This window comes from Cetorhinus maximus, chromosome X, assembly GCF_964194155.1.
Source record: "Cetorhinus maximus chromosome X, sCetMax3.hap1.1, whole genome shotgun sequence".
In the NCBI taxonomy this organism is placed as follows: Eukaryota; Metazoa; Chordata; class Chondrichthyes; order Lamniformes; family Cetorhinidae; genus Cetorhinus; species Cetorhinus maximus.
The window spans coordinates 7,452,368-7,947,804 of NC_135917.1; the positions used below are offsets into that span (position 1 = coordinate 7,452,368).

The following is a 495,437-nucleotide window of genomic DNA, read 5'->3' on the forward strand; positions in this document are numbered from 1 at the left end:
TCCAGTTTCTGTTGGAATTCTGCAAGAAATGATTCATTCGATAAAATACAAGGGCAAAAGGGTATTTTCACAGGCCCGATGTTCCTTGTCTACACTTTCTTTGCAGTGAATTTAGGCATGAACACATTTATTTTCCAGTTTTTTGACTTTAATGGCTCACCTGTTTTTGAGGCCTACCTGATCTGGAAAGCCTGGACATGTTAAATTGTGTTACTGTTTCCATCTAACATCCAGTGCAGGTTAAAATTTAGGAAAGAAGGAATTTGCACGCTGAATGCTGGCTAGAAACTCCTATCGAAGAAGCCAAAAGATCTGATTTAATTTTATGGCTGAACAAGCCTTTGCTGTGATCGATCAGACGTGAATTCTCATTTATTTGGGCAGCTGGAGAAATCCTGGTAATAAGGAATTTGCAAAGCAGGTTTTCACCGTGCCAGTGACTTAATCCCAAACCTGATTTCAGTCCTATTGTCCGACAAGGCTTGTTTAATTTTTTTTTAAAAAGAGAAGAGAGCTGGGAGGAGGGGATTATGTGTGGAGGAGCAGAGGGAAAGCTGCAGAGTTCTAACTTCAGTTGCCAATCCTTCAGGATTGTCCTCGAGTTTCTAGGAATTAAAAGCTCAACCTCCAGGAATGGAAGGTTTCTGGGAGAAAGAAACCACTTTCATTTATTAATAATAAAATTATTGGAGGAGGGGAAATGTTTGACCTTTAAAATCCAGATTAATCTGCTTGGGTATCAAAAAGTCTGGTTTACTTTCCAATTGGCCATTGGAAGACGGGGCCCTGGAGGGTAGACCATTGGCGAGAGTGTCGGGGTGGGGGCAGTTGGCAAGGGTCGATGACAAACCTCCCAACCAAAGATGGCAACCCTTATCTAAATCGCAAGCCTTGTGGGAGGCTGAACCATATCAACTGGATAATTGAACGAGTTTGATTGTTGCGACTGCAATTGTTTATTTAGGGTGACTTGAAAGTGAAGGCCCCATTTTTATTCCTTCATCTTCACTGCCCCACCCCTTCCCCCACTTTGCACTGATGTGCGGAACTGTGGCCAACGTCAGGATGGTGAAATCACGGTGTTCCAGCTGCTTTCTTGGTCACACGTGAGTGAAATGCATCGACATCCAGGCTTACAGGATTGCAGGGCCCTAAATTCCACTGTAAAACAAGACCGTTGGGCCTGTGAAAATATAATGGCCTTACATTTTTGGCCTTTTTAAAACCTTGTTGAATAAAATAATTCTTCAAAAGGAAAAATGATTCTGCAGTCACCAATCATGTAACTGCGCACAACCAGGGCTATTTGTTGTGTAGGATTGTTACCATGGCGTCAATTCTCCTTGAAACCTCTTCTGTGGACATGACAACCCTGTCTCCATAAGTGATCTTTGACTCTTTTGATGCCACATCTCTAGTTGAGCGCTTCATAAATATTGCAGTCCTTCAACCGCTATCTGGTATTAAACTTACTTCACTGAGAGTTCGTGGAAAATACGGCTGATCAATAGATATTTGTCTTATTGTCTCCAGAAGGGCCTTGACATCAAAATATCCCATGCTAGAGCATACCGTTGATCTTATTTCTGACTTTTAAATGCCGCCCAGGTTGAGTGAAGGAACAACATCTTTATCGCGAGCTGCCATTGATATAGATGTTGACATTTAAAAAGTAATTGGCATGGATACAGTGAAGCTTATTGTTAATCTGAAGGCACCTTTTTTTGAACAGACACAATCTCTCCCTCAGACAGAGATCTCATTACCTGGAGAATCAACTGACCTATTGAGTTGAGTTTTACCGTGGACTTCAGGGCCTCGACATTGGGGCAAAAAGCGGGTCCCGAGCCTATACTTGCCGACAGCGGAACCAGCTTGGCAATTTTGCCACAGGGAGCCTCCTAATTGGCCATCAGCAGGCTTGTCACCCAGTTAAGGATGGAGGGTGGGCTCCTGATGCTGTGGGCCCAAATAGAGGACATTGTTAGGGCACGGGGGCTGCCTTTCATGCTCGTGGCCTCCTCTGTGGGGCTCAGGCTCTGATGGGCATCTCACATTGCCACAGGGAGGCTGCAACCATGAAACTGATGCTGGTGGGGTGGGGGGCTGCCCCGCTGTCATCAAAATGCCGGGGAATCCATAATGTGTCCCCTAATTGGAACCTTAAGTATGCAGATCGGCTGCCCATTCCAAGGGTCTGCCTCACAGCCTGCTGCTGCTGGGAAATTTTCCCTGCATTTGGGAACCGTCCTGACACAGCTACCCACTATTTTACTGCCCCCTCTCCCCTACTACTGCCTCCATTGCTGCCACCGGGTGCCAGTAAAAATTCTACCCATTGACACTGTCTGCTGCCTGTGCTGGAAAGCGTAGGCTGCCACTCACTGGCCAGGAGGAGAACAGTGCTATCCACAGTCCCATGTGCGTTGGCGCTGCATTTATGTGAGAGGGACCCACACGTTTTGCACAGAGTCCTTTATATTCTTGGACTCTACCTCTTTTTCTCTGGCCAATAGAGCAAACAACAGGCTCCCTGACCTCTCCTGACATTGGCCTGAATTTTCATCACTGAGGTGGTTAGCGGGAGTTGGGAAAATTCCCAGTGTTGCCCATGCGCCTCAGGAGAAAGTGCCCGCGAGGGCAGAATCCTCATTGTTGTGGGGGGCGGGAGCAGGCTGGAGTCGGGCCATTCGACCCGGAGACAGCCACAAGGGCTGCTGCCGGGCGCGGAGACGGGCTGTTTAAAAGGCCCACTTCAGTGCTATGGGACTTCATCTGGTTAAAATAAAAACAGAATGTGAGCCCTTGAAACCTCTTAACCTTGTGCAAATAAACATTGCGAAATTGACCGTAGAGACCAGAGAGTCAGAGCTGTCAATCAAGCAAAGTTTTCCCTGGGGCGCAGCTCTTACAACAAGAGTAATGGATGTCTGGGTTCTCAGAAATCCCAGAATTGGAATCCGCCCGCCATTTTTAAGGGGCTCCCGAGTCATCCTGGCTCAGTGAAAATTCAGCCCAATGTTTCTGCTGAGCTGGCTTCTATCAAGAGTGCACAAGCAGCTGGGTGCTGATAGCAACTTGAGCAGGGAGGGATTGGAGTCCTCAACAGCTCTCTGACTCCAACTTATACTTTTGGAAAGAAAATCTCACAGCTGGATATTAGATGAATCTGCTTCTGAGGGAGGAATGTTGGCCAGGACGCCCAAGAGAACTCGCCACTCGAATTTGAACGGTGTCATGGAATCTGTGACATCCACCTGAAATACTGGAACAAGGCCTCAGTTTAATCACATCATCCGAAGGATGGCGCCTCTGACACTGCAACACTCCCTCAATAATGAACAGGAGTGTCAGCCTAAATTAAACAGATAAATGTGAGGTTGGACATTTTGGTAGGAAGAATAGGGAGGTTACTTATTACCTGGAAGGTGCAAGTCTAGGTGGTGTAGAGGAACAAGTACATCAATCACTAAAAGTTGCGCCACAAGTTAACAAGGCCATTTAAAAAAAAGGAAACCAAGCACTAGGTTTTATTTCTAGGTGGATAGAATTGAAAAGTAGGGAAGTTATGTTAAACCTGTATTGAACCTTGGTTAGACCACACTTAGAGTACTGCATGCAGTTCTGGTCGCCATGTTATAAAAAGGATATAGAAGCACTGGAGAGGATGCAGAGAAGTTTTACAAGGATGATACCAGAAATGTGTGGGTTTACATATCAGAAAAGGATTGACAGGCTGGATCTCTTTTCTCTTGGAAACAGAAGGCTCAGGGGTGATCTAACAGAGGTCTTTATAATTCTGAAAGATTTTGATTAAGTGGATACAGAGAGAATGTTTCCTCTTGTGGGGAAGAGCATAACTGGAGGTCATCAATATAAGATAGTCACCAAGAAATCCAATAGGGAGTTCAGAAGAAAATTCTTTACCCAAAGAGTGGTGAGAATGTGGAACTCGCTACCACAGGGAGTGGTTGAATGTAGAAAACTAGATAAGTATATGAGGGAGAAGGGAATAGAGGGTTACGATGATAGAGTTAGATGAGGAAAGATCGGAGGAGGCTCAAGTGGAGCATAAACATTGGCATGGACTGGTTGTGCCGAATGGCCTGTTTCTGTGCCGTGTATCCTATGTAATATGTAGGGATGTCCTGAAGTCTCCTGGAATTATAGATTAAACTCCCAGACAGATTGCGAGCAATCTGGGAGAAAGATCACACCATCTGATTTAAAACACGCCCTTGTGCATCGAACCAATAAAACCATCCAATAGATAAAGCAGTTTCTAGAACACAAAGAGATGTAGGTATCGCATGTGCCATTATTGGTAATTGCTATGAGGGTTGATGCCTCAGGCAACCAATGAAGTTAGAGGTGGGAGGTCATGTGGCAAAACCTCCCAGAATAGAGTCCAACCAGAGTCGGCAATCCTAACTATGTGCCACAGACTTTTGGAATGAGAGGTGAGAGAACTGTCAAATAAGCCAAGCAGACACATGCTTATGATGAGTCTGATGCCTCTGACATTGTTCAGCGGTTATGTTGAGTAGCTGCTTTCTGTTGGGTGGGGCCACCACACACAGGGAGTTGGCTGTTTTGTCTGATATCACTCAGTCAAAGCACATTGGGACATTTTACTACATTAAGGGTTCTATATAAATGCAAGAAGTTGTTGTGCATTTGGATCATTGAACTGTGATGAGAAGCTGAGGAAACCAAAACTGTAGACATTCAGGGGAAGGGAGACATCGAGAAGAACGTGAGACTTTTAAAATAATGTGGAGTACCTATGGCCAAGTGGCTAATGTCCCAAGTTATAAATGACCGAAGGAGAATTTGAGCAATTACAGTGGCTTATTCTAGGCTTTCTCTTGGTCCATTGAGTGGGAATTTAATTAAGGTGTCTAACAGGGAACTACACTGATTCCTGATTGGGAAGGCGTATGTTTACGGTCAGATTCAGAACCAGAAAACGTCACTTTGGGCCTTTGAGAAACACATGGCAAATGAGGTGAGCCAGATATGTCATATGGCCAGTTTTCCTTGTTGTATTCTTTTGCGCTCATTTTAAAAGCAGAAGAGTCCAGGACTGTAAAACCCCAGTCAATGATGTGTGAGGTTCCCCTTACTTCATGGCATGTTTTGCAAATTAAGGACAACCTGGAAATGAAGCCTCTTCTGCTTAGAGTTCATTCGAAAACTGTGCAGGACTGGGTGTGGCTAACAGTGTGGCTGAGTCAGTTAGTATGAAGGTGGGTTCTGGCCCCCACAGGAGCAGCCTGTAGCATTGATTCTGTCTGCCACTCAGCTGGGGAGGAATCAGGCACTATCGCAGATGGAAGCATCTGCATTCTCAAAAGGAAATAATGAAAAGAAAGACTTGCATTTATATAGCGCTTTTCATGACCACTGACGTCTCAAAGTGATTTACAGTCAATGGAGTAGTGTTTTGAAGTGTAGTCACTGCTGTAATGTAGGAAACATAGCAGCCAATTTGTGCACAGCAAGCTCCCATGAACAGCAATGTGATAATCTGTTTTTGTGATGTTGGTTGTGGGGTAAATATTGGCCAGGACACTGAGGAGAAGCCCCTGCTCTTCTTTAAAATAGTGCCATGGGATCTTTTACATCCACCTGAGCAGGAAGTTGGGGCCTCAGTTTAACATCTCACCCGAAAGACAGTGCTGCACTGGGAGTGTCAGCCTAGATTTTTGTGCTCAAGTCCTAAAATGGCATTTAATCCAAATTTTTGTGGTTTCGAGTATGAGTGTTACTAACTCAGCCACATTAAGGACATGTATGTGCAAGCTTATTGTGTACCTGGGCTTCAGTAGGACTTCACCCAAGCCTAAACCATGTAGCCACCCTTCTGCGTGGGGGTTAGTTCCTACCATTATATTCCTGAGTCAAATCAGAGGTCTGCATCTGAAGCTAAACTACTGCTTTGCAGCAACATAGAACTGCCAGTCGGGTTGCTCCCTAATCGCAGCCCAGTGCACTGAAGAGCTATAGTACCAGGAATTCAGTGTCAGCAGAGGCTAGGCTGAGTCTGAATCTGCCTTTGAGCTATACTAAAGCATGGTTGGCAGCACCTGATTAGCTGCACACACTGAGGTTTTACATTGCTCAGCCTGACCCTTTCTCAGCACTGAGCCGTGAAAGCCCTGACCTGCTGCTAATGGGAGAAAAAAAGATTGTCACTGTGCGGCAAAAGCACTGCCTCACAGTAAATCAGGATTTCTTTGTGTTCGTTTCATCAACCCAACATGAAGTGTTCGCTGTACATCAGCATGCTGTGCACAATGCTGGCCTCTATATTGTTAAAAAGGGTATTGAAACACTGGTTTAGAACATAAACAGGAGCAGGAATAGGCCATTCGGCCCCTTGTGCCTGTTCCGCCATTCAAATAAGATCATGGCTGATCATAGATCTCAACTTCACTTTCCTGCCCTATCTCCATATCAGCTGATTCCCTTACTGCAAACCGGATTTACAAGGATGAAGCCAGAACTGAGAAGTTATAACCATCAGGAAAGAATGAGCAAGCTGAGCTTCTTTACTCAGGAAAGACGACCTGTTAGAGCTCTTTAAAGTTACAAAGTGATCCAATAAGGTAGACATAGAGAAGGTGTTTCCACTTGTGGGAGGTTCCGAAACTAGGATACCATAAATATAAGATAGACACGAATAAACCCAATGAAGAATTAAGGAAATGCTTCTATCATTAAAGATAGCATTGCATTTATATAGCGTCTTTCCTGCCCATCGAACTTCCTGAAGCACTTTGCAGCCAATGAAGTACTTTTGAAGTGTAGTCACTGTTGTAATGTAGGAAATGCAGCAGCCAATTTGCGCACAGCAAGCTCCCACAATGTGCCAGCCTGGATTCTGTACTCAAGCCCAGGATGGGGCGGTGGTGGGGCGTGGGGGAGGGAGTGAACTTAGAGCCACAACCTTTTGACCCTGAAGCAAGAGTGCTACCACTGAGCCAAACATTAGGGGTGCACCCCAATTGGCCTTGGCAGAGTTGGGCAAGTAAGGGCTTGCAGTTGAATACTTTGCCAACACTCGCTGCTAAGCTGGAAGAATGATGATCCAGAGGAAATATAAATAGGACAATCAAGTAAATAAGAAACATAAACACAAACAGAATTCAGTTGCTTGGGCTTCAAGGGCCAAGTATCAAGGGCTGCAGGCTGGACATTCCTGTTTTAGAATAAAGAGGGCCAAAAGATGAAATCAGAGGTTAGGGTGGAGATCGTGGGTAAAAATGCAGTTGCAGTTCAGGAGGTCTCTGCAAATGGGTGGCACTGTGGAGGGAACTGGGTATGGAATTCCAGAGGACAGGAGCAGAGTGGTTGAACAAGTGCCTACCAGTGGTGGGGCAGAAGGGAATGGAGTGGGTAAGGTGGGAGGAGATCACTGAGGTAGGATCATGGAAAGACTTGAGTGTAAGGATGAGAATTTGGAGAAAAACATTTGGAGTGGAGTTAAACAATGTCAAGGAGGCATGTTAACATCATTAAAGAATACATGCTCACATGGATGACAAAGCGTTACAGCAATTGTGGCATTTGCAATGTGTGTATTCCTCCATCTCCCTGTATGGTCTCGTTCAGTAACTGCTCCACAGTACAGGCTTAGCACAGTTTTGACAAGCAGGGTAAACACAGCTTTAGAAGCCAGACATCTCAAAGTGAGCTCAGAAGTGGGGGTGGGTGGGGGGGGCAAGTTTTATCTTCAGATCTCAGGGAAAAGGAAGATGGTGTAACAGTTCAGACTGGAGCCTGAATCTTCAGAGTGTTTATCAGCAGTAGCTGTGCAGCCTGATCGATCTTTAGTGAATAAAGCAGCTCCCATGACTTTACCCTGCCAGGATTTGGTGGTGATAGGACAAAGGAATAAGCACTTGTGGTTCTATGACCCTTTCCCTATAACGTTTTCGATGGGAGATAATTCTTCCAGGCAGCTCCGAGACACTCTACAGATGTTTCATTTCGAAGCAGAGCCAATGTGATGATGTTGGTGATGAATGCTTTCATGTGTTTGAATGATATCTCTTATATATTCATTCATGGGATGTGGGCATCGCTGGCTGGGCCAGCATTTATTGCCCATCCCTCTTTGCCCTTGTTCAGAGGGCAGTTAAGAGTCAACCACATCGTTATGGGTCTGGAGTCACATGTAGGCCAGACCGGGTAAGGACAGCAGATTTCTCTCCCTGAAGGACATTAGTGAACCAGATGGGTTTTTACGACAATTGTTTCATTTGACTTTTAATTCCAGATTTTTATTGAATTCAAATTTCACAATTTGCCGTGGTGGGATTCGAACCTGGAGCATTACCCTGGGTCTCTGGATTAGGCCCTAACCCATTTATTTTAAACAGGTTGACCCTTTTCTTTCTTTTAAACAGTCAACAGAGGAACTTTGTGCAAATGCATGAATGTGCTTGTTACCAAACCACACGGTACAAGGTTGACAGTAGTATGTTCACCCTGTCTAGTCACAGGGGAACAACCTGGTACCTGTTCATCGTCAGCCTGTGTGCCAGTGTATGATATCCAGGTGCCAGCTTATGGTACCCATGTGCTAGTATGGTACCTGGGTGCCGGCGTATGGTATCCAGGTGACAGCATATATTACCTGTGCTACCCTTGAGCACCATGGTGTGGCACAGTTCAAGTGTCAAAAAGATGTCTGGAGCTCCATTGCTCCACAACCACATATGTATTGCACTGGTCTATTTCAGCTTCTCCATGGCTTTTTTGTGAGGGTAGAGTGACCTGGAATTAAATTGGTTGGGAGGAGAATGCCTTGATATATCATAGGTCAATTAGCAATGCAGAACATCGACACTCATTGGGTTCTCTGAATAATAAGCAGTTTTACTTTGAAAATCCCATTATTGACGATACTCTCTGACTAGCATTCAAAATACTCATCTTGTATTCTGGTCTTCCTTGGTGTATAAGCTCATTTTCAAGTTCATGGCATGCACAAAATGCAATTGAATTTCTCTCCCTGTTTAGCCAAGCTATCAAGGAATAACACTGGTGGTAATCATTTTTCCCCAAATCGAATGCAACAGCAACTTGCATTCAGATAGCACTATGAACACAGAGAAATGCCCCTAGGCATTTCAGAGAGGCTAGTTATGGATGCCGACTCAAAGAAGAAGATATTGGGAGGGGTGACCAGAAGCTTGGTCAAAGAGATGGGTTTTAATGAGGGTCTTGCAAGAGGAAAGGAAAGTTGGGAGATGGAAGGCTTTCAGGAGGAACTCGCGGAGAGTGAGGCCTAGGGTTGAAGAGGCAGAAAGCTAGTGATGGGTCCAATAATTCCTGATAAAGTTCCACTCTGAGACATTACACTTGTTTCATTTACAATAGTGACTGGAGATGTTGCAATCGAAGTTATCCCAAGTTCCAGGCAAATTTATGTTTAACTATGGTTGTTGAAATGTTGAAGGGGACCACTGGCATTCCCTTGTCTCACTGTTGCATCCAAAACCTCAGAGATGGGTTTGAAGTGGAATTGGTTGGTAGCTTGGGGTGGGAGGGACTTGAAATATCTCTCTATACATTATTTGTAGCGCACTGGTTAATCTATTTACAGCAAATTCCTTTGAGTGTTGTTTTTAGCTAAATTATTAACCCTTTTGAAGTCTCACGTAAGAAAGAACTAGATGCACATCTGTGTGTCAAAAATAGCAAGCGAGAATTTTAAATTACTGTAATTCATCCTGAGTGATCTATCCACGAGATGTTAATCTAGTATTTGACACTGTGGCAACACTGGCTTTTTGATAAGACCTGTCAGGTAATATTCTTTAAAATATTATTCCAAATTCCTGAATCTGAGCTATACTGCACTCCTGTTAACTGTTTCACGAGCACAAATCTATCTTTAGTTGCAGTATTACTAGGCTAGAACCAGGAATAGTCAAATAGTGATCCTGTTCTGCGCACTTTCACATGCCTTTCACATCCACAGGGTACTCAAGGTGTTGGTTGTGGCTCGTTGGGTAGCACTCTTGCCTCTAAGTTAGAAAGTTGTATGTTCAAGTCCAACTCCTACAGTTGAGCATAAAATCTAGTCTAACACTTTAGTGCAGTACTGATGGAGTGCTATGCTGTCAGAGGTGCCATCTTTCCAGTGAGATGTTAAACCAAGGCTCCATCTGCCCTCAGTTGAACAGAAAAGATCCCATGATACTGTTTTGAAGGTCAGCAGGGGAGTTTGACCAGTGTCCTTCCATTTGACCCTGTGTGAAAGCTATTAGTAGCCAAGTCTATAGTGTTCAATGGTTTGATTGATCTCGTTTGATTATGTTAGTCGCTTCTCTGATCTATGTTAACTGTACTTGACTGCTTAAGCCTGTGGGTGGAGCTAGAAAGTTAAGCAACTGACATCACACAGAAAGTTCTGGAAAGATCGAGGCTGAGACCATGGGCGAAATTCTCCAATGCCCCCCGCAACGGGTTTAATGGCAGGCGAGGTATAGAATGCAGTGGAAGGTCCAAAAATCGGTTTCACACCGGCGTAAAATAACGGAGAGATCTTTCGCTCCTTGCTGCTATGGTGGGTTGTAATTCCTGCCGGAGGCCAGCGTGAAACCAATTTGCATCCGCTAATGGAATGCAGATGAAGGCCCGACCGGAATTGCGCCCGCTCCCCCCTCCGATTGTCCGTGCCACTGGTGGGAAATCACGCTGGTTCAGGACACATCTTGACCAATGTGGTGTGTACATATTGGCACTTAACTGAAGAAGGCTTGGGGCTGCCTCCAGAGTTCAGGATGGAGGCCTACAGCGACCGTGGACCCTGGAACACATATCAGTGGGTGGAGGGAGCATCTATGAGGTGAATCTTTGCTTCAATGTCTTCGAGGAGGTCCATTTTCTTTCTTCAATGGTGGGTCAGTGATGTCTGGACGCCTTTTAAAAATGGCACCTGGATATGGTGGTGGAGCGAGAGCCATCCAGCCTGCCCTGCTGCGTGATACATCAGGAAACCCCCCCCCGACTGCATAATTAATGAGGCCGGTGTCGTGTAAATTCAGGACAGCCTCCACAGCGAGAAACACTCCCCTTCTCTGCCCCCGCAACGGGACTTAGTCCTGGATGGGAGAATTCCACCTGATGTGTATGTAGAAAATCCTGTAAGTTCTGAGATATTTATAAGTACTATAAATAAACCTGTTGTAGATTTAGAACTAGTCTCATCTCTGCATTGCTCTGAGATATATCAGACATCTAAGATATACAGCAAACCAGTGAATACATAACAGAGTCCACAGCAGAAATTCTAGGCTGGTCTGTTCTTAGGTACTGTGAGGACCTTTGAGATAAAGAGGGCGATATACACAGTGCAGAAAAAGCACCCTAGAACCAAAGTGGTTTGCTGAGTAAAAGTTTTAGCCTTTGAACCCCTGGATTACACCAGCCCTTTGTGCTATAAATAATTAAGTTCATGGTGGCCACTTTCACAGAAATGTTTTGAAATGAGAGATTGTTCTTCCAAATCCAGAGCTCAGTCAAGCTTAAAGTGCTGGAAAAATCAATGGATGTAAATATTCACAGGCACAAAGCCCTCTCCAGGTGTATGCATGGGTCAATAGAGAAAAGAGCCATTTGTCTCCCTGAGAGTTTATGTGTTGCGGTTTCAGTTTCCTGAAAATTGATGTAGATTTGTTGTTAAATCATTCAGACAGATCAGCAAAGGAGCTCAGGCTGGCCAGTCCTTTGCTCTTTACTTCAGTCAGTAAATAATGGAGGAAAAGGCTTTCGTAGGGGAAGGGCAAGGGAAGAATAAACTCACATAGAATTACATCGCATCTAAAACTCAGAAACAGACCTTTCACCCAACAGGTCTATGCTGGTGTTTATGCTCCACAAGAGCCTGCTCCCAGCCTATTTGATCTAACCCTATCAGCAAACCCTTTTTTCTCTTTTGCCCTCATGTACTTAGCTTCCCTTTAAATGCACCTCTGCTAATAGCCTCAACCATTCCCTGTTGGGGCGAGCTCCACATTCTAACCACTTTCCGGGTAAAGAAGTTTCTCCTGAATTCCCTATTGGATTTATTAGCAGTCATCTTATATTTGTGACCCCTAGTTTGGACTTCCTGACAAATGGAAACATTTTCTCTACATCAACCCTATAAGACAACCTCATAATTTTAAAGACCCCTGTTAGATCACCACTTCAACCTTCTCTTTGAGAGAAAAGAGCCTATTCTGTTCAGTAGTTCCTGATAGTTATAACCTCTCAGCTCTGGTACCATCCTAGTGAATCTTTTTTTGCATCTTCACCAGTGTTCCTATATCCTTTTTGCAATATGAAAACGTATGCACAGTATTCCATGTGTGATCCAACAAAAGTTATATATAAGCTTAACATAACTTCTTTTCATTGAATCGTAGAATGATATTTCACAGAAGGAGGCCTTTTGGCCGATCTCTCCTATGGCAGCTCTTTGGTGCAGCTATTTAATTAATCCACAACCCTGCTCTTTCCTCATAGCCTTGTAAATATTTCCCTTCAAGCAGTTATCCAATTCCCCTTTGAAAGTTATGATTAAACCTGTTTCCTTTCAGGCAGTGCATTCCAGATCACAATAACTCGCTGTGCAAAAGAATGTTGCCCCTGGTCCTTTTGCCAGTCAACTTAAATCTGTGTCCTTTAGTTACTGACCCTTCTGCTAATGGGAACAGTTTTTCCCTATTTACTCTCAAAGAACCCTTCAAGATTTTGAACAACTGTAACAGATCTCCTCTTAACCTTCTCTGCTTTAAAGGAGAACAATTCAGCTTTTCTTGTCTCCCCATTTAATGGAAGCTCCTCATCCCTGATACCATTCTGGACAATTCAAACCTTCTAGAAATAAACCCCATTTCTTCATTGATAAATAAATAAATATTGTCTGTATAGAAAACATGCACTGCAAATTCACAGTTAGAGGTAGGGTGAAAAGAATTAGGCCATAAATAACTGAGACTAAGAGTTTTTGGTAGTGAAGAACAAACCAGAGATTTTGCATTTGGGGAGAGGTGGTGGCATAGTGGTATTGTCACTAAACTAGTAGTCCAAGAAACCCAGGATAATGCTTTGGAGGACTCAAGTTCAAATCCTACCATGGTAAAATTTGAATTCAATAAAAATCTGGAATTAAAAAGTCTAATGATGATTATGAACCAATTGTCATGAAAATCCATCTGGTTCACTGATGTCCCATAGGAAAGGAAATCTGTTTACCTGATCTGCCTACATGTGACCACAGCAATGTGGTTGACTCTTAAATGCTCTCTGATCAAGGGCAATTAGGGATGGGTAATATATGTTGGCCTAGCCAGCAACACCCACATCCCATGAAAAAAATAAAAAAATGTTAAACTTTCAGAAGTGACGTTTTAATATTTTTACCTCATGTCAGTCAGATTACTTCAAGAAATTTGTTGATTAACTACACTATTGGCAGAAGTGCTGTTGTGCTTGGGTGACATTGGGACCACAGTGAACACCAGGCTCCAGGCTGTCTGTGAACAGTACTACAGAAAGATGCACTTAGTGAAATAGAATAACAATCTTATGTTTTGGTTATAAACTACCAGTGTCCATGTTTATAATGGAACTTGTCTCTATAAACGTGTTATGTTGTAATTTCACACTCCCACCAATGGTGACGCTGTAGCTGACATCTTCACAGCTTCAGAATGTGCTCTGCTTGGAAAGTTCAGTCTCCATCCCCTCCTCACCTGTGGACTACACTTTTGACTCCCCCTGTGTGAGCCTCATGGGAGATCCACTAACGCGTTGATAAAAATATTCTTGACTTTCTTTTGAAAAAGGAGAATCAAATTTCTGAGCACCATGGAGGGCCTCTATTTTGGACGTCCTTACCTCTGTGTCACTTTGTTCACATTATTGATAGGGAGGAGCCCCTCTTTTCTTTCGGATTTGCTTCATTCATCAGAACGGTTACTATGGGCAGGATTTTCTGCTCAGTGTGCGGGCATGCACATGACACGCCCAAACGTGAAATAGCGCGCCATGACGTCGGGCAAGCGTCCTGACATCATTGTGAACTTGCGCGATATTTCGGTCAGCGGGCATGTGCGAGAGTCAGCAGTGCGCCTGCTGACAATTAAGAGGCCTATTAAGGCTATTAATCAGTTAATTAACCTGTATTTTTCGCTGCCCGTCCAACGTTATGGTTGGCGGGCGGGCGAGTCGGCCAGGCGACCATTGGATTTTTGAGGAAAACTCATCCACGAGCGGGATAAGGTTTCCGTAATTAAATAAAAAACAAAAATTCGGGAGGCAGAATTTTTCAAATCTACTTGTTAAGGTGAGTGAGTCCGCTGGGCGGACATTTTTCCAGAATTTTAAAAACTCTATTCATTGGTTTAAAATACTTCAGCTCCCCGAGACAGCTCTCTGCCTTCAAGGAGCTTTCATTGCACGCTCCCCCACGCCTGCACTGACTTCAGTGCTTGCCCTCCTCCTGCCCCCACCCCAGCAGCACTGAGCTTCTCAGTGCATCTTTCACGCTGGCTGGCTGTTAAATTGGCCAGCCAGTGTGAAATCACGGCCAGGGACTGATCGCGGATGGCGGGCCGTTTCCCGGCTGCTACTAGGCCCGCCTGCCACTCCCACACGATGACCTGAAAATCCTTCCCGATGACGTGATCTTAGATCCAGAGCTGCCGTCTTCAGGAAAGTGTACCATCTGGCTGGTGCTTGTACCAATCAGCACCTTCAACAGAAAAGATATTTGGAAGGAAACATTTTACGCAGTGAATTCTTGGATACTGTTGGTCGTACTCAGCTACTTTTAACAATCAGAATCTGCTTTCCGAAACCACAGCCCATCTGACACTATGTTAACTGTGCTTGTTCAGGGTTATTAGTGCAGTTGTGCTCGCTTCACTGGCTATTTCAAAATGTTGAAAGACAATTGCCTCAGTTATAACATTGTAAATCTATCAGATCCAGCATGTGAGTGGGTGGCGTGGCATTACAACTGGGCTTCTAATGGTCCATAACTTTCCTTAAGGAGTTAAACATAAAGCATTCTGAGGATGCCTCAAGAGCAGCTTTTATATCATGAACAAAGACTTGCATTTATATAGTGCCTTTCGTGACCTCAGGACATCCCAAAGGACTTTTGCAGCCAATGAGGTACTTCTGAATTGTGGTCACTGTAATGTAGGAAAATGCAGCAGCTAATTTGTGCACAGCAAGCTCCAACAAACAACAGTGTGATAATTGACCTGATAATCTGTTCTGGTGATGTTGGCTGAGGGATAAATATTGGAACGTAGGAAAATAAGAACATAGGACTTAGGAGCAGGGTAGGCCATTCAACCCTTCGAACCTGCTCTGCTATTCAATAAGATCACGACTGATCTGGTTGTGGTTTCAACTCTACTTTCCTGTCTGCCCCCCCCCCAATAACTCTTGACTCCCTTGCCTAACCAAAATGTGTCTAGTTCTACTTTGAATAACCTCAATGTCCCAGTCTCCACTGCTTTCTGGGGAAGAGAATTCCATAGACTAACAATCCTCTGAGAGAAAAAATTTCTCCACATCTCCATCATAAAAGGGAGACCTCTTATTCTTAAACTGTGTCCCCTAGTTTTCTACCCCAAAAGGGGAAACATCCTCCCAGTATCCACCCTGTCAAGTCCCCACAGGATTTTATATGTTTCAATAAGATCACCTCTCATTCTTCTAAACTCCAATGAATATAGGCTCAACTGTTCAACCTTTCTCATAAGATCCCCATTCCAGGAATGAGCCAAGTGAACCTTCTCTGAACTGCTTCTAACATAATTATATTTTCTTTCAAATAAAGCGACCCAAATTGTACCAGTCTTTGGTAATTGGCCATGAAACCAGGGATAGTTCCCCTGCTCATCTCCAAAATAGTGCCATGGGATCTTTTACATCCATCTGAGCAGGCAGATGGGGCCTCAGTTTAACATCTCATCTGAAAGATGACCCTTTGACAGAGCAGCACAGATCTCCTAATTGGGATTGCTCTGGCCAGCAACCACACTATGAATTCAAACGTTATCTTTTCAAACTTTGACAGGGTTTAACCTAAACAACTGTAGCCCGACTCCACTGAGTCACTGTGCAGTCAATTGATTGGAGCAGTCGAGTCCTGGAGAAATGCTTTAGCAAGGGCTGCCTAATCACAGTCTAAGTCATTTTCCCTACTATGAATCTCTCATCATTATGATGAGGGTGAAAACAAAACACTCACTTGGGTTAACGTTGTAAAGTGGAAATGGAAATTTTTTTAAATAAAGGTTCCCTGCTTGAAGTAGAGCATCAATTGAGTGTGCTGCCTTCCCTCAGGTAATTACATTCTCAGTAATATTACAGAGCTTCAATAATGCTGATGCAAACAAACTGGAAAGATACCCTTTTTTTAATCCATGTCTAGCGACAAATTCTGAACTTGCACACGCATTGGAAGACCAGAAAGAAAGACTAGAGAAACTTGAGTTTTGAAAGGAGGGACTGCATAGAGGTATATACAACAACAACTTGCATTTATATCATATCTTAACACAGTGAAATTTCCTATGGGTGCTTTACAATGCCAATGTTTTGTTTGTTCATCAAACAAAATTTGACACTGAGCCACATAAGTCGATATTAGGGCAGGTGACAGCTTGGCCAAAGAAGTCGTTTTTAAGGAGCATCTTAAAGTAGGAGCGGTGAAGAGTTTTAGGAGGGAATTTCAGAGTTTAGGGCCGAGACAGCTGAGGGCATAGCTGCCATTGGTGGGACGATGCAATTCAGGGATGTATGGTACTAAATGGTAGAAATGATAAATCCATCCGCTATTTTACACTGCTCCATAATAGTAAGAACGGGAAACTTTGGTTTAAAATTGAGAGAGACAAATTTAGATCCAATGTCACTAAGTTGTCCACCCTAATGGTGAATAACATGGAATAGACTTGCCCATAAGATAACAGAGGCAAAAACCCTGGAAGTGTGTACAAGACAGATACTGTTAACGAAAGGGGCTGTAGATATTTTCTGAATGAGCTAGGATAGGCTGAATGGCCTTTCTCATCCCAATCTATTTTGTGATCAGCCTCCATAAACATAGAGTAATCTATCCTACGCCAATGCCAGAAGCCAAGACAAACTGGTAAAGTTTGCAGAGTAAACTAAGTTAGGGAAGGATTGGGCTGATGAAATGGTTGAAGCTGCCAGGATGGTACACAAAGAGTCAGGCAAAAGTTGTGGCAGTAGAAATTTTGCTACACATTGGTGGGTAAGGAATCTGGAACTGATGGTAGATTCAGCCCTGTGGAGCAGCACAGCACCAAATGAATAGAGTTGCTGAGTTATGTTGTTAGATCAATTCAGTGTAGGTCATGAGATGTTGAGCTAAAGCTGTACAGTGCCCTGGTCAGACCACACCTCAAGTACCATGTTCAGTTTTGATGACCAACACATGAGGCAAACATTCAAGCTATAGGATGCTGCAGAGAAGAGCCCCAAAGCCTGTGGCTTTATGAAAAAAGACAGAAGAAAGTGGGGCTTTTCAGGATTGAGAATAGATCTAATTGAAGCAACTCAAATATAGATAAGGCAAACCTGGAGCAGTATTTCAAACTATACAGGAAGCTAGAACAAGGAGAAATAGGGTAAAGGCAAAATAAAACCTAGGGCACATTTCAAGAAGGATTTCATATAAAACATGTGATAGTCGTTTGGTAGTACAGAATTTGAGTATTGCTGAAAAGAGAGTCGTGTCGAAGCTTTTCATCTTGCACTCATCAGGACACTTTGCAAGAATACCAATATAAGGGGAAACAACAATTTATACTGTATATGAAGAGAGTGCTGATTGGTTGACAAGCGGACTTTGATTGGTAGAGGTGTTGCCATGGAGAATGCATCAGTGATGGTGACTTGACAGTTAACTGTCAAGCATTGTTTGAAATTTAAACCAGGCAGCTTGACCCTGATTGGTCAAGGCATTGCCCTGAGGAATGAGTCAGCAAATGGCTGTCACTTATTTTGTTTAGCTGAAACAGGTGCAATGTGTGTACATGTTCTGTCTGCAAAGAACAAGGCCCTGTGTGTTAATATATCGCAATTGGACAACATTCGCTAAATAAGCCTCAGTGTGCTCAGAATTACGCTGCCAACCAATTTGAGGTTGTCAGTTGGGCTTGCAGTGTGGTGCATGTATGTGTACTGGAAGCTACTTATATTAATACACAAGGGGAGGCAATGCTGTAGTGGTACTGTTGCTGGACTAGTAATCCAGAGACCCAGGGTAATGCTCTGGGGGCCTGGGTTCAAATCCTGCCATGGCAGATTGTGGAATCTGAATTCAATAAAAAACTGGAATTAATGATGATCATGAAATGATTGTTGTAAAAACCCATCTGGTTCACTAATGTCCTTTAGGGAAGGAAATCTGCCGTCCTTACCTGGCCTACATGTAATTTCAAACCCACAACAATGTGGTTGACTCTTAAATGACAATTAGGGATGGGTAATAAATGCAGGCCTAGCTGGTGATGCCCAAATCCCATGAATGAATTAAAAAAAAAACAGGGCCCTATTCTTTGCAAACAGAAAGTACATGTACATACATTGCGCCTGTTTCAGCTAAACAAAATAAGTGACAGCCATTTGCTGACTCATTCCTCAGGGCAATGCCTTGACCAATCAGGGTCAAGCTACCTGGTTTAAATTAGCTGTCAGTCACCATCACTGGTGCATTCTCCATGACAATGCCTCTACCAATCAGGGTCCACTTGCCAACCAATCATCACTCTCTTCATATAAAGTATAAATTGCTGTTTTCCCCATTATATTGGTATTCTTGCAAAGTGTCCTGATCAGTGCAAGACGAAAAACTTCACCATGTCTCTTTTTTTGAGCAAAACGTATGATCTTCGACTGAATCTATATTTTTTTGCTGTATATTCAGTGGTCACTGTGAGCTAGGTGTCCTTGGGCCCTGTTCGCCTAGAAGACCAGTGTCTTCATTTCAGAGCCATGTTAAGATGCATATGGTACTGGAAAGGTTGTGACTGCCTCCTCTAAGGGCTGCCAGGGACACTGGGCTAATAGAAGAAGGGTCTGAAGAAGGGTCATATGGACTCAAAACATCAACTCTGTTTTTCTCTCCACAGATGTTGTCAGACCTGCTGAGGTTTTCCAGCATTTTTTGATCTGCAGTATTTTGCTTTTATATGACACTGGGCTAATATATTGGTGTCTTCTCTCTCCCAGAAACAAGCAACAAAAATTTCTAATGGAGTGCAAAAACCTCAGGTAAGACCCTAGGCCCAGCTAACCAGACTCTGCACTGAGAATGAGTGTCGGTGCCATTCAGTTCCTGTGACCCATTGTCATCCACTTGTCCCTGTGCCTGGAGAAAAGGTTGTGTTGAATAATAAAAACTACTTATATTCATATCGTACCTTTCACACTATAACATGTCCCAAGGCACTTCACAGAAGCATTATCAAACAAAATATGACAAGGGGGTCACATAAGGAAATGTTGGCCTGGATTTTCAGCCTCGAGGCGGGTAGTGGATGCCGGGAAAATTCCTGGCTCAGTCTGCTCGCCTCAGAAGAAAGTGCCCACAAGGATGGGACTTTCATTGTGGGGTTGGGGAGTGGAGGGGCTGTTGGTGTTGGCTGCAGTCGGGCCAGATGACCCAGGAAAAAGTTTTGAGGCTGGTGCACTGTTGGGCTGTTTAAACGGCCCGTCTTGGTGCTGTGGGACTTCGTCACAGTTAAAATAAAAACAGGCCTTCCACCCCTCACACCCCTCACCCCTGCATACTCCCCATGCCCGATCCATTTCACCTCCTGCACCCCCCCCCCATCCACCTCCTATGGCACCTCATGCCCCTATGCCAATCTATGCCCCCCAAACAACCCCATAGGCCCCTCATGCCCACCATGCCAAGGTATGCCCCACCAAACAACCACTATGGCCTCTCATGTTTCCCCAATGCAAGCTGTGGCACTTCCATGCCCATTCACCACTTTAGACTGTATTGAAACAATTAACCCTATAGTGACAGTAGGATGTCTTTTTAAAAAGCTTTAAAAACAGTCATTAATTCATAAAAATAGCTTTTACTACAGCTCAATAAAAGTGTCAATCATCCAGACCCTTTAAAATTTCAATAGCAGAAACTGAAAGCACTCAAAACCTCTTTATCCTATGTAAATAAACATTGGGAAATTTCCAGCAGAGATCAAAGAGCCAGAGCTGTAAATCAATCATTGTTTTCCATGGGGCTCAGGTGTTTCTACAGGCTAATGAATTTCTAGGCTCTCAGCCAAGTCTCATTATGAATTCTTGGCTGAGAGCCCAGACATCCATTAGAGTACTAAAACAGAGAAAACATTGCTTGATTGACAGCTCTGTGATTGACTAGGGCATGTCTATCCCCACAATGGAGCTGGCCAGGTCAGGAGTGCAAGGTACAGGCTTTTGACCCAAATAAGCCTGCACCCTTAAAAGGCACTCTTGAAAATTGAAAAGCCTTGGGAATGAGGTCAGGAATCCTGGAAGCAGGACCTGCCACCATTTTTAAAGGGCTACTGAGTCATCCCACATTGGCAAAAGTCCAGGCCATTTGGTCAGATGATCAAAAGCTTGGTCAAAGAGGTTGGTCTGAAGGAGTGTCTTAAAGGACGAGAGAGCAGTAGAAAGGCGGAGAGGTCTAGAGAGGGTATTCTAGAGCTTAGGGCTTGGGCAACTGAAGGCACAGCCACCATTGGCGGAAAGATTAAAGCTGGGGATGCTCAAGAGGCCAGAATTGGAGGAGCAGTTGTGAGGCTGGAGGAGATTACAGAGATGGGGAGAGGTAAGACCATGGAGATATTTGAAAAGAAGGATGAGAATTCTAAAATCAAGCGGTTGCTTGACTGAGAGCTAATGTAAGTCAGCAAGCACAGGGGTGATAGGGGAATGGGACTTGGTGCGAGGTAAGACACGGGCAGCAGAGATTTGGATGACCTCAAGTTCACAGAGGGTAGAATGTGGGAGACCAGCCAGGAATGCATTAGAATAGTCTAGAGGTAACAAAGGCATGAATGAGAACACAGGAGTTTAATGTAAATCCTTTTTCTTTGGCAATGCTGTTTCTGTGTTAATAAAATGATGGTGAGGGCTTTGAGTTTCATTCCCTTGCTTAAATATGTAGGTTACTGAGCAATCAAGAGAAAGGTCTGAATTGCATTAGGTTTGGTATCATGCTTGAGCTGAGACTAGTACTGGCAGCTGTGTATATATTGTCCATTCAGTCACAGACAGCCATCTACTTCCAGCTTGACAAATGCAATACTATCCCCACAAAGTTATAGATAAACCCAAAGATCTCAATGACTCCAGTGCCCACTGGTTATCTGAATGGTGTGACCTTGAAAATGCTTGTTTGTGAAAGCACCAACAACCAAATCCATATAGCCTGTAAATAAAGATAAAGACGATTTCTTATTGATATGCTAATGTTTAAAATTGATTTACATTTTAAATAGTGAATTCCCTTAATAGGTTTTTGTTCGCGAACAAGTTTTCCATCACACAGTATCTAGCTGAGTGGCATTGTTTCAAATTGCAGTGCTCCACAGGGCACCATGAAGACAGCTTATTGTCTCCCGAGATGAAAGATCAAAGAACAAGGCCTTTTCATACAAAAGATAATCTGCAGATTTACAAAGCTCTGGGGTGCATACTTATTTCATATACTGCACAGTCTACCCATTATCACAGCCAGTGTAATGCATTTAATGGTTTAGAATTTGCTCGGAAAATGAAGACAAGTTTAATGTGCAGGCCATTATAAGTGTTTGGGTAACCCAGCAACTTGTGGCAAGGAAGAGATAGCCCACAGAGATAAAAACAAAAAACTGCGGATGCTGAAAATCCAAAACAAAAAAAGAAATACCTGGAAAAACTCAGCAGGTCTGGCAGCATCGGCGGAGAAGAGCAAAGTTGACATTTCGAGTCCTCATGACCCTTCAACAGAACTAAGTAAAAATAGGAAAGGGGTGAAATGTAAGCTGGTTTAAGGGGGTGGGGGTGGGTTATTGGGACGAGCAAGCAGTGATAGGAGGAGATAACCAAAAGATGTCACAGACAAAAGAACAAAGAGGTGTTGAAGGTGGTGATACTCAGATTGCCGATGGCCACAAAGTGCCGGACTATCTGTACCGCTCTGCCATTCTCCTCGCAAAAACAGGAGATCGCCCTCAACCTCCCCTTAAGTCTTTAGAAACAGCTGCATCTGCACTATTAAAGCAAATTGAACTCGCTGCAGCAAGCTAGGGCTGGCACTTAATGACCTAAGGATGTTTTTAATGACAAAATTTATGTTCCTGAAATGTCACTCAATCTCTCTGGCGCAGAGAAACCGTGGAGTCTCATTCTTGCAGGTAGTAAACTGTGCCAGAGTTCAGAAAACTAAAAAATGTTACATTTTTTTTACTCTTCCTTTCTGTCTTCTTTTCTCTCTTTCTTAATCCACTCTTTCTTTCCCTCTGTTTATTTTTCTTTCCGTACTTAATTTGACTCTAATTTACCTTGTTTCTTTCTCTGTCCTTAACTCTCATTGTTTAAGGAGGTACACTGATGTTCCCATTGTACATTAAGGTCCCACATGCCCCTTTACCTTCATCACGCTGTTATCAGCTCACACTTGCAGTAATTTGCGGGATACAAATTTTAGAGCGGAAGGGTGAGGGAAATATTTAGCAAATGGGGCACACTGCAAGATGCCCTCTCCAGCAAATGCCAGGCGAATATTACAATTTCCAATCTAATATTACAATATCAAATCTAGTGTTATGATACCAGATATACCCAATCTGAATACCATAATACCAAATCCAATATTACAACACCAAATCTAGTACCATAGTACTAAATCTAATATTACAATACCAAATCTACAACAACAAACAGCATTTATAAGAGCATAAGAACATAAAAAATAGGAGCAGGAGTAGACAACATGGCCCATTGAGTGCTCCGCCACTCAATACGATCATGGCTGATCTTGGGCTTCAACTCCATTTTCCCACCTGCTCCCCATGTCTTTTAATTCCCTGAGAGACCAAAAATCTGTCTATTCCAGCCTTAAATATATTCAACGATGCAACATCCACAACCCCGTGGGGTAGAGAATTCCAAAGATTCACAACCCTTTGAGTGAAGCAATTTCTCCGTATCTCAGTCCTAAATGATCAACCCCTTATCCTGAGACTGTGCCCTCGTGTTTTTGATTCCCAGACCAGGGGAAATAATCTCTCAGAGTCCACCTTGTCAAGGCCCTTCAGAATTTTGTAGGTTTCAATGAGATCACCTCTCATTCTTCTAAATCCCAGAGAATATAAACCCAATTTACTCAGTCGCTCATCATAGGACAATCCCCTTATCCCAGGTATCAATTTAGTGAACCTTCGCTGTACATCCTCTAATGCAAGTATTTCCTTTCTTAAATGTGGAGACCAAAACTGCACATAGTATTCCAGATGTGGTCACACCAAAACCTTGTACAACTGTAGCAAGACTTGATTACTCTTGCTCAACTTTAGGTTCATCTGGCGAGCTCTCTCTAGCAGTCGTATTGCAGTAGATCAATCACTTCAGCTTCCACTCCGGGAAGATCACTGACTATCTCATGCTGTCTGTGTTGATACTCTTCTGGAGCCATGGAAATGTCAAGAGGCATGTGCAACCATTTGTATCTCCCGAACAACATCCAGAATGTAGTTAGAAATATGCTGCTGCTTTCGTCCAGCTTCACTTGCCAGTAACCATCCCTCACATCTAGGGTAGTAAAGACCTTTGCCTTGGCAAGTTGTGGCAAAATTCCTTAGATGGTTGGCATGGGGAAGTGAGATCCCTTCAGCGCTTTACTTAAATCCTTTGGGTCTAAGCACACTCAGCTTTCCAGATTATTTCACTGCTACCATGCTGCTAATCCATTCTGTAGGAATTGTCACTTTCTTGATTATTCCCTTCTTTTCCAGCTCTTCTATCTTGTCTTTTAGGCTTGACTTGAGGGCAGCTGGAACTCTTCTCAGCAGATGCTGAATTGGTCTTACACTCTCATCTACTTCGTGATGATATTCTCCAGGTAGACATCCCAACTCTGTAAACACATCTTTGTACTCCTCTAGGATCTGTTTGGCAGTCAATGGTTTTGTGTACTGCGACACATTGTAAATCTCTGTTGGCATGTTCAGGGTTACTCGTCCAAACTTTGGACTTGTTTTTGTTAAGATGAGCGGCTGTTGCTTCCCATCTATGACCTGGAACTCTAGATCTTCCTTCTTGCCATTGCATTGTGCTCTCAGAATAATTTGTCCTCTTGGTATGAGTATCATGCCATCATATAGCCTCAACCTTACTGTCGAGGGCTTCATTTTTGGATCGCCATGTTGAGCCACTTCGCACAGGTCTGTGAAGGTCATGATGTTGCATAACGCACCAGTGTCTACCTGACACTTCTTGTTCATTTGATACTCTCCTGCGCTCATTGTTGTAACAGTCACAAACCATTTGTCACCTATAGGCTTGACGGAACCAACCTGTTGTATTGTGTATAGCTCTTGATCAGACTCTTCTGCTGATATCTCTCCAGTGGCCATCTGTATAGGTTTGTTTTGCTTCTTTCTAGCCAAATGCAAAATGATTCAGCTTCTTGCAGTTAAAACACTGCTTTCCCCATGCTGGGCAATCCTTTTCTTTTGTATGATGTCCTCTGCAGTATTTGCAGCCTGCCCTTCGTCCCTGATTGTTCTGCTCTTTCGGCCTGGAATGACTCTCAGCATAATGTATCTGTTGGTCTGTTCTACCATACATGTGCTCTAGCTGACATTTTACAACCTCCACAGTTCTACACATGTCTATTGCTTTCTTGAGCATAGGTTTCTCCTCTTGCAGTAGACTTACTCTCACTGAGGGGTCTCGTATGCCTAAGAGAATGCTATCTTTAATCAGATTGTCTTTTAGTTGCCTGAATTCACGTGATTCTGCAAACTGTTACTGCAGTCACATAATGATCTATGTGTTCCTTTTCACCTTGAGCTCTAGTGTTGAATACATAGTGTTCATAAGTAACATTCACTCAGGGTTCAAATGGTGCGTTCAAGACTTTCAAATCTCTGTCGTCTGTTTCCTTTGTTCATTGGTTAGATTTAGGGTGGAATACAATTTGTAGTAGTCTCTCCCCAGCAATGTTAGAAGTGTGGCTACTCGTATCAGTTCCAACTTGTTAATTAAATCTGTTGCAAGCTCGTAGTTTTGCCGTTGCAGGTGGAAAAATTGCCAGTTCTACCACACATCACCTTTCATTTCCACTGGAGCAGGGATGGGAAAGTGTACAGCCATGTTAACTCACCCAGTATTTTACTTGCAGCCTTCAGTTTGAGTTTGCTTTTCCTTGTCCTTTTTTTGCAGCTTTTAGGAAATTTGAACATTTCTGTGTGCCTTTCTGAACTGTGGCTTCTCTGCAGCACTTTCAGAGTTTCAAAACTCTATTTTATCTCCACTTCCAACACCTTGCTTCGTGTTCAATGATTGCAGTGCTTTCTCAGTGAGAGTCTTTATTGAACTGATCTAAAATGGCAGCCTACAGAGAGCTTGCCTCATGGCAGAGGTCACACGACTATGGCAAGCCAGCTAGGACATGTAGTACTGTTGCATTTCAAAACCCAAACATCCCCAGTCAGTCCCACTATGTACTGCTCCAAGAAACTACCATGAAAACATTCTACCTTCTAGAATCACCTTCTAGACCATTCTTTCCAATTTGTTTGTTCCATTCTATATGAAGATTAAAGTCCAGCATTTATATCACACCCTTAATGTAGTACCCAAAGCATTTCACGGGAGCATAATCGAGCCAAAGAAGGAGATATTATGACAGGTGACCAAAAGCTTGGTCAAAGAGATAGATTAAGGGGGGATAGAAAGGGGAAGAAATTTAGGGAGGGAATTCCAGAGCATGGGGCCTAGACAGCTAAAAGGACAGCCAATGCAATGGTAGAGCAATAAGAATTCAGACTGCATAAGAGACCAAAATTGAAGGACCACTGAGATCTTGGAGGGTTGTAGGGAGGGAGGAGTTTACAGAGATATGGAGGGGCAAGGCTATGGAGGAATTTGATCACAAGGATGAGAATTTTAAGTATAATATTGCAATATGAAATCTAATACTATAACATCAAGTTTAATGTTATGACATTGAAACTAATATTATAATAGTTTTCACCAATATAACTTTCCTTGTTCTTAGTAGATCCTGCAGGCCTTATGTAACCCAACCTGCAAACAAAACCTCTTGAGAATCTGATAGTTGTAAGAGAATTATATTTTTCAGTTGTACAGTCAAAAGTGTCACATAATTGAGTATAAGTGTTTCAGCAGAAAATCTGTGTGACTGTCAGAAGCCACACATAGGTTGATAGACTCTTTGGGGGATCACGCCATGGTTGTTTTTAGATGTTTTGAGTGGGAGAGACATAATGCTGTTACAGTCAACTCCTGAGGTGAATGACTTGCCTACCATTATATTCTTTCCCTGGAGGAAGCTCTAGATAGCTTCTAGACTAGTTCACTGAACTTCTGCCCAGTGTTTGCAACCAAGGTCATCCAGGGTCATCCAGAAGGAGCAGTTCCCTAAGCACAGGGAGTCTAAAACTGGGGCTATAAATATAAGATGGTCATGAATAAATCCAGTATAGAATTCAGGAGAACTTCTTTATCCAGAGAGTAGTTAGAATATGGAACTTGCTACCACACGAAATAGCGGAGATGAATAGACTTGATGCCTTTAAGGGGAAGCTAGATAAGTGCATGAGGGAGAAAGAAATAGAAGGATAGGTTGGAGTTATAGGGAAGTAGAGTGGGAGGAGGCTTGTGTGGAGCAGAAACACCGGCATGGATCAGTTGGGCTGAATAGCCTGTTTCTGTGCTGTAAATTCTGTTCAATTCTATGTAACATTGGCATTCTCCCTCCATTGATCTCATTCAAGCACATCCATTGGCTTCTGGGTCAAGGAATGAGTGGCTTTCATAACAGGTAGTGTCTGTGGATCAGGCTATAACTACCCTCCAGATAGCATGGGTGAGGGCAGGAAAAAGAAAACAACATAAACATAAATGTATTAAAATTTCTGAGTATATATAAATATTCCTGGGTATGTTCAATACCATATCTACTCACTTTCAGGGTATCCAGTGATATGTAATATTTATTGTTGTTCAATCCTAGCTTAGAAACTTGGGCCATTTCTAATTGATTTTTTTGTACTAAATACTGTGGACAGCCCCTTGCCCACAGTCTGTGGTATGCCACTGTCGATTTTCTTTACCTTTCTACAAGTTGTTGCTTGCCAATGGCCATCATTTAAGAGGCTTTAGTGAAGCACCACTGTGGGTTAAGGAAGGTTTAGATCATAGAGAGATTGCATAAACTTGACTTATATTCCCAAGAATATAGAAGGTTATGGGGTAAGTCGATTGAAAGGAATTATAACGGTTAGTTAAAGAGAAACCTTTTTCCACTGGTATGGGGAGTCTTGGACAAGGAGACCTCAGGTTAAAATCAGAGCCAGGCCATTCAGGAGGGAATTTAGGAAACCCTTTGTAAACACAGTGTGCATCACTTTCTCATAAGGGGTGTGCATTACAGATTGCCTGATGTAGCCATGGTCTAAAGTGGGTGTTCGCACACAATACCTCTATCGTTCTAATGTTAATTAGAACCCTAATAAGGTGTCATGCGTATAAATCTCACCCAGTCCAACTTGACACAAGGACAAGTACTTTTGTCTAATGTATTCATAGTTTGATATTCTTTTTTAACATGTCATTAAATGCCCTGCAACATCCACCAATTGAAAACTGTACTCCAGAAACTTCCATTGTCATTATTAGCTCTTTAATTCTTGCTGAGATTGTATAAATATGGATTTGAAAAGGGGATTTGTACATGACTAATCACATTACAAACTCAGATTTCTAAATATAAAAGATTAGATTCCCCTCCTCAATGTTATGTAGCTTTGAGTGCTGCACCTCATCTGATGATCTTTTAAAATATATTAACAACACCTATCTATTTCATAGCTGTTATCTCCCTTCCTATGCTCATTTTTCAGTCATAGTCAAGCAGTTGAAGAAGAGTAGACAATATTGAGAGTGACGTTGATTTTATGTTTCAGAAACAAGATGTAACTCCATGAGCACAAGTAAGTCAAGATAACCTACTCCACCTGTGAAAGGAAAACATTTTTAAAAATCTGTATATATTTACATTGGATTTATAGAACAGAAGCAGACCATTCTGTCCATCTGGTCTCTGCCAGAGTCCACGCGCACCTCTTCCTGCCCTACTTCATCTCACCCCATCAGGCTTGCAACCATCCAGGACAAAGCACCCCATCCACCACCTTAAACATTCACTCCCATTCACACACAGTGGCAGCAGTGTGTACCATCTGCAAGATGCACTGCAGCAATTCACCAAAGCTCCTTCAACAAACCAGCTTTTTAAAAATTCCTTCATGGGAAGTAGGCATCACTGGCTAGGCCAGCATTTATTCCATCCCTAATTTGGAGGGTTTTTTTTTAAAGAGTCAACCACATTGCTGTGGTTTGGAGTCACATGTAGGCCAGACCAGGTAAGGACAGCAGATTTCCTTCCCTAAAGGACATTATTGAACCAGACAGGTTTTTAATGATAATTGACAATGGTTTAATGGTCATCATCAGATTTTTCTTAAAATCAAATTTCACCATCTGCCATGGTGGGATTTGAACTCAGGTCCCCAGAGCATTACAATACCAGTTGAGTGACAATACCACTATGCCACCACCTCTCCCAGCTGCCAAACCTGTGACTTTTACCAGCCAATGTTTATGCATGGGGCCCAAGGAGTGGTTGGAGATGGATCATTCGATTTTGAAGGGTGCCACTGGCAACCCTGCCCTTTTTCTCACCAAGTGACCACACATGCACTTCTCAGCAAGATTCAAGAGGGCCCATCTAACTTCAGGTGGATAACGGGCAGGAGGGCTGGCAGAACTCATCTGCCTGCCTGTTGTTGATAGCCTACAGCCCAGGCCATTTCAAGGCCCAAGCTCCATTTACCTGCACCAGCCCTGCTGCACTACACCAGTCATGGGAATGTGGGAAAATCGGCCAGCTCCCATGCTGAACCAGCCAACGATGGGATCCTGGTTGGAGGCGCAGAGTCAGGCCATGGTGCATGTTGGGTTAGGGGCTGGAGTATTTTGGAGGCCAAGGAGGAGCGTTCCCTCTCTTCCTGACTTCACCAAAAAAAATGGAATATTTTTAAAAGTCAATAGCCAGATTTAGGGTAGGGTAGTGGGATTGCATTACAAAAGAACTGGCACAGACTCAGTGGGCTGAATGACCTCCTTCTGTGCTGCACTGTTCTATGATTCCATTTCTATGATTCTATTGACTGGACCATTTTCTGATCAGCTTCCAACAACCCCTTTAAGGAGTACTGCACAGCCACTCAAGACCTGGTACAAATGGGCTTTGTCCATGCTACCGAAGGTGGTGGCAGTCTGTGGGCTGGGTGAGTTAAAATTGGACCTAATGGATTATTTTTGCCCCCTTTCCCTCATTAAAGCAGTGACATGAATCACTGCCTCTAACAATACAGAAACTAGGGATCAAACCTATAACCATTTTGTCTGGATATCTGGGATCCACAGTGAGCAGTATCTTTACCAACTGAGGGCATTCAGGGATATTTGTGGCTCAGTTGGTAGCATTCTTGCCTCTGAATCTCCAGGTTCAAGTCCCAATCCAAGGCTTGAGCCTAAAAATCAAGGCTGATGCTCCAGTGCAGTACTGAGGGAGTGCTGCACTGTTGAAGTCGCCATCTTTCAGATGGAATGTGGGAGCTTGCTGTGCACAGATTGTCTGTCACATTTCCTACATTACTACAGTGACTACACTTCAAAAAGTGCTTCATTGGCTGCAAAGTGCTTTGAGATGTCTGGTGGTTGTGAAAAGTGCAAGTCTTTCTTTTTTATTTTCTTATGGTTAATACCAAAAAAAGGACATTTCCTCCTGAATTTCCAGTGTGTGATTGAAAAAACTTCTTCTCCAATAAGATCCTTAGCAATTTGCTGATTTTTGTGGGTGGAGTCATCTGTGATTACTTTTTCAGGTTGCCTCTTTTTATCTGTGATCAGATTGTAGTCAGATAACAACAGACAGACACATTTGAAGTTTGGCCCTTAGAACATCATTGGAAAAGTTGGAAAGAAAAAAGGACTTAAGTGCAATTATTGATCATTTGCTGAACACATTCACTCACTGTGAAACTATGATCAGCAAAGCTGATCAAATGCCAGGGGGTCATCTGAAGGACATTTGACTGACAGTCAACATAAATTATTCAAACTACCTGCCGCTCACTGCTGACACCAAATTTGGAGTATTTGCCAATACTGTTGGCAATACAAAAGCAAAGTGCTGCAGATGCTGGAAATCTGAAATAAAGATAGAAAATGCTGGAAATGCTCAGCAGTTCTGGCAGCACCAGTGGAGAGAGAAACAGAGTTAATGTTTCAGTTCGATGATACACTTGGATATGTATTCTACAGCTTTGCTTGATTCCCTTTGGTTAGTAATCAGTATTTTTTTTTTAATTTATTCTTTCATGAGACGTAGGCATCACTGGTAAGGCCAGCATTTGTTGCCCATCCCTAATTGCCCTTGAACTGAGTGGCTTGCTAGGCCATTTCAGAGGGCAGGTAAAAGTCAACCACATTGCTGTGGGTCTGGAGTCACATGTAGGCCAGACCAGGAAAGGATGACAGATTTCCTTCCCTAAAGGGCATTAGTGACCCAGGTAGGTTTTACAACAATCGATGATGGTTTCATGGTTCATTACTGAGATGAGTGACATTACCACTATGCCACCACCTCCCCTGTATTTACCCAAAAGTCTCCTTCAGGAGACGAAAGGATGGGGTAGATTGTGCACGACTTATGCACGGATTTGGCTTGATGGTCTGAATGGGCCAGCTGGCACTCTGTATTTTCTTACATGTCCCTTGTAATTTATCATTTATACAATTAAACTGGTATTGCTTTACTTAAGAACTTTGAATTCTTGGTGGCATCATAATATCAAGAAATAATGCCACGGCAACTTAATGGTTTGACTAAAGTGAGCTCATAATACCCTCACCAGAGGAAGAAAAAAGCTTTCCAGTAACTGAAAAGCCCAGAATATTTAATTATGAGAGTAATTTCCCCGTGGAATTGATTTATCCTAACTTCAGTATCACTGCTAATTTTAATTAGCTCTCAGTCCTCTATTCCAGGATAGAACCTACTGATTCCAGCACCGTAATCCTGACTGTGCTACTTAATATTCTGGCAAACTGTCAAAAGTTGACCTTTATAAAACGGGCCTTGCCTTTATTCGATGTTGCCAACACAGCTTGGACTGCCCTCAGTGCCCACCTGCTCTGGTGCAGTTGGCGAGCAGGGTTATGCCACACTCGCTCGTAACGAACCATAAGATACGCTGCCCAAATAGTGAGAGGACTGGCAATTATGCCTGGAATGCAACTGTTCGCACTCATATATATATTATATGAGGAGAGATGAGTGCAAAGGTTGGCAAATGGTCTTTTAACACTAATTATACCTCCCACTAATGGTAATTATTAACTCACACTGCTCGATTGTAAAACTTAGGATTACGGATAAAAATATAAAAAACGATTTTTAGGGCTTCAGACTGCAGTGGTTCGAAATATGGGGCTTTATTGTATGTGAGTGAATGTTATTTATTTTCCACAAGTAAGTCACAATTAATTTGAGAGAAAAGAAAATAAATACTCAAAATGAATGATCTGCTCTTGCTGGCTGCCTGCAGTGTTCGGGAATGGGTTTAAATAACATCACGACATTTCTTACTAATAATAATAAATGACGTGGAGGAGGGTGAGTTTTTCAACATTTCACATCCAAAATAACTTTGTATCCGTGAAGTCTCACATCACAGCCCAGCATCCTGCAAGGCCCCTTTGCCACTGCAGTGGAGTCGCATGCCATCCATTCTGTTGGCTTTAAGCATTTTCTCGTCCAACGTTTTTGTTAAACGCAGGCATGTAGATGAATGAGGGCAAACACAATACAAGAAAGAATTTAAGGTAGGAATGTGGGGCTGAGGAAGATAAACAGCATGCTCAATACATTTGACCTAAGTACAAGAGAAAGGGTATCTAAGTTATTTTAAAAAGTTCATTCATGGGATGTGAGCATCACTGGCTAGGCCAGCATTTGTTGCCCATCCCTAATTGCCCTTGAGAAAGTGGTGGTGAGCCACCTTCTTGAACCGCTGCAGTCCGTGTGGTGTAGGTACACCCACAGTGCTGTTAGGGAGGGAGTTCCAGGATTTTGACCTAGTGACAGTGAAGGAATGGCCGATATGTGTCCTACTTTACAACAACAGCAACTGACATTTATATTAATTCTTTCTGAAGTAAAATGTCCCTAGCCACCTCACAGAAGCATTATCAGGCAAAAGAGCATGACAGTGGATAATGCAATGACTAATATTTAAGGAATGAATGTATGCATTGCAACAGTTATATATTCCTTTCTGGCACAAAAACACAACAGGAAAAGTGGCCCAACCATGGCTAACAAAATAAATTAAGGATAGTATTAGATCCAAAGAGGAGTCATATAAAGTTGCTAGAAAAAGTAGCAAGCCTGAGGGTTAGGAGCAGTTTAGAATTCAGCAAAGGAGGACCAAGAGATTGATTAAGAGGGGGAAAATAGAGTATGAGAGTAAACTTGCAAGGAACATTAAAGCGGACTTGAAAAGCTTCTATAAGTATGTAAAAAGAAAAAGATTAGTGAAGACAAATGTAGGTCCCTTACAGTCTGAAACGGGAGAATTTATAATAGAGTACAAGGAAATGGCAGAGCAATTAAACAACTACTTTAGTTCAGTCTTCACGGAGGAAGACACAAATAACTTTCCAGAAATACTAGGGAACCAAGGGTCTAGTGAGGAGGAGGAATTGAAGGAAGTTAGTGTTACTTAAAAATACAGTGCTGGAGAAATTAATGGGACTGAACGCTGATAAATCCCAAGGGCCCGATAATCTACATCCCAGGTTACTAAAGGAGGTGGCCATGGGAATAGTGGATGCGTTGGTTGTCATCTTTAAAAATTCTGTAGATTCTGGAACAGTCCCGGCAGATTGGAGGGTGGCAAATATAACCTCACTATTTAAAAATAGGAGGGAGGGAGAAAACAGGGAATTACAGACCGGTTAGCCTAACATCAGTAGTAGGGAAAGTTCTAGAGTCTATTATAAAGGATGCGATAACAGGACACTTAGAAAATATCAACAGGATTAGACAAAGTCAACATGGATTTATGAAAGGAAAATAATGTTTGCCAAATCTACTGGAGTTCTTTGATGACATAACTAACAGAATAGATAAGGGAGAACCAGTGGATGTGGTGTATTTGGATTTTCAGAAAGCTTTTGATAAAGTCCCACATGAGAGGTTAGTGTGCAAAATTAAAGCACATGGGATTGGGGATAATATATTGGCATGGATTGAGAATTGGTCAGCAGACAGGAAACAGAGAGTAGGAATAAACTGGTCTTTTTCGGAGGGGCAAGCGGTACCACAGGGATCAGTGCTTGGGCCCCAGCTATTCGCAATATATATCAATGATTTTGATGAGGGAACCAAATGTAATATTTCCAAGTTTGCTGGTGACACAAAACTTGGTGGGAATGTGAGCGATGAGGAGGGTGTTAAGAGGCTTCAAGGCGATTTAGACAGGTTGAGTGAGTGGGCAAATACATGGCAGATGCAGTATAACGTGGATAAGTGTGACATTACCAAACAGAATGGCAGAGTATTATTTAAATGGTGATAGATTGGGAAATGTTGATGTACAAAGGGACCTGGGTGTCCTTGTACACTCCAATCACTGAAAACAAGCAGTTAAGAAGGCAAATGGTATTTTGGCCTTCATTGCGAGAGGGTTTGAGTACAGGAGCAAGGATGTCTTACTGCAGCTGTACGGGGCCTTGGTGAGACCACACCTGGAGCATTGTGTGCAGTTTTGGTCGCCTTGCCTAAGAAAGGATATACTTGCCATAGAGACAGTGCAGCAAAGGTTCACCAGACTGATTCCTGGGATGGCAGGATTGTCGTATGAGGAGAGATTAGGCCGACTAGGCCTCTATTCACTGGAGTTTAGAAGAATGAGAGGGGATCTCATTGAAATGTATAAAATTCTGACAGGGATGGACAGACTGGATGCAGGGATGATATTTCCTCTAGCTGGTGTCTAGAACATGGGGTCACAGATTCAGGACCGAGATGAGGAGAAACTTCTTCACTCAGAGGGTGGTGAACCTGTGGAATTCTCTACCACAGATGGCCGTGGAGGCCAAGTCACTAAACATATTTAAGAAGGAAATAGACGGATTTCTTGACTCTAAAGGTGTCAAGAGGTATGGGGAGTGCACAGGAGTATGTCATTGAAATAGAGGATCAGCCATGATCATATTGAATGGCGGAGCGGGCTCGAAGGGCCGAATGGCCTACTCCTCCTATTTTCTATGTTTCTATGACACTGTTTCTATGTTAATTGACACTGAGATGCATAAAGAGATATTAGGACAGGAGACCAAAAGGTTGGTTCAGGAGGTGTGATTTAAGGAGTGACTTAGAAAGAGAGAGAGAGAGGGAAGGGAGGGGTTTAAAGGAATCCCAGAGCATAGGGTTTAAGCAGCTGAAGCATGGCCACCAATGGTCGAGTGATTAAATTTGTGAACACTCAGGAGACCAGAATTGATCTTTGAGGGTTGTAGGACTGGAGGAGGTCACAGAGATCGGGAGGGCAGTGACCCTGGAGAACTTTGAACACAAAGATAAAAATTTGAAAAATCAAGGTGTTGTTAGACCGGACTGGAACTTGCCCAAGATGGTGTGTGACTTGGTGGTGAACTTGGAGGTGGTTGTGTTCCATGGACCCATTCCCCTTGCCCTTCTAGGTGGTGGAGGTCATGGATTTGGTCATACAGGATAAAATATGGGAAACTCACCAAGGCGGTGCCGGGGGAAATGCTCCTTCTGCATGCAAAGACAAATTGTGATCTGAGAGACCTAGAATTAGTCCAGGAACTAAGCCAATCTCAACTTGGATGCAGCAAAATAATCTTTTGACCTTCAACCTTGTTTTTTTTATTTATTCATGGGATGTGGGCTTCACTGCCTGGGCCAGCATTTATTGCCTATCCCTAGTTGCCCTTGAGAAGGTGGTGGTGAGCTGCCTTCTTGAACCGCTGCAGTCCCTGTGGTGTAGGTACACCCACAGTGCTGTTAGGAAGGGAGTTCCAGGATTTTGTTGACCATCTAAGCATAATATATTTTGTGTGATCGTCATTGAAAGTATGAAAGCAAAAAAAAACTGCAACTGTTCAAAATCTGGAATAAAACCGGAAGATGCTAGGAAACTCACAGCAAGTCAGTCAGCATCTGATAGGAGAAAAGACAGGATACAATCTCTTGTTAGATCAGGAAGCTCAAAAAGCAAGCCTCTTAACAGGACTGAAGCAAACAAATTAGGAAGGGAGCAGGGGGGGAGTGGGGATGGGGTGGGTAGAGAGAACAACAGGTAAAGGTCCAAAGGCCTGGGATGCTGACTTCTGTCAGCAAGGAGACAGTTACAGCAAACAGGTCTCCAGCTTAGGCCGGCAATTACCCTTTCACATTCACCCCTTTCCCGACCTGCCCAAAACGTGTTCGGGGTTAAAATTGAGTTAGTGATTCTTGCAGGGTTTCAGTCATTGTCTTTTGTGAAGATTTGGGAGGTACTGAGGTCCTGCTATCAGTTCTAACTGATGTGTTCCATTACTGGAGTGATCTGAGTTATCTGGTGAGGGGTAGAGGGAGACAACATCACGAGGGACTTCAGATTGCCTGGTAAAATCTAAGCTCCAGATGAAGCTGATACATTAGCTGTTCTGCCTCACATAGTCATAGGCCCTTTACCTTCAATGTTGCGGGGAGATTGCAGCATGCCACAGTGGAACAATGCACCTTTTCACAATTAACGGGGAGAATTGTGCTCCAGACGTTGAATTACATAAATCCCACAGCATAGAGCCAGGCCATTCAGCCCAACTGGTTTATGGCATTTTTTATACTCCACAAGAACCACCTCCCACTCCATTTGCTGCTTCCCACCCTGCATGTGCGTAACTGCACACATCCGCCTTGTATGCATCAATCCTTCCCTTGAATACAGCAGTGTTATTTATATCGAGCATTCAATGTGACAGCGAGTTCCACATACTCATACTCTCTGCATAAAGAAGTTTCTCCTAAACTCTTTATTTGATCTGTTGGTGACTACCTTACATTTATGCTCTCTTATTCTGGGTTTACCCACCATCGCTCCCTCCCTCCCAGACCCTATCGATCCCCTTCATACTTTTATTAACCTCTGTTGTCTGTGCTCTTACAAGCACCTGAATGTTGGGTGCTAAGTCCACCATTTTCCTTTACAGAAAATGCTGTACCTCCTTGCTGCTATGAGCCAGTTGTTTCCTCTTGTTTGAATATGTATTTAAAAAGTTGCACATTCAGATACTTTGAAACTATTTATTGCATAATGCAACTCTTGAAGACAACAGCTCGTTGGCAGAGAAAGACCTCAGTGATTGTCTGCCTTTCAGTTCTGCTGCGAGAATTGCTGACAAAGACCTCAGCTTAGGTCACCTTCAAATAGATGAGGGAATCAAATTCACTTCAAAGTCCAGAAATGGAGCTGACTACGATAACCTAAGCAGGGAATCTTGGCAGTTCAGTGGTGGATTGGGACAAAGACCATTAACCTCCTGGCAATCACTGTTAAATGAACACAGGACATCTTGAAGTCAAGTCATTTCTGGCCCTCCAATGTAATTTTGTCTTTTCAGAATGACAGCTTTGAATGTTGGGTATCCTCAATTATGCATGAGAGAGAGAGAGAGTTTGTAAAGAGGCATTAAAATATTATTATAAGCTCCTTCAATTATTTAAGATTGTATTTAAATTATTTTTAGGATATCGTAAGAAATAATTTTTAAGAAGTTGAACACAGAGAATTAATAGTCACCCTGCCCTTGAGGCAAGTGAGTAAGCCCTCCTTCAGAAGAAACTGAAAGTTGGGTTATTTTTATTAATAATACAAAAAAATGAAAGCTGGTTGAAAATGATTGGTGTGATGATTTTCCAATTAACGTTTTGACAATGAAAGGAATTGTGCATGCTTCTTTAAAATAAAGCAGGAAAGTAGGACCTGAGGTCACAGATACCAACCAGTGATCAGTCAACCTCGGTCAAATACCAAAAGAGCTTTCGTCATGCAAAGAGTGACAAACGTCTGGACTATCCCACCAGGTGAGGTAAATGAAAATATAAGCTTTATGATTGTTCAAAGTGGGATTAAATACCAGCAACTTCTGTTAAAAGGCACAAGCTTCAATGGGCTGAATAGCCTTTGACTCTTCTCAAAAACGTAAGAAATAGGAGCAGGAGTAGGCCACACAACCCTTTGAGTCCGCTCCACCATATAATAAGATCATGGCCAATCTTCTACCTCAAACCACTATCCCACCCTATCCTAATGTGCCTTAATTCCCTTAGTGTCCAAAAATCTATTGATCTCAGTCTTAAATATACTCAATCACTGAACATCCACAGTCCCCAGGGTAGAGAACTCCAAAAACGGAATTCCTCTGATATCATTATAAAGCTGGATTCTTCTATTACATTTAAGTGGAATGATAATTGTGAGAAATTGCTGTTGATTCTTCAGACCAAGAGAGGAACACGTCTCAATTAATGGAACTCTCCGAGGGAAAGAAGGAAAATGAGACAAGAATTTTAATCCTGCATTCTTTACAGTATAGGGCTGAAGAACTATGTGGACTAAATAATACGCTGTAAAATGAATTAGCAAGAGAACAAGGGATGAGTTAGTGAACTGGTGAGACGTGCTAATGTGCTGGCAGTAAATGAACTGTTCTTTTATTCCCCTCAAACCTCTCACCATCTGAGGCAGTAAATGGTAGGATGATGCTTCCCCTCAGGGGACCAAATTAGCCTTGTCAACCTTTCCACACTTTCCAATAGCTGCTCCTAGAACAGCGGAATGACCTGGAGATAAGTCAATTGTGTAGTATGGGGAACAATAAGCATTTGGAAGTATAAGGAACTGAAAATGGTTCAACCATTTTATGGTTGTGTGGTACTTGCCCTGAGCAAACTGCACACATGGGCCGAATTCTCCATCCCTGTTGGCATTGGGTGACATGGCAGGCGTGAGCGGACAGTATGGCGGGAAGGCCAAAAATCGGTTTTGTGCCATTGTGAAACCAGTTTGCTGATTGTCCGCTCCGCCCATCAATGACGGGCCGCCTTTCCCACTGCCACACGTCGGGAACATCATTTTAATACAACTGCATCTAATTATAAACTCTGCTCGCTGGAATCATCCCCCCACATCAAACTTACCGCCCACGTCAGTGGGAAAACACACCCGGCCCAGAAAATGTCTTGACAAGTGTGACATCCAGAAGTCGGGACTTACCACTAGGGTCTTGCTCACATCGCACACATCCGAGAAGCAGAAGATGCAACAGTTACTGGACCCTGAAGGAATATGGTGCATTACATGCTGGGTGGATTCTCATGGACATGGCTCCATTGTGAAACAGCTCACGGAAGGTGGAAGGTGACTGTTGATGTCAGGGGTCTGCTTGGAGATATCAGTGTCTTGGCCATGGTCTGCTACAGATGATCATCGAGGGGGTGGAAAGGAAGGTCCAGCTGTGAGTGGGAGAGGAATGTTTAGGTTTGACTGAGAGAGGGAGTACCGTGGGTGGGGGTGTGAGGTTGGGAGGGAGGGAACAATTGTGACGTGGGGGGTTGGCGAAGGAGTATGGGGGAAAGAGGGTGTAGCGGGTGAGAATGCAGCAACTGAGGAGGTAGATGTAAGGGGGAAGGAAGGTGTAAGGGAAGGAGTTTGGAGGGGAGGAGTCCGGGGGAGAAAGGAGTTGGGGGAGAGGAAGCAGTAAGGGTGGAGGAAGGAGTTGGGGGAGAGGAAGCAGTAAGGGTGGAGGAAGGAGTTGGGGGAGAGGAAGCAGTAAGGGTGGAGGAAGGACTAAGGGGGGATGTCCAGGTGAACATGCAAGGGAGGGGTCTGTGGAGTCGATGACTGCCTCCCAGAGAAAGAAATGAGGGTGGGCATGGTAGGAGGGAATGGTGAAAATGAGAGAGGGCAGATTGAGCCAGTAGGGTGGGAGGCTGAGGGTGTGGTGGTAGAAGGGACAGCGAGGGTGGTTGGTGGGGACTCGGAGACAGACACAGACCCAGGGGGTGGGAAGGAAGAGATCAGTGAGATCAATATGGGGGTGGGATTCTGGGGAAGATAGGGAATGTGCACGTTCACCTGGACATCCCGGAAAGAAAAGGGTTCTGGCTGGTAGGTGACGGTGGGAGGTAAAAGTTGATGCCAGGGGGGTCCACAATGATGGGGGAAAGGATTGGGTGACTGGGGGAGGGGAAAGGACGGGGGAGCTGAAGACATTTTGAACAACCACCATGCTTTTAAAATCGAAAGTGAAGGGAGCCTCATGGTGGGTGAGAACAGTTCGATCAGGGGTGGGCAGAGATGCAGGTCAGGTCAGATGGACAACTGAAAGAGAACCCCAGCAGGCAGCATTGAAAATGCTCAGGATATTGAGATGAGCATGATGGAGGAGGGCTCCGTGTGCATGGGAAAGTGCTCGCATGAGGCTCCGAAAGGCCCTGCCACACACACACTTCTCCCTCCAGAATCACTCATGGGCCAGGTGCGTGCAGCTGAACTGTTAGTGAGGGTGGGGGAAGGCAGAGGGTGCAGGGGGAGGACTCGCAGAGCCTGTCAATGAAGCTGAAAGACACCATTACACATTATTCAGTGAAAATGAATATATTTTCAGATTATAAAGTGACAAAATGTGTTCACCCGAGTAACCACTTGTATCAGAAATTCTTAACTTTTCTAGGCCTACCACTTCTTCTAGGTGCTGCCCTGACATCCGCAGCAGGGGTGGAGACAGCCTGTGCAATGGTTGGCCCTGTTGCCTCTGATGACTTCGGCACGTGTCCTTTGGAGCGCCAAGGCCATGAGGACCCTGGCTTTCTTTGGCTGTCCTCCTGTGGGCCAGCTGCTCCCTCTGTGGTGACAGAGGACAAGGTTGAGGGGGGTAACAGGCAAAAGGGGACTGGGAGGGAGAGGACAACCTCTGAGATTCCTGAGTGAATGACCCAGGGTGTTCAGCTGCCGCTCCTCCTCCCTTCGGGTGCCTGAGGGCCCCAACCTGACACCTTGAGGGGAAGGAGCACCTGGAGGGACACTGAGGTGTGCTGTTTCCCTCTAGCGTTGCCACTGTAGGAACTCACCCATGGCTACTGCGATGGAGTGTAGGTCTGCGCACATCTCTGTGTTCTGCTGGACCAGGGTCTCCATGGCATCCACCATCATTCCTATGGAGTCCTCCATATGCGCACATGCAGACCCACTCCTCCAACTCGCATGCCACTCTATTGAGGGCTTCCAATAGCTCTGTGTGACATTCCCCGCTTTCTGCTGACTCTCCACGATGAGTTGGAAGGCTGAATCCAGAGGCTCGTCATCTGACTCAGACCTCACAGACGCCTCTTCCCGAGCAGTCCTCTGAGTGTTGGGAGCTCGGTTGAACCTGCCTCCTCCTGCTGTGGACATGTGTCTTTGTGGTGACCATCAGACTGTAAACCCGAGCCTGCTCTAGATCTAGGTCCCACCAAGGTGTGTGTCTCTGCGCTGGTGGAGGGTGTGGGTAAGCGCTTTGACGGGTCTTCTAAGCTGCTTATTTCCAGCTCTCCAATGGAGGAGGAGTCCTCTTGGCTGGAGCTGATGGAATGGCTGGCTGAGGGCGTCTTCTGAGTTGGTCAACAATTGTTGTGCTTCTCCTTCTTATTTCAGCTTCTCCCATTTTACTTGGGCTCACCACAATGCTGGTTGATCACCCTTGTCCATTTCCTCCTGTCAGTCACCTATTCCTGTTCCAGTCCCGTTGCATTTAAGCCTCTTGTTACCGCATCTTTCCATCTGGTCTTAAGACTTCCCCTTCTTCTTCTTCTTCCTTTCAGTCCCATCTCCATCACTAGCCTCACCACATTTCCCCTCTCTTTCTTTCTCTCTCTCTCTCTCTCTGCAAAAAGATAACCATCCCATTTCAATCTCTTCTTGTCTACTTTCTTCGATGCACCCACAATCTTCACTGACCCCCGAGGTGCTGATTCCTGATTTTGTCCTTCCTCATCACTCCACATATCCACCTCAGCATCTGCATCTCATTAGTATCCAGCCGTTGTTCTTCTCTTGATGGTGCCCAAGTTTTCTCTTTTCATCTTTTTATCTCTTCTTTGGACTTTCTTCTTTAGCCATCCTCGTCCACAGGATGGTATCCCATACCCACTTCTCAGGGAGTTCAGGCGGGGACCTTGCGTATCGCTTGTAGAGTATGCCCTGGCATGAGCACCATTTTCATTCATATCAACCTGGATTTGGCAGGTGCATTTACAGCTGGATGCCCATCCTACCACTAATTGCCCCCATTTATCTGGGCTTGAGACTGGCACACTAGCTTGCCTGCACCAGTGACCGCGTTGGTCAATATTACTTGTGCATAAGGGTGAAAATGGCACTGTGACCAATTCTGCCACTCACCACGGACTGCAAAACCATTGGCTCAGAGTGTCTAATGACCCAGATACAATAGTGAAACAAAGGTAGTCAAAGAATTAGTGACAAACTTCAAACATCACTGCAGTCCTGCTGGTGAGAGCCTTTCATTAAACACTTGATATACAGCACAGCCCACAAGGACCAGTAAGTGTTTGTGTCTCTCTGGTATTTATCATGGCTGAGAACATATTTAACAGGAATGTGATATTATTTCAAAGATGCTCTGAAGAATCGCGCATGTAGTTGCATCCTGTGGATAAAAGGTAGATGAGATAGCATCAGCACCTGTAGTTAAATCAAAATGGCTAAAAATAGCAGCCAGATCTATAAAGTGTGGTGTAAATGTCACTTATCCAATTAAGTTTTGATTTGATCTTGATAAATTCTTATTATGAATTCATAAAATAACAGCAGCCATATTTCAAAGGAGTACTCACCCCAGGCAGCCTTGCTTAATAGAGAAACGTCAAAAACAATTTTAATGAATTAAATCCCATAACACGGTTAGCTACAATTTTTGTAACTGTTCTGATCTTGTTCAAAAATGAAGCTTTACTACAGAGGGAATCAAGTGATGTTGGCCCAGTTTGACTTTATTTGAGTAACTTCAATTTCTTATTGTTTATGCGCATATAAAAGTATCGGCGCAGAGCATTCCCAGGTCAGGTACAGGTTAGATACACAGTCACATCCTCCAACACAGAGCATCCCCAGGTCAGGTACAGGTTAGATACACAGTCACATCCTCCAACACAGAGCATCCCCAGGTCAGGTACAGGATAGATTTAGAGTCATATGCTTATCAATGGTGGTGACACTGCAGTCAATGGCTTTGGAAGAATGATGAGGCACCTCAGGATTTGATTTTTCCATGCTCCAATGGAGTCAGTAGATTGACAGCAAATGGGAACAGCTGCCTCCCACTTCTCCGACTGTCTTTTTCAATGGGTGCCAATAGGCTGATTGGCAGTCTTTGCCAATGGCATCCTGTGAGGCCCAGCATTCTCCTTCTCCCTTTTCTGACCTGCACAGACCTTCCCTGGAGTCAGCAGCGAGGTCAGAGGCCAGAATTTAAAGTCCCAATTCAAACCTCTCAAATAACTGTACATGTGCCAAGGCCTTGACAATAAAATGGCTTGTCCCTGGGAGAGCTAATATTGAAAAACATCCGGCACACATTAGCCCGCCATCACAGGAGAGCTGCAAGCTGTTATTTAGGAAGTGCATGCCATATCTGTGGCTGCTGTAACTTACTGAGAACATATAACTTCAGAAATAGGAGCAGGAGCAGACCATATGGCCCGTTGAGCCTGCTCCCCCAATCAAAATGATCATGGCTGATCTTGGTCTTCAACTCCGCTTTCCTGCCCGCTCCCCACATCCATTGATTCTCTGAAAGACCAAATATCTATCTATCCTAGCCTTAAATATATTCAATGATGCAGCATCCACAACCATCTGAGTTCGAGAATTCCAAAGATTCACAACCCTTTGAGTGAAGAAATTTCTCCTTATCTCAGTCCTAAATGATAGTCCCCTTATCCTGAGACTGTGCCCCCGTGTTCTAGATTCCCCAGCCAGGGGAAACAATCTCTCAGTATCTACCCTGTCAAACCTCTTCAGAATCATGTATGTTTCAATGAGATCACCTCTCATTCTTCTAAACTCCAGAGAATATAGACCCAATTTACTCAGTCTGTCATCATAGAACAACCCTCTCATCCCAGGAGCCAATCTAGTGAACCTTTGCAATGTAAATGAGGTGCAGGAGTAGTGGCACATAACTGTTCTGTAGAATCAATGTAATCTAATAAAGGAGATTTAGAATTCAGATAGCAGCTATATTATAATATCCAGCAGGGATGTTGTTTCTTTTAGATGGATTGCTGTTATGATTCCTATATCCTCAGCCCAGCAGGGCCATCCTGCAACGATCTGTGTGCCAGTGGCTTTTGATTCAGCAAACTCGCCATTGGTTGTAATGGAGGGGTAGGGTTACGACAATCAGCTGTTCAACAGTTTCAGCATGAGAAACAACGCCAAAGCCTCAGGCAGTCTTGGCGCAGTGTTAAGTCATGGCTGAAGTTACTTGCATTGTGATTTCCTGGGCCTTTTGTGTCATAAGGTGCAACATTGACGCACTGTTCAAATAGTGCAGATCTTTGAGCTGATATCACAAAATCATAGAATAGTACAGCCATTTGGCCCATCGAGTCGCTGCCAGCTCTTTTGAAGTGCAATCCAGTTAATCCCACTCTCCTCTTTCCCCATATTCCTGCATTTTTTTTTCTCTTGCAAGTATTTATCCAATTCCCTTTTGAAGGTAACCATTGAATCTGCCTCCACCACACTGTCAGGCAGTGCACTGCAAATCCAAACCACACATTGCATGAAAATGTTTTTCCTTATGCCACCTATAGTTCTCAGATTCATTAATTATATCATATGCTCATTATCCTTAGCAGGAAGGCCAACTGATTACAGCCCTTGTGACTGCAGTAAGTAAACACAGAGTACCGCTTCTAGATGATTAAGGAATCGCTCCAAATGTTCAGTCCTGAAATGGATAAGTAAATTGGCAGGTTTGGTCTTTGGCACATACAGACTGTTGGGAGCTTTATCTAAAGTATATAGGTTGTAAAAGAAGCTTCAGTGCAAGGAAAATACGTTAAAAGACACAGGGTACAATTGTAACATCCTAAATAAAATGCTGAGACACAGCCTGCAAAGCTTCACATTACATAGGACTCTCACGACCCAAAAGCTCGACACAGCTTTGCCCTTTACCAGGTATAACAACCTAAACACATACTTGGTGCAAAAGTCCACCTCAGTGCCATCCACTGGTGTGCCAATATAAATATGAAACCGTTGAAAGGTATTTGAGAAAGTTGTGTGATTATCACTAGCTCATTGAATTACTCACTGTTCTTATTGCTGAAAATTAGTCCGTTCCCATTAATGACCTAACAGAAGGAAGATTAGAGGCAGTAATGACCAATGGGGGTTTACAGTGGAATCTATTTTTGCTAGGATTGAAGTATCTAACACTGTGCCACTTTTCCATTGAAGCAGTACTGTTGGTGTCACTTGGTAATGGAAAAAGTCTGAAGCTCAGAGACCCGGTTTAACAGTCTTATGGATCTCATAAGCTGCAGTCGGGTCTCTACAAAACCTACAGAGGCAGAATCTATCCTTTTTATTTCAAAGAACAAATTTGCATTTATATAGCGACTATCACAACCTCAGGTATTCCAAATAGCTTTACAGCCAATTAAGTACTTTCGAAGTGTAGCCACTGTTGTAATGTAGGAAACACAGCAGGCGGAATTTTCTGCTCCTACCAGTGGTGGGAATCGCGGTGGGCAGGGGGACTAAATTTGGCATCATGGAAAAAGTTCGTTTCCCGCCGGTGGGAAACTAGATTGGAACTTTGACGACGGGTTAAAGGCGGATCGAGTTTCCCATTGATCTATGTAGGGAACCACGTTTGCATTCATTTGCATCTCATGAATGCTCATTAAAAGGCCAAATCACCGGAATTACGCTCCCCCTCCAAATTAAGTGCCCGGCCAGTGGATAATTAGAACTGTCTGCTTCCCAACTGTATAGAAGTGGCGTGCACCTGGTAAGCTTCAGTTCATCAATGACTTTAAGGTCAGTAGACACTGCTTTTGCCTACTATTAAGGGCATTGCTGTAAGATTTCGGCTGCCTGTATCACAAGCTGCGTCAAGTCTGGGCACGGGAGGCAATATCAGCGGGGAGGGGGAGACGGAGGCAGGACTTGGCGGGGTGTGGGAGGTGGTGCAGTGGGGAAGACCGAGTCAGAACTAGGGGGTGGTCAAGGAACACAGCGGAGTGGTGAAAGACTGTCCTGGGGCAACAGTTATAAGCCTGTCTAAAGAAGAGTCCGAGACTGTCCTGGGGCTGAGACTACGCTGTTGGGGGTGTATTGAAGAGACTGTCCTGGGGCTGAGACTACGCTGTTGGGGGTGTATTGAAGAGACTGTCCTGGGGCTGTGTGGGCCATGTTAGAGAGCTTTGCATGGCACACGTATCTTTGCCCTAGTCTTGGGCAGGGGAAGCGCCCTCCAGGCAGTGATTGCCGTGCACAGTATGGTGTGCAAGGTGTGGTCAGTCACTGAAGGAATTTGGTCCTGGGGATTAGAGGCATGGTACTGTGAGACAGAGGGCACAGTCACGGTCAGGGTAAGCATCTGGATCCTGGAAATTGGTGACTGTTAAATCGTGAGGGTGTATTGGATGGTCTCATGTGGTGGGGAGGCCCTGGAAAGTCAGGGCGCATGTGGCCTCGAGAAGAGGAGGGGTCAGGTCGACAAAGGGCATGGGGACATCAATAGTAAAGGATTTGGGGGGGAGAACAGGAATATCCACATGGATAATGATGGGTTCAAGGGTAACTGGGGGAGGCTAGATTGTGACAGGAGGAACTGGAATTAGGAGGCGGTGAGGATGGGAGGAACTTCGTGGGTGATAGGGGGAGGTTGGAAGCTGGTCAGCAGCACCATTTTCAATCTTACCTGACAATGATGCAGTTCAAAAAACAAGGTGAAAAATAAACAATTGGGAAGAGGTCACAGGGTGTGTGGGGGGAGTTCAGAACAGCAATGCTTGGCTGATTGAAGGGATGCCCTATAACTGTCCTGTTCATGGAGAGCATGCCTCAGCTGAGTGCTAGACTCAACAGTCTCATGCACAATGAGTGAGCTTGGCTCCTTTTCTAATGGTGCCCATTCAGGCAAGAATCCAATAAGTTTAGGTGCTGCGGTGCATATGGTCTTAATTGGCATCTGATCCTTGCAGAGGCATGTCAGAATGGATGTAGTGTCAAAAGATCAATGGCCACGTCTGCTGTGCAGAGGCAGCATGAGCTCTACAAGCCTCCTTGTTCCCATGCTTGTAGTCAGGACAAAAGTGCAAGGATTGGGTATTGATGGTTATAATGGGTATCAAGGATAACCAACACAGGGCTGACTGTGGCTGCTGGTACTTGGCTCCATTGACCCTAATTAAGACCCTTGCTGTGAATGCAGTCACATGTCGCCCTCCAGCCTGCAAGGAGTGGCCTTGGTATGCGATGTACGGACTGAGGGAAAGGCAAGGGCTGGACTTTGCATTCCTGCCTTGTATATAGAGAGAGACCATTCCATGGGAACTACCATTGATTGTTCAATTGTATCAGTTCACAAATACAAGGAGGAGTGGAGAATGCAGGCTGCAGCAACACTGCCTTATTGTTGGTTTGATTAGAATGAGGAGACGAAGGGCCTGTTGCCGATTGGCACAGCTCAGGGAAGACCGTTGCCCTGAGGAACAAGAGCCAATGGGGCCCCAGGAAGACCCAGATGCCGACGAGGAGGGGCCAAATTCACAAGAGACATTTGGTGTGACCAAGGGTCTACAGAAGATGCAATTCATACATGGAGATGATCGAAAGACAGTGCCTCAGGCACCACCACTTGTCTAGAGATGTGGTAGCTCATATTTGCCACATTCTCCGTGAGGAACCCACGCCGCACGGACTTGGAGGGCATCTAATGCCGGTTGCTCTGAATGTTACTGTCACACTGAACTTCATTGCCTGCGGATCTTTTCAGGGCTCCACTGGGGACCTTTGTGGAATCTCACAACCAGCAACACACAAATGCATAAAGGAGGTGACAGATGCCCTTTTCAGCACAGCTCACCATTACATGTAGTTCCGCATTGATGAAGCAAGCAAGGCTGCCAGAGTTCTAGGATTTGCTGTGATCTCACACTTACCACAAGTGCAAAGTGCCATTGACTGCACACATGTGGCCTTGAGAGCTCGCTGGCAGCAGCCTGTGGGATTCATTAATAAAAAAGGATTTCACTGTCTGAAAGTCCAGTTAATTTGTGATCGCAGAAAGCAGATCCAGCATGTTTGCGCTAAGTACCCAGGGAGCTCACATGACTTGTACATTTTGAGTCACTCTGTCACTCCGAGGTGCCAGAGATATTTGAGGGAGCTTGGCGCTTAGAGGGTTGGCTCATTGGAGATAAGGGGTACCCCCTAAAGACATGGCTAATGACACCCGTTCATCATCCACAAAGTGTAACTGAGGAGGGATACAATGCTGCACATTCAGCCACATGGTCAGACTATTGACCTCTTAAAGATGCGTTTCAGATGTTTGGACTGCTCAGGTGGGGCTCTCCAATACTCACTACAGAGAGTGTCCCACATCATTGTTGTTTGCTGTTCTCTGCACAACCTAGGGCAGCAAAGCGGGGACGTGTTGCCACAGGGAGACCTGGAGGAGCTCAATGCCTCCATTGAAGGGGATGAACCTGAAGAGGGCGAGGATTCAGACAAGCCACATGAGGATGACATTGCACGGGCAGACATGGCAGACATGCCTGTGACAATCTCATAGCTACAAGATTCCAGGAGGAATAAGATGAAGACAAGTTGTTCCGAGCACAGTTCTCTTCATGCTTTGATGCAGGGGAGACAACAATACCTTCATTGTCATCTTCAACATGTCACAAAAAGTGATCAATCTCACAATGATCAGGAAGGAAGCATAAGTTACCCTAACGATGGGGTCATCCTTGGAAGGTGCAGTAGCCTCGGGACCATGTGGCCACTGTGGAATGTGATTAGCACTCCACTAGCGCACATCCTTAAGCAACTACACATAGTGCAGTCCTTTCAACCATGGCAGCAACAATTGGTGACCATGGCATCCTTCAAGAGGATAAAACGCTATTGCACACATCGATGCACTTATACCAGTATGACAGCAGCTCAGCAAGTTGGTGCTAACAGGAAAAACATTAATCAATGGTTAGTGCTTGACTATCTCGAGAGAGCTACATCTGGACAGCACCATCTCTCCAAAGGCCAGCTCTCAGGTATGATTAATGGAGAGGCCGCATCTTGATACTGAACCCCAAGATGCCATAGGATATCAGGACACAGTGATAAGTAACACGACAGCACACACCCAAAGCTGCGAGTTATGTTTGCATTGTCCCCACAGAGAATGGTTCAGCAGGACCATTGTGTGATTATTGACAAACACTCACTACCCTGCATTCGTCAGAAGCCTGCCAAGTTTACATCCTGCATTGCCTTGGCATTAGGGAGAGATGTGGCCCAGTCAGTTTTGACACAGCAGTCAATGAAAACTTATTCTCTTCATCGTTACTGATGAGTGCTCAGGAGAAATGCCAGAGCGTCACTTTCATAGCATTACAGTCCTCGACATTGTCCATCACTCAAAGGCCAATCCTTTCTATCTACCCTAACTCAATAATTGCACAGTCATGCAATGAATTCCATATCGATTTGCATTCTGTGACTTCACAGAGGGATTCCGTGAAGCACCGCTGGGCCACCGTTCAGAAGCAAAGTAAGATCCTCACAGGTAAGTAGACAGGGTCATCAGGATGAGCACACATCTCTGACAGAACACACTTATTCCCTCTCACAGACATTTCAAATGTCACCAAGTGGAACCAACTTCCACTGCATGGGGAGAGTCGGAACGAATAAAGGAATAATATTCAGCCTTAAAGGCAGAGACAAAATAATGCTGCAGTGGGGTATGAAAGGCTATGGTGCTCCATGATGAATACTACTTTAACCCAAACCTCACAGTCATAAACTAAACACCATTGCAAAGTGCGCTTGGGTGAAAAGACCCCAACATTGGTTGCAACAAATACTTATAACATCCACAAACTACAGACTTCAGTGCCACAGCATCAGGACAATAACTAACCTTGATGAGCAATTCTCATGAGGTCACATAATGTGTGTTCAGATGCAAGGGATACATGTGTATTGTCCAGCCATCATTTTCATGTAGGAAGTGCCTTTGTTCATGTCGCAGATGTGGAACGAAAAGCGATTCACTGTGATGAGATTGAGTTAATGGAACTGAGGGGCAAGATGGGAGATAAATGGGGAGGGGCTGAGGGGGGGTGTTCATTTTGTACCCTTGAATGAATGTGGAACACTGAATCACATTGATTAACCATTCAATACCTGAGACTTGAAGAGGGTTAAGTACGAACTATATTTACAACAGTGCAGATTATATATAGTGAATGAACACCTGTGCTACCATTGTGCATTCAAGACTTCTTAATTTTTCTAACTTTGACTGCTCTGCCCTGTTGGCTGAGGTGACTTTGGCAGGCGTCCTCTGGAGGCCCGAGGCCTGAATGGCCCCAGTCTGCTAAAGGTCTCCTGCCCTGGGGCAGGTGCACCCTCCTGGGCCTGACCTGCTGGAGGTGATGGGCTCACAGGCAGGAGGGATTTGGAGTGGCAGGACACCCTTCGAGAGTCTTGGGTGAATGGCCCTGTCGTGTCTGGCTGATGCTGCTCCACCCTTCGGGTACCTCCCTGACTCCTTGAGGAGAAGGTGCACCTGGAGGGAGGTTGAGGTGCCCCGTGCCCCTCTTGCATAGCCATTGATGAAACGCACCCATGGCGAGAGCGATGGAGAGCAGGTCCGAGTGCAAATCCGGCAGAAACTGCTGGACCTGGGTCTCCAAGACGGCTGCCACCCTTCCCATGGAGACTTCAATGCTCTCGCAACCCGGAACCATGGCATCAGGCAGAATGTGGACGGACTCCTCCATCCTTCGTTCCAGTCTGGTGATGGCCTCTGACAACTCTGCCTGATGTTCCCCTGCTTTTGCATCTTCAACATTTCTTTCAGGGCCTATTCCAGAGACCCATCATCGGACTCGGACTCAGAAGGGGCCTGGACTCCAGTAGTCCTCCGACTGTCAGAGACCTCAGCTGTCACTGCCTCCGTCTGCTGTGGACACATGTTCGTGAGGCGATCACCAGATTGTGACCCCGAGCCTACTCTAGAACTAGGACCCACCAAGGTGCGTAGATCTGTGCTGGTGGAAGGTGTAGGTGAACCCAGTGACGGGTCTTCATCTGATGGTTGCTCAGCATCCTCATCTGAGGTGTTCTGGGGGCTGGGGCTGAGGCATTTGCTGGAGCTCTTCCTCTGCCTTTTCTTGCTGGTGGCTGGAATAGAGAGAAGAGATAATTAGTGATTGACCAGGCAGTTTCCTATATTATAGGTCACTCACAGTCATTGTCCCCATACCCTTGATGTACACTATTGTGGCACAATTGATGGTAAATGTAAGTTGTTCAAATCCCAAAGGGAAACTTGAAACAACTGCTACAACCTGTTTTGTAATTTGTATAAATTTCAAGATGCATGCCTTGAATTCAGTAGTAATAAGACCACCAAGTCTTATAGGTTTTTACAGAACTAGATTAAACATTTATTAGGAAGAGAAATGATTTTAAATACATACATAGATCTACAAATTACTACTATAATAACTTTTAAATCCCCTAATTAATTTAACTCCCAGTTACACTTTCGTTAAGACAACAGTAAGACACATGGGGGAGAATTTTCTCCCCGTCAGGTGGGCTGAGCGAGCGCGGGCGGGCACACAGGCGATCAGCACCCGCAATCGGCTGCGCGCCACCATTTTACGTGGGCAGGCCAATTAAGGCCCACCCAGCATGATGCATACCCAGAAGTGCTGAGCGCTCCCTGTGCGGGCGGGGAGAGGAGGCTGAGTTGGGGCCTGCACAGAGCTGCCTCAGGGAGATTAGTTTGATTATGAAAAATTTAAATAAAGAAAAAAAAATTCAGACATGTCATGAGCTGGGACATGTCAATGAATTTTAATAAAAAATGTTATTGAATTTTTAAACACTTCAGATGAGGTTTCATGAAGGCCGCCTTGGCTCTTCGCCTGCCCGTCAACCTTAAGGTTGGACGGGCAGCACAGACAACCAGCTTAATTAGATTATTAGCGACCTTAACAGGCCTTTGACAGTTTGGCGGGCGTGCAGCTGACTCGGGTGTGTGCCCGCTGAACTGAAGATCGGAATGACGCATGATGACGTCGGGACTCACGCCCGACATCACCGCGTGTCATTTTACGCATTGGCGAGTGGGACTTGCTCCCACATGCTGACCAGAAGATTCAGGCCATGGATTTTAAAAGACCCAGGCAAAATGACACACAATACCCTGAACCAATCAAATTCAAAGTGAGTTTTCTTAACTTCAGCTCTTCGAAAACAGAAACTTGAGGCATAGATGCTGAAGGCTTTTCACACTTGTTAGATCTGAAAAATGCCTACCCTTACACACAGCCTTCACTCCTTTATATATATTTTCCCCTTTGAATGAAAATTGTTTCATTATGTCTTTGGACTTTATCTTTCTGATAATAAAAACCTCTCATAGCATGAAGTTTTGCCTGTAATCATTGGGAAAAATAAACACACTGTTTCTAAACTTTACCTGGCGAGGTGACATATTTCACCCCTCCTTTGAAAACAATCTAGTCTGGTTTACTTAAAATGCAAATGTTCTTTTACACCTTACATTCTAAACATACCCCATGTTTACCATGTTTACATCAAAGCCTTCAGACCAGCTGCTTTTAATCCAATTAAGACACACACAGACACAGACACACACACACACACCACTTTTTTACAATAAATTCCAATAACATTATGAGAATTATTATGTCTTCCTGACATATACTGGATGGACCCTTACTGGCTTGTTGGGGGAGGCCGATCTTACCTTCCACCCAGGTGCGATCTCTATCCTCTCCAGCGAGCTTTGCCACTTGCTCCTCATGGGAGGAGAGTGTTCTCACCTCTGGGGTGCTCCTCCAGTCTTCGGTCTCTCCCACCTGTTGTGGGAGATCTTGTCCTGCATAAAGACAGCTGGATTAACTGAGCACAATGGATGAAAGAGCAGTCCAGAAGCATGCTTGCCTGTTGTGTCTGCTGAGCCCTTCCCAGTAAGGGATTAAGATGCCATTTGTGCAGGACCTTATATGAGATGGTGATCTTAAAGTGGCTGGCAGACAATCAGTGCTGATGTCCCATCTGCTGGTAATGTGTGACATCCATTTGGACTCTAACCCTTAGACTGCCTGATGCCCTTATGAGAGTATGAGTTTGGAGGGAGGAGAAGTTTCACTTACCCTGTGGAGTGCATCAGATCATTTATTCGTTTCCTACACTGCAGGGTAGTCCTTTTCTGCTGACCTTCCTGGTGACCTCCCCTCAGGCTGGTGTGGTCAGGTGAAAGGATCTCCTGCTCCCGCCCCCTCGGACAGAGGACCTCCCGCCTTTCCCGGACGGCCTGGAGGTGAATCCCCAGGGAGGCCTCGCTGAACTGTGGAGCTGAGGGTTTATTTTGTTTGGCTGCCACGGTAATACAGAAGTTCACTATATACCTGGCCTGCAGTGAGTGAACACCTGTGCTGGTGCTGTTTAAATATGGCGCCAGGAACTTCGACCACATGAAGTAACAGTGGGGCAGATGAATCACTGCCCATCCTGCCACCAGATTCAACGAGCTGAAAAGCAGAAAGTCGGGCACGAAAATCCACCCTGCCACCCAGTGGGAATCATGCCAATTTTTCCGTCCACCACCGCACTTAGTCTCCAAAGTAGAAAACTCCACTTAGAATCTAGTTTATGCACAGCAAGCTCCCACAAACAGCAATGTGATAGTGAGCATGTTAGAGATGTTGGTTGAGGGATAAATATTGGCCAACATACTAGGGAGAACTCCCCTGGTCTTCAATGAAACAGTGCCCACTATTGTCCACCTGAAGGAGCAGATGCCATTATTTGCCATCTTATCTAAAAGACAGCACCACCAACAGTGCAGCACTCCCTCAGCACAGCAGCGAAGTGTCAACCCAGATTATATGCTCGAGTCTCTGTGTTGGGTCTTAAATCCGTCACTTTCTGACCCAGAGGCGGGAGCGCTGAGTTAAGGCTGACCCACCTAGTTTCCTTCTAAAGTTCCCAATAAATGAGGAGTACTTCACTGGGCCATATCAGTGCTTTCCTGATGAAGTACTGCATTTCTGAAGAGATCTGGGCCAGGATTTTCTGGTCCCATCGTGGCAGGGCCTGCCGTGGGAGATTCGATGGCCCAGCCAAAAGTCCATTGACTTTCAGTGGGATCGGACAATCCTGAAGGCGGGCGGGGCTGGAAAATCCCACCCCTGGTTACCAATGCTTTCCATTGCATCATTGGCCATTCTCTGTACAGCAACTTGAGGTACCTCAGCCCCTCTTAGGTTTGAATCCCCAAATCACAATTTTTCTTCGATTAGGTAACTTTAGAAAATACAATTGTGAGAGTTGCCTAACAGAAACAGCACATCCTGTTCCAAAGTATTTATGGAAATTCCGCTAGTGGCAAACTAAGCATTGGAACTGGGAAGGCCTCGGGTGTTGGCTTTAAGTTAGATCCAGGTAGCACTCTTGACACAATTTGTTCCCCCCCCAACTCACACTATGGAACTGAGTTGCAAGATAATCCTTTCTTTGCTTGTGTCGGGACCATCGGCCCTGCATTGGGAGTGCTGAGACATGTATTCTGCTGAACGTCATGCTCGGAGCAGTATCAGAGAGCTTTGAAAAGGTAGACTTGTAACACTGCACTGCGTTTGAAAGAAGTTTGTGAGGAGGAAGTTAGGGCAAGATCTCGAGAGGAAACTAGTGGAGTAGAGGCTGAGGAGCAGAATACAGACTGAGAGGGTTCAGTGCCAGACACTGGGAAAACATAGAAGCATTGAGAGAGGGCTAGGTACCAGAGGGGCAATTAGGTTGTGTGGAGGTTTAAATAATTGACTGTGAAACACTTGATTGCATATATTATTAAGCAATCACTCCCTTCTATCAGTTATTACACACTACAACTAAGGGACGAATTCACGCTCTCGCTCCACAATAAATAATGGACGCCCAGTAGTGATTACAAGGCAGCAATCCTGACAAGGAGCCCAGATGAGAGCAGAGATCCCCAAGAGTGAGAGTGAAACAAATTTAAAGTACTTGTCTGAATGCCCAGATAAGCTCACCGCCTCAAGTCCTCCATGAGGATTTGCTCACCCTGCTCCAAGTCCTGCTTGGCCTTCCCACCCTGTACACTGAGAGAGGGGCAACGGACCCATTCTTGTGGCAAGCTGGTTAAGCAATCACTTGCTGTTACTTCCAGTGACAGATGTGAGGAGTCATGCAATAGGAAGCATTGGGGAGGATGGGCCAGGATAGAGCCACTGCAGAGTTTGCCCATGCAAGTGGCACAGTTCAAGCCCGCATGTGGATTTGGTGGGAGGGCAAGGCATTGGAGAGAGCCAACCAAAATATTAACCCTGAAATGATATAGGGACATCCTTCCTCCTCTATCTGAAACATGCTAGGTACCTGCACCACATGGACTGCAGTCGCTCAAGAAGGCCGTCTCAAGGGTAATTAGGAATGGGCAATAAATGCTGGCCTGGCCAGTGACGCCCACATCCCTTCAACAAATAAAAGCAAAAACTCTCTCTGGCAGTGCTTTGTCCTCCATGAAATAATTTCTTAATCATCTGCTTGTCTCCCTTTTCCTTTATTCTTTCACAGGATGTGGGCGTCACTGGCAAGGCCAGCATTTGTTGCCCATCCCTAATTGCCCTTGAACTAAGTGGCTTGCTAGGCCATTTCAGAGGGCAGTTAAGAGTCAGCCACATTACTGTGGGTCTGGAGTCACATGTAGGCCAGACCAGGTAAGGATGGCCGATTTCCTTCCCTAAAGGATATTAATGAACCAGATGGGTTTTTATGACAATCAATGATAGTTTTGTGGTCATCATTAATGATTCCAGCTTTATATTCTAGAGTTTATTAATTTAATTTAAATTCCACCAGCTGCCACTGCATTGGCCTGAATCTCTAGATTACTAGTCCAGTGACACTACACCACGTCTCTTCTCAACTGTACTGCATTGTAATACTCCATGGAAAAAGTCCTGGTTCCCAGAAGATGATGGTTGATGTTTAACTTACTCTAAGATCGAGCCGGTAAGGAAAGTTGGAAGGAAATCTTGCATTTATGTAGTGCCTTTCATGCCCTCAGCACATCTCAAAGTGCCTTACAGCCAATGAAGTACTGCTGGCATGTTAACACAGCAGCCAACTTGCACAAAACCAGGTCTCACAAACAGAAATCTGTTTTGACTTGTTGGTTGAAGGATTAAATATTAGCCAGGACACCAGGGAGAACTCTCCAGCTCTTCTGTAAAATGCTTCGATGGGATCTTATAGATCTGCCTGAGAGGGCAGACAGGGCATCAGTTTGATATCCAAATGACAGCACCTCCAAGTATCAGGCTCGATTTTATGTTGAAGTCTCTGGCATGGGACTTGAACCCACAACCTTCAGACTCAAAGACAAGAGTAGAATCAGCTGAGCCACAACACATGGCCTTTTAAAAAATTATTTCACAGGATGTGGGCATTGCTGGCTAGGCCAGCATTTATTACCCATCCCTAATTGCCCTTGAGAAGGCGATGGTGAGCCGCCTTCTTGAACCGCTGCAGTATCATCATCCTACAGAGTTAAAGGTTTGTGGAATTGCAGTGTGTAGTTCTTGTGTGTAGCTGTTATTTCAGTGGCACCTCTTAAAGAAAGCACTATGCTTTCTTGACAAAGGCACTATATAAACACAAGTTGTTGTTTCTTTTTATTCGATCAACCCCCTCCTCTTCACACGGAAGAATTCCTCAGGTCATGTGTGTGTGTGTGTAAGAAAATCAGAAACACATTCTTTTGCAACACAGCTATGATGTGACTGCACCTAAATCCTAGAGAAACCTTACCTCCAATATCCCTTACTCCCTTTTTCTCTCCAGAAACGTAACCAATTGTCCTTCAAAACCCATTTATACTGCCCATTTTTAACACCATTCCTGGCACCATTCTACAACACAATTGCCATTTCACACCTGATTTCCCTCCAAACTGCGAACATCCTTTTTTTAAACTCATTTCAGAGGAAGATGTGCAAATTTGTAGCCATTCCATCGGCAATGATTACAAATTAAAACATGGTGCTCCTATGTAAGCAGGAAATAGGACCCAGACAGCAGTGCAATCATAGGGCTATTTAAAAATATATTGGGTGATATTGACAGTGGCCATGCTTCAGTTGACTGATGAATACTGACAGCTCCATTCGGCCCATCAAGCTCATGCTGGCTCTCTGAAGAGCAATCCAGCTAGTCCCAGTCCCCCATTCAATCCCCATAACCCTGCAAGTTTATTTCCTTCAAGTGCCCATCCGACTTCCTTTTGAAATCATTCATCGTCTCTGCTTCCACCATCTTTGTAGGCAGTGAGCTCCAGGCCACTACCACTCGCTGTATAAAAATGTTCCTCCTCACATCCCTCCCTGCATCTCTTGCCCAAGACCTTAAATCTGTGTCCTCTAGTCCTTGTACCATCAGCTAATGGGAACAGCTTTTCTTTGTCTACCTTATTTAAACCTGTCATAATCTTGTACACCGCTATCAGATCTCTCCTCAATCTCCTTTGCTCCGAGGAGAACAACCCCAGTTTCTCCAACCTAACCTTGTAGCTAAAATCCCTCATCCCTGGAACCATTCTGGTAAACCTCCTCTGCACCCTCTCAAGGACCCTCACACCCTTCCTAAAGTAGACTGTTTGACTTTGGGGCCTCATAGTGAAGCCCGATCTGATCCTTACTTGATTTCCAAATTTGTCCACTTACCAGCAAGGATTGTTAGACAACAGCAGGAGCAGGAACCCTTTCCTAACCCAGGGAAGCTGTAGTCAATAAGGACCTTCATAGCCTGGTAGCTCAGTACCAAAGATATATTTAAATAAGCCATCAGGGGAGCTATTCGTTAAGTTGCAGTCTGATTCTACAAATATATGAATAAGAAGCAGGAGTAGACCATTCAGTCCCTCGATCCCGCTCTGCCATTTGATAAGATTATGGCCTCAACTCTGCTTTCCTGGCTGCCATTTGACTCCCTTGTAGATTAAAATTCTACCTAACTCAGCCTTGAATATATTCAATGACCTGGCTTCCACTGCTCTCTGGTGAAGAGAATTCCAAACATGAACGACCTTCTGAGAGAAAATATTCTCCTCATCTCCATCTTCTGTCCACATCTGCCTCTCCCAAGTGCTCCCCTTGATGGATTTCTCCATGTTGGCTCTTATTGAGCCAGTTGAGGCAATTATTTTTTGAACATTCAGAGGGCTTCTACCCACAACACTGTTGCTTCCTTTCCCTTCTGGTGCTATCATGGATGACCTGCCATAGTACCAGATTTCTCTTGCTGGAGTAGCAGGCAAACTCCAGAGAGCAGAGTTACTGCTAGATGAAGCCCTAACAGCATTTCAGTAGTGGCAGCAAACATTGGGGTCTACATACCACGAACAGGCTATTCAGAATTTATATTAAAATGAATTTCAGCAGCACCAAACAAGCAGTGTTCAAATTACGTAAAAGAGGTATAGCTCACAAGCTGTCACTGTGGCCGAGAAAGAACATTACAAACTCGTGGCCAAGGAAGCATGTTACAAACTCATGGATAAGAAAGAGCATCGTAAGCTTGAAGAGAAGAAAAAGCATCGTAAGCACAAGGAGGAGAAGGAAAATGGCAAACTCGAGGAGAAAGGAAATCGCAATCCTGAGGAGAACAAAGGACATCGCAAACTCGAGGAAGAGAAAGGACATCGCAATCCTGAGGAGAACAAAGGACATCGCAAACTCGAGGAAGAGAAAGGACATCGCAAACTCGAGGAAGAGAAAGGGCATCACAAGCTCGAGGAAGAGAAAGGACATCACAAACTCGAGGAAGAGAAAGGACATCGCAAACTCGAGGAAGAGAAAGGGCATCACAAACTCGAGGAAGAGAAAGGACATCACAAACTTGAGGAAGAGAAAGGACATCGCAAACTCGAGGGGGAGAAAAGACATTGCAAACCCGAGGAGGAGAAAGAACACCACAAACTCGAGGAGGAGAAAGGACATTGCAAACTCAAGGAGGAGCAGGGACATCGCAAACTCGAGGGGGAGAAAAGACATTGCAAACCCGAGGAGGAGAAAGAACACCACAAACTCGAGGAGGAGAAAGGACATCGCAAACTCAAGGAGGAGAAGGGACATCGCAAACTCGAGGAGGAGAAAGGACATTGCAAACTCAAGGAGGAGCAGGGACATCGCAAACTCGAGGGGGAGAAAAGACATTGCAAACCCGAGGAGGAGAAAGAACACCACAAACTCGAGGAGGAGAAAGGACATCGCAAACTCAAGGAGGAGAAGGGACATCGCAAACTCGAGGAGGAGAAAGGACATTGCAAACTCAAGGAGGAGCAGGGACATCGCAAACTTGAGGGGGAGAAAAGACATTGCAAACCCGAGGAGGAGAAAGAACACCACAAACTCGAGGAGGAGAAAGGACATTGCAAACTCAAGGAGGAGCAGGGACATCGCAAACTCGAGGAGGAGAAAGGACATTGCAAACTCCAGGAGAAGAAAGGGCATTGCAAACTCGAGGAGGGAAAAGGACATCGCAAACTCGAGGAGGAAAAAGGACATCGCAAACCCGAGGAGGAGAAAGGACATTGCAAACTTGAGGAGGAGAAAGGACATCCCAAACTCGAGGAGGGGAAAGGACATCGCAAACTCAGGGAGGAGAAAAAACACCACAAACACGAGGAGGAGAAGGGACATCGCAAACCCGAGGAGGGGAAAGGACATTGCAAACTCGAGGAGGGAAAAGGACATCGCAAACTAGAGGAGAAAAAAGGACATCGCAAACCCGAGGAAAAAGGACATTGCAAACTTGAGGAGGAGAAAGGACATCGCAAACTCAAGGAGGAGAAAGGACATCGCAAACTCGAGGAGGAGAAAGGACATCGCAAACTCGTGGTGAGGAAAGGATATTGCAAACTCGAGGAGGAGAAAGGACATCGCAAACTCGAGGAGGAGAAAGGACATCGCAAACTCGAGGAGGAGAGAGGACATCGCAAACTCGTGGTGAGGAAAGGATATTGCAAACTCGAGGAGGGAAAGGACATCACAAACCCAAGGAGGGGAAAGGACATCGCAAACTCAAGGAGGAGAAAGGGATCACAAATTCGAGGAGAGGAAAGGGCATTGCAAACTCGAGGAGGGGAAAGGACATTGCAAACTAGAGGTGGAAAAAGGACATTGCAAACCCGAGGAGGGGAAAGGACATTGCAAACTCAAGGAGGGGAAAGGACATTGCAAACTAGAGGTGGAAAAAGGACATTGCAAACCCGAGGAGGGGAAAGGATATTGCAAACTCGAGGAGGAGAAAGGGCAGCATAAACCCGAGGAGGAGAAAGGACATTACAAACTCGAGGAGGAGAAAGGGCATCATAAACCCGAGGAGGAGAAAGTACATCGCAAACTCGAGGAGGAGAAAGGGCATCATAAACTTGAGGAGGGAAAAGGACATCGCAAACTCGAGGAGGAGAAAGGACATTACAAACTCGAGGAGGAGAAAGGGCATCATAAACCCGAGGAGGAGAAAGGACATTGTAAAATCGAGGAGGGGAAAGGACATCGCAAAGCCGAGGAGGGGAAAGGACATTACAAACACGAAGAGGGGAAAGGACATTACAAACACGAGGAGGGGAAAGGACATTGCAAACCCGAGGAGGGGAAAGGACATTGCAAACTCGAGGAGGGGAAAGGACATTGCAAACTCGAGGAGGGGAAAGGACATTGCAAACCCGAGGAGGGGAAAGGACATTGCAAACATGAGGAGGGGAAAGGACATTACAAACACGAGGAGGGGGAAGGACATTGCAAACTCGAGGAGGGGAAAGGACATTGCAAACATGAGGAGGGGAAAGGACATTACAAACATGAGGAGGGGGAAGGACATTGCAAAATCGAGGAGGGGAAAGGACATCGCAAAGCCGAGGAGGGGAAAGGACATTGCAAACTCGAGGAGGGGAAAGGACATTGCAAACTCGAGGAGGGGAAAGGACATTACAAACTCGAGGAGGGGGAAGGACATTGAAAACTCGAGGAGGGGAAAGGACATTGCAAACACGAGGAGGGGGAAGGACATTGCAAAATCGAGGAGGGGAAAGGACATCGCAAAGCCGAGGAGGGGAAAGGACATTACAAACACGAGGAGGGGGAAGGACATTACAAACACGAGGAGCGGGAAGGACATTGCAAACTCAAGGAGGGGAAAGGACATTACAAACACGAGGAGGGGAAAGGACATTGCAAAGCCGAGGAGGGGAAAGGACATTGCAAACTCGAGGAGGGGAAAGGACATCGCAAAGCCGAGGAGGGGAAAGGACACCACAAACACAAGGAGGGGAAAGGACATTGCAAGTTAATGAAAGAGAAAGAACATATCAAACTTGTGAACCAGGCAGAAAATTGCAAGCTCAAGGAGGAGAACGAACAAGCTCATTATTTGGTGGCATCACAAAAGCAGGAAGCCAGTGAGTGCATGTGAAGGCAGATGCCTCTTGCTGTGTGTTCAGTGAGCAGCAGGTTAATGTTTCAGGTTGAGCCCTTTATCAGGGCAGAAGATGAAGGGTCACTGCCAAAGCATTAAGCATCCTTTCGCATGATGACTGACCTGCTGAGCACTTGCAGCACTTTATATTTTTATAAAGGGAACTAAGGAATATTTTATGATATTTTTCATTTCACTCAATCATTACATTCAGCTTAAAAATACGGTTAATCAATTTGACAGATTGATATGACAGAAAAATCAATTGTGTACTTTTTTGCCAATTTTCTCATGCAAGAAAGCTGGGAGATGAGCTCCAAACAAGCATACTGAACTGAACAGCATGTCTGGTTTCTTGCTGACAGAGGCTTGTTAACAAAATTGTGTTCTCAGAAACAGTACATTCAAAGCTGCACAATCTCACCACTTTGTTAATATCCCTTGTGTCAGAAGAGAAAGTTCACTTTCCATGTGAGTCCTGAGAGAACTGTGGTTGGTCGTATGAGTTGGTTCATCCAGCCGATTTTGCCGCTCCCCGTTTGAGAGGCATCACCTCCTGGCAGTGCCTCCATCTGACACCCTGACACCAGGAATTCACCCAGTGAGAACTACTTTGTGTTGGGAACTGGACAGGGCTGGCACAATGCAATGACAGGGAGGGTGTGAATTTTTAATAAATTGCCTTCAGGACCGATTGATTTAACAGCACAAACTCAGGGAGCTCATCTAACCCATCCTGTAATGGTTTATGGTCTCCAATCTGATCAAGTACTGTCGGCATTCTGTTGCTTGCACCATTCAAGCCAAACTAGTGCAAAATGACAACAGTTGTTCTGGTACAGTGTTCCTTGGAGATACATGGAATTGAATATATGGACACCAAGAGATGTGAGGACGATGAATATTCTGGACTTTTGCTTGATTACCGCTGATGTTTCGGGCACACTTATTTGGCACTTGCCTTCAATGAGTATAAATGGACGGGATAGAGTCAATCATAGATTCATACAATAGTTTGATAGAGCAGACTGTGCATGATCTGTGGATAGGCCTGCTAACTTTGGCTGGATGTTTTCCTGGAGGATTCATGTCATGGTCTCTCACCTTTAACCTTCCGGCCTCATGCTTCTGCCATTGGTCACTCAATCCTTGCAGAGGCCCACAAATGGGCTGTTCATTACCTGATTGGATGGCAGGTGACAGTTAGTCAAACAGTTAATTAGTTCCATATCCAAAATTTTTATACTTCATAATTGTTCAAGGGAAATGAAAAAAAAACCTCTCAATTTTTTTCGATATTCCTATGAATTTTTTCTTGGGTTTGCTCACAGCAGTGTCCTGGAGATTCATTTTAAATTCCCAGCGTTGTAATATGCCTTTAAGGGATATCAGCATGACATCGTGAGAAGGGAAATGTGTCCTGTGATCCAGTCTTAGTTTCACTTTTGCTTTGAGCAGAGCACACACACACACAGCTCCTAATGTCTTCAAGCTTTAAATCTATGTATAACTGTTCTCATGTGTCTCGTCTTAATAAATGAACCAACGTGTTTACCCAATCCCTCATGAGTGAGCGATTGGTACTTACATCATTATACCATCATGGCAGGATGTGCAGCGATTGTTCCTTCTAAACAACATAGTGATCAGCGGTGGTAGGACAAGTGGCAGCAAGATTAAGTACAGGTACGACGTGGTGAATAGCCTTAGATTATGCTACATTGGACGATACAGTTTTCAATTACTTTCTTTCGGGCTATCTGTTAGCTAGGATCTCTTTCAAGCTCCACAGACCGCATTACATGCACTGTACCAGGATTCATCTGTATTACTGATGACGTAGCTGTTGTGGGAAGAACAAAGCAAAAACATGAACATAATCTGCGCTTATTGATGCCAGCGGGACAAAATGAAGGATTGGTGTTCAACAGTCTGAAACGCAACACCAACATGCAGCAGATCAGTTTCTTTGGTTCTATTTATTCCAGTGCTGGCGTTTGTCCTGATCCAAGTAAAATACAGGATATTAAGGCCATACCAACTCCTCAAGATAAGGACGATCTTCAAAGACCTCTAGGCCTCTTTAGTTTCTTGTCTCCATACATTCCCAATTTCGCTCAAAAATCTTCATTGCTCAGGGAATTGTTGAGAAAGGATGTGCCTTTCCTGTGGCATGAAGACCACCAATACCTCTTCGAAGCGCTGAAACAGTCATTATCAGAAACATTGACATTGCAATTTTACGATCCTAGGGAGACAACTACCCTGGAGATGGATGCCTCACTGGGAGCATGCATACTGCAAAAATTCAAGCCAATTGCATTTGCTTCAAAATCTCTGTCCATAACGCAATCCAACTACTCCAGCATTGAGCGGGAAACATTAGTTTTAGTGTTTGGAATCATGTGTTTTCATACCTATCTATTTGGCGAAAGATTTGTGGTAGAGACTAACCACAAGCCACTGGAGATGATTTGGCGAAAACCATTGACCAGTGCACCACCAAGATTACAGTGCCTTTTGATAAAGATTCAAGGTTACGACTGTGAGATTAGGTAAAAGCCCGGTAACTTGACGATCACATCGGATATACTTGGCAGGTTGCCTAACCCGGCAAAAACAGAAGACATATCCTTGGATCTACAAGTTAACTTCATTGACATCAAACTTGAAGATGTTCTGCAAATTAATCTGCTACATTTTGCATAATGCAAATGCTGGCAGCTACAAGAAGAAACGGCGGAAGACTCCACACTACAGAAACTGTGGAAAACAGTCACCATAGGATGGTCTGATTCAATTCAGCATATCCACGAACACATGAGACCATTTTGGTCTTGCCAGGATGAGCTAGGCGTCTCCCGGGGAGTCATTTTTAAAGGCAGGCAGGTCATCATACTGGAATCCTTGCAACCTGATATTCTTCAACAACATCATCACTCAGACATGGGCATAGATCAGACGACATGACTCGCAGGAGAGATTGTCTATTGGCCGGGTATGAACAATGACATTGAAGTTATCGTCAAGAAGGCATGCCAAGAGCATGTACCAAGTCAGCACAAAGCATCACTGGTTCCACATGAAGTTCCTACCCATCCTTGGTCCAAAATTGCATCCGACCTCTTTCAAGTCCATGGACTGACATCATGGTGATTGTCAACTACTTTACCACGTACCCCAGTATTCAACATTTACACAATACATCAAGCACAAGTGTCACGCGCACTCTGTAAGTACTATTTTCAGTTTATTTAGTGTGCCTGGTGAGATTATTACAGATAGCGGTCCGTAGTTTATTGGTAAGCCATTCCGGGATATGTGTGAGAAGTGGAATATCGATCTCGCTACTTCTCCTCATTTATCCTAGATCTAATGGCCTAGATGAACGAATGGTTCTTTTTTTGTATTCATTCATGGGATGTGGGCGTCGCTGGCTAAGCCAGCACTTATTGCCCACCCCTAATTGCCCTTGAGAAGGTGCTGGTGAGCTGCCTTCTTGAACCGCTGCAGTCCATGTGGTGTAGGTACACCCACAGTGCTGTTAGGAAGGGAGTTCCAGGATTTTGACCCAGCGACAGTGAAAGCGATATATTTCCAAGTCAGAATGGTGTGTGGCTTGGAGGCGAATTTCCAGGTGGTGGTGTTCCCATGTGTCTGCTGCCCTCATCCATCTAGATGGTAGCGGTCATGGGTTTGGAAGATGCTGGATAAGAAGCCTTGGTAAGTTCCTGCAATGCATCTTGTAGATGGTACACACTGCTGCCACTGTGCATTGGTGGTGGAGGGAGTGAATGTTTGTGGATGGGGTGCCAATCAAGCAGGCTGCTTTGTCCTGGATGGTGTCGAGCTTCTTGAGTGTTGTTGGAGCTGCACTCATCCAGTTAAGTGGAGATATTCCATTACACTTCTGACCTGTGCTTTGTAGATGGTGGACAGGCTTTGGGGAGTCAGGAGGTGAGTTACTCGCTGCAGGATTCCCAGCCTCTGACCTGCTCTTGTAGCCACAGTATTTATATGGCTAGTCCAGCTCAGTTTCTGGTCAATGGTAACCCCCAGGATGTTGATAGTAGGGGATTCAGCGATGGTAATGCCATTGAATATCAAGGGGCGATGATTAGATTCTATCTTATTGGAGATGGTCATTGCCTGACACTTGTGTGGTGCGAATGTTACTTGCCACTTGTCAGCCCAAGCCTGGATATTGTCCAGGTTTTGCTGCATTTAGACATGGACTGCTTCAGTATTTGAGGAACGCTTCACGAATTTGCGTGTCATCCTTGCGCAGGGGCCATGCTAATCTTCTCTGTATTTGAGGAGTCGCATGGTGAAATACCTAATTCTCAAATGTAGACAGACCGAGCAAGATCTACACATTGCAATGTTACATCTGAGAGCGACACCTTTAAGTGCAACTATCCCAATACCAGCAGAGCTCATGGTTGGCAGTCTAGTGCATATCAACTTACCTACTCTTACCCATTCTACTCTCTCAGAAACTAGAGAGCAACCTTTAAAACTACAAGAGAAGATGAATGTTGTGCACAGTAAAAATGCAGGTACAGAATTGCCAAGTTTACAGTTGGGACAACAAGCTCACATCCAGGATCCCATAGAAGGGGCCAAGTAATATTCCCTGATCATCTTGCATGGGCAAGGGATTGGAATTAGGCCAGCGGGAAGTAATAGAAAAGGAGAAACTGAGAAGGCAAAGCCAATCCTTTTTGTTGTGGTGATGAATGACAATAGGTGTTGCTCAAGATGTCATCGACTACAGTCGAACATCAGTTTAGGATTTTCCTGATTTGTCTTCCCCCTCCTGACTCCTTGCTCCAAGAATCTGGCATGTTTGCCAAGTGTTTCCAAGCTGTTTTATCTCCTCTGCCTGCACACCAATGAATTACCACTGAACTGCACTTATTCAATGGACACAAACTGTCCAAGAGAACACCACCAGGTTCGTAGTAGCTTTCTGTGTGAGCACTGGCCTATGTAAATCATGGGATGGTTCTGGTTGTCTGAATCTGAACATCCTAATCTTATTTGCACATGATATTTGGTTCATTTTAAACAACAGTTAGTTTGGTGCTGACAAATGAGAAAGCATGGACCCAGAGGAGACCATTTAGTTCATCAGGCCTGTCCTTTCCACAGAACATGTCCATACTCCTCCATCATTGCCTCTGCCCCATCCATTCGACAAAAGTACACCTGAATCTCCACAGGGAATCAAGCAAATCTCCAGAATATCTATCCATTTTCAGTTTCCCCTACTCAACCCTGGCCTATTGCCTGCTACAGATAACATCCTCTCCTGCCTCCTGCCCTTGAAGCACAGAAACCATTGACAAATTCTGGCCTAAATCAATATTATTCCCCGATCACATGTTGGTGAAACACCAGCCATCTCCCAAACTTTAACAACACGTGAAGCCTATCGTAACATCCAGGGCTGGATGCTCCTCTTCTGGGTGGACTTACAGCCACAATGGAACCATAGAACCACAGAAACGTTATGGCACAGAAAGAGGCCATTCAGCCCATCATGTCTGTGCCAGCCAAAAAAAGAGAATTTTTAATTCCACTCTCCAGCACCTGGTCTGTAGCCTTGCCGGTGCTGATCTTCAGGTGCTGATCAGGTACTTTTTAAATGAGTTGAATGTTTCAGCCTCAACCACTGATTTAGGCAGTGAATTCCAGACCCCCGCCACCCTCTGGGTGGAAAGGTTTTTCCTCATGTCCCCTCTAATCCTTCTACCAATCACCTTACATCTATGCCCTCTAGTAATTGACCCCTCAGTTAGGGGAAACAGGTCTTTCCTGTCCACCCTTTCGAGACCCCTTATAATTTTGTATACCTCAATTAGGTCACCCCTTAGCCTAAGGAAAACAACCCTAGCCTATCCAATCTCTCCTCATAGCTGCAATTTTCAAGTCCTGGCAACATTCTTGTAAATCAAGAAGAACTTCTGCTCATCTCTCTTATTCCACCCCAATATCAACCCATTTCCCTGGGTCAAAGACCATCTCATTTGCACTGTGGGCTTCCAGTAGGATTCCCGTTGTCATGGTCACAAAGTCTGGCATCCAGGCAACAGAGGAGGCATCTGTTTTTTTAGTTGCCACGGGATGTGGGCATCGCTTGCAAGGCCGGAATTTGTCACCCATCCCTAATTGCCTTTGAGAAGGTGGTGGTGAGCTGCCATTTAAAGGGCATTTAAAAGGCAAAAATGCCCCAAAAGATTAAGAAATTACCATCTTTTTAATCCTCAGCAGAGAGTGAAGTTTATACTAGACAGGTCTATGTGGCCAGATTACAGGGAGAGGAGGCCAAAACAAGGCCCTCTCTCTATACTGGGGGACCCTCAGGGTCATTACCTCTTACTCCCAAGGCAGCAGATGAAGCAAGGCGGCAGATGAAGCAAGAAGGGACAAAGCTCTTCCAGAAATTAGCCTTCAAAGTTTTCAGGTTATTCCTTTCAACGACCGGAAAATTGGGAGGGCTACGAATCAGGCGTGCGGGACCCCAAAACAACCAGAACTGTGCAATAAACGCTGCACAAAAATCATCACAGGATACTGATGCAATGATGCGCTGCCTCATCATAATTCGAGAGATCCCTTGCGGTCTTGCTGACTGGTCGTGAGGGGCAATGGAATGGGGATTTCTGGATGGGCCACATTTTATGAGTTGGGGGCTGTCTGATCTGTGCTTGGAGCCCCCAACTCATAAAATGTGGCCCATCCAGAAATCCCCATTCCATTGCCCCTCACGACCAGTCAGCAAGACCGCAAGGGATCTCTCGAATTATGATGAGGCAGCACATCATTGCATCAATATCCTGTGATGATTTTTGTGCAGCGTTTATTGCACAGTTCTGGTTGTTTTTTGATTTTCATGATTCAACATTATTGTCTGCTGACAATATCTGTATCAGGTTACCCTAAAACACCCAATCGAATGAGAAATCAGATACCCTGACATCCTGCCAGGGTTACCAATCCAGATCTGCTTGCCCTGTAAATCTGAAAGAATCAGGGGATATTCTTGACACAGAAGAACTTCACCCTGGACAGAGGCAGCAATTTACCTCCTTTTCCCTTCCCAACTCTAAAATTCCAAAAGTGACGATCATTTGCCTTTTTCTGGTGATCTTCATCTCATTGTGGTGCTTTATACTCTAAGTGCTCAGAACTCTAACATCAGTCTGTAACTGAATTTTACCCTGATCATTTGTCTTTGTGGGGTTATACTTAACATGGGACAATTTACCTACAGTCTTTGTAAATGAAACAAGGAAACTCTGAGATATTGGCACTCCTCTAATTCTAGCCTCTTGAACATCTCTAATTTTAATCACTCCACCATTGGTGGCCATACCTTCAGTTGCCCAGGCCTCAAGCTCTGGAATTCCTTCTCTCCGCCTCTCTACCTCTCGTCCTTTAAGAAAGTCCTTAAAACCTACCTCCTTGACCAAGCTTTTGGTCATCTGACCTAATATCTCCTTATTTGGCTTGGTGTCATACTTTGTTTTATAATGCTCCTGTGAAATGCCTTGGAGCGTTTTATTACATTAAAGGTATATTAATAGGTTGTTGTTGTTTTAGGTAAATGAGTGATACTTGTAATTGTCCCCAAGGTTTTTTTGCATACTTTCTTCACTTCACCTTTGACCCTTGCTTCTCCCAGGCCACTAGTCCACTTGCTGTGAATGTGCAGAGTTACAGATGATTGAGCTTTGATTCAACAATGCATCCTCTCTTTTTATTTTCCCTTTCATTATTCTTTTCCAATTTGCTATCCCACTCCTGTTATGAAAGTGTAGATTATTGCTGGGTACAATTACACAGCCATTGACCATCTCCCCAGTTGCCAGTCTTCAAGTGTGAGCCTGGGTGCTGAGTGGCAGTGGGCTGTTTGACTGCAGGAGGACTAACCTGACCTGACATCCATCACAAATCCAGCAGGAGGTGCTGGTTGGTACATTTTGATGGGTTCGAATCCGGGTTCAAGCCCCACCCCAGGGCTTGAGCACAAAATTCAAGGCTGACCCTCCAGTGCCATACTGAGGAAGCATTGCACTGTTGGCGGTGCTGCCTTTCAGATAAAACATTAAACCAAGGCCCCATCTGCTTGCTTGGGTGGATGTAAAATGGCACTATTTCAAAGAAGAGCAGGAGAATTATCCCTGATGTCCTGACCAATATTTATCCCAATCAACATCACAACAAACAGATTACCTGGTGTTTCATCAGAGTTCTGACTAAAGGTCACTGACCTGAAACGTTAACCCTGTTTCTCTCTTTCCACAAATGCTGCCAGATCTGCTGAGTATTTGCAGCATTTTCTGTCTTTATTTCAGATTTCCAGCATCCATGATATTTTGTCCTTGTCGAAGGTTATGTTGATTGGGTTAGATGAAGTAGGATGGGAGGAGGCTTATGTGGAAAGTAAGCACTGGTATGGACCAGTTGGGCAAAATGGCTAATTTCTGTGCTGTAAATACTGTGTGAACCTATGCATTAATCAGAAGTTGACTCCCAATGTGTTTAATGGTACTATGGTGCATTGTTGGACCTAAATGTAGCCCCTCATTATAGTCCAATTGGCTTCTGTGGTGAAGAAGAAACACCTTTTATTTTAATATCATGTCTCTTTATTTCCATACTTTTGCCCCTTTCTGCATTCCTCTCTTGAAAGTGCTGACTCTTGCTGCAGTTCGGTGCTATAGGTACCAGCAACCATACAGGCGCTGGGCATTTTAATGGCCATTTCCCGGCTGTTGAGTATTTACAAAAGGAGGGAGACCGTCACACAAATTCTATGACAGCATGGATCTGGCAAATCAGCCTGACAGAACAGTGAATGGATCAAAATGAGCCTGTCAATTGGTGGAAAATAGGGTTGCCAACTCTCCAGGATTTCCCTGGAATTAATGATTAATCTCCTGGAAGAAATTGGGAGAAAAATTAATGGGGCATTTGAGAGAAAAATGTTTTTTCCTTTGAACACTCTTGTTTATTAATTATGAAAAATATTGGGGATGAGGGGAAAAGGTCTGTTTGACCAGGCGGGGCAGTTGAAGGCAGGAGGCCATGTGAGTGAATCTCCAGGAATGCATCTGATCAGAGTTGGTAACCCTATTGGAAAGGGAATGGCCTGTGGGGAACTAAAATTCTGAAGAATAATGTATGTATGGAGAGTGCTGGAAAGCACACTCACAGAGAAAAATTCTATGCTCAGAGGGTTAACCCCTTGAGGACCAGAATGGCAATATCTTAATTCTTTTGAAAAGTCCACAAAATGATTATCTTCTTCTGAGGCAGTCCCTCAGGGTTGAGGATGACTTGCTTCCATGCTGGCTCAACGGGTTCTGTCAGGTTGATAAGTCCAATGCGTGATCTGCAGATGCGGTACATGCAGGGCAATTTTGATTTCTCCAATTTCTGTTTGATAACAGAACATTCGGAGTGTTGTCCTGTTAAGGGTGAAGAGATGATGGGGCTGTGCGATCAATGGGGAGGATAAATGCATTCGCACTAAAAACTGCCAGTGTATGTTAGCAACTTCCATGTACTGCTTTTTTAATGCTGTTGAAACACTGAGCTGCTTAACTCTCATACGCAGACCATGCTGAACTTTTTGAGCAGTTTTGGATCGTAATCCTGTGCAAGCTGGGCTCCCCTGGTGAGTGCTAGTTTGTAATTGATGCTGACAGCAAGATATAAATCAAATGCAGGCTTCAATTGTTGCTAACACTCTGCAAGATGCTGCTTTCAATAAAGTTTCTTTAATATCCTTGATCTTGGCACTTGGGTGCTCATTACTCAGGCCCCCAGCCCCCCACCCACCAGTGAGAAGGCCGTCAAATTAGTCAACAGCCAGCAATTACAGGACAATAAATCTCAATTGCAGTGAGAGGCTGATATATCACCTTTCAAATTTTGACTCATTAAGAAGATTGAACTCTTTTGCTGAGGCTATTTTGAGCGAGGGAGAGAAAAGTGGAAACGAGGATGAGAGACTCGGGGTTTTTTTCTCTCTTGTTCTCCTTCTCTTAACACTTCCTGCTCTGCTGCTTTTCACTGGTAATAGCTGGAAGGTAAGAGATGCCTCGCAGAGCTTGTTTAGGAAAAGAGCGTGCGTCAGAGGTTCAGGTTGCCATGAGAGTTCTCTAGGAGCCTGGCTGCAAATTGAATGGTGGATCAGGACTCAGCGATGAGGCAGCAGTGCCAAGTCCACTGACAAAACCCCTCCCCACAGTCAGTTGGGACGGGCTCCTTATAAATTATTAAGCAGGCCAGGGCTGCTCATCATCCTGGCTCCAGCACTCTGTGGCAGCGTGAACATACAGCACAGTACTTCTTCAGTGAAGCTGACTGGGACCTATTGTGCAACTGAGACAGCTTGAGGTAATATCCAATGCCTTCTTAACTTCCTGCAGTATGTAATTTTTTTAAATCTTTGACTTATCGACATGTGTCTTATTAGTTTAACTATGTGACGCCAAGATATTTCTACATCAAAACTGTACTTTTTTAAAAAAAGATTTTGTAAAGGCAATTCAATACTCCTAATCTTTGGAATTTAAAAAAAACAGCTTGCCTTCCGTGTATTTATTCAGAATGCCAGTCCAGATATTTTGCACTATTTCTTTTGCGGCTGATGATGAGAAGGGAGAGGAGAAGAGAAGGGAGGAGAGTTTTGATCAGTTTTCTGAAGAGGGCGACCATGAGGAGGAAGGCCAGTCGAATGTGGTCAGCCTCGCTGCGTTTGCCGGGAGCTCCAACTTGCATGGAATGAGCCATATCTTTGTCGAAGGCGGCTGTGGCGTTCGACAAGTCTTGTGGGGCTGTGCTTTCCTCTCCTCCCTTGCCATCTTTTTGTACCAGGTTATGGACCGAGTCATGTATTATCTGGAGTACCACCACATCACGGCCCTCGATGAGATGGACAGCTCCTTCCTGTATTTCCCGGCGGTGACCTTCTGCAACTTCAACAGATTCAGGCGCTCCAAGATCACTTACGCAGACTTGGCCTTTGCCGGCACACTAATGGGATACACGGAGGGCATGGATCCAGGATTCCAGGTGGCCCCGTCAGTCAAGAATGATGGCTCGTCCATCAGCATGTACGAATTGTTCAACAGGACCAGCCATCAGTTGGAGGACATGCTGAAGGATTGTCGATACCGTATGGAGGAATGTGGCCCTGAAAACTTCACTGTGGTAAGTCAAGTTTACTCGACACAGGATTCAGGGAGTCCTGCCACCAGGAGATTCTTAAACTTTGGTGATAGCCATTCCCTTACTTTATTATGCCAAATGCGCTTGTTGTTGCGCCCCCATGGGTGGGATATTGTGCACTCATCTCTTAAACCCACTGGGTTATGCTGTTGTCTTTATCCTTGGTGAGGTTTATTGGTATCCAATAGCTCCTGGCTAAAAGTCACCCCCCATCCCCACCTTCCAGCAAGGCTTCGGTTTAATTGCTTGAATGGCAAGGACACCATGGGATGAAGTTTATGCAAAGGAATCAGAGTCTGCAGTGGCATCAGTCATTCCCTGGTGGCTAGGTTAGGTTAGTGTTATAGAAATGGCAGACAAAAGTTCTTAGTGAAGAGGTAAAGAGGAGAATGTATAGCATAGATTAGATCGACTTTTAAGGCAAAGTGTGTACCAAGGCACTGTGGCATGAGTAGATAAAGAAGGCAGCAGAGTAGGATACCTGCTAGGCTTCCAACCTATGGCTCAGTCCATAGCACTTTTGCCTCTGAGTCAGAAGGTTGTGGGTTCAAGTCCTACTCCAGCAGCCAACTTGTGCACAGCAAGATCCCACAAACAAGATAAATGACCAGATCATGTTCCAGTGTGGCTGTTTGAGGGATCTATGTTGGGCAGAACACCAGGGAGAAGTCCCCTGCTCTGCGTTAAATAGTGGCTGTGGGATCTTTTATGTTCACCTGAGAGGGCAGGCAGGGCTTCGCTTTAACACCTCATCCAAAGGTTGGCACCTCTGTCAGTGCAGCATTGAAGTTTCGGCCTAGATTATGTACTCAAGTCTCTGGGGTGAGACATGACCCTTAGGTGGGATATTCCCTGCAGAATTCCCATTTGCTTTGTTTGGTGAAATTCTTCCAATTTCTTTAGTTTGCCTCCAAGCAAAGGCCAGGTAGTTACTGCTCCAATTTGCACCATTCCATGTCTTCTTTAGTGACAATTTGTTAGTTTGGTCTGTCCATTGTGAGGCTGGGGCTTCTGCTTTGTGGGGCTGTGTGCTTAATAGGGAGGCAGAATAACTTAAGCTCAGCGAGTTGATGGAGTGCATTAGTGATCTTTTTCCATCTTGTGATGGCCCCTTCTGGGAACTTCAAATGCTGGACATCCATTTGTGAGCTCCTTCGATCTTATTTCAGCTTTTAAATTTCTAGTTATTTGTCACTTGTTATTTTGGCTGTACGGTAGGTCCATTTGATGATCTTAGAAGCAGCATTAGAAATTTGGAGACAGCTATCTTTCTCTTAGCAGCACTCTCATCTCTGAGTCAGAAGGTTATGGGTTCAAGTCCCAGTCCAGAGACGGAGCACGAATCTAGGCTGAGACTCCAGCACTGTACTTAGTGCTGCACTGTGGATGTGCTGATATTTGGATGAGATGTTGAATCAATAGCCCTGTCTGCCCTTGCAGGTGAACGTAAAAGATCCCATGGGCCTATTTTGAAGAAGACTAGGGGAGCCCATGGGGTGCACTGGCCAAATTAATATCCCTCAACTAATGTCACAAAATCAGATTATCTAGCCATTATCACATTGCTGTTTGTGGGAGCTTGCTCTGCATACATTGGCTGTCATGTTTCCTACATTACAACAGTGACTACACTTCAAAAAGTACTTCATTGGATGTAAAGTGCTTTGGAGCATCCTGAGTTTGTGAAAGATGCTTTTTTTTAATTCATGGGATATGGGCTTCACTGGCTAGGCCAGCATTTATTGCCCATCCCTAATTGTCCCTTGAGAAGGTGGTGGTGAGCTGCCTTCTTGAACCGCTGCAGTCCAAGTGGTGTAGGTACACCCACAGTGCTGTTAGGGAGGGAGTTCCAGGATTTTGACCCAGCAACAGTGAAGGAACGGCCGATATATTTCCAAGTCAGGATGGTGTGTGACTTGGTGGGGAACTTGGAACTTGCAGGTGATGGTGTTCCCATGTGTCTGCTGCCCTTGTCCTTCTATGTGGTAGAGGTCGGGGGTTTGGAAAGTGCTGTCTAAGGAGCCTTGGTGAATTCCTGTAGTGCATCTTGTAGATGGTACACACTGCTGCCATTGTGCACATTGGTGGTGGAGGGAGTGAATGTTTGTGGATGGGGTGCCAATCAAGCAGGCTGCTTTGTCCTGGACGGTGTCAAACTTCTTGAGTGTTCTTTCTCGTTTGTTCTTTCTTGTCCTCCTTGTTTGACCCCATGCTTCTATTCCTGTCAACTTACTTTACCCATTAAATGCTATTGTGATTGGTACCTTCGACTACAGTAACCTTTTTTCATTGAGATTTAATTATATAACCAGAAAATCTTTGTGGTTCAGCGGGTAGCAGCCTTGTCTTTGATTCAAATCTGACTTCACGACTTGTGCTGAAAAATTGAGGCTAATACTCCAGTGCAGTATTGAGGCAGTCCTGCACTTTCAATGGTGCTGTCTTTCTGTAAGATATTGAGGCCCCATCCACCTCTCAGGTGGACGTAAAAGATCCCATGACACTATTTTGAAAAAGGCAGGGCATTTTCCCCAGTGTCCTGGAGCCAACATTTATCCCTCAGCATCACAAAAAATTGATTATCTAATCATTATCACATTGCTGTTTGTGGGAGCTTGCTGTGCACAAATTGGCTGTCATGATTCCTACATTACAGCAAAAAAAAATTTCATTGGCTGAAAAGATTTTGAGACATCTGGTGGTCGTGAGAGGTGATATACAAATGTAAATCTTCCTTTTGCTTTTACAACTACTTGTGCATGTGTAGATTTTTCGGTTGAGCTGTAGACTGTCTTTGGCAGCTGAGAGACACTACAATTATGTTCATTACTTCGCAGCGGCAGACGTATATTTCAAAGCCTTGCCATTTTGAAACTTTGTATCTTCCACTTGGAAATATCCTGGGCGTTGAGGATATCTGTTATTACTTGGAGGGGCCTATCTTGATATTTGTGGGGGAATGGTGAGGGCAGTTTTGGCGTGTAACTGTTAGGTGTTGCCACATTGAGCAATGTTACGTCCACAGTGCCAACCACAGCCTTCACACCTTTGCAATCTTACTGTTGTTTATTGTGCTGTAAACTTGTATTATCCGGAATTCTGCAATTTCTGATGTTCCCCTAATATGAATTGCAACTTTACCAACCGGAAGCAATTACGAAGTTATCCGGATCCTGTACTTGTATGCAATTATTTTTTTACTTATATGAACCGGTATTTTAGATTAACCGGCATCACCCACTCCCCACGCATGCTGGATAACAATGATCTTACTGTGTAATAAATAAGAGTTTCGGACTGAAAGTGTAAGCTCCACCTGCAAAAAAAAAAGACAAGTTTTACTAAAACAGTCTTCAAAAAAATACGAGGCAATCAGTTTAATGTTAACACGTAGTTTCCCCAGAGAGTTGGACCTTGTGATGTAATTAAAGGCACAATCCCTCGATCTAGTTTTTCTTCCTTTTTTAACAACGTTCTTTCTTCCACTCCTTCAATGTACTTTTGGAGGTGTCAGCTGTGGCTCAGTTCATAGCACCCGTGCCTTTGAATCAGACGGTTGTGGGTTCATGTCCCACTCCCGGAAAACCAAGAACTGTGATTGTACTCGAAAGAGTTGCAATCTGTGACTGTTGATAACTCGAAAGAGTTTCAATGTACTTTTCCCCCATCTCCCTGCTTCCTGCTTTCCCACCCCCTCCCCCAGCAGCTTCACTTGTGTAATAAAGTTTTCACGTTGCTGCAATGAACAGCTGTGATCTTGGCTGTGCTCGGTTACTATAAAAAGCCTCGGGTCCTGTCTCATTTAAGAACATGTTGCCAGCCTGCAGAATGTCTTGCTGACAAGTAGTGTTGCCTTGCCGTCACACCCGAGTGCTTGTGGCAGCGCTGGTCTCAATTTCTTTTTAAATCGGATGTTTCGAGGGCGAGTGCAAGGGTGTTTTAGGAGAGGAGGGGGGGCACTGTGATATCTCCTCAGAGTTTCACCGCGAATGCATTAGTGTTGAAAGGCGGTCGCCCATGCACGCAAAGATTCCCGCAAAGGCCTGGCAGGAGTTTAACGCAAGACGATTTCAGCAAACAAAAAATGTCACAATTGGGGCACCATGTGGGCAATCCCGGATGCCAGCCCTCCTGCCACCACTCCCTGGCACACTCATAGAATCAGAGAAATTAGACCACCCAGAAGGCTATTTGGCCCATCATAGGAACATTTAAACAGACAGAGATCGTGGTACAACATAGGTAGAAAGAGGGATGAGGTCCCACAAGCAGAATTTAGGGAGCGAGGAAACATTAAAAAACAGGACCTCAAAGGTAGTAATCTTTGGATTACTTCTGGTGCCACGTGCTAGTGAGTATAGAAATAGGAGGTTAGTCCAGGTGAATGTGTGGCTGCAGGATGGTGCAGGAGGGAGGGCTTTAGATTTCTGGGACATTGGGACCGTTCCTGGGGGCGGTGGGACCTGTACAAGGCGGACGGGTTGCACCTGAAATGGAATGGGACCAACATCCTTGCGGGGAGGTTTGCTGGTGCTGTTGGGGAGGGTTTTAACTAACTTGGCAGGGGGATGGGATCCTGAGAGGAGGTTCAGCAGGGGGAGATGCACAGCCAACATTAGTACAGAGAGCAACTGAGCCTGGAAGGCAGAGAAATTATAGGCTAGTTAAGGCACAAAAGGCACAAGGGAGTTTGGCAAGGTTGGATGGTAATTATTTTAATGCAATGAGTCTGACAAATAAGGCAGGTGAGTTGAGGGCACAAATTAACACATGGAAGTATGATGTCATTGCTGTCACAGAGACATGGTTGAGAGAGTGGCAGGATTGGCAGCTCATTATTCCAGGATATAGGGTCTTCAGGCAAGACAGGGGAGGAGGTAAAAGAGGAGGGGGTATCACAACATTGATCAAGGAATCAATTACAGCAGTAAGGAGGGATGACATCTTAGAAGGCTCCTCAAATGAAGCTATATGGGTAGAACTGGAAAACAAAAAAGGAGCAATCACATTGCTGGGAGTGTGCTATAGGCCCCCAAATAGTCAGAGAGAAATAGAAGAGCAGATATGTAGGCAAATTTCAGAGAGGTGTAAAAATAATAGGGTAGTAATAGTGGGGGATTTCAACTTCCCCAACATTAACTGGGTTAGTCATAGTGTGATAGGTTCAGAGGGAGCGGGATTCTTAAAATGCATCCAGGGGAGCTTTTTAAGCCAGTATGTAGAAGATCCTAGAAGAGAGGAGGCAGTCCTGGACTTAATTTTAGGGAATGAAGCCGGGCAAGTGGTAGAGGTATCAGTGGGGGAGCATTTTGCGGATAGTGATCATAACTCCGTTAGATTCAAGGTTATTATGGAAAAGGACAAGGAAGGGCCAGAAATCAGAGTTCTAAATTGGGGGAAGGCTGTTTTAATAAGATCAGATATGATTTGGCCAGTGTGGACTGGGAGCAGCTACTTTTAGGTAAATCTGCGTCAGAGCAGTGGGACTCATTCAAGAAGGAAATAGGGAGAGTACAGGGCCAACATATTCCAGTAAAGACAAAGGATGGGACCAACAAATTCAGGGAACCCTGGATGTCAAGGGATAGACAGGATTGGACAAAGAGAAAAAGGGAGGCTTATGGCAAATACCAAGGGCTCAAAACAGCGGAAGCCCTAGAGGAGTATAGAATGTGTAGGGGGAACTTAAAAAGGAAATTAGGAGAGCAAAAAGGGGGCATGAAAAAACATTAGCAGGTGAAATAAAGGAAAATCCAAAGTTATTTTACAAGTGCATTAAGAGTAAGAGGATAACTAGAGAAAGAGTAGGGCCCATTAAGGACCATAGTGGTAATTTGTGTGTGGAGCTGGAAGATGAAGGTAATGAATACTTTGTGTTGGTGTTCACAAGTGAGAGGGATGATGTGGGTATGGAAATCAGGCAGAAGGACTGTCATGTAATTAAAGAAATTAGCATAGAAAGGGAAGAGGTTCTAAGGGGTTTGGCAGGCTTAAAAGTAGATAAATCTCCAGGCCCGGATGAAATGTATCCCAGACTGTTGAGTGAGGCAAGGAAGGAGATAGCAGGGGTGCTGGCAATAATTTTCAATACCTCTCTGGCCACAGGAGAGGTGCCAGAGGACTGGAGGACAGCCAATGTGGTACCGTTATTCAAGAAGGGAGGAAGGGATAAACCAGGGAACTACAGGCCAGTCAGTCTAACCTCAGTGGTGGGGAATCTATTGGAAGCAATTCTGAGGGACAGAATTAATCTACACTTGGAGAGGCGGGGATTAATCAAGGACAGTCAGCATGGTTTTGTTAAGGGGAGGTCATGTCTGACCAATTTGATTGAATTTTTTGAAGAGATGACCAGGTGTGTAGATGAGGGCAATGCATTTGACGTAGTCTACTTGGACTTCAGCAAGGCTTTTGATAAGGTCCCGCATGGGAGACTGATAACAAAGGTAAGAACCCATGGGATCCAAGGCAATTTGGCAAATTGGATCCAGAATTGGCTGAGTGGCAGGAAGCAGAGGGTGATGGTCGAGGGGTGTTTTTGTGACTGGATGCCTGTGTCCAGTGGGGTTCCACAGGGATCGGTGTTGGGTCCCTTGCTGTTTGTGGTATATATAAAAGATTTAGACTTGAATGTAGGAGGGTTGATCAATAAGTTCACAGATGACACGAAAATTGGTGGGGTGGTAAATAGTGAGGAGGATAGCCTTAGATTACAGGAGGATATAGACGGGCTGATCAGATGGGCTGATCAGTGGCAAATGGAATTTAATCAGGATAAGTGTGAGGTGCTGCACTTGGGCAGGACAAACAAGGCACGGGAATACACGCTGAATGGTAGGACCCTGGGAAGTACCGAAGATCAGAGGGACCTTGGTGTGCATGTCCACCGGTCCCTTAAGGGACAGGTAGATAAGGTGTTTAAGAAGGCATATAGGATACTTGCCTTTATTAGCTGAGGCACAGAATATAAGAGTAAGGAGGTTATGCTGGAACTGTATAAAATGCTGGTTAGGCCACAGCTAGAGTATTGTGTGCAGTTCTGGAATCCGCATTATAGGAAGGATGTGATTGCACTAGAGAGAGTGCAGAGGAGATTTACCAGGATGTTGCCTGGGCTGGAGAGTTTTAGTTATGAAGAGAGATTGGATAGACTGGGGTTATTTTCCCTGGAGCAGAGGAGATTGAGGGGGGACATGATTGAGGTGCATAAAATTATGAGGGGTATAGATAGGGTAGATAGGAAGGAATTTTTCCCCTTGGTGGAGGGATCAATAACCAGGGGGCATAGATTTAAGGTAAGGGGCAGGAGGTTTAGAGGGGATGTGAGGAAGAGTTTTTCACCCAGAAGGTGGTGGGAATCTGGAACTCACTGCCTGAAAGGGTGGTAGAGGCAGAAACCCTCATAACATTTAAGAAGTATTTGGATGTGCACTTGCTATGCCATGGCATACAAGGCTATGGGCCTAGTGCTGGAAAATGGGATTAGAATAGTTAGGTACTTGTTTGATCGGCGCAGACTCGATGGGCCGAAGGGCCTTTTTCTGTGCTGTAGACCTCTATGACTCTATGACTCTATTTGACTTAAGAGCAGGAGTAGGCTGTTCAGCCCTTCGAGCCTGCTCTGCAATTCATTAAGATCTTGGCTGATCTTGTTGTGGTCTCAACTTCACTTTCCTGTCTGCCCCCCCATAAACCCTTGACTCCCTTGTCAATTAAAAATCTAACTCCCCTCAGCCTTCTTTACTCCAAGGAGAACAGCCCCAGCTTCTCCAACCTAACCTTGTCGCTAAAATCCCTCCTCCCTGGAACCATTCTGGTAAATCTCCAGCCCTACAAGCTACAGCCCTCACAATGCTTCACAGCTCTTCAAAAAACCTTCAGCAGGACACATGCCTGTGCCCACTCTTCCTGCAGGATAGAGTGGCACAGAACAGGAGGAGGCCCTTCCTCTACACACCCTGTTGCCAATGAAATAACAGCCATCCATATCACTGGCAGAGAGTTGGCACACAACATTGAGATGACCAGGCTGGAGGCCAGACATAGCAAGGTGTTTGGGCATTTTCCCTTCCTTTTATTTATATTTCACACTCTCATTTGCACGCTCAGCATGACAACCTGGTGGCGCGTTGAGCTACCCCAAATCTGCTACTGCTTACCCTTACCACATTGTGTAGGACACTCCTTCCGGGCTGGGTTGTAGGAAATCACCAGACCTGTCCAGGCAGCGAGATTGTTGGTTGAGGACTCCAACAAGCTGCATTATATATCGAGAGCCTTTAACACAGTAAAATGTCCCAAGATGCTTCACAGGAGTAATTATCAAACAAAATTTGACACCGAGTCACATAAGGAGGTATTGGGACAGGTGACCAAAAGCTTGGTCAAAGAGGGAGGTTTTAAGGAGCGTCTTAAAGGGGGAGAGAGAATTGGAAAGGCAGAACGGTTAGGGAGGGAATTCTAGAACTTAGGGCCTCAGCAGCTGAAGGCATGAGCGACAAAGGTGGAGAGACTAAAATCAAAGATGTTCATGAAGCCAGAATTAGAGGAGGGCAGGTATCTCGGAGGGTTGTGGGGCTGGAGGAGATACAGAGATAGGATGGAGCAAGACCATGGAAAGATTTGAAAACAAGGATGAGAATTTAAAAATAAGAGGTGTTGCTCAACTTGGAGCCAATGTAGGTAAGTGAGCGGTGATGGATGAACAGGGTTTGGTGCAAGTGAGGATAGGGGCAGCAGAGTTTTGGATTCACTTTCTTCCTCCACATCCTCGGGAATGGAGGTACCAGAAGGACCCCTTATGAAGAGAAAAGTTCAAAAAGGAAGTCCTTTAAGAATTCAGAAGGCTCTACAGCCAATGCAAGCACTCTGAAATATAAGTAATGGAAAAACACACAAGGAAGTGTCTCTCAAAGTTTTCCTGTGCAACCGAGAGTAAGCTAAGGAGCCCTTAAAATAGTTGCCTCATGATTTGTACCATTCAGGGCTTGTGGACAGGATGAGGAACAGCGTGGACTGAGCTGAAAATGATGCTGGAGTTCTTGCCTAAGTGATTTGACATCGATTCACATTTATTATATTTGCATTTTTCCTGACAGAAGCTCCCTCCCCACTAAATCCTGGTCCACCTGAAAATCCAAGTGGGAGGACAATTAGCTCTAGGTTGGCAGCTCTGTTCTCCACACAATTTTTTGTCTTGCTGCCACCTTGTCTTTGGGCATAAAGAGGATGGGAAGTGAGATGAAAATCACTCCCGGAACCTCATGCCAGAACATCAGCTACGTGTTAAAAGGCAAAAGTGAGGTTGGCTGATTTAATGCAGCCAAGAAAGAAACCAATAGTATTGACCTCCCATAAATAGGCCTGAGTGAGTTGCCAGCATCACTGTGTGAATCAAATACTTTCCCATATGGAGATGGAGTGTGATTCCAGTCCCATCACTTCCATGCAGCTCTTAGTCCCTGACCTTATGGGTTATAGCTGGAAGATGCTGGGAATAGGGTTGCCAACTCTGGTTGGACAAATTCCTGGAGGTGTCATCACATGACCCTCCTGCCTCAAACTGCAACCCCCCCCCCAACACACACACACACACACTGCTGTCATTGGTCAATCAACACCTCCATCCACGTGGTGCCCTGCCTTCCCACAGCCAATCAGAAAGCTAACAGGTCCTTCATTACTTGATTGGATGATTCTCAACTGTCAGTCAAACAGTCCTTTTCTCCATCTCCAATATTTTTATAACTAATAAAAGAAAATGTTTGAAGAAATGTTCCTTTTAAAACAATTTTTCCAATGCCACTATGATTTTGTCCTGTCTTGCTTGCAGCAGAGTCATGGAGATTAATCTTTAATTCCTGGAGACACCTGGGCAATCCTGGAGGGTTGGCAACCCTCACCTGGGATCATAAAGTGTGAAATGAGAAAAGCTTATTCAACCCATTGAAATTGTTCCTTAAGAGACATGTACGATACACATAAGCACCCAGAGATGCAGGAAGTCACATGTAACGTGCACAGTTGTGCCCAAGTTGCTTTCAGTGTTTTGCCTGCAATACAAAGAAGGATCTGGAATGTCGTGACTACTTTAGGAAATGACCTTTCTTACGATACCTGGAAGATTGGTGTCTGCAATTGAATCCATGGGAAGTACAGCCAATGAGATGGATCCCAAATGTTTAAGTTACTCGCGACACCTCTATTCTCTCCCTCAATTCTGCATTGGAGTGTTATCAACTAAGCTAGAATAGCATACATTAAGTAGTCCTGACTGGTTGCAGTTCCCAAATGTGATTCCCGTGGTGCTACCAGCAATGGATCTATAGCATTTTAATATGAATTTCTATATTTATGACTTCAATCCCATTTTTATTCCCATTCAAAAGGAAACTAGATGAGTACATGAGAGACAAGGGTATAGAAAGATAACCTGAAAGGTTGAGATGATGTCGATGGAATGGGAGGAGACTTGTGTAGTGTATAAATACCAGTACAGACTAGTTGAGCTGAATGGCCTGTTTCTATGCTGTATATTCTATGTAATAAATCACCCACATCATTTTAAAGGAGTTCTTAATTGACATGGGATGAATTCCCGTCAATAGGCATCTATTCCATATATTTATTATTTTGTAGGGAAGGGGAAGTTTCTAATACCTTGAGTTTCCAACTTCGTATCCTTATGCCATTCTTATTCTCGTGTCACAAAATGCCCAAGAGAATTTGGCAAGAGCAGCAATAGACAGCGAGCTGGGCATTAAAGAGAAGTTAGGGAGATGACTGAAGGCCTAGTCAAATGGGTAGAAGGAGGAGGCCTTTGGAAAGAGGCAGCAAGTGGGAAGGGTTTAGGATCCGAGTTCAAGATAGCGGAAACATAATGGCTGAAGGCTCGGCAAAGAACAGACACAAAAACAAACATGATGAGGGAGGAGGGAAAGTTGTTTCCAGTGCAAACTGGTTCTAAGATGAGTAAATATTGAAGATGATATGAAGAATTTAATGCCTAGCATTAGCAAATACTTTGAAGCTGACTTGAATGACACTTAATCTCTTTATGTAATTAATTCTGAAAGTAATTTGTTTAAGGAAAAGCAATTTGGCTGTAATTTGTATAGGTTATAGATACTGAACCATTTCAGGCTTTGATCTTGTATTTATAAACTTGACTTTCAGAAATCCTTTACATGAAATAATTAAATAGCGGGGAACATCGTTGGATGAATGGTGTCAAAAAGGTAGTGAGAACAGTCAGTATGTATTGGGTTTGAAAGTCCACTTGCCTTGATTCAGTGGCTCTCTTACTGAAAGGTTGCCCATGATGCTTCGCTCCTATAGACAAGGAGACTCTTTCAGTTGGGTCAAAAATTTGACTTTCCCATAGTTGTGTGAATGATATTTAAATGGAAATTCTGATGTAACTTCAGGTACTGGAGAGAGTTGAGAGTTTTGGCACTATACCAGTGGCAGGCATAGGATAGCCAGTGTACCTGCTGCATGTCTGTTTAGCATTCAGGAGGTCAATTGCTCCTTGAGCAGGACTCCACACCTTTCCCTTCAGTATAAAAGACCAAAAGGCCAACATCATTTAGCTGCCAGGTCTTGGCACTAAACTCAAAGCAGAGGAATCAATGTTGTTCATCTTAAATGAGGAAGCAAGTGAAGTCCGAGTACAAGAAGAATCAATGTCAGTTCCCCCTCTCCATATATCACCTCCCATCCTCCCCATTTGATTGTTTCCAAGAGACCACAAACTTATAAGGATTTGCTCCATGGTGGATTTCACTGGCGCAGGCCCCTACAAGAATGCAGCCCAAACAAACCTTTAGTTCTGGTTGCATGGCCATTAAACAAACGGGCATGAACAATGTTGCCCGCTACTCCTTTTCCTTTCCAATTACCATGACCATTTCTCATCCCTCTGTTGAGATTGTTCTGTGGGGAAGGAGAAAGGACTTGTGCTTGCTGTGCAACATTCACTTCCCAGAACCTTAATAAGATTATTTTTCCAAGGCCAATGCCAATTCTCAGTAGATTTAAGACAAATTTAAAACTGCCATATCGATCCAGGTGGCTTAAAAGAGTGAGCGCATATTGCTCTGGCCAGAGAATAAGAATTGGAAACAGTTCAGAGAAGGTTCACTAGGCAGATTTCTGGGATGAAAGGGTTTGCGTTATGAGGAAAAATTGAGCAGGTTAGTCCTACTTCATTGGAGTTTAGAAGAATGAGAGGTGATCTTATTGAAACATACAAGATTCTGAAGGGGCTTGACTGCTCAGAGGATATTTCCCATTTTGGGGGAATTTAGAACTAGGGAGCATAATTTAAAAATAAGAGGTCTCCCATTTAAGACTGAGATGAGGAGAATTTTTTTTCTCTCAGAGGGTCGTTAGTCTGTGGAATTCTCTTTCACAGAGAGCAGTGGAAGCTGGATCATTGAATATATTCAAGGCTGAGTTAGAGAGATTTTTAATCGACAAGAGAGTTGAGGGTTATGGGGGACAGGCAGGAAACTGGAGTTAAGGCCACAACCAGATCAACCATGAATTTACTGAATGGTGGTGCAGGCTTGATGGACCGAATGGCCTCCTCCTGTTCTTCTTTCTTATGATCTTATGACTCAAAACAGCCAAACAACATTCACATTCATGAAATGCAGGGAAAGGAGTAACTTAGTCACTGGGGATTTAGTTCCTTTCTGAAAGGACCTAAACCAAAGAGTTCGAAGGAAAACTCATGTTTTTAACTGGTTCATCCAGTAAACTGAATTTAGAGTTTTGCTCTCAGTCCACCTGTAGCAATATCTAACTTTCCATCTCATTTTTTTAAATCTGCATCATTTCCATGGAAAGCCTGGCGTTCCGACGAGGTAGTGGATTTGGAAATGCTGTAACAATTATCATACGGATGTAAACTTGTGTGTCTTTATTGATTTTATAAGCAGTTCAACAGGTCATTAAATACTGTACAAAAGTACTGTTATCCTAGTTTCCCTATAGAATTTCTGGCATCAGAATGAAGTGATATATTTAGCTGTGCATGTATAACTTCACCTGATTATGACAATTGTGAGGTGAGAGAGCTGACTGCCAAGCTGCTTGACAAGTGTTAAAGACCACAACCGTGAAGAAATTTTTGCCTCTCCATTGAGTTTTTTTTACTCTCCTCCTCTATGGGCTATCTCTTACCCTTGTATGGTTTCCAATCATGAGCAGATATCTTCCAATAGCTTACCCAGGTTGCTATTCTTGTGCACGCCTGGGCAGTGAATGGCAGCAGTCTATTTCACCATCCAGGGCATCACAGCTTTGCCCGATACAGTCATCATTCAACATGCCAACACACAAAGTTCCATGTAGAGGTCACTCAGAGCAACCCTGGCTATCTCAACTGTTGACCTAGGTTAGATGAGCTAACTTGATGTCCACCATCTGACTGAGCTTCAGGCCTTATTGTCAATATGGGATCAAATCAAGTGGTGCATTTACCCACTGAGCCACATGTTGAGCTCCCAACAAATGTCACTGAGATCAACCACAACCTGTGCAGGAAGCAAGTATAAGGGCTACTACAATTCATTGTGATTGCTCTTGGGAAAGGAAGCAAAGAGAAAGAACTTGAATTAACGCAGTGCCTCTTATGTCCTTGGAACATCCCGAAGTGCTTTGCAACCAGTGACTTACAATTAAAGTATAATCACTGTTAATGCTTAGGTAAGTGTGGCAGCCAATTTGCACACAGCAAGATCCCACCAACGACACTGAGGTGAATGACAAGTTAATCTGCTTTGACCGTGTTGGAGGAAGGGTAAATATTGACCAGGCCACCAAAGAACTTCTTGGCTCTTTTTTTGAATACTACTCAACCTTTTATGTACGTCCAAACAGGCACACTATGTCTCAGTTAACATTTCATCCTAAAGGTGACACAGCTGGCAATGCAGCACTTCCTTGGTACTACAAGCGTCGGCCTAGATTTTTGTGCTCAGGTTTTGAAGTCAGCCTCATTGTGATGCAGCAGCTTCACCCGACCTCTGGCCAAAATGTGTCTTTGTGTGCGTGTGCCAATTAAGGACAAGAACCCCAAGCCAAACAGCCTGCCCACACTTACACTCTCAGCTCACAGGTGAAGAATGCCCACTGAGGTGTCAGAGGAACTAACACCTGGGAAATAACATTCAGCCAGTGTTCAGGCTTCAAGAGAATGAGAGAGAGAGAAAAAAAATCAACAACTGATTCATCTCTGTAACCTTCTCCAACCCTCAGAGATTTCTGTGTTCCTCCAATTTTGGCCCCTTGCTCCATGATTGGTGGCAGAGCTGCCTGGGCTCTAAGCTCTGAGAATTCCCTCCCTGAGCCTCCCCACCTCTCTCTCTTCCTTTAGGACACTTCTTAAAATCTACCCCATTGACCAAGCTTTTGGTCACCTGTTGTAATGTCTCCTTATGCAGCCCTATGCGGAGTGCCACATGGGATATTTTATTACGTTAAGGACCCTTGGAACATAAGAACAAGAGTACGTCATTTAGCCCCTCAAGCCTGTTCCACTATTCAATGAGATTGAAGCTATTCTGTGACCTAATTCCATATACCCATATTTGCTCCATATCCCTTAATACCTTTGGCTAACAAAAAAAAATTGTCAACCTCAGTTTTAAAATGAATAATTGATCTGGCATCAATTGCCATTTATGGAAGAGAGTTCTGAATCTCTACCATCCTTTCCTTGAATAAGTGTTTCCTAATTTCATTCCTGATAGGCTTGGCTCTAAGTTTTAGACTATGCTCCCAATCCTAGATTCCCCAACCAACAGAAATAATTTTGTCCAATCTATGCTGTCCGCTCCCCTATATAAATGCAAGTCGTTGTTGTAATAGCAAATAAAATAATGAGAAAGAGAGAATGGGGAATGAGCGAGAGGTACAAATGAATTTGCAGAGGTAGTTTTTGTGGGGCCAAATTGCATACAAAATTCTCAAGTCTTATGCCTTGTTATATGATCAGTTAACGGCTAATAATGACCAGTATGTCTGGTCGGATAAATTTCAAACCTGGCTCCATCGATGTAGGAGTGGGATTATTTAATCACTAATTGGATACTGCTGCACAAAGCAGAATGGAGTCACTGGTGGATAGTATACAGCACACGTAGCAAACAGCAGTTGCTTACTTTGGTAACCTCCCTATGAAGATTAATAGCCACTGTGAGCCAGTTTGCAGCAGACAAATGCAAATCTAAAGGGATAGTGTCATCACAACAGCAGGTGCAATGTCATTCCTGTTGGAAATAAGACAAAGAATTGCTCTCAAGTTACAACGGCTTGCATTGCGCTGTGCAATTTCATGTGTTGTCCACTTTGCAATCCCATATACAACCTCGCCTGGGATAAAAGCGTGCCAACAGTTAAAAACGTTTTCTTTCATTCCATCCTGTGATACTCGGCAGTTACCTCCCTTCTTTAAAACAATTCTAAGCACATCTCTATTTTCAAAGTCTTACAAGTTGACTCCTGGTGGGGAGTAAAGACCGTGTGTTGTCTTTAGGTGGAGTAGGGTTAGAGGAAAGGATAATTGGATCAAGGAGGGCAGACATAATTCAACCCCCATTTTAAAGTCATCCCTTCTGTCAATATACAACATTTTGGGTATTTGGGATGCAGAGAAGCAGAGTCAGTTGGAGCATAGGCGATACTTTGTATCAGGAGCTCGGAGAAGCCAAACTGTGGCACTACAGTGCCACCAATGGTGGGGAAGTGTAATCACATCGTGACATGTTTACATAAGCACTGATGACACTTCGCATGTGGATGTTCCCGTGATGCCATACTATCTTCAATGAACAAACAGAATTCAGGTTCCTTCTTCTGACACGGAGCCAGTCATAGAGTAATGGATACAACAACATTCAGCTGATATCAGGTGCGGTAGACAAATGGTACTTATCCACCGTGTAAATGGCCCATGGCTCTTGTACGGTGCCAGACTGTTCCCATGTGATTAACATGTGATCCCTGGGTGTATTTGCATAATATGTGCTGAGGTTGAATCAACTATTGGCAAGTAATAGGTTGGTCCAAATCCAGGTTCACTGTCCCAGCTTCACATGCAGAGATTTCTAGATTTCACCCATTGTAGAGGAGGGAGGAGCTTCTCCACATTGGAAGGAGTGAAACCAAAGGGGGAGTCACCCTAGGCAGCTCTTATTTGCTTACAATTGAGCCTCCATCACTGATTATCTAACATCAATTGACCTGATTTCCTTGTTTTTTCCATTTGTTCTTGGGATGAGGGCAACTCTGGCAGGGCCCTATTTATCATCCATCCTTAGACTGCCCTGAAACTGTGGCCTTCTTGAACTGTTGTAGTTCTTTTGGTGATGGTATGCCCACAATGGTGCTCGCTAAGAAATTCTAAGATATGGATCCAGCAACAATGATGAAACAGCACTCTATGTCTGAGTCAGAATGCTGTGTGACATCAAGGGGAATGTTGGAGAAGAGGGTATTCCCACTTGCCAGAGTTTGCATGGGACAAAGTCTTGTGTGAGACAATGCCTCAGTGCACAACTTCTTGTGCATTTGATCTTCTTTTCATGGCAAATAGAAGTACATTGTATTTCTTTTGTTATCTGTACTGCACCTATCTTCATTGCCAAACCCAAATAAATCTGTGGTGGTGATGGGGATTGGGGGTGGGGTGGGGGGAGGTTACAGTTCACTCAGAGAATTTGAGTTGCTCTGGTAACTTACATTTATACATGCATGTTGTAGTCTGGAGCTACAGATAGTGATGGCAGAGGCTCCAACTTTCTTTCCATCACATGGCTGACCAGGAATCTCTCCCACTCTTACTGCCTGCCATTGGCGTGTGTTGGAAAGATTTGCAGGTTGATACTCAACATGTTTGGACATGTTATGAATGCGCCTTCTGTGGCCAAAGTCCTGGGTTGGGACATGAACCTAGAGCTTCTGGCTCAAGACAGGAATGCTACCCAATGCGCCAGTAGACCTCCTCAAATATATCTGTACCATAAAGGTAAGACCAAAATCTGGGGACTCTTGATTATACGCCTATTCCCATTATTGCCCATCAGGGAGGTTCACTGTCAGTTACTTGAGCAGCCAGTTCAAAGGTAGATATTGTTTGTGAAGGTGGGGGTTGGGGAGGGGCGTGGAGTGGTGGAATCTTAGTTGGTTGTCCATGTTCTTGACCTGGTTGTGCAAGGCAAAACAACTTAAAGAGCAGGCCAAAAAAAAGTCACTGTTATTCCCCTGTTCTCAGGAATCCCATAAAGTTAAAAGTAATTTTGTGAAACTCATTTAGTATTTAGGGCTCTATAAAAATAGTCTGCAGCATTAAAACTCGATCACTGAAGAAATTACAGGCATTGCTCCATATGTTAAGTAGGTTTGCTTTTTTAGATGGTTTCCATGATATGATAATTTAGCAAAAAACCATTATCTCCTTAAGTGAGCTGAAGGAATTGTTATGGGTCGTGTTGGCAGTGAACACATGAATTTTTCAAACTGCTAAAAAGAAATCAATACATTTTAACATTTTGTACAGTTAACTAAAACAAGAACAGCATTCATGCTATCCTGGCAGATGGCCATTTTACAGAGGGGTACATTGAGTAGACCAAGCTGTAATTTCCTGTCCATTAACACCTCATTGCTATATCAGGTGTGTGCACTTTCCTGATCCTACATCTGAACTCTGATCTTGCTCTTCCTGTGATTAAAGTACACCATGTCAAATGGTTTTATTCATCTGCATAGTATTGATTCATGTCACTATCTCTTGCTCAAACACGTTCTTTCCCAAAAGTAAGGATCTCTACCTCCCTCAGTCTGCCCTTCCTCTTGCAACCTCCAGGCTTTTAAACTGTAAACTCAGAATCATCGGATCACTAATAGTTGGTTCATCCTATCTTGTCTCCTCAAACTCTTCAATCTTGCCAGATCTCTAAATGATCAACCTTCGTCCTTCACTGCAGTTTCTCAACTTAATTAAAAAAACAGGTTTTCTCTGGCAGCAGTTTTAGCTCCTCTTCTTTTAAAGCAAAACTACCACCTTCAGTTAAATATTCATTTCGCAATTAGCTTTCTGTAATTGCACAGTGGCCTTCAATTAGAAGAGTCCTCACTGGAACTATATAGGTCTGTTATCTTTTTGTCTAATTGCATTTTTGCATTAACAGTGAGGTAAATTCAGGGTAGAGAGGTGAAGGGAGCAACATTACAGATGGTAAACGAAACCCACTACCTCGGTAGGGCTACTGCTGGAGAGTGTGCCAAAGTGCTAGTGTCAACAAAGTCAAACATCAAAATAGCCCTGCACCACGATCTATACCTTCCGCGTCTCACCTCTGCATTGACAGACCTGAGGCGCAGCAGAGGACAGATGCAATGTGTCATCATTTGCATGAATGAGCTTGTCCGATTTGTTTGGCTTGCTGCAGACAGAAATGACTTGGTACGGCAGGGTGTTGGGCAGACAAGGTTATACTGGAGAGGGAGGTGGGTATGTGGCTGTGTGACTGGTGGGAAAATGGAGCCCTCAGAGGGAAGGCTATCAGCAGGGTGAGCAGCAAGTCATGGAATCTTGAGTCAAGGTCTGTGCATGTCCACAGGATTACAGAGATGCCAGGGATTGGGGGAGGGGAGGGAGCTGTATTTGCCCTGGTTATTAAAGAATTATTAAGAAAGCTGTAAGGTTTATTTCTTCTGCTATTTTTTAGTGCTGCTGCTACTGTGTACATTACTGGGTTTAATGGGTTAAAAATGTCCAGACAAGAATTTAGGCAAATGCTATTGCGCTGAGAGGAACACATGGGAATGAAGTGAGGTGAGGGAGGGGGTGCGGTGGTGTTAATGAAACCGACTGGTGCTTCATTGCAGGTCTTTATTAAACTTCAGCATGAAGGTTTTTACCTTATGTTGTCCTTGCTTGGAGGCTGGTGTGGGCCATTCTGCAGGTCTGAATGAACTGGCAATGCCCTCTCAACATTGTTGTCTATGCGAGCTGGGTTATCTTTTAACCAGTGTGTTAACTATCTCTGTGACACACAATTATCACTTTTCAAAAAAAAACTTACTCATTCTACCATCTGTTTTATTTAATGGCTTGGTGGAGGTTACAAATGTGTGAATTTTGCCTGTTTCATTTGAAGAGTTTAGATGGTGGCTGATATCCCAGAGATCAAGGAGGATCCTTTGACTCAGATTTGAATTTTCTAATGGGAACATGGGTGTAGATCACAGACATTTACTGTGAGTAGAACTGATTTCACTGCTAACAGGATCACATAGTAATTATTTAGAATCAGCCATCTTTGTAAGTTGCCTTCAAAGTTCCTTCCTATCACTCAATCATCCTTTTACCATAGTGATTGGGGTAACGCATTTAATGCTTGTACCATCTATAAGATGCACTGTATCAACTCACCAGAGCTCCTTTGATAGCACATTCCAAACCTACGACCACCACCACCCAGAAGGACAAGGACAGCAGATAGATGGGAACACCACCACCTGGAAGTTCCCCTCCAAGTCGCATACCATCCTGACTTGGAAATATTATCACTGTTCCTTCACTGTCGTTGGGTCAACATCCTGGAACTCCTTCCCTAACAGCACTGTGGGTGTACCTACACCACACGCGGTTCAAGAAGGCAGCTCACCACCACCTTCTCAAGGGCAATTAGGGATGAGCAACAAATGCTGGCCTAGAGAGTGAAGCCCACATCCCATGAACAAATAAAAAAGTGAATGTTTTTACCTTACACATAATGAGGTGTTTGTTCAATTGCTCACAATGCTCCTGAAACATGAACAAGGAGATTGCAGCAGTAGCAGAGTGATTTGATTCGAATTGGTAAACAGCAGAGACCATGTCTTGCTAACCTGGAGCTAAATTAAGCAATGCTTTGACTTCCAGAGCCAATTAAATTTCATTTAGAGCTAAGACTAGCTCAATGACTCTAAGTTAACTACCTCAGTGTAACATCTGAGCAAGGGCAATTAGGGATGGGCATTAAATGCTGGCCTAGCCAGCAACACCCACATCCCATGAATTAATTTTAAAAAATCTTCTTGGAAGGATTTACAAGTTGATACTCAACCTGTTTAGGCACATTATAAACACACCTTCCAGGAATAAGACTTGAACTTAGAACTTCTAGCTCAGAAGTAGGGACACGACCCACTGTGCCACAAGACCTGCAGTATAATAACTCCCCTGCACAAATAGGTGGCCTTTCTACAGCCAGTAATGTAGAGGTTGTTACACTCCAGATAGCCAGTTGGTGAAGGATAGTATGGGAGTCAATCTTTACTCAGCCTTACATTTATTTACAGAGTGAAACGTTACGAACACCTCCTAACTCAACCCAACCGCAGTTTCAGTAAGTGTTTCTTTGTGCTCAATTAAACAAATTAACCACTCAAAGGACATTAGTGAACAAGATGGATTTTTACAACAATTGATGATCGTTGTCATGGTAATCATCATTGAAAGTATATTCCAGATTTTATTAATTAAATATAAATTCCATCAGGTGCCATGATAGGTTTTGAACCCATTGCCCCAGTATTAGCCTAGACTCTGGATTACTAGGTTCAATGACATTACCAATATACCATTGTCTTCCCCACCCTTAATACTCTGAATATATTCATGAAACAAACCAATTCATAAATTGAAAGTCCTTTAAAGGGGCAAGTGTTTCTTTATACTCTTTTGAGTATACCAATAAATTAAACTAATTAACTAAACAAATTGACAGCCCCTTAAAGAGGCAATGTAACAAAAGACAAAACTTTAAAGGAAACTTATATAATTAAATTAAAATGTCATTTCCAGGGCTAATGAAGCACTCCAGCCCCTGCAGTGCCCACCAGTCACAAAGGAAGTGTTTCTTTATATATGCTTAAGTGAAACCTCAGTCAATGTCCACCACCTGCATACAATTAAACACAATTAATATACAATTAACAGAGATGAGTCCAGTGGTGTCCTCTTAAGTTAAAGTGAGGTCAATGTAGATTTGTACCATGGGCGAAATATTTACTCATTCAAAACACATTAAGTCACACAGAATTAAAAATCGGGATGGTAATTTAGCGGAATTCCAGTACTTTTGGTAAATTCTTTGATATGTTGAGCTCTTACAGCAGAGTGTGTAAAGGCAAGATGTGTGTTGTTTTTGTACTTTCACACTCTTGTCCTTGGAGAACAGTGTGTTGTGGTGGAAGGATTCGCAGGCTGATTAACAGTCACCAGACAACCATATCCCATGGATGAAAATTTTCAATTTTTGTCTTAAGTGTTCCATCATTCTAGTTATTTCAACCACTGAAAACAGTCTGTTTCTATCTCACCTCAAGTCTTTCTCTATATTTGGATTATCTCATTCCCAGGACTTACACTCCCTCCATCAGACGCACAGTAGCAGCAGGGTGTACCATCTACAAGATGTACTGCAGGAATTCACCAAGGCTCCTTAGACAGCACCTTCTAAACCCATGACCACTACCATCTAGAAGGACAAGGGCAGCAGACACATGGGAACACCACCACCTGCAAGTTCCCCTCCAAGTCACTCACCATCCTGACTTGGAAATATATCGCCGTTCCTTCACTATCGCTGGGTCAAAATCCTGGAACTCCCTCCCTAACAGCACTGTGGGTGTACCTACACCACAGGGACTGCAGCGGTTCAAGAAGGCAGCTCACCACCACCTTCTCAAGGGCAATTAGGGATGTGCAATAAATGCTGGCACAGCCAGCGAAGACCACATCCCATGAATGAATAAAAAAGGGGGAGGAGCCGAGTGAATCTGCCCCCTCTCTTACTGGCTCAATAACTTTCCTACAGTGCGGAATCTAAAACTGTGCACTTACGAAGATTTTTATATCAATTCACCAGGACATCTGAATTTTTACAGGCTGATTGGCCTCCTTCTGTTCTGTTAGATTCTATGATGATTTGAGAGAGACAAGCAGAAAATGAATTCTGATGAAGCGGCCCACCCAATACATTAACCTATTGTTCGCTTTCCAATGTTGATTGAGCCGCTGTGTAACCTGCATCTTTCTGTTTTCATTTCTGTTTGAGGTTTTGCTTACCACTGTGATTGTGCCCCTGTAAGATCTGCGGCTGGCCAATGAGCAATATCCAATGCCTTATCCTGTTTATAGTAATTTATAGGGCAGTGAATAATGTATTAGAACCACCTCCTTATTTAAGGCCCACTGGTTTAGTGAGTGCGTCGTATATCAGCAACAGCAATAAACAAACTGCACAAAACACAAGAGCAAGCAAAGCAATAACTGGAACTCGGTTAGCAGTTGCCTTTGGGGGAGCTTTTCTTGAAAGCTGTGTATCTGAAAGGGTAATTGTATTCTGCTGAATTGCCAACATTTCCCCAAAATATTGTCAAAGCTGCCTGTAGGTCACCCGATGTGCCTCAGTCCTCCTTTGTACCTGTGTTTTATCCTCTAAATCAGAGATATTTTGGGAGCAGCCATTTTGTATGAAACCCTCTCGTCAGTGATGCTGTCCCTTTGTAACATTTGAGAATGGCAGGACAATATGGGAGAGTGACCTTTCCCTTTAAGTAGGGTTGCTAATTCTCCGTCCTGAAATATTGAGGAGTTAAAGATTAATCTCCAAGACACTACTGTGAAAAAGCAACCCAGGAGAAAAATTAATGGTGGCATGAAAAAAAGATGTTTCTTTTAACAATTACTTTGAACACTTTTATTCATTGGTTATAAGAAAGATTAGTGATTTGGAAGAAAATGGCTGTTTGACTGACAGTCAGGAATCATCCAATTAGGGAGAGAAGAGTCTGTTTGTTTCCAATTGACTGTGGGAAGGCAGGGCTGTGTGAGGCTGGCCGTGTCGGATAAGCAATAGTGGAGTGGTTGGAGGTCAGAGTTCATGTGATGAAAGCTCCAGGACCAACGTCAACCTGAGTTGGCAACCCTACATTTGAAGGGATTCGGGATCAACCATAATGCAAGAGAGGGGTACCTCTAAGGCTCATCTGGTTTTTACTTGAGCCTTTGCTACAAAGAGTCCAGGAGATGTGCCTGTCTGCAGCAAGTTAAGCTAACAGAGGTCGAAGCAGAGAATGCTGAAAGAACAAGGCGGACCCACCCTGACAAGGGAAAAGACTGTACAAACACAAAGGACGGAATTTAATACCCTCCCCTGTGGCGAGTCTGATACTTGAAAGGGAAAAATTACAGGATCGTGGGGAAAGGGCAGGGGAGTGGGATTAATTGGATAACCCTTTCAAAGAGCCAACACAGGCATGATATAAATAGCCTCCTTTAAGATTCTATGTGTGTAATTTTAACCACAAAACATGAGGGGGTTGAAGTCGGGAGGGACGTTAACATTTTAAAAATCACAAACCCAACCCCCAACCCGCCTCTAATCTGCCCATTTCCAGTTTTAATGGATGGAGGATTTGGGACAGGCGGCCAACTTGCTCCCAAGCAACGAGTTGGCCGTTGAAGTATTATAATGAGGCTGCGGGCTTCATATTTAACCTGCCTTCTTGGCCGAACAGGTTAACCAAGCCTCTGGAAAGCCAGCAGCTAAAAGGAGGCAAGGCTTGCTGCACAGGAAAGGTAAGTGCCTCTATAGCACTGCGTGTAGGCCAGGGGCAGTAGGAGTGCCTCCTACCAGCCCATCAAGCTTACCAACTTCCCTGCCTGCCATTGTGGCATGGCAACAGTGGCATAGTGATAACGCCACTGTCCTGAGGCTAATATTCTGGGGACGTAGGTTCAAATGTCTCCACGGCAGCTGGAGGAATTTAAGTTCAATTCATAAGTCTGATTGATAGCTAGTCTCAGTAATCAATTTACTAATGCCCTTTAGGGAAGGAAATCTGCTGTCCTTACCAGTCTGGCCTACATGTGACTCCAGACCCACAGCAATGTGGTCGACTCTTAACTACCCTCTGAAATGGCCGAGCAAGTCACTCAGTTCAAGGAAAATTAGGGATGGGCAACAAATGCTGGCCTTGCCAGCAATGCCCACATCCCATGAAAGGAAAAAAGAATCCTCCCTGCCCTTCCTCCCCCACTCCCACAATCAGTGACCCACCCTGTGATCAGAATTCCTGGGATCGGGAATCGAGCCCTCCCCTCACACTTGCACTAACTAAACTATCTTTTCCAGGCCTGCTGCCTATCCCAGAACATTCTCCTATCCAAAAGTGAGGCAAGTCTGTCAATCACGCTGACTTCTAGCTGGGGAATCTGCTCAGGGGAAAAAAGAATGCTCAATATGGAGTCAAAACTCCTCAGACTGCGGAGAAACCCGGGTCTCCAAAACAAGGTTCCTACCCCAATCAAGATCGGGGCATCAATTCTATGAAATATTTACTGCCCCTCTGACAGTCCTTTAAAGGGGGAAACCTTATCATCAGTATATAACTCTTTAGGACATAGCTGGTTTTGTGGTGCACCATCTGGACTGCCTGTGCCATAGGATGGCATATTGGCGTGTACATGCCAGTCTGGAACACTCATAAAAGCCTTATCCCGAATTATTTGTGCCCTACACTTAATCTGAATAAAAAGTATGGGGGAGAATTTCCTAATCTCCAGAGAATAGCTTTGGTGGAAACCATGGAGGCGTGGCCATTTATGGCACTTCTGCCAATCCTCTAACAAAGCTATGGAGGACAGCCAGGAGAAACCAAGGAGGAAATGAAAGGTGGACACCTTGCAGTTTAAAAATTCGAGTCTTTTCACGCAGTGGCTGCTTTCTAGTCAGAAGTGCCAACTTTGCAGGGTTGTTGACGAAAACCTGATACTTTGGTGCCAAGCTGTGGATCCCAGCAGTCTTTGTTTGACCCACTTGCTGAAAGAGAAAGTTCCAATCTCATTGGAACTGCACAGCTGAATCGGGGCATCATTACATTCTTTTTTTTTTTGTTTCTGTTACATATGAGGGTTACCTTTCTGGGGAAATGCTCATGTCTAGGCTGTCGCAAAACTTGTGCTGGAACATCCTTTTAATGACTGTCAGCTGATGCTAATTCAGCTCTCCCAGATTGCCAAGCTCAGCAACTCTTTAATGCCAGCTCTCCAAAGGGGAACATCAGCAATTTCTGGTATTACGGGAGGGGGAGGTAGGGGTAGCATTTAAAACAAAAAAATAGAAGGGAAGGAATGTTAATCTTGTCTGTTTGCACTCTTCACTCTGCAGAATGCGCTGTTCTTAATCAGTTAGGCAGGCAAGCAAGCCCTGGGCTCTGCCAGTCTTGGGATGGAGCCAGCTATATGCCAATCTGTGCTGCCTTGGCCTGGCTCATTTGTTCCCTCTGACACTGGTCTAATTCGGAATAAGGTTGGGCAACAACCTCACTGTGCAGGCTGTCCTCTGATCCATTACTGACTTAGGCCTCGGTCCATTTTTGTGTTGTAATCTCTGGGCAATTCTACATATTTTGGGGCAATTATGTTAGAAAGCAAAGTAAGAAAGGGAAGGGCTAAGAAGGGGCTAGGAGAGGCCAAAAGCAGGCTAAATTTCAAGGAAGCTTTTCAAGGTTGATTATCTGATCAACACTGCTGTTGGTGAGATCTTGCTGTGCGCAAATTGGCTGCTGCATTCCTACATTACAACATTTCAAAAGAATACTTCACTAGTTATAAAGCACTCTGAAATGTCCTGAGATTGTGGACAGAGTGATGTAATAATGCAAGACCTTTGAAGAGATAAGTGTGACGTAGGAAAGCACAGGCCTGGAAAAGAGCCTGTAGTCCATCTGGCCAGTTTAAAAGAGAGATATTAAAAAAAAGAACTCCAGAGAACCGTGGCTGGTTCCTGTGCCATGATTTTAGAATAAATTTGCATGTTTAGATAAAGAAAGGGGAGCCTTGGTTTCAGGCCAGAAACTGAGGAGCTTGATTGGGGCTCAAAAAAATAGTTAGGGCGACCTTATGTTGCTGTTTTCTAGGGACAGTCTCTGGGTGAGACACTGTGTGCTCAGGCAAACTATGTCCCTCTGTTCACCAGACTCATCCCTGAATGACTACCCGAACTATCAAAGGCCACATAGGTCCAAATCATGTGACCCCAAGCTGCCCTGCGGTTGGGTCAATAAAGTGTGAGGGGAGCTTGTGCCGCCCAACTAACTGCGTACTCTCCCAACAAATCCCTGGATAGTTCTTGGATGGTATGTATGAGGGTCGGATTGTGTGTCCTGGAACTCTTTTCAGAAAATATGTTCATCCGTAAGAACACTGAAGATTAGAAACAGGAGCAGGAGTAGACCATTTGGCCCAAGCTTGATGAGTTCATAAAACATCTCCAACTGTACACACCCCAGTGTGCTTCCTTTGCTAACTCCTTTTCTTCCAAGAACAATTAAGGACAGGGAACAATCTTAATCTCCATGCCCTCTAAGGATTCATGTAGGGAACATCTTTTCAACTGTTTAAATTAATGTAACTATTGACTACATTCATTGTGCACCTCCTGTGAAAATTCCCTGGTGGAAGACAGCGGAGGGAAACTACCAAGTACCATCGAGCTTGCTCCGTCATTCATGGCTGATCTTCGACTTCAACTCCACTTTACCCACACCTGAAAAAATGTTCTGCTTCCAGCCCCTACAAAGCCCCTTTACTCCTGCACTCAAACCGAAAAGCACTTTTCAGATGCCTGGACCATGGGAGATGCAGAAACTTTGTGAGAAGAGCTGCAATTTAGAAAGTTCCAGAAACCAAGTTAAGGCCTTCTGCACAGAAAGGCATAAAAAATGCAACATTGTGTAAAATGAAGAGGCACAGGAGCTTTTAAGAGAGACCACTTCTGCTGTGTGGGCAGAACATCAGCTTGCATCATACAAAAGGGCTATCTTAAATATCATATGAAATTAATTAAGTGGATGAATGAAAGACCACCGTTTGAGCATTGTGGAGTGATAAGGATGATTTAATGTGCACTGTGGGAGCCGGACTGCAGTGGGCGGACATCACCAAACCATAAACAACACTAAGTAATCCCGGCCATCAGCTGGTAAAGAGTATTTGCAATTCATCCTGCAACTTTGCCTTGTGTTAATGAGCAAGGCCCGTGACTGGAGAGGCTGCCACTTCCTCCACACGTGACGCCATGAACAAGAGTGAACGCGCTTGCATGTTTAATGTGCTAAAGTCAGCATCTGCACGATCGGATTTTTAAACAAAAAAAAAATTGCTCATGAGGATCCATGGCATGAGGATAGTGCGAGGTGAGTGACACAGGCAAAATGCTGCTCAGCCAATTCAGTTCCCCTCTTCCTGGAATAATTAGCACATGAATTAATTAACAACTAATTAACTACAGGTGTTGCAAATTAAATTATTATAATCACTGACTAAAATGTACAGCTGTCCCCTTGTTCATTAACAAGCTGTGCTCTGATGTTATTTTCAGGCCTCTGTTTACCTTCTTTGAAAAGATTTGTGCCTGAGAGAAGCATCATGTTTACATGCTTCACGCCCCTTGATTTTGTTTGTCCTTCGAATCTGTTGCTTCTCCAGGCAAGCGGGAAGAAAATTCACAACTAGGTAGTGCCCCTTTCACCACAAATCCACAGATTGTGACAAACAATTTACAATTCTCACGTTCGCTCTGAGAATCTGTAATTACTGTTGATTGCTCCCAGAACAGGAGGTGATGGAAACCTTTCTGAGGCTGACTCTCTGATAGGTAGACTCAGGTGACGTGCCAAGCAACCGGGCAACTTTACTCCAGATGTAAGTACCACATTTTATGACAACTGTAGAAAGCTTTCATGACCTCAAGACACTTTACAGCCACTGAAGTCGTTTTTTTTTTTGAAGTGTAGTCACTGTTGCAGTGTAAGGTGATACAGTAGCCAATTTGCACACAGCAAGATCCCACAAACAGAAATGTGATAATGACCCAAATAACCTGTTTTAGTGGTGTTGATTGAGGGATAAATATTGTTCAGGACACGGTGGCAAACTCCCATACTCCACTAGTTTTTTTTCTTCATACTTTCATGGGATGTGGGTGTCGCTGGTAAGGCCAGCATTTGTGGCCCCATCCCTAATTGCCCTTGAACTGAGTGACTTGCTAGACCATTTCAGAGGGCAGTGAGGAGTCAACCACATTGCTGTGGGTCTGGAGTCACATGTAGGCCAGACCAGGTCAGGATGGCAGATTCCCTTCTCTAAAAGACATAAATGAACCATTAGTGAACGTCTAAGTAGTGCCATGGAATATTTTCCATTCACATGGGACAGTTGACAAGGCCTTAAATTTTAGGTTTCACCTGCAATAGTGCAGCAGTCCCTCAGTGAGATTGTCGACCTAGCTTAAGAGCTCAAGTCTCTGGAGCAGAGCTTGAACCCACAATTTTCTGACTCAGAGATAAGAGTACTACCTGCTGAGCCACAGTTGAGGTATCCAGGTTTGAATCAGCTCCATACTGGATTAGCTCATCTTAGCTATGATGACAATGGGAGTGTGTTATGGCCAGGTGAGAAGGCCTGAACTGGCACCCCACTATTCAACCTCCTTGGTTGATCACAACAAAGGTTTAAGTTTCTATTTCACAGGAATATGCCTTCTCCAAATCAGAATTATTGTAACTGTGAACAATAAAGAGCCAATCAAATAAGGTTTTCGAGTCAAAGAAAGAGCAAATTTATGAATCACTAAACCCGAGAAAAATAACAAAAACGCGACATCAAGTATTTGATCTTCATGCAGTCATTAGGACACACACACACACCCACACACATATAAGAAATAAAGGGAGTTAGAATCCAATAAAAAAAGATATACGGTTAAGTGTCCTTTGCCCTTGAGGCGTAGATTTTAAATGCTGCACCCGATTTGGGTTAGCTGGTTTCTTGGATGCGGTCAGATGTAGAAGATATTGCAATTATTACGAGAATCTCAGTTCGCTGGTAAATTTATGGCAGAGTTGGATTCTTAAACCAGGTGACACTTATTTCAAAAGAGAAAGGGGGAGAGATCGCAGCATTCAACTTGTTTCCTCTGCTGAAGACTTTCTTGACACCGCCTCTGTCACCTGCAATCTCTCTCTCGTGGCTGGCAGTCTTTCCTTGTAATACTTCACCTATTCTGTATTTCCAAGAGGTTTTGGGTGGGTGTGTCTGTGCCAGCCATTGTTTCAGTATCCAGTACTTTGCATTTTTAATATCTCTTCCTTAGACAGTCACGAGTTTTGATTGGTGTCTGGAATATAGGAAATGCCTCTCTCTTCACACTCCCCTGAGGGTCATTTGTTTGTTTCTCACCTTCACCTTGGAATGTAGCCTTGCATTTTTAATAAGTTTTCTCTGTCTCGTTCCAAATTGCAAAATTTCCAGTCAGTTGAAAGTTGACAAATCATGTTTTCAAAAATAAAGGAGCATAGCCTCATAACAGTATTACAATTGGCTCCCATATGCTTGAGCCAGAGAGTGCAAAACAACAATCAGCCAAGGTGCTTGCCAATGTTGGCAATCTTGTGGCCCTTGCTTAAAAAAATGAGTGCAGATAGTGGGTGAGGATAGGAATGGGCTAAGTGGTGATACCTCCCATGGTCAAATAGGCTGTTGACACTCTTTCCTTAGGTTGCACATGAGATTTGGATGAGATATCAGAACACTGACAATGCCCACCAGACTGTGCCCTAGCAAGAGTCGGCACCTTGAGAGAACAGGGGATGAAATAAGGTGAATATCTTCCACAGAGGACAAGTAGAAATGTGAATCTGGAGAAAGTGCCACTAAGAACAGTGGGACCACTCTCACTGGTCTCCCAGGCCTGTAGAGATGTAAATCCCTGCCTCTTGATTGCTTTATTCCAGATGGTGGATTTGCATTTCTGTCTGAGTTGGCCTCAGAGGCATGCAGTGCTTATCATTATCCTCCTTTTGATGTTCAATGAATATTTAATCTCCTCTTATAGAGAGGAATGGGGACCATCTTTGTCAGAATCTTTCAGACCTAACAGACAATTGAAACATCACATGAGGTCACAGAACTTTAAACATTGCCATCCGTAAATCTACCCTGTTGTGAAGTTTCTGTACAGTATGTGTGTTTGTGGGCCTGCCAATGCTTGTATTGCTGTTAATGTTAAAACAGGACAATTTGTCTCTTTCACCGACTCCACTCCTGAAAGCTCTTACTTATGCTGGTAACTTGTCCTGTGGGCTCCACTGCCTCCCTCCAAGGGCCAGTCTCCATGTGTGAACCTCAACAGTGTTGGGTGACTATTTGACTGTGGGGTGCTTCATCTCCAAGCCTGATCCCACCGTCAGCCAATGACCAGATGTGCACTTTCCAACTAGGATCTAATCCATGAGCCTGAGAATCACACCACTATAAACTGACCCAACACCCCTTCACTTTTAACTTCCTTCATTGTTTGATTCCTTCAGTCCCAGGCATACCTGTCCCAGAAAACTAGGTCATGTTTTATTTTGTTATGGGACACTGACAGCCCAATTCCTTTACTGCCTCATCCTCCCAAACCACTACCTTTACCACCCAGCTGTGGGGATGAAACGACCTCACTAATTCACTCTCTAACTCCTGACTCACTCCTGCCTGGGTCTCCTTTCACGATGATATTCCTGTGCACCCTCACCTCTACCCTTGTCCCTTTCAAATCACCTATCCTCCTCCTCTCCTGATATAGACACCAGCTTCATTCCATCAGGTCAGAGGGCCTGAAACTTGTGTGTATATGAGACAAATCAGTCTGGTCAGCCATTTGTGGATTTACTTCAGCTGCATAGGGCAGAATTTTGCCCTTGGCGGGCGGGCGGGCTCAACAGGGGCAGGTGGGGGCGGTCGGGAAGCCGACCGCCGCCTGCGATTGGCACCGGACAGCGATTTCACGCTGGCTGGCCAATTAAAGCCCGCCCAGCGTGAAATGCGAGCAGTAGCGCTGAGCGCTGCCTTTGCGGGGAGGGGGAGAGAGGGGAAGAGGGTGAGCGTGAACTTCACGCATGTGCATGAGTGAGCGCTTCATAATCTCCCTGAAGCACAGAGCTGCCTTAGGGAGATGAAGAGATATGAAAAAATAAATTTAAAAAAATGTAATGAAATATGTCCCCTCATGTGACTCTGTCACATGAGCAGGGACATGTTATTAATGAAAAATGAAAGTTTTTATTTTATTTGTATTTGCTTTTGGAAACCTCATCCTGCCTGTGGCCTTTTCACCTTCCTACCGTTAGGTTGAACAGGCAATGAAAAATTAAAGTTAATCGATTACTTAGTTGCCTTAACAGGCCTTTTAATTGTCGACGGGCGTGCTGCTGACTCTGGCATGTGCCCGCTGACTGAGCTATCGCGTGACTGCGCGTTGATGTCGGCATGGTCGGCCAACGTCAACGCATGTCATTTCACGCTCGAACAGGTCGGGCGCGTGCCTACCCGCCAAGTGAAAATTTCTGCCCATAAAATTTCACCCTGGTGTCATCAGCAAAATTGCCTACTACTCCAAGATCAAGCTAAAGAGCAAGGACAATCCTTTTTTCCACAGCTAACTGCTTCCTTAAACCCTTTTCTCTGACCTCCAACACTAAGTGAAAAGGGCACATGAATTTTCTTGTCACTAAGATGGAGATCATCCATATTGCCTGTGCTGTAACCTCACCTTCCTCTACCCTCACTCAGCATCTCCAGTCAGCTGCCCACCCACTCTAGCCTTGCTTCTCTGCCATCGATGCTTCATCTTCCCCCCCCCCCCACCTCCTCAAAAGACCCATCCTTGATTCATCCATTTTCTCCAACATCCATTTCTAATCTCTCGTTCATCTCGAAGGCTCATGAATAAGCTGTTGCCTCACAGCTCTATGCTCCATCGTTCTGAAAACCCCCTGTTTGAATTCCTCCAGGAGACTTGCTGCTCATAGGACTGAGATTGCCTTGGTCAAAGTTGCAAATGACATTCTGGCCAAAGTGAGTCATCCCTTCTTGTCCTCCTCACCCTCTCTATGTGTACAATAGACCATTGCCTCTTCCATTGCCTCTCCTCCATTGTCCAGTTCCACCATAGTGCCTTTGCGGGGTTCCACTGCTAAATGTTCAGACACAGCCAGTACATGCCAAGCAGTGGCTTCTCTTCCGACCCCAAGCTGGCACCTCTGGAGTCCCCTAAAATTCCAGCCTTGCCCATTGTCTTCCTTGTTCACATGCTTCCCCTCGGCAACATCATTCACTGGCTTCTAGATGTTGTTATGGCACAGAAGGAGGCCATTTGGCCCATTGAGTCCATGCTGGCTCTCTGTCGAGCAATCCAGTCAGCTCCATTCTCCCACTCTATCCCCATAGCCCTGCGAGTTTATTTCCCTCAAGCTCCCATCCAATTTCCCCATGGATCATCTATGCTTCCGCCACCCTCGTAGGCAGCTAGTCTCAGATTGCTACCACTCTCTGCACAAAAAAAGTACTTCTCCTCTACATCTCTTGCCCAAAACCTTAAATCTGTGTCCCCCTAGTCCTTGCACTATCAGCTAATGGGAACAGCTTTTCTTTGTTGAACTTATCTAGACCTATCTCAATCCAGCCTGATCAAATTTTCCCTCAATCTTCTTTGCTCCAAGAGAACAAAAGAGCATGCCAGCTTCCACTACTTCACCATCGCTCTTGACCTCATGACCACATTCGTGCCATCAAACTCATCATCTAACAAGTCATGCATGCATCCAAACTTCTCCCAATTGAATAGCATAATTTTCATCATTATCTGCACCCACCATGAGCTCTGCTCCACTGCCACTGATAATGCAAGGGGCTCTGTGGAGTCAATTGTCCACATAACATTTAGTTAGAGACTTGCTGCAGAAGTTATTCGAATGGATGCCAAAGATTCAGTGTTCTTTGTTGTTTAAGAACAGATTGCATAGTAAATTAAGTATTATACTCTAACTTCTGTCCCTGTGTAATTAATTACCTGCTTGGGAATGAATGTGTTGATTAGTTTTATCCTGCATGTTGATAATTTGGTATCTTGTGCCTTTCAAAGTGGGCAGGGGAATTTGGTGTCCAGCCCACAGAATTCCAGCTGTAACATATAGTAGTTAAAAGAAAACATAATTGTGAATCCTGTATTTGGCACACTATCCATTCACACCACCCATAAGAGATCAAGGTTCAATTCATACGTCTGCTTAGGAGAACTGCCTTTTAGCTGGAAATTTTGAGTAAAGAGTGTTGGGAGAAAGTCTGCAGAGCGAGGATGAATTTGATTCCTGGGGCCAGATGTTGCAATGGGTCAGCACATTGTCATTTACTCTCCTCTGTTTCCCTCCGAGGGCTCTACTTTGCTTTCAAAATTCAGCTTGCATTTGTTCTTAAAAAGAAGTCAAATTAGAATGAGGAAGGAGTCCGCCTGCCTACTGTTCTCTCTCATTGCATGCATTCCTCTCCTTCCTTCTCTTCAACTCTCAGCCTCTCCTGCTTACAAGAGCATTACACAATACCAATTAAAGGAAGCTACAGAAGAGTTCTGATTTAGCATTTCCCAGCCTTAAATTGGTAACCGTACAAAGGCACATCTCAGGGACGGCTCTTTTGAGATTGAACATCATACAGATGCAATAAAAGCCATTTCTCATGGGGCACATGTTGATTAGAATAGAGAGCCCTTTAAACTGCAGTTAGCTGTGTTGGGGGTATTTGATGATAAAGGGTACCAAATATAGACAGTGCCCTGTTCTCTAACACCGACATCTTTGTTACATAAAATTACATAGAATTTACAGCACAGAAAGAGGCCATTCAGCCCAACTGGTCTTTGCTGGTGTTTAAGCCCCACAAGCACCTTCTCTCTCTTACGTCATCTCACCCTATCAGGATAACCTTTATTCCTTCCTCCCACATACAGCAAGCAATTTGGGAGGAAAATTACATGATGGCCTTTATTGCAAGGGGATTGGAGTACAGAAATAAAGAGATCTTGCTACAGTTATACTGAGCTTAGGTGAGACCACACCTGGAATATTGTGTGCAGTATTAGTCTCCATATTTAAGGAAGAATATACTTGCGTTGGAGGTGGTACAGCAAAAGTTCGTTCCATTGATCCCTGGGATGAGAGGTTTGACCTATGATGAGAGGCTGAGTAAATTGGGTCTATATTCTCTGGAGTTTAGAAGAATGAGAGGTGATCTCATTGAAACATACAAGATTCTGGAGGGGTTTGACAGGGTAGATACTGAGAGATTTTTTCCCCTGGCTGGGGAATCTAGAACACGGGGGCACAGTCTCAGGATAAGGGGCCGATCATTTAGGACTGAGATGAGGAGAAATTTCTTCACTCAAAGGGTTGTGAATCTTTGGAATTCTCTACCCCAGAGGGTTGTGGGTGCTCCATTGTTGAATACATTTAAGGCTGGGATAGACAGCCTTTTGGCCTCTCAGGGAATTAAGGGATATGGGAGTGGGCAGGAAAGTGGAGTTGAAGCCCAAGATCATGCATGCTCCGTATTGAATGGTGGAGCAGGCTCGACAGGCTGTTTGGTCTACTCCTGCTCCTATCTCCTGTGTTCTTGTGTGTTATCTAGCTACACTCCTTAACCACTCCCTGTGGTAACAAGTTCCACATTCTCCCCATTCTGTGTAAAGGAGCTCCTCCTGAATTCCCTGTTGGATTTATTAGTGACTCTCAAATATTGATGGCTGGTCTGCTCCCACAAGTGGAAACATCTCTCTGTCTACCCTATCAAACCCTTTCCTAATCTTAAAGACCTCTATCATGACTTTTCTAGAGAAAAGAGCCCCAGCCTTTTTAGTTTTTCCTGAAAAGTATAACCTCTCAGTTCTGGTATCATTCTTGTGAATCATTTTTCCACCTTCTCCAGTGTCTCTATCATTTTTGTAATATGGAGACCAAAAATTGGTATAAAATTGTTTTTAAAATGAAGATAATTAATTTTCTGTAAGGTGGGGCTTTGTTCAGTCAGTTGGAGCTAAAATGTTTCATCATTCTTTGTAACTGTTACACAGTGGGCCTATGTAAGTAACCTACAAGGAAATAATGTAAAAAAAAAGACTCAGTACAAGTCCTTTAGCATCAATCTCCAGTCCAAATGTTTGATATAAATAAAATATTTACTCAAATGTGCAGTTTTAACTGCTTCCCGGATAGCTAATTGGATTAATGCAGTGCCTCCTGTGATACCTAGCTACATAGTCCAGGCAGGCCCCAAGGCTTAACCCCTGCTCTGTGCTGCATTTTAAAAATTCTCATTCTTGTTTCAAATCCGTCCATGGCTTCGCCCCTCCCTATCTCTATAATCTCCTCCACAACACTCTGCGATCTCTGTGCTCCTCTAATTCTGGCCTCTTGTGCATCTCACAATTCCCATGCTCCACCTTCAGCTGTCTGAGTCCTGAGCTCTGGAATTCCCTCCCGAAACCTCGCGACCTCTCTTTCCTCTAAGACACTCATCGACATCAGCCTCTTTGACCGAACATTTGGTCACCTGTCCTATTATCTCCTTACGTGATTCGGCACCAAATTTTGTTTGCTAACGCTCCTGTGAAAGGCCTTGGGTGGTTTCACTTTGGTAAAGGTGCTATCTAAATGCCAGGATGCTGCAGTCGACCATAGTACATCTGGACTGAGGCAAGGAGAGGGTTCAATCAGGCACTCCAAGTGCCACAGCAAGGGCTTGCACGGGTGCCAGACTTGACTGCGATGCCCTACGCTGTCACATAGCCGGATGATGCTGTCAAAAGTCTTGCATACTGACTGGGCAAGTGGGTGAGGTACCATGGACCGGGGGCAAGGGGCTGGGAGGGAAGGGGGAGTGTTGGTGCTGCATCTTCAGGAGGGATGGAGAGTGAACTGAAAAGGAAGCAACCAGTAAAATCAAGCCTTGGGCAGTTGGTTGATGCTGAGAACCAAGGGTAATGAACGGCATTCCGTTGAGGGATCTGTAGCAACTTCAGCTGAACAGATGGACATAGGGGCTTACAATTTTTGACACATGGAAGTGTTAAGTGTGCAGTACCGTCAGTGGATTTGTGGAGCATTTAACAATGCAAGTACTTGTAATGCGATCCTTTTAACCTATGTTCTTGTTGACTTGTGGATAGTTTGTAGATCTGTTACCATAGGTGGATAAAAGTAGTCACAGCCTCTTCATTATTTAGACGGACTCTGGTGTATTGATCAAGCATGTTATATAATAAATGGGGTTTTGTGTTACACCTTTTTGTTGCTTCAAACATCCTGCTCCGTGTCACCAGAGAAATCATTGTTTGGTTTCTGGTGGGAAGGAATTAGGTATTAGAGGGAGTCTCGCATTTTTCAGTCATTTTACAGAGGGAGGGTTATTGTAATTACTGCCTTTACAGAGGGGGCAAAATTTGTCCCATAACATTTAACACTGGGTGGCCACGACATAGATCTTCTCCTGTTTATTCCAGACACTCTGCCATTCTGCAAACTCCCCCAGTAAGAGAAAGGGAGGTGCTTTGAAGCATTCACTTTCATGGACATTTGATACTGTGGCATCTGTGGCCAGAACGCCCTATAATATAAGGACTGTGTCCTGTTCTGTAATTGTTAAAATTGCAACCAATTTTTTTTTTTGTTTTAACAACCTTTCATCCTGATGAGTTGTGTCCTTTAGAGAAATGTGCCAAGACCATTTATTTATCCACTTGCTTTCCCTGTTTTCTGGTTGCCAGACTGTGTAGATAAAATCAGACCAACATAAATTGAGAGCACAGGCGTGTGCGGCAGTTCAAGAAAGCCTCAGGAAAGCTAACAGATAAATTGGAACTGAGGGAGGGAAGCTTGAAATAAAAGCAGAAAATGATGAAAATACTCAGCATGTCTGGCAACATCTGTGGAGAAAGAAACAGAGTTAATGTTTCAGGCCGGTGACCTTTCACCAGAGCTCCGGGAGTTTGGTGGAGGGACGAATGGTGTTTTGCTCTCTGATTTTCCCACGACAGGAGATGGGAGAATGTTGAACCCTCAAAGCATTTGATGTATTCGGCAGATGAAGCCACAAACCGACGACCAATGCTTCTTGTCCTTGAGGAGCAGGGAGAGACAGGAGCACCAGTGCCACCATATGGAACAGCCAGGTCCCAAGCTGTTAATTAAAAGTCATAAGTTAAAAGCGTTTCACCGGAGTATTCGGAGACAAGCCGACGCCTGGAGTTTAATTAAAAATGTATTACCATTTAATGAGCTGCTCCTCATATAACCAAGTAAGACTGCAAAGTATTTCCTCTGAAGGAACACCTAATTACACACTGCTGTCTAATGATAGTCACAGAAATATTTCAATTGTTTTCTCAGTAATAATGATGTACTTCTGATATCATTTCACAATACACAACATTAACCCTTACATGTCTGGGCCCCCCTATTGACTTAATTAGTAAATTAGCCGCCCAGTATGGAACCGTGGGCTGTACAGACCAGGTTCAGAAGGCCTCAGGGTCACCCTTTTCTGAGTTAGCATGATCCCAGTCCAGGGTGACAATCAAGATGGTACAACTGGCCTCAGCACTCCTGGGAGAGGGAAAGAGAAGACCTCGCCCAAGGCTGCAGATCCTAATGGGCATCCAATGATACTTACTGCCAAATGCACATGTGGGTGATGGCAGGATTGAGCATGTCGATTGAATACTCCATTAACTCTCACTGCTGTTGGCGTCGGTGAAACTGAGTCCATCATTTTAATGCCAATTATAACTCACTTGTTCCTATTTTAATGCCAACATTAACCCACTTGATTTTAAACACATTCAAATGGCAAACAAAGAAATTTGATTTGAGCACGCCAGGTACAATGATATCGCACAGTGTTACTTCCAGGCTACCATAATAGAATACTACATTTAAAGCGTGTTTGCTTGTGTAATTGTGAAGAACAATTTTTCAAGATAACACTTTGGTGGTCAAGGTGTAGGTATGCCAGACACTTTGCCTCCCTGAAACTCGACCTTTTGAATATTTGTCGATGTCTTTCCTTCATACAGTTTGACCGTTTTGATCATTATTGTTTGGAATTTTTTTTTTTTGGGATGGGGGTTGTGAAATATGTGTCAGAATCTCACTCAATTTTGTTTTATTAATGCACAGGATCTGGGTGTCGCTGGCTAGGCCAACATTTATTGTCCATCCCTAATTGTCCTTGAGAAGGTTGTGGTGAGCCGCCGCCTTGAATACAACTGAGTGCCTTGTTAGGGCATTTCAGAGGGCAATTAGGAGTCAACCACATTGTTGTGGGTCTGGAGTCACATATAGGTCAGACCGGATAAGGATGGCAGATTTCCCTCACATACAAAAGATGGCACCTCTGACATCCAATGCAGTACTGAGGGAGTGCTGCACTGTCAGCCTAGATCATGTGCTCATGTCTCTGGAGTGGGACCTGAACCAGTAACTTGACTCAGAGGCTACTTCTGTGCCATAGCTGACATCTGACAGGGTGCACATGGACAGGACCAGAAGAGAAACTATTGCAGTTCATCTGGATGGTTCCAGTGAAGGCCTAAAGCTAGCTATGGTTGAAAGTTTGAAATTCTTTCAGCCAGAAACTTCAATGTTTTATAGGCCCATATTATGAGCTTTGCCACCCTAAAGACCAGGGCATGGCACCAGACCACCAACTGCATTAATGTATACACATACTCATCCCTCCATTGGCAGCAGAGAGGAACACTTCACTCCCAGTGCTGCCAGAGCAAAGTTGCATAACTCCCATCACTCACTCTGCGTCTCCAGGGATTGAGGTCTTTTGTACACACACTAGTTAATTGAGCAAAGAAAGGTTTCAGAAATTACTGCTTCCCCAAGATCCTGGAAACCTGTTCATTCTAAGACCAGGGCGAGTCAGCATCACATCAAACTCCATTACACCTAGTCTGACTGTACTCTCCATAGCCTTCAGTCCAGACCTGCTTCAAATCCTCTCTACAACTTCCATTCATTTTTTAGCTCACCTAAAAACTGTCGCCAAACCTTACCATAAACCATGAGCTAATATACCATTCTTATTACTAAGTAAATCTCACTTGAAGGGGCGTGGCCATTAGCGACCAGCCAAAATGAACAATTCTATCACATGGATCCTTTCCAAGATGTCATTTAGCTGGACAGTCACATGTCAGTGGTGCTATAAGTGCTTGATTTGAATTAAATTGACAAGGAATAGGGTTCCAGTTAAGTACTGTATTCCTTTCTGCTGTTCTCTACTTAAATCAAGATAAGAACAACACCTCTTATTATAAATAGGGCTCCTCAAGATTCTTCCTCAGTTGTTAGTCTACCTGTTTGGAGGCTCTGGCCCATTAATTGGTCCATTGGTGTGCAGTTTTGTTTTTAGCCTAGCTGAAGCTGATACTAGCCTGAATTGGAAACACTTGATACACCGTTTGCATCCTTGATCTAAGGTTTGACTTTCCCAGAATGCAATAGTTTCCCAGAATGCCTCTCGTGTGTGTGGAATGCCTAGTTTTCCAAGAGCTTTTGTCACATTTTCAATGCCTGCTCAAAGGGAGAAATGTGTTTGGCGTCATGGAATTGTCTTTGGTGACACTGTATCCAAGATTTTGGTATGTATAGCTTCTTATGGAATCATACTATGCCAGTGGACCTTGGCCTGGGCAGTAGAATGCTACCAAACAAATGAATGAGTTCATTATATTTGCTGTAATCTATTTTCTCTACAAGAAATATCGATTGGTCTCAAAGTTGAAGACTTAATACATTGTAGTATTAATGGAAAGCGGATTGATTAATGCATTCTAATTGTGCAGAGTCAGCTAGGAAGTTAATGAACACTCCAATTTCTCCCCATTCACTAATGCTTAATCAGTTTGTGTAACGGGCAGTCCATTTGACTTAGAACGTAAGGAAAGTCAGAGATGGCAAATGGCCATTCGGCCCATCAACACCAAATCTACTAGTTGTCAAACAAGAGGGTAGCTTGAGAAAACTATATTGAGGACTGACTCTTTGCAAAAGCAACTCAGAGTTCCAGGAAAACAGAAGAATTTCATTCAGGCCAGCCTAGAAAACATTCAAAACTTGACCCACAGTTCAAAAAAAAACAGAGGGTTACGCAGCTCCCAAAGAGCTGACACCTCAAATACAGCTTGATCGTAAGCCTGAATGTGTGGAAGCAAGTGGATCCATGAGCTATTAACCTTAAGCTGCAGGTAACAACCCTTTATTTGGAGTGGAGACAAAACATATAAGGGCTTGAAAGACTGAAGTGGAGATTCAGGCTCGTGGGGCATTTCTGGAGGGTGGGGTGGATGAATCCCCTAGGAAATGTTAAATCTGTACACTATAATGAGGTACTCTAGTTCATTTTAAGCACTTTTATATTTCACAATGAATTGATTTTTTAGTGTTAAAAATTCAATGGCATTTGGATTTTCATCACTTCTACAAAAGTTATCTCAGCACTCACATTCCCATCATCCCAAAGCCCCACCACCCCAAATAACAGAGACACTCCATCCCCTCCAGACTGAGATACAGTATCCAACCAACTCTCCACCCTTTCACACAGGGTCTGTCCTCTAAATGTCTCAGTTCAAACTGGGACTCTTTTCCTTCAGTTCAAACTGGCACCCTTCTTCCTGTTCAGTGCAGTTTATGCTGGCTGTATCTTCCATTCCCCATACAAGTTCGCACCTTATCCCTATTGCCACTCATTTCCCCCACCGAGTTAATGGTGGCACTCTCTCTGCCGGCTCATCACCAATTAATGTTGGCATTCTCCTTCCTTTCTAACTGGAAAGATATACTGACAAGTTCTGTCCTCTCCTTTCTTGTTTCTTCTCTTCCCTGTTCCTTTTTTCTTCCCTTCATTGCTATTTCATTCCCTCTCTCCATTTCCCCCATCCCTATCCGCTTTGTTTTCATCCCTTTTCTTCTTCCATACATTTTCCTCTCCCTTTCCTTTCCCCTGCAATGTCCTCCATCCCCACTTCCCTGAGTCTCATTCCTCCCTGGGCCCAGCTGCTACTGGGCTGGGCCCATGCTGCTCTCTTCCTCAATGCCATTCCCAGTACTAATTCTGACAACTGTATAGTGTAACACAAAATTCCTGTTCTCACATCTACAGTATACAGTAGTCAGAATCCCTTTCATTAATGCTAGGAATGGCATTGAGAGAGGGACATGGGTCCAGTCTATTACCAGCTTGGCTTGTGTATGGGGCAGGCCTGAGCAAAGTTGCTATCCATGCCCCCTAAAATGCCAGCAATTGGCATTTTGTGATTTGGAAGAGATTGCCATTGCCTATCAGTAGGCAGTAAATAACCTGCAGCCCAATGCACAGTCCAGAAGCATTGTTGAGGGAATGAGAAGTCACTCAGAGTTTAACCATCGCTTTGTAAGAGAGGCACACAATGATGCTAGGAGTTAGCTTGACAACAATAACTTGCATTTAAACAGCGCCATTAACTTAGCAAAACATCCCAAGGTGCTTCACAGGAGTAAAATTTGACACTGAGCCACATCAGGAGATGTTAGGACACGTGGCCAAAAGCTTGGGCAATGAGGTAGGTTTTTAAGGAGCGCCTTAAAGGAGGAGAGAGAAAGAGAGCTTTAGGGAGGGAATTTCAGAGCTCAGGGGCAACAGTGGGAAACAGCTCTCCGCTGCTCCTTATTTGGAGACAAATTGTTTTTGCAAGAAGAGTCAATCTTTTGCTTTAGTGCTGAATAGCGGATGCTTAGGGCGGAATTTTATGGCTCCTTCTGCCAGCGAGATTTTCCGGTCCCACCGAAGTCAATGGACTTTTGAATGGCTCACCGCATTTTACAGCCCTGCCCCCACCATGACAGGGCCACAAAATTCCACCCTTAGGAGATTTGTAGCTCAAGTGCTGCTCATAAACCAGTTATGGTTTCACACTAGTGCATTTACATCCCACTTGATTTCTTTGTGTTCCAGGCTTGTATCTTTTTGAATGCTGTTGTGTGTAGACCTTTTGGATTCATACTAAATGCCGAGCAGTTCCTGTGTTCCTAGCATAACACAGAGGCCTGGCTTCCGTGGAGATTCTTTTGGTGCTGTTGGACCTTCTAAGAAGTGCGAGGCCTGCCATAGCTCTACAGTAGATGGACTCATGCATACAATAGGCCATCTACTTCAGGTTCACTGCTTTACGTGGCTTTAGACTACTGAATTCAGGAGCAAGAGCTCCTTGCCAAACAGAGCTTTCAACGTCCTGGGGATTACCATTGACCAGAAACTGAACTGGACCAGCCATATAAATACTGTGGCTACAAGACCAGGTCAGAGGCTAGGAATCCTGCGGTAACTCACTTCCTGACTCCCCAAAGCCTGTCCACCATCTACAAGGCACAAGCCAGGAATGTGATGGAATACTCCCCACTTGCCTGGATGAGTGCAGTTCCCACAACGCTCAAGAAGCTTGACACGATCCAGGACAAAGCAGCCGGCTTGATTGGCACCCCATCCACAATCATTCACTCCCTCTACCACCAACACACAGTGGCAGCAGTATGTACCATCTACAAGATGCACTGCAGGAATTCACCAAGGCTCCTTAGACAGCACCTTCCAAATCCACGACCACTACCATCTAGAAGGACAAGGGCAGCAGATAGATGGGAACACCACCACCTGGAAGTTCCCCTCCAAGTCACTCACCATCCCGACTTGGAAATATATTGCTGTTCCTTCACTGTCGCTGGGTCAAAATCCTGGAACTCCCTCCCTAACTGCACTGTGGGTGTATCTACACCCCATGGACTGCAGCGGTTCAAGAAGGCAGCTCACCACCACCTTCTCATGGGCAATTGGGGATGGGCAACAAATGTTGGCCTAACCAGCAACACTCACATCCCGTGACTGAATGAAATCTTGTAGCCACAGGATTTATACGGCTGGTCCAATTCAGTTTCTGGTCAATGGTGACTCCCAGGATGTTGATAGGATATTGTAGGGACCTCGTAAGTTTGAATTCCACTGCTCATCTTTTGAATTGAATCGTTCTGATTGGTGGATAATTGTCCTAAGTTGCTCTCAAAACGCCTGAATGAGGATTTTTACTTTTGACAGTCAAAGACTCCATGCACGCGATTTGCACCCAGGGGTAGGTACTTCACTGGGAGAAAAAATTGCTTCTTAATGAATTCATAAGAAGAGATGCTGCAAAAATAGAAGATAATTAGATAAAAGTGTTAAAAACACAGAAAGATTTACAACACAGAGGTAGGCTATTCGGCCCCTTATGCTCATACTGGCTGTCCTTGATTAATCCATGCGTTTCTAAATGACAGTTTGTTGGAACCTGTGAATCCTCACTGCACACTTGTGAGTGAGGGCCGAGTTTGTACTATTGATAGAGTTGTTTAGCAGACACTTCTTAGGTGGAAATTCTTAGTTTATTTACAAAGGTACTTAGCAGCAACTAAACATGTGCTTATACTTCAAACTCTATCTCTATATTACTAACTAACTACTGAGGCAGCCCAAGCTACTCTCCTATTGGACACTAAGGTCATGTGATCTTCCTTTATAACATTCTCCTTAAAGTTATATTACACATTAGGTAAAACCATAATTACCACATCCCTCCCCCTTTACTCAGAAATACATTTTACATTTACAATTACAATTTTCTCAAAATAGCAAAATATTTACACTGGTAAGTAATTTACAAATTCAGTCTTTCTGGGGGTTTCCTTATGCATGTAGAACCTCTCAGCTCCACAACTCCAGATGCTTTGTCAGGAACCTCCCCTCCGGAGTTGCCTGAACATCAGGTGCTTCAGTGGGCACTCGCAGTTCTGTATCCTCAACTCTTACAGGAACATCAGACATGTCTGTACTGGGTTGAGTTTTCTCATCAGGAAATGCTAAACTGGTCGTGAACACTGGTGGAACCATTTCTTGGTGCGTTTTTTCTCTCTTCCTTAGATGACCCACATGTCTCCGTATGTGTCAGTCTTCCACCTCCACGTGGTAAGATAGAGGTCCAGTCATGGCACTTATTTCACCTGGTAACCACTTTGGTCCTTCTCCAAAGTTTTTCACGTATACCATTTCTCCCACGGTAAATTTCCTCTCACAACTATGCCAGTCATGTCTAGTTTTCCGACTTCACTGACTCCTTTCCACCTTCCCCCCCTAACTTCGGCGTTATTAAGCTCAATCTCATCCTGAGGCGGCGTTTCATCAATAACTCCGCAGGTGTGACACCTGTTGTTGTGTGAGGGGTAGTCCTGTAATGGAAAAGAAAGTGTGCTAGCTTGGTTACTAGGGAATCTTGTGGTAAAGTGGAATGCTTTGTACCTTTAAGAGAATGTAGTTAACTGACCACATGAGTGTATCGACCAATCACTATAGAGCACGGGCTACTTGGGTAACTGTGTCTAGAGCTGGAGGTGATTGAAGAAGCACACATGTGTTAGTGCTCTGTTCTTAGTTCCAATAAACCACCAGTGTTTGTTCAGTTAATCGGCCTCTCTGCCTATGTTGTTTCAAGCACCGACCAGTGTGTTACTATCAAGGGCACCGCTCGCATTCGCCAGACAAAGCGAACTGGATAACCTAAAACATAAAACTGGCGATGAGGATAAACCGGATCAATTGACGGCAATCAAGAAAGCCGCGGTAAGCCAGCTATGTTACTTCGCCACTACCTTGAAGTTGTTTGAAAGCACAGTCTCCTTAGTCATCAAGTTTGCCACGGTTTGGACATCTTGAACCATTCGACTGCGTTTCCGATGGCTGGTCTCATTACGTCGAATGCCTAGCATTCTTCTTTACCGGTAACAACATCGCGGGGGAGGACAAGAAGAGGGCGATTCTTTTGTTCACTTGCGGGAGCAAAACGTATGGGCTGATTCGCCGCCTCATGTCACCTAACACCCTCGATACGAAGACTCTTGACGAGTTAGTAAACATTGTAAAAAAACCACCTGAAGCCAAAGCCCTCAGTCACTATGCAGCGTTTTTAATTCAATTCGAGGAATGGGCTTCCAGGAGAGACAATCACTGGCTGTGTAGCTGCTCTTTAACAGAATATTGAGAGTTTGGAACTTCAATTAATAACATGTCAAGAGACTGACTGATATGCGGAATCGGGGATGATGTTATTCAAAAGCGATTGCTATCTGAAATTAATCTAGACTTCAGTAAAGCATTAGAATTGGCAACATGAGAGTGCTGTTAGAGACTCGGAGGGAATAAAGGATAAAATGGAAGATGGTGCAAGCTGAGGCGATGCCAAAAAGCAATCGAGTATATTGCTCCAACCCTTTGTGGGTATTAATTGTGACAAATTCCTGGGAGGCCCTCTCTAACTAATTGGCAATAAGCATGACTCATATCAAGCTTCATGTAGGTGGTCCCACCTGCCATCTTGGCATACAGCTCTTCGATTTTTGGTATGGGGTGTCTGTCTAGCTTAGCCACTTTATTAACCATCAATTTGTAGTCTCCACAAATTCGGATGCTTTGGTTGGGTTTAAGGACAGGGACTATGGGTGCTGTCCATTCTGAGAACTGAACAGGTTGTATAACGCCCAGTTTCTCTAGTCTGTCCAGTTTGGTGTCGACCTTTTCTCGCAGTGCATAAGGTACTGGTCTCGCCTCCATGAATCAGGGGGTTACCTCTTGATCCACATGAATTTTTGCTGCAGCCTCTGGATCTTCCCAAGTTCGTCCTTGAAGACTCTGGTGTGCTTTCATAGTAGCTCTGGTAACCCACTTGCTCTCAGCTAGAAAATTTCAGCCCACTCTAACTTAATCTCCTTTAGCCAGTATCACCCCCAGGGAGCTGGCCCCTCACCTGCGACCACCATCAAGGGTAGTTTTACCGATTGGCTTCCATAATGGAGAGTTACTCTGCTCATGCCTTTGACGTGGATGTCTTCACCCGTGTATGTTTTTAATTGGGCAGTTGTTTCTTCTAAATTTAATCGATGTTCCCCATTATTCAGATATCTGAAGGCATGTTCCCCAATTCCAGTAGTGGAAGCTCCATTTCCATTCTAACAGGTCTGCCATTTACTTTCACTGTTACAAATATTGGTTCTGTCTTCCCAACTTTCAAGATATACAACGAATAAATACCTGAATTTGTTGCTTCAGGCTCTTCTACACTGTAGATCTCACTGGGTTTTTTCTTTTGTTTAAAAGTCTGCCTGACTCTTTCCTTGCGCTGTCTCATTAGGTGTTTGTTTCTATGACATTAAAAATATTCTATTTTTTTAAACTGCCAATTGTTTAAAGACTGCTTGTTTCCAACTCTGTTGAAATGATTCCTTGTTTTCGCTGCTAAGTCATTTCTTTTTATTTTTTTCCCCAGCGGAGCTGTTTCCCGCTTCTCAGTAGAGTCTTGCATTTTCGCACCCTTTTTGGCTGGGGTTTCCCGCCCGATCTGGGGGACGGCGCCATTTTGCGCGCCCTGTATGGCTTTTGAATCTCTAACTGCGCTTTCCTTTGCCAGTGCTATCTCTGGCGTCTTCTTGAAACCCAAATTTGCTTTGGACAACAATCTCTTCTGAATCGTGTCCTCATTCACTGCACACGAAACAATCTCTGAGCATGTCGTTTAAAAATGTACCAAACTCACAATGTTCCATTAACTGTTTCAAACTTGCCACATAACAAGCAACTGTCTCCCCCAGGACTCTAATTCTTGAATTAAACTTGAACATTTGCATCATTACTGAGGGCTTTGGTTGATAATGGCCCTTCACCAGGTCCACCAATTCATCAAAATGTTTTGAATCTGGTGCATTGGGTGCCATCAAACTTCAAATCAAGCCATAGGCTTTATTCCCACATGTAGTTAAGAGGATTGTTCACCTCTTCTCTTCCCCCATAATTTCGTTCACTTGGAAAAAAAATGAGAGAAGCTCAATGTAGTGAGACCAGTTGTCCATTGCTGGATTGAAAGGATCAATTTTTCCGAATTGTGGCATGCTGTGGGAGAATTACTTCACCGATTTGAAAGGAACTTCTATTTACAATTACTGTACGAGGTACAGTACCGATTTCGTTTCTCTTCATTTCTTCTGTTAATCTTGCTTTATCCTCATCACCAGTTTGTTGGAACATATAAATCCTCGGCGCACACTTGTTGTGAGTGGTGGCCGAGTCGGTGCTATTGATAGAGTTGATCAGCAGACACTTCTTAGGTGGAAACTCTTAGTTCATTTACAAAGGTACTCAGCAGGAACTAAACATGTCTTATACTTCAAACTCTATCTCTACATTACTAACTAACTACTGAGGCAGCCCATGCTACTCTCCTATTGGATTCCAAGATCATGTGATCTTCATTAATAACATTCTTCTTAAAGGTATATCACACATTAGGTAAAAACATAATTACCACACGGTTAATTCTCCAAATTCATCTGACTGAAACCTGGAGGACATTAAGTGGGTATTTTTTTTCAAAACCAGTTTCTGAGTTGCCCCTCGTCCCTTTTCTGAAGTTTACATTCACTTGAAGAAGGGGGCATAAAAAGAGGGGCATTTGGAGAGAGGGATTGGCGGGGGAGACTGGAGAGAGGATTAGGAGGCTGGGATAACAACTATCTGACATCAATCTAGGAATTGAAAGCGCAAATCCGAGAGGTTTCTACAAAGGATGATTAAAGCCAAGCAGATTAATAGAGAAGGCAAGGGTACTTAACAGGAGCCTGGAGGGAGATGAAAAGTGGCTGTTTTTTTGAACAAACATAGATTTGCTTGAAAAGTGAACAAAATAGACTGGGCTCGGAAGCTGATTCAGGGTGAGAATGTTCAGCGTTTCTGCAGCTGTCGGAGTCATGGAGATCTTGGAGGGGCCCTTACGTGGAGCATGGTGAGAAACAGCACGCACAATTCTCGTTCCTTTCCTTCCTAGGAAGTCGTTAAGGCTTCCGCTCAGGTTTTATTGCACAACACCAGGCCCACACTTAAGAAAGCTTTCAAATCAGCAACTGTAAATGAGGACAAATGACCGTCTTCTAAACTGATCAGCAAGAAAGGTTTTGATATTCCCCGTCTGCCTCTATCTAGCCTTGTGCTTTGTTCATGAGCTGATTTCCCATGGAGACTACTCCTTGCATTAATTGGAATCATCTTTTATTTGCACAGTGTGCAGTTAAGTGGCCTGCATTGACTGAATAAGATGATAGCATTTATCAAAAGACAACTCAAAGGGATTTGGAGTGTACATTGATGAGGAGATGCTGCCCAGTTTGCTTTAACTGATTCATGGCATTATAAAGCCGACAGGAGGCTTTCACACAGGGTTGAGGGTGCCCCAGTGGCTCAATGGCCAAAGGCCCTCTCCCATAGGGTACTGAGCCACGTAAACCAGGCAGGATCCCAGGTTTCATCCATCGGTCTGTTCAAAGTCAGTCCAATTGCAGTCAGGGCAGCAAATGGGCATTTTATCTCAGTTCCTCAGCCAGGGTTCCTGATCATAGTCCCTTCTGTGCAGTGTGACTGTGGAGAGAGAACAGGATTGGGAGTGTGGGTGTGGAGGGGGCCTGACTTTGGCATTGTGGCTGGCTGGATAGCCTGACAGTGTTGGGTATGGCAACATAGTGGTAATGTTACTAGACTGGTAATCCAGTGACCCAGACTAATGCTTCAGTGACTTGAGTTCAAATCTCATAATAGCACCTGGAGGAATTTAAATTCAGTTTTTAAAAAAATTCATTCATGGGATGTAGGTGTCATTGGCTAGGCCAGCATTTATTGCCCATCCCTAAATTGCCCTTGAGAAGGTGGTGGTGAGCTGCCTTCTTGAACCGCTGCAGTCCATGTGGTGTAGGTACACCCACCGTGCTGTTAGGGAGGGAGTTCCAGGATTTTGACCCAGTGACAGTGAAGGAACGGTGTTATATTTCCAAATCAGGATGGTGAGTGACTTGGAGAGGAACTTCTAGGTGGTGGTGTTCCCATATGTCTGCTGCCCTTATCCTTCTAGATGGTAGAGGTCATGGGTTTGGAAGGTGCTGTCGAAGGAGCCTTGGTGAGTTACTGCAGTGCATCTTGTAGATGGTACACACTGCTGCTACTGTGCGGTCGGTTAATTAAATAAATCTGGAATGAAAAGCTAGTCTCAGTAATAATAACCATGAAACCATTGTCGATTGTTGTAAAAACCCATCTGGTTCACTAATGCCCTTTAGGGAAGGAAATCTGCCATCCTTACCTGGTCTGGCCTACATGTAACTCCAGACCCACGACAATGTGGTTGACTCTTAACTGCCCTCTGAAATGGCCTAGCAAGCCACTCAGTTCAAGGGAAATTAGGGATGGGCAATAAATGCTGCTCTTGCCAATGATGCCCACATCCCAATAACAAATATAAAAAAAACTCCCTGTTTGACCTTATGCATGACTAATAGACACGTGCATGAGGTACCAGATGATTGTCCACTCATGTCGACCTGTAAACCAACGTGTCAATACCCTCTGGAAAGGATAGAGCAGATTTTTCAAAAACACAGCTGTAGTACTGTTTAACTTGCATGTCAATGAGGGCTTAATTATAACCTTGTTTCAATGGATCCTTTTCTGGTTAGCTTGCCACTGAATTTCCTCTCCTGTTCCTCTCAAGTGCAGCAGCCTTTCCTCCCTGTTTCCTCAGTGTAAATCTCTCCATCTCTTTTTCCTCCTTAAATCTATGTTAAAGGCACTATGTAAATGCAGCTTGTTCAGCTAACTCCAGCAGTCTCCTATATGGAACACTGTTAGCCCATCACTGGCTAACATGTGTTCAGTCCTATGCCCTCGGCAGGGTATGCTTGTAGATATAATCAGCTTGCAATGCTGCCACATTCATCAATGCACCGGATTCTGAGGCAGCACAGAACCCGGCTGCATTGAGGGTGTCTCAGCAGAACTGATGTTCACAGTTTGATGAAAAACTGGTGAGGGATGACGAGAATTGAGCCCATTTTTTTGTAGCATACTATAAATTTGTTTCAGACAAGAGATAAAGCAAAACCTTGTAACTTTTCTGTCTATTTTAGCATTGTTTCGGGTGTTGAAATCTTCTATCAACACATTGAAGGCTCAATGAAGGTTGTAGCTGCCCCTCCTAGCAGCAGGTGGCAATGTTGTCAAGCATTCCTGCTTCCAGAGCACTGGGGAAGAACAGTTCTTAGTCACTTAGTGGGCTGTGCTGTGTATTGTCGGCCCAGTGACTGAACTGTGAGTGGTTCCTTTCGTTTTCTATTGGCAATGACAATTTTTTGGAATGTTTGCTGAACAGACATGTCCTGCAGCTATATTAGAAAAGCGAACTACTGCAAATGCTGGGAATCTGAAATAAAGACAGAATGCTGGAAATCCTCAGCAGGTCTGTGTAGAGAGAAACAGAGTTAACTCTTCAGGTCAAAGTGAACTTTCATTAGTTATATTGCTTCAATCTCATCCGATTGAAGCCTTTTTTAGGGGGAAAGGCATCAACTAAAGTGTAGAGCAGAACTGCAGAGTCCAGTCTCAGTCCAACTGGGACTAGAGCCATTGCTGACCACTTGGCCTTGGTGTCTATGGAGTATAACTCCACTCCAGTGTGAAACTGGGGCCACCTGTGGCTCAGTGGGTAGCACTCTCACCTCTGCGGCAGAAGATCATGTGTACAATTCCCCTCCAGAGATTGAAGCACCAATCCAGGCTGATCCTCCCAGTGCAGTACTGAGGGTCTGCTGCACTGCTGCAGGTGCTGTCTTTCAGATGGGGCGTTAAACTGAGGCCCCGCCTGCCCCCTCAGGTGAATGTAAAAGACACCGAGCCACTATTTTGAAGAAGAACAGGGGAATTCTCCTCAGTGTCCTGACCAATATTTATCCCTCAATCAACATCACAAAAACAGATTATCTGGTCATTATCACATTGTGGTTTATGGGAGCTTGCTGGGTGCAAAATTAGCTGCCGTGTTTCCTACATTACAACAGTGACTACACTTCAAAAAGTACTTAATTGGTTGTAAAATGCTTTGGAACGTCCTGAAAGGTGCTATATAAATGCAAGTCTTTCTTCTCAGCCAGCAGCACGTCCTTAGTGAAATGTGTTGTAGGGCATTGGATACCGTTCGGCGGGACTTAATGAAGTCTTCGTAGTCTTAAGTAGGTTAACTCTATGTATTTATTAACTACAAGAACTATGGCCTGAATTTTTCCTGCGTCGGGTGGGCTCAGCGGGAGTGGTCATGGAGCCGACCGCTGCCCGCGATCAGCTCCACGCCGCCATTTTACGCGGGTGGGCCAGTTAAGGCCCGCCCAGCGTAATATGTGAGCGGTAGCGCTGAGGGCTACCTGTACGGGCGGGGGGGAGGAGGGAGAGTCGGGTCCAGCGCTCTTTCGAGCATGCGGGTGAAAGAGTGCTTCATTCTCCCTGAGGCACAGAGCTGCATCAGGGAGATTGAAGCACGTCTCAAAAAAATAAATGAAAACATTAAAAATTTAATGAAACATCTCCCCTCATGTGACTGTGTCACATGAGATGGGACATGTTTTTATTTTTCAAAGAAACTTTTGATTTAGTTTGTAAAAGCTTTAGGAAGCCTCATCCGGCTCGCGGGTGAGATTTCCTAAAAAACGTAAAGGTCGCTTGGCCTTTTCGTCTGCTCACCAACCGTTAACTTTAGACTGCCTGTCCAACCTAAGGTTAACTACCTAGTTAATGGCCTTAATAGGCCTCTCAATTATCGGCGGTGGTGCAGCTGACTCCGGCGTGCGCCCGCCAAATGAAATATCATGAGACAGCGCGATGATGTCGGGAGGCACACCCGACGTCATCGCGCGTCATTTTACGCCTTGGCCTGTCGGGCCCGCCCCCACACGCTGACTGTAAAATCCTGACCTATGTACAAATATACAGTAAAGGGTTCAAGCTAGGAGTTGTCTCCATGCTTGTTTGTGTAGGTGGCTCAATGCCAGACTGACCCCTATGGTACAGGTCATGTGTTCTCTTACATCACTGTGTGGGTGGTACTGCACTCAAATCCCATGTTAATCCTGTATGTGCTAGACCCTTATTCTACACCTCCCCTCAAGTCATTATCCAATGTATTTCAAGTTATTCTAGTTTGCCCAATGTATTTATATCGTTATTACTACTCCATCTCCCCCCTTCAAATCTCTGAGCTCATAGTTCAGGTGGTCTGGAGGCCTTATAACCCTTCCATATTTCGTTCGCATGACTGTCAGAGGAGTGGTTGGCTCTATTGTTGCAGGTAAGCTCTGTTGATTTGGAGATTGTTCTGGTATCAGGGTATCTTTTCATCCTCTTTTTCCATTCCTTGGTATTCAACCGCTCTTATCGATTCGGCAGTTGTCGGGATAGGTAGTTTTTGATTTATTCCATTTTCTTCCGGGGTGGACGAATGTTGTGCTCATCCCCAAGGCATTTTTTTCCTCTTCTCTCATTGTGAGGCTTGCCACTGTGCATGTGGAAGTCCACGGCCTGAATCCTGCCTCAGGTGGGCTCAGCGGGAGTGGGCGGGGGTGGTCGCAGAGTCGACTGCCGCCCACAATCGGCTCCACACCTCCATTTTACACAGGCAGGCCAATTAAGGCCCACCCAATGTAATACGCGAGTGGTAGCGCGCGGACAGGAGGAGGAGGGAGAGTTGGGTCCAGCACTGTTTTACACATGCACGCGCAAGAGCGCTTCATTCACCCTGAGGCTCAGAGCTACTTCAGGGAGATTGAAGCACTTTTCAAAAAAATAAATGAATGTAATAAAAATTTAATGAAACATGTCCCTTCGTGTGACTGTGTCACATGAGATGGGACATGTTTTTATTTTACAGAAAAACGTTTTATTTAGTTTGTAAAAGCTTTAGGAAACCTCATCCCGCTCGTGGATGAGATTTCCTGTAAAATGTAAAGGCCGCTTGGCCTTTTCGCCTGCCCGTCAACCGTAAGGTGGGACGGGCAGTGTAAACATGAAATTAATTACTTCGTTAATGGCCTTAATAGGCCTTTCAATTATCGGGTGCGCAGCCGACTCCAGCGCGCACCTGCCTAACAAAACATCACGAGATAGCGCGGTGATGCTGGGATGCACGCCCGAGGTCATCGCGCGTCACTTTACCTCCGCACACCAACTGTAAAATCCTGGTCCACGTTTCAACAATGAAACCTTCATTCCCACCTGTTTCACAATTTTAGCCAATGTTTGATCATTTTCTTCTTTTCCAGTTGTTTTTTGAGTTTATGAATCTTTTCATTCAGCTCAGCAACTACTCTGGTAAGTTGAGTTTTTTTTGTCTTAGAGCAATCTACAAAACTGATAAAAGTTTAACAACTTCACCTCGGCATTCAGTTCTTTTTTGGAATCTTCCTTCCATGGTCACTGACTGCTCCTTAGACTCTTTCAATTCATTCATTAGATCTTCAAACAGTTCTGTAGAATTCACTTTTTCTGCTTTTAAAGTCTGGACTTGCTCTTCCTTACTGCACATCTCATCCTTCATGTTGTTCAGATTGCACAGAAGTTCAAGAAATTTATCAGTTTTTGTTGTTAATTCTGCTTTCAAGCAACTGTTCTCATTCACCAAGTTCCCATTGAAGATTCCTTTTTGTTGAATGTGTTTCTGCAAGTTCGTCATTTAAGTGTTTCAAGTCCTCTTTCAAGTGTTCCACTTCTGTGAGCGACATTCCAGTGTTCTCATTAGTTCTCGTTTTCCCTTATCAAATGCATCTTTCGTACATGAAAGTTGATTCTCTACACTGATCAGTTTTTTCCTTGGCAGAGTATAATTCCCTGGTGCTATCGTTCAAACTCACATTCTGCATTTGTGCTTCTGCTAATTGTTTTTGAGACTCCTCATGTTCTTTTGTGAGACCTTTTACTTTATCTTGCCATTCTAAGCTCTTGATTGTCATCTCTTTATTTCTCTCCTTGGAAATGTAATGTTATTCCAAGTTTTATTCCAAATATCCAAACTGAGGGTTTTGGGAAACATGCTACAGCCTATTTTAAATCAATTAAAAGCACCTCTGCTTATGGACAGAGGGCGAGAGGATGAAGGAATTCAGCCTCTGTCTCCTGTCTGTAACAGATGAGTCCAAACTGATCTGGTAAGTTGGATTTTTGATCCATGGTTAGAAATTTTAAACTGTATGTTCAGCTTTAAGAAGTTACTGGAATTCGAGATGCCGCCGCTGTCCATTTGAAGACAAAGGGGTTTACCCCCGCCTGCTGGTTTTGGTGGGCTCCTGCTGTAATGGCGCTCATGCTCAGCATTGAAATAAGTTCTTAAAATGACTGCTTGGATCGACTAGCTGCAGACATTCCCCATTTCAACGTTTTGCTTTAGGGTCACAAAAGCTGTCAAATCCTGGCCTTTACTTGTCTTTAAAGCTGATTCTTTAGTCGCTCTTTTTCTGAATGAATGAATGTATCCCTTTTTGGAACGAGCACAGATGACTTTCAGGTCTTCAGGCACCGGCTCGGGAATCTGGTTTCTTCTACAGAGTTTTTAAACAGCAATTTCTGACAACTGAACTGTTTAAAAGTTTCGCAGGATTTCCTGTATCCTGGAATTTAAAAGTTTTAGCTCACCCTTGCTAGGCCTGCTGATTCTGCACTTGGAATTGAAGCTGGACTTCCAAGAAATCCTCCGGAGTTTCCAACTGCAGCGAGGAATTTTAAATGACTACCTTCAGCTTTCAAGCCTTTCTTTGGAGCTTTTCCCTGAATCTTTCCTCTGCACGTTTGCTTCTCGAGCTTTTCTTCAGGTCAGAATGCTTCTTTGAAATTTTCTTTAGTCATGCAGGATTTTAGTTTTTCTCTGCATTTTTTGTGAGGTTTTGGTTTTTTCCATTCGCTGCCACCATGTTGTAGGGTGTTGGATACCGTTCAGTAACTCTTTCGAGTTATCAACAGTCACAGATTGTAACTCTTTCAAGTACATTCACAGTTCTTGGTTTCCGAGAGTGGAACATGAACCCACAACCTTCTTATTCAAAGGCGAGTGTGCTATGAACTGAGCCACAGTTGTAGTCTTAAGTAGTCTTATTAACAGCCAGTTAGGAGCTGTCTCTATGCTTGTGCACACAGCTCTGTCCAACACTAGACTGACCCCTCTGCGGGTCAAGTGTTATCTTACATAACTGTGTGGGCTATACTGTACTCAGTCCCATGTTAACCATATATGTGCCAGACCCTTATACTATGAAATGCTCTGACCAGTCTTAAGCTGATAAAAATGTAAATCGCTGCCGGGCTGAAGCATGTGGTGTGACCTTGGAAACTAAGAACGACACTGGGAGGTTAAACACTGAACAGGGCCAGCTTTAAATGATAGCTTTGAAAGCGACTCAAGTGTTTCTTTAAAACATATATCTACTATGAGGAGTTTTGATGCAGGGTTAGTAAGCAGGAGACACAGATTTAAGATCATTGGCAAAGGAATTGGAAGCATAAGATGAGGAGAATTTTTTTTTTATATGGCAAGTTGTTATGATCCGGAGGGTGGACTGCTATTTACCAAAGGCTAAAAGCCAACTGCATCTTCAGCTTCTCGAGCACAATATTGCGGCTGATGGAAACCAGAAATAAAAACAGAAAATATTGGAAATGCTCAGCAGGTCTGGTAGCATCTGTGGAGAGAGAAACAGAATTAAAGTTTCAGCTCGAAGACCTTTCTTAGTGCCTGACGTAAGTTTAACTGTTTTTCTCTCTCCACAGAAGCTGCCTGACCAGCCAAGTGTTTCTAGCATTTTCTTATTTTTATCTTTCTACTGGAGCACTGCTTTATTCAGCCAAGAGATGGCAGTGCAGCCATTCTGCAGGATCAGTCCCGGACACAAGACTCAATGGAACTCAGTTCAGTCAAATCGTCATTAGGATGTCTTCCCTGTTCCCCCCTCCTGACTGACTTTGTGCTGAACTGTCGAATTTTACAGTGGGTTGTATAAAAATTTCTAAAATAAATACACCAAACTCCAGAACTTGGTATTTTACAATACATTATTCCCACTCCTGTGTCTCATGACTCGACAATGTGACTTGCTCGGGTTTTGAATTTATTTTCATCAGCCACAAGGCAACTATCAGGGCCCAGACTCTGCATTACACCCATTGTCCCAGTCAGATCCTGTCTCCACGTGGAGTCCGGGTAAAAAAAAATAATGAAATGTCGATGACAACAACTGGCATTTATATGGCAGCCTTTAGTGTAGTAAAACATCCTACGGGACCGCACAGGAGCGTTATCGGACAAAAATTGTCACTGAGCCAAAGAAGGAGACATTAAGATGGGGTGACAACAAGGTTGGTCAAAGGGGCAGGTTTTCAAGGAGCGCCTTAAAGCAAGAGACAGAGGCGGAGAGGTTTAGGGAGGGAATTCCAGAGCTTGGGGCCCAGGCAGCTGAAGGCACGGCCGCCAATGGTGGAGTGATTAAAATCAGGGATGCTCGGGAGACCAGAATTGAAGGGATGAAGAGTTTTGGGTGGGTGGGGGAGGGGGCATGTTAGTTAACCCTTTCAGTGCCACGGATGACTGTACACTTTGGGCAGCCTCTTCTGTGTTGTGAAACCTAGTTAATTTTGTCCATGATGCCAGCACTGCAAAGCCTTTGACCACTTTGTGCACTGGACAGACAGAGAGATAGACAGACTAGCAAGATTAGAGATTTGGGGCAGGATTTTTCATATGGTGGGCAGGCCGGTCGGGAGCGGGCGGGGACGCGAAAGAGCGCTGGCCCTGACTCTCCCTCCTCCCCCTGCCCACACAGGTAGCACTGACTGGTCACATATTGCGCTGGGCGGGCCTTAATTGGCCTGCCTGTGTAAAATGGCAGCGCGATCGCCGCCCACGAGCTGGGGGGGAGGAGGGAGAGTCAGGGCCAGTGCTCCTTCGCGCATGTGTGCAAAAGAGTGCTTCAATCTCCCTGGGGCACGGAGCTGCCTCAGGGAGATTGAATCGATATTAAAAATATTAAATAAAAGGTTTAAAAATTTATTTCAACATGTCCCCTCATGTGACATGTTTTTATTTATGTGAACATTTTTTTGTTTATTTAATAAAAGCTTTAGGAAACCTCATCCCGCTCGTGGATGAGGTTTCCTAAAAAACGCGAAGGCTGCTTGGGCTTTTCGCCTGCCTGTCAACCTTAAGGTTCACAATCACTAATTACTCAGTAATTACTTAATTACTTTCTTAATGGCCTTAATAGGCCCTTTACATTTCAGTGAGCACACAGCCAACTCCGGTGCGCGCCCGCTGAACGAAATATCGCGGGACTGCGGGATGACATCGGGAAGCTTGCCCGACATCATCGCGCATCATTTATTTTACGTGTCAGCGTGTTGGGCCCACCCCCGCACGCCGACTGTAAAATCCTGCCCTTGGAAATTAAACATCCGTTTTCATTGGCTGGCCCCTGAGACCCCTGTTGCATTTCCTCTCCCTCAAGTTTTTAACCCTGGATTTTATATACTCTTCAACATCTAGAGCATGCTTAAAAATCAAAGAATGAAATCTTAGATGAACATACAAATTAGGAGCAGGAGTAGGCCATTCGGCCCCTTGAGCCTGCTCTGCCATTCAGATCATGGCTGATCTGATTGTAACCTCAACTCCACATTCCTGCCTCCTCCCCGATAACCTTTCACCCCCCCTCATTAATCAAGAATCTATCCAGCGCTGCCTTAAAAATATTCAAAGCCTCTGCTCCCACTACCTTTTGATGAAGAGAGTTCCAAAGACACTCAACCCCCAGTGAAAACATTTCTCCTCATCTCTGTCCTAAATGGGCGACGCCCTTATTTTTAAATAGTGACCCAGATGGGTTAAGTGAGTGGCCAAAGACCTGGCAAATGGAGTATAATGTGGGCAAATATGAAATTGTCCATTTTGGCAGGAAGAATAAAAAAGCTTATTATCTAAATGGTGGGAGATTGCAGAGCTCTGAGATTCAGAGGGATCTGGGTGTCCTAGTGCATGAATCACAAAAGGTTAGTATGCAACAATGACTCCTAGTTCTAGATTCTCCCACAAGAGGAAACATCCTCTCCACATCCACCCTGTCAAGTCCCCTCAGGATCTTAAAGGTTTCAATCAAGTCACCTCTTACTCTTCTAAACTCCAGCAGATACAAGCCAAGCCTGTCCAACCTTTCCTCATAAGACAACCCACCCATTCCCGGTATTCGTCAAAGAACCTTCTCTAAACTGCTTCTAACACATTGACATCTTTCTTTAAATAAGGAGACCAGTACTGTACATAATACTCCAGATGTGGTCTCACCAATGCCCTGTACAACTGAAGCATAACCTCCCTACTTTTGTATTCAATTCCTCTCACAATAAACAATAACATTCTATTACCTTTCCTAACTACTCGCTGTACCTGCATATTAACCTTTTGTGATTCATACACTAGGACACCCAGATCCCTCTGAATCTCAGAGCTCTGCAATCTCTCACCATTTAGATAATAAGTTTCATTTTTATTCTTCCTGCCAAAATGGACAATTTCATATTCACCCACATTATACTCCATTTGCCAGATCTTTGCCCACTCATTTAACCTATCTGTATCCCTTTGTAGCCTCCTTACATCCTCTTCACAATTTACTTTCCTACCTATCTTTGTGTCATTAGCAAATTTATCTACCATTCCTTCGTTCCCTTTATCCAAGTAATTTACATAAATTATAAAAAGTTGAGGCCTCAGCACTGATCCCTGTGACACATCACTCGTTACATCCTGCCAACCAGAAAAAGACCCATTAATGCCAAATCTCTGCTTCCTGTTAGCTAACCAATCTCCTTTCCATGCCAATATGTTACCCCCTACACCATGAGCTTTTATTTCCTGCAATAACCTTTGATGTGGCAACTCATCAAATGCCTTCTGGAAATCTAAGTATAGCACATCCACCAGTTCCCCTTTATCCACAGCACATGTGACCCCTTCAAAGAACTCCAATAAATTGGTTAAACATGATTTCCCTTTTACAAAACCAGGTTGACTCTGCCTGATTGCCTTGAATTTATCTAAGTGCCCTGCTATAACATCTTTAATAATAGCTTCTAACATTTTCCCTATGACAGATGTTAAGCTAACCGGCCTGTAGTTTCCTGCTTTCTGTCTCCCTCCCTTTTTGAATAAAGGAGTTACATTTGCTATTTTTCAATCTAATGGAACCTTCCCCGAATCTAGGGAATTTTGGAAAATTAAAACCAATGTATCAACTACCTCACTAGCCACTTCTTTCAAGACCTTAGGGTGAAGACCATCCAGACCTGGGGATTTGTCAGCCTGCAGCTCCGACAATTTGTTCAATACCACTTCCCTGGTGATTGTAATTTTCCCGAGTTCCTCCCTCCCTTCCTTTTCCTGATTTACAGCTATTTCTGAGATGTTACTTGTGTCCTCTATAGTGAAGCCTGAAGCAAAATACCTGTTTAATTCATCTGCCATCTCCTTACTTTCCATTATCAATTCCTCAGATGCACTCTCTATGGGACCAACGTTCACTTTGTTAACTCTTCTTTTTTTAAATATCTAAAGAAACTCTTACTATCCGTCTTCATATTACTAGCTAGCTTTCTCTCACACTCTAATTTTTCTCTCCTCATTAATCTTTTTGTCATTCTTTGCTGTTCTTTGTATTCTTTCCAATCTTCTGACCTGCCACCCGTCTTTGCGCAATTATATGCTTTTTCTTTAAGTTTGATACTATCTTTAACTTTTTTAGTTAACCATGGATGGTGGGCCCTCCCTTGGAATTTTTCTTTCTCATTGGAATGTGTCTATTCTGTCTATTCTGAAATATCCCATTTAAATGTCTACCACTGAACCTATATTGACCTATCCCTTAACCTCATTTGCCATTTCACTTTAGCTAGCTGTGCTTTCATGCCCTCATAATTACCCTTATTTAAGTTTAAAATACTAGTCTTGGACGCATTCATTTCTCCCTCAAAATGAATGTAAAATTCAATCATATTATGATCACTGCTACCTAGTGCCTTCACTAGGAGGTTATCAATTAATCCTCTCTCGTTGCTCAATACCAGACCTAGTATAGCCTGCTCTCTGGCTGGCTCCAGAACATGCTGTTCTCAGAAACTATCCTGAAAATATTCTATGAATTCCTCATTGATGCTACCTTTGCCCATCTGATTTTTCCAGTCTGTATGTAGATTAAAATCCCCCTTGATTATTGCTGTACCTTTCTGACAAGCTCCCATTACCTCTTCTTTTATACCTTGTCCTACCATGTAGTTACAATTAGGGGGCCTGTACACCACTCCCACAAGTGACTCCTTGCCTTTATCATTTCTCAGCTCAATCCAAACTGCTTCCACATCCTGGTTTCCTGAGCTTGGGTCATCCCTCTCTAATGTGCTAATGCCATCATTAATTAACGCATCCACCCTTCCATGTTTTCCTAACTTCCTGTCCTTCCTAAATGTCACATACCCTTCAATATCCAGGTCCCAATCTATGTCATCCTGTAGCCATGTCTCTGTAATGGCTATCAGATTGTACTTATTTATTTCTGTTCTCGTTATCAATTCATCCGCTTTGTTTCAAATGTAATGTGTGTTTAGATACAAAGCCTTTAGTTTTGTCCTTTTATTATTTTTGTAGCATCTAGCCTCATCTGCAGATTTACTCTTAGATTTGTACTCTCTGTCCCTTCCTGTCACAGTCTGTTTATCATTTCCCATATTAATACCTTTCTCTCTTGCCTTGTCTCTACTCTTTGGTTTACCACATCTTCCCAGATTTGATGCCTTGTCCCCACTATTCAGTTTAAAACTGTCTCTACTTCCCTAATTATGCAGCTCACGAGGATACCAGCCCCAGCACAGTTCAGGTGTAGACCATTCCAGCGGTACAGATCCCACTTTCCCCAGTACTGGTGCCAGTGCCACTAACCGGAACCCACTTCTCCCACACCAGCCTTTGAGCCACACATTCATTTCCCTAATCTTATTTGTCCTATGCCAATTTGCACGTGGCTCAGGTAATAATCTAGAAATTATTACCTTTGAGGTTCTGTTTCTTAACTTGGTGCCTAGCTCCTCATACTATGCAGAGCCTCCTCCCTCATCCTGCCTATGTTTGGTACCTACATGGACCCCTCCCACTGCAAGTTCCTCTCCAGCCCTGAGCAGATGTTCTGAACCCTGGCACCTGGCAGGCAACACAGCCGTCTGGACTCTTGCTCTTTGCTGCAGAGAACAGTGTCAATCCCCCTCACTATACTGTCCCCCACTACCCCTTTTTGCTACCCCACCTTGGGATGGTTTCCTGTACCACGGTGCCATGGTCAGTTTGTTCATCCACCCTGCAGCCCCCACTCTCATCCAAACAAGCTGAAAGAACCTCAGACCTGTTGGACAATTGCAGAGGTTCACACACCTGCCCTCTGGGTTCCCTTACCTGCCTCACTCGCAGTCAGATCCTCCTGTCCCTGGCCACTGACCAAATCAGAAGACCCTATCCTAAGGGGTGTGGCCACCTCCTGGTCCAAAGCATCCAGGTTACTTCCCCCCTCCCTGATGTGCTGCAGTGTCTGCAGCTCAGCCTCCAGCTCAATGGCTCTGAGCCAAAGCTCCTCAAGCCGTAAACACTTACTGCAGAGGTGTTTGCCCTGGATCACAATGTTATCCAGGAGCTCGGACATGCTACAGCCTTGACACCTCATTTGTCCTGCCGTCCTTAATGTGTTTTAAATAATTACTTAATTATATTAATCACTTATTTAATGTTGCTTTCTGATATATTTGATTAACTTTACCAGCAAATTGTGTACTATTTTAAACCTTAGGGATAGAATAGAATATAACTTACCCACTTACCAGATACTTGCGAAACAGCTAGCTCCTTTCCCTGTAGTAGAGCAAGAATCAATTTCTATGGGGTGAGAAAGATAGAAAGAGGAAACAAACAACTCCTTCCCCCACTCTCACTGAACTCCCAAGTCTGACAAACTCAGTTTGTCAGCTGCACTCAGTTTGCCCTTAATCTTTCTTAACTGATGTCAGACAAATCCATGTCCATATTCATCTGAAATATATACATTTAGGCTGTGGGCCCTGACAACACCCTGGCAGTCATACTGAAGACCAGAACTAGATGCACCCCTAGCCAAGCTGTTCCAATACAGCTCCAACACTGGCAATGACCCGACAATGTGGAAAATTGTCCAGATATGTCCTGTACACAATCCAGCAAATTCCTTCACCATCGCTGGGTCAAAATCCTGGAACTCCCTCCCTAACAGCACTGTGGGTGTACCTACACCACAGGGACTGCAGTGGTTCAAGAAGGCAGCTCACCACCACCTTCTCAAGGGCAATTAGGGATGGGCAATAAACGCTGGCCTAGCCAGTGACACCAACATCCTGAGAATGAAGTTGTAAAAATGGCTTATCAAAGGCTCAGTGAATTTAACCCAGCGACATTCAAATCCTGTGAATGAATAATAAAATTAGCTTTAATAGAGAGTGTTCACTCCTGCTGTGCATGCTGGGATAGTTCTCCCTCCATCACTGCCTCTTGCTTTCCCTCACTCTGTGCAATGGTCTTAAGCGCACAGACAATGGGATTGAGATCGTGTGCAAAATCAATTTTGGGTACTTGCTATCCTCAAAATGATTGTTGGTGATGCTAACAAATGAATGCTTTGTGTATTTTTATAACATCCATTTCAACAGAGACGTGAACTCACTTACTTTAATTATGTTCATGCCTTTGCTCAAAGATATGTAAAGGGACATGATGCAAATGTCCTAAAACTGGCCTACTGATGCTACCCATTGCCACTTCAGTTCTGATGGCATTTTGACAGAGCTATAATTTTGTAATTGTGAAATTCGCCTTTAAGCAGCGAACTAAGCCTTATACTGCAAAGAGCAAGGATTTGTAGCATCCAACTGTTGTGTTATCACACCAGTCTTGACTTGCTGTGATGGGCATAAGAACAGACAGCTTGATTTTATGGTCGGTTAAGCTGCCACACAACATAGCAAGAATGATCCACTCTGAAGGAATCCTGACTTCTCCCCTTTATTAAAACCCAAGCAGCAGGACTTTTGGGTCATTGGGCGGGCGCAGTGGTTGGGCCCGGGTCCGGTGGGGAAATGGTCCACCATCTGCGATTGGCTCCCGACCGTGATTTCACTCTGGCTGGCCAATTAACAGCCAGTCAGCGTGAAAGGCGCTCTGAGAAGCTCAGTGGTACCGGGGTGGGTGGCGGGAGGAGTGCGAGCGCTAAAGTCTGTGCGTGCGCTGGGGAGCGCACACTGAAAGCTCCCTGAAGGCAGAGAGCTGCTCCTCAGGGAGCTGAACAATTTTAAAATCAAATGTAAAACCTTCTAAAACCTGAAAAAAATTGTTCCGACATGGGACTAACTCACAATAACAGGATCAGAATAAATATTCTGCCCAGAAATTTATATTTAATTTTTTATTTAATTGTGGAAACTCATCCCGTCCGTGAATGAGGTTTCCTAAAAAAATCAAATGGCTGTCTGGCCAATAAGTTTGGACGGGCAGCGAAAAATAGCTTTTAATTAGTGGATTAATGGCTTTATTAGGCCTCTTAGTTGTTGGCAGGCGTGCTGCCAACTCTTGCGCATGTCTGCTGACCGAAATATTGCGCACTATTTTACCCCCAAACAGGTCAGGCGCGCCTGCCCACAGGACATAAAATCTTGCCCAAGAAGTCAGCTGTCTTGAATGAGCAGATTGCCTGGATAATACTTTTCCATATTCAGCCATCAGGCTGGTAGATCGATTTTGTAGAGGGTTTATGCAGGTTTACCTGCATTGGGAAGGAATGGGTTGGGGCTGGAGGGGAAATGAGATTTAATGATCACTGTGGCAGTCAGGATCAGAAGTAACAATTCTGTGGGTGGAATCTTTCTGGTCCACCAGCACCATGGAGCTTGGCGGGCAGGGGAACTTAATTCGGCATGAGGCCAAAATTCAACAGCAGGATGAACTTTAACGATTATAATCTCAGGACTTTAAAGGTGGGTTAAAGGTGAGTCGAGCTTCCCGGTGAACAATGCTGGGAAGCCCTTTTGCATACATTAGCATGTCATGCATGCTCATTAAAAGGCTACCTCGCCAGAATGAAGTTCCCCCTCCAAACTAAGTTCCCTGTCAGTGATAAATTAGAATATTCACATTCATGACTGCACATAATTGGTGTGCACCTAGTGTGGTAGCCTTCTTCCATGTATAACGGTGAGTTGCTGCTGCATTGACCTGTTTGGGGAGTGTCTGTAAATGCCAGTGGATGTTTGATACCGGATGGCGGCAGTGCAAGTTGCGTGGAGAATGACAAAGAAAGGGAAGAAGGGTTAGTGGGGTAGGGTGGAGCAGTGGCCAGGTAAAGGTAGAAGGGATCGTAGGCTGTTTGTGTGCCCTTTAAATATGGCACCCGGACCTTCGACTCCAAGAGGTAACGGTGGAGATGGCGACTTCCTGCCACAAAAATCGGCAAGCTCCTCATGGATGCATATGTAATGAGCTAAACAGCGCAAGATCGCACGTGGTCAACCATCTCACCCGCCCAGAGGAAATCACTCCCACTCCCGCCACCAAACGGAAGATCCCAGCCTGTGATTCTGTAAGTGTGCAGCACAACGTTTAAACTCCCCCCAGGCGATTAGAGTCTAAATGATACAGGGCCACTTCATCCACTCTCTGTAAAAATTCAACAAGAAAGTAGGTCTGTGTGCATGGAATGAATGAGGCAATCACAGATGCAAGTGTCAATAAACTCATCTTTTGATTGTATTGTTCTTCCTCACTCCTGAAAATGTCTTTGTTGAAATTAACCCCAAAAACATGTTTGATAAGGGCTTGCTGGAGCCAAATTTAGTCTTACCGATTAGTGAGTTGTTTGAAAGGAAAGCAAGATCTCAGTTTTTCCACAATGTGACAGATCTGAAGAGTGTAGTGAAGTCCCCTTCACAAGTACAGCAACCATTGTACATTATTAGATAGTGCAGCAGGAAACCCAACTTGCATTTCTCTAGCGCCTTTAATGTGATAAAACGTCCCAAGGTGTTTCACAGAAGCTTTATCACTCACAGTTTGACCCCAAGCCGCATGAGGAGATACTCAAACAGGTGAACAAAACTTGTTCAAGGAGGTTCGAAGGAGCATCTTCAAGGAGGAGAAAGAGGCAGTAAAGTTTATGGAGAAAATTCCAGAGCTTAGGGCCTAGTCAACTGAAAACATGGCCACCGAAGGCACAGCAATAGCAAGAGGCCAGAATTGGAGGAGCACAGATATCTTGGAGGGTTGTAGGGCTGGAGGAGAATGTAGAGATAGGGAGGGGTGAGGCTGTGGAGGGATTTCAACATGAGGATGAGAGTTTTAAAATCAAAGTGTTGGTGGAGCAGGTGCCAATGTAGGTCAGCGAGACCTGGGGGAGAGGGTGGGAAGCGGGCACAGGGGCACAACAGCCCCACAACAACCCAGCCCAGCCCAGCGAATCACGCCAACCACTCTGTTGATCAGCGGGTACTGCCACCCACTTGTGTTCTGCCTTTCTCCCACCTATAGTGAATGGCAGCAAAGTGCTTTGTGACAACGGTGCCCTAAACACATGAGGTGATGAAGCAGCCATGTGACTTTGCAAGGATGAGGACTTGGCTGGTTTTAAGATGAACAAGCCCATCGTCCGTACATTGACAACGAAAACTGAGCAAGATCTGTGTGTTCTTCTCTTTGGGTGTGTGACAGTAAGGAGGAGCAATGCAGCCACAGGCAGTAGGCCAAAGCTTCAGCCTCCCCTCCCTTTATAAAATCAAAGGACAGCAGTGCTGAAGTTGTTCTCAGACTGTGACGCAGGTTTAGGCCTACACTGCTTTCACAACGAGAGCAGCTCATACAATTCTGATTGGCCCTCTCTAAAAGGACAGTGCAAGCTGAGGTTGCCAATTCTTCCAGGATTGACCTGGAGTCTCCAGGAATTGAAGATTTTTTTAATTCATTCATGGGATGTGGGCTTCGCTGGCTGGGCCAGCATTTATTGCCCATCCCTAGTTGTCCTTGAGAAGGTGGTGGTGAGCTGCCTTCTTGAACCACTGCAGTCCATGTGGTGTAGGTACACCCACAGTGCTGTTAGGGAGGGAGTTCCAGGATTTTGACCCAGCGACAGTGAAGGAACAGTGATATATTTCCAAGTCAAGATGGTGAGTGGCTTGGAGGGGAACTTCCAGGTGGTGGTGTTCCCATCTATCTGCTGCCCTTGTCCTTCTAGATGGTAGAGGCCGTGCATTTGGAAGGTGCTGTCTAAGGAGCCTTGGTGAATTCCTGCAGTGCATCTTGTAGATGGTACATACTGCTGCTACTGTGCATCGGTAGTGGAAGGAATGAATGTTTGTGGATGGGGTGCCAATCAAGCGGGCTGCTTTGTCCTGGATGGTGTCAAGCTTCTTGAGTATTGTGGGAGCTGCACTCATCCAGGCAAGTGGAGAGTATTCCATCACACTCCTGACTTGTGCCTTGTAGATGGTGGACAGGCTTTGGGGAGTCAGGAGGTGAGTTACTCACCGCAGGATTCCTAGCCTCTGACCTGCTCTTGTAGCCACAGTATTTATATGGCTAGTCTCGTTCAGTTTTTGGTCAATGGTAACCTCCAGGAGGTTGATAGTGGGGGATTCAGTGATGGTAATGCTATTGAACGTCAAGGGGGTGATGGTTGGATTCTCTCTCATTGGAGATGGTCATTGCCTGACACTTGTGTGGCTCGAATGTTACTTGCCACTTGTCAGCCCAAGCCTGGATATTGTCCAGGTCTTGCTGCATTTGGACATGGACTGCTTCAGTATCTGAGGAGTCGTGAATGGTGCTGAACATTGTGCATTCATCAGCCAAGATTGACACTACCACGAGCAAAACCCAGAGAGAAAAATCATAGGGGGCATTAAAATAAATCATCTCTTTAAACACATTATGTAGAAAAAGGTTGGACATGGGGGTGGGGGAGGAAAAGACCATTTGACTGACAGTTAATAATCATCCAATGAGGTAACGAAGAGTCTGCTCGCTTTCAGATAAGCTGCGGCAGACACATCGCAGGGATGGGCATGTCAGCTGACCAGTGGCGGGATTGTTGGGGAGGGTGGGGCAATTGGAGACAGGAAGGTTACGTGATGACACCTCCAGGAATATGTCGAACCAGATTTGGCAACTAACGAAGGGACTGTTGATTTTCCTGAACCAGTAGGCAGATAAAGGGTTGAGTCACATACTTGGTTTTTGTTTCTGGGTGGCAGCGTTTTTGACCATATCATTTTTAATGTTATTTTAATTCAGTTATTCTGAGTGTGAGACTCTTGGCCTAGTAATTATGACGTTGTCCCTCACTATTACGACCACATGAGGAGGGGGAAAATTGACTTCCCTAATTTACCACTCTAGGTCTGGCTGTAACAGGGTTTTGTGAAGAATTTATGAAGGAATTTTCTCAATGCCTGTGTTTAACCATTTATGTACTGATTGCAAAGAAAAGAGTCTGGCAGGCTTTCTTGGACTTTTGAAACAATAAGGGGCTAGCTTTTATTGAGTTAAAAACCCACCCAAGTCAAGACAGAAAATATCTAAAAAAGACAAATCTGCGCTTCTCGAATTTTCATAACCCATATTCACACATACACAAGCATGCAAAGTTTTAGAAGTTATACAGGAGGTAGTTATATTCCTAGCCAAGTTAAAAGTTCAATACTGAAAGGTAAAAAGAGAGTTCACAGTTTATGGATTCTTTGCTGGACACTGCAACTGCGATTCTTCCAGGTTTCTTTAGATTCTAGGGGTTGAGTTGAAGTCCATGTAACTGCAGTTACTGGAGGCAATTTCCTTTTTAAATCCACCTTTTCCAGAAGTCAATGAGTTTTGCTCTTGAGGTTCCTTTTGATGGCTGGATTTTTAAACTGTAAGAGATAGGGCCTTAATTTGAGAGAAGAGCAGAGAGTTCCTTACTGCTCCATCGGCAGCTTCTCCAGACTACTCCTTTGCTTCTGTGTTTAGTAGTTGTATAGTCACATGATCTTCTTTCCCCATAATGATTTCAGAAAGAGTTTGCTTATCTGATGACTGAATTTGGCTTTTGCTTATAATGTCCCAGTCATTAGCTTCTGAAGGAGTCAGTAACCATCTTGATGACTCCACCTAGACAGCTATTGTCCAAGTAGACTTTCGATCTCTGCTTGAAATAGTCTTATAAAGATGCAAATGCCAAATCCCATTCCTTTCAATAGTTCCTTTTTGAAGTGGACCTTGACATCCTCAGGTGTGAAATTCCATGAGCAACATGTCATGGCATGTCTGCAGTGCAATTTACATAGGAACTTTCCAGAAAACTGGTCAACTTACAATACCCAACATCAGGTGACTTATGGCAGCCATCTTCCGTCAGTGCGTTTTTTTGCCTTTAAAAAGTCCTTGTTAAACAATTCAGTATAGGATTGGTCAGCTGATGAAATTACAGGTTGATATCACATAAGCACAAATCCCGTCATCGTGACACCCACATCAGATGAAAGCGGGAAAACTACAGCAAAACTATTCAGTGCTTGTCCTCGGAGAAAAGAAATTCCATATTCATCATCACTTTAGTTTGGAAAGAAGCACAAGTAACATCTTTGCACCTTTTTAGCGGTATGTTCAAGCTTTATTTAAACATTCATTTAAGGGGTTCACCAGCCAAAAGCCACCTCAGCTGTTGCTAGTAGCAATTGTAAAATTTTGACAGTGATTCCATACCTATCAGTTCAAAATCGAAAGCGTGATTCCTCTCTGAGGTGCAATCTGCAGCTGGGAGCTTCTGTCTGTTAGTTGATGTAACAGCTGGCTCTGGCATGTTATAGGGCAATTTTACCTAATACTACATACTGGTGGAATTTGTGAGGCTACCCCAAGGCAAAACCCTGGACAACATCACCAGAAAGAATGACTTGCATTGTTGTAGTGCCTTTCAGGACTAAAGTGCTTTACAGCGAATGAAGCACTTTTTGAAGAGTAGTCAGTGTTGTAGTGTTGGAAAAATGGCAGCCAATTTGAGCAATAACAGACTGAATGGCGCTTGGCCCTGCTGAGCGATTTAAGAGGCGCGTAAGTCATCTTAATTTACATATAGTTGCTGTGATACAGCTCTGGGCTGGGTTACTGCCCCTTGATAGGCCCTGGGAAGTCGTGCTTAAAAAGTATCGCGAGGTCAAGGGTTATGTTTGCCAAGACAGTCAACAATCCCGTCCTCAGACTGCTAAATGCACAGTAAACATGTCAGTGTTGCACTAAATCCATTACCTGATGGCTGCTGCAAAACAGGACTGATTACTGAATCTCATTAACCTTGCACAGCCTACTGTTCAAGAAATGCAAGTGGAACATCAGCACCGGAGGAGGCCATTCAGCCCCTCGAGTCTGTTCCTCCATTCCATCAGTTCATGGCTGATCTGCATCTCGACTCTGTCTACCCACTTTGCTTCTGTGACGCTTAAAACCCTTCACTGATAAAAATCAATAAATCACAATTTTGAAATTTCCAGCTGACCCCCAGCATCAACAGCTTTTTGGGTGAGTGGGGGCGGTTCCAGATTTCCACTCCCCTTTGTGTGAAGAAGCACCTCCTGACATCACCCCTGAATGGCCTGGCTCGAATTTTAAGGTTACAGTCCCACCCGCCTTGTTCTGGACCCTCCCATGAATTGTTACTTGTGACATTTCTCACCACCCCTCCACCCAACCCCAACAAAAAAATAAACTAATTCACCACATTTCTTTGTTCTGATTTTAAAACAAAGAAGCACTGCAGCTGTGGTCATTCTCAAAGCAGAATCCTCCCTTTTCCCCAATGCCTTAGTTAGTGAGTGCATTGTCCAGTGTGGCACGCAAGTTACATTGCCCCAAACTTGAACCCCCATCAGCTTTGAGATTGTTGAATTCAGCCAGCATGGCTGTTGCAACACCAAAATTAACCATGATGCTCCTGGGCTAGGGAGAGGCCTAGTCTGCCAGAGTTGAGCGAAGCCCAAGAGCCTTCAGCCATTTGCCAAGCTACAGAAACCATTCAGGTACTGAATCCATTAATATTGGGAATTCTAGGCTGATTTTGGCCTGGCAAGGAAGGAAAATTCAGGTTCCGGCCTGCCCACCTGGCCACAGATTGTACATGGTGAGGTGGACTAACTGTGGAAGAGGCACTGAAACACAGAATCCAAACTTTAGCAGCAAGAACCGATAGCCCTCAAAGTTCCTCAGGGAGCGAATTGGCCTGTTACATTGAAATCAAGCCCATTGTTGCTCACAGTGCTATTGTTATCTAACTCGCATGGGGCAGGTGGAACAAGTGCCGTGTCAGGCTCAGTTCTGTGAGACTGGAAAACTTGGCACTCACCTACCAAGAGGAGGGTGGACATTTGCCAAGTGTCCACTATGATGCTTAAACGTCCATTCCCTCAACCACTGACGCTCCATAGCTGCAGTATGTTCCTATCTACAGAGTTTTAGACAGCACCTTCAAAACCTGCGATCACTATCATCTAGAAGGACCAGGGCAGCAGTCACATGGGAACACCACCACCTGGAAGTTTCCCTCCAAGCCACTCACCATCCTGACTTGGAAATATATCGCCGTTCCTTCACTGTCACTGGGTCAAAATCCTGGAACTCCCTCCCTAACAGCACTGTGGGTGTACCTACACCACATGGACTGCAGCGGTTCAAGAAGGCAGCTCACCACCACAGGGGTCACTGGCCAGTGAGGCAGTACAGGGATTCGAGTTAATTCCCGCACCCCTTAATCAACTGTAGATGACCCTCAGGTAACTCAGCATATGGGAATTAAGCCCAAGATCTGCTTCACCATGCACTCACTTACTGAACCCACTGAGCCATTAGGATGTGCCAGTGAAGTATTGACACCTAACTCAAAATATGACTAGTGCATTACAGCAAGATATGATTGAAGCTGAATTTCAAATGTTAAAAGGGAGACATACAGTGCATTTGGAAGAACATAAAATCTGCTGGGACATTGGATGTGACACTGAAATGCCCCTGCTGTTATAAGAGGGTTAAAGATTTGCTGGATATATGTGGCTCTGGTCACAATAAGCTGCCATTGTTCTGACAAATTGTAGACAAATAGCTAATGGCTCAGTGAAGGACAGGAAGGAGAGTGTTAACACTACTGTTAGTGTACACTGAGTCGCTTGAGTTCATTTAAGTGGCCTTTTATTGGTGAGTTTTAATCACTGTTTATAGAGCAGTTCTGCCACTGTGACTCCCTGTCATTCAATCCAGCTAGCTGAGAGCACTGGGCAGCATCTCATCAGTACCTTTAATTGGCCGTTTGCCTGCCTGCCTCCTAGTCTTGCCGCCTATCCAGCCTGTCTCCCCAATGCTAGTACAGAACTTGGTTGACAGAGGGAGCTGCTCTCCGTGGTGCTTTTAATTTTCTGCTTGTTGCCAGCACCGCTCTGCCTGAGATCATTGAATTGTAAGTGGCATGCCGGAGTAACAAGGGACAACCCAAAGAAGAGTACGAGATGGGGTAACTGCCACAGGCCTTTAGAAGAGGACAAATAAGGTGTATACAGGATCCTCTATGTGGGGGCTTCTGTTGAGTGCTCTCTGCACCCACTCTCTGTAACTAAGCTGCAGGCTGATTTCAGTTCAGCAGCAGTCTGGAGGAGGATGCACGCAGTGTGGATTTTGCCAGAGAAGCTTACAAAGCACTCTTCCTGTCTCTCTTGTTTCTCAAAGAAGCCACTGCCATTTCTCAAGGTAAGAAGAGCTTGAAATGATGGCAGTGGTCCACTGCTGCAGTTAAGGCAAAGCAGGATAATTATGGGCCTCGGTTGCAAGGGTGACCATCCTCTGAATGAAGTCACCGACCCATTCCTGGAGCACACCAAATTTCACGGTGTCCGATACATCTTCTGCAAGCGCTTGTCCCACCAGCGCCGGCTGCTGTGGTTCATCGCGTTCCTTGTCTCACTGGGGCTACTCTGCACATGGTCCTCCAACAGGATTAGGTACCTGCTCTCCACCCCAGTCCACACAAAACTCCACATGATCTGGGCCAAGAACCTCTCATTCCCCGCTGTCACCATTTGCAACAACAATATGCTAATCCTCCGAAGGATGACCAAGTCGGATGTCTACCTGACTGGCCATTGGCTCGGGCTCCTGAATGCAAGTCGGAGCATAAACCCTATGGCTCGGGAGATCCTAAAGGACAAGCGCTGGAAATGGTTTGAAAAGTTACTGGATTTCTCGCACTTCCTGCCACCTCGGGCAACAGAGAACATCATGTTCAAACTTCTTAATCGCCTTGGTCACCAAATCGAGGACATGGTCCTTGACTGCCGGTTCCGGGGCAGGCTGTGTGGCCCACAGAATTTTACAACCGTGAGTCCCCTACATATTTCTGTGTGTTGTGTGTGTGTGTGTGCTTTGTATATTCAGGTGCAGATTCCAGGTTGGGTTCAACATGTTAACTCTGACATGTCACTGAGGTTTAGCTCTGCAGTGACCAGGCCTTCCAAAGCCTCCATCTGGAGCGTTTTGACTATGAACTCTACCAGTGAGAAAGCTCGGATATTGTTTTATCCTTCTCCTTTTAGGTCAGTTGAGAAAACATCATATAAGTGCATGTGTGGTGAGGGGTGGGAGTGGGGTGCGGTGGGCTATATTGTGTCAGGATAGGCTGAGGAATGTGATACCACAAGTTATGTTCAAACTTCTGTGTGTGTGTGTGTGTGCAGAGAGCCTTTGTTAATTTTATCATATCTCCAGGTTGTTTAAATCAACTTTTTTGAAAGTGTCACAAACTATTCTTTTAATGCCAATCACTTCCATCCTTAGATAAACTTTATTGTATTTGGCCTCAAACACATTAATTTGATGTGTACATATAAAAACCTATGCATGCCACAGTGAGAAGGAAGGGATTCATACATTACAACACTGACTACACTTCAAAAGTCTTTCATCAGTGGTGCAGTACTTTGCAGCAGCCTCGGGTCTTGAAAGGCACTATATAAATACAAATGCTTACTTGTTTTTTTCTTTGTGCCTGTTGATGGATTTGGGATCTGACTTGCCCCTGTATTCAGAACATTGCACTCCTTGTGACCATGATATTGGCGCATTATCATTTGAAGCCCAATAAAATGGAACCCTTTCTCCTTGTCACTATGTGGAGCATTGGACTGCTTCCTCATTTGAATGCATCTTGTGACCTTAAATAAGTGAGTATCCACACACTTAGGGTTGTAACAATGCTGAGACACCATGCTCATGATTCCTGTATGAGTGCTGCTAAACAGTGATTCAGTCACACTCGTACACCATTTTCACCTTGGACTACCACATTTCACCACCAATACATTGTAATGAAGCAAAGATACATTCAAGTGACAGTAGAATAACAAAGATGGAGCCAACAAAATGCATTTAGCCCTTCTTAATTTCTTTTGATCAATCTTGTTACCATGGTTACATTGCCTTCTTAAACTCAGTCCCATTCCCCAGAAGCACAAGTGACCAGGCTAACATGTTCCAGGCAGGACAAGACTGAGTGACTTTGCACAGTCCTTACTTGAGAAAGAATATAATTGCATTAGAAGAAATTCAGAGAAGGTTCACTTGTCTGATTCCTGGGATGAAGGGGTTGCCTTATGAGGAAAGGTTGGACAGGTTGGGCCTATCGCCGTTGGAGTTTGGAAGAATGAGAGGTGATCTTATTGGCCTGAATTTTTCCTGTGTCGGGCGGGCTCAGCGGGAGTTGCCGGGGGCGGTTGCGGACCGACTGCTGCCTGCGATCAGCTCGGCACCGTGTTTTCAAGTGGGTGGGCCAATTAAGGCCCACCCAGTGTGGATCGCGAGCGGTACTGCTCAACGCTACCTGTGTGGACTGGGGGAGGAGGGAGAGTCGGGTCCAGCGCTCTTTCACGCATGCGCGCACAAGAGCGCTTCAATCTCCCTGAGGCATGGAGCCGCAGGGAGGCATTTTTCCTAAAAAGGCCGCTTGGCCTTTTCGCCTGTCCGCCAACCGTTAGGTTGGATGGGCAGCATAAATTTCAAGTTAATGAGGTGCTCATGGCCTTAATAGGCCTTTTAATTATCGGCAGGTGTGCAGCCGATTCCAGCGCGCGCCTGCCGAACGAAACATCGCGGGACTGCACGATGACATCGGGACGCACGCCTGTCATTTTACGTTCCGGCGTGTAAAATCTTGGCCATTGAAACATATAAGATCTTGAGGGGATTTGACAGGGTGGATGCTGAAAGAATGTTTCCCCTTTTGGGAGAGACTAGAATTAGTGGACACAGTTTAAAAATAAAGTGTCTCCCGTTAAAGATGGAGATGAGGAAAGTTTTTTTCTCTCAGAGGGTCGTTAGTCTGTGGAATTCTCTTCCACAGAGAGCAGTGGAAAATAGGTCATTGAATATATTCAAGGCTGAGTTACACAGGTTTTTGATCGACAAGGGAGTTGAGGCTTATGGGGGGCAGACAGGAAAGTGGAGTTGAGACCACAATCAGATCAACCATGATCTTATCAAATAGCGGAGCAGGCTCAAGGGGCTGAATGGCCCTTAATTCATATGTTTGTATGTTTATATATGTATGTTCGTATGTATCACCTCCTTTTATTGGTGGAGATACATTTGCCTTAAACCCTCTAGAGAACTTACAATCCCACATGCAGCAGAGAGCTGTTTTAACTCATTGTGTGCTGGTCCCACAGGCTGCCCAGGATATTGAGGTACTCAGGGAGCACGGACTCTCATTCCCATATAGAGGTCCTGCTGAATAACTAGTTTACTGCAGAGATATTGGACTGAATCTATTACTGCATTAACATCAGAGTATAGGAAAGCTTACAAGCTTCCATCCTACGCATTGGAAAGAAGATTAGTCACTCATATGTACAGTTAATTGTTAACAGAAACATCTATGCCTGAATCTCCTTTTATCCGTTGCCGGCTGTCGTTCTCTTCTCCAACTGCTTTCTATTCTGAAATTCTGAGAGAAACTGCGCATTAGCAGGTGATTTCCTTTTTCTGTCAGAAAAAGGAAATTCAGTCACATGGAACATTCTATACAGCTGCCATTGAGTCTTCTTATTCAATATAAAAAACAGAGGCAAATGGAACCTTGGTTGCACTGCTTGGGCCAGCTGTCACTTTGACATATGAGCCCCAGTCTTCAACATTGAATGTTTTCGGAGCAGGACATCTAACCAAAGCCCACCTTTACAATAAATGCAACAGCCTGGCCTTGACATCTAAGAGGTTTGACAAGCTTTCTGGTGGCATTGGGTTTTTTTTAAATTTCCCTTTCACGGGATGTAGGCGTTGCTGGCTAGGCCAGTATTGCCCATCCTGAATTGCCCTTGAGAAGGTGGTGGTGAGCTGCCTTCTTGGATTGCTGAAGCAGGTGCATCCACAGTGCTGTTAGGGAGGGAATTCCAGGATTTTTACCCAGCGGCAGTGAAGGAACGGCGATATATTTCCAAGTCAGGATGGTGAGTGGCTTGGAGGGGAACTTGCAGGCGGTAGTGTTCCCATGTGTCTGCCACCCTTGTCCTTCTAGGTGGTAGCCGTCGTGGGTTTGGAAGGTGCTGTCAAAGGAGCCTTGGTGAGTTTCTGCAGTGCATCTTGTAGATGGTACACACTGCTGCTACTGTGCGTCAGTGGCGGATGGAGTGAATGTTAAGGTGGTGGATATGGTGCCAATCATGCACACTGCTTTGACCTGGATGATGTTGAGCTTCTTGAGTGATGTTGGTGCTGCATGCATCCAGGCAAGTGGAGAGTATTCCATCACACTCCTGACTTGTGCCCTGTAGATGGCGGACAGGGAGTCAGGAGATGAGTTACTTGCTGCAGAATTCCCAGCCTCTAACCTGCTTTTGTAACCACAGTATTTATACAGCTGGTCCAGTTCAACCTCTGGTCAATGGTAACTCCAGGATGCTGATGGTGGGGGATTCAGTGATGGCAATGCCATTGAATATCAAGCGGAGATGGTTGGAGCTCTTGTTGGAGCTGGTCATTGCCTGGTACTTGTGTGGTGTGAATGTTACTTGCCACTTGTCACCCCAAGCCTGAATGTTGTCCAGGTCTTGCTGCATATGGGCACGGACTGCTTCAGTATCTGAGGAGTCGCGAATGGTGCTGAACATTGTGCAATCATCAGCGAACATCCCCACTTCTGACCTTATGGTGGAAGGAAGGTCATTGATGAAGCCGTTGAAGATGGTTGGACCTAGGACACTACCCTGAGGAACTCCTGCAGTGATGTCCTGGGACTGAGATGACTGACCTCCAACAACCACAACCATCTTGCTTTGTACTAGTTATGACTCCAACCAGTGTGGAGTTTTCCCCCATATTCCCATTGACTCCAGTTTTGCTAGGGCTCCTTGATGCCACATTTGGCCAAATGCTGCCTTGATATCAAGGGCAGTCACTCTCACCTCACCTCTTGAATTCAGCTCTTTTGTCCATGTTTGAACCAAGGCTGTAATGAGGTCAGGAGCTGAATAGCTCTGGCGGAACCCAAGCTGAGCGTTAGTGAGCAAGTTATTACTGAGGAAGTGCTGCTTGATAGCACTGTCGCTTTGCTGATGATCGAGAGTGGACTGATGGGACAGTAATTGGCCTGGTTGGATTTGTCCTGCTTTTTTTTGTGACCAGGACATAACTGAGGAATTTTCCATATCGTTGGATATATGCCAGTGTTGTAGCTGTACTGGAACAGCTTGGCTCGGGGCGTGGCAAGTTCTGGAGCACAAGCCTTCAGTACCATTGCCAGAATGTTGTTAGGTCCCATAGCCTTTGCAGTATCCAGTGCCTTCAACTACCTCTTGACATGGAGTGAATCAATTTGGCTGAAGACTGGCATCTGTGATGCTGGGGACCTCCGGAGGAGGCCGAGATGGATCATCCACTCGGCACTTCTGGCTGAAGATTGTTGCAAATGCTTCAGCCTTATCTTTTGCACTGATGTGCTGGTCTCCTCCATCATTGAGGATGGGGATATTTGTGGAGCCTCCTCCTCCAGTGAGTTGTTTAATTGTCCACCACCATTCACAACTGGATGTGTCAGGACTGCAGAGCTTAGATCTGATCCGTTGGTTGTGGGATCGCTTAGCTCTGTCTATCATTTGCTGCTTATGCTGTTTGGCATGCAAGAAATCCTGTGTTATAGCTTCACCAGGCTGACACCTCATTTTTAGGTATGCCTGGTGCTGCTCCTAGCATGCCCTCCCGCACTCTTCATTGAACCAGGGTTGATCTCTTGGCTTGATGATAATGGCAGAGTGAGGGACAGGCCAGACCATACAGATTGTGGTTGTATACAATTCTTTTCCTTCTGACGGCCCACAGCGTCTCATGGGTGCCCAGTTTTGAACTGCTAGACCTGTTCAAAATCCCACAACACTTCACACACAACCCTCAGTGTGAATGGGACAATGACTGTGTGGTGGTCACTCCTCCCGATACTGTCATGGACAGATGTATCTGCGGCAGGCAGGTTGGTGAGGATGAGGTGAAGTATGTTTTTCCCTCTTGTTGGTTCCCTCACCACCTGCCGCAGACCCAGTCTAGCAGCTATGTCCTTTAGGACTCAGCCAGCTTGGTCTGTGGTGGTGCTACTGAGCCAATCTTGGCGATGGACATAGAAGTCTCCTACCCAGAGTACATTCTGCGCACATGTCACCCTCAGTGTTTCTTCCAAGTGGTGTTCAACATGGAGGAGCACTGATTCATCAGCTGAGGGAGGGCGGTACGTGGTAATCAGCAGGAGGTTTCCTTGCCCATGTTTGACCTGATGCCATGAGACTTCATGGGGCCCAGAGTCGATGCTGAGGACTCTCAAGGCAACTCCCTCCTGACTGTATACCACTGTGCCACCACCTCTGCTGGGCCTGCCCTGCCGGTGGGACAGGACATACCCAGGGATGGTGATGGTGGTGTCTGGGTCATTATCTATAAGGTATGAGTCTGTGAATATGACTATGTCAGGCTGTTGCTTGACTAGTCTGTGAGACAGCTCTCCCAATTTTGGCACAAGCCCCCAGATATTAGCAAGGAGGACTTTGCAGAGTCGACAGGGCTGAGTTTGCCGTTGTCATTTCCTGTTGCCTCGGTCAATGCTGGATGGCCTGTCCAGTTGCATACCTTTTATTCATTCCTTTGTCAGTCAGACGTCAAACTCCCAACACGACCATGATTTTTGTTTTAGGATTTTGCGATCTTCAGTTGTAATTCAGGAACACCGCAGTAATAACATCTAAAGTGATGCTGGCTCTTTAAGTGACGTTGTGATGGTGGTGTGTTTGGGGGAAGCAGTGTGCAGATCTGATAAGACGTGCTTGATGTTACAATGTCAATAATATTGACCGGGCAAAATCAGTGTAGCCGGCAGTCAGTGTGCTGCTGGGCAGTGTGTTCAATGATGGACTGCAGGTTAGAGTTTTGTACTAACAGAACCTGGAAGGTTGAATTAAATTGCTGCCACATTACAGAAGGTCAGAGTTGCCTCATATTAGGTTATAACAACTTGCATTTATATAGCATCGTGAAGATGCTTCACAGGAGCAATTAACAGACAGAATTTGACACCAAGCCATACAAGGAGCAGGATTTTCCCCTCATCGGGTGGGCGCGGTGGGCGGGCCTGGAAGTGGCCGCGAAATGGCCCGCCGCCCGCGATCGGGCCCCAACCACGATTTCCCATGCCCAGTTGCCCTTGAGAAGGTGGTGAGAAGAGCAGCAGCAGCAACAGTTGGAAGGAGCTCATGGGGTTGTGTGGCTGCAGGGAGACCAGGCGAAAGGAGACAAGCTTGCAGGAATCCCTGATCTCTGAATTGCGACAACAGGCCCAGAGCAACATGGCTGCAGTTCTCTGTGGAACAGTGCATAAGGAGGCTGTCCCAGAGTTGCGTCGCCTCATGTAACTAGACCTGCGAATGCTGGAAATGCACCATCAGAGAGAAGACGTTTGTCGCATGATCTGTCACTGTGTTTTCCTCACATTAAAATGTTAGCCATCTTTCCTGTCTTAGTTGTCTTTTCCAAAATAACCAGTAAGAAGAGGGGAGTGTCATTGATTAAAATCCAATAACCTTTTTTGAAGGGGCACAACTAATAAAAACTCAATTGTAAAGGAACCTTAAACTAAATAAAAACATCGTTCTGGAGATCCACTATGCCCTTTAGGCCCTCTGGTGCCCGCCAGTTGCAGAAGACCTCAGTGCACTGGCGGGCACCACGTGTCCCCTCACCAGGGCTACCGGGTGCGGAGAAGACCATGGAAGAGCGACATCCTCTCTCAGGTGCTGGTGTGTGCTGGCCCTGCTTTTCCAGAATGTTCTGTGTTTGTTCTACTTGTCCGCAATTGGTGGTTTTTCTTCTCATCATGAGAAGGAAGGTGATGGGCTCCTACACATGAAATCATTAAGTTGAGATTGAAGATAAATTATAAAGTGATTTAAGTCTTCTGAAAAACACATTAAAACAAAATTCAAAGACAATTAAAGAACCAGCCTGAGCTTTGAGCCATACTGTGAGCTTCTGAGGAGTTACAGTGAGCTAATGAAGGGGTGAAAATCAGCCTACTCTACATCCCAATTGAGTGAACAACAAACAGATGCTTATTCTTATGAGCATTCTAGGGGTGCCTTTGTGTCCCCTGCATGTTGTGGATTTCTTGGAGAAGGTCCCTTTCACAACCTCAGGATGTTCCAAAAGCACTTTACAGCCAATGAAACACTTTCAAAGTGCAGTTACTGTTGTAATGCAGGAAGCACGGTAGATGAGTTTATGCACAGCAAGATCCCATAGGCAGCAATGTGATAATGTTTTAGTAGTGTTGGCTGCATACTGTTAGCAGGGCAGCTTGAAGAATGATCGGTGAATGACATCTTCCTCCTCATCTGCTGCCATCTTTTATTTTTTTCTCTCGGACAGCCTCCATTTTGTCTGTTGTCATTGGTTACCTAGCTTACTTATGAAAGGCCAAACTATGATGTCGGCTTATTCCCCCTGCCAATCCCAACATTGACTGATTGTAATTATTCTAGAGTATTGCAATCTAATATCCTACATTACAGTGGTCTGCTCTCAAGTGACAGGGCAAAGTTCATCCTTCAAAGGTCCTCATGCCACAAAACTTCTAGTAGGTACAGTTTGTCTCGTCTTGGCACTTCTCACAGGGAAGAAGAGTTTGTAATTTGCCCCAGCCAAGTCAGGGAGTTGCACAAACCAGGGAATTTCCAGGTTCACGCTCTGGTCTGTGCATTCAGTTACGGCTTCAGTGGAACGGCTTCATCCCTCCCTATCTCTGTAGCCTCCTCCAGCCCCTACCACCCTCCCTATCTCTGTAACCTCCTCCAGCCTCTACAACCCTCCCCTTCTCTGTAACCTCCTCCAGCCCCTACCACCCTCCCTATCTCTGTAACCTCCTCCAGCTCCTACAACCCTCCCCTTCTCTGTAACTCCTCCAGCCCCCACAACCTTCCAAGATCTCTGCATTCCTTCAATTCTGGTCCCTTGAGTACCCCCTATCGTGTGAAAATTAGCTGCTGCGTTTGCTACATTACAACAGTGATTACACTTCAAAAGCACTTCATTGACTGTAAAGCACTTTGCGATGTCTGGTGGTCATGAAAAGTGCTCTATGAATGCAAGCCTTTCTTTCTTTTAAGCCCTTCTGCCTCCTCTCTAGGCCCTTGACGTCCATCCTAAAGTGCGGCGCCCAGATTTGGATGTATGGTAAATTGGAAAGAAAAACATAAAAATAAACATTAAAAGCAAAAAAAAAGCGGACACTGGTCCAGCCAGGGGTATCATTGTAAAGATGGGTTTGAGTGAAAGGAGCTTTATTCTACATGTGATGGTGCTAAACCTAAAGTGGGAATGCTTCATGTTGACTGCAGGTATTTCAGTGCTCCCGTACTCATCATCATTCTCTACAGTAAGTGGTCAAGAAAAAGCTGAAAGCAAAAACTGCAAAGTGAATATAGTTCTTAGCAGAGCTGCATTTTATGGTGCTTTATTGTGTGTTGACATGTTTAAAACAGCATGGGTATCTCTTTTTTGATGATAGAAGTAAATAACTGAGATTTGATTGTTGGGGTAGATCATAGAAGAGAATTTGAAAGCTCTATGTACTATAAAACATGGGCATTCAGGCAAGGAGATCATTTCTGCTCCCTGACAAGCAGAAGCAATCTTATCAATCACGCCTAAAGCAATTGCCTTCATTCTGTTAGTCACTGAATACCACTTGCACAACAACATAGCAGCTTCTCATACTTCACAGGAGGAAAGGCCAAGACTTGTATGGGAAATTTTGAATGAAACAGAATAGATGCTCCCAATTACCAGCAATGGGAAAATCATACACGGAGATATGAATCCATCAATTCCACACACTGCTTTGTGAAAGCTCCTTCCCCAGCTTCTTAGCATCTTCAGCTAACGTCCAGCCCAAACCTTAAACTCCGAACTTTAAAAAAAAAACCATAATCTTTGCTTATCCGTCTGCAAATGAAAGAACTTTTCAGAACAGTGTACTCAACACTTGTTTAGCAAGTAACGTCTATGAACAAACCAATGGCTGTTGACCAATCACGCTGATATTCAAGAGGGGTAATTTTAAACCACAGGAGTTAGATGGACTTGTTAAAATTCTAGAAATCTCAAACCCAATCCCAGCCCGCCTCTAGCCCAGCCCCTCCTGGTTTTAATGGAAATGGGATGTGGCAGGCTCAGGGGGTGCAGGCTACAAATTTCCCGGAGGCATGTTGGACATCTAAAAATGTTAATGAGGATGAAACCCAGCAGTTAAATGGAGGCGAGGGCCTGCTTAGTGGAAATGGCAATTGCTTTGCCAGCACTGCTTGTGGATCAGGAGGAGCAGGAGTGCTTCCCCAGCCCACTAAGCTTGCTTTCTTCCCTGCTTGCCATCAAAATCACTCCCACAGCCATCAACTCCCATCTCCCCCCGCCCCACAAAACTGATCCTAGGATCCCCAGTATCCGTTCCCTTCCTTCCCAGACAATCAGAAAATTACGTTCTGGTCTAATAGCATAGACAGGATGGCTCTGCATTAGTTGGAAATCAGATACTCTGTTACGATATTCTCCACTCTTCCATAAGGCCATCAGAAATAGAACCAGGAATGGGCCATTCAGCCCATTGAGCCTGCTCCACCGTTCAATAAGATCATGGCTGATTTTATTGTGGCCTTAACTCCACTTTCCTGTCTGTCCCCATATCCCTTGATTCCCTTGTTGATCAAAAATCTGTCTAACACAGTCTTGAATATATTCAATGATCCAGCCTCCACTGCTCTCTGGGGGAGAGAATTTTAAAAACTAACGACCCTCAGAGAAGAAATTCCTTCTCAGCTCCATCATAAATGGGAGACCCCTTATTTTTAAACTGTGCCCCCTAGTTCTAGATTCCCTCATGAGGGGAAACATCCTCTCAGCAGCTACCCAGTCAAGCCCTCTCAGAATCTTTTATGTTTCAATAAGATCACCTCTCATTCTTCTAAACTCCAATGAATATAGGCCCAACCTGCTCAACCTTTCCTCACAAGATAACTACTTCATCCCAGGAACCTGCCTAGTGCAATCTTCCCACCAAGGCTTTTAATTGATCAACTTAGTCTTGACATTGCCCCGCCAATGTAGTTCCAAGCTACAGCTAGCTGCCTTCAGATATCTAAGATATAAGCTTGCCTGATCTTTCAATTGTAGTACACCTCTAGATGTAGAAGTTATCTATTCCAGGTTAAAGCCCATTAACTGGGCATGCTGTAGTTAACTTTTTTTTGGAGGGAAAGATGATGGAGTGAGGGGCAATTTTGTGTTTGAGACCAGGACGAGTGTGAAATGGGATCACTGTGAAGCAGACCGGGAGGAGTGTGAAACAGGTCAGCATCACTGTGAAGCAGACTGGGAGGAGTGTGAAGTAGGTTAGCGTCACCGTGAAGCAGACCGGGAGGAGTGCGAAGCAGGTCAGGATCACTGTGAAGCAGACTGGGAGCATTGTGAAGCAGATCAGCATCACTGTGAAGCAGACTGGGAGGAGTGTGGAGAAGGTCAGGATCACTGTGAAGCAGACCAGGAGGAGTGTGAAGCACATCAGGATCACTGTGAAGCAGACCAGGCAGAGTGTGAAGCATGTCAGGATCACTGTGAAGCAGACCGGGAGGGATGTGAAGCAGGTCAGGATCACTATGAAGTGAGTGGGAAGAGTGTAAAGCAGGTCAAGATCACTGTGAAGTGAGTGGGAGGAGTGTGAAGAAGGTCAGGATCACTGTGAAGCAGACCGGGAGGAGTGTGAAGCAGGAATGGATCACTGTGAAGTGAGTGGGAGGAGTGTGAAGCAGGTCATGATCACTGCGAAGCAGACCGGGAGGAGTATGAAGCAGGTCACGATCACTGTAAAGAGACTGAGAGGAGTGTGCAGAAGGTCAGGATCAATGTGAAGCAGACCAGGCGGAGTGTGAAGCATGTCAGGATCACTGTGAAGCAGACCGGGAGGAGTGTGAAGCATGTCAGGATCACTGTGAAGCAGACCAGGAGGAGTGTGCAGGAGGTCGGGATCACTAAAGTGAGAAAGAAAAATAAATCAAACTGTGACATCATAGGAGTTGATTGATTAGTGGGTATTGTAGCTTTGTTTCCCTTTCTCCAAAGTTAGGAAGTTAGTCTAAGGAGTAGGGAAATTAAAGGTTTCATTTTTTGATATTAAGGCTTAAGTAACACAGTTCAATTAACCTCCCTATATTTTAGGGACAACAGAAGCAAAGAAGTATCTGGTGAATCTTTTTTTTAAGCAGTAAGTTTTATTATCTAATAGATAAAAGAATGACAGGGCAACTCCAAACCATCGAGTGCACATCCTGTTCTGTATGGGAACTCCAGAACATTTCCTGTGCTGTTGATAACCATATGTGCAGTAAGTGACATCAACTGCAGAAGCTCAAACTCTGGGTTTTGGAGCTTGAGCAGCAGATGGCGTCACTGTGGCGCTTGTGCTAGTTTGGGAGCTTCGTGGAGAGCACACTTATAGATATGGTCACCCCCCCATAGTTAAAGAGTATGCAGGGAGAGAGGGAATGGGTGACCACCAGGCAGTCAAGAAATAGGCAAGTAGTACAGGAGTCCCCTGACTGCACCTCACTCTTGAACATATGAACATACAAATTAGGAGCAGGAGTTGGCCACTCGGCCGTTCGAACCTGCACCGCCATTCAATAAGATCATGGCCGATCTGATTGTAACCTCAACTCCACATTCCTTCCTGATAAACTTTCACCCCCTTGATACAAACATATGAATTAGGAGCCAACCATCTCCAACCAACATTCAGTCCTGAATACTGATGAAAGTGATGGTTCATCTGGGGGGTGCAGCCAGAGCCAAGTTCATGCCATCAGGGTTAGCTCAACTGTACAGGGGGGCACAAAGAAGACTGGAAGAACAATAGTGATAGGAGATTTGATAGTTAGGGAAACAGACAGATGTTTCTGCAGCTGCAGACGTGAATCCAGGATGGTATGTTGCCTCCCCGGTGTCAGGGTCGAGGGTGTGACTGAACAGCTGCAGGGCACCTTGAGGGCAGAGTGTGAACAGCCAGGGGTCATGATCTGCATTGGTACCAATGACATAGGTAGAAAGAGGGATGTGGTCCTGCAATCAGAATTTAGGGAGCTAGGTAGGAAATTAGCAAGCAATCTCCAGATTACTCCTGGTACCATGCACAAGTGAGTATAGAGATAGATTGGTAGAGCAGATGAATATGTGGCTGGTGAGATGGTACAGGAGGGAGGGCTTTAGATTCTTGGGACGTTGGGATCAGTTCTGGGAGAGATGGGGCCTGTACAGGCCAGTAAGGTTGCACCTAAACAGAGCCGGGACCAATTTCCTTATGGGATGATTTACTCGATTTAAGATCATGAAGGGTCTGGACAGAATAGATAGGGAGAAACTGTTCCCATTGGCAGAAGGATCGAGAAAGAGAGGGCACAGATTTCAGCTAATTAGCAAAAGAAGCAATGGCAACATGAGGCAACAGTTAGTGGTTAGGGTTTGGAATGCGCTGCCTGAGACTGTGGCGAGGCAGATTCAATTGAGGCACTCAAGAGCAAATTGGATCCTTATCTGAAAAGGAAAAAAATGCAGGGTGTTGGGGAAAAGGCAGGGGAGTGCCACGAGATGAATTGCGCCTTCAAAGGCCAGCACAGACACAACAGGCTGACTGGCCTCCTGTGTTGTAATCATTCTATGATCCTATGAAAATGGTAGATGCAGGTTCTGGGAATGTAACATTTTTCCAACTTTTCATGGTCAATGTCAGGATCCTGCGCTCCTAGGTAGAGGTACATCTCCACATACTCCAGGAGATTCCCTTTCAACACCATTGCTGAAGTTCCATTTCTCACAGCAGCAAGCATTGTGCTGGTTGTTGTGACACATTCTAGGTTGTTTTCTGCAGGTTATTTCCCCCACTTGCTACTGAGTTCAAAATTGTTTTTGCTTCGGAACCCTATTCTGGTGAGGAAGCAAGAAGAGCACCCATTCAAGAATGAATTCATTGCAAGTCCAGGAACTGGCGGGGGAAGAAAATGATTTATCGACTGTGCTACTTAGTCTTCCATTTCCATCATCCTGTTCTGAAAATTCTAATATATGCAAAGAAATACAGCTAAGAAAACCACGAATTTGCATATTCGTGGCTTTCCTAGCTGTACTTCTTTGGTTCACATATTAATGTAGGAAGACTTGCAATCACTTTGAGGCCTGGCTGCCAGCCAAATCCCAACGGCATCAGAAGCGATATAAGCGCTGTGGGTATGTGCTCGTCGTACTAATCCCTGCTGTGTACAGGTGAATGAGATGAGATTGTGGCATTTGAAGCCCCAGATGATGGTTTTTATAGATAAACCAGCTGCAGATTTCTGTTTGCAGGTAGAGTTGGCCTTGTCCACTTTCACCACATGTTGGCTACATTATCTATTTTATATCCAAAAATAAGGCTCTTTTTGCCCACAATTTTCTCCCCTCCTGAATTCTGAGACCGATGCTGGGGTATGGTTCCCTGGACATAAAAGCAAAGAACTGCGGATGCTGGAAATCCAAAACAAAAGCAAAAACAGAAATACCTGGAAAAACTCAGCAGGTCTGGCAGCATCGGTGGAGAAGAGCACAGTTGACGTTTCGGGTCCTCATGACCCTTCAACAGAACTAAGTAAAAATAAGAAAGGGGTGAAATATATGGTTCCCTGGACACCGCTTTACCCCCAATTCACTGAAGGGGGCAGCCATTTTTCATGTGTGAGTCCAGACTGTCAACATCTCCAAAAGGTGAAATGGTGAAGGGAGACAAGGCAAGTAATAAAGTGAGGATAAAAGGACCGTGGTCTGATTGGCAAGGTGTTACAAGTGGTGTTCCCTGGAGATCTTTGCTGAGGTCTAAGCCCTTCACCCATAAAAAGCAATGACTTAGATGAAGGAATAGAGAGCTGTAAATCCAAGATTACAAATGGCACTAAGTTAGAAGGCACACTATATTGTGTAGATGGGAGCAAGAAGTTACAAAAGGATGTATGGACAGAAGAAGTGGGCAAAACTATGACAGATGGAGTTCAGTGTGGGAAAATGTGAGACAACCCACTTTGGATCCAAGAAATACAAATTGGAATATTTTTTACATGAGAATCTAGGAATTATGGAGGAGCACAGGGATTTGGGTATCTATGTACACCGAATCACTTAAAGCTTGTGAACAGCTGCAAAAAGCAATCCTAAAAACTGTTGGCCTTTATCTCAAGGGGCTGAAATAAAAAGATGGGGAAGTTGTGCTTCAGTTGGGATCTGACCTCATCTGGAATACTGTGTTCAGTTCTGAAGGACACTTTGGCCTTGGAGGAGATGCAGCCCAGATTCATGAGAATGATACCAGGGTTAAATTATGAGGACAGGTTGCATAAACTTGGCTTGTGTTCCCTTGAGTTTAGAAGGTTAAGGGTAAATTTAATCAATTATTGTAAAATGATAAAGGGACTTGATAAGGTTAGAGGAGTCCAGAACAAGGAGGCAAATCTGAAAAGTAGAGCTACAGGCCGTTCAGGGGTGATGTCAGGAAACACTTCTTCACACAAAGAGTAATGGAAATCTGGAACTCTCTCCCTCAAAAAGACTGTAGATGCTGGGGGTTGATTAGAGCCTTCAAGACTAAGAATGATAGATTTTTATTAGGTAAGGGATTAAGAAATGTGAAACCATGATGAGTAAATGGAGTTGTGGTACAGATCAGCCATGGGATGGTTGGGGGAGTGAATGGCCTCCTCCTATGCTATTGAACCATGGGCGCCATCATAGCTGGACCCAATCTTATCATCACCAGATGTTTCATGACAGGGAATCAGGAGTCAGACTCCAGTCTGGTCTAGAGGTGCTGAGCCCAATTTTCACCTCCCCATTTGGGAGCTCATTACTTAAGGGAATGGCAGTATAGTGGTTATGTTACTGGATGGGCAATCCAGAGGCCTGTACTAATGATCCCAAGGAATGAGTTCAAATGCCAGTTGAGGTAAATTTAAATTCAATTAATTAATAAATCTGGAATAAAGTGCTAGTCTCAGTAATGGTGACGATGAAACTATCATCGATTGTTGTAAAAACCCATTTGGTTCACTAATGTCCTTTAGGGAAGGAAATCTGCCGTCCTTACCTGGTCTGGCCTACATGTGATTCCAGACCCACAGCAATGTGGTTGACTCTTAACTGCCCTCAGAAATGGCCCTAACAAGCCACTCAGTTGTAGGTGCCTTACCACCACAGTTAGGGATGAGCAACAAATGCAGGCCTTGTCAGCGATGCCCACATCCTAGGAATGAATAAAAACAAGCTGGAAATCAAACGTGGAACCACTATAGAGTGCTATAATAGGATATGCATTCTTTGCCGAGGTCACTGGAGAATGAGGAAGGCATTCACCACGATGATGCACAAGTGACTGTGGATGAGCAATAATTCCAGGCTTCTACAGAAATCCGTTAAGTTATGTAGGGTAAGTGGTGTGACCCATGGAATCTGATTTGTACTTCATGAGTGAAGTGAGCTGCAAACTCTTAAGTGGTTATCATGGTTAGGTTATATTGAATGGGCCTTTATCATCTTTTATGTATTAAACTGTTAAAGTAATGATGCCAGCAGAATTAGGTGGTAATACAAGGATTTTAATTGTGACTTATATCCTGTGCAGACTGTTCCAGTGACATCACTGCAAACTGTTTTCTCTTACAGCTCCATTTGTCCTCATTCATAACACTATCAGGAACACCAAAATGTATCAAGTATATTATTAACTGTATAAACCCATTGTCACATTGCACTAAATGCTAAGGTTGGCACTGTGTGCCAGTGTACTCTCCCCTTGAACTCTGGGGCACAAGTTCAAATTAAGGTCAGGCAGAGAAAGGAAGGAGGTCTCCTGTCTGTCTCGCGTAGCTCTAGCATCAGAACTGAAAGAACATTTGGTAGTTTTGACCTTACTAGTGTACGTCAGACCAGAGCCACATACTCTCCCAGCTTGTACTATAACTGCCAATTCATTCAGCTATCCCATTTTGAGAGCAAGGAATCTGTTGCATTTGTATAGTGCTGTACACATCCCTAGAATGTCCCAAAGTAAGTCACAATCGACAGGGAACTCTTGAAGTGTGGTCACTCTTGTTGGGTCGGCAAACACAGCAGCCAGCCTGTGCAGAGCAAGATCCCATAAACTGCAAGTGCACGAATAACCAGATCTGTGTTTGCTGGTGGTATTCAAGAGAGCAACGATGAAGAATCCCTTGCTCAAATAGTGCTTTTACCTCCTGCCTGAGAGGGGAGATGGGGCTTCAACTGAACATTTCATCCAAAAGATGGCACCTGCAACAGCACAGGACCCCTGCACCAAAGTTTCAGCCTGGATTATGTTCTCCAGTCCTGGAGTGGGACTCGAATCCACAACCTGTCCCAGAGGCCAGAGTTTTATCACTGAGGCAAGCTGGTGACTTAAAGGGCACAAAAAGAGTACTTTGATAAGAATGAGGTGGAGGTATATTTCAGAGCTATATGAGGGAACCCCCATTCCCTGTATATATTTGACAGAGAGCACTGGGTGTGAATGAAAGAAGGGAAAGACTCTTGAGGATTGGTGTCTTTTGTCTGAATGTGTAAATTTACAGTTGCCAAATGTGCCTGGCTCCGGAGAGCATTTGACTAACCTGCCTCCACCCCACATATGTACTCCAAGCAAGGAATCGATACCTTCAGGAGAAAACCCCATTGCCTTGAAACCAATATCCCCTGAAGAAAAGCTTTGAACAAAAAAAAGACCCTTATTCACAGTTCGAATGTTCACTCTGTAAAGCACAATGATACCAGTTGCACAGTGCTCCACAACTCCCATCAGAGAATTTGCTTTTTCAACACCCTTGAGTCAGGCCTCAGTCATTGAAACAGCTGTTGGATGGATCCCTAAAAATAGATTGTACTTGTATAGCACTTTTCACGATCACCAGACATCTCAAAGCACTTTACAGCCAATGAAGTACTTTTTGAAGTGTAGTCACTATTGTAACATAGGAAACATGGCAACCAATTTGTGCACAGCAAGCTCCCACAAACAGTAATGTGATAATGACCAGATAATCTGTTTTTGTGATGTTGATTGAAGGATAAATATTGTGTGCCATGGGATCTTTTACATCCACCTGAACTGGCAGATAGGGGCCTTGGTTTAAGGCATTTGAAAGACAGAAGCTCCAACTGTGCAGCACTCGCTCAGTACCACACTGGAGTGTCAACCTTGAGCCTGGAGCCTTATGATTTAGAGGTGAGTGTGCTACCAACTGAGCCACAACTGACACAGCCTAAACAGAGAGCCAAACCTCTTCATAGAGAAGGGCTGAATTATGTCCCTCACGAAGAGCTTCAGCTCAAACGTCAACTTCAGGAAAGGCTCAAGAATTGCGTGGACCTTGTTGCCAAATGAAGGCCATCCGATAAAGCTGATTTCCTGAAAGTTTCATGACCGCAAGGTCAAATTTCATCCAAAGGTACTGACATGGACTGGTTGGGCTGAATGGCCTGTTTTTGTGCCATAAATCCTATATAAACATTGGCCAGCTCTCAGTCTTTTCTGCGCCTTGTTGAACAATCGCACACTGAGGTCACAGTGAAAGACAGGAGTCATGTCTCCAAAGATCTGTTCAATATATAAGCCAAAGGCTGACCCATTATTGAAAGGATTTTCAGATTAGAATTCCCGCAGAGAAAGCCCAGGAGCAAGGAGCATGATATGGTGAGATATTCTTCCAGAATTTTTAGATAAGAGTTCCTCTCCATGTGTAGCACAGGCAAAAATGAATTGATAAAGTGTGAATCTCTACAAATAATGAACATAGAAATATGCCAATTATCATCTAAGGATGCTTCAATTCTGGATTTCTTGATTCAATTTTGTAAAGGACAGACTTGCATGGATATAGCCCCTTTCACAAGTTCCAAAGTGCTGCAGAGCCAAATGAAATGCTTTTGCTTTGGAATTGCAGCAGCCAATTTGTGAACAGCAAGGACCCACAAAACAGCAGATGAGACAAATCAATCAATGTGGGTCTCTGAAGGTTTAGTTAACGGGAAAAACCGATGGACTGCTTATACTGGGCATTGACAGGGAATGCACCCTTCTGTTAAAACCGTGTTCCAGACTGTAAGTAGGCATTTTAAACAGGACAGGCTCAGCTGTGAGCCTTTAATAGTTTATAACTTGCCATTGCTGGGCTGAATTCATGTCTCTGAAACGTGATAGGCAATGCATTAAAATTAAATGAATTCAATCCCCAGAACACTCTTCACATGCAGGGATGTTATTAAGTGCAGAGCCTGGGGGACATGGCCGCTAAAGGCAAATATCTGAATCAGGATATTTCATTAAGTTTTAATGCAGAACAGGAGCTGAGAAAGACAATGGGAGTCTTAGTATGAAAGCCTGTGGTGAAGGTACGAGCATCTTCCTTTCCTCTGGAGCTTATATTTAATATTGACACTGTCGCTGCTCATCTTATTTAGTGCCCTAGATGGCTTTGTGTGGCATTTCTGACAGATAGCTTGGTAGCTGGGTGGAGTTTTGAAATTCAGCTGCAAAAATAAAGCCTCGTTTAACCTGACATGACCCTTTCAGGCCGCACTGTGGGGGAGTGGTTGAAATAGTGCCAGCCACATCTCAGTGAGTAGCATTTTCATCCAAGTCAGCAAGGTTTGAGTCCCAATCTAGGGACCTGAGTACATGATCTAGGCTGACTCTCCCAGTGCAGTGTGGATGAGACATTAAAAAGGGGCCCCATCGGCCCTCTCGAGTGGACGTGAAACATCCCATGGCACTATTTCAAAGAAGAGCAAGGCAGTTGCCCCCAGTGTCCTAGCTGATATTTATCCCTCAACACAAGAACAGATTATTTGCTCGTTATCACATTGCTGTTTATGAGGGGAGCTTGCTGTGCACAAATTTGCGACAGCATTTCCTACATTACGACACTGACTTCACTTCAGAAGTACTTCATTGGCTGTAAATGCTGAGGGAAGTCCTGAGATTGTGAAAGACGCTTTTGTGACCCAATAATAACATATTTATATAGCATCTTGAATGTAATAAAACCATCCCAAGCCACTTTACAGGAATGTTATAAGGCAAAATTAGATAGAGAGTGTGATAAAATGGTTTCAAAGCCTGTATTTTTTGAGACTGTCCCTAACTGAAACAGAAAGCAGGTCCAGGTTTCTTGGGGTTGTGGGGTTTGCTGTTAATTGGATTTCCTGGCTGTGCCAACAGATGTCTGAGAAATCAGACTTCTGAGAAATCAGCCTCTGGCAAGTTGCTAGGGAAACAGAAGCTAACTGGGAAAAGTAAATAAGGCTGAGAGATCGGATTTAAGTGGTGGTCAGAGCAGACATTGGGCCTGTTGGTGTTCAGTGTATTTCAGCCAGTGGTCAGAACAGGCAGGGGCGCTAAAAATTCAGTTGCTTTTAAGCAGAAAGAGAACAGTAGAGACTCTGAAAAGCTATGTGAGCACCTCAGGCACCCTGAGGATCTGGGTGTTTTTTTTACCAGAGCTGACCATAACGAGTACCGGGGTGTTATTGAGCGTTTGGATGAAGGGGACTCCAGAGAAGCTACGCCATCAGGGCTGTCACTGGGTGAAGGACGTTCAGCAGAAGCCCACCTTTATGGTGATAATTTTATCCGTGGAACTTGGATGCAGTAAAGCTGTTGTCAGAGGCTACCTGGTGATCAAATCCTGAAGGATGACAAGTAGTTGAACTCCTCCAGAGAGCTGGGAAGGACTTTGGGAATGCATGTGGTGCCATATATGTGCTAAGAGGGCTAGCTGAGAAATCTGTAAGAATTACCTTTGTTATATCAACTATTTGTAATGTATGGTTTCTATTGGACACAATTTGCCTGTTAGTTAATATTTCATTTTTGTTGGTTTCGGTTTGATTGTCACCGTAAAGTTTTAAAAAGTGAAACCATTCATTGGGATCGTTTGGGAAGTTTGGTTCTTTTACATCATTGGTCTCCGTGGGGACTGTAACAAGTGACGGAGGAGATATTAGGGCAAATGGCCAAAAGCCTGGGTCAAAGAGGTAGGTTTTAAGGAGCATCTTAAAGGAAGAAAGAGAGGTAAAGAGGTGGAGAGGTTTAGGGAGGTTTAGAAGGAATTGCAAGTTCTTTCTTTAAATAGATAACTCTGGGTAATTGTAACTGCTTGTAAATTGCAGAGGTTAATTACAGGTTAAAGCACCTACTCGTCCGTTTCTGGTTTCTTTCTCTTGTTTAAAGATTGATTTGTATCTGTAATAAAGTGTGATATCTACAGTGACACTCATCAGATTTAAGACACTTTCATATTTACTAGCAAATCTCAGTCAGAGGATGTGCAGTTTTGTGAGGTCAGGAACATTATATCATGTAAAATATAATGCCTCTAAGGCTCCAACATCTAAATGTTTGAAGTCAATCGTAGAATCATATAAAAGATCAAATAAGAGGCTGCTGTTAAATAAACACTGGATGAATTGATACAAATGTCAGTCAGTTCAGTTTCTGCTCAATGCTAACCCTCTATCAACATCCTGGAGGTTCCCATTGACCAGAAACTGAACTGGACCAGCCATATAAATACTGTGGCTACAAGAGCAGGTCAGAGGCTGGGAATTCTGCGGCGAGTCACTCACCTCCTGACTCCCCAAAGCTTGTCCACCATCTACAAGGCACAAGTCAGGAATGTGATGGAATACTCTCCACTTGACTGGATGAGTGCAGTTCCAACAACACTCAAGAAGCTCGACACCATCCAGCACAAAGCAGTCCGCTTAATTAGCACCCCATCCACAAACATTCACTCCCTCCACCACCGACCGCACAGTAGTAGCAGTGTGTACCATCTACAAGATGCACTGCAGGAACTCACCAGGGCTCCTTAGACAGCACCTTCCAAACCCATAACCTCCACCATCTAGAAGGAACAAGGGCAGCAGACAGATGGGAACACCACCACCTGGAAGTTCCCTTCCAAGTCACTCACCACCCTGACTTGGAAATATATCGCCGTTCCTTCACTGTCGCTGGGTCAAAATCCTGGAACTCCCTCCCTAACAGCACAGTGGGTGTACCTACACCACATGGACTGCAGCGGTTCATGAAGGCAGCTCACCACCACCTTCTCAAGGGCAATTAGGGATGGGCAATAAATGCTGGCCCAGCCAGCGAAGCCCACATCCCATGAATGAATTTTTTAAAAATCAAGGGACTGTATATATTCTGGCCCCAGTATTTTTTGTTCTTGTGAATTTTTCTATTTCTTCATATCTTTCTTTGTGATTCAAGATTGGTTTTGAGAATTAAAGAGTAACAGGCAGTGCACAGGAGACATGTCACTTTTTTAACTATCTCCTGTGATGTTGCACACAGTAAGTCAGAGAATATGTGCTCCCTCTTAACCCGCCTCTGCTGTCTTTGCATTACTGTTTCATAGTCTGCCTCTTCTTCTCTGTCTCGCTCTCTCTCTCTCTTTCTCTCTCTCCCCCGTTTCTCTCTCCTTCTCCTTTCTCACTCAGAGAAAAGGTGGAGAAAGGATGCCGCAAGAGCTGCAGGCTGCCTTTGGGGTGAGGCCTATGGCGGCCCTCAGCAGCTCCCTTCCCATCCCCTCTAAAATCATGGGCGGAATTTTACACCGGCGGGTTTTACAGTCCCGCCGAAGCCAATGAACTTTTGAACGGCTCACCACATTTTACGGCCCCACCCCCGCCCTGACAGGGCTGTAAAATTTCGCCCCATGTGTGTCTTCCCCCACTGCCCTCCCACGCTCCACTCCCACTCTCCCATCATGTTCCCTATCCTTTCTCCTTCCCACATCCCATTCCACCTCCCTCTTCTCCACTCACTACCTCTATCCTCTCCTACCTTTTGGCTCACTGCCACCCACCTCACCCTCAAACCTTCCAGAAAAGTGATCCTGAAATAATACCAGGTGCCAGTTGCCACGCTGAAACAGTTCACAATATCCATAGCAACACAATGGGTGTCTGGGTAACTGTGGATCTCTCATTTAATGGAAATTTTAAATCTGCTTGGCTGCTGTACTCATTTAAGAAACCATTCGCTGCAGTAATGGGAAGATAGCAGGGCTGTATTCTGGAAGGATAAAATCAATAGGGCCACCTTTGTCCAAATCTTCGCCAGCTACATGTCCCTTGTGAATTGTCTGCGTCAGTGCTTTTCTTCTTCAATGAACATGTTTACGACTGGAAGGCGTTTGGCAGGCCATTATTTATGGGGCACAAATAAGATGTTACAGTTTTTAATACGTTGAATTGTAGCACTACTGCTTGTTTCTTTTTTTCTATCAAGGACAAACATTTCAGTAGCCGGGGAGGTTTGTTACAAAATATGGTTCAAAATAGATTTCATTACTGCTGGTGATTACCGCAGATCAGCGAAGAGATCATGAATAAATCAAAGCGAAAAGAAAGGTGGGGTTTTCACTCTTTGAAGGAAGCATTTTGAGGGGGTATATGCAGAGACCAGACAGATAGGAATACATGCTGCCCAATGTTTAAGCTGCTTTAATTTAGTTTATACATATGGCCTTCATTTGGAGATTGTGGCCTTTTGTAATTGGACGTTGATTCACATTTTTCCCTTCCGCTCTGGCTGGGAAAAACACCCAACCATTTAAATTTGCTGGCACAAATGGCCTCTGCCTGCACTCACAGGAAGGTTTCAGCCCCACAATTGTGTGGTGTTCATGTGTTCACGCAGAGTAATCTAACAAGATTATTTGATTCGCCTTGCTCATTCTTGAACGGCTGCCATTGATATTTTTAGAGGGGCTTCTGTAAAATATTATAATAACAGTGGAAAATGATGTCCATAGATGGTCTTCCTCTCAAATATCTATCCTATGCTGCCATATATCACTTTTGTTATTGGCTTAGCTTCATGCTCTCCTTAAGATTGTGAAGCTTTTATCAGGGGTTCCTTCTCTGATTTGGATCACCTTTTAACACCATGTTTACCCAGTAAACATCTGCAAAAATGCTTTTAATGGACCACAGGAGTTATTCCGCCAGAGATCCAGAAAAAACATTGCTTCTGTCCAGGATAAGGGCAGCCAGCATTTCACTGGCCTTGTCAAGTGAACCAGGCTTTGTGAATTTGCTACTGTTTTGCGCAATTCATGACTGGACTAATGGTCTTTTGCTGTTACTTACACAGCTTAAGTGCTTGCTAACCCACTTGAGCTGAGAAATGTGTATTATTACAAGTGAGTCATGATTGATTGAGTCTCTGGCACTTTGCCTACATAACAACAGTGGTTAGAAAGACAGAAAATACTTGCAATTTTATAACACCTTTCACAACCTCAAGACCTCCCAAAGCACTTTACAGCAATGCTCTCTCTAAACTGCGCATTTAGCAATGGTAAAGGTACAGCACAGGCAGCTGAAAAGCTGCCCCCTTCATGATACTGCATGAAGTGGCCGCCCAAAACAATTTAAACGCGCCACGCATTGAAATAAACAGGCTGTGCACAGAAAAGAACATTTAGAAGGATCATTGCTGGTCACTGTTTTAATGCAGGAAACACCACAGTCAATTTGTACACAGCAAGTTCCCACAAACAGCAATGTGAGAATGACCAGACTATCTGTTTCTGTGGTGTTGATTGAGGGATAAATATCGGCCAGGACAGTGGGGAGAAATCCCCTGCTTTTCTTTGAAATAGTGCCATCAGAACTTTTCCATCCGCCTGAGAGGGCAGACAGGGCCTCAGTTTAACTGTGTCTGAAAGGTGGCACCTCCAATAGTGCAGCACCTACTGATTTTGTCTCTAAAGTGGGACTTTGAACGCACAACATTGACTCAGAGGCAGAAGTGCTGCCCACTAAGCCACGGCTGAAACTTCAAAAATAAACCATCGGTTGTAAAGTGCTTTGCGTTGTCTTGAGAATATGATCAAGTGTTTTTAAAAAGTAAGCTCTCTCTTTTCTTGATTAACCCTAAAGGATATAGAGGCAATGGAGGGCGTGCAGAGATTTACAAGGATGTTACCAGAAATGCGAGGGTATATATATCAAGAAAGGATCAACAGGGTGAGTTTTTTTTTCCTCTTGAAAAAAGAAAGTTACCCCGGATGACCTAATTGTGGAGTCAGGAATGTGATGGAATACTCTCCACTTGCCTGGATTAATGCGGCTCCAACAACACTCAAGAAGCTCGACACCATTCAAGACAAAGCAGGCTGCTTGATCAGCACTCCATCTACCACCTTCAACATTCACTCCCTGCACCACCGATGCACAGCAGCAGTGTGTACCATTTACAATGTGCACTGCAGCAACTCACCAAGTCTCCTTAGACAGCACCTTCCAAACCTGCAACATCTACCACCTAGAAAGACAAGGGCAGCAGACACATGGGAACGTCACCACCTGCTAGGTTCCCTCCAAGTCACACACCATCCTGACTTGGAACTATATCACTGCTTCTTCACTGTTGCTGTATCAAAATCCTGGAATTAATTTCCTAACACTATGGGTGTACCTACAACACACGGACTGCAGCCGTTTAAGAAGGTGACTCACCACCACCTTCTCAAGGGCATTTAGGGATAGGCAACAAATGCTGGCCTTGCCAGCAATGCCCATATCTCATGAAAAAATAAAAAAAAAGGTCTTTCAAATTCTGTAAGGTTTTGATAGAGTGGATACAGATAAAATGTTTCCTCTTGTGAGGAAGAGCAGAACTAGAGGCCATCAATATAAGATAGTCACCAAGAAATCCAATCGAGAATTCAGAAGAAACTTTTTTACCCAGAGAGTGCTGAGAATGTGGAACTCACTACCACAGGGAGTGGTTGAGGTGAATAGTATAGATGTATTTAAGGGGAAACTAGACAAACATATGAGGGAGAAGGGAATAGTGGGTGACAATGAGAGATTTAGATGAGGAAAGATGGGAGGAAGCTCGAGTGGAGTAAAACACTGGCATGGACTGGTTGGGCCAAATGGCCTGTTTCTATCCCATATATCCTATGTAATCTTATGAAATATGTTTCACAAAATGATTTGGTGTCAAATGAAGGTGTAACTCTGGGGCAGTTAACAAACCCATTTTTAAAAGTGAAAGTCCAGTTTTAAAAGCCCAGAATATATAACAAAATAGAAAAGAGCAAAGGAAAAGATATTATCAATCAGAAGGTCTTGATTAAATAACATCGAGCTCTGATTTTAAGGGCCTATAGAATATAGGAGGAGGGAAAGAATGAGGGAGGTACGTATGGGTTTTGCAGTTTTCTGGTTCTGGTAAAGAGTGCTGGATGAGAATTATTAAAGAATAGAAGGGAGAGGGAGAGATTTTTTTTAAAAGGGGCTGGCAACCGCTCCAAGACATTAGAAGGTTCCTCTGGAAATTTGCGACATCTCTGCCAGAGCAACAGTATAAATATTGTCCAGAGGAACAGGCGGCCATCTTTTCTGCCCAATGCCAGCTGAGTGGGTCAACCCACACATACAGCAGTATGAATTTGCACTCGCTGGCCTGTAGGCAAGACCTGAAAAAATGTCACCCTTGTGTCTTGAAAACAACTGCTTTTGCTACATTACTACAGTGACAACACTACAAAAATACTTTATTGGCTGTAAAGCACATTGGGACGTTCTGAGGTTGTGAAAGGTGAGAAATGCAGGTCTTTCTTTCAAGAATTCCTTTGAACTTCAGATTTCCTGACACCAGTAAAATCTACCCAGCAATATAAACAAGGAATTGTGCACAGCACCCAGACTCCCAGGCAATGTTTCAGATCCACTTTTTGAGACATTTCTGCAAGAGAAGTATACCCTAAGGAGAATTAAACTTCAGACTGTTTTGTGCATGTGAAAGCAAATTAAGTCTTTGCTTTTAGTACACTGCTGACTGATCCTTTCCATTTAAACTCTATGAGTTTTTCTTCATCGTTTCTTACCCCACCTGACCATAGTTATCAACCATCACTTATTTACACTTCCAGGCTCCCATGAGAACTATTTTCTGCTTAGAGTATCAGGAAAGCTTCTCTTGACAAGCACTTTCTATTTTAATTGAATCATATGGGGAGACAGAACCAGAGAATGGATCAATCATGCGTGTATACAATAGAGCACCATGGATTCTACGATGAATCTCCTCCCTCATAGCCTTGGGTATTACCAGGCGATGGTTGTATACTAGAAGATCATCCACTATCATCAGATGTTTCCTCTGTTCATGGTACTTTTGTAAGAGCTAGTTATTCGGACTATACAAACATATGAACAAGGAGCAGGAGTTGGCTATTCAGCCCCTCGAGCCTGCTCTGCCATTTAGTAAGATCATGGCTGATCTGATAGTAACCTGAAATCTGCATCCCATCTACCCCCAATAACCTATCACCCCCTTGCTTACCAAGAATATATCTACTTCTGCCTTAAAAATATTCAAAGACCCTGCTTCCACCACCTTATCAGGAAGAGAGTTCCAATGACTCACAACCTTCTGAGAGAAAAAATGTCACCTCGTCTCTGTTTTAAACAGTGACCCCTAGTTCTAGATTCTCCCACAAGAGGAAACATCCTTTCCACATCCACCCTGTCAAGATTTTATATGTTTCAATCAAGTCGCCTCTTACTCTTCTAAACTCCAGCGGATACAAGCGTAACCTGTCCAACCCTTCCTCATAAGACAACCCACCCATTCCAGGTATGAGTCTGGTAAACCTTCTCTGAACTGCTTCCAACGCATTTACATCCTTCCTTAAAAAAGGTGACTAATACTGTGCACAGTACTCCAAATATGGTCTTATTAGTGCCCTTTATAACTGAAACATAACCTCCCTACTTTTGTATTCAATTCTTCGCAATAAATAATAACATTCTATTAGCTTTCCTAATTACTTGCTGAATAATTACTATATTTTTACCAACTTTCTTGGCAAAATTCCCTAACCTGGGTACACTCCACATCTTTCTTTTGTGCTTGCTCGATTTCTTGTTGTTTTTTCTCAGAGGCTGGTAGGGAGTTAGTTCGATCTGCATCAGGTAGGTTTCTTCAAAATGACTTTATTTACACTATACACATGATAAGATGCTAGGTAAGCACACCTCTCTTGTGTTCAGACTATTCTATCTTCTCTACCGGGTCTCTAGCACATGACTGCTGATGTCACTGTTACATGATACACATCACTATCTCATTACCATAACTATTAACCCATTATGCTACAGGGAGCAGGTGGAATTGTGGGGAATGGTTAATTGGCCAAAATATGCAAGTGCTTCGGGTAGTTGGCTTCAACCCACCAACTTCCGGGCTTCCTGAGGTCACAGTTAAACCTGCGAAGCCGGTTAAATCAGAGGTGCCCAGTCTCATTAATAGAGATAAATTCCAACCCATCTCCTGGGAGCGGGTTGGTTTCTGGGTTTTACTCAGGCGGATACTGTGCTTGGAAAATGGCATGGTCTGGCAACTTTCTGTACTACTGCGTCCTGCATTCTGAGCCTTGACCATTCGCCTACATTCTTCTCAATAAATAGTATGTCTAAAGTACATGCTTTGTAGTGATTCTATTTCAGGGACATAATATGTAAATCAATAAAGATAAAAAAGACATTTTTGTGAGGTATTTTATCAAGAGCACACAAGTACAGTGTGGTACAGTGTAAACTTGTTGTCCCTGCAGCTGCAGAGAAATACGCGATAAAGCTTGTGCAAATCAACCAGTCCCTTCTTCAGGACCCAGGCGCAGCATGGACAGTGCCAGCATTGGCTCTAAGTTATCACTAGAAGCAAGAACTCACTTTTACGATGCACTGTTCTAACTGCGCAAACACTCTGCATTGTGTCATTAATGCTGAGCGAGGGCAGTAAAAATGGTATCTTCTTCCTCAATGTTTTTATGCCAATTCAACCTCAGCTCCTGCCATTAGATTTGGCCCTGTCCATTGCAGTGAGTGAAGCTGTGGCAAGATCGCCAATCATTTACTAGAGCAGCTGGGCAGTATCATAATAATCGTCAGTAAATGAAGCTAATGCTTGTGCACAGTCAGCTGAAGATTGCTTTATGTCAAACAGTGATACTTTGCACCATACATTTTCTTATTTTAATATAAATTAGTTGCATAACATTTTATTTTTGCATCTTTTTGGTGTCAGCTGTGACTCAGTGTTTGGCACTCTCACCCCTGAGACCAAAGGTCATGGATTCAATCCCCCTCCAGAGACTTGAGCACAAAATCGAGGCTGACACTCCCAGTGTAGTACTGAGGCAGTGTGGCGGAGGTGCCATCTTTCAGATGAGGCATTAACCTAAGGCTCTGTCTGCCACCTCAAGTGGATGTAAAATATGCCAGGGCACTATTTGGAAAAAGAGTAGGGGAGTTCTCCCTGCTGTCCTGACTAATATTTACCTCACAACCAACACAGATTATGTGGCTGTTATCACATTGCGCACAGCAAACTCCCACAAACATAAAAATTGGCTGCTGCATTTCCTACAGTACAACAGTGACTACACTTCTAAAGTACTTCATTGGCTGCAAAGTGCTTTGGACATCTTGAGGTCATGAAAGACACTGTATAAATGCGCAGAAACATAGGCCAGGATCTTCCCTTCATCGGGTGGGCACAGTGGGCGGGCCTGGGAACAACCGCAAAATGGACTGCTGCCTGCAATCGGGCTCCGACCACGGTTTCACACTGGCTGGCCATTTAATGGCCAACTGGCATGAAACACGCACTGAGAGCCTCAGCGCTGTCGGGGTGAGGGCGGGAGGAGGGCGAGTGCTGAAGTTTGCGCATGCGCGGGGAAGTGCGCACTGAAAGCTCCCTGAAGGCACAGAGCTGCCTTGGAGGTGAAGATTTTTAACATGAAAAATAAAGATGTTAAAAATAAGGGAAACATGCCCCCTCATGTGACTCAGCCACATGAACAGGGACATAATAAAAATGATGTTTCAAAATTTTTATTTTTTATAATTCCCGTTGGAAACCTCATCCCGCCCGGGGATGAGGTTTCCTCAAAAATGCAAAGGCCGCCTGGCATATTCGCACGCCCGCCAACCGTAAGGTTGAATGGGCTGCGAAAAATAGGATTAAATTTGTTGATTAATGGCCTTAATAGGCCTCTTAATTGTCGGCAGGTGTGCTGCTGACTCTCGTGCACGCGCCAACCGAAATATCGTGCACTATTTTACTCCCGATCGGGTCGGGCACATGTGTGCCCGCGTGACATAGAATTCTGCCCATAAAAAACCTACAGCACAGAGTGAGGCCATTCAACGCATTGTGTCTGTACCAGCCGAAAAAGAGCCATCCAGCCTAATCCCACTTTCTAGCTCTTGTGCATAGGCCTGGAGATTACAGCACTTCAGGTGCAAATTCAAGTATTTTTTTAAATGCAATAAGGATATCTGTCTCTACCGTCTTTTCAGGCAGTGAGTTCCAGACCCCGACTACCCTCTAGGTGAAAAAAAATCACTTCAACTTCCCTCTAATCCTTTAGCCAATTAGTCTAATATGTGCCCCTTGGGTTTTGGCCTCTCTGCTAAAGGGAGTAGGCCCTTCCTATCTATTTTGTATTGGCCCCTCATAATTTTTTACACCTCAATTTAATCTCCCCTCAGTTGCCTTGGTTCCAAAGAAAACAATTCCAGCCTATCCAATCTTTCCTCATTGCTAAAATTCTCCATTCGTGGCAACATCCTCTGTAAATCTTCCCTGTGCCCTTTCTAGTGTGATCACATCTTTCCTGTAACGTGGTGGCAAAAACTGCACCCGGTACTGCAGCTGTGGCCTAACTAGTGTTTTATACAGTTCCAGTATAACCTCCCTGCTCTTATATTCTGTACCTCGGCTAATAAAGGAAATTATCCCAGATGCAAGCCTTTTTTGCTTTTTTGTGTTGTAACAGAAAAATTTTACCATTACCATAACACAAAAAAAGGAATAAAGAAAATCTTGCATTTTAATGAACAAGGTTTTGCTATCACTATCTCACCTCTTATGGCCTTTCAATACCAGCACAACTCAGGTTCAGGCTCCTGATCACAGTTCAAATTGAGCACCTCTTAGTTCATGCACTCAGCACAGTGGACAAGTTGCCTTACCAGTGCTCAAAGAAAGTACAGTAAGAGGCCCACAGCAATGGATTATGTGACTCGGGATAGTGCAGATGTTTAGCTGATGCATGTCGACACTGGGAAAAGCCCCAGCAGAAGCTGAGACACTCACGTGCAGTGAGCTTACTGTGGTCAGCTTGGCAGTTAATGGAAGAGAGTTGCTGGAAGTAACAAGGCTATAATTGACATTGGCACAGTTTGGCCGTTCTCCAGCAACAATGGTCTGTAGAAGCTGTTTGGAACCTTCTGAACTTTGCCTACATCATCCTACTTAATGCAAAATGTCACTGCTCAGTATATAACCTGAGAGAAGCTTTCTTCTCTGTCGTGGACTCACATGATGCCCCTAGGTTGCCAAATAGCATCACACAGGACACTATTAATCTTGTTTTGTGTCTATTGCCTTTTGTACTCTTGTGTATTTTTCTCCTCAGCATAGAGAAACTGCTGGCACATTTCCCCCGGCCCAACTCACACAAACTCAATAAAGACGATTTCTTTGTTGACTAGGTTGACTTGGTTGGCAAGAGCATTATTCCTACTTGTTAAAATCTCACTGATTTTCAACAACCAGTTTTGTGTTCACGAATGTCACAATAGCTCCTGGAACATCCACCATCTAGTGAATTCCCCTGAAGCCTGAAAGTTGAATGACTAAATATTGATTCCAACAACCTGCTTACCAGGCTGCAGTGATGCACTGGTCTTGAAATTATGCCATCTGAATATTACTATTAATATATTAGTATGAAATTTCTTTGTCTACTATTTTAATGCAGATATAAACTCATTTATTCTAAATTAGTTGCATTAATATAGTGGACAATGTAATTTCATAAAAACATATTAAGCATTAATAAACTAATATTCATAGTGCAATTTAACAACAAGGTCCCATTTTTTATTGATTAATCTTTGGTGAGAAAACTTGATGACTAAATAAAAGATGAAGCCACCACTACAGTTGTATTACAGGATGAAGTTGGATAGTCCTTTAGCGCAAGCTTATTAACTTGTGCATAACTGAGCTATGGGAGCCCTGTGAGAGCTTACTTGACAAGTAATAGCCTGTTGGAGCTTTTGATTGGCTGAAAAGCCAGTCTTTGAAGCTGGTTTTTGGCCAATGAAGCCCCAATTGTTGAGCTTGCTTCCAAAGTTGATGGGAGCCACAAGAAAACCATAAGTGACTAAAATGCTTGCAAGTTAGTTTTGTTGGTGGGCAGATATAGAGCAGCTAGACAGTTAGGTTAGATATTAAATAAAAAGTGAAATGAGTTAAAAGGAGAATGGGGGAAAAATCTACAGATACCAAAAGGAAAGTGGTTTTATGTATTTTTACCTATATAGTCCTCCTGCCATAGATAATTATCAGCCTTGGCTCAGTTGGTAGCACCCTTAGCTCTGAGTCTCTGGGTTCAAGTCTCACCCCAGGGCTTGAGCACAAAATCAAGGCTGACACTCAGTGCCATACTGAAAGAGTGCTGCACTGTTGGGGTTGCCATCTTTTGGATGCAATGTTAAACTCAGGCCCCATCTGTACTCTCAGGTGAATGTAAAAGATCCTATGGCACTATTGTGAAGAAGAGCAGGGCAGTTATCCCCGGTGTCCTGGCCAATGCTTATCCCTCAATGAACATCACAAACACAGATTATCTGATCACTATCACATTGCTGTTTATGGGAGCTTGCTGTGTGCAAATTGGCTGTCACATTTCCTACATTATAACAGGGACAACACTTCAAAAAATTGGCTGTAAATTAGTGCCATATAAATCCAAGGGTGGAATTTTAAGGCCCCTCCCACTAGCGGGATTTTCTGTCCCCACCGAAGTCAATGGACGGACTGGCTCGCTGCATTTTACGGCCCTGCTCCCCGCTGCGATGGGGCTGTGAAATTCTGCCTCAAGTCTTTCTTTCTTTTCGAAGGGGAACAGAAGTTGAAGGCATTCATTGGGAATGTTGAAGAGAAGGAGTTTTAGAGGCTCGAGAGAGAGGTCACAGGTGATTCTGGAAGACAGGACAGGGACATAGTGGTCGAAAACAAAGGAGCCTTCTGGGTGAAGTCTGAGGGGAACTTTCCTCTGATGGTTATTCAAAATGAAATTATAAACCTGTTGTTAGGGAACACTTCTGTGATTTCATTAAACATAGCAAACATAGGAAATGGTCCTGCTTTATTTACAATGTCACCAGCATTAGCAATCAGATGAAGTCTCGTCCCAGTGTTGTTTTAATATTGCCTGAAGGGTTTACTTAATATACAGTTGTTTTCCTACATATTCTTTGCTTTCCTCTTCCCCAGCAGTTTGTCCTGATGCACTTGCCAATGGCGCTAACCTGGCTCATTCTCTCTACCTAACTTATTCTTGGGCTGTACACTGTTATGTGAATGGTAGAATGGAAGGAAACACACAGGATAATGAGGAAAGGTGGTAAACTGCCAGTGGCATTAGATTAACTGGAACCAGGCAGAAGTGTGTGAACCTTGACTCAGGTTAATTTGGCTGATGAAAGTTTGAGCAGCCACAGTAGCACTGAGTGTCAGACCCAAAGAAAGGCTGCGGGAGAGGCGGGGATAAAATGGTTTCTTGGCCTAAAAATTGCTCATCCTGATGCACTAGCTCTCCAATTGAGTAACTCCAATGTTCTAGCCTCTGCCATTTTTGTCTGGTAGACCGTTCTAAATATGTATCTCTCTAATAAAGAAGTTATTCTGAATTTCTATATATTATTAAAAAGCTTGTATGTGTGGGCATTTCCTGCTGAACTTGCTGCTGCCATGATTTCTGGTCAAAATTTATTTATTGCCAGCATTTAGCATTGAAACTGCCCATAGATAAACATTTAGAATGGTGTATGTAAACAGTTACCTGTAATGATGTAATTGCAGACTCTGGTCAGTAGGTACTGCTCTTAGTGACTGTGTCATCATGCATTAGAAAAATAGAAATAGAAAAATATATTCATCAGCTGGCCAAGAGCAAAGACCCAGGCATTTGACTTGCCTGCTCAAATGAACTCTTCTGCAATTTCTGTAAAGATTCTGTGATTCTGCGATTCTTGAATTTGTGTTGCCTGGTTCTAATTTCCTACTTTACTTTGTAGTCATTGTCCCAGTTACCATAAACACCAAGTACCCTGAAATGGGAGGGCACAAGTTCAATTTCTCCCCTCTCATTTAGCTCCTGATTTTAGTTGGCAATGGAGAAACAGTGATTGTCGGAAAGCCATGGGTCCCAACTTCCCTTTGTTGCCATGGACTTTTCCTGATGGCTGGGAAAGAGTCTGTACAGGCTCCATCAAGTGGAAAACCATGGTCTGGTAAGCTGATGGTTGGTGCTGGTGATAGCAATGTTTATAACTGAATCAAAATCCTGGAACTCCCCCCCCCTAACAGCACTGTGGGTGTACCTACACCACAGGGACTGCAGCGGTTCAAGAAGGCAGCTCACCACCACCTTCTCAAGGGCAATTAGGGATGGGCAATAAATGCTGGCCCAGCCAGTGACACCCATGTCCTGTGAAAGAATAAAAAAAAACTGCCACCAGCCCAATGTGGGAGCCTGGGAAAAGTGACTCTGCTCTCCTTGCCCCTTTATGTTACAACTTGCAGGTAGAGTCAGAGCTGCCAGCACATTGTGATAAGAACCAGAGGCGATATGAGGAGAGAAATATTTATGCAGCAAGTTGTTATGATCTGGAATGCGTTACCGAAAGGGTGATGGAAGACTGAATGGTAATTTTCAAAAGTGAATTGGATCAATATTTGGAGGGGAAAAAATTGGTGGGTTAGGGTGAAAGGGGTAGGAACTAATTGGATAGCTCTTTCAGAGAGCTGGCACACACAGGATAGGCTGAATTACTTCCTTCTGTGTTGCATCATCCTGTAATTCCATATAAAGGTGTTAAATACTGATTAACTTCTTCCTTTTTTGACACTTTCAAAGGGAAGCGGTTTCTTTCTGCTCCGCAATGGCAGCTTGTCTATTTTTATTGTGCTTCTATCTGTGGCACCTTGTCATTGAGGACACAACCTTTCAGAAATTCTGTTAAATGTGCCCATTTAATTACTGATTGACCGACCAGCTAACTGACCAGAAATGGGTTCATTCCGAGCCAGTTAATCTCAGTTACCGAGATTAATCAGAACTGCTTAGGCTGGAAGTAATTTGTCCTCACTAAGTGCTCCAAAAGGGGAAACGAAATGAACCATAACAAGGGATGTTGTCAATAGACTAATACAACATTCATCAACATCCGCCTTCATATTCTCAATCTGTACTGTGGTATGCAGCCAGTAAACTTTGAAGCACTATGTCCACACAAGTACTTGAGGAAAGGGGGCGGTGGGAGATCAGTATTATCTGCGATCATTTTGTCTGAATGGTCTAAGTGTCACCAGAAGCTGTTGTTTCTCGGTTGGGGTGATGGGGGTTAGGGGGAGTTATGGTCTCCTAGCGCAAGACAGCAGATGTGAGCATGCTGTGGTATAGAGGGGCATGGCTGGCCTTGGATATCTGTGATCCCTCCCAGGGTGAGCTCCTTGTCCTCGCCAGGCTTGCTTGCTGCTGACCCAATTAGAGGGGAGACTGAGAATAAGAACTGGGGGTCGAGTCACGGGGCCGGGGAGTGGTGAGGCAAAGTTTGGCATCACCCGTTCCTCAGGTGGTTGTGTCCTAATTACGGCCAGGAAATGTTGGGCGGGGAGTGGAATGAGATCCTGAAGGAATGAGTGACAAACACCAAGCAAGTAACCATCAAGGGGCTGTTAGGCAGCTGTCACAGAGTAACTTGGGCAGAGGCTTGGGAGCAGACTATCTTGCCACCTGGCCTCTCAGATCGGTAATGGTGTGCAGCGCAAGAGGATATGCAAAAGGAGGAGAAAAGGGCCACTATATAGGAAGAGAACATTTAAAGTCAATACCTTCAATAAACTTTTAGTGAAGCCTTCAATAAGAGCCTGGTGTGGGATAGCCTCCAATAGCTCAATTGTCAGACACACTGCCTGATGCTCCTCCACACTAAGAGTGGAGGCCGAGGGTTTGAGAGGTGCTGTTGAAGAAGCCTTGGTGAATGATTGATGGAGATTGAAATCTGTGATTAGTCAATGCCATTATCATTGTACCAAGTGACTACTAGGATAATAGAGGGCGAACTGGATGGACCTTGGTCTTTTGTCATCTCATGGTTCCTATGGTCCTATATCTGCAAAGCATAGGTGGCACTGCATTGTTCTATCTGAGTGGTCCTGCTTGCAATGAGTGGCTGAAGTGACTCGAGCTGCACTGTTCACCCCAGATGTTGTGCATAATGGTCAGAGCTGTCGCCCTTACACGTCCAATCAAAAGGGCTGTGTGCAGAGGTGAAAAATTAAATGTACATTAACTATCTTGCACCATTGATGTCAGTGAATGCTAACATCACACTGTGCATGTCTGTCAGCAATCAGCAGGGGCTGGTGAGATTGGAATATCAAGTGACTTTCACAGGCCATAACATAATGGGAGGCGAAATGAAACACAAAGCTGCAGTTTCACTCTGTGCTGTTTGGGCCCTGGAGTCCAGGCAGCAGTCTGATAATATTTGCCTGCAATTTGTGAAAGAAAAACACCAATGCAGAACAAACAAGACACCATCCACCTCCAGTCTTCTCCCCAACGCTTCTCAAATCCCAAGGAGTTTCACCAAGCCATCAACACAAAATGGACACTGAGCCAAAGGAGGAGATATTAGGAGTGTTAAGCTCAGTCAAAGAGGTGGGTTTCAAGTAGGGCCATAGAGGAGCAGAGGGAGGTTTAAAGGAAAGAATTGCAGAGTGTAGCTTCTAGGTAGCTGAATTGGCACAGCCACCTGGGGTGAGGCAAAAGGAGGGGAACACAGTTCCCAGAACTAGATGAACAGAGTTTGGGAGGAGATTGTGGGATGTTAGAAATAGGGAGGGATGACACCAGAAGGGATTTAAGCACAAGGATGAGAATTTTAAATTGGAGGTATCGGGGGACTAGTAGGTCAGAGCTTATGATTGAGAGGGACTTGATGTAGGATGGGATTCAGACAGCAGAGGCTTAGCTGAGCTGACATTTATGGAGGCCAGAGGATGGGAGGCCAGTCAGGCGATCTTTAGTAATGTCAGGCAGAAAGCATGCACTCGAGTTTCAGCATCAGATGGGTTGAGGCACGGGATGGAGATGGGTGATATTAAGAAGGTGAAAGTGGGCATCCTGTGAGATTGAGAGGACATTCTGATTCAGGACAGCTTCTAATCCACAATGAGCAGGCAGCACAAAGCCATCCATTTTCAGCACCATTTTCTCTTTGCTAAGGTCAGTATGACTAGACATGGTATGTATAACACAACACATACATGGAAAATCGACACACTGGAAATTATCAGTATACTAACCCAGAAGAGTGGCTCTGTAATGTTAGAAGTGCTTGGAAGACGTCTCTCTTGCTTAAACTTGGCCTTCATTTTAGGGTCTGGGGCTTGAGTTCAGTTGCAGATTTGGAAATTCTGTGTCATCCTCTGAAGGCACATCATCATTTTTCACATGTACGCTGACAACACTCAGCTCTACCTCACCACCACTCTCTTAACTCCTCCACTCTCTAAATTATCAGACTGCTTATCCGACACCCAGTACTGATGAGCAGAAATTTCCTCCAATTAAATATTGGGAAGACTGAAGCCATTGTTATCAGTCCCCACTCTAAACTCCATCCCCTAGATATGTACCATCTATCCATCTTGCTAGTCTGAGATTAAACCAGTCTATATGCAACCTCGGTGTTACATTTGATCCCAAGATGAGCTTCCAACCTCATATTCGTGTCATCACTAAGACTGCTTATTTCCACCTCTGTAACATTGTCTGTCTTCACCTCTGCCTCAGCTCATCTGCTGCTGAATCCCTCATTCAAGCCTTCGTTACCTCTAGACTTGACTATTCCAACCCACTCCTGACTGGTCTCCCATATTCTACTCTCTGTAAACTTGAGGTCATCCAAATCTCTGCTGCCCGTGTCTTACCTCGCACCAAATCCCGTTCCCCTATCACCCCTGTGCACATTGACCTACATTGGCTCCCAGTCGAGCAACCTCTTGATTTTAAAATTCTCACCCTTGTTTTCAAATCCCTCCATGTCCTTTGTCCCTCCCCATCTCATGTTTCTCAGCCCCACAACCCTCCGAGATCTCTGTTCTCCTCTAATTCTGGCCTCTTGTGTGTTCCCAATCTCATTTGATCCACCATTGGTGGCTGCGCCTTCAGTTGCCTTGGTCCTGAGCTCTGAAATCCCCTCCCTACACCTCTCCGCCTCTCTATTTCACTTTCCTCCTTTAAGACACTCCTTAAAAACCACCTCTTTGACCAAGTTTTTAGTCAGCTGACCTAATATTTCCTTATGTGACTTGGGGTTATACTTTGTTTTATAATGTTCCTGTGAAGCTCCTTGAGATGTTTCATTATGTTAAAAGTGCTATATAAATATAAATTGTTGTTGTCAGGGCAATGCCTTGTGGGAATTATGATTTTGTGGATAATGGAACTAGCCTAGACCAGAGGATCATACTTACTCGCATGTTCCAGCCAGAATCAGTCAGCTAGTCAGGTCTGGACCATAGACAATGACCAACTGTTGATGATGCTGGGATCCTTATCAGTCATGTGATCCTTAGATTTACATTTATGGTCACTTTTAGATTACACCAGGACTACAGTAAACAGCAGAAGCTGAGACCCAGATCCAAGATTTCCCACATGCCATCCACTTGTAAAACAGAACAATGTAAAGGGCAGTAAGCATGGAGCTGTTAGCCTCCTAGCCCCATCCTGCTAACTGAGGTCATCGACACCTGCATTGGCATGTTAATGTTTGTGGGGCCAGGAGCAGCAAGAGTACTCCTCTCGGCCCCACAAGGGAAGTGTAGGCCTTCCCTGCATAAACTCACTCCCCTTCCCCTCCCCCAAATGTTGACTGTCGGTGAATCTTCCCCTCCCCTGTCCTTGCAGTTATCCTGGCCCCACTGGTGGCCTCTGACCTGATTTTAGCCTCCTTCTGCCCGCTTCCCAGCCATTTTGGTTCAGGATGTCGGCCAACATTAATCTCTGGCCGTAAAAATTGACTTAGGCCCTCCTCACTGTCAGCCGTGGTACCCTCACCTCAGAGTCAGAAGGTTGGGGGTTCAAGCCCCTTCCAGAGACTTGAGCACAAAAATCTAGGCTAATGGTGCAGTACTGAGGGAGTGCTGCACTGTTGAAGGTGATGTCTTTTGGATGAGATGTCTGCCCTCTCAAGTCGATGTAAAAGATCCCATAGCACTATTTCGAAGAAGAACAGGGAATTTTGGGCCAATATTTATCCCTCAATCAATAGCACAAAAAAAAACAGATTATCTGGTCATCATCACATTGCTGTTTGTGGGAGCTTGCTGTATGCAAATTGGCTGTCGTGTTTCCTACATTACAACAGTAACTTCACTTCAACAGTACTTCATTGGCTGTAAAGCACTTTGGGACAGCCTGAGGCTGTGAAAGGTGTGATAACTAAGGTCTTCCTTTCATTGCCACTCCCAGACAGGCCCACCCCTCACTAGCCTGGTTTCCCAACTGGCGTAAAATTGCCCCCAAACTCACCTCCCATGTCGTAGTGTGGTACAACATCCCTCTATACGTTACTTGGGATTAATTATTAAATGGTTTAAAGAAGAGTCGACAAAGTGCCAAGTCTGACTGGTACTCACAGTAAAAGGAGCAGAGTGTAACTTTAAATATTTACTGTGTAGGCAGCAGCGTTTATCTTGCTCTGAATGCATTGATTTTTATGTCACCTTCAAAGTGACGCATATTGGCAAATGGAATTTTCCCTGCGTAATGGTCATGAATTGCTCAGTTAAATGGCTACATGCTTTGAGGTAATCTGGTCTTCAGAGCTGAAAAGAAGGGAGATAACAATTATTGAATGCTTCATGTTTAGTGCTGCTTAGCAAAGAGATAATTACATGAAGATTGAAGTTTTACTTGATCTCTGAATTACAAATACTTGGCCCATCTCATCCCTCCTGGTATCTGGAGAGCAAAAGCTTGAGGTTTATGCTTATCAAGGTGGGCATTGGATCGGGATGTGCGCAGGGATAGCCCAGAGGACATGGAGGTGCCTCATGTGCAGCAGTAATTTACATTAAAGCGCTCCCGATAGGCAGCTCCCCAATTGAGAGAGCGGGAAATCCAATGGGGCAGCCGCTGCTTAAAGATCAGAGCAGCACCATAAAGATTCACGGCAACACCATAAAGGCTCGTGGCAACACCTTAAAGGCTCATGGCAACACCTTAAAGACTCGCAGCAGCAGTTTAAAGGCTCATGGCAGCACCATAAAGGCTCATGGCAGCACCATAAAGACTCACAGCAGCACCATAAAAGCTCGTGGCAGCACCATAAAGGCTTGTGGCAGCACCATAAATGTTCATGGCAGCACCATAAAGGCTTGTGGCAGCACCATAAAGGTTCACGGCAGCACCATAAAGACTTTGGCAGCACTTTGAAGAATCGCAGCAGCACCTTAAAGGCTGGAGGCAGCACCATAAAGACTCGCGGCAGCACCATAAAGACTCGTGTCAGCACCATATAGACTCGAGGTAGCACCTTAAAGACTCGTGTCAGCACCATATAGACTCGAGGTAGCACCTTAAAGGCTCGTGGCAGCACCATAAAGACTTGTGGCAGCACCTTAAAGACTTGCGGCAGCACCATAAAGACTCATGTCAGCACCATATAGACTCGAGGTAGCACCTTAAAGGCTCGTGGCAGCACCATAAAGACTTGTGGCAGCACCATAAAGACTCGCGGCAGCACCATAAAGACTCGTGTCAGCACCATATAGACTCGAGGTAGCACCTTAAAGGCTCGTGGCAGCACCATAAAGACTTGTGGCAGCACCTTAAAGACTTGCGGCAGCACCATAAAGACTTGTGTCAGCACCATATAGACTCGAGGTAGCACCTTAAAGGCTCGTGGCAGCACCATAAAGGCTCGTGGCAGCACATTAAAGGATCGTGGCAGCACCATAAAGGCTCGTGGCAGCACCATAAAGGCTCGTGGCAGCACGTTAAAGGATCGTGGCAGCACCATAAAGGCTCGTGGCAGCACCTTAAAGGCTCATGGCAGCATCTTAAAGGCTCATGGCAGCACCATAAAGGCTCGTGGCAGCACCTTAAAGGCTCATGGCAGCATCTTAAAGGTTCATGGCAGCACCTTAAAGGCTCGTGGCAGCACCATAAAGGCTCGTGGCAGCACCATAAAGACTTGTGGCAGCACCTTAAAGACTTGCGGCAGCACCATAAAGACTTGTGTCAGCACCATATAGACTCGAGGTAGCACCTTAAAGGCTCATGGCAGCACCTTAAAGACTTGTGGCAGCACCATAAAGGCTCATGGCAGCACCATAAAGGCTCATGGCAGCACCATAAAGGCTCATGGCAGCACCATAAAGACTCATGGCAGCACGTTAAAGGATCGTGACAGCACCTTAAAGGCTCGTGGCAGCACCTTAAAGGCTCGTGGCAGCACCTTAAAGGCTCGTGGCAGCACCTTAAAGGCTCGTGGCAGCACCTTAAAGGCTCGTGGCAGCACGTTAAAGGATCGTGGCAGCACCATAAAGGCTCATGGCAGCACCATAAAGGCTCATGGCAGCACCATAAAGGCTCATGGCAGCACCTTAAAGGCTCGTGGCAGCACGTTAAAGGCTCGTGGCAGCACGTTAAAGGCTCGTGGCAGCACGTTAAAGGATCGTGGCAGCACCGTAAAGGCTCGTGGCAGCACCTTAAAGACTCGCGGCAGCACCTTTTAGGCCCATAGCAGCACCTTAAAGGAGAGTTTTTTGTCATGATCACTAGCAACCAGTCTGTGGCACCAATAAATAGCATCTATCAGTGATGCTTATAGTGGGGCCTTGCAGGCTCTGGGCTGCACCGTTCACTCCAGGTGGACTAGTGCTTCCATCAGATCACAAAGCTCTTCCACTTTGGTCTGCTGCACATTAGTGGTGAGTCTCAGCCCCACAGCAGAGGCAGTCATTCAATGGGAGTGCCCTCTCTTGGGATGGCTAGGCGTCTGGATGCTCATCAACCCCTCAGCCAGTGCTCCCCCTGGGTCTGAAAGCCAGCTGGCCCAGGCTGCCCTGCCCAGAAGCTGGGCCCTCTCAGGCCCAAGCTCATGGAGATCACCAACTACGAAAACATCACGAGCCCTTGACTGAGTCACAACATCCAACCACCTCCCAAGTTCCATCCACTGGAGGAGCGTCTTGTAGGAGTAGTAGGGTCAGCACAAGATCACATAAAACAGGCTTCACGCCAGGGTGATAATTACTGTGAGGTATTTGTGTAAGGCTTTGGAAATATTAGTGTCTGGAGTATTTCTCTAGTAACTCATGACCTTGCAGTAGCATGAATAACGGTGTTGGTCTTTGGGCAGATGCAGTTTATTTGAAAGTGGAATGATTGGAGGAGATGTTGGACATGAGCGTTAATGCAGCGGGCGGCGGGGCAAGTTTGCTCGCCATATTGCCGCCGCTGGTATTTTACCAGCAGTGGGGTAGGTGGCTGGTGACCCGCCAGCCCTTGGGCCAGTTGAGACCTTTAGGTGGCCAATGTTCACTTAAGGGCCTCCTCCTGCCACAGCTGGTATTTTCCTGGTGGTGGGGGGGGCCCTCCTGGTCGGGCACCTTGTGCCCTACAGAGGGACCCTCCCCAGCTGAAAGGGCGTCTCTGCTTGAACCTCCCCGGCCTCCTGATCACTGCCGCTCCCACAACCCCCCACCCAACACTTCCTTCCCCCCCAACCCCTTCCCCAACAGGGCCTGCCTGACTGGCCCTGGCAAGGCCACCCCACTTACCTTGAACTCCGACCTCTAGCGATGATCCTGCTCGCAGACTGACTGCAGTCCCAGCTGTAGCCACTGCTGCTGGGACTGGAGAGCTACTGGCCATTTGATTGGCCAGCAGCCCTTAGAGGCAGGATAGCCTGCGTCAAATGGGTGGAAGCAATTAATTACCTGAGCCATGCAAAATAGCATTGTGGCTTCCAGGGCTAGCAGAGATGGGCTCACAGCCAATTTTCCAGACAGCTGTTTGGCACTGGGAAGATGCTTTGGCATTGAGCAGTCCCATGATGAAGCTGCAGAACCACACTGTGATTTGTTTGAAAAATGGCAGAGCATTTGCAAGGAAGATTGATGGGAGTGAGGTGAAGTGAGGATGAAGACTGCAGCTGGCAATGGAGTTTAGCACCTTATAGTTCGGCAGTGACTGGTAAGGGTCTGTGACAAGACATCATGCTCATTAATGCATATCAGAGCCTGTGACAGGAATAAATGAGGCTGAATTCTATTTTTGCCACAGCCTCAATCCAGCCTTCCCTTTCTTTATCCTAAAAATAATAGTCCTGTGCGCATAATTTTTGTTTCATTTCTGCACTAAGTTGTCAGCCGCACTCGGTGAGGTGCTCCAAGCTGCTTTTGCCTCATGATGGTTGTACATCACCAACCCAGTATTTTAATTGGAGGACAGAAAAAGACCATTGTCCATTCCAGTGGTTTCTGCAACCTCAAAAATCCAAGTGCTGGTGAGCCCTTGTAACTCAGGTAACTCAAAATACTTCTTTTGACAGAATGGGTGCATCATCCTGCCCGCCCTCCCTATTTGCTCATTGGGTTGCCAACTGTGATTAAATGTATTCCTGGAGATTTCATCACATGATTTGCCCCCACCCTCCAGCCATTAGTCGGCCAACACATCCATCCTTGTGACGTACGGCCTTCCTACACCAATTGGAAAGTAAAAAGACTCATTACCCAATTGGATGATGCTTAACTGTCAGCCAAACAGCCTTTTTTTCCCCATTCTCAATATTTTTATATCTGGTAAAAAAAAAAGTTCAAAGAAAATGACAAAAGAAAACAATCTTTTTTAATCTCCCGATGATTTTTCTCCACACAGCAGTGTCCTGAAGATTGATATTCAATTCCTAGAGACTCCAGACCAATCCTGGAGGGTTTATAATCCTATTTGGTCAGGAACCTGGAGGCGAGATGCTAATGTTGTTGCTCTAGGAAAGAGTCCTGGCAAAGTCTGCCTATGAGGAAATCAGGTTCCCGACCCAAAGATGGTCTCGCCATTCCGGCCGGGTCCAGAAGATTTCGTTGGTACTCCAGCTGAGGCGTAACCAGTGATATTCAGGGCAGGGAAGGTGAATGGACAGTGTAGATTGAACCAATTTGCACAGAAGATGGTGAATATGTGGAAGTGACTACTCATGAAGAGGGTGGAGGTGGATAGTGGGTAGTTCAGGGGCTTGGGAGAGCACTGCATCAATTTGGACTGAAAAAAGGGATCGAGGGTTATGAGAGATGGAGCAGTGTATGGTATTTTCTGAACTTTGAGAGCATCTTGGGGCCTGCAGTAGTCTCTCCAGTCCAGTATGATCCTATGACTGCCAACTTTCAAGCTTTCTGGATTTGTGGCATCTCTTTTTCCTCCAGGAGGTCCCATGGCTCTGTGTTAGATGGGGAGTCTACATATTGTGATGCACAAGACATCAAGATCATGTGGGACAGGTTGGAAGGGTCAGTGAGTCTTTTCCTGCCCACCGTTCTCCATATGTTTTGGAGCATCAATTTTTGGTTGAGATGTTAAACCAAGGCTCCATCTGCCCTCAGAATGTGGAAGTGTAGGGACAATAATGCGAAGATTGTCATCCTTGGCACGTATTGGACATCTTATCGAGATTTAAATCTTGCAATTCTCGCCATTTCTACTGTTGGGAATGGGAATACTGAACTGCTGAGAAATTTTAAAATCACTTTCTACACTCGATTAAAGGTCTAAATTGTGCCTTGCAGGAGTAAGGTGATGCACAGTGATCCAGACTGCTCCAAATGCTTTACACTCAGGATCAGTACAACAAGGGGGCTGGTTAGCTCAGTTGGCTAGATGATGTGTGGTTCAGAATAACACCAACAGTGAAGTGTTCAATTCCTGTCCTGGCTGAGGTCAACTTGAGACCTGCCTCCTTGCCTGCCCTGTGCTTGATGAGTAGTGGTGCCCCTCAAACAATACAACCAGTTGTCTCTCTCTAATGGAGAGCGATGCCTATGGTGTCTCGTGGACTATGCTAATTACCTACCTCTGTACAACAGGGAGATGGTGCTTTGCTTTCAAATATTTCCTTCTTTCCTATATTGGGGTTCAAATGGCTGTTGTTACCCCCATAGTGAATGGCTCAGTTGATCACTTCATTATGTGAGCATCGACGGGCTATTTGACCATGAAGGGCATCACAGCCGAGTCCAACACCACCCCCGCACCCCCAAGACTTATTCTCGGACCAACTCCAGATGTGCACACTTTTTAGCAAGGGCCATGTAAACAGAATGCGGGAATTGGAAGCCTGAGGCTAAGTGTTTGCCCCAGCTATTGCTCAGACTGAGCTCAGCGCAAGCTGGGCATTGGATCTGGCAATGTGGCTTAGTGCGGCATATTAGTGAGGCGTTCAGGGACCCTGAGAGGAAATCTTTAGTCAGGATTGGATTCAAACCTGCACCCCACCCCCCAAAAAAGGACAGCATTCTATTTCACTGCCTCAAAGGCCCTTTTTGTTTCATTTTTAAATTCAGTACTGCAGCCTTTGAAATGGGCAAGTGCTCAACAAATGATCTGTGTGTGTGCTTTCAAAGTAGCAAGGCATTCAGCGATCAGAGGCTCAGTGTGGGCTTCAGTTAGATTATGATAAATGCGGATTTCGCATTTTGCCAAGAGATGTTCTGCTTGGATCAGGAGATCTGCAGAAAATGAACAACTTGCAGTTTTAATTTGGCTTGTTTAATCACTCATCCTGTGACTGAATCTGCATTCAGATAAAAAAAAACACCACAGAAGAGTCTCCCCAAATAACAGGCTACAGAAACAACTCTTTGGCACGGACTTGGTGTTGTGTGGTGCTAATTGATGATATTACTCCTGCTATTCGGGTAAAGATGATAAGATCATAAATGAATTGGGATGGTCAAAATAGATTTAAAAAATGATCAAATCAGAAAAGCAGCAAACTGTGGTAGAGGTGGTCTTCTGAGCGTGGAGCTCAGATGCATTTTGGGGTAGTATGAGGAGATTTTAGTTGACACCTGCAGTACCTGGCAACGGAGTTCCTGGTGATGAGAGTTCATGCAAAAAATATTCTGTTTTTTCTAATTTGGGTGATTTTCATGTCCCACGCCAGCCATCCTCATGGCCTTGCTAAGCAAGGCTGACAACTTAGTGCCAACTTGCGGTGAAGTACAGGCCCTAAATTATGGGCCTTGCATCCACAAGAAAGTAAGCTGAGAATCATTTTATTTAAGACCTTCACAGGTCAGCCAATAGTGCAACCTCTCACCCCATCAGAATGGGACTGGATTCAAGCCCAAGGCCCCGAGGCGAATGGATAGTGCTCTAACCCACTGCAAAACCCAAGCTCCTGCCGATTCCTTCCAAATATTTTGTTGAACTGTAATTATTTTTGACAACGTTATCCAGTCCTGTTATTAGGAGGTATCATTCTCTTTAAAAAATTACATATTTTAGTTTCCATGAACATTATCATGGCATTTATTAAAGTGCCATTTATTTCAGCTTCCTAATTAGTCTTTCAATTATGCAGTGTTAAATGAAATGAGAAAATGCGAAAGCTTGGCCAATTACCTTGATTTTTTGGGGGAATGTTATGTCCAGCTGGGTTAAAAAGTTAAGAGCAGCATCTATTTCACTTAAAAAGTCAGGATATCTGCATGCCATTCTTTTTTCAAACCTTTGCCCTTATTTTTAATGTAAATGCTCTCCTATTTAAACCCCAATGCGCTGGACACCATTCCCTGACAGAGGAAAAAATAGATATCTAGCTCCTAGTTACCTGCCACTCACTCCTAAAAGCGACTGGAGAGGCCTGAAAGTTACTCCTCTCCAATTGTATGGGACTCCTGACCTCTCTCCAGAAAAAATACACAGTGGCGAAAATAGCAAGAAAGGGGAATGTCCTCACTGCTGGAAAATAGGCCAATATATTAAAATGCTTACCTCTTCATTATGGTTTAAGGGGCAAGGATATTGGGGTGGGTGTCAGCCATGACTCAGTGGGTAACACTCTTGTCTCTGAGTCAGAAAGTTGTAGGTTTAAGTCCCACTCCAGAGACATGAGCACAAAATTCAGGCTGATGCTCCATCGCAGTGCTGAGGGAGTGCTGCATTGCTGGAGGTGCCATCTTTCAGATGATGCCCACTTTTCCCTCTCAGGTGGCACTATTTCCAAGAAGCACAGGGGAGTTCTTCTCCAGTGTTCTGGCCCAATATGTATCCCTCAACCAACATAACGAAAAACAGATTACCTGGTCAGGATCTTATTGTGGGATCTTGCTGTGCATAAATTGGCTGCTGTGTTTCCTGCATTTAGCACGCCATCAGAATTATTGACAGTTTTCATACTTGGATAAGGTAGTCGGATTTAGTGTGAATAGTATTCGGAGGGAACCAACAATCTGTGGGGAACTAAACAAACTCACCAAGTGTCTGTAGAGGGAGTCAAGAATCTATGTTCTATTCTTTAACAGATTCTGCTAAACACCTTTCTTTGCTGAAACTCCCAAATTGAGTGCGCACAGGTGCAATTTGCAGCAACGTACACAAAAGCAAATCTCTTTTTGCAGTAACTGGTATCAGGAGGAGGAGACATCAATGATGAGAATATATGATGCTGGGATATTCTCAGGGATCTTTTTTTATTCATTCATGGGATGCAAGCTTCCCTGCCAAGGCCAGCATTTATTCCCCATCCCTAATTGTCCTTGAGAAGGTGGTGGTGAGCTGCCTTCTTGAATACAAGTGGCTTGCCATGCCATATTAGAGGGAAGTTCAGAGTCTACATTGCTGTGGATCTAGAGTCACATGTAGGCCAGACCTGGTAAGGATGGCAGATTTCCTTCCTGGAAGGACATTAATGAACCTGATGAGTTTTTACAACAACCTGTATTTACATAGCCACGATTACTAATACTAGATTTTTATTCCAGGTTTATTTTATTAATTGAATTGAAATTCCTCAGCTGCTGTAGTGGCAGCTTCACAGATCATTAGTCCATGCCCTGGATCATTAGCCCTGAACCATAACCACTATACTACCGTACCCAAAACATGTGGACGCTTATTGGCCATTTTAGGATTTGCACCTGCAAGGGATGGATCTGTTCAGAGTTTATTTTAATTTGAAAACAAACAGTTGTCAACATGTGGAACAATGCACCTGGGGGTTGAGTTGGGCTCTTTCCCTGAGACGTTTTTCAAATGCAGTACCCCGACCCCCTGATTTGCTCTTGGGCAGCTGATGAGCACATACTTTGCAGAGAGCAAGCCGACAATGTATCGTCAGCATCATTAATCCATCTGCTTAAGATAATGGACAAAGTATATTCTTTGATTAATCCAAGGAAGCTTTAGTATAATCATGTCCCTTGCTGAAATCCACAAGGATAAGACAAATGGAGGAGAAACCAATTTTACTTGTCCACGCACACACACTCAAAGATCTCAGATGTCATCTTCAGAGTCAGCTTATTTCAGACAGGACAGCGGTTGGCGTTCCATGAAACTGCTGCAGGCTCTCGTCTAAAGAAATATCAGCCAGATTCCTGCTGGACAATAGGAATTGCTCGGTGAAAACAAACTCCTTGGGTATACATATGATACAACAGTACTGGAGTTGTTAGCCAACCAGTGCCATCAGCTCCATCAATTAGTCTGCAACAGCCTCAGACATGGGGCAAGGAAAACTCCCAGTGGTGGAGAGCATTGGGAACCATAGGTCCAAAGTCACCTGTTCCTCTCAAGCATGGTACACTCCCCGCACGTCATGTCTCAAATTACTCATATACTGTATCCCATAATGATATTTTCTGAACAAAATCTATCTAATTCACATTTGAAGTAATCAATACTAACTGCTTCCACCATTTCCCTGAGGAATTTGTTTCATAAATTGCCCAGTCGCTCACTGAAATATTATTACCACGGTTATGTTTCAAATTTACTTCATCCACACACCATGTGCCCTGGTTCAATGGTTCCGGACAAGGTGAAACAGCTTGTCACGGTCCATGTTATTTAGTGCCTACAGCATCCTAAAAAGCAGCAATCATATCGTCTCTCAACTTTCTCTTATCCAGTGAAAATATGCTCAGTTTACATAATAGCTCCTCATAACCCAATCCTTCCCTCCCCTCAATCATTCTGGTTGCTCGCCTCTGTATCCTTTCAACAGGAAATGGACTGAGAGGAGGGTGAGGCTTGGCATTGATTCCCATCTAGTAGAAAAATCTCACTGCCCTAGGCTGGCACATAAAGAGTGCCATCTGGATAGGCTAGGGGGTAGGACAGAGTGGTGGGGATAAGGGAGCTAGCATCCTTGGAACAATACCATCACAAGAGTCAAGGCATTTAGAGAGGAGGAGTAATTCTGAGGAGAAAAAAAAGCAGGTTAATCACATTGTTACTTATCATAAAGGTTTTGGGCATTTTCTCAAGCTCGGAAGGAGTTGATTCTGATGTTAAAACTAACCTGTGCCAAAGTAAGTGCCATTTAATGAAGAAAAGCTTTTCAACTCAACAGCACTGTCCACTTTCTCAACAGGTACTGCTCTACAATGTGTTGTCCAATAATCAGGACTAGGCTAACATCAAGGAGCCAGGACTGACGTGATGGGCCAAACGGTCTCCTTCTGTGCTATTAAAGTGTATGATTTAACCGTTTTGCTTGCATTCCACTGCTAATTGGCAGCACAGTGTGCACGCCTCTCAAATATACTTTTCCAATGCTCTGTTTCCCTCTTATTCGAGGGCATGTGAAGCTGGCAGTATAACTCGTTGCTTCTAGCCTGTACCACACTACAAGTTGGCATGGTGTAAAGGTGACATAGTTCTCCTCCATTTTTGTTTCTGCAGAGATTGTAATGGGTAAGACCAGTTTCCATGCTTGTGATATTGGGTTGGGCAAAAACATTCCTAAACTGTTTTAGCAAGCAGTCGCTGTGTGCCGTTAGAGCCCACTGCACCTTTAAAGACTGTGCAATTAGGGGCCTGTCACTTTAGTTCCTGTATTTTAAACAATGGGATAATTAAATGTTTGAGATAGATTAACAAGAGTGCTCATTACATGCACAGCTGCCAGCAAGGTTGCGAGAGTGATGCATTAATATCAAAAGTGCTGTCAATCCCCTTTTAAAGCGTCTTTGACTGATAATCTGGGATGAGGTCTGACGTTTGGTTTTACTTATCATTTAAGTGGAATAATTTGTAGTGAAGACCCAGGGCATGACAGCCCAATGGAATGCAGCAAGTGTGCCCAGCTTTTGAAAGTTCATTTCTCTTCTGGCCGAGACCATAATTACATTTCATCTTGTACCTTGTCCCCTAGGTACAGGGACTGGCAGAAATCTTGAGTACGTCAGATTTAATTTGCTCAGGCAAGAACTGCCTCTCAATGATCCACTTATCATGCAAAACAAGTGAGTTTTCAATTAATTTGGTCTGTACATTGGCCGTCCACCAATCTACAAGGATTTCAGCGTATGCCCATTTGGACAGGAAACTTGATTTCAAAATTATCATCATCATTTTCAAATCCCTCCCTGACCCCCCACCTCCTCCCTATCTCTGTAACTGCCACCAGTCCACAACCCTTTGAGATATCTGCACTCCTCCAATTCTGGTTTCTTGTGCACCCCCGATTTTCATCACTCCATGATTGGCAGCCGTGCCTTCAGCCACCGAGACCCCAAGCTCTGGGATTGCCTCTCAAAACCTCTCCGACTCTCCACTTCTCTCTCCTCCTTTAATGCGCTCCTAAAGACCTACCTCTTTGACCAAGCATTTGGGCATCTGTCCTAATATCTCTTCACATGTCAAATTTTGTTTGATAATCGCTCCTGTAAAGCACTTTTGAATGTTTTACTACATGAAAGATGCTATATAAATGCAGGTTGTTGTTGTTGTTGTTGATATCAGTTAGCAAAGGTGAATATAGGAAAGCATTACAGGCTATCAGCCATTCACTGTAATTCTCCTAGCAACGTAAAGCTGTGAAGCTGTTCGTAACAAGGCTAGTCGTGTATTTTGACCATATCTCAACATCATTTATAGCTTGAAACAAGTTAGTCCAGCCCATATAGAGCATTGGAATATTGGGGTGAATGCAGTGGTCACAGCAAATACATTACAGGAAAGTAAATGTATATCCCTGTGATTTTCCATCAATGAATTTTAACAAGCGAATCTTCAAAGGCTGTGTATGCTTGTGATTTGCTACAACAAACTTCCTACATTTTGAGGAAGTCCCAAGGAGTCCTTGTGGCTATTATACAATCTGAAAATTCTATCATTACACCTGCAATTCTGACAGACATCCAAGCATCATTTGGGTAGAAATTGGTACATGTTGCACCCATTTTAGGGCATTCAGTGGGCACAAAGCATGCCAATCTGTGCAGGCATTGGTGCCACTGCTAAATTCGTGGGGACCATTTTTGCAGGTGTCCAGAGCGGCGTCTGAAACTGACACTGGACTCTTCATCAACATGGGGGTCTAGGACCTGTTGAAATACCCCTCCATAAAGTTTGTCACCAATGAGCAGGACAGGAGTCGGGCCTGTCTGCTTAGGATTCTTCAGTAGCCCCCTGCTGGAAGTAAGTTTTAAAGATTGTTTTTTAACTGTTCTGTGGAGCCAAGTGGTCCCCACTGACTCCAGAGTCCTGACAATTCCACTGAGTCTAGGCCCAAAAATTGACCCAGGCTTATTTCTTCCCCAGTTTCTGGAGTAACAGCACTTTCTATATCACTGCTGTCCTTTGGAAGTTTTAGAACAAGGTGGAGGCAACCGCCATGCAAGAATGTTTGAAAACCATTGCATAAGTGGAAGAGGGGACTCTGAAAGCCGTGCCTTACTAGACCAGTCTAAACTGCAGCAAATGCAGTCACGAACTTATTCTTGCTGGCAGTGTACTGGGCTTTCCCTGTCAAGCCTTTCATGATTTCCCCATCAGCTCAAACTTTCCACAGGCTCAAGTAAAAATTGTCAGTCCAGCGACAACAGCATTGAATGGAGAGAAAAGTGACATAATGTAAGATAGCAAAAAGCACCACTCAGATTTACAGTAACTTTTTCTCAGCAGGGCCTTCCTGGTGAAACTAAGTAGATTTAAGTATCCAATTTTGAGCTATTCATGCAGCATTCTTTGGATTGATTGCCTGTCTAACCAGCAGAAAATGTACATTAGGAATTTTTTTAATGCCCGTAGTGAGGGATGTTCATGCTTTGAAGGCTGGAGAAGTTGACAAGCTCAGGCAATCTGGTCGTTTAGATGGATCTAGGTGTGGATGACTTGCAGAGACAGTGATGATATCACTCCTTAAATCATGTGTGCTCTCCTCTAGAAAACTAGCTGGTGAAGAATGAAACTGGAGCCAATAATTATGCACTTTCATATTTATTTATAGAGTTACATGTTACAAGCATACACATCCTAACCCAACAACCACAGTTTTAGCCTGAGGCTCAAGTGAAACCCCAGTTAATGCCCACCATCTGCATACAATTAAACACAATTAATGTAAGACTAACAATATGTGGGATTGTGTTGGCATGAATCAGATTCAGTGGATAGTAGTCACTGGCTTAGGCACTTGAAACATGGTATAAGTATGATTGTTAGAGATTGCAAGGATACAGTCAGCACAGTTGGCAGCAGTGGTTTTCTTTTTGGTTGAAGGACCTCTTCAAATGGATTTGTAATCACAGACCCCCATCTAACTTATAATACTATATAATGCTCATCATATGAAAGTGTTGTATGTGAAGTGTTTTCTGAATCCTTTAAAGAAAACAGGTATATACTTACAGATATGAGTGAGATTGGTGTGTCTAAATCTCACTGCAAAGTCAGTCCTATCCTTGGCAGGAGCCCAGGCCTCGCAGGAGCCTGGAGAAAGCACTAGGGGAGCAGCAGTGGGGGCACACTAAATAAGAACGGGAGCCTGGGGTAGGGGAGCAGAACCCAGAGAGATTAGGTGCACAGAGAGAGCAGGAGTCCAGTGGGGAGCAGAAGCATGGGGTGGGGGAACAGGACACCTCCGGTTGGCAGTCACTCGCTTACTCTTGATCACACACTCTCGACGGTCATCAACATTGCCCACCCGTGGGCCAGCTCTGTATCGTGGACCCCCTGGATGGTCATTGCAGACCTCCCTGGGATCAGGGGGTTCCAGTTTGAGAACCATTGGTCTACAGCAACAATGACAGAATAGTTTAGTTATGATAACCAGCCACAAAGATCTATATGACATTAATACAAATGACACAGTACATGGACAAAGGGAGAGATTACCAGGATAGTAATGATGGCACTATAACCCTCAAGAGTGGTGTCATCACATTATCTGAATCCCAAGATTAGATTCCTGTATTTATCTCCCTAATGGTAACCCCAAACAATATCATAAGACCTTAAGCTTCAAGAAGCACTGCTTTTTCAGGAGAACAAATCTAAACGTGGTCATTTTGGGGCAGTTCCTTTCTCAAAACCTAACACTCCACGGTACAACTTTCCTTCAATTATGTTTGACAGGAGCTTCTCAGTTCCAAGTATTGGGAAACTCCCTTTCATCCAATCATCATTGGATGCTCTGTAGCCTGGGATAAAACCAATCTCAAATTGAAGGAAATTTTAGGTTTTAAACCAGTTCCACAGGTGACATTAGGCGCAGGAAACACTTTGAGCTTCATTCTATCATTGTCCATAAAATGCAAATTTAGTTTTAGTTTAGATGGGAATGCAGGATTGGGGAAATTTTAACCTAACCTGTTATCTATCGGACTCTGGTGTGTAACACTGATATTACACCCTGGCTGATTTTACTTTCTATTCAATTTTCTTTCCTGGTGAGTTTGGTGTCCCCTGGATTCAAACCCCTTTCAGAATCCCCTCCTACTCTAGTGACATTGATGTTGGCATGCTATACTTTTTGGTGCCAAGATGCATGAACAGCCATAGGTTTGATCTGATTCACGTTGGATGGGGAGGCACTGAGCACCCCATTACTCCTCTCCTCCTTCCCCCACTCCAGTTTCCACCACAACCCTTGCCAGCTTCATTGGAATCTGGTTGCGTGGCAAAATCCAGCCAGTGATCTGAGAGACAGCTCCCAAGACAGTGCAGCACTCCCACAGAACTACAGTAGATGCCTGGGTAACGTAGGACCTAAACTTCTTTCCCCTTTAAAATGGCCAAAGGTTCAAACTCTTGTCATTTCAGAAGCTCGACTGTGCACATTTTGATACAGAGTGGATTTTAGTTTATAGCTTGTTTGACCTCCCAATATTTAACTTGAGCCATTTTATTTCCTACAGGTGTTTACAAGGTATGGAAAGTGCTACACTTTTAATTCGGGACAGACTAAAGACCAACCAATCCTGACAACATTGAAAGGAGGGACCGGGAATGGTCTGGAACTGATGCTGGACATTCAGCAAGATGAATACCTTCCTGTCTGGGGCGAAACAGGTAACAACTGTCTGACCCAAGAGTTAGTAATCTTAGAAGCTGCATACTATGGCGGTTATTGCTGTAACTTCTGGTATATCCAGAATGTCAGTCTATTATGCAAGATTCTACCCATGTCGTGGTAACTAGATGTCACCAGTGCACACTTTAAACAAAATAGCATAATAAATTGTGAACCAATGACGTTACTCTTATGATATCACTTGATTTAAAATTAATGTCAACTGTTGGGGATAACCCAGATTTGAAATTAGTCGATCAGAATTGAGTGACCTTTTGTTTTATTCACTCACGGGATGTGGACTTCGCTGGCAAGGTCAGCATTTGTTTGTGATCTTATTGAATGGTGGAGCAGACTTAATGGGCAGAACGGCATACCCCTGCTCCTATTTCTTATGATCGTATGATCTTGTATGAGTACACCCAAACCTCTCTGAACATCAACATTTACAAGTTTCACACAGCTCACATAGGTCAGGAATCAATCTGCTGATTGAGCACAGATCTAGGATTCAGTATAGCACCCTCCTATCCTGCATGGTTCCATTCTTTTGAAAAAGCTCCTTCTGAAGTTTGTGTTCCACTGAAGAATCAATTGATTCCAGGCTTGTAAATCCTGGTGACAAAATGCAATATTGTTTTGCCACACCAAGTAACTTCATCCTCACAGATAGCATGCCCTGGCCAGAGTCATCCCACTGTACTAATAACTCACAGCCAGGAACCAATGGCACACTCCTTATGGCACACTCTTCATTCCATTTTGTTTTTCACTGATCGACCACAATTAACTCGGGTAAAATTTCACACTGGGGCAGTCTGTATGAAAGTGATTTTCGTTAAGCAGCATTTCTGAAAAAGGAGCAAATTGAAAGAGGGAACAAATTGGAGGATGTGCTTCTAAAACAGATGCCGGTTCATCCCTGCTGCATCCACAGGCAACTGGCTCCCACTAGCCACTCTGTCTTCCTGACTGGTAGCTTGTGTCCCATCTTGCATCAATCATTGCCATCCTCCTTATTCTACTTACCAGATAACATTGTACATCAGTGACATGCAGGACATTGACAATTCGCAGCAGCACTGATGAAACATACCTGAGTGATTCATTTACCGTCTAGAAGCAGCAGACGAGGTTTGGCTTAGTGGTTCCTGTCACTCAGAATTCCTAAGGCAACTCACTGAACTCAAGTGGAATTTCTTCATTGCTTTCTTTTGAGCGACCTTCTTTTCGATGTATGTTTTCCACTTCTTCTCTGCCCTGTGTGCAGCTGAGTGACCTACTCCCAGTCCACTGACAGCCCTTTACCGCCAAAGGAGTACTTTTTGATGTGCCATCACTGTTGTACTATGGGAAACATGGCAACCAGTTTGCACACAGCAAGTTCCCACAGGCAGCAATGTGATGATGACCAGATAATCTGCTTTTGTGATGTTGGTTGACCTGGACACCAGGGATAATTCCCCTACTCTTCCTTCAAAATAGTGCCACAGGATCTTTTACTCAAGCAGGCAGGTGGGCCTCGGTTTACAGAATTGTTTTGGTGCAGAAGGAGGCCATTTGGCCCATCCTGTCTGCACCAGCTCCCCGAATGAGCAACTCACCTAGTTCCATTCTCCTGTCTTTTCCCTGTAACCCTGCACATTCTTTCTTTTCAAATAACAGTCTAATTCCCTTTGGAATGCCTCGACTGAACCCACCTCCACCACACTCTCCAGCAGTGCATTCCAGACCCTAACCGCTCACTGTGTGAAAAACGTCTCATCTGAAAGATGGTACCTTTGACAGTGTAGCACACCCTCAGTACTGCACTGGAGTGTCAGCATGTATTTTTGGGCTCAAGCCCTGGCGTGGGACTTGAACCCAGAACCTTGTGATGCAAGGCATGTACCTTGGAAGAATAAAAACAGGGAGTGCTGGAAAGACTCAGCAGGTCTGGCAGCATCTGTGGAGAGAGAAACAGAGGAGAGGATTTTTCCCTCATTGGGTGGGCTTGGTGGGGGCAGTCAGGAAGCCGACCTCCGCCTGCGATCGGGGCCGGATCACAATTTCACACTGCCCGGCCAATTAAGGCCCACCCAGCGTGAAACGCACGCGGCAGCGCTCAACGCTGCCTGTGTGAGGGGGGGGAGGAGGGCGAGAGCGCAAGTTTGCGCATGAGCGCAGGCATGTGCTGGAAAAGCTCCCTGAGGCACAGAGCTGTCTCAGGGAGATGAAGAATTTAGAACATTAAAAATACAGATTACTAAAACATTATAAAACATGTCCCCTCATGTGACTCTGTCACATGAACAGGGACATGTTATTAATGAAATGTTTTAATTTTAAATTTTTTTTAAATTTGCTGTTGGAAATCTCAACCTGCCCATGGGTGAGGTTTCCTAAACAGTGCAAAGGCTGCTTGGCCTTTTCATCTGTCTGCCAGCCGTAAGGTTGGACGGGCAGCAAAAAATTTAATTCAATTAACTTTTTAATGGCTTTAATGGGCCTTTTAATTGTCGGCGGGCGCACTACCGACTCGGGCATGTGCCCGCCGACCGAAATATTGCACAAGTGCGTGATGACATCGGGACGCTCGCCCAACGTCATCGCGCGTCACTTTACGCTCAGTCGGGTCGGGTGCACGCCTGCCCAACGAGCATTATATTCTGGCCATTTTAAGTCTAATATGACTCTTCTTCAGAACTGGAGAGAGGTAGAAATGTGATGTGTTATATTCTGTTGAAAAGGAGGGGCGGGGAGGAGCAGGTGGAACAAAAGAGAAAGTCAGGGATAGGTTGGATGTCAGGAGAGATTAAATGATAAAGATGTCAAGGACAAAGAAAGGGAGCAGTAATGATAGTATTAAAGACTAAAGCAGGTGTTAGTAGCAGAATAAAGATCAGCACTGTCTGAAAGCAAAATAGCAGAATGTGTTAATAGCGGAAAAAGGGTCAGTGCTGTCTGACAGCAAAACATGAGAACAAGATACAGACTGGTACTTGGGGGAACAAAATATCAAAATGGAGGACAGCAATCATGGTCTAAGGTTGTTGAACTCAATGTTGAGTCTAGAAGGCTGTGAAGTGCCTAATCAGAAGATGAGGTGCTGTTCCTCCAATTTGCATTGGGCTTCACTGGAACATTGCAGCAGGCCAAGGACAGAAATGTGAGCACGAGAGCATGATGGTGAATTAAAATGGCAAGCGACAGGATGGTCGGGGTCATACTTGCGGACTGAGTGAAGGTGTTCCACAAAGTGGATACCTTGAAGGCATATATCAAAGCCACTCCTCAATCAATTGGAAGTGTGTGAAAAAAGTCCTCACCTCCACATTTTCCTCCCATTGCTATCTGCTTTGCTCCACTTGAGATGGTACAGGCTAGACTGGGAATTTTCTGGATGGGGAATTTGTTCTGGCTGATCACTGGCTGAGGAAACCAATTTGTGATGCCGTCCATTTTCAGCTAATTTTTTTAGGGTAAATTTTCTGGTTCCTCAGCCCAGTGGGAAAGGCGTTGAGATACTGAAAAATCTGGCAAAGGTCCAAGCAGCCAGATCTGCACTACTTTAGTACCCAAGTGTAATCTTCTGTGAGGCATTATAGGACAGCCAAAGGAATCTCAGTGAAAAAGACTCGTGGCATCATTTAATTATTATAATGCATTAAGCGAAGCTTAGTGTGATGTTTCCATCTGCTTCAGATGGCATTGGGCTGGAGTGGGCCTAAATGATGGAGCTCTTAAAGGATCAGACCTTTCTTTTAACCTGTTTTTTGCCATTCTGCGTAGCACTTTTTGGGCAGGTTTGTGTTGCTCATTTTTGTTGGCATTTTTATGGAACAAAAGTCACCAACTTTTTTGGGACAATTATATTCTTTCTCCTAAGCAGTATGCAGTGTTTATGTGGAATGGAAATGAGCTGAATATTGTCTGCAAGACTTCAGCAGAACAGGAATTTTTGTTATTCCTTCAAAAGATGTGGGCTTCGCTGGCTGGGCCAGCATTTATTGCCCATCCCTAATTGCCCTTGAGAAGGTGGTGGTGAGCTGCCTTCTTGAATGCAACTGAGTGGCTTACAAGGTCATTTCAGAGGATGTTTAAGAGTCAACCACATTGCTGTGGGTCTGGAGTTATATGTAGGCCAGACCAGGTAAGGACGGCAGATTTCCTTCCCTAAAGGACATTAGTGAACCAGATGGCTTTTTACGACAACCCGGTAATTTCATTGTCACCATTACTGAGACTAGCTTTTCGTTCCAGATTTATTTAATTAACTGAATTTAAATTCCCCAGCTGCCATGGTGGGATTTGAACTCCAGTCTTGGATCATTACTCCAGCCCTCTGGATTACTAGAGCCAGTAACATAACTGCTATGCTACCCACACCCCGGAAGAAAGACCGAAATAAAGACTTGCATTTCTAATGTACCTTTCATGACCTCAGGATGCCCAAAGCACCTCACAGCCAATGAAGTACTTTTGGCAACTTGTGCACAGCAAGCTCCCACAAATAGCAATGAGATATTTTGTTTTGGTGATGTTGGTTGAGGGACAATTATTGGCCAGGATACCAGGCAGAACTCCTCTGCTCTTCTTCTTCAGATATAGTTTTGTGGGATCTTTTATGTCCACGTGAGAGGGCAGGTGGGGTCTCAGTTTAATGTCTCACCTGAAAGACTGTGCCTCTGACAGTACAGCACTCCCTCAGTACTGCGCTGGGAGTGTCAGCCAGGATTTTATGTTCAAGCCTTTGAGTGGGACTTGGACCCTTAGCCTATAATGGCCTACTCCTGCTTCTATTCCCAATGTTCTCCAGTGAGGCACAGCTGAAGGAAGAGTAGACATGAGCAAGGAGCCCTTACAATACAAACCTTCACTGGAGCTCAGGGTATGACAAGGCATAGAGGTGAAGAGTCTGATCGTGCGGTCAGCAAGTTAAGGTTAGCTTTTCAAGTATCCCAGTTGCAGTATTTCATGGTTGGAGTGACACAAGATGAAAAATAGCCATGTCAGGCAGATCAGCAGGCACCAGACCCACTCTCCTTCCATCTCCCATAAGCCACCAACTATATCTGTAGGCTTTAGTACACCTACCTCCCAATGACCAGGAGGAGCTGGCTTCATAGGTTCCAGACCAGTACAGAGCCGATTGCAGACCTGCTGCCCAGGAAAACAGCAGTGAACCTGTGTAAGAGGGACGACGCTGCCAGTGATGGCCACGATCACTCTCTTAACCCTGATCATTCTCCACCCCCCTCCCCCCCACATCACCACCAGCACCAATGTGGCTCAGCAAGCCACACAGCTGTCCTCTGTGGAGGGTGCTGTGGAGTGCTAAATGAGGCAATCCACCTCGCACCCATCTCATGCTAGAGCACCTCTGCCAACCATAAAAATGGGTACCGTGCAACTCCATCACTTTCCCACCATTTCCTGGCGACACATTGATTTTTTCAGCCTACATTTACTTTTTGCCTTAAACAGCCTTTGGAAAGGCTGCAATATTTTTTTTGCCCCCACATGCAGCCACTCACCCCTAAACTTTTACCAGCAGTCCTTTAAGGACTGTTGACCCACACAGTTTCCTGTCCCCACCTCTTTTGGCATGTTCCCCAGCACCAGACGTAACATGGCAGCAGGGGTGCTCCAGAGAGGTCAACACAGCCTCAAATCGGGAGGGGTGGTGGAGGTGGGCACTAAGTTCTCTACTCTGTACGTCATCTTTTTGGCATTGTAAAAATTCTGCCCAATTGCATAAATTTTGATTTCCGCTTTTATAAAATTAGTGATCCCCTGACATGCCTGAATGGAACAGGCACTGTTTCCTAACAGCTAACGTGCATTCTGTGGGATCAAGCATATTAAAGTATCAATCACATGATTTCTACAAGACTGTCACAAGTTTTTGAAATTCAGGGTTTTTCACTTATTTCATTATGAATCTCTACCCCTGCTCGCTAAGCCCAACAAAACAAGTGACCTCCTTTTACTGCTAAGTATTAACAATTAATTTAATCATTCATTTTCAGAATTTCAGCAGAAGAGGCAAAGGATTTGCCAACAGCAAATCTCTTGCTGTGTGAACGCTTCTGAAAACTAGGGTCAGCATTTGTGAATCTCATTAGCATCCCATCTGCATGTCACATCTTTGATATTGCATAATATACCTTGAAGTGGCTCAGCAGAGCCTCTATCAGCCTGTGGGCTGTGGTTGGCAGTGCCCCAGCTTCTGGTGCCAACTGGGAGCTGTTCTTATTTTACATGAGACTTGTGCCAGTGTTCACAGGCTGCCAATGCATAGGGCCTCGTGCCGCCAGTGAGCCCCTCAAAGTGAACTTACCAGATTCACTTCCTATGAAAGCCTGGTTAAATCAAAATGGATTTTCCTACGCACCAGCTTTTGAGAATCCAGACAGTTGTTCGTTTGGGCCTCAGTAGAGGGTAAAATCTGGCAGGGGTGTAAAACTGGCATTCCAGCTGATCCTGTCGGTTTCCCATCAGGCGAATCAATTAAGAATTATCCCTTGTGTACCAACAACAGAGAACTAGGGGTTTGCAGATGCAAGTGGGCACAGAGATCATTCTCCTTTAATGGGATCCCGATGTTAATGGGGTGTTAATTGTATTATTGAGGTTGAGGATACACAGGTGAAGGGCATTGATTGATTAAGTATTTTGAGCACATATAAAGAAAGACTACTCGAAAGAGTTACAGCAACTTATAAAGAAAGACTTCACCTGGTGTGGAGTCGGGCAGGCGGGCGGGCTCATCGTAAGCTTGCTCCTGGGCCTAGCCAAGGTGGCCATCAACAGGTCCAAGTAGCGGGCGGTCGAGGGTTTTGTTTTAGTTTTTAGCTTTTTTGTTTAATTTATTGATTTTGTTTCTCAAAAAGAGCCTAGAAACAAAGACTTGATTGTTTTCTCAATGAGACAAGTTTCCTTTAAAGTTTTGTCTTTTGTAACAGTGTCCTTTTAAGGGGCTGTAAATTAGTTAATTAGCCTATTTACTTTAATAATAATAACAAAAAACTGCAGATGCTGGAAATCCAAAACAAAAACAGAAACAGAAATACCTGGAAAAACTCAGCAGGTCTGGCAGCAAGTGGGCACAGAGATCATTCTCCTGTAATGGGATCCCAATGTTAATAGGGTGTTAATTGGATTGTAGAGGTTGAGGAAACACAAGTGAAGGGCATTGATTGATTAAGTATTTTGAGCACATATAAAGGAAGTTCTGGAGGTGTCAGCTGTGGCTCAGTTCATAGCACCCTCGCCTTTGAATCAGAGGGTTGTGGGTTCATGTCCCACTCCCGGAAAACCAAGAACTGTGATTGTACTCAAAAGAGTTGCAATCTGTGACTGTTGATAACTCAAAAGAGTATAAAGAAAGTTCTGTTGAAGGAACATAAGGACTCGAGACGTCAACTGTGCTCTTCTCTGCCGATGCTGCCAGACCTGCTGAGTTTTTCCAGGTGTTTCTGTTTTTGTTTTCTATTTACTTTAATGTTCTTTTCAAAAGAGTATAAACATACGAACTAAGAGCAGGAGCAGGCCACTTGGCCCTTGGAGCCTGCTCTGCCATTCAATACGATCATGGCTGATCTGATTGTAACCTCAAATTTACATTCCTGCCTATCCTGATAACCTTTCACCCCCTTGCTTATCAAGAACCTATCTACCTCTGCCTTAAAAATATTCAAGGACTCTGCTTCAAGCACCTTTTGAGGAAGAGAATTTCAAAGACTCACCACCCTCTGAGAGAAAACATTTTCCTCATCTCTGTCCTAAATGAGCGACCCCTTATTTTTAAACAGTGACCCCTAATTCTGGATTCTCCCAAAAGTGGAAACATCCTTTCCACATCCACTCTGTCAAGTGCCCTCAGGATCTTATATGTTTTAATCAAGTCGCTTCTTATTCTTCTAAACTCCAGTGGATACAGCCTAGTCTGTCCAACCTTTCCTCATAAGACAACCCGCCCATTCCAGGTATTAGTCTAGTAAACCTTCTCTGAACTGCTTCCAATGCATTTACATCTTTCCTTAAATAAGGAGACCAATACTGTACGCAGTACTCCAGATGTGGTCTCACCAGTGCCCTGTACAACTGAAGCATAACCTCCCTACTTTTGTAATCAATTCCCCTCACAATAAACAACATTCTATTAGCTTTCCTAATTACCTGCAGTACCTGCATATTGGCCTTTTGTAATTCATGCACTAGGACACCCAGATCCCTCTGCTGTCAGAAAGACTTCTGCTGTCCAGAGGTGGCAGGGGGCCCCAGTGGGAGGCTCTCTACGTGGCAGTCCCCTCCTTTTCCATCGGTGATTTGGCATGGATGGTGTTGCACGCAGTGGTCTCGTGCAACAGATGATTAAGATGGTTCACGGACTCCCAGGACTCCTTTCTGTGGCCTTGAGGAGTCCACATTCCACGTATATGTAGGTTGTCTGAGGTTGCTATTTCATTATCTGAGGGGGCTGCTTCTCGGGTTTTGTTTGCACTTAGCCCCACGCTCCTGATCTTTGGCCACCCGGTATGGAGGGTGGGGGGAAGGCAGAGCGGAGGACCTCCTCATTAGCCTGCTCCTGGGCCTAGCCAAGGCAGCCATTAAAAGTTCCAGGCAGCGGGCTGTGGAAGGGGTCGTTCGGGCTGATTGTTTGCCCTTCTTCCATAGCTATGTTCGCACCCGGGTGTCCCTGGAGAGGAAGCACTCCGTGTCCAACGGTACGCTTGAGGCCTTCTGTGACCGGTGGGCACCGCAGGGGCTGGAGTGCATCATCATTTAAAGCTTTGTCTTTTTGTTGTAGTGCCCCTTTAAGGGGCCGTTAATTTGTTTATTAGGTTTATTTGTTTATTTTCTATTGGTAAAGTCAAGAGTGTAAAGAAAGACTTCTGGAACACTGGGTTGTTGGTAGGTAGGAGGCAGACATATGTAATGCTGCACTCTGTAAATAAACCAAATATCAAGAGAAAAATTTGTGTCTAGCTTCATACTTCACCACCTGGCTTGGGATCCAATTAATCTCCAGGACCCAATGTTTAAACATGGGAGTAGAAATGGATGACTCTGGCTGCACAGTGTAACACTAGGTAATAATGCTGAGTCTTCATGTGAAACTTTTCTGTAGCCACATGTTATAGCTCTGCATTAAAAAGAAGTGGTTCTGAAATGCCCAAGGTCCCTGATGCACTGGGATGTGTCTGACGGTACATGGAGGCCAGTAATCAAGGTTCCCTTTGATGGTCTGTATGAACACAGCATTTCCAGTCCTCGTTGGACATGTTCTTGGAGGCGTGATCACATGACGTCAGATTATGTGACACCTTGCTCACATCACATCTGATCACATGACACTTGCCCACAGCTTGCATATGCCCCTAGGTCCTAGTGGTTGAGTGTCTCTGCTGGTGCTTTTGTGCCAGAAGCTGCCACCTGAAAGGTCCTGGGGAGAGCTGAAGAGAGTATGCAGGCTCTCCCAGCTTCATCACAACACTGCTGAGGAGATTGATCTGCAGCAGGTCCAGGAGATTCCTGGAAATCCAGGATGATTGCTGACCCTGTGTATTCAGGCTGCCAGTGGCTGGAAAAGAAGGATTGATTGAGTCCCTGCAGACAATCTTTATCGCCAGTTTTATTTTGGGTTATAACTGGTGGCTGGGCCTTCAGCTGCCTAGGCCCTCAGCTCTGGATTTCCCTCCCTAACCCTCTCTTTTCTCCTTTAAAACTCTCCTTAAAATGTACCTATTTTACCAATCTTTTGGTCACCTGTCCTAATATCTGCTTATGTGGCTCGGTGTAAAATTATGTTTGATAGTGGGACGTTGCTGTTGCAACTGTATGCCATACTAATGCTGATGGCACCAGGTCAGGTTAAAATTGCCTGCAAGGACCCAGCAGACAAGCGAATATCGCTGGCTCCCTGCATTTAGCTTACTCCCAAGTCATGACCTTCATCAGTGGCAGAATTGTAATCATCCACCTGCAGTGTTCTTCGCAGTTCCTGGTACCAGTGGTTGCTTACATCTGGAGTGCAGCTAGTGGAGCAACTCAAGCACATCTGTAGTCAACTGCACTGTTGCCATTTAAAAATACATCATGTCACTTCACATCACAAATTACAAATGATGTTAACAACATTTATCCAGTATTTTGAAGGCGGGATGTAACAGAGCAAGCTGAACACATTGAAAAATTCTTTCATTTAAGACCAGCGGAATACGATACAGATAAGAGCTTACATCCATTTGATTAAAAAACAGGATGTTGATGTCACTTTAGTCAATATGTTGTTTCTTAGTTTGGAATATGTAAACGATTATAGGATATCAAGGCTGTAGTTATACTTCAGATATCAGTTTGACTTATCAGATAATTCTATTGTGCCAGCAGAGTTGGATATTCAGTTAGCAGAGTTGTGTTCTCTGTGGGGTGGGGATGTTATAAGAGCTGCAGTTATATCACTGGTTCTATACAGTTCCAGTGCAGAAAGTGTGCCTGTAGAAGTGGCCTGATATATATCTTGACATTCGTGTTCCAGAGTATGATCAGGATCTGACTCATGAGTTATACTGCCATTTTCGTAACCTTTCCCCTCTATCTCTATTGCACTCTGTGATCTCTGACAGTGGCAGTCGTGCCTTCAGCTGCCATGATTCTGAGCTCTGAAATACTCTCTCTGAACCTCTCCGACTCGAATTCTCTCCTCATTTAAGGTGTCCCTTAAAACCCACCTCTTTGACCAAGCTTTTGTTCATCTGCCATCTGCCCAATGTCTCCTTATGTGGCTCGGTGTCTAATTTTGTTTGATAATTGTTTCTGAGAAGCAGCTTGTGACATTTTAACACATTAAAGGCTCTATCTAAATGCAAGTCACTATGTTCGCATCAAGGTGATTTGGAAACCACTAGGCATCAGTGCAAAATTGGCAGTATAATTTCAACCAAAGATAAACTGCATACCTCCTTCCCTGAGATGAACTTGTTCAAAAATCTGTTTATAAATAATAATTGAGCAATTTTTCCTGGCTGATCCTTATGTGTTTGTATTCTTACCTTGGGAGAGTTTGTGGAGTGTTTTGAATTTCTGTATGGTTTGATATTGAGGTAGTTTTACTTTACATTGCCTTAAAGTTGGTGCTGTAACATTCCAGGAACTGACTGGCATCACTGGATTCCCACAGGCACTGGAGAGCTGGCAGCAAGTCAGGAGGTTGTAGTTCAATTGAGTGGTATCAAAGATGACATAAATCACCAAAGCAAAGCTAAAAAGGGCTTCTGAAAGCAATATAGAGTCTTGCGAAGGAATTTCAGCCTGCAACCGGCCTCCAGCTCTTCACAATGTGTAGTGTACCTCAATTTTACATTTTCAATTTCTATGTTACCATTTTGCTGCAGGTATCCCAGTATAAATGGTAATGATAGGGACTCAGCAGTATTACCTGGCCAGCACTGTGTTCTCTAAGAATATTTTGTCTGCAGAGGGTTAACAAGGAATAATTTGCACAAAATATACACATATACACAATATAAACTATACAGTGCAATATGCTACAACTATATGATGAACAATAGTGTATAAAATGAACCTATATAATGTATTGTTTACCAATATAAATGATCCAATATTGGATCCTGACTTGGAAATATATCGCCGTTCCTTCACTGTCGCTGGGTCAAAATCCTGGAACTCCCTCCCTAACAGCACTGTGGGTGTACCTACACCACATGGACTGCAGCGGTTCAAGAAGGCAGCTCACCACCACCTTCTCAAGGGCAATTAGGGATGGGCAGTAAACGTTGACCTTGCCAGTGACACCCACATCCCGTGAATGAATATCATTTTAAAAAGTAACAATCACAATAACCTGCACATATGAATTTCCTCCACATGCTATTTTAAGGAAGGTGTTACCTGTTTAAAAAATTTTAAGTCCTTTTGTACAGATAAGGCAATTTTATACAAACTTCTTTCCTACGTTACAACAGTAACTTCACTTCAAAAATACCTCATTGGTTGTAAAGTGCTTTGGGATGTCCTGTGGTCGTGAAAGGTGTTGGTCATGTGTTCATCATTGATATCAAATGACACAGTCTGTACTCCACATAAAATAACTAAAGTTATACTCTTCATAATATATACCATTTAACATGCACTGTACATAATGTATTGTATATTATACAATAAACTATCCACATGAACAATTGAATATGCAACAGAAACACCTTTGTTATATAATAAATTACACATTATTCCATGAATCTATTCAGGAATTCAGCCCTTATAAAAATCATTTGTGTTCCTTGCATCATATTATACACTGTCATATACACTGTTCAATATAATGAATCATATTTATGTATTAAATGCAACTGTACACCTTTCAATGACACCAGAAGAGCTGCATGGACTGAGAATTAGCTTAGAAAGAGAAATTGCACCAGGTCCACAGGTTAAGTTTAGTTTGTGGTTGCTCGTGTCATTATAAGAGTTCATTCATCTCGCATTAACGTCTATCTGCTCTATTTTCCCACACAGATGAAACCTCCTTAGAAGCTGGTATAAAGGTTCAGATTCATGGACAAAATGAGCCACCGTTCATCGACCAGCTGGGTTTTGGAGTGCCGCCTGGATTTCAAACATTTGTTTCCTGTCAAGAACAGCGGGTATGAGGAAACAAGGTCAAACTGTGATTCTAGGCCTTTACTATTAACTAACATCATCTTAAAGCCACAGTGGCTTTGTTTAGGGCCATGTTGGTGTATACCAGCCCAGGTCGTTGCCAATAACAAGTAGCTGAAGGTCAGCAACCCACTGGAGCATTGCTACAAACCCATCCTCTTTTCCCAGAAGAAATGCTTTTGGTAACCAGATGTTACTACAGCACTGGATGTCACTGCACATCTGTCGATGTTTCAGACCTGACCATTCCAAAGTTCTTACAAAGATCCCCACCCAAAATGTGGATCTGACTTTTCTGCTCTAGATGCTGATTGACCTGCTGTCTATCGCCAGTATTCTCTCTTCTGGTTTCCACTATTCGTGCTTTTCGTTTTTGTTTTGAACATACAGTTAATTCACATGTATTGAGTCTTTCAAAGAATTTAGTAATTCGATTTGAAGATTTTTTTGTGAAGGGGAGGAGAATGGATGCTTATCAAGGTGAGTGATGTCAGTACTGAGGCGTTGAACTTTAGCATAGTAACCGATTCACACCAGAGAAGACCTTTAGCCCACCTAGTCTACCTATCCACAGTATTCCATTCGGGCATTTGTAATAGCCCTGAATCCCACTTGTTCACAAGAACCCATTTGCTTCTTTCTTGAAACCCAATAAGGTTTCACATTCTACCACTCCTGGAGGTAATCTATTCCACATACTTGCCACCCTTTCAGTAAATAATGTCCCTCCTCCATTTTCTATTTCTTGTAGCTGTACTTAATTTGTAAAGATGACCCCTTGTGCTTACACTTTGCACAGGACAGATAAGCTTACTTGCACCTAATTTGTACAAACTTTTCATCATTTTAATCACTTCTATCATATAGGGGCAATTTGCAGATGAAGCAGAACTTGGAAATGTAGCATTACTGAGGATAATAGTAACAGACTTCAGCAGACGCTATTTAATGCAGCGAAGTCTGAAATGATACATTTTGGTAGGAAGAATGAGGAGAGGATGAGCGCAGGAACAGAGAGCTGAGGGTGTCTGTACAAAAATCTTTGAAGTTGGCAGGAAAAGTTAGTAAAGCTTTGAAAAGCATACAAGATCTTTGGTTTTATAAATAGAGGCACAGAGTACAAAAGCAAGGAAGTCACGCTAGACCTTTACAAAACACTGGTTAGGCCTTAGCTAGAGTATGAACATACGAACATAAGAATTAGGAGCAGAAGTAGGCCGATCTGATTGTAACCTCCACTCCACATTCCTGCCTACCCCCGATAACCTTTCACCCCCTTGCTTATCAAGAATCTATCTACCTCTGCCTTAAAAATATTCAAGGACTCTGCTTCCACCACCTTTTGAGGAAGAGATTTCCAAAGACTCACGACCCTCTGAGAGAAAAAATTTCTCCTCATCTCTGTCTTAAATGGGTGACCCCTTATTTTTAAACAGTGACTCTTAGTTCTAGATTCTCCCACAAGAGGAAACATCCTCTTCACATCCACCCTGTCAAGACCCCTCAGAATCTTATATGTTTCAATCAAGTTGCCTCTTACTCTTCTAAACTTCAGCAGATACAAGCCTAGTCTGTCCAACCTTTCCTCATAAGACAACCCGCCCATTCCTGGTATTAGTCTGGTAAACCTTCTCTGAACTGCTTCTAATGCATTTACATCCTTCCTTAAATAAGGAGACGAATACTGTACACAGTACTCCAGATGTGATCTCACCAGTGACTAAATACAACTGAAGCATAATCTCCCTACTCTTGTATTCAATCCCCCTAGCAATAAATTATAACATTCTATTAGCTTTCCTAATTACCTGCTGTACCTGCATACTAACCTTTTGCTATTCATGAACTAGGGCACCCAGATCCCTCTGCATCTCAGAGCTCTGCAGCCTCTAACCATTTAGATAATATGCTTCTTTTTCATTTTTCCTGCCAAAATGGACAATTTCACATTTTCCCACATTATACTCCATTTGCCAGATCTTTGCTCACTCACTTAACCTATCTATTATCCCTTTGTAGCCTCCTTATGTCCTCTTACTTTCCTACCTGTCTTTGTATCATCAGCAAATTTAGCAACCTAAATCATCCTTCATCCAAGTCACTTATATCAATTGTAAAAAGTTGAGGCCCCAGCACTGATCCCTGTGGCACACCACTCATCACATCCTGCCAACCAGAAAAAGACCCTTTTATGCCTATTCTCTGTTTCCTGTGAGCTAGCCAATCTTCTATCCATGCACCTACACCATGAGCTTTTATTTATTGCAATAACCTTTGATGTGGCATCTTATTAAATGCCTTCTGGAAATTTAAGTACAGTACATCCGCCGGTTCCCCTTTATCCACAGCACATGTTATTGGAGTTCTTTGAAGAAGTAACTTGGTTAACTATAATTTCCCTTTCACAAAACCCTGTTGACTCTGTCTGATTACCTTGAATTTTTCTAGATGCCCTGATATAACATCTTTAATAATAGCTTCTAACATTTTCCCTATGACAGGTGTTAAGCTAAGTGACCTGTAGTTTCCTGCTTTCTGTCTCCCTCCCTTTTTGAGTGAAGGAGTTATATTCACTATTTTCCAATCTAATGGAACCTTCCTTAAATCTAGGAAGTTTTGGAAAATTAAAACCAATGCATTAACTATCTCCCTAGCCACTTCTTTTAAGACCCTAGGATGAAGTCCATCAGGACCCGGGCACTTGTCAGCCCACAGCTCCAACAATTTGTTCAATACCACTTCCCCGGTGATTGTAATTTTCCCGAGTTCCTCCATCTCTTCCATTTCCTGACTTACAGCTATTTCTGGGATATTAATTGTATCCTCTGTAGTGAAGACCAATGCAAAATACCAGTTCAATCCATCTGCCATCTCCTTATTTTCCATTATTAATTTCCCAGACTCACTTTCTATAGGAAACACTCACTTTGTTAACTCTTTTCTTTGTTAAATATCGATAGATTTTGTGACCAATTCTGGGCACTGCACTTTAGCAAGGATGTTACAGCCTTGGAGAGGAGATTTATCAGAATGATACCAGGGATGAGGGACTTCAGTTATGTGGAGAGACTAGAGAAGCTGTAATTGTTCTCTTTTTAGAGAACAGACTGTTAAGGGGAGATTTAAAGAGCCAGACGGGAGCTGAATAGAATATTTTTTACGGAATAACTTGTTACAATCTAGAATGCGCTGCGTGAAAGGGTGGTGGAAACAGATTCAACAGTAACTTTTCAAAAGGAATTGGATATATACTTGAAGGGGAAATAGTTGCAGAGCTGTGGGTGAGGAGCAGAGGAACAAGACTAATTGAATAGCTCCTTCAACGAGCCAAGCACAGGTACAATGGGCCAAATGACCCTCTTCCATGCAGTAGCATTTTGTGACGATTCACTGAAATCCCCACCTTTTTTTCAAGAGAGAATAGACCTGGGCAGTCAGACTTCCTTTGTAAGCTATTCCCTAAAGCAATCAATTGTATGGGCCTTCTCTGTGCTCAGTTCTGTCTTTACAGCTTCGTGTCCAGTGTCAGCATCAAGCATACCTTGACTAAGCATAGTATGGTGCAAGGCAGTGCTCTCTTGAGGCTGCTTAGAAGGTACATGGTTAAGGAAATCTTGAGGGGGCTTTTCCCTTCATCTGCCTATGCTGTGCCTACCATGGGGATGCTTGATACCGAAACTCAGATTTTCTTTTCCCTTCCAGTCACTAATATGAGTGGAAAGGTCAGTGCACATTTAAAACAGGAGAATCTGTGAGCAACCAAATGGAACATACAAGTGGTCAAAGTAGGAAAAGGTTCCATTTTCTAAGATAGAGATCGCTTATGAGTTCACGTATTCCAGTTAGAATGATAAATGCTTGCATAATGGAGGTGAACAATGATTCACACACCCACTCTATCCACATCACAAGTTGGGACTGGGGGATTGGAAGGGAATTCTTTTTTTGTATGGGCACCATTGCACTTCCACTTCCCTAAAAATGGGTCACAATATGAACTGTCGCTACACAGCTCTGTGAATCGAACCATAGAGTCATAGAATGATTCAGCATAGAAGGAGGTCATTCAGCCCATCATGCCTATGCTGGCTCTTTAAAACAGCTATCCAATTAATCCCAATCCCCTGCTCTTTTCCTGTGGCCTGGTAATTTTTCTTCCCTTAAATATTTATCCAATGCTCTTTTGAAAGTTACTGTTGAATACGGAGAGAGAGAGAGAGAGAGAGAGAGAGCATTACAACTGGGTCCCAGCATCTTGCTACATTGGTACAGCAACTGGGATCACCACTGAACAGCAAACGCGTGAGTACAGTTCATCCGGTTGCCTCTCCAAGCTGTATACATGCAGTGTCACAGTGCCCTTTCCTGATGGTACAGTTTTATGGGAGCCAGTTTCCCTGTGGTACCTCACCCCAGTGCCCATTATTAAAGTGCCAGTCTGGGCACTGAGTGTCAGGTTATTTGCTCATGGAGGCAGCGCTGAAGAGGCCGTCATAGTTGTGCTCTGTTTTTGCCCAACATCCGCACTCAGGTGGTTCCCAATAGATTTTGCATGGCTAGAACTGCCCCACCCACACAGAATGCAGTGCCCCTCCTGGCACCCTTGAAATGATGTAACTCCAAACAGACCAAAAGCCCCACGGTGTTGTATGATGTGCCTGCATGCCATTGTAATGTAAAGGTGCTCGGCAGAGCAATGGTTAATGTGGGACTGGAGAATAGCCACCCATGGTATAATGTATAGAGTCACATGGTAATAGACTAAGAGAACAGTCTGGAGAGAACACTCTGGAACCAGCCTGCATGGAGGTAACAGCACCATGCATGACAGTAACCCAAGACAAACAATAAAGGGTTCATGTTTAAATATACAAGTCTCAAGATCTCATCATTGAGACATCTAAAGAATCCATATTACAATACACAGGGAGGCACGTTTGGTTTGAGGTAAAATGTCTTTGATTGGCACATTATCTTGTTCCAGCCTCTTGCATGTATTCCAGCCATTTAATGCCCAACAAATGCCTTATGCAATTCACACTGGTGTACAAAATGTCATTCTATTTTTCACTGGCCGTTCCTCCAACTCTTGACAAATTGTATATGGAATCAAGAAATCTGAAGGCGTTCCATCAACATCAGGTCCTACGGTATAATGACTTTTTAAAAATATGTTTTATTAAAATGCCTTCTCAATAAATCCCTACTTTTATGTTCTTCTTGTTCTCAGCTAATATACTTACCTCCTCCCTGGGGGGACTGCAAATCTACTCCAATGGACTCAGACTTCTTCGACACTTACAGTATCACCGCTTGTAGAATTGACTGTGAAACTCGGTACCTGGTTGAAAACTGTAACTGTCGGATGGTACACATGCCAGGTGAGTTGCCATTTAAATATGATTCAGTGGGGTTGGAGAACAAGTGTCCTCATAATTGATATAAACTTGTATTTTTTATTCGGAAAATCACATTGAAAGGAATTATGACAAGGAGTTAGTCTAATCTAATACTCAGTATCGTGCCTCAGTCTTCCTTTCCTCCCACACTAAAATCTTCTGAAGCCCGAGCTTTATCACCACATTCTGATTTACCTCTTCTCCTCCTTTTCTCTTTTTAACTCCAGCACTCACCATTAACCTCACTTGGCAGTTTCGATGCTTGAGAATTAGCAGGTCAGGTCATAGGGTGGTAATGGAATAAACTTCAACTCACAACCGAGCTATCTCCAGTACCTCCCGCTCGTTGTTCCTTGTGACATCCGTTCACAACCTACCCATCCTGGGATGTTCTGTCAGATTGGATTATGGGGGGAAGGAAGACAGACAGGGAGAGGCAAGTAGCAGAAAGAGGGAGAGAGGCAGGGAGAGGGAGAGAGGTGAGAGGCAGGGAGAGGGAGAGGGGAGACAGGCAGGAGGCGGAGAGAGCAAGAGAGGTGGAGAGAGGCAGAGAGAGGGAGAGAGATGAGAGGCAGGGAGAGAAGCAGAGAGGGAGAGAGATAAGAGGCAGAGAGAGGGAGAGAAATGAGACGTGGAGCGAGGTGGAGAGTTTGAGAGGGAGAGAGGCAGAGGGGAGGAGAGAAGCAGGGGAGTAGAGGGAGAGGGGGAGGAGGAGAAAAGAGGGGAGAAGCAGAGAGAGACAGACAGTAGGAGAGAGAGAGTGAAAGAGAGCAAGACCAAAATAAAATCCCTTCATTTAATTTTCAGCATACTGTTGACATATCAGCGTCAAATTGTTATGTGTACTTTGACTTACTGCTATATCACCGTTCTTTCCTAGTAGCCTGCCCCATAAATTAATTCTATCACCCTTGAGAGAAAATTCTTTAGCATAAAGATATAGCGGAGAAAATGTCATTTTCTGTGTCATTTTCTTACTTGCCAGCACTAAAATATCAGACATTGAACGCAGCAGTGGTGCATTATTTACCATTAATGATGGTGTTAATGGATTGAATCTCCCCCAGTTTATACACTGAAGAGCATTTTGATGGGTCACAACAGCAGGGCCTTCATAAATGGATGAACATTTTTTCAGGCCCTTTACAGTAGCACAGGCTAAGATATTATAGCTGTCCCAGTTTCTCTGCCACCTTCTGAGTTTGCAAAATAGGCTGGCACAACAGTAAGAAGGATCTGGAATCTACACACTTCAGCTGGTAATGGCATCAAGCATTCTAGGTGATATGAAGTCATTGTTATCTAGGTGGCTGAGGGTGGGGGGAGCTGGTGGGGGAGCAGAAGGAATTTTGTGATGGGACTATTCATTGCCCTGGGTGCAAATTCCACAGGAAGTGAGGAGCAGGTGCAAAACACCTTTCCATGGTGCCATCACTAGAGCAGGCAGCGACTGGCGTGATGCCTTCTGAATTCTCATCATCTCTGCCCCAGTTGCTGATCACACCAGAACCCTCAGATAAAGGGTATATAATGATACTGATTTGGGAGGCAACCTTATAATCTTCATTTGAAGTAATTTGAGAAAAGAACCAGAGATGGCTTGAGGAGGGTGAGAAGTAAAAATTATACAGTAAGTTGTTATGATCTGAAATGCATTGCCTGAAAGGGTAGTGGAAGCAGTTTCAGTTGGGAATTGCAAAAAGGGAATTGGATAAATACATGAAGGGGAAAAGAATTGCAGAGCTGTGGGGAGATAGCGGGACAGCGGAACTAATTGAATAGCTCTTTCAAAGGGCCAGCACACACATGATGGGCCAAATGGCCTCTTTCTGTTCTGTATCATTCTGCGATTCTATGATAATAAGGCAGACCTTTGGCCTCACAGGGCAATATTTCTGGGTTTGTGCCAATCTGACAGTGCCTTTCAGTACGACCGGGGTGAGCGAGTGGAATAGTTGTATTGTGTTGCAAGCAGCGTGGTATTCACCATTGACTGAGGCTTACTTGCTGAAGATGTGTTACAATAAGCCCCATTGAAGAGGATGAGGATAACACAAAGCCCCTACTTTATGGCAGCCTGTTCCCAAAGGTACAGCAGATGTGCATGAATTTCTCCCCTTGAAACCCCCAAATGGTCCATTCTGCCCAGAGAAGGACTGAATTTGGATATTTGGAAACACAACTGAACTAAAGTTTTCTGGTGATTCTCCTTTTTTCAAAAAATATGAAAGATTGCATTTTTGAGGGGGGCTTTTTAAATAAACGAACAATGGTTTCAATCTTGAGTGTTGAGTATTTGCTTTTATTAATGCAAAAGTACATTTAATGTGATGCGCTACATAGAAATCCATAGAATTTACAGTACTGAAGCAGGCCAATTTGGCCCAACATATCCGTGCCATGTTGCTGCTCCGTTTGAGAGTGCTCCCATCCTGCTCCTCCCGCCCAACCAACATATCCTTGTATTCCTTTCTCCCTCATGTGCTTATCCAGCTTCCCCTTCAATACATAAACATACTAGAGGAACGGGCTGTTTTGTACGCACTGCTGCTAACTCGGGCCCTATTGTAAAACATAGCAATGGAGGATTCCTCACGGCCTGTTTGACGGGCAATTCCACTGGCTGTGTAACTGTTTTGGCTGACCCAGATGGTTCCACCTGTGTGCCAAGAGTACCCTGTCCTATTTCAGCTACGCAGCCAGCATGCCTTCGGATGCTTCTTCTGCCACTTGCCTGGAAGCAGGTGCTGCCAATGGACTGGCAGCAATTCAGCAGCCAGCCACCTAGCCCTGTGTTTCTGTGCATCTGCTACCAAAAGAGACTGTCCTAATGGCAGCCACTGATCTCTGAGCAGAAGCCTTTTCATTGCTAACGGATCTCTCAATTCTTCCGTCGTGTGAACTTGAGCATGTTTCCAAGCACCTCAAAAGCTGCCTTTATTAGGCTTGATATGTAGCCCTCGACACCTTGGTATCGTCAATGGAAGTATTTCTGAAAGACATGAGGAAAATCAATTTTTACGCAGAGAGTTGTGATCTGGAACACGCTGCCTGATAGGTTGGTGGAAGCAGATTCAATCGTAACCTTCAAAAGGGCACTGGATGAATACTGGAAGGGGGAGAATTTTCAGGGCTATGGGGCAAGATCAGGGAAGAGTGAGACAATTTGGATAGCTTTCAAAGAGCTGCCACAGACACGATGGCCTGAATGGCCTCATTTTGCGCTGTATCATTCTATCACTCTCTAAACAATACTCACCACCTGCGTGTCAGATGTCTCCACTGAAGATGGCATTGATCAATCTTCCTGCTTAGTGAAGGTTCACCATATTGCCCAACAGCTCTACCCACGACAGTTTGAATTGTCTTGTGCAGTAAGACAAGTGAACTGTTCCCAGGTTCACGTTCATCCTCCACATTCATGCCCTACTATTGCTCGACACCAGCCCTGTCTCTCTTTCCACACCTCTGCTCCTCCTTTGCCCATGATTAATCCAGTGTTCCCTCTTGACTAAGACCTTCTGATGTGTGAGTACCTGTGTCGAGCAAATGTAGGTGATCCTGGGCATGAGGTGAGCATTTAAGTCCTTTAACACCAGCATCCTTCTCCTCGACTTGTGAACTTTTATATTAAAAAAAAGAAGCGCAGGATGAGCACTTATAATGTAATAAAGTCAAAGCATTTTTATCTAAGATTTAGTATGGTGTTGACTTTAATTCTGCATAGTGTACAAGGTGGTAAAAAAAAAACCTAGCTACACTCATTGAAATCATGTTTTAACTGACATAATTGCTTTAATTAGATTTCACCAGCAAATTCAATAGAGTTGCCTCGCAAAAACTTTGATTGTGGGTTGCAAGAGGTAAGATATTTCTTACACACTGGAACTGACCAGGTGTGCTGCAAGTGGTCCTTTCTCCAGTCCATACATTCCTGTGCACACTACCTATATGCATCAAGCATCAGAGCACCATTTTCTCCTGCAAGTCCAGCAATCAATTCTAGAACCATTTTACTTGCTTGGCTCCCAGAAAGTGGTTTACCTTGCTAACAGATTAACGTAATAAAAACAGCAAATGCTGGAAAAACTCAACAGGTCTGACAGCATCTGTGGAGAGAGAAACAGTTAACGTTTTGAGTCTGTGTGATACAGACTCGAAATGTTAACTCTGTTTCTCTCTCCACAGATGCTGCCAGACCTGCTGAGTTTTTCCAGCATTTTCTATTTTTATTTCAGGTTTCCAGCAGTATCCTCAGTATTTTGCTTTTATCTAATAGATTAATGTGTTTGATCGAGATTGGGGCAAATTAAACAATTAATCACACCGCGGAGAGCTTGATGATGCATTGTTCTGAGAGAGCATTAATCCCACTCTCAATTAGCCAGAGAGATCTGTGTAAAGGAACAGCAGCGAGTCACACATTGAAAAATCCGTGATAGGTTCCGTGGATTTGCTGGCAAAAATTGAATAACCATTGCAGAACTGATCAGCGACAGAAAACAAATGATTGCCCAGATTGTGGCCATTTGCTAGAGCTTATCTAATTTTACATCTTCTAAGTCATCATCCATCACGGTCATAACTTTTATTTGCAAAGAGGGATTGGGCACATGCTCCTTACACTGTTAATATGTATTTCTACCTCTGAAAATTATTCCTTCTGGTCCATGCAACTCAGTTATCTGTTTCCAAATCAAACTGGGTGCAACTGTTGATTAGATTTCGTGGTACTTTTTTAATGGCTATTAAAAAGAACAAATAAAGAGAATAGATACTTTTTTCACATCTGTTTTTTCACATCTGTCCATGATGAGGTTGTGGCAGCACAATTCAGGCTGCGCTGGGGCCAAACAAATGGCTCTCCTGATCATTGTTTCAATCAGGATGACCTTGGAGCTTGCACTGATCTTGTCCTGAACATCTTGGATAGTAAATCTTTTTTGTGACTCTAGTGGATCACCTGTGGCTTTCCACAAGGGTGATCTGCAGCATCATTGTGATGTCCAGGGGCTAATGAGGCTACAGGGATAGAGCGGGCGAGTGGGACTGGCTGGATTGCTTCACCTGGAGAACTGGCATGGACTCGATGGGCCAAAGGGCCTCCTTCTGTGCCATTAATGACTCTATGACTCTCTAAATAAATGACTTTAATCTGCCCTGTGCCTTTTTGGCCACTGCTCCAAAGAAGTAAATCCAGGAAATTATAGCTGCCTTATAAACTATTTGAGGGCAATTTTAACCTGCTGTAAACTTCAGGTTCCAGCTCAATGATTGGCTTTCGTTCCCTTTATTTAAAGATGGTTATGCATTTGCAACAGTGTGAAATGTGACATCTGAATTGCAACACGAGACTTTTATGTTTATAGGTTTTGTTGATGTTACAGCTCATAAAGGTGAGGGATATCAGTGTTGTCAAATATAGGTGGGGGTGGTGTGAAGGGAACATTATTGACACCTCCAGGTGGGCTCAGTATGAGCAAGCAAAGCTCCCTTCTTTCTGCTGCAATCTTGTCCCCAACCTCAATGCACCATCTTTAACTGACCCTTGCATTCTCTCTGTGGAAGGCTTTCAATTTGTACTGAATGAATGGGTAGTCTTGGGACATGGACTTATACTTTAAGTAGCTGGGTTGAAACTGCCCCCAAACTCATTTTCTAATGAAGTTTGAAAACAGAGCTTCTCCCTGCATCTAACTTTTGTGGTGCTTGATGCTCATACTGGGTACCAGAAGTGGACAAAATGTCCCTTTCACTGGTACTGACAATCCTCACGTTGATAAATGTGCAAATTGACTAACAATATAAACTGGTCGAATGGGAGAGTGGGGCAGATTTACAGGTCGATAATCAACCTGTTTGGCCACATTATGAACGCTTCTTCCGTGGCCGTCAAGTCCTGGAGTGCGACTCGAACCTGGAACTTCTGGCTTAGAGGCAGGGACACTACCCACTGCGCCACAAGACCTCCCTCCAAAGATGAAGCAAATGTAAAACCCTACGCCGCTTATTTGACCACACATCCTTTACAGGATTAAAACATATGACAGCCAACTTCCATGGCGCAAAAAATACATGAGCCAGTTTTTTCAAAGTCAAGAGATTTATGGTCATCCAAGGATGATAATATTAATGTGAAAACCAGTCAATAATGGTCTATTTTATTACTTACCAAATGAAGCTTGCTGGATGCTGTAATTGATTTGAACTCGGACAGAAATGCGTTAGTTTAGAATCCGCACCTGTGACCCTCAAGCAAATCACCAAGAAAACCATTATCACATAAGCAATCACACTCAAATGGAATAACCTTATTGCCAGGAACAACTGTACTGTTACAGAGAAATGCAGGGAATAATTCATGGCATCAACCCCCAACCCCTACTCTTGGATCTGATTTGTCAGACAGTTTGTCCAACATCCAGCGCTGGACGAGCAGAAATTTCCTCCAAGTAAATGTTGGGAAGATCAAAGTTATTGTCTTCAGTCTCTGTCACAAACTCCATTCCCTAACCATCAACTCCATTCCTCTCCCATGCCACTGTCTGAACCATGGGCCAGGATATTTAGGTCGGCGAACAGGGGGCGAGGCCCGCTCGCTGACACGTAAAATGACGCAGGATGACGTCGGGCGGAACTCCTGACATCACCCCACGTCATTTCCATTTTCAGGTTGGCAGCCGAATCGGCAGTGCGCCCGCCGACCTGTCAACGGCCCATTGAGGCCATTGAAAAAGTAATTAAAATAATTACTGGATCTGCCTATCCAACCTTAAGAACATTGGTGTGTTCTCTCCAACCCTCTTCACTCTTCTTGGATTATTTCTCCCCTATGCGGGAAGGATCCTCCAATAACACTCTCACACTCCTGGACAGGATCCAAGAAAAAGCTTATCACCTGATAGCTAAACCTTCTCTCACCCCACTCCAGCCTCCAGCCTTTTCTGTGTTGCAATGTTCCTTTCTTGTCTCTCTCGTTCTCTTTCATTGATGCAACTGTGTGTCGCTAATCAAGACACACTGCACCCTATCCCACCATTAACTCATTCTGTCTCCAGGACTCAAAGCTGCGCATTTTCTTTGCTCTCTAGTGTCTCCTTCCTAACCTGCAGTCTTTTAAAAGCCGTCTAAGCACCACCACATGATTCAATTCATGTTTTTTCCGACACTAGGTGGTATCTGCACTACAAGTCCTGGCCCTTCTGAATAAGAGAAAACTTCGCCCCAAGACTCTGCGGTGGCCTTACCCCAGAGTATTGTATTTAAAGTCATGGATAGCAAATTGAAGACAGGGTACCAAAGGGATGACCACTTTTAAGTTCAGAAGTGCTTGGATCCGTCCAGATTTTTGTTATTTGCTGAAGTCAATGCAGTTAGGTAGAGTAGTTTAGTGGTTATGTTACTAACAATCCTACTGAAGGCGAGTTTAAATCTCACCATGTTAGTTTGAATTCAGTTTTGTTAAAAATAATTGGGGTAAAAAGAGCTGGCATCAGTAAAAGTGACCATGAAGCTGTTGGATTATTGTAAAAACTCATCTGGGTCACTAATGCCCTTTAGGGAGGCAACCTGCCGTCCTTACCTGATCTGGCCTACATGTGGCTCCAGACCCACAAAAATGTGGTTGACTCTTAGCTGCCCCTGAAGTAGCCTAGCAAGCCGCTCAGTTATATTAAACTGCTATTAAGAATAACAATCCATGTTACAAAAAAAAGGATATAGAGGCACTGAAGAAGGTGGAAAAAAGATTTACAAGTATGATATCGGAACTATCAGAAAAGACTGAACAGGCTAGGGCTCTTTTCTCAAGAAAAGAGAGGCTGGGGGTTGGGGGGGTGGGAGGGGGGTGGTGGGGGTGGGATTCACCTGACAGAGATCCTAAAAATTACAGATAGAGAAGATTCTTCCACTTGGTGGTGAGACCAGTCACAGTTCTCAGCAAAAGGCCACTCACAGGCCACTTGCATAGACCCACTATGAAAATTTGATGTTCATGTTTACCGTTAAGTGATTATAATTTTTCCCCTTTTGTAAAATCAAACACTGCCTGGGTTTGAAATTCCGATTGGTCCTGCTTTAACACATAAGCAACTGTTGAACAAAAATGCTGTTTGCTGCATATTCTTTCAAGTGAAAGATGGATCTTTTTATGGCTGGGACAGAGCTCACCTCATATAAAAAGGTGGGTTGGTACTGTGTAGCCTTATCAGGGCCAGAGTGATCTCTCAGACTAGATGGCATTGCATAAGGGGCTCGGAGAGGAATTTTCCAGATTTTCTTTTCCACCAAACTAGCCTAAGGGTGGAACTTTCTGTCCCTGTTGGCGTCAGACGTCATGGTGGGCGTGAGCGGACAATATGGCGAGGAGGCCAAAAGTCGGTTTCATACCATCATGAAACCAGTTTGCGATCGGCCGCTCCTCTCGTCAATGGTGGGCCGCCTTTCCCATCACCGCATGTCAGGAACATCATTTTAATGCATAATTATAAGCACTGCTCGCCGGAATCACCCCCGCCAGGTCAAATTTACCGCCCACATCAGCAGGAAAACATGCCGATGCAGAACACGTCTTGACAAGTGTGACGCCCAGAAGTTGAGACTTACTGTTAGGGCCTTGCTCACATCGTGGACTTCCGAGAAGCAGAAGATGCTGGAGCCCGACAGCTACTGGACCCTGGAGGAATATGTGCATTACATGCTGGGTGGATTCTCATGGACATGGCTCCACCATGAAGCAGCTCACGGAAGGTGGAAAATCACCGTTGATGTCAGGGGTCTGCTTCAGAACATCAGCGTCTTGGCCATGGTCTGCTACGGATGATCATTGAGGGGGTGGAAAAGAAGGTCCAGCTGTGAGTGGGAAAGGAAGGTGTACTGGGGGGGTGGGAGAGGAAGGTCTAGGTTTGACTGGGAGAGGAAGGTGTACCAGGGGTGGGGGGGTGAGGTTGGGAGGGGGGGACCAATGGTGTCAGGGGATGTGAGGTTGTGGGGGGGAGGGTGTAACGGGGGAGAATGTGACAACTGGGGAGGGAACGTGGACATTCACCTGGACATCCCGGAATGACAAGGGTCCTGGCTGGTAGGTGACAGTGGGGAGGTGGAAGGTGATGCCAGGGAGCGGGGGGTGGGGGGGTGGTCAACAGTGATGAGGGAAAGGACATGGGCGACTGGGGGAGGGGAAAGGTCGGGAGAGCTGAAGACATATTTCACTCCAACCATCTTGCAAAATCGAAAGTGGGCGGAGCCTCATGTTGGGCGGGAACAGGTGCTGCATGGGAGTGTGGTCAGTGGGCGGGCGGAGATGTAGGGCAGCTCAGATGGACACTGAAAGGGAATCCCAGCAGGCAGCATTGAAAATGCTCAGGACAGTGAGATGAGTGTGATGGAGGAAGGATCCACATGTGTGGGAGAGGCTTACACGAGACTCCGAAAGGCCCTGCCACACACACACTTCTCCCTTCAGACTCACTGGCGGTCCGGCTGTGTGCAGCTGAACTGCTAGTGGGCGAGGAGGTGGTGGGGGAGCATGCAGGGGGAGGACTCGCAGAGCCTGTCAATGAAGCTGAAAGACACCATTACACATTATTCCGTGAAAATGAATATATTTTCAGATTATAAAGTGACAAAATGTGTTCACCCGAGTAACCACTTGTGATCAGAAATTCTTAACTTTTCTAGGCCTACCACTTCTTCTAGGTGCTGCCCTGACATCCTCAGCAGGAGTGGAGACAGCCTGTGCAATGGTTGGCCCTGTTGCCTCTGATGACTTTGGTGTGGGGCCTCTGGAGAGCTGAGGCCTTGAGGGCCCGGACTTGCTTTGACCGTCCTCCTGTGGGCCAGCTGTTCCCTCTGTGGTGACAGAGGATGAGGTTGAGGCAGATCACAGGCAAAGGGGACTGGGAGGGAGAGGACAGCCTCTGAGATTCCTGAGTGGATGACCCAGGGGTGTCCAGCTGCCACCCCTCCTCCCTTCGGGTGCATGGGGGTCCCAGCCTGACACCTTGAGGGAAAGGAGCATCAAAGGGGACTTCGAGATGCCCTGTTTCCTTCTTGTGTTGCCACTGCCGGAACTCACCCATGGCTACCATGATGGAGTGCAGGTCTGCGCACATCACCACGTTCTACTGGACCAGGGTCTCCATTGGGTCCGCCATCCTTCCCATGGAGACCTCCATATGCACACATCTGGGTACCACTTCATCAGAGAGCAGGCAGACGCACTCCTCCAACTCGCGAGCCACTCTGTTGAGAGCTTCCAACAGCTCTGTGTGATGTTCCCCCACCTTCTGCTGACTCTCCACGATGAGTTGGAAGGCTGAATCCAGAAGCTAGTCATCTGACTCAGGCCTCACAGATGCCTCTTCCCCAGCAGTCCTTCGAGTGTTGGGAGCTTGGCTGAACCTACCTCCTCCTGCTGCGGACACAAGTACGTGCAGTGACCACCAGACTGTGAACCCGAGGTCTAGATCCCACCGAGATGTGTGTCTTTGCGCTGGTGGAGGGTCTGGGTAAGCGCTGTGACGGGTCTTCCAGGCTGCTTATTTCCAGCTCTTCAATGGAGGAGGTGTCCTCTTGGCTGGAGGTGAGGATGTGGATGGAGCTGAGGGACTGGCTGGCTGAGGGTGTCAGTCGCTTGGCAGAGCTCCCTGTGAACCAAAGTAGAGATAATTAGTGCACGGCAGCAGAGTCTAAAGCAGGAGAGAGAGCACTCACAGTTACATTGAGAGAGGGATGATGTGGTGCAGGATCCTCGTGTGAGTGTTCACCGCCGACCTCACCATCACCATAGGCACAGTCCACGTCCTCACCAGTCAGTGCGATGGCTCACTCCTCAAAGTGAGTGAGGGGCCTAATGTGGGCCACTCCACCCCCAGTCTGGTACCTCTCCCTGCTGTTGTGAACCAGCTTCTCCTGCACGAAAACAGATGGAGAGAGTGTGAGCAGGACACATGGCACTGCATGGAATGTTTGTGTGGTGAGCGGAGCCATGGACGGAATGAGGACATGAGCTCCAGAGAGTATGGGCCTGATGAAGATGTTAGTGTGTGTGAGAGTTAGTGGTGTTGTCCCTTGAGGTGTGAGATCCCTGTGGATGTGTGATGGGCTTGTGAGTTGAGAGTGATGAGAAGAATGACTTACCCTGGCGGAACAGATGAGACCATTCATCCTCTTTTGGCACTGGGTGGCTATCCTCTTTGTCAGGTTGTTGGCACTGCCCACCGCTGCCACCGCCTCCCATGCTGGATTGGTGACCTTGCTTGTTGGCCTTTGCCCAGAGCAGGGGTAGAAGATATGGTGGTGTGCCTCCACTGTGTCCAGTAGGCGCTTCAGGGAGGCGTCGCTAAATCTGAGGGCAGCATGTTTCCTCCCTTTGGCAGCCATCAGTTCCCAGCAGCTTCCTATCCCCTGAAGAGTGCGAGCTCTTTGCAGGGGCGGCCTTTAAATATGGCGCCTGGTTTACTGACGGCCTGAGGTGACGGCGGGGCGGGTGAATCAGAGGGTGCCCTGGTGTGTTTCCCAGGAATGCATGATTAATGAGGTGAGATTGGGACGATACGGCGCGAAAACCCACCATTGAGGCCAGTGGGTAAAATGTCCTTTTTCCCACCTGCTACCACACTTAGTGTGAATCTGGGACAATTCCACCCTAGGGTTTTTATCTGCTTTCTCACTTCTGCTGGGAGATCACATGGTCTCTGGTGGGGTGGGGATTGTACATATTGTGATGCACAATGTCGGGTACAAGATGGAACAGGTTGGGTGGAGCGAGGGTCGTTTTCTATCCAGCATTGTTCGTGAGTTCATATATTGCAAAATTGCACACTCCCAGCCCATTACCTTCGACAAGTTGTAGAATAGGTAGAGATCCCTCGTGGCAGAGCACTGGCGAATGTCATGTTCCCTTCTGCATGTTTACACCCATTTTCGGGGAGTGTAGCATTTAAAACCCTGTAGCAGCACCTTAAAAAGGTGTGCTTTGGAGTGGAGGTTTGCAAACATTGCAATAGGAAAATGCCAGCAGCAGCCAAAGCACTGACATTGCAATGGCAATCCTCTTGGAACAAGTGGGACAGAGAAGGCTGACACCGTTTGGTATGCCAGGCACTGTGACTGCAGATAAGCAACACACAGTGCTCAGGAGGAGATGCTGAGCCCGACGCTCATAGACGACCTGACAGACAGTGTGCAAAAGGTTTGGCGGATTTCATCCAGATCAGCCAAGGTAGGACTTCCCACCATGATTTGCTATCAATTAGCTATTCAAAATGCACATGTTTCTTCCTCCTCACACAATCTCACCATACTTTGAAGCATGACCATGTACGACCACAATGAAGCAGAGCAGAAGGTCACACCGGAAGCTTACACCTTGATGAGTTTTCCTGCAATCACATCCTTAAAGGGATTCACCCAGAACCAACCCTTCTGCCTCAATGCAGCTGAATGATGCAATACATGTGCAGTCACATGCAATATGGGCTATTCAATGACCCTTATATATAACTATTGGCCCTCTTGGCTCTTTGAAGTTTTCACCTCTGCTTTCATAACAGGAGAGCATAACCCCAAACAGGAATAGCCCCCACCCACTGTCTTTCAAAGTCTCAGTTGATCTTGAGGAGGCCACCCTCCAGATCACTGGGTGAGTCACTGGTGGTGAAGTTGGAGATTCCCCCACACTCCCAGCTTAACCAGTTGGTATTTTCCTTGTCAGACTCTTCCTTCTCACACACTGGCACCAAAGAACACACCGAAGTGCAATGCCATGTGACCCATTATGTTGTAAGCTATATTTCAACCGTTACCATGATCACAGCTTTTTATAACATGTCTTCCTCTTCTCTTTCTCTAGCTGTGCACGAGGAAGCAGTGCTGGTAGCGAGCGGCTCAGGCAAACTCAGAGCATCCAATGTCACTCACTCCTCCCCTCACAATCAGCAGTTCAGGTACATTCACTCCGGGGGACTTGGACATTGAGGTCGAGGAGGGCACGCTGGCTGATACATGGAGCATAGCTGTGCGGAGGTAAGTGGTTGTGGAGGAAGAGCAGGAACCTTGAGCTCAGGGTTGTGAGCCACACAGATTTTGCTTTTCAAAGGAGAATGCTTTCTGAGTACAAAACGATGCTTCAGTCATCGGAGACTTTACCAACCTTTAGCAGCTCATGGCTTGTGGAGGAGTTCCCTTCTTGTATTTGAACATGTTAATATTAATGGATGGATCCTCAGAACTGGTGACCAGCATGAAATGGGTGGCATCTCCATGTATATATGATGTGGTGCCCACTGGCTCAGTCCTCAATTGCAGTTGTTGGCATCTCTTGTGAATGCTCAGACTGTTGCCGTGGAGACCTCGGACTCCAGAATGGAACAGACTTTCCTCCTGCTTGTTGGGGATCACACTGAAATAACCCTTGCTGGGCTTTACAGATCCCATCCTTGCCAACGGCTGTGTTGGCATGCTAATCACTGGCCATGATGAGGCAGTGCCCAATCACAGAGACATGGTTTGTGTTGGTACGGATGAAGATGTGGTCCCTCAGGATGATGGCAAATCGCCCTACTCAAGCCACCCTACTCAACACATGGCACACATTGTAGAGAGCGTGCAGGACTAGGCAATGCCCACAGGTGCAGATATTCCCAAGAGTCTTCCATAGTGCACAGAACCAAGATGCTTCAGATTCCTAGACCACCTAAAAGGAACATGAGGTTAGTGTCCAGAGCACACACACCATATCAGGGTAAGTTCACTACTCTCAGTGGGAAGCCCTGCCCAAAATAAGCATAGATTGCAGCTAGGCTATATCATTGTCCTACTGATTCTCCCACCTGCTCTCCATTCAAGTGGGGCCAGTCACACATACACATCAGTTTTAAGGAATTAAATTTGATTCACTAACGTTCAGCAATGTCCAGAGAGTGTTCTTGGTGTGATGTTTGATAATGTATCCTCTGGTGACTGGAATGAAATCCTGAGCAGTTTATTTGCAGCCAAGGGCAATCATGTGACAGCATGATAAAAATAGATAAAAGTCTATTGATAAGATTGGTGGCTGGAGAACTTAGGAAAAGATTTCATTAATGAGACTGGCAAAGCACGCGTGCAACCCGTACATGCCTTCAACAGTTGGCTCCTACTCACCTGCTTCACCTGTGATTGGAGTTAGCCAACCTTCTCCTCTATATGGTCAACAATTACACTCTGACCCCAGTAATCCTGGAGATTTTGGCTGGGCTGTATGGTAGAACACTCCCTCGTCAGTCAAGGAATCAAAAGCATTGCCTCAAGATCTCAATGACGTTTTTAAGTAACAATTCTGGTAGCTGCATGCACCTCGTCTATCTGTGCTCGGCACTTATCCCTGGCAATCATAGAGGTGTCATGTGGCAGGGCTGAAGAGGGCATCCTTTTCTTTAAGGAATCAATCATGCAGTCTTCGCTGTGGAACCAATCAGGGGGGCACCATGAATTGGCCTTAAAATATACGTATCTTGATGGCTGCCAGAGAAGCAAGCGTTGACCTGTGTCATTCTGTGCTGGTGGTTGCAACTGGGTGTTTATGGTGGCATAGAGCAGACCTGTGCAGGAGCCCTTAGTTCCACAATGGTGCCATTTATGATGCCCTGCTCTTTGGGGAACCCTGCCATATCGAAAAAAAAAGTCCAGGCTCTCTCATACTCTAGCTGGAGGTCAGGTTCCAGCAGATGGCACAGCTCTGTCATAGCCTCACTTATGCATCACAGATTACAAAACACAAAAAAATTGTCGGTAAGTTCTCAACTGTGCCTATCGATCTGGTTTCCAGGGTAACGGTGAGTGTGGGCCATCTGCCTCTGATGGTACCTCACCTGCATGACATCCTTCCTTTGCTTTGCTTCCTCCAAATAATGTTCCCATAGGCGTAGCCATGGTACTAATAGAAAGTGCGCCAGCTAGAAATGTAAAATGAGGCCAAAATAGCCAAATAAAAAGACAGACCAATATCGCACTTCTGCTGCCTCCAAGAATTGAATTCAAAAATGGCAACTCTCCTTTAAATGGAGGGGGTGTTGAACACTTTGTTCATCCTCATTACGAATGCTGGGATTTGTGCACATGCTCATTAAACCGACTTAAGTGTTGTTATATTTTCAGGAAGCCTTCCCATCTTTTGTGCACAAATTGGGCAGGGATTTGGCAAGGACAATGTCTGCTCAGAATTCTGGTCCTCATCCTCATTCTCATCAGTGAGAAACAATCAGAAAATTGGGCTTATGTTTCTGTCTGTAGAGTTGGGAGACGCATTCTCCACCTGTCACAGTGCCCATCTGTCTCTTAGCCTCACTCTTTCTATCTGTATCTTTGTGTATATCTGCCCTCTCTGTTCCATTCTCTGTTGTGTTTCTATAGTGTTTGCAGTGTCTTTTGCTTTATCTCTGTCTTACACTTTGACACCGTGTTTGCCTCACACATTTTCTTCAATTTTTCTAACTCATTTTGTATACTCATTACCCTTTGAGTCTGTTTTTTACTTTGTGCTCTTAGGCTAGAAACAACTGATGGCAAGTATTAGCGAACACACTCTTGGGGCAGGATTTTTAGGTCATTGGGCGGGCCTGGGATCGGCCAGGGAACGGACCGCTGCCCACGATCGGCCCCCGACCGCGATTTCATGCTGGCTGGCCAACTAATGGCCAGCCAGCATGAAGCGCGCTGAAAGGCTCAGCGCTGCTGGGGTGGGGGTGGGAGGAGGGCGGGCACTGACATAAGCAGGCGCGGGCAAGCGCTGATTGAAATCTCCCTGAAGGCAGAGAGCTGCCTCAGGGAGCCGAAGACTTTAAAACCAATAAAGTTTGTAAAATCAGGAAAAAAATGTCCACGCATCACAATCAGTCACCTGAACATATACATGATAAAACTGCTATCCATAGGTTTTAGTTTTTTTTAGTTAATAACTGAAACCTCATCTCGCCCTTGGATGAGGTTTCATGAACAATACGAAGTCCGCCTGACTGATCCTCCTGTCTGCCAACCGTAAGGTTGGACGGACCACGCAAAATTGGAGACAATTACAACTTTACTGACCTTAATTGGCCTCTTAATTGTCGGTGAGCGCACTTCCGACTTCTGCGCGCATGCGCCGACCAAAATATCGCACGAGCGCGGGATGACATCGGGACGCTCACCCGATGTCATCCCACACGATTTCACACCCGGTCGGGTCAGGCGTGTGCCCGCACGCCAACCTAAAAATTCTGCCCTTCATTTATTTCTATAACATTCCACTATCCACTATTTTAATTGAGGCACTAACCCGTCTGATATAAATAAGTTACATAGAACATAGAGCACAGAAACAGGCCACTCAGCCCAGCTGGTCTATGCTGATAATTATACTTCTCCCAAGCCTCCACCCACCCTGCTTCATCTCACCTAAGCAGCATAACCTTCTATTCCTTTCCCTCTCATTTGTTAATCCAGCTTCCCCTTAAATACATCGATACTATTCACCTCAACCACTCCCTGTGGTAGCAAGTTCCACATTCTCACCACTCTCTGGGGTAAAGAAGTTTTTCTTGAATTCCCTATTGGATTTATTAGTGACTATCTTACATCAGCTTTGGACTGTCCAGCAAGTGGAAACATCCACATCTACCACATCAAACGCCTTCATAATTTTAACACCTCTATCAGGCCACACCTCAATCTTCTCTTTTCTAGAGAAAAGAGTTCTAGCCTGTTCAGTCTTTTCTGATAGATGTACCCTCTCAGCTCTGTTATCAGCCTTGTAAGTCACTTCTTGCATATTCTGTAATGCTTCTATTATGCTTTCTATAATATAGAAACCAGAACACTCTCACAGTACTCCAAGTGTGTTCGAGAGAGATCGAATATAACTTCCCTACTTTTGAATTCTATTTGTCTAGAAGTTATAGTCATCTTCAGCCATGATCTAACTGAATGGCGGAACAGGTTCAAGCGACTGAATAGCCTCCTCCTATTCTTATGTTAAAATAGGAGGCAGAGCAGCAGCACATTAAGTGTTTCCCAGCTAATGTTGGCCTCTTATTCTTTGTTTCTCGCATCTTTTACCTTTTGAATTTGTAGTGCAGCTTTTTCTCTTTGAGAATCCAGCCACAATTGTTAAAGATGGTCAGGTGTGTGCACTGAGCAGGCGTGGAGGCTGGGAAAAGGTCACATGTGTGTTGTAAATGGTGTGCCCCCTGCACAGAAGCATGATGGGAAAATCAGGCAAAGAGCCCAGATGGAGCAGGATTGATGGGGTTAATGACTTTTACTTGTTCTTGACACAACTGTTCTCATGTGCTGGGTTTGAGTGGAATGGGAGACTGCGAGTGTTTAGCTGTCTAATCTTGCAAATTTAGAGCAATTTACCTTTAAAGGTTTCTTCAAGGACATTTTCAGCATAAAATGTAATTCCAATCATTAGAATTTAATTGACATTTATCTGAAAAGGAAGAATGTGCAGGGTTATGGGGAGAAGGTGGGGGAGTGGCACAGGATTAATTATTCATTCAGAGAGCTGCTGTCATTCAGACATGATGGGCTGAACGGCCTCCAGCTGTGCTGTATTCATTCTGTGATTCTGTGACGTAAATGGCCTCATTATGTTAATATGTATAAGTTTCCTGACTGCTAACTTTCTCCTCTATATTTAGGTGATGCTCCATATTGTACACCGGAACAGTACAAAGAGTGTGCAGACCCAGCCCTAGGTAAGGACCTCGTGTGTTTTATTAAGCTGCTTCTGAGCTCAGTGAAACGGTTGACATTGGGTTGTTTGTAGTGGACCTTTTCCTAACTGAACCAGCAACATTTCTGGTGAACAAAGCAAGCTGCCCTTAAAATAAGGTAGAATAGAAGGTGTCTTAAAATGTGTGCTGGTGGTCGAACTCAGTTGAGGAGTTATTTTCTTACTTGCTATTTGTGGACTCTCAGTTACTAATCTTGTTCTGAGGACATCCAGGTTTGCCTTTGCTGAGAAGCTGGGAATGTCACTTCAGCTTGAGCTGCGCGTGTCACTCGTATTGGCATCAGCAACCTACCCAGCAGTAAGTAGAAATAAAAAGCAACAATGAAAAGGCTGCGCATTGGAAAAACAAACTAGAGAATGCGAGAAACACTCAGCAGATTCTGTCAAGGGCAAAAAACAGTTTCATGTTTCAATAAGGGATTATTGGGATTTGATAAAAAGTTCCAACCTGAGCATGAACCTATTTTTCTCTTTGAGCTGCCAATTGACCTGCTGCTTATTGCCTGTGTTTACTGTTTTTGTCTCAAAACCTGGTTAATCTGGTTGACATTTTCAGCCAATAAAACATTGCTCTGTGACTTCATTCATTGTTTTAATGAGGTGCCTGATAGTGGGGCAGTGACAAGGGAACTAATCATTATTTTCAGGCCTGAGCGGGGAGAGCAATCTTCGTTAAATTCAGTCACAGCTTCATGTAACTTGACTCTCAATGGGAAGGAGGATACAAACTCTAGCCCTTGATGCAAGTTGATATTTTACTATGGAGCGTTTAGGGACCAATTAAAATGGTAAAGACTTTGGTCAAACTCAAATGCTTGACTAATTACAACTCTGAGCTCCATCACTGAATGACATAACATGGTCCAGCTACACCAGCCAAATATGAATTTTCAAATCTCTACTGCCCTAAGGGTTGCCAACTTTGGTTGGATGCAATCCTGGAGGTTTAATCACATGACCATTCCGTCTTCAACTGCCCACCCCCACACTCCCACCATTGGCCACGTGACACCTCCACCCTCACAGCTCTCTGCCTTCCCAAGCCCACTACAAAGCAAATAAGCTCTTCATAACTCGATTAGATAATTCTTGACCATCAGTCAAATCCTTCTTACCCTGCCTCCAATATTTCTTATGATCAAGGAACAAAAGAGCACAAAAAGAGTGTTTTTTTTTTTAAATGCCCTGATGATTTTTCTCCCGAGCGTTGTTTGTAATCCCGGAGATTAATCTTTAATTCCTGGAGACAATGGAGGAAACCCAAGATGTCTCCTATTTAACATAAATGGTCTTCAAGTAGTCCAGGACTAGGCTGAGATGTTTTTGCCTCATTCCAGTACTGTTCACAAGTCTTGTGCAAATAAAATGGACTGGCCATCACATGGCAGGGTGGCTGCGGAGACCCCTTTTCCCACTGGCCTTTGGGACAGCGTGACGCCTCCTGTGGTCAGCCGAGCTGTGACATCATGGCGGTTGACGATGGGGCAAAAATCTCATGGTGCTGCTCCATGGGACTGACTCACTGCAAGATTCCCAGCCAGGCCTGTCCACCATGCCCATGTGCCATGACGCTTGCTGCTCCATCTCCCGATATCTTGGAAGCATGCTGTCCATTGGGCTTACCAAACCCGTGCAACGCTCTGTCAGGTCCAACACAAATTTGCCAGCCATGACAGGACAAGAAATCCGAGTCCTGTTTGTCCCTCACTTGTTCATTTGGCTTCATGTTTTCTGTGAAGAAGTTTGTGAAACTTTCAATTTTTAATTTATTTTGCAGGACAAAAAGGCTGCAGTAGCCACTCACTGCCCCTCTCCTGCCTGCCTACTCCGTGTTGCCAAAATCGGTTCGCAGGTCACAAAAATTCTCCTTGGTTAGATGCTATGTTCAGTGTTATCAGATGTTGTCTCGAATGCTGTACTGACTTGTTTCTCTTGTTCCTCGTTGTAAGGTCAGGCTGGACATGGAGTTTTTACAAGGTACCAGTGCCACCAAAGCACCTGTGCTGGAGTGTGGTGCCCAAGCAAAAGGTGTCCCCCTTGGTTTATGCAGATGTCAGGGGAGGAGGCACCCCACACGCTAAACAATACTTCGTGACCTATACACAGAACCACAGCCAGCAGGCAGGGGGAAGTGAAGGAGAGCAGCTAGCATCAGGTGGTCTGTCGTTTTACTGAATAGATGCATGCCATGCTGGCCACGTCCCCTGGCAGAGGTCTACAATGTGTCTCCATGGAGCTGTCAGGCTTGCAGTAGTAGCTGAGGGTAAGGACTGACAGCCCAAATGTTAGCGTTGAGGATATGATGAAGGTACAGTGGAGATATCCAACTCTGATCCCTAAGAGGCTCTGGTGCACGACACAGCAGAAGCCAGTGGGAGATGGCCAGCACAGATAATTTTCGTGGTGGTTACCCATGTCTTTGGTGCACGATGTTAGTTATTGCGGTGTCATGACTCCTTGCAAATTGAACTCTGTTCCATGCTTGTGGGTCTTGCCAACTCACCTCCCACTGGCAAATGAGCTTGGAAAAGCCACCCTTTGCAAAGTACAGTGGCACAGTTCACCCTGATGCCCTCCTGGGAAAAATGGGACCCCTGAGTTAAACACAACCATACGTGATAAACTGCGCAAAAGCCAGGACGCATGCTGCGGAGACAGGAAAGGTGCCAAAAGGGGCCATGGTTACGCTGCTTGGATGGGCAGAGCGAGTTGGGCCAGCGCATGGAGAGTGATGATCTGGCCACAATCAGCAGCTGGCCATGAGGTGGCATCAGGTGACCATGAGGTGGCATCAGGTGACCAAGTGACCATAAGGTGACTACAAGGTCACCATCAGTCCAGTAGAAGCCAAAGAAAGGAAATCAAAATAGAAGGAATAAGATTTGTGGTCATTCAATCCACACTACACATTAAGCTTACTGCCCCGTGTAGGTAAGTGGCAGACAATGAACAAACAGCAAACAGTGCTTCTACTCAACAAGTACATTGCTACCCAGTAGAATATTGCACTGGCAGCCTACCCTGTTCCATATGCTGTGGTGGTTCGGAGTGTGCAGTTGCATGCTGAGTAGTCAACACAGCTCACATATAGAGCTCCACAGTGGATCCTTGTTCACAGTAGAGCACACGCCTTTCCTTTCCAAAGTACGGCACCTTCATATTTAACTTCATGTAGAGTTGTGCACTCCGCAGGTAAACTATTAAACGACGATGGTGGCACTGACTGCTTGGTGAGACACTGTTAGCTCAAAGCGTTGCACCACACAGCAGACACCGATACCCATCCATGGCATGTCTCGGGCCATCATTAGTGCCCTCCTACTTCCTGTAAGGAATCATCCAATCCCAGGGTCACGACCTACTGGTCCTGTCACCTTTTTCATTTGTTGGAACCCTGTCACTGTCTGCCAGTAACCATGTGCCACACAAACAAGGGTGCACCATCCTTCGCAGGAAACAAGGTGCGGACTGCACTAGGTATGTTCCACCTTGATGCCAAGTAGACAAGTCATCACAATTCTTTTTGATGCAAAGAGTCACTTCAGGTACTTGGCACATGTACCGCATTGCATTTTCTGACATCAAGAATGCTAATGCCCAGCAGTGTTTTAAACAAAGAGTTATACGTGACACTTAAAAAGAATGACATTGAAGTAAACACAGCAAACGATTGCAATACAGTAGCTGAAAGAGGAAATGCAACAGCAAGGTGCAATGATGGAGCAATAAGGTACAATAAAATAACAGGAAGGTGTAATGCTGTCACAACATGCCATACAGCAGGAAGGTGCAATGAAAAAGCAAAGAATTGCAATGCAAAAGCGACAAGGTAAAATGCTGCAGCTGTTTTGGTGTGATGCAGCAGTGCATCACAAAAGCAACATTGCATGATAAAATAGCAATAAAGCGCAGTCAGTGGCAGTGAAACGTAAATGCAGCACAAGCAGGGTGAAATGCAGCAGCTTAAATCACAGTACAATAGCAAGGCACAACGCTACCTGAACAGGGTGAAATGTAATGTCAACATGTGTAACACAGCATCAGCAAGGTACAATGCATGGACAAAACATAATACAGCAATAAAGAGTAATACAGCAGGACATGGTACAATACACTTGGACCAACAGGATGCAACACAGTAACAGAAAGCTACAGTGCAATGATAACAAGGCACGTTGCAGCAAAAAATACAGTGCAGCAGCAAGGTATAATGCAACAGCAGCAAGGTGGAATACAAAGCAGCAATGTACAATGCAACCGCAGGAGCAAGGTACAAAACAGTAACAACAAAGAACAATGCAGTAGCAACAACACACAATGCAGTAAGAGCAAGGTGCAACAAGGGAGCAATACAGCAATGCAAGGTCAATTATAATAACAGCAATAAGGTGCAATAAAGCAGTGCAAAGTGCAGGGCAACAGTAATAGAGACGTTGTCACAGAAGGGTGCAAGCAGCAAAATATTGTACAAAAGCAGCAAGATGCAGGGCAGCAGTACCAAGCATAATGCAGCAGCAACAGGCTATGATGTACAGTAGTAGCAATATGGTACACTATAATTCAGTAAATGCAATAGGAAAGTACAGTGCAAAAGCGGCAAGGTGCAAAACAGCAGCGGTGAGCTGCAATATACTGAACAGCTGCAACAATGTACAATGTAGCAGCAAAAGGCAGAGTGCAGCAACGAGGTGCAGTACAGCATCAAAGATCTACCATGCAACAGCAGCAAAGTGCAATGCACCAGTAGTAAGTTTCAACACAGTAATCAAGTACAATGCAGTAGAAAATGCAATTGCAACAAGATGCAGTGCAGTTACGGCAAGATGCAATACAGTAACAAGGTACAATGTAGAAGTACCAAAGTATGCAGCAACAGTATGCAATATTATCACAAAGTATAATGCACATTTGCTAGATACCTGGCTGCAGAACTACAGTGCACTGCAGCAGCAATATAGAATGCAATCACTTGCTGTAAAACAGCAGTAAGTATAATAGGGCCACTGCAAGCTGCAATACAGCAGCAACAATTACAATGCAGCAACACAGTGCAATACTATAGCAGTAAGGTACAATGCAGCAGCAAGGTACAATGCAACAGAAGAAAGGTACAGCACAGCTGTGACAATGTACAATGTGACAGCAAGGTGCAACACAGTATGATGGAATGCAACATGACTGCAGCAGCAAGGTGCAATCCAACAGCAAAGTTCAGCAGCCATTGTGAACTGCAATACCAGCAGCTACAATGTACAAGATAGCAGTGCAGTCCACAATAGAGCGGCAGCAAGTTGCAATGTGCAATATAACAACAGCAAGAAGATATACAGCACCAGGAAGGCAAAGCACAGCTGCAACAAGCTACAATACCTGGGACAGACTTTTAAAACTCACAAGTGATAAATAGAAATTGCACACCAGCAATAAACTGCAAGTTTTAAAAGTTTAATAGAGTGTTCACTTAAAATTCCCATTGTATCTGCAAGTACACAAGCAAGATGCTGAAAGGTAGCCCATTAATGTGACTTCTGACTTGTTTTGGTTCCAACCATTTACTTGTGACCTGGATTGAGTTCTCTCATTTTCTTTTCCTTTCTCTTTCATTCACCCTTTCAACACATCCATAAGGGCTTCCTTGGAGTCTGGAAAGGCCTGGAGCTCAAAGGGTAAAGAATCGTCTGCATGGAGCTTGATAGAAGGTTTTAATGAACCACTTTCCAGTGCACTACACTGACCAGATTAATGGAAAAAGTGGGCAGCATTCATTCAAAGTTCTAAAAAGATCCCCTAGACGGGAGGGCAAGGTGGGGGCAGAATGGTGATATCTTTGGAGATCGGTGCTGGGACCTGTTGACTTGCATTGGCCTTCTGAAACTGGGAAATACTTGAGGCATGCGTAGTTCAGCGTTCCAAATCCTCTGCTTTGAAGGTGCTTCTTTGGGTTCTCACAGTGCGTGTATCGAAGGTCTTGGAGACCTCTCAGGAGGAATGTACTGGGCAGGTTGTAACTTCAGAGGAGATCACGGAAAGCCTACGGCTCAGGGGAAGCTGGCATGCGTTGTAGTCCTTGATCTTCATAAGGCTTTTGACCTCCTGGGGTCATCAGGAAGAAGATGAGAGTGGGAGCAAATGGCTTGGATTTGATCTCCAGCTCCAAGATTGGTGTAAGGGTAGGTGAGAAACTCATTGAAATGACGTCCATTATAGGAGTAGCGAGACAGCGATATCCACTATCGTCCATCCTTTGTAACGTGTTCATCAGTTATGGATTGGGTGACATTGTAAGGGACAGTTTTGGATTATCCTGGGTATTTCTGAAGGAGTGGTAGCATTTCTTTTGACAGATAGTGTGTCATTGGTAGACTTGCCAGCGAATCTAGTGGACCGTGCTCACTATATTGCCTTCAGGTGCAGGGTTATGGCTGTGCATGACTCAAGTTCGGTTCTCCAAAGTGCTGATTGGTAACACAAGGGTGTCTGTCCCCTATTGTTGATTCATATTTGTATCAGTCCCTGAATCCTGGTGAATGCCAACTTCAACCGAGATACAGGTCTGTGGGATCATGCTGAGAAGGAATGAGGAAAACTCTGGTCTTTGATACTATGCTGAAGAGTGATGATATATGTAGCTTAGGCTTCTGGCATGTAATGCACAGCTCAGATCTCTGAGGCATGCGGTAGGGGGAATTTTGGGGGAAAATGGGAAAATAGCTGTGGGGAGGCAGGGCTTTGGTGCACACTGGCCTAGCACCCAACATCCTGAATTTGGGGGTGGGGTGGGGGTGGGTCATGTCTCTTTCGCAAATTTCCTCATGCAAAGAGATGAATTGAGCAGTTGGTGATGAGGCAGCTTGGTTTGGAACATTGCGGTGGCAGGCATAGTACAAGCCATCCAATGTAGTGCCTTCCGAGTGGGCCTTCCATTACTTGGAAGGCAGATGTCCATTAGATCATGAGGAACCTCTGAGGTTTGAGATGACACCTGCTGGAAGGCTGAGAAGAAGATTGTGTGTTCATGTATCCAGGATTGGATGCTGATGTGGAGAGGCAAATAGTTGTTGTTAAATCTGTGCACAAGGAGCCAGGCGGGGTCTGGTGTGTAGCCAGGTAGTGGCCAGAAGGGTAATGCAGAGGGCTCAAACCTTTGAAATTGGCTGTTGCCTATTGAGCAACTAGTGTTGGGATGGGGTAGTGGGTATTTTTTTTAATTCATTCATGGGATGTGGGCATCTTTGGCTAGGCCAGCATTTATTGCCCATCCCTAATTGCCCTTGTTCGGTTGGGGTGGTGGGGGGTGGGGGGGGGGGCAGGTCTGGAGTCACATGTAGGCCAGGTAAAGGGCAACCAGATGGGTTTTTACGACAATTGGCAATGGTTTCATGGTCATCAGATTTTTAATTCCAGATTTTTTATTGAATTCAAATTCGAACCCAGATCCCCAGAGCATTATCCTGGGTCTCTGGATTACTAGTCTAGTGATAATATCACGATGCTATCACCTCCCCAGGTACGATGTAAGTGAGGTCTCTGTGGGGTCAAGATGGCTCCAAGTTTACACATGTGGCGATGAAAGGTTGAAAATGAGATAATCCAATGCTTGGGCATTGTAATCTAGGGCCCTGTTGACAATTGATTCACCAGCCTGGCTCACTAATGGGATCTGGTGAGGTAGACCTGGCACTAAGGGCTGAGATTCAGCGCCCTCAGCTTCAAACAACCCTGTAAAGTCAATACTCCCAACGTCCTAATTATTGGTGCCCTGCTCTGTCATACTTTCTGGTCCTCGCTGACTAAACACCAACAAAACCCCTGTGAACTTGTGGGTCTCTAAAAGCTATGCTGTTGCCAACCCGTTGCCAATCTTTCTGAACTTAGTTAGGAAGGTTGTTAGAAAGAATGTACTCTACATTGAGTAAAGAGAAGCTCTACTTATGTGGATTTCTCAGTGGCTGCATTGAGAAAATTATAAACATGATAATGGGTTTCTGCAAGTCTTAGATACTTAGCTAATCAAAGAGAAAAATTCTCTCTTTCTCTGTCACTCTTTCTCTCCATCCCCATCTTTTTCATTCCTTCTTATCTCTTTCATTCCTTATTTCTTCCTTTCTCTCATTCTCTCTTCCCTCTTTTATTTCTCCCCTCCTTGCCTCTTTCTCTCATTCCTCCCCTCCCTTTATCGTCCCTTTGTTCCTTGTCTTTTATTCCCTTTCAGTCACACGATTACTGGCAACAACCTGTTTCTGTGTATCATATCCTTGAATGATCTGTCCATTCCAGCCAACATCATTGGGTTTGCTTTCTGCTGAAAGGGCTGATAACATGCAGAATGATTGTACTTGTGGGGGTGTTGGTACCTTCTCTCTTACACTGGGCTATGGACCAAGTTATTGCTCAAGAGCTGAGGGCTACCTCCCAAACGGATGGGGTGGCACATTCAGGTATTGCAATTTGCTCAAAATATACAGGTCAGAATGCAAGGACAGCTGCCTGTGCTTTTGTCACTGATCACATGCTTTGTTAACGTTATCCTGTACCTCCCACGTCAGGACTAAATGCACAGACAGGCACATATAAGAGCTGCGTTTCAGACATAGAAGGACTGCGTGCAACTTGTGAGATGTATGTTGTCCACTCATGCATTGACCAAGTTGAACATGCTAAGCAATGGTTAAATAACCCTAAGTACTACAGTCTGCGGGTAACTACATACAGTGCGCACACAGTGATTCAGCCAGCAAAAGTGCATTCTTTTAGATCGGAAGCAAAAAAAAAAGCACAATAAATGTTTTTAGATTGCCCGAAAGAGACTAACCTCTGCCATCGGCACCAGCTACAATGCCACGGTTAAAGTGCATTCATCAATTTTACGCCAGTTCACAGACAAATCAAAAAAGAAATCAGCAGATCAAAAACAACCACTCCATACAGCAATCAAAATGGTCCCATTGCAACTCCAAGGACATAGTAAAGTGGCGGCAGCGGCACATTTACAGCTATGAGTGCGCAGAATAAGAAATGACATCATGTTAGCCTAGCACTAGTGATTTTGGAGCCATCCTATATGAAAGACTGGATCCAAATGATGATATGAATGCAGGAAAGAGGCACATGGAAGTCAATTTGGTGTCACTCTCCGAATAAGCTCGAAGCATCTTGCTTTGCTCCCAGATGCTCCTGGTCAATCTTTGTGTTGCAGCTATGATCATTGCAAGGGCTTGGTCGGTATCTCATAGATCACTGTGATTGCTGCTCTCTGAAGCTATCTGACTGATTCAGTGGAAGTAGCAAAGATTCTCATTTTTTTTCCACAAAAACAAACAGAGAAAAGATTGCCTTGATTTGAAATTCTCGTAGTGTTGCTAGCTCAGTGTATGTATGCCAGTCTGAGGGCAGCATTTTGGCAATGTATTAATGTCGGTCATTCTGGGCTCTTGGCAATGCTGCATTCTGGCTGCTGGAGATGGTCTTGAATCCCCGATGACAGAAGTCATCTGCATTACCTTAAAGAAGCATTGTGTTTGGCAAACTTTTGTGCAGTGCATTGTTGCATCACAACAATGCTGGGACCCAAGTTAGTATAATACTTATTGTCACAATTTAGGTTACCACATCAACTATGGCTTGCCAAGAAAATTTTTGTGGAGGCAATAACTCTTCAAAAGGGGAATTAATTCAGTGCCAACTCCATTACATTGCAATGCCTTCTGCTTCTCTTACTGTTCAGTTGTTGTGTCTGTCTCTGCACTGATCCTTATTTGCTAACTTTGACCACTTATTTATTCACTTACATTTTTAAGAATAAGAATTATAGATAACTCTAATGGCATTTTAACTTTTGGTTCCTGTTCGGGTGGGGAGTGGACACTATATGAACCAGAATGCTATCACAATGAATAAAGCTTGTCCAGAAGCCAAGTCTGTGGTGACTCCAGTTACCCAGAACTCATTGCAGGTAAAACCAAGATGGCGGAATACCTTTTGGTTAACCTCCATTACTAAATACAGGGTGCTCTAGTCTGTATAACACGGTAATAAAAAAAAGCAATTCTGCTGAAGTGTATTTGTTATCCAGCTTGCTAAATGAAGCAGTGATTGTAATGTTTCCTAATTATTATGTCTACAAGTCTTGAATAATTTATTTTTGATGTTTACCAACTTTAAGTTGAATAGTCCACTTAGAAGATTAACATTCTCCCCAGATGGCATTACCCATGTTGGTACTGAGCCATAGAGATTAGGAAGATCCCAGCTTTGATTTCTAGTTTTGTCAGACTTAGCTGATCTTAGTTGGGATGCTGACAGTGATGCTTAGATTAACCCAGAATTCATGAGCCAGGGAGAGGAAAAATCAGTCCTTCTTTATCTAACTCGACAAAACAATTTTAGAATCCTTGCAGTCGCTGTGTTCCACTCTGTTATACCATGTGTTATTTTAAACATGATATTGCTTTAATGATTAGAACAAAAGATAGTACAAAATATATGAATATGCACATAGTCAGTATTGTCTGTTTCAAAAGGGGTCTGGGTGGTGCACAGAGTTGAAATATTGTCCTTTCACCTCTGATGTTTGGGCTCAATCCAGCCTCAACAAGCAAGTTGGTATGTATTTGCATCTAGTCTAATCACAGAAAAGATATTCTTGTCCTTGAAAGGCTATAAAGGTGAGCAACCAAGCTGCTCCCAATATCAGGCATTTCATTTGTGAGGGAAGGTTAAAAAAATTATTTTCTTTGCAAAAGGGCAGACCTTGAGGTGGCCTACATTGAAGTTTACAAGACTAAATGGAGGGAGGTGACAGAGCTGATCAAAGCAAATTTTGCACCGTGACAAAGGGGTCAAATGCTACCAAACACAAGTGAAAGATGCAGGCATTCGGAGTAAGAGAGGAAGTCATGGAGACCTTTTGTTTAGAAGAGGAATAACTCAGTATTGGAGGATGGGTCAAATCGATCCTGGAGATCATTGGATGTCATTCTAGAGGGATATTGGGAAATACGTGGTAGCCAATAAATTTGTCTGCCTTGCACCTTCAACATTTAGTGAAGGCTCCACCCTCCGAAAACCTACATCCAACTAATAGGTTTGCGTAAGTATCCCTGGTTGTTTAGATTTCCATTAGAATGAATCTGGTTTTCATCTCATTTAGTCTCATCTTACGTGCATTTGGAAGCAAATATGTTTGAAAGAGGAATTATAAGCCCTTATGAAGAGGTGGATAGATGTGGTTAGAAAAGAGGCAGGTCTGTTGGACTAACTGGCCTTTTGTCAGTTCCAGGAAGTTCTTCTGCATCTAACTTTAAGCAGCCATGGTCCAACTGTTAGGGAACGACAATCTATCACACAGGAATGTGACGAGTATGATTCTAATTAATACCAGTTCACCTTTAGAACAGGGAAGACAGTAAAAGAACAATGCATTAGCTCAGCACACCATCAATTCCCCCCTCTTAACAGCAAGCAATCCACACTTGCCAATACAATTGTGTCACTGCTATTTGAACAGAATTCTTGGTGGAGAAGGACAGTACATATTGCACCTGTGAGACGCCATGCAACATGACTCGATATGGTAAGGAGTTGTCCATGGTAAAAATCCCCAGCAAGGCTTCAGCCAAATACCTGGCCAAAAAGTACAACAAATCGGAAGATTACATTGGGTGAGTAACCTCTACTATAATTGCTTTTCTGTTTGTGTCACGATATAGTCATGATTAAAGAGGTAGTGTCATTGTCACTGGGGAAAGGGTTCAGCCATGCCTCACATCACATGTGATGCAGTAACATTTTCCTGGTGTGCTGTGGAGTTTCAACATGATTGGATCGTTTGAACCTGCCATCATCCCACCTAGACCACCTAGTTTCTGGCTAATATCACTAAAGGTATCCTGTGTGACTATTCCTGGGTTAAGCATTCTTCCTTTGTACTGTGGACAACTGCTTTCTTTTTCAATGTCTTGCCTCTGTGGTTTGCCTTGATGGCAGAGTCCTTCATGGTCCCATTCCCAGTAGACTGAATGTAGCCAGCTCCACTCACATAACAAATTATCCTAATATATTCATCTATGGCATGCTCCAAGGTCTCCCTCATATTCCCGAGTGACATTCCAGCTCTTGGCAAAATCACCCGCAAGAATGGAGTCCAGTTCTATATGTCACCAAGCTTTACCTCTCCACTACCCTATCCTCAACTCTACGACTGTCACTGTGCTTTCTGACAGCTGGTGTACCATTAAGTGATGGATGAGACAGAACTTTGTCCAGTTAAATATTGGCAAGATTGAAACCTTTTCTGCCTTCCCTGCAGAAACTGTGCACTCTAGCCCTATGATACCAGTGCCATACTTGACTGTTTACACTGGCCGAACCCAGTGGGTACGACCTCAATGCTCTGCTCAACCTAGAGCTGAACTTCAATCCCCACATCCAGCCCATCAGCAAACCATCTATTTCCACTTCCACAATATTCCTTACCTACCTCCCCTCCCTCATTCCCACTACAACTGAAACTCTCATCCATGCCTTTGTGACCTCCTACCTCAACTTTTCCAACAACTCTCCTTTTACTGGTCCCCTGAGCTCCTGTGTTCTTCCAGAACTCCATCATCCATGTCATATGCCACATAAAGTCCCACTTACCTATCATCCCATCCTGACTGACTTCTTCCAAATTACTGTCCCATATCTATAACCTCCTCTCACCTTACATCTTATTTCATGCCCTCCACTCTTCTGAATCCTGTCTACTGTGCAGTTCCCCCTAGCCCTTTTCAATTACTCCATATAGTGCCATCTCATTTAGCCAGTATGGCATAACATTCTGGAATTCTCTTCCTAAACCTCTCTGCCCTCCTACCTCAGAAATCTGGTCAAAACAACACCTCCAGTCACCTCCTCAACCCTTCTTCTGATTCCGACTTCAGGGTTTGGTCCACCCTGACATTAAAGACACTTTATAAGTGGAAACTTTTGTGATCATGTTGGTAAAAATAGATGGTGGGATGGAGTGGGGACTAAACAAAGGCCGTGTTTCTTTAAGTGGTTTATGAAGTTAATTTGATTAAGAACAAACAACAGACGAACAGCTGGCTCTGGGATAGATTTCCCTTCTTTCATAACATTGATGAAACAGTGTTTTCTAGGCAGTGCTGGGATACAAATATAGGCACTAATGGAGGATTTGTATTTAACCATGACTGCCAGTGTCGTGAATGCCCGATATAAACCCGGCTTCTGTTTGTGCTTCTTGAACAAAAGTAATTTGACTGAATTTATTGTCTAATTTATACGCAATGTTCGATGGCAGAAAGGACCATCTTTACAGCACAGCACAGCTATAAATGTTGATTGCCTCCAGAAAGGCCCTGAATCACAGTAACACTGGGCAAGACAGCAACATTTAAGTTGAAATGTGCGGGCAATTGAAAATCCCAATGTAACATTCTCAGTGGGGACAGTGGATATGCAAAGTTGAGTTAAGCAATAACAGAACTGAATCCACCTCACCAATATTTACGGTGAGCTCATTGCAGCTCCTGTTTACACAATAACAGTTTGCATCTTTACAGCACCTTTAACATAGTAAAACACCCCAAGGCACTTCACAAAATTTGACACCGAGCCACAGAAGGAGATATTTGGACAGGTAGATATTAATTTTAAGGAGCTTCTTAAAGGCAGAGGAAGAGGCAGAGAGGTTTAGGGAGAGAATTCCAGCGTTTAGGGCCCCAGGCAGCTGAAGGCATGGCCGCCAATGGCAGGGCGAAGGGAATAAGGGATGTACAAGAGGCCAGAATTTTGAGGAGCGCAGAGATCTCAGAGGGTCGTAGAGCTGAAGGAGGTTACAGAGGTGGGTGGGTGGGGAAGGCGGGGGTGGGGGGGGGGTGGGGGCGTGGTGTTGGGTGGGGTCATGGAGGGATTTGAAAACAAGGATGAGAATTTTTAAAACTTACATGCTTACTAACATAATGTCATTTACTCCCCAGGAGTGTGATGGAGGAGCTGGAGTTAATTTTTAGCATCTCAGATAGGTACAGGAATTGAATAAATGGCAGTCTTGAAATGATCTGTGTGATATCAGTCTATGATTCTTAACTTGTTCAGCTAGCAGACAAATGGATTTTATCGAATGTGTGAAATGTTTGTACACTAATATCACACAGTGTAATTTCAAGTGTGTTCTGTGCCTCTTGTATGGTTGGGTATAGTTCTATTCAATTGTGGTACAGGTCCTGTATAAAATGTGTATGATTGTACTATTGTCAGTGTTCTCTTGATCTGCACTTTATTTATGGTACCCATCAACAGATAATGCAGATTTCAACTGTTCTTAAAAATCATGTCACCTATCTTTTTTCTCCTCCATAATCTTTTGCTCATTTAAGATGAGGGATGTCAGTACTAGCTAATGGAATGTTAATGTCCACAACACCAGCTATGATGTAGGTTAGACCCAGAGTAAACCTCCATTGACAGGGGTACTTTGATCTCCCATTTGTAAAATACTGAGATGTGTAAACTACAAGACAGAGAAGGATAAAATACTCTTATTAATTGCTTCTTATTGTCCAGAATGTGCTTGGTGGGCATTTAATCACAGAAACATCTGCACTTTGACAAGTGATGACCTGTAATGTAAATCACCATCATGCTTCAGCACCATATATTCAGGAATTTAACTGAAATTTTGAAATGGTGGTGTGGAGTATGTGAGAAGGTTTGTCAGGAGGCACAGGGGCACTTGGATTTTGTTCCTCCAATCCTGAGATTATCGGTGCATCATCCTGGAGCAGCACTGATCAATGTGCTCATGCCACAGCAGCATCCCGAGCATAGAAAAAGACTTATTCTTCAAAAAGGGAGGTTAGGGAAGAACAGTGGAGTCTCCTTTAACTGGACTGTAATCAAAAGTGAACTGATCTGCTCTAACAGCAACAATAGCTTATATTTATATAGCACCTTGATCTTCATAAAATATCACAAGGCGCTTTGTAGGAGGTTTATAAATCATAATATGACACCAAGCCACATAAAGAGATACTAGGTCAGGTGACCAAAAGTTTGGTCAAAGAGGGAGGTTTTAAGGAGTGTCTTAAAGGAGGAGAGAGGGCAGAGAGGTTTAGGAAGGGAAAACCAGAGCTTAGGGTCAAGGCAGCTGAAGGCACGGCTACCAATGGTGGAGTAATTAAAGTCGGGGATGCTCAACATGCCAGAATTAGAGGAGCGCAGATATCTCAGAGGGTTGTGGGGCTGGAGGAGATTACAGAGATAGGGAGGGGTGAGGCCATGGAGGGATTTGAAAATAAGGATGAGAATTTTAAAATCAAGATGTTGCTTGACCGGGAGCTAATGTAGGTCAGCACAGGGGTGATAGGGGAACGGGACTTGGTGTGAGTTAGGACATGGGCAGCAGAGTTTTGGATAACCTCAAGTTTACAGAGGGTAGAATGTGGGAGACCAGCCAGGACTGGGTTGGAATCGTCAAGTCTCGAGGTAAACAGTATGAATGAGGGTTTCAGCAGCAGATAAGCTGCAATGGGGCAAAGTTGGTGATGTTACGAAAATGGAGATAAAGGGCTTCAATGAATGAAGGTTCAGTGAGCAAACACTTGTTAAACACAATGCATCATAAGGAGTTATGATGAACCTCTCTTCATTTGGGCAGTAAACTACATTTGGCACATAGAGTAGTGTGGGGTCCTTCTATCCATTGTAAGGAATACCATTTGCTAGCTGAAGTTGCAGAATGAGTGCATTGCATACTGGTATTGTTGTTTCCTATGCATACTCCCTAATAGCAGAATAGGATCAACTGTGGGCGATGGCAGAAGAGCAAATGGTGGATTCTGTCTAAAGAGAGTTTTGCAGGTGTAAGAGGCTCAGCAGTGGGTCCACCAGCTACCCAAACTGATACACTTTCATTCAAAGCTCAGCTTCCGGGAGTTTCACAAATGGATCAGTGCCTGATGAGGCTCAGGCTGAGCATAGAAGCTGACACTGGGTGGGAAAATTTGCAACCAAAGTTAACAAATGCAGCAGCAGCACTATTGGTGGAAGTCAAGGGAACAACTGTCCTTAGAATCTCTGCACCTTGGAACCCTCTGTCAGAATTTGTTCGTTGAGTTCAGTATGGACCACAAGCAACAGGAGCAAAGGCAGTAGGTCATGCATCTCAGCACATTCTACCCGACATTATTCGTTCATTTTGAGGCAATTTAGTTAACCTGATTGCCTGAGGGGAAGGCTGATTCCTGCAAAAGATGAAGTATATGATAGCTGATGACCCTCGGTTGGAGGCCCTATCCAACCACAGCCGGGAACCAGGATTCTTAATGAGCAAGCTTTTGGAGTGCTCAGATAATGCTTCAGATGGGACTCTCGCCCCAGTGAAAGTTGAATTTTTTTGTTACCACGTTCAGTATGTTGCACAATGTTACCAACGGCGATCATGGACAAGCTCAAGAGGCAGCATGAAGGGGAAGAAGATCACCAAAGAGGGCAGGAGGCCAGACGTGGCATGTTGGCAGGAAGCTGGGAGAGGGCATCATAACCACTTTCTTTTCTGGCAGTCCAGCTGGTATTTGAAAGGCCTTTTCTTTCTCATTGGTAGCAGACTGAGTATGTGTTTTCCCTTTTCTTAAGACCTGTACCTTTTTCCCTTTTCAAACAGTAATAAAATCACAGAATGCAGCTTTTAACAAATGGATGTGTTTTAATAATCTTCTCCGGTCCCGGTAGTGTCCACGTGCATGTATCTACACATTACCTTCTTTCTTACTGTGCTTACCAGCACCTGACAATCATTTACTTCTACGTAGCAGGAATTGCTGTTCGCTTTGATCTCCATAAACTCCAAGGACTGGATATTGAGGAACCATATTTTCATGAGACTCTGGGTACCCTCTGACTGAAATGGCAGCATGATGCCCCTCATCAGTCCCAGGACGCTCTTGCCCTTCGATTTTGGAGGCACCCCTGGAAATCGTCTCTCCACACTGTCCACCATGTTCAGTCAGATTCTTGTGGAATGTAGAAACACTTAAGCACAATGGCTCCCTGCTGCATCTGACCAGCTTGCACCTGTTATTCCTTCCTCTGCAATATGCAGGGCATTTTCTGCTTTCTGCTGCTCCATCCTCAATGCTGCTAGCTGGACTGGTGCTTGGTTCAAATGGGATGTTGGGTGCCTGGATAAGCAATACTGCATCCTTTCTTTATCCTTTATTCTTTCATGGGATGTGGGCGTCGCTGGCAAGACCAGCATTTGTTGCCCATCCCTAATTGCCCTTGAACTGAGTGGCTTGCTAGGCCATTTCAGAGGGTAGTTAAGAGTCAACCAGACTACTGTGGGTCTGGAGTCACATGTAGACCAGACCAGGTAAGGTTGGCAGATTTCCTTACCTTTAGTGAACCAGATGGGTTTTTAACAACAGTCGATAATAGTTTCATGGTCACCATCACTGAGATTAGCTTTCAATTCCAAATGTATTCACTGAATTTAAATTCCACCAGCTGCCATGGTGGAATTTGAACCCAGAGCATTAGCCTGGGCCTCTGATTACTAGTCCAGTGACATTACCACTACACCACCATCTCCTTTGCCTCACCATCTGTATAGAGAGCAGAAGGTGAACATACAAATTCATTCATAGGCTTTGTCAATTCACGGGCACCTGCGAGGCCAGAGCGTTAACTTTTTCATGTTGGTTGTCCTGCAAATCCAGCTGGCGCACATCTTCCTCCCACCTTGTGACCAAGGCCTGCCTTCTCTAACTTTCCATAAGCGAGGGACCTTTGTTCAAAGATTGCCGGGGGTTCACGCTGCTGCTGTCCCACCCTGTTTTATGCCACCTTTTCTGTCAGAAGAGACATGAGGAAACATTATTGATGGTGTCTGGCCAGCAGGTTTCATATAATGCTCCATCAGTTTTCCCATACTTCACAGCATACATAGTACAAATGATGAGAAATGCCCTTTAAAAGAAACAGCATCATTACGATATCACCAAACAAATATATGCCTGTCTGTCCGGGGTTAAGCAGGGTTTAGGATACTGATTTTGGCAGCACTTTGTGCTGTCGCATTGAGGAGTGTGAATCCATTGCATGGTCAAGGCTGCAGAATTCGCATTTCCTTACGTGTTATCTTGGTGGCTATCCTCAAGTCTTCCTCACATGCACCCATATCCCTTTGGGCTTCTGTTATGCTCAGCAATCAGTGCCTAGGCTGACTGGTCCCGAACTTTGACCTCTGCCGCAAAAGGTTCGTTGGACTTGCCAGGCTTATCATTGAGAAGGATCACAGGATCTTGCTCAGAATGCTGGAATTTTGATTATTGCAAGCAGATACTGCTGGCACGTTCTGGGTTCCTCACAGCATTGCTGTATTTCCATCCAGATTAGACAGCTTGTTAACTGCTTGAGAAGTGAGAACAATGAGCAGCAATATTCTCTTTATTGGCCTGTTTCCAATGGCTAACATTATTCATTTTATGAGATACAAATCCAACTGAGCAATAAGACATTGATTAGGCCTCAGTTGGAGTATGGTGTTCGATTCTGGGCACCACACTTCAGGAAAGATGTCAAGGCCTTGGAGAGGGTACAGAGAAGATTTCCCAGGATCGTACCAGGGATGAGGGACTTTGGTTATGTGGAGAGACTGGAGAATCTGGGGCTATTCTCCTTTCAGCAGAGAAGGTCAAGAGGAGATTTAATAGAGGTGTTCAAAGTCATGAGGGAAAAAAAATTATGAATTCAGTTGTGATCTGGAATGCATGTGGCTTGAAAGGGCAGTGGAAGTGGATTCAAATGATGGGTAGAATGGCCTCCATTTATGCTGTATCATTCTGTGACTCGAATCTCAGGTGCGCTGATTAGACATGTTACTCACAAACAGGAAGAGGTGAAGTTTAATATTTATTTCTAAAAAACAAAAATACACCAGCTGATGTCATGAGTGAACCTTAGGACAGGATGATCAGCATTTCTGTTACACTGGTCTTCCTAGCTTCAAACTTGGCACACTTGCATCTTGGAATTAGGAGGCTGTGGGTTCAAGGTCTACTCAAGGATTAGAGCTCACTATCTCAGCTGGCACTTCAGTGGGAGGGTGTTGCACTGTGGGAGATGCCATCTTTTGGATATGACATTAAACTGAGGCCCTGTATGCCTGTTCCAGTGGATGTTCAAGACCTCTTGGAGCTATTCAAAGAAAATCCTGGCCTTCTCCCAGTGCCCTGGCCTAAATTAGACCCACTTAACCAGGCACACCAAAAAAAGCAATGAACTTGGCATTCATCTCATAGCTGCTGTGTTTCTTGCATTACAACAAAGAATACATTGCTTCTACTTCATTCACTCTAAAGCACTGTGGGATTTCCTGAGGCTGTGAAAAGCGCCATTTAAATGCAATTCTTTCTTTCATTGTCTATGGGTCTGCTAGTGCGATTGCTGAGTGAGATCCCCTCTCGATCTCTTCATCCCAAAGTCTAAGCAAAGCTACTGTTCTTCTCTTGCTCCTTCTCCACATTCTTTCCCTCTTCTCTGCAATGCGTTGACTTGTGCTGTGGTATGGGTACCACTGGCTCTTTTTGGCTTCTTTCTTCTTGCTGTCTGTGATCGTGCTGCACACAAAATAGCTGCCAGGTTTGCCAACAAAGCAAAGTCGCTGCACTTCAAGGCAATTTATCGCACGTGAAGCACTTTGAAACGTTACTGTGGCATCTGATAAGGCACTTTGGGTAGACTTCCTGTAAAGCTTAGCTGTCCTGTCATAGCGCTTTGTGTGCTGATGGGACCATGATGTTCCATGCGGGAGGAGGTGAAATTCGTAAAACATTTCCCTGCAAAAACACACTGCAGAACTGTGCAGTGCAAATCTTTATGCTGTAAAGGCAAGTGCTCCTGATCTCCACCCTGTGGACTAAACGTAATACCTGCTGGATCACTGCAAACACTCGGTTCAGTGAAGCAGTCCATGTCCAAATGCAGCAAGACCTGGACAATATCCAGGCTTGGGCTGACAAGTGGCAAGTAACATTCGTGCCACACAAGTGCCAGGCAATGACCAACTCCAACAAGTGAGAATCTAACCATCGCCCCTTGACATTCAATGGCATTACCATCACTGAATTCCCCACTATCAACATCCTGGGGGTTACCATTGACCAAAAACTGAACTGGACTAGCCATATAAATACTGTGGCTACAAGAGCAGGTCAGAGGCTGGGAATCCTGCAGAGAGTAACTCACCTCCTGACTCCCCAAAGCCTGTCCACCATCTACAAGGCATAAGTCAGGAGTGTGATGGAAAACTCTCCACTTGCCTGGGTGATTGCAGCTCCAACAACGCTCAAGAAGCTTGACACCATCCAGGACAAAGCAGCCCACTTGATTGATACCAATACCACAAACATTCACTCCCTCCACCACCAACGAACAGTAGCAGCAGTGTGTACCATCTACAAGATGCACTGCAGCAACTCACCAAGGCTCCTTAGGCAGCACCTTCCAAACCCACGACCACTACCATCTAGAAGGACAAGGGCAGCAAACACATGGGAACACCACCACCTGGAAGTTCCCCTCCAAGTCACTCACCATCCCGACTTGGAAATATATTGCCGTCCCTTCACTGTCGCTGGGTCAAAATTCTGGAACTCCCTCCCTAACAGCACTGTGGGTGTACCTACACCACAGGCACTGCAGCGGTTCAAGAAGGCAGCTCACCACCACCTTCTCAAGGGCAATTTGGGATGGGCAATAAATGCTGGCCTAGCCAGCAAAGCCCGCATCCCGTCAATGAATTTTAAAAAAAGTTATTGTCTAACCTGCAGAAAAACTTAAAAGGGGTAATTGTTCAACTTCATTCTCCTGACAAGGAGCCTTGTCAGAAATTTAGGTCCATTTCACATAATTCAAGTAATATTTCATATAATGTTAGAAAATATTCTTTGCATAGGTGAAAATCTGACACCTTGAAATAGTTAAGAAAAAAGCTTTTACAGAATCACAGAATCTTTACAGTGCAGAAGGCCATTCGGCCCATCGAGTCTGCACTGGCTCCCTGAAAGAGCATTCTACCTAGTCCCACTCCCCTGCCTTATACCCATAATCTTGCACATTCTTTCTTTTCAGGTAGCAACCCAATTCCGTTTTGAATACCTCGATCGAACCTGCCTCCACCACCCTTTCAGGAGGTTTGTCCCAGACTCCAACCACCCTCTGAGTGAAAACATTTTTCCTCACATCACTATTACTCCTTTTGCCAATTATTTTGAATCTGTGCCCTCTAGTTTGTGATGCTCTCTTGAGTCGGAACAATTTCTCACTATTTATCCTGTCCATATCCCTCAAGGGCTCTATCAAGTCTCCTCTCAGCCTTCTTTTCTCCAAGGAAAACAGTCCCAACCTCTCCAATCTATCCTCATAGCTACAGTTCTTTATCCCTGGAATCATTCTTGTGAATCTCCTCTATACTCTCTCCAAAGCCTTCACATCCTTCCTCAAGTTTGGTGCCCAGAACTGGATGCAGTACCTCAGATGAGGCCTAACTAGTGTCTTATACAAGTTCAACATGACCTTCTTACTCTTGTACTCAATGCCCCTATTAATAAAGCCTAAGATACTATATGCTTTATTAACTGCTCTCTCAACATGCCCTGCCATCTTCAATGACTTATGTACATATACACCGAGGTCCCTCTGTTCCTGCACCTCCTTTAGAATTTCTCCCTTTATTTTATACTATCCCTCCATATTCTTCCTGCTAAAATGAATCACCTCACACTCCTCTGCATTGAACTTCATCTTTCACTTGTCTACCCAAACCACCAACATGTCTATGTCGTTTTGAAGTTCAAGGCCATCTCCAGCACAGTTGAGAACGTGTCCAATCTTCGTATCATCTGCAATTTTTGAAATTATGCCCTGAACACCACAGTCTAAATCATTAATGCATATCAGGAAGAGCAAGGGTCCCAACATTAGGCCCTGGAGAACTTCAATACAATCCTTCCTCCAATCTGAAAAACAACCATTTATCACTACTCTAGGCCAGGATTTTCAGCTTGCCGTGCAGGTGCAGGCCTGACACGCCCAAGTGTGAAATAGCGCACGATGAAGTCAGGCGAGCATCCTGACGTCATCGCACACCCACGCGATATTTCAGTCGGTAGGTGTGTGTGAGAGTCGGCAGTGTGCCCGCCGACAATTAAGAGACCTATTGAGGCCCTTAATCAGGTAATTAAGTAGAATTTTTCGCTGCCCATCCAACTTTACGGTTGACGGGCGGGCGAATAGGCCAAGCGACCTTTGCATTTTTTGTGAAACCTCATCCACGGGTGGGATGAGGTTTCCAACAGTGAATTTTAAAAAATGTTTAAATTTTAAACTCATTTTTAACATGCCTCTCTTCATGTGACAGTCACATGACTGAGGCAGCTCTGTGCCTTCAGGGAGCTTTCAGTGAGTGCACCCCCGTGCATGCGCAAACTTCAGCGCTCGCCCCACCCCCACTCCGACAGCGCTGAGGCTCTCAGCGCGCGTTTCACACTGGCTGGCCGTTAATTGGCCAGCCAGTGTGAAATCGCAATCGGGGCCCAATCGAGGGTGGTGGACCGTTTCACAGATGCTCCTGGGCCCACCCGACAAGGGGAAAATCCTGCCCATTTCCTGTCACTCAGCCAATTTTTTATCCAAGTGCCTACTTTCGCTTTTATTCCATGAGCTAGAATTTTGCTCACAAGTCTGTTTTGTGGCACTGTGTAAAATGCCTTTTCAAAATCCATATACATCACATCAGCAGCATTGCCCTTATCCACCTTCTCTGTTACCTCCCCAAAAATCTCCAGCAAGTTAGTTAAGCATGATTTTCCCTTAATGAATCTATGCTGGCTTTCTTTAATTATCCCGCACTTATCTAAGTGACTATTGATTTTAGCCCGAACTATAATTTCCAGAAGTTTCCCTACCACTGAAGTCAAACTGACTGGTCTGTGGTTGACGGCTTTATCCTTGTGATGAAGTCAGGCGAGCGTCCCGATGTCATCGCACACCCACACAATATTTCAGTCAGCAGGCGCGTTACACCCTTTTGGAACAAGGGTGTAACATTCGCAATTCTCCAGTCCACTGGCATCTCCCCTGTATCTAAGGAAGACTGGAAGATAATCACTAGTGCCTCTGCAATTTCCACTCTCACTTCCCTCAGTACCCTTGGTTGCATCTCAATTATCAAACCACAATAAAATTCTAAAACATTGACACATTTGTCAGGTACTGTCTCCCTTTCTTCCAAATCTCCTGTCATCACCCCCTCCTCACAAAACCCCATGCTTGATCCTCTGTTCTTGCAAACCACTGCCCCATCTCCAACCTCTTTCCTCACGTTGAATATGTTATCGCCTCCCAAATCTGTGCCCATCTTTCCCACAGCTCCATGCTGGAGCCTTTCCATTTCCGCACCAGACACGCTGGGCGAAATTTTACGGGAGCGGGATTTTACATTCCCGCCGAAGCCAATGAGGTTTATAATATCTCGCCGCATTTTACGGCTCCATCCCCACCGAACTGGGACCGTAAAATTCTGCCCACTGAAACAGCCATTACCAAATCCACAAAAAATATCCTGTGTTACTGGATAATCCTCCTCATCCTTCACAACTTGTCTGCAGCCTTGGACAATTTTGCTCACACCAACCTCCTCCAGTGGCTTTCCTCCATTGTCTAGCTGAGCGGGATTGCCATTACCCTTGTTCCATTCTTTTATCCAGTCACAGCCAGAGAGTCACCTGCTTCTGCATCATTACCTCTGGACACCATCGAGGATCTATCCTTGGCCCCTTCCTGGTTCTCACCTACAAGCTGTCCCTCAGCAATATCATTTGAAGGCACGTTGCACACAGATGCTGATGACTCTGCCACCTCCCTCGACCCCTCCACTGGTTCTAAGTTGCTAGATTTCTTGCCCAACATCCAGTCCTGGATGAACCAAAATTCCTTCTAATTAAAAATTGGAAATACTAAAACCATTGTCTTTGACCTCCACCACAAACTCCGTTCCCTAGCTATCAACTCCATCCTCCCCCCCCCAATGCCGCTGTCTGAAGCTGAACCAAGTGGTCTGCAACCTCCATGTCCTATTTGACCCTGAACTGAGCTTCTAACCTTATACCCTCTCCATCACGAAGATTGCCCACTTCCACCTCCATAACAGCACTTACCTCCATTCCTGCTCAATTCATCTGCTGCTGAAATCTTCATCCATGTATTTGTTATTTCTAGACTTGACTATTCCAGTGTTCTCTTGGCCTGTCTTCCATCTTCCAAGCTCCATGAAGTACAGTTCTTCAGATCTGCTGCCCTTATCCTAATTCGCACTAAGTCCCATTCACCTGTGCTCACTGACCTACATTAACTTCTTGTCCAGCAATGCCATGACTTTAAAAGGTTCATTCTTGTGTTCAAAACCCTCCATGGCCTTGCTCCTTCCTATCTCTGTAATCTCCTCTAGCTGCTGTTAGAATCATATCTCTCAAGACAGAATTTTTATTTTGTAAAATGGAAGGACCTGGCATGATCCGGTCATCTGGATGTTAACCTGGGACTTTTTTTTAAAAAGGTCATAAGTTTAACTTGGAACTGTCAACAAGCAGGCCTCCTCCAAGAAATCACCTGACCTATATGGTACTTGAGTTGTTTGTTTGTGTTGAACTGCAAAGAATTTTAATTAATGAAAAGCTGGGAGACAAAAAGGCAATCACACGGAAGAGAGGAAAAAGCTTAAAGTTGTGAACCTGCTTGTTTTGAAGTCAGTCTCATTGGAGAACAAGCTGAGGAAGGAAAGCTACCTTGACCGGCTCCTTCTCTCTACCTTGCCTAAAATTATGTGTGGCTATCAGCCTGTAGCCAGAGAACCCTCATCTGAGTGTAACTAGTTTGCATTTGGACCTGCAAAGCTGAGATCAGTGGTAAGAACTTCCAGGCATCCACTGGGACCAGCGGTCTGTCTTCACACCAGAGAACTCCAGGTCAACAGTGTCAAGACCCTGTGGACTTTATCCTTTATTTTATAACGCCCATCCTCCAAAGCCCATCTCTGCAGAGAGACTCTATCTGTTTGTCCTCTGTTTGTCTGTGTCTGTCTGTGTGTGTCTGTGCTGGAGGAATTCTTTCGGAAGAGATAGATAGTTATACTTCCTGATTACAATTGTGTGTTAACCAGTACCTGCAACTTGTTAAAAGAAGCTCTGAAGAAGTCATACAGACTCGAAACGTTAACTCTGTCTTTCTCTCCACAGATGCTGTTAGACCTGCTGAGTTTTTCCAGCATTTTCTGTTTTTGTTAATAGAAGTTTGGCTTTAAAATAAATTAATCATTATGAGTTTTTGAAAGGAGCCTGGTCAGAGTCTCTTTTCTTCTGTGTACTAGAAGGTACACAATTGGCCATTTTGGTGAGAAAATTAAACATTTAAATTAATGGTATGGCCTGTGGAGTAGTGGGGCTTGATAATTTACGCACTCCTCCCATCCCGGTCGTAACATCTCACAATCCTCTGAGGCTGTGTTCTTCAACTCTGGCCTCTTGCACATCCCCCCTTCCTATGCTCTGCCATTTGCCCTTCCATTGCTTGGGCCCTACACTCTGCAATTCCCTCTCTAAACTGCTCCACCTCACTTTTCTCCTTTAATCCACTCAATAAAACTTACCTTTTTGACCAAGCTTTTGGTCACCTGTCCTAATATTGCTTTATGTGGCTCAGTGTCAAACTTTGCTTTAGAATGCTCCTGTGAAGTGCCTTGGGATATCTGTACAAGTTGCTGTTGTTTTCATCTGAGTAAAATTCAGGAAGTGGTTCAAAACAACTCAAAGAGTTTATGGATCTATTTGTACCTTGCAAGAGGATAACAACTTTGGCAGAATGTGACTGTTGATGTCCTCCAAAGATCTGTACTGGGGCTTCAGTTTTTCACTACATTTATCAGTGACTTTAGAGAGCTGTATATCCAAGCTTGCTGACAACATTATTTAGGTGTCATAATAAATAGTGTAGATAGGAACAAAAGGGGCATTGATAGATTAAGTGACCAAAACTGTGGGGTTCAATGTGGGAAAGTGTGAGGTCATTCTCTTTGGACCTAAGAAGCATAGATCAGAATATTTTTCACATAGCGAAATGCTAGGAACTGTGGAGGAGCAGAGAGATTTAGGGGTACATGTACATAAATCACGAAAAGCTAGTGGTACAAGAATAATTAAAAAGACTAATGCAATTTTGGCCTTTATCTCAAAAGTGCTGGAAATCAAAATGCTTCAGTTATACAGAGCCATGGTCAGACCCCATTTGGAGTAACAGAGTTTACTTCTGGCACCACACCTCGGAAGGGATGCAGCCCAGGTTCATCAGAATGATTCTAGGGCTTAAAGGGTTAAATTATGAGAACAGATTGCACAGACTAGGCTGTCAAACCCAGAATTGTTTGGAAAAGATTGAAGAGTGATCTTATTAAAGTGGTTAAGCTGATTAAAGGAATTGATTGGGTAGATAGAGAGAAACTATTTCCTCTGGTGGGGAGTCCAGAACAAGGGGACAGAACCTTAAAATTGGGGCTAGGCTGTTCAGGGGTGATGTCAAGAAGCACTTCTTTACACAAAGTGGAGTGGAAAGCTGTTGAGGTTGGGGGTTCAATTGAAAATGTCAAAACTGAGATTGATAGATTTTTGTGGGTAAGGGGTATGGAACCAAGGTGGGTTCATGACCTAACTGAATGGATGAACAGGCTCGAGGGGCTGAATGGCCTCTTTCTGTAACTTTGTTCCTATGATCAAGATCTAGTAGATACTTTAATACAGATGGATGCTGCATTGGAAATGTCATTTAAGTCAAGAATGCATTATGTTCATGTAGATAATGGGAAGGTAAAGGAGCTTAGAACCAAGCATCATGTTTCTTTAATAGAATCCAAGTCTATTATAGAAAACTAAAATCTAAAAATATCATCTGCGCGACAGTGGCTTTTGTGAAAGGAAAAATAGACTGCAGTCAAAATGATACTTGGGATTATAATTGCTTTTCAAAATTGCCAACCCAGAGTAATGTTGTTTTCCTTAATGTGTGCCTTGATTTTATTTGAAATGCACATAATTGTTTGCACAATCTGTGACCTGTAGTGCAAGACTAATGTAACACAGCCTCTGAATCAACATCAGCCGGAATCATTAAGAGTTTTGTAAGAACACATATTTCAGAAGAACACATGACCTTGCTATGCTGACCTTGGCCTGGCAAGACAGAAATATTCTGGTACATAGTCGCTGTTTAAAATTCCATTTTAGCTGCAGGAGGCAATTAAATGGATGAGCGGAGGTTGATTTCTCTTTTCTGAAGAGCAGTAACTTTCTTCTCAGATGCATACAAAATTGACGTGATGTAATTTTCCTTCTTTTCAAGGGAGAATATTCTTGTGCTGGATATATTCTTTGAGGCCCTCAACTACGAGACGATTGAGCAGAAGAAAGCTTATGAAGTGGCTGGCTTGCTGGGTGAGTTTTGCCACAGAAAACAGCCAAGATCTTTGCAGCCTGTTTCAATGAAATGAGAATGCTATTGCTTTAGTTCCCACAGCTCTGTTTAGTCAGAGGTTGCTGATTGAGAGTCAGTTCCGGCTGTTGTTCGGTTGTCCTGTGGCATCATCACGGCGAATTACGTAAACTGATGAGAAGATATAACTTTTATGAAGTGGTCTCTCATTCCAAGGCTTGTATATGGGTTCTCCATGGTGGGCGGATGGGTTTCTTTCTGTTGGATAAATGCAACAAGATAAATGGGGTAGACACACAACTGGCAAATAAAGGTCTCTGTGGAACGTGATGGCTTAAGGCACAGTGGCCAATGGTGGAGGGAAGGGAGTTGCGGGGGGGAAGGGGGAGATACACAAAAGTCAACGAATGGAAAGTTCAGTGTGGGAGAGGATTGTGGAGCTGAAGGAGGTTACAGAGATGGGGAGGGGTGAGGCCATGGGGGGGATTTAAACACTCAGGATGAGAATTTTAAATTGGAGGTATTTCTGGACCAGGAGCCAACGTAGGTCAAGGACAGGCGTGATGAGTGAACAGGACATAGTGTGAGTTTGGTTAAGAGCAGCAGAGCAGAGGTGAAATTCATCCAAATTAAAAGTGAAACATATATTTTGCTACAGAAGCACAGAGTGACTGTTGCTGCCTTCAGAAGCCTATCCATAGCCAGTTTATTAGACTGAGATTTTCACCACATAACAAAGATCTTCTACAACATGACAGTTCTGTTGAAGTAATTACAAGCTGACATAGAAATCACCTGAGCTTTGATATTCTTCTTGTGACCTTGCTCGCAGCCTCACTGACCCAACATTTCTATAAACAGAACTTTGATCCACAGTCACAGTTTTGGGCTGAGCCCTTTTGTTATTTTTCTTCTTTCTTTTTGTGTGTACAAGACTTTCATTGGAGTCTGATGGTTAACAAGAGCTGTCGTTACAATCCAGAATGAGATATTGAGAATGCACTGCAATGAAAACTGGATAGAGCTCAAACAATTTCTCCAGTGGACAGTCTCCACATTCTGTGTTGTAGTTGTAGAGATCGAGAATGGATGATGTAAATAATTCAGACACTGCCCTTTTACCTCTGAGACTGAGGTTTGAATCCTGAACAGCCTGATGAGATAATAACGATGAGAGCCTGAAGTGAAATAAGTTTGTATAGTCTCAACTCAGTTTCTAATGGGCATAAGTCTACAGTATAAAGCTACTCATTAACAACTCATAGTTACATAGCGCCTTTAACATTGCAAAACATCCCAAGGCTCTTCATAGGAGCGTGATTGGATCACGAGGAGATACTTGGACAGGTGATCAAAAGCATGGCAAAAAGAGTGGTTAGTGTTAGGGAGTCCCTTAAAGGAGAAGAGACAATTGAGAGGGGAAGAGGTTTAGGGAGGAATTTCTAGAGCTTAGGGTCCAGGGAGCTGAAGGCACAGCCACCTATGGTGGAACGATGGAAATTGGGGATGTGCAAGGAGCCAGAATTAGAGGAGCACAGTGATCTTGGAGGATTGTGGAGCTGGAGGAAATTACAGAGAGAAAGGCAAGGTCACGGAGGGGGTTGAAAACAAGGATGAGAATTTTAAAATCAAAGTGTTGCCAAACCGAGAGCCAGTGTAGGTCAGCGAGCACAGGGGTGATAGTGAACCAGACTTGGTGTGAGTTAGGATAAAAGCAACAGAGTTTTGGCTGAGCTTAAGTTTATGAAGGATGGATAATGGGAGGCCAGCCAGGAGTTCTTAAATGTCAATTAGGAAATGTGACCACTCATCTGAGAGGATGTGAGACAATGAAAAGTCACACTACTGGAGTTGAGGGTACTCTCCACAGGTTGAGTTTGAGGTTAATTGTTGAGGCAGTTTCAAACAGTTTAACCTTTACTCTTTTACCATGACACACCTGAAGTGGCTTGTTCTGATAATGCACAAAAAGTTGAAGCATATTCCATTCGCAGTCCTGACCTCCTCAACTAAGCATCCACCAAATTGTTCTTCACCAAAGCTTATTGTTTTAGATGGTCAAGGAGACTGGAGAGATCATGGCAGGGATTTAAAACTCAGTGGTGGAAGTCTGGCTGTTGTTTCAGAAACTTGTAAGATATCAATGCACAACACTCAGTTTTAGTTGAGATCCTAATGAATTTCACCTAGTACCTGATCTCATCTCAGTTTAGCAGGAGATTGTAGCAGGCAGTCTAATTGACCTGAGCCATGAGTAATGAATCATGGAGTCATCATTTGTCAGCCTCATAGTGCAACTGAATCTGGAGGTTGCAATCGTTCATAACCAGGATCAGGCCTAATGATACCTAATCTGTCCATCTGCGTCTATGTATTTTCACTCTAAGTTCTAAATAAAAGTCAGCGTTGTAACAATGAATACCAAATGATGAGCTGCTTTGTGGAGGGTTTAATCATGTGTACAATCATTTCCCAAACACCCTGTCCTTTCCTGTGGTGACTTTGATCTCTGGTTGTAATCCTTCACTGGTGAGGAAAAGCTCCAAAAATGTTTCATACAGGACCACTTCCTGTTTCTGTAGGGGAAGCCTCGGAAGCTCTGTGCTGAGGGACTGCACAGAGAATGCCACAAGTTTTAACTCCAGGGGAATGTGTCAAACTCCTAAGATATTTTGGAGATCGGACTCCTGAAGTATGCCAAACGCAGAAAGCAAACCTTATCTCTCTGCCAGTCTTTCAAATTCCATTGTGTGCACCCATGAAAGCTGCCACTGAGAATGTATCTATTTTCAACTGTGGAAATTGGGAGAGATAGAATTCTGGTTCCTCCTCTGTCACCAAAAATCATTGCGCTCAAGACATGTGACTTGAGATAAACCTTGCATTTTAGTGCTTTGCAAGCATTGTTCTGCACCGGAATCCTTATCGCCCTTCTTCCTGCAAGGCTACTTTGTTGCAGGTTCAACTACTGAGAGACTTGAGTGTTAATGGACAGGAGCTGGCATGGTGTGGCAAGGAAATCACAATTTTTCACAGTTATGCTAAACTGTAGCACAAAATGTAACTGCCAGTCATTTTCAGCTCATTTACTCATTCCTTATCAGTATGATATCCCTCACTGCAACTCCAGCGAGAATAATACCACATAATATCTTGTCCACTGAATGAATTACTGCTGTCAGGCATTTAACAGAATAAGACATTCAGAACTGTGGTAAAAAGTTCTGTTAATATGTTTAGCTGTGAATATTGAATCTTCCTGATATAGTTATTCCAATGACCTGGTTGTGTGATAATAGTATGCAGGCAGCATCCTGGGGTTGAGGGAGAATTGTTAGGGGAAAGAGTCCATCCAATCATTATTCCGGTCTATCCCAGTGAGCATGATATCCAGAGGTTATCAAGGCACGTATTCCAAATCTAGATTTGGAGGTGCTTTTACAGGGGTGGCGAATGATTTTGGCTTTGCCTCCATGCTAAATGGACAGTGTAAGTCCTCAAGTCATGTTCCTGTCCTAACCTCAAAGCACAGTGGAGTGAGATTGCTCAAAGGGGTTAGGCTCATGCCACTGCTGTTTGACACCACTTGGAGTGTAAATTCAGTCCAAAATCAAGTCTGTCATACAAAATGCTCTGTACATTGGAACCGCTGTCCATCCCATCCCATACCTTGCCAACCCTCCTAACCTCGAGATTGGGAGAGAGCTGTCCCCGTGCTTGTATTCGGGTAGCACACAACTCTCACTCAGCAGAATCTATAACAATTCCATAGAAGTCAGATCCAGGGAACGTAAACTGGGTTCTTACAGGCTGGAATGCAGATGCACCCCGCTGATTCAGGAAATCTTTCAATCTTTGGGGAATATTTGATAAGTGAATTGTGAGTTGTGGAGCTGTCTCTCGCATGCTTGCTGGAAGGCCAATTGGTTTCTGTTAACAAGAGGGATATTGAGCGCAAATATTTTTCATTCGGAAACCAGCTCAAATGCTCCCAGCCCCCTTCTTGCTTGTTAACATTTATTATTTATGATTCTTGTATTTGTTTGTCATGAAAATATAATAATTTTCATAATATTGTGATTTATTGTAAAGGTAGGTTAATAGTCGGGTTTGGATTAGTTTCTCTGTGTGAATTGCAGACAGCCAGTCTGGAGCTTTTGAGTTATAAAAAGAGAAGTTAGGTTTGAAATGCTAAATATCTAAACATGGCTGAAGTTTTAGAATGTGAGGTGTGAAGAACATTTGCATTTTTAGATAAACCAGTGTAGTGAATTTCAAAGAGGTGGTAAGGTGTTACACCTAGCCAACAAAGGCTAAGCCAAACAGTGTGTTTATTTTTCCCAAAGATTACTGATAATATAAGTACTATGGAAGATTTATATTGTGGAAAAAGTAAAGCTATAAAGGCACACTGAGACAACGGAATTTACATTAAAAAGGGAGAAACCTGTATAAAGGAGATGAGGTTGTGTGTAAGGAGAAGGAATTCTAAGATCTAACAAGTGTGAAAAGCCACCAGCTTCTATGCATCAAGCTGCTGTCTACAGGAACTGAAGCTAAGAAAACTCATTGTGAATATCACTGTCCAGGGTATTGTGTATTTTGCCTGGGTCTGTTGAAATCTTTCTTGTTTTACTGTTGCCTTAATGGAGGTGTAACTGGGAGCTAGATTAATTAGGAGATTTAGGAGTTATTGTAGTAGTAATTTTTAGGCCTATGTATGTGCTTAAAAACCTTTTTTCTCCTATAAATAAATGTTTAATTTAGTTGTGTAAAAAAACCTCTAACTCTTGGTGGGCTCATTACTGCTGAATTCAAGGCACAAATCTCAAAACAAATTGCAAACAGTCGTGGCAGCTGTCTCAAGTGTCCCTCTGGGATTTGAGCAGCTCAGCATTTACCATCCGCCGTGCCATAACAGTTGGAAAGTTATCATTCCAGTCAGGCACCGTGAAAAGTGCCAAACAGTGCTTAATTGTACTGCCTGTCAATATAATAAATGGAAAGGTAGGTGCGGTGCTAATATTTTACCACAAATATCACAACAAGCACAATAAAAGAATGAGGCACAGGAACCAGAGGCAAGATGTGGAGACTTTTTTTTTTATTCAGCAGGTCGCTCTGATTTGGAACACACTGCCTGAATGGAGGGTGAAAGCAGATTCCGTAGTGAGTTTCAAAAGAGAATTGGATAAATACTTGAAGGGAAAACACTTGCAGGGCTATGGAGAAAGGGACAAATTGGATGGCTCTTTCAAAATGCCGGCACGGCATGATAGACTGAATGGCCTCCTTCTGTGCTGTATATTTCAAGGGATCCGGTGACACTGCTACAGTGCTTTGTACTTCACAGCATTGTAAAGTGACAGCATACCTCCAAACTCAGCACCCAACTGGACTCTCTGATACAGCACTTGAGCAGCTGAGATACTCTTTTAGAAGCTGTCTACACTAGCTGGTGTCAGGCTAGATTTAACAGTTCTCAAGGAATGTATTGGAGCTCTTTTGTGTTATGTCTTTTGTCAATTACATTGATATGACATTTACAAACCTTAACAATTACATTGTTAAGGTTAAGAGAAACAGGTGATGGGTATTAATTGTCTTTGAGCACATATAAATAGGGGGCAGCTGGGACACTGGGTGGAATGGGAGGAGAGCCGTGAGACTGAACAAGTCAATAAACTCTCTCATGAAAAGCTCTGTGTCTTCATTTCAACTTCACGGCTAGGATCCTATTAACATGCTGCCCTTCAGAAGCAGGCTCCTGCCTCTGCTCTTATTGTTTAAATTCTACTGGTCAGGGAGCAGGGCACTATGCTTGTGTATAAAACCTCTTGTGCAGAGCTCCCTCCTGGCAATTACATTAGCTCATAGCTCCCCAAAGCCGCCTGAGGGTCCTCTTCCTGCCAATGTCATGCACAAGGGAAGTGCATTGATTCATTCACTAAATGTAAAACTTTTGAAATCTTAGCTCACTACGTTCATCACCAGCCTTTGCCAAGTTATTTATTGCACTACCTTGAATTCACACAGCCAATTGATTCATGGTCTGCAGGCTACAGTGATTGGTGAAAGAAAATCAATTCATTCCTAATCTGGACGAATACCATCCCCAAAGGCATTTTGTTCAAACATCCTATCTAGGTTTATACAAGTAAATGGAGTGGAAAATGAATTACTTTTGCAGCAAGGCATTGGTATCATACCCTATCCTTTATTTATGATGAACACAACAAGTGCAGCCATATTGCCAAGAGGTGACAAGCTTCTGATAGACTTTTTATTTAGTATGTGAAAGAAAATTCTACTGGCAGTAACCTGCAGCTCAAATCATGAACTCCTGTTATTTTCTGTTCAAAGGTGACATTGGAGGTCAGATGGGTTTGTTCATCGGTGCAAGTCTCCTGACTATACTGGAACTTTTTGACTACGTGTATGAGGTAAGCTTTTGCAAATCATTTTGTGCTAGTCTTCTGTACAATTAGGCCTCAGAAGAAGAGGATGCGTACTGTTTTGTTGAACAGAGACTGTAAGAACTGATCTGTTTAAGGGAAAGCTGGATAAAGACATGATGCAGCAAGGTCTCAGCTGGTCAGGTGAGATGAAGAGGGGTGGGAGGAGGCTCATGTAGAATATAAGCACTGGTGTAGATTGGTTGAGCTGAACAGCCTGCTTCTGTGCAGTAGACTACGTACTTATTTATAATTCTGCACAGCTGACTGTGAGTGCACTCGTGGCTCGGTTGGTAAATGCACCACCTCGTGTGGTACTGAACCAAACCGACTAGAAATGGCCATAAGTTGGATCACTGGCCTATGCAAAGTTCATAGATATCAGCCAGACTGATATCAAATAAGCATTGTCAAGTGACCTTTTTTCTACTCGTGCCATCTTTTTCCAGACACATTAGTGACCTGAGGGAATATACATGAAGGTGAGAACAGTGTCAGGCTAAGATGTGATTCTGCCCCCACTGCCCCCTGTAGTTGAATAGCAGTGACTAAGGTAAAGCAAGATTGCCAGTGCTGGTCAAAGCATATAGCTTGAGTCGAGGAGTGAACAAGGAAAGATTGAGGTGAAAAGAAAGGAAGGCAGAAAAGTCACTGAAAGACAAGACAAGACAGGACTGGGTAGCACAATGGCTTATACAATGCCTTTTCACCTCTGGGGCCTAGAATAAAATCTGAACCAGAATTGATGGCCTGGACTTTCATCGTTGGGTTGACTTGGGAGCCCTCTAAAATGGTGGGTGGGTCCTGATTCTGGGATTCCCGACCTCATTCCCGGGCTATCTGATTTTTGAGAGTGCCTTTAAAGGGTGCAGGCTGGTTCTTGTCAAAAGCCTGCACCCGACATTGGTGACCTGGCCAGCTCCATTGTGGAGATAGGTATCACCTACTACTCTGCAATTTTCATGGGGTCAGGCCAGGTTTTTAGAGAGTTGTGGTTCATGGCCCCTTAGAGAAGTTGTGAACCCTAGAGTGCATGAGGGGACCTTTTAAAAGGTAAGTCCAAGAGGTCATCCTCAAGCCCCCCCCACCCACCAACTATGTCCCTTCATGCCCCCAAGCCAAGATCTGCCCTACCATAACCCAGTATGCACTATGGTTCTAGAAAGTGTACAGTTGGTCAATGGGCATGGAAGTCAAGGATGAAAATCCAGGCTGGTAAGATGAGTCTCACCTCACTCTGCTGGCTGTAAGGGGCCTGCAGGAAGTGAGTTCAGGGAGTCTGAGACTACCCGAGTGGGCATCAATTGCTGATTTGACACCAGTTGGTGATCTCACTCAGAGAGCCTACAAGGATGGTCAATGCAGAAAATGGAAAAATGTAGAAAATGGAGTTGGAGGTTTCAGTGTTTGACCAAGAGTAGCCCTCTGTCCATAGCAGCCGAGAAATCCATCTTCTACTCTTCCAAAGATTACTGCAAGTCTTGTCATGGAATGACGCAAAATAGAGACAACCCATCAAAGAGTTAGGAAAATGCAACAGGCAGTTAGACGTGTTTATACTTGCCCATTACCAGAGTGTGACAAACCCTAGATAGACATTTGTCTAGAGAAGCTATCTTCAAGCAATTCCCATGGCAGCTATTTTCTAAAAGCTTCAGTGTGATGCTTGTTATTTGGAGTAAGCAGGACAATGAGGATTGTCCCAAAAGAGGCTGCATGTGTGATTACCCTGTGTAGGCACAGTTACTGTTAAACTAGCCCAGTGATGCGCTCTATTTGATTATTCACCATTTGATGTTGGTCTGTCTGTTGAGCTTTCCAATGACTCCTCCCGGTCAATTCTAATTAGTATTCCCGTGGAACTATGGGACTTCAAAGCTCCGTCGGACTTTGAAATCTTAATTTGAATCAATTCTGCCTCTGCACAAAGACATTAAGCAGCTCTATGGACCAATCAGTCTAATCCCCCTTAAAAGTTCAATTTAGCCACTGGGTGCACAGTGATGTTTTGGAGGAGTGTTGGTGTTAAGTAACAATTACAGTGAAGCACTCAGACACAGCTCTTAGTGCTTTTCATGCTGGGATTTGGAGCCAGGATAAAGGCAATATCTTTTTGTCTATTTCTTAGTCATTTATATTAATAGTTGCAGCCAAAAAATGTGGCCAATCTAGCAATATCATTATGCCCCTTTGGCAGCTCTCAGTAATCCAAACTGAGTTTACAGGCTTCCCTCACAGACTGGGAGGGAAAATTGGAGCAGCCTTCGCACATTCCCCCCTGCTATTGGATCAACAACTATAAACAGAGAGCAAAGAGCAGTTCACCCACCTTGGTTAAAGAAAGAAGAAATTTGCATTCATATAGTGCCTTTCACCACCTACCAAAGCACCTTACAGCCAATGTAGTATGTTTGAAGCGTGGTAGCTCTTATTCTGTAGGAAACATGGCAGCCACTTTGCGCACAGCAAGTTCCCACAAACAGCAGTGTGATAATGACTGGATAATCCATTTTAATTGTGTTTAATTGAGGGATAAATATTGACCAGGACTGAAGGAGAATTGCCCTGCTGCTCTTTCAAATAGTACCACATGATCTCCCACATCCACCTTGAGAGGGCAGATGGGGCCTTTAATGTCGTCTCTGAGAGACAGCACCTTCAACAGTTCAGCACTCCCTCAGTACTTCACTGCCAAGTGTCCACCTGGATTTTTGTGCTCAAGTCTACGGAGTGAAACTTGAAACCACAGCTTTCAGTGGTGAGAGTGCTACCCATGGACACATGGCTGACCAGGGCCCAGGAGAGGGAGGGTGCACAAGGTGCAGATCACTAGTGCCTGTGCACGAGGGGTGACCGGGCTCAACTCGCAGCTTTTGCCTTTGTCTTTACTGGCAGCACTCCTCTCTCCACCTCAAGTTGCCCCCTCTGAATCTGGAACGCCAACCGTGCAATCCACTCTGGGACAACGTTCCAGTGCTTGGGATCAATTGTCCTGGAACGTGAGCCCGAGGCTGTGTGGCCATTTGTTCTGACAGGTTACATTCTAGGTAATGCCCTCCTGCACAGGTGCCAGCCAAAGAGCATTGCGAAGGCATTCAACAGAAGCTAACATTGGTGAAGGCAACAAAATGCAACAGGCATGACAAGGTTCATGAGAGTGAGGTAAAACCAATTCTTGGCAACGAGACAAGACTCTAATTGTAAGGAAGTGGTATAGATAATCCGAACAATTATGAGTAAAAGTTCAGAGATACAGAGGTATTCCTTTCCAAGCCATGTCCTAAGTATAGCTAGTTTTCAGATTATTTTTCTCAGAAGAAATACAATTGTTCAGCTGAGTTCCTTGTTGATGTGACTGGGTTTGAAGTTAATGTTGTATTTATATTACCTGTTAGACACATCTTACAAAGTGTCCAAGTGTGTTTTGTAAAAGTTTTAAATAGAAGCAGCCTTGCATTTGGGAGTACCTTTCACAACTGCACAAAAGTAATTTTGAGCTATTGAAGTACTTTCGTTGTCAATGTTGTCAATTCTGACATCCAATTTGCACTGAGCAAGATTCACAAACACAAAGGACCAAATGCTGGGGGTGAAATGGATTTTTGGGTGCTGCAAGGCTCCTTAAAGTTCTGAAATGGAGTTTGTGGCACGTGCATACACTTCTGATGTAAAGTGTGCCTGATGCCATATTGATAAAGGGGGTTAGTGCACACACCTAATGTTTCCTGGAAATATGCAGAGTAGGCAGATCATGGCATCATTCGGTGAGTAACATTGATCTGACGCCAGTGCTGCTATTTTGAAGCAACAGGCGTTAACCTGCATCCTCACACAGCTGAACACTTGTTCAACATGGATTATTGAGGGGATGGTTAAAGGGGGGAGATAAGAGGCCCAGGCCATCTTCAGCTGCTTCATCAATGACCTTCCTGCCATCATAAGGTCAGAAGTGAGGATATTCGCTGATGATTGCACAATGTTCTACACCATTCGCAACCCCTCAGATACTGAAGCAGTCCATGTCCAAATGCAGCAAGACCTGGACAACATTCAGGCTTGGGGTGACAAGTGGCAAGTAACATTCACACCACACAAGTACCAGGCAATGACCACCTCCAACAAGAGAGATTCCAACCATCTCCGCTTGATATTCAATGGCATTACCATCACTGAATCCCCCACCATCAGCATCCTGAGGTTACCATTGACCACAGATTGAACTGGACCAGCTGTATAAATACTTTGGTTACAAGAGCAGGTCAGAGGCTGGGAATTCCGCAGCAAGTAACTGATCTCCTGACTCCCCGAAACCTGTCCACCATCTACAAGGCACAAGTCAGGAATGTGATGGAATACTCTCCACTTGCCTGGATGAGTGCAGCTGCTAAACACTGAAGAAGCTGGACACCATCCAGGACAAAGCAGCCCGCTTGATTGGCACCACATCCACAAACATTCACTCCCTCCACCACTGACGCACAGTAGCAGCAGTGTGTACCTTCTACAAGATGCACTGCAGGAATTCACCAAGGCTCCTTCGACAGCACCTTCCAAACCCACAACCACTACCATCTAGAAGGACAAGGGCAACAGATAGATGGGAACACCACCACCTGCAAGTTCCCCTCCAAGTCACTCACCATCCTGACTTGGAAATATATCGCTGTTCCTTCACTGTCGCTGGGTAAAAAGCCTGGAACTCCCTTCCTAACAGCACTGTGGGTATACCTACACCACATGGACTGCAGTGGTTCAAGAAGGCAGCTCACCACCACCTTCGCAAGGGCAATTAGGAATGGGCAATAAATGCTGGCCCAGCCAGCGACACCCACATCCCGTGAATGAATTTTTAAAAAAAGGAACAGGTCCAGGGTCTGGTCCTGTGGCTGATACATGCCATTGACTGCAAAGTTTCATGGTGTGATGCCAATCCATACATACCAGGGCAGTTCCAGCCTTGATGACTGGGGCAGCAATGAATGTATAAGTAGTGCTCAGTGCCCTCTTTTCCTTATCCTGGGAGTAATGAGGAATCAATGGTTCAGCGATCACTGTTTAAAAAAAGTACACACGTAGATATCAAATCCAACAAGATCAGATTTGCCTTTTCTATGACAATTTCCTTCCCCAAACCCAATGAGCAAAAAACGGCCTGCTGACTTCACTGTTTAGGGACACATGTGAAGGACGAAGACTTTGGTGAAGTACCCTATAAAGCACACATAATTGCACCTCTGTATGAATCACCATCTCATCAAAGGAAATGACACCCCATGTCCACTTCTTCTTCATATTGTTTTCATTATATATAACTTGTAAAAAAGAAATAGTTGCATTTATATAGCATTTTTCACTATCGGACATCTCAAAGTGCTTTACAGCCAATGAAGCACTTTTTGAAGCGTAGTCACTGTTGTAATGTAGGAAACGCGGCAACCAATTTGCGCACAGCAAACCCCCACAAATAGCAAAGTGATAACAACCAGATGATCTGTTTCTCTGTGATGTTGATTGAGGAATAAGTATTGATCAGGACACTGGGAAGAACTCCCCTGCTCTTCTTTGAGATAGTTCCCTGGGATCTTTTATATCCACCCGAGGAGACAAAGGGGCCTCAGTTTAACGTCTCATCCAAAAGATGGCACCTCTGACAGCGCAGGGCTCCCTCGGTACTGTACTGGAGTGTCAGCTTTGTTTTTTGTGCTCAAGTCTGTGAAGTGGGACTTGAGCCCAGAACCTTGAGATTCAGAGGCAAGTATGTTTCTAACTGAGCCATGGCTGACACACAGGCAGCTATAAGCAGAGTACAGGGAGACGTGACCAGAGTGAGGAGGTGAGGACTTTGATGAAAGACGAACCTTGTGTGTCTGGTAACTTAAAATAGTACAATCACATCTGCTCCTAAAGCAAGGCAGCGAGGTAGCACCTATCAGGAGCTCAACTTAATGAGAATTGAGTTCCTTTACAGGCAGTACAGAAGTCATTGCAGGCACCAGGGGGAAAGTGTGCAGTGGCGAGAGTTTTGTAATGACCATTTATTTGGCTGTAAGGCTATGTTATGTATGTCTGAGTTAGCTTTACTGACCCCAGGACCAGCTTAACTGAGGTGTGAGCCCCTTGCTGTTTATGGGGCATTTGAATACCTCTGGTGCTTTTCTTCACTGTGCTGAAACTGTCCAAAACATTCCGATAAATTAAAGTTTATTCCATCATTCCCATGATTTGCACATGACTTGCCTGATCTTAGACATGTTGAGGCCAACACAACGAACTCCCAATGAAAGTCCTGAGGACTACCGATTCTTCACCTTTCAGCCTCATTGACAATGTGATAGGAACTGCCAGTGTCTCACTGCTGGTTAAAGTCATCTCGCTCCTGGAGTGAGCCTTTAACTTAATGGTAGCAACCCCACTTCTGAGTTGGAAGGTGAAGGGCTCATACCCTCCTCTAGTGCTGTTATAGCTGTACAGAGCCTTAGTTAGGCCGCATCTGGGGTACGGTGTACAGTTTTGATCTATTTACTTTGGGTGCGGTGTTCCTTCCCTTGGTCCATAAAAACCCTCCCACCATAGAGGACCAACAGCCCCATTGGCTGGTATAAACGTGGAAGAAGTGTTCACATCACGGCCTGTCAGTCTGTTAAACAGCCTGAAATGCTGTTTGATGACTTCTCACTGTTTGTTCTCCAAGGAATTTGTGTAAAGATAAAAATAAAACAAGCGTAATCAAAATGGAAGTGGTAGCACTCTTGTGAGACAGCAACCACAGATTGATAAAGTTGACCATGATCTTGGAGCCAGAAGTCCCTAAGATCAGGAGTCAGGACCTAACTTTAAAAGAGCTAAAGTTGATGAGCAGAAGGGAACAAATAAATTAGTTCAACAATACTTCAGACAGGTGGAGCACTGTTAAAAGTATAACAGTGAGCATTCACATATCCAACAAAGCTCAACCAAAGCCTACGCAGCAAAAAACATGTTAGAAATGAGATAAAAATGAAAAATGGTCTGCAGAAATCCTGCAGGGAGAAACAAGAAGGATGCCACAATGCTGAATATAATAAAATGCAGAAACATCTGAAAAAGGCTGATCAGTGAAGGAGAGATTTGGAGAAAGTCATAGCACCTGTGATGAAACAGAGTGGCAACACATACTTTCATACCACAACAGTATGAGAGTATTTGGAAAAAATGCAAATGGGCTTGAAACTGAGGAAGAGCACAAAATAGTAACTACTCTGAATGTATACTTCTGCCTCGTACATGAGCAACATGCATTCTCCAAACAAAAGATTCCCCAAGTATAATCAGTGACTTCACTTCACTGTGATGGAAGATCCAAACACACTAAATGAGCTCAAAACAAATATATCCCCAGGAGTAGATGGTATTTGCCCCAGACTGCTGAGAGATGCTATTGCATCTTATTGCATTGGGAGAGAGACTGGGGAGGAGATTTGTGAGGCACTGACAACCATTATGACTGAGTCAATGAACACTGCCATCATTAAGGGAGTCAATGGACCCTGAGCAGAAGACAGGCTGATGTGACACCCATATTCAGAAAGGGTGGCAAAGCAAACACAAGCACCTGCAGACCATTCCATGCAAAATAATGGAATTGATTATTGGAAGAAAACTTAATGATTATCTACACAATAACCTGATTAACAGCAGTTAGCATGGATTCAGAGGGGAAAACGATTCCTGGTTAAGTTCCTCGACCTCTTTAAGGAAGTAACAACCAAAGTGGACTGTGGGAAGCCCCAGGACTTGGTATACCTCAACTTCCAAAAAGCTTTTGACTAAGTTTCACATGAAAGGCTGCGAATTAAACTGAAAGTGGTGGGGATTCAAGGTAAACTCTGGGAATGGATGAGAAACTGGTTGAAGGTGGGAAGTGCTCATTAGGTGAGTTATGTCAAAGGGAGGGGGTACTGAGTGTGGTGCCTCGAGGCTCAGTGCTGGGCTGCCACTGCTTCTAAATGACATAAAGGACCTGAATTCAAATGTTCAACTCAAAAGTGATTGAATTGGCAAGTGACACCTGGCAATCGGAAGAGGCAACTCCAAAGTGACAGAACAAAATAAGCAAGTGGGCTGAACAATGGTGGATAAAATTTAATGAAGACAAGTGCCAAGTACTACAAGTAGGAAGGAATAATAGATGAGACACTTATTCCACGAATGGTGTTGAAATGGCTGAGAGTGAAGCTGAAAGAGACCTGGGAGTGTAAGTAGACTCATTGCTAAGTTTGCGATGTTCATGTTTGTCTAAGTGAACATTATGCCTGGATCAGTACAAGTGACAGCTATTATTGGCTTCAAATTTGTTTAGGATTGAATTTATATGACTTCAATTCCATTAATTACAATTAATTTGCAATTATAATTGCACTGAGTTTCAAAACAAGGCACAATGCCAATAATAAACTCAATAACATGCACTTGTAAGAGCTCTTACCAAGACAATAATGGCCTAAACAACCGCTGCCATAGCAACTCCCACTGCCCCTAATATACCATCGACCGAAATTGTATTCTGCAAATTTCCAAAGCTGAACAGCACAAAGTCAATTAGCCTGCACCAGTGAAGAGATTGGCAATCAGTGTTGTTAAATTTATGATGTACTCACATTGCATTTAGATTAATTGTGTTGCCTGTGTGTCTTCATTATTGTTTAATTAATTATGAGTAGGGATGAAGACTGTCAATCAAGAGGCCTTCACATGGGTCTTAATTTTGTAGATATTTATGCCAAACCCTTATGAATATCATAGGCAACAATATAATAGTAAAGGTGAGCTGTTGCGAAATTGAAGTTGTCTACGTTTTTAGTTGCCCTGTTAAATGGTGCCAGGCTTTTGAACAACAACAACTTGCATTTGTATAGTGCCTTTAGTGTCATAAGACATCCTTACAAGACAGGAACAACTGTGACACAAAATCTGACACTGAGCCACTTTAGAAGATATCAGAATAGGTGACCAAAAGCTTGGTCAAAGAGGTAGGTTTAAAGGAATGTCTTTAGAGGCGGAGAGCTTTGGGGAGGGAATTCCAGAGCCTTGGGCCTAGACTGCTGTAGTCACAGCTGCCAATGGTGGAAAGATAAAAATCAGGGATGTGCAAGAGGCCAGAATTGGAGAAGTGCAGAGATTTGGAGGGTCAGAGGAAGTTAGAGGTTGGGGAGAGGGGCGAGGCCTTGTAGTGATTTGAACACAAAGATGAGAATTTTAATGGTTCTGCGCCTAGGAAGTGTAGCAGTGTAAGATGATAGCTGAAAACTAAAACAGGGTAGCTAATGATTGACAGGTTAAAGCTGTCATTAATGAATACTTGCTGCCTGAATGTGCTCAGGGAGCTTTTCAGTTTTTCAGATACCAGCATTGCAACTCTGAAACAAAAAGCTTCTTGGGGTGGCCAAACAAGACGGATAATGAAGACACCTTAGTTATGATTTATAGTTGGCATTCCAACTTCCAAGAAATAGAGCTACAAGTGAGTTATAACGAGTGCCACGATTGGGATATAAATGGTGTCCTTTAGGTTTCATCATGCATTCTGTCTTAAACAACATGTTAAAAGTTAATTAAAGCATCGAGTGACATTAATTAGATAAAAGGGTGAAAAAGGATAGGTTTCATGATGGGCTGGAACACTTTGCAGTCTCGTTTCCATGGAGCTGTAGACAGTGTGAAGGCGAATTGGTCTGTTTTGGGTAAAGATTTAGAATGGTGATATTTTCAATATTCAATATAGAAGAACACAGTTGGAAAATTGTTCACAGTTCTGGGCACCACCTTATAGGAAATATATTATGGCTTGGTAAGGGTACAGCAATGATTTGCTAGATTGATACTGGAAGTAAAACCTAGTAGTTATGAAGAAAGACATTAAAAATTGGAGCTTTTTCACAGAAACAGAGAAAGCTAAGATGGGGATTGAACACAAGACGTTCCAAATTATAAAAAGTTTAGTGTGTAGAATGCAGAATAGTTTCCATTGGATATGAATCAGCAACAAATGATCACAGACCCAGGGTTATCACTAGAAAGATGAAGGGAAAGTTTGAAGAATTTTCTTCACGCAGAGGCTATTGCAACACAAAATGCTTTTCTACAAGTGACTATTGAGACAAATATCATTTAAACAGTAAATATTTGAAAGAGAAGCACATAACAGAATACTGTATGGGGAAAGGATGGAGAAATGAAATTGAGTAGATAGCTCTGTCCAAGAGGGAAGGACAAGAAGTCAGCATTGATTAGTGGAAATGCGATGATGTAGAGTTTTGTTTGATCATCCAGAACCTCCCCTCAGAACACTCAGTAGCTGGGACACAGGCAATTTTTAAAAAATTTATGTGGTCATGGGATGTGGGCATCACTGGCAGGGCCAGTATTTATTGCCCATCCCTAATTGCCCTTGACGAGGTGATGGTGAGCTGCCTTCTTGAATCGCTGCAGTTCACCTGTTGTAGGGACACCCACAGTGCTGTTAGGAAAGGATTTTGACCCAGCGACAGTGAAGGAATGGCGATATAGTTCCAAGCCAGGATGGTGTGTGGATTGGAGAGGAACTTGCAAGTGGTGGTGTTCCCTTGCGTCTGCTGCCCTTGTCCTTCTAGGTGGTAGAGGTTGTGGGTTTGGAAGATGCTGTCAAAGCGAGTGTAGAATAGTCTGTGGAATAAGTGGGCTTCATGAGCCAAATGGCTTTTTCTCACTTCACATTTCAGAATGAAGTCTCTGCCCTGTTGACTGTAAGGATACTGTGCGTAATGAGCTTTGTGAGACTTAACCTTCAACATATTCATATAATAAGGGTGCCTATATTTTAATATTCAATTGGTCGTGTCTCTCAGGTTCACACTGCTGCAGTCTGGGTGGCCAAGTAGGGTTAGTTTTTTCAACTATATTATCAAGGCCAGAGCAAAGGGAGCTTCACTCTGCACCTCTGCTGTAGTTGACCTGGGAAGGCTTGATGCCAAATGTAAGGAACGTGTTCCATTCCCCAGCAGGGTCACAAACAACACAGCCAGAGAAAAAAAAAATCTCATTGCAAAGAAGATGCTACTGAAATAATTGCATTAAAAAAAAAATTGTGCAGGCTGTAATCGAATTGCAGTCAGGAACTCAAAGCTGCTCATTGGCTTCCTACCAAGTCATTCCCTGCTGTGTCGCAATTTGTGATGAATCAAGCCAATCTCATTCATTATTGGCTAAGTAAGAAGCATATATCGAGTCATGTCAAGTTTCTCAAGTCCCTTGTTCTTTCAATAAACAAAGCCAATTATGTGAAGAACAAGCAGTGTCTGGCAGCAAGGTACAAGCTTGTAATGTGTTCCAGGGCTCAATCGACATTATAAACCACAACAGCCCACTGCAAAAGCTTATCTTCTCTCCAACCGCTCTAATGTGTCACAGCCGTGCACTTACTTGCAGATCTTCTTCCCGTGTGGCATCGCTTACAGGTGCTCAAGCGGCTGGCACGATCATCTGCTGTAAACTGGGTGGAAGATTGGTGGGAACTCCAGAGATAAGTGGACAGGGTGTTAATTTAAATCCTCAAAAACAGGTAGGTTCGGATGGGATGGGAAGTTTAAAAAAAAATTAAATTTCCAACCTTTGTTGCACCTGCACACTTCCAGTTTTAACAGCAGGGTTATGAAGATGTGTTACATAAAATATTAATTTACAATGTCATTGACTGGACATACACATGTATTGAACTTTTTTGAAATTAACACTTTTCCTGAGCAAAGGACGCCGGCTAACAGAAGCCACTGTGTTGCATTTGTGAATGACGCAAGCTGCTTTTAAGGAGATGGGTGGCGGGATTTTCCAGCCCCACCTGCCAGCGGGATCTATCTGACCCACCGAAGTCAATGGACTTTTGGCTGGCTTGCTACATCCGCCGTTTCAGGGCCAGAAAATCCCAGCCAGAGTCTATGGAGCTCTCAGAGAGAGGACACATGATCCAGCTCTTGGGTGTGATAAAAGATGCTGGATTTTTGGATAATCAGAGAGAGACTGCTACGGGGCAAACAACCTTACCCCATTTCTCTTTCTTCTGAAACCTCTCTCATAAAGCTGTGCTGTTTGTGATTTGAAAAACACACCAGAAGACCTCATTGCTGCAAGCTGAGAGTTCTTAAGGAAGAATTCCAGATCAACACCACTGTCTTCAGTGAAAAACCCCAAGAACCAGCAGCTACTGTGGACCAGGACCCTTCAGCTGTGAACAAGCATCTGGACACTCCGTGAATACATTTTTTTTGTGACTTTTCTTGTTACTTGGCCAAGTTTTAATACCTGATACTCTGCAGAGTTTTATTTTTTTGTTTGCATGTTTGGGAAGGATTGTGTGCGCGTGTGTTGTTTCTGCGTTAGCGGATAGTTGGACATATTTGTGCATTTTAAACCTTTTGTTAATAATTTCTGCATTTTGCCCGAGTGAGTTTTAGCAATAAAACTAACTCTTTACTTGTTATCTTAAGGAGCCTGGCTGGCTTATGTCTTGCACTGAGTTACAACCACTTAAGTATTTATTAAATTGGCAATATAACCTCCCTTTTAAATTCACACTCTTATATCCAACTCAGGAGTGGGACAAAGAGAGGAGTCAGTTTACCCCATTAACCTAGGCATAACAACAGTGAGATGGTGGGGCAAGGAGCAGGTGACCAATCCACTCCCAGGAAGCAGTTCAGTTATTGAAACCTTTTAAGGAACCTGTGTGCCTCCATTTTATCAAGCTTTATGTTTAACTACTACTGGCTGGCTTTCCCTGGCCTCAGGAAATGTGGCAGGTAAAAGGAGGCAAAAAGGCCCATAAGTAAGTGCCTTTACAACGTAGTTTGTGGACCAGGAGGAGAAGGAATGTTTGTCTCGATCTAACAAACTTACTCTGTAAACCTTCCCCACCCCTTACGATCTGTCAGATACCCCCACTTCCATGACCTCCAACTGGCTCTTCCTCAATCTTCTCTCTTCACCAGGATAGTTCTTGTTCTTGGACCTTGGCACTCTTCCCTTGAAGAATAGTATGAAGTAATGGAAGGATTTGTAGGCTGATTAACAGTCCAACAGATGATGTAAACCATCTTTATACCAGCTGATAGGTTGGTTAATCCTATATGGTGGGATGGTTTTATGGGCTCCCTTGTCCAAGAGGATCCCACTGATCGTCAACCAGAATTCAGAGTTGGAGCTCCAGCCACCAGGACTGTTTAGAGTGGGGTTCAAACCCTGTGCTTTCTGACTCAAAGAGAGGATTGCTACTAAAAAGGCAAAGATTCACTTCATAAAGTCATGATCCAGGGACCTTGAGACCAATTGATAACTCTGCTGTTTCCCTGTCTGAGTTTGGGTAACTCCACACAGACAGAGGACTTAACCTGTAGCTTCTGGTCCATTCAGCTTAAGTAGCACACCATGGGATCCTTTCACCAACTCAAACCAACATGGGAACTCAGAGCTTTTTAATTCCATTTTCATTGAGACTTTTACTTTATGGACAATAATGGATGACAAGTTTCCTTGATTTAATTGTGTGGTTTGAAGTGTTATTTCCATCACTGCACTGAGTCAGAAGGCTGTGGTATCAAGCCCAACTCCAGGAGTTGAATGCATGATCTGGGCTGATAATTAAGTGCAGTGCGGGTGGAATGCTGCATTCTCGGAGGTGCATTTTATTTGCATGTTCAGATGGGTATAAAAGATCCTATGGCATATTTGAAGAAGAGCAGGGGACTTCTCCCTGGTATCCTCGCCAACATTCATCCCCTCAAGCCACAACACTTGAAGCGGATTAACTGGTCATTTATTTCAATTCTGTTTGTGGGATCTTGCTGTGCACAAATTGGCTGTTGTTACATTACAATAATAAGTGCACTTCAAAAGCAGGTCATTGACTGTGAAGCGCTTTTGGATGTCCTGAGGAAAGTGAAAGGTGCCATAGAGATGCAAGATCTCTCTCAGTTGGAATTAAGAGGGGTAAACTGTACTAGTTTTAATTTAGAACTGCAATCCCTCTTTAGTACTCAAAATAATATCCACTGTAATAAGCCTCCATCAGCAGTTAGTGTGTGTCTAGTTGAGAATAGTTTCTCGATTAAATACTATGCTTTCATTACAAGTATCACTGTTTAATGAATACAGAGTGAGTGTGTGATCAGATTGGCTGTGTTTCATTTCGACTGAAGGCAAGTAATAAAATTACTGCACCATTTACATGAAGTAATAAGAGTCAGGTTTGCAAAAAGGTTATAATGGTCGATTCTGTACCACAGAAGGGAGCAAAGAGCTCATAACCTAATAAGGGAAAAATCACTCAAGTTGGCCCAATTCAGGGCCACAGGCTGAGGGTGACAGAATTGTCTCTTGATTGCATGGGATTCCAGGATTCTTAGGCTGGAATTTCCCAGCCCCGTTGGTGTCGGGTATCATGGCGGGTGGGGTATGGGGGACAATATGGCGAGAAGGCAAAAAAAAAATCAGTTTCACACCGTCGTGAAACCAGTTTGCGATCACCCGCCAAAGGCATTGTATGCCGCACGTTGGGAACCTAATTTCAATACTTTAGCATCTCATTATAAGCCCTGCTCACCGGAATCATCCTCCCCACACTGGATCATCCGGGCAGCCGATGTGTTACACAACTGTACATAAGCGACATGCACCTGGTGAGCTGCACTTCACTCAGGACTTGGCAGTTTGTTTGCCTACCTTGCTTCGGGCAGCACTCGCAGTCATCAGCGCCAGGCTTCACAGGCAGCACCACATCACTTTTAGGGGGCTCACGGGCAGGTCTCTACCTACCAGACCAGCCGTAAGGCGGGGGTGGCTTTTCAATGTCTGCAGGGCTAGGGCTTGCTTGGGGAAGTGGGAGAAGTGGCCTCAGGCAGGGGAAAAGGCTGCAGGGCGAGGGCTGTACTGGGGAAGGGGGGATATCCCAGGGTGTGTGGGGGGGGACACATGTTGATCTGTACAAGTGGCCTCAAGATGGTGAGGGCTGAGGAGACAGTCTCCGAGGAGATGAGGCCAGATGGAGATGTGAGGGTGTGTGTGAGAGAGAGTGAATGGTGATGTCCCTTGAGCTGGCAGTGAGTGAGATGCCAGTGAATGTGTGTTGGGCTTGTGCGTGTGAGAGTTTAGAGTGATGAGATGGTTGCCTTACCCTGGCGGCACGGATGAGATCATTCATCCATTTTCTGCACTAGATGGCTGACCTCTTGTTGTGCAGCTTTGGCACTGACCATCTCTGCCACCTCTTCCCAAGCTGGAGTGGTGAGACTGACGGGCCACCTGTGGCCAGAGTGGGTGTACAGGACATCGCCGGGGGCCTCCATAGCTCCAGAAGGTCTCCCAGGGACACGTTACTGAATTGGGGAGGGCTATACTCTTCTTGGCTTTTGGGGCCACGTCTTCACTGGAGCAGTCCTGGGCTGCAAGCATTGAGAAGGGTACGCACGACTGCATGAGGGAGCGGCGAGGTAACAGCGTGACGGGAAAATCGGAGGCCACCCGCCAGTGAGATGGCATGTTTCCTGTGACTGCATAATTAATGAGCTGGGAATGGGATGATGCGCCACGGAAACCTGCCATTGAGGCCGGTGGATAAAATGACTTTTTTCCTGCCCACTACTGCACTTGGTGCAAATTTGGAACGATTCCACCCTTAGAGATGACTTGGGCATAAGCAATAGGAGCAAGAGCAGTCCATTTTGTCCCTTGAACCTGCTCCACCATTCACTGGAGATCATGGCTACTCTTCTACCTCAATTCCACTTTCCTGCCCCTCTACATATCAGTTTGGGTTTGCGTTGTGCAATTCCTTTCTTGAAAACTGGAAATATACGGCCTAACTTTTTGAATTTAAAGAGAGGGATGCTGGTGCTAAGGAATAAAACAGGCCTCCACTTCCTACACAGTGTCAGCATCAAGTGCTCCCAGGTCAGGCTCTGCAGCTGCCTCCATATGCCTTAACTCCAATTGTGATAAAAATCATCTGACATTGTGGTGTCTCCAGTTCCATCGACAGCCCTCCTTGTCTCCTTTCTGTTAAACAGATTAAAATGGTGGACAAGAGTAATAGCAATTGTAAAATCCAAGCTGATGATCCGTGCACACAATGCCCTTGGCGCCATCTGGGGGAAACCAAAAGGCCTTTAGAGAAAGGAGGCAAAAAAGATTGGTGGAAAGTTGAGGGGGTGGGAGGGTTCCCAATAAATAACCTCTAAAAGGGATCTGAAACCTGGCCTTTGCTCATTGTGATGTCAGCCCAGTTATCCAGCAGGGGTTGCAGACACACATCTAAAGAAATAGATACAATCATCTCCAAAAGCAGAAAGGGTCATCTTTCAGGTATCAGTATGAACTCTCAACCTTTAAATCTGTAGCTGCTGATCCATTAAAAGGCATCATCTTCACAATGCAGTGGATTCTTTGACCTTTGTCCAAGGCATCATCAATTACCAAATCCTGTTAGAAGATTATCTTGTGTGCGTCAATGAAGTCAGCTCTCGCCTCTAGAGACCAGAGTCTTGAGCCCACTGAATAGATGAGAAAGCTTTTTTTGTTGCTGCCCAAGTGATACCTGCTGAGAATAACAAGAGGGATAGCAGTTTTATCCTCTTGTACGAGATTTACAACAGCAGAGTGGACATTTCCATTACTAGCCGATTTAGGCTGGACCTTGAACAGTCACTTGTAAATTACTCTTAGGCAGAGCCAGCCGAATCTATTCTGGAAACAGAGCATCCCCCTCCATCGGAATCCATTAATAGGACAATAAACATTCTTCCTGATTTCCTGTATCTGTCCAAAGCAACATTGAGTTGGCCCATAATGGAGCAGCACTGTGGGGGAGCCATGCTGGCAGGAGCCCCACGCCTTAATTTGGATAGCCGGGGATATGTGAAATGTTGGCACAGGGCAGAGCCTGGCCTGCAGCACACATTGACTGGAGATAAGACGATGTGGAGAGGCAGCACAGCTCTTCAAAGGGCTGCAGCTGGCCCAAAAAATGAGGAGTTGTGTCAGTGACAGAAAAATGGCCTTCTTGCCCACAACAGAGCAGGGAGAAGTGGGCAACACCGCTACCTCTGCTGTTAAAGTGCTGGCAGGTCCTGCTGCAGGAGATATGTCAAAGGGGAGTTGCCCTACTCGAGACTGACAGGCACCTTCTTGGCTGAAAATGAGAGAGACATTCCCTGGCGTCAGTAGGAAGAGGAAGTTACTGTGTTGCTTAGTTCTGCTCACATTTCTTGTGGGACCGATCAACCAAGGTGGTGCCATACCGAGTGCTGTACACAACCATTGTGCTTTCGTGCACATGCTTTTATTGTGCCTAAATTCCATGGTACCTTTCTAGTGGAGGTGGAGTGAGCAGCAAACAGATGTTAAGGAGTCCAGCTCAACATGCTCCTCTGTTGCTAGGGGATTTTTCAGTGGAGTCAGCAACCTGGGCTCCTGCATAGGGAATGGCCACTTGTGTGAGGCCCTGGATGGAAAGCAGCAGCCATGGAGCCAAGAGTCAGATGGCTAGAAATTCCCCGGGGCAGAATTTTGCCCTTGGCGGGGGTGCTCGGTGGGAACGGTCAGGAAGCCGACCGCGATCGGCACCGCACTGCAATTTCACGCCAGCGGGGCAATTAATGCCCATCCTGCATGAAACGCAAGCGGCAACGCTGAGCGCTGCCTGTGCGGGTTGGGAGGGGCGGGGGGGAGGAGGGTGAGCAGGCCGAGCGCAAACTTCGCGCATGCGTGTGTGTGAGCGCTTCATAATCCCCCTGAGGCACAGAGCTGCCTCAAGGATGTGAAGAGATATGAAAAAATAAAAATGTAATGAAATGTGTCCCCTCATGTGACTCTGTCACGTGTAAATAATGAAAAATTAAAGTTTTTTTATTTTTATTTGCTTTTGGAAACCTCATCCCGCCTGTGGATGAGGTTTCCAAAAAAATGCAAAGGCCACTTGGCCTTTTTGCCTATCTGCCAACCATAAGGTTGGACAGGCGCAAAATATTTGATTTAATTGGTTACTTAATAGCCTTAACGGGCCTTTTAATTTTTGGCAGGTGCACTGCCAGCTCCAGCGCACGTGCGCGCCCGCCGACCGAACTATCGTGTGACTGCACATTGACATCAGCGTGATCAGGCCGACATCAACGCGTGTTATTTCACGCTCGAGCGGGTCGGGCATGCGCCTGCCCACTGAGCAAAAACTTCTGCCCCTAGCCTCTGGCCAGGTGGGGGTGGTATTTTGAATGAGACCCAATTGGCTAGGTTAAAGAGTCATACCAACTCGAAACGTTAACCCTGTTTCTCACTCCACAGATGCTGTCAGACCTGCTGAGTTTTTCCAGCATTTTCTGTTTTTATTCCAATTGGCTAGGTATTTTGTTGATGCCAAAATTCTAACATTGGGTAAGGGGGAGGAAGGGCAGGAGCAATTCATTCTTTATTAGAAGACTCAGAATTGGCAGGTTGATGTCACCCACCAGAAATCCCACCAGCTTTCCTGCCCTACCCACCCTCCTCTTCTTTGCCCCCGGAGAAAGTGCGTTTGTGCATAATGTTGTGTTTCCAGGATGGGCACTACCAACTGACTGAGATTTTTATTTAACGAAGAAGGTGGGATCGTCAACTGAAATGGCTTGCCCTCACCCCTTAACAGAATGGCACAAAGCTCAGTCAAAATCCAACCCAACCTTCAGCACAATTACCGAGAACACTATATGTGCAATGAACCACCAGGTGGGGACTCTGCCAACCCTGGCTCAGTAGTAAAAAATGACCCAAAGTGCTTCACAGGAGCGTTAACAGACAAAATTTGACACCAATTAGCCACATAAGGCGATGTTAGGACAGGTGACCAAAAGCTTGGTCAAAGAGAGAGGTTTTTAAGGAGCATCTTAAGAACATTAGAATTAGGAGCTGGAGTAGACCAGACAGCCAATCGAGCCTGCTCTACCATTCAGTATGATCATGGCTGATCTTGGGCTTCAACTCCACTTTCTCACCCGCTCCCCACATTGTTCGATTTCCTGAGAGATCAAAAATCTGTCTCTCCCAGCCTTAAATATACTCAATAATGGAGCATCCACAACCTTCGAGGGTAGCGAATTTCAACGGTTCACAACCCTTTGAAGAAATTTCTACTCATCTCAGTCCTAAATGACCGGCCCCTTATTCTGAGACTGTGCCCCCGTGTTCTAGACCCCTGAGCCTCTCAGATCTACCTCAGCAGAATCCTATATGTTTCAATGAGGTCACCTTCAAAGAGGTCATCTCAAAGAAGAGAGAGCTGGGGAGGCAGAAAGGTTTCAGAAAGGAATTCCAGAGATTGGGGCTGAGGCAGCTGAAGGGACAGCCGCTCCTAAGATGCCAGGAGTGGAGGAAATGCAGATGGGAGGGACATGCCCACTTTTCAGACCATCAAAGCCAATCCAATAGCATCAGGGTAAAAAAAAATTGCTGATTATTTTAGTTACAATGGAACTATTTCAGGATAATAGTGACATTTTCCATGTTTCTTCCTGTGAATTCATTGTTAACTGATGGTGAGCTCAGCAGTCTAACCTCCCTGTCCTGTCCCAACTGAAGGGGGCAGTAAATACAGAAAATAAAACCTAATCTGTCATTAATACTAGGCAGTAAAACCAATTTGTTAATGAAATGCATATCTGACTGAAGGGCAGTATTTTGAGCATGTATGTCTCATTTCAACTTGTCGTTTATTTGTGGATTCTCATCACAATTACTTGACGAAGAGAAGGGAGAGGCTGATTTCTCCCCACCCCCCAATATTTTTCACACCTCTGGGTGAATGCAGCAATGACTCCTAATTGGTGTGATTAGTGCTCCATCCTCGAAAAGTCACTGCCTAGCCTTCCTGTCACAGCAAACAGCTTAAACTAAACCAGGCCTTTCAACTGCCAGTGCTTTGCTGAGCCACGTGTGTTAGTGTTGCTCATTGTTAAATCATATTTTGAGAACAACTGTGATGGACTGCAACATTTCAGGCCCTGACTTTTCCTCAACCTTTAAATGGAACTTGAACAGGCGTCTACATTGGCTCACACTGGAGTGGGGAGCCAGATTAATACTTCATCGGGCGCTGGACACCAATGACAGGTGGAGTCTCTCTGCACCTTCCCACTTACAAACTCCACCCCTCCACCCCAACCACCACCTGTGCCCCCTGCTCCATTAAAACACCAACGTGAACTTGCAGTGCTAAATGACAGTATTTTATAATCTGCCAACTCCGCCCCACTTCGGTATTTTTAAACGCAGAAATGTTTTAACCCACCGGTTGTGCAGTGTTTCTGTGTCATGGGGAGTTTTACCAGGAGTCCCATAATTGCGCACAGCCCTGTAGGGTCATACAGGGGTCAGCCATCGCTCACACTTGCCAGAAGGTTGTGGGTTCAAGCCCCACTCCAGAGAATTGAATACAAAATCAAGGCTGACACTCCAATGCAGTACAAAGGGAGTGTTGCACTATCCGAGGTGCCGTCTTTCAGAAGAGATGTTAAACCAAGGCACTGTCTGCCCTTTCAGGTGGGCATAAAATGGCACTATTTGGAAGGAGAGCAGGGGAGGATTCTTAGTGTTGGGTCTAATCCTTCAACCAACATCACTACAAACAGATTATCTGGTCATTATTACATTGCTGTTTATAGGAGCTTGCTGTGTGTAAATTGACTGCTGTGTTGCCTACACTACAACAGTGACTACACTTCATTGGCTGTAAGGCAATTTGGGACATGCTGAAGTTGTGAAAGGCTCTATAAAAATGCGAGTTCCTTTCTTTCATTCAACCCATGACTAAGTGTGCTGGTTGGAGCTGATGGTTTGTTTTTGCTTTTGTATGGGGGGTAGGTTGGGATGAGAAGCTGAGCTTGGGTCTCGCTTTGTTTCACTGATACAGTTGCCCTGACCATCCCTTTTTTTGTGTTGGGGGATGGAGATCCCTCCTGATACTGGCTGGCCTTCTTGAGAAGGTAGATAAGGATGTCTTTTGTTGTTGAAAGAGATTTGCACATTGGAGGATGAGAAAATAGGTTACATTGAAAGTGGTCCCTCCCTATAATTTATTACTGAAAAATATGATAAGCTTCCTCCTTCTCCTGTTTGTGAGGAATGAGTATTAATTAGATCCATTAATGGGCAAGATGTAACACCCCCAATGGATGCTGATCAAAGGCTGCCATTAAAATTTAAGAATAAATGTAGGGTCCCTGCCTCCTTTTCTCGTGCCTTCTGTACCCACCTGCCCTGTGCCCATACTTCCTCCTGCCCCTTGGCATACTGGTTTTGTGCACAATGGGCACCCTTTCACTGGCACTAGGAGGAACATGAGTTTGGGCTTTGTCCAAGGAGGGCATGTCATGCGTGTGGCACACAGATAGGTTATCAGCTGCTTTGTATTGCTTTCTGGCAGCAGCTGGAGCTCTTCTTGTACTGGAATTCTCAGCTGCAGTGGAGGATCTGCCAGTCTCTCCTGTGTAGAGTAACACAGCACTGCCTGTCCTCCCTAATGTGGTGATTCTCCAATAGATCTGCCAGTGATGCAAAGACCTCATGATAAGTGAGTGAACAAGTAAGCATATGCACACACCCCCCCCACAAGCGTCCAATTTCCACAGTATCTCGCAGTTTCTGAACTGGCAATAATAAAGGACGCTCAGCTCCATTTTCCATCTGGGATCACAAAAGGTCTAGTTGATTGAAGCAGTCAATGACCATTGGATGTTTTATGTTGGCAGGTGTTGAAGCACAAACTATGTGGCGTATTGAAGTATGGAAAACAACAGAAGAGAAACAACAATGACAAGGGAGTAACACTCAGCCTGGATGACATCAAACGCCATGCAAGTATTCTTTCTTAATTTCTTAGTTTCAAGGCATTTTCTTCCCTTTCCCTCTTGTTAGAAGTCTCCCCGTGCCTCTCACAGTCTTTAGTTAGAGGCCTACTCCCAGGCCACTCCCAGTGCCTCTACAATCCATAGACTGGGGACCAACTTGCAGGCATCTGCTAACATCATCTTATAGCCAGCCACTAGGGCAATGCACAAGAGAAACTCTCCAGAGAGTTTGTTTATTTCTTCCTCCTCCAGCATTGGGAAGGAATCTTTCCCCCCTCCTTACATTAACATGACTGGGAGAAGAGCTCCAACACCCCAACCAGTGAACATTGCTGGGTGTGGGATGGCAGAGAGCAGGGTTGGGGGGCTAATGTGGAGCAGCTAATGAGGTTTCTGGGAGGTGGCATAATGCCACCAATTCTGCCCGTCATGGCAGCATTAGAGCAAGGCAAGAAATACCTGCTCCATCTCTCACTTTTTTTCATTGTGGAAAAAATCTAGGCCCCAGATTTGTGCTTCAAGATTCAAATTATGAACCACTTTCAGATAGAGCCAGCGAAGAGGGACAGTGCAGTCTATTAGCAATGTGTAAAGAGGTGTATGCTGTTGTATGTCACAGGCATTTTTGCAGTCAGAGTGCAGTTGATGACAGCAAATTAAACGTTTGGCCTTCAACAAGCCTGATTGATCCTTTTTCCTAACTTTGCACGGATGCTGATTAAACCACGTGAGAGGAGGGCAGAAATTCTCAGATTCATGCCACACATGGACAAATAACGCCTCCAACCTCAAATCCACCATTTTTCTATTCACAGCTACATCATGAAAATAAGTCCGGAGTGTACCTCGATTCCATAGCAGCTCTGCAGAAAAGAGAAGCCTCGGAAATAATCACTGAGACAAAATGTATTATTATACTAATGATTTAGCAATAATGTAATTAAAATCCCACTCACAGGATCAGAAGTTAAATGCTTTGAACCACTGGTAATGAAATAAAAGCAGCCACCAGACAGCCCCGTCACAATAAAGTCAGAAGATATCTCATTAGAAAGTTGGATCACAGCTTATTTAAACATAGTGCATGAATGTGTAAAAGGAATCATTTGGAGTTGTGAACTGCATTTATCATATGCCTATTGCTTTGTAGTTGTGAGAGCCAGCTTTTTTTTTTTTGCTTATGTTACTGTACCAGCTGACACAGGGCACCTTTCCATTGCAGGGCACTATCAGCTCAAATTCTCAATGTAAGTGATCTGTAGGGAACCAGTGGCATTGCTGGAAATCGTACGATGCCAGGATCTGATTCAATCTTACAGCACAGGAGGAGGCCAATCGGCCCGTTGTGCCTCGACTCTCTTTTAAATAGCTGTCCAATTTATCCTGCTCCCCTAGGCCCTGCAGTTTCTTTCCCCATCAAGTATTCATCCAATTCCCTTTTGAAAGTTACGATTGAATCTGCTTCCACCCTCCTTTAAGGCAGCACCTTCCAGATCATCATAACTAGCTACATTAAAAAAACATTCTCCTCATCTCACCTCCACTTTTTGCCAATTACCTAATAATCAAAAGCCTCTTTGCGTGGGGAAGCGATCCTGCCAGGCTGCATCTCTCTAATAGTCAGGCCTCCGTGTTATCAGCAGAACTGTGGAGACTGGCACTTGGCAACCAATGTAAAAAGTGAAGGGAGGAGCATAGAGATCATTCTGCTGGAACCCTGTCCTTACATTCTTCAGGACCCCAGTTTAAACAGTCCCAGCTGATGAGATGAGAGCCTCCTCCGTCTGCTGGTTGTAAGGATCCTACAAGAATGAGTATGGGCATCTCCATCCAGATTTCAGGGACCGTGGATGAGCACTGCATCAATTGTTGAGGGGAGTGTAGGCTGTGCTGCTCTGCAGTTCTGGCTAAGACATTTTATCGACACAGAGTGAAGGAAATTTTAACGCTGCCTGTGCTATATGCCACGCTGGGTGTCAAAACTTTCTTGCGCAGTTTACCTTACCTTGACGAGCTGAATAATGTTTCTCTTTGAACTATTTTATTTTTATTTTGAAAAAAAGTGCAACTCAGAAGAGTAACTTCACCCAAACATTTGATGGAACCATAACCTTACCCTGCTATTTATCTACTGACCTACATGTTATATACTGTAGAGTTTAACAGAAAAAGGTGTATCTGTCCTGTGCAGGATTTTTGCACTCAGTTGACCTTGTGACTCACTTTTAGCCTAAGGGCACATCTCCCATTGACGTGCCTTACAGTCTCTCACAAGATAGATTCTGATGAATCTTTGTCCCATTTGATCTTATCCTTCTGGAATGCCAAGCTCACTGTGCTCCCATCATCTCATACAGCAGCAGCTGAAATGAGTCCCCATGGTCCTGGGATTTTGGATGGGGAGACGAGATATTGCCACTCTTTGACAGTCGGTGCGCGGAATTTTCTTCTTTCCACAGAACCCATGTGAGAACCTAAGGAGCCACCCAGTGGGAATGACATACCCAGCCAATATTCTACCTCACCACCCGCCTCGCAGCACCTTTGAAGATTTCACCTGCTGATGGCGGAGGCTCACGACTGGCAACCACCACGACACACACTTATCTCACGGTTCAACGAGCGGAAAGGAGACTGGACTGTCCACGGAGACTGGAGCTGTCCAATTCTGAACTACCAAAGTCATTGAACAAACCTTCTGGAGACACACTCAAAAACAACCCGACTACATGTTTGAAACAAAATGACAGTTTTGGGGATGACTGTTCCGTGGACTCCACTCATTCTTACACTAACTTTGCGAAAAGAAAACCAACTTTTTTCTCTCATCTAGAGTCATATTCCAGTTTTGTAAAAGGACTTTTTTATTCACTGATTATCGTGAACGCTTCTGTAGGCCGCTCGTATCGTCTTGCGTGGTCATGTTCTTAAGGTAAAAAAAAATAGAATACATTTCATGTTATCCCGAGTGAAACCTGTTGCTGCAGCGATTCATTTCCTATCACTGATGGAAACATATTTACACTCACTATCTTTTTCTCCCCCCCTCCCCCCTCCCCACCCCACCCCGCCAAATGGTCACTTTACACTATAGTTTGCTTAAGATTTGGAATGACTGGACACTAGCAGGAAAGTAGCGCAGGTTCGATTGATAGGTCAGTGCTGTCTCATTTCTTTACTGAATTCCAACTAAAATTGGGAGGCGGAAAATTTGTCTCGGGCGACAGTACAAGACAGGATGTAAAACGGGCTGGCAAATCGCCCATTTTATGTTTCCGCCCAAGACGAATTTCTCTTCATTTTAAAAAAAAAAGTTGGAAACCGCTCTCAAGACGACCTCTGGCAGCCCAGCAAACTTAATGATGGGATGTTGTCCAGGACAGCAGAGTCTAGCCATTTGAGAGAAGCTCACAACAGATGAAGGTAGTACCTGTGCCGCTTGCTGAGTGAAGCGTAAAACATTGTACGAAAGAAAAAGATTCAAGCTTACCTTTGGTTCTGTGTTAGATGTAGAACCACCATGGTAACGATTAGAACCGATGTTTCCACTGAGCCATAGTTGGAAATGTGTGGAGGTTGGAAAAAAAAATAGCTGGTCCTGATTTGAGTAACTCTCAGTGGACTCTGTGCACAATTATTTTAATGGGAAATCAAAAAAAAAAACAAGTCTTTCCCACAATCAAATGATCTTTATCAACTAAAAACTGAGCATGTGTTCCCCCAAAACACAAACATAAAATAGATAACTCCATAAAAAATGTGATCACTTTACCTCCGCTGAATATCAGTGAACACTAATTGAAATGGGGTTTCAGTAACCTTGGAGAGTTCACAGATCAGCCCTGTTGCTCATAGTCCTTAGAATGGATTAAATTTGGACCCAAACGCCGCACTTCAGTTCATAATCCAGCAGCAGCGATGATCTAATCAAATGGTAGAACAGGGTCGAGGCCGCCTCCTGTTCCTAATGTTTGACAGCAGGGAGAGAATCTTCCATGCTCACTGCAGAGAGAAGTCAATAGGAGAATCCAGCAAATTCTGTTAAGAATTTACAGAACCCTTTAAACATTCCATTAAGTGTTGGCTGGGCTATTCCACTTATCCCATGACATCTGGAAGCCCGAATGGAGGTGATGTGATTCACTAGTTCACACCTGTGAGGCCTAGCATACAGTTTCTTGGTTCCAAATAGGCCTCATTGGGAGAAGCAATGAATAGGGGCAATGCATTCCAGATTTGACTGGTAACTGAAAGCTGGGCAACTGGAGGTTCTTGTATAACACTTAAAATAACAGACAGACAGCTCCTTATCTATAGAAGGCAGAACTGATTGATGCGACCCTCAGCTTAACTTCAAACCCGATGCCTGACAACTACATTAAAAGGCAGTTGGCCAGTGCACAATGTGTCTGAGTCATGAATAAAAGCTTAAACTTTAAGCTTCTAAGCACCTCATTTGATCTAAGTTAGACACAAGAAACCATCATCCTCAAGCAGTGGTATTCATTATATGACTAAGGGACATTTGTCACCCGCCTCCACACACCTATAATTCTCAGCAGACTTTGAGCATCCTACCAAGCTGCAGCATGTTGACTGAACTAAGGCTTGGTGCAGTCTCCTGACTTTATTTTTAAAAAAGCATTCAGCAATGGGAAATATGTGAAGGTGCAGTTCTCCCTCCTACCTTATAGTGATTTAATATTGGCCAACATAGTTCTCTTCCTGTGGGGAAGTGTCTGCTCTCTATTTGAGAACTGCACAGAGACTGGATTGAAATCAGACAGTCACAGCATGTGGCTGAATTGCAAGCCTGCACCCATCACCTGATGGTCCAGCAGTGGTTTGGATTGTGGCCACAGACAAAAAAAAAGTGAATTGTAAAGCTCGAGAGCGATTTGTGCATTCTCATATTAAACAATTTCAAGGTAGGACATTGCACAAAAGTTCAGACTTTAGTGTGTGGTGACCACTGGTATAAGCAGAACAAAACATAATTGACTATGGTGCAAATTATCATTCCTCATTCCTTTTGTTGATTTGTGTATCTACAAGAGAGACTCCTTGCTGCTGAATTATACACTTAAACAACTACATGTTGTATCAGGTGGAAGGCCTGATGTTTGAAAGATTTCCATAATATAATGTAATGTAATTTGAATTTATCTTAAAGAAACTATGTATCCAATGTCATGCCAACTTAGAGGAGAAACAGGCTGATAATTAGAATCAGAGGACTAACAACCGAATTCAAATTGCAAAAGTAATCATCCAAAGTTAGCCTTACATTAAGTAATGTAAATTCAGTGTTAAATATGACATTAATTGGTGTTTTAAATGACTGCCAGCCCAAAGCCAGAGGAGTGTAAAGTGATTTAATCAGCTGCTGTTTCCTGCTCAAAAGACTTACCATTGTTACATGACAGTTGAGATTCCCTGCACTGTAGAAGTCATCATGCACAGATTACACAAAAACATTGTGTCAGCTGAGACACCTGTGGCTAACAACAGGAAAAATGGACTGAAAACAGAAATGAACCACCATCACTATAAAACCAACAGTCAGTATTAGACACAGACAAAATCTTACCAGGTACATTTTAAGAATGAATCCAACAGCAGCCATTCCCAGAGCATCTCCCACCACCTGAAATATCCTTTCCCACCACTCTACTGATGAGTAACAGGCAGGGGAAAAATTAAAAGAATTTAAATTCTCTTTCAACCTAGAATTAGTAACACTTTGATACAAGTTATACATCATTAACCAGACTCTGGATGAGTTTCCCTTCTCTCCCTTATGGCTGCAAGCATCCTTTGTGAATTGAGTGCAGGTGATCTCAATGCTGCTGACTGAGATCGTAGAATAAAGTGGATGTGATTTTGCATTCAATATGAGCTTGTGTTAATCACCATTAAACTGTTACTCTCGCTGTTGGAAATTTGAGGGAGGAGACATTCTGGACTGGAGCTGTCACATAGATTCTCAGCTGAGATTGGCAGTTATGACATTGATGAGGCACTGCAGAGTGAGTCTTTCCTGTTGGTTTGAATTGAATGTGAGAGTACATTACTGATATTGGATGTAAAAAAAAAACCTTCCACTACTACTGACATTCTTCACCAAAAAGAGCTAACATTCGGCCCTCCCTTCCCCCAACCTCAAAAAAAGCAATTACCTATTATTCTCCTTTGAAGGGAAGTGGATTTTTTCGGGGGAGGCTGATTAATGAAGATTACTCCAAGACATTTCCAGTGGTGAATGGGCTGACTAAATTCTAATTAAATGGCTACAGTTGACAAAGTAACCACTGGAATGAACACCTTAATCATTGTTAGTGTAGATGCTTCTGGTGTTTTGAGTCCAGATTAATATCTGCTCCCGAGACCTTAATTACCACTTAACTCTTTAATAAGTCCTCTCCTTTAACCAAGAAGGATTGGATGATAACCCCCCCTCCCCAACAGATTCTGCTGCTCATGCTCCCTGTGCAGGTGAGATTTAATTCACAATTGTCAGGGGGAAAGAAAAACAATTGTAAGACAAGTATGTTTATGGCTCCTTTATCGTAACCTGTGAAACAAAAGAATTATAGAAATGCAGCCTCTAACAACAACTTGCATTTATGTAGCGCCTTTAATGTAGTAAAATGTCCCAAAGCTCTTACCCTGTAACTGCCTGTGAAATGACACAGCCATGCAGCACCTGAGTGACAATCCACAGTAAGGGTTTGACAGTCCTTTAAATGTTTTCTTTTAAGGTAAAAGACAAAAGAGGGATACCTAGGGTGTGAAATGAAGCCAAACCAACAGTGTCAAACCTGTGTAATTCTTGTTATGTATAAGTTTCACCAAGTAACATCAGATACAGTACATCGACTTGCATCTTATTCATTTAGCTTAATGTGTTGTTATGTATAGTAACCATTAGATGCTCGTAATATTACAAAGCTATTGTGCCATTCCTTGTTACTGACTTCAGACTGCCTTTAATTGTATGAGGAACAAAAGAAAACATTTAGCCTTTAACATGGGAAATATATGTACTATGTACAAGTTTTATTCAGATAAAGCACAAGGGTATAGAATGGTAGTGTATGACAGGTGATCTGCTATTTTATCATTGTAAACATGATTGTTTCTTAGAAGCAGCAATGAGTGGTTTCTATGGATGAAGCCCCATTGTCTCTTCTTGACTTTTGATGTCATACTGTGATGTTTTAACAAGCCTGGAAGAGGAAGTTTGGTTTCCATTTTGATTTTTTACAAGCACTGGTTATCAAAAAAAAATGAACAGGATTTTGTGATAGACTTAGAATGCTAGGTTGAAGACCAAGCCCAAGGATTCTCATCATCGCTGGTCTTCAGAACTTCATTTTGTTGCTTTGCCTAAACCCCAGACAATGACTGTTCAAAGGAAGCAACAGTGACCATTGGAGCAAAGCATTTCATCAATGGCGGTGTTGGCATTTCCATCAACTTCAGCCAGGATGGACTTGCAGAAGTGAAAATGTGGACTTCTGAAGGACATGTTGGGAAGGATCAGTGTATCCCACACAATGATGTTGGAGCTTTCAAATCAGAGATCATGGCTTCTTGTGAGAAAACAAAATTTTCAAATATATTATACCTGCCATCAAAGATGCCCTTCTTATATGATAATAAATATATATCATAGTATGCCATTGTAAATATGATGTGTGTGTTCATTATTGCTCAGTCTGCTGACTGGCTTCACTTCTTTCATTCTACTGAACAACAAGACCCCTGCTGTGCAGGTCAATGACTCACTGGATAAATGTATTGTGTGCCGACCCAAAAGAAACCATGGTGGAATTTAATCCAGCCATTGTGACAGGAAACATGGTGTCCGCGCCCACTTAATCATGGAAAAGACCAAGCATCAATCTGCCAATCTGGAGAAAAACCCTCTTGATTAAGTCGGAGGAGGGAAGGGGCCAAAGTGAGAAGCTCACCCACTCACAGCGGGATGTCAATTAGGCTCATTATTGAGCCAATTGACACCAATTATCCGTGAGCCCACTGGAATTTAGTTGTGGCTCAGGGATTAAATGGGAGTTGCAAGCCTCTCCTGTGCCTCCCAAAGGCTGCCCAGCAGACCCTGTCATGTTTGCCTACAGCCTTGTGGTGCTGGTGGGGGGGTCCCTTGTTGTCAGGCACCCAGTGCCAGATCCAGGGGCCCAGCCATGGGAAAGGAGGGCGGGGCAGGGGGCAAAAGGGACGGGGGGGCGGGCAGCTGTCTCTCTCTCCCTACAAACTCCATTCCACCCTCACTTAACTGCGTCCAGGCATTCAACGATGATCCCTGGTGAGATCCTTGGAGCATTACCAGCAGCAGCAGCCTGGTGGTGCTGCCAGTAATGGAGAACTGCTGACCTCCAATTGGCCGGCAGCTCTTGGCAGGCAGGATTTCAGGGTGATCATAAATCTCTGGGAAGGCCCATCGCTAGCCTGTTAAATGCCGGACAGGCACTTAATTTAGTTGGGCCTCCCACACTGAAGGAATGTGGGGTTCCCACTGGTTCTCCAGCCAGTGGACGAGACCCACATCACCAGCATTAAATAGAGCCCCATATCGCTCCGATAAAAAAACAGAGATTGTTGGAAATGCTCAGCAGATCGGGCAGCCTCTGTGGAGATAAGAGTTGACGTTGGTTTATCTTGCATCCCTGGTTTGACCCCCCCCCCCGTCTAGTTCGTTTAGGCAAGGTGGGAATAAATCTACAGCCTCCGCATTCCTTCACCAGGGCAAGTAAAAGACAGAGCTCCAGCTCCTCACTTTAAAATATACAAGTCCTGAATTTTCACAGAGATTGTCCCAACATCCCACATGACACATTGGGAAGAGGACAGCAGAACCCCTGGAATAAATAGCTGAAGATGGCCACTAATGCCACTGTTCTGAGAGTTTGCTGCAGTTGCAATGGGAGATTGGAACTGTACCACTCAGACTTACACCACTGAAAGACTCAGTTACCACCATAAGCTATAAGAGCAAGGCTTGGATTGTTTGTAAAGCCACTTGATCATTCACCATTGCGTTCTTGCAACACAAGACTCAAGCTTCCTTTAAAAGGGATGCAACTGTTGTAATCAAGTGCCCAAATGGTTAATCCCTGGGGGCTCATCATGGCAGGCAGGAATGCCAGCAGGGAAAGCTTTCATTGCTCCAGTTAATGTGGCAGGAAGGCACATCAAAGAGCCTTGTTTTGTCAGTCGGTTAGAGGGAAAATGTGTGCCCTGTATCTGTTACAAAGGCAGAGGCTGACCTAAAGGAAGTTTGAAAGTGTGGTGCTTTCTGTGAGAAATCTGTGATCATTGAACAAACACTGAACACTTATTAAATTCATCGGATTTCTACCTTTTGTAGATGTTAACCTGCTTGAAATAAATGGGATAACACTAAAATAGCAGATAGATTTAATGTAAGGATATAAAGTGTGTGGGATGGCAAAAATTTCTCCGTTACTTCCAGGCTCAGTTGAATAAACTTTTCTCCCCTCTATCAGATGAAATAAGATGATAAGATAAGGAGCTTCTCATTGATTTGTCAGTATTTTGCTGGAAATTTCTCCATCGGAATGAGAGTGTCTGAATCGCACCAGCAAGGAGACATTAAAGGGAAGGGTTTGTCTTCTGAAAGTGCTGCCTTCCATTTGACCCATTCACATCACTGGATGAGCAATACCCATCATATTTCAATCACACGTTCACAGAAGGTCATAAATTACCAAGTTGAAAATGAGAGGAAGGTTCAATATTAATGGCGTAAAGCAAATGCCAAGATATTTGCATGGCCTGGTGCATCTGTCAGTGCCTGGGACCTATTGATACTTTGTGACTTGAAGTCAGGCCAATATTAGGAGGCCTCTATTTCCAAGTAGAATTTCATTTGCTCTTCTCTCTATCTATTCTGTTGCTATCACAGATTTAAATAACAACATATGTTCAAGGTTTAAGCCAGTCAATTTGCAACCAGAAGTCTGGGGCCTTACATTCCACTATAGAATGTATCTGAAATAAAAGCAGGAAATGTTGGAAAAACTCAGTGGCATTTCCTGTTTTTATTTCAGATTTCCAGCATCCGCCATATTTTGCTTTTATTATGGAATGTATCTGTCTTAGCTTGATGAATCCTGTAAGTTCTTAATCAGGTCACTAAATCAGAGGAACACAGAGATGCATGATGCACTATGCGTTATTGTAGGCTCCATGAGACATTTCAGCTCCATAGCCATTGCACATTAAAACAATGGTACAGTAACATGCACAACAGATCAACAATTGCGGAAAAAAAGACAGTTTACAATATTTCCCCGCACTTGGGGCTGTGTAGAATCAACAGAGTGTGCAATAAATGGGTGCAAACTGAATGTTATCAAATCCTGATGTACCAAAAAGTTCCTGTTGGAACTGTTGGAGGTTCTACAGAGAAAAATAATTAGGGGCGGAGTTGGGCTGCATGCCCCCTTTTGTGTGCCCACATACAAGATGGTCTTCCAACTCCAAAAGAAGAAAAGGTTGTTGTAACTGCCCCTCCATTGTCAATGGTACAGTAACATGCACAACAGATCAACAATTGCGGAAAAAAAGACAGTTTACAATATTTCCCCGCACTTGGGGCTGTGTAGAATCAACAGAGTGTGCAATAAATGGGTGCAAACTGAATGTTATCAAATCCTGATGTACCAAAAAGTTCCTGTTGGAACTGTTGGAGGTTCTACAGAGAAAAATAATTAGGGGCGGAGTTGGGCTGCATGCCCCCTTTTGTGTGCCCACATACAAGATGGTCTTCCAACTCCAAAAGAAGAAAAGGTTGTTGTAACTGCCCCTCCATTGTCCATCCCACCATCATCTAGGACAGATGACAGTCATTTTAAAAAATACAGTCAGAAGGAGCAATATGCCAGGAAATTGCTGACAAAGCAATCTTGTGTCATTTTCTCATCAGGATTTTCTGATTCTAGGCCAATCATACGGAAATAAAAAGGTCCTGGCAGGATTGGCATCTCAATCTTGGCCCTTCTACAATCATTGTACTACTGGCCCACCCTTGCACTCTGCCAAACTGCACAATTCTCACAAAGGGAGTTCAATCACAGGTAGACCCCTCAAGACAATGAAACTCTGTGAAATGTTGCCATGTGAACCAAGCACAATTTCGGGGGTATTAATCCAACCCTGACAATCAACATACCCCAACACTGACAAGTGCATCTTACACACAGCATTCCATCAAATTCTGAATACTGCATTCACCTTTACACACCAACCCCCTTCCCTGCCTCCACCCTGCAATCACATACCTAGTCAGATCCTTTTATCCCCTTTTGAAGAGAGTTCATCAATGCAGAAGTAACTGCTTTTTTTATTCATTCATGGGATGTGGCTAGGCCAACATTTGTTTCGCATCCCTAATTTCCCTTGAGAAAGCGGTGGTGAGCTGCCTTCTTGAACCGCTGCAGTCCCTGTGGTGTTGGTACACCCACAGTGCTGTTAGGGAGGAAGTTCCAGGATTTTGACCCAGCGACAGTGAAGGAACGGCGATATATTTCCAAGTCAGGATGGTGAGTGGCTTGGAGGGGAACTTGCAGATGGTGGTGTTCCCATGTGTCTGCTGCCCTTGTCCTTCTAGATGGCAACAGTCGTGGGTTTGTCTAAGAAGCCTTGGTGAGCTCCTGCAGTGCATCGTGTAGCTGCTACTGTGCGTCGGTGGAGGAGGGAGTGAATGTTTGTGGATGGCATGCTAATCAAGCGGGGCTGCTTTGTCCTGGATGGTGTCAAGCTTCTTGAGTGTTGTTGGAGTTGCACTCATCCAGGCAAGTGGGGAGTATTCCATCACACTCCTGACTTGTGCCTTGTAGGTGGTGGACAGGCTTTGGGGAGTCAGGAGGTGAGTTACCCGCTTCAAGATTCCTCGGGCGGAATTTTCCAGCCTCCCCGTGGCGGTGCCAGTGAGCCATTGAAACCTCCGTTCACATCGGCGGGACCGGAAGATCCCGCCAGTGTGAGGGGCTTGAAAATTCTGACCCTAGCCTCTGACCTGCTCTTGTAGCCACAGTATTTATATGGCTAGTCCAGTTCAGTTTCTGGTCAATGGTAACCCTCAGGATGTTGATAGTGGGGGATTCAGCGATGGTAATGCCATTGAATGTCAAGGGGCAATGGTTAGATTCTCCCTTGTTGGAGATGGTCATTGCCCGGCACTTGTGTGACACTGGGTCAAAATCCTGGAACTTCCTCCCTAACAGCACTGTGGGTGTACCGACGCCACAGGGACTGCAGCGGTTCAAGAAGGCAGCTCACCACCACTTTCTCAAGGGAAATTAGGGATGCGAAACAAATGTTGGCCTAGCCACATCCCATGAATGAATAAAAAAAGCAGTTACTTCTGCATTGATAAACTCTCTTCAAAAAGGGATAAAAGGATCTAACTAGGTATGTGATTGCAGGGTGGAGGCAGGGAAGGGGGTTGGTGTGTTACTTACCCCTTGTCAGCCCAAGCCTGGATATTGTCCAGGTCTTGCTGCATTTGGACATGGACTGCTTCAGTATCTGAGGAGTTGCGAATGGTGCTGAACATTGTGCGATCATCAGCGAACATCCCCACTTCTGACTTTATGATGGAAGGAAGGTTATTGATGAAGAAGCTGAAGATGGTTGGGCCTTGGACACTACCCTGAGGAACTCCTGCAGTGATTTCCTGGAGCTGAGATGATTGACCTCCAACAACCACAACCACCATCCTTTGTGCTAGGTATGACTCCAACCAGTGGAGAGTTTTCCCCCTGATTCCCGTTGACTTCAGTTTTTCTAGGGCTCCTTGATGCCACATTTGGTCAAGTGCTGCCTAGAGGAGAGTGTGAGAGGAGGACCCTGAGACAGGCAGTCAGCAGCACCTAGAGGAGAGTGTGAGAGGAGGACCCTGGGACAGGCAGTCAGCAGCACCTAGAGGAGAGTGCAAGAGGAGGACCCTGGGACAGACAGTCAGCAGCACTTAGAGGATAGTGCAAGAGGAGGACCCTGGGACAGACAGTCAGCAGCACCTAGAGGATAGTGCAAGAGGAGGACCCTGAGACAGGCAGTCAGCAGCACCTAGAGGAGAGTGCGAGAGGAGGACCCTAGGACAGGCAGTCAGCAGCACCTAGAGGAGAGTGCAAGAGGAGAACCCTGGGACAGGCAGTCAGCAGCACCTAGAGGAGAGTGCAAGAGGAGAACCCTGGGACAGGCAGTCAGCAGCACCTAGAGGAGAGTGCGAGAGGAGGACCCTGAAACAGGCAGTCAGCAGCACCTAGAGGAGAGTGCAAGAGGAGGACCCTGGGACAGGCAGACAGCAGCACCTGGAGGAGAGTGCGAGAGGAGGACCCTGGGACAGGCAGTCAGCAGCAACTAGAGGAGAGTGTGAGAGGAGGACCCTGGGACAGGCAGTCAGCAGCACCTAGAGGAGAGTGCGAGAGGAGGACCCTGAGACAGGCAGTCAGCAGCACCTAGAGGAGAGAGTGAGAGGAGGACCCTGGGACAGGCAGTCAACAGCACCTAGAGGAGAGCAGTGGAGCCATAAAAACAGCGCAAGATACAGCGGGAGTTCGAGAGCAGAGGTGACTGAGGGAGTTTGGTGAGGAGGGAGGAGGTGCTCCTTTCCTTTTCTACCTTTCCTCAGAAAGAAGAGCAGCAGTCTTGGTAAGTAGGACCTGGTGAGTAAATTAGAAAATTGTAATATTTTTAAACAAGTAGCTGTATTTGGATTTAACTGAGAAGCATCAGGAATAAGGGAAATTTAGGGCCAATATAATCAAGTAATATAAATAATCCAAAGTAGAATAAATTTAACGTAAGGGAAGTAGAGTTAAGACTCAGTCAAGTGAAATAAATGGCCTGTAATATGAACAAAGTCATTGGACGCTACCGGTGTCCTATCTGACCATATGTGCAGGAAGTGCTGTCAGCTGGAGAAACTTGAGCTCCGGGTTTCAGAGCTTGAGCGGCAGCTGGAGTCACTGTGGAGCATCCACGAGGCTGAGTTGCGTGGATAGCATGTTCAGAGGGGTGGTCACTCTGCAGCTTAAAGGTCTGGAGACAGAGAGGGAATGGGTGACCACCAGGCAGTCCAAGAGATTAGGCAGGTAGTGCAGGAGTCCCCTGGGGTCCCGCTCATAAATCCGTTTTCAGTTTTGGAAGCTGGTGAGGGCGCTGGTTCCTCAGAGGAGTGCAGTCAGAGCCAGGTTTGTGGCATCACGAGCGGCTCGGCTGTACAGGAGGGGAGGAAGAAGAAAGGAAGAGCTACAGTGATAGGGGATTCATTGGTTAGGGGAACAGACAGACGTTTCTGTGGCCGTAGACATGACCCCAGGATGGTATGTTGCCTCCCTGGTGCCAGGGTCAAGGATGTCACAGAGCGGCTGCAGGGCATTCTTCTGGGGGAGGGTGAACAGCCAGAGGTTGTGGTCCACACTGGTACCAATGACTTAGGTAGGAAGGGGGATGTGGTCCTGCAATCAGAATTTAAGGAGCTATGTAGAAAATTAGCAAGCAGGACCTGAAACTCAGGATTACTCCCAGTGCCACATGCCAGAGATTACAGAAATAGGAGGATAAGGCAGATGAATGTGTGGCTGGAAAGATGGTGCAGGAGGAAGGGCTTTAGATTCCTGGGACAGGCTCTGGGGGAGATGGCGCCTGTACAAACCAGATGGGTTGCACCTGAACAGAGCTGGGACTGAGTTCCTTGTGGGGCATTTTGCTAATGCTGTTGGGAGGGCTTTAAACTAACTTGGCAGGGGTGTGGGAACCAAGAAAAAATAATAGAGAGGAATACCAGGGTGCACGAAATACTGGGAGGGACAAATAGCACTAAAATAGAGAATAGTAAGTTAATAGGTGAAGTCGGGGTGAGGGAGAAAGTAACAAAATCTAAATCAGGGTTACTGTGCATGTATGTGAAGACACAGAGTATAGTAAATAAGATTGGGGAGTTACAGGTGCAGATTGCCATGTGGAAATGTCATGAAAATATAATAATTTTTATAAGGATATTGGGATTTATTGTAAAGTAGGAATAGTGGGGTGTGGAGTGAGTGTGAGTGTGTGTGTTAATTGAATTAAAGACAGCTGCTCTGAAAGTTGACAGCTGTTTAGAAAGGTAAATTCCAAAGACATATTGAAACAATGGGATTTACATTAAAAAGGGAGAGACATGCATAAAGGAGATGAGGTTATGTGTAAGGAAAGAAGGAATTCTAAGATCTAACAAATGTGAAAAGCCTCCAGCCTCTATGTACCAAGCTGCTGCCTGTAGGAACTGAAGCTAAGAGAATTCACTGTGAATATCCCTGTCCAGGGTATTGTGTGTGTGTTTGCCTGGGTCTATCAAAATCTATTCTGTTTTTACTGTTGCCTTAACGGAGGTATAACTGGGAGTTAGATTAATTAGGGGAGCAAGGAGTTATCATCGTGGTAATTTGTAGACCTATGTATGTGGTTAAAATTATTTATTTAATTAATAAATGTTTAATTTAGTTTTATAAAAACCTCTAAGTCTCAGTAGACTCATTACTACTGAATTCAAGGCACACATCTTGTAATCAAAATATGAATTGCAAAACAGTTGTGGCAGTTGTTTCAAGTTGCCCTCTTGGATTTGAGTAGCTTAGCATTTACCATCCGCTGTGCCATAACAGAAATATGATGTTGTGGCGATAACAGAGATCTGGCTCAAGGAAGGGCAGAACTGGATGTTAAATATTCCCGGGTACAAGGTATTCACAAAAGATAGGAAAGGAAGGAAAGGAGGAGGGGTGGTGGTATTGGTTAAGGAGAGCATTGCAGTGCTGGAGAAAGAGGATGTCCCAGAGGGTTCAAGGACAGAATCAATTTGGCTAGAGCTAAGGAACAAAAAGGTGCAATTGCACTGCTCGGTGTAGTCTATAGACCGCCAAATAGTGAGAAGGACATAGAAGAACAAATCTGCAGGGAAATTGCAGAGAGATGCAAGCATTATAGAGTAGTTATAATGGGGGACTTTAATTACCTGAATGTAGACTGGGACAATGGTAATATAAAGGGCAGAGAAGGGCAAAAGTTCCTAGATTGTGTTCAGGAGAATTTTCTACAGCAGAATGTGTCCAATCCAACAAGAAAAGACACATTGTTGGACCTGGTTCTTGGAAATGAGATGGGCCAAGTAGATCAAGTGTCAGTGGGGGAACATTTAGGAAACAGTGATCATTGTATAGTACGTTTTAGGATGATGATAGAAAAGGACGATAGGCAATCCAGAGTAAGAAAAATTAACTGGATCTGAGCCAACTTCAATGGGGCAAGAACGGAGCTGGGCCAGATAGACTGGTATGAAAGATTGGCAGGGAAAACTGTAGCTGAACAATGGGCTACCTTCAAAAAAGAATTGGTTCGGGCACAGACAAGGTATATTCCATCGAAGGAAAAGGTAGGACAAACAAATCCAGAGCTCCCTGGATGAAAAAGGAGATAGAAATTAAGATGAAGAAGAAAAAGTAGAAAAGGTAGAAAATACAATTGAGAACCAAGAGGAATACAGAAGGTTCAGAGGCGAAAAAGTATATTAGAGAAGCAAAGAGGGATTATGAGAAAAGACTGGCAGCCAACATAAAGGGGAATCCCAGAGTCTTCTATAGGCATATAAATAGTAAAAGGATGGTAAAAGGAGGAGTAGGGGCAATTAGGGGCCTAAAAGGGAATTTACACATGGACAAAGGGGCCATTGCTGAGGTGTTAAATGAATACTCTGCATCCGTCTTTACCAAGGAGGTAGATGCTACCCAGGCCATGGCGACAGATGAGGAAACTCTGTCACTAGAAGGGTTCAAAATTGATAAGGTGTAAGTGTCGAATAGGCTGTCGGTACTTAACTTGACAAACTTGACAAGGCACCAGGACCAGATGAGATGCATCCAAGGACATTGAAGGAAGTGAGAGTAGAAATTGCAGAGGCAATGGCCATAAATTTTCAGTCTTCCCTAAACTCAGGGGAGGTGCCAGAGGACTGGAGAATTGCAAATATCACGCCTTGTTCAAAAAAGGTTATAAGGATAAGCCCAGCAATTACAGACCAGTCAGGTTAACTTCAGTGGTGGGCAAGATTCTAGAAACAATTATTTGGGATAGAATTAGTAGTCACATGGAAAAATATGGGTTGATAAGGAAGAGCCAGCATGGATTTCTAAAGGGGAACTCATGTTTAACTAACTTGCTGGAGTTTTTTGAAGAGGTAACAGAAAAGGTCGATGAGGGTAATGCTGTTGATGTGGTGTACATGGACTTTCAAAAGGCATTTGATACAGTGCCACACAACAGACTTGTGAGAAAAGTTATTGCTCATGGAATAAAAGGGACAGTAGCAACGTGGATACAAAATTGGCTGAAAAATATGAAGCAGAGAGTAATGGTCAATGGATAGTTTTCAGGCTGGAGGAAGGTTTGTAGTGGAGTTCCCCAGGGGTTGGTATTGGGACCCTTGCTTTTCCTGATATATATTAATGATCTAGATCTTGGTGTGCAGGGGACAATTTCAAAGTTTGCAGATAATATGAAGCTTGGGAGTGTTGTGAACTGCGAGGAGGACAGAGTAGAACTTCAAAAGGACATAGACAAGTTGGTGGAGTGGGCAGATAGGTGGCAGATGAAGTTCAATGCAGAGAAGTGTGAGGTGATGCATTTTGGTAGGAAGAACATGGAGAGACAATATAAAATAAGGGGTGAAATTTTGAAGGGGGTTCAGGAGCAGAAAGACCTGGGTGTATATTTGCATAGATCATTAAAGATGGCAGGACAGGTGAAGAGAGCAGTTAATAAAGCATATGAGTATCTTGGGCTTTATTAATAGGGGCATAGAGTACAAGAGCAAGGAAGTTATGCTGAATTTACATAAGGCACTCATTATACCTCAGCTGGAGTATTGTGTACAGTTCTGGGTGCCACATTATAGGAAGGATGTGAACACATTGGAGAGAGTGCAGAAGAGGTTTACAAGAATGGTTCCAGGGATGAGAAACTTCAGTTACAAAGGTAGATTGGAGAGGTTGGGACTGTTCTCCTTGGAGAGAAGAAAGCTAAGAGGAGATAAGAGATTTGATAGAGATGGTCAAAATCACGAGGGGACTGGAGAGAGTAGATAGGGAGAAGCTGTTCCTGCTCGTTAAAAGGTCAAGAATGAGAGGGCACAGATTTAAAGTGATTTGCAAAAGAAGCAAATGTGACGGGAGAAAAGCTTTTTTCACACAGCGAGTGGTTCGGGTCTGGAATGCACTGCCTGGAAGTGTGGTGGAGGCAGGTTCAATCGAGGCATTCAAGAGGGCATTAGATGATTATTTGAATAGAAACAATGTGCAAGGGTATGGGGAAAAGGCAGGGCAATGGCACTAGGTCATAATGCTCATTTGGAGAGCTGGTGCAGACACAATGGGCAGAATGGCCTCCTTCTGTGCCGTTAAAATTCTGCGATTCTGTGATTGATGTCAAGGGCAGTCACTCTCACCTCACCTCGGGAGTTCAGCTCTTTTATCCATGTTTGAACCAAGGCTGTAATGAGGTCAGGAGCTGAGTGGCCCTGGCGGAACCCAAACTGAGCATCAGTGAGCAGGTTATTGCTAAGCAAGTGCCGCTTGATAGCACTGTTGATGACCCCTTCCATCACTTTACTGATGATTGAGAGTAGACTGATGGGGCGTTTTGTTGGGAGTTTGTTCCATTTACCAGTATGACCAATTCTCTGGGGAGGGCAGGGGATAATCCAACTTCTACTCTTGGCCAAGGCCCACATTTTCATTTTTGGGTTCCATTTGTGACTTCTTCCTTTGGTTCAGCATTCTCAGAACAATTCCAGTAGGTGAGCTGTCACTCCCTTAGAGCATTCACCTACCCACTCATTTATAGGTAGCCCAGGGACCAGGCAGGCACTGTACCTCAGCTACTGGTTATACCATTGCTAACAAGTGATCTTACTCCACTTTGTGTGATTTTGGAATAAGTATTGTGTCATGTTTACCATGTGCAACAGGAGATAGCAATGTAGTTCACCCTGCCCAGATGCATAGGTTCCCCTATTTGGTTGAAATTTGAGTCCTTTGAAATGGCAACAGAAATGGTTCATTTTGGGATTGCTTTGGATCTGGAATTCTGACCGCTTCATATTACGAATGTTTTCTGCACTGCAGCAGGCTGAAGCAGGCCAGTACTGTGGGTGTACCTACACCACAGGGACCGCAGCGGTTCAAGAAGGCAGCTCACCACCACCTTCTCAAGGGGCAACTAGGGATGGGTGACAAATGCTGGCCCAGCCAACGATGCTCACATTCTATGAAATATTAATAAAAACACAAAGTAGACCCTAAAACAAGTAGGGTTTATTCACCCCTACTGTGTCTTCACTTGCAGCAGTGAACAAACTTGAGATCAATCCTGCCTTCCTCCACCTCCCCCTTCTCCCTCACCACACCCCCCCCACCACCCCACCCCGTACCCATCATCCCATTCACTGGGATTACCCATTAAACAGACCCAGTTTACAGCTAGTTGATGTGAACATTGGCTCATGAGCTTCACTGAAATGCACCCAAATCTATTTAAAGGCCCCAGCTGAGCTCTTGGAGTCAGGTTTATTCTAGCAACTGAAAAGGTGCTGGCTTCTGGGAGTTTCCAGGATTGCTCCAGGTTTGCGCAGTCGACATCCTAGGGTGGTCCAAGTTTGACTCCAGCTGAAGCAGGCTGTGGTAGGGAAATGTGCTCTATCTATGCAAACATGAAGCACTAACACTCACTCTGACTTGCCTCTGGTCCTATGCTCGCATACCCTGAATATGAACTTGATGGAACAATGCATATTATAATGGCAGGAGAAGCAACAGTTCAGGTCACCTGACCCTGAGGTAAGACTTTGGAGGTGATAATGTCTTCATTCAAGTTAAGTTTATAGGCAAGGAACTCTAGTTTAACTAGTAGACACAATGGGCTCGATTGTTGTTCCGGGATTGGGACCCCTATGCAAGCGAATTTCCGGGTCCCGACCCTCTGTTGCGTTGGCACCTGTCACCGGGCGTAATCTTTGCCAATCGGTGGCCAGGGAGTGCACTCGCTGTCCGATTAAGCGGGTGCTTGAGGCTGGAACATTAATTAGGAGGCCATTAGAGGTGGGAGTTGCTAATGCAGGTAATAGAGAGAGAGAGAGGGGAGGTCTCATTGATAAATAGGTCACAGCTGCCAGGTTGTTATCATGGAATGGCAGCTGTGGCCCGATTGCTATGGCGAGTGGAGGGTTGTGGGGGCAGGGAGGGTGGTGCGTTGTTCTCTAGCAGTATCCCTTAGCCATGTTTCGGTTTCAGTGGGGGCCTGCATGTTAACTGGAGAGTTCCATTCGGCTTCTGCTGAGTGACTTTAATAGGTCCTTTACTTGGCCTAATGGGCTACCTGCCACTTGCAAGCGTGTAATCGTCACTGCGCCGCCCCCTCCACCCCCCCACCATCAAAAATAGCCCAGAGGCGGGACCGTGTAAGGCCCGCCTACCTCCGATTCCTACCCCCCCATGGCTGTTGAAAAAGTCAGCCCAACAACTCAATGCTTGAGTGCAACATATGGTTCCCTCCTGAACATCAACCCACTTTCCCACAGCCATAATTTCAGCTGATTGAAATAATCCATAAAAAACATCAGAAGAATGTTAAAAGCCAGATTAGGACTAACAACGGGCATGGAAGAGGACAGGCAAATTATACAAGAGCCAATGACTTTATTTTAAAGCCTATTTAAATTCTCTTAAACTACTAATGTGAAAGTCATTCCAATTTTAACATTTTTCGGTGTTTATATTGAGTGCTTGTCACTTGACTCTATATAAAATTGATCTGAAATTGACTATGATATTATCCAGCATGATAATTGGGTCCTGTACGTCAAGTGAAGGGATTATGGTGCAGTATTAGTTTTTCTGTTTATTAAATTAGAAAGAAAGACTTACATTTATAGAGCGTCTTTCATAGCCTCAAGATGTCCCAAAGCACTTCACAGCCAAAGTACTTCTGAAGTGCACTCTCCCAAACAGCAATGTGATAATGATCAGATAACCTGTTGTTAGTGATATTCATTGAGAGGAAAACTTTGGTCAGGACACCAGGGAGAGCTCCCCTATTCTTCTTTGGATATCCATGTGTATCTCATAATACTGAAGCTTGGACCCGCCTCCATGACAAACTTTTATTACCCCTTCATATCTCTGCAACCTCTTCCAACACTGCAACCCTCCTCAGCCTCTGCGCTCCTCCAATTCTGACCTCTTGCAGGTCCTCAATTTTAATTGCTCCACCGTTGGTGGCCATGTCTTCAACTACCCAGGCCCTAAGCTCTGGAATTCCTTCCCTAATTTTCTCCACCCCTCTCCTCCTTTGAGACACCCACCTGTCCTAATATTTCCTTATGTGGCTCAGTGTCAAATTCTGTTTGGTCATCGCTCCTGGGAAGCACCTTACCTGGTTTCACTATGCTAAAGGGGCAATGTAAATGTAAGTTGTTGAGATGGAAGGTAACTTCCTTAATTTAAAAAGGGTGGGGGTGGGGAACCAAGAAATTTAAAGAGACAAATCTGCAGATTTAGGATCAGTGATCAGCCAGGAAGTGAATGGTGAAAGCTATTCTGGGGCTGCTTGGCACAAAATGTCAGAAACAAAAACATACTCCCTAAATGATTTGCACTGCAGGATATATTTTTCATTTGCAGCTTTATGCAGTTAGCCCCAGAGGAGAGTTTAAAAATGGCCAGAAACGCAGCACCATTGTTGTGCTTGAATGAAGTAGAATCAATGCAAAGTACCTCTGGGCCCCTTGGAGATTTCTTAAAGCATGACTTGCACGACACGGAGTGAACAGCCATCCAGAACACCTCCTACCCCGGGAGAGCTGTGAACTGTCAGTGAAGATGCAATCTAACTACACTGCTTCAGATCACTGAAAGCTTTGTTAGGCTAAATGATGATGATGAATGCTGTTGTAGAGACATTGTGCTGTAGGCTGCCCTCACCCCCTTTGCGCCATCAGTACCATTGTGTCAAGCTGTGGAAGGTTGCCCATCACTTCAAACAGGGAGCAAAATGAATTGGTGGCACAAACATGGCTTTACAATCAAGAGCAAACAGAAGAAAATGCTAAGCATGTGAATAAGACCATTCAGCCCTCTGAAGTTTGGACTTCCAATATTCTTACCCATTCTCAGGTCTAACCACATTTTGAGATCCTTGGGTGCAAAATTTCCAGGTTTGGAAAGGAAGTAAAAATGGGCAGATCAGGGGAGAGCAATTTATAGAATCATAGCACAAAAGGAAGCCATTCAGCTCATCGCACCCATTCTGGCTCTCTGCAGCAGCAATTTAGTTAGTCCCACTCTCCCACCCTTTCCCCTTGGCTCTCTACTTTTATGCTCTTCATGTGGTTATCCAACACCCTTTTGAAAACCTCCTCCACACTCTCAGGCAGTGCATTCCAGATCCTAACCACTTACGACATTAAAAAAAAGTTCTTCCTCATGTCACCTCGGCTTCTTTTGTCAATCGCCTTCAATCCAGGTCCTCTGGTTCCAGACTATACTGCCAACTGAGATCAGTTTCTCCCTGTTGACCCTCATCAGACTCCTCATGATTTTGAACACCTCTATCAAATCTGCTCTCAACCTTCTCTAAGGAGAACAGCCCCAACTTCTCCAATCTATCCCCTAGTTTTTTGGTCCACCTTAAATTCTGGTAAGGGGCAGGGACTCTTCCACCCGCTTCCTTTCCATTTAACAGAGACTTTGGGGCCATTGGGGTGGGCTAACCCAGGCAATTCCTCCCTCCAGCCGCAGTATGTCACCCCTAGGCCCAACTGAGAGCATACAAGAAAATGCATACTGGAAGGGCCTAAGAGAAAGATATGAATCTTAGAGACCATCAAGATTAATATGCCCCCTTTCTCCCTTAGGAACAGAAGAAAACACACTTGGTTGTTTCTATAGTCCTCCCTGGGCCTTTAACATCTCTTTAGGCCACAGCAGGGTGCTGTTCCAACCAGCACTGGCAGAGAGGGACCAGATGTTGTCGCTCACCTTGTCCTCCTGTGGAAATGACCCCACCCCAGCAATATGCAGTGGGGTCAACATCTGCCTCAGTGGACCCCGAACTTTTGATCTTAGTTTGAACTTTACTCCCTTACCCTGTAAATTATTACACTTCATGTGCCTTTGACTCCCTCCCCCTCCTCCCGCTTGGGGGAAACCGGGTAGGTTGTGGAGGGAGGGGAGGAGTTAAAATGAAAGCAAGGAGGTTCTCTCTGATCCTGCAGCCTTCCTGACTGATCTGAGAGTTAAACTGTTCCTTTGAGCAGGCCAGCAGAACAGCTATAGCAAGGCAACAGGGTCCTAGTTTAAAGATGGAGGCCTGGTCCCAATAATATCAATAATAGAAGAGCATAAAATCATAAGTTAGAGGGGCAGGAGTAGGCCATTCAGCCCCTCGAGCCTGCTCCATCATTCAATAAGATCATGACTGGTCTGACTGTGGTCTCAACTCCACTTTCCTGTCTGCCCCCCATAGCCCTTGAGTCCCTTGTAGATCAAAAATCAATCTCAGCCTTGAATATATTCAATGACCCAGCCTCCACTTCTTTCTGTATAAGAGAATTCCAAAGATTAGCAACTTTCTAAGAGAAAATAAATTCCTCCTCATCACCACCTTAAATGGGAGACCCTTTATTTTTAAACAGTGCCCCCGGTTCTAGATTCCCCCACGAGGGGAAACATCCTCTCAGCATCTACCCTGTCAAGCCCCCCTCAGAACTGTATATGTTTCCATAAGGTCACCTCTCATTATTTTAAATTCCAATGAGTACAGGCCCAACCTGCTCAACCCTTTCCTCATAAGACAAGCTCCTCATCCCAGGAATCAGCCCAGTGAACGTACTCTGAATTGCTTCCAATGCAAGTATATCCCTCCTTAAATAAGGAGTCCAAAACTGTAACCTAGTGCAGTCTCACCAATACCCTTGTAGCAAGACGTCCCGACTTTTACACTCCAACCCCGGAGCAATAAAGGCCAACATTCCATTTGCCTTCATAATTACTTGCTGTACCTGCATGCTAACCTTTTGTGTTTCATGTATAATTTTAGTTGGAGGCCTGAACAGTTAGGGCTTCCCCATCAGACCAGGCCTGTCAGGGGTGGGTGGGGGTGGTTGTGCTTCAGGAGATGCCCAGGAGGGTATTTATTTTCAAGGTTTCCTTGTGGGCCAGGAAGTTCGATGGTGGGTGGACCGCTTTCCCCGGCCTCACAAAGAAGCCTTGGGGTCTTACCCTGGGTGTCCATTTCCACTGATTGACTTTGCCCACCCCGGTGCCAGTTCCCCACTCATTCTGTTGCCACTTACTTGCCTTACCCACAGGGCACCTATAGACATATAGAACATTATTAATGTGTTTCTTTCTGTCTCTGTGACTGGAGACAAACCTGGTTGTGGGACCTCTAACATTATTGCAGGCACAGTTGAGACCTCAGTATGGCTACCGTCCCTCAATAGACAAACTGTTATAACCATTGTTGCTAAAAGTGCCAATAGTACAACCTGTTAAAAGGACTGCAAATGAATTTGCCACATTCAATGTTGAATAACCATTGGTTCACTGTGGGACTTAATATTATGGAACATTGAAGAGTTTTCAGAAAGGGGGTGTAGGGGCAATTATCAGCTGGATGAAGGAGTAGTTACCTTGTACATCTTCTTTGTTTCAATCCATAGTTTGAAAGAGTTGGTTGTCGTGATGAGACGAGCTGGGTAATAAATGGGAGCCAGGCTACCACTTAATCTCTTTACCAATAAAGGGTCCATAGCTGATTGTTAATGGAAAAGGTCGGCCTGTTGGCATCGAAAATTAAAATGACTTCACATTCCCATGGATGCCATAAGAGGAAACAGCCGACCAGGTGAACAAGAGGAAAGGCTCAAAAACCGAAATGGAAAATATTGCTAAATGCATAGCAGTCAGGCAGGGAAGGAGGAGATTTTGGGTGGTTCATCAGAACTGAGCTCAAGCATCCTCTTCCACACACTGACTGATCTTCTGTGTCTTTCCTCTTGACCCAAAGGGCAATTCTTAGGTTCCACAAAGGCCTCAAACTGTAGTGTTGAGGCCAAGATCAAATCAGCTATGATTGTATTGAATGGTGGAGCAGGCTCGAGGGGCCGAATGGCCTACTCCTGCTCCTAATTTGTTTGTTCCTAAGTCAAAATTCTAATGTGTCAGACATACCCATTGAGACCAAGACTAGGCCCATATTTCCTTTGCATTCAGAAGATTAAGACAGGATCTAAATGAAGTATTAAAGATGGGGTACCCTGATAGAAGAATTTAAGATAATGAAAGAGAGTTTGATAGGGTAAACATAGAGAAGATGTTTCCACTTGTGGGGAGACCAGAACCAGGGGCCTTAAATATAAGACAGTCACTAATAAATCCAATCGGGAATTCAGGAGAAACTTCTTTACCCAGAGAGTGAGGAGAATGTGGAACTCACTCCCACAGGGAATGGTTGAGGTGAATAGTATAGATGTATTTAAGGGGAAACTGGATAAACATGAGGGAGAAAGGAAGAGAAGGATATGTTGTTAGGATTTGGTGAGGTAGGATGGGAGGAGGCTCAAGTGGTGCATAAACACCGGCAGATGGACTGAATGGCCTGTTTCCAAGCTACAGGCTCAATGTAAGCAAATTGGGAAAGTAGGATTTGGCTTTTAAAGTTGTTAATGAAGTTGCTGCGTGTTGACTTGAATAATACACAGTCAGAGATTTGTGGTACTGGGCCAAGGCTGTTCACCAGATCTCACACACAAAGTTGGGGGCATTTAACTCTCCCCATTTTTGACATGGCTGTAAAAGTTAAAAAGAATCTCATTGAGCCTTCAAAAACTAAATGTGGGTCAAACTAGCCAAAGCGTCAAATCCTGGGTGATGTGCACCAACATTCATGTTGCAACTGGATGATAAATGGCCAATTCGCTTTTGGCCTGTGTTCAGTGGATTTCTTAAAGCTGGACTGCTAGACAGTGCTGAATTGCAGTTGACTTCAAAGTCCTAGGGACTGATAGCAGAGCTCACTTCCTATTAGATTTGACAAGCAAAGAATGAAGAGGGCAAGAAATGACAGGCAGATCAATCTATATTGGAGTGACAGACACAGCCTGCCTACCATTACTCTGCTGGAGAGTGAAAGTATGTGTAAGACTTTCCACATGGTTGGGTAAGAAAAAGAAGGCAAGACCTGAATTTCTTTAGCGCCTTTCATGAGCTCAGAATACCTCAAAGAGCTTTGCAGCCAATGAAGTACTTTTTGAAGTGTTGTCCTGATGTAATGTAGGAAACATAGCAGCCAATTTGCGCACAGCAAGCTCCCACAAACAGCAATGTGATAATGACCAGATAATCTGTTTTTGTGATGTTGATTGAGGGAGAAATATTGGCCAGGACACCAGGGAGAACTCCCCTGCTCTTCTTCAGAATAGTGCCCTGGGATCTTTTACACCCACCCAAGCAGGCAGATGGGGCCTTAGTTTAATGTCTCATCTGAAAGATGATACCTCTGACAATGCAGCACTCCCTCAGTACAGCACCGGAGTACCAGCCTAGATTCTGTGCTTCAGACTCTAGGATGGAGTTTAACCCTATGATTTTCTGAATCAGAGGCAAGAGTGCTACCCAATGAGGCACCTTGCATGTGAATACATGTGCTCAAGACTCACTTGTGAATAATATCCCTTGGGTGCCTCGTACATGTGGAATCATATTCTGATGAGTAACTTGGGAGATAGTGGTGTACTGGTAATGTCACTGGACCAGTAATGCTAAGGTTAGGGCCAATCATCTGTGGATTCAGGTTCAAATCCCACCATAACAGCTTTAATTTAAATTCAATTAATAACAAAACCTGGAATGTAAAGCTAGTCTCAATAATGGTGACCATGAAACTACTATCAATTGTTGTAAAATCCCATCTGGTTCAATAATGCCCTTTAGGGAAGGAAATCTGCTGGTCTGGCCTACATGTGACTCCAGACTCCCAGCAATGTGGTTGACCCTTAACTGCCCTCTGAAATGGCCTAGCAAGCCACTCAGTTCAAGGGCAGTTAGGGATGGGCAATAAATGCTGGCCTTACCAGTGATGCCCTCATCCCATCAACATTTTTTTTTAAAAGTCAACAGCTCCAGGAATGGAGGGAAGTAAATAAGACAAGTTATTTACCAGGAGCTGAATACTTTGTTAGAGGATTTGTAGTTTTCAGTATACCATCTAATCAATGCTGCAAGTGCACTGAACCAACGAATGGATAACTAAGTCTGCAACTGCGAATATGATTATTATCAGAAAACTGCGGAATCAACATCTGATATCTTCAGCACCCTGATGTGGCCTTTCTGCCTGTTCTCAGTGACAGTTGTTCTCTGATTGTCCCTCTGAAGAGCACATTTCAATAGAAAGGGTGCCCTCACCTGGAAGCAGGCTGTAAGCACAGCTCCATGGTGCTAAATGGGAACACTGCACAAAAGAAAAGGCTTCCACTTCTATAGTGCCTCGTCCCCACGCAGTTTACAGCCAATGAAGTACTTTTGAAGCATAGTCACTGTTTTAATGCAGCAGCGAATTTTCACACAGCAAGATCCCACAAACAGCAATGTGATAAAGACCAGATAATCTGTTTTGCAGGCACATGAGAGATAAATATTGCCCAAGAGAGCAGAGATAACCACCACCCCCCCAGCCCCCACCCCCACCACTTTTCTTCAAGATAGTGGCCCTGGAATCTTTTGCATTCAAGTGGGCAGGCAGTGCCTCAGTTTAACATCTCATCCAAAAGACAACACACCTAATAGTGCAGCACCCTGTGAGGAAGATATAATAATTCTCATAATGTTATTGGAATTTATTGTAAAATAGTGGCATCTGTGTGTATATGTGTCTGTGTGTATGTGTGAGACTTAATTGGATTAAAGGCAGCTGGTTTGAAGGCTTTGATGTAAACATGGGGGAAGTTTAGAATGTAAGGTGTAAAAGGACATTTGCATTTTTAAAAAACCAGACTAGATTGTTTTCCAAAGAGGGAGTGAAATATTATACCTAGCCAGGTGAAGTTAAGAAACAGTGTGTTTATTTTTCCCAAAGATTACTGGTAAAATTACTGTGATAAATTTTTAGGATAGGGGAGGTAAAGTCCAAAGACATAGTGAAACAATTAATGTGTAATTGCATTCAATGGGGAAAATATGTGTAAAGGAGTGAAGGCTGTGTGTAAGGATAGGCATTTTTAAGATCTAACAAATGTGAAAAGCCTTCAGCTTCTATGCCTCAAGCTGCTGTTTTCAAAGAATTGAAGTTAAGAAAACTCACTTTGAATTGGATTGTTCAGGGTATCATGTTTCTTTGCCTGGGTCTTTTAAAGTGTATTTGTCTTACTGTTGCTTTAATGAAAGTGTAACTGGGAGTCAGATTAAGTAGGGGATTTAGAAGTTATTATATTAGCAATTTGTAGACATATGTGTGTGCTTAAAAATCATTTTTCTTGTGAATAAATGTTTAACCTAGTTTTGTAAAAACTTATAAGACTTTGTGGTCTTATTACTACTGAATTCAAGGCACACATCTCGAAATTTATACAAATTGCAAAACAAGTTGTGGCAATTGTTTCAAGTTTCCCTTTGGGATTTGAGCAGCTGAGCATTTACCATCGGCTGTGCTATAACAACCCCCTCTGCACTGGAGTGCCAGTCAAGATATTGTGCTCAGTTCTCACAAGTGGGACTTGAACCCACAACCTTCTAGGTTCAAAGGTGAAACTGCTACCCAGTGAGTCACGGGTCAATGAACATAGGCTGTTTGACATTGGATGTCACGCGAACATATGAATTAAGAGCAGGAGTAGGCCATTTGGCCCCTCAAACCTGCTCTGCCATTCAATAAGATCATGGCTGATCTGATTGCAGCCTCAACTCTACATTCTGCCTACCCCCGATAACCTTTGTCTCCCTTGTTAGTCAACAATCTATCTAGCTCTGCCTTAAAAACATTCAATGATCCTGCCTCCACCACTCTCTGGGGAAGGGAGTTCAAAAGACTCACAACCCTCTGAGAGAGAGAATTTTTTTCTCATTTCCGTTTAAAATGGGAGACCCCTCATTTTTAAACTGTGTCCCCTAGTTCTAGTCTCTCCCATAAAGGAAATATCCTTTCAGCATCCACCCTGTCAAGTCCCCTCAGGATCTTATATGTTTCAATAAGATCATCTCTCATTCTTCTAAACTCCAATGGATACAGGCCCAGCCTGTCCAACCTTTCCTCATAAGAAAACTCCTTCATCCCAGGAATCAGTCAAGTGAACCTTCTCTGAACTGCTTCTAATGCATTTATCTCCTTTCTCAAATAAGGAGACCAAAACTGTACAGAGTACTCCTGCCTGATGTGGTCGCATCAATGCCCTGTACAGCTGTAGCAAAACATCTCTACTTTTATATTCCATTCCTCGTTCAATAAACAACAACATTCCATTTGCCTCCCCAATTACTTGCTGTACCTGAGTACTAACTTTTTGTGATTCATGTACCAGGACACCCAGATCCCTCTGTACCTCAGAGTTCTGCAATCTCTCTCCATTTAAATAATTTGCTGCTTTTCTATTCTTCCTGCCAAAGTGGACAAGTTCACATTTTCCCACATCATACTCCATCTGCCAAATTTTTGCCTACTCACATAACCTATCTATATCCCTTTGCAGACTCCTTATGTCCTCCTCACAACTTACTTTCCTACTTATCTTTGTGTCATCAGCAAATTTAGCTACCATGATTCAATCCCTTCATCCAAGTCATTGATATAAATTGTAAATAGTAGAGTCCCTGTGGCACATCACTCATTGCATCTAGCAAACACAAAAATTACCCATTTATGCCTACTCTCTGCTTCCTGTTAGCTAACCAATCCTCTAACCATGATAATACATTACCCCTTCATACACCATGAGCTCTTGTTTTGCATAGGAACCTTTGATGTGGCACCATGTCAAATGCCTTCTACAAATCGAAGTGCAACACATCCACAGGTTCCCCTTTATCCACGTTGCTTGTTACTTCCTCAAAGAACTCCAATAACTTAGTCAAACATGATTTCCCTTTCACTAAACCATGTTGACTCTGCCTGATTGCGTTGAGATTTTCCAAGTGCCCTGCTGTAACCTCCTTAATAATAGATTCCAGTAATTTCCCTATGACAGACGTTAAGCTAACTGGCCTGTAGCTTCCTGTTTTCTGTTTCCCTCCTTTCTTGAATAGAGGAGTCACATTCGTTATTTTCCAATCTGATGGGACATTTCCAGAATATGGGGAATTTTAGAAAATTAAAGTCAATGCAAAGTAGACTGGCTTTCTGTTACCATCCTTCTGAACATGAATGAGTACGGCTCCGAGGCCTTTTGAGAATGCATTGGAAGCCACCACCGGGGGAATCTGGGACTATAATGCCCCAGTACATCTGAACAGGTGAACCTTTACTTTATTCACAGAAATGTGTTGTTTTGATCGATTCCCCAATGCCACAGTGGGGCTTTTTGTATAAGGTCTCTCAAAGGTTCAGTAATTGCAGGTAGCACTGTGTCTTGTGTTTAGTCTCTGCACTATAGGTGGCGCTGTGTCAGGAGTTTAGTTTTTGCCTTGTAAGTCGCGTGTGTCTGGAGTTTAGCCTCTGCCTTGGAGGCTGTCTGGAGTATAGTCTCTTTACTGTAGGTGGCGCTGTGTCTGGAGTTTAGTCTCTGCCAGGTCATGCTGTATCTGGAGTTTAGTCTCTATACTGTAGGTGCCGCTGTGTCTGGAGTTTAGTCTCTTTACTGTAGGTGGCGCTGTATCTGGAGTTTAGTCTCTTTACTGTAGGTGGCGCTGTGTCTGGAGTTTAGTCTCTTTACTGTAGGTGGTGCTGTATCTGGAGTTTAGTCTCTTTACTGTAGGTGGCGCTGTGTCTGGAGTTTAGCCTCTGCTCTGGAGGCGGTGCTGTGTCTGGAGTTTATTCTCTGCCCTGTAGGTGGTGCTGTGTTTGGAGTTAAGTCTCTTTACTGTAGGTGGCGCTGTGCCTGGAGTTTCTTCTCTGCCCTGTAAGTGACCCTGTGACTAGAGTTTAGTCTGCCCTGTAGGTGGCGGTGTATCTGGAGTTTAGTCTCTTTACTGTAGGTGGTGCTGTGTCTGAAGTTTAGCCTCTGCCCTGTAGGTGGTGCTATGTCTGGAGTTTAGTTTCTTCACTGTAGGTGGCACTGTATCTGCAGTTTAGTCACTGCCCTGTAAGTGGTGATGTGTCTGGAGTTTATTCTCCGCCCTGTAAATGGCACTGTGTTTGGAGTTTAGCATCTTCACTGTAGCTGGCGCTATGTCTGGAGTTTAGTCTCTTCACTAGCTGGCACAATGTTTGGACTTTAGTCTCTTTACTGTAGGTGATGCTGTGTCTGAAGTTTAGTTTCTGCCCTGTAGGTGGCGCTGTGTCTGGAGTTTAGTCTCTTCACTATAGGTGGCGCTGAGACTGGAGTTGAGTGTCTTTACTGTAGGTGATGCTGAGACCAGAGTTTAGTGTCCTTACTGTAGGTGATGCTGTGACTGGAGTTTAGAGTCTTTACTGTAGGTGGTGCTGTGTCTGGTGTTTAGTGTCTTTACTGTTGGTGGCGCTGTGTTCAGACTTTAGTCACTTTACTGTAAGTGGCGCTGTGCCTGGAGTTTAGTCTCTGCCCCGTAAGTGACCCTGTGACTGGTTTAGTCTGCATGTAGGTGGCGCTGTGTCTGGAGTTTAGTGTCTTCACCGTAGGTAACGCTGAGACTGGAGTTGAGTATCTTTACTGTAGGTGACGCTGAGACCAGAGTTTAGTGTCCTTACTGTCGGTGATGCTGTGACTGGAGTTTAGTGTCTTTACTGTAGGTGGCGCTGTGTCTGATGTTTAGTGTCTTTACTGTAGGTGGCACTGTGTCTGGAGTTTAGTCTCTGCCCTGTTGGTAGTGCTGCGTCTGGAGTTGAGTGCCTTTCCCGTAGGTGGCGCTGTGTCTGGAGTTTAGTGTTGTTACTGTAGGTGGCGCTGTGACTGGAGTTTAGGGTCGTTACTGAAGGTGACCCTGTGACTGGAGTTTAATGTCTTTACTGTTGGTGGGACTGTGTCTGGAGTTTAGTCTCTGCCCTGTAAGTGGCCCTGTGACAAAAGTTTAGTCTGCCCTGTAGGTGGGGCTGAGTCTGGAGTTTAGTCTCTTCACTATAGCTGGTGCTATGTTTGGACTTTAGTCTCTTTACTGTAGGTGGCGCTGTGTCTGGAGTTTAGTGTCTTCACCGTAGGTAACGCTGAGACGAGTTGAGTGTCTTTACTGTAGGTGACTCTGAGACCAGAGTTTAGTGTCCTTACTGTAGGTGATGCTGTGACTGGAGTTTAGTGTCTTGAATGTAGGTGGCGCTGTGTCTGGTGTTTAGTGTCTTCACGGTAGGTGGTACTGTGTCTGGAGTTTAGTCTCTGCCTTGTTGGTAGTGCTGCGTCTGGAGTTGAGTGCCTTTCCCGTAGGTGGCGCTGTGTCTGGAGTTTAGTGTTGTTACTGTAGGTGGCGCTGTGACTGGAGTTTAGGGTCTTTACTGTAGGTGGTGCTGTGAGTGGAGTTTAGTTTCTGCCCTGTAGGTGGCGCTGTGTCTGGAGTTTAGTGTCTTTACCGTAGGTAACGCTGAGACTGGAGTTGAGTGTCTTTACTGTAGGTGATGCTGAGACCAGAGTTTAGTGTCGTTACCGTTGGTGATGCTGTGACTGGTGTTTAGTGTCTTTACTGTAGGTGGTGCAGTGTCTGGAGTTTAGTCTCTGCCCAGTTGGTGGGATGTGTATGGAGTTTAGTGCATGTACTGTAGGTGGCGCTGTGTCTGGAGTTTAGTGTCTTTACTATAGGTTGCTCTGTGTCTGGAGTTTAGTGTCGTAACTGAAGGTGACGCAGTAACTGGAGTTTAGTGTCTTTGCTCTAGGTGGCGCTGTGTCTGGAGTTTAGTCTCTGCTCTGTAAGTGAGCCTGTGACTAGAGTTTAATCTGCCCTGTAGGTGGGGCTGTGTCTGGAATTTGGTCTCTTCACTGTAGCTTGCGCTGTGTCTGGAGTTTAGTTTCTGCCCTGTAAGTGGCGCTGTGTCTGGAGTTTAGTCTCTGCCCCGTAAGTGACCCTGTGACTGGTTTAGTCTGCCCTGTAAGTGGCGCTGTGTCTGGAGTTTAGTCTCTTTACTATAGGTGGCGCTGTATCTGGAGTTTAGTCTCATTACTGTAGGTGGCGCTGTGTCTGGAGTTTAGCCTCTGCTCTGGAGGCAGTGCTGTGTCTGGAGTTTATTCTCTGCCCTGTAGGTGGTGCTGTGTTTGGAGTTCAGTCCCTTTACTGTAGGTGGCGCTGTGTCTGGAGTTTCTTCCCTGCCTTGTAAGTGACGCTGTGACTAGAGTTTAGTCTGCCTTGTAGGTGGCGGTGTGCCTGGAATTTAGTCTCTTCACTGTAGCTGGCGCAATGTTTGGACTTTAGTCTCTTTACTGTAGGTGGTGCTGTGTCTGAAGTTTAGCCTCTGCTCTGTAGGTGGTGCTGTGTCTGGAGTTTAGTCTCTTCACTAGAGGTGGCGCTGTGTCTGGAGTTTAGTCTCTTCACTGCAGTTGGTGCTGTGTCTGGAGTTTAGTTTCTTTACTGTAGGTGGCACTGTTTCTGCAGTTTAGTCACTGCCCTGTAAGTGGTGATGTGTCTGGAGTTTATTCTCTGCCCTGTAAATGGCGCTGTGTTTGGAGTTTAGCCTCTTCACTGTAGCTAGCGCTGTGTCTGGAGTTTAGTCTCTTCACTAGCTGGCACAATGTTTGGACTTTAGCCTCTTTACTGTAGGTGATGCTGTGTCTGAAGTTTAGACGCTGCCCTGTAGGTGGCGCTGTGTCTGGAGTTTAGTCTCTTCACTATAGGTGGCGCTGTGTCTGGAGTTTAGTCTCTTCACAGTAGCTGGCACTGAGTTTGGAGTTTAGTGTCTTTACTGTTGGTGGCACTGTGACTTGAATTTCATCTCTGCCCTGTAAGTGACCCTGTGACTGGAGTTTAGTCTATCCTGTAGGTGGCGCTGTGTCTGGAGTTTAGTGTCTTTACTGTAGGTGGCGCTGTGTCTGGTAATTAGTCGCTACCCTGTTGGTGGCACTGTGTCTGGAGGTTAGTGTCTTTACTGAAGGTAACCCTGTGACTGGAGTTTAATGTCTTTACTGTTGGTGGCACGGTGACTGGAGTTTAGTCTCTTCGCTGTAGCTGGCGCTGTGTTTGGACTTTAGTCTCTTTACTGTAGGTGGCGCTGTTTCTGAAGTTCAGTCTCTGCCCTGTAAGTGGCGCTGTGTCTAGAGTTTATTGTCTTTACTGTTGGTGGCGCTGTGTTTAGACTTTAGTCACTTTACCGTAAGTGGCGCTGTGTCTGGAGTTTAGGCTCGTTACTGTGGGTGGCGCTGTGCCTGAAGTTTAGTCTTTGCCCTGTGGGTGGTACTGTGTCCGGAATTTAGTCTCTGACTTGAAGGTGGCGATGTGTCTGGAGTTTAGTCTCTGCCCAGTTGGTGGGCTGTGTATGGAATTTAGTGTCTGTACTGTAGGTGGCGCTGTGTCTGGAGTTTAGTCTCTGCACTGCTGGTTGCGCTGTGTCTGGAGGTTAGTGTCTTTACTATCGGTTGCGCTGTGTCTGGAGTTTAGTGTCGTTACTGAAGGTGACGCTGTAACTGGAGTTTAGTGTCTTTACTCTAGGTGGCGCTGTGTCTGGACTTTAGTCTCTGCTCTGTAAGTGACCCTGTGACTAGAGTTTAATCTGCCCTGTAGGTGGGGCTGTATCTGGAATTTGGTCTCTTCACTGTAGCTGGCGCTGTGTCTGGAGTTTAGTCTCTGCCCCGTAAGTGACCCTGTGACTGGTTTAGTCTGCCCTGTAAGTGGCGCTGTGTCTGAAGTTTAGTCTCTTTACTGTAGGTGGCACTGTGACTGGAGTTTAGTGTCTTTACTGTTGGTGGCACTGTGTTCGGACTTTAGTCACTTTGCTATAAATGGTGCGGTGCCTAGAGTTTAGTTTCTGCCCCTGTAAGTGACCCTGTGACTGGTTTAGTCTGCCCTGTAGGTGGTGCTGTGTCTGGAGTTTAGTGTCTTTACCGTAGGTGACACTGTGACTGGAGTTTAGTGTCTTTACTGTAGGTGGTGCTGTGTCTGGTGTTTAGTGTGTTTTCTCTAGGTGGTACTGTGTCTGGAGTATAGTCTCTGCCCTGTGGGTGAAGCTGTGACCGGAGTTTAATGGCTTCACTGTAGGTGGCGCTGTGTCTGGTGTTTAGTGTCTTTACTGTAGGTGGCGCTGTGTCTGGCGTTTAGTGTCTTTACTGTAGGTGGCGCTGTGTCTGGAGGTTTGTGTCTTTACTGAAGGTGACCCTGTGACTGGAGTTTAGTGTCTTTACTCTAGGTGGTGCTGTGTCTGGAGTTTAGTCTCTGCCCTGTAAGTGACCCTGTGACTAGAGTTTAATCTGCCCTGTAGGTGGGGCTGTATCTGGAATTTGGTGTCTTCACTGTAGCTGGTGCTGTGCCTGGAGTTTAGTCTCTGCCCTGTAGGTGGCGCTGTGTCTGGAGTTTAGTGTCTTTACTGTTGGTGGTGCTGTGATTAGACTTTAGTCACTTTACTGTAAGTGGCGCTGTGCCTGGAGTTTTGTCTCTGCCCTGTAATTGACCCTGTGACTGGAGTTTAGTGTCTTTACTGTAGGTGGCGCTGTGACTGGACTTGAGTGCTTTTACTGAAGGTGGCACTGTGACTGGAGTTTATTGTCTTTACTGTTGGTGGCGCTTTGACTGGAGTTTAGTCCCTTCTCTGTAGCTGGTGTTGTGTCTGGAGTTTAGTCTCTGCCGTGTAAGTGACCCTGTGACTAGAGTTTAGCCTGCCCTGTAGGTGGGGCTGTGTCTGAAGTTTAGTCTCTGCACTGTAGGTGGTGCTGTGTCTGGAGTTTAGTCTCTTCACTGTAGCTGGCGCTATGTTTGGACTTTAGTCTCTTTACTGTAGGTGGCACTATGTCCGAAGTTTAGTCTCTGCCCTGTAGGTGGCGCTGTGTCTGGAGTTTAGTGTCTTTACTATTGGTGGTGCTGTGTCTGGAGTGTAGTCTCTGCCCTGTTAGTGGCACTGTGTCTGGAGTTTAGTGTCTTTACTGAAGGTGACGCTGTGACTGGAGTTTAGTGTCTTTACTGTTGGTGGCGCTGTGACTTGAGTTTCGTCTCTGCCCTGTAAGTGACCCTGTGTCTGGAAATTAGTCGCTACCCTGTTGGTGGCACTGTGTCTGGAGGTTAGTGTCTTTACTGAAGGTGACCCTGTGACTGGAGTTTAATGTCTTTACTGTTGGTGGCACTGTGACTGGAGTTTAGTCTCTTCACTGTAGCTGGCGCTGTGTTTGGACTTTAGTCTCTTTACTGTAGGTGGCACTGTTTCTGAAGTTCAGTCTCTGCCCTGTAAGCGGCGCTGTGTCTGGAGTTTATTGTCTTTACTATTGGTGGTGCTGTGTCTGGAGTGTAGTCTCTGCCCTGTTAGTGGCACTGTGTCTGGAGTTTAGTGTCTTTACTGAAGGTGACGCTGTGACTGGAGTTTAGTGTCTTTACTGTTGGTGGCGCTGTGACTTGAGTTTCGTCTCTGCCCTGTAAGTGACCCTGTGTCTGGAAATTAGTCGCTACCCTGTTGGTGGCACTGTGTCTGGAGGTTAGTGTCTTTACTGAAGGTGACGCTGTGACTGGAGTTTAGTGTCTTTACTGAAGGTGACGCTGTGACTGGAGTTTAGTGTCTTTACTGTTGGTGGCGCTGTGACTTGAGTTTCGTCTCTGCCCTGTAAGTGACCCTGTGTCTGGAAATTAGTCGCTACCCTGTTGGTGGCACTGTGTCTGGAGGTTAGTGTCTTTACTGAAGGTGACCCTGTGACTGGAGTTTAATGTCTTTACTGTTGGTGGCACTGTGACTGGAGTTTAGTCTCTTCACTGTAGCTGGCGCTGTGTTTGGACTTTAGTCTCTTTACTGTAGGTGGCGCTGTTTCTGAAGTTCAGTCTCTGCCCTGTAAGCGGCGCTGTGTCTGGAGTTTATTGTCTTTACTGTTGGTGGTGCTGTGTTTAGACTTTAGTCACTTTACTGTAAGTGGCGCTGTGCCTGGCATTTAGTCTCTGCCCTGTAATTGACACTGTGACTGGAGTTTAGTCTGCCCTGTAGGTGGTGCTGTGTCCGGAGTTTAGCCTCTGACCTGTAGGTGGCGCTGTGTCTGGAGTTTAGTCTCTGCCCTGTAGATGGCGCTGTGTCTGGAGTTCAGTGTCTTTACTGTAGGTGGTGCAGTGTCTGGAGTTCAGTCTCTGCCCAGTTGGTGGGCTGTGTATTGAGTTTAGTCTCTGCACTGCTGGTTGCGCTGTGTCTGGAGTTTAGTGTCTTTACTATAGGTTGCGCTGTGTCTGGAGTTTAGTGTCGTTACTGAAGGTGACGCTGTAACTGGAGTTTAGTGTCTTTACTCTAGGTGGCGCTGTGTCTGGAGTTTAGTCTCTGCTCTGTAAGTGACCCTGTGACTGGTTTAGTCTGCCCTGTAAGTGGCACTGTGTCTGGAGTTTTATCTGCCCTGTAGGTGAGGCTGTATCTGCAATTTGGTCTCTTCACTGTAGCTGGCGCTGTGTCTGCAGTTTAGTCACTGCCCCGTAAGTGACCCTGTGACTGGTTTAGTCTGCCCTGTAAGTGGCGCTGTGTCTGCAGTTTAGTCACTGCCCCGTAAGTGACCCTGTGACTGGTTTAGTCTGCCCTGTAAGTGGCACTGTGTCTGGTGTTTAGTCCCTTTACTGTAGGTGGCGATGTGACTGGAGTTTAGTGTCTTTACTGTTGGTGGCACTGTCTTCGGACTTTAGTCACTTTATTGTAAGTGGTGCTGTGCCTGGAGTTTAGTCTCTGCCCTGTAAGTGGCGCTGTGTCTGTAGTTTAGTGTCTTTACTGTTGGTGGCACTGTGTTTAGATTTTAGTCACTTTACTGTAAGTAGCGCTGTGCCTGGAGTTTTGTCTCCGCCCTGTAATTGACCCTTTGACTGGAGTTCAGCCTGCCCTGTCCGTGGCGCTGTGTCTGGAGTTGAGTGTCTTTCCTGTAGGTGATGCTGTGTCTGGAGTTTAGTGTATTTTCTGAAGGTGGCACTGTGACTGGAGTTTATTGTCTTTACTGTTGGTGGCGCTTTGACTGGAGTTTAGTCCCTTCTCTGTAGCTGGTGCTGTGTCTGGAGTTTAGTCTCTTCACTAGCTGGCACAATGTTTGGACTTTAGCCTCTTTACTGTAGGTGATGCTGTGTCTGAAGTTTAGCCACTGCCCTGTAGGTGGCGCTGTGTCTGGAGTTTAGACTCTTCACTATAGGTGGCGCTGTGTCTGGAGTTTAGTCTCTCCACAGTAGCTGGCACTGAGTCTGGAGTTTAGTGTCTTTACTGTTGGTGGCGCTGTGTTCAGACTTTAGTCACTTTACTGTAAGTGGCGCTGTGCCTGGAGTTTAGTCTCTGCCCCGTAAGTCACCCTGTGACTGGTTTAGTCTGCCCTGTAGGTGGGGCTGAGTCTGGAGTTTAGTCTATTCACTGTAGCTGGCGCTATGTTTGGACTTTAGTCTCTTTACTGTAGGTGGTGCTGTGTCTGGAGTTGAGTGTCTTTTCTGAAGGTGGCACTGTGACTGGAGTTTATTGTCTTTACTGTTGGTGGCGCTTTGACTGGAGTTTAGTGTCTTTACTGTAGGTGGCGCTGTGTCTGGAGTTGAGTGTCTTTACTGTAGGTGGTGCTGTGTCTGGAGTTTAGTGTCTTTTCTGAAGGTGGCGCTGTGACTGGAGTTTATTGTCTTTACTGTTGGTGGCGCTTTGACTGGAGTTTAGTCCCTTCTCTGTAGCTGGTGCAGTGTCTGGAGTTTAGTCTCTGCCGTGTAAGTGACCCTGTGACTAGAGTTTAGCCTGCCCTGTAGGTGGGGCTGTGTCTGAAGTTTAGTCTCTGCACTGTAGGTGGTGCTGTGCCTGGACTTTAGTCTCTTTACTGTAGGTGGCACTGTGTCCGAAGTTTAGTCTCTGCCCTGTAGGTGGTGCTGTGTCTGGAGTTTAGTGTCTTTACTGCTGGTGGTGCTGTGTCTGGAGTTTAGTCACTGCCCTGTTAGTGGCACTGTGTCCGGAGTTTAGTGCCTTTACTGAAGGTGACGCTGTGACTGGAGTTTAGTGTCTTTACTGTTGGTGGCGCTGTGACTGGAGTTTAATCTCTTCTCCGTAGCTGGCACTGTGTCTGGAGTTTTGTCTCTGCCGTGTAAGTGACCCTGTGACTAGAGTTTAGCCTGCCCTGCAGGTGGGGCTGTGTCTGAAGTTTAGTCTCTGCACTGTAGGTGGTGCTGTGTCTGGAGCTTAGTGTCTTTACTGTTGGTGGTGGTGTGTTTAGACTTTAGTCACTTCACTGTAAGTGGTGCTGTGCCTGGTGTTTAGTCTCTGCCCTGTAAGTGACCCTGTGACTAGAGTTTAGTCTGCCCTGTAGGTGGCGCTGTGTCTGGAGTTTAGTCTCTTTACTGTGGGTGGCGCTGTGCCTGGAGTTTAGTCTCTGCCCTGTTGGTGGTTCTGTTTCTGGGATTTAGTCTCTGACCCGTAGGTGGCGCTGTGTCTGGAGTTTAGTGACTTCACTGTTGCTAGTGCTGTGTCTGGAGTTTAGTGCCTTCACTGTTGCTAGTGCTGTGTCTGGAGTATAGTGTCTTTACTGTAGGTGGCGCAGTGTCTGGAATTTAGTCTCTGCCCAGTTGGTGGGCTGTGTATGGAGTTTAGTGTCTTTACTGTAGGTGGTGCTGTGTCTGGAGTTTAGTGTCTTTACTGTTGGTGCCACTGTGACTGGAATTCATTGTCTTTTCTGTAGGTGGTACTGTGTCTGGAGTTAGTGTCTTTACTGTAGGTGGTGCTTTGTCTGGAGTTTAGTGTCTTCCCTGTTGTGGCGCTGTGTCTGGAGTTTAGTGTGTTTACTGAAGGTGACGCAGTGACTGAAGTTTAGTGTCTTTGCTGTTGGTGGTGCTGTGACTGGAGTTTAGTCTCTTCACTGTAGCTGGGGCTGTGTCTGGAGTTTCGCCTCTGCCCTGTAAGTGACCCTGTGACTGGAGTTTTGTCTGCCCTGGAGATGGGGCTGTGTCTGGAGTTTAGTCTCTTCACTGTAGCTGGTGCTGTTTCTGGAGTTTAGCCTCTTCACTGTAGCTGGCGCTGGCTGGAGTTTAGTGTCTTTACTGTTAATGGCGCTGTGTTAGGACTTTAGTCACTTTACTGTAAGTAGCGCTGTGCCTGGAGTTTATCCTCTGCCCCATAAGTGACCCTGTGACTGGAGTTTAGTCTGCCCTGTAGGTGGTGCAGTGTCTGGAGTTTAGTCTCTTTACTGTAGGCGGGGCTTTATTTGGAGTTTATTCTCTGCCCTGTAGGTGGCGTTGTGTCTGGAGTTTAGTTTCTGCCCTGTAGTTGGCGATGTGTCTGGAGTTTAGTTTCTGCCCTGTAGGCGGCAGTGTTTCTGGAGTTTAGTATCTTTACTGTAGGTGGCGCTGTGTCTGGAATTTAGTTTCTGCCCTGTAGGTGGCGCTGTGTCTGGAGTTTAGTATCTTTACTGTAGGTAGCGGTGTGTTTGGAGTTTATTCTCTGCCTTGTAGGTGGCGTTGTGTCTGGAGTTTAGTTTCTGCCCTATAGTTGGCGATGTGTCTGGAGTTTAGTTTCTGCCCTGTAGGCGGCATTGTTTCTGGAGCTTAGTATCTTTACTGTAGGTGGCGCTGTGTCTGGAGTTTCGTTTCTGCCCTGTAGGCGGCATTGTTTCTGGAGTTTAGTATCTTTACTGTAGGTGGCGCTGTGTCTGGAATTTAGTTTCTGCCCTGTAGGTGGCACTGTGTCTGGAGCTTAGTATTTTTACTGTAGGTGGCGCTGTGTCTGGAGTTTATTCTCTGCCTTGCAGGTGGCGCTGTGTCTGGAGTTTAATTTCTGCCCTGTAGGTGGCGCTCTTTCTGGAGTTTAATATCTTTACTGTAGGTGGTGCTGTGCCTGGAGTTTTGTTTCTGCCCTGTAGGTGGCACTGTGTCTGGAGTTTAGTATCTTTACTGTAGGTGGTGCTGTATCTGGAGTTTAGTCTGCACTGTTGGTAGCGCTGTGTCTGGAGTTTAGTCTCTGCCCTGTAGGTGGCACGGTGTCTGGAGTTTAGTCTCTGCCCTGTAGGTGGCGCTGTGTCTGGAGTTTAGTCTCTGCCCTGTTGGTGGCGCTGTGTCTGGAGTTTAGTCTCTACCCTGGAGGTGGCGCTGTGTCTGGAGTTTCGTCTCTGCCCTGTGGGTGGCACTGTGTTTGGAGTTTAGTCTCTGCCTTGCTGATAGCACTGTGTCTGGAGTTTAGTGCATTTACTTTTGGTTGCGCTGTGTCTGGAGTTAAGTGTCATTATTGAAGGTGACGCTGTGACTGGAGTTTAGTGCCTTTACTGTTTGTGACACTGTGACTGGAGTTCATTGTCTTTACTCCAGGTGGTGGTGTGCCTGGAGTTTAGTCTCTGCTCTGTAAGTAACCCTGTGACTAGAGTTTAATCTGCCCTGTAGGTGGGACTTTGTCTGGAGTTTGATCTCTGCACTGTAGCTGGCGCTGTGTCTGGGGTTTATTTTCTGCCTGTAAGTGGCGTTGTGTCTGGAGTTTAGTCGTTGCCCCGTAAGTGACCCTGTGACTGGTTTAGTCTGCCCTGTAGGTGGCGCTGTGTCTGTAGTTTAGTCTCTTTACTGTAGGTGGCGCTGTATCTTGAGTTTAGTGTCTTAACTGCTGGTGGCGCCGTGTTTGGACTTTAGTCACTTATCTGTAAGTGGCACTGTGCCTGGAGTTTAGTCTCTGCCCTGTAAATGATCCTGTGACTGGAGTTTAGTCTGCCCTGTAGGTGGGGCTGAGTCTGGAGTTTAGTCTCTTCACTGTAGCTGGCGCTATGTTTGGACTTTAGTCTCTTTACTGTAGGTGGCGCTGTGTCTGGAGTTTAGTGTCTTTACTGTTGGTGGCGCCGTGTTTGCACTTTAGTCACGTATCTGTAAGTGGCACTGTGCCTGGAGTTTAGTCTCTGCCCTGTAAATGATCCTGTGACTGGAGTTTAGCCTGCCCTGTAGGTGGCGCTCTGTCTGGAGTTTAGTGTCTTTACTGTAGGAGGCACTGTGTCTGGAGTTTAGTCTCTGCGCTGTTGGTGGCGCTGTGACTGGAGTTTTGTCTCTGCCCTGTAAGTGACCCTGTGACTGGAGTTTAGTCTACCCTGTAGGTGGCGCTGTGTCTGGAGTTTAGTTTCTGCCCTGTTGGTGGTGCTGTGGAGTTTAGTCTCGTCACTGTAGCTGGCGCTATGTTTGGACTTTAGTCTCTTTAATGTAGGTGGCACTGTGCCTGAAGTTTAGCGTCTGCCCTGAAGGTGGCGGTGTCTGGAGTTTAGTGTCTTTACTGTTGGTGGTGCTGTGTTCAGACTTTAGTCACTTTACTGTAAGTGGCGCTGTGTCTGGTGTTTAGTCTCTGCCCTGTTAGTGACCCTGTGACTGGAGTTTAGTCTACCTTGTAGGTGGCGCTGTGTCTGGAGTTTAGTTTCTGCCTGTTGGTAGTGCTGTGTCTGGAATTGAGTGCCTTTACTGTAGCTGGCGCTGTGTCTGGAGTTTAGTGTCGTTACGGTAGGTGGCGCTGTGACTTGAATTTAGTGTCTTTCCTGTTGGTGGTGCTGTGACTGGAGTTTAGTGTCTTTACTGTAGGTGGCGCTGTGTCTGGAAATTAGTCTCTACCCTGTTGGTGGCACTGTGTCTGGAGGTTAATGTCTTTACTGAAGGTGACCCTGTGACTGGAGTTTAATGTCTTTACTGTTGGTGGCACTGTGACTGGCGATTAGTCTCTTCACTGTAGCTGGCGCTGTGTTTGGACTTTAGTCTCTTTACTGTAGGTGGCGCTGTTTCTGAAGTTTAGTCTCTGCTCTGTAAGCGGTGCTGTGTCTGGAGTTTATTGTCTTTACTGTTGGTGGCGCTGTGTTTAGACTTTAGTCACTTTACTGTAAGTGGCGCTGTGCCTGTCATTTAGTCTCTGCCCTGTAATTGACACTGTGACTGGAGTTTAGTCTGCCCTGTAGGTGGCGCTGTGCCTGGAGTTTAGTCTCTGCACTGCTGGTTGCGCTGTGTCTGGAGGTTAGTGTCTTTACTATAGGTTGCGCTGTGTCTGGAGTTTAGTGTCATTACTGAAGGTGACGCTGTAACTGAAGTTTAGTGTCTCTACTCTAGGTGGCGCTGTGTCTGGACTTTAGTCTCTGCTCTGTAAGTGACCCTGTGACTAGAGTTTAATCTGCCCTGTAGGTGGGGCTGTATCTGGAATTTGGTCTCTTCACTGTAGCTGGCGCTGTGTCTGGAGTTTAGTCTCTGCCCCGTAAGTGACCCTGTGACTGGTTTAGTCTGCCCTGTAAGTGGCGCTGTGTCTGAAGTTTAGTCTCTTTACTGTAGGTGGCACTGTGACTGGAGTTTAGTGTCTTTACTGTTGGTGGCACTGTGTTCGGACTTTAGTCACTTTACTATAAATGGTGCGGTGCCTAGAGTTTAGTTTCTGCCCCTGTAAGTGACCCTGTGACTGGTTTAGTCTGCCCTGTAGGTGGTGCTGTGTCTGGAGTTTAGTCTCTTTACTGTAGGTGGTGCTGTGTCTGGAGTTTAGTGTCTTTACCGTAGGTGACGCTGAGACTGGAGTTGAGTGCCTTTACTGTAGGTGATGCTGAGACTAGAGTTTAATGTCTTTACTGCAGGTGACGCTGTGACTGAGGTTAGTGTCTTTACTGTAGGTGGTGCTGTGTCTGGTGTTTAGTGTGTTTTCTCTAGGTGGTACTGTGTCTGGAGTATAGTTTCTGCCCTGTGGGTGAAGCTGTGACCGGAGTTTAATGGCTTCACTGTAGGTGGCGCTGTTTCTGGTGTTTAGTGTCTTTACTGTAGGTGGCGCTGTGTCTGGCGTTTAGTGTCTTTACTGTAGGTGGCGCTGTGCCTGGAGTTTAGTCTCTGCACTGCTGGTTGCGCTGTGTCTGGAGGTTAGTGTCTTTACTATAGGTTGCGCTGTGTCTGGAGTTTAGTGTCGTTACTGAAGGTGACGCTGTAACTGAAGTTTAGTGTCTCTACTCTAGGTGGCGCTGTGTCTGGACTTTAGTCTCTGCTCTGTAAGTGACCCTGTGACTAGAGTTTAATCTGCCCTGTAGGTGGGGCTGTATCTGGAATTTGGTCTCTTCACTGTAGCTGGCGCTGTGTCTGGAGTTTAGTCTCTGCCCCGTAAGTGACCCTGTGACTGGTTTAGTCTGCCCTGTAAGTGGCGCTGTGTCTGAAGTTTAGTCTCTTTACTGTAGGTGGCACTGTGACTGGAGTTTAGTGTCTTTACTGTTGGTGGCACTGTGTTCGGACTTTAGTCACTTTACTATAAATGGTGCGGTGCCTAGAGTTTAGTTTCTGCCCCGTAAGTGACCCTGTGACTGGTTTAGTCTGCCCTGTAGGTGGTGCTGTGTCTGGAGTTTAGTCTCTTTACTGTAGGTGGTGCTGTGTCTGGAGTTTAGTGTCTTTACCGTAGGTGACGCTGAGACTGGAGTTGAGTGCCTTTACTGTAGGTGATGCTGAGACTAGAGTTTAATGTCTTTACTGCAGGTGACGCTGTGACTGAGGTTAGTGTCTTTACTGTAGGTGGTGCTGTGTCTGGTGTTTAGTGTGTTTTCTCTAGGTGGTACTGTGTCTGGAGTATAGTTTCTGCCCTGTGGGTGAAGCTGTGACCGGAGTTTAATGGCTTCACTGTAGGTGGCGCTGTTTCTGGTGTTTAGTGTCTTTACTGTAGGTGGCGCTGTGTCTGGCGTTTAGTGTCTTTACTGTAGGTGGCGCTGTTTCTGGAGGTTTGTGTCTTTACTGAAGGTGACCCAGTGACTGGAGTTTAGTGTCTTTACTCTAGGTGGTGCTGTGTCTGGAGTTTAGTCTCTGCCCTGTAAGTGACCCTGTGACTAGAGTTTAATCTGCCCTCTAGGTGGAGCTGTATCTGGAATTTGGTCCCTTCACTGTAGCTGGCGCTGTGCCTGGAGTTTAGTCTCTGCCCTGTAGGTGGCGCTGTGTCTGTAGTTTAGTGTCTTTACTGTTGGTGGTGCTGTGATTAGACTTTAGTCACTTTACTGTAAGTAGCGCTGTGCCTGGAGTTTTGTCTCTGCCCTGTAATTGACCCTGTGACTGGAGTTTAGTGTCTTTACTGTAGGTGGTGCTGTGACTGGAGTTGAGTGTCTTTACTGAAGGTGGCACTGTGACTGGAGTTTATTGTCTTTACTGTTGGTGGTGCTGTGACTGGAGTTTAGTCCCTTCTCTGTAGCTGGTGTTGTGTCTGGAGTTTAGTCTCTGCCGTGTAAGTGACCCTGTCACTAGAATTTAGCCTGCCCTGTAGGTGGGGCTGTGTCTGAAGTTTAGTCTCTGCACTGTAGGTGGTGCTGTGTCTGGAGTTTAGTCTCTTCACTGTAGCTGGTGCTTTTTCTGGCGTTTAGCCTCTTCACTGTAGCTGGCGCTGTCTGGAGTTTAGTGTCTTTACTGTTAATGGCGCTGTGTTAGGACTTTAGTCACTTTACTGTAAGTAGCGCTGTGCCTGGAGTTTATCCTCTGCCCCATAACTGACCCTGTGACTGGAGTTTAGTCTGCCCTGTAGGTGGTGCTGTGTCTGGAGTTTAGTCTCTTTACTGTAGGTGGGGCTTTATTTGGAGTTTATTCTCTGCCCTGTAGTTGGCGCTGTGTCTGGAGTTTAGTCTCTGCCCTGTTGCTGGCGCTGTGTCTGGAGTTTCGTCTCTGCCCTGTAGGTGGCACTGTGTTTGGAATTTAATCTCTGCCTTGCTGGTAGCACTGTGTCTGGAGTTTAGTGCATTTACTTTTGGTTGCCCTGTGTCTGGAGTTTAGTGCCTTTACTGTTGGTGACGCTGTGACTGGAGTTCATTGTCTTTACTCTAGGTGGTGCTGTGCCTGGAGTTTAGTCTCTGCTCTGTAAGTGACCCCGTGACTAGAGTTTAATCTGCCCTGTAGGTGGGACTTTGTCTGGAGTTTGATCTCTTCAGTGTAGCTGGCGCTGTGTCTGGGGTTTATTTTCTGCCTGTAAGTGGCGCTGTGTCTGGAATTTAGTCGTTGCCCCGTAAGTGACCCTGAGACTGGTTTAGTCTGCCCTGTAGGTGGCGCTGTGTCTGTAGTTTAGTCTCATTACTGTAGGTGGCGATGTGTCTGGAGTTTAGTATCTTTACTGTTGGTGGCGCTGTGTTTGGACTTTAGTCACTTTACTGTAAGTAGCGCTGTGCCTGGAGTTTTGTCTCTGCCCTGTAATTGACCCTGTGACTGGAGTTTAGTGTCTTTACTGTAGGTGGTGCTGTGACTGGAGTTGAGTGTCTTTACTGAAGGTGGCACTGTGACTGGAGTTTATTGTCTTTACTGTTGGTGGTGCTGTGACTGGAGTTTAGTCCCTTCTCTGTAGCTGGTGTTGTGTCTGGAGTTTAGTCTCTGCCGTGTAAGTGACCCTGTAACTAGAATTTAGCCTGCCCTGTAGGTGGGGCTGTGTCTGAAGTTTAGTCTCTGCACTGTAGGTGGTGCTGTGTCTGGAGTTTAGTCTCTTCACTGTAGCTGGTGCTTTTTCTGGCGTTTAGCCTCTTCACTGTAGCTGGCGCTGTCTGGAGTTTAGTGTCTTTACTGTTAATGGCGCTGTGTTAGGACTTTAGTCACTTTACTGTAAGTAGCGCTGTGCCTGGAGTTTATCCTCTGCCCCATAACTGACCCTGTGACTGGAGTTTAGTCTGCCCTGTAGGTGGTGCTGTGTCTGGAGTTTAGTCTCTTTACTGTAGGTGGGGCTTTATTTGGAGTTTATTCTCTGCCCTGTAGTTGGCGCTGTGTCTGGAGTTTAGTCTCTGCCCTGTTGCTGGCGCTGTGTCTGGAGTTTCGTCTCTGCCCTGTAGGTGGCACTGTGTTTGGAATTTAATCTCTGCCTTGCTGGTAGCACTGTGTCTGGAGTTTAGTGCATTTACTTTTGGTTGCCCTGTGTCTGGAGTTTAGTGCCTTTACTGTTGGTGACGCTGTGACTGGAGTTCATTGTCTTTACTCTAGGTGGTGCTGTGCCTGGAGTTTAGTCTCTGCTCTGTAAGTGACCCCGTGACTAGAGTTTAATCTGCCCTGTAGGTGGGACTTTGTCTGGAGTTTGATCTCTTCAGTGTAGCTGGCGCTGTGTCTGGGGTTTATTTTCTGCCTGTAAGTGGCGCTGTGTCTGGAATTTAGTCGTTGCCCCGTAAGTGACCCTGAGACTGGTTTAGTCTGCCCTGTAGGTGGCGCTGTGTCTGTAGTTTAGTCTCATTACTGTAGGTGGCGATGTGTCTGGAGTTTAGTATCTTTACTGTTGGTGGCGCTGTGTTTGGACTTTAGTCACTTTATTGTAAGTCGCGCTGTGCCTGGAGTTTATCCTCTGCCCCTTAAGTGACCCTTTGACTGGAGTTTAGTCTGCCCTATAGGTGGTGCTGTGTCTGGAATTTAGTCTCTTTACTGTAGGTGGGGCTTTGTTTGGAGTTTAGTCTCTGCCCTGTAGGTGGCGCTGTGCCTGGAGTTTAGTATTTTTACTGTAGGTGGCGCTGTGTCTGGAGTTTATTCTCTGCCTTGTCGGTGGCGCTGTGTCTGGAGTTTAGTTTCTGCACTGTAGGTGGCGATGTGTTTGGAGTTTAGCTTCTGCCCTGTAGGTGGCGCTGTTTCTGGAGTTTAACATCTTTACTGTAGGTGGCGCTGTGTCTGGAGTTTAGTTTCTTTACTGTAGGTGGCGCTGTGTTTGGAGTTTGGTCTGCCCTGTAGGTAGCGCTGTGTCTGGAGTTTAGTGTCTTTACTGTAGGTGGCGCTGTGTCTGGAGTTTAGTATCTTTACTGTTGGTGGGGCTGTGTCTGGAGTTTAGTATCTTTACTGTTGGTGGGGCTGTGTTTGGACTTTAGTCACTTTATTGTAAGTAGCGCTGTGCCTGGAGTTTATCCTCTGCCCTGTAAGTGACCCTTTGACTGGAGTTTAGTCTGCCCTATAGGTGGTGCTGTGTCTGGAGTTTAGTCTCTTTACTGTAGGTGGGGCTTTATTTGGAGTTTAGTCTCTGCCCTGTAGGTGGCGCTGTGTCTGGAGTTTAGTGTCAGCCCTGTAAGTGGCGTTGTTTTGGGCGACCTATGAGCGCGTTTGGGATAGGCCGCGTACCGGAAGCAGTGCGGTGGGTTTCCGGTGCGTGCGGATGCCTGCTGGAAGATGGCGGCGCGAGGGTTCCAGACAATGAGCCCGGGTGCGGCGGCTGCTGCCGCTATGGTAGCGGGTCCGGGGCCTGGACAAGGACAGGGGCAGGGACAGGCCCCAGGCAGGATAGCAGGCGCTCAGCAGCAGAACATGTTCCGCTCGGCCATGCCGGGTCAGGGATACCCGGTAAGTGGGGACCGAGCAGAGCTGGGATTTGGAGCTGTGTGCAGACCAGGGTCGGGAGACGAGGGCCGAGGCCCTTTCCTCAGGACAAGGGAGGCTTCATTCCTCTGATCAAACTGGCTATAGCCCTATAGACTGTCTCTCTCTCCTCCCTAATGGGAGGGTTGGCCTTTAGGCACCTGACCTGACCCTAAATCCCTTTGTTCCTTCAGTTGGATAGTTTCTGACTACCCTAGGCTGCTTCAGATTCTCACATTGCTTTCCAGTGCAGAAAATAAGGACTGGTTTATGATGTCTTAGTAACTGTTTTCCTCCGTTTCTGTAGGGTTTTCACTCTCTCTTCACATTCAGGCTTGACTTTTTGATATTTTAGGCAGCCAATTGTGTTGCAATCCAAGATTTCTGCGGCTGCTGCACTCACAAAGAGAAAAGTGTAGGTCCTGACAACGTTTTTGGAGAGCAAAGCAGAGTGGGGCTCTGATGAAAGGTCACCCGTCTGAACTGTTAACTTGGTTTCTCTGTCCACAAATGCTGACTGACCTCCAGATGATTTCTGTTCTGTGTTGAAATCCAGGCCAAACAGGTGGTGGTGAAAACGATTGGCTGTAAAGATCAGATGTGAAGTGGTACAGACTCGACACGGTTGTTTGTGCACAGAGACCGAGAGTGCGGGGACCCTAATTTGCCACAAAGTGGCAAACAAACTCGGAAAGGAAAGCAAGACTTGGATTTATATAGTGCCTTTCACGAGCACTGAATGTCTCAAAGTACTTTACAGCCAATGAAGTACTTTTGAAGTGCAGTCACTGTTGTAATGTAGAAAATGCAACAGCCATTTTGTGCACAGCAAGCGGTAATGTGACAATGACCAACCAATCTGTTGTGGTGATGTTGATTGAGGGATAAATATTGGTCAGGGTATCAGGGAAAACTCCCCTGCTCTCACATTCATAGAATGGTTACAGCACAGAAGGAGACTATTCAACCTGTCGTGTATGTGCTGGCCCTCTCGAGGAGCAGTTCACCTAGTCCCACTCCCCTGCCTTTTCCGCATAGCCCAGCAAATTTTTCCTTTTCATGGAATGATCTAATTTTGAAAGCCATGATTGAATCTGCCTCTGCCACACTCTCAGGCGGTGCATTCCAGATCCTCACCACTCACTGCATGGAAACATTTTTCCTCATGTCGCTGTTACTTTTGCCAATTATCTTATATCTGTGCCCTCTGGTTCTCAATCCGTTCACCAATGGGAACAGTTTCTCCCTATCTACTCTGTCCAGACCCTTCATGATTTTGAACACCTCTATCAAATCTCCTCTCATCCTTCTCTTCTCCAAGAAGAACAGTCCCAACTTCTCAACTTGATACTTTGTCCACCTCATTCCCAGGAACCAGATCCAGCAGTATCTCCTTTCTCATTGGTCTGAAACTAGAAACATATTTCTATGGAAAATTCTCCTGAATGCACGCTTGTCCCCCTCTGCCCTTTACACTGCTACTATCACAGTCTATATTGTATAATTTAATCCTCCCATTATAACTACTTTATAATTATTGCACTTCTCTGTAATTTCTTTGCAAATTAGTTCCTCTGCATCTTTCCCACTGGCCTCTAGCCTACACCGAGCAATTTAATCCACCTTTTTTGTTCCTTGGCTCGCGCCAAATGTATTCTGTCCTTGACCCCACGTGAACATCCTGTTCTCCAACATTACAATGTTCTCCTTAATACTGCCTCCTTTTCTCCTTCCCTATCTTTCCTGGACACCTTGTATCCAGGAATGTTTTAACACCCAGTCCTTCCCTTCTTTGAGCCAGGTCCCTGTTATCGCCACACATCCTATTTCCATGTGGCTATCTGCAACTCGCCAATTTTGTGTGCATTCACATACCTGCACTGTAACCCTAATTTAGACTTTATTGCTTTCCCCCTTATGGTCAACCCATCTGTTTCCTACTCTAGTGCTATCTGTGTCCCAATTCTCTGTGTACCTTGGTATTCCCCTCTGGTATTACCGCCTGACAAGTTAGTTTAAACCCTCCCCAATAGCACCAGCAAATCGCCCTGCAAGGAAATTGGTCCTGGCTCTGTTCAGGTGCAACCTGTCTGGCTTGTACAGATCCCATCTCTCCCAGGACTGATCCCAATGTCCCGAGAATCTAAAGCCCTCCTCCATGCACCATTTCTCCAGTCATGTATTCATCTGCTCTGCTCTCCTATCTCTATACTCACTTGTGCATGGTACTAGGAGTAATCTGGAGTTACTACTTTTGAGGTCTTTCTTGCTATTTTCCGACATAGCTCCCTAAATTCTGACTGCAGATCACATCCCTCTTTCTATCTATGTCGATGGCACTGGTATGGACCATGACCGCTGGCTGTTCACCCTCCCCCCTCAGGGTGCCCTCAGCTGTTCAGTGTTACCCTTGCCCCTGGCACTAGGGAGGCAACACACCATCCTGGATTCACGCCTGTGGCTGCAGAAACATCCGTCTGTTCCCCTAACTATCAAATCTCCTATCACTATTGTTCTTCCAGTCTTCTTCCTGCCCCCTTGTACAGCTGAGCTGACAGGTGGGGCCATAGACTTGGCTCTGGCTGCACTCCCCAGATGAGCCTTCACTCTCATCAGTGTTCAGAACTGAATGCTGGTTGGAGATTAGGATGCACTCAGGAGTCTCCTGCACTCTGCCTGTTTCTTCTTGACTGCCCGGTGGTCACCCATGCTCTCCCTCCCTGCGTACATTTAAGCTGTGGGGTGACCACATCTATAAACATGCTATCTTCGAAACAGTGCCATTGGATCTTTTACATCCGCCTTAGATGGCAGACAGGGCCTTGTTTGAACATCTCATCCATACTCCCCCAGTGCAGCACTCCCTCAGTATGACACTGGGGAGTGTCAGCCATGATTATTGTGCTCAAGTCCTGGAGTGGGGCTTGAACCCACAACCTTTTGACTCAGGTTTGAGTGCTGCCAACAACTGACACTCAGCACAAGTCCTGCTCCAGCCACTATGTGGTGGGAGACGGGCTTGATGGGCCAGCAGACCTTTTGTGCCCATCAATTTGGTGTCCATATTAGGAGATACTAGCCATGCTGTTGGTAAAAGAGGTGTTTGAACCTTGAATTTCCTTCAGTAAATAACTTTAATGTGTACAGTCACAATCTGGCTCTGTACTGTTTTCTGTGTCTGATATAGTCACAGTGGACATAGGGTGTAAGAGCTTACTGAAATGAAGTCTTAACAGAACAGGTTTTGTATGCTCAGACTAAAACTCCGTTTTGACCAGGGCTCTGGTGTGCAGACAATAGAAACGTCAGGGTAAAATTCCAGATGTTATGATTGTTGGGAAAGGAAGATGCCAGCTCAGATAAGCGGAAGAACAAAAGCAAAATACTGCGGATGCTGGAAACCTAAAGGACAAACAGAAAATGCTGGAAATATTCAGGTCATCAGGCAGCCTCTGTGAAGAGACAGAATTCACATGATCACTTTCCTGAAATGTAAACCCTCTTTCTTTGCGCAGATGGTACCTCACCTGAGTGTTTCCAGCATTTTCTGAAGCTAAACATAAAGATGAGGCAAACAACCTGGGCCGTTTTTGATGTATGCTTTAAGGTTGTGTTGTTCTAGGCTCACTCTTGCCTGAATCAGAAGGTCGTGGGCTCAGTCCCACTCCAGAGATCTGAGCGTATATTCTGGATTGGCACTCCAGTGCAGTGCTGAGGGAGTGCTGCATTGTCAGAGGGTGCCACCTTTCAGGCAAGATGCTAGCCCGAGGCTATCTTCTCAGATGGATGTAAATATATAAAGCTATTTGAACGAGCTGGCTAATTCAGGCCCATATTTAACCCTTAACCAACAGCACCAAAAATAGATTGTCTGGCCATTATCTCATTGCTGTTTGTGGGAGCTTGCTGTGTGCAAATTGGCTGCTGTGTTTCCTGCATTACAATAGCGATTTCAAGAAAAAGCCCTATAAAGTCTGGAGTGAAAGGTGTTTCAGAAATGCTAGCCCTTTCCATTTTTTATCCTTTTCCATGCTGTTTCTACTGGTGTTTTATAGGGACGGGGTTGAAGCAATCCATTAACTCCTGTGCAGCAACAACTTGCATTTATATAGTGCCTCGAATGTAGTAAACCACCTTAAGGCATTTTGCAGAACATTGTCAAATAAAAACGAGCCACGTGAGATATTCGGATAATTGACCAAAAGCCTAGTCAAAGAGCACCTGAAAGGCAGAGGGACTTAGGATGTGAATTTGAGAGCCTAGGGCCAAGGTACCTGACAGCACAACCGCCAATGGTGCAGTGGTAAAAACCGGGGGATGTGTGAGAGGCCAGAATTGGAGGCGTGTAGCTATCTTGAAGGAGCGCGGCATCGTGTCGGGCTGGAGGAGATTAGAGACAGGGAAAGGCAAGACCGTGGAGGGATTTGAAAATGAGGGTGAGAATTTGTTGTTGAAATGTCAGTGTAGGGCAGTCAGCACAGTGGGTGCTGGGCGAACGGGACTTGGCGCACGCTTTGGATGTCAAGCTTATGGAGGGTGGAAGATGGGGAGCTGGCCAGGCATGTGTTGGAATAGTCGAGGCAACAAAGGCATGGATAAGGGTTTCAGCAGCAGGCAGGCTGAGGCAGGTGCTCGGGTGGGTGATGTTACAGAGGTGGAAGTAGGCAGTCATGGCGATGAAGCAGATGTGTGATCGGAAACTCATCTCTGGGTCAGTCACAACACCAAGACTTGTTCAGCTTGGACAGTGACGTGTCAAAATATCGCACTGGTGGAGAGAAACACATTGACCATAAGTTTCAGTTAGTTTTCTGTGGTTAGATCAAGGGTCAGGAAACCCTGGTGCATTCCCCAGTTGATTAGCACTTGTGTGGGCCACGTGCATTGTGTTATATGTGGTGGAGGAATTGGTTTTTTTTGTGTGCTCAATGAATGTTTGGGCGACAACTCAATTGAATGCTGCAGGGAGAGTGTTCAATTGAATGATTGGATTGACTGTGGAACACAGTCGTTTCAGTCCCTCTTGCAACTGGTCACGGTTGAATGATGTCACGAGGTGTCAGCTGTGGCTCAGTTCATAGCACCCTCGCCTTTGAATCAGAGGGTTGTGGGTTCATGTCCCACTCCCGGAAACCAAGAACTGTGATTGTACTCGAAAGAGTTGCAATCTGTGACTGTTGATAACTCGAAAGAGTTGAATGATGTCACGAGGTGTCATCTGTGGCTCAGTTCATAGCACCCTCGCCTTTGAATCAGAGGGTTGTGGGTTCATGTCCCACTCCCGGAAACCAAGAACTGTGATTGTACTCGAAAGAGTTGCAATCTGTGACTGTTAATAACTCGAAAGAGTTTGAATGATGTCACAGTGGTTTCCTGAAGCTTTGCCCACAGCTAGGCATCGAGGGGAGACTCCACCAAGTTTTATCTCAACATTCCTGTCTTCAGGGGAGTAAATCAATCGGGGTGAGTTCACATATTCTTTGGCAAAGGCAAAGTACAAACTTTACTATTCATCTGACCTCTTTTCATTAGTTGTTGATGACTTTCTGTATCTTTTCTGTTTCTTTCTTATTAAAAGAGCTGCTTTTCTATAAAGCCCACTTTTGATCATGGCATCATTGACAACTGGATTGAGGAGTTGCTAAGTTTGACTAGTTAAGAAAACCAAGAAGGAAAGACTTGCATTTATGTAGCACCTTTCATGACCTTGGGGCATCCCAAAGTGCTTTGCAGCCAATGAAGCACTTTTGGAAGTGTAGTCACTGTTATAATGTAGGAAACACAGCAGCCAATTTGTGCACAGCAAGCTCCCACAAATAGCCATGTGATACTGAGCAAATAATCTGTTTTAATGGTGTTGATTGACGTGGGCTGGGTAGTTTCACAGGCCAGAGAGCAATGTTCCCTGTTAACTGCACTGCAATCAGAAAGTCCAGTGCTCTTCAAAGTTCCCACGGCTCTATTTTGAACATTCATCTGAGAAAGCAGACAGAGACTCATTAAAGTCTCCTTTGAAAAACAGTTCAGCAATCCCTCAATATTACACCGCAGTGTCTGGTTAGATTTTTGTGCTTGAGTCTCTTTAGTGGGACTTGAATGCACAACTTGCTGACTCACCTGAGAGTGGTAGCCACTGAAACACAGCGAAATTAAATGTGCTGCTTGTCCCTGCCCCATCCCTGCTGCATTTCTGTTTTAATTACCCCTGCTGCTCTCCATTCCAGTTTCACTCTGGAACTCCCTGTGGTTGTAGACTTGGCTGCCAGTGACTGGGACCACTCAACGACTGTGTCAGTGCCAGCAGCTCGACATATACCCATGCCTGTCAAAGGCAGAAAAACACTTTAAATGAAAGAAAGGCAGACTTGCATTTATTTAGCACCTTTCACACCTCAGAGTGTCCCAAAGTGCTTTTCAGCCAAAGTGTGGTCACTGTTGTAATGTAGAAAACGTGGCTGCCAATTTGCACACAGCAAGATCCCACAAATGCCAATTTGGTAATGATCAGATAATCCGTTTCCCCTAGAGTACTGTGTACAGTTTTGGTCTCCTTATTTAAGGAGGGATGTACTTGCATTGGAGACAGTTCAGAGGAGGTTCCCTTGGTTGATTCCTGGGATCAAGGGGTTTGTCTTATGAGGAAAGGTTGAGCAGGTTGGGACTGTACTCACTGGAGTTTAGAAGAATGAGAGGTGATCTTATTAAAACGTATAAAATTCTGAGGGGGATTGACATGGTAGATGCTGAGAGATTGTTTCCCCTTGTGGTGGGGGGGGAATCCAGAACCAAGGGGCACAGTTTAAAAATAAAGGGCTGAGTTAGACAGATTTTTGATCGACAAGGGTCTGGGGCCAAATGGCTGACGACTCCTATTTCTTATGATCTTATGTCATGTTGCTTGACGGACAAAAATTGCCCAGGACACCAGGAAGAACTCCCCTGCTTTTATTCAAAATAGTGCCATGGGACCTTTCATGCCCCCTGAGAGAGCAGGCAGTGTAATGTCCCATCTGGAAGGTGAGTAGCGCTGACAGTGCAGCGCTCCCTCAGCACTGCACTCGAGTGCCAGCCTTGAATTTTACACAGATGTCCTGCAGTGGGACTTGAATGGCGACACCCTTAACTGAGGTGAGGTAAAAATGGGCCAGGATTCTTACTCCTGACTGCAGTGCAGTGACTCCTGGTAGGCTGATGTGGAGGGATATCTGCTGAGAACAGGATTGTATTTGGCTGCGATTCTTCCATGGAGGAATTGCCTGCTGACAGTCGCTGGACGGAGACTGAGACAGTGGCAGATATCTGGTGCCTGTGGAGCTGTGACCCAGGAACAGTTGATGCCTTCCAGAGGGGGAGAAATAGAAAGCAAAAGCCTTCTTTGTGGCTGCCCAGAGCCAGTTAATCTTTATTTAGTTAAATGGCCATCCCTGGAGAATAAGGGAATAGTAATAAGATAAAAACATGAAGCACTTGGATTGTGGAATGTATAACTTTTACGTCACCTTCCATTACGCACCCCTTTTCACCGCAAACAACTTTTCATTCCTTTGTCAGCTTTTCCTCTACAGTTAGCACTGTTTAGTTCTGCTTTGGTTTCTTTTAATGGTGAAGTTTTATCTGTGTAGTGCAATCTGGTGTGTAAATTGTGACTTCATGTATGTGCTGGCCTGCTCATTATAGAAGTGTGATGTAATGGAAATAATGAAAGGAGAGTTTAGCCACTGAATTGCATTTGGTTCGTGATTGGCATGTCCAGCATTTCATTACATGTTGCTGTCTCAGGAAGTGCTCAATTAGCCCTCATCCTTTCCTTGGGAACAATGAAGTTATTGCGGACCTTGGCTGTTCGTATTAGTGATATGAAAATAGCACACTGCAGACAGGAAAGTGTTTCCTTATATTGATTATTTTTTTTAAGATTTTGCTCACATGCTTGATTGTCTTTTGTCTAAGTAGCAGTTCTGGTAATCATTTTGGATGCTGGTGGAAGCAGGTTAGTCTCAAATGCATTCTCCTCGTGCTCCAATAAAGGTTACAGTAGGATTCTGCATCCTGACTTGACATCAGTGACTGGTGTCCATCTGGCAAGAGAAATCATCCCCGCCAACTTCCTTCTGCGTAGTTTTCAAGCTTTTATTTTTTGCGTCGGTCAATGGCCAAACGTGCTTTGTTTTTGTGATTGTGTTGAATTTTGGCCATCTTCATAAATCTTGAAAAGGTGCTGGTGCATGACAGTGAAATGGAGCACATGATCTCAGCTGATGGCTTCGGTGAACCCCAAGGGAGTGTTGCATTATCAGGTGTTCCGTCTCTTGAGAGAAATTTCAAGCCAAGAGCCTCGTCTTTTTGATCAGGTAGACTTGTAAAGACTCAATGGCAGTATTCAAGAAAGAGCGGAGTTTTCTGAATCCCAAGGCTCCGGGTTCAAATCTCACTCCAGGACTTGAACACTTCAAGGCTGACACTCCAGTCGTGCAGCAGGCCCCATCTTTTGGATGAGACGTTAAACCGAGACCCTGTCTGTCCTCTCAGAGGGCATAAAAGATCCCATGGCACTAAGAGCAGGGGAGTTCTTCCCAGCGTCCTGGCCAATATTTATCCCTCAATCAAGATCACTAAAACAGATTATCTGGCTGTTACCACATTGCTGTTTGTGGGAGCTTGCTGTGTACAAATTGGCTGCTGCGTTTCATACTACAACAGTGACTACACTTCATTGGCTGTAAAACGCTTTGGGACATCGAGTGGGTCATGAAAGGTGCTATAGACATGCAAGTCCTCCCCCCAAGTCCCGAGTTCTGACCAAAATTCAGACAATACAGAACATACAGTACAGAGCTAGGCTGTTTGACTCATTGTATCTGTGCGAGCTGTACTGGAACAAACCAGAACTCTTCCACAAACCAGAACTCTTCCCACTGCCTTGCTGTCTTCCCCCTAGCTCTCTACCCTCCCTTTAAAGGATGCAGTGGCCTCTTGCCTCAGCGACTTGCTGTAGTAAACCATTCCCTCTTGCTCTTTGTAACAATTTTAAAGTGATGGCTCCTCATTGTTGACCTCTCAATCAGCAGAAATGATCTTCAGAGCTCCCTGGTAAATTTAAAAACCTCAATTTCCTCTTGGCCTCCTGTGCTGCAGTGTAGCCCCTTGTGTCTCAATCTCCCCACTTAATGATAGTACTATCACCCTGAAAGGGAGTTCTTCCCAATAACCTCTGCTGATTCATTGCATTTTCACATACTGTTAGGCTGTCAAGTTCTTCGTCATTTTTGTACTTGGTAGTCTAACAATTTCTGTAGGCAAGATTCCTTGGAAGCTGAAATCTCGATTTCATTGTTCTCTGACCCTGGAGAGTGGGTAAACCTCGGGATTAACAATTATCCCAATTGTAGTCATTTGTGTGCTTGAATGTATGGAATTCTCACCATATTGTCCGTCTATTCAGTTCGAAAAAAATATTACAGATCAGAGATTTAATGTGCTGAAACTAATCGCAGTTACACACAAAAATCAAGCCTAGTTATAAAAGAAATAGTATAAAAATAACCAACTAGTTGGGCACATAGATCAACATTGCAAAATCCTTGCCCATCAGCTCGAAGGGCTATTGTATTTGAAACAATCTTTTGGAAAAGAATAAAGTGATGAGAGGTAGCACCGGGAATTTTAACAGACCGGCCTTCTCCTGCTGCTTAATAACATTGTTGTCTTGAGCCATTTTGTTCAGGTGGGGAAGTCCACTTGACTTATGTGAGCCATATATTCACAGAAAGCTCTTCAGAATTCAGGGCAATGGGTTAATGGACTTAACAATGATAAATCACCTGCCACAGATGCTGGACACTCAGCAAGGCTGACTATCAGGAGTATTAACCATAATTGCAAAATTCTTCCGAAACCGAATTCTGTTCAAAGACTGAATAGAAAATGTGATAGTTTCATGTCAGTTGTAGGGAAACTGCTGGAGATCATTGTAAGGGAAACATTAGGGACAATTTTGGCTAACCTAGGACAGTCAAAATGGATTTATAGAAGGCTGGCCATGTTTGATTAATTGAATGCTTCAAGGAAATGAAACTGCATTCAGAGACAAGGGAATGTAGCGATTGTGGTTTATTTGAGCTTGTAAAGAGTGGTTAATAAAATTTTTTAAAAATTCTTTTAAGGCATGCGGGCTTCGCTGACTATGCCAACATTTATTGCCCATCCCTAATTGCCCTTGAGAAGGTGGTGGTGAGCTGCCTTCTTGAACCGCTGCAGTCCATGTGGTATAGGTACACCCACAGTGCTGTTAGGGAGGGAGTTCCAGGATTTTGACCCAGCGACAGAGAAGGAACGGCAATATATTTCCAAGTCATGATGGTGAGTGGCTTGGAGGGGAATTTCCAGGCGGTGGTGTTCCCATCTATCTGCTGCCCTTGTCCTTCTAGATGGTATTGGTAGTGGGTTTGGAAGGTGCTATCTAAGGAGCCATGGTGAATTTCTGCAGTGCATCTTGTAGATGGTACATGCTGCCACTGTGCGTCGGTGGTGGAGGGAGTCAATGTTTGTAGATGTGGTGCCAGTCAAGTGGGCTGCTTGCCCTGTAGGGTGTCAAGCTTCTTGGGTGTTGTTGGAGCTGCACTCATCCAGGCAAGTGGAGAGTATTCCATCACATTCCTGACTTGTGCCTTGTAGATGATGGACAGGCTTTGGGGAGTCAGGAGGTGAGTTACTCGCCACAGAATTCCCAGCCTCTGACCTGCTCTTGTAGCCACAGTATTTATATGGTTGGTCCAGTTCAGTTTTTGGTCAATGGTAACTCCCAGGATGTTGATAGTGGGAGATTCAGTGATGGTAATACCATTGAACATCAAGGGGCGATGGTTAGATTCTCTCTTGTTGGAGATGGTCATTGCCTGGCACTTGTGTGGCGTGAATGTTACTTGCCATTTTGTCAGCCCAAGCCTGGATATTGTCCAGGTCTTGCTGCATTTGGACATGGACTGCTTTAGTATCTGAGGAGTCGCAAATGGTGCTGAAAATTGTGCATTCATCAGCGAACACCCCGGCTTTATGATGGAAGGAAGGTCATTGGATGGAGGGAAGCAGCTGAAGATGGTTGGGCCGAGGACACTACCCTGAGGAACTCCTGCAATGATGTCCTGGAGCTGAGATGACTGACTTCCAACAATCACAGCCATCTTCCTTTGTGCTAGGTATGACTCCAACCAGTGGAGAGTTTCCCCCCTGATTCCCATTGACTCCAGTTTTGCTAGGGCTCCTTGATGCCACACTCGGTCAAATGCAACCTTGATGCCAAGGGCAGTCACTCTCACCTCACCTCAGGAGTTCAGCTCTTTTGTCCATGTTTGAACCAAGGCTGTCATGAGGTCAAGAGCTGAGTGCTTAAGAACTGGTCGTGTGACACCATGGATGGGTAGATGGCTAAAGGATAGAGAGGGCAAGTAAATTGATGTTCCTCAAATTGCCAACCTGTTCCCCAGAAATCAGTGTTGGATCATGATCAAACTGTGAGGAAGAATGCAGGAGGACCTGGATAAATGGAGTGGCAAGTGCAGCTCTATGTTAATAAATACATTGTAGTACAACATAATGAATGAAGCCCTTTAAAAAGACAGTCACCTCTCTGATTTCAGCATGCTATGCATGAAAGTCGGTTGTCTATACTCCCTTTGTTACTTAAAAGCTTTGATTTATTGGGCAGGATTTTCCCCGTAATATCAGGGAAATGCAGAGACTTTCTGCCCCTTCAAGGTGTTGAACTCTTCCACAGCCACTGGTTTTACAACCTTGCCCGTGCAACTGTGTGCGCCGATGTAGTATCATTCATTCATGTGTGCTCTGCCCAAAGGCAGGTCCCAAGCCTACCTCAGCCAGAATGGCAATCAAACCCACACTGTTGCTGTTACTCTGAACCACACGCTAGCCAACTGTCCTAAACGACCCCACCCCTACTTTCCCCCAAGGCAGTGGGTCACCGCTCTTTGACTGTAGAGGACATCGCACCTGATCCCAACCTCATCCTCATTCTGCACCCATTTACCTGTGTGGCCACACTTGTTTTATCTAGCCGGAGTTATCAGATAGCCCCCGAGAATGGGGAATCTCCCTGAATTTTTACTGTCCCCGATGAGATCGCTGCACGAGATGAGATCAAGGCACTGTTTCTAGCCATTGGACCCTACCTAGTGACTGGGACTGGTCCATATACACCTGTGATTTGCTAAACATATTGGAGGCTTGTTCACCTGGAGTGACTGGCCCAGTCTGCTGACATCTAGGAAAAAAATAGCAGCTTGCCCTTTCAATGATAATGTTTACTGGCAAGAATCTCAGGTCCCTTAAGGTAGCGGGACAGGTGGATAAGGTGGTTGAGAAGGCATATGGGATACTTGCCTTTATTAGCCGAGGCATAGAATATAAGAGCAGGGAGGTTATGCTGGAACTGTATAAAACGCTGGTTAGGCCACAGTTAGAGTATTGCGTGCAGTTCTGGAATCTGCATTATAGGAAGGATGTGATTGTACTAGAGAGAGTGCAGAGGAGATTTACCAGGATGTTGCCTGGGCTGGAGAGTTTTAGTTATGAGGAGAGATTGGATAGACTGGGGTTATTTTCCCTGGAGCAGAGGAGATTGAGGGGGAACATGGTTGAGGTGTATAAAATTATGAAGGGTATAGATAGGGTAGACAGGAAGGAACTTTTCCCCTTGGTGGAGGGATCAATAACCAGGGGGCATGGATTTAAGGTAAGGGGCAGGAGGCTTAGAGGGGATGTGGGGAAGAATTTTTTCATCCAGAGGGTGGTGGGAATCTGGAACTTGCTGCCTGAAAGGGTGGTAGAGGCAGAAACCCTCATAACATTGAAGAAGTATTTGGATATGCACTTGTTATGCCATGGCATACAAGGCTATGGGCCTAGTGCTGGAAAATGGGATTAGAATAGTTAGGTACTTGTTTGACTGGCGCAGACTCGATGGGCCGAAGGGCCTTTTTCTGTGCTGTAGCCCTCTATGTCACCAGGGAAAGCTGCCTTTACAGATGGGCTGAGGCAGTACTGTAAGGTGAAGGGGTCAGAAAACTCATCACTTATGAAATGTTTGTGGGTCTGGGCTTGGGCCCAGGCATGTCATTTGCTGCTGCTTGTAGCTACTCCTACCAGAGATCTGCTGTCATGGTGTGTCATTTGAATGCAGTTTTATTCTTCAGATAAATGAGGTTAGAATGAGGAGGGAGGGTGAAAAATATGAGTCGAGCCAATACTTTTGGGTTGCCTTTGTCTTCCTTCGGAGTAGGTTGCAATTCATTCAAACTGAGGCCTGGTGGGCAGTGCTCAGATTCACCATATCGAATCCAAGCAATCAGTCACTTGAATGCTCTACCCTGGGTGATGTTATGTATGCTGAGGAACAATGAGCCTTTGTTCTTTCTACTTGGGCTGTAAAAGGAGATCATACAGTGTTGATTATAAGTAAATGTCCTCTCAATTATACTGTTAAACTCTGAATGAAACTGAACTCATTTGGCATGCTCATACACTTAAATAATGTCAAATGGAAGTTGTGTATCCTCCTCTTAGTTTGTGACTGCCTTGACTTGATGCCAATGTAAATGGAGCAAAAGGAACTCATTTAACACTTTTCTCTGACATTCCGATGTTGCTGCATACTTTCCCTCCATGGGATATTGTTGATGTCATAGCCTCCTTTTAGCCCCTCCATAAAACTTGTCTCTTTTGAGCAAGCTTTGAATCACCCCTCCTAATTGCTGCTTTCAAAACAAAGAACTCGCAGCAATGTAGCTGCTTTCATGAGCTCGGGATGTCTGAAAGTGTTTTACTGCCAAAAATAGCACTGGTTTGATGATTTTGGCTGAGGGAGGAATTCTCCCAGGACACTCGGGAGAATTCACCTGCTCTTTGAAGAGTGCCGTTGGATCTATTACGCTGACCTTAGAGGGGTAGATGGGGCTTTGGTTTAATGTCTCACCCCAAGGAAGGCGCCTTCAACAGTGCAGCACTCCTCAGCACTGCACTGAAGTGTCAGCCTAGAATCTGTGCTCAAGTCTTTGGAGCAGGACTTAAATCAATAACCTGCATCTGAGGCAAGAATACTGAGCTGTGGCTAACACCAAACAAACTTCTTTATATATAAAACAAAGACCCAAGTGAGCAAAGGCTGATAGATCTGGCATGCCTTTGATTTGAGTCTGCTTACGTCTCTGAAGCACCTCAATGTTTCCTATGGCAAAGGCGCTATATGAATGGAAGTTGCTGTTCTGAGTATTGTTTATCGGCCATTTCCTGAGCACATATCTTCCTGCTGATCTGCCTGTTAATGATAGTTTTGAAATATTTGAATCTTCATTTGAAATTCTCTCTCCAGTTGAATGGGATTTAATTGCACCAATGCAGCCGCTATTGTGCCAGTGTTCAAGGCTTTTCCTGAACACCCTTTGCCCGGCAACTGTTTTGCTGTGTGCAGGCAGGGCCTTTTTCTCTTTTGAGTCTTGATGTTAATTAGCTGAGACCTGCGAGAGTGGTAGTATGGAGCTGAAAGGCATGCACAAGTGACGTGACAACTGCTGTTACAAGGTCTTTCATTGATTCATTTCTTTGTGGTGTTTAGAATACACAACGTAGGGCCTTGGACCGAACAATATACCGGCATCTTCTAGCATGTCAGTTGCTCCTGTAGTTTCTGTTGATTTGCTGGATTTCTTGTAAAGTTGAGGCGACTGCATCTTCCCCACAATAAAATGTCGGATGCCCAAGAGCGACAGCATCAGCTTGCTAAATGAGGGTGCAGTAAAGTAGAGCGTAGCACACGGACAAAGGGTGTTTGAAAGGGACGCGTGGCATGCAGTCAGCAACCAGGAGTAAACTCTTTGAATTTCTTGCTCATGGTTTGGTAAGGGTTTGTTCTCAAATTAACCAGTCTTTTATTTCTGACTGTAATGGCAGCTTTTTTTTGTCAATTGTAATGCAGCATTTTGGGTCCCGGAGGTTTCCCCATCAACTGTCTCCTGTCCTAAAGAGGGAAGGGGTTGTGTCTTTTTTGCCTAGTTGATGCATTGACTGCAGAATCAGTTTAGCCTTCTGTGCAGCAGACGCAGCAATTGAATTGACATGTACCTTATTGTAACATGCCAGTACCGGCATAGTGGTTTAATTGTCTGCCGATTTAAAAATTTTTTCCCCCTATGTGACTGATTTTTATTGGCTATTTTTTTTAAAGTTTTCCCCCACCTCGTCCTCTTTCCCCCTCCCCCTCCCCTATCACAATTGGGATTTTCTATTTCAGATGTTGGGTCACATTGTAGCAACCTCCTGCTGAGAGAATGGAGCACAACTGCTGACCTGTTAGTTTCATGTCCTTGCTGTGCTATACAATTCAGATGAAAAAACTTGCCTGTAAATTTGCATACTTGAAAATGTAACTAACTGAAACTGTTCTTTTCTCCCATTGTTCTGCACCTCAGCATGGCAATTTGGCAACATCCTAGTCCGTAGCCAGTATATACCCCCTTCCCCACCCATACCTTTTCCAAAATAGGTCTTTAATTTGTCAACAGAAGTACAAGTTTGCTGGGGCAGCTTACTCTTAGTGTTTTGCACCCCCATTTGAAGTAGGATGTGGCCTCCATTCAACCTCCCCAGCCATTTCCCCAAGAAACATTTGATCATTTAACGGAGAGTATGAAGAGCGAGGCACTAAATTGAAAAGTGGAACCTCAAAGGTAATCTCTAGATTATTACCTGAGCCACGTGCAAATTGGCATAGGGTGCGTAAAATTAGAGAGGTGAATGCGCGGCTCAAAGGCTGGTGTGGGAGAAGTGGGTTTCGATTTGTGAGGCATTGGACCAGCATTGGGGAAAGTGGGGGCTATACAGTTGGGAAGGGCTGGGACCAGTGTTCTAGCAAGCCGCATAATTAAGGAGGTAGGTGGGGTTTAAAACTAAATAGTGGGGCAAAGGATCAAATTTGGGAAGCTGTTATTATCAAACAGTAGAGACGAGAGAAGAGAGAAAGGTATTAATATGGGAAACGATAAACAGACTGTGATGAGAAGGGGCAGGGAGTACAAATCTAGAGTAAATCCGATAAGGCTAGCGGCTACAAAGATAATAAAAGGACAAAACTAAAGGCTCTGTATCTGAATGCATGTAGCATTCAAAACAAAACAGATGAACCGATAACTCGAATAGAAATAAATAAGTATGATCTGATAGCCATTACAGAGACATGGCTGCAGGATGACATAGATTGGAACCTGAATATTGAAAGGTACGTAACTTTAGGAAGGACAGGAAGCTAGGAAAAGGTGGAGGGGTGACTCTGTTAATTAATGAACCAGAGAGCAGGCCATACTAGAACTGGTATTGTGCAACGAGATAGGATTAATTAATGACCTTGTAGTGAAGGCGCTCCTAGGTAGCAGTGATCATAATATGATTGAATTTTACATTCAGCTTGAGGGAGAGAAGAGTGGGTCCAAGACTAGTATTTTAAACTTAAATAAGGGCAATTATGAGAGCATGAAAGCACAGATAGCCAAAGTGAACTGGCAAATTAGGTTAAGGATAGGTCAATAAAGATGCAGTGGTGGACATTTAAGGGAATATTTCAGAATATACAGAATAGATACATTCTAACAAGAAAGAAAAATTCTAAAAATTCACCATCCATAGTTAACTTTAAAAAAAAAATTAAAAGTAATATCAGACTTAAAGAAAAGGCATATAATTGCGCAGAGATGGGTAGCAGGCCAGAAGATTGGGCAGAATATAAAAAACAGCAAAGAATGATCAAAAGATTGATAAGGAAGGAAAAATTAGAGTACGAGAGAAATCTAGCTGGAAATATAAAGACAGTAAGGGTTTCTATAGATATTTGAAAAAGAAGAGAGTTAATAAAGTGAGTGTTGGTCCTATAGAAAGTGAGTCTGGGGAATTAATAATGGCAAATAAAGAGATGGCAGATGAATTGAACTGGTATTTTGCATTGGTCTTCACTAAGAGGGTACAAGTAACATCCCAGAAATAGCTGTAAATCCGGAAATGAAAGGCAGGGAGGAACTCGGGAAAATTACAATCACCAGGAAAGTGGTATTGAACAAATTGTTGGAGCTGCAGGCTGACAAGTGCCCGGGTCCTGATAGACTTCATCCTAGGGCCTTAAAAGAAGTGGCTAGTGAGATAGTTGATGCATTGGTTTTAATTTTCCAAAGTTCCCTAGAGTTGGGGAAGGTTCCATTAGATTGGAAAATTGCGAATGTAACTCCGTTATTCAAAAAGGGAGGGAGACAGAAAGCAGGAAACTATAGGCCAATTAGCGTAACATCTGTCGTAGGGAACATGTTAGAAACTATTATTAAAGATGTGGATAAAGGGGAACCGGTGGATGTACTGTATTTTGATTTCCAGAAAGCATTTGATAAGATGTCACAGCAGAGGTTATTGTGGAAAATAAAAGCTTATGGTGCAGGGGATAACATATTGGCATGGATAGAAGATTGGTTAGCCAACAGGAAACAGGGTAGGCATAAATGGATGATTTGTGGTTGGCAGGATGTAACAAGTGATGTGCCACAGGGGCCAGTGCTGGGGCCTCAACTTTTTTACAATTTATATCAATGACTTGATTGAAGGAACCAAAGGGATGGTTGCTAAATTTGCTGATGAGACAAAGATAGGTAGGAAAGTAAGATGTGTGAAGAGGACACAAGGAGGCTGCAAAGGTTCATAGGTTTAGTGAGTGGGCAAAGAACTGGCAAATGGAGTATAATGTGGGATAGTGTGAAATTGTCAATTTCGGCAGGAAAAATAAAAAAGCATATTATCTAAATGGTGACAGATCGCAGAGCTCAGCTGCCAAGGGGTCTGTGACGCCTAGTGTATGAATAGCAAAAGGTTAGTATGCAGGTATAGCAAGTAATTAGGAAAGCTAATGGAATGTTATCATTTATTGCGAGGGGAATTGAATACAAAAGTAGGGAGGTTGTGCTTCAGTTATACAGGGCATTGGTGAGATCGCATCTGGAGTACTGTGTATAGTATTGGTTTGCTTATTTAAGGAAGGTTGTAAATGCGTTGGAAGCAGTCCAGTGAAGGTTTACTAGACTCATAGCTGGAATGGGCGGGTTGTCTTATGAGGAAAGGTTGGACAGGCTAGGCTTGCATCCGCTGGAGTTTAGAAGTAAGAGGCGACTCGATTGAAACATATAAGATCCTGGGTCAACGTGGAAAGGATGTTTCCTCTTATGGGAGAATCTAGAACTAAGGGTCACTGTTTAAAAATAAGGGGTCGCCCATTTAGGACAGAGATGAGAATTTTTTTTCTGACGGCAGTTAGTCTTTGGAATACTCTTCCTCAAAAGGCAGTGGAAGCAGAGTCTTTGAATATTTTAAGGCAGAGGTAGATAGATTCTTCATTAAGCAAGGGGAGGACAGATTATCAGGGTCGACAGGAATGTGGAGTTGAGGTCACAATCAGATCAGCCATGATCTTATTGAATGACGGAGCAGGCTCGAAGGGCCGAGTGGCCTACTCCTCCTATTTGTATGCGGCATGCGAGGCTACCTCGCTAACAATTTTGGGTTTAATACCAAAGTGACTGTTCTTATGTCTTGTGAACTGAGCTTGCTGCTGCCCTATCTTAGGGTCGTAGTTTTGTTTGGGGAGGGCCAGGTTCAGTTCCGCTGGATGTGTGTTCTGGACAAATATCAAGGCTTGTAGCCTCCAGTTGCACACAGCATTTTCTCATCAAAAATCAGAATGTTGGTGTTGTGATATGGGAGTTTATTTGCTGACTGTAGCCTTTCCCAATGAGGTCAAACCCTTTTCAGTGCCTCATTTTGTTCTTTTACATTTAACTAGCGCCCAGGGATGCCTCCTGGCAGCCGCATGCCACCTCAAGGTGCTTCAATGGGTCCGCCGGGTCCTTCGTATGGTGGGAGTCCGGCAGTGCGACCAGGCATGCCTCAGTCGATGATGGACCAGTCTCGCAAACGGCCAGCTCCTCAGCAGATTCAACAGGTGCAGCAACAAGCAGCCCAGAACCGCAATCACAAGTAGGTCCAATAGCTCTTAAACAAAGCTTCGCGATATTCCGGTGCAACTTATGTTGCCAAAAATGATGTGCTTTGAAACAGTCAGTATTTCCAGAGGCAAGGACACCTGTATTCTTAAAACTCCCGGAATAAAATTGTATTAATGTTCATCCCTGTAAGTGCTGACACATTTAGGATGCCAATCCCACAAGCATCAGCAGCCTTCAAATGCCTCGCCCGAGTGAGTTAAGGAAGTGTTGGCAAGCTATTTTCCTGTGAGGAGCTGAACCTGGTATAGAGCAATCCTGTGTCCATTCAACACCCATATCTGTGCACCTGGAGAAGGATCAGGAGCAGGGAGGCTAGCTGATTTTTTCCCCTCCTTTCTCTCTAGCACAAAGCATTATAGTACCCCGTAGTTAGCCAGTCTTAACAGCAGCAAACACGATGCTTCTACAGAGTGGCACGGTGACCTCTTTCAAATAATAAAATCAATATCCTTCGTACTTTTGCAATCCTGCACATCTAATATCAGCCACTCAGGCCCTTCAGTTATTTCATCATACTTCTCTACCGCCATCCATGACTGCAGAGAAACCTGCATAGAAATGACCTTATGACTTAGTGGGTAAATACATCGCTCATTGAGCAAACTATGTGCATTCTCCAGCATTTATAGCAGGCGTCAGCATAGTTTGCTTGCTTTAGACACTGAGCGTGGACATTGTAATTGGTGACGACCGTAGTTCAAAAGATCGACCACTGCGGTTTGCTGCGGCAGTTGATTTCAGCCAGTGGAGCAGTTTGAGCACGACAAGTCACTGCTGTACTCCTGGGATGATTTCTCCTCTCCTGATCACCATCTAGTGACTCTTATTGAAGTGAACATGTATGCCTATGTTAGATTAATGGCAGGATTCAACTTTTCTATAATATCTACTGCCCCCAAGTCATCAAATAATCTGCTGACAGCCATTGCCTTGGTTACACATGAAATGTAGCCGCTTCGACCAGGCACTGGCTAGCTGCCTGCGTCATTGAGCTTTACTCTAGTAGTGGCAGGTCAAGAGCTGGGGGACTTTAGGCTGAAGGCATAACTGCCAATAATTAAGGGAAGGAAGGATGCAGCAAAAATCGATGCCTTCAGGGCAGATGGGGAGGCAATTATGAAGGAAAACAGTTTACAAACATTAAAAACCTATTGAGAATCAAGTTCCTAATCCACAAATGCTTTCTCTTTGCAATAATTATTGCATGATCTCATTTTGACCTGATATTTGATCAGTTTTTGCAATGAATTTGCAGAGGTTGCTGGGAGCTCGGGTCATGTTTCTGTACTTGTTGTTTTGGCGAGTGTTTTAATGTCTGTTTCTGCCATGTAACCCGTTATGGTGCCATGTACTTCTAATGGTCATTGCATTCTGCCTGAGTACTAAGCAGACTTCATTTTGGAGTGGCTAATTTTGGAAGATCAGTTGCTAAGGTAATATGTTTGTTCTTTCATTTGAATAGTGCGAAGAAGAAGAAAATGGCAGATAAAATTCTACCTCAGAGGGTAAGTGCATCCTTTTTTTCTGTGGTTAAAAGATTTTCCTGCACCATACTCTTCAGCTGATCCAAAAGTTTTGAACTTTAAAAAAAAATGTTTTTTGGAAACCATTCCCTAACTGAAGGCAGGCTAGGTGAACTGATTGTAAATATTTGTCAAACATGTTTAAAGTGGCCACTCAGGCTGTTGGGGAGCAAAGCTTTTTTTGGCTCAGGATTGATATGCCCAGGCATATGGACCTTGAGCATTGGGATCTGGGTTCAAATCCTATTGAGAACATTCTGGTTCAGCCAGCAACAGTTGCTGGGGAGTGGGAACGGAATCGGCGACACTGGTGCAAAGTTTTTGGTAGTTGCTGAAGACAATGGCTTTAGCCTTCCCTATGTTTAACTGGAGGAAATTCTGATTCATTAAAAACTGGATGTTTTTTAAAAACATTTAAAAACAAGCAGTCTGGAAATGCAGAAGCAATAGAACGGTTGGGAGAGGTAGAGCTGGGTGTCAGCAGAGCCCTTTTCTTCAGAAGATGTCTTCAAGGAGCGCCATATTGATGAAAAAGAGGAGGAGCCTAAGTCTTGATCCCTGAGGGAATCCAGTGGTAGGCAGGGCAGGAAGAGGGAAGCTATTGCTGGAGATTCTCTGGCCACAACTGTACAGTTAAGGGTGGAACCAGGCAAGAGCAGTCCCATGTAGCTAGACAACAGAGGATGGCATGGGAGACCTTGTCAAAGGCTGCAGACAGGTAGAAGAGCAGGAGGGATAGTGCACCACAATCACCGAGGATGTCACTTGTGGCTTTGCAGTTTTGGTGACCATCAGTGATGATCATTGTGTACATTCTCCTTTTTGGTATAGATTCGGGAGCTTGTGCCAGAGTCTCAAGCCTACATGGATTTGCTGGCATTTGAGAGGAAGCTCGACCAGACTATAATGAGAAAACGCCTGGACATTCAGGAAGCATTGAAAAGGCCAATAAAGGTAAAACATCAACTAGCTCAATTATTTGGTGATTATCTGTACTTCATCCTCCTGAAACCTGATTTTTCAGAAATCAGGCTGACACTCTTAAACAAATGTCATTAATTGGCATTAAACAGTTTCTGCAAATGAAACACTAGGTAGAGTACTGCATACAGTTCTGGTCACTGCATTATGTCAAGTATGTGATTGCACTAGAGAGGGCGTAGAGGAAATTTACGAGGATGTTGCCTGGACTGGAGAATTTTACTTATGAGGAACAATTGGCTAGCTTGGTGTTTTCTTTAAAACAGAGGAGGCTGAGGGGAGATTTAATTGAGGCGTATTAAATTATGAAGGGCTTAGATGGAGTGTATAGTAAGGACCTATGCAGAGAGGTGAATAACCAAGGGGCATAGATTTAAAGTAATTTGTGGAGGGATTAGAGGGGAGTTGAGTTTTTTTCACCCAGAGGGTGGTGGGTCTGGAACTCACTGCTTGAAAGTGGTAGAGGCGGAAACCCCCATCACATTTTAAAAAAACACGAGTGTGCATTTGAGGCGTCGTAATCTACAAAACTACTGACCTAGAGACTGAAGGTGGGATTAGGATAGATAACTGTTTTTCAGCTGGTGCGGACACAATGGGCCAAATGGCTGCCTTCTGTGCTATCGATCTTTCTATGCTTAAAGGGACTTTACATAACCAATCAGACCTGCGTGTTACGGCAGCAGTTTCATTCTTTGTAATTATTCATTTTCATGTAACCATTGTCTTTTGTGTGCCAATTTAGATAAGTGTCTTTTGTTTTCAAAAATTGGGGCTAGTATTTGAGTACCAGTTTATCATTACGTGAAGTGTGCGAACTTTGGATTGAATAAGTAACATGCATTGCAACATTACTTACAGAACATCTTCATGACTGTTCTCTGGCCTTCAAAGCTCTATTCTGGCTCTTTTTATTCAGCTTGATCTCGCATCTGGTTGGAATTTCCTTTGCATACCAGCCACACAAATTGATCTGCTTGCAATAGTGCACCACTACATTCATACCCTGCCTGTTACTTCAGTACTTTATCCATTTTAACAGCATGGGTAGCCAAACGAGATAATGAATTCTTCACAGCCGCTGTTATGACGCCTCAAAGTGGATAATTAATAAATTGAGTCACCCTGTGAGAGCCAAAACAGGGAGGTGTAATTAGCAGCAGAGAATTTGACGCTCCATGAAGTAACCATCACCTTCCTACTGCCTTGTAAGATCCCCCGATGTTGCCAACACACTCAAAATATTGTGTTCCTCTGAAGACTCGTGCATAAGAATGCTGGGTAGTGTGGTGCTGGACTATTGCAGCCCAACAAGGCTCTAGGTTGGAAATCTGAATGAGTTGTTGCCCCAAAAAGCTGTTGAGGTTAGGTGAATAATTTTCAAAACTACGGTTGCTAGATTTTTGTTAGGCAGGGTATTAAGGGTTATGGAACCAAGGCAGGTGGCTGGAGTTAGGAGGGGCTGAATGGCCTACTCCGGCTTCTACGTTCCTTGCTAAGTTATCTGATCCCTACGGCTAAAGTTGATCTCTGCATGGTTAGGGCTAGGGACAGGGGAAAACAAATAGTAAAATTGAACAAGGGATGGAATGTTGACTCAGGATAGTATTGTGATTTTCTACAGTTTAGCACCGCACCAGCGCACACTATCCAGACTTGCATATCAAGTGTAAGCACTTCGGTGAGGTGCAGTACGATTGCCAGTACCAATGGAACTGTACCCCCTCCTTGAGGGGAGGAGTTCAAAACTTAGCCAAAATAGCCAAACAAAAAGAGAGTGATTCCAGTCCTTTTTTTTTAAAGCAATCCAAATATTGCAAGAAGATACATTCCACACCAGGCAAACCTAAGCTACCTGTGTGGGTTCCTCATCCACTTGGTTTAGAGCCTCTTTAATACAATGATATTCCTGCATAACAGAAAAAAAAATTACTTTATTCCTAAAACGCCCCCTCATTTTTTTTTCCAGCAAAAGCGAAAGCTTCGTATATTTATTTCTAATACATTCAACCCCGCAAAACCTGACGCAGAAGATGGAGAAGGAACCGTGGCATCCTGGGAGCTTCGGGTAGAAGGCAGGCTTCTCGAAGATGTAAGATTTAAATTTCTGTTTCTCCCCCGCTCTCCCACAGATGCTTCCTATGTTAAGCCTAATCTTTCACATTTCTCCCTGCTATTTTAGCCAAAATTACAAAGTTGGCCGGAAGTGGGGAAGTAAGATTTCCCCCTGCAACCCATGTACCAATCTCCATGCCCCTCAGCAACGATATGATGAATAAGATGGCCAGATTCAGTTTATGTCTGGAGTTTTGGGCCCCAATTCCACTTAATTTTGATTGTAGCTTGACCTGCTGTGGGAAGGCACTGAACAGGAACCAGGCACAGTGGGGAAGTGTGAAACTCTTTTGAGTTATCAACAGTCACAGATTGCAACTCTTCCAAGTACAATCACAGTTCTTGGTTTCCGGGAATGGGACATGAACCCGCAACCCTCTGATTCAAAGGCGAGGGTGCTATGGACTGAGCCACAGCTGACACCTCAAGGAGGAAAATCAGAGGGTTAATTGTTAATTGGATTGCTGTCATTTCCCTTTGTGGTGATATTAGAAGATGCTCGCTGGAAACTGATGATAAAGAACTGTTAGGGAATTGGTATGTTCAATTTCACTCAATCAGATTTGTATTGAACTCCAGGCACTTTATGAAATCTATGTTTTCTGCTTGTGTAGTCTGCTGTATCGAAGTATGATGCTACTAAACAGAAGCGGAAGTTTTCCTCATTCTTCAAATCCCTTGTGATTGAGCTGGATAAGGACCTCTATGGGCCTGACAACCACCTGGTTGAGGTAAGCAGACTGGAGTGCTGTGCACTCTGACCAATAAGTTTAATTGTACAACATCTTATTTGTTTCAGTCTTCGTGCCAAAATTTTGAAGTGTTTTCTGTCTGTAATAAAATGGCAGCTTCCCTGAGACCACATCAGTTTGAGCCACTTCTTGCCTCAGGCATTCTGGTGACACGTGTCATCGGAAGGGCTTGCGTGCATCCTGTAACTTGTCCTTTCCCTATAACAGAGGCTGATTGAGCTCTGCTGGATTCCCAGTAAAAGCTTTCTGGCTGGCTGTCGTACCACAGTGCCTGAGTGTAGTTCAGTTCAAAACTCAGCTTTGCCCTCCGGATTAGAAGTGGGACTAAATACTGCTCAAGTGACTTGAAGGCGAAGCTGATTGAGGCACAAATGCTCTGCCAGTAAACTAACAGTAGAGTGCACTCTTGGACATTATCTTGTGCAGCAGCATTGGTTGTGAGTGACAGCAAGTTTGCGTGCATGATTGAGCTCTGAAGAATCCTGCTCATGCAGCTGCTGAAAGAATGAGTTGCTCTTAGCTATACAAAGTGGTAACTGTATTTCATTAAATCCAGTGGCACAGAACAGCCACAACCCAAGAGACTGATGGCTTCCAGGTGAAAAGACCAGGAGATGTGAACGTGCGCTGCACAGTGTTGCTGATGCTGGATTACCAGGTAAGCAAAATAGATTGAGTGTGAACAGAATTAAAAATAATCATGTATTTGCTCTAGACATAATAAGTTCACAAATATATTATCTTTAACTATTTTAATGGGATTTAAATAGCCTGAACTGTCAAAGAATATAAGTTAAGTATTTGACAGAAATCATGTTTGAGCTATCCAGTGGCTCTGTTGATTTAAGGCATTGAGCATTAGAAGCATATGGACTATAATAGATCCAGGTTTGACCCCTGGCCCGTGCTGAGTTTAATGGATTCCAGTTGAGGTGGCAGTGGGGTTGCCCTTATTGCTTCTGCAAGAAAAAAGATAGCCAGGGCTGCAGCTCTGGGTTGCTATTTGGTGACTCCTCCTGGGAACTGTGTGGATATCAAGAGGTGACAGGATTGGGCTTCCTGTGATGGAACTTGCAGTCAAATAGTCTGCTGGCTATAATCTTCTTAAGATCTCATAGTAACAAATGGCCAACCGGGAAAGGTATTGGAAGGCACCCAGCCCCTGTGGAACCTCAGGATGAACAAGCGCCTTCACAGAAGGAGCAAGTTGGAGGGGGAAACCACCAAGTACAATTAGTTGAGGTTTAAAATGCGATGGGAGTTGACAGAAAGCAGCATGCCCTAACTTGTAACCTTGCCCCTTCTGAACTTTCAGCCACCACTAAATCCCTGGATACTTCGGGGAGCTTATCATTGGACTGTCTTGATAGTAAGCCCCTTTCAAATGAGCCTTATTGACTTCTGGACAAAGTTCACGACTCTGTTCTCATGCTTATTATCACTTCTCCTTTCTCTCAGCTAATCACTAAAATTGAGAAAGTTCATAAAGGGCCAGAATCTGTAGTGCAAAGCACTACCAAGGTTGAAAAGAAAATGTTTAATCAGTCAGTAGCACTTGGGTAACTTTGCTGCTTGCAGTCTTTCGTCATCCTGCCTTTTGCTGAAAGGGTCAGCTTGCATAAACAGTTGAAAGATGTTATCTGGCAGGGATGGAATTAACACTTTATTAATCCTGCCACTTGTTTAAGTGAGTCACTGGGTCAGTTGTGGACCTACCGTGGGCCTAAATTCTGGCATCGAGAGTGAAATAGTGCGGCTGCTGGGAATTTGAAATAAAAACAGAAAATGCTGGCAGAGCTCAGCAGGTCTGGCAGCATCTGTGGAGAGAGAGAAACAGTTAATCAAGGCATATTTTATTGCTCAAAGCAGATTGAATTTTATTTTGTTGAGCTTCTTGGGTGGTGTAAACAACTGGATCGGCAGTCTCGGTGCAGCCTTAGGGTGGCAGCAAACGTATACCTTCACCAGATCAGAATCTCCTGCATGCAGACACAGGCAGCAAGCTGTCAGTCTGAATCAGGTGTCAAATTGGGCATTAGTTGGTGTCTTTGCTGGGTCTGTATCATGATTCATTTGTGTTTTCTTCACAGCCACCCCAGTTTAAACTGGATCCTCGACTGGCACGTCTGCTGGGCATCCACACTCAGACTAGGCCTGTGATCATCCAGGCTCTCTGGCAGTACATTAAAACTCACAAGCTGCAGGACTCCCATGAGCGGGAGTTCATCAACTGTGACAAATACCTCCAGCAGGTAATTATCACTGTGTTTGTGTCTGTATAATGCAGTCATACATTGTCTTCTTTAAAATGAAGTGAAATGTAATTTTGTGTTCAGCCAGGACTAAGTGATACTGTTGCAAAGACCAACTGTGTTCTTTAATTAATCTACCCCATCTCCCGCAAAATTGCATTGATCAAAGTTAAGTTTTATTTCCCCATTCTTGGGTTACTCCAGGCATCAGACTCGAGGTAGGAATGAAGGGTGCATTTAAAGTGCTTTTTTTTTCACCAGCTGGATTTTTGAAGCATTTCCTTCAAGAATGTTGTTAGGCCTGCATTGGGATGTGGTAGGCTGTTCTTCACATGAACCACTGCTCTGCAATTTAGGTGCTTTCAAAAGAGTAGATAAAGAGACTTAAGTGTCACAATAGCTTAACACACTACACTTTGACCAGATTGTTATCTGCTGACTGAAATGCTGCCATGCAAAAAGAGTTTAATTGAGGCTTTCTCACATCCCTACTACAATATCAGGATGATTATAACCCTTAATCTTGGTTACAGTTTGCAGATTTTTGTTTTTTCCCCTGTTTGTTGGTCTGTTTGTCTGCAAACAATATGCCCCAAAAGCTAATGGATGAATTTCAACAAAATTTGGTATGCAGGATATGGCCCAAGGAAGAATTGATTAGTTTTTGGCAAAGATACAGATTCGGTTCTGGATCCTGGAATATTTTAAAGGATCCATTAACATTGGGGGATAGGGCGAATTGACTTTTTTTTTAGAATGTTCTGGGTTGTTTTATTTGGAATGTTGTTGGTTGTTTTAGAATGCTGTGGATTGTCTCAGCTGCTATCGTTCAGTTTGTCACAGCTGTCAAAATGTGAGCAGAGTTTTCAGAACAGGTTGTTGGATGTGGTTTGGCCTGAAGCCGCCTCAGTGAGGTGAAAGCTCTTAACAAAAAGATTTTTTTTCAGCTTTGTAGTTACAGAGTATCAACCAGGCAGGGGAAAGCCTCAAGGAAGAACTGCCCAATGTAATAACATGGAGTTAACGCAGCGTGGCAGAGTATGCACTCTACTAAGTGCCCTCTTCACCTGTTTTTTTGTCACCACTCCTAATATCTCCTCCTTTGGCTCAGTGTCCATTTTGTGTTGATGGCTTGGTGAAACTCCTTGGGATTCGGGAAGAGTTGGGGAGAAGACTGGAGGTGGATGGTGTCTTGTTTGCTTTGCATTGGTGTTTTTCTTTCATAAATTGCAGGCAAATATTATCAGACTGCTGCCTGGACTCCAGGGCCCAAACAGCACAGAGTGAAACTGCAGCTTTGTGTTTCATTTCGCCTCCCATTATATTATGGCCTGTGAAAACCACTTGGTATTCCAATCTCACCAGCCCCTGCTGATTGCTGACAGACATGCACAGTGTGATGTTAGCATTCACTGACATCAGTGTTGCAAGATAGTTAATGTACATTTAATTTTTCACTTCTACACGCAGCCCTTTTGATTGGACGTATGAGGGCGACAGCTCTGACCATTATGCACAACATCTGGGGTGAACAGTGCAGCTCGAGTCACTTCAGCCACTCATTGCAAGCAGGACCATTTAGGACAATTGGCCTGCCTGTTCAGAGCTTGTGGGAGCTAAGGCACCCCCTTCCTCCCCATTCGCAAACAGACTAGTCCGTTAAATGAGTAACATTATTTGTTGTCTCTGTGATGTTGCCGCCTGCATTTTGCAGACATTGCGTCGATGCAAATGTGACACCTGGCATCACAGCTGGAAAGACTGGGCATCCTTCCAAGTGACTGTTTGGAGTGATAGTTTGGCACATTGTCAGAATCTAGTTGCTATTATTTAGGTAACTTACTACCTTAGCCATAATTCAGTCTAAATGTCAAGAGCGAGTATATTTGTGTGCCCTTACAATGTAGTGTTACTGCTCAGTTGTTTTCCTATATTGGCATTAATAGATGATCGGGGAAAACATCACAATGAAGCTAATACGAATCAATGTTTTGCAAAATTCTTAATGATTCGAGTTGCTCCCGCTGTTCTTGCCAACAATACCTCACCCTAGTTTTCTACAGCTTGAAAGTCTTGTACCACTCGAGCCCTGGATATCCATAACTGCACCAGTGTTTTGCACATTTCAGCTGAACATAGTCTCAAAGTTTACAACCACCATTACATATCACTGAAATCCTAGTGGCAACACAGCTACTCGCTCTTTCTTATGGATGTGTCTGCGAGGCAGATTGACCATTCATAAGTATGTTATTGTGCAACCAAACTGATTTGGGCACTGGTATTTTCAAATTGGAATGGCCTTGGAAAGCACAGTATTAAAATACAGAACCACTTGAAATGTAATAGACCTGGTATTTGAAAAATAATGGGAGATTTTGTTTTCTTCATACTTTGTATGGGCATTTGATAAACCACATGATAAAAATGAATGCTTATAATTAGATGGTGTTTTTTCTTGAAGAATCTCCAAGCTCTTTACATAATGAATTATTTTTTGGATCGCAGATGCTGTATTTAGGCAAATGTGCAGTCATTCTGCACCAGTAATATTGCACAGCCATGAAATGAATGAAATTTTTGAAGGGTTGTATTGGTTGAGACCTATTCATAGAATTTTACAGTGCGGAAAGAGGCCCTTCAGCCCATCGTGTATGCGCCGGTCATCAAGCCCCTATCTACTCTAATCCCATTTTCCAGCACTTGGCCCATAGCCCTGTATGTTATGGTGCTTCAAGTGTTCATCTAAATACTTATTAAATGTTGTGAGGGTTCCCGCCGCTACCACCCTTTCAGGCAGAGAGTTCCAGATAACCCCCACCCTCTGGGTGAAAAACGTTTTCCTCATACCCCCTCTAAACCTCCTGCCCTTTACTTTAAATCTATGCCCCCTGGTTATTGACCCCTCCACTAAGGGGAAAAGTTTCTCCCTATCTATGCCCCTCATAATTTTGTACACCTCAATCAGGTCCCCACTCAGCATTCTCTGCTCTAGCGAAAACAGCCCCAGCCTATCTAGTCTCTAAATGAATACTTTGCACCTGTATCTGTATCTGGAGCTGAAATGCTCCAGCCCAGACAACATCCTGGTGAATCTCCTCTGCACCCTCTCTGGTACAATCACATCCTATAGTGTGGCGACCAGAACTGCACACAATACTCCAGATGTGGCCTAACTAACGTTTTATACAGCTCCATCATAACCTCCCTGCTCTTGTATTCAATGCCTTGGCTAATAAAGGCAAGTGTCCCATATAGGAAAAACTTTTTCACGCGAGTGGTTCGGGTCTGGAATGCACTGCCTGGAAGTGTGGTGGAGGCAGGTTCAATCGAGGCATTCAAGAGGGCATTAGATGATTATTTGAATAGAAACAATGTGCAGGGGTACGGGGAAAAGGCAGGGCAATGGCACTAGGCCATAATGCTCATTTGGAGAGCTGGTGCAGACACGATGGGCTGAATGGCCGCCTCCTGTACCTTTAAAATTCTGCGATTCTGTGATATGTCTTAACCACCTTATCTACCTATCCTGCTGCCTTCAAGGATCTGTGGACATGCACACCAAGGTCCCTCTGTACTTCCTAGGCTCCTACCATTTATTGTGTACTCCCTTGCCTTGTTAATCCTTCAAAAATGCGTCACCCACCTCACATTTTTCAGGGATTAAATTCCATTTGCCACTGTTCTGCCCATCTGACCAGCCTGTCTATACCTTCCTGTAGTCTAAGGCTATCACACCACCAATTTTCGTGTCATCTGCAAACTTACTGATCATACCTCCTACATGCATGTCTAGATCATTAATGTACGTGACAAACAGCAAAGGACCCAGCACCGAACCCTGCGGTACCCCACTGGACACAGGCTTCCAGTCACAAAAACAACCTTCGACCATCACCCTCTGCCTCCTGCCACCAAGCCAATTTTGGATTCAATTTGCCAAATTGCCCTGGATCCCATGGGTTCTTACCTTCTTGACCAGCCTCCCATGTGAGACCTTGTCAAAAGCCTTACTGAAGTCCATGTAAACTACATCAACTACACTACCCTCATCTACACACCTAGTCACCTCCATGAAAAATTCAATCAAATTTGTTAGACATGATCTCCCCCTGACAAAGCCACGCTGACTATCCTTGATTAATCCTTGCCTCTCCAAGTACCGATTAATTCTGTCCCTCAGAATTTTTTCCAGAAGTTTCCCTACCATTGATTTTAGACTCACTGGCCTAAAGTTCCCTGGTTTATCCCTACCACCCTTAGTGACTAATTGAACCACATTAGCTGTCCCCCAGTCTTCTGGCACCTCTCCTGTGGCCAGAGAGGATTTGAAAATTAATGTCAGGACCCCTGCAATCTCCTCCCTTGCCCCTCACAGCAGCCTGGGATACATCTCATCTGGGCCTGAGGATTTATCCGCTTTTAAGCCTGCTAAAACCGCTAATACCTCCTCCTTCTCGATGATAATTTGTTCAAGTATATCAGTCTCCCTCCCTGATTTCTATATCCATATCGTCCTTCTCTGTAGTGAATACAGATGCAAAGTACCTATTTAAAACCTCACCTACGTCTTCCAGCTCCTCTTAGATTGCCACTTTGGTCCCAAATGGGCCCTACTCTTTTCCCTGGTTATTCTCTTGCCCCTAATGTACTTATAAAACGCCTTTGGATTTTCCTTTATTTTACCCGGCAGTGTTTCTTTTTTGAGTAACCCCCTGCACTTTCTATACTCCTGAGGCTTGCGCTGTTTTCAGTCCTCTATCTACCATAAGCTTCCTTTTTTTCCCCTATCCAATCCTGTACATTCCTCGACATCCAGGGTTCTCTGGACTTGTTGGTCCCACCCTTCACCTTTACGGGAACATGTTAGTCCTGAACTCTCACTATTCCCTTTTTGAATGACTCCCACTGCTCTGATGTGGATTTTCCTACAAGTAACTGCTCCCAGCCTTGAAGTTGGGCTCAACCTGGGTGCTGATTTAGATTTTAACAGTGCAAAAGATGCTCAGATTTCTGACAGAACCTGGGCTCTTAAATGACTACATCAGGCATTGTAATTGAGTGCAGTAGCTTTGAGCATTAGAATTCTAGTTGGCATTTGGATTTCACTGTTTTAACAAATTAGGAACTTAGGAAATAAGAGTGGGAGTAGGCCATTCGGTCCCTCAAGCCTGCTCTGCCATTCAACAAGATCATGGCGAATCTTCTACCTCAACACCTTGTTCATGCACGATCCCCATATCCCTTGATGCCTTTAATATCTAAAAATCTATCGATCTCTGTCTTGAACATACTCAATGACTGAGCTTCCACAGCCCTCTGGGGTAGAGAATTCCAAAGATCCACCACCCTCTGAGTGAAGGAATTCCTCCTCATCTCAGTCTTAAATTGCTTACTGCTTATTCTGAGACTGTGACCCCTGGTTCTAGACCACCACTCCCTTAGCCAGGGGAAACATCCTTCCTGCACCTACGCTGCTGAGCCCTGTAAGAATTCTGTATGTTTGAATGAGATCACCTCTCATTCTTCTAAATTCTAGACAATGCAGGCCTAGTTTCCTCAATCTCTCCTCAGGGCAATCCCGCCATCCCAGGAATCAGTCTAGTGAACCTTCGCTGCGCTCCCTTTATGACCAATATATCCTTCCTTGGGTAAGGAAACCAAAATTGTACACACTACTCTAGGTGTGGTCTCATCAAGGCTCTGTACAATTGCAGCAAGACCTCTTTACTCCTGTACTAAATCATCTTACAATAAAGACCAACATACCATTTGCCTTCCTAATTGCTGCATGTTAACTTTCAATGACTCGAGAATGACAGCACCCAGGCCCAAAGTGCGCGGCAGGTAATGAAGTGCTCTTTTGAAGTGTAGCCACTGTTGTCATGTATGAAACGCGGCAACTAATTTGCGCTCAGCAAACACCCACAAATAGCAATGCGATAATGACTAGATAATCTGCTTTTTGTGATGTTGATTGAGGGATAAATATTAGGCAGGACGTCGGGGAGACCTCCTCTGCTCTTCTTTGAAATAATGCCATGAAACCTTTTACATCCAGGCAAGCAAGCAGATGGGGCCTTGATTTAATGTCTCATCCGAAAGACAGCAGCACTGACAGTGCCGCACTGCCTCAACATTGAACTGGAATGTCAGCCTTCATTTTTGTGCTTAAGCCCTCAAGCGGGACTTGAATTTGATTCAGAGATGAGTGTGCCACCAACTAAGTCATGGCTGACAATGGCATATGCAGCTAATATTTTTAACTGAAAACGGGATTTTGATTTTACTGATTTTGTTTTTATAGATCTTTGAGTGTCAGCGAATGAAGTTCTCAGAAATTCCTCAGAGACTACATGCTCTGCTGATGCCACCTGAGCCCATCATCATCAACCATATTATCAGGTGAGTACTGCTGACATTGGAACTGCTGCATAAGAATTTGAGCTTGGCCCATTTATAAAAAGCTGTTAAATGTTAAGTTCTGGCAATTCTGTAAATGTGTTCCTCTAAACACACTCTGCCAACCTCTTTGAACATTATTTCGAGTTTTCATTTCACTGAACTGGTTCTATATGTGGTTTGCTGTGTATTTTCACTGGCTTAAAGCTTTGCAATGTGTCAACGTCATGCTGTTCTAACTTTCTGAGACTCCAACACAGGCCTACAGTCTGATGCATTTATCCTGCAGGAGACATGAGTTCAAAACTAGGAAATCTCTAGAGAATCACTAGTGCAGCCATGCACCCTATAATTGCATAACATGTTGCTGTCAGTGTTGTGTGCTCCTTGGATTTAGCCTGTGTTTGATGCTAAATTTGAGGTATCATATTCTAGCCAGACTAATACATGTGGTGTACTAATATAACTACAGCTTCAGTGCATGCCATTGCATTCTGTAACATTGTCCCATCTCCTTTTGATGTTTCAGTGTGGACCCAAATGATCAGAAGAAGACTGCTTGTTACGATATTGATGTAGAAGTGGATGACACACTAAAGACTCAGATGAATTCTTTTCTTCTTTCTACTGCTAGCCAGCAGGAAATTGCTGCTCTTGATAATAAGGTTAGCTTGGAATATTCTAACTTGAGTGCATTTGTGGTTCAGGGCAAACAGCTTTGACTTCACACCAGCACTGTAAGTGTAAAGTTGGTGTTGATACCTGACCTAAATCTAGAGTGAAGACTCGCACTGTGTCTCACTCTGGTAAAATAATCTTTATTGAAGCCCTAAATGATGAAAGAAATGGAGATTGTGGATTCAAACTAGTCAAACCTCATGCAAAGCTTGAGATTCGTAGGAATTTTTATTCTCTGGTTGATATGCAGAATGGATTTTGTTGCTAATGCACCAAGCTCCTTTTAAAAGCAATTGAGTGGTTATCTCACGAAGTGGAATTGAATGCTTACTGTTTGTTAGTCAGTATATTGCTCAAATATCTGGAGAAATTAGCAGCATTGATGTCAATGGGAACCAAGGGGAAATCTCTCCACTGGCTGGAATCATAACTAGCACAAATGAAAATGGTTGTGGTTGTGAGAAGTCATTTCAGCCCAGGATACTGCTACAGGAGCTCCTCCGGCTAGTGTCCTAGGCTCAGCCATCTGCAGCTGCTTCACCTTCCCTCCATCATAAAGTCAGAAGCAGGGATGTTCGCTAATAATAGCACGATCAGATAAAGCAAGCATGTTTTGCGAAAGAGAAATCGTGTTTTACAAATGTATAAGCTTTTTGAGGATGTAACTAGTAGGGTAGATAAAGGGGAACCAGTAGATGATGTATACTTGGATTTCCAAAATGCATTCAATAAGGTGCCACACAAAAGGTTAGTACACAAGATAAGAGCTCATGGAGTTGGGCATAATATATCAATTGGAATACAGGATTGATTAACAGGCAGGAAGCAAAGAGTAGGGAAAATGGGGCATTTTCAAGTTGGCAGGCTGTGACTAGTGGAGTGCAGCAAGGATCAGTGCTGGGGCCTCAGCTATTTACAATCTATATTAATGACTTAGATGAAAAGACAGAGTGTAATGTATCTAAGTTTGCTGATGATATAAAGCTAGGTAGGAATGTAAGCTGTGAGGAGGACATAAACAGGCTGTGAAGAAAGTTAGACAGGTTAAGTGAATGGATAAGAAGATGACAGATGGAGTATAATGTGGGAAAGTGTGAGGTTACTCACTTTGGTCGTAAAAATAGAGAAACAGAATATTTTCTAAGAGGTGTGAAACTTGTCAACGTTAATGTTCAGAGACTTGGGTGTACTTGTACAAGGAATGCAGAAAGTTGGCATGCAGGTACAGTGAGCAATTAGGAAGGCAAATGGCATGTCAGCCTTTATTTCAAGGGGATTCAAGTACAAGAACAAGGAAGCCTTGCTACAATTCTATAGGGCTTTGCTGAGACCAGGCTAAGAGTACTGTGTACAGTTTTGGTCTCCATTGTTAATTGTATCAACTGAGGCAAAATATATACAGGTGGAGGGCATTTATAGAATGCTTACTTGAGCACGTATAAAGAGACACTTACTGACACGGGTAGAGTGGAGCCAGGAGATATATATGTTTCACACATGAAACATATACGTAAATAAATCTATTCCAAGTACATACTAGCTCTGGTTTCTCCCTTCATCAACTAGCTATCAGGAGTATAACATCCATATTTAAGGAAGGTTATACTTGCATTGGAAGCAGTACAGTGAAGGTTCACTAGATTGGTTCCTGGGATGAGAGGCTGAGTAAATTGGGCTTATATTTTGTGGAGTTTAGAAGAATGAGAGGTGATCTCATTGAAACATACAGGATTCTGAAGGGGTTTGACAGGGTAGATACTGAGAGGCTGCTTCCCCTGGCTGGGGAATCTAGAACACGGGGGCACAGTCTCAGGATAAGGGGACTATCATTTAGGACTGAGATGAGGAGAAATTTATTCACTCAAAGGGTTGTGAATCTTTGAAATTCTCTACCCCAGAGGGTTGTGGATGCTCCATTGTTGAATATACTTAAAGCTGAGATGGAGAGATTTTTGGTGTCTCAGGAAATTAAGGGATATGAGGAGCAGGTGGGAAAGTGGAGCTGGGACTGAAGATCAGGCACGATCATATTGTATGGCAGAGCAGTCTTGACAGGATATATGGTCTACTCCTCCTATTTCTTACGTTCTTTTGATTGCATGATGTTCAGTACCATTTGCAACTCCTCACATACTGAAGCAGTCTGTGCCTGTGTGCAGCAAGACCTGGACAACATTCAGGCTTGGACTGATAAGTGGCAAGTAACATTCGTGCCACATAAGTGCCAGGCAATGACCATCTCCAACAAGAGAGAATCTAACCTTGACATTCAATAGCATTACCATTGCTGAATCCTCGTTATCAACATCCTGTGGGTTACCATTGACCAGAAACTGAACTGGACCAGCCATGCAAACACTGTGGCTACAAGAGTAGATCAGAGGCTGGGAATTCAGTAGCAAGTAACTCACCACCTAACTCCCCACAACCTATCCTATAAGGCACAAGTCAGGAGTGTGATGGACTACTCTGCACTTGCCTGGATGAGTGCAGCTCCAGCAACACACAAGAAACTCAACACCGTCCAGGACAATGTTGCCAACTTGACTGGCACCCCATCCACCACCTTAAACATTCACTCCCTCCACCACCGACACACACTGGCAGCAATGTGTACCATCTACAAGATGCACTGCAGCAACTCACCAAGGCTCCTTCGACAGCACCTTCCAAACCAGCGACCTCTACCACATAGGATGACAAGGGCAGCAGATAGATGGGAACACCACCACCTACAAGTTCCCCTCTAGAGCTTTGGTTTGAGGTTTGCTGTAGCTCCCAAGTGTAAATTGTGTAACCCTGCTGCTTTACTCACACAGATCCATGAAACAATAGAGACCATTAACCAGCTCAAGACGCAGAGGGAGTTCATGCTGAGTTTTGCCAGAGATCCACAGGGCTTCATCAATGACTGGCTGCAGTCCCAGTGTCGTGACCTGAAGGTATGTATTTCACCATCTGAAGCCATGTTTTGCCCCATTTTTAGTTTTACATTCTTCTGATGCCACATCACAATGCACTGCATTTTTGAGGGAAGCTAGCTTGTGAAACAGCTACTCCAGACATGTGTTTTTTGGAATAATGTTCATTTCCCAAGCCACATGCTTTTATAGGAAGCATTATTTAAAGTTCCTTATTTTCTTAACAACAGGAACGTATTGTGCTAAAGGGCAATTAATATCTGAATTTTTTATTTGACCCAAAATACTGTTTTTCCAATCTGAGCTGTGACTGTGGTGAATTAGTGAATAATTTAAGACTTCAGGTTTTTATTTTCCATTATAAAAACACAGACATACAATGGTACACTGGCACAGTGTACAGAAAGCATAGTTCAGTGTGCATAATATGAAGTGCAGCAGGAGGGGTAGTAAACTTGACGTAGAGGCGCGCATACAGCCACATGTTCTGGTGAGAGGTATTGAGGATGGTATACTCCTGTGGCAGTCCTACTGATAACTCTTGTTTCCCTTAGGCATGTCACTTTATCTTTGTAAATTGTCATAGGTAGGTGGGTTGGCGCACATATTTCTTTTGTATAGCACCTGGGCAAATTATGCTTCATTGAAGAATACTGTGCCCTCCTGGTTTAACGGGCAGTGATTGCTGTTTGTAATTGCAACACAGGACTAGCTTCTGATCTCCCTGTATATTGACCTCCAGTCTGCCATTGTGAACTGGTTATACCTTTAACTTAACAATTTGTAGCACAGTCTGCCTTTCTGCTGAGTCATGCTGGTATTATCTGCATTGTTGTACTGGGGCTGAGTAATCCTTCAGAAAGCAAGCCTTTAACCATACTGTTGACCTGCTCACTAACTGAATTGACAGTTGTCCTGCAGGAATTAACGTTGTTACCTTATTTTGAACTGCTGTACTCCATATTAATTCCAAAGAAGAGTCATATGGACTCGAAATGTTAACTCTGTTTCTCTCTCCACAGATGCTGCCAGACCTGCTGAGTTTTTCCAGCACTTTTTGTTTTTACACCGCATTAATTCCCCTGATTGTCTTTTTATTTAAAAAAAACAACTGGGCTTTATTTTAAATCCCAAAAGCCGCATTCTTGTTCGGTGTTGTATTCTGTTCTTATCGCTGTCAACGTGAGAGCATAGAATGGAAAAGTGCAATTCACTTTGTCAAAGCCTTTCTTTCTCTGAGCCATATACAAACCACTCTGTCATGGGCTCTATTCAATCCATTTCTTCATACAAAACTCAACAGTTGACAATATCAGCAAACAGCAACTAATGCACTTATATGGCATTCCTGTGACTTGACATGGCTGCTAAACTATCTGTCTTATGTCTATTTGCACTTCCTGTGAACTTTACCATTGTAATTCCTATGTCCATATTTGTGCTGGAGATTCCCCATATGGACATGTTTTGCTGTCATTGCACCCTCTTTATTCCCACGCCTCCAATGCTACCACTGGTGACTGGGTATGATTATGTTGTAGTGTGTTTGTATGGGCGATTTCCATTATAGATGTGGATGTAGGAAGTTATAAAATGATTAGGATACAATGTATGGCTAGAAAGTGGGTGTGGAATCCAGATGCACATCCAGATTCAATACACAGAGGAATGTCTTATGGATAGATAACGTGTTTGTCCATCAGTAGCGCTGAGAAGAGGAGCAGTGGCGTTCTCCTGGTGTTCAAGCTAATATTTATTCCTTAACCAACATGGCTTCAAAAAAATCACTTGGTCATTATCTCGTTGCTGTTTTCGATTCTTGCTGTGCGCAAATTGGCTGCTGCATTTGCTTACAATTTGTAACAGGGACCTGCACTTCAAAAGGAGTTAATTGGGCTGCAAGCACTTTGGGGCAACCTGAGGTCAGGAAAGGCGCTAAATAATGCATGTGTGTTCATTCATTCTTTACAACCAGTTTTATAGCTAACTGTAAGCAGAGAGCATTTATTTTCACAGGGATGACACAACAAGAGGCTTAACTGTAAACCTGGTGAGAATGATGTGCAGTAGGGTACATGTGTAACAGACAGAGATCCAAATCTAGACATTGGCTGCAGTATTTTTCCACCTCTGCAGGTTGCAGCAGACCATGAACAACAGGGTTAGCTTTTCCTTTGCTGTCGACTTATCATGGCCTCAAATGCCAGCAACCATTTGTTTCCCTGGCATGTGTGTGCTCTGCATTATGGTCACTGCAACCAGATGTTCAAAAAAAACTTGACCCAAATTTATAGAAAGTTCAGCTCAGAAGGAGGCCATTTTATCCCACTATGTCTGTGCTAGCTTCATATTGGAGCTATCCAATCCCATTGCCCTGCTCTTTTCCTGTAACCTTTTCTTCTTTGACTGTATTCCATCATAAATGCTGTGGTTGACATGGCTTTAACAGCTCCCAGTTGCAGTAATGTATTCCACATACTGATAATCTTGCATATGAAATAGGATCCTTTTAACCTCCCCTTTTATACTTGTAGTCATCCTGAATTTATGTCATAATTCAACCAGCGGAAACCATCTTTAGGTTTGTCTCCTCAAACACTTTAAAATTTTGAGCACTTCTATTTGCTCCTCCCCTTAGCCTTCTCTTTTCTCTGATGCGCACACTTCTAGCTTTTCAAATCTCTCTCCATAATTATTTCCTCTCATCCTCGTAAATCTGTGTTGCACCATTTCCATGGTTCTCGTATCCTTTCTGTAAAATTGGCCACAGAGCTCGCACTTTAGCCTAAGCAACAGATTGATGACCATTTCCTTCCCTTTGTATTCAGTGCCCTGGTATATGAAATCTAGGATCCCATTAGCCCTTTTGATTTTAAACTTCTACCTATCTGCACCCCTAGACCTAAACTCGATTGAAAACTTTTACTGTTTAGGCTATATTTCTGTTCTACCTTTCCCCTCCTACGCCACCGCCCCCCTACTATTTAATTTTGCATATCTATATTGAGGTGCGTTTAACTGCCCAGTCCCCTGGGCCTTTTTGCATTCTTTTCACAATTTGATATGCCCCCTAATTTGGTGTCATCAATCTTGATAATCTTTCTCTGCCCGTGTCCAAATTATTAATTTGTCAGAGAGCAAGACAAGTCCCAACACAAATCCCTGATAATGTTAATACCAACTTTTTTTGGTTTAAAAATGTACAAATGGACTTTGTTCCAATAGAAATGGAATCCTTTCCTTATGTTGAACTCAGCTGCGCAAAGCAAAAGTAAAACTCGGTGCCTCTAATTGCCGTGGCCATGATTGGCCTTGTTCTAGACTTGTGTGCCTCTTGTGCCCAACAGTACATGATTTAGTGGTTCCTGTTTGACTATTATTCAGCTGGGCACTTTTGAATGCTAACTAGATTTGTGTGCTTAACCTTCGATATCAGTTGGCTGCAACTACATATCTTCTGTTTGAAACCATGATGAATTGCTCCTTACTGCCCACATTCATGCAGTCACTGACTTTCTCTCTGTCTCTCTCTCTCTCTCTCTCTCTCTCTCTCTCGACTGATACAGCAATGCGCTGGATGCTCCAAATTTGAGCCATTCACGCTGTGCAGCTAAATTCAGGGCACCAGCAGCAACTGCATGACATTCTTCAGTTCTGCCTGATCAGAAGGCCCATGCAGGCCAATGATACCAGAAGTGCATTGGTGGCCTGTGTGAGTGATTCAGCCCCCAGCCTCCCTGTAGTCGGAATACAGTGGTGGCCTATGACTTGGGACATTTTGCTATGTCAAAGACGTGGTTGTGACCTCCTGCAGCAGTCTGCTCGTAATTGCTGGTGGCATTTTCATCCAGCGTGAAACCACATTTTGGGGTAGTTGTCAGTGGCACTGCGATTAAATGAAGCATCACACTGCAGAGTCCCTTCAGGCGATAGTTCTGACATGCTGAGCCCTGGCTTCTGTTGATCGTCCCTGCCGCTTTTAGTATTACAAAATACTACTCTGCGCCACCAGGCTATGTAAAAGGATACAGTCCTGGACGAGCAAGCCAGGGGTCATGAATTCAAACCCCACTGTGGCAAGCTGTGAAATTTAAACAGCAATCTAGGTTTTTGTGGACTGGTACCAGAAAGGAAAAAGCGCACGAAAGCAAACTGCTGCATTGTTTTAACTGGTCTGGCCTGCACATGACTGAATCTCGCACTACATTCTTAATGCTTTAGCAAGCCACTCCAAAGCACTCACTGTTAGAAGGCTAAGTTGCACCCCATGGACAAATTTGTTTTGGGAAAGTATTGATATAGTCAAGCACCTGTAAACCAGCACAGCATTCTGAAAAAGAACAGCAGAAACAATCACTTGGCTTTTATGGATTTTCTTTTTTTTTGCAAGATAGAAAACTTGTGGAATATGGTGAGGTCACAAATTTTCTAATGTTGCAACAGAATGGAGACCTGCCTTTATGGTACAAATCTGTTGCGTTCTAACTGAATAGTGCAGCAGGCTGGAGGGACTGATTGGCTACTCCTATTTCCACGTTCCTATGTACGTACCTATTACAAGACAGTTAATTACCTGGGTACCTTACTAACAACATACTTGTATTTACCTTCACATCGTCCCATGCTTTCTGCATTACTCCCCAAAAAAGTTTGAGCATTTGCTCACTTTTTACAGCCACTTTACATTGCAATATTTGCTATTTGCGCTTTGTTCTACAGCATGAAGTGGCAGAAAGGTGACGTTGAGCTGCATCTCCGATCCTGTGTGTTTCTGTGATGCGCTAATGAAATGCAAAGTGCAATTGCCAACAAGCCTTCCGCCCCCTGACATTTTGATAGCGAGTGAACTTGGCCTACCCTAGTGGCTTACATAGAATCTTGGGAACTTCGACACCATTTATTTTTAAATTGCACCTGTCTATTCCAGTCACTTGTTTGATATTTTGTATTTGTAGTCTATGACTGATGTGGTAGGAAACCCGGAGGAGGAGCGCAGAGCAGAGTTCTACTTCCAGCCCTGGGCTCAAGAAGCTGTCTGCAGATACTTCTATTCTAAGGTAAGAATATGATCAGACTTGGCCATCATTGGGTAAAATCTTTGTTTTATTTACTTCACATAGCAGTCCTTGAAATAGGGAATTGGTGGCACTGTTGAGTTAGAATATTTTCCATTCTTCCTAAAACCTGGGATTAGATCTGCCTGGTATTGATGGGGCGTATGCCTCTCATACCTGCAGCCCCCACCATGTGCGATTGAGTTTGGGGTAGTGTCGACCCTCTTTCTCATCAGTGCAGGCCTACAGCACAAAGCTGTCCACAATTGGACACAAAATGGCTCTCGTGCTCAGAGACCAGAAACATGGCTGGTTTGGGAAAAAGGGGAAAGTGCACTTGTGATATGAAAGCTTTTTTTGAAGTTAAGCTACGTTGTTGTAAAAGTGAGCAAGCCTGTTTGAGGCAGTTCAGTTGTAAGCATAAATCATTGGGCTTTGTACAGTGTTCGGTGGTGTTCCTTTTATGTATTTGTGCTGGCTTCTTAAGTTATCTCTAGCACATTGATATAAAATTGTGCAGCCTTTCAGTATATAACTACTCCCCACACCGAAGTGAAAGGTAAAAGATGGAATATTTGAATTGCAGAGCACTGGGCTGGGTTTTGTGGCCAGCAGTGAGGCAAAGACGCTAACCTGGTGTCACTGTTGCTGAGAGGTCAAACGATCTTTGGTGAGAAGTTCACTTCTGTCACCCTGCAGTGATGCTGCAACTGATTGCTGGAGGTTCCCAGCATGGAGCTGCAGTGATGTCATCAGCCTGCCCAAGCAGCCGATCACATCAAAGGACTTCACAGACACACAAACAGGAAACAAAAACCATTGAAATAAAGCCTTGTAAATGTTTTTACATAGAGCAAATTAAACATTGGGACATACACACGGGTTGAAGGCAGAAGCAGAACTACTCTGAAAAAGATCACCTTTTGAAGATTAGCTTCAAAATTCTACTAATTAATCATTTAGCGGCACTCTGCGATTATGAATTTTTTTCAGGGCCAGTTCTATTGTTCATCAAATTTTACAAATTACACGCTGTTAAAATCCCAGTTACACCTAATTGAACAATGAAACACGGCAACTTTAGCATTTCCACGCTAATCTGTGCATGTCTGACATCCTGAAGTGGCAGTCAGCTTCAATGGGGTGATGATGGCAAACGCTGACAATTTGTCATCAACACCCCCCCGCCCCCACTCCTCAAAATCCAACCCATTAACTGCAGCATGCAAGGTCCAAGCCCTTCATGTCGTCAGGGAACTTCAAAACACTTAACAGCCAATTAATTACTTTTGAGGTGTGGTCACTTGCTAAGTATGCAAGGCCTCACAATCTGTAAATATTAAACAGTCAGCTAGCCTGTTTTTGGTGGTGTTGGTTGAGATAAGCACCAGGAGGCCTTCCTGTTCATTGTGTAGCACCATGGAATCCTTGGGCCTATGTTTAACATCTTGCCCACAACCATGCAGCACTCCCTCAGTCCTGCACTAAATTGTCGTCTTAGAATTGTGTTCAAGCCCTAGAGTGAGGTTTGAACCCTAATCTGCCTCAGGTAAGAGTGATACCAACTGAGCCAAATTAACCCTCAGCCATGGTTTTCAGGGCTTCAAAGATCAGTTTAACAAGAGAATGAGCAACTGGGGCAGATGATAGATGTTCATTTTAATGGAGACATGTCCATAAGTACAAACTTCATTGCCCCATCCTGTACATTCATTTAACTTAATTATCCTTGAGTTTTCCCCTTATGTTATAAACAATGGCTTTGGCCTTTAAATCAGTGTCATAAAACCAGTTATTCTATCTTCTCCATTTTTGATTGTCACATGTGGCCAGGTTTCACATTGCTGCTCTGTTCTCCGGAGTTAACTTTTTAAAGGGCGAAAAGACTACAACCAGACTCCCAACACAGACTTTAAAGTTAGTTATTTGGAAGGACTAAAAAAAATGTGTTTGAAACTGCAACTTTGAAACATCCATGTACCATGGGCATATAGCAACTGATTGGCTGGCTGCAAATATGGTATTCCCCTTTGCCCACAGGGGAAGGTAAGTCCATAGGTTTCCAAGGCTCTGTGTTTTAAACAGCTACAGTATGTAGGCCACTGTATAATTAAGATGCCATATAGATCCTGGTGTGAAATGGCATTTAAACAACTTGAGGACTAACTGAAGTAGCAACTTTGGGACATCTCTGCTTGTGTAATGCAAATTGTTCTACTTGTTTAGATGTGGGTTCACATCAGAACCTGTGTGGTATCCTTTATCTCATTTTAACAGATACAGTGGTTGGTTTCTCCTTCCTCCAGTAGACCCTGCCCAGGAAAGGCACTGTCTATTTTGATGGCGGGCTGATATAACAGCAGGAGGAGGCCATTGAGTCTCTTTCACCAGTCAATGAAATCCTGGCTGATCTGTATCCCATATCCCTTAATATCTTGGGTTGATCAAAAATCTATCAATCTCAAATTTAAAATTACCAATCGACTCAATGGCAACTACCATTTGCAGAAGACAGTTCCAAATTTGTAACACTGTGTGTAGAAGTGTTTTCTAATTTCACTCTGAAAGGCTTGGCCCTTATCTTTAGGTTATGTTCTTGCAGTACTCATTTCCCCCAGTACCCTCTTCACTCCCCCCACCTCAATCCACCCACCCCTACTTTCCTGGGCAACTCTCTGGCTCTGGGCTTAAAGGAAGCAGATTGAGGGCGGGGTGACAGGGGTCCAGACTATTTGTCCAACAGCAACAAAGAGGAACCTATCTTTGGGGTCCTCAGCCATGCCACTAGCTAACACACTCTTCCCAGTTCAATTCACATATCCCAGTTGGGATCTTCCATATGTGAATTTGGGCGGCTCTGTTGCTCACCAAGTAGGCACAGGAGAGCATAGCGACAGGGACAGTGTGCCATTGCCTGCTGTTTCTGCTGGAGCAGGAGACCTGAAAACGCACTCTCTAGTCTTGTATTACAGTTGTTGCCCTAAAGTTGGATTAGTGGCTTACTCTCTCCTTCCTCTTTTGTCTTAGGTGCAGCAGAGAAGACAGGAGCTCGAACAAGCCCTCGGCATCCGTAATACATAAGAGATCTGTGTGGCCTCGTCCCATGAGTGGCGACAGGTTGACACGAGATGTCTGGGTTCAAGGTTGAACGCAGTTTTATAAGTGCACAAAGATTTCCGTTACAGTGTACAAACTGTAAAACTACATGCATCACTTGCACAAAATAAATCACCGCATAGCCCTTGTACTCCTGAAGTGTTCTTTGCTACCTTTTAGTACAACTGACACGTTCCCTTTATAAAACAGCATAGGATTAGAAAATAAAGTTAGCTTATATCGGCATTTGGGGAAGTATAAGCCACACGTGGTGACCTCAGTAACTATGTAAAATGGTATATAAATGACCTAGTCGTACTATTAATAGTGACACATTAGCAAACTAGATCTGACAGATTTAATGTTATACTTGCTTACTTTGCTGCATTTTTTTTGTAAGTGGCTTTGTGTTGAGAGTGGCAAGTATTTTGACCACAAACTGTGATTCCAGCTACCTTCTTCAACATATGTTTCTTTTTAGCAATGGCGTGTTCCTTAATACCAGTGAGCCAGTGGTATACTTGCAGCAGTATTGGTACCTGCATGAAAGCGGGTCAGCGCTTCTTTACCCTTTCATGTCAGGGCTAAATTATGCCACTTGCCAACTGTTAGGGGGCCATGCTAGGTTGCAGCATTTAAAAACCCAAAAAATCACTAGCTTGCAAGTAACATAGACTTATTAATCCTTTGACCTCCAATGCATTCTTCCTCGGTCTTGTTTCTTCTGAAGGCGGATTCTAATTTAGACCGAAAGATTTCTTTCCTAGTTTCATTTTCTCTGGTTTGAATTTCATCTCGTTAGTATTTGACAAGTAAGAAGTTACACGAGTTTAAAATAAGTTTTACTCTCAAATTAATGAATGACTTTAAAAATCACTCCAGTGCTGCTTTATACAACTGGGTCGAATGTATTTTGTTTTTCTTTATTCCTCCTGACTCCTATCAGAAGTTTCAAGGCCAGAAATGAAGGGATAATTTTGTCTGGCTTTAGATAAGAAAGGTGTTGTGTACAATTCCAATCTAAAGGTGGCCATCTGGCTATAGTTGCTTTATCTGATGCATTGATAAAGGTATTGCATACGATCCCTTGTTCATATATCGTTCAATTCTTTAATTTAAAGATTTGTGTGTGCTGTACCCTAAACATCACCCTTATGCTTTGCATTAGTCTTAATAGAACTCAGTACAATTCTACTGAATGGTCGTAGTAATTGTGACAAGCTGGTGATGTTAAGGAACTTTTCAAAGCACACTTCAATCTTAATTAAGGCACTAAATGGTCAGTCAACTTTTGTCCTTGCCATGTAACCTTTTACCTCTGTGCACATGTATGTAAATCCATGTAGCAGTGATTGAAGCCTAATCCGATAGTTGTACAAACTGCAACAGTTGGACTAAGTTTTGGAAGAGCGCAGCTTCATAGGAGTCAATATTTTGTAGCGATTTAAAGGTTAATTAGTTTGAAAAAGTGAAGGGATGACAAACTGATACACAACCATTCTTGGTCTTTGCAGCAACATTGTAGCAGCTTATGCTGATCCATGTGTGATCCCTCTTTCATGTGAACCACATGCTATTGTATTAGCCAAGTTTAACTTTGTGACATTGAAATAAGTTTCTTCACTTAAGCCCATTATAACTCGATTCTACCATTCAACTTGGAAAGAGTTGATGCCATCCCCCAAAGTTGGGTAAACCAGGTTTCCCCAGCTTGCTATTTAAAAGAAATGAAGTGCAAGGATAAATTGTACAAATCCCCAAAGTTTGAACAAATGAATGTGTGCACTTTGACATTTAATTTTCAGCGATCGATCGTGCACTATCCACCTTATCAGACGGCACTCTAATGCCCTTTGTAGCTGCATAGCCGATTGACATTTATTATCCAGCTCTCAGATAGAGTGACTAGCTGAGTGAGATACTGGAAGGTGAATGGTGCCAGGAGGTGGCTGAAAAAAGTGGTTCTAAATTTTAAAAGTGTGATTTGTGCAGGAAATCTAAATGGGAATGGGACAGAGTTGTTCTACCTTCCCATGACACCCGATGTTTTATTTTTGCACTGTAAGCTGAAAAGCCCACACATTTTTAATCCTTGTTGATCTGGCTGCCGTCTTAGAATTTTCTTCATTTTAAAATCCATATCCCAAGGCGAATCATTCGTCCCCGTCCCCCCGCCAAGAGAATCTTTTTGTTTCAGATAAAAATGTCCCAAATGCCGAGGTGCCTCAGTGGGTAAGCGTACCCTATGATATGATACTTAAGCCATGCATGAACAGGGAAGTCCCAAGTTCACTTGGTAATTTGCTCTGAGTTGGCCAGTTTTAGCTGGGTCAGGATTGGGGTCCGACAATTGGCCTCAGGCTGGAGAGCGAAAAGAATTAGCCAGAGTTCCCACTCCTTATCACTGCCTGGCCACTTCAGGAAAATGCACAAGTGTGGATATCCACCATAGACCCAACAATTCTTGTGGTTCTCCATCATTGTTCAGCATCTAGGCTTGCTTGTGGGTAGTTGCTTTGAGCAAGTTTGGGGGGGTGGGGAGGAGTTGGGGAGATTGCCTCTCCTCATGAAACCATAAGATGAGGAGATGAATGGTTTGGAGGGGGCAGATCTTCAAAAATGTCATTGGGTGGAATATGGGAGCAATAGCAAATGGCTTTCTCCATCAGTAATTGACCAGCTGAGCTTTACACCTGAAGATAGATCAGTTACATTTCCAGTGACTTTAAAAATTGTACTGCTATTAAATGCATAAGCTGAAGCCACTTATCTAACGTTTGAAGTGGTCACTGTGTGTTTAATAGCATAAGCTCAATCTGTATTGCCAGGTGATCTCGGGGTCTATTTTATTCCAGTTCAAATTCCACCTCTCCCAAATGTGGAAGAAACATTGTGAAGGTAATTGGGTTTCAAGCTCTTCCTTGCCTTCTCTTTCCAAGTATGGTATGACTGTGGTTAGGATGGGAGTAGTCACTAACAGATGCTGTATTTAGACAGTTGAACCTCTGCAGTTATTGCTGCAATAAACTGTATTTTTACTGAGTAGTATTTTGAGGGACCAGACTTTTGTACTGTACGCTTGAATGTGTCACTCAGTTTTAATAAAACCTTCAATACAGAATGTTGCTGTCTGATTTACTGCAGTGTGTATCTGCATTTAATGCTGATGGGGGGGGGGGGGAGTATTTGGGTGCGCGTAGCAGCGTGAGGCTATTCCTGCAGCATCTTGATCCGTATTTGCAAATTTGTTCAACTAAAAAAAACCTAACTGAGCTGCAGCTTCAAATGTTGAAACGGTTTGCAGTAAGCTATCCATTGCAGTAACAAATGGACAGGTTATCAGAAATTACAGAAAATTCCAATGTGTCACTGGGTTATTCCAGAAGTGTTTTTGGTCCAGCCATATTGTACTGTATTGACAGATAAGCGTTGACCAACTTGTACATAAAAGATATTCCTTGCTTAGTACTGAAAAATGAACTCAATTGGCACGAGTGAGATGCCTAAAGCATGATATTTTAGGGGGTGGGTGGTGGGGGTTATAAATTTGTTGAAATCAAATAGGCATTTTGTTTCTTTTTACAGTTCATAACTGATAAATCCAATTGGTGTACTCTGGCCTCTCAGTTGCGATAGAGCCACAAGCCATAAAATGAGCCCTTTGGATGAGGCTAATAAAGATGAGTGAATGAGGCATTTTGGATCTTGTAGACTTGCACAAAGAACGGAGGTTTTCTTTCTCCACCCCAACAAATTTCCCCATTGTCCTAACAATCTGGGCTTTTAGTATATGTGGCAGTAGAAATCCAATATTTTACTGGTACTAACTCAAGCTATCGATGCTTTGGGTTTGCTTTATTGCAAAAAAAATAAATTCACCAAACATGCCTGGGACTTTGATTCCTACTGGTTTCCAAGGAAACCTCAAGTGTGTTGATCCTTAAAAGATTTAATCTAAACTCGCCAATGTTTATCAGGAGTTTGTTGTGCAGTGAGATATGATCAGTGAGACCTACCACTTGTAGCTTCCACTGTAATCTTAATGATAAAGAAAATATGAGTGTGACCAAAATGACTTCAAATCTATGGTCTTCACATGGATAAAGTTTGCTTTGGGTGCTGCAATTGGTTGGCACTGTGATCCTGCTCCCCTCCAATGTCCATGCATATTTTCAGCAAGAATCACTGGTTAGTGATCAGGAGTGCTCTTTTTTTCTCCCTTGGTTGTTGAGGCCAGTGTTAGTCCTGAAGCTTCCACCCTGCATTGATTGGCTAATTAAGCACAGACTCGACTACTTCCAGAGAACTAACACTTGTTTGTTCTTGCCCAACATATTTGCCTGCATGGGCAGAATTCATTTATCACTGGGCAAGATGCAACTAGCCGCAAAGTTCCAATCTACTAGCGCAAATCACACTACACTACAGTCAGCCTGGCTAAGCGGTAGCAGTCTCACCTCCGAGTCAGAAGGCCATGAGTTCAAGTACCACTCATGAGATTTGAGCATACATTCTAGGCTGACACTGCACTGTCAGAGGTGCCATCTTTTGGATGAGATGTTAAACTAAGGCCCCGTCTGCTGCCTTATGTGGACTTAAAAGATCCTATGGCACTATTTGAAGAAGAGTAGGTGAATTCTCCCTGGTGTCCTGCTCAATATTCATATCTCAACGAACACTGAAAACAGATGATCTGCTCATTATCACATTGTGGGACCTTGCTGTGCGCAAATTGGCTGCCACGTTTCCTACATGACGAGAGTGATTATACTTCAAAAGCACTTCATTGGGATGTCATGAGATTGTGAAAAGCGCTGTATAGATGCACATTTTTCTTTTACTGGCCTGGGACCAATATCTCTTGTTTGAGAACGTCCTTAAAAGGTAAACCTTTTTTCTCTGTGAATCTTTGTCCACGTGCAGATTTCCTGGCAGAGCTAGTACAGGCACTGCAACCCTGCTCAGTGTCCCCAGCCAGACTGCAATAATCTCATCAGCCACACAAGTCGTTAAATATGCCCTTGTGAAAATGACACAAGTTCAAAAGGCGTGCAGATCTACCCCACTGCCGCACTGTGGACAAGGTCTTTTTCTGAAACCGATGCACTTTACTTGAGCGCAAATTACGACAACTGTGGCAGAGCAAGTCATTTCAATGTGAACAAATGGATTGTGACTGTCAAATTTAACGAAGTGTGGATTTGTTTTTTAAAGAACTGATGTATTTTGCAAATGTGGCTAAGGGAAGGGGGGCAAAAAATGCTCTCTCATTTCAAATTGTGAGGAGTTCTGATCACTGGTGATTCATCCACTCCTGATATTTTGGAATTGTTGACGCTTGTATATGCAAAGTACTCCCTACATTCCAACAGTGACTATACTTCAAAAGTAATTCATTGGCTGTAAGGGGCTTTGAGACTTTGGTGATCATGAAAGATTATATAAATGCAAGTCTTCTATCGTCTTTTTCTGAAACAATGTTAAAGTAACTTCTAGAGTAATTAATAGTGGGGAGTGGTTAAAAGGTTGCAATCTGGGATGAGGGATCTGGTTAAACAATGAAGGCAGCATCTGAAACGCTGATTTAATCATTGATTTATAACCCTGTTTTGTCATGGCAGATGATGTGTGCCAGGCAGACCAAGTCCACGAGGGAAATTTGGTCGCGCTATCACAGCAGTTTTGTGATTTGTATTTATTACAAGATGTGTGCACTGAATTCAGTAATGAATCCACCAAGACCATTAGAGATTTTATAAAAATTAAATTAAAATATTTATTAACAAAATAAAAGATTTCTAGTGCATACATGAGACTACAATTACTTACGACTATAATAACTCCTAAAATTCCTAATTAACCTGACTCCCAGTTACAGCCATTTTAAGGCAACAGTCCAAATTAGATTTTAGATTTAAAACAGAACCAGCAAGTTAACACAATACCCACTTGACAGTGGAATTCCAAGTGGCTTTTCTCCAACTTCTGTTTTGTTATATAGCAGACTTATGCATAAAGGCTGGAGGCTTCATTAAGGCTATTTCACGCACTCCTGTTAGATCTTACATGGCCGCCTCCCACATAGCCTTTCATTCTCCTTTATATATGTTTCTCTCTTAATACGTAAATTCTGTTGTTCCATGTGTCTTTGAAACTGTACTTTTCTCATAATATAAAAACTTTCATGTTGCCAATATTGTCAGTAACCTTTGGGAAAGATAAACACACTCATTAGCCTTGCTTATCTGGCCAGTTGTAAACAGACCCCTTCGAAATCCAAATCCCTTCATTTATCTAAAAATGCAAATTCCCTTCACACCTTACATGCTAAGCCAGCATCCATGTTTACTCATTAGCATGTCAAGCACATTTCTATACCTAGCTTCTTTTGATGATTTCAAGCTTGCAGTCTACTTGACTCCAAATCTAATTAAATCGCTCCGGCAGAACCAACTATAATCACATCCATAAACCTACTTCACAATAAACCAAAAAAAAAATGAAAATTATTATACTTTCATCACAACCTACTTCAAGTTGCTTCTGTTTGATGTCTGCTGTTCACGAAGGGGGGTCGCTTTATTCAGTTTTGGTGAAAGCAAAATACTGTGGATAATGGAAATCTGAAATAAAAGCAAAATGCTGGAAAAACTCGAAGTCTGGCAACATCTGTAGAGAGAGAAACAAGGTTAACGTTTCGAGTCTGTATGACTTCTTCAGAGTGAAAGAGAAGTAGAACATCACATTTCTACTTCTTTAGCTCTGAAGAAGTCATATAGACTCGAAAGTTAACTCTCTCTCTCTCTCTACAGATGCTGCCAGACCTGTGTTTTTCTGGCTTCTGCTTTTATTCAGTTTTAGGTTGGTTGCAAACATCAGTTTCCTTAGCAAAAACAAAAATACCTGGAAAAACTCATCAGTTTTCTTAGCTTTCTAATCAGGTGTCAGCTATAGTATTATCCTCGTGACTCGTAAGGTTGTGGGTTCATACCCTGCTTCAGAGACTTGAGCACAGAAGGTGCTCCACGGCAGTAGTGAGGGGGTGCTGCGCTGTTGGAGGTGCCATCTGCTCTCTGAGATAAAGATAAAAGATCCCATGGCAATGTTTCAAAGTAGGGCAGTGTTTTGTAAAATTTTTATCCCTCAACGGACATCGTTAAAAACAGATTATCTGATCATTGACACGTTGCTCTTTGTGGGGTCTTATTGTGTGCAATTCGGCTGTGGTGTTTCCTCCATTACAACAGTGGCTACAAATTGGCTGCAAAGTGCTTTAGGATGTTCTTAGGTTGTGAAACGCAGCATATATTTATCTTTCCTCATGACGTTACATGAGTTGTCAGTTGGGGCGGGCAGTCCAGCGCATTGGTGCATCCTATCGTGAGTCTAGATCTTTTTAGAACAGAATTGCGAAGCCTTTAACTTGGAATTAATTTGCTCCAATATATATTTTCACGGGATCTGAAATCTAGCCAGGCTTATTGTTTGGTGGTAAGGAGATTTCAGGATTCGAGTCCTTTCCCTGTACGTTTTGGGATGACTGCCTGAAAGCTGCGGTTGTAAATAAAAGTTGTCACGATTCTGCATTGCTGAACAATGGAACAAGCGGTTTGGGCCAAAACCAGCCAATGAGCGAGTTGGAGGTGGGAGCGATTTGTTTAGCCCCGGTGAGAACACGTGGCTGAAAAGTGCCAAGTCCTTAAAAGTGTCTCGGTTTGAGCTGCAGAGCAAGAGAACAGCGGTAGAGTGTACAGCGTCCTCAGCTCCCATTTCCCAAAGCAACAGCAGCAGAGACCATGGCTCCTCCTATTAAAGTCTGTATCATTGGATCTGGCAACTGGTAGGTATGATGAGTCAGTCAAAACAAAAACAGAATTACCTGGAAAAACTCAGCAGGTCTGGCAGCATCGGCGGAGAAGAAAAGAGTTGACCCTGTGGACTCGAAACGTCAACTCTTTTCTTCTCCACCGATGCTGCCAGACCTGCTGAGTTTTTCCGGGTAATTCTGTTTTTGTTTTGGATTTCCAGCATCCGCAGTAGTTTTTTTGTTTTTATATTTATGATGAGTCAGTCCCTGCTTGCAACTGTAACTTACATTTGTAGCCCTGTAATTTCAAGCAAGTGTGTTTAATGTTCCTTGATCTGGCACATTAACAAAATGACTTAACGGTTCAAGTCCGTATGACTCTTAGAGCTAAAGGGAAGTAGAAATGTGGTGAAATATATACTGTTTCAACTTCCCTTTAGCTCTGAAGAAGTCATACCGATTCGAAATGCTGTCTTTCTCCCCACAGATGCTGTCAGACCTGCTCAGTTTTTCCAGCATTTTTTGTTTTTGTTTCAGATTTCCAGCATATTTTGTCTTTAATAAAATGAGTACTGGTTTATGCAGTAAAAAAGATGTAAGATTTTTCTGTGCATTTAGAATGCACATTATAACATATCACTAAGATAAAGCTGACATTCGCCAGTTAAATACTGATCAATGTTACCGTTTTTGCACTGTATAAATCCAGAAAGATTTGTTATGATAAGATACAAAATTTCAGGGAATAATTAGAATATTTATCTCCATTAGTGCACTGGCTGAATACCATTGCATTTTATAGCTCTTATTTGGTTATATGTTCCCAAATAATACATGACCTGACAAGAAGTGTTTTGCCTAGTGAGCTGCGTAACTAGGGAAGTAGAACGGGCTTTAAGCTAAATAATGGGGGCAAGGGATCAAGTTTGGAAAGTTGTGGTAAACCAAAGAGTAGAGACAAGGCAAGAGATAAAGGTACTAATATGGGAAATGATAACCATAATGTGACAGGAAGGGATAGAGAGTAGAAACCTGAATAAATCAGGTAAGGTGAGACGTTACAAAAATAATAAAAGGACAAAACTGAAGGCTCTGAATTGAAATGTACGTAGCGTTTGAAACCAAACAGTTGAACTGATAGCTCAAATAGAAATAAATAAGTATGATCTGATAGCCATTATAGAGACATAGCTACAGGATGAAATAGGTTGGGACCTGAATATTGAAGGGTATGTGACATTTAGGAAGGACAGGAAGTTAGGAAAAGGTGGAGGGGTGGCTCTGTTAATTAATGATGATATTAGCGCATTAGAGAGGAATGACCTAAGTTCAGGAAACCAGGATGTAGAAGCAGTTTGGGTTGAGCTGAGAAATGATAAAGGCAAGGAGTCACTTGTGGGAGTGGTGTACAGGGCACCTAATTGTAACTACACAGTAGGACGGAGTATAAAGGAAGAGATAATTGGAGCTTGTTGGAAGGGTACAATGATAATCATGGGGATTTTAATCTATGTAAAGATTGGAAAAATCAGATGGGCAAAGGTAGCAAAGATCAGTTCATAGAATGCTTTTGGAATAGTTTCTTAGAACAGCACGTTCTGGAGACAACCAGAGAGCAGGCTATACTAGACCTGGTATTGTGCAATGAGATGGAATTAATTGATAACCTCATAGTGAAGGCACCCCGAGGTAGTAGCGATCATAATATGATTGAATTTTACATTCAGTTTGAGGGAGAGAAGAGTGAGTCTGAAACTAATATTTTAAACTTAAATAAGGGCAATTATGAGGGCATGAAAACAGAGCTAGTGAAAGTGAACTGGCAAATGAGGTTAAGGGATAGGTCATTAGAGATGTAGTGGCGGACTTTTAAAGGGATATTTTAAAATAGGCAGAATAGACACATTCCAATGAGAAAGAAAAATTCCAAGGGGAGGGCCCACCATCTGTGGTTAACTAAAAAGTTAAAGATAGTGTCAAACTTAAAGAAAAAGCATATAATTGTGCAAGGATGGGTGTAAGGTCAGAAGATTGGAAAGAATATAAAGAAAAGCAAAGAATGACAAAAAAAATTAATAAGGAGGGAAAAATTAGACTATGAGAGGAAGCTAGCTAGAAATATAAAGACAGTAAGAATTTCTATAGATATTTAAATAAGAAAAGAGTTAAAGTGAGCATTGGCCCTATAGAAAGTGAGCCTGGGGAATTAATAATGGAAAATAAAGAGATGGCAGATGAATTGAACTGGTATTTTAGATTGGTCTTCACCATAGAGGATAAAAGTAACATCCCAGAAATAGCTGTAAAACAGGAAAAGGAAGGGAGGGAGGAACTCGGGAAAATTACAATCACCAGGGAAGTGGTATTGAACAAATTGTTGGAGCTGTGGGCTGACAAATCCCTGGGCCCTGATCAACTTCACCCAGGGGTCTTGAAAGAAGTGGCTAGTGAGATAGTTGATGCGTTGGTTTTAATTTTCCAAAACTCCCTGGATTCAGAGAAGGTTCCATTAGATTGGAAAATAGCAAATGTAACTCCTTTATTCAAAAAGGGAGGGAGACAGAAAGCAGGAAACTACAGGCCAGTTAGCTTAACATCTGTCATAGGGAACATGTTAGAAGCTATTATTAAAGATGTATCAATGACCCTTCCTCCACCACTCTCTGGGGAAGAGAGTTCCAAAGACTCACAACCCTCTGAGTGAAAAAAAATCTTCTTATCTCCATATTAAATGGGAGACCCCTTATTCTTAAACTCCCCAACACAATTATATCAATCTGACTTGCACAATTCAGTTGACCATTAGCATCCACAGCTTTTTGGGGGGCAAGAGTTCCAGATTTCCATCACCCTTTGTGTGAAGAAGCTCTTTCTGATTTCGCCCCTGAACAGCCTAGCTCAAGTTTTAAGGTTATGCCCCCTTGTTCTGGACTCCTGCATGAGGAGAAATAGTTTGCCTGTATAGATTTTATCAAACCCCATTTATCATCTGAAACACCTCAATTAGATCATCTCTAAACCTTCTAAACAATCAAATTTACACAACCTGTCCTCATAATTAAGCCCTTTTAGCCCCTGGTATTATTATGGTTAATCTACATTGTGTTCCCTTCCTGAGGTACTGTGCTGACAACTGAGCAAGTGCTCCAGATGGCCTGCAACTTGGAAATGTGCCCCAATGGTTTACTACAGCCTGGTGTAAATGATTCAGCAAAATCCTTTCATCAATAGGTACGGGAGGAGGCCATTCAGCCCCTCGAACCTGTTCCACTATTCAATGAAATCATGGCTGATCTGTGACTTGACCCCATGTACCCGCTTTTTCCCAATTCTGTAACAATCTCAGATTTAAAATGAGCAATTGATCTAGCATCAACTGCCATTTGTGGGAGGGAGTTCCAAACATCTACCAACCTTTGTGTGGGGAAGTGTTTCCTAATTTCACTCATGAAATGTCTGGTTCTAATTTTTAGACTCTACCCCCCCGTCCTCAGCTCCCCAGCCAGCAAAAATAGTTTCTCTCTATCTACCCCGTTCCCCTTAACATTTCAACCTTTGATCAAATCACCCTTTAACCTTCTAAACTCCACGTAGGTTTTGCAGTGTCATTGGCTTTTTAAATGTTGTGAATTTGGGTGTACGTAGAGACTATAGTTATTTGGAATAAGGAATGGTACTGAACAGCGACTGCCATAGCTTTTGGGTCCAATGTAATATCAATGCCACTTTTTGCATCAGAACATAAGCAGTAGGAGTAGGCCATTCGGCCCCTTGAGCCTGCTTTGCCATTCAATGCGATCTACCTCAACTCCACTTTTCCACGCTTCCCCTATGTCCCTCAGTTTCTTTTTGTCCCTCTCCCCCTTCTTTTCTACCACTGTGCACTCTTCTCTGGACGTAAATAGTTCTAGGTGACCTAGTGCCCATGCTTAACTAGCTGCTTCAGCTGGGCCAGCGTTTTAGAGACAGGAAATCATGTGCTAGTTACTCACCAACAGTTAGACTTTCAATTCAGTGCTTTAAATGTCAGTGATCAGGTCGGCATCTGAAGCATGCTAGAGAACACTGCAAAAAGATTCCTCCTATTTAAAGTATGGCAAATGGCTTTTTGCAGCCCTGTTCACAGTTCACCGTGTACAATCAGATAAGGTGCAATGTGTTTGTTGCAGAAGAATTAATATTTTGCCTAACAGCAATTTCATCATCTACAAGTAGTGATTTTTTGAATTAAGCAAAAGCATGGGGGACATTAGCTCTCTGGTGCATTCTCCATGGCAATGCCTCAACCAGAACCGACTTGCCAACCAATCAGCACTCTTTTCTCATGCAGTGTAAATTGTTGCTCCCTTTGAAATTTGACATTCTTGCATCTGTCCTGATGAGTGCAAGACAAAAAGCTTCGACAGCATGTCTCTTTTTTTCAGCAATACTCAAACGACCAAACAGTGATTAATCCGAGCTGGAATGAAAAGGGGAATGTGGAGAGGGCAAAACATAGAATGAAATGAGAGACAGCATTAAAGACATTGCAATTGTCCTCAACGTCCCAGAGTTTGAAAAGGGAAACCTATTCGCCAAGATTCATGCTTCCGATTGCTATCTGTCAAACCGTGTTTGAGTGTGTGCATGTATGTTTGTGTGTGTCTTTGCAACAGTTAGGTGAGAACTGGACTGCTGCCTCCCATGGTTGAATGGTTAGCACTCATTATACATGGAAACTAGTATCTTGGGTGAGGTGCCATCAGGCGCTGACATTAGTAGAACTGAATGCACCAGTGCCCACAGTTTGGCAGAGGGTGGGAATTAGGGGATTCTTTTCTTGAAAAAAAAAGGACCATATAATCTCATCATTTTAGACATTCATCAGTTTATAAAATCAAACAGTACCCAATATGGACACCATGCCCACTGTGCTCTGCGTTTGAGTATGGACTGTCGAACTCTGTCTTTGGTTGCTGGCCCTTGATGACCATTATTTTGCATTTGTTTTCAAAAGCAACACAGAAAGTCCAGCAAGTGGTGCCTTTGTCAAAAAGCTTGTGGTAACTTGAAAAGTGTTTTGAATGACACTGAGCGTGCTGAAGATTCACAAATTTCTGTATATATTTTCTTTTGTCACTTCTTTTTGCCCTCCCATTTGGAATCAGAACATACAGAGATCAAAGTCGCTGCAGTACTTTAGACTTCTGTTATCCAACTTTCATCTACTTGTATCTGGTTTCAAAATAGAATGGTAATGAATCTTTCAAGTCTCAGTCCCAGCTGCTGGAAGGCTATATCAAAGATTTAACTGTGAAATCCACTGTGCGTGTCTCCCCACCAACACCGCTTCCTCCACATTTTAATCTCGTACTGCAGACTTCTAACACACCACGACTTGCTAGAGGGTTTCTCTTTGAGATCTATTTCTGAACTTGTTACAACTTGGGGGGAGGGGAGGGGGAGGAGGCAGGAGGTGGGGGGTGTGGACTAAAATTTGCCTCAGTGAAGATGTGAGAAAAACCATGCAGAATTTTTTAATTTGTGATTGCTAGCCAGTGACTTCGATAGTTTGTTTTGTGTGCGCACTGTGGTAATGCCACTGAATAGTGATCCAATTAAATAAAGCAAGTAAAATATTGTAATCACATTAAGAGGATTAAACTGGTGAAATGATCCACTGTCTGCACAGGGCGGGGCCTGGAACTCTAGAAAAAAAATGCTTGCATTTCTATAGTGCTTTTCACAATCTCAAAATAAGCACATTGTAGCCAATGAGGTACTTTTGAAGCATAAACAGAAAATGCTGGAAAAACTCAGCAGGTCAAACAGCATCTGTGGAGAGAGAAAAAAGCAGAGTTAACATTTTTGTACTTTTTGAAGTGTAGTCACTGTTGTAATGCAGGAAACACGGCAGCCAATTTACGCACAGCAAGCTCCCACAAACAGCAATGTGATAATGACCAGATAATCTGCTTTTTGTGATGTTGACTGAGGGATTGAGTTCTCCCTGGCCAGGACACCAGGGAGAACTGCCCTGCTCTTCTTCGAAATAGTGCCACGTGTCATTCCAAAGACAGTGCCTATGACACTGCAGTGCTCTTTTAGCACCGCACTCCAGTGTCAGTCTTGGTTTTTTGCTCAAGTCTGTGGCTTGGGCCTTGAAACCAGAACTTTCTAATTTAAAGGTTCAGAACGGAATCTCTACAAGTTCAAGAGCCATGACTATGTTGGGTGAGTGAGGCAAGTAAACGGTTTATTACAGTGTGTGGGGGCAGTGACCCCTTGGTTGGGTAACTTTAAACCTCAGCCAGTGCTGAGAAACCCAGGGTACTTGACAACGAGGTGATATGGAGGTAATCCAACAGGAAGGGGCAATTGGTTTTATTGCTTTGGTTTGGTTGATAATCCTTTTCTCCACTTGATGGGGATCTTGTTGATACTGTCACTGTCATAAAAATTGCCCAGGAGTGTTGCAATTTTTCAACTTGGTTTCCTTATCGCAGTTCCAGTTCTATGATCACTTTGCAGACATAGGGCAGAATTGTCCCAGATTTGCACAAAGTGTGACTGCGGGCAGGAGAAAGGACGTTTTACCCGCTGGCCGCAATGGCGGGTCTTCGCGCTGTATCGTCCCAATCCTGGCGCCTCATTCATTATGCATTCCCGGGAAATGCGCTGGGTCACTGGTGGGGTGACCTCTGATTCACCCGCCCCGCCGTCCCCTCAGGCTGTCAGTGATCTGGGCGCGATATTTAAAGAGTGCCCCTGCACAGAGCTAGCTCTCCCAAAGGGATCAGAAGCTGCTGCAAAGTCATGGCTGCCAAAGGGAGGAAACATGCTGCCCCCAAATTTAGCGATGCCTCCCTCGGGCACCTACTGGATGCAGTGGAGGCCCACTGTGAAGTCCTCTACCCCAGCTCTGGGCAAAGACCAGCAAGCAAGGTGACAAATCCAGCATGGGAGACGGTGGCAGTGGTGGTCAGTGCCAACACCCTGCAAAAGAGGACAGACACCCAGTGCCACAAGAGGATGAATGATCTCCTCCGTTCCGCTAGGGTAAGTCACTGTTCTCATCACTCTCAACTCACACACTCACAAACCCATCACACATCCACAGGGATCTCACTCACTGCCAGTTCAAGGGCCATCACCATGCACTCTCTCACACACACCTTCATCTGCCCGACAGATCGTATCCTCATCCCGTCCATGGCACCACTCACCACCCGCACATGCCAGGCATCCTTCTCATCTGGCCTGGCAGGAATCCTGCTTACACTCTCTCCATTTGTATTGATGCAGGACAAGCTGGCACACAACAAAAGGGAGAGGTCGCAGACTGGTGGAGGAATGCCTGACATCAAGGTCCTCACAGACTTTGAAAACAGAGCCATCCAGCTGGCCAGCGAGGATCTGGACCGTTCCTGTGCTGACGGTGAGGTCAGCGGTGCTCAACCAAGTGAGGATCCAGCAGTGCAACATCCATCAGACAACCAAGCTGTGAGTGAGTTCCCCTGTTCCACAGTCCCCTGACGTGCACTGATTATCTCTCCTTGCTTTGACAGGCACATCTGGGAAGCAGCCGAGGGGGACCATGAGCCAGATCCTCGACTCAAGCCCCGAAGACACCTCTGAAGAAGTATCTGATGACACCTTAATTGAAGACCCATCACAGCGCTCACCCACACCCTCCACCAGCGCAGAGCCACACACATTGGTGGGACCTAGTTCTAGAATAGCCTCGGGGTCACAATCTGGTGAGCACATAGCACTGTCTGATCCACAGCAGGCAGAGGCAGGGACTTCCCAGGTTTCTGGCACTCGGAGGACTGCTGGAGGCCAGAAATCTGCTGAGTCCGAGTCAGATGAGGAGCCTCTGGACTCAGTCATACCTCAGTTGCTGGAGCTGCAAAGACAAGCTCGGGAACATCAGGAAAGGATGTCTACTGCACTCCTCAGATTGCAAGGCACAATGGAGGGGGAGTCCATCTACCTTCAGTCTGGGGTGATAGCGTCAGCATGCCAACGCATCAAGGTCAACACTGGTAGGATGGCGGACGCCATGGAGACCTTGGTCCAGGACATCGAACCTGCGCTGCTGCAGGAGCTGCACTCCATCACTGAGGCACTTACAGGCATCCATCAGTGTCAACGTGAGAGGGGGTGGGGCATCTCAAGCTCACTCCAGCTTCCCCTCCTTCTCAAGGAGTCAGCCAGGGGCCCTCGGGCACCCATAGGGAGGAGGGTCAGCAGGTGCTCACCCTGGGGCCATCCACCTAGGTGACTCCGGGAGTGTCCTGCCCATCCGAATCCCCTCTTCCTGTGACCCCAGCAGCTCCAGCTCCACAGGCCGTGGAGGGTGCAACTGCCACACAGAAGGACTCCGAAAGCAGGCCGGGGCCCTCCAGGTCTCGGCCCTCCAGAGGATGCCTGCCAAAGTCATCACAGACAGTCAGCAGGCTGCCTCCACTTCCACTGTGGATGTCCAGGGAGCACCAAGAAGTAGTGGCAGGATTAGGAAGGTTAAGAAGGTGTAACTCTTTCGAGTTATCAACAGTCACAGATTGTAACTCTTTCGAGTACATTCACAGTTCTTGGTTTTCCGGGAGTGGGACATGAACCCACAACCTTCTGATTCAAAGGCGAGGGTGCTATGAACTGAGCCACAGCTGACACCTAGTTGCACAGCCTGGGCATGGGTGTTAATCACTTGTATATACTGTTCACTATTGTAATAATGTTTCCTTGCCTATGGCACCTTGTTCTGATGAGCAGCATTCATGTCACTCAGATGTGAAACCTTGGTTCCTGCACAAGATAAAGGCAGGTGTCTCAGTCCAGGGCCTCTTCCCTGTGCAATGTGTAACCTTCAGACCAAAGTGATGGTCCAGCCTCACACTCACTGGACACATTACTGATGCCTGCACCTCGATGGTGCTGGTCATTGCTGCCAGAATATTGTGGGCAGGCGCCACAGGGTTTTCTCATTCTCTCTGTGTGCTCTCAGCACCTTTAAGGTGGGGCTGGCCCCCATCACCTCAGCATCTGTGACCAGTGACTCTGTGCTCCTGAAGGGCTCAGGTGCTGAAGGCTGACAAAGGATTAGGTGCATTTAAAGTTTCATGGCTGCATCTCCATGATATGACCCTGATCACAGAGCGCAAGTGATCTGCCCTTGGCCAGACAGAAGCCAGACATTCACAGAGGCCATGTGAAGATCTACGGAGTGCCCTCACTGCATGTTGTCATCATCCCCCTGGAATCTAGTGACTTCTAGGGCCTCCACTGCATCTCCATGACATGAGCCTGAACACTGAGGGTATGTGCGCTGCCATCAGCCACACAGGAGTCAAATGTTCACAGGTGCAAGGTGAGGATGTCAGGACTGTCCTCATTGTATCTCACATCATCCTCCGTGAATCTAGCAGCTATGAGGGCCTCCTGAGCACGCCTGCCTTGTCTGGCCAGTGCGATGGCCTCATCGCCGGCATCTTCACCCTCGAGGACTTCATCACTGTCATGCCCTCCTCATCGGAGGAGACGTGCAGTTCTTCCATCTGCTCTTCAGCCTGGTCCTCCCCCTGTTTCAGTGCCAGGCTGTGTGGTACACAACAAGCTACGAAGATGCGTGACACCCTCTGGGGACTGAACTGCAGTCTCCATCGGACCTGTCGAGGCACCGGAACCTCATTTTCAAGATGCCAATCGTCTGATCCACCAAAGTCCGGGTTGCAGCATGTGCCTCGTTATAGCGTCGCTCTGCTGCAGTCTGAGGCTGGCACATGGGCATCATCAGCCACGTCCTCTGTGGGTAGCCCTTGTCCCCAAGCAGCCAACCCTGCAGCCTTTGTGGACCCTGGACGATGTCAGGGATCTGAGACCTGCTGAGGATGTAGGAGTCATGGACACTCCCTGGGAATCGTGCGCAGACCTGCAGGATGCGTTTGTGGTGGTCGCAGCCACGGTCACTTTCATGGCCACTGGCGGTGGATGCCCTCCATGTCCCTGTGGCACCAAATCCTACAGCAGGTGGCACATGTGACCGAACAGTTCCCTAGACATGTGCAGTCTTCAGCGACACTGGTGCTCAGTCATCTGTAGGAATGACAGGCGCTGTCTATAGACCCTGGGTCTAGCGAGGTGCCTACGAGCGACGGCTGTCTGTGGATCTTCAGCTGCGTGCACAGCAGGCCCTGCCACACCTTCATCTTGAGGGAGGTGCTCCTCCCTTTGCTGAGTCAGGCTTCTCTGCCACTCTCCTCTTCTTCTTCTCTGCTCCCTGTAAGCCATCAGGCATATCGCTAAATCACCAGGCTCCATGATCCTGATGTTCTCCTCCTCCAGGATCAAAGAGAGAGACGTGTGGGTTTGCATATGTGTCCTAAGAACCTCTCTTGGTTAAATCTGAAGGCCCCTTCACACATGCAGGAGAGCGCTGGCCAGCACTTGGATGGCCAGTGTATAGTGTGCTCATTGGCTCTCCAAAACCCCATCCACCTCCGCCCCACTCCACCTGACCGATTGGCAGCAGCTTTGGCCATTAGACTGCATACTGTGTTTTCAGGTCAGGTGCAGGCATTCTCCTAACCCATACTGCGAGGCTGCGCTGTTAGCTCGAACCATGATGGATACTGGCCCAAACCTGAATAAAGACAGTGCAGGGGCTGTGAGCGTCTTCACCAGTGACTGCACCATGGTCGCCTTTCACAAGGGGATTCTACAACCTGCCCAGTCGGCCAATTGTTCTGCTGCCCCCTGAAACACACATTCATTTGCAGCCTGCGTCCGAGGGGTGAAAGGTTCTGGGGCATTTGGTGGCACTTTTCATGCCTTTGAGTTGCTTGAGTGGGCAGAGGCCCGACTCCCAAGTCAATGGAGCTGCAGCTGAATGGTCTCCGCTGCAGAGGAATGGTCACTTTTGACAAGTGTTTCCAAGCGCATGGCCACTTCCCTCACTCCCCCTCCCTCCACCCCCACCCTGGCATGTGCTTGAGTCTTTCCTTCAGTCTGTGCTGCCTTGCCCCCCACCCGCACCCCCTCGCCCGGTCTGACCCGCACTGGAGCCCTTGTCCTGGCACCGCACTGAAAGCCAGCCGGGAAAAAGTGACTTGCCTGTGCCCCCGCTGTGAATGTGCGGCGCCTCTTTCTCGATGTCCTATAGGCGATGCTCTCGAGCGCTGTGCAAGGCTGTGTGCACTCACCTCCGAGTTCCCCTCAGAGTTCAGCTCTTCGGGTGCACACCTTTTAAAGGCAGTGGTGAAGCCGGTGTTCTGAAGCCACACGGACATGGGCGGTAAATTTGACATGATTCCGGCGAGCAGGGATTAAAGTATTGAAATGAGGTTCCTGACATACAGTGATAGCGGGAATCGCGGCCCTGCCATTGACGGGTGCAGCAGACAATTACAAACTGGTTTCACAACTGCGGAAAACTGATTTTTGGCCTTTTTGCCCTATTGTGTCTCCCGCCCCCCTCCCCCCATCACCCACCACTAATGGGACCAGACAATTCCACCCGGTTACTTTGTCCTTTTGACTTAATTTATTCAATATTTCAGATGAATAAGCTTTTAAAAAGGTTGGTTTGCAAATTTGGTTTATCAAAATGAAACGAGCTCCGTTTCAAAAAAATGGCGCAACTTTACCTCATTAAAGGCCACAGCCTGATGAAGTCAAAACCAGTTCCGTGTTAACCCTTCATGCGCTTTGGGATTGACTCTTTTAAAACCAGTTCATTGCTATTCATTAACAGTCATTACTGGGGATTTATTTCGAGAGGACTAGAATATAAAAGCAGGGATGTGCTGCTGAGGCTTTATAAGGCTCTGGTCAGACCACATTTAGAATATTGTGAGCAATTTTGGGCCCCGTATCTCAGAAAGGATGTTCTGGCCCTGGAGAGGGTCCAGAGGAGGTTCACGAGAACGATCCCAGGAATGAAAGGCTTAACATATGAGGAATGTTTGAGGACTCTGGGTCTATACTCGATGGAGTTTAGAAGGATGAGGGGGGATCTGATTGAAACTTACAGAATACTGAAAGGCCTGGATAGAGTGGACGTGGGGAAGATGTTTCCATTAGTAGGAGAGACTAGGACCCGAGGGCACAGCCTCAGAGTAAAGGGAAGACCTTTTAGAACAGAGATGAGGAGAAACTTCTTTAGCTAGAGAGTGGTAAATCTATGGAATTCATTGCCACAGAAGGCTGTGGAGGCCAGGTCATTGAGTGTATTTAAGACCGAGATAGATAGGTTCTTGAGTGGTAAGGGGATCAAAGGTTACGGGGAGAAGGCGGGAAAATGGGGTTAAGAAACTTAACAGCCATGATTGAATGGCGGAGCAGACTCGATGGGCCGAATGGCCTAATTTCTGCTCCTATGTCTTATGGGTATTGTCCTGTGGGGAAGGACCAACTCAATTCTGTTGTGCGGTAAATAGCTTGTCCGTCACATGCTCCTCACTGACAAATGGGCGCGGTTACACAGCCGCAGTGAACATAAGTGACAAATGTGAAACCGAAACAGGGGGCAGGTAAGTTGAATTACATCATGTGTCCGTACGGAAGACGCCACAATAGCAACATTCAGTTGGATCGCTGGCTTCTGAATGTTTTCCAACACAGTGAGGTGCACTCTTGCCTGGTGTTTGCAATTGTGCCTGTCCCCACTATTTGTGCCACTCAAGGAGTTGTGCAACAAGCACCTTCCACTTTTGCCCAGGAGCAGAGTCGGGGCAGAGGGCATTGGTTGATGCTGCCCGCTGCAAATTCCAGTTTCAGGTACCATGAGACAGGCTGTCAAGTTGACAGCTCAAGTTGCGCTCGGAGGGTACATTAAAGTATCTACAGCACAGAAACAGGCCATTCAGCCCAACTAGCCAATGCTGGTGTTTATGCTCCACACGACCCTCCTCCAGCACATCTGCATCTCACCCCCATCATTGAGCTAACTCAGCCTCGAACCTGTGACTTTTCCTGATCGCTCTTGATTCAGCACCACGTTCGGCCTTAATCCACCAAGCCAAAGAGAGGAGCTTCTAATAATCAATATAAATTGTTAGTAGGTAGGCCATGCTGCTCCACCATTCAGTTAGAATAGATCATGCCTGATCTGTATCTTAACTCCATCCACCTGCCTTGGTCCTTTAATACCCTTACCCAACCAAAAGAATCGATCGATGCAAATAGGCAAAACACTGCAAATGCTAGAAACCTGGAATAAAAACAGAAAATGCAGGTCGGCAGCATCTGGAGAGAGAAACAGTGCCTCGATGAAACCACTCTTATTCCTCTGTCAAACCGGCTCTTCACCTCTGAGTGTCACTTCATGAGATTCCACAATTTTTAAAGGGTTGTCAGATGAGGATGGACATTTCAGAGAAGCACTCCGAACAGTGTCCTGCTTTTCAGCATCAGCGCAGTTTGAAGGGGCCGGGCCTAGGCTCAATGGCTAGTATGCTCGCTTCTGAATCAGAAGGCTATGAGTTCAGGAACCACTCCAGAGACTTGAGCACACAATCCAGGTTAACACCCCAGTGCAGCACTGAGAGATTGTTGCACTGTCAGAGGTACTGCCCTTTGATTGGGACCTTAAACTGAGGCCCCCCTTGCCCTCTCAGATGGATGTGAAAGAACCCATGGCACTAGTCCAAATATTTTCCCGGTGACCTAGTTAATGTTTGGCCTCAATCAACATCACTATGAACAGAAGACTTGGTTGTTTATTTCATTGCCTTTGGGATCTTGCTACGCCCCAAATTACAACAGCGACTACATTTTAGAAGTACGTCGCTAGCTGTAAAGCAGTTTGGGATGGTCCTGAAGTTGTGAAAGGCGCTATGTAAATGCAAGTTATTTCTTCTTTTGTTCCTTCATAAATTTGAGCTGTTTTCTGACAACATTTTCCCTTTCCCGCCCCCCCACAGGGGATCAGTCATCGGAAAAATAGTTGGAGAGAATGCGGCCAAAAGTAAGACATTTGACAGCACTGTTAGCATGTGGGTGTTTGAAGAGATGGTAAACGGCAGGAAACTAACAGAAATTATAAACACAGACCATGAGAACGTGAAGTACCTGCCTGGATACAAGCTGCCAGCCAACGTGGTGAGTGTTCTTCATCTTTGACTCGAGAGAATAACTGGTTAGAAGAGGGGAGAGGTAATCGGGGACCCCAGGTATATTTTTCTCTCTCTCTTGAACACTTTGGTGACCAGTATGGAGCCTGGGAGGCCATGTGGAATTGTTTCAATACGTGTATTAATTAATACATTAATTAGCTTTTATCTCAGTATCAGATCCTGTGGTTATAATTTAGGATTTATCCACTAGTGAGCTGTTAAGAACAGCCCTTTGTAAACCTCCACAAATCCTAAATTGGAACTTATAAAATTCAAATAGGCAAATAAACAAAACTCAGGACAAGTAATATTGAGTTGTCTTGGATTCCTGGATGGATTATCAGGGCTTGGGGCCTGGTAATAGCCATGGAGCCAAAATTTGGACACCACCTGGGGTTAAGAAAGTCCAGGGAATGACTCTTGGATTCAGTTACTGAACCAGTTTGTTCACAACCTCAGCGCCCTGTTTGACCCTGAGCCAAGCTTCTGCCCAAATGTCTGCACCACCACCAAGACCACCGACGCAACATTGCTTCAGACCGTCTGTTACTGAAACCTTCACCCAAGCCTTTGCAGCCTCAAGACTCGACTATTCCAATGCTCTCCAGGTTGGCCCCCCATCTTCCATCCTTCCTAAACTTAAACTCATCTAAAACATTGCTGCCCAAATCCTAATCCACGCCAAATCCCTCTTACCCCAATGCTTGCTGACCCACATTGACTCCCATTACAATAGCACCTCAATTTATAAAATTTTCATCCCTAAATTCAAATCCCTCCATGGCCTCAGCCCTCCCTATCTCTGTATCCTCCTCTAGTCCCATGACCCCACCCCCGCCACAAGGTTTTTGTGCTCCTCCAATTCTGACCTCTTGAGCATCTGTCAGGAAGATTTAATAATTGTCAAAATGTTATTGGGATTTATTGTAAAGTAGAGTAATAATGAGGCCTGTGTCTATGTGTGTGTGTGTGTGTGTGTGTGTCTATGTGTGTGTGTGTGTGTGTGTGTGTCTATGTGTGTACTTAATTGAATTAAAGGCAGCTGGTCTGAAGGCTTTGATGTGTCAGAAGATAAGCAAGGTTTGAAATGTTAAGTAGGTAAACATAGGTGTAAAGGGAACCTTTGCATTTTTAAATAAACCAAACTAGATTGATTCAAAGGAAGGGGTGAAATGTTTACATAGCCAGGAGGAGTCAAGCAACAGTGTGTTTATTTTTCCCAAAGATTACTGGTAACATTGGTGAGAATCTTGAGAGAGATTTTTATTATCAGAAAGGCAAAGTCCAAAGACATAGTGAAACAATGGGAATTTGAATTCAATGGGGAAAATATGGATAAAGGAAAGAAGGTTGTGTGCAAGGAAAGGAATTCTAAGATCTAACAAATGTGAAAAGCCTTCAGCATCTGTGCCTCAAGCTGCTGTCTACAATGAACTGAAGTTAAGGAAACTCACTTCGAATTGGATTGTTCAGGGTATCATGTTTCTTTACCTGGGTCTTTTAAAATCTCTGTGCCTTACTGTTGCCTTAACAAAAGTGTAACTGGGAGTTCGATTAACTAGAGGATTTAGAAATTATCATAGGAGTAATTTGTAGATCTATGTGTGTACTTAAAATCATTTCTATTTATAAAGGTTTAATCTAGTTTTGTAAGAAACCTATAAGACTTGGTGGTCTTATTACTACTGAATTCAAGGCACGCATCTCAAAATTCATACAAATTGCAAAACAAGTTGTGGCAGTTGTTTCAAGTTTCCCTTTGGGATTTGAGCAGCTGAACATTTACTATCGACTGTGCCATAACAGCAACCCCAATTTTAATCACTCCACCAATGGTAGCCATGTCTTCAGTTGCCTAGGCCCTAAGCTTTGGAGTTCCCTCCAAAACCTCGCTTTCCACCTTTAAGATTCTCCTTAAAACCTACCCTTTGATCAAGCTTTTGGTCATCTGACCTAATATGTGGTTCGGTGTCAAACTTTGCCTGATAATGCCCCTGTGAAGCACCTTGTATTGTTTGACCATGTTAAAGGCACTATATAAATGCAAGTTGTTAGTGCTGAGGATGATGGGAAATCCTGCAGGATGGACTGTGCCAATTTTGTCGACGTTCTTCCCATCTCTCCTGAAGGAAAAGCATCTCTGGATAGCAGAGAGGGAAGGGGGAGACTGATTTAGTTGTGGAATCATAAGGCTCTCCAGGTGCCAGAGATAGTGGAAGATGATCTAGTGAATGGGTAAAGTTGAAGATGAATGGGATCCTGTTGTCATTGAAGGGAGGGCTGAGAGCAGGAGCACAGAAAATGGGGCAGATATTGTCAAGGGTTCAAGGGAAATCTTTGCCAAGGTTAAAGGGCTGGTACAGAAAATGGAGTCATCAGAGAAGATGCAATGGAGATGGAGAAGTGTCTTTATAGGAAAGCAGGGAGGGACGGATCATAATCAAATAATACTGGGAGTGCTATAACCGACAACTGAGCCACATCTAAGCACTTTGGAATCAGGCAAAAAATACACAAAAAATTCAAGACCCCATTAATAAAACCTCAAACCTCCCCTGTAAAAACAGGCTGTTCTCCCGGTACAGGTTGTCCGTTGACTGAAGCCAAGTTTTGAGTTTGAGCCCAGGCTAGAACATTGAACTGGAGATGTAAACGATACCCTGCTGTTCATTTCCTTTTTGTCATTGGCTGGTTCAAGAACTGAAGCCTCCAGATAATTCTCCCAAAGCACTTGCCCGGCCTTCGGGAGGCAAGGGGAAACTTTGAAGAAGTTGCTTCCTCTCGGCAGCCCATCATGGAATGACCTGCGGCCTGTGGGGAGGACAGGTTCGATCCCCTGAAGGACCTTTTCTCAATTTGTATACCTGTCAGTGGACACCTGAGATGGCAGCAGAGCTGACTAGGAAACACTGAACATTTCCATTAAATCCTGAAAGGGCTCAGTTCAGTTGAGGCTAGGATAGCTGGATAAATTAGACGATTGTGTCATTTTTGTCGTATTTGGACAATGCCCCATTTAAGCCACCCCTGGATCCCGTCTGTTTTGTACATATTTGCCTGGCCTGGGTGTTAAGTTCTCTTTGCTGATATTTGTTATCCAACCTGTTTAGGTTGCGGTACCCGAGCTACTGGATGCAGCAAGTGATGCTGATATCTTGGTGTTTGTCGTGCCTCACCAGTTCATCAGACGGACCTGTGATGAGTTGAAAGGTCACATCAAGCCTTCCTCTATTGGAGTCTCTCTTATCAAGGTACAGTGTGACCCTGCAATTATACGCAGGGCCTTCTTTTCATTCCCCTCTCCATCCTTGCACCCTCTTTCCCCGCCCGCCCACCCACCCCGCAACACTCTTTCTTCCACCCTTTCCCACCCCCTCCCCAACACCCATCTATTTCTCTTTTCCTTACCCATGGCATACAGCAACTCACCAAGGCTCCTTTGGTGGCCCCTTCCAAACCCACAGAAGGACAAGAGCAGCAGACACATGGGAACACCACCGCCTGCAAGTTCCCTTCCAAGTCACTTACCATCCTGACTTGGAAATATATCACTGTTCCTTCACTGTCGCTGGGTCAAAATCCTGGAACTCCCTCTCTAACAGCACAGTGGGTGTACCTACACCACATGGACTGCAGCGGTTCAAGGAGGCAGCTCACCACCACCTTCTCAAGGGCAATTAGGGATGGGAAATAAATGCTGGCCCAGCCAACGAAGCCCACATCCCAAGAACAAATATATAAAAAAAAAACTGTACAGTACTATAATAATGGGCTGTTTAATCTGTCCTTCTTCTGTTTAATCTTTCCATTGGATCCTGCAAATACAGTCATAAAATCAAGGTCTTCAATGTTATTTGCTGCAGGGTATTGACGTCGGACTGGATGGCCTGAAGCTGATCTCTGATATAATCCGGGAAACCCTTGGGATTGAAGTTAGCGTGCTGATGGGAGCCAATCTGGCCAGCGAAGTAGCGGCTGAGAAATTCTGCGAGTCCACCATTGGTAATGCCTCATAGTCATCTACTACTCATCCAGAGGGTGTGCTGTGTACACAGGGATGGGGCATGGGAGCTGAAACCTACAATGATATAACATGGTGGGCCACTATGCTGGTACCTATGATGCCTGCACCCAAACACTATCTGGCCTCAGCCATGGCAACAAGGTTGTGAGGGGAAGAGGGGGCTGGTGGAGACATCATCTCCACTGGTAAAGAGGCATAAGACAAGACGCAGCTGAGGATGACCATTGGACCTGTCTTAGCTCATCCACCTGGAACGCCCCACAGTTGCCCCTTCACTGCACCCAGCTGCCTGTTGAATGATTTGTCATCTACTGCCCTGTCCATTCCATGTGTTGATCACTTGCTGTGATAAAGAGCTCCCTGATGTCAGACCTTGTTCTGCTCGTGTGGTTTACCATGTTATGTTTCAAGGTTATGAAGGGGTTTGACAGGGTGGATACTGAGAGATTGTTCCCCCTGGCTGGGGAATCTAGAACATGGGGGCACAGTCTCAGGATAAGGGGCCAATCATTTAGGACTGAGATAAGGAGAAATTTCTTCACTCAAAGGGTTGTGAATCTTTGGAATTCTCTACCTCAGAGGATTGTGGATGCTCCACCATTGAATATATTTAAGGCTGGGATAGACAGATTTTTGGTCTTTCAGGGAATTAAGGGATATGGGGAGCGGGCGGGAAAGTGGGGTTGAAGCCCAAGATCAGCCATGATCGTATTGAATGGCAGAGCAGGCTCGAGGGGCCGAATGGTCTACTCCTGCTCCTATTTCTTATGTTTCAGATTTATCTTCTGCATATTAAATTTTGAGGTTGCCTTCTTTTAAGATTGAATTGCGCAGTCTCTCCTCTCACGTTAAGGGATCGGTCTCGGCGACCGGAACTGTTCTCAAGGCCTTTACATAATGGTGACTAGAACTGGCCACGGTGCTCAAGATATATGACTTAGGTTCACACTGTGTAAACATACTCCTGGAATATAAACTACAATGTGATGTGGGCTCAGGCGATGTTTATCTTTATGACTGAACTTTGCCTGACCTCTTCTACTGAATAGGAGCTACCAACATTGCACATGGGAAGGTTTTAAAAGAACTGCTGCAGACTCAAAACTTCAGGATCAGGGTGGTAGAGGAGGCAGATACCGTGGAGATCTGTGGGGCCTTAAAGGTAGGTGAAGCTCTCACACATGGTTTACCTGCTCATTTTGAGGATTATTTTAACTTTGAATTTTGCGATTGTGTGTTACTCCTGCAAATTCGACCATCTACTGTTTGGGAAAACAGTGATTATATTTCAAAAGCACAAACTTTAGAGCGGGCAAGGTGCCAACTGTGATTCAGTGGGCAGCACTCTCATCCCTTTGGGTTCGAGTCCTACTCCAGAGGTTTGAGCACAAAGCTTCAGACCTGAGGGGACGCTGAGCTGCCGGAGATGTGGTTTGTCGGGTGAGGTGTTAAACTGAGGCCCTGTCAGGTGAACTTAAAAGATCCCAAGGCACAATTGAAAGAGGAGGAGGGGGGAGTTCTCCCTGGTGCCCTGGCCAATATGTACCCCTCAACTGTCATCACAAAAACAGATTGCCTGGTCATTGTCACATTGCTGTTTGTGGGAGCTTGCTGTGCGCAAATTGGCTGCTGTGTTTCCTGCATTACAACAGTGAGCACACTTCAAAAAGTACTTCATTGGCGGTAAAGTGCTTTGGGAGGTCCTGAGATGCTACGTAAATTCAAGCTTGTTGTTTCTTAGGATTCACTAAGACGGCACAGTGCAAGAATCATGGGACAAAGCCTCTTTCTTTAAAAAGTGCCTGTAAGTGGTCACTCCTCCTCAATGCTTTAAGTAGATGAATTGAGTACTAAATTTGACAGACTGTAAAGCTCCCAAATTTGGCCACTGACCTGGACTGTTGAGACGAGGGGTGGGGGATGGGCTTAAAATCAACTGTGGGCTCACTTCCCTGGCATAGAGGGGAAGAGTTTAGGTGGTGGCAAAATGGCTATGGCCCAGGTCCCTTCGTTAAGAATGCAGCCCAGACATAGTTGCAGATTTCCCACTGAACTTTGTTACTGAGCTGTGATCTGTTTTCCTTCCACCGTAAATTATTCACAAGCAAAATAGCTGAAGCTGGTAACCTGGAACAGCCACTGAGACAAAGATTGCCTGCTGGGTGGGAAAGACCCCCTCCCAGACACCCAGAGCTTGCCCTTCCCTTTTCGTGAGGAAAGTTATCTCGGTGGCCAGCAGCCATTGGAGATGATGGACTTTAACCTGACCTAAGTCAGCATGGCTCAGTTGGCCCCACTCTTGCCTCTGAGCCAGAAGGTTGTCCATTGAAATCCCACCCTAGCGCTCGAGGACAAATAAACGTAGGCTGACATCCAATGCAGTAGTGAGGGAGTGCTGCACTGTCAGAGGTGCCATCTTTTACAGCAGATGTTAAACCCAGACCCTGTTTGCTCTCTCAGGTGGAGGGAGGAGATCCCATGGCCCCTACTGGCAGCTGAGTTCTTGGTGTCCTTGCCAACAATCATCCCTTAATCGAGAATAAACGAGCACACTAACATGAACAAATATAAACAGCCAAAGACACCAAAAGAGACAGATAAGTTGGTTCTGTAAGTCGCTGTTTTTAGAACCTTGCTGTGTCTAAATCGGCTGCTAGGTTTGATGACATAACATAATACTTTCAAAGTGAGCCACTGGCTGTAAAGCACTTTGGGATGTGCTGAGGCTCTGTAAGATCTCACGTAAATGCGAGTTTTTCTTTCTTTTGGATTACTTGACCAGTTTGATCAGTGGTTCACTGGAATGGTGGGTTATTCAGGCTGTTTGCCCCGTTCTGTTTATCTGAACGTTTGCTAACGTGCAGCCTGCTCTCGCTCCTGTTTCCCCTGTTTTAGAATGTGGTTGCTGTCGGGGCCGGATTCAGTGACGGGCTGGGCTACGGAGACAACACGAAGGCTGCTGTGATCCGGCTGGGGCTGATGGAGATGATTGCCTTTGCAAGGCTGCACTGCAAGGGCCCGGTGCTGTGCTCGACCTTCCTCGAGAGCTGCGGGGTGGCAGACCTCATTGCGACCTGCTATGGAGGCCGCAACAGGAAAATCGCAGAGGCCTTCACAGTAACAGGAAAGGTGGGGGAAATCACTGAACAGCCGTGTCCCTCGACCCCACCCCACCTCCGAGCTTTGACCTTACAGTTGGTAACTACGTTAAGAATGACGCAAATCCCCTTCTCTTCTGCAGACACCACATTCTGCTGGCACCCCAGTCCGTAGGCTCCAGCCGCTCTTGGGTGCCTCATCCAAGTGGCCATTCTTCAAACATGAGCCAGCAGTGAATGTCGACTGGCTGTTCGCATGCTTACCTGATGCTGCCAACATGGACTCGATGGGCCAAATGGCCTCCTGTGTCATAATGACCCGAGATGGCATTTGATAGTGGGCACTGTGGTTGATTTTCCTCCTTCTTGGCCCAGGGACCCTGGCCTAACGTAGGCCCTCGATCATGGCCTTGGCTGTAGGCCACAATAGATGGGGCCTCCTACTTAAGGGCAGATTAGGAGTGTTAGCACTAATAATCATGAGCTTAGAATTTCTGCATCTCTTATTTTTCTTTGTTCATTCACGGGATGTGGGCATTACTGGCAAGGCCAGCATTTATTGCCCATTCCTAGTTGCCCTTGAACTGAGTTGCTTGCTAGGCCATTTCAGAGTCAACCACATTAGCTGTGGGCCTGGAGTCACATGTAGGCCGGACCAGGTAAGGGCGGCAGATTTCCTTCCCTAAAGGACATTAGTGAACCAGATGGGTTTTTAATGACAACCCAGTAATACCATAGAGTTTTATTTAATTTGATTGAATGAAAACTCCCATATCTGCTGTGGTGAAATTTGAACTCATATCCCAAGATCATTAGTCCAGGCCTCTGGATTACTAGTCCAGTAACATAACCACGATGCTGCTGTTCCTGTTGTGATTTTGTGGTTGTGATTTTATTTTATTTTGCACTCTGGAGATGGAGGACCCTCCCCCGACAGAAGGTGCCCCACTCCCCACACGCTCTGCCGCCTCTATTGATATGGATATAACATCCCTTTGAAATGGCAAAGCTGTTTTTGCTGAGGCACTGCCTAACCCTGAGGGCCGCAATTTCATGGGTGCCAGCGGCCCATCAGCGCCTCACTCAAATGGCTGTTCTCCAGTAGTTGTCGACAGTAATTGTCCCAGACTGAGAAGGGGGCTGGGACCCATCAGAACATAACCCAATCCAACCCTCGTCCGATTGTTTGTCGAATATAAGAACGTAAGAAACGGACGCTGGAGTAGGCCGTTTGGCCCGTCGAGCCTGTCCTGTCATCCAACATGATCATGGCTGATTTACCTCAACTCCACCTTCTCACATTATCCCTCAATTCCCTTAACATCCAGCAATCTATTGACCCCTCTCTTGAAGATAGGGGTAGCAGGTGTTCAGGGACCTGGGGTTGAGATACCAATCAGCCATTGAATTGAATGACGGTGCAGGCTCAAGTTCCTATGCCACACATTCCCAGCAAAAGCCACAGGGGAACTCCACCAGATCCGGAGCTGTGGACCAGTCCTCTCCACCACCCTAATTAACAGGCACCGAAGCCAATTGTGTCTGTCCCGATTCCGACACATCATGGAACCAGACAAGGTGCTCACTTAACTCGAAAGAAAATCACACGGTTGACCTGAATTAATTTGTTTCTAAATTCATGACAGATTCTTGTATCCTTCCTCAGTCTATTGAACAGCTGGAGCACGAGATGCTGAATGGACAGAAGCTACAGGGACCGCAAACAGCTTTCGAGATCAATCGCACTTTAAAGCTTCAAAACCTGGCCAACAAGTAAGTGTTCTAGAGGCGCACTTCACACATACATTCACCGGGAGACCACCCCTTTTATTCATCCATGGGCAGCCTTTGCTTCATAACACCCAAAAAAAAAGGCGTGTAGTTATCTGTTCTGCAGAACCCGTGCAGCACACAAGGAGGCCATTCAGCCCATCGCGCCTGTGCTGACTCTTTGGTAGACCAGCTAGTCCCTTTCCCCTGCTCCTTCCCCACGGCCCAACAGATTTTTTTTTTCCCTTTTCAAGTCCGTTTTTAAAGTTACGATTGAATTTGCTTCTTGCTGCCCTGTCAGGTCAACTCAATGTGTTTAAAAAAAATACAAATCTTCCTCAATCCCCACCACCCCAGTTGTTTTGCCAGTGCTGTGTCTCCTGGTTCCTGACCCTCCTGCCAGCGAGATAAATATTGGCCTGCTCTGCTCTGCTTTGAAACAGTGCCGTGGGATCTTTTACATCCACCTGAGAGGGGCCTGGGTTGAACATCTCATGTCCAAGACGGCACCTCCGAGAGTGCAGCATTCCCTCACTACTGCACCAGGGTGTGTCAACCTAGATTATGTCTCTGGCGTGAGACTTGACCTTCTGACTCAGAGGCATGAGTGCGATCCACTGGGCCAGGACTGACGTGGCAACCAAGTGACCCATTGGCACCAGTAGAGAAAGGCAAGTTTGTCTTTTGCCTTTCCTGGGGAAAGTGGAATAGAAACGTTGGAGAAATTGCCACTTCTTCCTTGCAGTGTGTTGAAGAGGATGCTATGGTTTTCTATCTCCATGACCTACGCCATTTTTTTATGTGAACTTTGCACTCATCAGGGGGAAGGATGTTAGTAGTGGGAAATGGAACACGTGGCATTTTGGAGACCCAATATCTGCAAAACCGCTACCCGCTCATGCATAATCTCATTGAATGCAGAATAAAACTCCCTCTGCACTGCCCCAATAGTGTGACATTACAATAATGTGTAATGTCAGATGGGCACCCTATACTACACCAGTGTTAACACTTTTCCATTTCCTATTACAACCAGCCTGTGAGTGAAATGACCCACTTAGTACCAATTTATGCCAAATTGGTGCCAGTTTAGTGCTGTAGGCTGAATTGACTCCCAAACTCCTGAAGACACACACACAGCCAGAAGAAACATTCACTCCATCAATTCGAGCCAAGTTCCAACAGTGAAAGGTCACTGTCATTTTACAACTGTCTTTGGAGTGCCTTTAATGATGTTATTCATGGAATGTGAGCTTTGTTGGAAGGCCATCCTTAATCGCTCTTCAGAAACCGCCTTCCTGAATGCAATCTCAAAATCATGAATCAATCGGAGTCAATGGGGAGAAACTGTTCATTGGTTGAAGGGTCAAGTACCAGAGGACTCCGATTTAAAATGATCGGCAAAAGAACCTTTTTCACGCAGCGAGTGGTTAGGGTCAGGAATGCACGGCCTGAGAGTGTGGTGGAGGCAGATTCAGTCGTGGCTTTCAAAAGGGAATTGGCTAATTATCTGAAGAGAAAAGATTTGCAGGGTTATAGGGAAAAGGTACTATCTGAATTGCTTTTGCAGAGAACACGAGGCCAAATGGCCACTACCTGTGCCACAACCGTTCTATGAGTGACTTGCTATGCTACTTCAGAGGGCAGTCAAGAGTCACATGTAGGCCAGACCGGGGAAGGATGGCAGATTTTCTTCCTTAAAGGAGATCAGATGGGTTTTTACAATTAGGATCATGGTTATTACTAACACTAGCTTTTAATTTCCATATTTATTAATTGAATTTAAATTCCCTGGTGGGGTTTGAATTTAGGGTCTCTAGATCATTAATTGATGTCTCCTAGATCATTAATCCAGGCCTCTGGATAACTAGTCCAGTAACATAACCACTATGCTACCATGACCCCTTTGATTGTGTTAATCCTTTGTTCCTTTCTAGATTCCCTCTGTTCACTGCTGTGTACCAAATCTGTTATGAACACAAGCCAGTCTCAGAATTTGTCCAGTGCCTCCAAGACCACCCAGAACACAAGTAATTAACTCAACTTAAAGGGACCTGTTCCGGACCTCACTGAGATTTCATCTACTTCTAAACGATCAGACACAGTTTAATTGGCAGAAAGTGTCAAAGCAATGTTTGCGTCATGCACTAAAGTGTCGGCAAATCTTGCATTCACTTGTGTGGAAAGTGGCAAGTTGTCTCCGTAGTTTTATGTATGTATATTTCTATGAATGTGTGTGTTTGGGGATAGAGTTCCCACTTTGGATGCCATGAGAAAATTGCTCCAAAATGTGCTTGCAGTTGCGCTGGCTAGGCTAGGCTTCAAATTTCTGCTAAAATTTATTTGCACAATCAACTCAAATCTTCCAGGAACTGACACAATCGAGCAGCATAATAGAACGCAGCTATTTGTTTTTCTTTCACGTATCCGTTAAGAGTGGTAACCTGGTGCAGTTTTGTTCATTTTTTATCTTCATTGCTTATGTTTTGAAACTCCTACAAAATGAGTGCAGACTGTGCACAAGGTTTTATGTATGTTGACAGTCATCCAGGGCCCTCAACTCAGTGCTGAATCAGAGGAGATTCATGTGCTAGAACAAGATGAACACCAAACAAACCTATTCACTTGTCAACTTTTAACTGCCATGAATGAGGAACAATTTGGTCAGTCACTCAACTTTGAATTCCATTTATCCAACATCCCATTTGTTCGTGAGCTCCATAAGATCAGTGGCTAAAACCATTGACTTCTTCCACATGGGCGCTTGACCTCCATGAAAGTATTGTTCTCAAATGCAGTGTATTTCCATTTATTCCAGTCTGCAGTGAGACCGGCAGCGGAGTAGCTGATAGTGGGTTAAATCGCCAGAATGAAGCATTTTTATAAGACTGTCCAGTCCTCTGCCTGTGAGTAACCTGGAGGAAACAAGCACAGCCTGAAGAGCCTCTCCTAAGCAGTGCCATTGGCGGAATCTTGCACAATCGATCTGTGTGGCCAGTTTGTGAATGGGACCTAATTCAGGCAAAGTAAATCCTGAACCAGCATTCGTTGCTCCCAATGCAGTTTCCTCTACATTGGAGAGACCAAATGCAGACTGGGTGACCGCTTTGCAGAACACCTTCAGTCTGTCCGCAAGCATTACCCAGATCTCCCTGTCGCTTGCCATTTCAACACTCCACCCTACTCTCATGCCCACATGTCCGTCCTTGGCTTGCTGCATTGTTCCAGTGAAGCTCAATGCAAATTGGAGGAACAGCACCTCATCTTCCGACTAGGCACTTTACAGCCTTCCGGACTGAATATTGAATTCAACAATTTTAGATCTTGAACTCCCTCCTCCATCCCCACCCCCTTTCCGATTCTTCCCCCTCCTTTTTGTTTTTTCCAATAATTTATAGAGATTTTTCTTTTCCCACCTATTTCCATTATTTTTAAATGTATTTCCATCCATTGTTTTATTTCTACCTTTTAGCCTTTTTCGATTCCTTCCCCCCACCCCACCCCCACTAGGGCTATCTGTACCTTGCTTGTCCTGCTTTCTACCCTTAATTAGCACATTCCTTAGATAATATCACCACCTTCAACACCTCTTTGTCCTTTTGTCTGTGACATCTTTTGGTTATCTCCACCTATTACTGGCTTCTTGTCCCAACAATCCCGCCCCCCCGACCCCCCCTCCCACTTCCCCCCTTAAACCAGCTTATATTTCACCCCTTTCCTATTTTTACTCAGTTCTGTTGAAGGGTCATGAGGACTCGAAACGTCAACTGTGCTCCTCTCCGCCGATGCTGCCAGACCTGCTGAGTTTTTCCAGGTATTTCTGTTTCTGTTTTTGTTTTGGAAAAAAAGTCGGGTTTTTTTATTCTTTCATGGGATGTCGGTGTCAATGGTAAGGTCAGCATTTTTTACCCATCCCTAATTGCCCTTGAACTGAGTGGCTTGCTTGGCCGTTTCAGAGGGCAGTTAAGAGTCAACCGCATTGCTGTGGGTCTGGAGTCACATGTAGGCCAGAGCAGGTAAGAATAGCAGATTTACTCCCTGAAAGGACATTTCTCTGGTATTGTATTATGGGCACCAGTGGGCTAAATGCGCTGTGAGATTTCACTTCCAAGTTTTCATTGATTGTGTCAAAGGAGGCTCATTTCTCACATCTGGATCAGGTTTGTTGACTAACTTTCAGTCAACTAAAACAAGGTTTCTCGATTGGGGGAGGGGGTCGGGGATTCCACAGCCCCGTAGGGCAGGGTTTCCCAAACTGTGGGTCATGACCCCCGGCGGGGTCGCAGGATGAGATTATGGGGTCGCGAGGCCTGAGGCAGCAATGGCTGCCGTGGAGCTCGGACTGATTTCTGACAGTAACGAGGCCTCTTTAAACCCTCCCGTGTTTTTTTCTGTTGGCGAGTGTGGCCTAACTGTCTGCTTTCTGAAACCCTGCCGTTTCATCGACTCCCCCAATGCTTAACTCCTGTTTCCCCCAACCCACCCCCTCAGTCAAGAATTAAAGTGCCCCCCCCCCCCCCCCCCCACCGCCCCCTACTCAACAACTGAAGACCCAACCCCACCAAATTTTCACTCTGGGGTCACATGAAGTCTGAGGCTTTAAAACAGGCTTGCACTGGGAAAAGGTTTGTGAAACACTGCCCTAGGGGGGTCTGCAAGGAGGTTTTGAGGGGTTCCGCCAAATCCAGAACAAACCATCTCCCACCAAAGCACCTCAGAAGTGCCAACTGGTGAACTGAAAATTGGTCACCAAGGCAAAGCACCCGCAGATGGCAGCCTTGATCTCTGCAGTTTTAACAGGTAGGCATCGATAAATTTGAGGGGATGCTGCCTGGCTTCCCATTGGCTGCCTAGGTTGGCTCTGGCATCATTGAATGCCCCTTCACCCGAGCTAGACCAAATGGCACACACACAAGACGATGGGTCGCAGATTTATCAGTCGGAGCATGATCTGAATTCCTACTGTCACGTCAGCCAGCAAAAGCGCAGCCGCACAGGCTCAACATTGCCCTCCAGAGCTCACTTGCCATTGACCCAGAGGAGATCTGATGCTCCGACCCAAAGTTTTTCCCTCAAAAACCGGGTCGGCACACCCAGCCCGGTGACAGTGTCACCTCTTCCCTTGCACAGTCAGGGCCAGAGCAGCCAGGTAGTGCACAGCAGAGTGAGCTGATTCCAGTGAGCCACTCCCAGAGGAAATAGGACTCGAACTCTAGAACAAAACACATCAAAGCACAGCAGAATCTGAGAAAATGCACAATGGGAAATCATCAGCCAAGGTAATTCCAAGCCCTCCTTGTGGAGGGCAGCGCTCATTGTCAGGAAAGCACTTGGTTAATCAGTTCCCACTTCAGACTGGCTTCTGAGGATTATTCCTAGTTCTTGGTTAACCATTCCCCCCTACTTTTTACTAATTGCCACATGCTTTGGTTTCTCATTTCCCCGTTTTTTTTTTGGTTAACCATTTCCCCTCTCAGATTTGATTTCTGTGTGCACATTTTGAATCATCTCCCACTTTTTAAATCCTTTTTATCAAAGAAAGCGCCACAACTTCACAATAGCTGTTCGGCAGCAACAGCAGGTTTCACATTAAAATATTAAATGCGTTTAATTTTATAATTAGTATTTTTATATAGAAAATATATTTGTGCTGCATTACAAGATCCATTGGATTTTTAAAACACAGGATGGGGGAATCCCAGAAGCAATATTGCTGGTGTATTAAGATAGAAAATTCTAGTAGGTTTTCTACCTGATTGTAAGATGAAGAACAAAACTGTTGATCTTAATATATTGTGTGTAATTAGAAAAGACCTTTCAGCTTACAGATGTTCCACCTTTTCATCGGATAACCAGAGAGATGGTCATGGGTGCTGAAGGAGATGGGAACTGTTGCAATAACTTTAGCCCAGGAACGGTCAACCTGGAATTAAAGCAAAAACAGAAAATGCTGGGAAAACTCAGCACGTCTAATAGCATCTGTGGAGATGTTTTGAGTCCCTATGACTCTCCTTCAGAAATAGAGTCGTACGGACTCGAAACGTTAACTCTGTCTTTCTCTCCACAGATGCTGTCAGACTTGCTGAGTTTTTCCAACATTTTCTGTTTTTGTTTCAGATTTACAGCATCCGCAGTATTTTGCTTCTACCCTGGAATTAAAGCACCTGTGGGAGTTTCAAGCTGCATATTGTTTCTTTTAAAAATTACCTTTAGTTGACGGCTGCTGAAGAATTCTGAGCATAGAGATCGTTCGGGCGTTAGGCCCTGGTTAACACATGCAAGGCTAACTCTTGTTTTAGGTGGCCACCCAGGATGCCTGAAATATTTTAAAAATCTCTTTCATGGGATGTGGGCGTCACTGACTAGGCCAGCATTTATTGCTGATCCCAAATTGCCCTTGAGAAGGTGGTGGTGAGCTGCCTTCTTGAACCGCTGCAGTCTATGTGGTGTAGGTACACCCACAGTGCTGTTAGGGAGGGAGTTCCAGGATTTTGACCCAGCGACAGTGAAGGAACGGCAATATATTTCCAAGACAGGATGGTGAGTGGCTTGGAGAGGAACTTCCAGGTGGTGCTGTTCCTATCTATCTGCTGCCCTTGCCCTTCTAGATGGTAATGGCCGTGGGTTTGGAAGGTGCAGTCGAAGGAGCCTTGGCGAGTTGCTGCAGTGCATCTTGTAGATGGTACACACACTGCTGCTACTGTGCGTCAGTGGTGGAGGGAGTGAATGTGGGTGTGGTGCCAATCAAGTGGGCTGCTTTGTCCTGGATGGTGTCGAGCTCCTAGAGTGATGTTGGATCTGCACTGATCCAGGCAAGTGGGGAGTATTCCATCACACTCCTGACTTGTGCCTTGTAGATGGTGGACAGGCTTTGGGGATTCAGGAGGTGAGTTACTCTCCACAGAATTCCTAGCCTCCGACCTGCTCTTGTAGCTACAGTATTTATATGGCTGGTCCAGTTCAGTTTCTGGTCAAGAGAAAGCTGAGGATATTGATGTTGGGGGATTCAGCGATGGTAATACAGTTGAATGTCGAGGGACGATGGGCCCAAAGAATTTAGCAGCGGGTCAAAGGTCTGTACAACTTCAATGTAGGCTGTCCCATTGTCAAATAGCTCACAGTTAAGCCCTTAAACAGGTGCACCATGTACTGAGTTCTACCCCTGTGACTGACCAGTTATTTGTCTGGCCTGAGCTGGAGGCCAAAAAGTAGAAAAATGTGACACAAAAGTTCTCCTAAGAATGAAGCACTCAAGGGACAAGAAACCCCTGATCTATCCGTCGACTTTATTTCAAACGTTTGAGAAGAGGATTTGTGTTTTATTTCCAGCAATAATGTTTTTTAGTTTTCATTTAATAATGTGGTGCAGTAAAGTTGCTGGCTCATGTTTCTTGTGCTTTTTATTGATCATTTTGACCCATCTCTGCTTAACATTGGAACTTATTTTTGCATCTTGTGCTTTGTATCTTTGGCTCAGTTGTGGAACCATGGCCAACATGGGGCCTGTGGAAGTGCCTCAACACTTCCCATGAGTTGGGGGCCTTCAGTCTCAGGTTATCAGCCTTCATAAAAGACCAGAAGACATAAGAGCAGAAATTAGGCCATTCGGCCCATTGAGTCTGCTCCGCCATTCAATCATGGCTGATAAGTTTCTCAACCCCATCCTCCCGCCTTCTCCCCGTAACCTTTGATCCCCTTACCAATCAAGAACCTATCTATCTCGGTCTTAAATACACTCAATGACCTGGCCTCCACAGCCTTCTGTGGCAATGAATTCCATAGATTCACCACTCTCTGGCTACAGAAGTTTCTCCTCATCTCTGTTCTAAAAGGTCTTCCCTTTACTCTGAGGCTGTGCCCTCGGGTCCTAGTCTCTCCTACTAATGGAAACATCATGATGCTTTCTGGCAATCATGTTTGCTTTTGCCAGAAACAAAAATGTAACTGAGTGTTTTAAATTGTTTGTTGAGAGAGACTGGGATCTTGCTCCAGCAAAATGAAATACTCGAAAGAGTTTGTGCCCTGCATCAGGAGGTGAGCAGAACTTGTTTCAAGATGATAAATGGGGAAAGCGGGGGTTTTATCTGTACACATTGGGTAGTTGAAGGAGTCATTGCAACAGACCAATTGAAGCAAAACACTCGTGTCCAGGGAGATCTTCCATTTACTCATCATCGGTCCTGGTGGGTTCCCGAGATCCTGCACTGTGTGAAGAAGGAGTAAAGTGAAATGGCCGTGTCTGGACAAATAAAAGGGGAAAACTGCACATGTTGGAAATCAGCCACTCCGTCAGCTGGGAAGAAAAGTTAATGATTCGAGTTGTGTGAAAGGCTGATGCAGCCTTTCTGCGGCTTGCTATGAACCTCCAGCGTGCTCTGCTTTTATTTCCGATACCTAATTCCTATCCAGATCAATTTTGACCTTTACAGGATGAGGGCTGCTTCTCATTGGGATGTTTGACAGAGGATGGAAGAGGATCCCAGCAATGGGATTGCCGCTTCCATCATATTTGGAACCACCTCTTCTCCCTTTTCTCCTGGAGAAGCTGAGACAGCCAGAAATAAAGCATGGAGTCACAAAGTTGTGTCAATCCAACTTATGTGTGGGTCCTGCACGATTCAGCCTGGAGTTAGTTCCACATCATGCAGCTTGTGGGAATGCTGGCTAAGACTGAGTTGGGGGATGGTTGCATTTGATGATTCTCCACAGCTGTATGCCGAGTGGGGAACAGCAGGATAGAGTGTCCGACCAGTGCTGGGCTTTGGCAGCACCAGGACATGGCGGCACTGACTGGTGTGGCTTGTTCTCATGTTCGTGGCCTGCTTGTCTGCCACACTAGGGTTTCCAGATGGAGGAGCTGCACATCTCTTCCGATGAGAAAGATATCATGAGTGATGAGCTCGATGAGGGTGAGGATTTGAGGCCCCAGAGGAAGAGGCCATAACACAGGCCAGATGCAGCAGATGTGCCTGTGAGTTCCTAATAGCCACAGCGTCCCAGGACGATGAAGGCAAATAGCTCATATAGGCCTCCTTTCACCTGTGCCCTCCATGCAGGCTGGACATTATCACCTTCTTTGCTATCCTCAGCATCTCAATGAAGGATATCAACCTCAGAATAGGTAGTTACAATCTTGCCTCATCCTTGGAAGGCTAGGCAGCCTATGGATCGTGTGGCTGTTCTGTTATGGGATAGGAACTCTACAGCACGGACTGTGGAAAAAAAATAGACATGGTCCAGTCTTTTCAATCATCGCGCTAGCATTTCAGTGCCTATGGCAGCCTTCAAGAGGCAGGAGCAGCACTGTAAACTTCAAAACACTCATGGCACTATGCCTGGAGCATTGCAATGTGCCTCAAGGAGGACAATCATCAATCACTGGTTCTCGCTTGACCGTCTGAGGTCTGATCTGAATCTGGACTGCGGCATCTCTCCACAGGCCATTCCTCATGCAAGAATAACATCCTGGCCTCATCCTTATACTGAGTTCCCAGCATAAAACCATTCTTTCGGACTCTGTGACCTGTCACTGTCAGTCACGGATGCAAGCCTGCGAGTCAGGTCACCTTTGAGCGCACAGCGGGAGCTTCAGCAGCACTATCATCTGATCATTGGACAACAGTCATGACTCTGCCTTCATCGGGAGCTTCTGAAAGGTCTGAGGAACACTCTGGTACAAAATTTCAACACTCGGAGTCCAGATGCAATATTCAAGTGGTTCCTTTATTACGCGTGTGGGGAGCAAACCCTGGGCAATCCAGGCGCTTCTCCACCGAGGTTCAAATGAGCACAGTTTATATATTTCTTACTATCAGTTACAACTTAGTGGTATGAGTTAGACAAAGGCCACAGCACAATGACCCCCTGATGGGCTGATAATTGTGTTCCTGTACAGTAATTGTAGTGCAGAGACTGGGTATTGTCCTTTTGGAGATAGCAAAGAATGTATGTTTGTTCCATACAAAAGGCTGACTGGATGTGGTTCGAGGCTATCAGACGGTGTGAAATGGCCTTCCCCATTGCTTGATTGAGTTATCCCGTGTCCCCGACCGTGTGTGTCTCCCATTTCCTAATTTCAAATTTACAGCTGAGCCCTTTGTACAAGTTTTTAGCTTTCATGTAAGGCTGGGATTGTCTGTGTATGCGTTTGCACCCTAGCTGCTAGTCCTGCCTGGCACTTTAAAATAAATCCAAATTTTCTGCATCTTCACTTCCCAAGTTCACGTCCACCACTGCCTTGGCATCTGTGGCCCAGAAAACGTCGACACTGCATTTGGGCATTACTTAGTTGATATTAAAGAGCATACATCATGTGTAGTGGAGCTTCACTCTGATCCCTCCACATTTTCATTCCAGCACTTTCAGATATACACAAGGAAACCTGGCACGCTGAGGCATTGTGACGATCAGATAACCATGCCATTTGCCCATCGGGGAGCTGGCTCAGGAACTATGTCAAGCCAGGCTAGCCAGACCTTCAGGTCCAGAGCAGCATACTCCAATTTAACAGTCTGGCATCATGTGCCGAGATACACACCTCTGATCTCACATAGTCTAACAGACATTATAGGAGTCACCAAGTGCTGGCTGGGTCCATAGCTCTGCATCATGCAAGTGACGAATGGGAACTACTGTAGGGGTGATGTCTAGCTGTACACGAGGTCATGACTGCAGGCTGCCATGAGCGGCTTAGGTCCCCGGACTATTACTTGAAATGTAACCCACACCCAAGCCTGACAGACGTTACGTGGAGGCCATTAAAGATCCACCGAGGTAGATTGACTCCAATACAGATCCACATTGACCAGTCTTCGGTGCAGCAGCATCAGGGGAAGAAACCAAACTGCAAAATCTATACTCATGAGGCCACAGGATATGATCCTCTGATGCAAGTCTAAGATAAGCATTGCCCAACCACCATGTTGATAGAGCAACAGGCTTTGCTCATGTTGGCGCTGTGGACAGAACAGCGATTCACTGGAATTGTGCAACACACCATTGACCTGAGGCACACGATGGGAGATAAGTGAGGAGGCGGGGGGGCATCTGCTACACTTGTGTAACCTCGGAGCTTTGCATCAGATAAAAGAGTCACTCACTGGGTCAGAGTTTCCAGTAAGCAAAATATATTTACAGAAGTGCAAAGTATGTGCAGTTTGTGAACACCCTTTGTGCCCTCAATATTTCTTAATTTTTCTTACCCTACTGTGACATCTAGGTGCTTCCCTGACACCCGCAGCAGAGGTGGAGTCAGTTTGCTGACTGCTACCCCCCTCTCTGTGATGGCTTAGGCTGGCATCCTCTGGAGGGCCGAGGCTTGGAGGGCCCGGCCTGCTTTGGTTCTCCTGCTGTGGGGCAGGCGCACCCTCCTCGGCCTGAGCAGCTGGAGTTGCTGCGGTCACAGGCAGAGGGGACTCAAGAGCAGCTGGACAACCGAGGAGAGTCCTGGGTGGGTTGGCTCGGGGTTTCCGGCTAATGCCCCTCCTCTCTTGTGGGTGCTGGAGGGCCCCTCCCTGACTCCTTGAGGAGAAGGGGCTCCTGAAGGGAGATCGTGGTGCCCCATCCCCCACTCGCATAGCCACTGATGCATCCCACTTATGGCTATGGCGATGGAGTGCAGGTCCATGCCAGAGAGTGGTGAATCTATGGAATTTATTGCCACAGAAGGCTGTGGAGGCCAGGTCATTGAGTGTATTTAAGACCGAGATAGATAGGTTCTTGATTGGTAAGGGGATCAAAGGTTACGGGGAGAAGGCGGGAGAATGGGGTTGAGAAACTTATCAGCCATGATTGAATGGCAGAGCAGACTTGATGGGGCAAATGGCCTAATTTCTGCTCCTATGTCTTATGGTCAGCTCTCCTTTTATGGTATTAGCTTTTATATTCTGTGACCACTCAGGGAGTGTCAGAGAAACCTAGTGGGTGTGCGTTTAGATTCTAGTTTGGGTATAAAACTGTATAACCTGCTGTAAACTGCATATCTATATCTAACCAGACGTATAAGCTATATGTATATGATCTAACAACGTGAATAAAGCGAATTGAGAGGAAAGAGAGAATTGACTTTGTACTAAGCCAGTAACCGTTACCGGTGACCTCCGGCAACAACGTGTAATGGGCATGAGCGTGAGAGTTTAGAGTGATGAGATAGTTGCCTTACCCTGGCGGCATCCCTTTTCTGCACTGGATGGCCAACCTCTTGTGTGCAGCATTGGCACTGATCATCTCTGCCACCACCTCCTAAGCCGGAGTGGTGAGACTGATGGGCCTCCTGCGGCCAGAGCGGGGGTAGAGGACATCACGGCGGACTCCACAGTGTCCAGAAGGTGTCCCAGGGATGTGTCACTGAATCGGGGGGTGGGGGGGCGGGGGGCTGCAGTCTTCTTGGCTTTTGGGGCCATGTCTTCACCAGACCAGTCTTGGGCTGCGAGCATTGAGATGTGTGCGTGTGGCTGCATTTTAAATATAGCACCTGGCATGAGATAGCAGCGAGGTAACGGTGTGAGGGGCAAATCGGAAGCTGCCCGCCAGAGAGATGGCATGTTTCCTGTGACTGCATATTGAATGAGGTGGGAAGGGGATGATAAGGCGTGAAAACCGACCGCTGCGGACAGCGGGTAAAACCTCTTTCTTCACAGCCACTACCACACAATGCAAATCTGGCACGATTCCACCCTTAGTCTCCAGAGCAGAAAATTCCACCCATAGTGTCAATGAGAGCAACCCCATGCTTACAGGGAGCTGAGATCCAGTTGCTGCACTCTTTGCCCATGGCCTCCAAACCTGGCTTCCTGAATTGTGGCTCTCATTTCTGAGCGAGCTCACCTTACACTCTGGCCAGCAGACCCCACCAATCTGAAGGCTACTGTTACATTGAAAAACCTCAATGAGAGGCCAAAGCCTCTAGTGCAAGACGCCCCCCCAAGATGCAATGTTAGGAGCATGTGGAGGCCAATCGGCCCCTCGAGCCTGTCCCATCATTCAGTTAGAGCATGCCTAATCTGTACTTTAACCCCATCTACCCACCTTCGTTCCATAACCCTTAACACCCTTCACCCAACAAAAATCTATCAATCTCAGTTTTCAAATTTCCAATTGACCCTCAGCCTCAACAACATTTTGGGGGAGGGAGTTCCAGATTTCCACTCCCCTTTGCGTGAGGAAGTGCTTCCTGACATCACCCCCTGAACGGCCGGGCTCAAATTTTAAGGTCTGCCCCTTTGTTCTGGACGCCCCCCTATCAGAGGAATTAATTTCTCTTTATCGACCTAACAAATTCTTCAATCGTTTTAAACACCTCAATTAAATTATCCTTTCATCTTCTACACTTGAGGGAATACTTGCCCTCATAATATAACCTTTTAAAAGTGTAACAGATGCCACAATATAAGGGTTTAAAAGCCGGCGATGAGGATACCAGCTTTCAGCTCCGGTAGGAGATTAGGGAATGATACAGTATATCCTGATTTCCACACGGGAGGGATCAAGGCGAGGGAGGAAAGTGAGTGTGGCGATTTAGAACTTAAGACAGCACGAGTCATCAGGAAAACACTGAACAGAATGCAACAAATAAAACAAAGGGATGAGAACGATAGCGGCTGAGATGAATTGGAGGCTTGGAGGTAAGATGAACTTTTCCCTGACTCCTGGCCTGGGGTTTGCTGTTGAAACAAGCCTCCTCAGATCACTGAGGAAGACTTCAGTCTTGGCAATGGATGACCAAGTTCAGGATGCTGCAGCAGAAAGGAAGGGTTTGCATTTGCAGAGCAGAATATAGACGCTTTGAGCCGATCTTTTTTTTTTATTCACGAACAAAACAGATACAAACGCATCAAAGACAAATTTACAATTTCAAATCAAACACAACTCTACACAAACGAATGAGGGTGTCAGGTTGAGCAGAGACTAAACCTCGGTTTCCATGGTTGCCAAAACTGGGGCCTGAACCAGTCCAGGAATGAACACTTAATCTCGGTGTCAGAGAGCTATGATCTGACATAAAGTATCAGGCTGCTTCACAGCACAACAGAATCATAAGATACAACGAGCAGCTTCCACCAACAGGGGCTTAGAGTCTCATCGAAGTGGTCCGAGAATTATAGTCAAAGATGTTTCTCATCTTTCATTTGCTCCATTTTCCTGTTTTGAAAAGGGACTGTTTTATTACATAAGGAATCAGGGTTATTCAACTACGGATATTTTAAAATACTAGTATTTGGTGAAATGTGCTCATCAAGGTGACAGACGTTAGTGCTGAGGAATGGTACACGTCCCTATTTCAAGTACGCAGTGTTTGGTTAGATATAGAGTAAAGCTCCCTCTACACTATCCCCGTCACTCTCAGGACAGGTACAGCACGGGGTTAGATACAGAGTAAAACTCCCTCTACACTGTCCCCGTCACTCCCAGGACAGGTACAGCACGGGGTTAGATACAGAATAAAGCTCCCTCTACACTGTCCCATCAAACATTCCGAGGACAGGTACAGCACGGGGTTAGATACAGAGTAAAGCTCCCTCTACACTGTCCCCATCAAACACTCCCAGGACAGGTACAGCACGGGGTTAGATACAGAGTAAAACTCCCTCTACACTGTCCCCGTCACTCCCAGGACAGGTACAGCATGGGGTTAGATACAGAGTAAAGCTCCCTCTACACTGTCCCCGTCACTCCCAGGACAGGTACAGCACGGGGTTAGATACAGAGTAAAGCCCCCTCTACACTGTCCCCGTCACTCCTAGGACAGGTACAGCACGGGGTTAGATACAGAGCAACGCTCCCTCTACACTGTCCCCATCAAACACTCCCAGGACAGGTAGAGCACTGGGTTAGATACAGAGTAAAGCTCCCTCTACACTGTCCCCATCAAACACTCCCAGGACAGGTACAGCACGGGGTTAGATACAGAGTAAAGCTCCCTCTACACTGTCCCCATCAAACACTCCCAGGACAGGTACAGCACGGGGTTAGATACAGAGTAAAGCTCCCTCTACACTGTCCCCATCAAACACTCCCAGGACAGGTACAGAACGGGGTTAGATACAGAGTAAAGCTCCCTCTACACTGTCCCCATCAAACACTCCCAGGACAGGTACAGCACGGGGTTAGATACAGAGTAAAGCTCCCTCTACACTGTCCCCATCAAACACTCCCAGGACAGGTACAGCACGGGGTTAGATACAGAGTAAAGCTCCCTCTACACTGTCCCCATCAAACACTCCCAGGACAGGTACAGCACGGGGTTAGATACAGAGTAAAGCTCCCTCTACACTGTCCCATCAAACACTCCCAGGGCAGGTACAGCACGGGGTTAGATACAGAGTAAAGCTCCCTCTACACTGTCCCCATCAAACACTCCCAGGGCAGATACAGCACCAATTGGATTCAGAATAAAGTTCCCTGTATTCCACACCAACAATGTACCTCAGTGTATACTTAAGATTGTAACCTGATGGACTAGGGTAGCATTCAACTTTCCACACCATCCAATGTCTCCTCTGAGTGAGCTTGCCAAGTGGAATAGCTTTGCCCTCTGGATCCCATATCCCACTAGGAATCTGATTGTGAATACTCAACTCATCTTGTAGGGTAGCTTTAGTGATCTTAACCATCCGGAGTTGGAGATATTTTTAAGGGAGGAGCTGATGGGACAAAAACAATCATTTTTCAGCTAGGGGCATCTAGCAGGTTAATTTACAGAAGGTAAGTGAAGCTGTCTTTGCATGGAAAATGAAACACTATTCCTCATTCACTATTTTGCACAATAACATCTCTTTGGCAGAAATTAAACCTTTGTATAAACTAACGAATGGCTTTTGTGATATTTATTCAAGCAGTATTTCGCAGTATGTACAGCACCTAGTTTGTCAGTTCTTTTTGCAATGCAGTTGACAGGACTATCCACTGATTAACCCCTGAGGACTTTCGTCAGTCTAGCTCGAAGCAGGAAAAACATGGCTATTTGGTATTATCAATTCCTCTTGCTCTTCCTTCTTGACCAAATCAGTTTCATCCCCCATTATGGAGCCTTTCCATTGCCTTGCATAGCGAGGCATTTTTTTTGGCCGTTGGACTGTTGGCAAAGGCTTTCCCTGTAGTGTGTGTGTGGAGAGTGCTTTACTGATTATTTTAATACCCTGGATGAGAACAGTGACTGTGTGTGTGTGTGTATTAAGCGCTTTTCTTTATAGGCTCTGTCTGCCACACAGCGTCCATTCCAGTCAGTAAGCGGGATGGGCACTGAACTTTGTTTCACTTGCGCTGCCACAAGTACACTTCTCCAGTCAGGCTGAAAAGAAAGAACCTGCATTTCATGACCTTAGGACATCCCAAAGTGCTTTGCAGTCAATGATCTACAAGCCACTGTTATAGTGTAGAAAATATGGCAACCAATATGTGCACAGCAAGCTCCCGCAAACAACAATGTGATAGTGACCAAGTATTCTGTTTATGGGTGTTGATTGAGGGAGAAATTTTGGCTAGGATTCCCAGAAAGGCTGAACAGGTTGGGCCTGTATCCATTGGAGTTTAGAAGAATGAGAGGTGATCTTATTGAAACATATAAGATCCTGAGGGGGCTTTACAGGGTGGATGCTGAAAGGATGTTTCCCCTTGTGGGAGAGACTAGAACTAGGGGACACAGTTTAAGAATAAGAGGTCTACCATTTAAGACTGAGATGAGAATTTTTTTTTCTCTCAGAGGGGCATTGCTATGTGGAATTCTCTTCCCCTAAAAACAGTAGAGGCTGCGTCATTGACTTTATTCAAGGCTGAGTTAGATAGGTTTTTAATAGACAAGGGAGTCAATGGTTATGGGGGTCAGACAGGAAAGTGCAGTTGAGGCCTCAACCAGATCAGCCATGATCTTATTGGGTGGCGGAGCAGGCTCGAAGGGCTGAATGGCCTACTCCTGCTCCTAAGCCCTATGTTCCGTTTTAAAATAGTGCTGTAGGATCTTGGGTGTCCATTTGAAAAGGGACAGCCAAGGCCTCAGTTTAATCTCTCATGAGTGTTGTTGTAATGTGCCTTCAAGAGGTATCAGCATGACATGACTAGAAGGGAAATATGTCATGTGACCCAGTCTTCATTTCACTTTTGCTTTGAGCAAAGCGCGCATGCACACACACACACACTTTCTCACGCACACACACACACTTTCTCACACACGCACACACACACTCACACATGCACACACACACACGCTTTCTCACACACACACTTTCTTACACACACACACTTTCTCACACACACACTTTCTCACACACACGTGCAGACGCACGCGCACACACTTTCTCACACACACACACTTTCTCACACACACTTTCTCACACACACACTTTCTCACACACACATGCACACGCATGCAACACACACACTTTCTCACACACACACACGCACACATACTTTCTCACACACACACTTTCTCACACACACACACGCACACACACTTTCTCACACACACTTTCTCACACACACGCACGCACGCACACACACACTTTCTCTCACACACACTTTCACACACACACACTTTCTCACACGCACGCACACACACTTTCTCACACACACACTTTCTCTCACACACACTTTCTCTCACACACACACACGCACGCACACACACACTTTCTCACACACACACACACTTTCTCACACACACACTTTCTCTCACACACACACGCATGCACACACACACTTTCTCACACACACGCACTTTCTCACACACACACGTGCACACACACACACGCACACACTTTCTCACACACACACGCACATGCGCACACACTTTCTCACACACACACACAGGCACACACTTTCTCACACACACACGCACACACACACACTTTCTCACACACTCACATGCACACACACACACACTTTCTCACACACACGCACACACACACTTTCTCACACACACACACAGCTTCTAATAGCTTGGAGAAGCTGTACAACAATGTAAGACTGTTCTCATGTACCTAGTCTAAATAAATGAACCCACAATGTGTTTACCCAATCCCTTATGAGTCATTGGTGCCTTGTGTCTTATACGGCAAATAAGCTCTAGGATTTATGTCATTATAAGGACATGACAGACACCACCTCTGACAGGGCAGCTCTCCCTCAGTACTCATTGGAGTGTCAACCTAGATTTTGTTTTCAAGTTTCTGGCATAGCTGAGACTTGAACCCACAATCTTCTGACACCAAGGCAAGAGTATTACCCATGGAATCACAGCTGCAGCTAAAACTGGGCCAGAACCATGCTGGATATTGTTGTAAGGTTTTGTTCGGCTTGTGTGGTTGAACATTAAGTGCTTATTGGCAACACGTAACGATATACATATCTCCAATGTATAGCCCTAACTAGGTACTATCTCCATGCTGGTTTCTACTAGACTACTACTGTACTCAGTCCACTATCATGTGACTCTCTACATCATGCTGTTCGCCAGTCCCACATTGAGCCTTGTTATGCCAAACATGCTTATACTACACCTCCCCCAAGTCTTTACCCAAACATTTACAATACAATCTTTCCATGTTACCCCCTTCTCCCTCCACCACTGCCCCCTGCCGCCCCCACCCCACCATTTCTGACTTTATAAATTCAGATGATCTGGGGGCTTGACTATTCTAGTTCTCGTCCTTGTCACATTTGGAAGAGTCAGTTGTTTTGGGCAAGCTTTGCTGGCCTGGAGTTGAAATGGTAGCTTTCTGTGTTTCGGGCACTTGGTTGTCTCCATCTGATTTGCTTTTAGCGCTCTTTGGAGTTGAATTTCTTTTTATTGACAAACTGTCTGCTTTGTTTGGACACCATAGGTTTGTCCTGATCTTTCCGGAGGGAATGTTCACTCTGTTCATTCCTAGAGTGGACTCAGCTTTTCTTTTCCATAGGGTTCGCCATGATCTTGTTGGAAGTTGACATTTTCAAAATGGAACTTTCATTTCCACTTGTTTCACTATTTCACCCAAATATTTGTTTACTCTCTTATTTTCCAGTCCTTTTTCCAGCTCAGCAAGTACTCTGGTGAGTTGAGTTGTCTTTGTTTCAGAGTTATCTGCAGAACCCTTATATAAGTTTAACAGCTTCGTCTGGGAAATCAGTTGCTTTTTGGAATCTTTCTTCCGTGGTCACTGACTGCTTCTTACGCTCTTTCAATTCACTCGCTAGATCCTCAATCTGTTTCTTAGAATTTTCCTTTTCAAGTCTGGATTTGCTCTTCAATACTGTGCATCTCATCTTTCATGTTCTTCAGCATGGATCAAAGTGCAAGAATTTCATCAGTTTTGGTTATTAATTCTGCACGCAACCTATCGTTCTGATTCATCAGCAATTCCTTTTCCTCTTCCAGGCATTTTTCATGATACTTAAGACCTCTGACACTTGAAGCTCATGAATTGAAGATCGACCTTCATTGAATTTGCTTCTACAAAGTTATCATTTAGGCGTCTCAAGTCCTCTTTCTACTTCTTGTGAGCGACACTCCATTGCTGAGTCTTCTCTGCCAACTGGTTGTTGAGTTCATTCAGAGTGACACTGAATTCATGTTGCTTCTCTTTGTAACTGGGGCACTTTAGAACATTTTCAGAGTATGTTCGGTTATAAGGTGATTCCTGGCTTTGGTTGAGTTTTTAAAATTTCTGTTTCTTTCAATGGAGCTTGGTTGCCATGTGGTATGACGCCAACTCTGAACCCAGGCTGGCTGCGGGTGACTAACTAAACAGACAGATCTGATCGATTAATAGCCTGAGGGCTTTTAAAGGCTAGTTCAGCCTTAGAACTGAATTTTTGCTCACCCTTGCTGGGTCCTTTGACTCTGCAAGCGATGGGGATTGACAATGGACCTCCACGTGCTCTGATGGAGGCCCCCAGCTGCACAGTGGATTTTTCTTCTGCCCTTCAGTCTCCATGTTGGCAATGGGGCTTCTTTTTAGGTGATCTCCAGCTGTGTCTTTGGTTCAGCTGCACTTCTGTTGGGTCAGGGTGTGTCCCTTTAGTTTTTCAGACTCTGGGGTCCTTCACCAGCTTCTTCAGTTCTGAGTTTGTTCATGAGCTGCCACCATTGTTGTAAGGGTTTGTTTGGTGTCTCACTAAGAGGTCTGGAGGCTTGTATGGTTGAACATTAAGTGCTCATTGGTAACACAAAACTGTATACGTCTCCAAGGAGAGCCCTAACTAGGTACACTCTCCATGCTGGCTTCTGCTAGACTACTACTGTACTCAGTCCACTATCATGTGACTCTCAACATCACGCTTTGGATGGTTCAGTTCTCCAGTCCCACATTAACCCTTGCTCTGCCGAACACCCTTATACTACAAATATGCCTTCTTTTCATTTTCTAATCAAGCTGAAGCTTTTGAAATGCTGCCTGGCTGTAAGGGACCTTCCTCAGTATTTCTTGCTATGGTTTGACTTGTTCCCAATTAAACTGCAGAACTCTTATATAAGCTTAACAACTTCATCTGGGAAATCAGTTCCTTTTTGGAATCTTTCTTCCTTTGAATCTAAAGTGTGATTCTTTCTAACTTATGGGAACCAGAAGAAACAGACAGCTACTCCCTCTATGAGAATTTAGCGCTCCTTGGGAGTTGAATTCCTCCTTATCGACAAACCGTCTGCTTTGCTTGGACACCATGGCTTTGTCCCATTCCTCCTGGAGGGAATGTTCATAGAGTGGACTCGGGTTTCCTTTTTCCGTGCAGTGCGACAGTGAATGTGGCACCCCGGGATACATATCTACATAACAAGTGGTTCCTAGTTCGTTATGAATAACATAACAATATGACAATGTGCTGAGGGGACACTGAAATCGTTATTTAGGAATGGTAGTATTTTCCCAATTCTGAAATTGGGGTTCAAAGTGCATGAACAGGGATGCCAAATAACCATTTAACTCAGACTGGGATGCAAGGTTCCTGCTTCAACCCATTAAAATAAAACCTCCTGGATGTGGGCCTAGTCATTTAACAAAGGATAAAGATAGTAGCCATGGCAACAAAGAGTACAATCTTGTGTCTTTGGGGTCGTGGCAATCCTTTGTCAAAGGTCAGCCTTTCTCTTGAGGGCTCTCCATTTCTTTCTCTCTCCTTCAACTCTCAACCTTGAAGAGCCTGAGGCTGTTACTGCAAACAATTTCAAACTGAAAGCGAATATATCATTTTTTAAAAAGTCATGATTAAATCTATGTAAGGGAGTAATATCGATTTATTTTTTTTCAAAGGTCACTGATTCTTCTATCTTAGCACCAAAGCACATGTGAGGTATTCATTTAGTCAGCCTAAACAGAACAGTTCCTTTAAATTATGTCTCACAAGATAAGTTAAGTTTAATTGCAGCTGCAAAGGTTTTTTCCCCTCAGTTCAAGATAATGCAGTAAAAATGTAAATCTTGCAATGGGGCAAAATATAAATCCATCTGCCTTCACAGCTAATCTTTATTGATCAGAAATACAGTAAGCCTACATTGTAACGCCAGTACTTGAAGAGCGTTTTTTTTCTGAGTCAAATGGGCAGCTCATCTTACCCAGGCTTCTTAGTGCTTGTGAAAACACTCCATTAAAAGTAGAATATAGGTGACACTGCGAGCAGCTGCAAAGAGGAGGCAAAATGACTCTTGTCCAAACCTGTGCATAGGTTGCCATTTTCTGCCACCCATTTTGCAATGGAGCTTTACTGTGAGCAGAAATAGCCAAAGGGAAGTGTATAAAATCTGATCAGCCCTATTGGTGAATGTAAAAATTGGTGTGGATTTCAAATAATAGCAATTGTCTTTTAACAACCTGGCTGTAATCTAAGTTCAGGGTACAACTACTGAGTGGAGCACCTGGAGAATGGCCCATATAGACCTTTCACCTCTGCTCCCTGACCCTGTTCCATTAGGGTCAAGACACGTGATGTTATTGTCAAGGCTTAGTGATGGGATGAAATCTTGCTTGGAGACTGGCAAATTTTGTGACAAATTTGTAGGGAAAAGCAAGCAGGTGCTCCTCAGCTGGGGTTGGCCAGGCTGCAATGGCGCTGCAGGTAGAGAGTGGACCAATCAATGCTCCTCTGTCCTTTCGGGAGAAGACGGCCCACAACAATATAGAAAGGTCACGGACCGACGGAGGCCCTGCTGGCCTCCTAATCCTCTCGAGGTATGAGCAAGACGCCCTGAAGCTCGAGAGCTGGCACGCCTCACGTGCAACCGGGTGTGGAGAGGCGGGGGTGCCAGACAACGGTAAGAGTGCAGTGCACAGAGCTGAGAATTTCAGCTTGTGTGACCATTCTCGTGTAGTCTCTTCATTGACATGAGCCTCAAACCTGCAGTCCACATTGATCATAGGAACACGAGGGCACCATGGTACAGATCTCCATTGTCTCACCAGGGTGCCTGGCATGCACAGTGACAGTGTGATGACTTTAACTAATTGTCCTTCTTCTCCCTTTTAGGTTCGTCAACAGGCGTCCGATCTCTAGACCCTGAAGAGCCCCTCCTGACACCGGAGGACCACCCAGCGTCATTTGTACCTGCATCACACCCGCTTTCTGAAGCAGGCACCAGCGCAGATACCAGCACCTCGGTGGGCATTAGAATGGCGGCTAATATCTTGGTGCACATTGGTGAGGGCACTTCACAATCGTATGGGGTGCAGGCGGAGGCAGAGAGTGCCCAGAGCGCCGGCAGTCGGGGGACTGCTGGGGACCAGGATGATGCTCAGTCGAAGGCTGATGATGAGCATCTGGAGTCGTCCATTAGGTGGCAGATGCTGGATGTCCAGCAAGATGTGCGGGAGGATCTGGTGGAGATCCATGAGGGTGTGCGTGCCATGGTCTCCGTGATGGAGGAGTCCATGCGGAGCGTGAGCACTGCGTTGACCCTCATGGCCGAGCGCACTGCCTCCTCCATTGAGGGAGTGGCGACTCTCATGGAGAGGCAGCTCCAGGGACAGAATGAAGGGTTCCTGGGGTTGGGCTTGGACCTACAGCCCTCACACAGGCAATGACCTCAGGTGGTCAGTGTCAGTGTGGGAGATGGATGAGGCACCCAGTATCCCAGCTAGGTACCCATCCATCAATAGTGAGCAGGCAGGTCCAGAGTGATCTCACGTTGGCGCACGTGTTGCTTGTTCTCTCTGTGGGCTCCTCGCACGGCGCTCTGGATGATGGCAGCAGCTCCTCCGCCCCTCTGGCATCTGATGAGGCTGCATTGACTGGGGAGATGCCAGCCGTGCCACTGGCCGCTCCCTCCCAGTCGGGACCAGCACAGGCTCCACTGGCCAGAGTTCGACCGCCAAGGTCATCAAGACCAGCAGGACAGCAGAGTGAGCAGGCTGTCTCCAATGCCGGTGCCAGTGAGGGGGGAACACCAAGACGTAGCATTCGAAAGCATAAGTTAAAGGCACCATGAGCACAAGACGGACGGGTCACGGGTGATTTTCTGTTTATTTTTGTTTACTCTATGTATACTGGTCTGATGTTGGACACCAGAAACATTTCTGTTCAGATTATTGAACTGTCAGAACTGGTTTTGTCATCATGGCCTGAGTATGCTTCAGCTTTTTATTTTATTGGTCAGGGTACGTCAGTCTGTAATCTGGACGTAGGTAGCTCTGAACTTTATTCCACAGGCACTGAGTGGACTTTGGGTTCAAATGAAAGGGTCATTTCAGATACCCGGGATGGAGGCAGCAGCCCTGGCATGTGTTTGAAGCTGATTTTTGGTAGCCTAGCTGAAGGAGCGTTGGATCAAGGTGCCCCTGGTGTCCCTGCCTCCCTGCAGGTTACTGAGATCTGGCTCCATGTCCTCAGCATTCTCCTCACCGTGCTCCTCTTCGGACTCACTACTGGACTCATCGTCTGTGCCCTGTGGAGCTGTGTCAAGATCCTCTTCCTCCAGTTGGACCCTCCTTGCCAGTGCCAGATTGTGCAGAGTGCAGCATGCAACCACGATCAGTGACACCCACCCTGGGGGGTATTGTAGTGCTCCACTGAACGGTCCAGGCATTGGAAGCGCATCTTGAGAAGACCTATGGTCCTCTTTATCACAGCCCTTGTGGTGCTGTGGCTCCTATTGTACCGCTGCTCAGCCTCTGTTCTTGGATGGCGGAGAGGCGTCATGAGCCACCTTCTGAGGGGATAGCCCTTGTCACCCAGCAGCCATCCATCCAGTCGGGCTGGAGCACTAAAGAGCCCCGGGACCTGGGAGTGTCTCAGGATGTAAGCGTCATGGGAGCTGCCTGGGTACCTTGCACAGACTTGCAGAATCTGCATCCTGTGGTCACACACTATCTGCACGTTCATGGAGTGGAATCCCTTCCTGTTGACAAAGGCTCCCAGCTCACCCGCTGGTGCCTTGATGGCCACATGTGTCCAGTCTATTGCACCCTGGATGCAGGGGGAACCCAGCAATCGCTGCAAAGCCTCTGGCTCGCTCTGCCTGGCTGGCCTCGTCCGTGTGGTAGTGAATGAAAGTCAATGCCCACCTGAACAGAGCGTCTGTCACCAGCTTGGCACAACTGTGAACAGCTGATTGGGAGACTCCACACAGATCACCCACTGACCCCTGGAAAGAGCCAGAGGCATAGAAGTTGAGGGTCACTGTGACCTTCATCGCCACTGGCATGGGGTGTCCACCCACACAGTTGGAGCTGATCTCAGGGCTGATCCTCTGACAGATGGAGGTCACAGTCTCCCTTGAGAGGTGGAGCCTCCTTCGGCACTGCACCTCAGACATATTGAGGTAGCTGCATCACCGCCTGTAAACCCTGGCAGCAGGATAGTGGCATCTTCTGCAGCCCCTTCCACCTTGGACTACCTGCTGGCCCTGCGCCCCTTGTGCCTGCGCCTGTCCTCCCACAGGTCCCTCCCCTGGAGGCTGAATAGGGACACCTGGCCTCCTCTCCCTTCTGCCCCTCTCTTCCTCCTCAGAGGAGGTACCTCCAGCGGAGACCACAATCCCCATTCCCAGGGTAAGGGAAGGCTGTCTGATACCTGGAAGGGTCCACACGGTCTGAATCCTCCGGGGGTTTGGCAGACAGCAATAAGTCCTGAAATGAAGCCTAGAAATGCTAAGACTGAAGCCCCAAACAGAGATGAAGCTGCCAAATACCAATAAGCAACCAGCAGCAAACTATCTCTTAAGCTCTTTACTGCTCACACTGGCAATGCTGCTAACCCTCTTTATCCTGCCCGCGGATGAGGTTTGTGGAAATGTCGGCTGGTCGCCTGCTTGTTTTGCCTGTGCAACGAGCAGAAAATCACACGGGTAAGGAAAAATCACAGTCAATTGGACTGTTAAAGGCCTTAAGTGGCCGCTTAATTAATGGCGGGCGTGGCTCCGGCACCCGTGTGCGCCTGCGGAGTGAAATATGGCGCGAGTGCGTGATGATGGCGGGACGCTCGCCCAATGTCACCGCACGTCATTTTATGCCCGATCAGGTCAGGTGCGCGCCCGCCCGCGGGATGTAAAATCCTGCCAACGTTTCAAAGTCCGTATGATTCTTCTTCAGAGCTTAAGAAGTCACACAGACTCGAAACACTAACCCTGTTTCTCTCTCCACAGATGCTGTTAGACCTGCTGAGATTTTACAGCATTTTCTGTTCTGATTTCAGATTTCCAGCATCCACAGTCTTTTTGCTTTCACTAAATTGTGACAGTATGAGCAAGCTATGTGACTACATGAAGCATCATAGCCCGTTCTGTGAGGAGTCACTGGATAATAACCTGGAATAGGTTTCCTCGGTTTAAATTTTATTTTATTTCCCACCTTCTACCACCCTCCCACCCCTACCCCTTTCCTCAAAGGCACCATGGCTACTGTATTGTTCTAGATGGTGCCCTGGCTGAAGAGGAGATGGTGATGTAGTGGTACATTACATTACTGGTCTCATAATCCAGAGACCCAGGCTAATGCTCAGGGTTCATGGGTTCAAATCCTAGCACAGCAGCTGGTGGAATTTAAATTCAACTAATAAATCTGGAATATAAAACTAGTCTCAGTAATGGTGACCATGACAACTATCATCGATTGTCGCTTCACTAATGTCCTTTAGGGAAGAAAATCTGCCATCCTTACCTGGTCTGCCCTACATGTGACTCCAGACCCACAGCAATGGTGGTTGACTCTTAACTGCTCTCAAGGGGCAATTAGGGATGGGCAACAAATGCTGGTCTTGCCAGCAATGCTCACATCCCATGAAAGATCCAAAGAAAAAGCCTGAACCCACTGGAGAGTTGGGGTGGGGCTTGTAACTCCACTAAACGAAAAAGAGATAAATTGCATTCTTGTGACCATCCAAGTGTTGACATTATAAGTTGACAAAAAAAATAATCCATTTAATAGAATTTCTGTTCAGTCCATACAGATTTTTTTCTCTCAAAACAAAGGCAGTACATCACATTATCCAAATGTGCCGATCATTTCCGAGAATCTTTTACATTTCTAACAAGTTCCTCACGGAATAACAATTGCTTCCCCTCTCCCTGCCCCCTCTGGGTGTTGCAGTGTAGGCGATACCATTTTACCACAAGCAGAATGTAAGACACTGGGCCTTCCAATAGAAAGCGCAGTGACTGTCACACAAAGCTTCCAAGGTGATATCTCACCAGAGCTCGCATGTCTTTGGAAAAACGAGGTATTCCCATCAATTTGTGAATTAAATATTTGCAATTCAGTGCCTTCCAGGTGAATATTTTCAAAAGAAAACACTGGATGTAGGTGTGTGAAATCAGATTTTGTTTCACAATCTTTGCAACCTCCCCCACTTTGATTAAGTTCTTGCAAGGGTAGATTTGTTTAAAGTTTAAACAGTTTTTGTGCTCTTAGAATGCGTGCTTTAAATCCATGTGAAATACAAACTCAATGGTGAAAGGTGGGGCTCAAAATGGTCTCCAGCCTTTCGTTTCCAGCCATTTTCTGTTTTGCTATCAGATTCCCAGCCCTCCATAGTTTTTTTTCTGCTTCATCTTTAGCCACATGTTTTGATAACAGGATTGCCAATATTCGTGATTTTGTTAATTGACTAATTTACTCCCTATTCACTATCTCACTCGCGACCATTTTCTCCACTCACTCTTCCTCTCCACTCACACTCCTCACCCATCCTCACTCACACGCCTCACAAATTCTCAGTCGCCGCCCTCACCATTCCTCACTCACACTCCTCACCAATCAACACTCACACTCCTCACCCATCCTCACTCACACTCCTCACTCACACTCCTCACAAATTCTGTCGCCCTCCTCACCATTCCTCACACTCCTCACCAATCAACACTCACACTCCTCACCCATCCTCATTCATACTCCTCACCCTCACTCACTCTCCATATTCTTCCTCATTCGCACTCCTCACTCTTCCCCATTTGTACTTCTCACCCTTCCTCACTTGCACTCCTCACTCTTCCTGACTCACACTCCTCACTCGTACGCCTCACTCTTCCTGACTCTCACTCCTCACTCGCATTCCTCACTCTTCCTCACTCGCATTCCTCACTCACACTCCACCTCATTCGCACTCCACACCCTTCCTCACTCATACTCGTCACCCTTTCACACTCTTCCTCACTCACACTCCTCCTCACTTGCACTCCACACTCTCACACACTCCACACTCTTCCTCACTGCATCCCTCACTCTTCCTCACTGCATCCCTCACTCTTCCTCATTCACATTCCTCGCCCTTCCTCACTCTTGCTCATTCGCACTCCTCACTCATTCTCACTCGCACTGCTCACTCTTCCTCATTCACACTCCTCACTCTTCCTCATTTACACTCTTCACTTGGACACCTTACCCATGCTCACTTGCACTCCTCACTCTTCCTCACTCGTACTCCTCACTTACACTCCTCACCCTCACTCATTCGCAATCCTCACCCGTCCTCACTCGCACTCTTCACCCAACCTCACTCGCACTCCTCACTCTCTCTTGACATTATTCACCCTTTCCGCCTCACACTCCTCTCCTCATTGTCTCTCTCACTGTTTCTTGATGAATCACATGCATTAAAACAATTGTGCAAAATCAACAAGTCATTGACAAAATTGCCAGAGGCAGTAACCCTGGACAAAGCCAACATTTTATGGCTCATTTAACATTAACTTCATAAATGAGAGAGTATGGGTGGGCTATGCTGCTATGGGTTCAGCAGGGAATCTTCTTGCACTGTGAGTCTAACACATCACAGGGATGTAGCTGGGAGAAAGGGTGACTAATAGAGGTTAGGTTTGGGAGAGAATATGAGGACTTTACTCTGAGGTGCCTCTTGTATTCTTGCTAGCTTCTGGCTCTCAAGAACTGGGGAGGGGTAGCAGATGTTTAGGAGCATGTTCCTTGTTCATCCTTTGGGAAGGGCACAAGGAAAACTGACCCAGAAAACCAACTGCAGTGTCTTAGAGCTCAGAAATACAATGAAATTGAGGCAATTCTATCCTGAAATTTCGGGCCCAGTGTGTGGTCCTGGCTTAAGGTTGTTATCTCTGCCCCTTGAGGGCTTCAACGCCTCATCAAGAGGCTGACCTCCTCTGGGACACCTCCAATGTGCAGTCAATATTAACTCCTCGTGAGGGGTGTGGAGGGCATTCACTCCGATCAAATAGTGCCAATGTCGCCTTGGCACCTGAACCTATCTGGTTTCTGTACAGAGAGGGCCTCGGGCCCAGTTTCCTAAGTCGAGCCCTGCAGTCCTGATCTCGAGGTCCCTCACTATTTTCTAATGACTTAACAGTACGTACAACAAGGAATTCCTTAAAACCTGATAACTGTAATAAAATTCCATTGAATCGCTACATTGCCAATTTTACTGGAGTTTGAATCTGTCACCTTGGTAAAGCACACATTTGGCCGGGGTGGGGAGGGGAGGGGGTGGGGGGCGGACTGGGGGGAGGTGGTGGGGGGAGGCGGGGGGAGAGGTGGATGGGGGGAGGTGGAGGGGAACAATTTAACACCAAGGAAGCAAGAAGCAGTTAACATTTGCACTGTGGTTGTCGGATGGAGACGGTTGCTAGGAGACAAACTCAGACTCTATACTACAGTCTCTCGCATGGTTTAACAGCAGCAGATGATCTTTTGAAACTATGAAATTCCCGGTGAAGTTAAAGGAACGTGAAATCGAGAAACAATTTAATGAAAGCACCCAGGTTTGGGAGCAGTGACAGCCTGCAGCAGCAGCCTCCAAATGAAGGCCTAACAGGCAGAGGACTTGCAGTGTCGTCTGATTTCTAAATGGTGGGGGGGAGGATTAAAGCTCAGTGAAGGGCCTGCACTTGTGAGGTAGTTAAATGAATGAAATAATAGGGGGCAAGTCAGTCTTGAGGGGTAGGCCTAGTAATGCAATGAACTATAATTTGCCTCCTATTCTTCTCTCTATCAGCCCCAATTCTATGTGACATGTGCAGCATGCTGTATGAAGTGGAACAGAGATTGTGAACAGCCAAGCTTTTTAAGAGGGGAAACGGTCTCTGTTCGTGGTGAACAATGGCGTTTAAAGCGGAAAGTCTAGGTGAAAGATTAAAGGTCAAAGGCTATGGTCCAAGACACTGCCAAGGCTGAAGAAACAGGAAACCCAGGCTACGTCAGGAGATAGTGGTTAGGCCGGAGTTTAAAAGGCTGAAGCCTTTACGAGAAGGTAGGAGGTCTGGATAAGAATGCGTTTGTGCGACTGAGTCTGGAGTTCCAGAGAGGATGGGGTTGTAGAATGGCTTGTCCTGTGTGTCGTGGCTGTATCTCACAATGACTGTTCCATACGAAAAGAAACGCTGCTGGGACGTTTTCCCCTGGTTGTGTGGACGAGAATGGGGAAACCAGAGTGAAAATAGATTGGCTGTTGAAAAAGATGTAAATAGTCCTGGACTCTTCAGCCATGTTGCACAGAGCCAAGGCTGATGAAGAGGATTTTCTACAGACTTTGAGATAACCATTGCCTTTCATAAGATTACGACAATTTCTGAAAAAAGTGACATGTCTAAGCTTTTCGTCTTGCACTCATCAGGACACTCGCAAGAATACGAATATAAGGGGGGAAACAACAATTTATACTGCATGTGAAGAGAGTGCTAATTGGAGATTGGCAAGTGGCATTGCCATGGAGAATGCATCACTGATGGTGACTGACAGTTAGCTGCCAAGCACTGTTTGAAATTTAAACCAGGCAGCTTGAACCTGCTCTCTTCACATGCAGTATAAATTGTTGCTTTCCCCTTATATTAGTATTCTTGTGAGTGTCCTGATGAGTGCAAGACAAAAAGCTTCAACGTGTCTCTTTTTTCAGCAATACTCAAGTTCTGTACTACCAAACGATTACTACAATTCTAGAAACTTGTCGACATAATGTTGACTTTCTGATTTGCGAGTCTAATTTCAATCTAGAAAGAGCTTGCTTTTATCTAGCACCTCATGGCAACTCTTAGAGTCAATAATTTATTGCTTGAAGTGGAGTCCCTGTTTTAATGTCGGCAAATGTGGCAGACAATTTGTGCACAGCAAGCTCCCACAAACAGCAGCTGAGTTGGACAACTGGCGACGCTGCTTTTGTTTTTATCTTTGATGGCATTGGCTGAGGGAAGGAAGATCACCGGGGAAGCTCCCCATTCCTTATCAAACATGGCCACGGGATCTTTCATGTTCACCTGAGTAGGGAGATGGTGGGGAGGGGGTGGGCCAAGTTGGCCTCCAACAGTGAGCAGCCCCCACCCCACCACCTGCCCTGTCTCAGGTATCAGCCTAGGTTATGGTGCTCAGGGACTCATAAGATTGGGACACAGAGAGAGCCACAAGTATATTGGGGTTCCAACCAGGAATCTATAGGATTTAGATAGCGTCTTGATATCCAGTCTGAAACAGACTGCTACCTCCCTGGTTTTCAATGGGAATGAGCCAGGGCTGAGTTACAAATAATTGCCCACCCCTCAAAAGAAAAGCCCCAAAAACCCATGTCAGTCAGCAATTTCATAGTTTCAAAGTACATTTTTGTGTGTGTGTGTGTGTGTGTGTGTGAGAGAGTGGTGTGTGAGAGTGTGTGTGTGAGCGAGTGAATGAATGAGATGGTAGTTGTATAACCAGTGATATGTTTCCTTCATGGTTGCAGTAATGAACCATAAGAAGCCAGCAGCAAGGCATACTGTACAAAAATGATGCACCTGGAACAAGAGGAACCACAATGGTGAAACTGGTCCAGGAAGGTCCAAAAACAAAACTAATGAAGTGGAGATAGTAAAGCTTCCTCAATGACTGGTGGATGGATCGTGACTCTTTGGTAAATAAAACTCTCTGAATGTACCCAGTCAGTTGTCTTGTGTCTAACTAGGAACTAGGCAGCATAGGCACCAATTTCAGGTTTAACTGGTCTGCAGCAACTGCGTGGCAGAGCTTTGGAGGGCCAGGGACCATGTCCTAGGCAAAAGGGACAGGGGCTGGGAGGATTTTCCACTGCTGCTCTAATGCATGGTGCCTTCTAGTGGTTCTTTTGCCTCAGAAACGAGCACTGCAAATGGGATCCATGCATTGGTTATCAAACTGCCATTCCATCTGGCTGGTGCCCACTCATTTATGGGCACCTTGCTCAGTGAGGTCTTTCGCCCTGCCCCATTGTGAGATGAAGGTCAGATTGCAGACGGAGTTTCCCCACGCGTGTGTTTTGTATGAGGGGTTTGGTGGGGGTGGGGGGACATGTTTGTTTGACTCTTTTGGATGTCAAGGGCTGAGAGCAGTTGTGAAGAAATTGCCATGCTCGGTGGGGGGGGGATTTTCATTTCTTCAGCCTTCTCAAGAAGCACAAGAAAATGGAGAAATTCCCCCTAAAGACTGCACTGAAGAGCAGGGCCCAATTGAATTTTAAGGGGAAGACCTGCATCTTGGCAGACTTGCTTTAACTAAGTCATTTTTCCTCTTTGAATTCCAGCATGAGTTGGACTGTCCAATTGAATTGTGTTACAGGAGAAGCTAGGTCTCCCTGTTTATTCTGAGGACTTTAATGCCCACGAGCCCTAAACATGGCCGACTGTTTATTAACTCATGGAATAGCTTCGGGTACTGCTCAGTGACAGGGTCACAACCCCCGCATCCCACCATTTTCAGGTGAATTAATGCAGCTCTCCAGGGCTGCTTCTATTTCCTTCCCAGGAACCCCCTGTCGCCCATATTCGGCCTTTGGACTAGGGTTAACTTGGCATTCCCCGGGCCCCCTTCCTGCCCAGTTGGCCAAATCTCAAAGGTGACCTCTCCCCCGCCTAAACCCGCCCTCCCCCAGTTGTTTCTCCAGTGGTATTCCATTCTGGACCAGCTGAAGATACCACACGAGTGACCAATGACAAAGCGGAGGTGAGGGTGGGGGTGGGGAGTGCGGGGAATGGACCGGAGCTTTGTATTTTACCACGCTTGGGACGTGGCAAACACCATTTTCTTCTAAAATTGATGCCTTCACCGACACTAATGAACAGCATTCACTTTACAGAACAAAAGGAAACAAAAAAAAGTTTCTTTACAAATGTGTCCACTCTCAGTAACAAAACAAAAAATTCAAATAAAGACTATCTTCAGCACAAAATAGAACTCAACATGACTGCAACATGGACAAAGCGTATCCTTATCAACACATTTAAAAAAAACAAGCTGTGGTATCTAGATTTACTAAAAACAAATTGCATCTGCCTCTCTCTCTCTCTCTCTCCAAACATCTGTTTTTTTTAAAAAAAACCTATAAAAGTGTTCAATTGAAACATTTCATTTTAAAGCAAACAATTTTTTTGTCTCATTTCTACTAAGAGTTGAATTCATTTTTCATTTTAAAAAGTCAGCAATAAAACAGTGAAGAAAGCACCATCTCTAACAGCCCCCCTCCCTCATCCGCCCCACTCTAATTTCCCGCAAAGCTTCAAGAGACAGTTCAATGCATTGCAGCAGCTTTTTAAAAAAACACACACACGTAAATATATTCGCATCTCAAAGCTAGCTAATGAATCTAAGTCAAAAAAAAATTCATTTAATGCGGCAAGTAGCAGAGAGAGAAAGAACCCCAAGAAAATAACCAAGAACACAACTTTAAGTTACCCGTTTCTTCATCCGTGCTCCTTTCTGTGGTTTACATGTGACACCTCCGTGATTGTTTCTTTTTTGTGCACATCTTTCCGAGAAATGGCTGCCAAATCCTGAAGGTGTTGTTTTTGGGAGTGGGAGGGCAGGGGGGTGGGGGGGGGAGTTACAGCGTTAACATTACTGTTATTTTTTTTCTCCAGGGTTGAGAATTGGGAGCCGTTTTCATTTAAACTAACCGAGAATAAGTTTGTCGCATTTCAGGTCCCACTCTCAGGCCCTCACCGCTGCTGCGCCAAAGGCTACAAGTCTGTGGGAGTGTTTTGGCCAAGAACCATTTTAATACACCTCCTGTGAAGCAACTCAATCTGGTTAGTTTGTCTTTCTCTTTCCCCAGCGCCTCCCTACTTAATTTCTTTTAATCACTGACTTCATTTTATTCTCTCCCCTCACTCACATGTGACCCAGTGACATCCCCCTCCTGATAAATTAAGGAGAAGGCCCGCTGAGGGGAGGCAGGCCACAAGTGGACTTCAAGGGCTACATTACGAGTGGCTCCCTTTCTGCTCAGAATTCTATAGAGGGCTCAAACGCTCAAGTTTCTGGGGGCTTCTGGAAATGTTTACCAAGTAAACTAAGAGACTACTCGAGACCCTCTTGACAAGATTTTGAGCTTGATTGTCATGCAGGTACCAAATGCTTCAGAAGAGAGACACAGGTGGGATGGTAATGTTGAGCACTGAGGATGAAGGGAGGTGAGGGATAACATAAGGGCCGCAATCTTCGGCCCGCACCTTATTCTAACTGCACCAAGCAATATGGAAGGGGGAAATGGGATGGGCCAATTATGCCTGTGCTTTCTGTTGACTAGTTGGTAGGTTGCATGCTCACAAAGGTGTTGTGAGCAAGTGATGTGAGATAACTTAGATGGTAATCAGCGAGGACATCGCAAGAGGTTATTGCAGGATAGAGAGGGTTTTAAAGCCAGGTTTGGATTCACTTGTTCACCACCCCTTTAGTGTTCTACCACACAGGATAGTGAGTTTAAACTTGTACGTTCTGAACCAATGAACTACTTTTGAAGTGCAAAAAGGGTGCCAATTTTTGCACAGAGCACTAACAGCATGCAGCCAATTCATCTCGTCCAGATTTGTTTGTTTGATGGTTTGTTTGAGGGATGCTTGTTGGCCTGTTTCACTGAGAGAACTCCATGCACTTCAAACAGTGCCACAGGATCTTTAACAGGCAGACGGGGCCTCAGTTCAACATCTCATCTGAAAGGCAACAAAGAGCCAGCACACAAACAATGGGCCAAATGGTCTCCTTCTGTGCTGTAAATCCTGACGATTCTGTTTCGAGTCTGCCGGAACCTCAGCCTATATTTTGTGCTCCAGTCCTAGAGTGGGACCTGAACCCACAGCGTTCCCACAGTTACCAACTGTGCCAAGCTGATACTGGGACTGTGTAAAAAATGGGTTATTCCAGCACAGGCAGTCTCCATACAGAGACACTTTCCACGTGCACCTTGTTTTAACGCTGACTTATCTTTAAAATGAAAAGTTCAATGGCTGCTAATCTTAAAAAAAAATACTTAATCCCTCCTGAGACAAGTCAGCTTTTAACTGGTTTGAAATGCAGCTATTTCTGGTCACCTTCACTGTTCTGGAACCTGTAAGATGTGTCAAGCTGAAATGCAGAATTGCAGTCCACACAGTGAAAGGGCTCCCTCTTGTGACTGTTCCTATCCCTCACACACACTCTCCTTTTCTGAGGGTACTGAGTGGAATAGGGGTACAGTTTGTGTGCGGCACCCTCCAGTAATTTACTCGTGGGCAAGTGTCATTGGGCGGGGGTGGGGGTAGGTGGGGGGGGGGGTGTGGTCACTCTCGCCACAACTGACCGATTAACATACAGTGAGGTCAGTTGTAATCTTTTACCACAGTGTCTGAGATTCGTCACCTCATGATTAAATGAAGCAGGTGAGGGATTGAATCAGTTGTTACACAATCAGATGGCCAGCTGTCAGTTAGAGCTTCTTTCCCTATCATTTAGACAGCAGCCAGGGTCACTCCCAGTCAAATGCAGAACCCCTTCAACAGTCTGCGATTTGCCAGATTGCTTGGCAGTGGATTCTTCGAACGCACTGTGTTGTCCTCGAGTTATTATGTAGTTAGGTATTTAAAAGCTGCAGTTAAAACCCAGGCTATGAAGCTCCTTAACTGGCACAAGCGGACAGTACAAAACTCACACAAAATTAAAGATTTCTCCCAACATGAGCAGACCCCCGCTGACTGATTCAGGCTCAGTTGGGTGCCTTTAAACTTGGGTGCTCTGATTAGCGTTGGCTGAAAAGGGAGATTTAGAATGGGAGAGATATTAGCAACGCTACTTGATTATTGTCCAGATGAGGAGTATCAATTCTCCTGTAAAGTAGAAGAAGAAACTTCCTGATAAGTGACCAACCATGGACTCTGGATGGAGTGGGCCTCAGAGGCACACATGGCCTTTCCACTATCTAGTCAGCCCAATGTCCTTGACCTTGGGGCTGCTACCATGGTTAAAAAGCTATTTGCTCACACAGTACATAAAGGCACCATGACCCCCTTATGCATTTAAGAAAATCAATGTACCTCAAATGTTTTTAATGCTGGAATTGTACCATTTAGCTTGCTAAGCGAGCATGATTCCTTCCAGCTCCATGGCAATATTTCTGGTCTAATAATCTTTCATGGGATGTGGGCATCACTGACTGGGCCGTCATTTATTGCCCATTCCTAATTGCCCTTGAGAAGGTGGTGGTGAGCTGCCTTCTTGAACCGCTGCAGTCCATGTGGTGTAGGTACACCCACAGTGCTGTTAGGGAGGGAGCGCCAGGATTTTGACCCAATGACAGTGAAGGAACGGCAATATATTTCCAAGTCAGGATGGTGAGTGGCTTGGAGGGGAACTTCCAGGTGGTGGTGTTCCCATGTGTCTGCTGCCCTTGTCCTTCTAGATGGCAAAGGTCACAGGTTTGGAAGCTGCTGTCTAAGGAGCCTTGGTGAGTTCCTGCAGTGCATCTTGTAGATGGTACACACTGCTGCTACTGTGCGTCAGTGGTGGAGGGAGTGAATGGGATGCAGATCAAGCGGGCTGCTTTGTCTTTGAATCCTTTTTATACAAGATTTTCTCTCTTTCAACAGAGGCATAGCAAAGGGTTTGTTGCAAAACTACTTGACTCAAAAACCCAAAGCAACCTAAGCTCCCCTTAAAATGAATGATGGCAAAGAATAGTCAAGGATGTAAAATGACCATTCAGCTTAACTCTCCTATTATAGCATCCAGCTGACTCACTAATGCTTTTGCCTGGTAAATCACCCTAAGAGGTTTTTCCTATGATTAGCTCTGAAACCATTGTGCACACTGTACTAGTTTATACATCTCATCCTAAAAGCATCAAGGAAAGTGCAGGCTGTAGCCATATATCACAGCTCTTGGCTCTCATCTTCAAATGTACCAATTTACCATTAATGGGATAAGAGTTGAGCAGGGAGATGAGAGGAATTAGGGAGAGTGGAGATTTTTTTTTATACACAGCGAGTTGTTGTGGTCTGGAAAGCACTGGCTGAAAGGGCGGTGGAAGCAGATTCAATAGGAACTTTCAAAAGGGGAATTGGGCTATGGGGGAAAAGAGTGGGGCTAATTAGATAGCTCCTTCAAAGAGCTGGCACAGACGCAATGGGCTGAATGGTTTCCTTCTGTGCTGTATGCCTCTTTGATTTTGATGGCTTGGAACAATATCCATTTGCAATCTTGAAAAAACGGTGGTTAACACAATCCTTGCAGCCGCACTCAAAGTGGGTCATCGATTAGAACTAATCACCTCAAACCATGGCCAAAACCTTTCTAGTCTATCTGCGTGAAAAGGGAGTGAGGGGGAAGACAGAGTGGATTCCTGGGACATGCATATCGGAACACGGTGAAGAGAAACTGTAATTTGAAGTTGTCTTTTTGTTTTTCAGTTAGTGTTCCCACAGAGGACGTTAAAAAGGAGAAAATCAAAACCGCACTAATCTCTACAGCATCGTCATGGCATCAACAGACAATCAAATCATTGTTAAGGTCGCAACTGTACAAGGTCATGGACTCCACCTAGTGAAGGTTTGAACTCAAATCAACCTGGATATTTTACAAAACAAAAAAACTAATCACGGTTAAAAAGACATTTGATGTGTAATCTTCTCCTCTCTTACTCTGAGCAGTTTCAGAATGCTTAAATAATGATTTGCTATAGTTGCACTTTCAAAAAAATAAGCTCTCTTTCCCGTATCAAAATAGACCTCTTTTCCACAGATTCTGCCACCGAGTTTGGTATGTCTGGTTAACTGAAGTAGAAAGTTTATCAAAATAGCTGTGTTTTTTTTTCTTTCTTTGTTGAATGTCTTACAAATAAAAGGAAAAACTTTTGTGTGTATTTTTTCCAAATCTTGTGCAAAAATTTCTCTTTCTTTTGTCCCCCCCTCCAGAGCAGTCTGGTTTCTGGTTCCTGGTTCACACTGATTCAGGAGAGCTGATTCTTCCACCTTTTCACTCTCACATCTGAAAGAAAAGAAAACGAGACTTAAAACAGGTCGGTGTAAATTCATCTTTTTCCTTGGCGTCCTTGAGATAGATGGTTAGTGACGCTGGCAAGGGAACAATGCTCCCTCCAATTCTCTGCTGTCTGTGGCCTGCACAGTACATCCCATCCTCTATACGCCCTGAGGCAGTGGTGGTGATGGGCCACTGTGTATAGCGATTGTTCCTTTCCCTCACAATTGAGGGCTTTGTGCAGCCACATAATGTAGGTCCAGACCAGCTTGGGGGTGCTAGGTTCCCTTTCCTGTTAGACATCAATGAGCCAGTTGGACTTTTTATGATGATCCAGCAGCCTCCACTGTCATTTTCCTTTGCTGAGGCCAGCCCACAACTTATCAGATCAATTGCACAACTTACCCTAGGTGGGATTTGAACTCAGGACACATCGGTTGCTAGTGGAGTGCTGTAAGCCCTACACTACTGCACCTCTTCTCTCCTATTGGGGTGTGGCTCTATGGGTGCCATTCACCCACTGGTACCTCACCCACATGGCTGTTAATGAGAGAGTCACAACAGTGAGTGTCTGTAGTCACATACTTGTCCTTGTTACAACCTTGCAAAGATTTGGTTTTGGTTTATCTAAGGAAATATTTCAGTACAGTAACTCTTAGTACCTTGATCACTTTAAGAATGACTTTTTCCATCCAAGTATTGGTCTATGACCAACAATGATCTGGAATTAGTGCCAGCTGTGGCTCAGTGGGTAGCACTCTTACCTCTCAATCATAATATTCCAGGTTCAAATCCCACTTGAGCATAAAAATCAAGGCTGGCACTCCAGTGCAGTACTGAAGGAGTGCTGCACTGTTGGAGGTGCTGCCTTTTGGATGAGATGTTAAACCTCAGCCCATTCTGCTTGCTGAGGTGGATGTGAAAGATCCTAAAGGCAGATGTCCTGTCCAAAATTGATCCCTCAATCAACATCACAAAAACAGATTACCTGGTCATTGTCACATTGATGTATACTGCACGCAAACTGGCATTTGCTATATTACAACAGGGGCTACACTTCAAGAAGTACTTCACTGGCTGTAAAGTACTTTGAGACATCTGGTGGTCATGATAGGCACTAGAGAAATGCAAGTCTTTCTATTGAAGAGGTCCTGTCCCCCGCATTGTGGCTGTGGGTTTGGTGTTAGTTGTGATGGTTAGAGTTAAGCTAGGGTGGATTTTATTGGAATCCAGAGATGCACGTCTTCAAGGTGCTCAAGTCTGAAATGGAAGATTGAATTCTAACATGATGTTGTAGCTCATTTCTACTTGACTCTTGTATACTCCCCAGCTCTGATCCCATTCTCCCTGTTTTCCAGGTCTTTTTGTTCCTTCTCTAATCCCATTTCCCCTTCTTTCTGGGTCCCAGCTTTGACTTATTCACACTGTCCATCTGTTTAATCAAAAAAAAAATGTTGGCCCAATTCTTGGGTCTTCGGGAGAAAAACCTTGGCATTAAAACACAGGGTTGGAACCAACATTCCTTGCCTCTTGGCCAGAGATACCTTAGTAACGCGGGGGACATGAGGAATGTCACATGCACAGGAAATTGTTTGGCAATAGAACAGTGGGGAGGCCTCAAGTCAGACCATGCTGTGGGTAAGGAGAAAAAACTGGAAGACCAGACTCCTCCTGGGCAGTTCAGAGCAAGTGGCATCAGCAACAGGTGGGAGTCTAGAGAGAATGTCGGACAGGAGGAAGTTTAACACGAGGCACAGAAACGAGAGGATAAAGGAGTAATGGAACAGGTACAACGGAAATTCCACACTGAGAGGATTAGCTTCCTACCTCAAGTTTACTTGCTGTGCTGGTAGGAATAGGTTGCATGTTCAGAGGATGTTTCCATAGCAACCTGCTGCTGCTGGCCACTGGGTTCCTGTAATGGGAAAACATGGAGATGTCACACAAGCTTCCCAGTTTCATTTACAGTAAAGACTTGACAAAGGGACGATGACAACTTTGAGAAATGTGATGAATGATTGGGGTTTAAAAGCTGTGAGCCCAGTGCTCCCTCCCTCCCTCACACAGCATTCTTATGCCACCACACAGCGAGTTAACACCTTCAGAACCCAAATTTAAGCAGCTCTGCTATAAAGCTCCCTTTACATCTCCTGGTCCATGGATCGCTCATGTCAATGGTTGTGTGATACTCATCGGCAAGCACAGCAATGTATGCGCAGCATAACAGAGCCAGGAGATGGGCCATAGGTTTAAATGCCCAGCCACCTCTTAACCTAGCTCTTGGCAAGCTTGCAATTCACCAGGAGTCACTCGATCACAGAGGAAGGTCTCCTTGATGCAATGGTGCTGGGTGCCCTTCTACATTCGAGGCTCAGATTCACATGCCACCTCACGTGACATGATAAAGGCCTATCAGCTGTATATATGAAATCAGTTTAGCCAGTGTTAACTGGTTTCCCAGTCGGTGTAACTGTCCATAACTCACTACGAACCTGCCATACTGGCCCAGAAAGGCCAAGAGGATGGGTACTCTAAGAAAGACGAATGTTTTGAGGTTGAAGTTGGGCCATTATAGATAGAGATATTTGTCTGTAATTAAACAGTGCTATAGCTTATCTGAGGAGGTCTTGTGGCACAGTGGGTAGTGTACCAGCCTCTGAGCCAGCAGCTCCAGGTTCAAATCCCACTGCAGGACTTGATGACCAAAGAAGGTGTATTCATGATGTGGCCAAACAAGTTGAGTTGCAAATCCTTCTAACACACACACTGATGGCAGGTGGTAATAGTGGGAGATTCCTGGTTAGCCACGTGACGGAAAGAAAATTGGATCCTCTACCCAGCTACAACTTATGTGCAAAAATGCATGTTGCCACAGCAACTCGGACTGCTTGAGTGAACTATAACACACCACCAGCACAGTTAATCTCCAAAGGCTTAACATTGATAAGGGATGTTAACTTTGAAAAGAATTCCGTCGTCCGGGACTGACTTCCTTAATGCAATCGGAAGACTGGTGGCAGATGGAGTTTAATGAGGAGAAGCCTGAGGTAAAACATTTTGGGAGGACAAACTCTGAAGGATGAGAAGACTTTAGGGGCTCAAACTCTTAACCCTGAAAAATGTGACTGCAGGTTGATACAGTGATAAACAGTCCAACAGCATTCTGGGTTTCAGAGATAGAGGCATCGAGTACAAGAGCAAAGAAAGAATGATAAATCGATACAAAACATACCTTTGGCCACAGTTACTGTTTTGAACTCCACATTATGGAAAGGACATTAAGAGTGTGCGCAGTGTAGATTCACCAAGATGAGAAACTATAGTTATTAGGTGGGATCAGAGATACTGGAACTATTTCCTCTGGAGCAAAGCAGGCTAAGAGGAGATTTAATAGAAGATTTTTTAAAAAGAGGAAGGATTTTAAAAGTGATTGGGGACCAATTCCACTGGCTGGGGAGCTATGAACTCGGATGTGGGGGGATAATTTCACTGGACTAGTAATCCAGAGGCCCAGGCTAATGCTCTGGGGACAGAGATTCAAATCCCACCACAGCAACTGGTGGAATTTAAATTCAATTAATAAAATCTGGAATATAAACCCAGTCTGAGTAATGATGACCATGACAACTATAAAACCCATCTGGTTCACTAATGTCCTTTAGGGAAGGAAATCTGCCATCCTTACCTGGTCTGGCCTACATGTGACTCTGGGTCTGCAGCAATGTGGTTGAAATGGCCTAGCAAGCCACTCAGTCCAAGGGATGGGTGACAAATGCTGGCCTTGCCAGTGACACCCACATCTCACGAAAAAATAGAGAAAAAGTGAAAGTTATCAAGGGAGTGATTTCTTTTTTTCTTTCTTGAGACAGAGGGTCTTTGGAACATGGTATGCTTGAGACAGAGAGCACTGCACATTTTAAAGGGATGGGATAGATAATTGAAGCAGGGGAGGGTACTGAACTTAAGGGGGGGCTAGCGTGACAGTGGGGTCAGTCTGGATTGCTCCCACAAGAAGCTGGCACAGACACACTGGGATGAATGGCCTCCTGTAGTCTACCCTACAGGAAATGACAGCAAGCCTTGAGTATGAAGGGACTTACCTCGACAGACACGTTGGAGGGAGGCATCGGGTTGTACTGGGGAATGTATGTCCCTTGTATTGCTGTGGTGGCAGGCATGTACTGGGAAAAGATACAGAAGCAAGCTGATTATTAGCAACTTGCCAAAATAAAGTGACAGACAGATACACTGCAACTATTTGTTGGCCCCATTTGGGGCACAAAACTGAAGACAAATTAAAATACAACCTTAGTCGTGTGCCCATTCTCATTTCATGCAAAATACATGTTTTCCACAAGATACCAGCACTAACAAAAAACAGTCAGAGGAAAGATAGCACCTTATCACAAATCCCAGAAACATTCATTGAAAAGCTTCATAAACAATGAATTACTCTGAAACATTGGTCAGTGGGAAAAGGTTGCACATTGAACCTTCCTGTTGGCTTTGGTGCCTGGGAGACCATGTTCTATGCTAATTATAATATGAAAATAGCTTTGCTGACTGCCAGTAGAGTGAAGTAATGTAACTTGGGGTGGGGGCAGATATTATACAAGCTGTAATTAGTTAACTGAGGACAGGGCCACTCAGGGGGATGTTCCCTGTTGACACAAAGTAACAACTGATGTACAGTTCACCTGCTCTTTCTAACCCTCCTCACATTGACTGGTCTGGGTTACAGGCATGGATGCGGCCGACACTGGTTACAAAACTTGCACATGGTCTTCACTCACATTTCACTATTGTCTACTCACCAGTGCTGGTGTTGAAAACAACAACCTGTATTTATATAGCGCCTTTAGTAAAACGCCCGCACCGCGCTTCACAGAGCATGATCAATTTGACAGTGAGGCAGGTGACGAGACATTACCACAACTTGGTCCAAGGGATCGGTTTTAATGAGTGCCTTAAAGTAGGCAGTAAGGCAGAGATAGCATCTCATTTGAAAGGCTGCACCCTCTGACAGTGCAGCATTCCCTCAGTGCTGCTCTGGGAATGTCAGCCTGGATTATGCACTCAGGTTTCTGGAGTGGGTCTTAAACCCGCAGCCATCCAGGCCAACTGTGAGATTTTCAGCAACTGGGCCAAGGTGACACTTCAGGTTGTGAGTTTACAATGGCCTTTTCTTCTATTGAAAGGGAAATAAGCTATAAGCACCTCGTCACCCTCCCTCACTGGCTCAACAATGTAAGTGTGCAACTGATCCATGTAGTCAGGGCTAAGAAGATCCCAGTTCGATTCCTGCTCTATGCTGAGGTTGCTTATCTTCGTCATGCTGGCTGCTACAATTGGTCTCAGTGTCAGGAACAGGAAACATTTGGTTAGACTTCCCATTTCTGATCAAAAAATCCAGTTGGCCACTGGTGACCCAACAGCCATTGGCCATTCCTAACCGTACCCACATCATGCACTGTCATGCTGATTTCAACACTGTCCTTCCCCACTCCACCCGCCCTCCTTCACAGCCCCAGGGGGCTGGGTCCAATTGCAGCAGCCAAGTTTCAGACCAGCCAACATAGATCGGGGCTCGAACCCGAGACTTGCAAAGCCAATGGCACTGCAGCTATTTATCTGCTGAGACCTTGATTTACAATGAAGAAGAAACTGCTTTGAGGTTAGGTATGTACTCACTTACTTTTCCCCATGAGCCCAGAGCACTACCAGTGTAGGCAGCACTTACCGTTCCTGTGCTGCCCAGGGACAGGTGACTAAGCTGTTGGGTTAATGGTCCCATCATCGACGTGGGTTGGATAGACATGGTGTGGTCCATCGTGGGTGTTATTACTGTTCCCTTCAAAAAACAAGCATCACAAACTGTTCTGAGCTTTCTGTTCGTCACATTGGGAACATATGTCAAAGGTGATCAGAAGCTCAACCTTCAAGCTGGAGGCTGACAGCGAGTGCTGAATTCGGCTGGCAAGTTGCCCATCCTGGCTGTGCCCAGCCAAAGGGATGAGGCCTGGGCACCTCCTGGTTATAGGATTGTCAAGGACTGGTTGGCCAGTCACTCAAAGGAAGACAAAACCTTGGTTGGCGGGCGAGCCAACCAAGATTTAAGCTCCTGATTGCTCGCAAGTGGGTACAGGTCAGGTGAGGGCATGGTTAGTTGAAGTAAACAGGACGGGGCTGTGCTGTAACGTCAGAAGGGTGGCAGGGTCATCAGGGATAGGAGGAGGGCGGGGTGGAATTTAAGGCTGAGCAAAAAGGTTTATTTTGCTGAAGAGAGAGACATGTTGCTGAAGCTTTTCATCTTGCACTCATCAGGACAAACACAAGAATGCCAAATTTCATAGGATCACGATGATTTATACTATAGGAGAAAAGGGTGCTGATTGGTTGGCAAGTCAACTCTGAATGGATGAGGCATTGCCATGGGGAAAGCAACGGGGAACTACAGGCTCCCCAAGCTCCCCGGCAATTTAAAAATGTGCCTTTTTCGAATTACCCGGCAGCTTCGGGAGCTTATAGTTCCCATTGCTTTCTCCATGGTAATGCCTCAGCCAATCAGAGTCGACTTGTCAACCAATCAGCACCCTTTTCTCCTGTACTATAAATCATTGTGATTGTTTGAAATTGGGCATTCTTGTGTTTGTCCTGCTGAGTCAAGATGAAAAGCTTCAGCAACACGTCTCTCTTTTCAGCAAAGATTCAAGGCTTATTTTATAAAATGGAAAGGTAAAAGGAATAATGGAAGCTTACCATAGGCTGCATAAGGTATGACTGATGGTGCATCCAGGATGGGCTATGGACCTGCGGGTGACACGAAACAAGAGAATATTCAACAACAATAACTTGCATTTATAAAGTGTCTTCAACATAGTAAAACATCACAGGAGTGATTATCAGACAAAATTTGACACCGAGCCACATAAGGAGGTATTAGGTCAGATGACTCAAAGCTCGGTCAAAAAGGCAGGTTTGAAGGAGCATCATAAAGCAGGAGAATGAGCTAGAGAGATGGGGAGGTGGGGGTTAGGGAGGGAATTCCAGAGCTTTGGGCCTAGGCAGCTAAAGGCACGGCCACCAATGGTGGAGCAATGAAAATCGGAGATGCTCAAGGGATCGGAATTGGAGGAGCGCAGAGATCGCAGAGGATACTTGCTTCCCATCTTACAACGCAGAGCAAGGAAAGCAAGAGAATTATCAGTTTCACTTTAAAGTAGTTTGAGAGGTGATCATTACACAAATTGATGTTTAAATGTACCCAAAATCGTCAGCTGCCCACCTGAGCTTTGATATCAATTTGGGGCTTGAGGTAATGGCTGCGCATGTAAATTTTTAGGGAAAGGATCAAGCTCCTTCCCCCATTGCCTTTCAGAGATTAAGTCCTGCCTATTCAACGTACCCTTCACTCTGCTCATTGACATCGTACAGTGGTTTACTCTAAGTTTGGCTGAAAACTTTGCCCGACTTCTCTTCTTACTCTTGGTAAATCTCCCCTAGGATTTGAACCCTCCACTGTCACTGGAGGGCAAGGGTTAGGGACATAAATGTGTCTATGGGGAGTAAGAGTCATAGAACTACAACTGAGTGGGGTCAGTAAAACCCCATTCAGTCCAAGGAGACTGGATTTCAAGCCATTGGTATCAAGGATAAAAAAATGACACTTCAATGAAACAAAATGTCGAACTTTTCCCTCTCTGAACATCAAAATAACTCATTGTAGGATGAGTATTTGGAGACATTTGAGAGTAAGGCACTATGAATGTAAATACTTTACCTCAGGGTTTTACTTTCATAAACCATGGTACAATATGCATATGTTGGCCAGAATTTTATGCTCCCACCCCTGGGGTGGGATGGCAGATGGGGGGGCAGGGGGTGAGGTTTGTAAAATAGGGCGTCATGGCAGCAGTGACATGGCCATTGCCTACTTGCCCCTGCCCACCCTCCTGGGTATTTTACCTATGGAAGGCGTCAATTAGGCCAGTTGAGGCCCTTAAGTGACTGGGATTCTTTTCCATAGCGGAGGAGGCTGGCATCATCCTGGCCGGGTCGTGGGGTTGGGGAGGGGTGGCGAGGTGGTGTGCCTCCTGTTCGGGCACTGTGTGCTCATCACAGGCCCTGCCAGCCTGGCCCCAGCGACACCACAGATTTACCTGTAAGTCCGGCTCCATGGCTCCATCTTCTTCAGGGACTGCCTGCAGTCCTAGCTGTGGCCACCGCTCCCAGTGGCGCTGCTGGGGCAAGAGAACTGTCAGCCATTTGATTGGCCCAGCAGCTCTCTGAGGCGGAACTTCCTCCCCGATGGAATGCCCACTGCAAGCCAATTAAAGGCCTGTAGGCCTACCCCACCCCCGCGTAAAATTCAGCCTGTTCTTATGTCATTATTCTCTTTGGACCTAGCTAGTTTACGAAGTTGATTAACATCAACTTGAAAAATGTCCATTTTCTTGGAATTAAAGATTTTGGAGACCATCTCATCTTCTGCAGTGGACGAATGATTTGTTGCACTGTTAATATTCCTCTCACATTCTTGAGCAAGCTTAAGGCATACCCCCTCCCACATCTAGCCTTCAACATCTTCATGCAGTGCAGCACTAAGGTAGTGCTTGTTGGAGGTGCCACCTTTTGCATGAGATACTGAACAAGGGGGCCCACCTGCCTGCTCCCACTCAGCGTTAAAGACCCTATGGCACGATTCAGGGATGAGCAGTGTTCTCCAAGTGTTTTAGGCAAGTTCTTCCTTCAAATGTCTTTATTGCAATTCACCTCCATTGCTCCTTTCTAACATCTTTGTTCTCAGGACATTAAAACAGTAAAAAAAATCTACAAACCTCAAAAAAAGATCTGCTTCTCATTCTCTCCTACCCTTTTTAGGCTCCAGGGTTGCCAAATCTGGTTGGGCGTATGCCTGGAGGTCTTATCACATGACCTCCAGCTGCCAACATCGCCCCTGCCCAACCACCCCCCACTCCTGCCATTGGTCCATCATCTTCCAATGCCAGTGCCCAAACTGCCTTCCCACAGCCAATTGGAAAGCAAAGAGACTCTTAACTGATTGGATAACTCTTGGCCGCCCACCCAGGGCTCCAATATTTATGGAACTATTATATGGAAGTGTTCAAAGAAAATTTTTAAAAATCCTTTTTTTAAATTAATGCTCTTATGATTTTTCTCTTGGTTTTGCTGGCAGGAGATTAACCTTCAATTCCTAGAGACGTCAGGACAATCTGGAAGGTTGGCAACCCAACCTGCACTTGAGGCCTGACGCCGTCAATGCGTACAAGGTATTGTGGGTAATCCTCAAACACTCACCTGATATGAGGACACAGGGGAGGTGATGTATGGTGAGATGGATGTCTGTGCGATCATCCTGTTTGGAGCAATACTGTAGGGACTGGAATAAAACCTAGAGCAAGACAGTACGTAGACAGGCTTTAGTCATTGTTAATCACATATTTACTTTGATGCTTCTCTCTCGTTCATTGTTTCTCCCCTTTTCCACTCTAATCCTGCTTGATTACAACTATGGCCCACTCTGGCCCGTGAATATCATGTGAATCCCAATGATATGTCTCTTGTTTAACCCATGCTTCAATAGTCCTGGAAGGATATTGCCTTCTTCCCAGAGATGCCCTGAAGGAAAGCCCTGGAAATCCTGTGGCGATGTGAAAAAAAGGGGCCCAGACCTGTGGAACCCTTGTTCCTCACACTGCACCTGGGGAACTGGGCACTCCGCTGGAGCAAAGCTCACAAAATGTCACTCTTCACCGTCTAGGCCAAAGCAAGAGCGGTCACTTTGGGGAGGAACTGGAGGGCAGCTGGTTGCCATGGCACTGAACCCCGACAGCAGTCAGCACCTTCAGGAGAAGATGCAGCGGAGCAGCAGGGAAAAAGAAATCCTTTCTTCTTTGGGGCTTCCAGAAGTAGCACGGTGTTAACAAGGATCAGAGACCCTGGGTTTTCTGGTGGCTTAATCAATCATGGGGAACAGCAGCCAGTAGCTTCTCCACTCTCTTAGCCAGGGGAATAGGTGGTGCCAGGGTTAAGGCATCTAAAGAGACGGGAGGACGAGGAAATGACATTGTGAGAAGCTACCACAGCAAGGCTAAACTACTTACTCGTTTTGCAAAGCAGTTGTCGGGTCATACGTCAGTGTCATTGCACCCTGAGGGAATAAATGTATTCAGGTGTTTATTCAAACAGTCCTCTCATTGACAATAAACAACTAAAACTGGAATCAGAAAAGGCCATTTGGTCCATCTGCTCCTTCCGCAGACTATATTGCAGCCTGACCCATCATAGACTCTACCCCACTAACTTAATCTCCTTCCACAACCCTTGCATCATCTATTGTATCATGGACTCCAGCCACCCATTTGATTTCTGGGGGAAAATTGTGCAAATGGGCGGAATTTTACGCCAGTGGGATTTTACGCCAGCGGGATTTTACGGTCCCGCCAAAGTCAATGGAGTCTAGAACCCCTCGCTGCATTTGACAGCCCCGCCCCCACTGCGACTGGGCTGGAAAGTTCCAGCCTAGGAATCTTTCAGAAGGATTTCAACCAGAAGTGAAACATAATACAAGCATCACAGACTGTGAAAGGTGTGTTTGCATCTGCATGCAGTCCAAGTTAATCTTTTTGCAATGCTAACACATATAGACAATGTGGCGTTACTAAATACAGTGTGTGTTCCATGGATTACACAAGGTAAACAACACAGAAACAGGCCATTCGACCCAACCAGTCCATGCCGATGTTTATGCTCCACTCGAGCCTCCTCCCATCTTTCCTCATCTAAATCTCCCATTGTCACCCTCTATTCCCTTTTCCCTCATATACTTGTCTAGCTTCCCCTTAAATACATCTATACTATTCACCTCAACCACTCTCTGTGGTAGTGAGTTCCACATTCTCACCACTCTCTGGATAAAGAAGTTTCCTCTGAATTCCCTATTGGATTTCTTGGTGACTATCTTATATTGATGACCTCTAGTTCTGCTCTCCCCCACAAGAGGAAACATTCTCTCCGTATCCACTCGATCAAAACCTTTCAGAATTATAAAGACCTCTGTTAGGTCACCCCTCAGTCTTATGCTTCCAAGAGAAAAGAGACCCAACCTGTCAATCCTTTCTTGCTATGTAAAACCCACACATTTCTGGTATCATCCTTGTAAATCTTCTCTGCACCCTCTACAGTGTCTCTATATCTTTTTCATAATATAGTGACCAGAACTGCACACAGTACTCCATGTGTGGTCTAACCCAGGTTTGATACAGGTTTAACATAACTTCCCTACTTTTCAATTCTATCCCTCTAGAAATAAAGCCTCGCGCTAGTTTTGCTTTTTTTTATGACCTTGTTAACCTGTGGCACAACTTTTATTGATTGATGTACATATGCTCCTTTGTTCCTCTACACCACCTAGACTTGCACCTTCCAAGTAATAAGTGATCTCAAATAAAAACAGGAAATGCTGGAAAAACTCAGGTCTGGCTGTATCTGTGGAGAGAGAAACAGAGTTAACGTTTCGAGTCCGTATGACTTTTCTTCAGAGCTGAGTTTTGCCAGCATTTTCTGTTCTTGTTTCAGGTTTCCAGCATCCGCAGTATTTTGCTTTTATTATAAGTCACCTCCCTATTCTTCGTGGCATGTGGGGGTATCATAATTACCACCAGTGTTTTGTAACCCCATTCTTTTCCCTGCTGAAGGAATTGAGACTGAAGTACGAGGGCCAGTGATCAGGAGCAGGGAGATTTTGTGATTTCCAACAGCTTCTCCATCTTCCCTGCTCCTTGAGGCCCAATTACTGTGTCTCAAAGATAGCAACAAAGTCACCAGAGATCCTAATCTGGGAGTTTTGTGATCTGTGTATAGCCCAGTACAACACTGGAAGGTCCAGTCCCCTATGACCCTCTGTGAGAGCCCCTTGCATTTTGAATCTTGTCAGGGCAACAACAACAACTTACACCGGCATAGGTACATTGATAAAGCACCGTTAAGGCAGTAAAACATCCCAAGGTGCTCCACAGGAGCGACTCTCAAAACAAAATTTAACACCGAGCCACAGAAGGTGATATTGGGACAGGTGGCTTACAGCTTGGTTAAAGAGGCAAGTTTTAAGGAACGTCTTAAATAAGGAGAGATAGAGTGCTGGAGAGGTGCAGGGAGGGGATTCCAGAGCTTGGGGCTCAGGCAGCTGAAGGGAATGGTGGAGGGATTAAAATTGGGGATGCTCAATTTGAGGAGTGCAGATATCTCGGAGGGTTGTGGGGCTGCAGGAGATTACAGAGATGGGGAGGGGTGAGGCCATGGAAGGATTGAAAAATAGGATGAGTAGGTTAAAATTGAGGCGGTCAGAATGGGAGCCAATGACGGTCAGTGATGGGTGAACGGGACTTGCTGTGAACAAGGGGAGACAGCAAAGTTTGGATGAACTTGTGCTTAAGGAGGGTGCAAGATAAGAGGCCAAGTCCAGAAACAGGAGAGAATGTGGCAAGACAGCAATTCTTGCAAGGTTTAGCCAGGCTGCATTGTCCTGGGCTGTACCCATTTGTGCAGATGCCACCCATTGCTTCTCACTGCCTCTGAAGCCGCCAATGTGTAAAGGCTTCTGTAACAGATAGAACAACGATCCATTCCTTACCGGCTCTCCATCTCTGGGCCAAGCCCGGCCATTCTGCAGGTACTTGTTTTGATTTTGCCGCTTCTTCTGTCCACCGTCCGCAAACTTACACAGCAGCGGTTCTGAGGGAGCTACGACAACAGAGAGAAAAATAAGAACACCAATATGTTGGAGAAAGGTGACACTCAGTCCTGGTCTAGGGTCTTTCACCGCCCCTGTCCTGCCTGCCCACTCGTTATTTGAGCCATTAATCCACGTCGTGCCACTTTGCCCCGTTATCTTAAATAATAGTGTGGCCTCACTTCCCCAGCTATTTGGAAGCACAGAGATGAGCAGAAAGTTCAGAATGTAGTGCACTCACCTGCAACTCCTGGCTGCATCTTAATGAATTTACCATTGAAATGAGCAATGATGGCTTCGCATTTCTCTGTTGATTCCATCCTGCGAGAAGAGCAACACAAAGGTACAGGGTTAAACAAGTCGTCAAGAGGCGCCCCACAGCGGCCTGGGCAGAGGAGCTAAATCAGTTTAAAAAGACTTAAAAATAAACACCTTCTCCCTATCAAGGTGTCCTGTGTCAAGAGCTTTCTGTGAAGGGAGGTTGGACAGTACCCTCTAGTGGACATGGGGCTCATAGCACAAACTACACGTAATCTCGGCCGACACTCCCAGTGCACTACTGAAGACGCGCTGCACTGTCGGAGGTGCCGTTTTTCAGATGAAACATTAAAAGTGAGATGCAGTCTTCCCTCAGAAAAGATCCCACGCCACTGTTTCAAAGAGGAGCAGGGGATTTGTCTCTTGGCCAATACTTCTCTCTCAACTGACATCCTAAACACAGATGGCCTCATCGTTTATCTTATTGCCATTTGCGGGAGCTTGCTGCACACAAATTGGCTGCCATGTTGCTGACATTAACACAGCGACTGCACATCAAAATGTACTTCATCGGATGCAAAGCACATCCTGAGGTTGTGGAAAGTGCAGTAGAAATGTAAGCCCTTCTTCTTGCCAAGTCGTGTCATGTGAATGATCTTCTTGCAAAAACAGACTTGAAAGAAAGTCAGACAGAGCAAATGCTGGAAAAACTCAGCGGTCTGACAGCATCTGTGGAGACGAAGACAGGGTTAACGTTTCGAGTCCGTATGACTCTTCTTCACTCTGTCTTCCTCTCCACAGAAGCTGTCAGACCTGCTGAGTTTTTCCAGCATTTTCTGTTTTTGTTTCAGGTCTCCAGCGTCTGCAGTATTTTGCTTTTATCTTAAAAGAAAGGTCAATTTGCTCTCACTAAATTAGATGTTCTTCATAGAATGAAGCAGCACAGAAAGAGGCCATTTGGCCCATCGCCCTGTGCCAGCACTTTGAAAGAGCCCTCCAATTAGCCCTACACAACCCTCTCCTTATATAAAAGCAAAATACTGCGGATGCTGGAAATTCTGAAACAAAAACAAAAACACCTGGAAAAACTCAGCAGGTCTGACAGCATCTGTGGGGAGGAACACAGAGTTAACGTTTCGAGTCCGTATGACTCTTCATCAGAACTAAGGAAATGTAGAAATGGGGTGAAATATAATCTGGTTGAGGTGGGTGGGACAGTTGGAGCTGGATAGAGGGCCAGTGATAGGTGGAGGCAAAGAAGAGATTGCCAAAGATGTCATAACAAAAGGACAAAGGGGTGTTGATGGTGGTGATTTTATCTTAGGAATGTGCTAATGGGGACATTAAGGATAGAAAGCAGGACGAGCAAGTGTCAGATAGCCCTTGTGGGGGTGGGGTGGGGGGAAGGGATCGAAATGGGCTAAAAGGTGGAGATAAAACAATAGGTGGAAATAAATTCCTGCTCTTCCCTCATAGCCCTGCAAATTCTTTCCCCTTCCAAGTACTTATCCAATTCCCCTTTTGAAAGTTATTGTTGAATCTGCTTCCACCGCCCTTTCAGGCAGCGCCTTCCAGATCACAACAACTCACTGTGTCAAAAAAAAAAATCTCCTCATCTCTCCTCAGTTCTTTTTCCAATTATCGTAAGTCTATGGCCTCTGGTTACCGACCCTTCTGCCACAGGGAGCACTTCCTCCTTATTTATTCGATCAAAACCATTCATGATTTTGAACACCTTTATCAAATCTCTTCTTAATCTTTGCAGCTTGAAGCAACCCCAGCTTCTCCAGTCTTGCCTTAGGCAGAGTAAAGGGAGCTTTCAAATGAAGCAGACTTGGGCACAGGAGTGCTGAGGCTGCCACTGGGTGTTTAGAAGTCTTTGCAAGCGCTCAAAATTTCACCAAAAACAGAGCCAAAGAAACCGCGCAGTCCAAAATCTACAATGAGCAACAAATATTCAAATATACCTGCCGCTTTTAACACAACAGTAATCTCTGCTCCATTTTGAGCCTTTGGCCTCGAAATTCCTGGGGTTGCGAGGATGCAAGTTGAACTTCTACCCCAGGGGGCTCACTCATGGGCTGCATTTCGACTGAACCTTTAATATTCCGGTGGCTGGATCCCCCAGCCACATCGCAGTGGAGTGGATGGGACACCCCAAGACAAGTCTTGCCTTTACGTACCTTGAAAGGCCTAAGTGGAGCCCACATCAGGACATAAGTTCAAGGTGAGGGGCAGGAGGTTTAAGGGGGATGTGAGGAAAAACTTTTTTACCCAGAGGGTGGTGACAGTCTGGTATGCACTGTCTGGGAGGGTGTTGGAGGCGGGTTGCCTCACATCCTTTAAAAAGTACCTGGATGAGCACTTGGCACGTCATAACATTCAAGGCTATGGGCCAAGTGCTGGTAAATGGGATTAGGTAGGTAGGTCAGGTGTTTCTCACGTGTCGGTGCAGACTCGATGGGCCGAAGGGCCTCTTCTGCACTGTGTGATTCTGTGACAGATCTGGCGGGAGTCCCTTTCAGGCCTTCTTCAGACCCCCAAACCTTTCCCAGGATAAAGAAAAATTGATCGTAGAGGGGATTGAAAACAAATTCTGCTCCGAGTGTCTCCAATACGGGAGCCAGAGAGTTAAAATCTTTCTTTCCTTGAGTCTGGTTTGTCATCCGGAGAATCCTCTCTGCCTCAGAACAACAAGTCAGCCTAGGCCGTGGCGGCTTCAGTCAAGTTTCAGTGTCGTACCTCGACTATGAAAATAACTGCATGCCTGCAATTTGGGATGAGGTCTCTGGTGACCCATAGCTCTACCCAGTCTAAATGATTTGCCCCAGGATTTACCGGGCCTTTGTTTTGGCTTTACTTGCACACACTACATGCAGCGTGGCCTCGAGCTTTGGAAGATAATCGCATAATCACTGTGTTGTCTTAATAATTCAAAGATATGCTGCTTACTTTGGCACCATCAGGTGGAGCAGAGGCCTAAAGTAAACACTAGCATTGTCAGAAGCCAGGATTAAAAGCACGCACTGCCTCCAGGTTTATTGTGGGAACTGGAGGTCAGGAATTGTGTGATGATTACACATTTCCTTGTGAAATTTTCATTATTTTCCTCGAGGTGATTAAAGTGATGTGAAACACAGAAGCTGCAATAAAGTATACAACAGACAGCAATAAACAGCAGATTTATTGGGCCTTTAACACAAACAAAATCCATCTTTATGAGCCATCATAACCTTAATTATACTTTATTTCCCTTGACAAAACCTTACTTTGTGCTTTCCACACAGTGCTTTAATTCAATTATTATTTGTTAATTTTAATCCTATTTTAGTCCGCAATATATATATTGTTTCCTCTCCCATTTTTTTTCCCCGTGCTCTGTGTGTTCCTGGGCCAGGCCTGGCTGGGAGGGTCCAGGATTGCTTCTGGTGCGGGTTGCCAACTCTTCTAGGAATGTCCTGGAGCCCCCGGGTTTTAAACTTTAATCTCCAGGACAGTGCTATGAGCAAAACCCAGGTGCAAAATCGTAGGAGCGTTAAAAAAAAAACAAGATCAGCAGATTTTATTTCCTTTGAACGCTTTCATTTGCTAGCAAGGAAAATATTCAGGATTTGGAAAGGCAAAACCTGCTTGGCTGACAGTTACGATTAATCCAATTGGGTAATGCAGAGTCTGTTTGCTTTCTGATTGGCCGTGGAAAGGCAGTGCGCCTGGAGGATGGACCAATGGCAGTTGGAGATGAAAGGCAGGTGAAGAAAGCTCCAGGAATCTGGCCAACCCCAGTTGGCAACCACAATCTGTGCTAAGGCAATGGATCACAGGCTGAGGCTAGGGGGTGCTAGCAACTGGCTTCAGTGTTCCTGGGTTAGCGAGCGGGGAAGGCATCCTCTTACAGGAGGGCACAACTGGCAGGGGGGGGGGGGGCGGAGGTAGAGGTGCCAGAGGATGGCGGTGCCCACGGGCTTGCACTCCAACAAGACGCAGAAAGAAGAGGAGATTGGAACAAAAAGTGGCCTGGGCCTAATGTGAAGTAACGGATTGTGGAGCATAAAGTGTTTGCAAGAATAGAGTGGGGGAGAGAGAGATTGTTGCAATTCTGCCTTTGGCGGGGGGCTGGGGGGGAAAAACTAGGCTATCTCGTCCATGACACTGAGGTCCAGCTGTACTGTTGTTGATGTCAAGGATGGCTATAATTCATTTCTTCCTGTATTTTGGATTATGAACTGTTCACATTGCTGAATTAACCACGGTAACAGCTACTAAAGCTGCTGAGTTCAGAGGTCGCGCAGGCTCAAGACTCCAGCTCACGTAAGCTTGGCTCATTTCGGTTCGGTACTGAGGGAGTGCGGCACTGTTGGAGGTGCTGGCTTTCATACAATTACACAGGGCTGGATTTTATGGCCCCCCCCCACCCCCGCCGGGCCTGACTTCAGCGTGGGAGGGGGCCACGGAAAATACGAGGGGTGGCAAGACCACCGCCCACCCCCGACACAGTCCCCATAACATGGTGGGTGGGTAGTGCCGAAATCGGTGGCCCGCCCGCCATTTTGAAAAAAACTTAATGGGCAATTGAGCTTGTTACCAAACCAACTGACCCACATTTCACACTGCCACACCATAAAATGGCTGCATTGGAGACGGTACAGCGAAAGTTCACTCAATTGGTCCCTGGGATGATAGGCTGAGTAAATTGGGTCTATATTCTCTGGAGTTTAGAAGAATGAGAGGTGATCTCATTGAAACCTACATGATTCTGGAGGGGTTTGACAGGATAGATACTGAGAGATTGTTTCCCCTGGCTGGGGAATCTAGAACACGGGGGCACAGTCTCAGGATAAGGGGCCAATCATTTAGGACTGAGATGAGGAGAAATTTCTTCACTCAAAGGGTTGGGAATCTTTGGAATTCTTTACCTCAGAGGGTTGTGCATGCTCCATTGTTGAATATATTTAAGCCTGGGATAGACAGATTTTTGGGACAGAATTTTCTGCTTGGTGTGTGGGCGCATGCCCCACACGCTCGAGTGTAAAATAGCGCGCGATGACGTCGGGTGAGCGTCCCGGCGTCATCGCGCACTCACGCGACATTTCGGTCAGCAGGCACGCGCTAAACTCGGAAGCGTGCCCACCGACAATTAAGAGGGCAATTAAGCCCATTAATGGCGCAATTAACTGCGCTTTTTTGCTGCCCGTCCAACGTTACGGTTGGTGGGTGGGTGAATTGGCCAGGCGGACTTTGCATTTTTCAGGAAACCTCATCCAAGATGGGGTTTCTGTCATTAAATAAAAAAAAATTTAAAAAGTTTGCACAGAATTTTCACATTGTATATGTTCAGGTGATTGTTTCTGAGGTGTGGGCGTTTTCTCTGGATTTTAAAATCTTTATTTTTTGTATTTAAATTCTTCAGCTCCCAGAGGCAGCTCTCTGCCTTCAGGGAGCTTTCATTCCACACTGCCCTGTGCCCACGCTGACTTCAGCGCTTGCCTTCCTCCCGCCCCCACCCCGGCAGCGCTGAGCATTTCAGTGCGCCTTTCACGCTGGTTGGCCGTTAATTGGCCAGCCAGCGTGAAATCATAGTCAGGGGCCGATCACGGGTGGTGGGCTGTTTCCTGACCGCTCCCAGGCCTGCCCGCTGTGCCCACCCGCCGTGCCCGCCCAACCACCTCAAAATTCTGGCCTTGGTCTCTCGGGGAATCAAGGGATATGGGGAGTGGGCGGGAAAATGCAGTTGAAGCCCAAGATCAGCCATGATATGTGGAATGGCGGAGCAGGCTTGGTGGGCCGTGTGGTCTACTCCTGCTCCTGTTTCTTGCGTTCTCCCTGCCCGAATATCCCGGGACGTACCTGGCTCTGGGATCCATCCAAGTTCCTCCCGGGGCCTGCTGGCCATCCCAGCAGCAGCCACCACTCAGTCCTGGGTGCTGCTGGGACCACTGGAGCTGCCAGCCAATCAGTTTGGCTCCAGAGGGCGGCACTTCCACTCGCTGAGGTGTGGAAGTCCCACTCTCAGCCTGTTTAGCCCATTGGCAGCACGTTATTGCTGTGAGGTAGCCTTGTTTTTTTAGATCTGGCTGACTCTTCGGATTTGTGACACAGAAACAGACCATTCAGCCCAACTAGTCCATGCTGTTCTTTATGTTCCACCCAAGCCTCCTCCCATCTTTCCTCATCTAAATCTCCCATTGTCACCCCCTATTCCCTTCTCCCTCATATACTTGTCTAGTTTCCCCTTAAATACATCTATACTATTCAATTCAACCACTCCCTGTGGTCGTGAGTTCCACATTCTCACCACTTTCTGGGTAAAGAAGTTTCTCCTGAATTCCCTATTGGGTTTCTTGGTGACTATCTTATATTGATGGCCTCTAGTTCTGCTCTTCCCCACAAGAGGAAACATTCTCTCTCTATCCACTCGATCAAAATCTATCAGAATTATAAAGACCTCTATTAGGTCACCCCTCAGTCTCCTGTTTCTAAGAGAAAAGAGACCCAGCCTGTCAATCCTTTCCCGATATGTAAACCCACACATTTCTGGTCTCATCCTTGTAAATGCTCTGTGCACCCTCTTCAGTGCCTCTATATCCTTTTTATAATATGGTGACCACAACTGCATGCAGTACTCTAAGTGTAGTCTAACCAAGGCTCGATACAGGTTTAGCGTGACTTCTCTACTTTGAGGGGTGAGGGGGAGTAGTTCTCCGTCTTTAGGCCTCTATTACATCGATGCTACAGCACAGAAACAGACCATTCGGCCCATCTACTCTGTGCCAGTGCTTATGCTCCACACGAGCCTCCTCTCACCCCCTACTTCATCTCACCCCCATCAATGCAAACATCTATTCCTTTCTCCCTCATGTGTTTATCCAGCTTCCCCTTAAATACATCTACACTATTCGCCTCAACCACTCCCTGTGGGAGTGAGTTCCACATTCCCACCGCTCTCTTGGTAACGAAGTTTCTGCTGAATTCCCGATTGGGTTTAATCGTGACTTTCTTCTATTTCTGGCTCCTGGTTTTGCACTCCCCCCACGAGCGGATTGCCCCATGGCCACCAGCAGTGGCCACTTGCGTTCAGCAGGGCAGGGAGAAACCATTGCGTGTCAGTTCATCCATGCTGTAGGACTGGCAGCCAAGTGAGGGCGCCAGCAGTGCTGAACTGCAAATGGAGCAGAAACGATTTTGTTTTGTTGTTAAAAGACTGTGACAAAGCTTGATGTTCAAAAGATTACACTGCAGAGCAACAAAAATAAATGTCTCCACGGATCATGTGGCAAAACAGGAAGGGGGAAGTTATCACAAATGCTCTGCACACAGCTCAAACAATCCCAAACAGACGTTCCCCTTCACTTCCACCGCTCTGTTGTTTCTGGAGCGAGAGAACAAAGCAGCCTTCGCTTTGTGATTATTTTTGCTTCTCAGTGTCTGCAGTTTGACTGCTGAGAGGGACTATTGGCACCGGGGGTGGGAGGGGGGAAGGTGAGAAGCTGAGTCTGTGTGGCCCTCGACAGTGGAGGTGTCGGACAAAGTCCGTGGTACAATAGGCTGGGTAACTCTCGGCCGCTCAAGGGCGGGGTCAGCAATGGCCAGTAACACGGAAAAACTCAAAGGGTAGCTGATGGGAGGGACAAAGTTATACCCTGACAAAATACAGGTGGGGAAAACATTTAATTCCAGTAATTTTCAATGAGGGACTAACCACAATTTCCCAATATGGACGGACAGCAGTGGGAACTTACAAAGAACGCCCCCAGTGTAAAACCTTTGGCAATTCTCTTGTCTTCTTTAAAGGCTGGTACAACAGTCCCAAAGCAATTGGACACGTTTTTCTCCCCTTGCCTCCCTGATGACTCGTACTATTTACTGGAGCACGATTCCTTAGTCAAATCACTTCATGCATGAACCAAATCAGTGTGTAGGGGGCATTGCAGCGAAGTGAAGTGGTCCCCCAGTGTTGATGCGCACATGCACACACACAGACACACACACACACACACACACACACAAACGCATGCACACACAGACACAGACACATAGATGCACACAAACGCAGATGCACACACACACAGACACACACACAGACGCACGCAACCGCAGACGTACACACACACACACACAAACGCAGACGTACACACACACACAAAGACACACACATAGATGCACACACACACACACACACAAAGACACACACACACAGATGCACACACACACATACATACAGACGCACACACAATGACACACAGAGACACATACACACACACATACACACACTCTCACACACACATACACAGACACACACACACACACAGGACAGACAGACAGACACACACACACACATGCAGGACACACACACACACGACACACACACACGACACACGGACACACGCACACACAGGACACACGGACACACACACACACACAGGACACACGCACAGGACACACGGACACGGACACACACAGGACACAGACACACACAGGACACACACACACACACGGACACACAGGGCACACACGGACACACACACACGGACACACACACACACAGGACACACGGACACACACACACTCACACGGACACACACACACACACACATAGGACATACACACAGGACACACAAACACACACAGGGCATACAAACACACACGGACACACACATGGACACACACTGGGCACACACACACACAGACACACACATGGACACACACTGGGCACACACACACACAGACACACACATAGACACACACAGGCACAGACACACACACACACATGGACACACACTGGGCACACACACACACACATATACACACACACACATACACAGGCAAAGACACACACACACACATATACACACACACAGGACACACACACATATACACACACACACATACACAGGCACAGACATACACAGACACACATACACAGGCACAGACACACACACAGGACACACACACATATACACACACACACATACACAGGCACAGACACACACAGGACACACACAGACACACATACACAGGCACAGACACACACACACAATGCACTCAAACAAAAACACTACCCCCTCCACCAAGCCCAGGGGTTCTCTGACCAATTGTAATACCCCAACTAACTCAGCACAGCCTGGGGTTGACTCTGGACTTTAGGTTCAGTACGATACTAGGCTACCCTTTACCCATTAGACTGTCTGGGGGAGCTGGAACCTTGCTCTTTGTTGCTTTCTCTTAAGAAAATTTAAAGAACAACAAAGATACCTGCATGGGGCCTGGAATGCAATGGTTTAAAAGATTGTCCATGCTGTAACCATGTCCACACACAAGGGGGAGGTATTGTGCTGTCCACATCCTCAGCTTTAAGCTCCCTTTCTGTGGCGGAGACACACTATCCGGCAATCAACCATTCACCTCCTCCCCAATTACCATGAGAACATGTACATGATCAGTCACCTTCCCCACGTGGGAGCGCAGGCTTTCAAACTGATCCCAGGCCTCTGTTACTTCGCTGTTCAACTACCCTGATCACATGGGTTGACCCAGCCGCGAATTTCCTGTCCCTCTCTCCCGAAGGAATAGTGAGTCTGAGCTCACAGCCTTGCTGCCCTGTGTTTGAATTCACACCATGTTCATCCACCCTCCCCGGGCTCGCTGACCTACATTGGCTCCCGGTCAAGCAACGTCGCGATTTTAAAATTCTCACCCCTGTTTTCGAATCCCTCCATGGCCTCAGCCCCTTCCCTATCTCTGGAATCTCCTCCAGCCCCACACCCCTCCGAGGTTGCTGTGCTCCTCCAATTCTGGGCTCTTGAGCATTCCTGGTTTTTTTTCCTCGCCACCATTGGAAGTCGTGCCTGCAGCTGCCTGGGGCCCCAAGCTCTGGAATTCCATCCCTAAACCCCTCCACCTCTCTCTCCTTCAAGACATTCCCTAAAAATGACCTCATTGGCCTAGATTTTGACCACCTGACCTTATGCGGCTTCCCAGTGAAGACCTGGGCCAAGAGGGGACAAGTGGGCAAACCCCATTGCTCTGGATTTGTACATGTTTGGTTCAGACTGTCCTCACCTGGCAAAGCCAACGCCTCGGCTGGTGCCATTGGCATCCCGCAGTATCCTGGTGGAGATAACCTGGCCGAAAGGTTTGAGCATGTTCTGCAGCTCCTGCTCGTCCATAGTTAGCGGCAGGTTGGAGATGTACAGGTTCGTTGGGTCCTGCTCTTGTTGCTGCAGAGGCAAAACAATAACCGGGTTACAGGGCTGTTCCGCTCTGGCTGCCATCTCGTTATGCCCCATCGCCCACACCGCCCGCCCCCACCCACCATCCCCCTCCTGCCAAACGCTCTCACGCGCTCTCCTGAAGGTCAACGTCAAGTTCACGCTGGGGCAGTGAATTCTCTCTGCTTCCTCGCCCACTCCTCACGCATGAGCCTCGGTGAAGGTTTGGTGACCTTTGTCATAGGGCGAGGCACACATACTGAGCCAACCCCACGAGCAGCAACCCCAGGAACCACTGATCTGCTTTTCCAACTGTGGGCTGTCATCTGTCAAACCTTCATAAACCACAAGGCGGGACACTCAAAAGTTGGGAGGGTAAAAATAAACGAACCGGAGCGTCGCACCGAACTCTTTTGCTGCTCCGGATTGAGAGACGAGCAAGTTTCCTGGGAAGTTTGGTGGGGGGGGAGCCAAAATAATTGACTGCTGCTGCTGACGGCCCCCTCTGTGTGTGAGGCAGTGTTTCGAGTAGCCGCAGACTTTGTTGCAGCCTTATCCTGCTCTCCCTTGACCAAACACCTGTGTTTCCGAGCAGAAATAGCTGGGTGACAATCAGGGGTGTCGTTCCCTAGTTGGGAGGCCAGTAGTAGTACCAGTGACTTGGGTGAGATCGCTTAAAGCCCAACCGTAGGCCCGAATCCAACCCGGGACATTTTTGTCCGTGTGGTTGAGTTCTGAATCCGAATGCACACTTGCCAACTGATCCCCGCTCGTTTCCCTTTCCAATGCTCATACTATTTATCATGGTCTCACACGCCAGCAAATGCTATTCCTCTGTGACCTGCAGCGAAAGATAAACCATCAGCATGGCCTTTGGGAGCCCATTTGATGTCAATTTGTGTGAATCTGCTGGGGGGAAATCTGTCACCAGCCTACCAAAGCATCCACCACTGTCCACAATAAAATGAAATGAAATCGAACAACAGCCATTAACTTCACACAATTCAGACTGGAGTGTTTTCAAGAATGCTGCACACAGTAATGATTTGGCCTTTGCTCTCATGGTTTAGGATGTAACCAGGATACCTTCGCATATCACTTACATGCTCCGCACTTTGTAAAGGAAAGATATTTGCTAGACAACTGCTCAGTTATTTAAAAGCAAAATACTGCAGATGCTGGAAATCTGAAACAAAAACAAAAATAGCTGGAAAAACTCAGCAGGTCTGACAGCTTCTGCGGAGAGGTTGCCTCCACCTATCACTGGCCCTCTAAACCAGCTCTACATGTCCCACCCCCCCTCAAACAGCTTATATTTCACCTCATTTCTATTTTTCTTTAGCTCTGATGAAGAATCACACGGACTCGAAACGTTAACTGTGCTCCTCTCCACAGATGCTGTCAGACCTGCTGGGTTTTTCCAGCTATTTTTGTTTTTGCTCAGTTATTGACTCTAGCCCTGCTGCATGCTCATGCCCTGCTTGCTACAGGCTGGCTACATGCTCATTATGTGCCTGCTACAGACTGTCACACACTCGTTCCACACCTGTTACAGGGCCGTTAGGTACATGTTGCACATTTAGAGTTTTGCTGAAGAAGGAGACATGCTGTTGAAGCTTTTCATCTTGGACTCATCAGGACAGAATCGCAAGAATATCAAATCTCAAAGAGAACAACAATTTATACTGCATGAGAAAAGGGTGCGGATTGGTTGGCAAGTTGAAATTGTTTGAGATTTGGCATTCTTGCATCTGTCCTGATGAGTGCAAGATGAAAAGCTTTGACAGCATGTCTCTTTTTACAGCAACACTCAAGTTCGGTCCTACCAAGTGACAACGTTTAGAGTTATTATATACACAATTTGCATATTACAGGGCGATTCTGTACTTGGTCCAGCCCAGCAAGGGGCTGTTACATGCTTGTTGCATCACTGACATAAGCCCATTAAAAGTAGTACATTGGTCATGAAACAATTTGGGACATCCTTGGGGGTGTGACAAGTGCTCAGAAATACATTTTCCATCTTAGTCCATGCCTTTCCAGGGCTCTTCTTTCCTTGACATGATATGTTAGATTCATTAAAATCCTTAAGCTGAACAAAATGCTCCCACGTGGGAATACACATGGAGGCCAGTTTGGGAAACATTGAAGATCAGAGTGCGTTTTACTGAGTAACTGCTGCCTGGTTAAGTCAAGTCAGTCCAATATTTTCAGGGAGATGGAAGTATCATCTGACTGTGGTGCAAGGATTGATACTTTACTAATTGATTCATGAAATAAAATGTTACCTTTTTGGGAATAATGAAAATGGAACCGAGCTCCCTCCTCCTTGTCTAGACTATTTTTCCTCAGAATACAGTCCTCTTTGTTCAAGAAGCAGCATTGTGTTCCTCTTGTGGACTCCATCCAATAATTCTACATCCTTCCTGCAGTATGCAGCCCATTCACCTAGTCCCCTAACTCTCCTATTGAAGACCATCCCACTAATCCCCTAACTCTATCAAAGACCATCCCTCTAATCCCCTAACTCTCCTATCAAAGACCACCCCACTAATCCCCTAACTCTCCCATCAAAGACTACCCCACTAATCCCCTAACTCTCCCATCAAAGACCACCCCACTAATCCCCTAACTCTCCCATCAAAGACCACCCCACTAATCCCCTAACTCTCCCATAGAAGACCATCCCTCTAATCCCCTAACTCTCCCATTGAAGACCATCCCTCTAATCCCCTAACTCTCCCATCAAAGACCACCCCACTAATCCCCTAACTTTCCTATTGAAGACCATCCCTCTAATACTCTAACTCTCCCATAGAAGACCATCCCTCTAATCTCCTAACTCTCCCATCGAAGACCATCCCTCTAGTCCCCTAACTCTCTCATCAAAGACCATCCCTCTAATCCCCTAACTCCCCCATCGAAGACCATCCCTCTGGTCCTTTAACTCTCCCATCAAAGTCCATCCCACTAATCACCTAATTCTCCCATCGAAGACCATCCCTCTAATCCCCTAACTCTCCCATCGAAGACCATCCCTCTAATCCCCTAACTCTCCCATCGAAGTCCATCCCTCTAATCCCCTAACTCTCCCATCGAAGACCATCCTTCTAATCCCCTAACTCTCCCATCGAAGACCATCCCTCTAATCGCCTAACTCTCCCATCGAAGACCATTCCTCTAATTCCCTAACTCTCCCATCAAAGACCATTCCTCTAATTCCCTAACTCTCCCATTGTGGACCATCCCTCTAATCCTCTCACTCATGGGTTTAGGATGTCAGAGACAGGCATTTATAATCGTGCTTCACTTCTGGAGGCACATTAATCAGATTGGGCAATGAAAGAGTTAAAAGTCTTTTGACATGGCAATTCCTGGAACACACTGCTCGGGGGCGGGGAGGATGCTGGGGATGAGAGAGAGAGAGAGAAAGAGGTGGGGGTGAAAGGAGAAAATCTCCCAACGACAGTCAGTTAAAGATTGAGCAAATACTTCACATGCTGCTTACAGCATGGAAATTTCCCAGCTGCTCCAAGTGACAGCTCCAGTCTTGTGCACACCACTCGTGGCGAATGCTTGATTAACAGTTCTTGGAAAAGAAAAGGACCCTTGCCTTGTGTTCCAAGAATCCAGGAAACCAGTCATTAGAGATTTCGAACACAAAGTAGAAAGAAGAGTGGCTTGTTCAGAAGTTGTACCTGCCTGGATGATAATATCCTTTCACTTTGTACCCTCTCCCCTCATTCGTACCCTCTCCCTGCACTTCTTTGCATGTTCCTTTACCTCTTTAAATCTACAAATATAGGCTGTTTGCATCTTTCGCTTGGCTGTTTTCACTCAGGCAGTGTTGAACCGTGACTATTAACTGGCAAAGTATCAGATACCAGAGCTGCATTTCGCCTGGAGTTTACCAAATGTCTGACCGTGTTCTGGTGTTGCATGGCCAAGTTTTTTTCCTTATTTTCTCTTCGCCAACCAACAACCTCCTCCGCAACACCACCCCCCCCCCACCCACCCCACCGCCCCCCACCAAGGTACCAGAAGCGTCAAGGCAGCCTCTTGTGCCTCACTCTTTTACCCCCAACCACACACAGGCACTGAATGGTGATTGGATGGGCTGGGGTAGCAACCTTGGCAGCTTTCGTGAGTTCCCCCTCCCTGAGCCCAAGGCCAGCTGCGCTGCCCAAATATGGGCCCAGCCTGAGATCAGCTGACTTGGCATGGTTCAGGGGTCAAATCCGAGCCCCTTTTATTCTGGGCACCCCTGTGAAGCGCTTTTGCCAGGGCCTCTTGTCCTCCTTGCAAACTAAGAATTAGCAAGCGGGGACAAGCTCCACATCATCAGTAAGGGAGGTGTCAAATGCCCAGTGCAGGTTCTGTGCTCCTTTGACTCTGCCCCAGCAATGTCACCCCTTTTGAGTGAGACTGGCAATTTAAAGGGAGATCAAGTGAACAGCAGTCTGTCTGTTTGAAGAGATAGCAACTAAAATAGCACAGATAGGAATTTGGTACCAGCCAGTCAAGTGCTTGTAAGAGGCTTGTTAAGTTGCACTTTTCTTCTCTTCATTGCCAAATGGGGAACAGTTTTGGGTAAATGCCTGTTAAGAGTGGAGTTCAGCCAAATCCCACCTTACTGAAGAAATCTACAGCCACTGGTCTGGCCTAGAATGGGGATGATTGGGTAACTCCCGTCCACCCCTGCCTCCGGGCCATTGGCTGGCGCCGAGGTGTCAATATTCACCTTGAACTCAAATGCCAGCCTCGCCTCTCGCTCCAGTGAACCCAGCTCGAAAGGCAAGAGCAGTACTGGGTCGCACAAAGCCTCCCGCAGACAAATAGCCCGTCAATCAACACTTACTTCCCGGGGCTGCGGACTAAGAATGGCACCATGGACAGAGGGGCAGCGGTGAAACGGGACTTGCCAGTTAGACCATTTCCCCACGTCAGTTAAAGATGCCAGCCAAGCCGGTCAGTGGAACGAGTCGCAGAGCCAGGGCAGAATTTGATTTCCCCCTGGTTAATGCAATCCAGTAAATTTCTTTCAAGTGGAAAGGCTGACGGCTGCATTAAGAAGCGCACAAAAGGAGTTTTATCTCCATCAGAGGAAACAGTGATGAATCTGATGCAAACACTTAGCTTTAGTAAAGCACCTGAACAAACACCATGTCATGCAAAGTTCCAAACAGACGTTCTTGACTTGGGGATTAAGGATTGCCTGTATCCTTCTCTAAGCTGCCAACCGCCACTGCACCACCAACCCCTCCCCCCGCCGACTCGGCCGAGTTTCCATCTGTTCATTTCAAATAGGCAGAAAAGCTCCATTTGGATATTTATTGAAGGAAATCATCCCGATTTATGAAGTGTCAAGTAGTTCAGTGCAAAGCATTTGAACATCAGCCACCAGTGCGCGTTTTTTCATGCTGTCTTCTTGTGTCATCAATGTGGAGGGAGCTTTAAGCTAACCCATCGTTTAAAAAAATTATGGGATGTGGGAGTCTCTGGCAAGGCCAGCTTTTGTTGCCCAACCCTAATTGCCCCTTGAACTGAGTGGCTTGCTAGGCCATTTCTGAGGGCAGTTAAGAGTCAACCATATTGCTGTGGGTCTGGGGTCACATGTAGGCCAGACTGGGTAAGGACGGCAGATTTCCTTCCCTAAAGGGCATTAGTGAACCAGATGGTCACCGTTACTAAGACTAGCTTTACAATTCCAGATTTAGTCATTTTGATTTAAATTCCACCAACTGCCATGGTGGGATTTGAACTCATGTCACAGGGACATTAGCCTGGGCCTCTGGATTTACGAGTGATCCAGTGGAAAATGGGGCGTGTTCAGGCCCACCTTACGCCCCCACCCAATTGCTTTTTTGTCAGGGGGAGCTTGTTCACAATTCCTCTCCCCATTATTTTAGTCAAGATGTTTAATATAAATGCGTCAACACTTCAGCTTTATAGCATGGGGGCAGGGGGAGGTAGGGAGTGGGCAGTTTCAGATTCGCTGATTAAAGATTAGTACGCTCATGCTCCACGGCCTAATTTCCAGGCCTCCACGTCAACAGACGGCGGTGAGTTTGGGGGGAGACCACAGTAGAACAATCAATGTAGGTCACGCTGTGATTTCACTGGGGGTTTTGTGGGGAAAGGTCCTACGAACTTACAACAGGGGGTTGCCGGTGGGGGGGCGCAGCTTCAAGAAAATTCCAGACTAAAGATCTCTGGATGGGTCGGGCTCAATGGGCTGGATGGCCTCTCCTCATTGCAGACTTGGAGTGGGATCTTACGGTCAAACTCCCACCTAAAGTCAATGGGCTTTTTAAAAAAATCCACCTCAGCATTCGCAGGTCCTCAGCTCTGACTGATCACGGGTCAAAAAATATCTAAAGACCTGAGGAATGATACTGCAGTTCAGGCAAATCATTCAAGACAAACAAGTACACAAGCACATGTGTTCCTTAATAAAAGAATACTGAAATGAGTGGTCCTGGTCTGCTGAACTAATTATACCCATTTGGTGGAATGACTGGATGACTAGAATATGGAACTCGCTGCCACAGGGAGCGGGTGAGATGAATAATATCAATGCATTTGAGGGGAAGCTGGAATAGAGGGTTATGATGATAAGGAAGAATGGGAGGGGGCTCAAGTGAACCGTAAATGCCAGTATGGACTGGTTGGGCAGAATGGCCTGTTTCTGGGCTGTATATCCCATCCGTAAAATCATTCTATACACCATCCTTGTACATTGCCTATAAATGTAAACTTATGCTGGCATCGGACAATAGTGTGTTGACTTGCGTGCAGCACTAGGGAGAGGGGTGGAAGACCAGGGGTTGAGGTGTGGTCAGACCCAGTGGAGATGTGTCGCAAGGGCCTTAAACCCCTCGCTCCATCTCTCACTCTCACCTTCCTATTTAGGGTTCCCCTGTGCGGTATTAAGCTCAGGTTTGGGGAACTGATGGAATGCCCAGGGCAGATCCCGGCTCCGCAGAAATCCACTGGCTGTAACTCCTGATTTTGAGTCGCTCAGTTCATGATGCTCCCGACCAAAAATCAATGGCAGCTCATCAGAAAGTGGCACTGCCAAATGATTAGACACAAGCCGGCAAGGCCCACCGTGCCTGGCAGAAGGAAAAAGCCAACAAAAACAAACTTTTGGGGTAAGGAGGATTTCTCTGGAGTTTAGAAGAATGAGAGGTGATCTTATTGAAACCTACATGATTCTGGAGGGGTTTGACAGGATAGATACTGAGAGATTGTTTCCCCCTGACTGGGGAATCTAGAACACGGGGGCACAGTCTCAGGATAAGGGGCTGATCATTTAGGGCTGAGATGAGGAGAAATTTCTTCACTCAAAGGGTTGGGAATCTCTGGAATTCTCCACTCCAGAGGGTTGTGGATGCTCAGTTCAAGACTGAGATCGACAGATTATTGAATGGCAGAGTGGGCCATATGGCCTACTCTTAACGCTCCTATGTTTAAAACGGGAATTATTCTTGAACCAAACAAGCTCCAGGTTCGTTTCAGAGGAAAGCTCAAACGTGTCAGGCTGATGCTGCAAAAGGTCAGTGGCAGGAGTCCAAACTGAACCCAGCAGACAATGATCTACAAGTGTAGTCGTCCACACTACAGAAGCCACTCACCAGAAGTGTTTGAGATGATTTATAGCGGTAAACTGAGGCGTGTTTTTTTCTTCTTAAAAGCCTTTCTCAGCAGGTCAGCTTGAATAGGCCCAAAGAATCAGTTTAATGGGACCTACAAGCATTCCTTTCAGCTGAGGGCACACACACAAGAGGGAGACAACAAAAGCAATTGATAATTTTCTTCACAGAAAGCAACGGTGGGAAAAACTACTCTCCAGTTCTCAGCGCCTGGCACTTGACCAAAAGCCAAAAAGTGAAACAATTAGCAAGTGTCACGGGCCAGCTTTGTGATACTCTAGCCTGCAGAATGAGGAATGACAGCTGCTTTTGTGTTGCATCATGTCAATGAGCTAACCAAAAAGCTGGCCTCTTCCCTACCCCCTCCCCCCTTCCCACAAGCAGGAGCCACACACCAAGACATAGTGACCACGAGCTAATCCTATTAAAGAAACCCTTCCAGAGACAAAAAAAAGGACATCTTTGGGCCTGTGTTGTTGTCTCTCTACAGCTTCCTGGCATGAATGCAGTAAATTCCATTCAAGTTTACGTTACACGCTCCCTCAGGGAATTAGACAAAAGGGGCATTGTGAAGTTAAAAAAGAAGGCAGCTTCTTAAAGTCACCCTTCTCTAAAACCACATCAAAACTCCAAACCAGGATTTTGGGCATTCATAAATAGAGAACTGCATTTATACGTCGGCCCTACACATCTCTCAGAAACATCTCAAAGTGCTTCAATAGACAGGGCGTATACTGGCAAAGACACTGCAGCTATTTGTGCAGAACAAAATCCCACAAATGAGAGGAATGATTTTTTATTATTCATTCACGGGGTGTGGGCGTCGCTGGCTGGGCCAGCATTTATTGCCCATCCCTAATTGCCCCTTGAGAAGGTGGTGGTGAGCTGCCTTCTTGAACCGCTGCAGTCCATGTGGTGTAGGTACACCCATAGTGCTGTTAGAGAGGGAGGTCCAGAATTTTGATCCAGTGACAGTGAAGGAACGGTAATATATTTCCAAGTCAGGATGGTGAGTGACTTGGAGGGGAACTTCCAGGTGGTGGTGTTCTCATGTATCTGCTGCCCTTGTCCTTCTAGGTGGGTTTGGAAGGTGCTGTCGAAGGAGCCTTGGTGAATTGCTGCAGCGTATCTTGTAGATGGTACACACTGCTGTACACACTCTGTGTCGGTGGTGGAAGGAGTGAATGTTTAAGGCGGTGGATGGGGTGCCAATCAAGCAGGCTGCTTTGTCCTGGATGTTGTCAAACTTCTTGAATGTTGGAGCTGCATTCATCCAGGGAAGTGAGAATGGTGCCGTGAGATATTCAACATCCTCCCAAGCCAGTGAAATAGATGGAAAGGACCCCGGTTTAACCTCTGAGCACCGGGAGTGTCAGCCTAGATGAGGTGTCCTGCAAAGGGGGCTTGACTCAGAGGTGAGAGAGAGAGAGTGCCACATACTCAGGCCAAGTGGCTCCCTCCATCAGTTGACCAGACCTCCTGACCTGACCCACATTTTCCTCGTTATGCCAACTTTGCCTAGGTGGTTTCTTTTGGGGTAGGGCAGGGGGTTGACAGGGGGGCACAAGATCACTAATGCCACTACGTGGAAGGGCATGTTACTGGGCTGCCACCTCGCTTTCCTTACTGTGCAGCTAATGGGCGCTCCAATGCAGGGCTAGCTATGAAAACCATGGCCTGACTTCTGACCAGAGAATCCCAGCGGGGACAAGCAATTCTACCCCTCCACCTCCACCCCTGCCCACCCCAAATGTTCTGAGGTGCTCAGGGCCATCTGACTGCCAATCCCCATCTCCTGACCCTGGGAGGCTGATAGTACAGCCTGGAGTTCCCCTGGATCATGCAAATGTCCCAGGACGGGCTGGGCAGGGATAGGAAATTTGTGCACACCCTCTTTCTCACAGATGCAGTGTGCCCGCCTGTTGGGTGCCCACTGGGTGGTATATCAACCTTTTCTGCTCAAGGTCAACAGGGTCGATAGAGGGAAACTATTTCCTCTGGAGGGGGTAGTCCAGATCAAGGGGGGCAGAACCTTAAAATTGGAGCCAGGCCATTCAGGGGTGGTGTCAGGAAGCACTTCTTCACACAAAGGGGAGTGAAAATCTGGAAATCTCTCCCTGTAAAAAGCTGTCCGAGGCTGTAGGGTCAACTAAACAACTAAAATTTTCAAATTTGAGGTTGATAAGATTTTTGCTAGTCACAGGTATTGAGGGATGCAGAACCAAGGTGAGTGGATGGAGTTAAGATACAGGTTTGCCATGAATCCACTGAATCGGTGGGTGGGGGGAGGTGCAGAATAGGCTTGAGGGGCTGAATGGCCTCCTCTTGTTCCTATGCCCCTGAATGTTAGCCCACTTCCCAGCAAAGTAGCTTGTTTCACTTCTAGTGGCTAGCCACACAGTCAAGAACACATTCATCGTCTGCTACAGTGAGATGCGATTGAGACTTGGAAGCAGCAAGGTGAGAGAGCAAATGCTCGACACTTAGTAACAATAGGCAGGGTGAGGGAGAGGTGACCTTCCAACTCCCCAGGAAGGCGATTCGGGCTGGGCAATAAATGTATCTCGCATCCCATACACAACCTTAAAAATCTCACAATTACATTCGACGACCCTTGGCCGGAGGCAGAGGATAAAATCTATGCAGGGTTTCCGTTCTGATCTAAAAGCAGAAAGCGCTGGAAATACTCAGCGGGTCTGGCAGCATCTGTGGAGAGAGAAACAGAGTTAACGTTTCAGGTCGGTGACCTTTCATCAGAACTTGATGGGAAAAGTTAGAAAGCGTAATCGGTTTTAAGAAGTGAAAGGGGGCAAGAACACAAGGCAAGACCTGTGAGGACATGAGATAGGTGATATTAAATAACAAAAGTGCAAGGCCAGAGGAAGAGGTAATGGGAATAGTAAAGAAACAAAAGATGTGTTGAGAGGGGGTGTGAATGGCAGAATGATGAACAGCTGTCATCCGAAAGCAAGAACAAGAGTAAAACAGAAACCTGCAAAGAAAAGAAACAAAATGGAGTGACAGAGATTACATTCTGAAATTCTTTAACTCAATATCGAGTCTGGAAGGCTATAAAGTGTTCAGTTGAAAGGTGAGGTGCTGTTTCTCAAGCTTACACTGAGCTTCTTTGGAAAGGTGTCGGAAGCCAAAGCCAGAAAGGTCAGAGTAGGAGCAAGGTGGAGAATTAAAATGACAGGCGACTGAAAGCGGACTGAACGGAGGTGTTCCGCAAAGTGGTCATCCAGTCTGCACTTGGTCTCCCCAATGTAGAGGAGACCTCATTGTGAGCAGTGAATGCAGTGCACTAAATTGAAAGAAGTACAATCGCTGTCTCCCATTCTGGTCGCTGACTGAAAATGTTTATGATCCGATCTGATTATCGATGTACAGCCTTCCAAGCAGGCTCAGGTAGCCCAAATCAATGGAAACGAGACTCTGTTCTAGGACGATTCTGCTTGGAACATGTAAGCAACTGAAGAATGACCAAAGCAGGACTGAAGTAAGTGAAGCGAGTGTTCACTTTCTCATTGTTCTGAGGGGTGCTGATATCTCTGTGACAAGGCCTTCAAATAAATTATCCTCTCTTCAACCTAACTCAAAAAAAACCCCATCATGGGCTGAATTTTATGCTGGTGGGATTTTACGGTCCCGCTGAAGTCAATGGACTCTTGGACGGCTCGCCGCATTTTATGGCCCCACCCTCACCACGACAGGGCCGTAAAATTCCGCCCCTTGTGTCAGTCATGTGTGACAATGTTTTTACAATATTTGAGGTAGCAGGGACTTATTAATGTGCGTTTTTGCAAATCCTGGGCCTCATGAAGGTGGGGAATGGAACAGTTTTCCAATTTGAGTGTTGGCGGTATTGAGGACCCCCAGGTAGGCCAAGCCAAATTTCGATGCAGAGTGAAAGCGCCCAACAACCAAAGGAGCGCCCTGCCCCTCCCAACTGCAGCAGTGTCACATTTTCCAATTCCTACATCAGCCATCGCCTCTCTCAGGCTGCTTACTTTTAATGGCAAGAAATTTGTGGGGTCATTTTGACCAAGCGAAGGTTAAGACCGATGGACTTTGGATAGCAGAATGACTCCACTGTTTACCCGCACTTAGCACTTGACCCAAAATTCCTCCCCGTGATACAGCAGATATCTACATGGGGAGAAGGCAGACCAGAGAGTGGTGTGATACAATAAGGAGAATGCTTGTGTACACAGGGCCAGCAAGTTACTTACAGGAGGGACACCAATCACTCAGCCCAGCATTCAGCCATCAGGTTAGCAGGCCCAGAATGAATATTATTTTCTAAACAGAAGTTGAAATTCAAAGGTCGGAAAGGATCCCCAATTTTGAGGAATGGTTATAAGCTCTGATTTGTCAAAATTACACCTTCTGTAGTGAACACAGGATTTGTTAACCACTGGTTTAACTAACCTTGTACCTTCGACTGGCATACTATAGCAACAGATTATACCGAGATTTTAGGTCTTCAACAATATTTGGTAGCTATTGATACTGAGAGCCAGTACAATGAAAGTTCAGGTCGATGAATAACTTGCCACTTACAATATCAAATAGCAGCTATAAAAACTTACTCTTTCATATTCTGCAGCTCTGCAGAGCTATACAATATTTTAGCAAAAAGGCAAATTAAAACTACCTTTGGCGTCACAAGGTCCATTCAGGGATGGTTATTATTACAGGCTTTGCCATGTTATTATTGACAGCAAGATAATGAACATTTTAAGTTATCATGAATGGGCACCCAAGCTTTTAAGACTGGCAAAACTGAATTTCATTTTTCTTGCATTACAGTACGAAATCTTCCGTCACTAACGCGTGGAGCCTCCAGAGACATGTCTCGCAGTTTGAAACAATGGTTAAGCTGCTCTGAAAGTCTGGGAATATACAGGAGCTAAGAATAAGACTGATCAAATAGACAACAAGATGCACTCTTGCAAAATGTTAACACAGGCTGCCATATTTTGTTTGCAAAATGCGGAAGTGACCTTTCAGGTCCTGAGTATGTGCAGGGCCTTCTGGGTACAGTGGGCCTCTTACACGTCCAGCTAAGTCAATCAGAACAAAGATCCCCAGAGGCAGGTGGTCTTAGCAACATCTTTCTGCAGTTTTCAGCTTCCAAAGTGCATCGTTAGCAGTGTTTGGCGCAGGCACGATGCAATTGCCTTTCCGGATTATGCGTCCGTCATCGTGCAGTCAGGTCTCTGCCAGTCCATTAGCGCAAAAATAGCGCCTTGCAGTGCGTGAGTTAGAGAGCAGAAATGACCTATGCACACTTAGCGCGCGACAAGGAAATTCTCACAGCAGTGCCAACTAATGCAGTGTAGAAGGGTCATTTGGCGTCGTGGCCTGTATCTATTGGAAACTGGGTTAAAGCTGCCAAAACTCATTTCACATCGGCCAGAAGAGACTTTTATTTCATTAATCCAGGCTGGATTCAATACAAGCCTAAGGGTGAAAGGCAAGTCTGCTAAAACCATACACACACACACACCTACACAGACAAACACAGACACATAGACAGACACACACACACAGACAAACACACACACACAGACAAACACACACAGACAAGCACACACACACAGACAAACACACACAGACAAACACACACACACACACACACACAGACAAACACAAACACACACACACACGCACAGCCACACACAGACAAACACACACACAAAAATCAAACAACAACTTGTGCTTAACTTGTATTTACAGAGCACCTTTAATGTAGTAAAACATTCCAAGGCGCTTTACAGGAGCAAAGAAAAGTTTACAAACAGCCATAAAAGGAGATATCAGGGCAGGTGACCAAGACTTCGGTGAAAGAGGTAGGTTTAAAGGAGCGTTTTAAAAGGAGGAGTGAGAGGTCAATGGGCAGAGAGTTTTAGAGAGGGAATTCAGAGCTAAGGGCCTAGGCAGCTAAAGGCCCAGCCACCAATTTGGAACTTCCAGGAGGCCAGAATTAGAGGGACGCAGAGATCTCAGAAGTTTGTAGGGCTGGCGGAGGTTACAGAGATAGGGAGGGGCCGGGCTGTGGAGAGAGTGAGGGCTCTTTCAGGGGGTTAAATACAATACGAGTTACTCTCGATGCCTTTCCTAGCTCTTTCTGAAATGGAGTTGGCCTTGCAAGATTTCGCCTCCTCACACCTCTCACCCAACCACTGCCCTGCCTGACTGACAGGCCTCCAGGGAGGGTGAATCAAGCCATAATAAAATTTCAAAGGCAACCAGACCCAAAGCCGGAAAAACTGATCAGTCAGGCCTTGTTGAGTGGTAGCGACTACAAATTAAGATCGGCAGATTTCAAAGTCTCGCTATCCCTCAACATGTCCCCCACCATTCCCCTGTCAGGGGACCACAATGGCTGAAGTAATAGTGTCCCCAAGTGCAAACTATTTAAAGTTGGCAATTTAACAGTTCAGAGAAGGTTCACTCATCTGATTGCTGGGATGAAGGGGAGGGAAGGGTTTGTCTTATGGGGGAAGGGTTGAGCAGGTTGGGCCTATACTCATTGGAGTTCAGAAGAATGAGGGGTGATCTTATTGAAATATATAAGATTGTGAGGGGGCTTGACAGGGTGGATGCTGAAAGGATGTTTCCCCTCGTGGGGGAAGCTAGGGCCATTTAAAAATAAGGAGTCTCCCATTTAAGACGGAGATGAGGAGGAATTTCTTCTCTCAGAGGGTTGCCAGACTTTGGAATTCTCTCCCCCAGAGAGCAGTGGAGGCTGGGTCATTGAATATATTCAAGGATGAGTTAGACAGACTTTTGAGCGACAAGAGAGTCAAGGGTTATGGGGGGCAGACGGGAAAGTGGAGTTGAGACCACAACCAGATCAGCCATGATCCTATTAAATGGTGGAGCGGGCTCAACAGACCGAATGGCCTATTCCTGCTCCTATTTCTTGTGAGCTTCTGAACTGTAAATGTAGGGAAGAGTCAGAAAACTATAGCAATGAGTGGACCAAAAATAATGGGCGAGGGGGGGGGAAGGGAATGGAGATGGGGAAAGACCAGGGAGGATGGGGGGCAGTGGATGAGAGATGCTGTCCCTCTCTCCCTCAGTAAAACATTTATCTCCAAATAGATGTCCATGCGCGTCCCTCAGAAAAGAGGCTTCACTGATACGTATATACAAAGTCAAAACTGTTCTCATCAAACCTGCATTGTGAATGCTCTGGTTGACGAGGATGTATTTTGCTGTTGCAAATACTCCAAAATAATCTCAGGTAATTATAACCTCCTTTGCTGTAGGCCTCATGTCAGGGCTGTGATACCCTCGAGGGCCTTCTCTCACAGCCCGCCTACAGAAACTTTCAGGCGCTCACAATTTGCTTTTCATAAGTGTTCTGTTTTCTACTTTTTGCTTCTTCGCCATCCCAAATCTTAGCTGGAGAGACACCTCATGAGCCTGGCAAGCTGTGGCTTGAGGGCCGGAAGTGCATACAGCAGCAGCTCCTCCATGGGCCTCCAGTGACCACTGGGCCATATCGTCAACACGGCTGCTTTGCTGGAGCAGGCATTGCCTGTCCCTTTGATACACAGGGGTAAATGTATTCTGGCGCCATCATAGGAACAGGAGGAGGCCATTCCGCCCCTCAAACCTGTCCCACCATTCAATGGGATCATGACCTAACTCCATATACCCGCCTTTGCCCATTTCCCTTAATACCTTTGGTTAACAAAAATCTATCAGTCACAGATTTAAAATTTACAATTGATCTAGCACGACTTGTGGAAGAAAGTTCCAAATTTCTACCGCCCTTGGTGTGTGGAAGTGTTTCCTAACTTCCCTCCGGAAAGCTCTGGCTCGAATCTTTAAGCTATGCCTCCTAGTCCTAGACTCCCCAGCCAGTGGGTTTACGTTGGGAACACCATCCAACTCCAGTCCTTGGGATGCTTGAACCTTTCACCAAAACAGACACATTCCACTCCCTGGTCAGTGTAGTCAGCATCTTTTACTGAAACGCTAAGTCTGTGACAAACACTGCCCACTGCACCTCTCTGGTTTCCCACATCCATCCACATGCCACATCTAAGCAAAGCTAATAGTGAGGTGTGCTTTCTGCCCTGTCCTCTGGCTTAAGAATGCCCTATTCGAACTCTGTCCATTTAAAAGGAAGGATTTCATCTGATCTGTGCGAGCTGGATTCAATCTGAAACAAAAACAGAAAGTGCTGGAAAATCTCAGCTTCTGTGGGGAGAGAGACAGAGTTGACGTTTCAAGTCCGTTTGACTCTTCTTCAGAGCTGACTGTCATACAGACTCGAAACCCTGTTTCTCTCTCCACAGAAGCTGTCAGACCTGCTGAGTTTTTCCAGCATTTTCTGTTTTTGTTTCAGATTTCCAGCATCTGCAGTATTTTGCTTTCATCTGGATTCAATATGAAACCTGGTTCCCTGGCACAGTGTGTACCATCTACAAGATACACCACAGGAACTCACCAAGCCTCCTTCGACAGCACCTTCCAAACACGCGACCACTACCATCTAGAAGGAGAAGGGCAGCAGGTAGATGGGAACACCACCACCTGGAAGTTCCCCTCCAAGTCATTCACCATCCTGACTTGGAAATATATCACCGTTCCTTCACTGTCACTGGGTCAAAATCCTGGAACTCCCTCCCTAACAGCACTGTGGGTGTACCTACACCACATGGACTGCAGCGGTTCAAGAAGGCAGCTCACCACCACCTTCTCAAGGGCTGAAGGATGGGCAATGCCAACTTTGCCAGCAGTGCCCACATCCTGAGAATGCATAGAATGGCAAACTACCCAGTCCCCTTTTCTTTGACTGGCTATGTGTGACTGCTCAAAACACTTAAATAAAATGGGTAAATGTGTATTGCACAAAAACAGGAGCGTTTTTCATCGTATTCTAAGGGTGCTCTGTAAGTCATTGAGGGCATGGTCACCCAGTAACCTATACTAGTATTACGTTAGTGGAGGAACACACTGCTGTGTGATCACTGCTGCTTCTGCAGCACTGTGACGTAAAGCATTTAAGGGTGGTGTTGAAAACATGAAGCAGACCCTGACAAGGATGATGTAAAAAGTAGTACCGCTCAGAACGAGCCAGCATTAGTCTTCAGTCTGTGCTGGCTTTGCACATTAAAAGTGTTTGTGCAAAAACTCCTCCAATATTCTAGCACCTAAGTCTGTTTATTTTAAACAGGCTGTCACTTTTGTTGAAATGCCAAGGTGGGCCTTTCATATTGGAAAGAGTGCCCCACATAAGTGAATAGTGCATCAGAATTCTTTGCCACAAGCTGGAATCTAGTCTATCCTGGTGAATGGACCAGCATCTTGTGATCAGTGCATGCTTTCAAAGTTCCTACTGAATCTGCTTCCACCACCCTTTCAGACAGAGCGTTCCAGATCACAACAACTCACTACATTTACAACATAAAATCTCCTCATCTTGTCTGTGCTTGTTTTTTACCAAATCCCTGACAATCGCTATCTTGTTGCATGGAAATACATTGCTGCCTCTGGGATGATTGTTAGTGTGGACCCCCTCTAAACTGTACTCTTGCTCGTAACATATTTTAGGCCTTGACCTGCCTTCCCCAACAGATGCTGACTTTTGGAATTATCAGCCTCAGTTGCATCACTCAGACAACGGATGTAAAACAAGAACACAAACTAACTAGCAAATAGTATTCATCTTTCTTCCTGTTGATTTTTTTTCAAAGGTACTGCCTGATAGTGTGGTGCTAGCATTGAGTGACAGGCTGCCCACTCCTGTTCAGCCCATGGACCGCTCTCCTTTATCAGCAATCCAGAGGGAGATGAGGAGAAAGAGTTGCTGTTTCAAAATGTCTTGCCAACTCGTGGCTGCTTCACCAGTTTGGCTGGGATGTGATTCCTGTCATTCCCTGACTTCCACTTTCCTCTCATGCAGCCTCCAACTCTGCCCATGCGCAGTTCTACAACAGCCAACAGCTCCACCCCACCTCCCCCTCCTCCACCTGGTTCCTGGCCCAAGAGGCAGTAAGCAAGCTGCTCAACTACAGGAGGCATCACAGCCAACCCCAACCCGGTTCTCATCAGACGTCTACACACCACATCCACCATTCTGACACACACACACTCACATAGATACACACACACTCACAGATATACACACACTCACACTGACATACACACACACACATCCACACACACTCACAGATATACACACACTCACACTGACATACACACACACACATCTACACACACTCACACAGAAACACAAACACTCACACCCACACACACTCACACAGATACACACATACACATCCACACACACTCACACCCACATATACAAACTCACACGCACTTACAGGTACACACATATTCACACAGATATACACCCACACACCCACATACACATATACACACACTCACATATACACACACTGATACCCACACACATGCACAGATACACACATACACATCCACACACACTCACACCCACATATACAAACTCACACGCACTTACAGGTACACATACTCACACAGATATACACCCACACACCCACATACACACACTGACACCCACACACATGCACAGATACACACATACTCACACCCAAATATACACACCCATGCACACACACCCACTCACACAAACACACATGCCCACTCTCACAGATACGCACACAGACACACTTACAGCCACATATACACACACTCACACAGACACACACACAGGGGACTAGGGGCTACTATCCATTATGGAAATGTCGGGAGTTGAGAAAAGGTCATTCAGCATATCAAATCTTCGCCTTCACGCCCATGTGCAATCTAGCCCTTCAGATACCTTGATCGCTCTGCTAGAAGCCATGCCATATGCTGACTAGGAATATGAAAGAATGTTAAAAATATGATGGAAAAGTGTCTACTGAGCGAGGCTGAGTAAGAAAACACAAAGAAAAACGAAGCTTGTTGGCAGCCAATATACCAACAGCTATTGGTAGAGATTTCTAAAAACAAAAATCAAGTAATGGTGTATTTACTGTTGAATGTGGTGCCCACCTTTATAGCTCTGGCCTCAACCCGTGACCCCGACAGTATATTTGACAATATTTAATGGTATCCGGACAACTGCAATGTCACAGGATTCTCGGCCTGCACACCCGGGGATGTGGACACTTGTATAAGTCAGGAGTTGGCAACTGCGAGTGTGAGGTGAGTGTGCAAACAAAAATAGATATCAACCGGATTTGGCTGGTATGTGGTAGGACATTCACCCATTTCTAATCACAATCTGGGCAGCAGATAGATGGGAACACCACCACCTGGAAGTTCCCCTCCAAGTCACTCACCATCCTGACTTGGAAATATATCGGCCATTCCTTCACTGTCGCTGGGTCAAAATCCTGGAACTCCCTCCCTAACTGCACTGTGGGTGTACCTATACCACATGGACTGCAGCGGTTCAAGAAGGCAGCTCACCACCACCTTCTCAAGGGCAATTAGGGATGGGCAATAAATGCTGGCCCAGCCAGCGAAACCCACATCCTGCGAATCGATTGAAAGAAAAACAAATCCTGATCTTGGACAGGCCGTGGAGAGCAGAGATGGGCCATGTGAGAACTCCCCAGAAGAATAGGAGAGGGAGGGGAGTGCATCTACCCAAGGCCATTGCTGGTCACCGGTTGCTAGGCAGCTAGGCACTCACTAGGCCTCTGCCACTGGCAGTGGGCCTGAGCTGGATACTGGGCCTCACAACAAGTGAACACAGGCATCCTAATGAAGGAGGAGCTGGGGTGGGGGGGGGTGGTTATGATTATCGGGAGTGGGGGAAGAAAAGAACTTATGAAAAGGGGAGAGAAGGGGTGGGAGAATAATCATCTTTAAGCAACGAAAAGCGGTCAGCCTATGCAGCCAGCGCTGCATTACAAGTGCAAGAGTGTGCACTTACCTTTGCCATCTGGGCCTGTACCCCACTGGACTTCAGCGCAGACACTGCCTTCTGTGCAGCAGCAGGACTGTCGAAATCCACAAACCCATAGCCTTGAAAAAAAATCCAACAGCATCAATACAAGTAATGGCAAACTGGACTTGAACAATCATTAAAGCCGGAATCGCACATTAGAAAGGTGGATGCATTCAACTGGGGCCTAAAAGATTGGCGCAGGTCAGCCTGAGCTACAAAAAAAAACA

General features: G+C 45.0%; 4 protein-coding genes, 1 long non-coding RNA gene and 1 other non-coding gene across 9 annotated transcripts in view; 3 read left to right on the forward strand and 3 right to left on the reverse strand.

The window, feature by feature from the left end:
* Positions 1 to 65,526: 65,526 nt before the first annotated feature.
* Positions 65,527 to 65,629, reverse strand: LOC144672787 (U6 spliceosomal RNA). The gene has a single exon (XR_013574175.1). It is a non-coding gene; the product is annotated as a U6 spliceosomal RNA (small nuclear RNA).
* Positions 65,630 to 71,631: 6,002 nt separating this feature from the next.
* LOC144672593 (acid-sensing ion channel 1-like) lies at positions 71,632 to 298,310 on the forward strand. Of its 3 annotated transcripts, XM_078534416.1 has the most exons (15): positions 71,632 to 72,326; positions 77,272 to 77,336; positions 86,134 to 86,160; positions 122,505 to 122,532; positions 129,732 to 129,740; positions 144,824 to 144,928; positions 198,777 to 198,930; positions 211,454 to 211,581; positions 216,828 to 216,978; positions 234,660 to 234,716; positions 246,261 to 246,414; positions 262,208 to 262,299; positions 268,661 to 268,740; positions 290,529 to 290,633; positions 293,087 to 298,310. In XM_078534416.1, the coding sequence occupies exons 1-15, from the start codon at positions 71,910 to 71,912 to the stop codon at positions 293,189 to 293,191; spliced, it is 1,677 nt and encodes a 558-aa protein (XP_078390542.1). In that variant the 5' UTR covers positions 71,632 to 71,909; the 3' UTR covers positions 293,192 to 298,310. The 3 variants fall into 3 exon arrangements, with proteins under 3 accessions (XP_078390542.1, XP_078390540.1, XP_078390541.1); XM_078534414.1 differs by lacking the exons at positions 77,272 to 77,336; positions 86,134 to 86,160; positions 122,505 to 122,532; positions 129,732 to 129,740; positions 144,824 to 144,928 and having other exon boundaries at positions 71,632 to 72,512; XM_078534415.1 differs by lacking the exons at positions 71,632 to 72,326; positions 77,272 to 77,336; positions 86,134 to 86,160; positions 122,505 to 122,532; positions 129,732 to 129,740 and having other exon boundaries at positions 144,365 to 144,928.
* Positions 298,311 to 338,896: 40,586 nt separating this feature from the next.
* On the forward strand, positions 338,897 to 387,146 carry smarcd1 (SWI/SNF related BAF chromatin remodeling complex subunit D1). The gene is made up of 13 exons (XM_078534417.1): positions 338,897 to 339,136; positions 358,029 to 358,222; positions 359,714 to 359,756; positions 360,606 to 360,728; positions 362,725 to 362,847; positions 363,485 to 363,601; positions 364,179 to 364,280; positions 365,713 to 365,874; positions 372,182 to 372,279; positions 372,806 to 372,941; positions 375,774 to 375,896; positions 380,831 to 380,932; positions 383,957 to 387,146. Exons 1-13 carry the CDS (start codon positions 338,966 to 338,968, stop codon positions 384,008 to 384,010), a joined length of 1,548 nt encoding a protein of 515 aa, XP_078390543.1. The 5' UTR covers positions 338,897 to 338,965; the 3' UTR covers positions 384,011 to 387,146.
* Positions 387,147 to 391,411: 4,265 nt separating this feature from the next.
* On the forward strand, positions 391,412 to 417,858 carry LOC144672595 (glycerol-3-phosphate dehydrogenase [NAD(+)], cytoplasmic-like). Of its 2 annotated transcripts, none has more exons than XR_013574120.1 (8): positions 391,412 to 391,865; positions 405,737 to 405,914; positions 409,039 to 409,179; positions 409,792 to 409,930; positions 411,002 to 411,114; positions 412,848 to 413,081; positions 414,697 to 414,823; positions 416,758 to 417,858. XR_013574120.1 is itself a non-coding variant. In XM_078534418.1 (8 exons), exons 1-8 carry the CDS (start codon positions 391,822 to 391,824, stop codon positions 416,852 to 416,854), a joined length of 1,053 nt encoding a protein of 350 aa, XP_078390544.1. In that variant the 5' UTR covers positions 391,412 to 391,821; the 3' UTR covers positions 416,855 to 417,858. The 2 variants fall into 2 exon arrangements, 1 of the variants encoding a protein (XP_078390544.1); XM_078534418.1 differs by having other exon boundaries at positions 414,717 to 414,823.
* A 23,252-nt stretch (positions 417,859 to 441,110) lies between these two features.
* On the reverse strand, positions 441,111 to 443,660 carry LOC144672752 (uncharacterized). The gene is made up of 2 exons (XR_013574162.1): positions 442,352 to 443,660; positions 441,111 to 442,302 (listed from the first exon to the last, which is right to left on the reverse strand). It is a non-coding gene; the product is annotated as an uncharacterized LOC144672752 (long non-coding RNA).
* Positions 443,661 to 451,823: 8,163 nt separating this feature from the next.
* LOC144672601 (RNA-binding motif, single-stranded-interacting protein 2-like) overlaps positions 451,824 to 495,437 on the reverse strand; it is a 59,249-nt gene continuing 15,635 nt past the window's right edge. Inside the window, exons 2-12 of the mRNA XM_078534423.1 lie at positions 495,196 to 495,287; positions 475,460 to 475,617; positions 465,387 to 465,466; positions 465,047 to 465,156; positions 462,519 to 462,565; positions 461,713 to 461,806; positions 459,154 to 459,204; positions 458,135 to 458,245; positions 456,495 to 456,575; positions 454,222 to 454,309; positions 451,824 to 452,403 (exon numbers count right to left, since the gene is read on the reverse strand). Of these exons, the coding sequence (XP_078390549.1) occupies positions 454,229 to 454,309; positions 456,495 to 456,575; positions 458,135 to 458,245; positions 459,154 to 459,204; positions 461,713 to 461,806; positions 462,519 to 462,565; positions 465,047 to 465,156; positions 465,387 to 465,466; positions 475,460 to 475,617; positions 495,196 to 495,287 (905 nt within the window). The 3' untranslated portion in view covers positions 451,824 to 452,403; positions 454,222 to 454,228. The remainder of the gene's footprint in view (positions 452,404 to 454,221; positions 454,310 to 456,494; positions 456,576 to 458,134; positions 458,246 to 459,153; positions 459,205 to 461,712; positions 461,807 to 462,518; positions 462,566 to 465,046; positions 465,157 to 465,386; positions 465,467 to 475,459; positions 475,618 to 495,195; positions 495,288 to 495,437) is intronic.

Bases quoted from the DNA above. Each gene is read 5' to 3' on its own strand.
- LOC144672595 (XM_078534418.1), top strand. From the start codon at position 391,822: ATGGCTCCTCCTATTAAAGTCTGTATCATTGGATCTGGCAACTG. The intron at 409,180-409,791 runs GTACAGTGTGAC...TATTTGCTGCAG, and splicing joins TTGGAGTCTCTCTTATCAAG to GGTATTGACGTCGGACTGGA. The intron at 414,824-416,757 runs GTAAGTGTTCTA...GTTCCTTTCTAG, and splicing joins CTTCAAAACCTGGCCAACAA to ATTCCCTCTGTTCACTGCTG.
- LOC144672593 (XM_078534416.1), top strand. From the start codon at position 71,910: ATGCCAGTCCAGATATTTTGCACTATTTCTTTTGCGGCTGATGATGAG. The intron at 86,161-122,504 runs GTGCCTCTTATG...GTTTCAGACAAG, and splicing joins AAAGAACTTGAATTAACGCA to AGATAAAGCAAAACCTTGTA. The intron at 246,415-262,207 runs GTGAGTAACCTC...CTTCTTTTCAAG, and splicing joins AAATCGGAAGATTACATTGG to GGAGAATATTCTTGTGCTGG.
- smarcd1 (XM_078534417.1), top strand. From the start codon at position 338,966: ATGGCGGCGCGAGGGTTCCAGACAATGAGCCCGGGTGCGGCGGCTGCT. The intron at 339,137-358,028 runs GTAAGTGGGGAC...ACATTTAACTAG, and splicing joins TGCCGGGTCAGGGATACCCG to CGCCCAGGGATGCCTCCTGG. The intron at 372,280-372,805 runs GTGAGTACTGCT...TTGATGTTTCAG, and splicing joins ATCATCAACCATATTATCAG to TGTGGACCCAAATGATCAGA.